A 576,716-nucleotide genomic window follows, 5' to 3' on the forward strand; every position below is an offset into this window, starting at 1 on the left:
TGCGGTCAGTCCTTGTAGAAGGGGAGAAGGTGCCTGAGTCCTCTCCGTTAGAGGACCGGATCCTGGATGGCCATATGCCAGAGAGTACGATCTCGCTCATTTATAAGAAACTAATTAATGTTCGGGCGGATCTTCTTCTAGGGTTGCGCTATCAATGGACCAGGGATGGCCTCGAACTCGATGATGAGGATTGGCAGTATGCAGTTTCTTCTCCCAAAGAGGTCGCGATCCCCGCGCGCCTGCGGCTGGTGCAGCTTAAAATACTCCATAGGGTCTACGTGACGGGGCCCAGGCTGGTCCATATGGGTTTCTCTGAGGAGGGCTTATGTAAGAGAGGCTGTGGTATGGTGGGCACCTTCCTACATATTATTTGGGAATGCGGTGCGATTATGGAGTTTTGGAAGCGAATCCACGATGTGATGGGGGAGGTGACGGGCATCGTCATGCAGCCTGAGGCGCGGTGTTGTCTCCTGAATGTTTGGGGTCCTACTGACCACGACGTGGCACAGACTCAGTGGGTGACCCTAGGGAACATGGTAGCCAAGCGCGACATCGCTCGTCTGTGGGGCTCTACTAAGCCTCCTACATTGACAGCGTGGATGGAAAACATGGATTGGAGCATGTTTAGGGAGAAGACAGTGTATTGTACTCGAGGGCGCCCTCGGAAATGGCACTCTGTATGGGGGCGATGGAACCAGTACAGAGGGGGCATATGCCTGCCCCCAGACCCGGACCCGCCTGAGGAGCAGCTCTCCCCTTAGCTTTCTTTCCGGCTTTGTACTTCTTGCTGGAATGTGTTTGTCTTCTTGAGTCTCTGACTTCCCCTCCTTTCCCTTGTTATAGACCTGTGTCTGTTGGACGAAATGGGGCTCGCTCCCCCTGATGGGAACCCTTTTTATGCTTTCAGTACTTATCGCCTTGCTTGTGTTTAGGTTTGGGTTTGTGTTTATTTAAAACTGAACCTTTGACTCTCCTGTCAGTGAAATGTGGACGCTCGCATGTGTTGTGTTTCTAAAGCTGCCGTACCTCCGGGTTGTCGGCTGAATAGCTGTGTCACTGAATTAAAAGAATAAAGGTTTTTGGAAAAAAAAAAAAAAAAAAAAATTCTCTGAACTTGCAGCATTATCTACATTCTGTTTGCTCCTACAAACATTTTTAATAAATTGCTTCGTGATCTTACCAGAAGAATTTTTCCTTTTAGCTACATTATCTTGTTCATTCAATACTTGTGGTTCATGTTTCTTCAAATAATCCTCCTGTCTCTGTTCTTTTCTTTTTCTTTCTGGCATAATTTCTCTATTTTAACGTTGAAAAACAGTATCTGCAAAAAAGAATCAGAAATAAATGTATATTAATAACTTTCAAATTTACAGTATTCCATTACTGTACAAACACATTTTATATAAAAACTGACAAGGAAACTATAGCCCTGAACCACAAGTGTGATGATGATTAAAACACTACATACATAGTGCATACTACTTTGAAGCAGTTCATGCCCTAAAGCCTACCTCACTAAATGACTACAAGCTAACTGACTGAATGATTACAGTACTAAAAGGAGACACACTGGGTGAGTAACAGGGTGTTTGCTAGAAGTGTATGAATACTAACTGGGGAATTGAAGTTGTGAAAGACAACTGTGCAGCTGATTAGAGGACTGAATGCATACTGGATATGCATTTAAAGCAGTCCATGTGCTAAGGCCTGGCTCACTGCATGAGTACTTGGGTACTGACTGAATAATTAGACTACAGCAAGGAGACTGCCTGGATGAATTTATAAGTGGTAGGCTTTTCGCACAGGGAATGGATTAGTACTTGGTACTGAATGGGTCACTAGAGGAGTGCAAAGGCAGTGACAAGATGTTTGCTGGACTGTATGGATACTGACTAGGGAATTGAAGGTGTGAAAGACAAGTGTCTAGGTGGTTAGAAGACTGCATGCATAGTGGATAGGGGTTTGAAGCAGTCCATGTGCTAAGGCCTGGCTCAGTGCATGAATACTTAGGCACTGAGTGAATGATTAGAGTACTGGAAAGACAGTGTCTTGGTGAATTGTTTGTTTTGGCACAGGGAATGGATTACTACATGCTGCTGAATGGGTCACTAGAAGACTGCAGAGGGAGTGACAGGGTGTTTCCTGGAAGTGTATAGATACTGACTAGGGAATTGAAGGTGTGAAAAACAACTGTGTAGGTGGTTAGAGAACTACATGCATACTTCATAGACATTTGAAGCAGATTATTTGGTAATGAATGGTTCACAACATAAGTACTTAGAAACTGACTAAATCATCAGACTACTTCTAGGACAGTGTCTGGGTAAACATTTTAAATTTACAGTTCTGGTGCAGTGAAGGCAATACTACATGGTACTGCACTTTAGTGTCAAAGCATGGCTCATTTTATCAATGCATAAGCAAACACTGGCTTCTAATGCTACTAAAACTTGACAACATGACAGGTTTTAAAACACTGTCACCAAATACACAATGTTACCAAATGCTCCTCTCACAGTGGTTCCCAAATGCACACAGACTCACAGTGTGATTCTAGACAAGCACCACTATCCCTAGGTGTTTACCAAAACTCATTCACTACAGTGGAAGTGGTAAGGGAACTGCACACAATCTACATATTTCACAACTGCACTTTACTGTCAATGCCTGACTCATTTAATGAAAGCATAAGCCGTAACTGTCTTCTAATGCTACTAAAACTTGACAACATGACATGTTTTAAAACAGTTATCTGTCAGCAAATACACAATGTTACCAAACGTTTCTCTCACAGTGGTTCCTAAATGTACACAGACTCACAGTGTGATTCTAGACAAACACCACTATCCCTAGGAGTTTACCAAAACTCATTCACTACAGTGGAAGTGGTAAGGGAACTGCACACAATCTACATATTTCACAACTGCACTTTACTGTCAATGCCTGGCTCATTTAATGAAAGCATAAGCCATAACTGTCTTCTAATGCTACTGAAACTTGACAACATGACATGTTTTAAAACAGTTATCTGTCAGCAAATACACAATGTTACCAAACGTTTCTCTCACAGTGGTTCCTAAATGTACACAGACTCACAGTGTGATTCTAGACAAACACCACTATCCCTAGGAGTTTACCAAAACTCATTCACTACAGTGCAAGTGGTAAGGGAACTGCACACAATCTACATATTTCACGACTACACTTTAGTGTCAATGCCTGACTCATTTAATGAAAGCATAAGCCATAACTGTCTTCTAATGCTACTAAAACTTGACAACATGACATGTTTTAAAACAGTTATCTGTCAGCAAATACACAATGTTACCAAACGTTTCTCTCACAGTGGTTCCCAAATGTACACAGGCTCACATTGTGATTCTAGACAAACACCACTATCCCTACGAGTTTACCAAACCTCATTTACTACTATGGAAGTGGTAAGGGAACTGCACACAATGTGCATATTTCAAAAGTGCACTTTTGTGTCAAAGCCTGACTCATTTAATCAACGCATAAGCAAAGACTGCCTTCTAATGCTACTAAAACTTGACAACATGACAGGTTTTAAAAGAGTTATCTGTCAGCAAATACAAGATGTTACTAAATGCTTCTCTCACAGTGGTTCCCAAATGCACACAGGCTCTCTGTGTGATTCTAGACAAACAACACTATCCCTTGCACTATACCAAAACACATTTCTTCATCTAGAAGGAGTACTACATTTTACTGCAGAAACATAACTCATTTCACAAATTCATAAACAATGAGTGGTTTCTAATTCTACCAAAATATAAAAACTGCATAGTTATCTGTCTACAAACACATGAAAAAAACAAATCCTTATCACAAAATGGTTCCTACATGCACACACACTGTCAATAAGATTGTAGAGAAAAAAAGTACTCCCTACACTTTAGCAGAAGAAATACATTAGTCTGATTAAAATAAAAATAGTCTACATACATTCCCTCACAATTAAATATCTCACCTTTCAAGATGTTTTGTAGATTAAGAAGTATATCAGTCACACACCAGATTTTCTTATACAGAATCTCTGCACTGTACACCTGTCAGCAGAACCAAAGAATGGCAAAGATTACCTCTCATTTTCCACACATATACATGTAAACATCAAATCACATTCCTTCCCACATAAATTCAAAAGCAAACACACATTTCTATTGGTTAAACATTTCAACCCTTTCCAAATGACATAAACTTCAACCCTTCCCCCAATCTGCCTTCTGCCCGTTACCATAGAAACAGGTCATGGAACACTGTACTGAGCACACAGGTCACAGGTCACAAGTTCAGCACACACAATGTTGCTAATCAAAACAGCAAGTGTGCTTGACTTTTCAACATATCAGCTTATCATATATAATATTCCTTACAATCAGTTTTTGTTAACCAATAAGAATCATGCGTTTAAAAAACAGAAATAGGCACCCTACCTTTCAGTGTAGAAGGTTGTCAAACAACCAATGATTTCTTGTCTTTTTTCAAAATTGCATCTTAGCCACCATTTTAGAAACATCTTACTTTCCAAACTGCCATTTCATTTACAGAGACCATCTGAGTGCATCCAGACCTCCTTACAAGATGCTTACAGTGTGGATTGTGGGACACAGCTACATTTTCTGGAGCCAAAGGTATGCAGAAAACAAAGGCATTCACAAAGACCTAGGTTTGCCAAATGTAGACATTAAATGGATTGGACAGAGAGGGTTAAAGTGGCACCAATTGATGCCATTGGTGTAATCCTTCATGCAAATCCAACACCATGACCTCATAATAGTGCACTGTGGTGGCAATGACCTAGGCACTTTGACTGGGGTAGGTCTGGAAATGCTTATGAAGGACACCTTTGCAGAACTGATTTCACTTTTCCCTAAAACTGCCTTTGTGTATTCTAACATATGCCAAAGGCAGAAATGGAACTGGTCCGATCATTTTTGTCCACAGATTGAGAAAGCTAGGAAACACGTGAATAAATCTGTTTCTGCTTTTCTCCGAGACTACAGAATGGGGTCCAATTACAATAACAATTTGCGCTTTCATATGCAAGAGATGTATAGGAGAGATGGAGTACACTTTCCTGATGAAGGAAACTGAGTCTTCCTCAACAACTTTAGACTCTGTATAGGTACTTACTTATAAGTACCAAAACTCTCAATGAACACAACGGCTTTTTTTAGAGCCACTCAAGAACAAAACACTTAAGCTTAATCTTTATCTCCCAACAATTTCATTTTTTTCCCTTGGATCCGCGAGCTCACCGCTAGAGCATCTGTGCATCCAACGCGATAGGATGCGCGCATTTTGCCGTTTTCTTTTTTTTTTAAAAAGGGGGGCCCCAGGGGGTCCATCTAGGACCCCCTAAGCACCTCTAGAGGGTCAGAGTATTTCCACTCTTCCCCCTTTATATGTTTTCCACACTTTTTCCCCTTGCTTCTTCAGCCTCGCTTCTACCGAGGCAGAAAATGGCCGCCAACAGTTCCTGGTTTCGAATGTAGAGAGACACTCGACAGCCAATTAGCATTCAGCGCGCGATCGGGAGGGTGCACGCTCGGTTTGGGGAGGGTGCGCGTACGGTGCGTGTGCGGTCCGCGGATCCTCCGTGGCCATAGCTATTTATGTACTTTTAACTCTAATTTTCTCAGGAACTACTGAACAGATTCACACCATATATGAAACAGGCACGAGTCCGAACTGAGGACTACCTCTTTGCCAAATTTGGTTTCATTCCGTTCAGTGGTTCGGGCTGTAGCTGCAACAACAGATCCTATGGGAAATTGCATGGGGAAAACGTGTTTTGGGACCCCCCTTTTTTCTCAGCCCCCGCTTGACGAATCCCCGCAAAACTTTCAGGGTAGGAGCGGAGCGGAGCTGGCCAAATGTTTGGAAAATTTTGCCAAGATTCGTCAATCGGCACCAAAGATATTCCCAATAGATTGTTGCGGATTTCCTATGGAAAATAAGTCCTAACTTTAACTATCTACTGGCGACCGCCAGTGGATAATATATATATATATACACACACACATACATACATATATATATCCACATATACATACATATACATATATATTTCAATAATCGATTAACAATAATCTTGTAGTGTGCTGTCAAATTACCCAAAGACAGTAATCTATTATCTTCCTAATAGGACTAGACTGAAAATACCTGGCTCTAACCAATGAGTTAAAAGTTTAAATTGGAGCCACATAAGAGATTGCGCAAAAGCCCTGAGTCTTAGTCATATCGGACACTAAAAAGAGTCAGAATTTTCTTTAACCTGTTTAAAGAAGCATGTGAATCAACTTCCCAAAAGAACCCTGATGCTCTTGCTCAGAGATAAACATAAATACATGTACAGGGGGTTCCAGTAAGTGTATTTTAAAGTGTTCTAAATTTGCTCCCCAAGGCAGTTCAATAGTGCCTGCGAAAGTCCAGGAGAATTCATGTACCCTTCTCAATTGAGAGACATAGGGCCTCATGTAGGTAGCTAAATACCGGTCGGTAACGGCCGAAATTCGGTAAATATCCCGTTACCGACCGGTATTTAGGCATATGAGATGTAGGAGGCATGATTTAAGGTTTCGGTAATTTACCGAATCGGTAATGGATCGGTAAAATACCGAATCGGTAAACCTTTCAAAAATCTATTTTTGGCTGTTTTGACAGTGCCATGTGGCAGACATACATGCCCTTAGGGCATGTATGTGCGCCACATGTGCACACAGGCACGAATCAGGGGTGCAACAGGGTGTCAATGTGACACCCTGCCACCCATGATTATGCTTCCCCTATTACCGATTCGGTATTTACCGAATCGGTAATAGTAAATGGCTTCCCATTCATTCCTATGGGCCTCCTGGGAAGGGATGCATTATTATCGATTTGGTAAATACCGATTCATAAATACCGATATTTACCGAATCGGTAATAATTACCGATTGTTTACCTACATACTATTTACCGGTTCATAAATACCGAATCGGTAAAATTCGGTATTTATGAATCGGTAAATAGTATGCTACTTGCATATGGCCCATAATGTTTTATAATTTTTCTGTGACTGTCCTCATTGCCAAATGAATGAGGACATAAAAACCTGGAGTTTTTTTTTTTAGGAAAGAGGGGTGTTGAGCATGTCTGTGCTTGGAACATATAAAAAAAACTTGAAAAAATATATTTATTAATAAAATAAACCCACACTTATATGGGGAGTGGTAACTTTTGAAATTTTCTTTAAAAATAGTTTAGCCTTCTCAGTAAAGCCTCAAAATTAATAGCCCTTAAGCACTCATAATCAGAAGGGATCATCGCCACTAAATACGCAGCAACTGGTTTGATAGTTAAGTTACTAGAAGTAACAATGGAAACAAGCTTCTTTTATTTATCACCATTCAGTTTGTGCCCTGAATAAGTACTTAGGGGCTTATTTAAAAGCCCCATGCGCCTGGGGTGTGTCACTTATTGTGACGCACCAGCGGCACATCTTGGTGTCCCATATTTACAAGGACACATAAAGCCACCCTGCGTGGCTTTTCATGTCCTTGTAAATACGGCCCCTTTACATGCAGCACTATGTGTGAAAGAGGCGTGCAATGGGTGTTCCTGTGGGTGTTCCCACCCAACACCAATGGCTTCTGCCGTAATTCAAGATTTATGAGAAATCGTGAACCTGGAAATGCATCAGAATGCTACGCCTCCCCAGGGGAGGCGTGGGGAGGCGCAACAATGAGAAATATTTTCATTTCTCCTCATTTATTCCTCTTTCTATTTGTGCTGCATAATGCAGCATGCATAGAAAGAGGAAATCACCTCTTATGATTGTTTTAGTGCAGGAAGGTGTCCCTTCCTGCACAGAAACAATCATCCCCGCAACGCAGGCACCCATGCAAGATGGTGCAAGGGTGCCTGTGTCGGCGCATGGCAGCCCATTGTGCTCCAGAGGGGGAAAGCAAAGGGATCTGTCATATCGTTGCAGATATGACTCATCCCTTTGTTTCCTAAGTAAACCAGTGTGATGCAGCCAAATGGCTTACGGCACCCTTAGGGCCTTATCTACAACAAAGTAGCGCAGCACGGTGCCACAAGCCATTTACCAATAGGGCCTTAGCTACAATCTTCTGCTGAAATAACTGAGTTACAGAGATCAATCCCAACTTTTTCTCATATAATATATAGCTTAAAATTAACAAGTAAATGATAGGGGTTCAAACCAAGTTGAGTACTACAGCCTTTCTCTTTATATAGATTGGAGTAGTATTGACTGAAGAAAAGTATTGTTTTTATTGGTTCTGTAGGAAGAACCCCATTTTCCCCTGTAGTTTATTAATTTGATATTAAGGTTTCCTGTCTTTCTCCATGAGAGCTTTAATGCATCCAAAGCATTGACTGTATTTGTAAGCCACATTACAAGTGAGCTGCTACTTACGCCATGTCTTCTCAAGGAATTGGGTGTTTTTTATTTCTGTAATTTTGTATTTTAATGCGACAAAGGAACATATGCAGGTGCGATAGTTATAATGCACCCCTATGATTAAACTTCCTTTTCTGCTACATCAGTTCCTCCTCTGATGATGATGTCGCCACAAAACTCCTAAAATCCCGGTAGAGTAGACCGATCTAAACAGATGTAGTAGCTAGTCTCCTCTGTCTGAATTCCTCCAAACGTTTCAGATTCTCATAATGACTGTCCTGTAGTCTTTCCATCCTTCTTTCTCTCTCCCTAAAGGAATCCTCAGTTGGCAGGGCCTTGTTCCATTTGTATGCTCTTATCATATCTAGCAAGACGATAACACAGACCACAACAATTATTATAGGCTTCAAGATATATCCAAGAATTCCCCTACCTAAATTAGCAACCAACTTCCAACTACTCCAAATCCTTTTCCAACCTTATCACAAACCTCTTCAGTTGCCAAGTCATGTATCTCATGATGTATCTCAGTGATATTACTTATATACCCCTCTCAGATATTTGCTTTTATCAGGAATGTAAGTACAACACTGTTGGACCTTCCACATCTGATAGACTCCACCCTCTTTTGCTAATAACACATCTAAAGCAAGACAGTTTTGCATCACCATCACCCTTATCGAAACCATTTCTCCATCAATGAGGAACAATGACTGAGCTGTGTTAACCAACAACATATCAACAATGGTAGACAACCTTATAATTTTGATGTCATTCAACACCACACCCAAACTAGGTATCATTGCTCCAAATAAGTCTCCCACAATTTAACCACCACTCAGTCCACGTTTTTCTCTATGGTTTGATTTTCCCTCCAAACTCTCCAAATCCTCCACATGATATATCTTTGGAAACACAACTGCCACATAGCAAGTACCATACCAATTATTCAAAAGCCGAACATATGCATTCTTCCCACACACAAAATATACTCTTGGCACCACTTGCACTGGTTCTTGGAGGAACTTCTTTGGAGAAGCCTCAATTAGGAAGTTGTTATCATACAAACTGGTAGAGTGATAGATCAAGCAGAAAGTTGCCTGAAGACACTGTGTGCTCTACTGAGAAAATACTTTAACAATTTTATAGCAATTCTTGATCATAAATCATGCAACATTAAACAATGTGAACACAAAGGAACTACCTAGTCAAAAGTGAGTATGCATAGACATTTTCATTGCTTCTCAAAACAAACAGTATCACATTAATATCAGTTGGTAATAAGCAATTACAGTTGAATTAAACCATGTGGTATGGTTAACTCCATACATGATACAAAATCATACAATGTAGTACAATCTTCTTGATTTGAGTTCCACTCAATTGTGTTATGCCCTATGCATTTCGGGACAGATCGTCCCTTCTTCAGGGGACACTGTGAAATGAACAAAATGTAACCAATGATTACTACTGCATTGAAATAACTACTGATAAAGGCTACCAAATTGTTTGCCACACCCTGTTGGGTGAACTAACCCCTTCGTGGTGCATGATTCATGGCATGCAGAACCCTTGCATGCATACCAAACTTCCAAACATCATAAATGATATGTAGCTGCTTAACAAATCAATGCTACTGGGCATTAAATAGCTCCTAATGTGCCCCACATGGTTAGAGCCAATGTAGCACAAGTGTCCTCCATTGCATGCACGAGGTGCTGAACAAACTTTTACAATGAGCTTGAATGATTTAAATGTGCTCACAATTCCTAATACATCGTGAGCATGCTAGATGTGAACCGAGTATAGAGTCATAACACCAACCGATCCTTACTGCCACACGTAGACAGCTTGTGAAAATTGTATGAAAGAAATAAAGCTTTGTGTTCCTACAAACTTAATCGCATGTAAATCAAAGAGATGAAGATACTGCGCAAAGCTTACTGCCACAAACAGTGGCAAAAGTAAAAATACCTTACGAAATATCCGCTGCGTTTGGCTGAACCTAAACAGCGTAAATAAAAGATACGTATGAATTACGTGAATCTGCACGTTAACAACAGGAATCTGTCCCCTCACGCACTGATCTTACCGAAACAGGAGTAATCTTCGTCTGGGAAAAACAAGTAGTGAAGTGTTGGAAGACGCTGTCTGTTGTCTTCCAAATATATACGAAAATACTCCCGCGCCCGAGTTGGAACGGTCGCCTGATCGTTACTCCGCTCCAAGTGAACATCATTCAAATGTCCTCAACTTTACAGCGGCCATATTTAAAGGGTACTTTCAACAACTGTGTTAAAAGAGCAATCTAACCGTTTATGGTAGCCAAACAGTGTATATAATAATGAGGGTGCAGTGGAAGTGACGAACAAGACCACAGTTGCCATAAATTAATCGTACACATAGGAGCACAATATCCAAAGTATCTATATCGTACCAAGTACACAAACCTCCCAGATCAAAGTCCTGGTACAGTACACATCGTGCAGCTGACGTGGACATGTGTGCGATGTGAAATGGAACCTACCACCTGATGCAAGTGTAAATGCAACCAGTAACCTGGTTAGACCAAATGTATTGATCCTGATGTGAAAGAAATGCATACAGTAACATAATAATGATATTATCCCCAAGGGGTATCGTTGCATAGTACTATTCAGCAAAGATAAGAATGCAACGTAACTACTGAACATCACAATCCTATTGCATCCGTTTAACACTGTTGTTGTGGATAATTAATCACAAAGTGGTCTGAAATTATTACAGTATGATATAAGTAATACATAAACTATGCTATGCCCTTCTCATTAAACAATGGGCAGCATTATTGAAACAGAATCTCTGTTATACCGAACATGAAGAGTCAAATAAAGTTAATGTTTTTGAATTCCTAGTCCTATGTGTAGTAGGTTCAAAAAAGTGAGTGGTTGAAAAGGTGAAGATGGACATTCTTCCTAATCTGATTTATAGAAAGCAACTTAAGTCCAGTTTATCATTGAGACCCAGTGGCATCATTGTATTGAATTTCTTTATCCAAAAGACTTCTTTTTGGGACAAAGTTTTGCTTGGGTCAAAACCCTCTTTAGGTTGCGCTTTTTCTAGAATCAGGAATCGTACTTGGCCTATATTGTGACATTACTCCAAACAGTGGACTACCAGATTGCAATTGGTATTCTTGGCCCGGATCATGCGTTTGTGTTCTCCAATCCTTATTTAGATTTTTCTTTCGTTTTTCCCTATATAGAGTTATCCGCAGGGACATTTTATGCAGTAAATAGCGTTAGTGGTGTTGCGGTCTGATGAGTGTCTCAGTATGACCTTTTCTCCTGTTCTGGGATGTGTAATAAAATACTGCTGGATCACGTTATTGCAAAGAATGCAATTGCTGCATTTTCTCATCCTAGGTGATTGGAAATGCGTTTTTTTTTTTGGGCAGATAGCAACTCCTTGAGGTTTTTGCTTCTAGTATAGGCAAATAATGGTGGCTCGAGAAATGAATTGCCGAAATCCGGTTCATAATGTTGTAATTCCCACCTCTTACTGATCGCCTTCTTAATGCTTCTAGATCTGGAGGAGAATTTTGACAAAAAAACAATGCTTTTAGTAACAGTTTTTTGTTTGGTGATCAGTAACTCACTCCGATGTTTTGAATGCGTCTCTCCGCTTTCCGCATGATATCCCAAGGGTACCCTCGTTGTAAGAATCTTTGTTTGATACGGGCAATGTCATGGTCGCATTTCTCTCTCGTAGAAGCAATCTTTTTTATACGCATCATTTGTGAATATGGTAAATTCTGAATCAAATGAGGAGAATGGAAGATTTGAAATAAAAGTGTATTGTTTCGGTCAGTTGGCTCAACAAATACACTAGTGTTTATTCCTTGATCGTTTTTTTCAACCAGGACATCCAAAAATGGTAGTTGAGTATTGCTGATGGTATGCGTGAATTAAATCCTGTTGTTTTTGGTGTTTAACAACATGATTTTTTTTCAAAGATTCTTCTGTATGGGACCTAATAAAAAATATGTTGTCAATGTACCGACAATACATAAACAAATGTTCACTCCATGTGGAATTTTCATAGATATGTTCTTGTTAGAAACTGCCACACAGAAAGTGTCATAACAGGTCTGTACTTGCAGCATGCAAGGCTTGCCTCGTTGTTTCCAATCCAGAGCTGTAGGACCATAGCTGCCTTAGCCTTGTGAGCTAACTTCTCCTTGGTCCATTCAAAGTTTCCTTCCCTATTGTTATATCCTCTACTTGATCTACAAATGTATTTTCTATGTTAATGTGCAGGTTAAGTTGTGTCTATGTGCATAAGCAGTATTTAATGTTACTGTGGGTACAAAATGCTAATCATGTTTGTTCAGATGTTATAGACTGGATCTTCTGAGAGTACCAAATCATAATTCGAGAAATAGTACTCGTAAAGACCCTTTCCATAAAACATGCTGAGGAGCAAACTACAACTAATACCATACGTCGGGGGTAGATGATGGTACCTGATCCCCTCAACTGAAGCAGGCAATTGCTGCATACACCCATAACAATCTCTCACATCCATAGTATTCCCATATTCGTACAACAGTTTAGCATAAGCATCCAGAGTGTAATCCCCTTAAGACAAATCTACATGCAGGAAACACCTAGTTTGCTCTATTGAGCCTTTATCAGATCCTAATGTACCCTCTTTTGAGGCAGCAGTGGCAGATGTGGATGTCCCATGTACCCCTTCTCCCTGTTCTTCAACTTTGCACTTAAAATGGACTCAATAATTGACTCCAGCTATTACTATGTTTATTCCTTACAATAAGTGTACCTATAATACATTTGTGCCTACGATTCGGATTTCCAGACTCCATTTTTAAAGTGGCTCGGATTATAGCTGTAAGAGGATCAACACACAGAGTCTCTTTTCTCCGCCTCTTCTTTTTGTGCAGCAAAAGTCCATAAGCAGCTTTCTTTTGGATCTTGGAAAATTCCGTTGCAGTCTTTGGCACAGAATTTACACAGCTTGGAAGACTTCCTTTGCCCTCTTTCTTCTTCTAAATGAAAAGTCCTTATTTGTATTCTTATTCAACTCCGGCCTAGCTTATCTTGTCTCAAAGAACTTATTTACAGTTGAAAAGTTCAATTGACATCCATTATGAGGTCAGAGCCAATTTCCCCAATGACGCGCTGTAACAGTTCAGCTCTCAATGCTGCAACTGCTTGAGGAGATGGTGGAATTCCGAAGCTCAGAAACTCAATGTCTTCAAGAATCAGAGTCCATAAACCACTCTACCTTGGTGGATAAGGCACAGTGAATGACAGGATTGCATTAGCCTCTACTCCGGGAACTCTCTGCAAGATCTCGACGATCGTTATCGAGAACTCGGACCTCGCTCTTCCTGGCATCGGCAACCTGATACGTCCACTCGGGAGAGGAATACTTCCGACACTGCACTCTTGTTCACCTTGATCTCCTTACACTTCCTGGGGCTTGCTCGGACTCGCTCAGATCAGACTCAGATGATAAACATTTTGGTGCAAGTTCTCTTTCAAATGCAAGTCTCTTCCTGCTTTACTGTCTCACAGGCCATGTTGCATCTGAGAGATCTTTCTTTCATGACTACACACGCCCGATTTCCACACCAGTCTCTTCCACTGAGTCAAACTCTACACCACTCACAGTTTTACCGTCTTCCTCAGAGTCTATACCTTTGTCTTGTGTAGCTTGACCCCCCTCTGCTTGATCTGTTGGGTATCCAGCCTCGTCAGGAACCTCCACAGCTTGGCTTGCTCTCTCCAGGGACCTTCCAATCATGGCTGGAACTACTTCTGGGAGTGGAGCTCTTCCATCGGCGGGACCTGTGACTCGTCTGGTATGGGAAGCGTGGATCCAGTTTGGCACTCCTTCACACTTCACAGCAGTATTCATCACCAATATCACCTGGTCCACGCCACCGAGAGTCAACACAGTTCTTCCTTACATGCTTTCTGACAAGCACTCAGTCCCCGGGGGTCAGGTTGTGGCAAAGGTCTTTCGATGTTGGTACAATTGTTGCTTCAACCTGATGAGACACAGAACGAACCACATCAGCCAATCCTTTGCAGTAGTCAAGGATCAAGTCATCTGTGATATTTATCAAAGCGGTCACTGGCACTGTAGGCAAGTGCATCGCCCATCCCATTACAATTTCATTCAGTGATAACCCAGTTCTCATGTTAGGAATGCTGCTCAAGCTCATTAGAACCAAGGACAACTCATCAGGCCATTTTAAAGATGTTGAAGCACACACTTTTGCCAACCTCGCCTTTGAAGTCCCATTGATTTGCTCCACAATGCTTGATGCCTCTGGCCTGTAACTACAATGCAGTCTTTGATCCACACTCAAGGCAGTACACAAAAGCATCATGATCTCGCGCTGTGGAAGTGAGTTCCTCTATCAGACTCCAATGTAGTTGAAAATCCGAAATGAGGTTTAAACTCCCTCAACAATAGCTTTGCTACTGTGAGACTGTCACACCTTCTAGTTGGATAAGGTTCCACCCACTGAGTAAAGATGCACACAACAACCAAGATGTACCTCAACTCATTACACTCAGGCATCTCAACAAAGTCCAATTGGATCCGATTGAAGGGACCCACTGATCTGCCAATGTAACTCAAAGCAACAACCGTCTTTTTCCTCGCATTCATCTGTTGGCATGTGACACACCTACAACACACTGCTTCTGCAATAACACAGAACTTCGGATTGAACCAAGTCTGCCTGAACAATCTCACCATTGCATTCCTTTTATGTGAGCTGCTCCATGAATCTGCCTTGCCATTTTGTCCAGCAAACAATCAGTTAACACTGCCCTATCATCAGTTGAAACCCATATGTCAGTTTCTCCTTTCTCACAGCCTACTCTGATCCAACCCGCTTGTTCCTGACCTGTTGCTTCCATTTGCAAACATCTAACTTCATCCCATGTGTCTGCGACAGCTAGCATCATGTTGAGTTTGGTCTTCTATGCACTTTCACCAACATATACCCCATCGAAAATGCATGTATGTGTAGCACAGAAGCAAGCAACTTCATCCGCATAGCGGTTTCCCGTCCTGACAGTCATCTCCCTTCCCATGGGCAGTGCATTTAACAACAGTCACTTCCTTTGGTAATTGCCATGCTTCCAACAATTGTCTCATATATTCCCCGTTCGTAATAGGAGAGCCTGATGACGTTAGAAACTCTCTCTGTGACCATAGCTGTCCAAAGTCATGAACTACACTGAAACCGTACTGGCTATCGGTTTAAATGGTGACTCTGTTCTGCCCAGAGACCAGACATGCATGGGTCAAAGCAATGATTTGTTCTACCTGCGCGGAGTGTACTCCCTCTAAACAAGCAGCTTCCACAACTCTAGAGATGGTAAAAACACAAACACTGCTCTCAAATTACCTTCATTGTCTCTTAGAACTGAACCATAAACAAAAAGGACTTGATCCGGACCAGACACTGGTTCATCGACAATGTCCGGTCTCGGCTTGGTGCAAAGCTCAATAACGTCTAGACAGTCATGGTCTTCACAATCTTCCACATCAACATTTCGAACAGGTAACAAGGTAGCAGGATTTAACACAGAACAGCGCTTCACAGTAACATTCTCTGCTGCAAGCAACATCTGTTCCTATCTTATCAGCCTGTTAGCCAAATGCTGTGTTTTGGTTTTTGTCATCAGGAGTTCAACTGAGTGCGGTACATATACAGTCAGTGGATGACCCATCACAATGCTTTCACGCCATTCTTTTGATTTTCCCAAGAGGGGTAGGTTTGGGACTACTGCAGATCTCACAGTTGAGCGGGTAGCACCAGTATAAATCAAGAATGTAATGGGATAACCATCTTTGTCAGCTTCTACATATGGTCCACCTCCAAGACTGCTCCTAGTGTGCATTCTTCCTCCCCCTCAGCCACCTTCATATGGGCGGGTCCTGATCAAATCTATCTAGTACTTCCATTAAGGGCATCTGATGGCAAGTTTGATTTCCCTGCGAGATTCGGAGGTTGGGGGCACTTACTCTAAATGGTTCTTATTTCCCATGCATTAAGGGATCTTTGCCTCGTCACTATCGGTAACTGATTAACCACATCTGTCACTTGCACGAGTTCTCCCTCCTGCACCTGATTCGCAGGATTTAAGTGGCACTCGTGCTTCCAATGCCTAATCTTGTGACAAAAATGTTCGATCCATCTTAACCCAATCGATGTCTTGAGGGGCTATTTTGGCCTGCAACCATGTGATCACCTGCTCATACTTCTTCATAACCAAGGGTGAAGGACCATGAGTTACAGGGTCCCTCTCTGGCTCAGCAGCAAGCCACTCAATGGCAATTTTACATGCAAACCCTCGATCACTGGTGACCACAATTTCAAACGGGGGGCATACTTACTAGGGAAGTGACAGAGCGTGGCATTAGCCTCCTTTGCTTATCGCCACGCTCTGCCACTTCTAAAATTCTGGGCTGCACCATATTTACAACAATATGGTGCATCCCTGCGTTTCCCGCTGTGTTGGCGCTACATTTAGCAGCCTAGCGCCAACGCAGGCACCCTTGCACCATAGTGCAGCGTTCAGGGGAAGATGGTTTATTTGCAGGAAGGTCTCCCTGCCGATGATGCCCCACGACAACTCCTCAATTTTTCGGTCAGACAATCACCTTCTATCTCGGTGTCTTCTGCACCATTTAATATATCCAGGGATCTTAGCAACTTCGGGACCTAAATCTCAAATCTCAATCCTTGGTAAAAATCCACCCGAAACCACATTCACTCGATTCTCAGACCAACTCCGCCAGACATCATACAATCAATTTATTTCTTCAATCTAACTCAGCATACACCCTACTAATACTCACTCCTCTGTTCGCAGCTGATTTTGCCACACATCAGACTACAGCAGTCTCCGCCGAATTTCGTCACTCTCTGTTCTCGATCATTGGGCTCTATTTTGGGGTTCTGGGGTTTCGCTATTCTAGCTTGATTTCTGGATTCTCCCCTCGCTTCATGTGCTAACCCTCCTACTCTGCTACCAACTGAAAGGGCTAGGCCCATAAGTTCTGGACATGTTCTAGAATCACAATTCGATGGTTGTTTTTAGCCGCATGTAAGCGTAGAGAGGAAAACGTCGCAGTTTAGAAAAACGTATATGTATGGCAATATTTACGAGTAACCAGAATGTTGAAATGATTGTTGAACCTATAGCCTGCGGAATTATCTGCAATAAAATTGGTGATAAAATATCTGAGAGAATCTGTTAAACTCCACTGGAATGCTATCATCACCTGTGGCTTTCCTAGCTGGAAATAGGAGTATTGCCTCTGAATTCTGCCGAAATAACGGCTACAGAGATCAATCCCAACTTTTTCTCATATAATATATAGCTTAAAATTAACAAGTAGATGATGGGGGTTCAAACCAAGTTGAGTACTACATCCTTTCTCTTTATATTGATTGGAGTAGTATTGAATGAAGACCAGTTTTATTTTCATTGGTTCTGTAGGAGGACCCTATTTTCCCCCTGTATGCTGTTAGTTTGATAATGAGATTGCCTGTCTTTCCCCATGAGAGCCATAATGGGTCCAGAGCACCGACTGTATTTGTAAGACACATTACAAGTGGGCTGCTACTTGAGCCAAGTCGTCTCAATGAATTTGGTCTGTACATTATTTCTGAAATTCTGTCTTTTTTCTAATATTTCCATAGCACAAGAGTAGTCTCGCTAGATAACAGCTTCCAATGAGCATCTTGGAGGGATCTGATTTCTCTATAAATATGTTACTCTTTCCTCAGATCAAGTTATACTTACTAATACAGAAGCAGATGCACAGCCCCGAATATATACATTATGAACTTCAAATTGGTGAAAGGGCTGGGCCCATAAGTTCTAGACCTATTCTAGGATCACAATCCAATGGTTCTTTTTAGCAGCATGTAAACGTAGAGGGGAGAAAGTCGTTATTATGATCAATCATTTCAACAGGAATTTCTCTGGACACATAGTAACCTGCATAAGGATAGTTAATTTATTACAAAGCCAAAAATACCTGGAAATAAAGATACCTCAAGATGAAAGTGTAGAAATACATCGGATACAGCATAAAGCCAAATCTGCGCATCCAGTTTGAACGGTGCAGCATAAACAAAACAATTCAAAAAGCAGAATACAGAGCATCTGAAAGCATGAGTCCAAGTTGCCCTGCATCAGGGTTGATGAATATAAAGCATTAATCTATCCCTATACTAACGCTAAAATGACATCCCAACTTAAGCATCTTCAGGGACAAGAAATAAAAAGTGTTAGCGTGGGGAGTCTTCCTAGGAGCCTCTCCACCATCGCTTGTTCAAATAGCATATACCTATTTGAAAAAGGGCATGTTCTAAGGTGCTCTCTCTCCGAAGGTAGAAAGAGAAGTGGGCTCTCTCCCTACTCCCAACAACACAATATTGAAGAGAACCATCCCAAGATCCTTTGCAGGTCACGCAATCCACTCTGGGTACTGTCCTAAAGGTCGTTTTGCATGGGATAGGGCTGTTTTTCTTCTCACCACATTTGCCCTTGGTTCCAAAGCCTTCTCCTATGGGAAGGACATCAGCCTTCATTTATTCATTCAGACAGTACAATGTAACTTTTTCTCCCTCTTTTCTGACAAATAAAACAAAGACATTATTCTAGCTAATGTGCGCTTTTTTCACTTGCAACCCAAAACGTGAGAAAGAACAAATCCCACAGCACACATGAAATTCTAAAGCGAGAGCCTACAAGATTTGGTAAACATAAGGAAATTACGTGAGCTTTACGAAATTGCATAGGAAAATAAGGCACAATCAGTTAATACATTTACCTACATGTAGACAACAACTTAAACACATTTAATAAATGAATGATGGTCAGTTACACAACACAAACTCATCACGTTTATGTCTGCAGCTAGTCACATTAACTTTCAACGTTAATTCTCCAAGTTACTATTCAATGGCCTAAACACATCACATTTCAAATTCTAACACTTCACGTTAATACGACAAAGGAATATATGTGTGTGCACTCTGCATGTGTAGTTATAATGCACCCCTATGATTAAACTTCATTTCCCGAACTGGTGTTCCATTGGAAGAAGGTGACTGATTGCCCATTTTTAGAGATATATGAACAGTGGTAAAACTAAATCAAGAACAAGAGGTATTTGTGCTATTTCATGGTTAACTCGTGTAACATAGGTCTAGCTCCAAAATGCAGTAATGCGCTTTTACAGAGAAAAATATTGTAGTCGAAGTCCTTTATTCATCAACTGAAGTGCACTGAACTGCAAGGGGTGTAGGAATCGGTTGGGACTAGACAGTGGAAGTCTAGATTTGATGGATGATTGGAAGAATGTATCTCAAACATTGCAACACAGCACAATCTACAATTTCTTTTAAATTGCACAGTTGTATATACATTTGCAGTATCTGAAACACGTTAGTTAGATTCCTCACCTTAGAATATCCCCAGGCGTCAGTCTGGATCCGGAAAGATTTTTCGTCAGCAATACCCTTGCGCGTCGCTAGGCGTCGTCTGCGGCTCCGCGTCCGTCGTCGGCATCGCAATCGCCGGGATGACGTCGGAGGAGGACTTGGACGCCGCCCTCGCACGCCGACGTCAGTTCTTCTTTTTTCCGCGCCAGTTAGCATACCCTTTTAGCCACTTTTTGACTAAACTTTTTTGAACTCTTTTGGTTCTATTCTTGTCGACATCGACTCTGGTGCTGGTAGGGATGCCTGGCTTTAAGGCTTGTGACTCCTGTCACTGACTGATGTCGGTCACGGAACACCACCGCCGGTGCCTCTATTACCTTGGAACCAACCACGACGCCGAGTCGTGCCTCGACTGCCGGGCCTTGACTTCGAAATCTACTCAAGTACCGGCAGCCCCCACCGCTCGTCGGGGTCCAAGTCTTCGAAATCCGGTAAGTCGAAGCACAGCAAGAAGTCGAAGAAGCGACATCGCTCTTCTGACTCCCCTCGCCGGTCGCGCGACTCGGCTGAGGGTTCGGGTGGCACCACCCGCACGGCTCCGTCGGAGCCGCAGGGGTCCCGTCTGTCCCCATACTCTCCTGTCCCTGGGACTGACGCGACTCCGGCGGAGGTCAGTGCCTTCCTCATCGCCATGAGGAACCTGGCTCCGCCGTCGACGCCTGCCGGCGCGCCTTCAGGCCCCGCTGGCTCGACTGGGAGGCCTAGTGAGCCAGCGGCTCCGGCCCCATCGTCGACTCCGGTCCCGACACCGCAGGTCCCCGGGGGATCCAGGCCTGGATCCCAGTCGGCGCCGGTAGACCTCACGACCCCTCCGCCTGTGCCGACTCCTCCGGTGCCACCCCCGGCGCTGTCCCCGGACGATGCCGTTCCCCAGTTTAGTCCCGGTCCGGGCCCGGTGTCGGAGAGGCGCCGTCTGGCGCTGCACCCGACGCCGATGGGTGGCAATTTCATCTTCCGTCGGGCTCCGATCATTCCACCTGTATACCAGGAATCAGATGACGGTGACGACTGGGAGCAGTCTGAGGACCCTCTGACCCGGCAGGGCCAGTTATCTCAGGACTGGGCAGACGAGCTGGGGGATGCCAGTGGTCTTGACACCTCCCCTGACACTGGCTTCATCTCTCCTCCGACCGTGGCTTCGGAGGAAGGTGCTGCATTTTCTGTGGTGCTAGAACTGCCTGCTGTGGCCGTGAGGACGAACCTCCCCACCGAAGTGCTTCAACCGTCAGCAAGCTCCTTGGAGGCTCTGCTGCAGTTCAATGAAGCACTCATTGATGTTCTGAAGGGCACCTGGTCCAAGCCCTCCACAGTTCCTCCTGTGGACCGGAACGTGGCCCGGTGCCACCACCCTGCATAGGGCAACCCCAGTTTTCTGTCCCAAAACCCCACGCCCGAGAGCCTGGTTATCCAGGCCTCTAACTCCCAGACCTACTTCCCGTCCGCTCCCCCGGATCGGGAATCCAAAAGGCTAGAACAGTTTGGGAAGAAGCTGTTCTCCTCTCTTAGTTTGGGGTTGCGGTCTATCAACACTGCGTGTCTTTTGGACCGTTACTCCCACTCCCTGTGGGATATGGTGGAGGACGTGCTGCCCCAGTGTCCAGAGGAGGCCCAGACACGACTTGCCCAGGCTCTTGCCGAGGGGAGGGATGCGGCACGGCAAGCAATCCGATGTGGACTGGACACAACGGACTCGCTTGGAAGGGCAATGTCGACCACGGTGGCGCTTCGTCGCCACACCTGGCTGCGGTCCAAGAGTTTTTCTGGGGATGTCCAGAGCACCCTCATGGACATGCCCTTCGATGGCAGTCATCTTTTTGGCGACAAAGCGGATAGTGCGCTGGAGCGCTTTAAGAACTCCAGGGCTACGGCCAAGTCCTTGGGCCTTTCGGCCCGCGCCCGCAAACTTCCGCTTTTCGTCCCTTTCGTGGACAAGGAAGGGGCTCCCCCTCACGTCCGACTAGCCACAGGCTGCAGAACCATCCTCCGAGCGGTCGCAGACGTGGATTCCGCCAAGGCGGTACAGGGGGACGACGTGCCGGTCCGTCCACATCTATCCCAGCAGCATCCGCCTCAAAGCCCTCCTAGTCCGAGCTTTCAGGCCCATTCCACGGCAGTGGGAGGCAGAGTTTGCCATCACCTGCTCCACTGGCGCACCATCACATCGGACAGGTGGGTGCTGCAAATCGTCCGAAGGGGCTACTCCTTCCCCTTCGAGGCGACCCCTCCAGCCATGCCACCGCAGTGCCACCGAATTTCGGGGGATTACTTGCAACTTCTGCAGGAAGAAGTTACGGTCCTCTTGGCCAAGGGGGCCATCGAGCGGGTTCCTGGTCCAGATGTAGGTCGTGGTTGTTATTCCCACTACTTTCTGGTTCCCAAGAAGAGCAAAGGGGGCCTACGCCCTATCTTGGACCTCAGGAGCGTCAACACCTTCCTCCAGAAGGAGAACTTCAAGATGCTCACTGTAGCTCAGGATCTGGCTGCCCTAGACCCTGGAGACTGGATGGTAGCGTTGCAGGACGCTTATTTCCACATCCCCGTCCTGCCGGTCCACCGGCGTTACCTGCGGTTCACGGTGGGCCAGGAGCATTTTCAGTTTACCGTGCTCCCCTTCGGCCTCACCAGTGCCCCTCAGGTGTTCACGAAAGTGATGGCGGTGGTCGCAGCTCATCTGCGCAGATTAGGGGTTCCAGTCTTCCCCTATCTCGACGACTGGTTGTTGAAGGCGGGCTCGCCCCAGGCAGTCATCTCCCACCTCCAGACTACAGCCGACCTTGCATTTGCTGGGGTTCTCCATCAATGTGCCGAAGTCGCATCTGAGTCCCTCCCAGCAGCTCATCTTCATCGAAGCGGTTCTGGACTCGGCGCAGTTCCGGGCCTATCCTCCGGAACAGCGGGTCCGGGATATTCAGGCTCTGATTCCCACCTTTCGGCCTCTATCCCGGGTTTCGGTCAGGTTGGTGCTGCGGCTTCTGAGTCTGATGGCCTCCTGCATCCTGTTGGTGCTTCACACCAGATGGCGAATGCGGGCTCTGCAGTGGAACCTGAAGTTTCAGTGGGCCCTGAAGTTTCAGTGGGCCCAGCATCGGGGCAACCTGTCTGACCACTTCCTGATCTCGGAGGGCACTGCGAGACAGTTGCAGTGGTGGCTCACGGACCGTGATTGGGTCAGTGGCAGATCCCTCTCCCTACCCCAACCGGAGCACGTAGTGGTGACGGATGCGTCCCTCCTGGGATGGGGGGCCGCATGGGAGAGGCAGAGATCAGAGGCCGTAATGGAGACGCCATTCATGATCTGCTAGGCATCGACGGCTGAGTTTGTTGGCCCTGGCATTCGGGAAACCTCCCACGTGTTGAACCGCCAGGGTTATACCCTGTTCCAGCCATATGCAGAGTCGCAGGGCCTCTCGACAAAGGGTTCACCACCCCACCCTGCTTGTTGCAGTACCAAATGGCGTTGGTGTTGGCTGTGAACACCTGCACTAGCTTCCCCTTGACAGAGGGCAGAAATGCTCTCAATGGCAACCAAATCGCTCTGAGCTCTAACAAATTTATTTGGAGCCTCGACTCTGCCGGAGACCAGTGTCCTCTGCTCTCCACTTCTCCCAGATGGCCGCCCCATCCCAGAAATGATGCGTCTGTCACAACTGTAAGATCTGGTTTGGGAAGGGAGAGGGGTCTGCCATTGACCCAATCACGGTTCGAGAACCACCACTGCAGTTCTCTCTCAGTTCCTTCTGAGATCTGGACAATGTCAGTGAGAATTTTCCAATGCTGTGCCCATTGGAACTTCAGGTCCTACTGCAGAGCCCGCATACGCCACCTGGCATGCTTCACCATCAGGATGGAGGAGGCCATGAGGCCCAACAGCCTCAGAGTCAGTCTCACTGAAATCCAGGATAGAGGGCGAAACATCAGTATCACAACCTGAATATTCCAAACTCGCTGCTTGAGAGGATAGGCCCGAAACTGCACTGTGTCCAGAACTGCCCCAGTGAAAGGGAGCATCTGAGAAGGAGCCAGGTGTGACTTTGGCACGTTTATAGAGAACCCCAGTGAATATGGGAGGTTTGCCGCAGTCTGAAAGTGGGAGACGACTGCCTGGTGCTAAGACGCTTTCAACAGCCAGTTGTCAAGATAGGGGAAGACTGATACCCCTAACCTGCGCAGATGAGCTGTGACCACCGCCATCACCTTGGTGAACCCCAGAGGGGCACTGGTAAGTCTGAAGGGGAGCACAGTAAACTGAAAGTGCTTGCGGCCTACCTTGAACCGCAAGTAATGCCTTTGGCCCAGCAGGATGGGGATGTGAAAATACGCACATCCCCATCCTACCATCCAACACTACCATCCAGTCTTCTTGGTATAGGGCAGACAAGACTTGAGCTAGAGTGAGTATCTTGAACTTCTCCTTCTTGAGTAAGAGATTGACAGTCCAAAGGTTTAAAAATGGGCCGTAACCCTTTGTTCTTCTTCGGAATCAGAAAGTAGCGGGAATAACAACCACTGCCTACTTCTGAAATCGGGACCCTTTCTATAACTCCCGTGGCCAAGAGAGCTGTAACTTCCTCTTGGAGCAACTTTAATTGATCCTCCATCAGCCGTTCCTGATTTGGCAGAATGAGAGGAGGAAACGAAAGGCAGAAAATATCCCTTCGGGACGATCTGCAAGACCCACTTGTCTGATGTTATGGATCTTGAGTGTGGGAGATGATGATGAATTCTCCCACCAACTGGAGTAGTGTGGCCCTGCAGAATCAGCCTAGGAGTGCTTGGTGGCTGTGGCTGCTGGGGGCAGTGTGGCCGACGACTTCTGGCCTCCATTCCTGGATCGGAATGCATCGCGTCCATGTCCTGGCACGGCTTGGGCACACTGTACAGGGCGGTGGCTGGGATAGGGCTGACGCAGTTGGAAACCCCTTCTGTTGCCACGAAAGGGGCGAAAGGAAGACTGGCCACGAGGAGTGAAGGAGAGGCCCAAGGATCTGGCCGTAGCGCGAGTGTCCTTGAACCTGACCAGGGCTCAGTCTGCCTTTTCCCCAAAAAGTTGGGTTCCATCAAAGTGCAGGTCCATCAAATTATCCTGGACCTCTCCCAAGAAGCCAGTTGTTTGAAGCCAGGTGTGGTGCCTCAATGCCACTGTCGTTGAAATTGACCTGCCCAGTGCATCGGTCGTATCTAAGTCATGCAGTAGGAGGAACTTTGATGCATCTCTCCCATCCTTGATTGCTTGAGAGAGCACAGCCCGGGCCTCCTCCAGGACCTGTCGCAGCTCTTGCGCAACCGTCTCCCAAAGGGAGTGGGAGAAACGGCCCAATAAGCATACCACAATGCCAGGCTGGAGGAAGAAAACTATTTCTTCCCAAATGCATCCAACCATTTAGTTTCCCTATCCGGAGGGGTGGAAGGGAACACCCCCTGGGACATAGAGGCCTGTACCACTAAACTTTCTGGGGTGGGGTGTTGGCTGAGGAACTTAGGGTTGCCCGGAGCTGTGCGATTGTGGCGTGCAGTCATCCTATTCACTGGAGCCCCTGTGATAGGCTGGTCAGGAGATTAGTCCTGACCTGCACTGAGGGCAGCTCCAGTCCAAGGACCTCAGATGCCCTCTTTACTACGAACGCATATGATACCCCCTCCTCCGTAGCCACTGTTGGCGGAGAGAGCATGCCAGTATCTGGGGAGGTGTCCAGTCAACTGGCCTCCCCAAGTTCCCCATACCAGTCTAAGTTCTTCTCAGAGACATCCTGGTGTTCCAGAGGGTCCATAGACCCTCCTCCCATTCCCTTCCTTAGCCTAGCACATCCTGAAAGTGCTCAGGCAACAACAGAGAACCTTTGGGTTCAATCGGCGCCGAAATCGACACCAAGCGGCATTGTTCCAGCTCCATGTCATCGGGGATGGGAATGGGGCTGGCGCCGCCTGTGGGCACCGGCGGCACCGACTTCGGGTCCGACGCCAGGGAAGGTCGCGATGTCACGACTGGCATTGACCCCGATCCGTAATCTGATTCTTGAGGCCCCACCAGCAATGTGGCTGGAGCTGATGGCGTAGAACTCGATGGGGCCCCTTCCGACTCCGTGGGGCCTGAGGGCTCACCAGCGGGGCCGTTCTGCTCAAATATGCGGTGCATGGCCTCATAAAATTATTTTATTTGAGTGGGAGTCGCTCCGGCTCCCTGAAAGGGTGGTAGGCGCAAAGTCGACTCTGACTCCGGCTCTGCAGAACCGTGCCTAGAGAGTCGGGGCTCTTTACCTCTCTCGATGACAGACGTCAGACGATGTGAAAATGAAATCAGTTTGGACTTCTTCTTATGCCTCTTCCTCGAGTGTCCCGATGACCTCGAGTGGGATGAAGAGGAAGTATTCCTGCAACCTCCTCTTCTTCGATCGGGACTCGGAGTCTCGCTGGTCGATGCCAACTGCCGGGCCGCAAGAAGCTTCATCACTCGCTCCCTCAAGACCTTCGGCGTCATGGCCCGGCAGTCCGAGCACGACTTCGAATCATGGTCGCGCTCGAAACGCCAGAGACAGACTAGATGGGAATCGGTAAAGAGATCATGAGGTGGCAAGCACCGCACGGTTTGAAACCTGTCTTCCTCAAAGACATCCCTTGCACACGAATTCGAAAAATAATTCTGAATTCGACAAAGGTTGGGAAAAAACCTGCCAAAAAGTAAGAGAGGGGTAGCTCTTCCAGGATCAGCGCTTAACTGGCACGGAAAGAAAAGAACTGACGTCCATGTGCCTCGGTGGGGCCTACATAGGCACCACAACGTCATAACCGGCGCTGCCGATTACATCATGCAGAGTCGAATGGAGCCACCCGACGCCGCACGCAAGGGGTATTGCTCAGCAAAAGTCTCTGGATCCTGCCTGATGTCTGGGTAATTCAAAGGTAAGGAATCTGCAGCTAGAAGTCTCTATCAGATAGGAGCCACTGCACCTCCCTTTGAAATGGCTAAGTTTGCTGAGCAGGATATGTTTTTAAAATGCCTGCTCGACAAACATGTTTTGTTCACGGAAAACAAACTCCCAAAGGAGGAGTTATTTTTGTTGAACAAATGTACATAGCCTTGCATGCTCAGTGCTATTTCCTTCTGCCTGGGGGTATTTAATATTTTTCCTTGGCCATTTCTGACACGGGCAGGGAAACTATAAGACAGTAATCCTACCATCAATACTGTGGGCTGACCAGTACTGAGTGCCAGAGTTCCTGTAGTATACAGACTGCCAAATCAGGGATAACCACATGGCAGAGACAGCAAAGGTATAACAAGCAGGGGGGCGCTAGAGGGCACACAGCGGAATGGCTGCCTCCTGAGACAGCTCCGCCGGATGGGGAGAACTAATGGCGCGATGGGCGTGATCCGAGAGGCGCCGCCGCTCGAAATCGATGCCTCAGTGATCCGATATCGGCGTCCACCCGTGGCAAGTGCGGGGATCGCTCGAGCGGCCCGGTAGCCCCGGCAATGCGGTGTTGAGCATCCCGCCGCGGGCGCAACTATCGGCTGGCAAGATGGCGGCGCCCAGGAGGACGGAGGCGCGCTGATGTCGGGAGCCGCTATGACCTCGGATGCGGACTGCCCCTGGGGATTGAGACTTCTGCATTGACTGCTGCCTCCACAGGTTGGGCCCGCGCTGGTGCTCTGGGGGCTCTGTGGCAGTGTGTGACCCGGAGTGTGGAGCGGCGCGTGGTGGCTGCTGCGGCCGGGTGAGGGCGCCCCGCGGTGAGGACGACGATGGAGTCCGAGGACGATGCGGGATCGGCTCTGGAGGCCGCTGCGCGCTGCCCGCCTGCCTGAGATGAGGGTGAGTGCTGACCCTGTGGCTGCTGTGACATTGCCCTCTCGGGTGACGCTGGCTTCGCGCTGAGGCGCTGACGAGACAACTGCGGCCTAGCACAACTGCTGGGGTCTGTCCTGGGACCGCCGGCCCTATCGGCCATCACTGCACGGGAGAACCTGGAGGGTTTCACGTTGGCCTGGGGAGCGTGAGATAACAGCCGCCCCTGCCTGCACCTAGCGGATTGCTCCTCGCCCCCTCCCCAAGCCGCATGCGGAGTCCGGAGGACGACTGGGCTGCCGGACATTGCGAACCACGCTGCACACTTGCGCCCTGCCTCCATTGAGCACCGACCAGGCGGGGGAGGCACCGCGTGGTCTGGCTGCCATCGAGGCTGGGCGGGATCGGAGGGGTGTGGGCAGTGTGAGTTGCAGAGGTGTGGACGCGATCATCTGGGGAGCTGAGAGGGCCTTTGAGACTGGTGCCCTGCTGGACTGGGGCTCACTACATCTGCGAGTGCGCCGCCTCCGTCTGATAGATTTGCAAGCCGGCTCCCCGGGTGACTGAAGGTGGAAGGCCGCGAGATGGGCAAACCGGAAAAGACGCAAACCAAACTCCAATTTGAAACCAAACGTCAGACCAAGGGCGCTGCGGCGTTGTCGGACACTGCCATGGACGGTGGAGAGACGACACCCCAAGGTATGGAGGGAGTTCTGAAGGCCATCCAGCAAAGCCTGCAGGACATCCATGGCAAACTGGACACCATCACGCTGCGCGTCGACAACATGGCGGCCAAGCTGGATGGATACGGCGAGCGGCTGACGAAGGCGGAGACCCGCATTGGAGCGGTGGAGGATGTCTCGCAGGCCACGGCCAAAAAGTGTGCGGAGACCGAGCGACTGCTGGAGGCGCTAAAAAACAAGACGGAGGATTTGGAGGCGCGATCGTGGTGCAATAACGTGAGAATCACGGGGGTTCCGGAGTCCACCAACACTGGCCGGATGGAAACGTACGTCGAGGAGCTGATTCGCAGCGTTCTTGGCACGGAGCACCTCTCCCTGATGTTCCTGATTGAAAGAGCGCATCGGTCGCTGGCCCCGAGGCCGAAAACTGGGGCGCCCCCGCGTCCTATAGTTGCCAGAGTCCTAAACTATAGGGACCGCAATGTCATCCTCAGACTAGCGCGAGAAAAAAGGCAGATCACACACTAGGGTAATACTCTGGAATTCTATCCGGACTTCACGGTCGCAGTCCAGCTAGCGCGGAAGGAGTTCAATCCAGTCAAGAAGAAACTGCGCGACCTCGGTATCGACTACGCCATGCTCTATCCCGCCAGGCTTCGTATAACGCATGGGGGCCGTGCAATGCTGTGTCACACGCCTCAGGCGGCACAGGACCTCGTCCAAAAAATTGGAGCCAAGCGCAAAGAGAGGCAGAGAAACGACCAGGCTGCTGACACCGACTAGTAGCTTGAAGAGGAGAGCTGCTCGGGAGGTGGCAGCTGCGCTGCCCATCATGAGGCGGTTCTGCAACCCCGACGGGGAGGCCAATATGGGTCGGCACGGACAGCGGTGGCCTCTTTGGACTGTCGGAGACTGCACGTGCAAGTGCCACGAACTGGGTTGCCCGCGCCCACACCCTGCTGATAACTGGTAACTCTAATGATGTTCAAGCCCTGGTGGGACTAAGGTAGCTTTTTGATTACAGAATGCCGAGGAGGTAATTCTATAACAAGCTGGGGCCCACCTACTGGTAAACATTGATGCTCTCTGTTGTGGTCACATGAAGCCCGTGGGAATGGGAGATAACGGGCTAGCTGGGCCGTTGGAGGACTGGGCTCTGATGGCTGAGGCTGGGTCCCTGGTACAAGTGACAACACTGGGAGGGATAGATGCTCGTTGGCTGGGGGTTGGATTACTGTTCATCTAACAGCGGGAGGGTGGTGCTGCGGGTTGGCCGGCATGGATAGGTAATGTGGTCACTGCGGGCCCTGGTATAGGACGTGACGATGCCTGCACAGCTATGGGGCCTTTTGGGCTCCAAATCATATTCTGTCCCCGTCCACATACATTGAGTTGGATGGAGAAGTGTGCTCTAGGCGGTCCCCCGAAGCGGGTGATCCCCGAACTCAGTTCATTTTATGTTTGTTTTCATCTGTGGGTGTGTCTTTGGCATGGTTGGGGTGCTGAAGTGGGTGGGGGGAGATGGGACGGGGTTGGGAAGTTGTTATGTTGGTCACTGTGCATGAGACGCATCGCTGAAATCCAAGTACTACTGGGGAGGAACACTGGGGTCCTTCCATGCCTAGATAATCACTGGGGCGCGCTCACTAACTGCGGGTTTGAATGGTGCAATAATATCATTCTGGGACATGGCTGAGAAAAGGTTAGGAGCTGGGTGCCTCCGACTGCTCACGTGGAATGTGCGGGGTCTCGGTAACCCCAAGAAAATTAGGCAGACACTGGCATACTTAGACAGGCTACACGTCGACATTGCACTCATACAGGAGACTCACTGTGCACCGACTCATCAAGCCAGTATAGGACGGAGGTGGGCTGAGTCGGTACATCACTCTTCGTACTCATCCTATGCACCGGGGGTATTGATACTGGTTAGAAAGGGACTAAAATATGCGATAGACGCGGTTGAGGCGGATGACATGGGGCGATTTGTCATTCTATCAGGTCTCCTGCGGGGACAGAGGCTGGCTGTTGTGAATGTATATGGGCCAAATGTGGATGACCCGCAGTTCTACCACTCACTGTGGGGTAAACTGCGAGATCTGCAAACCTCCCACGTGATTTGGGGAGGAGATTTCAACATTGCGCTTTGTGATGACGTAGATAGATCTGGAGCGACAACGGAACCTCACAGACGCGCACTGCATGTCCTACAGGACATAATGGTGGACAGGGGACTTACTGATATTTGGAGAAGTAGACATCCAGAGGGAAGAGAAGCCACACATGCATCTGCGGCGCACGGTAGCTGGTCCCGCATAGATTACTGGTTGGTGACTGGGGATATTGCCTTATGGACACGGGAGGTTCGACATCTGCCTAGAACGCTGTTGGATCACAGCCCGGTGCTCCTTTCCCTGGAACTCCCGAACTATACGCCACCTCCCTTCAGTTGGAGATTTAACGCTAAAGCACTACTAGATCCCTTATATGTCGACACCATTGGGCAGGCAGTGCAGGATTATTTTTACCACAATGCACCTACTACAAAAGATCCGGGTGTGCTCTGGGAGGCTTTTAAAGCCACAATTCGCGGCGTCTGTATTAGCACAAACGCTGGTATCCTCAAAGACATACGGCAACAGCTCCAGATGAGGGAGGAAAAACTGCGAAATTTAGAACGGGACTATGAGAAAACACAAAACGTTCATATACTAGGGGATATTAGAAATACACTTTCCGAGTTCCAAAGCTTCGCGGAAGATGAAATTAAATATACAGCGAAGAGACAGGTAGCGAGGGCCTATGGGGAGGGTGGTAGACTGGGCAGACACCTGGCAGCTAACATATGTGAAGGACGCGCCCCACAGAACATTCAGATGATTCGAAATCAGTAGGGAGAGAGGAAGTATGGCGAGCAGGCAATATTGAGCGAGTTCGTGGCCACATATGGAGCGATGTATGCCTCTAGGCCCACGGCCACTTCGGTCGAAATTGTGGAGTATTTGGATGATGTGGCGATAGCGTGGCTGTCGGACACGCACCAGGAATATCTATCTCTGCCTATCACGGTAGAAGAGGTCACGGACGTGATTAGATCGCTGCCGAATGGTAAGGCCCCAGGCCCAGATGGGTTCACATGCAAATTTTATAAGGCCTTTGTGGACCAGCTAGCCCCTCGTCTGGTGGAGATGTATGGCAATACCCACGAGCAGCAGAGCCTGCCACCAACCCTACGGGAAGCATTATTATTGGCGCTGCTCAAACCGCAAAAAGATCCGGAGCTCTGTGATTCGTACAGACCCTTGTCCCTTATAAACGTGGACAATAAGATCCTGGCCAAACTGCTTGCTGCCCGACTGAACCCTTTAATGCCCAACCTGATCTTGCCCGGGTTCATACCATCGCGCTCCACTGCGCACAATACCCAGACACTGTTCGCGCTCTCGCACTATCTAACACCCGCGACAAAGGCTGCGGCGTTCTTCTTGGACGCGGCCAAGGCCTTTGATTCGTTGGAGTGGACCTATCTGAATACGGTGCTGCGGAGGATGGGCTTTCCACCCATGTTCCTCCAGTGGATACAATTATTATATGACGCGCCAGTGGCGCGGGTTCGGGTGAATAACTATATATCAGAGTCCATCGACATTCGGAGGGGGACCAGGCAGGGGTGCCCTCTGTCCCCTCTCCTGTTCGCACTGGCGCTAGAGCCACTAGCGTGCAAAATCCGGCAGGGGCATCATTACTCGGCTCTGCAATTTCCGCAACGGCCGTTGCACATATCATTGTATGCCGACGATATGTTGCTATATGTGAGGGACCCAAGGGACAACTTGAACCCGTTATTGAGGGAATATATTAAATTTGCGCGCCACTCCGGTGTTACTATAAACTGGGCCAAGTCCATGATTATTCCTTTGATGGACAGCACGCAGCCGCACCCCGTGGACTACCCTCTGGAGTGGAAGACTGACCCGATAAAATATTTGGGTGTGTGGTACCACAGAGACCCAGAAATCGTGATCCGGACTAACTATGGGAGGGCAAATGATGCCTTGGAGGAGAAAGTGGGGAGATGGATTCAATTGCCACTGTCTCTGGCGGATCGCATTGCCATTGTCAAAATGGTAGTGTTGCCTAAGCTACTATACCTTTTCAATAACATCCCCATCCACCCTCCAGCAGAGGTTTTTCGACGTATTACCTCGATGGTACTCCGGCTCATATGGGCGGGAAAGACGGCTAGGGTTGAGATGCGGACGCTTACACTGCCTTACAGCCAGGGAGGGTTCGGAGTTCCCGATTTTTTACTCTACTACCTTTGTGCGCAAGCGCAATATGCGCATTTTTGGTACCACAAAGTCCCATTCCTCACCCATACTGCAATCGAAGAAGGGGACGCTCTGCCAATCCCGCTAGAAGCGGTTATACCTCATCGCAGGCCTCCCTTACACAAGAAAGACATTAACACAATAGATGCCAAGAACAAAGCATGGCATATTATGGGCAGGAAAGCTAATAAACTACCGCTATATGCCCCGGCGCTCCGGCTCCAATGGCATCCGGAAATTTCAGTCACTCAGGAGGCGGTGGGGTCACAGGCTACAAAAAGCTGTGAAACAGCTGTACCCAACGTATCCGGCGGAACCACCGGAATTGACCGCTCTACAGTGGCTAATCACCACACCCGCGGCCAAGCATTTGGTATCTACCCTGTATACGAAAATTCAAGCTGACATAGCGGCAAATACAAATGCCTCTATGGAGAAGTGGAATAGCTGCTTAGATACTCCACTAACAGAGGATGAATGGGCTACTGCCTGTACATTAACTGGCATGTTAACGCCCAATGGCAATCTCCGCATCCTTCATTTCAAGTACCTACACCAGACGTATTACACGCCTGCCAGGCTACACAGATATGGGCTGTGGGAGGATTCTAGATGTGGCCGCTGTGGTGCAGAGGGGGCGGACTTCGTTCATCTGGCGTGGTCCTGCGGGGCAATTGGGGAATACTGGGTGCAAGTGGCGCAGCTGCTGGGGGCTATGGTGGGCGGTGAGGTGTGCTGTGAGGTCAAAACCTGTTTGCTGGGCCTACTGCCCGGGTTTAGGGCCTTAAAGCGTAGATTCTGTGTGATAGCGTTGCTCATGGCCAAAAGGAGGGTCTCGCTCTGCTGGAATGGCAGGCAGATCCTGAAACCTAAAGAGTGGCTTGCAGATTTAACGTACTGTAGAGATACCCTAAAGACCTATGAAGAAGAACTTCCTGCCAGGTCGAAACCAAGAGACTACTGGAAGTACCTAACCCAATATTTGCAATTGCATCAAGTGCATTGACCGCTGTTATTACATGTGTTAAGGGGCGGTGGGCGTGGGGGGCCTCTGATTAGGAATGGAACAGCAAGAATGGATGACGGATGCTGTTGTACTGTGACCGAAATGTTATGGTTGTATTTGATTGTATACAATTAAAATGCTGATAAAAAAAAATAAAAAAATAAAAAGGTATAACAAGCAGTATCCCTGACGAAAAGTCGAGCAAGGGGAATCATAAGTTTGGCAGGGCTGGAGGTTTACTACATTTCTCCCTCTCATCCAATTCATAATTACAACCCAATGGTAGCCTTTCTTTGGTCACAAAAGGTCAGATTCACAGATTCGGGCTGTTTGCAACCGCAAAAAGGATTTTCTATTTTTACATACCACAAATTGCGATTCGGTAATAAGGGTCTACAATCAGTATTTGAAAGGGGCCCGTGTAAGACATCCCTTCCAAATTCCAATTCACATTGGTATCTATTAAAGTTATGTGACCGAATTCTGGGCACAGAAGATTAATCTTTTACCACCTCCTCAATGGAGGTAGTAAGCCATTTGCAAATGGGAAGAAGTCTGCAACAACCCCTTTCCCTTTGTGACTGTCAAATATTTTTTAAGAGTAGGCAGTGGTCCCATGGATTGAATTCTATGCCAGGACTGGAGGCGAGGATTAGGCTGTTAGCCATTTATATTTCCAAGAGAAAGAAGTGTAACTCCAAACTGGTTTCATATCTGTTCTTTCCTGATGTTCCGAAATTGTGTGTGGTATGGTCGATTAAAGCCTATGAATCCATGATGGCAGACATTCATCCACAAGGAAGAGCAGGTGACAGGCATAGCTGCCAAGGTTTCAGATTTCTATGTGTGACATTTTCATAATTTCAGTGTAATTATGAGTGATATTCAATGAATATAAGTGGCACTTTCTCGTGAGCATAATCAAGCAATAAACCAATGAAGACGAGGGAAACATAAACTCTAAACTCTAAGAAGGTCTTAAAACTCCTGAAAAGGGGGGGGTGTGGCTTGGTGCCCGAGGGGAATGGCGGCGTCCGGGTGAGGCTCTCTGGCAGGACCAGGCGGTTCTGCGCTAAACAGCTGATACCCGCGAACAAAGACGCGCACACGATAATTGAAGACATGCAGCGCACCTTGTGAGCTCCGACGCTCCTGCACAAAGCGAGGAAACATCATTTTTAATCAAAGTAAGTCTCTCTTAGCGGAAACGCGATATTGCGGCCACCATTTTGTTTTCCGCCCGAGTGGCAGCGCTCCTCACGTTTGCGAAGTTGCCCAAACCTACTTGAAAGTTTTTTCCAGCATGCCCTGATTAATGTCTTTTCATTGCCTTTGCACTGGATCCTTGGGTAGAGGTGTGTGGCTTTAAGCTCCAGCACTTAGTTATACTGACTGAAAGGGAAAATTGGCAGCCATTTTGTTCACCCCTCATCATCCTTTTGCCACAATTTACATTTCACCTTACTGGGAATGTTTGATAGCCTTATGCCCCCTACATTACCGCTCTATTTGCCAAAGTTTGGGCAACAATGACTTTCTTTCCCACATTTTGAAGAACTACTGATGCAATTGTGAATTTGATTAACCTCTCAATTTTCAGAAGGAGTTATGAGACTGATTTTGAATGTCATACTTACATATTCTGGGCATGGTTCTTTTTTTCCTTTTGAATTTTAATTCATATTGATTAACCTTATGCCTCTTTTTGCCTGGAAGTTGAGCTGTTGGATCTATGGGCAGATTGAAAGGTGCTCCTTCTACACAGCAGCAACTAAAGCATATATTTGTCAAGGGCTTAAAGACCTTCACTGCTATTTCTAAGTTTAGAGACTCTTTGCTGTCTTCATCCCTCATCATTCTTATGATGCAATTTACATTTCACCTTATTAGAAAGATGTGATGGCCTTACGTCTCCTGCTCTGCTGCTCTATTTGCTAACGTTTGGGCAATAATGGCTATCTTTCTTACGCTTTGAAGACTTACTACTGCAATTGCTAACTTGATTATCCTGCTCAATTTTCAGAAGGCGTTATGAGACTGACCCTGGCTGTCACATCTGCATATTCTGTGCATGGTTCTCTTTTTCCTTTTGAATTTTAATTCATATTGATCAACCTTACGCTTCTTTTTGCTTGGAAGCTGAATCGTTGGATCTATGGGCAGAACGAGAGGTGCTCTTTCTACGCAGCAGCATCCAAAGCATATTTTTGTCAAGAACTCAAAGATCTTTACTGCATATTCTACGTTGGAAGATTCTTTGTTGTCTTCATCTGAAACTGTGGTGACAACTATGGATCCCTCATCGGCACCGTCTGGAAAGTCTGTTACTAAACGTCTAAAGCAAAACCCTCCTTCTCCTCCTAAATCAGTCTCACCTGCTTCCATGGAGATGGTGTTGGAAGAAATCAGGGCCCTTCGACCCTTTATGGAGGAAACCAACTCTAAGCTACAAATCCTCACAGACAATTGGTCTCAACTTGATACAAGAGTCACTGCAGTTGAACACAGTATATCCTCCTTTACGAATACAAGTGCGAACGTGTCCCAGCTTCACTCTCAAGTATCTACGCTCCAAAGGCAGATTGAGGACCTCGAAAATCGGAATAGGAGGAATAATCTACGTATCTATAGTTTGGTGGAGGGAGTTGAGGGGTCAGATCCCCTCACCTTTTTTAAATCTTTCGTCCCCAAATTGTTACACCTAGCAGAGGATACAGTACTCAAAATTCAAAGAGCACACAGAATAGGTTGACCTTCTTCAAACATTTCACCCTCACAACGACCAAGAGGAGTCATCTTATACTTCCTAGAATACACAGATCTGTTAAAGGTCCTATCCGCAGTCAAATCTTTTCAACAAATCACTTGGTCAGCTCAACCTTATTCTTTGCTCAGGATTATGCCAAGGCCACTGCTAACAGACGCAAAGCATTTCTAAGTATGAGGCCAGATCTTCGATCAATGGGTGCTCGCTACGGTCTATTTCACCCATGCCTCTTTAAAGTCACTTATAATAACAGGACAACAACATATGAGGATCCGTTGCGACTACAGAGTTTCATAAATTCATGCAGTCCAAATGCTATGGACTCCTCAAGACCTTCATCTTCGAATACCACTTGACTTTTTGTATTTGATGTAACAACAATGTACTTAAATCTTATGTAAGGTGGTTGTTATGGTTCCCTTTGGGCCTTTGTACTCATCTAATGTTTGATTTTATGCATATTACACACAGGTTCTTTAGTTTCCGTCTTCTCCTTGAAGCATGTTCTCACACAGGGAGTGTTACTTATCAGAATAAGGATGAATTACTGTTTTATTCTTGACCTAAAATATGTATCTTCGTTTGGTATAATGTTCATATTGGGCTTTACCAATTCTCTTAATAATTATTGTCCTTCGCTTCCACAGATTTATTACCCTCATGGCGTGGCTTTCCCCCTGGTCCCCCGTGTGGTCATACCCGGATACCCCGTTTGCTACATGTGATTTCACCCCCCCCTCGTGTTTCCCTGCATCCTTCTTGTGTAGGTATGTTTAATCTACACCTTTTTTTCCTGTTTTTATCTTCATGTCCTTCTTCCTATCCAAACATCTTTCCTGTTCTTTTTTCAGGTGTCATTATTACTCATTATTCTTTTCTCTTCTTTCCTTTCATAATCTTTCTCAACTTTAAAAATGTGTACTCTTGTTTCATTTTCTTATTTCTTTTTCTCTTTGATATCTCATGCCTTTAAAATTGATATCTTGGAACATTAGGGGATTAAATTCTCCTATCAAACGGCAGAGAGTTTTAACTCATCTAGCTAAATTAAGTGCTAATATAGTATTTTTTGCAAGAAACGCATCTTATTGAGATCGAATCCGTAAAATTTATAAGAGGTTGGGTAGGAGAGGTCCTTTTTTCTCAAGGAGATGGTAAATGTAATGGAGTTGTGATTCTCTGTCGTAAAACGCTTCCAGTTAAAATCCTATCACAAGAATCAGATGACAATGGCAGGTGGTTGAATGTTAAATTGTCCTTAAATGGTGTTTCACTTTCTCTTCTCAATGTATATGCTCCTACTGGTGATGATGCATCATTCTGGCATTCAATCGCGTAGCAAATTACTCATTGCATTGAAGATCATTTTATATTGGCTGGCGATTGCAGTCAGGTTTGTGACCCATTTATTGACAGAAATTTCAAAGTTACTGTTGTTCCCAATAAGCCCCACAAGTCTTTTGTTCATACTATTACTCAGCATAAACTCCTTGACGCATGGCACTTATTTAATCCGTCCATCGGAGAATACACTTTTTACTCCCCAGTTCATCAAACTCAATCAAGAATATATTATATTTTTGTTTCTCATAATATTTCACAAAATCCCATGAATGCAGAAATTGGACCTATTCTATTATCAGACCATGCCCCTGTTATCCTTAACCTTGATTTGTTGCGTAAAGTTAATGCCCCTTGAAGATGGCGTTTTAATAATTCACTGCTTTTATACCCAACGTTCATCGCCTCCTTCACCACCTTCTTCAATGAGTACTTTGCAATGAACCAAAATGATTCCTTGTCACTCTCAATCATATGGGATGCTTTTAAAGCTTCAGCAAGAGACTTCATTATTGGTTTTACTGCCAAAAAACGAAAAAATGCACGCAAACTTGCCGATGATCTTCTTAATGACATTAAGAGATTGGAACATTCATATTACACGTCCCACTCGAAAGATTGTCTAACTGCTCTTATTGATGCTAAATTGTGATTTAATACAAAATCCACAGGTAATGCTTCCCTATACTTGTTAAAAGCAAGCGCAAAATTTTACGGGGGCAAAAATAAAGCAGGGAAAATTTTGGCTAATTATTTGAAAATCCGACATAATAAGTTAAATATCGAGTCCATCTATGATGAACACGCCGCTCTAAAATTTAAAGACGTAGAAATATTGAATTAATTTTCTCTCTTTTATAAATCATTATATGCATCTGAAACACAGTCCACAGAACACTCATTGTCACACTTTTTCTCCACAATTCAGAAACCTCAACAATATCCTCCCGATTTGACATCTCTTGAATTAGACTTATCACAACAAGAACTTTTGAAAGCGCTCCAATGCCTTAAAAAAGACAAACCACCAGGTCCAGACGGTTTCACTGTTGAATTCTATCTCTACTTTTCTAAGCTTTTAATACCTAAACTGCACTCCCTGATAAATTCTTTTTGCTCCTTCAATAGTTCTATCGGTTTTTTCTCAGAAGCTCACATATGTCTCATTCCTAAGGAAGGCAAAGACCCTAAATATTGTAAAAACTACAGACCTATATCTTTGGTAAACATTGATTACAAAATGTACTCCAAAGCATTAGCCCTTCGCTTAGATTCCCACCTACCGAACCTGTTAGGCAAAGAACAATCTGGCTTCGTTAAAGGAAGATTTATAACTGATAACACACAGCTTTTCTTTGATGTCCTCTCAAAATCTTCACACTTAAAACAACCTCTCGCAGCAATAGCATTAGACGCGGATAAAGCGAATTGATAGAGTTGAATGGAATTATTTGTTTTATACTCTTAAATGGTTCGGTTTTGGCCCCAAATTTATATCTCTGGTATCTCTCCTCTATTCCAATCCCCGTGCTGCAGTTTGTGCCAATGGCTTGATTTCCCCTTTTTTCGATTTAGGAAGAGTAGTACGACAAGGTTTTCCTCTTTCCCCTTTCCTTTTTAATTTGGCTTTAGAACCATTTCTCTCCAAATTACGTCAAAACCCAAGTATACATGGTTTCCAAACATCGAATTTTCACATTAAAGTCGCAGCTTATGCTGACGATATCTTACTTTTTATATCAAAACCAGATGATTCAATTCCAGCTTTCTTGGAGGAAGTGAGATCATTCTCCCTCGTTTCTAGCTACAAACTGAATAACGATAAGTGTGAAACTCTACCCTTAACTAAGTACACTTTTAAAGCGGACTTTAACACTTCTAATTTCACTGGGAGTCCCACCCATATTAAATATTCAGGATTACACTTCACTTCTTCAATTAAGGACACAGTAGCACTCTGCATGAATAAATGCATTCAGAAAATTTCAGAATTAACTACCAAATGGCATCCTCTCTATTTATCCTGGTGGGGTAGATTGGACACTATAAAGATGAAGTTGTCCCCCATAGTTTTATACACTATTTCTAATATTCCAGTTCCTATTACGGCCAAACTTTTTAAGAGGGTTAATTCCATCCTCTCTTCTTTTATACAGAATAACAAGAAGCCCTGTATGTCATTATCAAAACTGATTCGCCCCAAGGCAGAGGGTGGAGATAATTTTCCAGATTTTCCGACATATCAGAAGGTATTCCTTCTACATCAAGCCTCTTATTGGTTGCTTGACTCCACAGAAAAATGCCCTCTTTGGACTTTAATGGAACGTCAGTTTTTATCTCCCTTCTCCTTTCATGAATACCTTTCCTTCTCGCGAAGACCACAGTCCCTCTCTACTCCCATAATCAAATGGACATCCAAACTTTTGGATTCAATCTCTCCTGCATCCCATAATACTATAGATTTGTTCCTTAACTCAACAATATGGCACAATAAAAATGTGCTTATTCGAAATAAACCCTTTTACTGGAAGACTTGGAGGAAAAAGGGATTGCTATGGCTTCATCAATTATTTTCAGGATCTGACTTTTTATCTTTTTTCATTTAGTCACGCATTCAATTTACCTGCTTCATTCTATCATAAATATATCTCACTTAAGACAGCTGTGATGGCCGCATATACTCAATTCACTACTGTATCCAGTATATCTACTCTCTCAGACACTAATCCACATCTTCACGCCTTATTAAAAAACAAACCTAGAGCATCTACCATATATAGTTATTTACAAGGTAACCTCTCTGCTAGACAGAAATCTAAAATAGAGGAAGCATGGGATACTGACTTCAGAACATCTTGGTCATTATCAATTTGGCAAAATATCTGGATTAAACTACGTAAATCATCCAGGGCAGCGGATACAACACAAACCTTGTGTTTTGTATATAACAGTCTTCTAGTAACACCAACTGTTTTAAGTAAAAGGATTTTGACCATATCAGACACTTGTTGGACGTGCTCGTCCTCAAATGCAGATTTATTTCATATGTTATTCTCTTGTCCATGTGTACATAATTTCTGGAAACAAGTTTGGAATCAAATTGACTTTATTTTTGGTACTAAATTTTCTTTCGCCTTTATTCATATATTTTTAGGAAGTCTCTCATCTATTTGTGAAAATCTTATATTTGATTTTAAAATTCTTGATTTGTTGCTAGCAGTTGCTTTACAGCAGATTACCATCAACTGGAAAGACTTTACAAAAAATCTCTTATAAGGCCTGGTGGTATGCTGTTTGTCATAATCATAGGTTGGATACTTCCTTTGTTTACCTCTTACAATTGGCAACCAAACGAATAAACTTGTGGTTACCCGTTACAAATGATAATGATACAAGTGCTAAACGAAGCTTCAAATTACAATTATCTCAACAGGAAGTTTCTAAACCTCCTTGACCCCCTGAGTGTTCCAAAACTTTTATATTCCATTGATGCTATTATTGTATTTATATGCTATGCTTTTTTCTCATTTTATTATTTAGTCTAATTCATGTAAAATGAGTGTAATAGTCTTAAACTGTAAATATGTGGCGTGCTTTTATGTATTGCTTATTGACACCTTTACTACTCTCAATAAAATGTTCTTTTGAAGTTACAAAAATCCTGAAAAGCACCAGAAATGGAAGAGCGTTAACCAGAGACAGACTGCGTGACTGCAGTTCTTAGTAACAGAAAGCTCACTCTGCAGCTATCATACTGCATAGATTGATAGAAGGATGATAATAAAATAGAGTGCTAAAAGCTACATGCCAGAGGCACTAACCAATGATCGAATATTAGAGATTCTGTGTTACCCATGTGATAAAATATTACACCTGTTATTTATTGCGTGTCAAAGGTACAAGCCAAAGACTGTATACTCAATATATCCATTACAGTATGATTTTGCCAAAACTGGCTATATACTCATATTTTCGAGTCACTGTTTTGTTAATGTTTAAAGTAAAAATAACACCTGCCATTTTACAGTACTTTAAATCATTAAACCAGAAGCAGTAAGTGCAGCATTATTTGTAAATCTGCAGATTTTCACATCAGGGGCCGTATTATACAACCAGTGCATTTTCATTGTTTGCTCCGGGTGCACCTATTGAAAGGTGCACCTAGCGCGAACAATGAAAATGCACCATATTAACATGAATGGGCTGCCCCCAGGGCAGCCTCAAATTCACACTGCCCTGGGGGCAGGGCATTCTTGTGAAAAACATAGCGGCTGCTTTGAAGTCATTCCATGTTTCACAGTGCAGGCGGCAACCAGCCTTTCACTTTTAAAGGGGATTAGAGATCCCCTTGCAGGTGGGTGCCGTGAGTGATTGTACCCACCTGCAAGGGGATGTCTGGGGGGTCCATGGGACCCCCTTTCACCCTCCAGAGGGATGCAATCAGGGGGTGTACTGCTAGATTTATGTGCACCAGCACTACCGATATTACAGAAAGGGACACAAGCGTCTAGGGCTCCATCTGTAATACCTAAGTGCCCCTGGTGTGCGCAAAGCAGGCACAAACGCTCATTGCACCCCTCGGGGCACTTCCATAATACGGCCTCTGGTGTAACCATCACTTGAAGTTGCAAACAGCAGCGCCTCGTGTAATTGGGCTTCGAATCTGCACACCTGAAGATGTGGGCGCAGTTTGAATGTTTTTCTGTGTTAGGATGGCACATGAAAGGATATGTTCACGCAACCCTTCATTACAATGGCACACCTTACTGTCCTTAATTTCATCTGTGAGGGTCATTGCACTGTCAGAAGTCTGGGCGTTTCAAGTATATACAGGACCCTACGCCAAATAAACACAAACAGCCGAAACCAGACTCTCCTTACATGCCTCTTCATCCGGGAAAAGCGTCACAGGCGTTTTTCAAACAGATACTATGCACCCATGCACTGCAAACAAAGGCCCCTGCTGCAGAAAAAAACACTTTGCCATAAAAAGTGGTTTCATAAATACTGTGATGGCCCAAGCATTGTTTAGAGACTAAGAAATACTAAAAGCACACGGGCCAGAGCACTTATGAGAAACCAAAAGAAAGGACCGAAAGCTTCCAAGAACAAACAAAAAATTAGAAAGTCGGTCAAAATGCAGCCCTTTTGCATGGATAAAAAAGTCAAGAGAAGGATGTTTCGAGATGCAGAGGTCAGGGTTCTTGGTCTGCATTTTTTTATTATTATTGGACCGAGGCGAGGGAGATGAGTAGGTAATGTAGGCCTAGCCTGTACAAATTAATGCTTGCAATTGTCTTGTGTAACAATATTTTCAACAACTTCATAATTTATTAACAGACTTCACTGTCTGTCAACTGAGTGGTCAGAGCGCTGCCCAGCCCATCACGGCACAAGCGCAGCCTGAGAGCAGTAAGCTGAGGCTCAGACACTCAGTGACACCCTCATTATATATTGTACTGTTGTTGGCTTGAAAGTTGGACCCCGGTGAGGACGCTCTGACCAAACTAAATATATTTTCAACAAGGATAAATAATAGATTACAGACCTGAGAGCGTTAGTGACAGTCTCACAGAGTTAGCGGGGTATGGGCTGGCGAGTCACTGCGGACGCGGATCCATTCCAGACTCACGTGACACTCATCATGAGAGGCTGCAGGTACTGAAGTATTTTCGGCACAACAGGTAGCGGTGTGAGCAGCTGGAGGGCTGCTAAACTTACTTAGGAAACCTAACTGCCGCCCATCAAGTCCTGTATCTGCATGCAATTGGGCAAATCATTCTTACATTCTCCATGATGCCATCATGTCACGCGAATGCCGAGGTGAATAAAGAGCCAATGAGCACAGCTGGGCTAGTCCGCAGGCCTGCAGCAATCAGTCTGTCAATCAAACACTGTGCGGCTGCCAGAGCAGCATGCGGTCCGGTCCGTGCGGCTTTGCTTGGTGCTAATTATAGCAGCGCTATTAATGTGGGACTTTGCATTTTAGTGTGGTGATGCGGTCCACCACACTAAAATGTGTTAGTCTAATGCCTGATGCGTGGTACTTGGCAGGGCTGAAGAGGGCTCAGTTTCTCGCCAGAGAAGCTGGAGTTGCTGGCAACAGAGGTTCTGTCTCTGTACAGACAGCTCTATGGCTCACCAGAGGAACAGGTACATGTTGAAAATGTATTAGTAAATCTGTCTAACTAGTTTGTATATAAAACACAGGCTAGAATGTCCCTTTGACTTCCTAAGTGAAGTTTAGTGATTGAAGTGAAGTGTCATTTATTTTTTAAATTACATAGAACAATGATGGTTTGAGTTTTTTAGCACTCTATGATTAGAGAACACAACAACATTTGTATGTGTTGTGTATTTTAATTTTTTTTGGGTGTGTTCTTAGAGCTATATCTTGGTATATGCACCACCACATACACATACACCACAACCACACCCAGCACCCCAACAACACACCCATTCACACATACACGCATATATTAGAAACAACACCCACAAAAAACAAATGCCCACACTCACCCGAACAACACACACCTAGGAACAGACCCCCACAAAGATACACCACATACACGAGATCCACAGGCACCTGCAGCCTCAACAGACACATTCACATCACCCACTGCCACTCTCTCTACCTCCTAAACCCAACTCCCTACCGACCATCCTACCCGTTTTTCCAGTGAAGATGTACTTTTTAGGTCTCGCCTAGGCAGCGCGCATGCGCTGCTCTTGGAGGGCCTTTAACCATCGGTCTGCTCCTTTTCAAGCACACTCGTGCTTGTGCTGGCATCCACCTTGCAGGAGCAAGCAGCAGCGCGCATGATAATTAAAAACATACGGCTCTCGCGCCGCCGCTGCTCGCTCCCGCAAGGCGGATGCCAGCACAAGCGCATTAGCCTGCTCTTTCTGGCCATGGGGCCGCGCCTAGCTCCCTCACGCTTGTTCATTATTTTCATGTGCCGCCAAGAACTTCTTTCGAGAGTCCACTTTTCACTATTTTTTTCACCTCCCATGGGTTTCTAACATCCCTTACTGTCTCGTCCCAGCTGTTCTCCACACATACCTCCTCACTTTCACCCTCCTTCAAGCTCCCCCCTCCTTCACAGCAGCGTGCTCAGTCTGTTAGGAAAGGATTCCTCCGGCACTGCCTCCAACAAGCGGCTTATGTGTTAAACCGAAGCACACCTCTTAAGTGCCGGGTTGCATGTCTCCCGGGCAGTGTGTGCTTCTAGTCCTCACTCTGATTCTCGGAGCAGGAACAGCGCCACAAATGTCACCGGAGCTCGGCTCCCTAGAAACTCCTTTCCCGGCCTTGCCAAGCCCAGCGCGCAATCTTTGTTAAAGTTAATGTCCTTTAAACGGCGCCATTGTGAGGCTTATTCCAGCAGTGTGCTGCATTGATGTGTAATGCCGAAACATCACTGCCTTTAAAGTGTTTTACGAATAAACAACTTGCTTTATGCCTTTCTTTAACATCTTTGTAAAGCAAAAGCCTGAAGCACTTCCGACTTTTGCAAACTGCCCCAGGGTACCTACTTTGGGCAGGAGGGAAGCCAGGATTGCACCACGGGTGTTCCCGTTCCCATTCCAGGGTGAGCAAACTAACTCCAAGCTCACACCTCTTCAAGGATATTTCAAGATGCCATGTGAGATGCGGTGTCAAAACTAAGTGTCTCAGACACCCCCCAGTCCTAGAGGTCACAGAATAACCCTGTGCCAAGGGCCTGTACGCCTGATAGGCCAAGACAAGCTACCTCAACACCGCCAACTCTCACGACACAAGCATCTAGACCAATTAGCTCGCATTGGATTTAGTTGGAAATCAAAAGAATTGAAAGCTAATGATTTGAAAATTGCGTTTCTTAAACTTCCCTGCCCCTAAATCTAATCTTAACACATGTAATAAGTCTAACCTTGACTCCAAACAAAACAAATTTCCAACCTAAACCTAACTCTCCCCTATGTTTCCCTTTTGCCTTCCTTCTCATCAATTTTTCAAAACATTTGGTGCAAATTTCATAGAAGTGAAACAAAGTGATTGCTGCCCAGCACATTTTGCTGATGTTCTTCTAAGGCTTTCTAAAAAATAACAAGGATTGGCAAAGACAATTGTCTTGCCTTTTGTTTGTCAATGTAGAGCTAATGTCTTTGCCAATACTTTTTGCATATGTAGCGAAATATTGAAAACAAAAGCTAAAACCATATTTTACCCTCACAGCTATAATGACACATGTACATGCGCGCATCACAACTCATGCGCATACATACGAAATGAGAGATCCTCCATTTTGTTTATTTTTTATATTTACTAATCCATTATGGTAGGCACAGATCTTGGAACGACGAATAAAAATAAAACGAGCCTTTCCAAAAATGCATTGTGTAAAAGGAGCAACCCGGCAGCAAACTGCAGTTGGCAGGCCCTCTAAAAAATAATAATGAAAACAAGAATTGGCATTACCAATAGGTCTTGCTTTTGGGACATTATAAGTATTTAGTTATGCAGCACAATATCCTTGGTGCAACAAATCAACCGTTTCATGGCTAAACACGTATAAGGTCCCAAAGGCGAAAACTATTGGCTATGCCAATGCTTGTTTCCCTTGCCTTGACCCCTTCCAAACCCATACCCAAGAGCACCCCTCCCAAACCCAAGACCCCCTCCCAAACCCAAACCACTCACTCCGAAGTAAGATCATTGAGGTGCCTGCTCTGTGCTCACTAGATGCCGCTTCCTGAGGAGGTTCCCCTTGGCAGTGCTTTAGGAGGCACGCTTAGTGTCACAGCACAACAGCACAACAGTGCACTGGACCTTTTTATCTTGTCATGGACTGCCACTTGGTTCGGTTTTATTTTGAGAGATGTATCTCATTGTTTGAATAAATATCTAATGTTCATTTCACCAAGGTTGTCCTGCCAATTATTTTCCTTTGCAATTGTTTGATTGCTAGAAATGTTTCTGACTAAAATGTGAGATACATAAATTTATTTACCATTATGGCAGGAAATACAACATTTGTTTTTAATGTCTACTTTGTTAAGTGCATACAATGGCTAAAATAGCACGTGATGGCCATTTGAATTTAGGTGCAGGCATACATCATGATAAAGGGCACTTTCACCAATAAATAGATGTGTAAATTTAGTTTAGTGTTACTACAGGTGTGTTTGTTTCACCTTGATTACTGATAAGAATGAACACAGATGCATTACACCTTATAAAATAATGTGACACTGGAAATTGGATACAATACAGGACTTGCACTAGACAAGGGGAAATGTTACATGGATTAATATGTTGAATGATTCGAATTTGGGAATGACATTGATTTGACAGGTAATTAATAAGGCAAAGTTTACACCTTATCTAGTGCAATTTCCACCCCTTGTTACATTGCACTTATGCCAATGATGTAATGCATATGTTTTTAATCTGACAGTTTTCAAAATGTATTTAAACACACCAGTATGGTGACTTTCTGATAGATATAATTTTTTGTGCGAGTGTCCATTATTTTGAAGGCAGCTTTCTCCAAATTTAGAAATACAATGTAATCATACAGATGTGTTTCTTTTTTTTTTTTTAAAGGTCAACATTACACACACATAGGCATCACACATTGGTATGCTATTGCTTGTAAGAGAGCTTTAAAAATGCACAAGCCCAGTGCATATGTCAACAGTCGAGTCAAAAGGTAATGGGTAAAAGTGGAGCTTACTGTTGATTCCGGCCACAACGGTATTGATTTTGTTCGTCATCAAGCAGCAGCGGCTGGGTTGGAAGATCGGGTTTATGGTGGAACAGGAAGTGGGAAAAGGTGAGTTTGTGCCTTATATCCCTTACTATCCGCCAACTCAGGTGTGGAGGTTTTACTGCCACAGTGACGTCAGTGGGGTTGGCCCAGAGGAGAAACTGGTGGTTCGCCCTTCGACAGCTGCTTTTGCCCATGCGCCTTTGACGTGAGTGAACATACCCGGCAGAGTCGGCGGCACTCCGACGGTCTTTAGTACGCCAAACCACCGCATCTAAATATAGCGGGCGAACCAGCTAGTAGGTGGATGTGGAATCTGTCAAAAAAAATTGACAAGTGTACCATTACTGCTAAGATATAAATCAGGCCCTAAATGTACCCAGGGCCTGCAAATTAAATGGTCCTAGTGGGCTGCAGCACTCATTGTGCCATCCACTAAAGTAGCCTTTTAAAACATGTCAGGAGCATGCCACTTCAGCCTTTGTGCAGTTTTAAATTGCCATTCGACCAGGGAAAATAAACCTTTTAGCAGAATGTATATGCTTAAAAATCAACCCTGAGGAAGGCCCTAACCACACCATTAGAAGGGTGTATGGTATTTAAAAGCTAGGACCTGTGTGTTTAAGTTTTACGCGTGCGGGCAAGGAAAAACTCCTGACGTTGTTTTTCACTGCTGTAAGGCTATCTCTCCCATAGTTTCAAACTGGATGAACTTGTTACACTTAATAAGAGCTAACTTCAGTTTGTAACCAGAGAGAGAAATACTGTTTTGACTCAAATGAATTGTAATGTAAAATCCTTTTTAATGGTAAAGTAGGATTTTAAGTTACTATTCTGAAAAATACCACTTTTGGAAAGTTGGCATTTTTATGCCCCAACCCAAATGTGATTTATGACTGTGTCTAGCGTCACATGACTTTAAATGGCTTTCCTGTGGTATTTTGTGTATTGCTTCTTAATATTGAGACAAAGGAGGCCTAGGTGGGGATGGAAAATGTCTTCCTGATGGGAAGGCTTGGTAGGAGTTGTGCCCTGCTCTGATTACACCTCAAAGGACCCTACCTGCAGCACACACAAAGGTACCTGGCACTAGGCCTGTACTGGCCTTTATCAACCTAGTACAGTGGTCATTTAGTACAGTGTTTCTTAGGCTTTTGACTTCTGTGAACCCCCACTTAACCATTACTGGAATCTGGGGTCCCCCATGGAATCATTATTGGAATCCAGGAACCCCCACTGAGTAATTGCTTGAAGGCAGGGACCCTGGCCTAAATAATTTTAGTGATTTGACCTGCAAAACAATACACAAAAATACAGAAGCTAATATTCATCAACCAAATGCACAAATGATGGAATATTTAATTTAATTAACAAATAAATATAAACAAATCTATATTTTTATGTTAATAAGGTTATTGCTTTCCTAAATTAAATGAGGTCACCCGTCGTTCATACTATATTTTGTTTAATGCATGTGCACTGCTCCCACTAATCATTCTCAAGAAAACAACTTACATTTTTTAGATATACATTTTGCGTCCTAATATATATACGCACTTTATTCGTCTGTGAATAATATTTAATTTTCTAAGCAGTCGCTGAAACCCTGAGTAGGCATTGCAAACCTGCAAAGGTGCCTGATCCACAGGTTAAGAACCATTGCCCTAGAAAGTTTGGAGGCAGGACCAGGGGAAAGTGAAGAACTGACCAGAGCCAATTTTAGGGTAGACCAGGGAATTCCCACACACACAGGCTGACACCAATTATAAATGTAGCACCTTCAGAACTTCTTATCCGAACACTCCTAGACCTGTTGAAGATTCAGAAGGACTGTTCTGCTATATGATAGAAGGAAGACTTGGCCTGCTTGCCTTGTAACCCAAGACTCCAAGAAGTGACTCCAAGAGTCAGTTGGCTGACCTAATGTTTGAGATACAGGGACACAACAAGCTTCTATATGCCTGCCCTACAACTGCCCAGCTAACCAGCACCAGGTGGACCTGCCTGCACCTACCTGAGCCCTGCTGCCGGCCCCAGCACCAGATGGACCTGCCTGACCCACCTGAGCCCTGCTGCTGGTCTTCGCTGGAGTGAGTGCTTACCCCCAAGATGTGCCCGATGATCCTGAACCCTTGTCTGGCGTCAGTACTCCTCTTAAAATAAAAGCTGAAAATACAGAAGTTCTGGGCTCCTTGCGACAGCAAAGAGAACTGCTCCCGCTGAGAATCGGCGATCCATTGACTGCTAACGCAAAGCTCCAGCAGGACCTGGTCCTTGTCGCCAACAGCGACTGTCTCCTACAACGTTCAACATGAAGCTCCAACAATGACTGGGATAGCTTTGTGCTACAGCAGCGACTGTCCGCAATGTCTGACTTGCATCTCACGCCATCAACGACCTCCTTGTAAACCCCGCCAACACAAACAGCAGCTATTTGTGTGGACTTGTGAAGGTAATTCTTCAGCAGGATGAACCTTATCCCTGTATCTGATCTGCACTCCATTTCAGTAGGCCTGAACTTGTGACTTTCCCCCATTCCAGCACGACCAGATAAGCGCAAGTGATGTTTTGGCTCTATTTTTACCTCAAACTTTAAAAAGTCATATTTCTGATTTTTGTCGTTTTGTTATCATTTTATTTATTACATTTTTCTAAATTGGTTTGGGATTTTTCTTGTGTGCTGTTTCTTCTTTATACTGTTCGAGTGCTGCATAAATACTTTACTCATTTCCTCTAAATTAAGCCTGACTGCCTTTTTGCCAAACTACCAAAGGGTTAAGCACGGGGTTTATTTAGTGACTTTTGTGGTCACACTGACACGAATTGTCTTGTTTGAGTGGGGCGTCCAACCACCTGAACTAACAACCCAATTTCTTACACTTTTGTAATAACACTCTTTACATTCGATTTACACTGAGAGTTTTGCCCATTGCTACATTACCAAAGAGAAAATGATAGTCAGATAGTAGTCTGGCCCACTTGCATTTTCTAAATTAGCATTGTTCATTTTTCTCAATCTGTTCTTTGACTCTGACTTACTAAACATCGTACAGCACAGCACTGCATAGAAATTGCAGGGCTGTGTGGCTAAGGAAAAATTGTGCAGCGCCCTATTTAGGGAGTCATGCACTGATGGCTGCACTTACACAAACTATGCCATTTTAGCATGGCGCCATGGTACAAAGGTGAGCAAGCAGTGTCTTGTGTCAGATGTGTACTCAAGGTACGCACTCCAGTACGAATTTGTGTTGTATACAAGGAGAATCAGCCCAACGTAAGAGCCACAAACTGTGTAAATTCTCAAGAATCACTCATTATGCGATTATCCCACAATAATTCACTTGCCCATTGTTTTCCATTGGTTTCTTTTAGTGTTAAGATTCCACACAATGGCCAGATCCCGCTACCTTTTTGCGATTTGGTTTTTGATGGAATCAGAGGGGGTGGTTGTGCTATTCACACCATGTAATTCCCCCTTACCATACATTTTCAGGGGTTTGGAACTCCACAATGTAGAAGGATTTGGCACTGCCCTGGTGTCAACTTTCAGTGCAAAAATGTCAATTGTCGATGCGGTTTGTGCCGCTTTGCGTCTTGAAACACTGCTTAGAGCCCAGGAGCACGGTGCAAACCTTAGTATATCTGGGTTTTAGATTCTAGTGGCTAAAACCAGTGCTTTGTAACTATAAAGCCAGAAATGCTAGAAATGCTATGTATCTGTGGAGATTGACAATCAATCTAAGTATGGTGATTATGGTGTCATGAGAAAGAAGACTGGAGTAGGAAAGGGAGATTAATGGATCTAAAAAGGGTTATAACGCTGAAATGAAATTTCATAAATATTTTATATAGAAGCCTGGACAGTCTATAGCTGCAACTGTGTATCAGTGAAATCTTTCCATAGGCTATCTAATTCTTTATTTCTCAATACTAAGAGAATAGCATTGACAGAACACCGGTCCCAGGATACTTGTTTCCGGTCCAGGGAGGACCTGGCTTGACAGTTCGGGCTGGACTGTTCCCATGAGGCACAGGGTCAAGACTGATTTGCATATGGCTGGGTCCAAGCTGAGGTGGCATGGTGAGCAAAAGAACAATGGATTTAACCCAGATCTGTTTACTGGGGGTGAATGTTTGATGTGCTCTGCATTCCGTCCATCATCTGTGTGCCTTTTGCAGGACACTTTGAAGAACCTGCTGAAACATTCATATCTTTTATTTCAATGTCTTTTAATATTTGTACAGCAAATAACAAAGAAGACAACAATGTGAAGTTAGACAACAAAGGGTGTCTGTCTATCTATCCATCTAGATGTGCAGAGTGTAATATGCAATTTATTACCATCGTGGAGGGTGGGGTCATGACTTCCGAGAGGCAAAGTTTCAAGTGAGTCATGGTGCTCCTCCCCTCCCTCAACAATGGTAAGAGATAGCATATTGGCATGTTTTCATGTCTAAATTTTTAAACAAATGATATTTAACCTGAACCAGAATGCATGGGGTTAAATTTGTGCAATATGGTAAAATCACTTTGAAGGGAACTCCTGACAGTAAGGATAGTTGTTTCCCCATGTGAAGAAATTGTTACATGCAATCTGCAAGCCAATAAACATATTTATGTCAGTGCTGCTGTACTGTGGTAAAAAAGACGATGTGGCCTTTCATCTGTACTAATAAATGTGTGAATGTGTGTCTATTAGTACATTTGCTCTGAATAAAATGTGTCATTGGGAGAGGTTTAGTTTCACTGTCATAGCATATGTATGAACACAATCCAATAGTGAATGAGTACACATTGAAACATAGAATGTGATCTTACTTGGGGAAGAGGGGGGGAAGAAGACAGAAGCAATAGAGGTAACACAAAAAACAAGAATCACAGTCTGAGAGCAGAGGTACAGTACAACACAAATTTTATGGGAATGGGAATTTAAGGGGAATCGGCTGTTCAACTATGGCATGGGTTGAGAACTAGGGTAATTGAATTTCCCCTTGAGCCTGAGTCCTTTGCACCACTGACCCTACTCATCACACACAAAGAGGGAGGCCATCTCATTTCTAAATTATATAAAGCTTCCATGGCACTAGTCCACAGCAGGGATACCAAGATACGAGAGACCTGGGAACGAGATCTGGGCCATCCCATAGAGGATGAACATTGGGCTTTCTGCTGTACCCAAACTAAAGAAGTTTCCCTGAACAGCAAACACAAACTATTGCACTTTAAATGTTTCCCTTTTGGCCAATAGCAGCATTAGTAACACCACTTTTTTTTAACATTGTGTGTTTTTTTCTTAAGGGGGATAGTCCCAGTAAATATGGTTTTGTGATCAGTTGGAGTGTTAGATTTGTGTATGATGAGTATTGGCCCGAGATGAAGCTGCATAATAAAGTGATTAGGAGGCAGGGCCAAATCCAATGTAACAAACATTGGCAAATCCTATAGGTCTTCCCACAGCATTTTGGCTTTGCTAATCCTTGTTTGATTTTGTGACTATTTTTCTAAACTCTTTATTGTCGGGGATGGTGCCAGGCCCTAATCAATCAGAAAAAGAAATTGACTGAAAGCTAAAAAAAATGTTTTGTCTCAAAAAGCAAACTTTACCAAAACAGACTCTAGCACTTAAGGGAACTACTTTCCTCTGTGGATGTAGTCCTTGTGAAAGGGCAGAATTCACAGTGAAGTTAGCCAATAGCTGAAGTGGTTTGATTCATTTCCCAATGGTGTATGCTGTAGAGGGTGGAAGAAAAATGTGGATGACACAACATCAGATGAATGGATGAAGAAGTCTGGCTATAAGCCCCTATAAGTATGCTTACTGTACATATAGGTTTAGGAAAATCAAAAGGTCTTGGGTGACATCGGACCTACAAATGTTGCATAAAACATGCCACATTTTGAACATGCATGAGTGAAACATACGAGCAATACATAGAGGGGCCGTTTCAATTTTTATGAACCATCGTGATTCTTGTATAGGATATATGTGCTGCAATGATCAATAGACAGATCAAATGAAAGTGATTAGCAGTAAAAGGACAGTGAACAAAACATATAATTACAACAGGGAAACATCTATTATAATGCAGGTATTACATCATAGTGCCTTTACAATGCAGTTAGTATCACAATTGCGATGTTACCATGAGTTCTATTACAACCCAAGTCATTACAACGACTTGCTTTAGGGAATGCGGTGTGGGACTGGTGTTGGATTTTAAGTCCAACACCTTTCCTACTGATACACCAACTGGAGTTGGAATAGTAATTTAAACTATTCCAAAGTCCATCGCTTCCCTAAAGCAAGTTGTTGTAACAACTTGTTTTGTAATGGAACTTGTGGTAACAACACAGTCATGGTATTGACTGCGTTTTTAAGCCACACGTAGTTTTGGCATGCTTGGCAACAGATGCTATTTATTACACCACTTGCTAAGACAATGTATATATGCAAGCATATCAAACAATATATATAGCTTACTCCTACTATGCGTTCCCTAACCTAGATGCCTACAGTGTGTGTGTTCTGCTAAGAATCATCTATTGGATGATCCAACCCCCATTACCTGAAGGGAAGTGTGTAGGTCCCGTCTTAGTCACAGGCTGGACAGAGGGATCAGCAAGCAGCATGGGCTGAGGTTGCAGTACATAGTGACCTCACAATGACAGCAAGTGCTCCTCTGCCCCAACCCAGAAATGCTTGTTTATATATAACAAAAAGCATCCTTGCTCCCGAGTCGAGACCTTAGTCAGGCCACAATTGTTTATGATCTATTGATAGCTGCATCGCCTCAGGGACGAATAACAAACAACCACATTTGCACAATGTAGGTCCGGACCTTGTACTAGATGTTCAAGGTGTCGGAATAGTGTTCTTACTGAGCGGAATTTCTAGGCAATGTAGTTCAGGGAAACTAATCCTGCACTGCCACACACGCAAATGTGTGTCAAAAGTCAGCATGTGAAAGAGAAGGCAACTTAAGAAACGTGTGTGTGGTAAAATAGCAGTGTGTCTCCCCCGGTCTGACTGAACCACGTGACACTGCAGATTTGTACTGTGACTGATACTTGTGTCTATTCCATTTGAACGCTAAAGACAATTCGTTTTCTACTTCCTAAACGTACTAACACTTTGTTCTGGGTTTGCATCACAAACTGCCACAAGCACAGTGCAAAGTATTATCGGAGGATATACTTTGCAATATAAATCATGCTTTGCATTGGAAAGCTGCATAAAGTAACACAAAGAAGCACTATGTGCTACTTTGCGTCATGGGGGCATATCATGAGGGCAGCAGTTCAGTGCATGCAAACATCCATGGGATTCGACACAAATCCCTACTTAGTAACATTTGTTGATGGGGATTAGCACCAAAAAATAATGCTTCCTTAGAGCAAGCATAACAGGGGAGCAGCTTTTAAAAATCTCCAAATTTGTACAAATGTGCATGTGTGCTGCAATATGCAGCACACATAAAAAGTAGGAAAAGTATTGAAGTATAGATTTTGTACTGGAAGAGTCCCCTTTTAGTACCAAATCTATGTTTGACAGAAAGTACACAGTCTTACAAGGATATGTGCATTGGTGCATGGAAGCCTAAACTGCGGACTATCTAAGTCGATCTGGTGCTGTTTTTCTCCCGCCCTTTCACCCAATGCATTGCAACAACTGTTTTGTGTCAAAACTTTGCCAATCTGCCCTACCGTGTTCTTCCGTTCCAATTATAGCAATTCACTGTATTTAGGCCAAAAATGCTCTGTAGAGGGTTGAGATACTTCAGAACGTAGCGTCCTGATTTCTTTGGGGTTCCATCACAGTGAATCCATATCAGACCATCTTAGTCAACTGCGTGGCTACCAGTTGCCAAAAATCCATATTCAAAGTTCTGGTTCTTTCTCTTCAAGCTCGCAGAGGTTTTGCCCCACCTTCAGCTTAAGTGGCATGTCTCCCAGTGGCATGTCTTGTTGTGCTAGATCATCCTCTTACTTAGGGCCATATTTAGAGCATGGCAGAGGGGTACTCCATCACAAACATGGCAAATGTCCAGTCCACTGTATTACAAGTCCATTATAGCCAATGGAAAGGGCTATCTACAACGTTTTAACAAAGTATCATGTCTGCCAAACTCTAAATAAGTCTCTTAGTTTCTAATATCTGAAACTCCCTTTTTCATTTCCTTGGACTCAAATCTGACTTCCTGAATCTTAGATAGGGTTTGAAAACTTAGCTTTTCTGCATTTAAGCTCTGTGCACTGCACCATGGATATGGTGCTTTGCTTAGCATTATTAGCCCCAGTGTCAGGAAGGCTTTGGGGCAGCAGTGTGCTTTCCTGAAAAATAAAATGAAGTTAAAATCTGCAGAAATTAAAAATACCACAGATAGTGCACCATTTCAGGAACTTTAGCTAATGAGGGCTGACCCACGCAGTTAAATTTCGGTTTGTGCTGTCCCTATGTAACTCAGACTTTCCAAGTTGTCAGAGCCCTCCATGTACTTGATGTGGCTGTAAAGTCAAGGGCCCGCTACTCAGAAGGGTCAGGGAGTGGCATCTCTGCACCCACCTCTGGATTTCTTGGTTTATGATAGCAATTTGGTTGAGATAATCTCCTAATTTCTAACCATCTAAATCTTGCACCCTTCATTATTTACTACATCAACTAAAGGCATTATTGTTAATAACTCTGGATCACCTGACCCTTTCCTCCTTGATTTTAAGTTTAGTGGTTGTGAAGCCAAACATTTGTACTCCTCTACCCTCTCAATACAGTGATCCTCTTCCTCTGTCTGAACCACTTTCCTTTGCTTCTTGCTCTCGTCCCCACCCTAGAGGTCCTGGTTTTTGACATGTTTAACCTTTGTTGCCACAGTTTATCCATCAATAGTGGAGCCACTGCAGTGGCCCTAAGGCCCTCGGAAAAGAGGAGTCCCACTACACTGGCTGTTGCCACGTGCCACATAGGAAGCATAATCAGTGCTTCATTTGTGGAGATGGTTTCAGGTGGTGAACACTAACACTCATTATTGGAGCTCAGGCAGTGCCGGGTTTTAGGGTGGAGTGACCAGTGCTTCTTCACCAGGTGCCAACTCTTGGGTGGGAATCCATGGAGACAGAGATCATTGGGAAGGTTCCAACAAAGATCATTGCACCAGGTGCAACCAACACCAAAGTTGGTCCTGGGTTCAGGACATATTTTTCCTTATCCAAAATTGACCCCAAGCAAGAGAGAGGAAGGCAGGAAATAAAGAAAGAAGGAAGAATTAAAAGATACAAAAAAGGTGACTTAGGGAGATAAAGCACTGGAACAGTAGAGTGATGGAATAAAGAGTAATGAAGTGCAGTCAAGAGTACACCCCTTTATATTTGGCAATCATGGTATTCAGCAGCACCTGTGATGGACTCATCATGCCTCATGATGCCCAACTGCACTGACCTGTGCTGTGCACCGATATCTCAGTATTGAGACATTCGCCAGGCTCTCATGATGTCCGACTGTCCTGACCTGTGGCGTGCATCGATATTCCAGTATGGAGACATTCACAGGGCTCTCATGATGCCCGATTGTACTGACCTGTGCGGTGCATCGATATCCCTGTACTGAGACGTTCACATAACTCTCATGATGTCCCACCATACTGATCTGTGTTATGAATCGATATCCCAGTACTGAGACATTCACAGGACTCTTATGATGCCTCATGATGTCCCACTGTACTGACCTGTGTTGTGCATCGATATCCCAGGATTGAGATATTCACAGGGCTCTCAGGATGTCCAACTGTACTGACCTGTGCTGTGCATCGATATCCCAGTATGAAGACATTCACAGGGCTCTCATACTGTCCCACCACACCGACCTGTGCTGTGCATCGATAGCCCAGTATGGGGACATTCACAGGGCTCTTATGATGTCCAACTGTACTGACCTGTGCAATGCATCGATATCCTAGTACTGAGCCATCCACAGGACTCCCATGATGTCCCACTGTACTGACCTGTGGCGTGCAACGATATTCCAGTATGGAGACATTCACAGGGCTCTCCTGATCTCCGACTGTACTGAACTGTGCTGTGCATCGATATCCCAGTATGGAGACATTCACAGGGCTCTCATGATGTCCCACCATACTGACCTGTGATGTGCATCGATATCTCAGTACTGAGACATTCACAGGTCTCTTATATTGCCTTGTGATGTCCCACTGTACTGAACTGTGGTGTGCATCGTTATACCAGTACTGAGATACTCACAGGACTCATGATGGCTCACCATTCTGACCTGTGCTGTGCATAGATATCCCAGTATTGAGACATTTACAGGACTCTCATGATGCTCCAATACAAAATGACCTGTGCAATGCATCGACCTCCACAATTGAGACATTCACAGGGCACTCATGATAACCCACTATACGAACCTGTGCTATGCATCCATGTCCCAGTATTGAGACTTTCATAGGGCTCCCATGATGACTCATGATGCTCGACTGTACTGTCGTGTACTGTGCACCAATATCCTTTCTCACAGCCCTTGTGATGCTCTGCTAGGGATATCTGTATCAAGCACCACAGTCCCACTACGAAGACCTTCACAGAGCCCTCACAATGCCCCTCTATTATGACTTCCACCAGACAACGATATCAAAGTATTGAGACATTCACCTGATTTGCAACATGGACTGCTATCCCACTGCTGTGAGCTAAAGAGTTCACACTAAGCATTTTTCTGACCTGCTCAATCCCCTAAATTCCCAGTGCTGACTACCTAAAATACGCTTGAAACAGCTGGGTGAGTTGATCATGCTCCCTGAACTGTGGAACTGGGAATTGCATTTTCTAAAAATAGGATTATGCATTCAGTACCAGTGATCGTACTACTGAATATTAAGTCCATCAATATCTCAGTAGAAGATAATTAAGATACATTTTATTGCACAATTACTTAAAATCACTGCAATTCTTACAAAAAGATATTAAAAACAATTTTCATTCTCTGTTAGAAAGAGTTTGTGTCTGGCATGGCTAGAATTCATAGCGATCTTCTGCAGGGAGAGTAGATTTGATTGCAGACATACATTTTAAAAAAATGGGCGGCCATCTGAGCAGAGTCACCCTTCATGCACTCCTCTAGGACCTCTTGGCATATCCGCACGTTGAGGATGTGCCAAATTGGACGGAGCCAAAACATTCGCAAGGGGCGCAGGGTCTTGCAAATGCATACAACGTGGGTTAAAGTTTCTTCCCTATTGCCGCAAAAACGGCATAGAGAGGGCGTATCTTCCTTATACCTCTGACCATCGGGGGGATTAGACCAAAACGTAGTCTCATTAAATGATGTTTCACTGATGTCTTCATGGTGGATGATAAATTGTGTGGTAGGGTTTCACGATCGTAGAGTTTTGACGCCCAACTGCCATGGGAAAGATTTTACATGGCTAGTGCATCGTGTTCCGCTGACAAGATCTTTACTTGTTTAGTCAACACTTTTGTGGCCACACCTATGGGTAGCGAACTGGACTATATGTCGTGGGTTTCCGGTGCATCCAAACAGTGTGTTAAAAATTGACTCCAAGTGGTTCTAGGATTGTTTAACAGAGACTAGATGTAACTGTTTAAAGTAAGGTCACAGGCCTTTTTGTTTTTTAAGTAGTAGGCAATAAATCTTGCTTTCATGATCCAATGTTGAGAAGCCAGACTAAACTCCATGCTGATTTGGGCATGAGAGGTCGAATTGGGTAGATGGAACACTCTGTGAAAACAGGCTGACTGCGCTCTGTCTAGCCATATGAACATTTTGTCTTTAAAAGTCAGCGCACCAAAAGCTAATGTCGGTAAAAGTTTGGCACCTATCACTCAAATTAACAGCGAGAAATCCGGAGAATTGAAGGCTTTCTTGGTTCTTAAGAAGGCCCCCTCCAGGCTGTGGGCCACCCCTTGCATTGCTGCCAAATGCTGTGCCGATCCTCCTCTATGAGCTATCCAGACTTCCAGATACTTATATGTGGATCACTACCTCTATGGGTTTCCCATCGATGTACCAGAAGCGCTCTCTTCCTCGTTGTCTCGATACCGTCATCACCTTTGTTTTGGCGATGTTGATCTCTAAAGCGTTTGTTTGGCAATATGAGGCCAATGAGACAAAGAGCCTCTGGAGGCCCACTTTAGTTTGATCGAGGAGAATCGTATTACCTGCATATTGCATTGATTGAATTTTAGTAGATGCAATTTTGGGCAGAAATGCTCAAGAGAGAGCCAGCCACTCGAGCAGGTCTGCTAGGTACCGATTGAAGAGTAGTGGGGCCAAAATGCACCCTTGTTTTAAGCCTCTGTTTGTCATGATTTTATTGGTCATTGACCACCCAGAAGGGAATCTTATTTTTACCCAGGTGTGAGTCTGCAGAGCGATAAGAGCATTCAATAGGGAATGTGGGGTACCCCGGTTCTTAAATTTTTCCCACAATCTGGGACGGACAACGCTGTCAAAAGCGGTTCGGAAGTCGATGAACCCCAGATAAAACGACTTTCCTTGTGTAGCAAGCGGACCCTCGATCATGTGAGCTAGACAGATCAAGTTGTCTTCAATGCGGCATTCCTTTTGAAAGCCGGTTTCAGTATATGGTATCAATTTGCGTCTTCCACCCAGGAGGTCAATTTTTGAAGTAGAGTACTTGCGTAGGCCTTCCCTTCGACATCGAGGAGAGTGATCATCCGGTATTTATCGGAGCTAGACCAGGGACCTTTTTTTGTGAATGGGGACGAGGAGAGAACCTCACCAGGAGTCAGGAATTGGCCCGCCCAGTCTACTTGCCTCGGATAGGGTGGCCAAGTGCAGCCCACTTGTGCGTCGAGGCTTTGTACACCTTTGTCTGTATGCCTTTTGGGCCTGGTGCCCCTCCTGGGCACATTTTTTTAAATAATAAGTGCGACTTGGGTTGGTGTAATCTTAATAGAGGCCAATACGATTACTGCTAATGGGCACTACGTAGAGTGTTTCAATGTGAGCCTCCCATTCGGATGGAGCAATGTTTGTTACAGTTAGGGTTGGGCAGGTTTAGCTCCTTTGTTAACCCAGCTCCAGAATCTCCTTTGGTCCATTGATTTTATTATTTCGTGAGTGGTTGCCCAGAGGTGTTCTTCTTTCATCCTCTGGTAGGTGAATCTTGCTTTCCTGTACTCCTTGCGAGTAATCGATATCTGCTCGCGATGAAATTTGTGTTCAGTGTCTTCATAGGTGCGCCTACGCAATAGGTTGTTTAATTTGCATTTTATTTTCATTGTGGTTTGCATGTGCTCATTAGAGTGGTGAGTTTTTTTATCGTGGGTTTGTTTGGCCCTTTAGTTGTCTTTATGGCTAAGTTTTCTCTAAGGTCTTCCACTGCCATTTCCCACGATATTGCAGTCAATTGATCATTGGACTCTTGCTTCAAATTATATAGTAAAAGGTCCACCCTCTCTTTAATTATGTCCTGACGGTCCAAGGTACACCGTACTTTTATTACAGATTCCAGGTTGCTTTCTTTCTCAATCAGCTGAGGCACTGTGGGAGCGACACTTTGCACATGAGGATGGTATGGTTGTTTGCCGGTGAGGGAGTTACCACAGATTCCTGCACTAGGTGGCAGTGGTCGATTCTCAGTAGAAGAATATTATGGACACAAATATCGAAGACCAAAATATAGAAAGGTTGGTACATATAGAGGAAATATAGATTTACTATTTGTAACTCCATGTCTAATTACCTTATATCGTCAAGGTACATATATATAGATATAGGTATAGAAAACGTATACATACCTTTCAATGTTTAGGATTCAATATTTTGTCCTCAATATTTGCCTCCCTCGAGATTCTGGCTTTGATATTCAGGGTGCACCCCCATACGAGCAAAGCAGATAAGGAGTGCTCTAAATGGGCTGGCACTGTCCGGTACTGAGTACTGGCACTTCTTTATTTTGAGAGGGAGAGTACCTGCACTTCAAGAGTGACGTAATACTTTTAATTGTAGAGTACCTGCATTTCTCAGAAACAAGCAGGTACTCTGTTACAGGGTACCTACACTTCAGTTTTTCCATTTCAAGCACTGCTTGCAGGTGACAACTTCCAATCCCTGTGAGACACCTGAGGGGGCAGTGTGTTGCCTGCTCTATGAATATATCTGTAACCTGCAGGTTGCATGCTCCAGTCCCACACACACAGCTCTATGACTCATCTTGCTGAGTTCTGTGCATACACCATACATGACAGGTTTTAACACTTGCAGGGCAAACTGCTCTTTTCCACTTCTCATTTCACCCTCAAAGTGGACAAGCAAGAATATTTAGATGTGGCGCTGTCTGTAGAATTGGAGTTATGACTAAAGAATGGGTTGGAACATGTTCAGAGGAATGTAAATATACAAGGCCTATGCAATTTACCCTTCTTCATTCCCTATAAAACCAAAAATACAAGTAATGGTGCCATGTTATCTTTGAACTTCAGCCTCCCGCTCTTACCTGGAAAACACAAAACTGATGAATACACTGAATATTGTTAACAGACCCCTTGTCCACCTCCTCTCCGTAATGCACAGTTGTTTTAACCTGTGTTTGAAAACCTTTAACTAGACGAGGGCACAAAAATAACTAAAAGTTGTAGAAACCTCTGCTATTGGGCAGGAATCAAAAGGGTATTGGTAGGCTCACATCACCCCATTTATGGGTAGCAGTTTTTTTGGCCAGTCTCTGTTTTTGTTTGATGCATTTGCTCTTTTAGAATTTTCACATTTAATATGGTTTATGAGGTATATGAAAAGTACCAGTGAAAGTGCCTAATTTGAGCTGGTGGTTTCCGGTGCTTGGAACCAGCACTTAATTTTCAACACCTGGCACTTATGACAGTCTGCCACATGGTGGCTCTGTTTGCCTAATTTAGAGATGAGCGTACCAACAGTTGTATATTAGTTCAAAATACATTAAACTAATACCTGTTGCCCAATTACATTCTTATGGCTTTGGGGGCCTGGTATAGTCGGAATTATGATACTTGTAGGCTTGTGATGCTTAGTAGTTGTGTTGGTACAGGCATTGGCAGATCTGGCAGGGGGAATGTGTGTTGCAAACTGCAGTGGCCTCCTGACAGGGCCCTGTCACTTATTATTTTACAAATTAGATACTGCATAAACCCCTTCCTTGCACTGATCCCTGCCCACCCCTCCACCCCCTTCCATAATCCTTGCTATAATGTTTTGGAAGGGAGTCCGAATTCAAAACATTTCGCCTATGGGGATTCAGAACAAAACTATTTGAAGACCTCCAGTTTGTACCTCAAACGTATTCCACAGTAGCCTGTTGTGGAGCAATCAGCCACTCTTAATGTAATCACTATTTTTTTTCTCCCTACTTGCTGAAGCCAGATACCCTCCAACGAGCACTCAAATCTAGATGAAGAAAGACCGCGAGCGGACAGGACAATTATGGATTGAGGGTACACCCGCAAAACACCACTTAATGGAAAGTCGGAGACAATACCCCCACACCCTTTTAAAATGATGCAGTGGTCAAATTGCTTGTGTATGTGCCTCTGGGTGTGCCAGCCAATGCGTTGAGGATATATGTGTGTCTAGAGCTACAACACCTCTTTGGGCTTCTGTCTGTGTATGTACGCCTACTTGCCCAAGTCACTATAGGCATATTTGTACGTCTGAATTATTTCTGTGCATATGCCTCTGGTTGTGTGTCTGTTAGCTTTCCTGTTCGTGTATGGGCCTTTGTGTGTATACTTTCCTGGAGTCTGGTTTACCTGTGTCTGATTGCACTCTGTATCTGTGTGTCCACTGATGTGCTTGTCAGTGTTGGACAGTCTGGATAGACATCAGTTAATAATGTTTGTTTAAAGGTGAATTGTGGAAACGTACAACTATGAAATTAGGTCAAGATGTGCCTTACTAGGAACCTGTAAATGTATGTTATTGGGTCATGGTGTAGTGTAGTTCCTATTTCCCTTATAGGCTCTGCGCATTGGAATAATATACACTATAGTTGTGGCATAGGACTGAGGTCAGTATGCCTCTATCGAGTACATTAAATTTAATTACTTTGTGTGCCAGCTAACTCAGAGGCCACTAGAAACTCCTTGAATAAACAAGAAGGGAGTAGTTTCTGGCAACCGCATAAACATAACAACTTTGTTTCTCTTAGAATTGGAACATGTCTCAGAATCGTGGAAACAACAGTTTCACTTAGTCAATTGCGCATGCTTAGTTTCTTCAGAGTTACACAGAAATACATAGACGGGCGTTTCAATAAAAAGAATGTATTGAACAGTCTTTTTTCTCGTGCAAGAGAAATGAGCTGTTACAATCGCAAGACAGTATGCAAGATATAATACATACAGCGTAAGCAGTAAGAAGAAATAATACTGCAACAGCATTGTCTTCTAGCTATGACATATATTCATATACACATACATAAATAACATAGGCTAAAAAGTGGATTCTCGTTTGATGTTTCTAAATAGTTCTAGCCCAGTGTACCTAACCTAAGTGTAGTACAAGGTAAGAAATAGGTGCTGTATTCTATAGTATGGTATGCTGTAGTTTTGCATATGCTAAGTCAGATATGCCAAGAGTCCCTCTAGGTTCTTGTCAGCTCCATACCTTAGAATGAGAGAGGTGGGAATCTCTTTACGGTTCTCAAACTCTAACACCCCGCGAAGGGAGTCAGAACACTGGAAGCTGGATTCTCTGCAAGCAGGGATGACAGCGTCTGGTCAGTGCGTCAGACGGGGACTCGAATTCTACTGAACTTGCCGTGGCGAGCCGTATCGAGCTGTGCTTAGGAATGTTAGCATTGATGTAAAGTCGGCAGAGGAAGACGTCATGAATGAACCCCTAAGGAATAGTAGTTCATGCATAATATATGAGTTCTTGGACAAATCAATAATCCTAGCTAGGGAAAGTCCCAATGGCTTAAGGGTCTGGTTTCTAAGAACTCGTTGTGACGTGGGGATGGACGGATGTAGGTGACCATGCCTGTATTTGGATAGCATGGCAAATGTCTAAATAAGGACTGGGATTCTATGCATAAATAAGGGCAATGCAAATTGTGCCTATATAAGGACATGATTTAGGGAAACCTATGTACGGACTTCTAAATCGAAACACAACACCCACTCCACTATCGAATGAACGATAATACTAAATACTAAACATTTAAAACTGCGTACCGCATGTTGCTAAAAACTTTTGTAAAAGCATACTAAAATAAGTCTTTGTCAAAAACATTTGCTAGACATGAAATGCAAAAAGGTGCTGTACATATTAAAGCAATGTTTCATTCTAAGCATATGTTTACAGTGAATGCTAACTGAATGAACATAAATATATACACATCTGATGAAATGGCTCACGATTACAGAAGAAAAGGTCAAAGCCATTTTATGTCATGGTACATAAATGAAATTGTTGTGAATAAAGGTGACAATGTGTCCCTGGAAGTGTTCAAAGAAGTCTGTTCTCTATGAATAGTTCTACTGTAAGCAGATTACTTTGCCATAAAAAGAAAAATTCAAATTTAGAAAAAAAATTAATCATAGGAAAAAGTTCCAAGGTTTTGTCTTTGTTTTGAAAAATGAAGGCCAAATTCGTAGCTTTCCCGGTACACTGTGAGCCAAATCAAAAGTCAGTGTAAGGGGCTGGTGAAAACATGAAATCCTTTATTCCTGTAGACAAAAAATCATCTACCGATGTCGGTGATAGTTGAAATACCTCGTTTAGAAGATTAACTGCACATAGATGTGAAGCATCGCCAGTAGCAATGTTTATTTCCAATGTTACTTGTGTGCCTGTTGATCCATCTCGTACCTCAGCAGTAGGATGTTGCGTCTGTGAGATCTCAACAAATGCCGTCATTAGGATTGGTAGCCTCTGTGGACAATACAGAGCATGGGCCGCTATCGGGTCCAGCAGAGTATCGATATCCGTTGGCATGACTGATGGGAGTGTTAGACAGATGTCTAGCATGCATTCTTCACCGCAAAGCGGGTAGCGTAGAACAGGTAAGATGCAATCTTGCCAGATTGGTCTGAATGACGGAAACCATGTGCTATTTAATTCTCGTAGACGAGGTAAGCCCAAAAGTTGTACTATGCGCTCATGACATTTCCGTTCCAGGAGAGCTTTCTCCAAGGTGCTGGGAGTGACGCTGGTGGATTGGCCTGCCATAGCGTAGTAGTATGAATAAAAACAGGATTCCTGCAACGAGTGCTAGAATTAACAGCAGACCACCAAACACCGAGTGCACAAAGTTTTGAATGATTCCGAGGACTGCTTGAAAAGGTGTTACCAGTCCTGAACATTTGGTCTTAAATACATGCACAATACCGCTCGTATCAGACATGTTTAAGATACGTCCCAACATTCCTGTGAACTGTGTAGGGCAGTTTGTACGTAACAGAGCCTAAATCTCAGCCAAAGTCCTTGCAATTTGTAGATCATAGGTTTGTTTGTCCGAGGTCAAAGGCACGGTCTCTTGTAAAAGAATGGCTTTCATTCTGCTTAAAGTATCAATTCGTATAGAAGAGATGTTCAGTGAAGGCCATAAAGGTGACTCCCTGACTGTGTCTATTTGGGGGAACAAAACTTGCATACAGCAAGTGACCCTGGAGCCAACCGTTACTAGACATGAGATACCTGGCAACATGCCACAACAGCTCTGATCATTCAACATGAGGTAACTCCCATTTGAAAGTTGGCCAAACGTTGCATTAATCACAGTGGCTGGTGAACCTTGCAGGTGGCAGGATAAATTTGCAGCTACAGGCCCCATGTAAACTAATATCCCGACATATAAGTGAACCGCTCAGTGCATTTTCACTGTGTGTACTACTAAGAAACACTTCACACCCCCCCACTCCAACATCTGTGTGTGTCAGGTAAATCCCAGGATGTCTTGATGTATTCTTTACCCAACCTTTCATATTTGCTTGCTTGCATTTGTTTGAGGCAATACTGAAAATGAAAAGTTTTGAGGCAATACTGAAAATGGAAAGTTGTAACAGGCAGAGTTATTTTGCCACGGGGGCGCTAGAGGGCGCACAAGCAGTATGGCCGCACTCTCGTGAGGCTCCTGCAGCTTGGAATCATTATCCTTCATTTATCCTCCTTACCGGCCTGCCTTCCCGAAACAAATGGATTGTGGCAGTTGCTAACCCTCTCCTGCAGCTCCGGTGGCGGTATGAGAGCGAAGCGTGTGTCTGGACCGGAGCTAGAGGCGGAGCAGTATTCCCCGAGCCCCGGGCGGACGTGAGGCGGAGCAGGCGGCCGGGCCGTGGAGCTACGCGAGGCCGGGACGCCCCACGAGGCAGGTGGGCCTCGGATGGCGAATCGATAGTGCGGACCTCCCATGTATTGCAAGCGAGGACTGGAAGTGGTGAGCGGGGGATGCGGCGCCGTTGTTGGCGCACGGCCTGAGACTGATGACCTCTGCGAGGAGTATTTTGGCGGTCTGCTGGTGATCGGTGGGTGCTGGTGGCCGGGGGGGCGCCGCTTTCGGTAAGGCATCCTTGCCCGCCCCCGCCTCGCCGCGCTGATGCCGGAGCCTGGTGGCCGTGTCTGGTGCTGTACCGGGGGAGAGGTGCCCGACACCCCCCTCCCCGTGCTGACCGCGCGTGCGGTTCTGCCTGCTGTTGGCCTGTTGGCGCCTCGGTGCTCTGCTAGACACCGCTTGCTGAGACTGGCCCATAGACACTGGTGTGCGGAGAGCGGACCGAGCCTCGTGAAAGGGGGGCCAAGTGCGTGGAGAGCCCCATTGCTGGGGGCACTGTGACGACCTGCGGTGGACTGCTGGCAGGGGCGAGGCGCCGAAGAACTCAGGTTGGTGATGCGGAGCGAGGGCCCCGACCAGAGAATTAGAGCGCGTTTAGCGGCTGAGGGGCGGGCATTCTGAGGTGACCAGTCCCTCCCCTGTTGTGGACTCCCCGGCCCTGCGGCTATGGCCTGTTACCCTTGCTGATGCCGTGAGACGGTCAACGCTAGTGCACTGGCCCGGATTGGGACGGGCTGCCGATGTGCCTTGCCGGTGTTGCGTGCTTGGCCTCCTGTGCGATTGAGCCTCCCTCACTGGCGGCTTTCCTGAGGCGCTGGTGAGTGCCAGCTGCGTGCGAGCTTTGAAGAAGGAGTCCTGCTCTCCCACTGGGGGTGTGGCGGCTCTTGGTGGACTTTGGCGGCCAGCACTACTCTGGAGAGGCCGGTAGTGGCTAACCCCCTCCCTACAGGTCCCTGCTTCTCGGACTGCTCTGTGTGCGGTGGCCGGCTGTGCGTGGGCGTGCTCTGGCATACCTGTGGTCCGTCGCCTTTGTCTCGCCTCCTTGGCCTGGAGACGCCCCCCCCCTTTGCGTACTTGGCCGTGGGCCCCCACTGAAGGCCCAGGATGGGCAAACAGGACAGTAAGCAGCCTAAGCTGTCATTTGATGCCCCGGCGGCTAAGAAGGGGGTGCGGGGTACGCAGGAACCGGGAGGCTCGCGCGCCCCACCGGAGGCCGCCGCGGGCTCTGGCCCTCCACCGCCGGACCTGCAGCAACTGATGCAAGAGATGAGGCAAGGCTTTGCTACCGTCGTTGACAAAGTGGACCGCCTCTCCTCGCGTATGGATGCTATCGCGCAGAAAATGGATGTCCATGAAGAACGTATCACGGAAGCGGAGAGACGGATCTCTGATAATGATGATACTACCACCGCACACAGTACGCAACTCTCGCGAATGGACAATGTCCTGAGAGTTATCGCCGCCAAGAATGAGGAGTTGGAGGCTCGTAGCCGGCGGAATAACATACGCGTGGTGGGCGTAGCGGAGTCCACCAACACCGGGCGCATGGAAGAATATGTGGAGAAGATGCTCCTGGCCTCCATTGGATCGGACAAGTTCTCTAACCAATTCATCGTTGAGAGGGCGCACCGCTCCCTGGGGCCGAGGCCGAGACCTGGAGCCCCTCCCAGACCCATCATTGCACGGCTCCTTAACTACCGAGATCGGGATGCTGCTCTGCGGGCCGCACGCTTGAACCACATGCTAACGTATGATGGTGTCAGCTTCACCGTGTATCCTGATTTCACGCCAGTCGTCCAGGAACAGAGGCGTATATTCATTGATGTAAAGAAAAAACTCAGGGCTCTGCAAATTGACTACGCATTGCTGTATCCGGCGAGGCTGAGAGTCACTCATCAAGCTAAACAACACTTCTTTAGGAACCCACAGCAGGTGGAAGACTTTTTGAAATCACTACGGACTGCACGGGCTGAGCAACGAGTAGAGGTGGTGGCCGAAAATGAGGACGAACAGTAGCTACTGTTGGCTAACTTCTGTTGCTGAGCCTCTGGACATGGGGGCGATTTGGCGGACGCTATCCTTATGGTCCGCCGCTCGGGCCCAGCTGAGGGACGACACCAAGGCTGAGTATGATCTCCCTGGTCGGGTGCAGGCCGGGGGCTGGTAACGTATTCCAGGCACCACCCTCCCCCCCCTTCTCCTGTCTTTGATGGGTGGCGGGACGAGATGGGTGGAAATGTGTGTCCCTTTGATGACCCCCAAAGGGTGTACCCCAATGAACAAACAGACTATGTTGCTCCTGTTGAGCGTTTTTGTGACTCTTCTGGGAGGGGGGCGGGAGGAGATTTCTGGCATGTTGGGGCTGCTTCAGTGGGTGGGGGGTGGGATGGGCTGTTGCGTGACGCCCGTGGTGTCCTCTTCTCTCTTTCATAGTTCTGAGGTTTCACCACTCACGAGGAACAGACTAATTAGCTTAGGGGTTACGGAGCGGGCGTTCTTTGCTGGATTGTATATCGAGTCTGGGGAGGTATGCTGGGATGTGAATTGCTGGTGGTTGAGACGAGTTCCTGTTCCTGTTCCTTTTGGGTTTGTTACTGCTGTCCCATCAGATGGAATTGTATGTGCAACTGGCGCAAGATGCATGTTTGGGGTGTGTGCGGGGAGGGGTGGTGGGGTGTTTCTTAACATTGTTCTATTGTTGTGCACAGCTGTGTTCGGGGCGTTACCGCCCACGGAGTTGCCAAATGTTTTTGCTACATGTTCGCAACGCAGCCCCCCAATGGGGCATGGAGTGCACGCACCTATTGGAGGTGGTTACGGTCTGGGCTTTACTGATGCTATAGGCCGCGGAGCGATGGTATCTCCGCGTAAGATGAGTGGAGCGAATGGCGTGCGCGATTGGGGGGGGATGTATGAACGAATGCTCTTTCCCAGTGCACCTTACTCCTGGTTCCCATCGGCCTGTCTATGGGGGACACTGACTTGAACATCATCACATGGAATGTCAGAGGCCTGGGTGACCCTAGGAAACGTAGACACATCCTGTCCTATCTAGATCGCCATACAATACACATTGCGTTTCTTCAGGAGACCCACTTCAGGGCGCAATCTGCTCCTACCTTTGCTGGTAGATGGGCAAAGTATACCGCCTTTTCTTCCTACTCATCATATTCTCGTGGTGTTGCCATTCTGGTCAAGCGAGGAACACCCTTCATTCTATCAGGTACGAAAAGTGATACCAAAGGCAGGTACTGCCTGATGTGGGGTAGACTAGGGCATAGAATGGTCACCATGGCCTGCCTCTACGGTCCCAATGTGGACGACCCTTCCGTCTTCGTGGACCTCGGCGCAGACATAGTGGGTGTGGGCACGCAGCACCTCATATGGGGGGAGATTTCACTATCACGCTCGACCCGACGTTGGACAGATCCCACCCGGCCCCACATCATTTTACCCGGTCCCGGGGGGCGCTCTCAGAAATCATAGAAGAGCATAGACTGATTGACACGTGGAGACACCTCCACGCGGAGGTCCGTGAAGGCACGCACTTCACGGCACAGGCGCGCTCCTGGGCCCGGCTCGACTATGTCTTCCTGGCCCCACAGTTTCATGGGGCGCTGGTGGGGGCGCGACACCTCCCACGTACCTTCTCGGATCACGCGCCTGTACGAGCTACCTTGCGGGCTGCGGCCCTTGGCCCCCCGCGGACGGCTTGGCGCCTGCAGCCCATGATGCTCCTCGATGCCCCCTTCCAGGAGGAGCTGCGGGAGGATTGCCTGGATTTCTTTAAGCGTAACAAGGACTCCGTACAGGATTGTGAGACCATTTGGGATGCGTTTAAGGTTACCCTGCGAGGTCTGTGTATTGCCAAAGGGTCGGGTGTGCTGGTGTGTATTATGGCGCGTCTGCACGCCTTGGAGACTGACCTTAGGACGCTTGAGGCGTCGTTGGCTTCAGGCCCTGATGATGCCACGCTGGCAAGCATTCGTGACAAAGTAACGGAGTATACTGCTGAGGCCGCTAGGGAAACTAAATTTAGAGGCAAATATTGGATCACCCGGAGTTATGGTGAAGGCGAGAGGCCGGGGAAAGCCCTGGCTGCGACAATGAGGCTAGTGCGACCATCTAATACTATCATGGAGATTGTTGGGGCGGACGGCACATTGTACAGGGATACTGCGCAAATTCTCAACACGTTTGTGACACACTATCGCGTGCTGTATGCGTCAACTAGGACTGAGGAACTTCGACTTGACGAATACCTGGAGGATGTATCCCTGGGGTGGCTAAGTGACACGCAAAGAGAGTTTCTGAGTTCCCCCTTTGAATTGGACGAGGTGCGGGAGGCCATCATGCACATGCGGTCAGGCAAGACCGCCGGACTGGATGGGATACCTATCGAATTCTACAAAACCTACATTGACTTTATGGCACCAGTCCTGAGGGAGGTTTATGAGGATGCGTTGGAGGTGGGCCATCTGCCCCCTTCGATGCGCATGGCCCTCATTACGTCGCTCCTCAAACCGGGGAAGGGGGCGACTGACTGTGACTCCTATAGGCCTCTCTCCCTGCTCAATTGCGACGTGAAAATCCTGGCCAAGCTCATAGCCACTCGCATTAATTTGCTACTCCCTAACCTGATCCTGCCCGATCAGGCCGGGTTTGTGCCAGGCAGGGCCACGTCCCATAATCTACGCACTTTCTTCTCGATCCTCAACTCTGTGCATGATGACCTGCCTATGGCCGCCGTGTTCCTTGACGCCACGAAGGCTTTTGACTCCCTCGAGTGGGACTACTTGTTCCAAGTTTTGGGGCGCATGGGCTTCCCGAGTATATTTATTTCATGGATCAGGTTGTTATACGCCGCTCCTGAGGCAAAGGTACTTGTGAACGGCCAGCTCTCCTCTGCGTTTCCTATTACCAGAGGCACTAGACAGGGGTGTCCTCTTTCACCCCTGCTGTTTGCTTTGGCCATGGAGCCGCTGGCGGCCAAATTGCGGCAACATCATCGGGACAAGGCGTTGCGCTGTTTCCAGAGGCAGATATTGGTATCCATGTACGCTGATGATATCACCCTCTACGTGCGCGACCCGAAGGAAAATCTCAAACCGATCCTCCGGGAATTCATTCGATTTGGCATGATTTCTGGAATCCAGATCAACTGGAGCAAGTCCTGTCTGTTCCCCCTGACGGCTTCTACTGGGCGATTTGATACGGACTTCCCCCTTGCCTGGTGTGAGGGGGACTTCAAATATCTTGGCATCCGTATAGAAAAAAACAGGGAAGAGCTCCTGAGGGCTAATTATGGGACAGCGATGTCCCGTATTACGGATTGCGTTACTCGGTGGATCTCTCTGCCCCTCTCCATGGCTGGCCGGTCGTCATTGATTAAGATGGTAGTCCTGCCGCAGCTTTTGTACCTCTTTCTGAATATTCCTTTCTATCCCGGTACCTTTTTCTTTCGACAACTCCGCTCGGAACTCATAAGACTAGTATGGGGTGGGAAGTCGCCCCGGCTCAAATGGGAGATCCTTATTAAGCCCTACGACCAGGGCGGATTCGGCGTCCCCAACTTTGAGCTCTATTATCAGGCGGCCCAGGCGCATTACGCTTACTTCTGGATACGGCAGCCTCGATATATGCCGCAGCTTGCAGCCGAACACTGGCTGGCACACCCCATTCCTATAGAGGGAGCGTTGTACATCCCAGTGCAGGGTAGAGACAAGACGCCCTCGACATTGATTAGTACAGTGTCCGCGTGGAATCAGCTGGCGACGGCCCTAGGTCTTGACCTGGTATACGCGCCACTCTTGCCTCTTGTTTACCACCCGAGTATGCCCCTGCTGCAGGAGGCGGGCTTCCGGAAATTGCTTCAGACTATACATGTGGAGACATGGGGGGACTTATACCACAATGGCACGTTCCGATCCATGGAACACTTGTTTGACAACATACAGCCAACTCCCCTCGATGTTTTCCTATACCTCCGCCTCCGTCAGGGAGTGAGGGCACTCATGCCCAGCTTCCCACAAGAGCCCCCGCATATGGCTCCGCTGTACCGCATGCTTAGCGATGACACGCCAGCCAAGCTTGTTTCCAAAATATACCGATCGGTGCATTCCTCCACGCCTGCACCGCAGTTGGCAGCCAGGGAGAAATGGGACCGTGAGTTGCAGGCCCCATTGACGGATAAACAATGGCTATTCTGCTTAATGCAGACGGACCGCGTCTCCTCTAGTAGCCGCCTCAGAATTATCCATTATAAATACATTCATAGACTGTACTATACGCCGGTCCGACTTCACGGCTATCGACTCCGCGAGGATGATAGATGCGAAAGATGCCGGGCTCCTGGTGCGGATTTTCTCCACCTGGCATGAGCATGTGACTCAGTGCACCGCTATTGGAGCCAGGTGTTTGAAGCACTCTCTAAAATGATCGACACAGTGTTGGTGCCCGCCCCCCTCCTGGCCCTCCTGGGCTATGTAGAGCCTATTCAGGCGACGCATCGTAAATTCATTGCGCTTGCTTTTTTGCTTGCTAAGAGAAGGGTGGCGTGTCGTTGGGGCAGAGGCAGGGCCCCCAAATTTAAGGACTGGATGCGAGATCTTGTGTACTGTCAGGACCAGATCTGTACGTACTCTGAGCTTATGCCGCCAGCGTCAAGGCCCACAGACATTTGGGCTCCGCTGCGATGCTATCTCCTGGCCGGGGCGACGGCCGCGGACGAAATGCTGATAACTGGATGATCTCGAGCTTTTGACCTTCAGTGCTTGGGGGGGTGACTTCCCGGGGCTGTAGGCTGGGTGCTGTGGTGCTATGGGAGCTTAGGCTGTGGTTATCCGATCCGGCTCGCATGATGCGATTTTCTTGTACGGAGTGTCAGAGTATAGGCCCCCCCCCCTCCCGGGATGAGTACACCATGATATGACTGATGTGGGTATGTCCCTGGCTGTTGCTTTGCACTGGCCGCATAATGTTGATCTCGCCGGACCTGCCCGACCTTTACTACCCTCTCCACCTCCATGATATTATATGTACCTGATGTCGCTCTTTCGAATACAGCTGTATGTTTTTGTTCTAAAAATGCAAAAATAAAATGTAAAAAATAAAATAAAAAAAAAATAAAAAAAGAGTTATTTTGCCATGAATGATCCATTCGGTAGCTGTTTTTTCTGCTACTGTAAATGGCAATTTTTCCAGTTTTTCAATGCTCAGCACTGTATACTTTGCTCCCCTTTGTGCCAGTTCGATCTGTTTATCAGTGAGATTGTATTCTGAAAACAGAGACGATGTGTTGATGAAACGCCAATGCACAGTTTTGTAGCGTCCAGCCTAATAACAGAATAGAACGTAATTGAGACTGGCCTTGTCGCAGCAGGGCCAAATCTTGTTCCACAATGTCTATCGCAGAGGATACAATGTTACCCAGTGAATATATCCTGGATGACAGAGTCGTTAACCCATTTTCGACCACAGCAAGAGATTTCTCTAAATGAATACGATCAATTTCTCGTAATCTTTCTGCGGCGTATGCTTGGGTAACTTTCCATATTTCATTATAAGCAGCATAGATGCCGGCATATACGAAATGTTTTTGACGCGGGTTTGTAGATTTATGTATACAATCAAGGCATAATTTTCCTACACTGTATGTTGTTACTATCCCTGGATGCGTGGGTCTGGCCTATTGATTGTAAAACCCTGTATTCTGTTCAGGAATCTTTCTTGACAGATGTTTGTGTCTGTGGGCCAGAGCAACCATTTTTCCCATTCAGGATCTGATCTGTTGTTTTGTAAAATTGTATGTACGTCGACCTCCCCCTGTGTAGTGCTATTACTTGCAGGTGTAGGTATGGATGGTGTGTTCATGTCTTTGATCTTGGCTAACCCAAGGCAAGACGTTTGTTGGACAGTGTCATTCAAAAACATTATTTGCTGTAGGATGATGCAGGCTCTAAACAAAGCTTCTATCTCCTGCACTTGCCAATCTTTTGTACCCCAGACAGATTTCGTGTCAATTGTGTCTTTCCAAAAGTCGAAACCCTGTCTACAGTTGGGCAATAAAGGCTGCAGAATAAATCTGTTTTGTATTATTTAACATATTTTGCGTTCCTGTTTTGTTCACATTTTTAAAGTAAAACGTTTCCGGATTGGATGTATTGTACCCAAAAAAATATGGAAACTTCATTGCAAAAGTTTTTGAGCTACCCCTTGGTGGTGTAGGACAATGTACCATTGGTTATACATAAATACATTTCTAGGTGTTGCAGATTTATGCAAGAAATGATGACCATAGTGGTTGTAACAATAAAGCTGTTCACAGTCTGTTGAACCCTCTAAGTATTCATGGTTAGAGAATGCAGCAGACCTTTCTAGATCAGACATCATGTTATTAACAGTCTCAAAGTCCCAATCATCAGAATAGGTACTGGAGGTAATAAAGTCACTTAATGAAATCTTAAATAAGTGTGGAATCTTCAAAAGTTCAGACGGGCCGAATATATCATAATCCGTTTTGTCCCAAACTATACCATATTGTATAGGAACGGCTGTGATGTTCACTGCTGACAAGTCTCTTGCTTCACGATCGGATGATTTGTGTGGTTTCAAATGTAAGTTCACATTTTTACTTTCTGTGTCCAATTGAATATATCTTCCATTTATCAGCGTGCTCAGAGTCATTACTAAAGCTAGCCAAAGCAGAAAGAAAAGTATTCCAGAAATAATCCATAGTTCAATCCATGGTGAAACCAGATAAGTCTTTCCCAGGAGATGAAAAAAGTCTTGTGCTCGTTCTTTGAAAGTTGTTTTGGCTGGCATCGTTTCCGGTTCGCTTGGATCCTCAGAAAACGCATCAAAGTTAATGAAATAGCCAGAGGCAGTTCTGTCAATGGTTGAAATTGCATCAGGATTCATTGAAATTGCTGGCACCAGTTGATCACGTGTTACGTTGGTGTAGACAGGTGTATCAGGACGAACTGTTATTTGGGTTTCAAGAGGAATGAGTTCCGTAGCATTGGTGCTTAGTCCTTCATTTCTTACTGCTGACTCCTCGATGGTGATAAGTCTTTCAGTTTGAACCTCCGGAATGGTAGCTAGAGGAGTGCGTCTGCTACTTGGTCGGAGTCCACATGGCCTACGGTTTAGTATTGGCCACATAGTGTGGTTTGATGAGGTCGATTGACACAAATCTTTTCTCCTTTTTTCCAGCAAGGGGCGGGTAGAAGTACTGTTCTTGTTCCGTGGATGGCTAGGACAGATACTGGTTGTCTGTAAGAAGGCCCAAATTCCTTCTTGTCCACGATCTTCTCTCTGACTAGATCCCCAAGTTTTGGGATCCAATCAGGCCTTGCTGGGATGGCTGGAATTTCCCCAGTGGTGTTTGGCTTCAGGAGCACGTTGCTTTGCTTTGATCTTAGTTCATTTAAGTCCTGTAAAACAGGCAAACGATCTTTGATATCAAATGGTTTATTATCCACCACTGTGCCTTTTCATTCGAGATCTGGAACCCACTATCTTGTCCCAAATAGGACCTCATATGGAGTGATCCCCCCCTAGAGAACTTCTTGGCAAATTGTTTAATGAGCGTTGGACCCCATAAAGATGTTTGACCCGCCCATCACCCGAACCTAATACCCTAGCTGCTATAGACTGCTTTATGTCCCGGTTTTTCCTTTCCACAACAGAATTTCCCTCAGGATGGAATGGAGAGGAGTACCGCAATGCAACGCCCAAACTGGCCATGGCTTCTTTGTAAGCTCGAGAGCTAAACGCAGGGCCCTGGTCAGAATGTAGTGTGCCAATCGCGTATGTGCCGATAAAGACTCACAAATCTTTTATAACAGTTCGAGCGTCAGCCGAGCGCTTAGGCCACATCCATAGGAACCTTGAACTAGTGTTTTTGGGATTGCATTTGTCCAAACGGACGCCTGCGCGTAGATAGTCTAATGCTGTCTAACAATGGTGTCTCTACTGGGCAGGCTACTTTGCAGCCTGGTGTCTGGTGGCGTTCTGCACTGCGATCTCTATTACAGTCTATGCAGTTATTGATGAAGATGTTAATCAGTGTATTCATTCCAGGCCACCAGTACATCTCTTTTAATGTTAATATGGTTTTAGAGATCCCCTGATGTGACAGACCCTGTGCCAGATGTGCTTCATAAATCAAAGCTGCTCTACGTTCCATGTTTAGAATTACCCTATCCTCCACTCCAGGGATTCGAGCAAACGGAACGTTGTTCACATCAATAATATACGAGTATTTGAGTGGAAATTTTTAGGTAACGCTGCACCACTGCCTTTGCTTGAAGCATTGACAGCCAATAATATCTCACTGTTTATTCTAATTTTTGAACGAGTGATCGCAGCTACGGAAGCCGTTTGCACAGCCCCCTTCACGGCTTCGTCAGCCAATGAATTCCCTGCAACGTGAACGCCATCATGTTGATGACTCAGCGTGTGTATCACGTGAGTGTTTTGTAGTCCATCTCGCAACTGAACTACTTGTTCCCAAAGCGTTTTATGCTTGATTGTGCCACCTTTTGCATCTTTGAAACCATTTTGAAGCCAATTCTGTAAATATTCATTATATGATTGAACAAAGTAAAAAGAATTGCACACTATAAGTGTGGGGAATTCGCGATCCGTATTTTCACGTGCCAATTTGAATGCTTGTAGTTCAGCTCGCTGACCTGTACAATCTCCATGAGATTGTGTTTTAGTGACCATTGGTCGGAATTTATCATCGCGCATGCGACCTTTAACGATTGCGCACGCTGCACTGTAAGCTTACTTACTTCCCTTAGCGGGTTGTGCTGATCCGTCAGTATAAATTATAAATTTGTACTGATCAAGAGGGAGAACCTCACTAGGAAGAGTACATTCATGTTCATATTGCAGGAATGCATGTGTTTTTAAATAAGGATCAAAAACATATTCAACATCCATTGCAGCAAGAGAATTAACCCATTGTATCCATCTTGGATGTAAAGCTTTTGCATTTGGAATGCTCGCTTTTGTAACTGCCTCTAATGCTGGTACCGGAGTCACGACAATAATTCGTTTCCCCTGAGTTAGAGCTCTTTCTTTTGCTACAGTGGTTTGAACTGCTGTCAGAATTTTTTCTGTCGAAGTGAAGCGCATTTCCGCTTGTGTATACAAATGTGATTTGTATGCAATTGGTATTTTTTCACCTTCATTAAAAGTGAAGTAGGTGAATCCGCATTGACCTGAAATTATTCGGATCACTAAATTGCGTGTATTTACGCGTGTTTGTAAGTGATTTGTTGCTAACATGTCAGCTTGAAGTGAATGCAGGATATCTGTGTGTTCCTGTGTCCAATCTTTGATTTTGAAATCGGGTTTGAATAATTCGTAGAGAGGTTTAACCCTTTCTGCGTAATATAGACTGTAAGTTCTTCCAAACTTCAGGAAACCTAGAATCGACTAAGTTTTTCTGCGTTTTTGGAGGTTGGAGCAGCGCACACCTTTCTAAAAAGTTAGCTGCCAGGCTTTTGCCTTCACTTGAAAGCTCATATCCTAGGAAAAGGACATTGAGATGGGCAATTCTGGATTTTTTAAAGTTGAATTTATAGCCCTCAGAGGTGAGCCCAGTATAATGGTATTCACCCTGTTCAAGTGCCTATCCAGGTCATCGTCTGTCAGAAAGATATCATCGACATATGACAATGCCTCGTCATCATAAATTTGTAGTATCTCTGTTACTCTTGCTGAGAATAACACCGGGCTGTTCTTGAACCCTTGAGGGAGTCGACAAAAGTGACCCTGGGTCCCCATTATTGAGAAAGCTGTCAAGTACCTACTTTCAGGTGCTATGTTTTGACAAAAGAACCCATTTGAAATGTCTAATGTGGTTTTATATTTTTTAAGCACAATGTTATTCATTAATGCTGTACTGTGTGCATTTTGCACTGCAAATGTCTTAGAACAAGTGTTCAGGTGTCTATAATCCAAAACTAGACGATATGTATTGTCTGGTTTGGAGACAGGAAACAAAGGATTGTTCATTGATGAGGTACATGTTTCAATCACCCCTTGGTATTCAAGTTGATCTAAGATCTCCCTGACCTGTTTTTTAGCTTCTTGCCTAATTGGGTGCTGCCGTTGTGCAGTAGGTTGATTTTTTAACTGTATATTTTGGTGAGGTGAGTCCTCATCCCATCCTACATGATTTTTTTTATAGTGCTGGGGCCTGGGCAACAGCCCATTTCCTGGCATATGTATATTTTAGGTGTATTGGAACATGGTTGGAGAAGGCTGGCATAATGATGTCTTTGCCATGCGGGCACTCCCTGACAAATTCTGGTGGCCAGTCCTGTTCTGCTAGAAGTATATCATAACCCCTTGAAAGTTTGTCCCAAAAGAGTGTTCTCACTTTTCTTGGTATGTCTCCCTACATCCGGAGTGTTATTTCATATAACCTTTGGGGAGTACTAACCCTGGTGTCTACAGTCTCAACTGTGATGTACTCATTCAAGTCCACTATCTCCAGAAGTTCCTTCAGGTTCTGATGATCTATTGTTACTTCTGGTGCGCCGTCCAGCATTGTCTGAGCCCGTTCTCCGTTCTTGAGTTGTGTTCTCAGAATTCTCTGCATGTCTGATCTTCAGACCTGCTACCTTCTTCTTAGTGAATTGAGGTTTTGGTTGGTTTTTCTGAACGTGTTGATCGTCTTTGGACTTCACGCGTTCTTCTTTGTGATCTGACGTCCTCTTCTTTCGGATGTCTGTGACTATATCTGAAAGGTACGAGAGGAACGTGTATCAGTATCTTGATACCTGTCAGGTTTTCTCAAATTATCCCTATTCGTGAGGTTATACCTCCTTTCAGAGGGCTCCTTTTGAGGAGACCTACCTCGGGATTGAGAACGTTTCTCTTTTAAAAGTTGTTTGTTATTTTCCCACTTCTTTTTAGAAGATATAGGATTGTGTTTAATAGAGTCCTTCTCAGGACCTTCAGACAGTTGTGGTTTAACTGGTTTCCCACCCAAACTATCTCTGCCTTATTCTTCATAGGATTTTTCTATGATTCTGGGTAGTTCTTGTTGATGATCTGGTACATCAAATTCCCTCAAGCGTTGGCGGATCGCCACTGATGCTGCCTCCCCTTTAATATTAGATAATATTATTGTTGAGACCTGGTCGAAGTTTTTTAGTAATTTCATACCTAAATTAAGAGCAGGCTCTGCCCCGTATTCCTTTTAAATTTGTTTCAGGTCATCAGGTATTACCGCAATAGACGGAACGCCATGTGTTTTAGAATAGATGGCAGCAAAGACTGTTCCCCAAGTGGTGAAGTCTTCCAGATGTGGTGTGATCCCCATTGGTAAACAGATTATTAGGATTCTGTGTTTCTCATAAGGGCTAGTATTAGGAAATACTGCTTCGAATTGAGCAAATTTTTTGAGCTATCCAGAATAGAATTTGTTCACGTTTTGTGGGCATTTTACCCATGACTGCGTGTAAAGTCGGTGGAGTAATTTTGAGTGTATTTCCCTTGTGAGGGGTTTGATTTGGAATTGTTAATGGTGGTTGGACTGTGAAAGTCCGCATGACATATTGGACTAACTGTCTGTACATTTTTATAAACTCTTTAAGTTGAGTGAGTAATTCATCGTCTGACATCTCTTCGATGTCAGGATGAGGTGTGTAGCCGGCAAAAATCGGCCACGTTGCTCCTGGTCTACCTCGTGGACCGAGTCTGGTGATGTGATTGTAATGTTTTAAGGCGCCTTTAAACCAGAGATTATGTTCCTGGTATGTGAGTGGAATTTCAACATCCTCGAAGGGAATATATTCCTCAGGTGGTTCATCTTCTTTATAGAAGTGAAACACTTTTGTTACTGGATTTGATTCTGGGAATACTATCCATGAATAGAATACCTCTGTCTGAAAAGATTCATGTGCCTCTATCACAAAAACTGCTCTACCACCTCTTGGTGTTAGGCCGTGTTTTATAAGTTTTAGAGTGATGGCTCTCCTTAAAATTGTATGGATGTTTATAACACCCTCATCGGTTTCATTTAAACCTGTAAGATTAAAAGCTGTTACGACACGGTTAGTCGTAGCCTCTCCGGTCACGGTATTATTATCCCCGTTTTGGGACATTGTTTTTGAAAAATGTAGAACAAGTTTCAAGGAAACAAAGATAAGGTGCATAATATTTTGGAACACTGTATCCTTCAACGTTGAACAAACCGAACAGCTAATACATAGGATTTTCGTCCTACTCAGCTATGGCGGATAATAACCCTACCCACTCCAGACGTCTTATGGAGTATTATGAGTAGGGATCTCTGAGAAAAGCACGACTGAGTTACTTCAGTATCTAGTGTTAAATTAGGGCCTTACCAAACCCGTTGGGCGCCATGTAGTGTAGTTCCTATTTCCCTTATAGGCTCTGCGCATTGGAATAATATACACTATGGTTGTGGCATAGGACTGAGGTTAGTATGCCTCTATGGTGTACATTAAACTTAATTACTTTGTGTGCCAGCTAACTCAGAGGCCACTAGAAACTCCTTGAATAAACAAGAAGGGAATAGTTTCTGTCAACCGCATAAACATGACAACTTTGTTTCCCTTAGAATTGGAACATGTCTCAGAATCGTGGAAACAACAGATAACAGTTTCACTCAGTCAATCGTGCATGCTTAGTTTCTTCAGAGTTACACAGAAATAGATAGACGGGCGTTTCAATAAAAAGGATTTATTGAAGAGTCTTGTTTCTCTTGTAAGAGATATGAGCTGTTACAATCGCAAGACAGTAAGCGAGATATAATACGTACAGCGCAAGCAGTACGAAGAAATAATACTGCAACAGCATTGTCTTCTAGCTATGGCATATATTCATATAACCATACATAAATAACATAGGCTAAAAAGTGGATACTCATTTGATGTTTCCAAATAGTTCTACCCCAGTGTTCCTAACCTAAGTGTAGTACAGGGTAAGAAGTAGGTGCTGCATTCTGTAGTATGGTATGCTATAGTTTTGCATATGCTAAGTCAGAAATGCCAAGAGTCCCTCTAGGTTCTTGTTAGCTCAATACCTTAGAATGAGAGAGGTGGGAATCTCTTTCCGGGTCTCAAACTCTAACACCCCACGAAGGGAGGCAGAACACTGGAAGCTGGATTCTCTGCAAGCAGGGATGACAGCGTCTGGTCAGTGCGTCAGGCGGGGACTCGAATTCTTCCGAACTAGCCGTGGTGAGCCGTATCAAGCTGTGCAGCCTAGCCGTGGTTTGCGATGGTAAGGGAAGGTATATTTATACCTGGAAGGTGCTTAGGAATGTTAGCATTGACGTAAAGTCGGGCAGAGGAAGACCTCATGAATGAACCCCTAAGGAATAGTAGTTCATGCATAATAGATGAGTTCTTGGAGAAATCAATAATCCTAGCTAGGGAAAGTCCCAATGGCTTAAGGGTCTGGTTTCTAAGAACTCGTTGTGACATGGGGATGGACTGATGTAGGTGACCATGCCTGTATTTGGATAGCATGGCTAATGCCTAAATAAGGACTTGGATTCTATGCCTAAATAAGGGCAATGCGAATTGTGCCTATATAAGCACATGATTTAGGAAAACCTATGTACGGACATCTAAATCGAAAGACTACAATGGGAATGTAGTGTGAATTGCGCATTAGTTCAGCACTGTGGAAACGTGGATAATTGTGCTTTTCTGCGTCGTTGTAGATACCCAAATGGGCGTTAGCAGAGCGCTGTGGAAACTGGTCAAATATCCATTAGTGTGACATTGTAGAAATTGGTCAAATATGTGCATTCCATCATTGTGGGAAATATGCAAAATTGCCAATAACAGCAGAATTATGTTACGCCTACAAATAAACCCTATGCAGCATCGTTTTGGATATTAGGCGAAATATGTATTACAACAGCACAGTGAAAACTAAAAAAAACATTCCTGCAGCAATAGCATCATAGAAATTGGGAAGTGTCGTGGAAATTATGAATATATGTGATTTACAGCAGTATTGTGGAAGCTGGGGACATCTCTGCCTGAAACTTTGGAAACTGAGCCAATTTGACTATTGTTGGAAGTGTGAGGTTCTGGGAGATGTTTTGTTGATTACCATCCTTGGCTATAGGTAGGTGTCTCTGATGTGTGTGAGATAGAAATATTAAGTTACTTTCAAGATCAAGCCCTCTTTGGAATTGTCTTCAGCACCTTCATATTGGAAGCTATTTATTTTGTCAAATGCTCTTTTTAGCATGCTTTTTCATCTTTATTTTCCTTAAAATAAGGGCTAGGGTGTTTTGTTTTACCCCTTTTGCTGCTCCTTTGTGATTTTAAATTTGATCAGTTTCTCACATTTATTCATGATCTTGCTAGGAATAACCACTACCCTCCACCTCTTCACTCTAAAATGATTTTTAAAGCTTCTCCATTCTTGACCAACGTCATGTGTGCTTTCAATCGAAGCAACAACATTTTTATTAAAGTTAACCATTATCTGTTCAATGCACATCTGCCAAGTTGCTCAGTGCATTCATGGGCTTTTAATGTTGATTTTATCTTGGTAAGCATGGCCCCAAGCATGCATGGTGCTGTTAACTCAAAGGCCAGGACTGCCTTAGCATGTTACATAGGATATTGGCTTTTTAGTGGCTTGGCGAATGACCTTTGAAAAATTCTTAAATTCACAACTTTCCACTATTTTTTATTTGAAAAAAGCTTAAGTAGCAGCACCTTGAAATAAGCATTTGCAATGCAGTAGGTCTCGCAATTGCGAGATTTTAAGCTATTGTCATTGGAAATAATAATAACTTTTATTTATGTTTTTCAAACCAACACATATATAAAAGGCATTGTCTTTTCTAATGCTAATTTTCATTTCTAATGCTAATAGTTCAAATTTCGCAAATGCGAGACCACTTTAATGGTCTAAAACAATTTGGTGATCACCTCAGTAATGTGGAGGTAAGGAGGCAATGACACTGCTGTGCTTGTGTTAACAGTGAAAAGGGGGCCTCTTCCATGAGGACTCGAGAAACCTCACATTAGATTAAAACATTTACCATACATTTTGTGCCACAAGGCACCTCTGTGTTACTGAGAGCGAGGAAGTGTGCCAAGTAACCCTGAACAGAGGTATGCCTTTCGAGCAAATTGTTCCTTCCTAGTTAGAAGTAAGCGTTTTTGCATGGAAATTGTTGCAATCTAGTACCTGTAGTATTGCTTTTCCCATTACAACTACAAGGCTATTGGCGCAGAATTCCAAGAGATAAAATACCAGGCTTTGACTTTCCTTTCACTGTTCTTTTCCTCCATAAAATGTTATAACTTGTTGCTAAGAAAGTGACACGAATACAAGATACCTCTGGAGGAAAAAGAGGTGCCAGTATGCTGTACCTTGATTGTCAGCACGCTAAAGTGTTTTAAACCAGCTAGAACAGAAGGGCTTCTTTCTGTACTAATGAATATTTACCAGGTTACCAGTGGCAGGTAGCGGTCATCAAAGTACCAATGAAAACTGCAGCACAAGTTGAACAAGCTGTTCAATGAGTCTGAGATTTCAGGAAAGTGTGTGAACGCAGGAGTCTCAACTCTCTCCTTTGACACCACTGTGCCCCGCAGACAGAGGGTGTTATTCGTAAATCAATTTCTACATAGAAGTGCAGCTTCCATGTGCAAATGTCTTGATCTACGAGAGGAACTTCACTAAGCTAAAAATATGTGTAAGCAAATCATTAGGATTACAAGATGGCTGTGTCACCAAGGGGGGGCGCAGTGTTTTAAATACTGCTGACAGTTGCCAGCGGCCGGTGCCCGCTGCAACGGTCACACTCAGTCTCTGCTGCGCATCAGGAGAAATTGAATTCACGGGGACGGGGGGCGCATTGTTTTTAGGTCTCGCCTGAGCCAGCTCATGCGCTGATCTGCAAGACATTTAGTAAGTGGCTTTTGAAAGTGCCCCCACAGGCTTTTGGTGGCCCCAAGCTAGCCGTGCACGTGAGCGTGCACGCGCGCAGCAGCCATCTGTCTTTCCTCCATCACATAACTCCCGCTTCTCCCCCTCCCCCACCACAGATGGCTTCTCGCGGCCGCTCGCGCGCGGCCAATGCTTGCATCGCTCGCCACGCTTGATCGCGATCACATTCGCGGCCGTGTCACTTTCATGGCCGCACGGCCAATGCTTGTTTTTGGTTTTTTTGCCCTCCTATTTCGAAAAACTGTTGTCACAAGTTCATTGGTTCTGTGCAGTTTTTGATTAATTGTTGCTGCGCCAAACTAAAAACCCCCCTCGGGGATAAAAAAATAAAAATCCTCATTCGTCCTTGTTTATTCAACAAAACTTTCTGTATATTTTTTTTTCTTCTCGTGTTTCAGTTCTCGACCATCGCCAGTTTTAGGTCTGGTCCGACACATCAGCTGTCTGCAAGTCTTATTGTTACCAGCTGTTTAAAATAGGCACAGTGAGCTTTACTTTTTACCCAGGGAATAAAACTCCCATCATGCTACCGTATTTTTGTCTTCTGGAAGTATTTCTTAGAATGCAGGCCTGACTTGCATCTAAAAAAAACACTCAATCCTCATGTATACCGAAAGCTATTATTTTTACTTTGTTCCAGCACTAGCAAAACCAGTATGCCCGGATTTTAGCGCTACAAACGGCATTGGTACACGTGAAAGGCGCTCGTGAATGGCTGCATGCCAGGCAGCCATACCCCAGCAGAGAGTGTGCAAGAGGGAGAGCACGAGGGGGTATCTGGGGGGGGGCGTCGGTCACTGGTCTCTTTCATGGCCAATCATTTTAAAGTCCTCATTTGAAATTTGCTTTTGCAACGACAGGCTCAAACAAACACGTCTTTTTGAACCATGCTGTTGGTGTCTGGACTCGGACAGGCTTGAAGTCTTCAACGTTTGGAGGTGTGACCACCAGTTGAAATGTTTAACATCCCAGTAAATGACTCTAGGGCACACCCCCTTTATTCCTTTAAACGTGCCCTTCAGACATTTCACATAATCTTGGCAGGGCTTCAAAAAGTGTGCTTTGAAAAAGCCCTTGCGTAGTTTGTACACGTCAGTGCGCATATAAAAGTGGCACAGGGAATTCCAGCTGTATTTCTCCTAAAGGGTTTTAGTGGAAGGATATAGTCGATAATTCTCACAAGTTTTATGCTTTTTTCAGGGCATTTCTGGTATCAGAACGCGCCTGCTATTAGATGCTAATTAATTAAGGAATAAAGTGCTCAGCTCCCGTAGTCCTTTCTGGCAGCACCCTCTTGCCTCTGCGTGATCACAGAAATCCCTGCTGACTTGAAATATCCTCGGAGCTAACGGGACTTGGTACCTTGTGCGATCTTATGGCAGAATGTTATTTATCTGGTGAGTAGTCCGTGTTGGTACACAACTCATTTCTGAATGGACGGCGTTGCGCGCTGTGTTTTCCTGCGCAGCGCTCCTGGCCATGCTGAGGTCTGCCCCAGACCAGGGCCTGCTTTAGCGCTGGTGGTGCCCTGCGCGACAATGTCTGTTGGTGCCCCCCCAATGACCACCTCTGTCATGGATTCCCTCACTAGCACCCTTTAACAGTGCCTCTCAAGTCTCCATAACCACTGTCTCTTAGATCCATTTAGTTTTATAGCACCACTCCTAGTGTAAGGTGTCAGAGCACTTATTACCACACACATTGCACAGAGACAATCATATGTGTGTAAATCGGTGTATAGGAAATGATACATCATAGTAGTGTAGGAGTGGCATGTCATCAATACTGGTAGGCAATATAGTTAATGTTCTTATTCAGGAAAGGCACACATTCAGAATTTAAAACGCAACATCATTGTTAAGGGTTCTCTTTCATAATAAGAATTGTTTTCTACCCAAATGAACCCTTTTCACAAGATTAGGATAATGAAAGACTGGGCAAAAAAACATATATCTTTAACATATAACTTGCAGTTTGCAGCAGCTCTAGGGTGTTAGATAATAGCTCAATGTTCTATATTAGGATTTTGACATAAACGACAAGTAACACAAGGAGCACTCTTACAGAAGCAGTAACCCACTGACCTATTTACATTATATGTACTTCGTTATCTCCATGGTACACTTTCTTAGCAGCAGGCATTTTAACCCTCTGTGCTACCTTAGGATGAGTCCAAATTTCTACTAGACAAACCTCTGGTCTCTTTCCAGGAAGACGATTAATCACGGGACTTCTCGACATTTTAATTGATGTCTGAAAGTTGTTGGAGGCCAGGAACAAGGCAGCAGGCGGAGCAGAAATGCCTGAGCGGTGGCGACGGCAGGTGACGCCCCCACCCCAACTCAACACCCGGTGCGGTCGCTCCGCCCTAGAGCCGGCCCTGCCCCAGACAGGCTATGTATAGTACCTGTGTGAAGGGTTAAACACATTTTCTCACAATCTTCCTCATTTAAGAGTTGACTTGGGGGCTGTTTATGGGATTCTATATGGTTATTTTCGCCCCTATCCCCCCCCCCCCACCACCACCACCTAAAATTATTATTATTTTTTTTTCTGGTGGCTCCTGCCCGAGTTCTCCTGTGGTCACTGGAGATTGCTGTCCTTGTATCCCAATGTTGAGGATGCTGTTGGGAAAACCGAAATATATTCAGGCCTCCCACCCAAGTCATCCCAAGTGTTTTCAACTGTTGCGACTCTGAACAAGTCTCCCACCCCCTTCTTGAATGCGTGCTTTTTATTGGCTAGTATTTCTGCAGTGATCTCTTCTCACGCAGAACTGTGGCAGGACCAAAAGGGCAACTTTTTGGGGAGAAATAACCCTCCCATTGGTTTCTGTGGCTTTCAGGCAACCCCCCACCTCCTCCACCCACACCTCAAATCCTCCTCAATATAATACAATCAAACTGTTTGGTTGCAGCCACTGGATGGTCCTGCTACATCTTTCTCCCACTTGGTCTTTGTATTCGGTGCGTTGTTCATTAACGCCTTAATCTTTCGCACTGCACCATTGGTTTCCGTGCCCACCAGCGATGCATCTTCCAGTAGGGCGCTTCAGGGAGCACCTTCCACATTTGGACCTAGTTACTCACTGCATGTCTTACTTGGATGTATCTAAAAAATTATTTAGGTGAAGTTCGATTCCTTAGCTTAATTGCTTGAACGACCTCCTCCCGTATCTCCCCCAGAAGTCTCCTACTTTTAAAAGGCCTATGGGGTCACACTGCCTACATTCAGAAAGTCCAGCGACTTCTCGCATGTAGTTTCTGCCCCAAAGTGGGGTTTCCTGGGTTACTTCCCTTTCCCTCCCATGCAGGAGCTTGTGGTTTCCTCTACTTTGACAACTACTTAAGTAGGATTTAGCATCACGGCCAAAATCTATCTCGACACCTATAGTGTAAATATCCGACTCCTCCCATTCTGTATCTGTGCAGGTGCAGCGAGTTCATCCTGTGCCTTAGAGCTCGTCCTGTGCCGTAGGGCTCCCTTCTCCCACCGGGATTATTTGCCGATCAATAATAGTTCTGTAAATTAGAGAGAGAAAATCCACCATCGTAAACCCTTGGCTGGACTTTCACAACCTTTTTGAGTATCATATTTTAGGTCTGTTTAATCCAGAGTATTGCAAGGTAAGAGGGGCATGCGGATTTCAGGTATTCTAGTTCTGTTTATTTGCCTGGTTTTTCTGAAAATCATCGGACCTGTGAAATTCCTGTGGGGTTTATTAACTTAGAGTGCAGACCCCGTTCCTTTGAGTAGAGAGGAATTACCAATTCGAACATAGAAGCTTGTCTGCAGTAGGGTGTTTTAAGGGGTTGGGGCGGCATGATTTTCCTTGATCTCTTTCGGCATTAGCCATGGTTTTTGCCATGGATAATGTCCGGTACATTTTTAAATCCATCTAAGTAGTTAGGCCCTCTAGCTACACAAGGCTTTTTTTGTAGCGAAAACCCTCTTTATTCAATGCAACTTTCCCCGAATTCCAGTATTTCTGGCTGACTCGTTATAATACCCATTCTATTGTTGTTCTTCTCACCACATTCACCAAGCATGGCTCGTTTGTAGGAATCCCTGAGATTGTTGTTTTTTCTGTTTAATTATAATTTTTTTTGTAAAGAAACACAAGTAGTTTTCCCTACAAGAAGATTGTCATTTGAAAATAATTTTTCACAAAGAAACACACAGTAGGTCTGAACTGCAAATAAAGTGGTTTCCACCAGTTACCACTTTATTTTAGTATCCTTTCACCTGCCCTCTCCACCGCTCATGCATTTCTGCTCCTTCACCGGCCCTCTCCCCCCCTCGGGCATTTCTGCTCCATCACCTACCCTCTCCACCGCTCATGCATTTCTGCTCCTTCACCTGCCCTCTCCACCCCTCGGGCATTTCTGCTCCATCACCTGCCCTCTCCACCCCTCGGGCATTTCTGCTCCATCATCCTTCACCTGCCCTCTCCACCGCTCAGGTATTTCTTCTTCATCACCTACCCTCTCCACTGCTCAGGCATTTCTGCTCCATCACCTACCTTCTCCACCGCTCAGGCATTTCTGCTCCTTTACCTGCCCTCTCCACCGCTCAGGCATTTCTGCTCCATCACCTACTCTCGCCACCGCTCAGGCATTTCTGCTCCTTCACCTGCCCTCTCCACCCCTCGGGCATTTCTGCTCCATCACCTGCCCTCTCCACCCCTCGGGCATTTCTGCTCCATCATCCTTCACCTGCCCTCTCCACCGCTCAGGTATTTCTTCTTCATCACCTACCCTCTCCACTGCTCAGGCATTTCTGCTCCATCACCTACCTTCTCCACCGCTCAGGCATTTCTGCTCCTTTACCTGCCCTCTCCACCGCTCAGGCATTTCTGCTCCATCACCTACTCTCGCCACCACTCAGGCATTTCTGCTCCTTCACCTGCCCTCTCCACTGCTCAGGCATTTATGCTCCATCATCTACTCTCGCCACCGCTCAAGCATTTCTGCTCCTTCACCTGCCCTCTCCACCGCTCAGGCATTTCTGCTCCATCACCTGCCCTCTCCACCGCTCAGGCATTTCTGCTCCATCACCTGCCATCTCCACCGCGAAAGCATTTCTGCTCCTTCACCTGCCCTCTCCACCGCTCAGGCATTTCTGCTCCATCACCTACTCTCGCCACCGCTCAGGCATTTCTGCTCCTTCACCTGCCCTCTCCACCCCTCGGGCATTTCTGCTCCATCACCTGCCCTCTCCACCCCTCGGGCATTTCTGCTCCATCATCCTTCACCTGCCCTCTCCACCGCTCAGGTATTTCTTCTTCATCACCTACCCTCTCCACTGCTCAGGCATTTCTGCTCCATCACCTACCTTCTCCACCGCTCAGGCATTTCTGCTCCTTTACCTGCCCTCTCCACCGCTCAGGCATTTCTGCTCCATCACCTACTCTCGCCACCACTCAGGCATTTCTGCTCCTTCACCTGCCCTCTCCACTGCTCAGGCATTTATGCTCCATCATCTACTCTCGCCACCGCTCAAGCATTTCTGCTCCTTCACCTGCCCTCTCCACCGCTCAGGCATTTCTGCTCCTTCACCTGCCCTCTCCACCGCTCAGGGATTTATGCTCCATCACCTGCCCTCTCCACCGCTCAGGCATTTATGCTCCATCACCTGCCCTCTCCACCGCTAAGGCATTTCTGCTCCTTCACCTGCCCGCTCCACCGCTCAGGCATTTCTGCTCCGCCAAGGCTGTCCTGTGGGAACTCCTTTGCTGTTGCTCACTTCCTGGGTTCCCACAATAATAATATAACACTCTTTAGGAATTGCCAGCTAACCACATTCCAAATACCAAAACACAGGGCATAACTCCTGCCTTAAAGGAAATACCCACGTAACGGAAAACAGCTGGTCGCTCATCTGGAAGCACGCTACCAAGCTCAGGATCTCCCCGGCCATACTGCAGTGCAAATACTGGTTACTATACTTTTAGACTCCTCCTAAACTGTGCAAAGTAGGCCTGCTGAACTCAAACAGATGTTGGAAGTGCTCCTCGCATGTGGGCGACATCAATCATATGATTTTCTACTGGCCAATGCTCCACTCCTACTGGGGAAAGCATCAATAAAACTTTAAACAGCATCTTCCACTGTAACGTTGTGCTGGCCCCGGTGCTAATCGCTCTAGGACCCTGGGCTCGCCCCAATCCCCCACCACTCAATGCAACAGAACTGCTCTTATGTGACCTGCTTCTCACACAGGGTGTCAAAACTATTTTATGCGACTGGATATCTCCCCTCCCCTTTTTCCCTTTCATATCACCCTTTGTTTTACTTCTTTTATCCTCACTATCATTTTTACTCTAAGTATAATCCCAACCGACTACTGTGCTTCTGCTGGCAACCACTGAAACTCAACAAATGTCACCCAGCTTCTCTCATCCAGTACTAATCCTCCAACTAATTTATCACCAAAGCTACCCAAGGGATCTTGTTGATATTGACTTACCGCTGATTCACGGGTGATAAATAAAACTCATTGTACTACTCTTTACTTTTTTCATTTGATTAGTGGATGTATTTTCTCTTCTTTTGTACAAATCAAAATGCTCCAGAAAATGTAAAAAATAAAATAAAAAAATTGCTGGGTACACAGTGATCTCTGCAGCAGGTGTCTTCACCCTGTAAGACATTATAATATGCAGTCTTTGTGAAAAAATTAAATTCTAGAGCAGATTAACTGTTTAAAAAAAAAAGTTACTAGTGTTCTCTGCACATCAGAAGCAATGGTTTTCCATTTATGTGATGGTTCCTGCCACCTGCTGAAGACCAGTCATTGATGTGAGGGGATTGCAACAGCGCATAGACTTGAATCTTTTTTTTCCTCCAAATTTCTTCTGTTAGTCAGCTGCTTACCTTGTTAACCGTGCTACATCAACAAGCATTTGCATAGCCAATAGGTCTCGCCTTTGGGACCTTATACGTGTTTCGGTATCCAGCACAATATGCTCGGTGCAACAACATTAACTATTGCATGGCTAAACACTTATTCGATCCCAAAGGCGAGACCTATTGGCTATGCCAATGCTTGTTAATACTGCAGCTCATCTGACGGCGGCTGGTGCAAGCACTCAGGCAACACCGCCAGTGCCATGATTGCCCTGAGCAAACAATCCAGCCGCCCTCGCACAACAAACTCCGGCACTGCAGCAGGACGTGACCTTGTCCTTGTGGCGCCAGAGACTGTGCCACACAACTCTGTAGCCAACACAACAGGTGCCGGCACCTGTCAAGAATTGCTCGCTGCAACAGTAAATACAAGCAGAGACGAGCGGCGGCAGAGAGTACCAATTAAAAAAAAGAGTTCTCACATGCATTTGAAGAGGGACAGCCAAATGAAACTATGAATGGCTGGTGCGCCTAAGCCTCACAGGGAAGTGGTGTATCAGCAAAGCAACAAGTTAGGTGGCAGCAAAGAAAAGCAACAGTGGAATGAACCAATGGTAAGTGGGAGGCAGGAAAAAAGTGGTATTACTGATAACTGCAGGTCTTGCAGACAGCGCATGCGCGCACTGTAGCTTGACCCAAAAATGAAATCATCTCTGATCAAGAAAGTGTCAACAACAACCCACTCAAGCTGGACGGACTGGGGTGTTCCACCACAATAAGAGTTTTTAATATCACACTAGGAATATTGTCGCCCACCACTGTACCATCAAGACCAGTATATACTATATATATGTAAGTCTACATCAAGTCCATATTTACTTACTTTGATATATGTGTATATATAGCAATATAAAACTCAAAGAATATATATAAGTGCTATATATAAGCAGATACATAGCAAAATAAGTAGATGTGGAACTAAAAATAGTAAATCTACACTTCTCTATGTATACGTGTGGGTAGACCTCGTTCTAAAAGAATACATAAATAAATATAAAAATATTTTTACCTTCACAACAGAGTTGGACTCGCCTATAGGGCAATCAGGCAGTGCCTGATGGGCTCACCTGACAGGTCAGTGAGTGGCTTGTTTTTTGGCTGTTTATGGGTTAGTTTTATGGTTTGCTGGGCCGGGTTTTACTGTGCAGCTCCCTGATATTGAAACAAAAATTGCCTACAACAAGCTCAAATCCATGCAGACTTCCATACCTTGCATAACACATACAGCATGTCTTTACAAGTTCAAAACTGCCCCAATTTGCAAAGATGTGCCACTATATTAGCTTTCTGATTGTCTAATGGGGCGCACCTTCATTTTGTCACCGGGATGTTTTCTCTCCCATTCTGACCCTGCTTGAAAATATAGTGGCAGTCCATACTCTGAAGACGTCATTCCATTAGGTCCATAATTTTGACTGCAATATTTTGATACACACCTAAGCTGGGGGATCTGGAGACTCAACCATTAATGAAGGGTGAGAACTTCCTTTACTTGCATTAGGATGCCACTGCACACAGATACGCTGCTTTTATTGTGTGCCTGTGACGTGAGCACGGCACACACAGAAGGCTGCTACTACGGGCATAGCTATTAATTGTGCAGTATGTTTAGGGGCTCCTGGGCCCAGGCAAGTGAGTGGCCCTCTACACCCCAATCAGGGCTGTATTTTATTGTCCAACTGTGGAAGAGGATGCCCATGTTCCTTGCTATCATAAGGGACCAGGAAACACTGGCTACAAAAAAGTCCTGCAACCTTGTTTAGTAACTTGTGTTTTCGCTATTTCACACTTGAAATAGGTCACTGTCATAGTGCATCCTCCTTTTTGTGATTGGCTCATGTACTCTGGACATTTACAAGGCCCAAATTTAAAAATGAATGATTCTGATTATGCCGCTCGAGGATTGTTGCCTGGCCACGGGACTCTGGGGCTTGCCTCCGCTATTTGGATACCATCACCGCGTAGGACGCCCTGTTGCCTGCTCACAGCTGCCGTAGGGGAGAGTTTGCCATCTGCTATCACCGCATCCAGGACTGCGAGGACCAGGGAGCTGTGCGCGCTGCACATTGGCTGCACCTGGTCCTCTTCCTGACTCCTCCCCTATCTCCGCCCCTTACTTTGTCTTCATTACCACATCATTGCCCTCACGCGATAGCGGGACGCGTGCGGGACGATAGCCGGGGCGAAGACCGGGCAAAGAGCGGGCCGTTTGAGACAGTAAGAGACAGGACTGGACATCCCTCTGGGTGAGTGCTCTCCATTAAAGGCCATAAGCAATGGTCATTGTTGTTTAGATCGGGCAAGTTGCAAGCAGCCCGAGATTTGACTGGTCCCCTCTTCATGGCCTCACTTCAGACAAAGGAATTACCAGGGGATAGGTCCGAGTTGTGTTTATCATATCATTTTTGTCACGAACAGCTGGCCATGGCGGCAAGGGAAACCAGGAGCACCGCTGCAAGGTCTGGAGCTCAAACACTTTCCACCTTGGGGACTATGGACAGCTTCATTATAAGGGCCAATTCTGTACTGGACAAAGAAATTACCACACTAGAGAGGAGACTTTCACAGGGCCTGCATAGGCCTGCATAGGCCTAGCAATAGCCCTTGGGGCTATTGCTAGGGCTATATCACCCATTCAGCAGGGTCCTCCGGCGAATTCCAGGGACTTGAGCTTAACACCTCCATTATTAGGGTTAGTTGGTGATGCACAACCCCTAACTAACATTGTTATCTCCGATACTCAAGGTGATTCCCAAAGTCCCCTCCTTGTCCCCTTTACCCAACCTCCACAAGGCCCTGTACTTAGGAATAAGACCCCAGAGCTAGGTCAACGCGAAGGTGCAATTAAGAAAAGGAAACAATACACAGGGGGTCTGAGGGGGGAAAAACCCAAAAAATCCAAAATGCCAAAGCAAGATAAACTCCAATTTTTACAGAATATGAGTAAGGGACAAGGGAGGAACCCCCAGGTATATAACACCAACCCGAGGGCAGAACCTACTCCCCTACTGTCAAGCAGTCTTTCCACAACTTCCAACGTTGACGGGGAAGTGCAATTGGGGGATAGAGACCTGAGCTCCGTTACAGAATGCTTGATGGACCTCCTTGAAGCCAGATTAACACGGCTAGAGGTTAGACTAAGTGGTATTGAGGAAGGTATAAATGCTACTCAGCAAATCCTTACGGAATCTACCCGTGGGCTAGGGAAAGTAGAGGGGAGGCTGACTAGATTAGAGGATTTAATAAAAGAACTGGTAAAGGGTGTGGGGACACTGAAGGTACCGCATAACAGCAGTGGTACCTGCTTGAAGTGTGTAGCGAGGGGAGATTTAGCTCCCGCAACATCATCTACCCTCCCAACGAATCCATTCAGTTCAGCCACTACTCTACCTACTACATCTGGTTCCAACAATTTAGTCCCAAGCAACTACACACCACGGGGTATTCCAAACCCTTCCCCACCACTCCCCCCATCTATACCTCCTAGGGGGGACACTATCAACAAAATCCCTGTGACAGCAACTCCTGCTATTCAGTTGCAGGGACCTAATCCCCCGGTAAATTTGCCAAAGGGACCCAATCCATATCCTAGGGAGCAAACCATGCAACCTCTAATGAAGATCCCTGATTCTAACTCCGCCAGGAGACCACCCCATCTACCTCCAGGTGCCGCTCCCTATGTGGTAGTCCTTACTGGTGTCCCTGAGCTTGCTGAGGGCTCCAATGAGACTCCCACTTCCATTAAAAATAAGACCATAGATTGGCTCAACAAATTCAGGCCCCTACCCCCGGGTATGCACAATGAGGTTATTCTGGCAAGGCGGGTTCCGTGGGTAGGTGAGTCAGTTAAAAGGGGCATAGGGGACTGCGTCCTGGTTAATTTCAGAGACCCAAGAACAGTTGCTTACATCTGTAATTGGGTCGGGGGCTCCCCATATACCACCATACAGACACTTCCCTTATCGGCCTTCTACCCCGACAGATTAGAGCGGTTTGCGGAGGGAGGCGATGAGGGTTGGACATGGGTGGGCCCGAGAAAGTTGCACCAAGGGAGAAGAGTCCTTCCCCAAGGGGATCCCCGGGGCATAAATAGATGGAACCAACCAACCTTGGGTCTGAATGGGGTCCCATTTACTCACTTTACTCACTTTAACAGATTTGACTGCCTTGATGCTGTGGATTGACGGTATAATTCCAAAGGGGAGCATACTGTCTGTCCAACCTCTGGGGGTGAGAGGAATATAGGGGTGGGAGGGTGCTTACCAAGGAAGGTCTCTTCGCCACGGGCTATCCTAGGCTGTGAACACTCTACCACTGGGGATTCGGCCCGCCCCGGGTCAGACCAAACTATTCCCGCCGAGATTGCCACAAATACAGATAAGGATTTGAGGTCTCTAGAAATCCTATCCTGGAACATAGCGGGGCAACCCAACAAACTAGATTGTTGTGAATGGGAAGACTTCATCAAAAATTATGATATATGTATGTTCCAGGAGACATGGGCCAGAGAGAACCACTGCTATGCTGGGTTCGCAACTTTTAATGTTTTAGCCACATGGGGTGGGAAGGGACGTCCGTCCGGTGGCCTGTCAATATGGGTCGGTTCTCATCTCGGCTGCAAGGCAGAGATTGTAGAAACCAACTCTTTGGATATTCTGTGTGTGGCCTTGTGTTGGCCCACTGGGATGGGTCTAACACTAGTAAATGTATATTCAAGACCGGTTGGAGTAGCGGGCACTTCAGGGACAATGGAGGACCTGGCTACATTTTTTGACTCTGTCTCTAGCTCAGTAACACTTCTCGTCGGAGGCGATTTTAACATCCAGTATGAACCACTCCCGGCATATCTAGACGGGGTCAGTAGTGAGGAGGACGATCTCTGGGACATTCCAACTATTGCGGGCCCCCCGGTCAGGGCATGTTCACCACTTGTATCCCAACTAACAACTATAACCCTTGCAAACTCACTTAGAGCTTGCAACGGCAGGTTCAAAGGTGACATACCACCGCGACCAACTTTTAACAGACTAGGCCATGAGTCCCGGATAGACTATATACTAACTAGATTACAGGACTGGAAACTAGTTAAAGAATTTAAAATAGTCCCTAGGCCGGATAGTGATCACAATGGCCTGTCCCTCTCCTTAGCAGCCGAAGGATTCCTTTACCCTGTTGTGGTAGAAAACAAAGCAGTGGCGACAAGTTTAACTATATCCAGTAACAGGCGAAGAATAAGGTGGGAAAAACTTTTGGAAAAGCCATATCGCATCCAGGCGATTTATAAGCTAGTGGCCCCAGCCCTCGAAAAGGTGGGTAGGCTCCTCCCACAATTGTCTTCGCCCGATGGATGTCGTTCCTTGGGGGATATTCATCTGACCCTGTGTAATAACCTTGCTGAGGTATTGAACCCAGTGGTTCGGGAGAGGAAAGGGAGAAGGGAAAAAGCATCTTGGTTCAATGCTAGCTGCAGGAAAGCCAAGGCAGACCTCCTCCAGGCACTTAAAAATAGGGAGGCCCATCTGGCTATTACGGAAAGGCGGGCCGCTTACAAGCTCCTCCTCGAAAATGCCAAAATAGAGTGGGACTGGGAGAACTGGTCAGAAATGACATCTGCTCTCAAAGTCAGAGACCCCAGGAAGTTCTGGCAAATAGTGAAATATGGCTCTGTCGAGCCTGCTCTGGCTATAGAGGCTAATATTGCGCCCGTAGTGTGGGAGGAACACTTTTCTTCCCTCTATAGTGTAGCAGGGCTGGATCACCTGGGAACCGAGGCTGGAGAGATAGCGTCCCTAACCATTGGCAATTCGCCCATGATGGAAGATTTTAACTTAAAGGATTTGGAAATGGCGATTGCTCGCCTTTCCTCGGGAAAAGCGCCAGGACTTGATAAGCTCCCAGGAGACCTCTTAAAACACGAGGTTAGAATCTGGGCCCCCTACTTCCTCGTACTCTTCAATGCCATCGTCCACGGTATGCCGGTTCCCTCTACTTGGCTGGGGGCAGAGATTGTCCCTATATTCTAAAAGGGGTTCACCTCTGCTTCCGGCCAACTACAGACCGATCAGCCTGATAGACGTCCCCCAGAAGCTTTTCGCGAGGCTTCTGTTGGATCGGCTTTCGGACTGGATCGAAGATAGGGAAATCTTGAGCCCTCTTCAGGCTGGGTTTCGACAAAAGGTTTCTACCGTGGACCAGGTCTTCAGGCTTTCCCTCATATATTGGAAAACAATACAGTTGGAGGGTGGCAGCCTCTATACTGTGTTTGTGGACCTGAGGGCGGCCTTTGACCTGGTTCCACGAGGTAAGCTGTGGGAAGTGCTGACTAGAATGGGGGTACCCAGTGGCTTATTGTCGATGATTATTCGACTTCATACCAACACCTATGCTCAAATTAGGTGTGGTAAGCAGGGCGCCCTATCCAACAAGTTTCCCGTTGGCAGAGGGGTAAGACAGGGGTGCGTACTCGCACCGACCCTGTTCTGCCTCTTTGTCAACGGGGTCATCGATCACCTTAATGGGGTCCCTAATTCTGACGTCCCAAAGCTGGCAGGAAGGAGGGTTCCGGCAATTATGTTCGCGGATGACACCCTCCTCCTCTCCAAGTCACCGATGGGAATCCAGCGTGTTCTGGACGGCTTTGTGGACTTCTGTAGAGAGCACGGACTGGAGATTAACACCACGAAGACCAAATTTATGGCCTTCAACCCCCCGCTTAGGTTCCACTGCATTCCCCGTATTGGAAATAATACGCTAGAAAGGGTCAACACCTTTGAATATCTTGGTGTTACCCTTAATGAGAAAATGGGGTGGGGTCCGCATCAGGAGAAAGCAAAGCTAAAACTAGTTCAACACGTGGGTGGGATATTGAGGCTGTTGGGGAAGAATAGGTCGACTCTTAAACCTATAGGCCCTCCGCTTCACATTTATAGGGCCCAAGCCAGAGGAGCCGTTACTTATGGCAGTGAACTATGGGGCCATAAAGTCTCGTCTTGTCTGGCTAAGGAGGAGAACAGGTTTCTTAGGTGCTTAGTAGCCCTCCCCCCAAGCACACCGTTAGTGCCATTAAGACTTGACCTAGGTATTAGACCCCTGGAAGAAGATCTGGCGCTCCGACCTTTGATCTACTGGCGTAGATTGTGGACGGTGCCCGAATTGACCCACTACAGGCAGGGCTTGCAGGAAGTCCTCAGCCTTCCGAATTCGGGGAATATTAGCTGGCTCAAATTTGTAAGGAGTAGTTTGATGGGCTTAGGCCTTGATACCATATGGAATGACCCTCTTGAGGCTTGCCCTAGGCTTTCAAAAAAGGCCCTCACCAAAATCTACTATGATTCCAAGGCTCCCGCATCGCTCCCCTCTACAACTTCTGGGACCCTTACGGAGCAATTTATTTGTACTAAAAATGTTTATAGTCTGGAACCAGCCTTGGATAATATATATCCAGTACAAATAAGGAAGCTGTTCTTGCAATGGAGGCATGGGTCCCTGCCAATCCGTGCATTTACTAGCCATTGGATTGAGTCCGCCCCTAGCACCTGCCCGGCCTGCAGAATAAGTGATGAAACTGAACTGCATATCATATTTTTCTGTCCGGTCTATAGCGAGGTGCGGAGAAAATGGATTGTCCCCACTTGTAGGAATTTGGGTTTTACTAGGTGCCATGAAGCCTTCAGAATCCTGAAGAGTGAAATGGCTCCCCACATTGTGTTTGCTGTGGCCAAATTTCTGGGGGCTTTCTGGCAAACAAGGAGACGGTACTTGAAAACGCTCACTTGATTTTATTTGTACTGGCTCAAACTGTATATGTTTGTTGTAATGAGTGGCCATACAGGTGTCCTGGTTCTAAATGTTTTAAATATTTTATTATCTCTTAATCAATTTTATGCATGTTTTTTTTTCTTAAATATTTTAATAACAGTACAATTGTATAATGTTATGTATCTTTTATGGAGATCTTCTCCGAAATAAAGTTATATTTGACTTGATTATTATCTTTCTTGAATACAGGGCACTACATTTTAATTAAAAATATCGGTGATGGATGTAAATTGCACATTGAGTAAGGCTACCTGCAGTGTCAGAATCATTCAATCCTGCTCTGGTAAGATGCTTAGATCCCCCTGAGATTTATAGGAGTACATCATTTGATTTGATGTAGCCCTTGAAAAGAATACTGCCAAGCATAATCTAAGCAGCAAAAACAGGCAGTCATGGGGCTGCATCTTCCTTTCTATTTGATCTTCCTTGCTGCTTGATCATTAGCATATACAAAAGTGCCAAGCCAGGCCCAGGATAAATCAGAACACAAGCAATCAAGACCAGATTCGTCCTGATTGGGAGTTATATCAGCTAGGTGTTCAGTGGCACAGTGAGTATGGGACACAAGTCTGGGCATACACTTAGGGTGGCGTACTGTACTATCCAAAAATGTGATGGATGGACTGCTTGAATTAATCTCAGCCACTAGCAATTACTCAGGCCACATCCCAGTCCAGCGTTATTTTGCACACTGTGTCCCTTTAATTTGGACCTAGTCATATGCAAATCAGTCTTAACCCTGCTCCAATAAGATCCATCCAGCCAGTACTGCCAGTCCAGGTCCTCCCAATCTCAAGAAGGGCATGCAGAGCAGTTGCTGATAAGTATGATGTAGGGAGCTGGTGTGAGGTGGGATGTTGGATGGGACCTCGAGACTTAATTTGGGACTGTTGGCTGCTCTTTGACTTGAGAGCTGTGGAGAGGTTTGTGGCACTGCACTAACTGTTATGTGACGAATTGATCTCTTTTGCACTTTTTGTGAAGGATACCATGGTGAGGAATGAATGAAAATGCTATTGGTGTCATAGGGAAGGATATGTTGGTGTCAGAGAAGATGGCTCAGTTCACAGAATTTAAAAGAGAGGGTGTAGAAATCGCTCCCTGAAACCTCCAAGTGGCTAAAAACTAACAGGCTCTATGAGTATGATCTGAAGGAATTAATGCTTTAAAAGCTGACTGGATGAATGAATGAATGGTGTATTGTAGCACAGTTCCACAAACTGAATTTGTGTGTGCACAAAGGCTCATGGTGTCTCTGGAAGGCATGTATGTTGAGCTGAGAATTGGTAACAAATATTTCCCCTTCTCATCAATCAGTGCAAAGGATTTGATTATGATTTCTGGGATCAAATGGTTTCGCAGGATTAAAACACAGTTTTTGAGCCAAATATGCACTTTATTTATTTTAGAGGAGCCCTCTGCACTGGAGACACCACTTTATTTTCATGTGCAGAAAGCCACCATCAGATGCAAACTCACTTTGCCACTTGGATGCCCTGCTTTGAAAACGAGTTGCTTGGCAGTATGCCGCTGGGGACGGCAGCCATTGCAAGATGTGCCCATTTTTGGTCTGGTGAGGTATTTGTTTCATGATATTGGGTCATTGACACAGTTCATAAGTTCAGCTTGGTGGCGTTGGAGCTCTGGGACTTTGATGCTGGTAGACGGGTTGATGATGCTGCAGAGCTACGCCTTGAAGTCCGCAGCTGCTCCTTGCTTTTCGCCTTGCCCTGCTGAGGGTCTAGTTGTTCCTTGCCCCTCGGTTTGATGACGCTATAAGGGTTCTTAGTTGCTCTGCCAAGTGTCCCCTGGGGGCTTTGCTTCCCCTGATGCTGTTCTAGACCTGATTTGCTTTGCCCGACACTGCTGGACGCTTTCACCTTAGATGCTTGTGGGCTTGCGGGTGATGCTGGATTGGGCAAATTTCCACTCGGATTTTTGTGTAAACTGTAACTCTTTGAGCGGCGCAATTCAATTTTGATGCTCGCGAGCAGGGTCTGGATCAGAGGGGACTTCTGACGGAGGAGCTGCTGTTCATCGCTCATTGGTACTGCCAACGCTTCCTCTGGGTCGTTCTGCTGCAACAGTTCATGTAAAAAATAAAATATATATTTTAATAAATTCTGACCCTAAAGATTAAATACGTCTTCACAAACTTCATAAATAAAACTAGGTATGTGAACGAAGAATATTATCCTAAGATTAATGCATACATGAAAAAACACAAACACGAATGTAATTACTTAACACCTTAATTTAAGAAAAAGTCTTTATAGGGAAGGCGAATTCAATTTATACACATTTGAAGGATATAATATGGAGGAGGAATGGAATAAAACAAGGCATAGCAATGAACATGGATTTCAAGGGGGTTTGTGAACTTCTTCTGAGTGGTAATCCCTGCCCCTAGATGATGAAAAGTTCGCAAAAGATTACCCAAAAATGTGCCTTTTGATATGGTCTTTTGTGGAAATATGAATTTTTATGGTCAATTGTGTCCCCTATCTTAGACCCCAACGGCTCCATGTACATGCTATAAGTACATGTATGTTCCCTCCAGTTCCAGCTATGAAGACGCAAATACATGTGCGTTCAACGTCAACATGCCCTCTTTCAGATCCGCCATGAATGGGTCGAATATGCCATTCCTAAGTATGAAAGGCCACCGACTTTATGTGGTTCACTTTTCCAGTTTTATAGTTCGGGCGAGTAGGCCCTGAATTCTGCCATCAAGCCTTTTTCTGTTTCTGCCTCTGAAATGCTCCAGCTTGGACCTGCATCCGTGTCCATGAACTTTGTCTTACTCCCTGCGCGGCTAACGGTGCCTGACGCGGCCTGTTGTCTGCCAAAAACTGTACTCAGCCTTCAAATTATCTGCTCCGCTCCTCATCCAATGCATTCCTGTCTAGTAGTTTAGGTAAACATCCCTCCAGCTACCGAGCAAAAGGCTCGGCCTCGCTGTCTTTTTGTAAGTAATTCATAGCCCCTGTTACTATGGAAGATTCCTGCCCCCTCGCATCACATGTAGACACATAGACGCTTGTACACGCACTAACAGTCAGTATAGAATAGGATCTGTCCGAGAAGACCCTTCCTTCCAGATAATATAGTTCCTTAAACACAAGATATTAGATATGATTTAGGACTAGGTTGTCCTGACACCCCAGACTTCTGTCTCCACATGTAGGGCCAAATGTCAAGTTCCCTTCACCCTCTAGTTGTACGTCAATCACACGTCATGCGGCTGCGCGCGCATCTCTGCCAAATATTTCTGCTGACACTGCAGGATTCTCTTATGGATCCACCCACTTGTGACATCATTTTAAATGACGTTTCTAGTATACGCCTGTATTTACGCCTATTTTCATTACGTATGTGTATTCTTATCTGTATTATCAGTTGTTACGCCTCCTGCATCTGTCTTAATGCAATGCTTTTTATATATATACTGTTACTTGTCAATAATGTATTGCTGATCCCTTCCTGAACCTTCGTGGTGATGGAATATGGTTGCCTAGTTCGAACTATAATTCCTTTGTAAGGAATAAAGCCCTTTTCAGAACCTCTAATACCACGGATTCTGCCTCTTATTTTGACTGAGTTATTCTTACTAGACTTTACCGCATAAAAAATAGTACAGGTAATTTAAATATTTACCACATAAATTGGCGCCCGAACAGGGACACTTTCTCATCTCACGCGCCGGAGGTGCGTTGCAGGCCCGGTCTCCTGCCACAGCCGGACGGACAACAACGCGTACCCGCAGGATTTCCTGTATCTCCCTCCGACCAAGCGGGGGTGACTGAGGCTGCGATCAACACCCAGACGAGGCGGTGAGAAGTGCGAAGTATTCCGACCAGAGCCTAGCTGAGAGAGCAAGATCCGAGGTATACAGAGGCCCACCAGGTTCCGAAGTTCCGAGTCGAGTCGAGTCCAGTCCGGTCCAGTTCAGTTCAGTTCCGAGGCCTTCCGTTCCGTGCTACCCGGTGAGTACCGTTGCTGGGGAGGCAGTTAGACGTGCACATTAATTTGTGCCGGTCCTGACGGGTTTGGGTACACAGATCCGGTCTGCACTGTTTTAGCAGTGTATCTGTACTGTTTAGCAGTATATCCAGTATGTTCATGTATATAATTCAGTATTATCTAGTATTAGTATTATGTCAGTAACTAGTTTTCTTCTAAATTATCATTGTTTGTTAAAAATTAAATGTTAAATGTTTTACTGTGTCCAAAAATTGTGGTATGAATGAGTGATCAATATTGTGTTTATCGTATTAATTGTGTTCAAGTCCAGTTCGAGTAAGAACCAAGTAACAAGGTTTAAAGATGCCGTTCTTTTCAAAATTAAGACAGATCAAAACTAGAAAAGGAGTACTCGAAGAAGCTGTTCCCATTCCACCTAGGGACACTCCAGGGTATTTTATGTATCATAAACATGGCCTAGATGCCGTATTATATCTTGACTTATGGGTGGACTACACCAAGGATCTAGCAGAAAGTCAGAGGTGGCCCGCAGCTGGGACATGGGATGCAGATTGCATCATGAGAGTAGAAGAAGAATTATGGAAAAAGAAAGCCAGACAGTCACAGAAAGATGCTATTGAGTTATGGCGTAAAGAATCGCATAGGCGTACAGAGAAAGCGCTCAGACTGGAAGAGAAAAGTAGGGAGAACTCAAATAGAGCCCGAGAAAACGTATTAGTTGAGGAAGGTATCCGAGTAAAAACAGAACAAGTAGACAGACAACGAAACACTCTTATGAATGGTATGTATCCTCTTTTGGCCGAAGGTTTACCTAAGGCCACCCCGGAAATACCGAAAGATTTGCCACCCCCATTACTCCCGACTAAAGCACATCCTAAGACCGCAAAAGATATTTTCCTTTCCTCCTATTTAGACGACGTAGCTGCCGAATATGTTAATGATCCACCACACACGCCACCTGTCGTTGGAGCTCAACACCGAGATCATCTGCCCCCACCTCCGCAACAACAAACTCCTCCGCACAATCCAACAGGTCCATCTGTTTCCACCGCTTTTCCTGCATCCACAGTCTCTACCTTACACCCCACAAATCCTTTTGTGCCTAGCACCTCAGAAGGTGCGACAGCAATTTTTGCTACGCCACCATCACGAAGTAAATCATCTCTTAGAGATTTAGCAAACCAACGTACACCCCAAATAGCAACATCCGACATGTTTAAGGAACATCTTGTAGATTGTAGATATGATCCAGTGCCCGGTAAAAATGATAGAATGCTACTATCATCACTACGTATACGACGAGCTTCACTATATTTAACGACGCTACCAGGAATGATTAAACATTTAGACAATATATATCGCTTTGTCCAAACAGGGCAAGGCCCTGAAAGTATTGACGAAGCCATGGAATACCAGAAAGCGGATATACAGAGACAACTGTTACGTTTCTTCATAAACTGCTTGATCAGAGACAGAGATAGGTCCGAGGTAGACCAGGATGAAATGCAAGTACTTACCCGATGGGGTCAGAATATATCCGAGGGAAAGCATGATAAACAGACATGCATAGTAGTTATGTGCCGAAAGATCCGCAAAGAAGTAGAACGAATACATAAAGCCAGATTAGAGGCAGACAAAACTGAGTCAGAGGGAGAGGAGGAGGAAGAATCAGAAATGCCCACAGGACAATTAGAAACGATAGCTTATGTAGGTAGGGGAAGACCTTGTAACAATATCCGATACTTTAATGACCCGACACGTCCGATACGTCCAGAATGTAATAGACATTTCCAAGTCCCTATGTTAAATACGAAGTCCCCTGAACACTTATTCCAGGCTGCTGATAAATTACTTCGAGACCGAAGGGGGTATCATATGCTCGATTCTATGGATGAACAAGAATTAGCCAGGTCAGCAGTACAATGGGCTGACAGTTCTGAAAAATACAGTGATGATGCGTTGGCACACACGTTTTTGAATCTTACCCCAGACGAACAGCGTTTAGCTGGTATATACATGATACAACATCTCGTTATATTATATAGAAGCCAACACTCCGATCCCGGTCCCCTACCTGATATACTGATAGAATTACTCACGAATAAATGGAGAGGTTCAGGTACTGATTTAATTAAGGAAATTCTAGAATATCGACACCAGTACATTGTCTTCGTATGCCCAGAGCATGTTTCAGTTCCCCCCAAGTTGGAAAGAAAAACGTATCACATAGACAGACAGAATCCCTTACGCGAAGTGCACCCAGTCAGAGGTGAGGACAATATTTTTAAACGCGTGTTTGTGTACGCGCCCATAACTAAAATTGAATTATTAGAGATGAAGAAAGTAGTACCTAGCCATGACAAAGACCCAGCAGGTTTTCACCGTGAGATAAAAGACATGTTACTCATGGGAGAGTATACTTACCCGGACCTTATGAAAATATTAAAAGTCCTATTACCCGCCGGTATTTACGAGAAACTCAAAGAAAAGGAATGGGAGGTGGGAGACCAAAAGATAGATTGGACAGTATTAGAAAACGAAGAAAAGGCCCGAGCTGCAGGTTCAGGGCTTGGGGAAAGGACTACAGCATTACCAGGATTACTAGTGCAGGTACTACCACGTTTATTAACTACGAAAAAGGAAGACTGGGGTGCAATCTCAGCCTGTAAACAAAAACAAGATGAAGACACTAGTGATTTCTATTCCCGATTTGAAAAATGTTTTGGTATTAATAGTGGCATAAAAGCATACAGTGAATCGTATCCACATCTGTTTGTGACAAAATTAGTTGAGAATTCCCTGCCCCAAGTCAAGTGTAGAGTACTGAAATTCGAGAGTACCTGGCAAGGAAACACACCGTCACAGATGTTACAAATGTTACAATATCATCACAATAGAATTAGGGAAGAACAAGAACATGAACAAAGACGTATGAAAGACACGAAAATGAAAATGCTTGTTGCTCAGTCAGTTCCAGCTGACGGTCATAAAAAGGGTATGACACAGTCCAATGATTCAGTAGGTCCTGTTAGAGGGACATGCAACTATTGTAAACAGCCAGGTCATTATATACACGATTGCGCAGTTCTGAAACATAATATCTCTACGGGTATAACGAAAGAGAGACCACGTCCGCCTAGACAGGATCAGATCCAACAACAAATACCTCAGAATATACAGCCTATGCCAGCTGTACAACAGACCGCACCACAACCACAACAACAACTACAACAACAGCCACAGCCTATTGCTGCAACACAAAACACGACACAACAGATGTACCAGTATGCACAAAATGACTATCCAGAGTATCAGCGCTACACATGAAATAGCCTAGAGAGGGAAGTTGGCTTACCCCTTATTGAGGTTCCAGTAGATCAAGAGGGTCCTTATGTACAAAGTCAGTTATTAGGGAAAGATAGAAAGTTTCTACTCGATACAGGGGCAAGCAGAACCACTATCCGTCACAGCGAAGTCCCAGGGGTACCCCTCTCAGGCTCACAAAATATTTCCCTTGGTTTTTCGGGAAAGCCTACTGTTAACGAAGTATCGCAACCACTTGCATTTACAGTCGGTCCATTAACACGGACTACAGATCTATTACTTACGAAATCATGTCCAGAAAACTTGTTAGGTATAAAAACATTGAAGGCTCTAGGAGCTGTAATATGTTGTTCTCCGGAAGGAGTACGACTATTTTTGCGTGACTTTAAAGGTCACTACGTGTCTAGAGACATGGATCACCGGTTACAGAATCTACCTGCACATTTATGGGCACAAGGCCCCACTGATGTAGGTTGTATGCACATTACACCATATCGAGTCACACTCAAAACAGGAGTGGTACTACCACGAATGCGACAATACAAATTACCGCCAGATGCTGTTGTGGCTTTACTGCAAATCATTGACGAGCTCATCGCACAAGGAGTGGTTGTAGAAACCAACTCCAATATATGTAATTCCCCGATAATTCCGATTCTTAAACGAACCGATCCAAAAGCACCACCAGTATATCGATTAGTTATTGATCTGCGAGAATTAAATAAATGCATTGTACCACAATACCCCGTGGTCCCAGATATCTCTTCATTATTAACGGCCATAGATTCAGAAGCAACGTTCTTTACTGTAATTGATCTCAAGAACGCTTTCTTTAGCGTCCCAATCGATCCGGAAAGCCAATATTTGTTCGGATTCAGTTTAAATGGACGAAGTTTTAAATTCACACGCGCACCTCAAGGATTCACAGAAAGCCCCAGCATCTATAGCCAAGCACTGAAAAGAGAACTTGACAGTATTCACATGCCAGCTAACACTGCCCTGCTTCAATACGTCGATGATCTGCTGATCACCGCACGAAGCGAACCTGAATGTGAAAAAGCATCACTGACGGTTTTACATTTCTTAGCCGACAAGGGGCACAAAGTGTCCCCTTCGAAACTACAATTCTGTGTCCAGCAAGTTGTGTACCTAGGGCACTTGCTGTCCAAATGGGGGAGACAGCTCACACCTGATCGCATCCAGTTAATTGTAAACATGCCACCACCCAAGACACAAAAGGAGGTACGGGCCTTCATAGGCCTCACTTCGTACTGTAGGCAGTGGATCCCCCAATATGCATTTTTAGCTAAACCACTCATTCAGTTAACAACACAGGAGGCAGCGACACCGACTGTCCTCCCTTGGACTCAGGAACATACACAAGCTTTTGAAAGCTTAAAGAAAGCTTTATGCCAAGCACCTGTTTTAGCAACGCCATGTTACAGCAAACGTTTTACACTTTTTGTTACAGAACGTGAAGGTACTGCTTTGTCAGTACTCACGCAGGAACAAGCAGGATCACACAAGCCATGTGCTTATTTTTCTAGTACATTAGATCCCGTAGCTCAGGCTCTTCCTGCGTGCCTGAAATCAGTCGCAGCAACAGCTTTAGCAATCAGACAAAGCGACGCCATAGTGTTAGGACATCAATTGACAGTACAAGTACCACACGCAGTAGAGGTTCTCCTGAACCGGACCCAAACACAACACTTGACTATAGCAAGACTGACGGGTGACGAATTAACATTATTCCAGCCACACATAGAAATCAGACGCTGTAGTACATTAAATCCTGCCACACTTTTGCCATTAAATGGAACAGACCCATTGGCACATGATTGTATTAAAGTCATTACTATTACGACGAAACCCAGACAAGACTTGACAGATATTCCATTATCAGACCCAGACCTGACATTGTATGTAGATGGTTCATGCATGAGAACAAATACAGGAGAATTAGTGGCCGCTTATGCAGTCACAACAGACACTGAAATTATTGAAACAAATTGTATCGATACCTTGTCAGCCCAAGCAGCATAGCTCATCGCTCTGACACAAGCCTGTATTCAAGCCAAAAATAAGAAAGTCAACATATACACAGATTCACGTTATGCATTCGGAGTCGTCCATGACTTCGGCGTGCTGTGGCGAGAGAGAGGTTATTTAACTTCTCACGGTGCCCACATCCAGCACGGTCCCCTTATTCAAGCTCTGTTAGATGCAATACATCTGCCTACTTCAATATCTATCATGAAGTGCAAAGCCCATACGAAAGTGACGGACATTATTTCTCAGGGTAACGACCTAGCTGACAGAACAGCTAAACAGACTGCTCAGAATCAGACTCGTCCAATTGACACGACAAAAACAATAGTTCCGACACCAACACACTGCATGACAGTTAAGGATCCCGCCCTTGATGTAATTGACATACAGACACATGCTACACCAGAAGAAATAAAGAGATGGACTGAATTAGGAGGGATCCAAACGGATCAAGGATGGATGACGAAGGGAAAATCTATATGGTTTCTCCCCGACTCAATGGTTCAGGTCATCATTAACACAATACATAGTCCAGCGCACCTAGGAGAGAAAGCTATGCTAGACAGTATTCAACACATTTGGTTCAATAAACACTTGCGAGCAGCAGCTAAACAGAAAGTACGTACCTGCATGATTTGTTGTCAGTTCAATCCAGGAAAAGGCGTACCTGTAGACCAGGGTGGATTTCAACCCCCCGATCACCCTTTTGAAGTCCTCCAGATGGATTATATCCAGATGGAACGTTGTCGAGGATTCAAATATGTCCTCGTAGTTGTATGCGCTCTTTCCCGGTGGACAGAGGCGTATCCCGTCTCAGATTACACTGCCCCGACTACTGCCAAACAGTTAGTTCGAGAATTCTTCCCACGGTATGGTTTGCCCCGTATCGTGTACTCAGATAATGGCCAACCGTTCTCATCCGAGCTAATGAAACATGTTTCACTTCTGTTAGGCTACCAATGGAAATTCCACTGTGTCCGACATCCCGAGGCAGCAGGTCTAGTGGAACAACATAATCAAACTCTGAAAATTAGACTGTCCAAAGTATGTAGAGAAAAAGGTGTCGACTGGATAGTAGCTTTACCAGTTGCGCTCTTTTACATGAGAATGGTAGCACACTCTCGAACAGGGCTATCCCCGTATGAGGTGATCTTCGGTAGACCACCAAATATGTGGGGGACGCCTATACCTCGTAAAATAACTGATGTTGATTGTAATATGCTGACAGATTACCTGGCTTCCTTGATGTCTGCACTACAATCTTGTCGTTCACAGGTAGCTGCAGCTTTTCCCGACAACACTGAGGTGAAGCCCCACGACGTGGTTCCGGGGGACCTCGTGTTTGTGAGGAATTTTGACAGGAGGAGCCAGCTGGAGCCTCGGTGGCAGTCACCGAAGCTCGTCTTATTGACCACAAGGACAGCCGTGAAGATTGAGGGACGTAAAGGGTGGTTGCACTCGAGCCACATCAAAAAATTTTATGGACTACCGTCCGACGTGAACCCTCAGCCCTGCATTCCCTCACAGACTGATTCAAAACTACCCCTGGTTGAAAAAACCAAGAATGAAAACTATAAACTGAAACTAAGGTCTAGCAAGTCAGACAATTTGATTGTTTAAGTCCTCTCCAAGGTGAATCGGTTGAATTTGTCTCTGACATGTATCCTCTAGACCGAAATAGAGAGAAAAATGGACAGAAACAGCTCAGGACACATGCGTACTGTAAATCACTTCGTAGTCACTGCATAGTGACATTGTTAATTATGTTTTTTCCAAGTCTTCTGATTATTATCTCCGGTATATTATTACACATGTATTACCCTATCTCCAAGCATGTTTTCAATGCTACTGCCGAACATTCTTTTAGTGAATTACCCCCACATGAGTTGTCCTATAGATTTGCGCTGCGCAACAACACATTCATTAGTATGTTACATCATTCTCATCAGACCAGCAATGCTACAAATTGTTGGATATGTGGCCGACTCCCTCCCTATCAGAAATACAAGGGAGTTCTGCCCCTCTTTCCGCATCCGTTCACACACAATGGCTCCTGTGGAGCATGGTTTAGTTTGATTAATTCCCTAGATTCAAATTCAGTAGTTTATCAAGACAATTGGGTATGGGGAAACCTGAACCTAGTTTTACTTAAAGTCTGCTACCCTAACAAGGAGGGACTTCCCAAAAGAACAGGAACTGATCTAGAAAATGAAGTATATGGATTAGGTAACTTTACACTTAATCTTATGATCCTGAATATTGAATCCGAAGCTACACCGATCTTGCCCGCTATGTCAGTATTTCCAGTTAGAGGCGAATTATGTGTAAGAAAGAATGGTTCAATACACATGGGCCATAGTAAATGTACCACTGTAATAGAATTCAGTGATAAAGGCAAATCTACATTTAGAGCTTCCCGTCACTCCTACTTCATCTGTGGTCACACCGCATACATACGCCTACCCCTAGATTGGGATGGTACCTGTTACATTGCATTCCTTCTGCCACCTGTTTTCCTAGCCCCGCCTGATTATCATAGGAACACCCATTTAGTACACAATAGACAGCAGAGAGACCTCCCGATTGTCGACTACACTGAAACAGCATGGGAGAAATACACAGATTTCAATAAAGGTTTCTTTCCTTACATAGGTACAGTCACCAATAGTAAGCTGATACGTAGATTAACTAGAACCCTTGAAGCAGTAGTGAATGAAACTACTTCCGCTTTGGGCAACTTAACGGAGGAGCAGTCTGTGATGCGGATTGTTGTTCTCGTCTTGTCCTTGACGTCATTCTGGCCGATAGGGGCGGAGCTTGTAGGGTCATCGGATCAAGTTGCTGTGTTTTCATACCAGAAAACGCGCCGTCAGTATATAAAGCCATAACTCGACTTCATAAGATCGTAAGCCAGATACACCAGAATCCAGGCACCTGGACTTGGTCCGGTTGGTTCTGGAGCGTGTTGTCAGCCTGGGGATGGAGGATCCTATCCTTCTTAGGTATTGGCTTTCTCATACTATTCAGTTGCTGCTTGTGTCTACAATGTGGGCCAGCGATTTGTGGTCTGTGTGCCACATCGTGTATCCCGCCTTCAAATTTTCATTCAAGATCCCGGAAGAAGAAAGAAGAACAAATGATGCTATATGAACAGATTGATGGATTGATGAAGATGAATATTTCATGAGGGTCCGTAGGGGACAAGGAGGGAATGTGGAAATATGAATTTTTATGGTCAATTGTGTCCCCTATCTTAGACCCCAACGGCTCCATGTACATGCTATAAGTACATGTATGTTCCCTCCAGTTCCAGCTATGAAGACACAAATACATGTGCGTTCAACGTCAACATGCCCTCTTTCAGATCCGCCATGAATGGGTCGAGTATGCCATTCCTAAGTATGAAAGGCCACCGACTTTATGTGGTTCACTTTTCCAGTTTTATAGTTCGGGCGAGTAGGCCCTGAATTCTGCCATCAAGCCTTTTTCTGTTTCTGCCTCTGAAATGCTCCAGCTTGGACCTGCATCCGTGTCCATGAACTTTGTCTTACTCCCTGCGCGGCTAACGGTGCCTGACGCGGCCTGTTGTCTGCCAAAAACTGTACTCAGCCTTCAAATTATCTGCTCCGCTCCTCATCCAATGCATTCCTGTCTAGTAGTTTAGGTAAACATCCCTCCAGCTACCGAGCAAAAGGCTCGGCCTCGCTGTCTTTTTGTAAGTAATTCATAGCCCCTGTTACTATGGAAGATTCCTGCCCCCTCGCATCACATGTAGACACATAGACGCTTGTACACGCACTAACAGTCAGTATAGAATAGGATCTGTCCGAGAAGACCCTTCCTTCCAGATAATATAGTTCCTTAAACACAAGATATTAGATATGATTTAGGACTAGGTTGTCCTGACACCCCAGACTTCTGTCTCCACATGTAGGGCCAAATGTCAAGTTCCCTTCACCCTCTAGTTGTACGTCAATCACACGTCATGCGGCTGCGCGCGCATCTCTGCCAAATATTTCTGCTGACACTGCAGGATTCTCTTATGGATCCACCCACTTGTGACATCATTTTAAATGACGTTTCTAGTATACGCCTGTATTTACGCCTATTTTCATTACGTATGTGTATTCTTATCTGTATTATCAGTTGTTACGCCTCCTGCATCTGTCTTAATGCAATGCTTTTTATATATATACTGTTACTTGTCAATAATGTATTGCTGATCCCTTCCTGAACCTTCGTGGTGATGGAATATGGTTGCCTAGTTCGAACTATAATTCCTTTGTAAGGAATAAAGCCCTTTTCAGAACCTCTAATACCACGGATTCTGCCTCTTATTTTGACTGAGTTATTCTTACTAGACTTTACCGCATAAAAAATAGTACAGGTAATTTAAATATTTACCACACTTCAGTTGACAGAGCACATGCTCGATCAGTTCTATGGTTTGCACAAATACTGTTCCACCAAGGTGAAAAGAATAGTTTAGAGATTTCATGAACAGGATCAAACGATAAGCATTGGTAAGACTTGATCTTTGTAAGCTTCTTGCATGTGCAGGGTGGCATCATTCCTGCGCCCTATAAAACAACTAAAATGAATGAATCTGGTGCTTCATTCACTTTTGTTGTTTATGTGTTTTGTAGAGTGCTGTTTGTGACAGGAGCACATTTTTAACCCCTCAATTCCACCTATCCTTACAAATCAGTTTATTTGAAGACTGCATGTGTTGCTTTTCAACAATATCCAACAAACCTTAATACCAAGCACAAAGAACATCCAATGTCCATATCCTGCCTTTCCAGTGGATGCCGCCACAAATAAAGGGTGGTGGGGTGAAAGGAAACTCACGGGGGGAGGCGTCGCGCGGGAGGGGGTGGTTAGAAATAATACATTTTTTTTTAAGTACCTTTAGCTTCCGGCCGCCTCCAGCGTCGCGTTCACCGCCTCTCCTCTTCCTGGGTCCCAGCAGCCCCTGGGACAGACTCCCCTCCAATCCTCGTGCCACAGAGCAGCACGGGGATTGGCCTGAGCGGGCACAAAAGATGGCCGGCTCAGATTAGGGAGTTGTTAGAACTGGGGGTCTCTAGTTGGCAGAGGTAGGTACCTTTGACCAAATAGGGACCCTTGCTCCTAGTCAGGGTAAGGGAGTACATTCCTAAAATAACCCCTGCTCACCCCCTTGGTAGCTCAGCACGAGCAGACAGGTTTATCTGAGAGGCAGTGTGTAAAGCATTTGTGAACACATACAGTAATACAGTGAAAACACTACAAATGGACACCACACCAGTTTAGAAAAATAAGTAATCTTAACTAGACTTAACACAAGACCAAACAACAAAAATCCACAATACTGTAATCAAAAATAGACTTTAAAATGGTAGAAATAGTTTAGTTCAATGTAGATGGTAAGTGCAACACTTTACTTTCAAAGTACCTTGGATGTGTCATGCAATACAAACAAAATGGTCACAGGGAAGGTGAGGCGTCGGTTCCTTGATTTGGAGGAGGTGATGCATCGGTTCCTTACCGGAGAGGAGGTGATGCGTCGGTTTCTTACTGTGATCCGGTGCGATGCGACAAGATGGCACCTCGATGCGATGCGACGATCTGGTGCGATGCGAGAAAATTGTGTCTTAAAGCGATGCAACAACGTTGGATGCGATGCGTGCACGCCCAACGGCCGTGCGGAGAACTCGGTACCTCCTGAGCCGCGACAGGCCCTGCGACACGCTTCTCTGGTGATGCGCTGGCGACCTCGGCGGCACGCTTGTCCGGTGATGTGACGCTCTTTGTTGATGATGCGACGGCGAACAGCTGCAGCGGCGGCACGCTTCTTCTACGATGTGACAGCAACTGCTGCGGCGGCGATATGCTTCTCCTCATTGCATCGCGCTTCCAGCTCCCAGCAACTCGCAGTCTTCTCAGAGGGCCCAAACAACAGTAGGCACCTCTCTGCAGGTCGAATTCCACAGCGAGGGAATTCAGGGGAGCTGGTGGTGAAGTCTTCTATCCCTGAGACATCAGGCAGGAGGCAAGCTCAGTTCAAGCCCTAGGAGATTCTTCTTCAAGATTGCAAGAGTACACACAAAGTTCTCTTTCTCCTTTCCTTGGCAATAAAGTAACCACTGCAGGCCAACTCCAACAGCACAGCACAGGGGCAGTCTCCTCCTTAAGTTTCCTTGGTTCTTCTCCTTGGCAAAGGGTCGTCTTGATTCCCAGAAGTGATCTAAAGTTCTGGGTTCCCACTTTTATACACCTAAATCGTTTTTCTCTGAAGGCAGAGTGTGTCTGTACCTAGTCCAAACCAGTTCTGTGCAGTCCTGGAGTACTTTGTTTACAGGACTCCTTCTTTCCTTTGACGGTGTGGGCCAGGGTCATCAGACGCACCACAGGAGGTGAAGCCAGCATTGTGGAAGGCAGGCACAGCCCTGTTCAGGCCCAGGTGCTACTCCACCCACCACTCCTCATGCAGTGAAGGCAGGCACAGCCCTGTTCAGGCCCAGGTGCTACTCCACCCACCACTCCTCATGCAGATAGGTCTATTCAGTCTTGTGTCGACTCACCCTGTCTCCTGGAGCCACCCCAGCCCCTGTCACCCACAAACCAGTCATGGAATATACAACCTAGCAGAGGCAGGCTTGGATGGTTAGGCAAGAAAATACCTACTTTCTAAAAGTGGTATTTTCAAACACAGAATGTTAAAACCAACTTCACTAAAAGATGTATTTTATCATTCTGAGTTCAGGCATACTAAACTCGAATTTCTACGTAGTTCCCTGAGTCAGTTAGGATTATAAGATGTTATAATCAAACTGTCCAATCTGGCCTATGGGAACAGGTATCCTTGCAATAGTGAAACATGACATTGGCTGTAATTCACTATCAGGACATGTCACACACATCAGGGCATGTCCAACCTTTTACATACAATGCACCCTGCCCATGGGCCTATTTTAGGGGTGACTAATATGTATAAAAGGGAAGGTTTAGGGACTGGCAAGTGGGTGCACTTGCCAAGTCGACATGGCAGTCACAGACTGCACACAGGCTCTGCAATGGCAGGTCTGAGACACACTTTACAAGCTGCTTCTGTGGGTGGCACAGCCAGTGCTGCAATCCCACCAGCAGCATTTGATTTACATGCCCTGTACTAAGGTCTGATAAGTAAATCAATTAAAACAATCATGGAGTCACTAATCCAATACAACACTTTACACTAGGGAGCAATGACACTGTGGCACTGAATAGCAGTGGAACAGTGCCCAAAAGCATCTAGACCAGCAAAACATATAGCAAAGACACATGAGGCAACAGCAAAAAATGGAAGGGAGACCCACGCCAATGGTGCCAGGTCTAACACGTGTCCCCTCCAGCTGAAATGTGGGTGGAACTGCCCACCCCTTAGGAGTTCTCTTCACTAAGGCGGAAAAATCAGGACAGACCATCAGCATTGGCGCGTTCTGTACCAGGGCGGTGTTCCACCGTGAAGTCCATCCCCTGTAGGAAAATGGACCACCTCAACAGTTTTGGATTCTCACCCCTCATCTGAGGGGCCTGTGGTCTGTCTGAACCCGGAACCCGGTCCCAAACAAGTATGGTCTCAACTTCTTCACAGCCCAGACCACAGCAAATGCCTCACGCTCAATTGCACTCCACCTCTGTTCCTGTGGAAGTAACCTTCTACTAATAAAGGCTACAGGTTGGTCTAGGTCCCCTCATTCATCTGTGAAAGAACAGTCCCCACACCATGCTCTGAAGCGTCTGTCTGTACAATGAACTCTTTAGAGAAGTTGGGTGCCAGACGGGAGTCTTCAGGGAATCAAAAGCTTTCTGACAGGTGTCAGTCCAGTTCATTTTCTTGGGCTGCTTCCTGGAAGTCAGCTCTGTCAAGGGTGCAACGATGCTGCTATACCCCTTGACAAACCTCCTGTAATACCCAGTGAGTCCTAAAAAGGCTCTCACCTCTGTCTGGGTTTTGGGGGGTTCCCAAGCCAGGATGGTCGCAATCTTGGGCTATAGGGGCGCCACCTGGCTGCTCCCAACCTGGTGTCCCAAGTACACCACAGAACCCTGCCCGATCTGGCACTTACTCGCTTTGATCGTGAGGCCTGCTCTAAACAGTGCCATCAACACTTCCCAGAGGTGGCACAGATGTTCTTCCCATCCGGCACTCAACACTGCAATGTCATCCAGGTAGGCGGCACTGAACTCTTCCAGTCCAGCCAACACCCGATTGACCAACCTCTGAAAGGTGGCAGGGGCATTCTTCATCCCAAAGGGCATAACCCGGAATTGGTAGTGCCCATCTGGTATGGAGAATGCTGACCTCTCTCTTGCCCCATCAGTCAAGGCGATCTGCCAGTACCCAGACATTAGATCAAACGTGCTGAGGTACTGGGCAGCCCCTAACCGATCAATGAGCTCATCAGCTCTGGGGATGTGGTGCGCGTCAGTCCTGGTGACTGAAATGAGCCCTCAGAAGTCCACACAGAACGGCAGATCTGGCGTGGCACCCGGTTCGGCAGCCTTTGGGACCAAGACCACTGGGCTGGCCCAAGGACTTTTAGAGGACTCAATCACCCCCAATGCAAGCATCTTGGAGACCTCCTCCTTGATGCAAGCTCTCACCCTGTCAGTCACTCTGTAGGTTTTGTGCTTAACAGGAGGACTGTCTCCAGTGTCTACATCATGGACACACCAATCAGTGACACTGGGAATCACGGAGAACAAATCAGAAAACTGTCCCAACAACTGGCGACAGTCATTCTGCGGCTCAGGGGTCAGGGTGGAAGTGAGGTTAACACCATCCACTGACCCATCTTGCTCTATTGCAGACAGGAGGTCAGGAAGAGGCTCAGACTCCTCCTCCATTCCAGCATCTGTCTCTAGGAGCATGCCCACTTCGGACCTTTCTAAGTGGGGCTTCAGGCGGTTGACATGCAGGACCCGCAAAGTGTTCCTTGGAGACCGCAAGTCCACCAAGTAGGTGACATCACTCTTGCGCTCCACCACTTCAAATGTCCGGTCCACTTATCCTGGAGCGCACAGGGCATCACGGGGGCCATGACCCAAACTTTCTAACCAGGCTGAAGCTCAATCAGAGTGGCATTCTGATTGTACCACCACTTCATCTCTTCCTGGCTGGCTTCCAGATTCGCCAGGGGGAGTTGCCTGAAACGCCAGGTTTGGTTTCTGAAGGCCAGCATGTAACTATATATACATTCTGTGGAGGTTTCCTGGGAGCTTTCTCCCAGCCTTCCCTTACCAAACTCAGAGGTCCTCTTACAAGGTGACCATAGAGCAGTTCAAAGGGGCTGAACCCTAAGGACTTCTGTGGCACCTCTCTGTAAGCAAAGAGAAGGCATGGCAAGAGGACGTCCCACTTACGCCTCATGGGTTCCTCAAGACCCAGAATCATGCCTTTGAGGGTCCAGTTGAATCTCTCAACCAGCCCATTACCTTGGGGGTGGTAAGGAGTGGTGAACTTATAAGTTACCCCACTCCTGCCACAGGGACTTCATATACTTAGAAATGAAGTTTGTACCACGGTTTGACACCACCTCTCTGGGTAACCCCACACGGGAGAAAATCTCCATCAGTGCCCGTCCCACCACAGGCGCCGGCTTCCGGGTACCGGGTGGCATGGCCGACCAAAACCAGGATGAACCTGTTGCCCATGGCTGTCTTGGGATCCAGAGGCCCCACAATGTCAATGGTCACCCTTTCAAAGGGGGTGATGACCACAGGGAATGGCTGGAGATTAGCCTTTTGCTTCCTCCCACTCTTTCCACTTGCCTGACAAGTCTGACAGGTCCTGCAATGAGTATCTGAACTCTTGCACATTTGGGGCCAATAAAAGTGGGTGACAAGCCTTTCAAAGGTCTTGTCCTGCCCCAAATGTCCTGCTAAAGGCACATCCTGAGCCAGCCCCAGTAGGAACCTTAGGCTCACTATACAGGAGACCATTCTCCCAGTACATCCAATGTGATCCAGACTGATCACCTGCTGCCTGGTTTGCAGCCTGCTGCCGCAAACCCACAAGAGAAGGGCACTTCTTCTGCTCCTCGCAGAACTCCTCCCTGGAGGGTCCTCCTTCCTGCTGCCAATGGGTCAGCTAGCTGCTCCCCTGTAGGTTCCACGGCATCCCCCGCAAGTTCTGCCTCCTCCTGGACCGTGGGAACTGTGGGGGCGGGTTTCCCGCGCTCCCAGCCTCTTCTCTTTAAGGCGGGCACCTGGGCCACTCTTTCAGGCTCCAGGTCCTCTTGAACACACTTACTGGCTGCCATGGACTGTGTGGTCACAAACGCCCACTCAGGCAGACCCAACATCTCCAAATGAGCACTTCGCTCCACCTTAGCCCAAGGGGAGCTCTCCAAATCGTTACCCAACAGACAGTCCACAGGCATGGCTGGCCTCACAGCTACTTGAAGAGTACCAGAGACCCCCCACTCGAAGGGAACCTGAGCCACCTTGCAGTGGCTCTCTGTGTTGTCAGCGGCAACAATTGGGTAAAATGCATTGGGGACCACCTGCCCTTCAGACACCAGGTGACACCTGACAGCTGTCACACTGGCTCCGGTGTCTCTAAGAGTCTCCACTCTATGGCCATTGATGGTCACCCGCTGCCTGTACTTCTTAGTGTTATCAGGCAGCTGGGTCCTGGGGACCACCTCACAATCTCCTAAAGAGACAAGGGATATCTCTGAGGGACCCCACCCACCTTGGGTACCCATCTCCTACCCCAGGGCAAAAACTCGCCATCTGCCGGGGTGGTGCACCAGTGGGTGCTGTCTTGTCCCTCTGTGGGCACTGGGGATCATAAAACCTATGGCCCACTTCACCACACTTCAAGCACTTCAGGGGTCCCCTATGAACAGGTTTACCTGTCTGGGCCCCGGGCTTTTTCTCAGGGGGAGGCTGGGAACCTTTTCCTTGGTTTCCTTGGGGATTACTTTGGGGCGCTTTCTGGAACTCCCTCTGTTTGCCCTTGTCCCCCCACTCTTCTGCTGGGGACCCTGCCCACCTTTGGCGGAGTCTCCCACATGACCCTTCTGGACAAGGGTGCTCACCAAGCGGTCTGCCTCCTCAGCAAGCTTCCTAGGGTTAGTCAGCTTGCTATCAATGAGGTGCTGGCGTAGATCTGGAAAACAATTATTTGACAAGTGCTCCCATGAAATCAAATTATAGAGCACTTCAAAATCATTCACTTTGCTACCCTTCACCCAACCATCCAATGCTCTGCCAAAGAAAGAAACATATTCTACCCAAGTGCTAGACCCCAGTTTCTTACAATTCCTAAACCTTTGTCTATAAAGCTCAGGGGTCAACCCATATCTGGACAATTAAGGCCTCTTTCATGTGTACATAAGAATTCTGCTCTTCACAAGGCAAATCTAATAAAGTGTACCGCCCATCACTGAGGAACTGCGCCCACAACCCCGCTCCCCAATCCTTCTCAGGGACCCGGTGGGAGGATATAGCTACCTCATAGGCCTTGAACCATTGCCCAATATCTATATTCTTATGAAACTCCTTAATAACATCCTTGGGAATGAACACTCTTGTTTCCACAGGCACGGATGGAGCGCTGCCACCAGAGGGAGAAATCTCTAAACTCTTATCTTTCAATTCCAATTCCCTCAACATTCTCTCATGCTCCAAATGCATTCTTTGTTCCTCCAAGGCCAACTTCTTATTCGCCAACTCCGTCTGCCCACCTATTTTGAGCTTGGCCAGCTCCATCTTATGCACCCTATCTCTCTCCCTGTCCTCTACAGGCCTTTTGAATAAACACTGCTGCCTGTTCTGGAAGGCACTTTCCTCCCAACCAGGCCCAATGGCCCCTCTAGCTGCCCATCTAAATTCTCTACCTCCTCCCTAGGCTCTTCAGGATGCTCACTGGCATTCCTAGATTCTACCCAGGCCCTCAGCGCCTTTTGGCATTCCTCCTTCCTGGTGAGGCCCTTTATAGAGATTTTAAATTTCTTGCAAGCAGCTTTGAAGTCTGGCACAGTGTAGGTATAAATCCTATCCTCTTCAAAATCAATGTCAATGTCAACAGGTGCAACAGATGCTGCTTTACCCATGGTGAAAAACAGTTGGTATTTATCAAAAAGCAAAAAGAAGTTACAAGGAAAATTCTACCAAAAAGTATGTGGTCGCGTTATGGTCTGCACTCACTAGTAGTGTACACCAATCACTGTATATGAGTCACAAATGCAAGTCCAAATACTCACCGCTGACCACCAATGTTAGAACTGGGGGTCTCTAGTTGGCAGAGGTAGGTACCTTTCACCAAATAGGGACCCTTGCTTCTAGTCAGGGTAAGGGGGTATACTCCTAAAAAAAAACCTTCTCACCCCCTTGGTAGCTTAGCATGAGCAGACAGTCTTATCTCAGAGGCAGTGTGTGAGCATTTGTGAACACATTCAGTAATACAGTGAAAGCACTACAAATGGACACCACACCAGTTTAGAAAAATAAGTAATCTTTACTAGACTTAACACAAGACCAAACAACAAAAATCCACAATACTGTAATCAAAAATAGACTTTAAAATGGTAGAAATAGCTTAGTTCAATGTAGATGTAAGTGCGACACATTACTCTCAAAGTACCTTGGATGTGTCATGCAATACAAACAAAAGGGTCGCAGGGAAGGTGAGGTGTCGGTCCCTTGCTTCGGGGAGGTGATGCTTCGGTTCCTTACTGCAGCGCAGGGGAGGTGATGCGTCGGTTTCTTATTGTGATCCGGTGCGATGCGACAAGATGGCACCTCGATGCGATGCAACGATACTGTGCGATGGGAGAAAATGGTGCCTTGATGTGATGCGACAACGTTGGATGTGATGCGTGCACAATCGACGGCCGTGCAGCGAACTCGGTACCATCTGAGCCGCGACAGGCCCTGCGACACGCTTCTACGGTGATGCGATGGCCAACAGCTGCAGCGGCGGCACGCTTCTTTGGCGATGCGACAGCAACTGCTGCGGCGGGGACATACTTCTCCTCGTTGCGTCGAATTCCAGCTCCCAGCGACTCATAGTCTTCTCAGAGGGCCCAAACAACAGTAGGCACCTCTCTGTAGGCAATATTCCACAGCAAGGGAATTCAGAGGAGCTGGTGGTGAAGTCTTCTATCCCTGAGACTTCAGGCAGGAGGCAAGCTCAGTTCAAGCCCTTGGAGATTCTTCTTCAAGATTGCAAGAGTACACACAAAGTTCCCTTTCTCCTTTCCTTGGCAATAAAGTAACCACTGCAGGCCAACCCAAACAGAAGAGCACAGGGGCAGTCTCCTCCTTCAGTTTCCTTGGTTCTTCTCCTTGGCAAAGGGTCGTCTTGATTCCCAGAAGTGATCTAAAGTTCTGGGGTCTGAGTCCCCCCTTTTATACACCAAAATCATTTGCCTCTGAAGGCAGAGAGTGTCTGTACCTAGTCCAAACCAGTTCTGTGCAGTCCTGAAGCACTCTGTTTACAGGACTCCTTCTTTCCTTTGACGGTGTGGGCCAGGGTCATCAGACGCACCACAGGAGGTGGAGCCAGCATTGTGGAAGGCAGGCACAGCCCTATTCAGGCCCAGGTGCTACTCCACCCACCACTCCTCATGCAGATAGGTCTATTCAGCCTTGTGCTGACTCACCCTGTCTCCTGGAGCCATCCCAGCCCCTGTCACTCACAAACCAGACATGGAATACACAACCTAGCAGAGGCAGGCTTGGATGGTTAGGCAAGAAAATATCTACTTTCTAAAAGTGGTATTTTCAAACACAGAATGTTAAAACCAACTTCACTAAAAGATGTATTTTATCATTCTGAGTTCAGGCATACTAAACTCAAATTTCTACCTAGTTCCCTGAGTCAGTTAGGATTATAAGATGTTCTGGCCTATAGGAACAGATATCCTTGCAATAGTGAAAAACAAAATTGGCTGTAATTCACTATCAGGACATGTCACACACATCAGGGCATGTCCTACCTTTTACATACAATGCACCCTGCCCTTGGGTCTACCTTAGGGGGTGACTAATATGTAGAAAAGGGAAGGTTTAGGGACTGGCAAGTGAGTGCACTTGCCAAGTCGACATGGCAGTCACAGACTGCACACAGGCTCTGCAATGGCAGGCCTGAGACACACTTTACAAGCTGCTTCTGTGGGTGGCAGAGCCAGTGCTGCAATCCCACCAGCAGCATTTGATTTACATGCCCTGGGCACACATGGTGCACTGTACTAGGGTCAGACAAGTAAATCAAATAAACCAGTAATGGAGTCACTAATCCAATACGACACTTTACAATAGGGAGCACTTGCAATGTGGCACTGAATAGGAGTGGCACAGTGCCCAAAAGCATCTAGACCAGCAAAACATATAGCAAAGACACAGGAGGCAACAGCAAAAAATGGATGGGAGACCCACGCCAATGGTGCCAGGTCTAACATGAGTCTGCCAGGGTTTCTCCAGCCTGGCCGTTCAATGCAGCTGGGCTGAGGAAAACCTAAGTGCGCATGTGTGTTTTGGTCGGCCTGCCAAACACACATGAGCACTTAGGGAGTGGAGTGCACGTAGCACTCCTCCTCCCCCTTCCATGGCTAGGCCCCGCCCCTCCTTGCATCGCTGGCTAAGAGCCGGAAAATGCAAAATAAAATGATGCAAGAATATAGTTTTATTTTACATTTGCTGATTCTGAGCCAGGCAGTGGGGCAACCTTTCTCCGCCATTGCGGAGGAGCCACCGTTGTGCCTTTCTGATAAAAGAGCTGGTATCAAAGACAACATGTCTGGCAATGTTGCTAAGCAGTATTGGAAGATGGCAGGTCCAAGATATGCTGAGAAACCACAAATAGATCAACTAAAATTCGATAAATATATTTTACCTTGAATATGTTCAATGATGAAATGCACCTTTGGTGTTGAAGTTGTGGAAAGTGCATAAAAAGGTGAGAGGGCATTGTACCAGGGGTTTACTCACCCCTAGGGGAGCAGTACTATACGACAGCTGATATTAAAATGGGAAAACAATCTGGGTGTCCTGCTGTAATCTGTAGTGTGTTCATTTATTCTTACCTTATTATGAGACTTGGGCAGTATGATAATGTATTGTAATGTGCTTACTAATGGAAGTGATGCATGGCTTTTTCTATGAAGTTTGAAGGTGTTGTGGGACTGTGGAGTCAGTAATTTAATTTGATTTTTGTATATTTGTGTTTTCAGTAGTTTGTAATGTAAAAGACCAACATGAGAGGGAAAGCGACAGTTCGATGCAGAGCATTATAAGTAGGTATTTTTTGAGAAGGTGAGCCTTTCGAAGTATTCGAAGGTGATGTATGGTGTCAAAGTTCTGAGGGCTGGCAGATGTGAACAGAGCTGTTTTGGAGAAATATTGGGGCTTATTTATCAGCCCCTTGCGCTGCCGCTGGGTCACATTTTGTGACGCACCGGTTGCGTAAAATAGGCACCACACTGTGACATATTTACAAAGTGAAATATCTAAGTAGATGCATCACTTTGTAAACTCCTGCTCTACATTATACATGCGTCAGGTATAATGTATGCAGGGTGGACGTTCCCCACAAAAAAAGGCTCGTAGAAGTGTTGCAGTGAAATCAATGAGACTGATGCAGGCCCTTTCACATGGGGCTTGACCCATGTGAAAGGACACATTGCTGGAGTTGCCTCTGTTTTCAGACACACCCTAGCAATGCGCCACTTATGCGCCTACAGATACGTCAGGAGCACTGACATATTAGTAAGCCTTGCGACATGGAGCGCCGTACAGTAAAAACGGCATTTCCATGGTGTTGCAAGGAAGGCACACTCAAAAGGGTTGCATCGCTGTTTTCTCGCAGTGATGCAACACTTTTCTTAAATGAGGCCCATTGTCTTTGAGCCTAAGCTCAGACAAAGTGCTTAACAAAAAACATTGATCTTCTTGGCTGAGCGTCTACCATTCACATTTATTTCACACCTTTGGCAGGAGAGACAGCAAGAGCTGCTTCACAGGAAGACTCCGTAATAGGACACGATGGAAGGGAAGAATCATTACTGGCCTTAGAAGTCGCATCTGCCTGTGTAAAATTATCCCCCTTTTCAATCAGGGCCGGACTGGGAACCAAAACTGCTTGCTGCACCCCCGCCCGGGGGGTTGGGGGTGCAGCCGAGCTATTTAGCAGGGCCGATTTCGGACGATTTTGTTACAGAGGCCCTGTAACAAAAACGGCCACCCTAGCGGCCCACCAGGGAAATGCCCGGTGCCTACTGTGGCCAGTCCAGCCCTGTTTTCAATTGATAATCAGAAAATGGACCCTCAGAGCCAAACTTCATGTCCGGACTATACAAAATGGCTTTTTTTGGGGGTGAAGTAGCAGGGCTGGCTTAGGGTGGGCATGGAGACCTGTAGAGCTAAGCACAAGTGAAGAAATCTTCTACAATGTCAGTTTATTTGATGAAAGGGATTCTGGGATAATAACAGTTTTCAAGAGAGAGCATATCTCTACAATAGTAACTAGTCCTCATTGCTGCAAACATTTGGAGGGGTAGGGCTTGAAATGTTAGTCCTACTCACTTGAGGATCATCAGCAATGGCTGACTGGTGTCACACATTAACATTTTCCACTTAACTCACTTTTCAGGAGAGAGCTACATAGAACAGTCGAAGATTCACCTTCTTACTTTACCGCATAATTCCTGCCTGCCCAACAGGCTATTGTTTGAGAGGTACCCCCACTTCTGCTTTCAACCTCTGGCATACAACACAGCTCCACGGCTTGTGGCACCAGTCTCTTTCTGACATCCAAGGGTAGGAAGACAGGTGGTGATGCCTGCTTTGACACTCTCATCTGTCGGTGATGCGTGCAAGAGGTCACAAGGACATTGGATGTTCTGGCCTGTCTGAAAGAGAAGCTATGCATCGGTTATAACTGCACATTTCTCTTAATGAACCCTGTGGCTTCTCTCTCCTGTGCAGAATGTCAGCAGGGTAGCTGAGGCTTTTGTTGCTGGAAGGTAATCCTGAGAACCCTTGCTTACTGCCCATTCTTCTGCCAGCTGTCCTGGAGTTGTGTACTGCAACTGGACAACAAGGACAGTCATCGGAGGAATTAGTCCTGAAGTTGTGGTACTCGTTATTAGGGTACCTTTGGTAATAACATGTCCTGTGAATCAAAGTGCTGCAAGGGAGCAGGGCTTTTCCCTTTTCAAATATGTACTCTCCAGTCTGGCTGGAGGGACCATTTCTTTAAGTGCCATTAATGAATGCCATTTTGTGAAGATAATTATTTTCTTTGAATGAAGAGAGATGTTTTGTACAAGGTAATCCCAATTTATTCTTTCTATAAACTTTGAACCCTGCACCAGATCTCCTCTGTTTTTTGAGGGGGTATTGCATTAGCCAATTCTTATCTTTTTCACTAACTTTACTTGGACCTTTTACTTTGCTTTCCCAACTGTTATGTTTGATCCGTTTACTTTGCTTTCTTAACTACGATGTTACTTTGCTTAATTACGGCGCACGTACCCCATGCATTTCTCTGAGGAAGGAATTGCTCCTGGAGCCAAGCTACTAAAGGTGAGGGTGGATTCCTCTTGGAATCCTGTTTACCTTTTATTGGCCAGATTATGGCGCCCTCCTGTGGCAGCTGAGCCACAGCTCACATCAAGAAAGGCCTCTCTTCTCCAGTTTAAAAATCCAGCTTCCTAGAGGACAAACTCGCCAAAATGAATACATCTCCACATACATTGGAACTACTGTTTTCTACGTTCACGCCACCCAGGAATACGTGTAGGCTCTCACAGTATGTTGGCACTTATGTGCATAAATGTATAGTGTTAACACCCATTTTAGGCATTCCTTTTATGTCCTGATTTATATCGAAAACAATTTTCCATAATATAACTTTCTATGCTTACTCCCCTTGAAATCGTAGGGAATATTGCTTCCCTTCTCACACTGACTACATCACTTACACCTGGGTGACTTAGTAGCAAATTTGAAAGTAAAGTGCGAAATAGTGTGTGAAAGGCATTGGGCATGTTTGTCATATCACATAATGGAACAGCTATAAAGTTAGTCATCCCATTTGCACCTCATTTCTCCGACCTTCCCACTTGGAGATGTCCATACTCTTTGGCAGCATCGGATTGCCAGGGCGGGCATTCAGCTATTGCCTGGGAGGTCTGAGGCCAAGGCCAACTGGTGGTCCATATTTTTGAGCTGTAGATAAAATCACATTTGCCTGGGCCAGCTTGGCTGCTGGTGATTCACCCTACAGGCTTCTGCAGCCTTAGAGGAGAGATAGGAGCTCATTATAACTAAGTACAGAGAATGGCTGGCTCATTTTCTTGTGCAGTAGGACAAAGGCCAAACTGAGCCGCCACAGCATGTGGTGGGACTACTCCAGCCCCTAGTCTCTCTGAGTGACAGTGAGGCCACTAGGAGTGGCTGGGCTCTTTTTGAGCATCACACCTAGCAGTAATGTTGCCTGGGGTGGGGTGAAAGGGGCCGGTGCAGAGAAACAGATTACGAATGGTGGCCATATGAGAGGCTCTACTTTTGTCTTCAGCAGCAGACAGATCCCATCTTGTCACCTTTAAAACTGGGAGGGGACTATTGTTCACCACTGGAAAAAAAATAAAAAAACAACAAACAACCAAAATTAGCAAAAAGAAAAAAAAATTGACAACACAAAACAAATTGTTTTTTTAAAAACATTACTGTGAAAAACATTAATTCTGGGGCAAAATGGCAAAGGGAAGGAAGAATAGACATGGCAGGAGATTAACAAATTTGATTGAGTGAGGAGAGCAATGTGGAGTACGACAAATGGAGAAGTGAGACAGCAGAGTGGGGAAGAATGACCAAAATATTGGAAGAGTAAAAGGAAATCAAGGGAGGAAGTAAGGGTAGAGGTTAGAGGATAAGAAAGCTAGAGATGCACACAGATGGAGGGAGTGTGGGGAGAGAGATTAGGGAGAAGAAGTAATGAAAGGCAGTGGAGAGAAGGGCAGAAATTGTTAAAGATAGAAAGAAAGCTGGAAAGCGCCAATAGAGAAGAGGGAGACAGAAAAGTGGTAGAGGATGTGGTTTAATGGCCAGAGCTGTACTTCAAAACCGGGTTTGAGTCTCGGCGTCCTTTCAACATCCTGTAATTCTGGGGAAATCACTTAAAATCCCTGTGCCTAAAAACAAAAATGAATGTGTCAATGTAAAGTGCTTCAATACCGTTGAGTAGCTTTTGCGCTATATCAAATTACAAATTCAAAGTGAATGATGAAGGAAATGATGGAGAGGAAAGTAGAAGAGGGTGCCAACCATTTCCTGGTCTATGAGAAAAAAGGAAGGATGATTACCACCTCACATGCACTATCCTAATTCTCTCCCGCAGTCTACTGCTTATTTTTGAGGTTGTTGGCATTCCTGAAGGTAGTACTAAATGTAGATTACAATCCACCAGTGGACATTTCTTCATGGAAAAATAAATGATATTCCACTTGCGGATATTCCTTTGGTGTAAACGCTGCCTCCAGGCACAGGAGGACTTTCTGTTACAGTCAGCAGCAAAGTAATTAAGGGAGCACATGAACATATAATATTAGGTATAGTACAAAGGAATTTAAAGGGGAAAGGGAGATGAAAGAGGCTGACATGAGAGAGCAAGACAACAGAAAAAGGGAAGGTTTGCAGGTCAGAGAAATGGAATAAAACTTCAAGGAGAGATACAAAATGACAGGAGAAATAAGGGCAAGAGAGAAATAAAAATAACTGAAGAAGGAGCTCACAGGGGAGACAGGAGTGGGAGAGAGAGGGGGATTTATAGACAGAGAGAAAGATAGGAAAAAACAGAGGGGAAATGTGAGAGACTGAGTGAAGGACACAGGTAGAATGACAGACACTAACGAGAGGAAAATAAGTAGAGTATGAGAGAAAAGGGAAGAACTAGAGAGAGGGGCACAAAAGTGACAGAGGTAATGAGAGAGGTGTATGCAGCAATTAAGAAAGGGGTATAGAGACAGAGAGACATTTAGAGTGAATTCCTGTGGCTTTTCTTTTCTAGATTTAAATCAAGTCTCTACACACAAAACAAAAGACATTAAGTACGAAACTGTAGGCAATTTCCAAAGACGCTTGCAGGGAGGCTCCCGGGTGTGAACAGAAACCTCCACACATGAAGGATGCACATGGTTCTCTGACTCCTGGCCTGATATAATACAGGACATTCAGGGATCATTTGGGTGGGTGGGGGAGCACAGACTAAGGGACCAATAGATTACTAACAAATTCTGGCAGCTGAAGTAGAGAAATGTATTGACGTGAAGATTAGGTGAGGTGACCTGTGGGTGAGTTGCAGTGGAATTATGGTGTGTCTAGTAGTGTGTCTAGTCTTGGCCAATGCTACTGACCCCATGAGCTTTGAAAGCTACATTTATCAGAGATGTCTCCCAAAATTACTCCCAATACTAAGCAATGTTTCATGAAAGGTCATTATCCACAAATGTGAGCCACTTTTTCTGTTGGTGCCCAGGCCTAATTTTTTTTTCCAATACGACCCTGTTCTTCGGGGGTTCATTTATAAATACTGGGATAAATTCAGCATGCATAACTGATTACTATGCATGTAAAGTAGTTTGTTGTATATCACACAATTTTTTGGATCTTCCATACACATGTCTGACCTTTACATGGCAAAAGCACAGTGAACTGATGTGGATCACGGGAAGGTCACACTTCTGTATCGTTGATGTTTTTCCATGTTCATACAGAAGAACAAATAACGAATTTGAGTTGAGGCTGTGCCTTTGAATCCTTACCTCCAGAGAAGGATTTTCTTAGTCACTTATTCAGCTGATCAAAAGAGAGCAGCTATTTACTGCCACAGTCCCAGCTTGAAAAGGAAGAAACCAATACCAGATGCAACAGAAACATCACTGAAAGCATCTGAAGAAAAAAGTCCCATATCCTATTTCCTATTATACCATCATCATGAAGACACTTAAACTGCTCAGCCCTCCGAAATTGTGTGTACATGAAACCTTATGAAACCTTATTATCCACATTCACGTAATACCACTTATTTTCCAAAAATCCAGTCCCCATAAAACTCCCCTGCTTGACACCACAACTTTCTGCTCTCTGGTACACCTCGATCACAAATACGCAACCTGTAATTAAGAAAATAAATATGGCAAAACATTTGCAAGATGACCCCTTCAGCATAAAGTATATATGCTCCATACAAATCTAACATTCCCAGAACTTTCAAAATTGCTGACTATCAGCCTAGTATCACAAATGCATCCAGCACACTGAAAGACGTTTAATATCAAAAACCTGACACAAAGAAGGTCTGTTGAGTTGCATTCTTGATTGTTTGAGGGGTGGGTGACCCCAAATTGCCAGAGTGCCACATAGAACTGCATACGTGAAAGGTGTCAAACGTCTCCTTAAAAGAGTTCCAGAGAGGAGGAAAAACCCATTAGAGAGAAAGGACTTCCTTGGAGATCCTATAGCTCTTGATAGATCTTGATCATGAAGATTGACATTGAAGCAGTAAGCAAAGCACCAAATTCCTCCTGAGAACAGGAATGAGAAAAAAGACAAACAAGAATCAAGGTGATAAACCCTGAAGAAGATCATCTGCTGAAAGCAAAAATCTGGGGCAAAAATAGTAGCAAGGCTGTGCAGAACACCATAAGAAATAAGGGAACAAATGCCTTTGCTACATCTTCATCTTGTGACTGTTTTCAATATAGATGGATAAATATGAACTGACGTCACAAGAAAAGACACAAACTCCATCTTCGATTAGGAAACTCAAATCCTGTTTCTATTGTCAAGCCACCCTCTTGAGAAGGGCTGGTTATAAGGCTTCTCCACGCTGTTTTTCAGAGATGCATTGCTTTTGTCTGGATTTAGAAGAAGTTTGACATTCTCTGCATTCAAGGACTCATCTGCCACCTTTCATGTCTGACTGTTTAGGCTACTCGCAGAACACTCCTCCCAGGAGACCATAAGTGCTTAGATTTCAGAGCAATTTGGCAGCATGAGTGCTCAGCATTCACTATGCACAGTCTTCCACTAACGTGTAGGGGGCAGCCCAAGTAGTGCTCCTTTGTTTCTTGAACTCATACAACCTTGAGTTTGATCTTTTCTTTTTTTATAAGCAAACTTTGGTTAATTTTCTCTTTTCATACCTATTTACTCATATTGTTTTATCAACAATAACAATACACTGGTCAGTCATAGAAGCACATCAAATAATTAGTGGGTGCAATTATGGGGCAACTCACCAGGTGATAAGGCTGACAATATCAAACGTAGTAGTGTAGGTTCTAGACAGTAGCACAACATGACAATTTGGGTTTCATGGTTACATTAATGGGGAAGATTTAATTTTCCAGCAGTACCAGATACCGGGGATGAGAGATGGCCAACCACTCAGCGTGCCACCCTGAAATACTTTCGTTCAGTTGTGTCCTAACATATGCACAATCTCATTGTCAGGGTGCCAATGTGAGTCACAGGAATAGGTAATCTGAGTTCCATGTGAATTTGTCTCATATTACTTCCCTCACTCTGTGCGCCCCTCCCCCCAAATCTAGGATTTAAATTCAGCAAAAAATGTATTTCATCGGAAGACCATTTAACAACATCAGAGTGCCACATCTCCATCTGTAGAGTTTTACTCCCCATAACCACTTAAAACTTTGCCAACAGGAGTGCAGGATAAAGTGTGGAAAAAGCCCAAGTAAGCATTCCTCTGGAGACAGTGTCAAGTTTCCCGCAATAGCTTCCTTAACATTATCAATAATTATTCCCAAAATGGAGGCCAACGTCACACATTCCTACACCAAGTGTAGGTAGTTCGCCTCCAAGGCGTGCCAAATAGGGCAACAATCTGAATACATATCCTGTGTATTGTGGTAGGGGGTAGATATGTTTAGTATAGGTAGCTGAATTGTAGGATACTTTGGATGACAAAGTGTTGGCATTGGTTTCCAACAAGTTTGTGTACAATGTCATGATTACTTATCTTCCCTCTTGCCCATTGTCAATAATTAGTGCAGAACTCTTGTGTTAGACATCCCCTCTTTCCAACAAGGGTGCCATTACCCTGATCCATTGGCCATAAGAAAAGAACTGGTCAGGTGGTATCCAGTTGTATTCAGTTGTCATGTCTCACCTTGTTAAAGGTGTGTACGAGTTCTAACATACAACCTGCCTTTGATACAGCATATCAAAACTGGCATGTACATGGTGTTTCATTCCATGCTTTGTCTGTCAAACAAAGTGCCCCATATTGTGCCTGGTTTCACACTACCGGCCAAATATTGTACTCTCACAACTGGGACTATTGGTAACATCTAGCCACAAATAGTACTGTGTGGCAAAGTAGTATAGCTCGAAGTCTGAAGCCCCAGCCCCGCCCTGACTCAATATGTAGTCTTATCTGCTCAAATGCAACTATGTGTATCCTTTCATTACATAGCAAACTCTTCAGCAGAGTCAAAATGTACCTGTGATTATGGGTATGAAATGTGGTTTGCTTGGCCAATCCTAAAAAGGCAACATTGTACGATCCTTTGAACTGCTGAATTTTCAGATATCAGGAATGCATTTTCTGCTTCCAAAATACCTCTAGTCATGATGTAGACAGTAAATTCACAAAAGATGTGCAAATATGTTTGTGAATTAGGCCCAAGATCTCTAGGTATGAGGGGTGTAATAAGTATGAAATAGAACAGATGCATATGGTATAATGCAAGACTTTGGAGCAATTTCACTATTCTAACTTTCCAATAGACAATGTGGGGCTAGGTAGATCTTCAATGCTGGAAAGTTGTAATAACGTATTCAAGTGAGAATAAAGTAAACACAATGTTTTAAATGTAAAGTATTTTAAATATTTTGCTTACCTTTATTCAATTATGGATATGGTATGGAAGATATGTAAAATATTTATTGAATATTCTAAGTGGTTTTCTCCAGGGCTGGACTAGAAACCCAAAGCAGCCCTGACAACTTTTGTCAGACCAGCCCCTGTAGGGTGCATAGTGAGTGCAGCGACTGAGCCTGACCAATGCAAAAGGGGGGTTGGGTGGGGGGGGGGGGGGGTTCTCCTACTAGGAAAATTTGGGGGAAAATGGTTGGTTAATTCTACAACACATTTGTCATTGTATTTTCAATTGTATACACTTTTAAAGCATAGTAAATGATTACCTTACTGTGCACCAGGATATAACAATCTTTGTTGTGGCTCTTCAATGATTCCCTCACTATCACCCTCCACCAGTGTCTCTCCTCTCTCCATAGCTCTCTCTCTTTGTATTTTATTTGCTATGTAGCACCTCTTATATCAGCATAGGGTGCCAGAGCACTTTACATCACACAAACATACATAGATAATGAATAATACATGTGTATATTACTGAATAGAACATGTTACATAAGGCAAAGGGGACTACAAGCTGTTGGATTCACATGACAGCCATACTGGTTGGCACTTTTTTAAGATTGCTTGGTCTGGAGATTAACAAACTCAGGATTCAGAACATAACACAGTGGTTAGGGTTGACTTAAATATTAGGAATTTATTTCTACCTAAGCAAACCTTTTTCAGGAACATGAGGGTAATGAAAGACTGGGATAAAACATAACTTTCTAATCTGTACCATGCAGCTTGCATGCTGCTTGATGATGGCAGTTCGAAGCTCACTGTGCTAGATTACGATTGTAATTTACAAACTGCACAGTAGCAAAAGAATCTCTGTCACACAAGCACTAACACACTAAGTTATGCACATAAACTATTGTTCTTTGATATGCATGGTACACATTCTTTGCAGAAGGCTTGTCAACCCTCTGCACTACCTTAGACGAGTGAAAACTGCCACTAAACAAAACTCCCATCGCTCTCCAGCCGTTACATTAATTACCAGAGTTAGCTTGACCTTTTTATTGTTGCTTAAAAACTGCTGAATATACAAGGAACTCTACATTACTTTTAAGACAGCTGCACTGCTACAAAGCCGGCCCTCACTAACAAAACCGGCCTCCCACATTTCGCGCCTACCGGGGAAACGCCCAATGCCCGGTCCAGCCAGTACGGGCTTGGTTTTCACTTAAAAAAAGTTTGTGCAGTATCTAACATGGGTGTAATTAAGTTTCAAACAACAATTATTTATCTTGTAGCCAATGTAAAAACCCTGAAGAAAGAGTACAAACATCGATGAAATGAACTGGTTATTAGATTGTAACATGGTCCTTGAAAAAGAGTTTAACTGTCGTTGTAAACAATCAATTATGATTATGGAAGAAATCATTGTCAATTTTGAGTCAGGTCAGAGTGGCATTTGGATTAATTAAATGCATTTAATATAATTGAAGAATTACAACTAAACAAGCATTGGCAAAAGAAATAGGTTTAGCCTATGCAAAACATGTTAGCTTTGTCAATGTTTTTACATGTTGCACAGGAGTGTGAGCTGCTGAGTAACATGGCTTAAAGAGACAAGCCCACACTTTGCACAAAACACCAGGCAGTTTGTCAGGCAAATGTGACAGTACGTTTGGCAGGTAGGTGCAAAGTTGCATTTCAAATGTGCCACCTCGTGTTATGTACAGACTATCAGGCATAGATATCGAGGACATTGTGGAGCCACACTGAACCATACATAAAGTCAGCCAAGCATGGGAGAACTTCTCAGTATCTGACACTCAGCTGAAGAGATGCATTCCTTCAACACTTAATTAATCGCCGCTCCCTTCTTATAAAAAAGCTTTGAAAAAAAAGTCCTTTGTACTTTTTTTTGTTGCAGTTTTAAATAAAAACTCAGGCCGAAGCACCAATTACATTATACAAGGACACATTCATCTTTAGTAAGCACAGGGAAGATTACGTGATTTACCCAGAATCACAGGATGTTAAGCCAACGCAGAGACTCAAACCCGGCACCCCACTCCAAAGTCAGCAGCTCTGGCCATTACACCACATCCTCTCCCGATAGTGTAATGCTTACTTCTAGTAACAGTTTACATCTTATCCAGAGACAAACTTGGCTAAAACAACTCTTTCCTTATTGCAAGTTGTATTAATGTAAGTTGGTCACGACCTGTGATCATTGTAATAGGGGCCTTCTGGCATTAAAATGCTGGCCACACTGAAACTTTCAAGTGCCATACATCACATTCAGTAAATTAAATGGTAGAGGGTCACAGCATAACATATGAACTTTATTAATGAAAAATATGGTTGAAACTTCAAACAAAAGTTGCTTCTGTGATTGTTTGGGATAAAGGCCACTTTTCTTTACCAAAAACCTACATTTTGTCTCCTTATTATTATAGAGCAGAATTATCTTGCTGTGCCCAGTTTTTGAACTTCAGCAAAGTGTCTGCATTTTCAAGATGTAACATACTGCACTTACCAAAATTAACTCATCATGCACAATTGAAAAAAAAACCTTTGCCATTTCACGTGTCCACCAACCATTCTCTGTGATTGTTGACTGATAAAAGAACACTGGGTAGACGTTCTAATAACCGCTCAGTGAAATAATACATGGAAGCCTGTTAACAATAGAAAAGAAAGTTTCTTCTGGAACTCATGTTTTGAGAAAAGTTGCAAGATATTGAAGCGAGTTAAGCACTCCCCATTTGTGTCTGACATCACTAACAAATTAAAGCATGAATGGCTGAATCAGTAGAGGTCTGTGAAGTAAAAAAGAATAGAAAACCTTCCCATCCATTAATAAAGTGAACGGGTGAAGGGAGCTTTAAAGCCTGTAATCTTCAAAGAAGTTAATGTCATATCAGCAGCTCGGTCTTAATAAACGGGCGACAGGAATAAAAACAAAATTATGTCAGTAATGGAGGGAAGGTGGCAATTTCTGTGAGTAAACAATGGAGGACACAGGAGGGGGATGCTTCAATCTCGACTGAGACAAATGGGAGAAGGGCAAACCATAGCAACAGCAACTTTTTACATACGGAGACGGCAGCCCCGCAGTCATTCACCCCTAAACTCTTCGAGAGCTGGAGAGAAGAAAAGATGGCCTCACTCTGGGAGCCCCGGCCTCTTCCCCTTGTTAAAAGGCATTGAAGAAACAAAAATAAAACAAGCAAGCTTGAAATGCGTGCTGATACATGGACATTAAATAAGATACGTTGGACAAACAAAATAAGAAGATTACTTAAAAGGCGTCAGAGAAACAAAAAAAAACATGCAGCTGACAAGGACGCTTGAAATGTGTGCTGACACAAGGGCATTAAATGAAAGACGTCGGACAAACAAACCAAAAAAGATTAGGAAAAGATAAACAGTAAAAGCTGTGCAGGCAAACCTAAAAAAAGAAGCTCCCCTTGCTAAAGCAGATGTAAAGGAGTACTTGGGCCATGGGAAACTGATAAGAGAAACACACAAGGAAAGAACAGACAATAGTATGCGACAGCCAATAGAAACAGAGGAAAAGCAAGTGGCAAGCACAGCAACAAATGAAAAGTAAAAGCAGGTTGTGGACCCCTTTTAAGATATAATAAATACAATAGATTTCACAAGCACGGCACAAGCGCTGTGCAGGCAAACCCTAAAAGAGAAAGGAAAATGTAGAGGCATTCTCTAAGTTGATAAAGCCTTTTAAAAAAACTGCTAGTAACCCTGCCTGATGAACTGTGGTGATCACTGGTAACAAACTTGCATGGGATGGGCACTAATGTTATCTTGTCTGATGTGGTCACTATTACAGCACCAAGGGTATTAGTAGCTAAGGATGATTGTTATTGAACACAAGTAGCTATTATTACAGAAAAGGTTGGAGACTCCTGCCGTAGAAACACATGTTATGCATAGGTTACTAAGCAGTACCTCCCCTAAGCTGTGGATAGTGTGCAGATGATACAGATGTTTGGAAGAAAGGGCCTACTACTCTTTGGCCAAATGAAACCCCCTGACGGGCTTGAATATCCACCCAGTAGAATTTGGTGAATGTGTGTGGTTTTGACCATGTAACAGCCTAACATAAGTCTGCTATGGGAATGTTCCCTAAGAACACTATAGTAGCTGTCTTCTTTTGAGTGGAATTCACTATGTGTACTACATGTAATGTATGCTTAGCCTTAGTATAACATGTTTGTATAAATCTAAAATCCATGAAAGTACACTGCCCTTGGAAATAGAGTTTGCTAAGTGAGGTTTCTTAAGAGCAGCCAACAGATGTTTTGCAGATGAATTTAGTTCTATCAATGTAGTATGTAAGGGGCAGATTTACAAGAAACTGACGCATCTCTGCGTTAGAGCAGAGATGCGCCAGTATCCCTGCGCGCAAAACCCTTGCGCCACCATGGATGCATCGTATTTACAATACGGCGCACCATGGCTCAAGGATGTAGGGAGAGGATGTAGTTTTGTGGCTAGAGTGGTCGACCTCGAAGCAAGGGAACCAGGTTCGAGTCTCGGCAACGACACTCAACATCCTGTTATTCTGGACAAATCACTTAATCTACACGTGCCTAACAAAAATGAATGTGTCCAACTGGTGCTCATGTAAAGTGCTCTGATACCCAATGCCTCGGGTCTAGTTGCCCTATATAAAACTCCAAGAAAAATAAAGGATTGACATATGCATCAGAAATTCTGACGCATCTGTTGGTGTGCAAAAGTCATGCATTGCTGGAGTTCTGTCGCAAGCACAACGCAACTCCAGCAATGCATGGGGAGGCCTATACTTATTGTGCTGCATCCCTCCTTAGGTTTTGACGCAGTGGCGTCCTAGAAGTGGCGCAGTGAAACCTTGTTGATTTGCACTGCATTAGTTCTACAAGGCTTTCCTGCATGGGAATGCCCACCCTGCATACAATATACCTGACGCAGGCATAATGTGGCACAGGGCTTTACAACGTGACGCATCTCCCTAGATGCGTCACATTGTAAATGGGCAGCAACATGGCTCATTGTTTATGCCGCCGCTGCGTCACAAAACGTGACACAGCGGCGGTGCAAAAGTGACGCAAGGGGCTTGTAAATCTGCCCGGAACTGTTTTCTTGGCATGAAGGGTGCCATAGTTTCTAGGTGTGTAAAGAAGATGGGGGATCTCAATTATCTGGTTTACATGAAGGGGATACCACGTTTGGTAGAAACTTTGGGTATGATCTCAAAACTATTCTCTCTCTCTGTATATGAAAAAAACTTTCTCTACTTTTATTGCTTGCAGCTCACTGATTCTCCTTAGAGAGTTGATACCAACAAAGAAGGCTACTTTTCAAGACAGGAACTGCATACACAATTAGTGTAATGGCTCAAAAGGAGGTGCCAGGAGTCTCATCAAAACTATATTTCGATTCCAGACTGGCACTGAGGAGTTCTTGGAGGAATCACTCTTTTAAGATACTCTATGCAGGTATGTGAAAACTTAAATCCTGTTTCTATCATGTTCACATACTCCACAATGCAGTAGTTTTAATATTCACATATATAATGAAGAATGTACTAATATCTATGGCTCAAAGTAGTGGGGCGCATATTGTGGCTTTGAATATGCTTGCTAATTTTAATGGCTCAAGTAGGCCAGGAAGTCATAATACATAGGGCTGCACATTGCCTTGAAGCACAGCCACACTTTCGGACATGACGAGCAGAAACGAGATTTCAGGAGAATAATTAGCCCAGTATTGTATGTATGAGTGATATCTTCTCCTCAAGGATGTTCAGCTCTTCCTCTGGGAGAGGACCCACCCACCTTATCATTAGATAAGTGCTTGCTGAGACTAACAAGTTTCCATCACATGATTATACTCTTTTGACTTGTATTGAAAAAAAGCATGTATATACTGGTTTAAAATTATGTGTATTTTGGCAGTATGCTCAAATTATGTATGATGTCTCTGCAGTTAAGTGTAAACGGATAGAAGTGTATTGAAATACCGCCTTATATAACTACAGTAAGTAGCAAAAATGTCTTGACGTGATATCTTGAGGCAGTTTATATATTTTCCTAAACCGAAATGAGCAAATTATTTCCAATTTGCAGCATTCAATGCATTGGTGATGGATTTACCTGCCTCATGGAGGATTTGCATACATTTATCTGGGAGTTTAAGGTAGCCAAACTCTAAGACTTCGGGTGCCTGATTAGTAAATTCAACTGCCTGAGGGGTGAGCTGTCATTGATCTTGAGACATGGGATCTGGTTTCCGTAGTTGTTTCTGTGAGGATCTGCAGACATTACCAGCAGCTTCGAATAACACAGCCGCCTCACCCAAGTTGAAGCCACCAGAATGAAGGTCATCTATACTTTTCTCATTTTTCTCACAGCATATGGGATCAGAGGAAATGGAGGAAAAGCCTTGGCAACTATCCCAGACCAATTAATCCATAGCCTATAACCCATGAACTGTTTGTGGATACCTAGAGGCGAAGTTTTGGCATTTTGTGTGGGTGCTAACAGATTGAAAGTGGGATTGGCCCTATTTGCAAAAGTACTCATGAAGTACTTGGTAATTCAACTTCCATTCATGGACTTGTTGATGAGCCTCATGACATGCAATCTTTTACAGATAAGGGTTATCCTTGAATTTACCAACGCAAATTTATCCTTTGCGACACGTTTTTGTAAGTACGCTTTCCCATAAGTGCTACCTGTAGCAAACACCGGCCACACCGCGTGCACGTTGATAAACACGCAAGATCCCCGTATTCGTAAAGCATGCTTCCTTATCCACCAACCTTATCACTAATAATCACGCACACAGACGGCATCCCTAAAATCATCACGTTTGAGTGCTTACATGATTACAGTTCATGGTTTTCAATTTCAGCAACATAACTTCCATAACTATTTAATCACGAAACACGTGATAACATTTTTAAATTCTCACATGAGACACGTGCTTAACAACATTTCGTGATTATATTATAAGTTTGTTTCAGTGTGCTGATACCTTATCCCCTCATTTACAGCATGTTCTCCCCTGACGAAGGGCTTACTGGCCCGAAATGCATTGGGCAACACAAATTTTTGAATGAAGAGTAATTCAAAGGATCTCTACGTGCGTTCCAATGAACCATAATGATTAATGATGAACTTTGCGAATAATCAAAAAAACAATGATACTCAACAACATTTGAAGACTTTTTTTGATAGTTACATAAACTGTCTGACAATCATACATGAGTGCACATGGGAGACATTCTTTAAGGTTTAAAGAGTGCTACTACAGCCTTGTTTAACAAGCCTATAAAATAACTGTCCACTAGAACCAAAATGTGATTCTGAATAGCCCAATGCCAAGTTGTTTGGGCCAATGCTGACATCTGTGATATAATACATCATTATCATGTTCTCTGTCTTTCTTTGCCGCAAAATAGAGTGTAAAACACTCTGAGTATCACTTGAAATGCTGCATACTCTAAGCAATTGATTGATAAGTCTGTTGTTCTTGAGCCTAGGTACACTGAATAGTCATGCGATTGAGATTTGCTCTTCACCATATGGGTGAGACATCCGTGGTGATGGATCTTCCTATTGATCCTCCTCTTATGACCATTGCCTCGCAAGGCAGTTTTGCAGTAGATGCATATACAGTGTTGCATGCAGCACTATCGCTATGCACAAAGCCATCTTCCCGACAGTTTCATTTTCATACTCACCACAAGGCAATATGGTGCCCTTGGACTGTCACTATCCTCTCTTGGTCTGGATAGGCTTTCCCTGACACAGCTCCTAGAAAGGTTGGATCTGCTGTGGCAAGAGATGTGCCTGTTGCCATTGACTTTGAACCCTATTCTGTGTAACAGGAACATTGCTGCACGAGTGAGTGCTATGCATTGCTCTCATCTGCCATCATTTATCAGCCAATCGTTCAGGTAAGAAAAGAAGTGAGAGGCTTTTCTGAAGAGCTGTGCAGCTACCCCCTCTAGGTACCTTTAGTGACACCAAAGGGTAGATCTTTGCATTGGTAGTGTTTCCCACTTATTAGAAAGTGCATGTAGTGGTGATGTACCAGATGCATGGGTATGTGGAAGGATACGTACTTCAGGTTGAGGGTACCATGTGATCTTCTGTGCAGTGCAGAGGAATGATGTCATGCAGGGTTGTTATTTTGAAGTGTTATGACAAGATGCAGCAGTGCAAGGGGCAGGTGTCTAGGACAGGCCATGGAGTTCAATCCTTTTTGAGGATAAGAAGTACATGAAGTAGACTTCTTGGCCCTGTCGGTGAGGAGCCTTTGTGCTCCCTCCAAGGGTCGTAGGTGGTCTTGATTCATTTTGTGCAAGGAGGTGGTATATTTGAGAGTGTGGTATGGAATTCCATGCAATATGCCTCCTGTATCAGAGACAGAACTGATATGTCTGAGGTTATTGATCCCAATTGTGAAAGGAATCTTCCAGTGACAGGTATTGTGTGGTCGGAGGGAATTATGGGCAAGTCACTGCTTCGAGGTAGCAGCACACTTGCCAGAGCCACCTCTACCCATGCCTCTGTGATTTTCATGGTAGCCACATTTACTGAAGGACTTGGGTACCCAAGTATTGAGTAGAGACTGCTGTGGTTGATATCCTACCTTTGGTTAGGAGCAGAGGATTTGGGACCTCTTCTTGCCTGCTCCTTAAAGACGGCAAAACTGGTTGTTTGGATCCGCAGAGCTCCCATAGCCTTAACTGTCTCTGTGTTTTTTTCAGAATTGTTTTCAAACATACCATTGACCTGAAGGCAGACTAGATGCTCAACCTCACAGGGGACGGTAATGAGGTGTTAGTCTAAAGTAGAATACTGTGAGAAAGTTGTGGCATTGCAGCAGGATGCTAGTGTTAATCTCACTACAGGCAGTGTAAGCTGAGTAAAGGGTGCATTGAATAATGGCGTGTGAGATACTTTCCCCTCTGTGACAAGTTATTTTTTCCTTTGCAATAAGCATCAGGGAGGTGCTTGACCTACTCCTCCATCTTCTTCCAGTGATTGTGATCATACCTAGAGAGCAGTTCAACTGACCTGGCAATTTTCCAGTGAGTGATTCTCCTCTTTGGCACTCACCTCCCTGCTACATCAATCTTATTAGTTTCCTTGTCTGGAGGAGGAACATTCCTACATGCCTGTGATGAAGCTCTCTTTCTGGCAGTGTGTACACCCAAAGAGTCAGATGGGACATGGCCACTCATGATCCTCAAGATTATTTCTCGCTTTTTGACGGGGTCCTTAAAGTTGTCAGTATTGCACTTTGTCATGATTTTTATCAAATGCAAGTACTGGACAGAAGTCAAGGTTTTAGAAAGAGATTTGGCTAAGAAGGCATACTCCTCCCCTGTCACATGGAGATTACCTGTATGGTGTTGTCCCATCCTCTGGATAACTATATGGTACGCAGTGGTGTCAAATAGGGGGAGCGCTTCACAAGATAAGGCTTGAGGCTTGTTTTCCCCTGAGGACATGTCATAATCCTCTCCAGGATCATCTCCATCTCTTGCTGTCAAAGGGTCAGGTGGATCATAGGACTATCCTGGTCCGAGTCAGTGTGATCTAAAGAAATAGACATCTGTGATGAATAAGGAGGTTGTGGTAGTGTGTGCGGTGGGGGCTGAGGTTGGGGCCTGGGGATTGGGAGCTGTGGTGGTGAACTGGTGGCCTTGTCCTTCACCTTTTAGGAACCAGATAGAACTCTAGTTTCTTTAATATCTGCTCTTTGAATGTGAGCTTTCTGCCCTTCTCTGTCGGAGGTGTATGGGACCCTGCCTGCAGTACAGGGCTTAATGAGCTAAGCTATTCCTAGTGGAGGGATGCATGAAGATCTATTGTTGCCTGACATCAGGCACCTCGGCACTGAGCTAGCTTTGAGTTAGTTTTGGAGTCCGCTTTGGAGCCATGTTTGACTCTAGCAAAGGTTTCTCCTAGATTCGGAGTCAATCCAGAAAGGCAGCATCACTGAAGCTCTCCTGGAGCAAAGAGGATCTCTTGGTGGTCAAGATATCACCTGGCCTGGAGACGGACCTGATGGTCAATGCCTCTTTTGACTTGTCTCTGGGATCAAAGCTAGATTCAGTTAGGAATGGTCGGTCACTGGAGGCTTTCTTGGAGCTGAGAGGGGGCTCTCGGGTTCAGAAAGTGTTAGGGCCTGGAGCTTGATCCGAAGGTCAATATATTTTTTGGCTTGTCATAGGGTTTGAAAGCCAGGTATATTGGCAGAGGTCACTAGATGCTTTCCTGGAGTGGAAGGGGGGTTTCTCAAGGTCAAGAGGTTTCAGTGCTTGAAGCCAGACCCGAAACTTGGTGCCTATTTTGACTCAAATCTGGGCTTGAGGCCTGATTCTATCAAATGCTGTGCTTGGCCTCATCATGTGAAAACTTTGATGTTGAGCCTTGAGTAAGTGTGGCAAAATGGAGGCTCTAGGGATTGCTTTTGTCCTGAGGTCTATGCTCTGGCACAATGGATATTCCTCCTCCTTGACCTCTGAGGCCTCACAACAATACAAGATCATGGAGCTTCAGTTTCTCTGCACCCGCTGATTGCCGGTAGGACCACCCGCTTCTTGTTTGGTGTCTTTGAAGTCCTTTAGACCTAATAGGTCCAATTCCTCAGGGGGTCTTGACCCTGCAGTTTTAGTTTGGGACCAGTGGTGTTCACGTTGAGATCAGATAGTCTTTTTGCACATGAATGCTATACACTCTGAGCAGTTCAACTCCTTGACAGTTTGTAGACCTAATGCTGATTAAACCATGGAAGGTTGTTGTTGCATTTAGGACACAATTGCAAGAGTGTTTTCTCCATAACATCGATCCAACCTGATTTGCGTTGAAGAAGCTATGCTGAGTCAGTTTGAAGTTGAATCCCATGCGGTCACCAATGCTGGGCTGAATTCTCAACAACTGGTACTGAAGATCCCAGAGGATTTGTCGATGAACTGGAAAATCTGAACCCGATGATGGAAAATACAATCTGTGGTGGAGTCTTTGTCCTGGTGCATTGTGGGCCAGGGGAAGAGTCATGAGAGATCTTGTGCCCAATGCTGGATGTACAGAGTATATCTACAGCCACACATTCTATGCAGAATGGGGGTTTGCTACAAATGTTGAATCTGGGATTGATTTGCCGCCTAGGACACCATGGTTAAGTTATCATTCACATAAGGACCTCTGTTTCTTCTTATGAGTTAATGTGTCTCAAGTAAAAAGGTATACTGTTGTGGGTAGATATGTTTCCATCACAGAATAGAAATTCAGCTGGCAGGTGTTGATGATCTGGCACATATAGCAATTGAATAAAGAGAGGACAATAATGAGCCCAGAGAAACACACATTTAGCCAATATTTCCAGAAGGATTCTGATGGATTTTCTATGTGATAGGAATGAGGTTCTCAAATCTAGAGTGAATCCTGACAGTCCTATCCAATACTTCAGGTGACTGTGATAGTCCATAGTGTTGTATGCAGCTTAAAGATCAAGAAGGATCAACACTTCTGGATGTCTTTCCAGAGCTGAGAAGATGTTTTCATAGAAATATTTTAGTGCTAATTCTTTCTCTTTCTGGCCTGAATTCAGATTGGGGCTGCGCAGAAGGTTGTTGATTTCCAGATGATATTGAGTTGTTTAGTGAACCCCTTTTTTTATTACTTTGCTTATGAGCAGAATGAAAAGAAATTGCTTTTCACATCCTAGTAAGCAGCCACAGGTGATATGGTTTAAAATGCACTTCTGTGTTTTTTAAGTAAAAGTCATAATAAAAAGAGTTTCATGGATCATTGTGCACAGCTGTGAGATGGTCTTGCTTTCAACGCTTGGGAATCTATGACGACAGACATCTAAGAACATAGGGGGTCCAATATAAATTGTATGAGTGGCATTACTTTGTTTTAATGAGCAAAACTGTGCAGGGGATATGTTTTGCTTGTTGTATTAGAAGTAAGTACTGTTTTATAAGTAAGTAGCTGTAAAGCAGCACATTTTTAACAGTGCAGATTTTTAACAAGAACAATTCTTTAGCGTGTTATTCATTAACAGAACTTATAGTTCGATATTTGGAACCCAAACCTAAACTCTTTTTACCCATTATATTCTAACAGGTTGTAGTATGTAAGACTATAGACCCTTAAAAAAAAGTATTACTGCTCTAGAGCTAGTTATAAGCACAGTGTATGGACCATACCTAATCAAGCATGAATCTTTTTCCTAACTCCTCATAATATCAGACTACTGGAGAATAGATGCAAACCGATGCACATATAGCCTGACCTTTCCAGCACTAGATCGGTTTTAGGATTTAGAGTCCACACCATAATACATGACATAATTACTGGCTGCGATAAAATGCCCTTATAGTTGTGTCCTTACTTAGGCTCACAATTATTTAAGTTTGCACCTACCGTAGAATGCACATCATTAGATGTTATATTTCCAAGTTCTTACCTTTAGCTTGGCTCCCACATTGAATTTCAAGCCACTTCTCTTGGTAGAAAATGTTAAGTGAATTTGATCCTGCGTTACAATGCGGATCTCAATGCGAGGATTCAACTTTAAGGTGATTGGCTGAATTGGAGGAGCGTGAACGTGATTCACACGATCCTTCCACATCCAGTGGGTCGAACGTGTTCCATTCTTATTAAAGTAATAACCACCACTGGGATCCAAATTCAACCTGCACAAGAAATTCACACATTAGTAACGTAACACTGCTATTGAAAAAAAATGCCATTTAACACCAGACTATCAGTGTTTTTAGTGTGATAGGATAAAAAGAAGAAATCTGTTCCAGTTATTTGCAAACCTGCATAGCCACTGGTAATGTAAGACTTTTACCTTTAGTCCACCATAATCTGCTGCATTGCGGGGCAATCTTTGACCTTCCTTGCAGTCCAATAATCACCTATGAATGTGGCACCCATTAATCTCACTTTTCCCCCAGTACATTATTGGAGATGGTAGAGCAGAAAAGGGTAGCGCTGCTACACACTGCTATCTTCTTCAAAAACCTGTCATAGGACTCATAACCCTTCCACAGTGAGCCGAAGACCGTGGGCAAACTGGAGAGGCAGATAGGCTGTTATCACATTTCAACTGGCCGCATTGACAAGTGGAATGTCATGTGCCCCTTAAGCGTTAGCCATGCATCAATGTGTGTGTGCGTGTGCTCTTCCTTGATTGCTAGAAGAATCATTTGTTGAATCAACAACATTAGGTCACCAACATTTGTCTTTGCAACATGGTTCAGGTCGAGGGTAGGCAAGCTATGGCCTAGCCATCTCTGGAGGGATGCTCCATAGTAAGATGAAAAATAAAATAAAGTCCGCTAGCCCAGCACAGTTAACTTCAACCCTTGACAGATCAGGTTTTACATTAAATTATACTTTGAAATATGTTGAAGATAAAAAAAATGCATGATCAGTGTCAGAAATGTGGTTATTAGTTTTGGAAGATGTACGCTACCAACTTAATATACACAATTTGGGAAGGCGATAAAACAGTTCTAAGAGAACCTCAGCGTAATTCCTGATAGCAATCGTACAAGCAGCAGGCAATTACCCAGAAAAATGCGTGTTAAGTTTAAGTAGTACCAACACTTTTTAGTACCAACACTTTTTGAATCAAGAATATTACATAATCTTGATAAGTGGGATACTATAGGGATTTCCACTGTCGGGGATTTAATTAAAAAGGTTCAATCCTTAGGTTCGAGGAGCGAAGGGAGAAATATGACATGGCCCAAGGAGAAATATTCAGATATCTGCAAGTTAGGCATGCCCTCACCACTGTCCTACCTGATCTCACAGACATACCGGAGTCGGCACCGTTAGAAGATCGACTGCTCGATGGGCCGCTGCACTTGAAAGCCATATCACTAACTTATAAAAAACTATGCAATAACCTACCTGACACATTACACAAACTTAGAGGGCAGTGGTAGAGAGACTTGGGATCCATTGATGATGAGGACTGGCAAACGGCATTAATGTCCCCCAGAGAAGCAGCTATTACCCTCCGCTTCAGACTGATACAACATAGAATCTTACATAGATCATACATGACAGGGGTTACCTTGGCAAAGATAGGTGCTAGATTAGACGCACTCTGCCTTAGGGGCTGCCAACAATCTGCTACCTTCTATCACACGATTTGGGAATGCCCAGAGTTGAGGCAAATATGGGAGGGGCCACAACTCACATCCAGAGTGCCCTGGGGAAAGACATAATCCTTACATCGCAACTAGGTCTTCTTAACATCTGGGCACTGACTGACCTTACAGAGGTGGAGCAACAACTGACCACACTAGGCTATACCCTGGTTAAGAGGGAAATTGCGAGAGGTTGGGGAGCAATAGAAACACCATCTCCCCGAATGTGTGTGAAAGAGTTTGATAAGTGAATGATTGCAGAGATGGAGGTATTCAAGTCACAAGGGTGTCCCAAAAAATGGGATAGGAAATGAGGTAAATGGAATCTATATCGTGGTAATCTATGTGTTTCCCCATCGGTGGACCTGGAAATGCAATATGGTGGAGAACGAGATACTGGAATATTGTGATTGTGATTATTCTCTCCTGCGCAGCTATACTGACGTATTAAGCAATTAAAAAAAAGAATAGAACATAATCAAATTCCCAAACCAGTTTAGAAAAATGGAAAAATGGAATATGCAAAAAGACACCAATATGATCAAAATTAGATAAAGGGAATAGAGATATGATTTTAGGGCTAGTGGCACCTAGATATAGTAAAGAACCAGTGAAAAATATCAGTTTGACCTAGGTGCAATTTCAGGCTCACCATGATGGAATGAAGATTGAATACACCAAGCGGGTCATCTTGGTCCAAGTTCTTACCTTGGAACTCATTCACTTTTGTGGAACTCACAGGCGTACAGAGGGAAATGGTCCAAGGCTGAAGCTGTTGAAGGTCGCCAGGGCTTTCTTGGACTCAGGACTCCTTCATCTTTTTGTGATCCTGTAGTAAGTAACAGGAGGCCAACTACCTGACCTTTGGAGAGCTGTTGTATGTATCCCCACAGTGTCAGTAGGAGTCACCAGTACTTTGGCTTTCTTCTTTCCTGCTGTCCGGACGTGTCTTTTTTCTTTACCTATTATCTTCCCAGGTTCCACGTCCAGGAAGGATTTGAGGAGGTGATGGTGAGGAATCTGTCATATTATATGTACTAGCCAGTCAATAGAGAATTTCCTCCAACTAGCCTGAGCTACTTTCTTGCAGATTTTCCCTCCTCCCTTTTCAACAGTTTGTTTACAATTCACTGCAAATCTTCCAAGAATCACTCAACTGAAATGGCCCTAGTCTAATTCCAGCTCTAGCCTGAGATAAGGTGTTCTCACCTCTATCAGCGCTAGAACTGTATTGGGGATACAGATAGAAATCCTAGAAAATCGATGTTTGCAGTTCCTCACCTGGCCGGGCCCATTTGGGATCTCCACTTCAAAGGAGGAGCTGTCAAAGATGCCTTTTAGGCTGCCAACTGTACCTTCCTCCCTCCTAAATCACTATTCCCTGCTAGATGCAAACTGTCAACACTACTCTCGCCATCTTGCTGCCAGTAGACAAACCATGGTCTCCCAGAAGAAGGGTTGTTAAAAACCAGCCAGGAATGTGCATTCAGTCTATGGAGCTGGGCTGTGAGAAAAACCAGTTCTAAAACAGTTCACTTTCAAGCAGAAAAAAATCCACTTTTCTAGGGATACGTTTCCACAAAAGGTAACAAATATCTAATTAGCCACAGGGCACAGAGTCATAATACCAGGCAAATAATCCATAAATGGTCAAAACAAATCTTTGGTGGCCATAAAGAAAAGGCAGATATCCAGCCAGTACATTAATTATAAATTAATTATACTCCAGAGAACAGTAAAGGAAGCAGTATGTTGCCCAAAGTGTGCATAAATATGGTAAACGCATGTTCTATCACTCTAGTCAGGGAAGATCAATGTTGACTAGTGGTGAATAGTATTAGCGCTAATTTATGTGGCCTGGACAAAAAATTCTACTGCAAATGGCACAGCCAGAACAATGGCCCAAATACTTTTTCAAAAGTCTCTGTTTTACATTTGTACACTTAATAAATTCACTTCACCCTGCAAGCACCAGGATGAATACTGGGTTACCCCGTCTTTTCTCACGTATTATCCATGGCAGCTGCTCAACTGCAAGGGACGTACCCCGTATATAACTGTCTATGACGCTTACTCTGAGGACATTTTACTTTGGAACCACAAATATGTGTCAGTATGCATCAGTATGTGTAATTGTTGTGATGTGCTGCTACTATATTATATTGAAACCAGTTTTTATATACATGCATAATAATTATTGTCTTCACTCAGTGAAAATTGGTTGACAGAATGAGGCCTCTTTATAGTATAATTGTGTAGCTATTTGGCTAGTACTATACCAATCCAATTAAGAATAATTTGTAACACTGTTATAACACTATTGTAACTGGAACACATAATTTCCTGCCTTCCATGTCAGTGCTTCCCAAACATTTTAGAACCACGATTCAATTTTTGGAACAATAAACTTTTGTGGCTTACCTAACTTTGATGGACATGAGGCAGCGATTTAAAGCATCCTGTGGTAGCACACAGTTGTTTACAGACAGCACATTTTCCATTGAAATGGCCACCAAGTTTGCACAGAGATACTGTTTTACTGATAAAACTACATTTCACACAAATGATAATGTGAGGAAAATGGGTTTCAATGAATATCATTTGTGCATCACTAAGTAAATTGTCTTCAATTGTTTTGATCCTATTACAATCTTTGTTTCCATCATACTTCACAATTACAAAAAATGTGCTTCAAGTTTGCTTTCCTAATTGCATTTACAGGAACTTACATTTTGTTGTGTGGTGCAAAAAAGACATTGTGCTGCCTTTCCTTTCATGCTCTGTCACCCAGCAAGATTATCACATAGTTCACTTTACTCTTCTTTCTCTGACTGCAAAGTTAGAAGAGCTTGTAAACACTACACTACATATTAGAAAACATAAGCAGCACTTTATCAGATGTACCATGACATTTGACCTCTGACTTTGAAGCACAGCAAATGTGACAGGATAAATACAGAATTTAAAGGCATCTTGATTTATTGCTTGGACTTTCATGACCCACCAAAATAAACTTGTGACCTACCAGTGGACCTTGATCTACAGTTTAAGAAACACTGCCTAAGTCATTTCAAGTATTTTCGCTTAAAGCGAACATAATAACGCCACCTTTTCACAAACCTATTCCTGGGCCCTGTTTAGAATTTTTGTAAAGTCTTTTTTTTTTTTTAATGGTTAAGCCCCATAAATTCGTAAGTAAACGATTCAGCCAGATGTAATGTTTTTGCATTATATTAGTCCACAACATCTCTTTAAATAGATTTAATGTTTTCAATTTCTCAAGCGAATGAGCAAAATGTGGGTTCTATGCCGGTGTGGCGTTTGTACCCGACTGGTTATAAGTGGCTTAATCAGAATGCTTGCCTGGCCCTCCAGTCAATTGTGATATAGACACAGACACGAGTGACAGCCTTCCTTTCGGGAGCCACAGTTCATTGACAAGATTCATCCATACTTTTAGCGTTGTCTTCAAACATTCTCTGGGGCATATTTACAAGCCTCTATCGCCATGGGAACGTCACTTTTTACGACGTTCCTGTGGCATAGGGGCTTTGCCTTATTTACAAGGCAGCTGCCCTGTAAATAAGGCCCCCTTTCATGCTATGGTTAGCGTGAAAGGGGAGGGCAATGGGAGTTGCTGTGGGCGTTCCACTGCAACACCCATTGATTTTGATGCTGCCCCATATTTACAAGGGCAGTGTAAATATGGGGCAGTGCCAAAATTAAGACCAGGGAAAACCTGGTCTTACCGTGGCACAACGAGGAGAAATGCTTAATTTCTCCTCGTTTTGTCTGTTATCATGTGTGCTGTGTTGTGCAGCACACATGGAAACAGGAAAACGCCAATTATTGTTTATGTACAATAAGGTCCCCCTTCCCGCACATAAACAATCATTTAAAAAAAAAATGCAGTTTTGCAACTTCTATGTGTGCTGCATTAAGCAGCACACATAGATGTTACAAAACAGAATTTAAGATTGTTTATGTGCAGGTATCTTCCCCTCAACGCAGACACCCTTGCACTATGGTGCAAGGGTGCCTGCGTTGGCGCTAGGCTGCTAAGTTTAGTGCATGCACAGGGGGAAATGCAGGGCTGCACCATATTCTTGTAAATATGGTGCAGCCCTGCGTTTATGAAGTGGCGAAGTGCGGCGTTCAGCCAGGAAGGCTAACGCCTCACTCTGCCACTGCCCTTGAAAATATGCCCCTCTGTAGCCCCTTCTTACAGAAAAATCATCCAGAGTAGACATAATCAGGAGAGCCAGGATACAATGCTTCCTCCCACCATTTTATTTTAAGTATCAGATTGCGATATGCCTGATACGTCTTCTTGTGTTTCAGTACAGCAAACCTCCACTTCATTTTTGAAAAAAAATTGATTTTATAATATGACTGACCTGATGATTTGTCTCCTCGTCTTCCAATATTGTTTGATATGAATAACTGACCATTCCATTACCTTGAATTTAGGTTTTTTCTCAACTGGTTACTGATTTACCCCATATAAACTTAACAAAAGACAAATGGCCTGAATTCGTTCTGTGAATCGGGGTAACTGTTATCTTCATTTTGATACTTACAGTACTTCCAAGATCATTAAACATTATATGTAGGCCCCTCTTTATATATCTCTCACCAGAGGCATATTTGGTTAATTTGTATTTAACGAGGGAAGGTACAATCTTGACCTAGACCTCCCCGGCAACCGTATCCCACCCTGACTTCCATCGTGGTCAGCCTGAATCTTTGACTTTGTCCCGGACCCTGACATTCGATGCTCATAAACTACTGCTAAAAGTGAAAAGCAGAAATTTACAAAACTTTTTTATTCTTTTATAATCAGTGATTATGAAAATCTTGCAAAAATCATAACTCCAGTTCCCTTCATCTGATGTTTGCAATTTTGGTGTCTATGAAAAGATACAAATACATAATATTTTTAAAATTGAAGTGGAATTTTTAGCTTGCTCTGTCTCTTAGTTATTATCTGTCTTGGTATTGATAAGTGCTTTAAACGTGCTTTCTTTTCAGTTATGCATGACTTCTCTGTCATAGATACCCAGACCTGAGCTAAGTTTTGATGTAAAGAATCCTAACTGCACCTGACACAGAATAGTGACATTATTACTTGGTGATGTATCACAACTGCATTTTGACCCACGGTGGGAGGCGACCTACTGTTTGGGGATCACTGCACTAAGTTATTTCATGTATTTACACTTAGGCACAGTTAATAACATGGCCTTTTTGCAAACCTATTGAGAAGCTTTTTTAGGAAATTTAGGAAGTCTTCATTGGTTTTTATGGTTAGATCACAATAATTCTCTACGTTAACAATTCTAACACCTATAATGTTTTCTCATCACATTAATTAAAGCAACTCTTTAAATAGATTTTGTTTTCAAATTCTTAAAGGGAATGAGAAAACGAGGGTTCCATGCCCATGTGGCGATTTTACCCGACAGGTTATAAGTGACTAAATCTGAATGCTTGCCTAGCCCTCCAGTCAGTTGTAGTTCAGAAGAAGACACAAGCTGGAAGCCTTCCTTTCCACTGCCACTGTTCATAGACGAAATTCATCCGCACTTCTAGCCTTATCCTTGAACACACTCTTTCGCCCCTTCTTACAGCGATCTGACAAACAGAGCAGACATAAACCGGTGAACCAGGATACAATGTATCTCCCACCACTTTGCTTTATGTATGCGCATTTACAGGGGGCGTAGCCAAGATGGCGGCAGGAGCAGTCGCATGAATGCGAGCTCCATCCTGCACTGCACGTCTCCTGGCCCTACCCAATACCCTGTGTCCTGCTGCCCTGTAGCAGACACTGTCCAAACTGGTTGTTTACCTGGGAACACTGCGAACACGACTTAAGGCATTCGTGGTGCCAGCGATAATGGATGATACGGTTGGCCCGGACACTGCAGCCCCCGACAGGCAAGTGGCTCACTGCCCGCGTATATTCAGCTTTTCTTGCCGGGGGACTCCAGGTGGAGACGCGATCCGGGCAACGTGTCTGAGCAAAATAGCAGAGAAGGTGGCAAACTGAAAAACTGAATAGCTTTCTGCAGCAAGAAAATATTTTACACCCAAAACAATCTGGTTTTAGGCCTTGCCATTTAACATAATCAGTGCTGCTACACACAACTGAAACCCTAAAGTTTGCCCTAGATCAGGGCAAGGATCCAGTAACACTTTGTTGTCACAAATCCACAGAAAGACAGCTGTCATCGGGGGTCCCTCAGGGCTCATCCCTAAGCCAAACGTTATTCAATCTTTATATGACACCGCTGTTCACCTTGGTGGACACTTTCGATATCGAATCTATTTCATAGGCAGACGATACACAGCTAATTCTTACCTTAGACAAGAATTCCACAATGGCTGAAGAGAAATTCCATCACTGTCTAACTGCAGTCATGGATTGGATGAAACTCAACTATCTTATATGTAACAGCCAAAAAACGGAAATCATGCTGTTTGGAAAATCTAACCTCTTCACTCCCAATCAATGGTGACCATCAAATATGGCTCCACCCCCAAACACAGTAGACACCGTGAGGAATTTCGAGATCAAGTTTGATCCCACACTATTTTTCCACAAGCAAGCTCTTGTGGTGGCAGGTATGTGCTTCCACACGATAAAGATCTTGAGAAAATTCCTCGATCTACTTCCTACGAACGCTAGGAAGGCAGTAGCTGTAGCACTAATCCTGTCCCATCTGGACTACTGCAACAGCCTGTATTCAGAAGCGAATTAAACTGTTTTGAAAAGACTACAGGTGGTCCAGAATGCGGCAGCTAGGTTAGTGCTTAAGCTACCTAAGGGTTCTTCTTCAGCAGCAGCACTCAAAATCCTGCACTGGCTACCAATCCACAAAAGGATTATTTTCAAAATTCTAATAATCATCTACAAGACCACCAAGGCAACGGGGCAGAAATATCTAAGGTTCAGAATCAATTCCTATACCACTCAACGCCTCTTGCGGTCATCTTCTGGAAACTTCTTAGCATCCCCTACCTTTTGTCTGAAATCGAGAGGAGGGAAGGCTATGGCTGTACTGGGAACAAAAGCCTGGAATACCTTGCCCTCCCAGGTGAGACTTGCACAATCTGAACTTATGTTAAAAAAACTGCTAAAAACATGGATCTTTGCTGCCCCAGATAATACTGTGCTATCTCTCATCTGACACTCATCCCAAGCGTTAACCTCAGCCGTCCCCCACCACAGATCTTTCTAGGTCTTTTTCGCTAGCGCCAAGGTGCTTCTTGGAGTGAACGTTGCTCTTTACAAATATACTCATTCCTTCACTGGAGTGATTTGGTCTACGGAATGGTGCTGGGGCTCGTGGTGCTGAGCAGGCCCCTTCCCCCTTAATTCCTCAGCATGATGGTTGTCGTTTGGACAATAGGAGGAGCATCTCCCCATGTTGCTAGGCGACTGATGAGGATCTGTGAGCCTTATCAACGTGTTAGGCTCTCTTCTTCCCCCGTCCTGCACTCCTGAAGAGGTCGTACACTCAAACGCAAGGTCGAGGAGGAGACTAACTGACCCATAGACTGGGGGACAGTGGTCCACTACACACCAGGGGAGGTCTCCTTGCTCCTGGGGAGGAACATGCAAGGGGTATGATTGTTCCTAGCTGGCATTGAATTAGTATGGGAAACCAAATCCATCCTTCTACTTACTTGAGGTGGGGGAAACACTGTGCGCACCACCCGCCGCTATGACCACAGCATCTTCCATGCCATGATGGTGTGCCCTAAAGGCTCCAAGCCAGGGGACACCCAGGTGGCTCCCATCCTGTTCGAGATTGAGACACCCCAGATGGGCTTACCCCCCAGAACTGGCCATGTGCTGCTGGACACTAATGCAATGTTCACTGAACTTCTTGAAGCTGTAGAGGCCTTACAAGCGACACTTGAGCTGAAACTAGACTCTTTGATCATAGACATGATTTACATGCGCGAGGAACATGATAAACTGAAAGCACAACTCTATATCTGGAGCACTTGCTGGCACAAACAGTCTTGGGGGGGCAAGATGTCCACTTTATTTTCAGTCAAAAGGTCTCACCGGGAATAGGCCTGACCTCCACCTTGAGGGTCGCTTCCACGGCCAGTGGTGGCGCGTCTCTTCAATTACTGGGATAGAGATAGGATACTACAGTTTGCTCATACTAAAGGTCCATGGCAAGTGGAGAACCATTCAGTTACTATATTACCGGACTGCAGTGCAGAGGTTCAGAAACGTAGGGCTTCCTACTGTACTGTGAAGTTCAAATTTTGACAACTGGGGATCAAATATGCATTAATTTTCCCAGCTAAACTTCGAGTTCTGGATGGTGACAAGGTGCTTGTTTTTCAAACTGCCAATGAGGCCTGGAACTGGCTGGAATCCAAAGGGGTGCATCTTCCGGCGGACCAGGGGAAGTGGGACAGGGAACAACTTATAATGGTAATGGCACTACTGGATAGCATAAGCGATTTTTTTTCTGCAACGATTTATGGTGACCATGTATTACCCCCAGACCCCCCCCCCCCGCTGGACTCTTTAATAGTTTAGTTTAAATACTTTGTGGGGGTTTCTGGCTTGTTGCTGCACTGTTGGCTCAGCAACCTGGGGAAGGGAGTTTGTGATAATGTTGTGGACTGGTAACGTGTGTGCGTGGCTCTGGGACCAAAGATCCCTACTTGGCGCTTACACACTGAAGCTTTAGCAGACATGGGGTTCAGCTCACAGATAAGTGAGGCCATTGATAATTACTTCCAGGATAACCAGGGGATAGTGTAAAATGTATTGGTTGAATGGGATACATTTAAAGTTGTATTACATGGGTTATGTATGAAAACATCTTATGGGGTATGGAAGGGGGTGAATGATGAGGTGGCAGCCATGGAGGACCGCCCGAGACAATTGGAATGAGCATGTCTGATGGATGGTGACCAATACCGGACTCTCTCGGCCACAGAAAAAGAACACAGGCAACTAGTGACTAAGCTGTCCAAATTCTATCATAAAGTGTACACACAGTTACAGAACGAACATGGGGGTAAGGCGGGCCATTTGGTAGTGTGGTTGTTGCGCTCAGAAACCCTCAGAATCCCGATCGCTGCAATCTGACTATCGACAGGGCAGATAGTGAATACTCAGGAGGACATCAATGGAGAATTTGAAAATTATTAAAGGGGTTTATATAGGGAACCCTCAGCGACTGACCGTAACGCACTCACTACATATTTTACACCTGTACACACCTCTACAGTTAACCTCCTGCAGTGACAGGAGTTAGATAGCCCAGTTACACTGGAAGAAGTGTAGGAGGCGATAATACAGATAGCTTGAGGGAAGGTTCCGGGTACCGATGGGTTCCTGATCGAATTCTGTATTCACTACCGTGCCCAACTCTCCCTGTGTCTCCTTCAAGTATATGAAGGTGCACTGGCCGGCGGAACCTTGCCAATTTCTATGAGGGAAGTGGTGATAGTAGTCCTTCCCAAACCGGGACAGGATCCCTTGAATGTGACATCCTACCAGCCTCTATTACAGCAAACTGTCTGCCTTAAACGGCTAAGGATATGCCCAGATGTGGGTCCCTTGCTCGCTGTGCCACTAGATTCAAGCTAGCCTAGCTTATGAAGGGGGATAGAGCAAAACCAGTCCCAGGATGCTTATTTCCGGTCCAGAGAAGACCTGACCTGGCGGTTCAGGCAGGACTGTTCCCATGAGGAGTAGGGTCAAGACTGATTTGCATGTGGCTGGGTCCAAACTGGGGTGGCACAGTGAGCAAAAGAATGATGGATTTAACCCAGATCTCTTGACTGGGGGTGAGTGGTTGAAACATTTCAGCACTCGGTCCATTATCTTGCTGTGTTTGCAGAGCAAATAATTTCATGAAGACCAGGCGCGGCCAGCACAGGTAAGAGCGATGAGGCGGGGCAGTGGGGGGTGGATTTGACAGATGACCGGATAGGTCAAATTATTTAAATGAATCCACTTACCTTGCGCTGGCGGCGAGCGCAAGGTAAGTGGTATTACTTATTTAATTTTCCTATCCCATTGTCTATCGATTCTCCCCCACCGTCCCGCCCAACCACCAGCCGTTGCACGTGCAGGTAAGAGGGGCGGGTGGTGGGGCAGGGAGCGGGGATTTCGAAAGACGAGGGAAAATTAATTATTTCTTTAATTTTCCCGCGCCATCGTCCGTCAAAATCCCTCCCACCCGGTCCCCCCACTCTTACCTGCACAGGAAGAAGCTGCCCACCGCTCTTACCAGTGCCAACCGCACTGATGAAGAGATTTTCAAATTATACACAAGATTATCAAACTAAACGCAACACATTTTGTTCATATAAATAATAGGATTGCGTTAGTGAACAGTTCAAAGAATAACCTTACAAGGAATGTTTCTAAGTACATTCCAACATTCCCATAACTAAACACTACAAATATTTCGCTATTGCAGATACTAACCAATCCATTTCTAGAGCCAAACCGATAATAGCTTTGCGGGAACATGAAATAAAAGGGCACATTTGTATGCTATGTTACTCCATAATCCTTTGTTAGAGATCCTAGCAATGGGTACTAAGCAAAACAATCGTCTGCAAATCAAAATTTAGAATGACCATTCAACAATAGTTTCCAAGATATTGTGAGCAAAGATGTTACTAAAAATAACTTCTATGAAAACTTCAAAGCAATTATGTATGTATACAATACAAAGAACATTTAAGAGCAGAACTTGAAGAGGTGTGGAACTGAGAGGAGTCCTCTTGTGTGTAAAAACTCAGCGGGCCAATTAATAAAGGCATGTAAGAGTACATGAATGAGTGCTATTCTAGTACTCTTTTACATAGTCTACACAGGTAAGAGTGTTAGGGCGGGGTGGGGGCGGGGAAGTCTACATACAATGGGATAAGTTAAATTAATAAATTAAACATAAAATATAACCACTTACCTTGCACTCCCCGCATCGGCGATGCGGCGAGTGCAAGGTAAGTGGTTGTATTAATTTTTTATTCAATGTAACTTATCCCGCCGTTTGTTGATTTCCCTGACCCCCGCCCAGCCCCCACCCTACTGCTCTTATGTGCGCCGGCCGCCACTGGGTCTAACCTGCATTAGTAAATTCGCTCCAAAACATCTAACATGGGAATAATCATGGAACATTCATTTACAATTAATACAAATAGAAAGCAGTCTTTACACTTTTACTGATAGCAAGGAGGATGTTTCGGGCCGAAGTTATATAAAAGTTTGTAAAAGAGTACTCCTGTAGTACTACTGATCGCACTTACTCATGCTTTGGTGAATTGGCCCTCTTTTTAATTTTTGGATGCTCTTTTATGTAATCATTTCTATGAAGTATTTATATCATACTTTTATTCAGGAACTTTTTTGACTTCATCATTTTATTCATCTTTTGATTTAATATCAATTATATTCTAACAGTGGGTAACGGATCTTTATTCCATGCCGGTTATTGTAGAAAACAGTTTACACTCACCAGAGTGATCCGTTTGGACGGTAGCACGCGGACTGTCCGTTACTTTTGAAGATTGCTCGAATGCGTGGTTTGATGTATTCATCCTCCATGATGATAAAGGTAAATTGAATTGGTTCGGTGCGTGTGATCAAAATGGCAACATTACCCGAAGGATAACTAGTGAACAATTAAGGAAAAAAGAATCTACCGTGGATGGTATACGAGAATTTAAGAAAAAACAGGCTCTTAGACACTTTAACAATATTATTTTCATAATCACAAATTTGACAATAACGCCATCAAATAATTTACCACCTATCATCTCATTCAAGGCAAGAAACAAGAAGTCTTTGCAGAGCCACTGAGCAGAAACATCTGAAATTTGCATTATACTCTATTTTGAAGATCTTTCTCACAGTGAATCTACTGAGGAGAAAACTTGAAATGTCCAATCTGTAACCACACGACGAAATGTTTTCGAATATCTGCTAAGTCTGCGTCACACAGTCCTGACAGTTTCCCAAAGATGCTCTCACTACTCGTTCAAGTGTGCATATTATTATCTGGTCTTGCCTTAAAACACTGCACAGCACTCACTTTTATCCCAATTTACACTTCTGGTTTAAGACGTGTCATGTAGGAATCCCAACTACCATAAGACCTAATCATACACGATTATGCTGACTTATGTAGATATTTGTGCAACTAAAGAACAAGTTACTTACCTTCGGTAACGATGTATCTGTAAGAAACATTAGTTAGTTAGATTCCTCACCTTAGAATATCCCCAGGCGTCAGACTGGATCCGGAAGATTTTTCGTCAGCAATACCCCTTGCGCGTCGCTAGGCGTCGTCTGTGGCTCCGCGTCCGTCGTCGGCGTCGTGCGCCGGAATGACGTCGTCGGAGTACTTAGACGCCGCCCTCGCGCGCTGACGTCAGTTCTTGTACATAGCCTTCCACGCCAGGAACGCAGAGCCATGCAAGATACCGACACTGGTGCCAAAAAAGTCTAGGGCCCTGAAAGGGATAGCCTTAACCCTAGATGTCAGTTCTCAGAACGGGGAGGATGGGTGGGTCGGTGAGGAATCTAACTAACTAATGTTTCTTACAGATACATCGTTACCGAAGGTAAGTAACTTGTTCATCTGAAAGAAACACGTTAGTTAGATTCCTCACCTTAGAATAGATACCCAAGCAATACCATCCCCGGTGGTGGGTCTCCGAACCAAGATCACACCAGAAAGTCCTGGAGGACAGAACGGCTAAAGAAGCCATCCCTTCGGACTTGGCTGTCAAGGCAATAATGCCTGGCAAACGAGTGTAGCGAAGCCCACGTTGCCGCCTGACAGATGTCCTGCAAAGGGACACCCCGTCCCAAAGCAGTAGTAGCCGCTGTGGCCCGAGTAGAATGGGCGCGCAGCCCAACAGGAGGGTCCTTTTTTGCCAAGGAATAACAAATTTTGATGCACAAAACGACCCACCGAGAGATGGTCCGTTTGTGCACAGCTTTCCCCTTCTTAGCACCCACGTATCCAACGAAAAGTTGGTCGTCCACCCGGAACTGCTTTGTGCGGTCCAGATAAAAGGAGAGCGCACGTTTTGGGTCCAGACGGTGGAGCCTCTCTTCCTCTTTGGAAGGATGCGGAGATGGAAAGAAGGTGGGCAAGGTGACAGACTGCCCAAGATGAAAGGGGGTCACCACTTTCGGAAGAAAGGAGGGACGAGGCCGAAGGACAACCTTGTCCGGATGAACAGAGAGAAAAGGAGGCTTTGATGATAAAGCCTGGAGCTCACTCACCCGTCTAGCCGAGGTGATGGCTACCAGAAAAGCAGTCTTAAGCGTCAGCAGACGAAGAGGACAATTATGAAGAGGCTCAAAGGGAGCGCACATTAGAAATGTGAGAACAAGATTCAAGTCCCACTGAGGCATTACAAAAGGGACAGGAGGGAACGCGTGAGTAATGCCTTTTAGAAAGCGTGTAACTACAGGGGACTTGAAAAGAGAAGGCTGATCAGGAAGCCGCAAGAAGGCAGAGATGGCAGCAAGATAACCTTTCAAGGTGCCCAGGGTAGAGCCCTGCTGGGCCAAAGAAAGAAGAAAGAGGAGAACCTCAGAAAGAGGGGCGGAAAGGGGATCCACAGCCTTTGCTGTGCACCATGCCACAAATTTGTTCCACCGGCAGGCGTATACCGTCTTTGTGGAGGGACGCCTGGCTGCCAGAATGATATCACAGACTTCAGGAGGCAGGTCAAATGGCATCAACTGCCGCCGCTCAATCTCCACGCATGGAGGTGGAGGCTGGACAGGTTCGGGTGGAGGACCGTCCCCTGCTGCTGCGACAGAAGATCCTACCGAAGGGGCAGACGTATCGGAGGATCGGTCAACATACTGAGTAGCTCGGGATACCAGTACCTTCGTGCCCACTCCGGAGCCACCAAGATGACTTGGGCCCGGTCGTGCCTGATCTTCTTCAGCACTCTGGGCAGAAGTGGTATAGGCGGAAAGGCGTACAACAGACCGCAACTCCACTCGTGACGAAAAGCGTCGCCGAGCGAGTGCCGCCTTGGAAACTCCAACACGCAGAACTGCTGACATTGCGCGTTCTCGTCGGTGGCGAATAGATCTAACCAAGGCTCTCCCCACTGCTGAAAGAGACCTTGCACCACTTCGGAGTTCAGACGCCGTTCGTGATCCATCATGCACCGGCGGCTGAGTTTGTCTGCTCTGGCGTTCAGAGAGCCCGCCAGATGTTGAACCACTAGGGTGACGCCCTGGTGTTCCAGCCACGTCCCGAGGCGCAGAGCCTCCTGACAAAGGGTCCACGACCCCACCCCGCCCTGTTTGTTGCAATACCACATGGCGGTGGTGTTGTCCGTGAACACCTGCACGACACTTCCCCTGACAGAGGGAAGGAAGGCTTTCAGTGCAAGTCGGATCGCTCTCAACTCCAACAGGTTGATGTGGAGGCGAGACTCCGCCGGAGACCAAAGTCCTCTGATCTCCGCCTCTCCCATATGGCCACCCCATCCCAGGAGGGACGCATCCGTCACCACGACATGCTCCGGTTGGGGAAGGGAGAGGCTCCTGCCCGTGACCCAATCGCGGTCCATGAGCCACCACTGCAACTGCTGTGCAGTGCCCTCCGAGATCAAGACATGGTCGGACAGGTTGCCGTGATGCTGGGCCCACTGAAACTTCAGGTCCCACTGCAGAGCCCGCATGCGCCGCCTGGCGTGATGCACTAGTAGGATGCAGGAGGCCATCAGCCCCAGAAGCCGCAACACTAGCCTGACCGAAACCCAGGATAGAGGCCGAAAGATGGGAATCAGGGCCTGAATATCCCGGACCCGCTGTTCCGGCGGATAGACCCGGAACTGCGCCGAATCGAGAACCGCTCCGATGAAGAGGAGCTTCTGAGAGGGACTCAGGTGTGACTTCGGCACGTTGATGGAAAACCCCAGCAAATGCAGGAGATCCGCCGTAGTCTGGAGGTGGGAGACGACTCCCTGGGGCGAGCCCGCCTTCAACAACCAGTCGTCGAGATAGGGGAAGACTGGAACCCCTGATCTGCGCAGATGAGCTGCGACCACCGCCATCACTTTCGTGAACACCCGAGGGGCACTGGTAAGGCCGAAGGGGAGCACGGTAAACTGAAAGTGCTCCTGACCCACCGTGAACCGCAGGTAACGCCGGTGGGCCAGCAGGACGGGGATGTGGAAATATGCGTCCTGCAAGTCCAACGCTACCATCCAGTCTCCAGGGTCTAGGGCAGCTAGAACCTGAGCCAAAGTTAACATTTTGAACCTTTCCTTCCGGAGGAAGGCATTGACGTTCCGGAGGTCCAAGATAGGGCGCAGGCCCCCTTTGCCCTTCTTGGGCACCAGAAAGTAGTGGGAATAACAACCACGACCTACTTCTGGGCTCGGAACGCGCTCGACGGCCCCCTTGGCCAAGAGGGCCGAAACTTCCTCATGGAGAAGATTCAAATGATCCCCCGAGATACGGTGGTGCTGCGGTGGCATGGCTGGAGGGGTCGTCTCGAAGGGGAGGGAGTAGCCCCTTCGGACGATTTGCAGCACCCACCTGTCCGATGTGATGGACCGCCAGTGGAGCAGGTGATGGCGAACTCTGCCGCCCACTGGCGTGGAATGGGCCTGAAAGCTCGGACTAGGAAGGCTTTGAGGCGGATGCTGCCGGGGTGGATGTGGGCTGACCGCGTCGTCCTCCAGAACCGCCTCGGCGGAAACCACGTCCGCGACCGCGCGCAGGTTGGTTCTGCGGCTGGTGGCTAGGTGTACTGCTCGATTTTCCCGGCCCTATTGTGTTGATGGGTGATTAGGGTGACTTCAGTCTCTCTACCATTCAAGCCTAAGGGTTAGAGTAGTGAATGAAGTCTATTTACTAGGCACTTCGACATGATCCTGTGTTCTTCCCCATAGATTAGGGCTTGCACACATATCCTAGGGGATAGATTCGTTAGTATTAGGGATAACCTGCCCTGTAGTGAGGGTATTTCATGGAGCCGTGCTGAATTCAGGCCTGGTAGGCCTCAAACGGGGGAGACTCCATCTTTCTTTCTGCTCCGGCAGCTTGAGATGCTTCTAGGTTAAAGGGGATGTTTTAGTTATGAGGTGTTATTCGCTTGGAGAGAACCGGTTCAGACCGGCCCTTATCGAAGGATTGTATTTTTCTTCATGCCGAAGACGCTACATCAGGCCGGCCGGCTGGGAAAGTGTCCTTGGCACGGGGAGGTACAAGAATTTGGTGGGCGGCAGGTTACGGGCCGGAATTTTCCATGAGGAAATGCACCTCTATATTAGTAAAAGTCTGAGGCAGTTACGAGGCACTTACTTCAGTCCGTAGGCGGCATCTTGCCGTTAGCAGTAAAGCTACTACTTATTCCAGGGAAGACAGATGACAAACTTGAAGGCGGAGAAAAACCGAGAGACAGATACTCTTCTAGCAGAATTGCCAGAGAGGAGAGAGTAGCCGATGAGGAAGAGGTCCCAGTGACTCGGAGAAGGGAGCTACGGAGGTGTGATCTCCAGGCGAGCCGAGGCACAGACGAGAAGGGAACCTAGATGACCATTGAGTGCAGGCTACACACGACTAAGGTGATGTCGACCCCTTTCTTATTAGAGTGTACAACCTAATCTTTCACTTTTCTTTGCAGGTTATGTGTTACACAGTAATGTTATGTGATTGCGTATATAATAAATAATAAAGTATTCAGTTTGTAGTGAATCAACATGTGCTGCGTGTTTCTGTATAAGAGGGTAGCCTATTCTTCTAGTCAGCTGTGACTTGACATGAACAGATGTTAACCCTGATCAGGTAAGTGGTAACTGAATAAGGGAGAGAGGAACCCCTCGAACCAGAGAACAGGTTGTGCTCAAACTGGCAGTTCTTGTGTGATCTGGTAAATAGTAGAACTGATTCCCCTGCTGTATGTTATGGTAATCATAGGATGAACTTGTGCTGAGGCTGCCGTCTGGGTAGGAAGACCTGGGTCCGACTGGGACCGCGAGGCTGAGGCTGCCGTCTGGGTAGGAAGTCCTGGGTCCGTCTGGGACCGCGAGGCTGAGGCTGCCGTCTGGGTAGGAAGTCCTGGGTCCGTCTGGGACCGCGAGGCTGAGGCTGCCGTCTGGGTAGGAAGTCCTGGGTCCGTCTGGGACCGCGAGGCTGAGGCTGCCGTCTGGGTAGGAAGTCCTGGGTCCGTCTGGGACCGCGAGGCTGAGGCTGCCGTCTGGGTAGGAAGTCCTGGGTCCGTCTGGGACCGCGAGGCTGAGGCTACCGTCTGGGTAGGAAGTCCTGGGTCCGTCTGGGACCGCGAGGCTGAGGCTGCCGTCTGGGTAGGAAGTCCTGGGTCCGTCTGGGACCGCGAGGCTGAGGCTGCCGTCTGGGTAGGAAGTCCTGGGTCCGTCTGGGACCGCGAGGCTGAGGCTGCCGTCTGGGTAGGATCGCGAGGCCGCCACTTGTATTATAAAAGGTCTAGATATATATATATATATTAGGAATTCCCTGTCCTTAGGTGGTATATATCGGTGGTTACTTGTTGTGAATAGGCCCTAGGGAGAAGGTAACGTTCTGGCTGGGTTAGAGAGGCTCTGATGAGCGGGTTCTATCTTTTCTTTTTCTTTCTTTTCTTCTTTCTTTTTCACGATGTTTTCTAGAAAGTCAAAATCTACTTTTAAGTTGCCCGTTGATATTCCCGGATGGGATTCAACGCCTTATGAAGCCTTAGCCCGTGAGTGGGCTGATTCTACTGGTTTGAGTGAGAATTGGAATTCTTCTTTGGAGCTGGCGGACCCGGCTAATGTGATTACTTGTTTACAGAAGGCACCCATCTCGAAGGGTGAGGAGATTCCCATTTTGGGGCGCAGAGGTTGGATTGTTCTGTCTGCGTACAGGATTCTGCATGAAAGGTTGTTGAAGCTACAGATATTTCTTAAGGATGTGGAAGCGCACTTTGTTGAGATTCAGAATTCTCATACTTTGTTGCGGTGTCAAAATAAGTTGCTTGCTGACAAACTTGAGACTTACCAGACTATTGCCGAGAGGGCGGCTGTGCGAATTGCCCGTTATAAATACAAGAATCGGCGCGGTCGGGTTTCGACGCGAAAGGTGCGTCTGGTCGTGGCGAAAGCCGGACTGGATTGGAATCCTGATGAATGGGATGGTAATATCTGGAATTCGAGTGATTCTTGTTCCTCGGGTGAGGAATGTGTCAAGCGCGAGTCCTCCCGCTCCCGCCATAATTGTAAGCCTGCTTCTCGCACCCCTGATGGTGCACCCCGTGATTGCGCTCGTTCTTCGAGTGGGGTTGATGCTTCTTCCACTGATTGTTCCTCTACGTGTACTGGTCGAGCTCCTTGTGATGCTCATCCCGCGGTCTGGGTGCATCCAGTTTTTCGTCGGAAATTGCAGCAGTCTCCCGCTGCTCCGCAGGGTGTTTCTTTAAACTCTTTAGAGGACTTTACTCAACAGGAAATTAGTGATATTTTGCAGCGATTTCGGCAGCGAGCTGGTGAGACCTTACTCACATGGATGGTGCGCCTTTATGAACTGTGCGCTGCTGGCATTATGTTAGATAATGGCGATTGTTTGAAGTTTTGTTCCTTGAGTTCGGATTCTACTGTACAGGATCATTTTCGTAACTATAATGGTGGTGGTCAAATTTCTTTACTTCAACTGGCGACTGAGGGTTGTAATATAAAGTACCCTACTGAGTCTGATTGGCCTGTGAATGACAAACCGTGGTATACTTTGCGCGACGCTGCACAACGTCTCAAAGAGGAGGTGATGAAAACTGCAATTTTTCTGGGTACTGCTGACAGGTTGCTTGATGGTTCGTTGACATCTTCTGTGCGGAATCGTATTATTCGTTCTTCCCCTGTTGCTTATAAGCAGGTCATGATGACTTTATTGATTAATCAAACTGGTAACGTGTTATCTACGGTACTGGAATCGGTACGCCAACTCGGTGAGTTAGGCGAGTGGTTTAAACCTGAACGTCAGTCCCGGCCTGACACTCGTACTCCTGGTGACAATAAACTTACTAGACGTGATATCTTTTCTGGTCTTCTGGCCGATGGTGTGCGGAGGGAGGACATTGACGGTGAGACTACTGCTCGTTTGTGGGAGTTGTTTCGCAAACGTGGCTTGGATCGGAAGGAGGGTGCCCGGCGTGTTCGGATGTCTGAGTGTGATCGTGGTGGTTCTGACGGTAGCGGTGATGACGACCGCCGTGGGCGCTCTGTTCGTCGTGATGACCGACGTTATGTACGTGATATGTCCCCCCGTCGAGAGAGAGACAGAGAGAGAGAAGAGGAAAGAGAGAGGGGAAAAAATGATTATATTTACAGCAGACGTAGAGATGATAGGGATCAATCCCCTGAGTTGAGGAGGAGAGAGGATCGTCATAATTTGGCCGATCGAAACCAGCAGTGTACTGCAGAAGACACGAATCCATTTCGTACTGGGAATGGATATGAACAGGAGGTACCGATACCTAAGAAACGTGAGAGTCTTTATCCTGATTTATCCTGGTATACAGAATGCAGTAAACATGACTAGGAAATAGGTCAAGCTCCAGTACACAGATGGGCACACAGAGATAATAGACCCTATGTAGATATTGAAATTTATTGGAGACATCGTAATATCCAAAGGGCCCGAGCATTGGTAGATACAGGAGCGGAGGCCACTCTTATTCATGGAAAATCAAAGAAGTTTAAAGGTCAGCCTTTTACAATTACCGGATTAGGTGGAAAGGAAACTCCCGCAGTTCAAACCTTACTTGAAATGAGAATAGGTAGAATCCCTAGAAAAGAATACTCTGTACTAGTGGTGCCTCTCTTGGAATTCATAATTGGAATTGATATTTTGAAAGGAATGACTTTGCATTTAGATGATGGATGTTACCAATTTGGAACTACGCATTATATATCGTCCAGGCCTATACGGGTTGGTCGTTTACGAATGCCCCCCATAAAAGTTCCTCAGGCGACAAAAGTGGTTTATGAGAAGCAGTATCGTATTCCAGGTGGTCATGAGGAGATTAGTACCACTATTCAAGAGTTGGTGGATGCAGGTGTTATAGCCCCAGTTACTTCTGCTTGGAATAATCCTGTTTGGCCTGTACGTAAGAGTGATAATTCTTGGCGTATGACTGTTGATTATCGAGAATTGAACAAACACACACCCTCTTTGACCGTTGCAGTACCGGATGTCATTACTCTACTTGAAAGAATCCAAAAACATCCAGGTACATGGTATGCGTCAATTGATATTGCTAATGCTTTCTTTTCGATTCCGATTGCCCCTGAGTGTCAGGAACAGTTCAGTTTTACGTGGAATGGGCGTCAGATGACGTTTAGAAGTCTTCCTCAGGGCTATGTGCATAGCCCTACGATATGTCACCGGCTGGTGGCAGAGCATTTGGCTGAGGTACCGGTTCATCCGCAAGTTCAGATGTGTCATTATATTGATGATGTTTTGATCCAAGGCGAAACACAAGAGGAAGTTCAGACCCAATTGGACAGAGTCATTGGGTGCCTGCGTGAGAAAGGTTGGGAAATCAATCCGGATAAACTACAAGGCCCGTCCCAGGCTGTAACATTTTTGGGTATTAATTGGCATGAAGGGCACCGTGAAGTGATCCCTCAGGTTAAACAGAAAATTCTTGATTTTGCAGTTCCAAGGAATAGGAAAGAAGCCCAAAGCTTCATTGGTTTATTTGGTTTTTGGCGTCAGCATATTCCTCATTTGAGTCAAATATTGGCCCCCTTGTACCGTGTCACCCGTAAAAAGAATGCATTTGATTGGGATAAACCACAGCAAGATGCGTTCAACCTAGCAAAAGAGGCAATTCAACATGCTTTGGATTTATGGCCCGTACGTGATGGTGAGGTAGATTTGAATGTGTCTGTACAGGGCCTTTATGCGAATTGGAGTTTGTGGCAGAAGCAAGGCAGGAGTAGAGTTCCGTTGGGTTTCTGGACCAAAAAGTTACCTGATGCTGGTGAGCGTTATACACCTTTTGAGAAACAGTTACTTGCATGTTATTGGGCTCTGGTGGATACCGAGCAATTGACTTTGGGACATGATATAGTTTTGCGACCTGAGATTCCTATTATGCAGTGGGTTATGAGTTCGCCGAAAACTCACCGAATTGGACACGCTCAAGAGGCGAGTGTAATTAAATGGAAATGGTATATACAAGACAGGGCACGTGTGGGACAAAAAGGAGTTGCATCTTTACATGAGCAGGTGGCGCGAGCGCCATCGACTGAGACTGAGAGTGTATGTTCCGTACCTTTAGTACAGGAGTCTCCTGTCAAGTGGGGTAGACATTTTGATGATTTGTCCGCGGAGGACAGGAACCATGTCTGGTTTACGGATGGTTCAGCAAGGTTCATAGGGCCGACACGGCACTGGAAAGCGGTGTCCTATAATCCGATCACACAAAAACTGCTGAGCACAACTGGTGAAGGTAAGAGCAGTCAATTTGCTGAACTGTATGCTGTTTATCAAGTCCTGAAACAAGAATTACCCGGCACATGTCATATTTTCACCGACTCTTGGTCTACTGCCAATGGACTGGCAGTTTGGTTACCGACTTGGCATTCCCATAATTGGGAATTGCATTCAAAACAGTTGTGGGGAAAAGAATTATGGCAGGAGATTTGGGAGATGCTCCCACAGAGTACTGTTACAATCTTCCATGTGGATGCTCACACCCCTATAGATTCTCTTGACAAATTTTTTCATAACATTGCAGATGAGAAATCTAAAATTGCTGAGGCAGTGGTGGACAGGCAAGATTCTGATATTGCGGGATTGGCGAAATGGGCCCACCAGAAGGCAGGACATTTTGGAGAGAAAGCCACTAGCAGGTGGGCTGCTGATCGAGGAATTTATATTCCCTTAGATTTGATCAAGAATGTTATTTTACATTGTCCCATTTGTCAGCATATCAGACAGCGCAAAGTGCCCCAAATTGTTAAAGGTCATTTACATCGCGGGAAACTGCCCGCTCAAATTTGGCAAATTGATTACATCGGTCCACTTCCCATGAGTAGGAATTGTCAATATGTTTGCACTATTGTTAATACATACAGTGGCTTGTTGGTAGCCCTTCCCTGTAAGCAAGCTACCCAATTGAATACCATTAAAACATTGGAATTGATTATCATGTATTATGGTGTGCCATTCCAAATTCAATCTGATAATGCATCCCATTTTCGTGGAAGATTGGTACAGGAATTCTGTGTGGAAAACAATATTGACTGGGTGTTTCATGTCCCATACTATCCACAGGCCTCGGGTCTTGTGGAGAGATTGAATGGTCTGCTGAAGGGGCAGCTGCGTAAATTAACTGATGACAAATATAAGAATTGGCGAGACTTTTTGTCCCAAGCGCTATTAATTTTGAATAATCGTCCTTTTCTAAATGCTGAATCTCCACTTATGCGTTTGTTCCCTCCGAATGTTAATGCTCAGCCAAATGAAATCAGAGAGACTGTGATGTACTGGGAGATTACTCCCGGAGCTTTGGCTCCATGTAGAGCGACCCCAGGGTCGGCAGGTTTAGACTTGCATGCCATGGATGACACCGTTATAAAAGGTAAAGATCGGGTCATCATCGCGACCGGTGTTGGTGTTCATATACCACCCGGGAATTTTGGATTAATCGCCCCTAGATCGGGGCTGGCTGTAAAAGGCATTCAGGTACTTGGAGGGGTCATTGACAGTGATTATCAGGGAGAGATTAAGGTGCTCCTGCTAAATAGCAGTGAGGCTGATTTGCTGATCTATCGAACTGACCGAGTGGCTCAATTACTCATAATGCCTGTCTTCAGTGGTGGGATGGTAAAAGGCACTGCCCCAACTTTGCTAACTGTACGAGGCCAGAAAGGTTTTGGCTCCACAGATAACCCTGGGGCCAGGGTTTGGGTGCAGTCGCCTAAGACTCCCCCTGAACAGGCAGAGGTCATCGCCACCGGTCATGATAACACCATTTTAGTTATGAGACCAGGGAAAGATAGCTGGGAAGCGGTCCCGGCTGACAAATGTTACTTACGAGAATGATTAATGCCTGTATTTGATTCTCTTTCAGATCATTCTTTGGACTGTTGCTGCAGGATGTGTCGTCGCCGGACTATTTTCGGGTTGGTTCGACGAGAGAGGAGGACTCCCGTCAACCCCGGATGAGCTACGCGCCCGAGTGTCGCGTTCCCTCGCTGCATGGGATTCGTCATCGAACTTTTGGACCCTACTGGCGAAAAGGGTGACCGATGCCCCTCACTTTTGTTTGACGCCGATGAGATCTGTACACGACATCTTAGCGACCTGTCTGGTTGCTGTCCCTGCTTCGCTGGAAACTCTAACTAATATTTTCAACATTTCAAAGGCTCGCCCCAATGTTCTTCTGGGCGATTTTGCCACCCATGCGTATTGCCCCTTATGTACTGAACTACCGGACTAGATACCCCCCGTCCAGTCCCAAATAGTTACCTATAATATCACACAAGGAGATATGTGTTTTTTCCTTACATGTAATCCTAGTGCAATTTCTGAATGTCTACGTCTGAAATTGAAAGGTGCTACTTCCTTCACCCTTCATGAGCTAACTTTGTGCTTTCAAAGGACACCGAAAACATGTGCTTCGGTCCTGAACAATATGACTTTCAAGAGTTTGGTAGTTACCCCTAGTCATTATCGCACGATGTTGCTACCTGCCGGATGGCTTTTCTCATGTGGTAATACTTCTTGGCCATATGTCCCCGCAAATATTTCTGGTGGCCCCTGTGCCATTACGAGACTCAGCTTACTGATGTTCTCGTCACATCCGAATGCCAATTCTCGTGTGATTCGAGATACAGTGATGTTACAGGAGGATTGTGACTCATCTTTGCATTTATATTCCAAGTCTGAATACCTTAGCCTGGCTATTTCAATTATTGGTGTTCCTGCTTTCGCGGTTTATAATGCTAAATCTATTGAGAAAATGGCCTGCTGGATGGTAAAATCCATTAATAATACTTCTACAGTCCTATCTGACATGCTGTTAGACGCCCAGGGTGAACGGAGAGCCATCTTGCAAAATTGAGCGGCCATTGATTATCTTTTGCTTAAACATGGACACGACTGCTCCGATTTTGAGGGTCTTTGTTGTTTTAACTTGTCTGATCATACACAATCTATTCGCGCTCACATTAACAGGCTACATGACTTGACGGAGGAAGTTAGAAAACACATTGACCAGGGCTGGTTTGACTGGCTCTTTAATTGGTTACCTGACCTGTATCTGTTACGTCGAATATTAGGAGGTATTCTAATTACCATCGCTGTTTTGATTTCTATTTGTTGCTTTATTCAGTGTATTCCTTCACTACTTCAATTTTGCACATTTGGTGCTAGACATAGATCAGTTAGCTTTGTTTCATATTATTCCTCCACAGATGTTAGTTCTGTTTAATGAATGTATAATAGACTGAAGTCAAGGGTGAAATGTACTGCTCGATTTTCCCGGCCCTATTGTGTTGATGGGTGATTAGGGTGACTTCAGTCTCTCTACCATTCAAGCCTAAGGGTTAGAGTAGTGAATGAAGTCTATTTACTAGGCACTTCGACATGATCCTGTGTTCTTCCCCATAGATTAGGGCTTGCACACATATCCTAGGGGATAGATTCGTTAGTATTAGGGATAACCTGCCCTGTAGTGAGGGTATTTCATGGAGCCGTGCTGAATTCAGGCCTGGTAGGCCTCAAACGGGGGAGACTCCATCTTTCTTTCTGCTCCGGCAGCTTGAGATGCTTCTAGGTTAAAGGGGATGTTTTAGTTATGAGGTGTTATTCGCTTGGAGAGAACCGGTTCAGACCGGCCCTTATCGAAGGATTGTATTTTTCTTCATGCCGAAGACGCTACATCAGGCCGGCCGGCTGGGAAAGTGTCATTGGCATGGGGAGGTACAAGAATTTGGTGGGCGGCAGGTTACGGGCCGGAATTTTCCATGAGGAAATGCACCTCTATATTAGTAAAAGTCTGAGGCAGTTACGAGGCACTTACTTCAGTCCGTAGGCGGCATCTTGCCGTTAGCAGTAAAGCTACTACTTATTCCAGGGAAGACAGATGACAAACTTGAAGGCGGAGAAAAACCGAGAGACAGATACTCTTCTAGCAGAATTGCCAGAGAGGAGAGAGTAGCCGATGAGGAAGAGGTCCCAGTGACTCGGAGAAGGGAGCTACGGAGGTGTGATCTCCAGGCGAGCCGAGGCACAGACGAGAAGGGAACCTAGATGACCATTGAGTGCAGGCTACACACGACTAAGGTGATGTCGACCCCTTTCTTATTAGAGTGTACAACCTAATCTTTCACTTTTCTTTGCAGGTTATGTGTTACACAGTAATGTTATGTGATTGCGTATATAATAAATAATAAAGTATTCAGTTTGTAGTGAATCAACATGTGCTGCGTGTTTCTGTATAAGAGGGTAGCCTATTCTTCTAGTCAGCTGTGACTTGACATGAACAGATGTTAACCCTGATCAGGTAAGTGGTAACTGAATAAGGGAGAGAGGAACCCCTCGAACCAGAGAACAGGTTGTGCTCAAACTGGCAGTTCTTGTGTGATCTGGTAAATAGTAGAACTGATTCCCCTGCTGTATGTTATGGTAATCATAGGATGAACTTGTGCTGAGGCTGCCGTCTGGGTAGGAAGTCCTGGGTCCGTCTGGGACCGCGAGGCTGAGGCTGCCGTCTGGGTAGGAAGTCCTGGGTCCGTCTGGGACCGCGAGGCTGAGGCTGCCGTCTGGGTAGGAAGTCCTGGGTCCGTCTGGGACCGCGAGGCTGAGGCTGCCGTCTGGGTAGGAAGTCCTGGGTCCGTCTGGGACCGCGAGGCTGAGGCTGCCGTCTGGGTAGGAAGTCCTGGGTCCGTCTGGGACCGCGAGGCTGAGGCTACCGTCTGGGTAGGAAGTCCTGGGTCCGTCTGGGACCGTGAGGCTGAGGCTGCCGTCTGGGTAGGAAGTCCTGGGTCCGTCTGGGACCGCGAGGCTGAGGCTGCCGTCTGGGTAGGAAGTCCTGGGTCCGTCTGGGACCGCGAGGCTGAGGCTGCCGTCTGGGTAGGAAGTCCTGGGTCCGTCTGGGACCGCGAGGCTGAGGCTGCCGTCTGGGTAGGAAGTTCTGGGTCCGTCTGGGATCGCGAGGCCGCCACTTGTATTATAAAAGGTCTAGATATATATATATATATTAGGAATTCCCTGTCCTTAGGTGGTATATATCGGTGGTTACTTGTTGTGAATAGGCCCTAGGGAGAGGGTAACGTTCTGGCTGGGTTAGAGAGGCTCTGATGAGCGGGTTCTATCTGATCCGAAAACCCAAGCAGAACACTAGGCTGACGTGAGGAGGCACCCCTTCCTTGGCCACGAAAGGGGCGAAAGGCGGAAGTTTGCGACCGCGGGGCAGAGAGGCCCAAGGACTTGGCCGTAGCCCGGGAGTCCTTAAAGCGATTCAGCGCACTGTCCGCTTTCTCACCAAAAAGGCGAGTGCCATCAAAGGGCATGTCCATGAGAGTGCTCTGGACATCCCCCGAAAAGGACGTGGACCGCAGCCAGGCGTGACGTCTAAGCGCCACCGTGGTAGAAATCGCCCTACCCAGCGAGTCCGTAGTGTCAAGCCCACATCGGATTGCATGTCGTGCTGCATCCCTCCCATCGGCCAGAGCCTGGGTAAGTCGTGTCTGGACCTCCTCCGGGCACAGGGGCAGCACGTCCTCCACCGTATCCCACAGAGAGTGGGAATAACGGTCCAAAAGACAGGCGGTATTCAAGGACCGCAGACCCAAACTAAGGGAGGAGAACAGCTTTTTGAAAAACTGTTCCAGTCTCTTGGAATCCCGGTCCGGCGGAGCGGTCGGGAAGGAGGATTGGGAGGTAGAAGCCTGGATAACCAGGCTCTCGGGGGTGGGGTGTTGGGACAGAAAACTGGGGTCGCCCGGAGCAGGGCGGTGGCGCCTGGCGACGTTCCTGTCCACAGGAGGGACTGTGGAGGGCTTGGACCAGGTGCCCTGCAGAACGTCAATGAGGGCCTCATTGAATTGCAGCAGAGGCTCAGTGGAGCTTGCTGCAGACTGAAGCACCTCAGTGAGGACGTTAGTCCTCACAGCCACGGCAGGCAGCTCGAGCCCAAGGGCTGCGGCCGCCTTGCGCAGCACCACAGAGAAAGCGGCTCCCTCCTCCGAAGCCACAGTCGGAGGAGAGATTAATCCAGTGTCTGGTGAGGTATCCAGACCACTGGCCTCCCCCAGTTCATCTGCCCAGTCCTGGGACAGCTGAGCCTGAACGGCCATAGGGTCATCGGACCCCTCCCAGTCGCCCCCGTCATCCGATTCCTGGTAAACAGGAGGAAGGATCGGAGCCGGACGATAGACATAATGTGTCTCTAACGGCGCCGTACGCGGCGTCCATCGACGCCGTAACGGCGCCGGATCCGGAGCGGGGCTGAACTGGGGCTCGGAGGAGGAACCGGTGTCGACGCCGGCGGAGGAGGCGTGACGAGGTCTACCGGCGTCGACGGGGACTCGGGTACGAGTCCCTCGGGAACCTGCGGTGTCGGGGCCGAAGCCGGCCACAGCGCCGGGGCCGGAGCCGCCGGCATGCAAGGTTGCCCAGTCGGGTCCGCGGGGCCCGAAGGCGCGCCAGCGGGCGTCGACGGCAGAGCCAGGCTCCTCATGGCCGAGAGGAAGGCACTGACTTCCGCCGGCGTCGCGTCAGTCCCAGGGACCGGCGGGTATGGGGACTTGCGCGGCGCCTGCGGCTCCGCTGGAGCCGCGGGGGTGGAACCACCCTGACCCTCGGCCGAGTCACGCGACCGGCGAGGGGAGTCCGAAGAGCGGTGTCGCCTCTTGGACTTCTTGGAGTGCTTCGACTTACCCGAAGACTTGGAGCCAGACGAGCGATGATGACGTCGGCTGCAGCTCCGCGACCGATCCTTGGACCTCCTCCTGGACCGGGATCGAGAGGGGCACGGAGCCGAGTGGCGAATCTCGAGGAGCTTACGGGACCGCTCCCGTCTAGCCTTCGAGGTCAGGGCCTTGCAGTCCGAACACGACTCCGCGTCGTGGTCGAAGCCCAAACAGTAAAGGCACCGGCGGTGATGATCCGTAACCGACATCAAGCGGTTGCAGTCAGCACAGGCTTTGAAACCAGGCATCCTACCGGCACCGGAGTCGAGACAAGATCAAAAAAGGATCAAAAAACTTAGTCAAAAAAGACTAAAAGGGGTAGCTCTCCCGGATCTGCGCTTACTGGCGCGGAAAAAAGAAGAACTGACGTCAGCGCGCGAGGGCGGCGGCTAAGTACTCCGACGACGTCATTCCGGCGCACGACGCCGACGACGGACGCGGAGCCGCAGATGACGCCTAGCGACGCGCAAGGGGTATTGCTGACGAAAAATCTTCCGGATCCAGTCTGACACCTGGGGATATTCTAAGGTGAGGAATCTAACTAACGTGTTTCTTTCAGATTCACAGAAATTACACATTGTCTGTTTGATGTTGCATGATGCATGATGTAGGTGGAAAGGGAGAGGTACAGCAATGAAGGATATGATTTGTGTTAAAAAGCAATGATTTTGAAACTACAGACAAAGAGGCATATTTACAACAAAATGGCAGAGCACAAATTTCTCAGTGCTGCACTACGCCATTTCCAAAACACAGGCATGTGCAATATTTACAACAATACGGTGCACCCCTGTGTTTTCTCTTGCGCTGGTGCTAAAAATAGCTGCCTAGCACAGGAAACGGCCACTACAACGCGGCCGTTTCCACGTATAACCATAACCACGCATGCATTACAACGCATGCGTGGTTACCACGAAAAGCCTTTACCACGCATACCTTTACTACGAGATACGAGTGGGCTTTGTGGGGTCTCCCCACCCCCAAAAATAGCATGCACAACAAAAACGGGGGTAGGGGGGTCTCCCACTCCAAAAAAATACACCTGATTCCATCGCGATGTGGAGGCAATCGGCGTCATTAGAGGAAACGGAAAGACACTTCCTCTTTACGACGTGCGATGCAGATTGGTAGAGCTTACAGAGAAAAGAGGACATAGGGCCATATGTAGGTAGCCTCACATTTACCGATTCATAAATACCGAATTTTACTGATTCGGTATTTATGAATCGGTAAATGTGATGTAGGTAATGATTCGGTAAAGTTTACCTGGAGGCCCATAGGAATCAATGGGAAGGTATGCCTCATTACCGAATCGGTAAATACCGATTCGGTAATGGGGGAGCATATACAAGGGTGGCAGGGTGTCACATTGACACCCTGTTGCACCCCTGAATCTTGCATGTGTGCACATGTGGCACACATACATGCCCTAAGGGCATGTATGTCTGCCACATGGCACACTTAAATCAGCAAAATATTGCTTTTTGCAAGGTATTCGTTATTTATCACCAACCTGTATTTGGTGGTAAATAACGAATTTCTAATACTGATTTTTACTCTTTAGAGTGCTCCCTACATCTGATTTCAGGATTCAGTATTTACCGAATAGGTATTTTACCGATTTATTAATTTCCGATTCGGTAAATACCGAATCCAGAAATCAGCCCCCTACATCTGAAATAGCTAAATACCGGTCGGTAACGGGATATTTAACGAATTTCGGCCGTTACCGACCGGTATTTAGCTACCTACATGAGGCCCATAGAGAGGTAAGGGGGAATTTAGCTTAAGTAATTAATGAGGGGGATGTGTAGCGAAGGGGTAAATTTAAGGGTTTGTGGGTGGAGGAATCGCACAGGGAAACATTTTTATTGTTGAGGGCAGGGGAATTTATTAGAAGGAATAGGGGCGGAGGGTCGCACAGGGGTACAGGGAAGGGGTATTATAAAAAAAAAAAAAGAACATTTATCACGAAAATGCCTTTACCGATATGCGTGGTAAAGGAATTTTTGTGGTAAATGTTATTCGTGGTAATGGCATTCGCGTTGTAACGCATGCGTGGTAAAGGCATGCGTTGCAACGGAATGCGTTGTAATGACATACAACCGCCTAGCACAAACACACACACCCTTGAGTCATAGTGCAAGGGTTTCTGCGATACAGAAAATGATTATCTATGTGCAGGAAGGTGTGCCTTCCTGCACATAAACAATCCTAATATTTATATGAACAATCAATAATGGCGATTTATTACTTCTATGTGTGCTGCACTCTGCAGCACACATAGAAGTAGCAAATTGTCATTATTTAATAATTGTGTTTATGCCATAAACAATTATTAATGGCATTTTTCTCTTTCTATGTGTACGTTGAAAAGTCAAAAACAAGGAGAAATAAAGGTATTTCTCCTCGGTGCGCCAGTCTAATGCCTTCTATTGCATGGTAATAGATGCTTGTAAATCTGGGACAGTGTCAAGAAAGCAATGGTGGTTGCGGTGGGACACCCACATCAACATCCTTTGCATGACCCTTTCATGCAGATACCTGCTTGAAAGGGTACCATGTTTACAAAGCGGCGTTAAGTCATAAAAACGCCACTTTGTAAATATGGTGCCGGGCATAGCACCACCGAAACTTCAGTAAAAGTGATGTACCGGTTGCGCAATCTTCTTGTAAATAAGCCCCAAAGTGGTACCTTTAGCAGTACTATTTTCAAATTACTGGTCAGAGTTGTGAATCTGACCTGTAATTGGTTTGTGAGATAATGCATTTTTGAAAAACCCTGAGATTAAAACCCTTATAATGGAATATATATTATCCTCTTGCGTCCATTGCACCCTTGAAAAATTATCAGTGTATTGTCTCCTAGGAAGCTAAGCCCTCACCCAAACAAAGTTGACATGCTTCAACTTTTGGCCCGACCCTCACATGTGTTGGGGGCTCTGGCATGTGTGGGATCAACCTCATTGTTGAGGGAGTAATTTGAACAATGGTGATATGTGTGAAGTCACTATCATTGTGCCTATCTTTTCGAGCCTATTCACAAGCTGTGTTTTCTTGTATGTGAAGTAGTACTACAATAGTAATACTCATGTACTCATGTACTACAAAATGCTATTCACTAACCTACAGGTGGAGAAATTCTCCTCTGCCTTTCTTATCAATTCTCTGTGAAGATCTTTGCTATGATGGCGGAGATCTCTGCTCTTGTAAGCCTACATTTTAGTACTATATGTAGGAAGGACAATGAGGAGAGGTATTGCTTACAATAAAATGGGAGGGATTACTGGAAAAGTAAGTAAGGGGTTAGGAATGGACAGGCAAATATCCACCCACAAAAGACTAAGCCCCTTGCTATTAAAAAATTACTCTTTTAAACTTACTAGAGCCCTAAAACAGTGACAAAACAGTAGTAAATATACTCCATCCCAACCCTAGAGTAAGTCAGTCACCACACAAGGTCACTCAGAGGTACTGCAGCATGTTCCCATGGAAAGCAATAGCAGTACAGCAACGCTCATTCTGAAATAATGTTACACACATACATTTACATACATATATATACATTGGACACTATTCGAAAACTACGGCAGTGGCGAGGGACAGACAGACTGTTGATAAGGCACCTCTGTTTGTGGGCACTATGGCTGTCATCTTACAAAGGACTGTGTGAATTCAGACTGCATGTGAGTTACATCGTAAACATTTCCGTTTTGCATATTGTGCAAGAATAAAAGCTGCACTGTCTATGAGAGACTTCATATGCAAGAGAAAACAAAGTAATTACCATCTGGTTAAAGTAAAGGAAACACATGCTGACATGGCTGCCAGAAATACTGGTGTTTGCACTACGAACATTGACAGTCCTTTGTCACTAGCCATTTTCCAAAGTTCCACCAATGAAATCACCCTTTCAGCAATTTAAACACAAGTTACCTTTGATGCAGTTGTAATATGCACTGAGGAAGGCTGCGAGCCGAAATGCATTTGCTCTGAATAAATCAAAGAATGTCCGTAAGTGCTTGCGCCTGATTTTGAGCCTCATATTTTCTACGTGATTGACCCTCACGCTATCAGGAGATAGCACCAGTCCTGAGTTCGGCAGTTGGGTGAAACCTGGAGCTTGATTATATCTATATCTATATCTATATATATATATATATACACACACACACACATATATAAATGTGCCCCCCCTTGCAGCTGGGACGGCGCCTTGGTAGACCTTTGAGGACCTGTCGCTGTGAGCCAGCGCACCAGAGCACAGACTGTGAGCCCCGCTACCCCCCGCATTTGGCTGAGCACCTGCCGTGCGGCACCTGAGGGCCCGGACCCCATCGGGGACCCCACTGACTTTTGCCCCGTCGGCTCCCGCCCCGACCGGCTCTTGGGCCCTGCTCACCTTCCACAGCGAGAGTAACGGCTGGCCCGCGTGCTGGGCGCCATCTTGAAGGGCCTCCACGGCGCCAGCTCCACTGCGCCCACTGCTTCCTGCCTGTAGCTCAGACCGGGACCCGCCCAGACCACATCAAAGACCCTATTGACTTTTGCCACACTGGCCCTCGCCCCTGCCCGGCTCACGGGCCCTGCCAGCCTACGCACCACGGGGGGAGAGACAGCTGGCCCGCACGCTGGGCGATATTCCGGAGTGCCTTCACCGCGCCAGCCCTAACGCGACTACCGCCCTGTTCTGCAGCTGGGGCCGGGACCTGCCCGGGTGGGCCCTGGTGGCCAGCGGCCCGCTGCTCTTCTGGGACACAGCGGTGGCGGATTCCTGCGGCGGGCACTGGGGATCGCTTGGGTGGTGGTCATCTACATCTGGGGTGTTGGTATAAACTAGGGCTGTAAGGAAGTGGATCCAAACGCCATCACCACATACCGTTAATACAATACAACCATAAAGCGTAAAAACTAAATTCCATTTCAATTTGTTTGTTTTGGAAAATCTTTTTTGCATTGTCTTTTGATGGCGGTTGTTATTTTAAAACTGCCCCAAATAGAACACAAGAGAGCAGAAGTCTATAATTAGTGTTCGCTTCTGTCCTTGAAACACACCCAATTAATTGCATACCACTTAAAGTAAAGTGTAAACTTGCCCCCTGGGTAAACATATTTCGTTGCTTACTAGAGCTAGTGCCAGGCAGTTTATTTTATCCTAGGAACTTTGTGGTTCTATGCTGATAAAACAGATGCTTCGATTTCATGTATGCTGTCAACATACATTTCGACATCTCCCAAAACATTTTTATGAATGGATCAGCATCTGTCTTCCTTTTGCCAGCAGCTGCCGGTAACTCGCTTAACCCTGTTCACAACTGAGATTGGAGATTGTAATTATTTTCCATAAATGAGGAATCCCCAATGAGTGTGGGGTTAAGCTGGCTATGATTAAGTTCCAGCCCTTTGTACGCACTGCCCATCGCTACTACTAATTGGATGCTTTACCACGGTCCTCAGATCAGCACCACCATGATCATCAATGCCCTGGTGGTACACCAAGAAGATGATCATACTTGACTATATAGAGGACATAAACGTCATAACAGAGTTTCAATAGGTGAACCAATGGATAGATCATTAATGGCAGAGCGGCCCGAGCGACTAATATAGCCAGCCTGAACCTTTGACTGCCTTCCAGAATAAACCCAGCCAAATGGTGCACCCTCTCCCCTTGCCTGCTGGCTAGCGGAGTGTTCAGCGGCTTTTGAGCAATCGTGTGAGGAACCAACATATAGCAGGCTCTTCCACCCCAGGAAGACCTGACTGACATACTAGAGAACAAGGGTAACTCTGGACCCTCCGGGAGGGACTCAATACGTGAGACAGCCCTCCCAAAATGAAACCCATCCTGGGACCCCTAAAGGCTGTGCTGTCTGGGAACTACTGTGGTTGATCCTGGACTGCCCGGATTTTGAGCAACCTAGGAGAAGCCTGTTTCGGGTGGCAGGACAGCCTAGAGGAGAATGAGCTGGAGCCATGAGCTACTCTTGCTGGATGCCCTGCCCTTCGCAGTCGGTGTGAACTGCTTCAGCGGGTGGGATCTGAAGCCGCCCCCTGCTGCTCATGCTTCAAGGCATGCACCACCAACAGGAACCGGCTAAGCTGCTTTGATGGTGCATGAGAATCTGACTATTTCTTTTCCCCTTGGTGTCTCACGCCAGGGCACCTCCAGCCTGCTGGCATAGCTCAGGGCTGCCACCTAAGCTGGGGACTATGGAGATTTTGGAACATGTGCAAAAGAGCCTGTTAATGAAGACATCTTTAGACAAGGCAAAGGATTTTAAACTTGATCGGGTCAACCACTGGCTACCAATGCAGGTATCTACAGGCTGATGACAGGGTCGGACTGGCCAAGGGTCCAGGAGATCTGGTCTGACAGGTCATTGTGTTGTTTGTGGGCCTGTTTTATGGCCTGCTGAGCAGTTGTTACAATTGAATTCCCTGATATTAGCACACACATTGCCTGCAGCAAGCACAACTTCATGTCAACAGATCCTATGCAAACGCAATAGAATATTACAAGTAGTAAACACTGTTTTTGAGGTACATGAATGAAGAAGACGTATTCCTTAGTCGGTGTGGTTCATTTTTTATTGCATTGTTCCTTCGCAAAGCCAGCCAACACGTGTTTCGTCAGTGGGTGAACACACCCTTGACTTCTTCAGGGCTTCCGCGGTTTGTGATAGGCGCTTGAACCTTTAAACTGGTGATAATTCCAAACCGGTTGAACGCATGAGAGTCGTTGTTTCGATAAATTCCTTGTGGTTCCAAATCTCAGATCCAGAGTATATCTGGTCCGAGCTTCTAAAAACCGGTTATACAGAGATCCTGATAGCATACGGGACGCGAGGCGCACTCACCACGGTCTGTATTTTGGAACAAACCAGTTGGCGTATTTTGCCGTCCGTTACATATTGTTGGAACTAAGATTTGAGGTGCCGTACTTGGCTTGAATCGGAATTTTAGAAGCTCGGACCAGATATACTCTGGATCTGAGATTAAGGAATACGTCTTCTTCATTGATGTACCTCAAGAAGTGTTTACTACTTGTAATATTCTATTGCGTGTGCATAGGATCTGTTGACATTTATTGTTTTGGACCATCGGGTCCTTGTATGAGGGTTTAAGGGGCTATTTTCCCCCACCTGTAGCACCGCATTTATGTGTTCATAAATTAGTACATATCACGCTATTTGGTCTAGTGCCGCTGTATAAAACCTGTGACAATTAATGAGCCCCCCTCCTTTTCAGCCTAAGCACAAATTCATGCAGTCCATGATACCTTCAAAACACTTATACAGCATGTCTTTACAAATTTAAAACTGCCCCGATTTCCAGAGCATGGGCCACTTTTTTTTAGATATTTGATGGGGTATACTTTGATTGTGGTACCCAAGTCAATTTTTTGTCCCGGTGAAATCTTGGATGATGAATTATGGTCCCTTTTCCAAAGGCATACAAAATAGCCCATAAAGAAAAGTCCTGATCTCTCTCTGAAGTCTGTTCCAAAGATTTTTATGGAGAGTGCATATAGAACATTACAATAAGCGAGGCGAACTGCCCTGTCTACAGTGACGGATCCACCACCACATCTGTTGGCGATGCCTTGATGAAAGACTGCCACATATGATGGTTAATTGTCTATGAAACTGAAATGTAATGACCTCAACATGGCTGGAAACACCTCCCAGCATGTTTGGCATAATAAGCATGTAGACACTGAAAATGTACCCCCACCATGTGGGTATATTGTTCATGCTTACACATACAGTGGCATAAGTTAGTGAATTTTCTACCAGAAATTGCTTGACCTCTATTGTCTTCAGGCCACATTTGAGGAGAAACCTAATATGGCGGTATATCCTGTCCACAAATCCAGTGGTCCCCCCATCCTATTTAGGGTCGGAAGGAGTGCCAGCTTTCCATCAAAGGTGCCCTCATTAGTTCCGTTGATGGAAAACCTCCTCTGATGATCCAAAGGATTAGGGGCCATCAGAGAAAGGGCATTGCACTGCCTGCCCTATTTTGGGTGGATGATGCAACGTTTTTTTTTCTGTCCGTTTCCGCCAGTTAAAACCTGGCAGAAAGGGAAAGAAAAAAAAAATAATGACTGTGCTCCTAGGAAAAAAAACTCCCTGGGTTGGGAGTCATTAGCTTTTTATTTTTTTAAAACAAACTCCCACCTTAACATAACAGTTGTATTTGTAAAGCGAAGAGGAATGAAAAAACATTGCCAGCACATAGGCTGCATTGCAGAAACAGTGTAGAAAGCTGAAAAGCTAACCCACAGAAACACACAGACTAAACTGGCACCGTGCCTTTAAGGCAGTCATGACCCCTAGCTTCCCATCATGCCTCAGGGGTGAAAGTTAGGTCAGTTGATCTTTGCGGAGACCCGAAGGCCATGGCACAAAGAGATGACATGTATCTTGATCACTTGCCCGGGGAGGCGGGTGGGTTGCTTATGACTTTGATTAGGAAACCCCTGGAAGAGAACTAGGATTACAGCTATGTAACTTATCCTTCTCTTCCAGGGGATCCTCATCAATAGACATAAGCACATGAATAGAATAGCAAGCCCATACCCTCATCCTGCGGGCAAGTAAGCAGAGCACAATAAAGATACATTGTAAGAAAAAACCATTATAAAGACTCCAATTAAGCTAGCATTGGAACAGATTCCTCAAGGAAGCCGGGCCTACTTGGGTATCCACTCTGGAGTCAGAATCCAGACAGTAATACCTGGTAAACATATGGACCGATTTCCAAGTTGCAGCCTTGCAAATCTCGGCCATCGGTACATTGTGTAAGAACGCTACTGTAGCAGCCTTGTCCCTAGTAGAGTGAGCTTTAGGGGAAGCTAATAGAGGCTTGTTCACTATTTGGTGAGCTAATTTAATACAAGACACTATCCACCTTGAAATGGATCTTTTGGAGGCTGGAAAGCCTGTTCTAACAGAGCCGTAGTTTACAAACAATTGATCAGCCTTTCTAATGATGTTCCCTCCAAATAGAATTTGAGAACCCTCTTGAGGTCTAATGAATGAAGAGACCTTTCTGCTGGTGTAGCAGGATTTGGAAAGAAAGAAGGGGGAGAAATTGACTGATTTACATGGAAGTCAGACACTACGTTGGGTAGGAAGGAAGGGTGAGTTCTCATAACCACCCTATTATGATGAAAAACCGTATACGGTTCCTTAGAACAGAGTGCTTGGATTTCACTCACTCTGCGTGCTGATGTATTAGCCACCAGAAAAGCTACTTTCCATGTAAGGTGTTGTAATGTGGCCTTATGAATGGGTTCGATAGGAGGGCCCATTAATTTTGACAAAGCTAGATTCAACTCCCAAGGCGGCAAAGGAGGTCGGACAGGAGGATAAACCTTCAACCCCTGTAGGAAGTCCTTGAACACCTGAAGTTGAAAGAAAGAAGGCTGGTTTGGTGATTTTCTATATGCTGTGATGGCAGCCAAATGCACTTTTATGGACGTGTATTTCCAACCAGATTTGTCCAAGTAGAGCAGATACGGAAAGATGACCTCTTCTTGCCCGTTAATTGGACTCCAACCATTACGAATACACCACAAGTAAAACCTTTTCCAAATAAAAGAGTACGAGGCTCTTGTGGATGGTCTCTTTGACTCCCTCAAAATGTCCACGCAGTCCTGAGGGAGGTTCAAATGTCCGTACTGCAGGATCTCAGGAGCCATGCTGCCAAGCTCAGCGAGGGAAGGCTGGGGTGCAGAATCTTCCCTCCCATTTTGGTCAGAAGGTCCGGCCTCCACAGGAGTCTCCGATACGGACAGATCGAGAGTTTCAACAGGTCCGGATACCACCATTGGCGAGGCCCGTCCTGTGCTATGAGGATCATCGTCATCCTGGATCGGATGAGCTTGGTCACCACCTTCGGGATGAGATGAAGGGGCAGAAAAGAGTATGCAAATGTCGCGCAGCAGTCTATCAAAAGAGAATTCCATCTCGTTCCTGGTCAATAAAATCTGGACGCGAAGGCGTGGCATTTTCTGTTTTGATCGTCTGCAAAAAGGTCAATGGATGGATGACCCCATTGATGAAAAATGTCCGCCACCACTTTGTCGTTGAGCACCCAGTCTTCTTGTTCTTCGAAGTGTCGACTGAGGGCGCCTGCTCGCACTTTCTGTTCTCCTGGCAGATGCACTGCCGTGATGAGGTTCCTGGCCAGCAGCCAGTGCCAGATCGTCTGGGATTCTAGAGACAGAGGGCGAGAGCCTTGTTTGTTCAAGTAATACATGGTGGTTGTACTGTCCGTTTGTACCAGAATCGATTTTGACTGATTCGACGGATGGAATGCCTTGAGGGCTAAATGAACCGCCCGCAGTTCTAGCATGTTGATATGATAGGTCTGCTCCTTGCTGGTCCATCTGCCCTGAGTTTGTAGTTGACCCAGATGCGCTCCTCATCCCTGAAGAGATGCATCTGTGATCAGAGATTGTTTTGGCAGAGGTTGATGGAATGGGACTCCCACCAGAAGATTCTTTGGCTGACGCCCCAGAAATTGGACTTCCTCGCTGTTTGAGGGAGGAGAATTCGGTCGTTCCAATGACCTGAGGATTGGTCCCATTTGTCCTCCAGATCCTGCTGCAAAGGTCTCATTCTCAATCTGGAGTTGGGTATGAGAAAGATGCAAGAGGCCATCGACCCCAGTAGAGACGTCACTTGCCTTACTGATGGTTGATGTGCTTGAAGGATTATGTTGCATTTGTTTCTCATTGATAACAGTCCTCCGAAGGAAACACTTTTCCGAGGTCGGAGTCCAGGGTGGCGCCCAGATAGTGGAGCGATTGAGTGGGCTGATGAACTGATTTTTCCACGTTCACATGAAGGCCTAGGCGTTGAAGGAGATCCAGGCAGATGTGAAGGTGCTCTTGCACCATGTGAGGGGATGATCCCTTCAACAGCCAGTCATCCAGGTATGGAAACACGAACAGGCCTTGGCGATGTAAGGCTGCCGCCACTACTGCCATGCATTTCGTGAATACCCTCGGAGAAGATTTTAGGCCGAAGGGTAAGACCTTGAACTGGTAATGCTTCGTGCCTACCATGAACCACAGGAACTTGCGATGCCGTGGTGTAATTGGAATGTGAAAGTACGCATCTTGGAGATCCACTGACCACATCCAATCTCCTTTCCTCAGATGTGGAAATATTTGATGGAGCGCCAACATTCGAAACTTCTCCTTTCTGATGAACCTGTTCAGGGAACGTAGATCTAGAATCGGTCTGAACTTGTTTGGTTGGTCTTTTTTCGGAACAAGGAAGTATCTTGAGTAGACTCCCTTTCCTCTCTGTGCAGGAGGGACCTCTTCTATGGCTAGTTTCTTAAGAAGGGTCGACACTTCCTGACGCAGCAGTTCTAGGTTTAGATGACGTGACTTTACCGGAGGAATGTCTTTTAGGGGTGCGCAAAAACATAGCGCGTACCCATTGCTCAGTATATTCAGCACCCACTAGTCGTTGGTGATGTTGCGCCACTCTTGTATGCAATTTGAAATACTTTCACCCACTGGAGTGTGCAACGGTGCTAGAGGAAGCAGGAAAGCATTGCTTCCCTTGAGTTCTTGCTGCGGAAGAGGACTGTTGTTGATGTCCTCCTCTTCCTCTCGAGGAACGACAGCCTTGAAACTGGGACTTGTTTTGTTTGTTTTGCAACCATTGAGGGGTTTGAACCCTCTGTTGGTAATTTTTATGATTGTAGGGCCTGTAGCGTCGTTTGAACTCCTTTTTCTTCTCCAGGCGCACATCCTTTAATGTGTCCAACTCGGCCTTCATTCTGGCCATTTCCTCATCGGTGAGTGATCCAAACAGTGAGTTTCCAGAAAACGGAAGATTCAAAATGTATTGCTGTGCTTCCGGTTTCAACGCTGTCAGATCTCCATGCACATATACCATGTGCATACGAGTGAGCAGCCAAAGACGCCCCATCCGCTGCTGTGTTGATTACTTGGTTAGCCACCAGCGCCCCTTCTTGGAGAATCTCGGAGAAGTCCAGTTGATCCTCCTTTACTTTATAAAGTCCCTTCTGAATAAAATTCAAGATATCAGACGACTTGTTTATAAAATACAGTTGGAACCGAAACCCCTATATATGGTAATAAACGAATAGGCAAGTTGTATACAGTTACATGAGAGATTATTTTAAGCGAAATCTGTGATGCAGAAGAAACCTATAAATATAGGGACTGAAGGGCAATACTCAATTAAGTGTATGAGGCAAGTCTCTTAGTGAGGTGGGAGCGAGGCCAACAATAGAGATAACCAATAAGTTGGGAGTAATGAGATAAGATTATATATTTTTTTTTTTTTATATCTGTTTTTTATTGATTTTACACAACCAATCAAATAAACAACGAAACATGATACAATATCATAAGCATACGTGGCATAATGTCATACAGTCTCAGACAGCATAGTAGAATACACAGTTACGGTGTCGAAGCATCATGTGAGCAATTTTAACCTTAGTAAGTAAATCTCCTGTTGCTAACCAATGCGAGTGCTGCCAGCTTTCGGTCCCTCATCCCGTGCCCAACTACAGCCTACCCTGAGTACTCGAAGCTATCAACGCACATTACAATGCCGATAACCCAAACAAAATATAAAGAAAAAACTGTAACCCCCCCGCCCTCCCCTCCCCGCATGTCCGGCACCAGTAGCACTAGTAGCCTGTACACACTCCCGCTATTGGACACATGCGCAGTCCAGTCCCACGGCTGACTTAGTCACATTGCGCCGTCTTGTGAATCATACAGGGTGACTACCCATGGATAATGTGAGGATGAGATAAGATTATAAATAAATAAACAAAACACTATAATGACAAATAACAGGTGCAGAACAATTTTTACAATAAATTATAATGTTACTAGGAACCATTGAAAGAAAAATTGTTTGATATATGATTTTGTATAGGGTTTTAATTATAAAGGGTTATATATATCTGTTATCATGTGCGGAATATGTAATTTTTGGGACCTAATACAGGATGTTTGAAGATGTTGACATGTAGCTATAATGATAGCAAATCGATGATATTGTCAATGTATTTATTCTTATGCAGGATCGTGCAGAATCAGAAAAAAAATTGAGAAAACTTTATCATTTGTCTTGAAAAAGATGGAAAAAGTTGGAATTATCCATCGAAACGCGTCGACGCAATTCTAATTTACACAATTTCTATTGGAACATGGTCGTGTCATTGTACAGATAGAAGTTTATAACAGACCATTCATTCACTGATATAGACGATGTGTTTAGACAAAGACCAAAGACAGTAGTCTGTGAATTTGTTTTCTCTTTAGTGTTTATGTTTTGATGCCTATGTATTTGGGGGGAAAAAAAAAAACAATTTGTCCTACATGTCAAAGTGATTAGTATGTTGTGAATAGAGTGCATGTATAAAGCAAAAACTGTGTGTGAATCTACTGAATTTTATGCAATTTTAATTAAAAAAAATATATTTCTAATACATTTTTTTGTTTTTGTGTTAAAATTTGTGTTTTACCCTTTAGCTTGGGTTTTGGAAAGTGTTGTCTACCTTCATTTTGTGTTTAGATGGTGGCATATGCCATTAAGAATTATTCCAGAGGGAACTTATATCTTACTTGTTTAGAGTACCCTATCCCTTTGGTTTCGAAAGGGGTCTCTCTCTTTTACTTACCATACGAGTGAGCAGCCAAAGACACCCCATCCGCTGCTGTGCTGATTACTTGGTTAGCCACCAGTTTGTCTTTAAAACGCTCCAGTGAATCCCATAAGGACCTATCATAACGGCCCAGGAGAGCAGCAGCACTAGACACCTTAAGAGACGACACTGCCGAACCACAGGCCTTTCTACCCCAAGAATCCTGGGCTCTACTTTTTTTACCTGGAGGAGCTGAGGAGGAAGAAGCCACCGCATGTGTCTTCTTTGCTGCTGCGATGATGACAGAATCCAGTGGTGGATCCGATTTCAGAAAATGAGGATCTGATGCAGCAGGCTTATATTTTTTCAGGATCCGAGCCGGAGCCGCTTTAGCCGAAGGTGTAGTGAGGAAGATGTCCATTACCGGCTCAATGATACCAGGGACCAGAGGAAGCAAAGGCCTAGCCACAGATCTCTGATGCAGAGTTTCGAAAATGATGGAAGTGGTGGTCTGAACCTTACTTCTAGATGGAGTGGTGGCTCTCTCTTTCGTCTTCTTTATCGGAGACCTGCCTCTTGAAGGTGCTTTCCCCTTCTCAACCAGCCCTTAGAGGTGAATCCTTTCCCTGTCCTTCAGAGTTCTTTTGGACAGTGACTGGCAATGCTGACAGGTCTTGGGAGCATGATCAGAAGGAAGGCAGAGAATACAGACAGGATGTGAGTCTGTTTTAGCCTTCTTCTTGCCACAGGAAGGGCAAGTGTCAAAAAGAGAGGGCATTTTTGACTGGAAAATATTGCTTAACTCTCTCAAAAATAGTAGAGAAGTACTTCAACAACAATAAGACGTCAAAGTAAAATGCTTTTGTGAAAAAAAGAGACGTAATTTCTGACAGGAATCGGAAAAAACTAAGAGCTGAAGTTTCTAGGGTCCTGACAGAAGGAGCCAGAAAGAACAACTGACCTAACTGCCACTCCTGAGGCATGATGGGAAGCTAGGGGTCATGGCTGCCTTAAATGCACGGTGCCAGTTTATTCTGTGTGTTTCTGTGGATTAGCTTTTCAGCTTTCTACACTGATGTTTCTGCAATGCTGCCTATGTGCTGGCAATGTTTTTTCATTCCTCTTTGCAGGATTATGATTTCTGCTGTGTATTAAAGCAGTTTTCAAATGTGTTTCTTTCTTCCTGCTTTATTGAGATTGTATTTATATGCAAGGGAAATTCTTACAACATTGCTCAGCGTTGTGTGGTATATGGAAGGCTGCATTGTGTGTTTATTGTTATATATATATGAATATATATATATAGAGCTACATGTATGGTTTCCACATATATGTTTTATATGTTTCCGGGGTCTCGCGCATGGTCGGGAGTATTCATGTGCTTATGACTATTGATGAGGATCCCCTGGAAGAGAACCGGTAACTTCACTCCCATACCGCTGGAGTTACCAAAACTGGGCTGAGTTAATCGGTATTGCATGTTGGACCCTGAGGTTCCCCTAAGAAATAAAGGGGAATATTTACAAAAACAATTCAGATCGTGATGCTACGCCAAATTTGGCAACGCCCTGCTCCGACATTTTTACAATGCAGAGATGCGTTGTATTCACTAGAATATGGCGCACCCCTGTGTTTCCTCTAGCGCTGGTGCAAAAAAAAGCTGCCTATGGCCAGCACAGGCACCCTTACCCCATGTTGTAAGGGTGCCTGCACTGCAGGGGCGATTGTTTATGTAGAGGAAGGGAAACCTTCCTGCACATAAACAATCAATAATGGTGATTTGTTTTTCGATGTGTGGTGCAGTCTGCAGCACACATTCAATGAGCAAAAAACGGGTAGAGAATAATTTATCCTTGTATCGCCATCCTAAGACCAGGTATTCCCTGACCTTACGTTTTTGGCACTGCCCCAGCCTTGTAAATCTGGGACAGCCTCAAAAAGCAATGTGTGTTTTGCTGTGGAACGCCCACTTCAACACCAACTGCACGCCTCTTTGCCGCAGAGGATTGTGGCAGAAAGGGGAATATTTACACGGTAGCCTTAATGCCACCAGAGCGTCATGGAGCTCTATTTTTGTCTTAGGGTAATAATTTTCTGTTTATTTTGGACTCGAGTGAAGGTGGAAACATTTTTTAAAGCATTAGGTTGTTCTGCTAAAAAAATACATACAGTAGTTTTGGAAAAAGGGTTTGGGGACCCAAACGACTTTGCCAAACCAAAGCCGGCTGCTCTCCATTTGATGCCACAAACGGAGCCAGCCCTTAACGGATACCAAACCTGGCCTGTTCCATCTGGAAACACGAGGTGCAAAATCTTCCCACTGCGGTAAAACCTGTTGACACGTTCTTCACATTTCTGTAAAAAAAAAAGTTATTTGAGTGAGTTTGCACCAAATAAAAGGGTGAATTTTAAAATACTCATTTTTTTGAAAACATCACCAAGGGAGCAACATAATTTTGAGCGACAATAAGCTTCTAAGCCTGTGACGTAGGTCGAGTGTGGTCCCAAACACCTGACGGTCAAAGGTTTGAATTCCAGCTTAGACTTTCATTCGTCTGAGGTCAGCAAAATAAGTGTTAAGTAACAACCTCTGTTCCTTCAGCGTCTATAGACACTCTAATGAAAACAGAACTAAAAAGGTATCAAATAAAAGGCTGCATCAAGGAACATTGCCTAGAGAAACAAACATGAGGGCCGGAGTCATTTAGAGTTTGGAGGGCGTGGACAAACCTCCAGAAATTGGCAGATGTCTTCTCGCCCTATTTAGATTGTTTAAATATGGAGAACTTGACGTCCGTCAATTTTTGATGGTTAATCCGCAGCCACCAAACACAACATGCCCTAATTTTCCTGCCAGTATTGGGTACTTGTATAGTGCTGGGTACTTGCATAGTGCTGGGTACTTGCATGTATTCGATACTGGGTGAAAAATCCAGATTTTAGGTGTTCACTGATGAGGCTTTGGTATCCCTCGGAGTAGACATTTAGCACCATTGCAGACTGGCCCTTTGCGGCGGCCCCTTCTGAATTGGGGCCTCTTTGGTCCACCTCAACCAGAACTATAGAGTGTAAATGCATCCCATACCCGACCCCACCAGTATTCACAGTGGCCTGAGCCAAAAGGAAAACAGTGCTTTTAGTACCGTAAAGCTAATAATACATTTCACAAAAACTTACATTGTACGTGACTGATTAGTGATTCAGAACGTTACCTTCTATAGATAATTCATTACATTAGTATTGCATAAGCACAGAGACAGCTCTTTTGACACTGAAGACTGGTATATTTATTCGTACCAGGTGTATGTTTTGCAACTTTTACTTTTGACTCGTTTTTCAAAGGATAGTTCTTGATCCTGTTCCTTTTTGTCATTAGTTGCATAAAAGGCTTACACTAGGTTTCAGTGTCAGTTTACTGTCACATGATCACTGTTAACTTTACTCCATGAAACAATAAAAATTCCCTTAAAAAACAAAAGAATAAAAACTCAGTCACCAACATGAAATGTAAAAGCACAATTTACCCACATAAAAACCTATGTAAATCAACCAAATTAATACATCCGATAGCAATACAAGAAACATGCCAAAACACCAACACTCGTTCATAAACGGACAGTTTATGAATTACAAAACATAAAACTTTATGAAGGAGCCCAGTAACGTATACTGCACATAAGTATACAAAAGAAAATAACGTACAAGCATTTACACATGAAACCAGTGACACTATGAGTCATCAATTCGAACAATGAAACCAATAATTTTCAATGTGCTTTTAAAAATGATTCTCCATTGTCACCTCTCGATGAAGTCTACTGTTCTTTTTGTTGGTCTTAAACAGTATTCTATTTCTTGGTACCAACACTATCTCCGAACCCTGCATTGGAATCGGTAGGGTGGCTATTTCCTTTTTGTCAAGTTATGTTGAAATAGTCACACGGGCCGCTCCTCATTGGTGCATACCTGTAGAGCCATTCATCCCTAGGAGCACCTCTTGCTTTAGTGTATTGCTGTATATTCCTCAAATGCACTTTACAAGGGTTGGAAGGGGGGCGGCGGGAGGTCTTCAATCTTCCTTTGTTGGGGGAGATCCATTTTTGTCATTATCAACACATGTATTTGCAACTGCTTGTAATATGTTGTCAACTTCATCTCTTTATTTATATCAGTATGGTCTGCATTGAGTATAAATAAATAAAAAACACCTGACCACTCTGAACCGTGCTTCGCTCACCACCCTCGAGAAATTTGCAACTCTAGTAAATGACCAAATCGTGTGGCAGGAGTCCCAAATCATTGTGCCACATCTCTTCCAGTTAGGACTTACACCATGACCCACCTTCCATACTCTAGTTCTTGTCATGAATGCCCTTAGTAAAGATTTAAGCTGTATTACTTGCACCTTACCCTAATTATAATTTTGCTGTGACCCATCAGTGCATCGGACCACCTTAAATATCTGTGATTTATCGGTTAATCAATCAACCAATCAGTACATTTGTAGAGCGCACTACTCACCTGTGAGGGTCTCAAGGTGCTGGGAGGGGTGCTGCTACTGTTCGAATAGCCAGGTGTTGAGAAGCCTCCTGAAGGTTAGTAGGTCCTGGGTCTGCTGTAGGAGGATGGGGAGGGTGTTCCAGGTCTTGGCGGTGAGGTGGGAGAACGATCTGCCACCGGTGGTCGCTCTTCGGATGCGGGGGACGGTGGCGAGGGCGAGGTCGGCGGAGCGGAGCTGTCGGTTCGGGGAGTAGAAGGTGAGATGCCTGTTGAGGTATGCCGGTCCGGTGTTGTGGAGTGCCTTGTGTGCATGGGTGAGGAGCTTGAAGGTGATCCTCTTGTTGACGGGAAGCCAGTGCAGGTCTCTCAGGTGTGGTGTGATGTGGCTGTGGCGCGAGATGTCGAGGATCAGGCGAGCAGAGGCGTTATGTATGCGTTGTAGTCGTTTCAGGAGTTTGTCCGAGGCTCCTGTGTAGAGGGCGTTTCCGTAGTCTAGCCTGCTGCTGACGAGGGCCTGGGTGACCGTTCTTCTTGTTTCGGTGGGGATCCACCTGTAGATCTTGCGGAGCATGCGGAGGGTGTTGAAGTAGGAGGACGAGACGGTGTTGACTTGCTTGGTCATGGAGAGTGTTGAGTCGAGGATAAACCTCCGGTTGCATGCGTGGTCTGTGGGTGTCGGTGCTGCTCCCAGTGCGGACAGCCACCAGGAGTCGTCCCAGGCTGAGGGGGTGGAGCCGAGGATGAGGACCTCTGTCTTGTCTGAGTTCAGCTTCAGATGGCTGTTCTTTATCCACTTGGTGACGGCTTTCATTCCTTCCTGGAGGTTGGTTTTGGCGGTGAGGGGGTCCTTGGTGAGGGAGAGAATCAGCTGGGTGTCATCGGCGTAGGAGATGATGTTGAGGTCGTGCAGTCGGGCGACGTGAGCGAGCGGTGCCATGTATACGTTGAACAGTGTCGAGCTGAGGGATAATCCTTGGGGTACGCCGCAGATGATCTCGGAGGCTTCGGAGCGGAAAGGGGGGAGGCGGAAAGTCTGGGTTCTGCCGGAGAGGAAGGAGGTAGTCCATTCCAGAGCCTTGTCTCGGATCCCTGCGTTGTGGAGGCGTGTGGGTAGGGAGCGGTGACAAACAGTGTCGAAGGCAGCTGATAGGTCCAGGAGGATGAGAGCCGCGGTTTCGCTGTTGTCCAGCAGGGCCTTGATGTCATCGGTGGCGGCGATGAGGGCGGTCTAGGTACTGTGGTTGCTGCGGAACCTTGCCTGGGACGGGTCCAGGATGTTGTTCTCCTCGAGGTAGCGGGTCAGCTGTCTGTTGACGGTCTTCTCAATGACATTCGCCACAAACGGGAGCAGAGAGATGGGCTGGAAGTTCTTGAGGTCCCTTGGATCCGCCTTGGGTTTCTTCAGTAAGTCGTTGATCTCGGCGTGCTTCCAGCTCTCCAGGAAGGTCGCGGTCTCGAAGGAGATGTTGATTGCCTTGCGGAGGTGGGGTGCGATGGTGGCGTTAGCTTTGTTGAAGATGTGGTGTGGGCATGGGTCTGATGAGGAGCCGGACTGGATGGTGTTTATGATTTTGATGGTGTCGTCGTTGTTTATGTTGGTCGAGGTGAGTAGGGGATCGATGCGGGTGGTGGCCGCGGGGTCTGAGGTGTCGGTGGCTGTTGGGGTGGTCAGGTTGTTGAAGCTGTCGTGGATGTCTGCGATCTTGCGATGGAATAAGGTGGCGAGGGAGTTGCACAGGTCTTGTGATGGTGGGATGTCGTTGGTATTGGAGCTGGGATTGGAGAGTTCCTTCACAATGTTGAAGAGCTCTTTGCGTTGTTGTCGAGTCGGTCCTTGAAGGAGGATCTGATGAGGTGATGGTGTATGCGGATGGCGTTCTTGTGGGCTGCGTAGCTGTCAGGTGTCTGTTCGCGGTGCCATTTCTTCTCTAGTGTACGGCAGGTTTGCTTGGAGGCCTGGAGGTCTGCAGTGAACCAGCTGGCTTTCTTGCTGGTGTGTCTGTTGGAGGGTTTCTTGATCGGGCAAGAGTGTTGGCGTAGTTGTTGATCCAACGTGTGAGGTTGCGGGGGGCGTTGTAGGCGTCGGTGTGATCGGCGGGTGGGCTTCGGGCGAGGGTGGTGTTTAGCTGGTCTTCAGTGATTTTGCTCCAGTTGTGGCGTGGGATCTGTTGAGTGCGGTGGTGCGTGGTCGGTTTCCGGAAGGTGAAGTGGATGCAGCGATGGTCAGTCCAGTGGAGTTCGGTGGTGTGGCTGAAGGTAACGTGGGGGCTTGCGGAGAAGATGGGATCAAGCGTGTGGCCGGCGGAGTGGGTGGGCGTTGTGACGAGCTGTCTGAGTCCGAGATTGGCGAGGTTGTCAATCAGGGTGGTGGAGTTGGTGTCGTTGTTGTTCTCGAGGTGGAAGTTCAGGTCTCCGAGGAGAATGTAGTCTGTGGAGGCAAGTGCGTGCGTGCTGACGAAGTCGGCAATGGAGTCGCTGAACTGAGGCCGGGGTCCGGGGGGGGGGGGGGGGTCTGTAGACGAGAGTTCCTCTGATGGTGGTGTTAGGATCGGTGTGGATCTGGAAGTGCAGGTGTTCGGTGGTGCTGAGGGTGTCGGCGGTGCTGGTCGAGACCCCGAGGGTGTTCTTGTGGATGATGGTGATTCCATCTCCTACTCCGTTGGGCAGTCCCTGCGGGTGATCTTGTAGCCGTCCGGGAGGGCTATGGCGATGTCGAGCGCCGAGGAGGTGTTCATCCAGGTCTCTGTCAGGAAGGCGACGTCCGGGGAGGATGTGTCGAGCAGGTCCCAGAGTTCGACGTCGTGTTTGCGTGCGGAGCGGGTGTTCAGTAGTATGCATCTGAGGTGGTTGTGTCCTGTCACTGTGGGCGGTTTGGCGGCTCGAAGGCTGGTGAAGCTGCAGCTCAGGCAGGTGAAGGGTCCTTTGGTGTGCTTCGGGCAGCTCATAACCAGCAGACTGGACTATGGCAACCCCCTTTACGCCAGAATAAACCAAACTCTTCTACACAAACTCCAAACCATCCAGAACGCCGCAGCCAGACTCGTCCTCGCAACACCACGTCACGAGTGCATGACCCAACACCTACAAGACCTCCACTGGCTCCCCGTCGAGAAGAGGGTCACTTTCAAGCTCCTCATCCAGACCTACAAATACCTCAACCACATCGGACCCAAATACCTCAACAAGAGAGTCTCCTTCCACGTACCCAAGAGGAACCTCCACTCCACCAACCTCGCCCTGGCAGAGGTCCCTCGCATCTGCAGAAACAGAGCAAGCAGGAGGGCTTTCTCCTACATCGCAGCCAAGACCTGGAACGAGCTCCCTGTGAACATCAGACGCTCCCCGACCCTGCACACGTTCAGGAAGGAGCTCAAGACCTGGCTCTTCGACTGAGCCGGAGCTGCCCCCCCAGCGCCTTGGGACCCTCACGGGTGAGTAGAGCGCTTTAAAAAAAACCCTGATTGATTGATTGATAGTATTGATCAGCAGAATTTAGCTAACTATCTTGGGGAGAGTAGAATACTTGAGCTCTAGGTTAGAAGTTAGGGTTGGGCTATGGGAGGTGGAGGCGGCTGTATTTGCTTTATCATCTGGGAAAGCCGCGGGGGAGGAGACCATTCCTCTAGAATTTTCTAAAATATTTATGGATATTCTCACGACTGAACTTGTACAACTGATAAATTATATTTATAGTGGGGGAGAAGCCCCAGCGTCATGGGGGATGACTAACATTGTAGTCTTTCTTAAGAAGGGCAAACCATCTGAAGATAGGGGGTCTTATCGCCCGATATTTTTGATAAATGCATATGCACAGATTTATTCTAAAGTTTTAGCTACACGCCTTGCCCCTTTTATACACGAGTTAGTCTCCAAACAACAGCATGTGTTTGTGCCTGGAAGGGATTCCATGGCACATATTGGCACTGCATTTGCAGCATTTGAAGTTGCTTGCCAAACTAGGGATTGAATGATCATGCTGGACGCACAGAAGGCATTTTATCGGGTCACTTGGGAGTCACTCTGGATGACTATGGGTGCTTTTGGACTTGGGATAGGTATATAGCTATAGTGCAGACATTATATAAGATTCCAATGGCCAAAATTCCAATGGGTGGCAAGTCCTCTATTTCATTTTCTATATTTAGGGGCACACGTCAGGAACGTCCACTCTCCCCGCTGCTGTTTGCTCTCTACATAGAACCCTATATAAGACACCTGATGCTGAATCAGGGCATACCGTCAGTAAACTTAAATGGTGTTGAATTGAAAATAACTGTATCTGCAGATGACATAGCAGTGTATGATACTAACCCATGTATAGCTATTGACTTTATATCCAAGGAGGCAGAAGAATTTGGCGTATTTTCAGGATACAAGCTCAATGCATCCAAAACGCAAATAATTTTTAATTTCAAACATCCACTCCTCTAATGGGAGTTATGGACACTGCTACCTATTTGCGGGTCCCGCTTAGAAGTCAGGTGGAAAATATTGTTACTCTCAATTATGAGTAGGTTTTAAAGACAGTTATTACTAAGTTACGGCAATGGCATCTGCTTCCCTTTAGTATTTTGGGGTGATGCAATATTATTAAAATGATCATCTTACCAAACTTCCTCTATCTTTTTTGCTCCATACCACTGCAAGTTCCCAATTTATATTTTAGACATCTTAAGGGGCCAATTGGTAGTTTTATATGGGGGTATAGGAAAGCTAGACAGGCCATCAGGTATATGAAACTGCCCTATGAGCAGGGAGGATTTAAGCTGCCGGATTTTAAATTAGATTTCTAGTCCTCATTCATAGGTCTGATTCAAAGCTTACTGATTGGGGGCAAGCCTAGGGCGACTGCAGTTCGGTATCAATTAGGATTAGGCTTAGATATTAGGTATGCATGCATAAATTAACCGACTAATTATTTCAAGAGGGTGAGATTTAAGGTGATAAGGGATGTAGTCCGAGTGTGGCAGGAAATTTGTATTAAGTTTTCTTTACCAGCCAGTCATTCTCTCACCCCATTGTGGGGTAATCCATTATTCCCAAATATATTTCACGATAGTGTGGGGCAAACTTGGGGGAATATGGGTCTACAAAATCTGGGCCAGCTATATGACACTAAGGGGTTACGATCTTTTTCTTTACTTCAGGAAATATATGGACTTCCGCAAAAATCCTTTTTAGGTCTCGGCTGCGAAGGCTGCGCTTGCGCAGTCTAGCTCCGAGATTTAATGACTTGGAGAAGAGGGGCTTGAACCCGCCCCTCTTCTCCCCTGTTCTCCATTGGCTGGCCTCTTGAATGCTGGCCAGCCAATGGAGAAGAGGTCAGTCATTCCGATTAAGCCCCGTCCTTTTCGGATTGGGGGGCGTGTTTTTTGCAAGAAGTCTCAAGGAGGAGATAACAGCAAAACACGCCCCCGAATCCGAAAAGGACGCTGCGTTTCTCCGAGGCATTTCTGCTCTGCCTCGGAGAAAGGCGGTGGTGTCTTCCGGTGCCCTCGTTTTTTTAATCTTAAAGAACGCTGAGTAAAGATGCTGATCTTTACTGCCTGGTGCAATTTTTCAGCTGGGTAAACTGTGATAAAATAAATGACGGTAAGTCAGAGGGTGCCAGGTTAGACCGTTCGATCATGACAGCTATTGTTAACGACCGCCTTTTCGCTGTTCATTTACAAAAGCAGCGGTTCGTGTAAATCATGTCTCCAGCCGTATTTCCTGCTGCCTCAATTAACAGACATCTCGCTCGAGAAGTATTCAGACTCCCGGTAGACAAACTCTGCCCAGGAGGTTCGGAGCTGCCCGATTAATGTTTAATAGCACGGCACTGCCAATCGTCATGGTACACAGGTACGAACTTTCCAAACAGTAAAGAAGAATTAATGAGTGTGGAAAGAGAAAATGCGCCGGAAGATTACAAAAAAGTAACGTGTTCACATGGTAGGAGCTGTTTCCCTGGAGTTCCACCGACAGTAAATCGTCAGTTTAATTGGCAGGCTCAAAAGCGGTCAGCCTAGCTGCACATTTCAAATGGAGTCAACAGATAGGCCGAGGATTCCTTTTCAAACGGCTCGGCGACATTCCACCGACCTGAGGTGAAAAGCGCGGGGCCTATTACGCATTCATGAGCGGGAAATTACTTGATGCACTCGGCTGGGTACGGGCAGATAAGTGAAGGCGCGGTCAGGTTACTTTCCCAAGGCTGTAGCAGGAAAGTGAAAACGACATATCTTTAAACATACTCGCCAAACTACTAGCGCTGTGTTTATAAAAACACGGATGCATGAATAGCCCTGCAAAAGTCGATGTGCAGTCGAAGGTACAAAATCTTCCAGAACGGGAGTTTCGCTTTCAAGAATCGCTTGACGAAGCTCGAAGTTTCTGCGTGGGATTAGGTGGCACTCTCGCCAGACAGTAATGAGAGGAGCCAGATTGTCTTTCACTAAGAGCTCTGATGCAGAAAGAAGAAGCATTTGCAGTTGTTTTTGTAACAAAAGAACTGGTGAGAGATCAAGACCCAGAACCAAACCGTTTTCGTCGAGCCAAAAAATATCAAAGGATTTGGAAAGATAGAAAAGAATAACAATTTTAATCCCCCCCTCACCCCAGGCTAAGGAAATCTCTAATTGAAGACTGCATGGGAAATGTGGCCTCATGTCCTACTTTGGGAAGGTTCCCTCTATCAAGACATATGTTAGCCGACTTTATATGGTAAATATTTCATGCATTTAACTTGCATGAATAGCATTCAAAACATCCTTGGAAGTATAAATTAGAATTATAATAAAATAGGATTCAGGAGCACAAATCCAGACATAAGGGTGTGAGAGTGAGAGAGCGACTCTGTGGGGGAGGAGGGAGGGGCAGCAAAAGGTCCCTTGGTTCCCCCCCACCCGCTGCCCCAAAGAAGTTGTGGGATGACTGGGAAAGGTGACATTTGATCTGGGCCAGGCGAAAAAAGATCAAAAGCACAGTGCACAGCCCCCGCAGCAAATCCTGCACAGCACCCACTAAACACAAGCATTTACAATGCAATGGTCTCGGCATTGGTAAAGTTAGAGCTATTGGCATTGCTCATGACAATGCCGTTTCTTTAAATGTTTTAAAAACAAAAACATAAACAAAAATAATGTCATGAGCAATTCCAATAGCTCTAACTTTACCAATGCAGAGACCATTGCATTGTAAATGCTTGTTTAAATATCTTCAGGTCAGAGACTATCTTCTTCATAATTGTGAATACAATAAAAAGCAAGAGATTTCTGTAATTTTTGTGTGATTATATCAATCTCCAAAATCTAACATAAGTACAATGTATTAGGAGTTTATGTCCCATGTTGAAGATAACAATGAACAAATAGCGTTAAGCTGGAGTCAACGGCTCGCAACTATAATAACTAGTGCTGAAGTACAAGAGGCTATGGAAACACTTGACTGGGCAGTAATAAAGAAATACTAATTGTTGTAAAGAACAGAGGGAACCCTAGTCTTAGGTCTTTAATCTCAATTATTATACTAAGTGCATGGTTATGTATTGTTAGGGCATGGGTTGATTCAATACTGCCTAGAGTACCTGAATTCTGGGCTATTCTCCGGCAGACCTATGAATGTGAAATGGCAGTTGACAAGGCCTGTGGACCCAGAACAGTAAAAAGAGGTGGAGATGATCTGGTCGCAACTACAGTGGATGTAGCATTTTCTATTGAGCTTTTCAGCGGTTGATACACTAATCTAACTGACCTAAGGTATCCTTTACATATAATTATTGCACCCGTTTTGTTTTTCTTTTCTCTCCTCTCTTTCTCATTTTTTTTTTAAACACACATTATTGTTTTTTATTTTGGTGAGCCTTGTATAGTCCTGAACACATTTGGTACCTCCTATCCTTCTCATGAATGTTCTCTTTTCTGTCCCTTACTATATTTTGTTCAAATAATGAATTATTGGCGATGTGATATTGTTTATATAATTATTTGATAAAAATATTTAAGAATGTTCTGATCATTCTGACTTGTGGGATAAAATGCAATAAAAATATACTTTAAAAAAAAGATTTATGATGAGTGTTGCCCTATGATGGTGGGTGGGTGGCACATGATGGTCTACAAGTGTGATGGTGAACATGTGGAGAATTATGGAGGCTATATTGATATACACTATGAGTTTGAACATACTAAGGTATTGTGTGGTTGTATTTTGGTGGGTGTGACCCCTTGTTGGATGTTGATGAAACTTCACATCCCCTTCACTTGGTTTAGCTTTTTAATTACATGTCAGATTTCATGCAGATTCATCAAACAGTATAAAGGTTATTAACAATTTACTTTTTGTTCCCCTTGCACTGTACCAACAACAGATCTGCAAAAGTTGCACAGATTCATAAATGGCACCAAAATAAATGAGAAACTACCATCTTTTGCCTCCTCCTCTTAACTGTGTGCCCCCTTGTGGGATGTGCACGGAAGTTAACATACTATGGGCACACTAAATAAGCTACGTTTGTGTCAAATGTTTGAAATGTAGAAAATTAAGGAGTTTTTGACTCTCTCCTTTAACTTTGACCCTTGACTGATCTGCATGAATCCTGATATTATTACACTTGGTTTAATTTGCTATCTGTCAAATTTTATTCAGATTTCTCAAGCACAGCATCAAAGTTATTAATAAATGAAACTTTGAAATACCCTTCATATATCTTTTGTCCCCTGCCATGTGACGAATCTGCTCAAAAACTGACGTATCAAAAGAAAGCTAAATCGCGTTAATATCTGGCAAATTTATCTGCAAATAAATGCTTCTTTGACCCCCTCTTAAATGTACCACCCTTAATTGAGTTTCATGAAGTCGAGAATGCTAAGATTTTGAAATTATTTTTATAATTGTTTAAACTTACACCGTTTGCATATCAAACGATTACAGAGCAGGCTCTCAACATTCGGTACAATTACAGCAAGTACAGTTCATATAGTAATCAGGTATGTCTAATAACCGGGTATGTAAGTTAAGTAAGTGGGTAATTTCACAGAAGTCCTTACAGTAGAGTCCCATTCATAATTACAAGATAGCCTCTCATCTTTAAGGGCTCATTATGTTCAATTGACCATATCCAAATCTCCTCTATTTTCACTCCTCTCTCCCTAACCTGTTTTAATTCTGAGCAGCAGGATTTAATTCTGTTTACCTTGATCCCTAGTTGTTTCCATCATGCTTCCAGGTTTGAAGGCTCTATAACCATTTCAGTGGACTTTCTACCTGCTCACTGGAGCCTAGTGTCCAGATCAGACAACAATTGTATTTCTGCTGTCCAGTCAGCTGGGTTCTCTGATAGTTTTTTTTCTCACATCTCGTACATTTCATCTTACCCTCCACAGCTTATATCCAGTCCAGCATGTTGCTTGTCCATCTGTTGAGTCTTGGCCCACATGTGCTTAGTCAGTGGATTGGAATACCTCTATTAGCTAAGATTGCCCCATTCGCTACAAATGTGTGCTCCATCATGTGCTTTTGTATCTAAGCAAAACAGCAAGCACTGGTTTCAGATTGCCCTCTAGTGATTTGTCCTAACCTGGCTACCTCCATATTCCAGAATACCTCACACAAGGGTACCTCCAAACCAAATGTAACAAGCATTGGCACAGCCAATAGGTCTCGCTTTTGGAAACTTGTAAGTATTTAATTATGCAGCACAATATCCTTGGTGCAACAACATCAACCGTTGCATGGCTAAACACTTATAAGGTCCCAAAGGTGAGACCTATTGGCTATGCCAATGCTTGTTTGCCAAGGTATGTTTCCGAACATTAAGCAGCGTCTGTGCTTAGAGTCTTTTAGTTAAGTGTTTAGTGGAGCCAAGCTATAGGGAATTTCCATAGTCAAGACGAGAGAGTACTACGGATTGGACACCATTTCTTCTGGAGGGAAGGGCTAGCAGATCTAGGATTTTTCAAAGTGTTCCAAGAATGCCAAAACAAGTGGCAGCAAGTATTTTTCCTTGTGCTTCCTCAAAGAGGGAATTTTCAAGCCACATTCCCAGGATTTCTATGGGGGAGGTAGGGGTTGGTGCATTGCTGAGCCACTTCAGCCATTCGAGACTCGACTGGGGGTTGGATCTATTACCCAGAACCATAATTTCTGTATTTTCCTCATTTAGTTGGAGACAGCAGTTTGCCGTGCATCTGGCTACTTTTTATAGACAGGGGGCCAGCTGCTGGTAGTGTGCTCTTTACTAGGTTTAAGGGAAATGACCAATTATCTGTCATCAGCATATGCGACAATTGACCCTTCAAATTCCTGAACGCTGTCAGGGAGCGGGTGCATATATAAGTTAAAAAGTATGGGACTGAGAGCTGAGCTTGCGGCATTCCGCACGTTAGGGGAGAAGGATCCAAAAAGCATGAATTTTTCGCAGACGTCGTGTGTTCTATATTTTGGAAAAGAAGTGAGCCAATTTAATGCATCAACTTTTATTCTGGCTTCACGCCTCATTTTGTGTGAGAGTATCTCATGGTCTACGTATCAAATGAGGTGCTCAGGTCAAGTCGGATAATGACAGCGGACCCTCCATAGTCCAGCAGCATTTATAGCTGCTCTGTAACTGCTAAGAGTGTGGTTTCAGTGATGGGGTGAAGGAGAGAGTTTCCTTTTAGAAATAGGGAGAGACTTTGGTTTACATGCTTTTCTAAAAACCTTCCCTGTTGCTGGGAGCAGGGATATGGACTTATTGTTACCGGAGCATGAGACCTCGAGGCAGATCTTTTTACTAGTACTTTTCCTATAGCATGTTTCCATGCAGGAGAGACTAGTCCAGTAATAAGTGAGAGCTTGAGAGGCTCGAGTAGCGCTGGAAGGATACATTCCATGAAAGAGTTTGTGGGGCGGTGCTGGATCTAGAGGGGACCCCAATTTCACTTTGCTGAAAAGCGTTTGGATGTTTCACTAGTAATGGGGGGGGAAGTCTGTGAGGCATATGGTGGGCGGATTAGGAGTACTTTTCTCTGAGATGTCTTTAGTTGTATTGTTTGTCTTCTGTAAGGAACAATATATGTCGGAATTATTTTTTTGAAAGAACGCTGAAAATTCATTGCAACATGCTACTGTGGGTTTTGGGAGGTTGGTGCCAGAGGTGTACGGTGGTGAGGCGTTTGAAAATTTGAATAATTCCCTTGGGGATTTTGCTGCCTTGTCCGTTTTGGTTTCATAATAGGAAGCTTCGGCCTTTTCTGATTTCTGATGGCTGAACGATAGGCGTTTTTCTTGCGTTCATCATGTGTTTTTTTTCATTTCCTTTCTAGCTTATTGCATTCTTTTTTTCAAGGTTAGTAAGTGAGGGGTGAACTACGAGGAAGATTTTTCCTTGTGGCCTAGTTCAGTCAAAGTTATTGGAATAAACTCATTAAGGGATTGTATGACTCAGTCTCCCAGTTTATTTTTTGCTAGAGTGGAGTGATCACCTAGGGTGGGGTTAGAGGTAGCTAGAATAGATTTCTATTTATCCTTGTTGGGTTTTCACCACTTACGGTCAATTCTAGCTACTGGTGTAGGCCTATATCTGGCGATTTGCAGTATAAAGTTATTGGTATCAGGAAGTGGCCTGACCACAGCATGGGACAGGGCTTTTTGATCTTAAGATTGGGATAATTACTATAAAGAGTGTTGAGAAAATGTTCTTTTTCATGGGAGGGGCCGTCAACTCATTGTGTTAATTGTAAGAAGCCATGGTCATGTAGTATACCTGATGATATCAGATTATCGGTGGCATCAAAATGATCATTAAAATCCCCCAATAGGGTTAGACTCATTTTCCAATATTAGACTGGCAATCAGATCTGGGAAAGCCTCCGAGAACTTGGAGCCTGGTGCTGGGTGTCTGATGATCAGGACCCCTGAGAATGTGGAGGTCATATTGATGGAGAAAGGTTCTCACAACCGCGGCTGGGGAGAGGATTATAGGAGCATCTTAAAGAGTCTTTTAGTCTTATGTTCATTCCTCCACCAGCTTTATCAACAGTCTTTCCTGAATATGAAGTGACCCACTGGTAATGCTTGGTTTATGTCAGGTATAGAGTTATCATGTAGCCAAGTTTCTGTGAGGAAGACGACATCTGGGCATTCGTCCTCAATAAGTGTAAAAAGCTCTAATTTGTGGCATTTGAGGGATCTGCAATTAATCAAAAGCATACTCCAGCTTTAAACTGAGGAATGGTCAGACATGTCTTCCCTGGTTGTGTGCAGAGAGAACTTGCAGGTCGGGCATTGCCGCCTTGCACTTTCTAGGTTTATGGGGTGACTTTTGTTATTGTTAGGCATAGTCCTTAGTGCATATAACTGATGTGGGGTGTAGCATACATTACTTGTAGAGACTTGGACAGAGTTCTTGGCCTTTTGTCCAGTTTGAGTGAGAACAGGAGTGCACGCTGTGCACGCCCATTATTTATGCTGGCAATGCTATAAAAGCCTAGAGTGCCAACCTCACGGGCGACTATAGAGCTAAAGTTCAAAATCCTTCAATTTCTCTTCCCGGTTAGTGTCAATTCATCCTTTTTAAAAGTTGTGTCTTAAAATCACATAAAAATATATAAAAACTATTTTTAGCATCGTTTCCTAAAGTACATGTTCTCCTTTTGGAGAGCAGTGCTGCGCGATGCTAAGTCGCACGACCACGCCCTAGCCATTATTTATGCCGGCAATGCTAAAAAAGACTAGAGCGCCGACCTCACTGGCGACTATAGAGCTAAAGTTCTTCAATTTCACTTCCTCGTTGAAAAAGTCAGAAAAGACAAAGGTGCTTTAGTTGTATTTTATTTCTATAAGGCAAGCCCATATTTATATATTTCCTCCAATCTCTGAACTAGCCGGAAATGTGTCATACCAGTTCACGTACTTTACGGGAACAGGTTTAATCTCTCTGACTGTACTGCTCATACTGAGTGCTATGGGCACATAGGGTTGGTGTAGAGCAAAGTGTTCCGCAGTACCTTCACCCTCCTCTAATCATTGTTCGTCGCTGACGCTTCCCATGTCCAGGACCTAAGATCCCGCGCATGCAAGATGGCTGCCATCTTGACAAAGCTGTAAGGCAGGTAGAGCTAGAAGAGGTACAATTTCACAGCTTGTTGCTAAATATAAGGCTCTATGTAAAATGATGCTGCCTCATGCCATGGTGATCTATGGGGATGTGTCTGACTTCGCAAGGTCAATCAATTGTTATAATTAAGTCCCTCATTGTGCACTTTCTCCTTCCACACCAGGTATTCACATAGGTAACACAGTTATCTTTTACTGATGCGCATCACAAATTGAGTCTTTAATCATTCCCACTGCCACAACCTCTAAGCGCAAAACTGGGCACCGGAATTTTCAGGGGGAAAAACGGTTTATGCTCCTTCTGGTGGAGAAATAAATGCTTAATTGGGAATATTACAGCAAACCAGAGAGGAAGCATATCCTCGTCTGACACCTAATTAAGATTACACAGTAGTTGAAACAATGTAACTGATGTTTTAATTTGCCATTCTGAAAGGAATCATTTACAAGAGCCAGATTTGCAGCTGCGTTAATGTTTCAAGCCCCCAGCGGGAGAGGGCTCTGCTCACTATATTAAAACACTGAAGCACTTCTGTTTTTAGTTTAGGGTTTCTCTACAAATCTGTAATCCTCTTTCAAGGACTCAAATCCCCGGGGTCTAGAAAACCAGAAGGATATCAAGCAATCCTGATTCTCATTGGACGCTTGATGTAAATGATCCAGATGTCCCCTTGTGCTTCGAGGATTCGACGCACTAACTCGAGCGCTTCCTAGATATCTTCTGAAGTGAATTGAGCCATCTAATGATATCTGTCGATGTGGGATGGTGGCAGGTACACCTTTACCTGGCCTCTGAGAATCTCGAGGTGCACAAGAAGACCCCGAGGATGAGGCTCGTTCTGCCGTAAGATGAGAACACTGTCGTTATGCTATAGAATCACAGTTCAATAGTTCCAGATCACTTTTATTTATTTATAACGTTTTATATAGCGTAAACATGACCCTATCGGGTATCAGAGTGCTTTACAATGATCAGACGACATGTATAGGGCAATGAGTGCGCCACTAACATAAAATAACATCATAATATGACAGAACGCAAGTAGCATAATAATCATAACATATTGAATATTGAGTCTTTGGACAATGCACGTCCCTTTAAATGTCCCATATGGTCTGTATACCCATGCCTCATCTCTCTATGAACATCAGACACCCAGCAACGAGGCTTGGAGCCAACATAAGAATGTAGTCACAGTAAGGAGGATGCAGAACACTGGTAAGGCATTTCAGAGAGAAGGCATATTTGTAAAGAAGGCTTGCCCATCTCCAATGAGATTTTTTTAGACCATGGAACATTCACAAAGATCTGTGACACTCAACGTAGTGGACGGTTCTGGAGAGTCGGACCCTGACCCTCAAGAAGCCTGGTGTGCAAGAGAGAGCGACATGTATTAATCTGGCTGGAAATTTGCTAGCCAATGGAGGCTACGGTGGCCATGATGGACCCGGAAGACCATGTCAAATTTCCTGATGCTGAAAACCGCCCATACTGCCACTCTCTGGACACTTTGCAGGCTGAATACAAACGACTTGATATTCACAAATTTAAGTGTGCTGTTAAATTCAGAAGTGTGCGGTAATTCATGTGATCACATATCTCAACATTATGAGTACTGAAGTCATTACCGCACATCTCCATTTTTACACATGTACATTTCAGGGACTGTACTGGGGGAGATATGTCGGCAAATTTGGATACATCAATTCTGTGTGTAATTCGTAATTTTTCTTGGTAAACTAGAAATACAAGGTATTAATTGCACCCAGTACGTACCGCACTCCAGGATGACGGTATTTGCTGGAAGTTAGTGAGTGTGGTAAACACCTCAGCACATTGGGGGGCAGTTGTCATTGGGGCCTATCAAGTTTAGCCCAAAATTCTTTCCTAAAGCTAAGGTATACATCCACAGTAAGGGTAAAAAAAAAAATAGTAGTTCATTTGTTGAGTACTGCACTGGCATGACAACTGAGGGATGCCACGGTGGCACATGTATGATGCAAATGAGGGGTCCGTCAGACCACTGTGCAGCTCTGTACTGTGTAATTTTGATAAGCTGTTGCATCAGGGCGCAGCACACACTTGAGTAATTCCAGCGCGTTTTAATCTTGGAATGCAAAGAGATCATACAAATAATTGGGAAAGGATGTGGTCTCGGGACTAGACTGCCGACTTTTGGAGCTGGAAAACCAAGAGCCTCGGGGTCGACTGTGATTCTTAAATCACTTAATCTCCCCGTGCATACCAAAACAAGCACTCACGCGGCGGGAGGGGAGAGAGGAGGGGGCCTGCGTGATTCCCTTGCGGGAGCGAGCAGCAAGGCGCGTTATTGATAACATATGGCGCTCGCTCCCGCAAGTAATCGCCAGACATGCATGCGTTGCCATTGGAAGCAATGCAAGGCGTGCACGTTTTTGCAGGGAAAGCTGTGCCGATTGCTAAAGGTCTCTTTCCTATGCAACGCATGGGCGCTGCGTAGGCGAGACCTAAAAAGCACCCAGGTCTCACAACATGTGGAACATGTAGAAGGCCTTTCTGGGTGTATCAGTCTTAGCTCAGTGGGGTCGGTTAATTCTATGGAGCTAAGTAACCTGAACCACTTTAAATATTGCATTGCTCAATATTGTTTTCACCTGTATGCATGTGAGAATACTGAAATTAAGCTAAACATACCCAGGCCCAGATTATCAAATGTGTCACTCAACGCAGTACAGCAACTTAAGTTCAAAGAGAGAGCAGCTAAGTGCCATATCTTCAGAGATATGGCTGTATACTGCTGTCTTATTAGCTCTTGTGCACAATCAGCCGCTGAGCACTAATGCCCACCTTGGCACCATACTGCCAGGGTATTTGAGTGAGTCTTGCATAGCTTTGCACTGTAAGGGTACATTTCCAGTTCAAAATACATGACATAGACTAACTTTAAGAATGTTCCCACTTCAAATGTGAGCTGTACCGTGTAGCACACCGGCGAAGTGGGAAAGGTTAGGAGAAATTAAAGCATTTCTACTTTCCAACACCTGCTTCAAAGTGTATTTTTGGTGCAAACTCCTGTCTACTATTGTCAGTAGATCGGGTGTTGAGTCTGCAGACAGAGGTGGTTGCATGGAAATGCCTGTGTAGCACCTATGGAATGACCCCTTGAAGAGAGTAACAGGTTTTGTGCTGGAAAGTAAATAAAAAAAATATTTTGCGCAGATTTGCGTCACTTTTGTGATGCAAAATGTTTTTTTAATCTTGACCTACTTATCTTCAGAATTTCATGCAGATCGATGAAACAGTGGCAACGTGTGAGAAGTTGGCCTGGCATATGCAGGTCACTAGTTATAGTGGCCACCTTGCACCAGTCCAATTCGACTCTTATGGTAGATAGGTTTAAGACAACCTTTTAAAGAAAGCTATCCTAGTGGTAGCTGTGGAGAGCAGCCTTCAGGCTAAGTCTCAGAGGAATGTAAAGCAGCTTGTTTTACCTTATAATCTCTTGAATTACCAAATGAAAGGACACCACACAGGTATATATATCAAATATATATGTATTTATTTCTAGACACACTCTACTAATCTCTTTATGAGATTAGCAGTCAGGAACATATGCAAATATCAACGTTTCACAATAAGTTAAGCACAAATATGGCTGGGGCTCTAGGGGCGTACCAGACCATATACTAAAAAAGAGGTTTAGAAAAGTCGACTTGCAAGGGGACAAGGCCTAGGGCCTGTAGAATCGCTGGGGCTTCACTAATCCACCCAAGGCAGGTAAATAAAAGACCCACGTGAGACGCGTGCAGTGTGAGAACACAGCCGCGGGTTCCCTATTGATTTCAATGGAGCAAGTCGCGGTTGGATTTTTAAAGTTTAAGGGTACTTCTAGGAAGTCTACAAGCAAGTCACTTACAAGGTAAGTAGTTCGAGGGTCAACACCCACAGGAGCACCGGAGTGCACAAGTTACCTCACCCAGGGAAGCCGGGTGCATAGGTGTCTTTTGGTGTCGGGTCGCGTCGTCTTTTTCTATGGAAGCCGAAGAAGTTTTGCTGCTTGTGAAGACTGAAGAAGTGTCCGCTGGAATCCAAGGCTGGATTCAAGATGAAGATGACCTGAAAGCAGAAGGGACAGTGTTCACAGTCACTTGCCTGTGACCCGGGGCCAGGAAGATGGATTCCCACGGAAGTCGGGTGATTTCAGGTGATCAAGGGTGTTTTGACTCTTCGCCCACGAGGTCCAGGAGGCATCGACGATGACCAGCAGCTGGATTCGGAGTGTGCCACGACGTCTGCAGCTTACTGAGGTGTCGGCAACTGCACTGGAGCCAACAAGCCTTGGCAACAGCAAGTCTTGTGGAAAGTGAATATAGTCAGTGGTGCAGACCACAATGGTCTGAGGGACTCACCCAGCGAGGGTGAGTGAGGGCAGGCCTGGAGCAACCAGGGGAGTCCTTTGGTTCGATAAGAAAGTCTTCAGGGGACCCACAAGCCAACGGGCAAGGGATCACGAAGACACCTCATGAGGAAATGCTTTACAGGAGCCCACGGTCACTCGGGACGGAGTAGCCCTCTGATTTTCGGTGCACAACCTGTTGGAGGCTTGGGCCACAAATGGTCCAATGCACAAGTTCGTTGAACGTCATGAAGGGGTTGCACTCGACAATAGTGCACGGTACCCGGGTATTGCTGTTCCTCGTCACTCGTGGGGTCCACTCACTTCAGCTCTGCTGGGGACTCACAATGGCCATCGAGAAGTCAGGAAATCCACTTCCGGGGCTGCAGGGACTTCGGACTCCGGCGGGAGCGGGAAAGTTTGCGACCGTTGATTCAAGTTTTTGGTGCCTGCCAAGCAGGGGAGTCACTCCTTGACTCCAAGGGAGATTCTTCCGTCTTCCAAAGGTAGTGGAACGTCGAAGGACCAGGATTCTTCTTGTAAAGCGTCGTCCAAGGATATCTAACTTGCAATGGCAAGGGCTCCCTATCTTACACTAAAAGACAGGGAGGGACTAGCTCTATGACCACTCCTCTGGGAGGGTCAGGGGAGTGGGTGGTTACTTCCCTTTGTCCAGTTTCGCGCCAGAGCAGGGGCAGGTAGCCCCTGAACCGGTTTGAGCTGGCATATGCACAGAGGAGCCTACTGCTCCCCCAGTGCAGGACTTCAAAGCACTCTAGGAGTGCACCCACCCAGCCCCAATACACTAAATCCTGTCTGGAAGGTGGTGACACCTCCCTGTGACAGGATGCCTATTGTTGGGCCTCCTCCACTGCGAGTTTCAGTCAGCAGCAGGAGGGCAGCCCAGTGTCTGTGCTGGTGGCATCCATTTTGTGATACCAGGGCTCTTTCAGATTTCTACCGTGTTTCCACAGTGGGTACATGCTGTCCCCTCTAGAAGGGTGGGATCATACGTGGGGGTATGATTCCAAGTTGTTTGACACCAAACACAACATGTTTTGATGCAGTCATTCCAAAGTTAGCATTTACCGGGAGGTTATAATGCACTTAAGAGTATATGGTTTAACCGCATCCACAAACAGCCACAGAGAATAGACTCTGCCAGCTGCAGAGGGGTCCTGCTCATGCAGAGGCACCCCCTCACATTGTAAACCAAGCACCCTGCCCTCAGGATTGATAGGGCCTACCTTAGGGGTGACTGATAGGTTTATATGTGTATGTATGGTGAGATATAGGAACCTATACCTCAGTGAGGAGTGCTAACATTACCTCGCCCAGGCTGCAGTAGCAGGCCTGTGGTGTCAGATTTAGTCTGCTTCCCAGGGGTGGCATAATACATGCTTCAGCCCCTGGTAGGCCTGTGAAGTACCTATGCCCTTGGTACCTAAGGTACCATATACTAGGGGCTCATAAGGTACCACAGTATCCAATCACTAGTGCATCTAATATGCACACCAGTCATTTAAGGAAGTAAGCAGATAGGCTGGGGTCCTGGATAGCAGGATCCCAGCCAGACTAGTCAAAAACCATTCAGACACCAGGAAAAAAGTGGGGGCAACCATGCAGTCAGATTCCACCTTCCTACATAACACCCCCCCCCCCCCCAAACGAAAGGAGATAAGGCTAACCTTGTCTAGATAAGCCTTTATTTCCTGAGTGGCCATATAAGGAAGAACCTGCACTAGCATGGTTGCTCCCTGTCTCATGGTCCACTTGGGAAATCCTACCCCAAGGGGTTCTAGAGTTTCTCCAAAGTCTAGGGAAATTACCTGTATTGTGTTTTGGTACAGGAGCAGGCTGGTGGGGTGTCTGAGTCTGGAAGTGAGGCCCTATTTGGGGTGGTGTCAACTTCCTCAGGACACTGGTCACCATGGAAGCCTTTCTGTCCATGACTGTGTCATATCTGGCCCTAAGGGTCAGGTCAGGGAAGTTTTGCTGCTTGTGAAGACTGAAGAAGTGTCCGGTGGAATCCAAGGCTGGATTCAAGAGGAAGATGACCTGAAAGCAGAAGGGACAGTGTTCACAGTCACTTGCCAGTGATCCGGGGCCAGGAAGATGGATGCCCACGGAAGTCGGGTGATTTCAGGTGATCATGGGTGTTTTGACTCTTCGCCCACGAGGTCCAGGAGGCATCGACGATGACCAGCAGCTGGATTCGGAGTGTCCCACGATGTCTGCAGCTTACTGAGGTATCGGCAAACGGATTGGCGCCAACAAGCCTTGGCAACAGTAAGTCTCGTGGAAAGTGAATAAAGTCAGTGGTGCAGACCAGTAAGGTCTGAGGGATTCACCCAGCGAGGGTGAGTGAGGGCAGGCCTGGAGCAACCAGGGGAGCCCTTTGGTTTGATAAGAAAGTCTTTAGGGGACCCACAAGCCAACGGGCAAGGGATCGCAAAGACGCCTCGTGAGGAAATGCTTTACAGGAGCCCAAGGTCACTCGGGACGGAGTAGGCCTCTGATTTTCGGTGCACAACCTGCTGGATGCTTGGGCCACAAATGGTCCAATGCACAAGTTTGTTGAACGTCCTGAAGGGGTTGCACTCGACAATATTGCACGGTACCCGGGTATTGCTGTTCCTCGTCACTCGTGAGGTCCACTTGCTTCAGCTCTGCTGGGGACTCACAATGGCTGTCGAGAAGTCAGGAAATCCACTTCTGGGGCTGCAAGGACTTCAGACTCCGGCGGGAGCGGGAAAGTTTGCGACCGTTGATTCAAGTTTTTGGTGCCTGCCAAGCAGGGGAGTCACTCCTTGACTCCAATGGAGATTCTTCCGTCTTCCAAAGGTAGTGGAACGTCGAAGGACCAGGATTCTTCTTGTAAAGCGTCGTCCAGGGATATCTAACTTGCAATGGCAAGGGTTCCCTATCTTATACTAAAAGACAGGGAGGGACTAGCTCTATGACCACTCCTCTGGGAGGGTCAGGGGAGTGGGTGGTTACACCCACTTCCCTTTGTCCAGTTTCGCGCCAGAGCAGGGGCAGGTAGCCCCTGAACCGGTTTGAGCTGGCATATGCACAGAGGAGCCTACTGCTTCCCCAGTGCAGGACTTCAAAGCACTCTAGGAGTGCACCCACCCAGCCCCAATACACTAAATCCTGTCTGGAAGGTGGTGACACCTCCCTGTGACAGGATGCCTATTGTTGGGCCTCCTCCACTGCGAGTTTCAGTCAGCAGCAGGAGGGCAGCCCAGTGTCTGTGCTGGTGGCATCCATTTTGTGATACCAGGGCTCTTTTAGATTTCTACCGTGTTTCCACAGTGGGTACATGTTGTCTCTCTAGAAGGGTGGGATCATACGTGGGGGTATGATTCCAAGTTGTTTGACACCAAACACAACATGTTTTGATGCAGTCATTCCAAAGTTAGCATTTACCGGGAGGTTGTAATGCACTTAAAAGTATATGGTTTAACCGCATCCACAAACAGCCACAGAGAATAGGCTCTGCCAGCTGCAGAGGGGTCCTGCTCATGCAGAGGCACCCCCTCACATTGTAAACCAAGCACCCTGCCCTCAGGATTGATAGGGCCTGCCTTAGGGGTGACTGATAGGTTTATATGTGTGTGTATGGTGAGATATAGGAACCTATACCTCAGTGAGGAGTGCTAAAACTACCTCACCCAGGCTGCAGTAGCAGGCCTGTGGTGTCAGATTTAGTCTGCTTCCCAGGGGTGGCATAATACATGCTTCAGCCTCTGGTAGGACTGTGAAGTACCTATGCCCTTGGTACCTAAGGTACCATATACTAGGGGCTCATAAGGTACCATAGTATCCAATCACTAGTGCATCTAATATGCACACCAGTCATTTAAGGGAGTAAGCAGATAGGCTGGGGTCCTGGATAGCAGGATCCCAGCCAGACTAGTCAAAAACCATTCAAACACCAGGAAAAAAAAGTGGGGGCAACCATGCAGTCAGATTCCACCTTCCTACACAACGTTGTTGGAAAATCTAAAACATTGTGACCCCCCTCTTAATCTTGTCCATCCCAACACATTTCTGCACTAAGAACTCAATGCATCATGTTTTTAATGCTTCACTCATTTTTTTGGTACTTTGAGTAAAATACCATTTGGATATCATTTTACGGATTGATTGTACATTAGGGACCACTGTCCCGAATAAAACCCACGAGTTGTGATTAAGCCAAGGAAGGCCACCTTGCGTGGCCCTGAGTGGCTTGATAAATCAAAATTAACGCAACGCAGCGCAAATCGCTTTGTTGTGTTACCCTCCCCCTGGGAGGATTTCCATGGGTGGTGCATGGGTGTTCCCATTCAAAACGAATGTATTATGACGCATTCCCAGATTTACCGTTCCTGCACAAAAAGAATTCTGCTAACAACGCATGCACCCTTGCACCAATGTAGTGTCCTAGCATGGACACGTTCTAGTGTTCACATGTGTGTATTACTCTTTACACCCACCCACCACATACGTCACTGGGTCAGGTGACTAGGATAATAAAAGGGCCGAGCGCACGTGCTCGTGGCCAGTTAACCCACTACCCCAGCTATGTGTCTGTCTCCGTCATTGCCGCCGAGCATGAGGGCCTAGGGCCCAACATAACAATGGCGACGAGGGGTCTAAGCCCCAGCGTGCAGCAGCAGCCAGCTGATCGATAAGGGGGAGAGAAACCCCCCTGCAGGCAAGAATAGCGCCTGATCAACTTGGGCGTGACCGGTGACCGGGAGTCCACCCCGCATCGCCGCGACGACCTGCGGGCGTACCGCCCCAAAGTGAAGGCGAGGAAGTCGGGTGCCCACCCCGACCCCGTCGCGTGTGCTACCGTGACCCGGTGGGGAAGTGCCCCGAAAGAAAGCGGACCGATCGGAGCCCACCCGCATCGGCTGCGTCGAAGTGACCCCCAATGTGAGGAAGGTGACCGGGAGCCAACCCCGCACCTGGAGTGCCCGCGAGCGAGCGGCGACACATGAGGGAGAACCACGCGGCGAGTCCTGGAGCCGCCGTTATCACCCTGCTGCCCGTCCAAGACTGAAAGTAAAGGCAGAACTGGTGTGGAGGCAAGTGCGGAGCCCACCCGCATCGACGGAGCTCACCCGCAGTGGACAACCTGCAGCAGCACCCCGCCGCACAGCGAATGAAGGTGAGGCTGCTGCGGCGGGGGGCGAGAGGAATGAATAAAGTACCCGGTCCGCGGCCGAAGAAAGAAGCGGCACCGGCGTAAAAGAGGAGCCCACCCTCAAACGCCGCATCGTGATTAGATCCCGTCTCCCCGCCCGCTCCCCGCGCGGCATGCAAGCCGAGTGAGGCTGCGGGGGCGGGAGTGAAAGAAAGAATCTGCGCGCGGCCTGAGGCCGGTTGAAAACTAAATATAGGCGGAGGGGGATGCCTACACTGCATACGCTGCCCCAGTGCCGGTACTAATCACCAACCCTCCCCCGCCCCGAGCAGCGTATGGAAGGAGCTGCTGCGGGCGGGGAGGGCAACAATGACACAAGAGCAGGGGCATGAGTTAAAGTGCGCGAGGACAATCATAACGGTGAAGAATGGCCGCCGCCAGCCATACGAGTATGCCCTCACTTCGCAGGACCCCCAGCAGTGCTCACAAGAGGGGGAAGCGGCCGGCGCCGCCAAAAGAAAGCTACCCTGGGTGCACAAGGGCACTGACTCCTACTGTACCCACAGAGGGATGCCTCATCTTCCCTGCAGTGCCTGTGCCACCCTGCCGCTCAATAAATAAATATAAAGAGACTTACCTGCACTCCACTGATCTGCTGCAGCTCCGGCCCCATCTGGACTCCACTGGTCTGCCTGGCTCCAGCTCTCCTACACAGCCGGTGAAGCCTGCAAAGGAAAGAGAACATGGAGAAAAGCTCTGGCAGCCAAGAAGGGTGCTGCTGCATGGAGGAAAGCAACACTGCCATCTAGTGGCCACTGGTGGTACTGCAGCAACAGAGAAACAAACAAGCATGCAGCAAGCCAAGGGAATCCAGCAGCTACAGGAGACCGACGGATCACAGCGCAAGGAAGAAGAGGCAGCAAGGCACGTACCGCAAGGTCTAACTGATGCGCGATGGTGAGCGCACGGGAACGCGGCGGAGGCGCACAGGAATGCGCAGGAACGCGACAGAAGCGCAAGGGAGAAGAGACAGTGTGCCACAGGGATGCAGCGCCATCCCACAGCGACAAGGAGGAAGAAAGAAGAACGGTGTCAAGCCACATCCACCCCAGCGAGGACTGCGCTGTCGCCGCATCAAGTGGAGCGAACCCTCGAGAGAACTAAAGGACTCAGCGCAGATGTACCCCGGACGCGGAAGGTACACTGCAGCGCCTACAGGAGAGGAACCCACTGAAGAGGATGGGCGCAGCAAGCATCCGACACTGGCGGGCAAGGATGCAGAGGAACACCCAGTGGCGACGAGAAGCCACCACATCAAGAAATCACACGGAACAAGGAGCAACGTTACATTGAAGAGGTACCACGACGGTACGAAGATAAGCGTGCACCAGCGCCTGACAAGGCAGCGAACACAGGTAGTCACACGACGTGACACACCTCGTCAAGCTGACCAGCCAAATGGTCGCACCACAAAGGTCAAGCCGACCAGCCAAATGGTCGCACCACAAAGGCCAAGCCGACCTGCCAAATGGTCGCACCACAGAAGCCAACCCGCCAGGGGTTGCAAGAGGAGGTGACCGACGCACGGGTCAGTGAAGCTACAGAACAAGAGGTCTGACGACAAGACCGAAGGTATCCTGACAGTGATCGGCAGCCCGGACCGTCAAGTGGTCCAAGAAGCTCAAGAAGAACCAAAGTAACTGGTGAAAAGGAGAAGAACGAAGCGGACCAAGAGTATGGCCCCACGAACTTCAACCAAAGTAACTGGTGAAAAGGAGAAGATGAAGAGAAGGTCACGACCCTAACTCGGAATGCTGAGGAAGATGAAGAGAGTGTTCTCGGACGAGGACAAGACCAGGGGGAACACATGCAGAGTGCGCGCGCTGCATGGAGAAGCCTGGCCAGACCAAGAGGAGAACAGAAACGGTCCAGAGTAGGTCATGAAGCAAAGGGAAGAAGATATCGGAGTGGCACGTTTGCCACTACAAGAAAAGAAGGAAGAAGATATCGGAGTGGCACGTTTGCCACCACAAGAAAAGAAGGAAGTTGACATCAGAGTGGCACGTCTGCCACTAAAAGGAAAAGGAGAAAGAAAGAGATCCGAGTGGCACGGTTGCCACTGCAACAAAAGGAGAAGTCAGAATGACATGACACCCTCACGGAGAAAGAAATAGAGGAAAGAGAGAAGAGTGTGGCAAGACTACTCACACCTCAGAGACAAGGAAGGTGACAAGCGTCAGAACACGGAGCGCAAGTCCTGAAGAACACCCGTGGCACGGAGAGAAGATCATCTGCTTGACGATGCTTTCAGCACACCTGGGATCTGCAAAGGTGAGCAGGCAGGACCGTTCGGAACATCCACCTTTGGGGTCACGCGGACACTGGTCAATGCCAGCTGTGGTGACTCAGGGGCAAAGGCCTCAGGGATGCCAGTGAGAGAGAGTGTCCCCGTGACGAGAGATGGTCATCAGCCGCCCTTCAGCAAAGGTCCCAGGAGGATGAAGACGTCGCGCGCAAAGACAGGAGCCAACAGCTACCCTCCAGGTCTGACCGTGGAATCTGAGGTGAAACTTGTCGTCTCCTCCGCACCCGCTTATCGGCATGGGAGTAACACGATACAGGACACTCAACCCAGGATAGATCTGATGAAGAGGGCCTCAGGGATATCCCGTGGCAGGGGAACACCTGTGAGAGGGGCACCCTGGTGAGAGGGGTGTCTTGCGAACGACCCGTCTTTTGCCAAAACAGAATACACGCCACCGATGAAGAATAGGACTGGACTAAAAGATGAACGGCAACATCTAGCGGTGAACCACAAGAATTCCAACTGCGTTTGTCGCCGTGAAAGTAAAGCGAAGAAAAGACTGTGAGAACAACTTCAAGGCAGAGCCGTTAACAGACTGGATCCATCGAGCACCCAGGCTGGTGCCACAGTGAACTGGTGATCGTCCGCGACAGGAAGAACATCGTTCGCGACAGGAAGAACATCGTCTGTGAATCCAAGCAGCTGAAGCGTGAGCGAATCTGCAGAAGTTTGGTCAATGTATTACATCTATGTATATATTTCTTTCTCCCTTAGGTTGAACATTGACTCTGGGTTTTTGTTATTAAAAATTGGGAGGAATGTAGTGTCCTAGCATGGACACGTTCTAGTGTTCACATGTGTGTATTACTCTTTACACCCACCCACCACCTACGTCACTGGGTCAGGTGACTAGGATAATAAAAGGGCCGAGCGCAGGTGCTCGTGGCCAGTTAACCCACTACCCCAGCTATGTGTCTGTCTCCGTCATTGCCGCCGAGCATGAGGGCCTAGGGCCCAACATAACACACCATGGTGCGTTGGTGCTAGGCAGCACATGCTGCATTCCTGCCCTTTCCTCATCACGCAGCGCAGCAAAGTGGCTTACTGCGTTGCGCTGCGGAATATAATGATAAATACGGCTCTCGAGTTCTGCTTTATGCAGCTGCTGCCTTTCACCACAAAACTAATGTTGTGATTTCAGACATTTATTTACGATATCTGGTTTTGCTGTGAACTTTTTCTCGCTAATGTAAGTACTTTTTAGGCCGGAGCTGAATCCATAGTCCTAGCGTGGAGGCGGCGTCCTGGAATGGCCTCCTTCACCCTTGTGTAATGCGAGCAGTTTCTCTCCTCTGGATTTCGATTAACCAACCTTCCCCTGATAATGTAATCCGCCGCGAGGCTTTTGTTTTTCATCAAACACACAGTGCTCCGACAGATAACGGCTTATAAAACATAAACATATTTACTTAGGGGGCTCTCCTAGGGCGCGGCAGCGGGCACGCTCTGTTCTTCGTTTTCCCCCTGAGGCCACGCAGTTCCTGGCCCCAGAAGAAATGCTGAAAACCCGTGCTTGCGTTGGCTTTACTTTCAATATTTTCAACTTATTGGGAAATTACTATTAGATACACCGAGACACCGTCGGCTTGAACACTTCCCGAAGTTGCTGTCATGAAACGCTGATTCATGTCAGCCGAAAGCTTGTTCATGAACCCCTTGTGTTGGAGATGATAGGCTGTGGTCTCGGCTGGGACGAGGCTGACAATTTCTGGACCCCTGAGGTTATCCAGTCAGGCGCCTTGAAGAACATCCCTGCTGCAATCAGGACATGGTTTGCTCCTAGCAGGTTCTCGAAGCCTTTTCATTGGTTGGTGGTAGCGCAGTATCAAGAGTGCCATTGGCCCTTAAGAAGACACGGAAAATACACCCACATGGCGTGGTCTGGGGGTAAAATAATTGCTATTGTTGCCCACAACCCATTGAACCGGGTGCCACTGTGCATGCTGCACTATTGATAACTGCGCCCCTGTGGGCACCCCTCACTGGGCAGGAAGAATAAAGGTTAAACGACGTAGTTCGTCTGCAGTGAGTGTGCTAAAGAACTTGCACATAAACGTGTGGAGAGTGGACCATTAACAGATGTTTATGCAACTTTCAATTTTTATGACATTGACTTTCCATGAAAGCCTAAAACTTTGTTACTCTCGAATGCTGACACTTTAAGAGGAAAATTCTGACAAGTGGTGTTTAATACAAACGATGAAGTATTGAAGAGGTTACATAACGGGGACGCACACAGCACTCACCCGAGCATCAAGCGTCCTCACAACATGATGTCTTGTAACACCCTTCTTATATAAACCTTCGTATGCATATAATATTTTCGATTAAGTACTTCTTTTTGCTTAGCCTAATAGTACGAGAGATATAGTTGTGATTTTTACATAATTTTCATAATTTAGATGCAAAGAAAAGTTTATTTTTCTTTAATTTCTCTAATGAGTTGCATGTTTGCGATCACATTAACATGGTAAACATGATAACAATATTGTTTTCCTTGTTCACCAAATTAATTCGGAAATGACAGCTTTCTTTGCTTAACTGTTGAAGCTCAGGCCTTTGGGGATAGAGGGCATCCCATTTACAGAAGCTTATTGCATTTCACCTTGAAGCACTCTGTAGTCCATGCCTCCCTAAGCTGAGTCGAGCGGCTCTCCTCGTCGCCAATTTTAGTGTCACATTAAGAAAGAATGAAAATACGAGTTTCCAGTGGAACACGTTTCTTCTAAAAGTTCTGTAAATTCACTTTTAGGCTTCACCTATACAACGGTACAGTTTGGGTGACCAGATTTTTAACACCCAAAAATGTGAAATCCCCCAAACCTAGAAGTAGAACATCATTGGTCTGGAGACCACTGTGTAAAGAGTAACTTAAAAGACAGCGGTCACTAACATAGAAAGCATGACAGGAAGGCAATACGTTCTGCAGCATGAGGTATAAGGTATTCCTGCATAATTTGTCATTCCGAATAAGGAGGAATAAACATTTCGCCTCCAAATCAGGAATTACATGTCCCCCGTAAATGTATTTGTATTATAAATCGCAGCATTCATCCCAAGGGACATCACGGCGCTGGGATAGGCGAAAACCTGTTTAGAGTGAAATGTGATATAAGCTAAATGCATCAGAGGTGAACCAAACCGTGGGCAACGTTACTTGAGACCTGAGAAAAACCATGTCCTCAGCTTCTTTCTAAAACACCATGATCCTCAGTGAGACGAAGCTCTAACAGGAGGCTGTTCCGGTGGGTAGGTGTCAGATAGGTAAAGGAGCGACCCCCTGCTCGGACTCTTCTGATGTGTAGGGTTTTGGCTAGCGCGTGGTTGCCTGACCTAAGGTCACATGAGGGGACATCAAATTCCAGTTTGTCCTTAGGTATTCTGGTGCCAAGTATATACTGTGCGCGTAGCATAGAAGCTTAAACTTGTCTCTCTGTCTAATGGGCAGCCAAAGGAGTTCCATCAAGCAGGCCAAGGTCGAACTATACTTGGTCTTGTTGAGAACCAGTTTGGCTGCAGTATCAACCTATAGACAGGAAAAAAGATAGTCGGCCATGCCAACATAAGTGCATTAAATATGTAAAGGGGAGCCAAGGCACAAAAAAAGCATAGAACATCTCTCACATCCTGTAGCATGATATTAATGCCCCCCACATAGGCACTCAACCACAATACATTCATCCAACCTTTGTACCTGTATTAACTGAGCAGCTTTCTGATAAAAGTTGTTTACTAATCCTGCACTGGTAGATATGATGATTTGCCACACTCTGAATCTAGTCGACTCTTTCGGAAAGCCGAAACTGGGATAAATGTATTATCCATGGCTCTTTCTGAGTGCCACTATTCTAAATCTGGTTGTTCACTGCTATGAGGTAGCAAAAGTGGAAAACAAAAGTTGTTTTTCATTGTTCCTACACCTTAAAGGAATTTTCATTGGAAGGAATTGTTGTCTGCTCTGATGGAGAGCAGAAAGCACAGTTTGGAGTGGGGAGGGGAGAATCAGAGAGTGCTGCGGTTAGGAAGCTGTAAAACCAGTAAAAAAAAAAAATTGGGACAGGGATTAAATGCCACAATGCATGTGACTCCCCCATCACTCCTCTTCCCCCGTATAACAGTTGAAAATAGAGGCAGGTGATCTGGGGACCATACATAATATCACATTTAAATAGTTTAGAAGTGAATTCTGAATCTTTTTAACCTCTTGGTCTGAGTGATATCAAAGAAAACTAAACTTGATCTTCTCTCTTGACATCTGCTTGATGTCACCCAGAACCCCTCGGTGAAAAACATCCCTCTTATTCACTGTTGCCCATCTATAATTCCGTGGGAAATATGCCGAGACAGATGTTGAAAATGTGTGACTTCCCCTGCAAATCTGAGATGCTGGTAAACCCAGATACAAATGAACTGACTTGCACATTGGTTCTAATCCCTTTCCATAAAACCTGTACACAGAAGGCACTGGTAGTTAATAAAAGATAGCATATTGCTTCCCTGCAAACATACACATATTGCATATATTCTATATAAAAGACAAACAGCTTTTTCACTTGTTAGTGCAGAGGTTCCATCCAAGCTCACAAAATGCTGAAATAAGGAATCAGATAGTAAAATTGTTTCTGCAAAATTGAACAGGAAGCCCTCCAGAGCAATATAGTGGAATCGTTAGGCCCGAAGAAATGGAACAATCTGATACCAGATCAATGGCTACAAAGTGTACAGGGTCCTAGAGGATGAAAGTAACATAGCGATTTTAGAAAAAGAGCATCATTAAATAATTTTCAACCAAAACTTCTGTGAAATATAGCTACATGGATCTGAATGGCGTCTCCTGAAAACTTAATTACTATCTTGCTCAGTGTTAGACCATGCATCTTTTGGCGTGATTTCCCCATTCTTTTTGCTTCTGACCTCCTGTTTTTGACTGTGCGTTAAATTCCGCTTTTGCTGGTTTTAGGATTCCGGGCACTTTACCACTACTGACCCATGCTAAAGTGCGAGTGCTCCCTGTGTAAATTGAATTGCTTATTGGTGTATCCATGATTGGTATATTCGACCTTGTTGTTACCACGCAAAGCCATTACTACGCAAGTCATTACATCGACTTGCAGTAGATGGCGCTCTAACATTAGGAATAGTATAGTTTATTATTCCAACACCTTCCCTACTGTTAGGTAGGCTGGAGTTGGAATACTAAATTATACACTTCTAATGTCAGCGTGCCATCTACTGCAAGTCGATGTAATGACTTGTGTAGTAATGTCTTTGCGTGGTAACAACGCGGTCGTTGTAATGACTGCATTGTGATGGCACGCGATGTAATGACTCGCGTTGTAACGAGTCATATTCCTTTCAAACATATCTCAGACCTGCCACTGCAGTGTCTCTGTATGCAGTTTTAAACTGTCATTTTGACCTGGCAAGTGCACCCACTTGCCAGGCCCAAACCTTCCCTTTTATTACAGGTAAGGCACCCTTAACGTAGGCCCAAGGCAGCCACATGTGCAGGGTGCAGTGTATTTAAAAGGTAGGACATATACTGTTGTGTTTTACACAGTGGCGGCTGCTAATTAATGAGGTTGGCGGGGGGTAAATTAAAGAAAAATAAAACATTTATCTGCAGGCCGGCCGCCGCCTCTTGGTCCTCTTCCGCTCTTCAGTCGATTCCAGGAGCAGGAAGCAGGAAGCACACAGTCTCACAGACACCTCTAGCCAATCACAACACTGCGTGACAGCAGCATTGTAATTGGTCTGAGCGCCGTGATTTGGCGCTCACAGAGCATCTGGGAGGCTGCGCATGTTCTCCACCCAGACTGTGCAATACAGCCGGGTAGAGAACATGCTAAGTGTGCATGGCTGTTAGGCCTGCCCTAGATGGCCGGCCAAACTGTCATGCGCACTTAAGCGAGTACCCACCACTCCTCCCCCTACTCCTGTGACATCCCAGCCCCGCCCCTAACAAGTTGAACCACGACAGAAAAATAAAATGATAGTAACATTGTGTTATTATCGTTTTATTTTTCCTTTTTGTACTGCTCACAGAGCAGTTGGGCAATGCTCCTCCGCCTTAGCGGAGGAGCCATCGCTGGTTTCACATGTCCTAATAGTGAAATATTGCTAATTTAATTTTGTTTTTCACTATTGCAAGGACTATCTCTCCCACAGGGTAAAATTGGGATTACCTCGAAATATCTTTTAAGTGTAATTTCCCAGTGGTAGCCGATAGAGATTTGGAGATTGAGGACTCTGGACTCACAATTTAATAATACATCTTTTGGTAAAGTTGGTTTTTAAATTGTGTGTTTGAAAATCCCACTTTTAGAAAGTGTAATAGCAACAAGGAGGTTTGGCCCTAGGGGGCTGGATGGGGCCGTAGTGAACTAAAAAAAAAAGGAGAGGGTGTCCTAGCTGTCACATTCAAATGCTGCTAAACCAATTTAACAGACTAAAGGCCATCAATTCAATTGCTATGGGCTTGAAGGATTTATTTGCATTTGAATGTGACGGCTAGGACACCCCCTCCTTTTATCTTACTTTTAGAAAGCGGGCATTTTCTTGCTTATCAATTCTGTCCCTCTGCAGAATCCAGGTCTGGGTTAGGACGACAGTTGGGCTCTTTTGCGTTCACTCTAGACAGTCACACAAAGGAAGCTGAGGAGTGCCTTGCATATGTGGTGGTAGGAGTTGTAACCTGCTACGAAGAAGTCTCAGAGCCATGTAGGACTTCACCTACCAGTGTCTGGGCTCTTCTGCTGAGAATCCTGTCTTGCCAAGTGGTGCCAAATCTAGTACCCAGGCCCTTGCAAGTGGAAACTGGTGAACAGAAGGAAAAATTCCATGCATCGACACCCAGCGTCTGTTTTCATTGACGCATAGCTACAAACTCCGATGCGTCAGAAGAACCGCTGCAGCATGGGTTTCAAGCACTGCCTACCCAAAGGCTGTGACACACCACTCCAATTCCAATGCAGGGCCTGTTTCATCGTTGTGGAATCGACGAAGCGCATCTGTATTTTCAATGCATCATCTCTGGGTGCTAATTTCTTCATCGACATTGCCCAACAGTAAGGAACAGAGGCTGCATGTCTAGAGACCAATGCATCACCTCCCCTTCCTGTAAGGAAACAAAACGCATCACCTTCCCTAACATAAAGGAACCAACACATCACCTCCCCTGGGAGTATGGAACGGACGCATCACCTTGCTTTTCCGGTGTCTCACCTCCCCGGCGCCTGTTTCGTCTCTGAATTTTGATGCATCCAAGGTACTTTGTGCTAAAAGTGGCGCAGGTAAGTGCAATGAGAGGGCCCCACAATCCACAGGGACAGGACTCCCTAAAAGACTCTCAATTCGTCCGTTTTTCCCTTTGTAAACACAATATACCTTACTAGATCACCAGGCGTACATTCAGACAACCAAATCCAATGCTCATGCGTCTAGCACTCTGTTAGAAATGGGATCTCTGGTTGGCTAAGGCTTGCTCCAAAGCCAGGCAGAGACCGCCACTCTAGTCAGGGCAAGGGAGTTACACGCCGACGATAACCCCTGCTCACCCCCTTGGTAGCTTGACACAAGCAGTCAGGCTTATCCCGGAGGCAATGTGTAAAGCGTTTCTGCAACACACACACACAGCAGCAACACACTAGGCACACCACAAAAGGAACTGCACACAAGGTTATATAAAAAATAGCCTTTGTATTATCATAAAACACATTAGATGGTAATCACACAATATACACTGTGCCAACTGGCACTGGGCAATATTTACAGGGGATTATATACACATGACAGGGCCACATGGACCACCGTCAGAATCATCACTTAGTAGAAATAGTAAAAGTAAGACTTATCATAAATGTAGAGCACAACCTGTAACTACTGGCACAATAATGACCTCAGCATTATCCTATTAGGCATAAAACATATTAGGATCACACCTTATGCGCCAACCTCAAACGTATATTATGTAAGAATCACGAGGCATAAAACAGATTAGGAGAACGCATTGCGCACTAGGCATCACAAGCATAAATACATTATGCAATACCCAGCATAAACCATAGGAAATAAATTGGCATAAAAAGAGTGTGCCCCAATCGGGGGCACAATGCACTGAAACTGGCCACAGGCCAACTGGCCTCTCACAGGGGCTCAAAATGCCCAATGTCCAGAATGTCAGGGCGGGCTGTAAAAAAACAGCAAAGCAAAGTGCGCAATTGCGCCGGCCTAAATGTTGCAGCTGCCCACTAATTGCTGGGCAGCTGTGAACATCATGGCAGGCATGCGCACTCGCTGAGCCCTCTCGGGGGCTACCAATATCCCAATTGCCCAAGTCCTCCCCTGGGACCGTAAAACCTAGGGCCTCTCAACTGGCCTTCCAACTGCCTTGGCAGTACTCTTACTGCCCGTTAATGCGCTGGGGTTTGGGGGAGTATAACTCACCCCCCCTTCTCAAAACGAAATGCCCCCAATGAAAATGGCACTGGCGCTGCGGTGCCGGGTGAACCCCCCTCTCGGGGGGCCTGTAAATATCTTAGCACTATGTTGCAGCTGCCCGCTATGGCAGTGCAGCTGAAGAGGCAAAATAAGCACTGGCACTCACGGTGCCGCCGGAGCCCCCACTGGGACTCTGAAACAACAATTACCCACTCGGTGCAGCCCGGGGACCCCTCTGGAAAGGCACCAGCAGTCTCACCTGAAGTTGGGGAGGCTCCTGCTGTTAACTCCTTACTTCACCCGGTCCCTCGTCTTGGGACCGGGACTTCACCGGAGAGCCTGCAAGGCTCCCGACGGCTTCCGGTGCTTCCGGCGGCATTGCGGAGTAGGCTCCCGCCGAACTTGAGGATCTGTTTGCTGGCACACGCGGGGCTCCCACCGTCACACGGCAGCAGCAGGCCCCCCCCTAGTCAGGAACAGTACAACAGAACATTTTCCTGGGGTCACAGCCCCTATATTTATACTAGCATTTCCCTTTGTGTGTAGGCACAGGGCTGGGGGGAAAATCAGATGCAACTGGTTCAGGGGGGATTTGTAGCACTCTGTTTACCCAGCTCCTCTTCCCCTTTGTCCGGTGGGGGCTCAGTGATCAGACGCACCACAGGGGGCGGAGCCAGCATTGTGGAGGGAAGGCACAGCCCTATTCAGGTCCCAGGTGCAACTCCTCCCTCCCATCTAAATTAGGCCTGGGCTAAAATTCCGTTCCGCTCGCGGAAATTGCGATAATTTGAAATTTTCGGGTTCCGCGGAGAGCGCGAAAATGTCAAAATTTCCGCAATCCGCATTTTACCGGAAATTTTTTGCTTGCTCGCGCTGTAAAATAATACATTCTTGCGCGCTCGCGATCGCCTTACCTGAATCCCCGTGTTCGCCGACAAGTTTTCCTGATCCGGTCGCGTTCTCCACGAGATGTTGGATTGTTGGTAGCCATTTGTGCTGTCTCGCGACAGTTTGCGCCCGCAGTAACGTCATTCGTCACGCGATCACGTCTTTCTTCTCGCGATCATGCACCGCGAGACAAGTGAAAACAAGATGGCCGCGCCCGCGAGCAACCGCATGGGTAAGTTGGCGAGCCGCGACCACGCAGAAAATACCGCGAACGGGCGGGAAAAAAATTCTGCATCTTCGCGATATTTCCGCATGTTTGCGGAGATTTTTGACATTTTCCCGATAATTTGCGAAAGTGAATTTCGCAAATTCCGCCCACCTAATCTAGATGCAGATCTCTCTATTCACCACTGGGCTGGCTCACGCTGTCTCCTGGAGCCACCCACACCCCTCAGTTCCTGTCACTCACAAGCCAGACATGCACTCCACATCAGGCAGGCAGACACATAGCACACAGAAATGCCAACTTCTAAAAGTGGAAAGGTCAAAATGCCAACAAGGGATTTTGTTTCAAATAAACTATCTAGTTATGTAATTCGACAGAGAATAATTTTAGGTGTATTTATCAAAGTTAACACCAATCAAAGAAATTAATCAACTGATTCAATCATTGAAAATAGAGAGCAAACACACGGGAAATCTGTTTTTGTGAAATAAACACAAATGTTTTTATGTATAAATCAAGTTAAAAGGAGTACAAAATCACCATTGGTTGAGCAATGAATCATGAAAAAAGGGTCAAATTATATCCACATTTCATGCAAAAAACATCTATTCCAATACATTTGTAGAGATGTATCTCACTCTTGAGACAATAATCTACTGTGTATAACAGATACTGTGAAAATAGATGATGGAGTCGACGTTTCGGTCTTGGGTGGCATCAATCCATCAGACCATCTTCAGGACAGTTATTATTGCACATAAAAGACCCCTATGTAAACATAATGCAAACAATTACAATGTTTTTTAATGATTTTTTTAATCAAAAATCAAAAGATTAAAAAAATCATAAAAAAACATTGGACACTCTTGGCTTCACTTCCAGAATAAGTCAAAGAACCATTGTTTTCTTTCAAAAGAGGTACGAACTTAAAAGATCGTCTGGTTCATGCCTATAAATTGCCAGATCACAATATAATTGACAATATGAGACAACTTACACCTGTGATTGGCCATTACAAATGTAACAACTGTACAGCGTGCTCAAGCACTGCCAACATGAAATCTTTCGAACTCAATGGAGAGAATTTTTCTATGAAATCTTTCTCAAATTGTAACACCAGAAATGTTGTCTATTGTATCCAATGCCCTTGTGGCTTGAAATACATAGGCAACCACACAAATGGTTAAAAAACGCGTTTTACAACACCAGTCAAGAATCAGATGCAAGGTCGAAAATGCACCACTTGTCGACCACTATATTAGAATGAAACACACTGAGAAAGACATGCTATGGTGGGTGATCGAAGTAGTGAGACCTAATATCAGACAGTTGAATGTTGACCGCACACTCACAATGAAAGAGAATCGCTGGATTTGTCGCACTGATAACATTAGACAGGGCTTGAACTCTGCCACGGAATGGCACACTCTAGCATGTTTGGCATAAGAATATCTATGTACATGTTACAGACAACTAAAATGTATTATGTAGGGATGGTTATGTCTCAACTGTATCCGCAATTCACTAATCACATCATGTTTACCTTTTGTCTCTCTGAGAGAACGCTATATGTTACCAGATGTAGATAGAATCTTCAACATTTGATTATCATATATTAAGTTGTATGGTACTTGTTGAAACCAACATGATTTGACCAATACCAAATGTAACGCCTCATTAAAGACCTGGGTCTTAAAAGATAATTTCTATTATATGTATAAGCAATTTGTTAAATCTTGCTTTTTATATATAAAAGACTTAACTGTGTTTATGTATATCATGTGAGGTTTATATACTGTGGTTCTTGTATATATGAGACAAGATTAAGGCCATATGTAAAACTTTATTGTCAACCTTGATGTGAATTTTATGTCCGCATATTGTGATTCACACATATAAGAAATATGTTGTTTTCTTTATCGTGACATTGACACTGCGATATGTTTATTTATAAATCATCTGATTAAGTAAACACTGGCAAATGAAATGACACTGAATCCAACAACCTTTTTGCCATTTCGTATTCTATATTTAAATTACCCTACCTAAGACCACATTGTCTGCTTTCAGATATTTGCGATTTGAAATTAAGTGAACTGAATGCTTTAGTAAAACTTTCTCACAACTAACACTTAGATTAAACGTATCAGTAGCCAAACGAAACGAGGCATTCTAAGATGGCCGCTATGTTACATTGAGTATCAACCTTGTTACTCTTCCGGTTTAAATCAAGACGATTCCTGCCCCCTTGCGCTTTGGCATTATAAATCTGCGATGGTCCGCGGTTTGGTTAGGCTTTCTTCCGCCGGACAGACCTGTGCGCATCCACTTTGGAATAAGAAACGTGAGTGAGATGAGGTTTATGTCCACTTCTTTACTGTATCTCATGCAAAGTAATCTTTGTGTTCGTTAATATACTAACTTAAACAAATATTGGACACGTGAGTTAGATGAGGTTTTTGTCCACTTCTTTACTTCACCTCATGCAAAGTAATCTTTGTGTTCGATAATATACTAACTTAAACAAATATTGGGTAAAACTGAATTTTCATTGAAAGTAAAATCTTTTCGGGTAAACTATGTTTTTCTCCATATAAAGGCAGCTTAGCATGCCCGTATGATATATTTTGAACGTAGTTAGATAGTCTAAGATGGCCGCCATCTTTTCAGCTGCACGAGGACGCCATTTTTTCAGTCCCATTAATATTGGTTTATTGAAATCTAATTTAGTAGATTAGCCTTTGCGTAAAATGTCCACTATGGGCTTATCTAGACACCAAATTATTCAAAGGTGTTCACCTCAAGTAAGGGTTTGTGGGCAAACCATTAATCACAGCTACGCGAATCTTTGACAAATGGTTTTCCATATATCAACTATTTGCCACTTCGATTTGGTTATTGAATTTCAAGAAGTGTTTTAAAGCATTCTATCGATTCATAAGACTTACCGTTATGAAACTGTTGTCATCTTTAACACAGGTCCTCAAAAGACTTGGCCTTCATCTGGCCTTTCTCCAATGATTGTTTGTTCTGTTGAATAATCAACATAACTCAGCTTACCAGTAATCGATTACAAACGCTGAGTTATTATCAGAAGCCACTTCCATTGCTGAAATATCACAGCACAACATTAAGAATGTTTCAATAATAATAGACGAAGTACGTGGTTTATTTTCTCTGACCTCAAACGCTGGACATATATAAAAGACAGCTCATGTATTCTGAGACATTCCTCTCATAAGTTATATATCAACGTTGTTGCATCTCTATTTTGTCATGCAGTTTTGGAAAACGAATGAGGAAGGACTCCCCTCTATACATATGTGCTGACAGAAAATTGAAAGAAAATCTGGTAGGCTTTATCTCCCCATGTCAAGTATTTTACAAAGATTAATAACTAGCAACGACTCACATGGATATTTTCTAGCTATATGCTGTGTATTTGTTTTTGATTACAGCAACAGCAAGATAGGCTCGTACTACGACCAAATTAATACCGCATAAAAAGTATCGTGCGAGATTCACAACCTTATAAGTAAGCAATATCTTTTCATTGCTATACCTATTTTGTGGTTAATTCTCTCAATTTCTGCTACAGGCTGAATTTTTACTCTGGTGACAGCAATAGCAAGATATGCCTGCAACACGATAAAATAACTATCATATGAAAATATCGTGCAAAAAGAAATATGTCTGCCTCATTGTTACAAAAGTATTCATTCTTCAAATATTTGTTCCCTTTTTAAAAAAAAACATAAATGATAAGTACCCTGTAGATACCTTCTGTAATACAGGTGACAAGACTAATGAAGTAAAATCAATAGGACTATTCCCAACACACGGGTTGTCTAAAGTATATTTATACTAGATGTAGATAACACAATTATGTTAACATTATTGTAATTGTTTGCATTATGTTTACAAAGGGGTCTTTTATGTGCAATAATAACTGTCCTGAAGATGGTCTGACGGATTGATGCCCCCCAAGACCGAAACGTCGACTCCATCATCTATTTTCACAGTATCTGTTATACACAGTAGATTATTGTCTCAAGAGTGAGATACAGCTCTACAAATGTATTGGAATAGATGTTTTTTGCATGAAATGTGGATATAATTTGACCCTTTTTTCATGATTTATTGCTCAACCAATGGTGATTTTGTACTCCTTTTAACTTGATTTATACATAAAAACATTTGTGTTTATTTCACAAAAACAGATTTCCCGTGTGTTTGCTCTCTATTTTCAATGATTGAATCAGTTGATTAATTTCTTTGATTGGTGTTAACTTTGATAAATACACCTAAAATTATTTTCTGTCGAATTACATAACTAGATAGTTTATTTGAAACAAAATCCCTTGTTGGCATTTTGACCTTTCCAATTTGTCTGCCCAAGCCCTCAAGGGTATATTGGGTCTTTCCCTATATTTGTATCCAACTTCTAAAAGTGGCACTTCTCCACCAGTCACCATAAATCTGCGCACACCGTTGCGCAGCATTTATTCCCACAAACTCATACATACTAAACTCGGCCCTGCACTCCTCTCATACCAGGAATTACCATGGACACACATATCCCCCATGCATTCCTTTGTGAGGGCAGGCCAATCTCACCACACGCACTCAGAGAGCGCACGCACTTTACACTGGGCCACAGTAGTAAAGTGCGTAGAGGCTAAAAACTATCAATATCAGGTCACAGAAAAGGCAAAAGGTTTAGGGGTGAACCTGTTAAAAGGGCCAAGTCCAACACACTCGTAACCCCAATCCTAAATTATTCAGATGCTATAAAACATGCTAAACCTTTTTATTTCAAGGCTTTAATCAAATACCATTCCAAACCTATTTATATAAAAGCATTTTCAAGCTAAGGTTGCTTCACATAGAGAGAGTTTAAAAAAGCTGTTGTTAAAAAGTGTATAGCAAACAAAAAAACACAAAAATCAACAATTTAAAAACAAGATAAAAGAGAGAAAGCACAGAAGACAATTATATCTGTCATTAAATTGTTCTAATTTGTGGGGATCAACAGCGGCACATGATAAAGAACAACCCCTCTTCCAATGTGCTTGTCCATTCCTCAAATTTAGCACAGCATAAGCGTTGAAGCGTTTCAGTGGATTATTACAATCTATAACCACCCTTCTTCAAGACAACAAAATTGCCTCTCAGAAGAATGCCAATTTTTTATAAAAATCAATCTGAAAGCAATCGTCATTCATGTGTTGTTGGTTCAGCTGTGGTCCAAATCCAACATAGAGAAATATGCAATGTAGGTCTCAGAGATAAAATATAAAATGTAACGAGGACCTCCAATAAAGGTGAAGTAGCTATTCTGTTTGCCTATATCAAGCAAACAAATATGACGAAGCTTAAGAAAGTTTTCTGGTCACCCTTTTAACCACTGGGGGGCCAACATCTTCTAGGGCCTCCCACTGCCTTCAATGCAGGCGAAGTTGTTATCTTATTTGACTATGTAGAGCAACAGCATGATGAAGCTTAAAAAAGCTTTCTGGTCACCCTTTTCACTGCTGAGGGCTGAAGTCTTCTAATGCCTCCCATTGCCTGAAAGTTTTTTATTCTTCTTACCTGTGTACAAGCGCCTGCGCTGCTTCCCTTCTGGCAGCTGATATGTGATGACTTGTTTTTAAAAAAGTGACACATCCATTGATTTCTATGGACTGAACTGATTTGACCGTTGAAAAGTGATATCTTTACTTGTGTATGTTGGATTTTTCTTGTTTTGTTTTATTGAGATGAATATTGGTTATTTTGCTAAAATGGTGTGGACTCCTTTTGTAGTGTTTCAACTGTGTTACTGTGTGAATATAAACAAATGCTTCTGAGATAAGCTTGACTGCTCATGCCAAGCTACCAAGGGGATGAGCAGGAGTTGACTTGGAGTGGTGGGTTCTGCCTGGCTTAGGTGCATACCCTGGCCAACCAGAAATCGCATTTCTAATATTCAACTAAGAGATACTTTTTATTGCCATTTTTATTGGATTTTCAAGGAAAAGAACATTATAAATGATAACAATAATAATAATAGCAATGATAATGACAATTATAACGAAATGGAAAGAAAGAATGAACTACTCCGTGGTTACAAATTAAGTGGCAGTTGGAGTTGCGGCTAGGTCAGAGAGATACAGGTGGTCTTTATATATGACATTCTACTGTCGGTCTATCATAAAGTTACATTGCAGGTGTACAGTTGAGGACATAAAAGTTTGTATACGATGTACAATAAGTACATCATGTTGGTACATCAATTACTGTAATATAGTAATCACAGTCACATATCCTAAATACAAACCTAATGTAACAACAGCGATTAACAAGAAACTCTCACAAAACTACCCACATCGAATCCGACAGTATAATATAAAGTCATAATGAGGTAGCATGAGTCTAGTCCTATGTGTAAAGATCCTTATGTGGAGGGACATGCGAAGGGACTCATGTTACAGACCCATAGGGAGGGTGGTTGTGCGATGGTAGTCATCGAGAGGTATAGTAGAATGTATGTATTAGTTTATTGGAAGTTATGTGTTTCAAGGAGGGTCATATTTAAAGGCAAAGGCATCAAGGGACCTCCATAATGTCTTATGTGGGGGACGCCAGGGCGAGGAATGTAAAGAGGTATTATTAGCCCCTCTGAGAAAAGACAACCATACCTGCCATTTTCTGAAGGAGACTTCTTTGAAATTCTTCCATTTGCTAAGTACTATTTTGCAGGCAAGTGTAAGCATTAGGTCTAACAGATAGCGGTCATTCTCATCCGGTAACGTTCGATCTAGAAATCCCAGAAGGATGTAGGAGAATTCCTTAGGGGTGTTGATATTGAATGTTTTGTTTATACACTTGTATATTTTATCCCAGTATGTTTGTAGGATGGGGCAGTGGAAGAGCATGTGAGCTAGATCACCGACATGTGCATTGCGATTCCTGGAATGTTCTGGAGTGTCCTTATAGCCTGCACAAAATCGCCATTTTGGAGCCAGGCATGGAGATCAGGCAGTCACTGGGAAACTGTGCTGTAAGTATGCGGTAACGGTTTCTCTATTGCTTGCTGCTGGCAGAGATCTGGCATTCCAAAGAGCAGTAATACAGGCATCATTAGTGTTAGAGTAATGGCATTGTAGATTAACGTTTTGGCCAAGGCACGTTGTGAGCAGTTGCCATGATAGGGGCCATAGCAGAGTCAGGCACTGCAGATTTGCATTCGTTGCAAGCAGGCACTCAACACGGCACCACATATGCTCTATATAGTACTGGGCTATTTGTGCATGCAAGCAGGAGACTGTTCCAGTGAAAGCGAGTTTTGCAGGCTCAACAGTGAGTCTTGTGCGCGACCCCTCAGTACGGACGCCATTTTGAGGTCAGGCGGACCGGGCTTGAGGGATTAAACACGATTAAGCATGCTGGTTTGCTTGATCTTACTTCTTTTTCATATGGCTGAAGAGGTCCTCCGTATACACCGCTTTCCTTCTTGACCCGTCTCTTCAAGGTGTCGCAGCGGTGTCCAACAAGTGCTGTGGGAGATGCAAGGAACGCGCTGCGGCCTCGGAGGTGCGATGCATGGAGATAGCTGGAAAGAGAACGGGACGTCGTGGAGCCGGAAGTCGCGTATACGGTGAGTGGATCAGAGATGAAAATACCCCAGGCTTTCTGCAGAGATTTGGCAGGATGATGGAACGCTTAACGTAGCGATACGCAATATTAAATTGTTTGAAAAGGCCCGTCCATGGGTGGAGACGCAGGCTCAAGCCGCCATCTTCTCCGCGCTCCAAACCACCATTGCTATTTTGATGTCTTTGTTGGCTCCCTCCTCTGAGCGTGTATAAGGAGAGATACGTTGGTGCTTAACTTTTATGTGTAGAATATATTTTAAGGCAGAGGTTTATATTTGTGGCCCTTTAAATGGCTATCAATGTTAATTTTCATGTGTTCAATCCATGACAGAAATTATATTTGCCTCATGTGTACTTTAGTTTTCTATCTGAAATACATTTTTGGTGGTAGATTTTTAAACCTTTTGCGCTGGTTTAGCGTCACAAAAGTGAGGCTAACCAGCACAATTTTTTGGGCTATTTTATTTTCAGTGCAAAACAAAGTAGCGCAAGGCAGCGTGAAGCACTGCTTTGCTTTACTTTGTGCTGTGGGGGGCGTTACATGGGTGGTACATGGGCGTTCCCATGCAACCACCCATGCTTTTTGATGCAAAACAATATTTACAAAGATTAGTAAACATGGTTTTGCGCAAAAAGTTAACGCCCCTTCAAAGGAGGCGCTAACAGGAGAAATGCTTTCATTTCTCCGAGCTTTTCCGACTTTCCATGCGTGCTGCACTGTGCAGCACGTATGCAAAGTGGGAAAAGCTTTGCTTCATGCCTAGCATAGTATTTTGTACAGGAAGGGTATCCTTCCTGTACAAAACCTATGCTACACTCATGCACACACCCTAGCGCTAAGGTTTGTGCATGGCGCACAACAGCTGAAATCAGCGCCGGCGCAAGGGAAAGGGGAGGATAGAGCCATATCTCTGAAGATATGGCGCTCTCCTGCTTCCTCCCTGTCGCACAATGCAGCGCAGCCTTTTGGGGGCTGCGCTGCGTTGTCTGACATTTCTAAAAATCTCCCTCCTGGTGTCTTCTGGATAGTTTGCACTAACAGGAAATGCTGTTTTATGTATTTAGCCAGTAGGTGACAGAATCTACAGTGCTTTTTGATGCAAAACAATATTTACAAAGATTAGTAAACATGGTTTTGCGCAAAAAGTTAACGCCCCTTCAAAGGAGGCGCTAACAGGGGAAATGCTTTCATTTCTCCGAGCTTTTCCGACTTTCCATGCGTGCTGCACTGTGCAGCACGTATGCAAAGTGGGAAAAGCTTTGCTTCATGCCTAGCATAGTATTTTGTACAGGAAGGGTATCCTTCCTGTACAAAACCTATGCTACACTCATGCACACACCCTAGCGCTAAGGTTTGTGCATGGCGCACAACAGCTGAAATCAGCGCCGGCGCAAGGGAAAGGGGAGGATAGAGCCATATCTCTGAAGATATGGCGCTCTCCTGCTTCCTCCCTGTCGCACAATGCAGCGCAGCCTTTTGGGGGCTGCGCTGCGTTGTCTGACATTTCTAAAAATCTCCCTCCTGGTGTCTTCTGGATAGTTTGCACTAACAGGAAATGCTGTTTTATGTATTTAGCCAGTAGGTGACAGAATCTACAGTGCTTTTCCATATTGTCACTAATACTTATTTGTGGTTTATCCATATAATTAATTTGTTGAACTAGTGTTGCTTTTATGTATCACAGACCTTGGGTTTTTGTCCACTTATGTTTTTATGTATTTCGTTTTATGTTACTTATTTTCACGTTAACGTTTAGGTATTATGATGACCTTCACCCTAAAGATGAATCATAAAAATCTCTCAGTACCACCAAGCTTTTAAGTACTAATGCAGCTAAACATCAAGAGTTCATAGATGTATGCTATTACATTTGTGGAGGGTGAGGCCCCTGAGCTGCGCCGAACTGGTGTGGCATGAGCGCTGCAACTTAATGCCTAAGGGGGCCCTGTTGCATCACCTGCATCAGGAGGTTCCCCAGAGGACTTGGCGGTGACTGCTGTACCCAGGATCGTGAAATCCCACCTGGCTGAGTTACAGATTCGGATAGAGCACAGCAGGTTGAGCCCCGGTGTTGATGTCCAGGTGAGGAAAAGTTGGGACCGGTGAGGAGGCCCGGGGTTTGAGTTGGGCCCAGGCCTAGCGCCTGTGGGTGGCGCATACGTGCCCCGAGCAGTCCTTACGCTGTGGCTGACCTAAATCACAGAGCGCAATGTACAAGACTGGTGGGGGACTCCACTAACTGGCTCTAGTCGCTGATATTGGCAGTTGGTGGTGGCGGGTGCCAGGAGCACGGGGGTCGCTTCAGACCCAGGCCCTTGGGTGTGCATCTTGATCTGCAGTCACTCACTAGGGCACTGGGGAACATGGAATCTGGTCGCCACTGTTAGATGGGAGGAGGCAACCATGTGATGTTGCCTTTCCTCACCCCCTGCTAGTGAGCTCTTGGGTGTATGGGGGATTTCCATCGGTGCCACCAGAATGAAGATTTCTGGCTAGCATACACCTGACTGGAGGAGAGGGGCTGGCTGGCCACACTGCACTGCACTGCATGTCATACATAGTGCCTAGGCATCTGGCACAACGATGGCCTGCCTGCAGACAGGGTGGCATTGACATTTGGCCGCTCCTCTGTGTCGGTGAACCGAGCGGCTGGGGATCACTGGCCGCCGGGGCAGGTGACAGTGGACAGCCTGGACTCCAACCTAGACTCTGTACTCGCAGTGGGTACCTTCCTCAAACAAATGGGCACTTCCTTTGAGGGCTGCATAGACAAAATCACAGTTGACTTCCTCCTGGAGCTCGCAGATCATCACAGGTTGACCTACAAGGTACACGACATTGAGCAGGATCTGGCCAAAGTCACCCCGAGTACCCTGAGCACAGCGTTGGAGGTGTAGCAGCTAATGGCACATGTGAAGCCACTGGAAAGAATTAGCGGAGGATGCGGAGGGCTGCTCCCAGCGCAGCAACGTGAGGGTGTTGGGTCTGCCTGAGGGAGCCGAAGGGGCTGGTGCAGTGGCATATACTGAGACAAGGGTGCCAGCAGGTGCAGTAACCCCATTCTTTGTTGTGGAGAAGGCCCATTGAGTGCCGGTGGGCCGCCTGCTGCGGGGACGGTTCCTAGACCCTTTCTCTTCCACCTCCTACAGGGATCATGACGCTGTCCTGAGGGAGGTACGCAAGCTGGGGGAGGTGAAAGTGGATAACACCACAGTTATTTCTTTCCCTGACTACACCATGGAGGTGCAGAGGCAGAGGGGCTCATCTCTAGTGGTTAAGCGATGCCTCCGAAAGTTGGGCATCAAATACTCCCTACTCTACCCAGAAAGACTGCGAGTGAACTCAGATGTTGACACACAAATCATTGACGCCACTGAACAGGTCTGGACCTGCCTGCAATCTGGTCGCCAGGTGCTGCGGACAGGGAGTGAAGGGTCTGCGGAACAAGCTGTCATTCATAGAGCCAGTCGTACTGGGAGGCGTAGGAGGAGCAGGCAACCAGGCCACACCTACAAGCCACCCCCAATCTGCAGCAGGTTATACAAGAGAGGTGATAGGCGCTGCATGCGGCAGCAACTATGTGCAACTGGACTCAGAGACAAGATCCCGCCACTTCCCCTGAACACTCCCCCAGCGATGTGGGCTCCACTGCTGTGTGGTCATCCCATGCGAAGACCGTGCAGGTGTGACATGTGACTCCTCAGATGGCAGATAACCTAATTTAATGTTGACTGGTTGTGCATCTCTCCTTCTTCCATGGTTGCAGGCAGCTCCGGAGAGTCTCTGGCTTTCTGCGGTTCCTAGTCTCCAGCTTCCTGTTGCCAAAGTTCTGGTCTATCGAAAGTCAGCACTTAGAGGGGAACAGGCCCAGTTATCAACCAAAGGAAACGGAGCAGATGTTCAGGTGAGCAATGCATGTCAGGGTTGGTGGTAGTGGTCTCCTTGATGCTCCGAGCTGTAATGGCAGGAGGCCCATGGCGTTGTTGACCTTGCCAAGGAAGAATTGTGGGAGTTCTTCTATTATACAAGGGCCTAGCGGTACTCTTGCAAATCTGTGACGTCACTTGTTAGACGTTCCGGTAGTGCAGTGTGCCACAGCATGTTTACCAGGCCACGTAAAGCCACTTTACGTGGCTTCTCATGGCCTTGTAAATATGTGCCCTTTCACACACTAAACAGTGTGACAGGGGTGTTCAATGGGTGTTGCTGTGGGTGTTCCCATGCCAAACCAATCGAATCCGAAGCATTCCCAGGTTTTCAAAAAAACGTAAACCTTCGGAATGCGTCAGAATCTAACACCAATCCAAGGGTGGTTTTTGGGAGGTGCTACGAGGATAAATGTTTTCATTTCTCTTCTTTTTTTCCCTTTTCCTATGTGTGTAGCATTCTGCAGCACACAGAGAAAGAGGAAATTCCCTGGATTGATAGGTTTTGCGCAGGTAGGTGTTGCTTCCTGCACAACATCAATCAACCCCGCAACACAGTCACCCTTGCACCATGGTAGAAGGGTGCCTGCGTTGGTGAATGGCACCCATTGTGCGCCAACGTAGGGGGAAAAAGACAGGGAGCCTCATTCATGAGCCCTTTCAGACAGTTTAACGTTGCTGGTGCCTCATTTTCTTGACATACTTGTAGCGTGAAATTTGCACTATGTTGTTAACTTTGTGACACATCTAGGCATATGCGTGACCTTGTAAACTCCTGTGCTACATTATTCCTGTGTCAGGTATGATGTATGCAAGGTGGGCATTCCCATGCCACAAAGCCTTGTAGGAGTGGCGCAGTGAAATCTATCAGATTTGATTGTGACAATTTTAGGACGCCGCTGCGTCAAAACCTTACACCTGCCATGAGTAAGGGTGACACAATGCCATAGGAATAGGCTGGCTCCATGCATTGCTGGAGTTGCGCCATGCTTGCGACACAACTGCAGCAATGCGTGACTTTAGCGCAGACAGATATGTAAGGATTCCAGACGTATTTGTCTTTGATTGCGACATGGGGCACCATACAGTAAATACGGTGCAGCCATGGTGTCGCAAGAAGAACGCAGTGAAAAGTGTTCAATCACTGTTTTATCGCATCAATGCAACACTTTTCATGAATGGGGCACAGGAATACACCCTATCTCATTGATAGGGCGCCTTCCTGACCTTTTGTTCCGGTGCAGGGCATCACAGCAATATTCCTTGCAGCACTGTCCAGCACCCAAACATCTTATATGCGGGCCCAAGTGTTTGCACCAATTTTAAGACCAGATATTTTCTGGCCTTAAAAAACTGCCTTTAATTGGAATTAGTGGCAGTTTTTTGGGTTTATCGACTTACTGGGATTTTCTTGTAAATGTTTGTGTGTTTAGCAGCAGTTTTTGCACGGGAATGCCTACCTTGCACCTCATTTTCGTTAAGTCCCACTAACAGAAGAGGTGACCTTGAAAATTGCCTCTACTGCTGGAAAATTGCGGCTAACTGGAGTTAGCGGCAACTTGTAAATACGGTGATAAAAAAAACGCCGCTGTAACGTCAAAAAATGTACGCTACGGCAGCGTTAAGTTCTTGTAAATATGTCCCTAGGTATCTGTTATTGGTCGTGCTTTACATGGGCAGCAGGCAGGTACTGTCAGTTACTTACCTGAACATTTTTAATTTGAAAGGTAGGGTACCTGCACATCTCTGCATGGTTGCAATATTTTTAATGGGTGAGTAACTTCACTTCTCAGGAGAAAGACGGTATTTTGATGGTGAATACCTTCACCTCTTTAGTTCCATTTCAAGCACTGGTTATTGGTAAGAACCTGTCTTCTGACTAATGTGGGCCTCTTCTTTTTTGTCCCTCCTCTCAATAACACCATTTCCCCACACATAGATAAATCCTTACATGAAAAATGGTTGCATTGGTAATTGCATATTGCATTGCTGCCTGTGGTGCGGCTCGCTAGCACTGTGTAGCTTGATATGGTGCAAACCATACCTTGTGTGCTGGTTGCCTTGTCTGGTGTAGTGTGAGCCGAAGCTTGCATGCATGGTTAAGTGCCTGTGAAGAAGGCATTGCTATCATGCTACAGGATCTGAAGGATGCTCTGAGCATTCTGGTGTGACTTGGGTCCCTTTACATGGGGCTTGTAATTCCTGCTTTGGGGAGAAATAGTTTTTTTTAGCGTATTGGGAATCACAAATTATGCAGGAATATTCTATGCCTCTTGTTGTCCACCATGACAGGAATTCTGCCATTATCAAGCAAAATGTAAGGGGGGGAAGGGTACAGAAGTAAAACTAAATATGCAGGAATCAGTGAGGAAACATTGATTCACTCTGTTCCATTTCCAAAGGATAATCTCAAAATAGGTCAATATTTTGAGTTTCTTCAAGTACGGATTCCTTCAGTACTTCTGTGTGTGTGAATACCGACGCAGGGGTCACAGTCAAGTTGGAATCAGGGTCTTGGTGCTGCACTTATTTGTGCTTACATCATCAAGGACTGAAACAGATGAAATAATGTACTCTGCTGGTTGAATAAATACCCCAACTGTACCTGAATCTGCTTAACCCCTCAGGACTAGTCCACCAGTCCTCATGGCCACACCAGGGACAGTACACCAGAGTCCCACCCTTGCAGACACACACCGGAGGCTGGCACAACTCTGGGAATTGCCCAAACCAACTCTATATGTGCCGGAACTCTGCCCCCACCCAATCATGGTTCCTACATGCTAGGGTATGTGTTGCTTATTATGTGCCCACACACAAGATGCAATCGCTCCTTCCCTGCGAGGGAAACGGATGCTTGCTGGGGGGACAGCTCCCTTGACCTCAGCTGCTCAGCAGCAGTCCATGAAGCTGGCTGAAGTCATGTATCCTTTGATGCAGCAGCTACAGGAAAGAATAATGAAACACTTTAGAAATCTGACAGTGTGACTGAGGACAACTGTGATAACGGTGACAACTTATGTCAAAGCCAATAAGTGTAAAAGAGGGAGGTAGCATATGGAATTTACAGCGAGCACTTGATAAATGAACAGAGATTTGTTAGAAATGAGAAAGGGGCGAAATGAGTTGCAAATGGATAGATAGTAGTTTATGTATTATCGTCAAAGACATACCTCACAGAGTTCTAGTCTGGGGGGGTGTGAGAAGTTGGCCTGGTATATGATGCTCACTAGTTAAAGTGATCACCTTGTACCATGCCAAGCAACCCTTATGGTGTGGTTGTAAGTCAACCTTTTCGGACTAGCTGCCCTAGTGGTAGCGTAGGCTAAGCAGTCTTTGAGGCTAAACTCGTGAAACGTGTTAAGCCAGCTGTTTTACCAAATGCAACCCCCTTTTATACCAATGAAAGGACACCACACAGATATATATTCAAAATATATATGTATTTATTTCTCAAAGTAACCCCTAGTCTCTTTATGAGCACAGGAGCACAAATCGTCAATCAAGATTACAGTAGAATACACAGAAGTTGCACTTTATATGGATAGGCCCTGGTGGCCGCTCAAACCATATACTAAAATAGTGGTATAAGTACCACGAACAGAAAAGGGGAAAGGCCTAGGGCCTCTAGAATTGCTGGGCCTACAAGGAGCTAACTTCAGTTAGTGACCAGGAGGTCCACGGGTGGCGTGTGCAGAGCAAATAGTCACACGCGTGCTCCCATAGGTTTCAATGGGTGCGTAAAAAGTACAAAGTTACTGCAAAAAGGATCTTCCGGATGGACTAGGAACTCAAGATTGGAAACACAGACACTAGAGATGATACTCTACACTTGGGCACCGGAGTGCCAACTTTACCTCGCCCACAGGAAGCGGGTGCTAGGTGTCGAAGTGCGTCGGGTTTCTTCTATCTGTTCCGTGGAGCCTGTGGACAAAGATGCTGCAGGCGGTCGGTCCGGGAGAGATGCGGTGGATCCAAGGGTGGATCGGAGTTGTAGAAGACCTGTAAGCAGAGGGGACAGTGTTCACAGTCACTAGCCAGTGACCAGCGTGGCACCAGGTGGGTACCAGGCAATGTCGGGTGCAAACAGGAAGAAAGGTGTAGCTTGTCTCTGCAGCCACGTGGTCCCTGGAGGTCGACGATGTCCAGGAGTCGGTTCACGAGCTGTCCCACGCAGGCTCTCGCTGTCGGCGGTATTGGCGACTTGATCAAAGCAAACAAGCCTTGGCAAAAGCAATTGTTGTGGAGAACAAGATAAGCTGATGGTTCTGACCAGCAAGGTCAGAGGGACTGCTCCTTTGGAGGGGAGCAAGGGCCAGTCTGGAGCAACCAGACCAGTGGTGTATTTCTTGAAGTTCTTCGCCAAGATGGCCACTAGCCAGCGGGCCAGCAACTGGTTAGGCGCGTCGAGTGGCAAAATGCAGAAGGGCCCCACGCAGATCGTGGAGATGCTGGAGGGCTCACCTTTGGTGCAAATGCTGCTTGGGTGTTGGGCTTCTCAGATCCCAAAGCACAACTTGGAGGGAGCCTCGGTTGTTGCGCTAGCAGCTTGTCGTCGTCGTTCCAAGATGGCTGGCTCCACGTGTCTCGGTGCCTCCACGGGTCTCCTCTTTTCAGGGACTGTGGATCGGGCGGTGAGAGGTCTGGAGGTCCAGGTCTTGTCAGTCTCTGGGCTCGGGCTCCGGCGGGAGGCGGCGGCAAAGCAGACGTTGATTCGCTGGATGGTGCTTGCGTTAGCAAGGTGGTCACTCCCTGACCACAGGGGAGATTTCCTTCAGTCTTCTGTGCAGCAGAATGTCGAAGTTCCCGTCTTCTTCTTAGTTTCAAGTTGATTCCAGGATGTCTGAAGTCTTAGGACACAGCTCCTACCTTTAAGCAGATTCTAGGGGCCGGACTACCTGCTAGGTCCCTCCCTATGGGTGGGACCAGGAAGGGGGGTGGTTACACCCCCAATCCTTAAGTCCAGCTCGCCCCAGGCCCGGGACTGGTGTGCCCCAGGACCGGTTTGAACTGGCATATGCACCGAGGCTCCTTGTGAGCCACAGGCATGTCTGGTTTCTTTCAAGCCCTACCTGACCAATACACAAAATCCTGTCTGGGGTGGTGCACGCACCTTCCCTGGCAGGAAACCCTTTGTCCACACCTCCCAAGCTGGAAGGACTCCCAGCAGCAGGAGGGCAGACTTGTGTCTGTGGTGGCAGCATCCATTTTGTGGAGCTGAGGCTATGTCTGATTTTACCCGGGTTTCAGGTACTGTACATGTCGTGTCCCTCTAGAAGGGTGGAATGCTAAACCCGTCGCCAGAATTGGCGAGGGGTTAGTACTCCAATTCGTATGACACCTTACTCGACATGTTTTGATAAAGCCAAACCAAAGATAGCATTTAACCGCGAGGTTCATAATGCACTTAAGAGTATATGGTATGACGATATCTGGAAACAGTAGAAGGAAGGGGTTCCGACCACTGCAGACAGGCTCAGCTCATGCCAGAGCACCATCTCACATGGAACCAAGCACTCTGCCTTCAGGATTGTTAAGGCCTGCCATAGGAGTGACTTATAGGTTAACATGTGTCCCATTTAAGGTTAGGTATAGGTATACTACACCTAAGTAAGAGGTGATTACACAAACTTACCCCAGCTGAGTGAACAGCCAGTTGTGTCAAATTGTTAGGCCAAGCCTGGGGTGGCATAATACATGCTTCAGCCCCTGGCAGGCCTTGGGTACACCAATGCCCTGGGTACCTAGTGTACACTGGTACAGGGGCTGACAGGGTGATCCACTTCCAATTGGTTATGCACCTAGGGTGCATAGTGTAAATTTAGTAGGGAGAACAGCAGGCTGGGGGTCTGATTGGCAGGCCCACAGCCTCAATATGTCAAAAACCAGTGAAGCAAAAAGCAAAAATTTGGGGTGACCATAGGATAGCAGACCCTACTCTCCTACACAACCCCCCCCAAACGCAGGGACATTAAACTAGCCTTGACCAGTCTCGTCTTCATGTCCTAAGTGGAAGTACCTGGAGAGACCATCTGCATTCCCATGGTCAGTACCTGGCCGGTGCTCCACTGTAAAGTCCATCCCCTGTAGGGAAATGGACCACCTAAGCAGTTTGGGGTTTTCACCCTTCATCTGATTTAGCCACAAGAGGGGCTTATGGTCGGTCTGAATCTTGAAGTGAGTGCCAAACAAGTATGGCCTCAGCTTCTTCAGGGCCCACACCACAGCAAAGGCCTCCCTCTCAATAGCTGACCAATTCTTCTCTCTGGGGGTCAACCTTCTGCTAATAAAAGCAATGGGTTGGTCTTGACCATCTACATTAAGTTGTGACAGCACAGCTCCCACACCCAACTCAGAAGCATCTGTTTGGACAATAAACTCTTTGGAGTAGTCAGGACTTTTCAGGATAGGTGCAGAGCACATGGCCTCCTTCAGGTCATCAAATGCCTTTTGACAGCTTACTGTCCACTGAACCTTTTTGGGCATCTTCTTGGATGTCAGATCATTAAGAGGAGTCACAATGGACCCATAGTTCTTAACAAACTTCCTGTAGTACCCAGTCAAGCCCAAGAAAGCTCGAACTTGAGTCTGGGTGGTTGGAGGGGACCAGTCCTTGATGGATTGTATCTTACTCTCCAGTGGTTGAACTTGGCCTCCACCTACAAGGTGGCCCAAATACACAACCTTACTCTGCCCTATCTGGCACTTAGTAGCCTTGATAGTGAGGCCTGCCCTTTGCAGAGCCTCAAGAGCCTTCTTCAGGTGGATCAGGTGATCCTCCCAGGTGGAGCTAAAGACAGCAATGTCATCAAGATATGCTGCGCAAAAGTCATCCAACCCAGTAAGGACTTGATTCACCAACCTTTGGAAGGTGGCAGGTGCATTCTTCAGACCAAAGGGCATCACCACAAACTGGTAGTGCCCACCTGGAGTTGAGAATGTTGTTTTGGCCTTAGACTCCTCAGCTAATCTGATTTGCCAATAGCCAGCTGTCAAGTCAAATGTGCTCAAAAACTTAGCAGAAGCTGAGTCTATGAGCTCATCTGCCCTTGGAATAGGGTGTGCATCTGTCCTGGTGACAGCATTGAGTCCTCTGTAATCCACACAGAACCTCATCTCTCTCTTGCCATCTTTGGTGTGAGGTTTGGGGACCAGAACCACTGGGCTAGCCCAGGGGCTCTCTGAGGGTTCAATGACACCTAATTCCAGCATTTTGTGTACCTCAGCCTTTATACAGTCCCTGACGTGGTCAGGTTGTCTGTAGAGCTTGTTCTTTACAGGCAGACTGTCACCAGTGTCCACCACATGGGTACACCAGTCAGTTTGGCTAGGTATTAGGGAAAATAGATGTTGAAATGATTGTAGAACTTGTCTACATTCAGTCTGCTGATGGGCAGTGAGGTTGCCTCCAAGGGTCACTCCTTCAACTGAGCCATCTTCAGGGTTCTGAGACAACAGGTCTGGGAGAGGGTCACTCTCTTCCTCCTGTCCCTCATCTGTAGCCATGAGCAAGCCCATGTCTGCCCTGTCAACATATGCTTTTAACCTGTTAACATGGAGTACCCTGTGGGGACTCCTGGGAGTTCCTAGGTCCACCAAGTAGGTGACCTCTCCCTTCTTTTCCAGGATTGTATGGGGTCCAGACCATTTGTCTTGGAGTGCTGCTGGGGCCACTGGCTCCAACACCCATACCTTCTGTCCTGGCTGAAACTCAACCAAGACAGCCTTTTGGTCATGCCAAGCTTTCTGTAAGGCCTGGCTTGCCTCAAGGTTTTTGGATGCCTTCTCCATATACTCAGCCATCCTGGAGCGGAGACCAAGTACATAGTCCACTATGTCTTGTTTAGGCTTTTTGAGAGGTAACTCCCATCCTTCCTTCACTAAACATAGTGGGCCTCTTACAGGGTGCCCAAACAACAATTCAAAGGGGCTGTAGCCAACCCCCTTTTGTGGGACCTCTCTTTAAGCAAACAGAAGGCAGGGTAGAAGGATGTCCCATCTTCGCCTGAGCTTTTCAGGTAATCCTTTGATCATACCCTTTAGGGTCTTGTTGAATCTCTCAACAAGCCCATTGCATTGTGGGTGATAAGGGGTGGTGAACTTGTAGTTGACACCACATTCCTTCCACATAGCTGTCAAGTATCCTGACATGAAGTTGGTACCTCTGTCAGAAACTACCTCCTTAGGAAACCCCACTCTGGAGAATACTCCCAGCAGGGCCCTGGCCACAACAGGTGCTGTAGTGGTCCTAAGGGGAATTGCCTCTGGATACCTGGTGGCATGATCCACTACCACCAGTATAAATCTGTGCCCAGATGCAGTGGGAGGATCCATGGGACCCACTATATCTATTCCCACTCTTTCAAAGGGGACCCCCACCACAGGTAGTGGTATCAGGGGGGCCTTTGTTGTGCCACCTGATTTGCCACTGGCTTGGCAGGTCACACAGGAGCGACAAAACTCCTTTGTATCTTCATTCATGTGAGGCCAGTGAAAGTGAGGGACAAGTCTGTCCCAAGTCTTGTTCTGGCCTAAGTGTCCTGCTAAAGGAATATCATGGGCCAAGGTAAGAAGGAAGCCCCTAAATTGCAGAGGTATAACCAACCTCCTGGTAGCACCAGGCTTGGAGTCTCTAGCCTCTGAATAAAGGAGCCCTTCATCCCAATACACTTTATGGGTACCTTGAGCATTCCCAGCAGCCTCAGCAGCAGCCAGCTGTCTGAGGGGTTCAAGAGAGGGACAGGATAACTGAGCCTGCCTCAAGTCAGCCCTTGAAGGTCCCCCTGTCCCCAGAAACTCAACCTGATCAGGTTCAAGCTCTTCAGGGACAGTTCCTTCAGGGTCCTCTAGATCAGCTTTCTGGGAAGGCTGATCATCACTCTGAGGCATGGGGGAAGGCACAGCCTTGACCCTCCTGTTCTTCTTCTTGGTAGGTGCTTGGTCCATTGTTCCAGGATCCAAGACCTGAGGTTCAGTGAGGCACTTTTTGGCCTGTGACCTGGTCACAGCAAGGACATGTGATGATATACCTAACATCTCTGCATGAGTCCTGTACTCCACTTCTGACCATAGAGAACTCTCTAAGTCATTGCCCAACAAACATTCTACTGGGAGGTCTGAACTAACCACAACACTTTTGAGGCCAGTTACCCCTCCCCATGAGAAGTTAACAACTGCCACACTATGTGAAGTAGTGGCATTGCTGGCATTGGTCACCAGGTAATTCTCACCTGGTATGTACTGTCCAGGGTCCACAAAGCCTGGTGTCACCATAGTGACACTGGCACATGTGTCCCTGTAGGCTTGAGCCACTTTTTCGTTAATTAAAGGAGTCTGTCTGTACTTGCCCAGGTTACTGGGGCTCACAGTCAGGGACAAATCAATGTCCCCATCACAGATCAAGACTGCCTGTGTCAGGGTTCTGTCTAAGTCAGAATCTCCTTCAGTTCCCATAGTGATTCCCACTACACCCTTTGTCTGGGGACCAACACTGCTAACAGTAGTACTGGGAGCAGGTGCCTTAGGGGCAACAGTGTTGGGGGCTCCACCCTTCTTACAATCACTAGTCCAGTGTGTTGTATTCTTGCAATGATTGCACCAGGGTTTCTTTTGACCTTCTTTCTTCTTTCCCTTGGATTGTTGTTGGGACCCACCCTCCTTAGCAGTAGTTTGGGGCCCTGTTGAAGACTTCTGGTCTTTAGATTTCTGATCTCCACCCTTTTGGTCTGTTTTCTTCTGATCACCCCCTTGGCCCTGGTTCTGGTTCTTTTGCTTAACCCTGGTTCTGACCCATTTGTCTGCCTTCTTTCCCAATTCTTGGGGAGAGGTCAGATCAGAGTCAACCAAGTGTTGATGCAGTTGCTGGTTTTGACAGTTATTTAAAATCTGTTCTCTCATCATCAAATTGTACAATCCTGTATAATCAGATACCTTACTTTCCAGCAACCAACCCTCCAAAGCCTTAGTGGCACATTCAATGTATTCAGACCAGTCCTGAGTCTGTGTCTTCTGGGTGTCTCTGAACATTAACCTGTACTGTTCAGTGGTTAAGCCTAACCCATCAACTAGGACACTCTTCAGGACTCTGTAATTTCTGACATCCTCTTCTCTAGTAGTGAGGAGTCTGTCTCTGCCTCTTCCTTCAAAGGAGAGCCAGAGGATTGCTGCCCACTGGTCTTCAGGAACCTGCTGCACTTTGCAGGCTCTCTCAAGAGCAGTCATCCATTTGTGGATGTCGTCCCCACTTTTGTAGGGGGGCACAACCTTAGACAGGTTCCTATTATCAAAGACCCTATCTTTGTCCTTAGGGACAATGCTGCCACCAGTGGGTATAGACCCACTCTCTCTAGGTTGCCTAGCCTTACTCAGTTTCTCTTCCATCAGGGCTACTTCTAGCTCCTGCTTCCTGATCCTCAGCTGGGCTTCCTGCATTCTGGCCTCATGTTCCCTCCTCTGAGGGGTGGTCATCCTTTTCCTGGAGTGACCTTGAGAGCCTCTAGAGGCATGAGAAGCATTAGAGTCACCTGAGCGATTCCTTTGCCTCCCAAGCCCCTGGTTAAGTCCACTGGGGAGATCCAATGGGATGATCCCATTGTCAGTCCCCAATAGCCTTAGTTTAGCTGGGCCAAGTATAACACTTGGCACTGGGCTATTTCTCCCTTCATCCTCACTACTTTCTGTATCCTCACCACTTTCCTCCTCTGTAGTATGATTCTCATCTAAGGGATGGCTATTGGAAAGGGGTACTTATGTAGCATCTTCTGAAGGGGGGCCTCCTGTTCCTGTCCCTAAGGGGGCCAACTGGGAAGCTTTCTTGAGCTCTCTCTGATTTTCATCATTTTGCAAGAGTTCTCTGAGCTCAGCAGAGGTAGGGTTCTTGGGCTGTTTAAGGCCTCTAACAGTTGCCAAATGCCTGAGCTCATTCTGGTTAAGGGTAGCAAAGATGGATGGTGCCCTCTGGGGGTCACTCTCAACAGAGATAGGTACATTGGACCCCTCTGCCCCAGCCATTGCTCTTAAGTGTGGGTGGATGTGTTGCAATCTACCTACACTTGGGTTTACCTACTAAACCTATCTAGTAGTTGTAGTCAGGGTGTGCTACTCCCTTTGCTCTACAACAACTAAGTTCAGTAGAACTTATGTATATCTAATCTTGTTTTATATGTACCTACAGGTACCTATGTGATCTTTCAATTGGTAACCAAGAGATTACAATGGTAAAACACAGCAAGCTCAAATCCAACCGCTGCTCACCAATGTGAGAAGTTGGCCTGGTATATGATGCTCACTAGTTAAAGTGATCACCTTGTACCATGCCAAGCAACCCTTATGGTGTGGTTGTAAGTCAACCTTTTCGGACTAGCTGCCCTAGTGGTAGCGTAGGCTAAGCAGTCTTTGAGGCTAAACTCGTGAAACGTGTTAAGCCAGCTGTTTTACCAAATGCAACCCCCTTTTATACCAATGAAAGGACACCACACAGATATATATTCAAAATATATATGTATTTATTTCTCAAAGTAACCCCTAGTCTCTTTATGAGCACAGGAGCACAAATCGTCAATCAAGATTACAGTAGAATACACAGAAGTTGCACTTTATATGGATAGGCCCTGGTGGCCGCTCAAACCATATACTAAAATAGTGGTATAAGTACCACGAACAGAAAAGGGGAAAGGCCTAGGGCCTCTAGAATCGCTGGGCCTACAAGGAGCTAACTTCAGTTAGTGACCAGGAGGTCCACGGGTGGCGTGTGCAGAGCAAATAGTCACACGTGTGCTCCCATAGGTTTCAATGGGTGCGTAAAAAGTACAAAGTTACTGCAAAAAGGATCTTCCGGATGGACTAGGAACTCAAGATTGGAAACACAGACACTAGAGATGATACTCTACACTTGGGCACCGAAGTGCCAACTTTACCTCGCCCACAGGAAGCGGGTGCTAGGTGTCGAAGTGCGTCGGGTTTCTTCTATCTGTTCCGTGGAGCCTGTGGACAAAGATGCTGCAGGCGGTCGGTCCGGGAGAGATGCGGTGGATCCAAGGGTGGATCAGAGTTGTAGAAGACCTGTAAGCAGAGGGGACAGTGTTCACAGTCACTAGCCAGTGACCAGCGTGGCACCAGGTGGGTACCAGGCAATGTCGGGTGCAAACAGGAAGAAAGGTGTAGCTTGTCTCTGCAGCCACGTGGTCCCTGGAGGTCGACGACGTCCAGGAGTCGGTTCACGAGCTGTCCCACGCAGGCTCTCGCTGTCGGCGGTGTCGGCGACTTGATCAAAGCAAACAAGCCTTGGCAAAAGCAATTGTTGTGGAGAACAAGATAAGCTGATGGTTCTGACCAGCAAGGTCAGAGGGACTGCTCCTTTGGAGGGGAGCAAGGGCCAGTCTGGAGCAACCAGACCAGCGGTGTATTTCTTGAAGTTCGTCGCCAAGATGGCCACTAGCCAGCGGGCCAGCAACCGGTTAGGCGCGTCGAGTGGCAAAATGCAGAAGGGCCCCACGCAGATCGTGGAGATGCTGGAGGGCTCACCTTTGGTGCAGATGCTGCTCGGGTGTTGGGCTTCTCAGATCCCAAAGCACAACTTGGAGGGAGCCTCGGTTGTTGCGCTTGCAGCTTGTCGTCGTCGTTCCAAGATGGCTGGCTCCACGTGTCTCGGTGCCTCCACGGGTCTCCTCTTTTCAGGGACTGTGGATCGGGCGGTGAGAGGTCTGGAGGTCCAGGTCTTGTCAGTCTCTGGGCTCGGGCTCCGGCGGGAGGCGGCGGCAAAGCAGACGTTGATTCGCTGGATGGTGCTTGCGTTAGCAAGGTGGTCACTCCCTGACCACAGGGGAGATTTCCTTCAGTCTTCTGTGCAGCAGAATGTCGAAGTTCCCGTCTTCTTCTTAGTTTCAAGTTGATTCCAGGATGTCTGAAGTCTTAGGACACAGCTCCTACCTTTAAGCGGATTCTAGGGGCCGGACTACCTGCTAGGTCCCTCCCTATGGGTGGGACCAGGAAGGGGGGTGGTTACACCCCCAATCCTTTGTCCAGCTCGCCCCAGGCCCGGGACTGGTGTGCCCCAGGACCGGTTTGAACTGGCATATGCACCGAGGCTCCTTGTGAGCCACAGGCATGTCTGGTTTCTTTCAAGCCCTACCTGACCAATACACAAAATCCTGTCTGGGGTGGTGCACACACCTCCCCTGGCAGGAAACCCTTTGTCCACACCTCCCAAGCTGGAAGGACTCCCAGCAGCAGGAGGGCAGACTTGTGTCTGTGGTGGCAGCATCCATTTTGTGGAGCTGAGGCTATGTCTGATTTTACCCGGGTTTCAGGTACTGTACATGTCGTGTCCCTCTAGAAGGGTGGAATGCTAACCCCGTCGCCAGAATTGGCGAGGGGTTAGTATTCCAATTCGTATGACACCTTACTCGACATGTTTTGATAAAGCCAAACCAAAGATAGCATTTAACCGCGAGGTTCATAATGCACTTAAGAGTATATGGTATGACGATATCTGGAAACAGTAGAAGGAAGGGGTTCCGACCACTGCAGACAGGCTCAGCTCATGCCAGAGCACCATCTCACATGGAACCAAGCACTCTGCCTTCAGGATTGTTAAGGCCTGCCATAGGAGTGACTTATAGGTTAACATGTGTCCCATTTAAGGTTAGGTATAGGTATACTACACCTAAGTAAGAGGTGATTACACCAACTTACCCCAGCTGAGTGAACAGCCAGTTGTGTCAAATTGTTAGGCCAAGCCTGGAGTGGCATAATACATGCTTCAGCCCCTGGCAGGCCTTGGGTACACCAATGCCCTGGGTACCTAGTGTACACTGGTACAAGGGCTGACAGGGAGATCCACTTCCAATTGGTTATGCACCTAGGGTGCATAGTGTAAATTTAGTAGGGAGAACAGCAGGCTGGGGGTCTGATTGGCAGGCCCACAGCCTCAATATGTCAAAAACCAGTGAAGCAAAAAGCAAAAATTTGGGGTGACGATAAGATAGCAGACCCTACTCTCCTACAGGGGGCAAACTGCTTCTGTGTTGTGATGCATGGGGCGCAGTGTGCACATCAAGGGCCCTTGTATCACAGCAGCAGTTGAGGCTCACATACATAGTAATGAAAGAGCAAAACACAAATTGTATAATGGTATCACAACCTGTCATTTAAACAGTGACTAAACATCCAACGTGGCATGTCCTGGCTGCCAGATAATTGTCTGTCGTCAGTTATAGGCAGGCATTTATGTGGCGTGAAAGAGTGCTAGGTTCTTTGACAAAGAACAGATCAATCTGTGATTGGCTGTGATAGGTATATGGGGTGGTTTGAGTGGGTGACAGGAGATATATACATTTAAATACAAACGAAGTAGCACAATTCAAGGTTGCATTTTGTAACATAAGGACACATACATCAAACCTATAACTTTACCCAGTACACCTGTTGGTGAGACTTGAACATTGATCCTTATTATCAAATCACATTTTCACTCTCCTCATAGTTATGAAGAGGGAGATGTGTGGGCAATTCTCAATTGACACAGATATAAGCTCCCCAGCCCCTGCCATGCGTCTGGTTTCTGAGGCCAGTCCACCTGTCAGAGTAGTCAGTGCTACAGCAATGGAGGTGGTAATGGAGGAGTTGACACACAGGTCCTGCATCGTAGAAGATGATGTGATATGGATGTTCATATTTGAGGCCTATTTACTTAAATATACGTATGCTGTAAGTGCACTGTCTCAGCACATACATGCAAGATACATTTATGGTGTTGTCAAGGAGCAACAGTTAAAGATTTACACTTCTCAGGGATGCAACTGTGATGTTGTTGAGATGGCAAGCATGGCTGTTGCCCAACCACAAGATAAGCTACTTCCGCTCTAGCTGTTGCAAGTAATGCACCAGAAATAGGGGATGTACAAAAAAGCGTGAAGGCATCAAGATTAGATTATTACGTTTTCACTCTAAGTGTGTGGGTGTGAGTTACAGGAGTGGGATGTGTAACTATCTGTGAAGGGAGAGATGCATGCTGTTTGAGGACAGTGTGACATGAGTATGGAGTTATAATCTAATAGACAAGATAGAGATTTTTTGGTCTTACCTGGTCTGACGCTGGGATTCTCTGGAACAAGCAAGCTATATAGCAGGTAAGGTCTCTTAGGCGAGATGATAGTTCTTTGCTGCTGGTGAGACCGGTCCAGGATCTGGGTCAGTCACTAGGAAGAACCTATGTTGCATGTATTCTTGAACATCTGCCTTCATCCACCTACTCTCATCTTGTCCGTCGGTACCCCGGGCTACTACGGAGCTATGCCTCTCCCCAGAGCTGTTGCCAGGTTGAGGTGAGGTCTTGTATCCGTGAAGCACGGGTACATACATAAAATTGAACACATCATCTGTGAGATTACTGGTTCGGTATTAGTAACCTTTGTTTAAACTTTTTTTTATTGTCACTTTGTATTTTTCTATACGCAGCAGCATTTTGTATCTAATGGTCCTGACGAAAGCCATGACACCATGTAGGGTCTTCTAGGCTGAAACATGTTGACCTGGTTGTGTCTACCATATGCAGTTATTATTTAAGACTGCATCATGCTCTGTTTTTAATCCTGGCATCAGGAACGAATTAATAAAGTTTTTTCTCGTCCCTGTTAGCCAGTTTTAGCATTCCTTCCCTCACAGTTACACTGATTTTCTTTTGCGCTGCGCCAATCACCCTATGAGTCTGCGTGTCTTCTCATCATAAGGATTTAGTGTATCCTGAACAGTGTAGGGTCAAAACATCCCTGAGCTCCTCACTCACAGTGAGGGGGTTGTAGCTCTTGACGGGGCTAGGAGTCCCTGTCAAGAGGAGAATCTCAGATGATGAACCATGCCACCTTGGTGGGTGATGGGATTACGTCCTTAACCCCTTCGAAGCTCATGACGGAGCGGTTCCGTCATGAGCATCGGTTGTGCTGTGCTCACGATGGAACTGCTCCGTCATGGCGCTCCCCCCATGGGCAGCCCAATATGTTGCCACAAAGGGGGAAGCAAGCGAAAGAGTTTCTGCTGCCACCCCCGACCCCCCGCCTTGGCGATCCTGTGACGTCAGCGCGCACAGCGCGCGCCAATGTCATCAGGAAGCGAGGGAGGGTGAGTGCTGTGTGCTCCGGTGGGGAGGCTTTTGGAGTGTATTGAGGCATCGGGGAGAGGAAAGAGTATTGGAAGCGACCCCTTGGGCAAGGGTCGCCTCCTTAGGGGGCACATTTATTTTAAGACTTTTCTGCCCCCATCCCGGGGACAGATCACCCGAATCTGTTGGCAGAAAAGCCCACTCGAGCTAGGGATTATTTAAAAATGAAAATGGAATCGACCCCCCGCTTCCAGGGGGCAGTTTTTTTAATGTGTATTCTGCCTCCCCTGGGGGCAGATTGGCCTGTTTTTTTTTACTTCCTGCGCGGGGGGGGGGGGGGAGCAGAAAACCCCATTAGACACCAGGGACTTCTTTTAAATTAAAAAGGAAGCGACCCCTTGGGCAAGGGTCGCTTCCAGGGGACAGATATTTTTTATATGTGTATTCTGCCCCCCCCCTCCCCCTGGGGGCAGATCGGCACTTTTTTTGCCCTCTTTGCCCCCCGGGAGGGGGGGGGGGCAAAAACAACCACTAGGCACCAGGGATTTTGTTTTGTGTGTAATGGAAGCGACATGGTTGCTTCCAAGGGGATGATAACATTTGGTTAATGTTTTTTCTGCCCCTCCTGGGGACAGATTTGCCACTTTTTTAGCCTTTCTGCCCTAGGCGGGAGAGGTGGAAGCAGAAAACCCTACTAGGCACCAGGGATGTATTACTTTTGCAAGGGGGGCACATTTCTGTCTGCTGTTTTCTGCCCCACCTGGGGGACAGATTGGCCTGGCAGACAACCTCACCTGATCCCTTGGGCAAGATCACGCCCCATTTTTCTCAGCCCTATTTGAAGGCGCATCTGGCCAATTGACCACTTGGGTAGTGACATAGCATGTTATAATGTTAATTGTTTTATTTCTTGTGAATTGCAATTGTAATGCTTTATTTCTCCCTTTTTGTTCTTGTTCAAGGCTTTTGCTCTTTAGACTGTTCCAGGTTGCGGTTTCGTTACTGGTGGTTCTGCCGTTTATGTAGTTGCACGTGTTTGGTAAGAGACTTTTTTTTGTACAATGTAAATGAGTTTCATTTCTCTGCATGAATGTGTTTTTTGCAAATGGTGTAATAATAGCAGTATGTTTGGCTTCTGTTTTTTGAGTGTCAAAAACTTTTTGCATTTGTGCTCGATGTGTATTTTGTTGTCTTGTGTGTAATTGGTTTTGTTTTTTTCTTTCTAGTGTGATATCGTTGGTTTTTGCTGTTTCTTTGCAGAGTAGGTGCTGGTGAGTGTAGCTGTCTCTTGCAAGTCAATCTCATAGTTTTTGAGTATATAGATCTTTGTGATAAAGGCACACATTTCTTTTACTTACTTATTTTGCACAGTGTTGGTTGTTGTTGACTTGTTTGTGCAGTCTCCTTTCTTAGTAAGGATAATGGCTAGCCGCAGGATTGCTGTTCAGCAGGTTGTTGGTATGCTTTTTGAGTCTTCCTCTGACCATGGTTCTGAGACTGACTCTGCATCTGAGGCAGAGGAGGGAGGGGAAGATTCCGGCAGTGAGTTTTCTCTCCACAGTGCGGATGAAGCTATTCTTAGTGCAGATGAAGTGCCTGTGTTAGAGGAGGACATTGATGTGCCGATAGTGCGGCAAGAGGCTTCTGGGCTGCAGCCTGGGGCTGCAAGGCTTCCCGTTGGTATAGTGCGGCAAGAGGCATCTGGGCTGCAGCCTGGGGCTGCAAAGCTTCCTGTTGGAAGTGCTGACCTCTGGGTTGCCCCAGGCATGGTGCAGCCGGCATTGCCAGACTTTACTGGTGTTCCAGGGTGTAGAGTGAATACTGAAAACTTTTTGCCAATAATTTTGTTTTCAGTTGTTTATGGATGCTTCTATTTTTGGCAGAGATTGTTGAGCAGACTAATTTGTATGACGAACAGTTTTTGAGGGACAACAGTGGCAGCCTTGAGCTCCACTCTAGAGCTACCCGGTGGACTCCCACAAATCTGGAAGAGATGAAGAAGTTCTTTGGTTTAACTTTTTTGATGGGCTTGCTAAGGAAGTCATCAATGTCTTCATATTGGTCTACTAGTCCCTTGATGGCAACAGCTATATTTCCGGCAGTCATGAGTCGTGATAGGTATTTGCTCCTGCTTCGGATGCTGCATTTTGTCGATAATGGTTTAGCGTTGGCACGAGATCACCCTGATTGTGACCGTCTTTTTAAGATTCGGCCTGTCATTGATCACTTTGTTGATCGATTTTCTGAGATCTATGCTCCAGGGAAAGAAATAGCAGTGGATGAGTCTTTGGTGTTTTTCAAGGGCCGATTGGTTTTTAGGCAATACATTCCTAGTAAGAGGGCACGCTATGGAATTAAGCTGTATATGCTGTGTGACAGTAGGACTGGATATGTCTCTAATTTCAGGGTGTACACGGGTAAGGAATCCAGGATTAACCCCCCTGGTTGTCCGTCCACTTTTGGAGTGACTGAGAAAATTGTGTGGGAACTTGGTAGAGGACTTTTTAACAAAGGCCACCATTTATATGTAGATAACTTCTACACTGGTGTGCAGTTGTTCAGGGAATTGACCAAAGTGGACACTGCTGCTTGTGGCACAATCTGCTCTAACCGTAAAGATTTCCCAAAAGAACTTGTTTGTCAAAAGCTTGTGCGGGGACAGTGCAGTGCGTTGCGTTGCAAGGAGCTTCTAGCTGTGAAGTTTTCAGACAGGAGAGATGTCTACATGCTGACTACCATCCATGATGAAAGCACTTCACCTGTGACTGTTTGGGGTCAGGTAGCTGAAGCGCGCAAACCTGTGTGTATTTTAGACTATAATAGGCACATGGGTGGAGTAGATCAGAGGTTGGAACCTTACGCTGCTCTTCGTAAGGCTTACATTTGGTATAAGAAGTTGGCTAGCCATCTTTTCCACTTGGCAACCTTTAATGCTTTTGTTATATTCAAGGGTTCTTGTCCTGAGTCAAAAATGACTTTTGCTAAGTTTCAGGAGTCTGTAATAGGCAGCCTTGTTCTAGTGGAAGAGGCAAGTGTTCCTAGAGTTGGAGTGGTGGAGGATGTGGCTAGATTGAAAGATCGCCACTTTCCTGATCACATTCCTCCCACCCCCTCAAAAAACTTTCCCAGTAGGAGATGTAGAGTCTATTGGCGAAGAGGTACACGGAAGGAGACTCGTATGTACTGCTCCGAGTGTCCTTCTAACCCTGGGCTGTGTGTCTGCTTGTTTTAGAATGTACCACATGCAAAATAATTTTTGGAAGCATCCATGAGTGGTAAGGTGAACTGCCTAGTCTCTATTGTTTTATATCTTTTGTTCAGTTTCAAGGTTAGCATTTGTGCAATGTATTTAGTTTCAGATTTTGTGTTGGTAGATTTGTATCTATTTGCAATTTGTTTGTGTTTTTGTATAAAAAAATCCTAAATGTGATGGCGGTGTGTGTAGGCTGGCACTTGGCTGGTGGTGTGCGTGGACTGGCGCTTGACTGGTGGTGTGTGTGGGCTGGTGCTTGGCTGGCGGTGTGTGGACTGGCGCTTGGCTGGCGGTGTGCCTGGACTGGCACTTGGCTGGTGGTGTGCCTGGACAGGCGCTTGGCTGGTGGTGTGTGTGGGCTGACACTGCTGGCGGTGTGCCTGAACTGGCGCTTGGCTGGCGGTGAGCATGGACTGGTACTTGGCTGGCAGTGTGTGTGGACTGGGGCTTGGCTGGCGGTGTGCGTAGACTGGCGCTTGGCTGGCAGTGTGCGTGAACTGGCGCTTGGCTGGCGGTGTGGGTGGACTTGCGCTTGGCTGGTGGTGTGGGTGGACTGGTGCTTGGCTGACGGTGTGTGAGTAGTGACTTGCTGCTGGTCACTACACACACTGCTAGCCAAACGCCACTCCACGCAATCCGTGAGCTGGTGTGGTTGCTGTGTCAGGAATGTGGGTGTGTGAAAGTGATGGGCCCTTGAATGGCACTGTCTGCTGGTGTTGTAATGTGCTGGGCCCGTGGCTGGCAGTGTGAATGGTTTTGTATGTGTCACACGTATGAAAGGTGCATGAATGGCCTGTAAAGAGGTTGGTGCCTTGTTGTGGCTTTACACCTCACTAGCTGTGAGTCAATGGTTCAGTTTCTCGTCCTTTCAATTATTAACTGTGCATTTCATTTTTGTGAAATCTCTGGTTAATACAACTGTATATACTGAACCATCACTCACCCTCGTGCCAAATCCAAACAGTATGTATGTGTGCTTGAGGAATAGGTGGTTGTGCAGAAATATTTTTCTTTTCTGTTTTTGTCAAGCAGAGTGTACCTTGTCCCTTTTTGTGAATGTTGTAATGTGTTGGTTTTGAGCCTGGTGGTGTGAATGGTCTTGTGTGTATCATGTTTGGAAGGTGTGTGAATGGTCTGTAAAGCGGTTGGTGCCTTGTCGTGGCTTTACAGCTCACGAGCTGCAAGTCAATGGTTCAATTTTTTGTCCTTTCATTTATTGACTGTGCATTTCATTTTTGTGAAATCTCTTGTTAATAAAATGTTATATACTGAACCATCACTCGCCCTCGTGCCAAATCCAACCAGTATGTGTGTGTGTTTAAGGAATAGATGGCTGTGCAGTAATCTTTGTCTTTTTTGTCTCTCTGCCAAGGTGTACATTTCAACTAAGAAAAACCTACCAACTGTAGATTTTGTCGTAAACTAAACACCCATGGGAGTACATGGTGTTGTCTCTCTTGTGGATCCCAACAAGTTATCTTACCCACATTGTCCAGCAAACCTCAAAACGTGACTGTCACATTTTCCTTGAATTATTGTGATCAAATGTTCACGCTGCAGAAAGTAACAACAAATTTCCATTCCCCCAGCATTTCTTCAAGTATCTCAATAGAAATGGTACCTGACTTGTGTGGGTGGGCCAAGTACCCGCTGCAGGGAAGGGCCCAAAACATATGGGGTAAGACATTTATGCCGGCATTGTGATTCCACACAAAAATATGTGGAAAATGTGTTTTTTTCAGCTAAATTTGAGGTTTGCATGGCATTCTAGGTAGGAAAATGTTGGGGGATCCACGCAAGCCATACCTCATTAGACTTCCCCAGATGTCTACTTTTCAGAAATGTTTGGGTTTGGTACTTTCCCAAGATGGCCGCCGAGCCCGGGGCCAAAATCTCAAGTGCCCCCCCCCAAAAACCAGGTAGTTTTGTTATAGGTCATTTTGAAGTCTCCACAGTATGATTTAGGCCATTTCCTGTTGCAGCCTCTATTCCTACCCACACAAGAGAGGTACCGTTTTTATCGGGAGACCTGGGAAAATGCTGGGTGGGAGGAAATTTGTGGATCCGCGCAGATTCCAGAACTTCCCCACACAGAAATTTGAGAAAAAAGTGAATTTTTCAGCAAAATTTGAGGTTTGCAGGGGATTCTGGGTAGGAGAATGTTGGGGGACCAACACAAGCTGTACCTCGCTAGACTCCCCCGGGTGTCGAGTTTCCAGAAATGTGTGGGTTTGGTAGGTTTCCCTAGATGGCTGCCGAGCCCCGGGCCAAAAACCCATGGGACCCCCCTTGTAAAACCAGGTTGGTTTGTGATAGGTAATTTTGATGTTGCCTCAATAGGTTTTGGGCCCTTGCCTGTCGCGGGTCCTTGACCCACCCACGCAAGTGAGGTACCATTTTTATCGGGAGGCCTGGGGGAACACTGGGTGGGAGGCAATTTGTGGATCCACGCAGAATCCAGAACTTTCGCACACAGATATTTGAGAAAAAAAGTGATTTGTTCAGCAAAATGTGCAGTATGCAGGGGTTTCTGGGTAAGAGAATGTTGGGGACCCATGCAAGCCATACCTCACTAGACTCCCACGGCTGTCTAGTTTCCAGAAATGTGTGGGTTTGGTAGGTGTCCCTAGATGGCCGTCGAGCCCCAGGCCAAAAACTGATGGGACCCCCTTGCAAAACCAGGTTGGTTTGTGATAGGTAATTTTGATGTCGCCTCAATAGGTTTTGGGCACTTGCCTGTCGCGGGTCCTTGACCCACCCACGCAAGTGAGGTACCATTTTTCTCAGACGACTTTGGGGAACGCGGGGTGGGTGAAAATTTGTGGATCAACGCAGATTCCAGAACTTTCCACCACAGAAATGTGAGGAAAATGTGTTTTTTTGACAATGTTTTAAGTTTGCAATGGATTCTGGGTAACAGAACCTGGTGAAATGTAGTCAAGTCACCCTATCCTGGATTGCCCTGGGTGTCTAGGTTTCAAAAATGTATAGGTTTGCTAGGTTTCCCTAGGTGCTGACAGAGCAAGGGTTCAGAAACTACAGCTAGGCACTTTGCCAAAAAAGGGTCATTTTTCACTGTGAAATTGTGGTGTGTCTACGTTGTGTTTTGCACCGTTTCCTGTCGCGGGCACTAGGCCTACCCACACAAGTGAGGTACCATTTTTCTCGGAAGACTTTGGGGAATGCGGAGTGGGTGGAAATTTGTGGATCCACGCAGATTCCTGAACTTTCCACCACAGAAATGTGAGGAAAATGTATTTTTTTTGGACAATTTTTTAGGTTTGCAAGGGATTCTGGGTAACAAAACCTGGTGAGAACCAGTCAAGTCACCCCATCCTTGATTCCCCTGGGTGTCTAATTTTAAAAAATGTATAGATTTGCTAGGTTTCCCTAGGTACCGGCAGAGCTAGGGTTAAAAAACTACAGCTAGACACTTTGCCAAAAAAGGGTCATTTTTCACTGTGAAATTGTGGTGGGTCCACGTTGCGTTTTGCGCCGTTTCCTATCACGGGCACTAGGCCTACCCACACAAGTGAGGTACCATTTTTATCGGGAGACTCAGGGTAATTCAGGTTTGTAAAGCAACTGTTATTACCTATTGACTTTCAATGCATTTCTGCCTTCCAAATGAAAGACAATGTGTAAAAAAGAAGTCATTTTGATAAATGACCAATAATTCCCATGCTAGTATGAGTATTCCCAATTTCGGAAATGTGCAAATATCTACTGTTTCTAAACTCTATATTTTGTTCCCATTTCAGAAATACATAGGTGTCTTTCATACCGATTTTTCCATGTATAAATTTTCCCAGAATAATTGCTATATATCCGGTACATAATAAAAAACCATTGCAAGTTGCTGCTTAGTTTAGTTTTTGGCACTGGGTTCGTTGGCTTCTTGGTGAACCTACAAGTCCTATATATCCCCACAACCAGTAAGGTCCAGCAGATGTAACGTATATTGCTTTCAAAGAGCTGTCATAATTAGAAGAAGTTACAGGTGAAAACGTTGACACAAAAGGCAGTTTTTTCAACTAATTTTCAATTTTTCCTATATTTAACTGTTAGTTTCTATAAAGAAACCTTGAAGGATCTACACAAATTACCCCTTGCTGAATTCAGAATTTTGTCTACTTTTCTAAAATGTATAGCTTTCCAGGATCCATTATTGCTTTCATGTCTACCATTAACTGGAAGGACGTTGAAAGCACAAAAAGTTGCAAAAATAGGCTATGTCCCCGAAAAATGCCAAAACTGTGTAAAAAAGTTTGGTTTTCTGATAAAAGTCTGTCATTTCCTTAAAGCTGGAAAAATTGTTATTTCAGCCCCACAAACCCTTTTTTGATACCATTTGTAGGGAAAAACCCAGACGCTTTCATTTGCAGCACTTTTTTCGCATTTTTCCCCCAAAAAACAAAATTTAGCTGTATTTTGGCTAATTTCTGGGTCCCCTCCAGGGGAATCCACAAACCCTGGTTACCTTAAGAATCCCCAGGATGTTGGAAGAAAAGGGCGCACATTTGGCGTGGATACCGTATGTGGTCAAAACGTTACAGGGGACTAAGCGCGAACTACCCCAAATAGCCAAAAAAAGGCTTAGCACAGTGGGGGGGGGGGGGGGAAAGGCCTAGCAGCGAAGGGGTTAAATAGGACTCCTTCAGAGGCCTCTGTAGATCTATCTCTTTGTCTCCATCTTTCCATAGTTCTTCTTTCAGACCCTAGGATATTTCGTGTGTAAAATGGAAGGCTATTGCCTTCACCAGTGGTTAAGCAGCACGAGCATGGTGGTGACGGCATACCCTGCAGTGAGCACTAGGGGTGAACATGTCCTTTTTAACCTGAGTCACTGGAGTGAGGCCTAAAAGATACTAATTTTTAAAGTTCAGCTGCTGTGTGCTCAACTCACCCTCGGCCTACATTGGTTTCTTGTGAAGTGCTAACCAGTGCAGGAGAAGTGTATCTGTGCTTGGGTGTATGTGGGCCTGGAAAGTGTACAATACAGGGATAATGCAGTACTGAGCAGTGCATGCATGATGAGTACATGTACTGAATGTATGTGTGCCTATGAGTGGTACAGTACATGAAAGTTACCAGTGCTGTGCAGTTTTTCCTTTTTTTGTGTTCTAAAAATAATGTTTTATCCCATTAACTGCTTAATGGACAAGCTTGGAGGTTACATTTTGTTGGCAATTCTTTTTTTCTACAAGTAGCTCTTTATTGTTTTTCTTTGTAATAGATGCACTTGAATACATAGTAACATAGCAAGGACACCATTAACGCCAGTCCTCAGCATAATCACATGTATCCCTTAAAGCATAGATTGGCAGACAAACAGTAATCACTTATAATGGTGCATTATTGCACAGCCTCTGACTAGTGTCTCTAAACATGCAGTGACATAAGGCATTCAGCAGAACATCCCTAACTGATAAAAACGTTTGACAGTCCACAGCGGTGACAATGGCATCCATATGCAGGGTGGAGGTGGAAATGACTGTTTCTTATAAGAGCCAATCCGCAGCCCCAAGAAGGAGCTATATCTGAGCAACAATAACTGTATAAAAAATAAAGAAAATCAATGTGAAATCTATGGCACCCTCCGAGGCCCCAGGTGCATGTATAACAGTGAGCGTATAGCAAACAGTGAGGGAAGAAGCATTCAACCATTCATTCTTGCAGTATTACAGTTTCCGGGAGGGGGAGAGGTGAATGCGAGGGTGGGTAACCGCCCATGTCAACGTTGACAAACACATTGATGAAAGTCAACAAAGGCAGAAGGCCTCAATTGGCCCAATGGACTGTGGTTAAGAAATCCTCTAAGAAGCAGCCATGCCACCTGCTACCTCATGACAGTCACTGTGGGGCATACCCCCATTGCCTCATGGAGGCCGCTCGTCCATTTTGGCCAACACTGCAACCATATATGTGTCCCAAGCTTCCAGGAATGGCACCACTCCCTGTGTCAGTGGCAATGATCTCCATGTTGCCATATGAGTGGATGCCCATTTAAGGAGATCCTTCAGCCATAGCGCCAGCAGCGGCATAACAGCCGATTTCCAATTCATGGCAATACAGCACTTTAGAAGAACAAATGCCATGTCTAGTAATCTAGCAATGTATTTGTTCTTACATGTTTGCGTGGTCAATCCCAACAAGCAGTGAAGTGAGTCACACTGCAGAGGGTGGCCCATTACCTCAGACAACACCTGAATGGTCTCCCCACAAAAGTGAGCAATCACTGGGCAATCCCAAACCATATGATAGAAATCCGCCTCTGCACAGAGGTAATGGGAGCCTTTCGGGAGACGCTTGGGACGATATGGTGAAGGTGCATCGGGTCAGGTAGATCTGGTGGACATACTTAAATTGGGTGTATTACAGGTGGGAATTCCTGGAGACACCCTGCACTTGCTCTAGAGCTTGAGTCCAGTGTTTGCCTGTCAACGTCCGACCCATGGCCTGAGCCCATTTGTCTCATAATGCCTGAAGGGTATGCACCAGCGATTCTAATAGTCTACCCCACACCAATGTAATTACATAGGCGCTAGAGCCATACCCTAACAGTTCCAGCAAGGCTGGGGATGTAAGTAGCTCAGCACAATGTGGTCTCCATGTAGCCCCTATGGCCACCACCGAAGCATTGTAGGTCAGAAATTGACCTTCATGAGGCTCGTATCTCTCCTGGAGGTCTTGGAAGGTCATCAGGAGATTGTGTTTATATAGACCCCTCAATGTGACAACACCCGCTTCTGCCCACGCACCCACATCGTGCCATACAGCAATCTTGTGGAGCACTGGGAGTGCCCATTCTGGCTAGGAGGGGGCATATGGGACCGGGCCATGGCACGGGTTCACATAGTGGTCCCAGAAGAACTTAGCCACCCTGATCGGCACCATATTTGCCTCATATGTCTTATAGGCCCCATAAGCCAGCCCAGGATGTCTCACCCGCCTAAATCTTGGACAATGCAAACCCGTTCTGGCGTGGGGCCCAGACCGAGCCACTTTCATGGGCCACTGCAACTGAGCGGCCTCATAGTATAATTCGTAATGTGGTGCGCCTAAGCCCCCTTCCTCTACAAGAGCAAACAGCTACTGCAATGCCACTGTATTCCTCCTGGGACCCCAGATTAAGGTGGTAAAGAACATATTCAATTTCTTGAAGAAGCACAGGGTCAGGGAGAAAGGTATGGACGAAAAGTGGTAGAGCAACCTGGGCAACACCAGCATCTTTGCAATGGACCCTCAGCCCATAGAGAATAGGGGCAATGAATTCCAAAAAGGCAGCGAGCATCGTGCACTGGCCAAGGCCCTACCCAGATTGTGGTCCACCAGATCATGCTCTGCGTGACAGATGTTAACGCCAAGATAGCCGAAAGTGTTGAATCACCACACCAGTCTGGATTGGTGAGGGGCTCCTCGACTGGGATACCACGGAGAGGAAAAAAACAGGACCAACTTAGGCGCAAGCCGGAGGCCTTACTGAAACAGTCCAGCACTTCCATCACCCCAAGCAAGTCATGACCATAGTTCCAAAGGAATATAAGTGTGTCATCTGCGTAGAGTGAAATCACCTCCACGACGCGCCATTCCATATGCCCCCACGGCGGTCCCCATCGCATCAACAGACTCGCCAGTGGCTCAAAGCCAGGGTGAAGAGAGAAGAGTGAGGACACCCTTGGTGGGTGCCCCTGCGAACCTGAAATGGTGCCGATATATCTTTGCCAGAACGCACTCTAGCAATTGGGTCAGTGTATAAGTGGTTTATCCATTGTCATATCTCTGGACCTAGCCCCATTCATTGCAGTACTCACCAGGAGGTAAGGCCAAGCTAGTGAATCAAACTCTTTCTACGTCTAACGAGAGGGCCACACCCGATGGCAACTCGGGTGGTTCCCCATCTAAGAGGCAGAACAACCAGCAGAGGTTGAGGAATGTGTTTCCTCCCAGAATAAAACCATTCTTGTCTGGGTGCACCAAATCGCCGATGTGCAGCAGCAAGTGATTAGTTATAATCTTACCCAGGACATTACAGTCCGTGTTGAGGAGCAAGAGTGGGCCGTTAGATCGCACTTTCAATGGGTCTTTATCTAGCTTGGGGAATACCATGATCAGTGCCTCCCGCAATTACTGTGGGAGGGTACCCGCTGCCTTAACTGTTTGAAACAGTCATAGAAACTGTAGAGCAAGCAAGGTATGTTGAGTAGAACTCCACAGGATTCCATCAGTCCCTGAAGTCTTATTTTGAGCCATCTGGTCTAAGGCCGGGCAGAACTCACCAAGAGTCAGCAGAACATCTAGGGCCTGGCGGTGGATAGGTTAACTTCAATGAATCCGAAGGTTGTCCAGCTATTCTGACAGCCCAGACTCACCCATCCCCACATCTTCCTGATAGAGGGCCGTGTAGACTTCGAAGAAAGCCTAATCAATGGCCATCTGCAAAGTGAGTATAACGTCCGTCATGGACCTAATGGCAGTCAACCGGGGTTGCTCACTCTCGGAGCGCAGTAACCAGACCAGGACCCACCCCACACTATTGCCTTCTGCATGCTGTTGAGCAGTATATTCTGGGAAATCTAATCTCCTCAGTCTATCCTGTAGGGCCCTCTGTTCTGCCCTAATGGAGGTAAGTGCCTCTCTCTGATCCTCTCCTACCCCCAACCAAACCTCTTTTACATGAGTCTCTGTTAGCTTGCATTGCAAGCACACTTTGGTGCTATATTTGGCCTTAATACAAAGCCTGGCATGATCACCTTAAATGCCTCCCATTCCACTCCTCTATCGGAAGGGGTATTTTCATTAGACTCAAAGTAATGGAGTGCATGTGTGCCTACAGTCTCACAAAACATCGATTTCTGAAGCACTTACACAAGTAGCCTCAGGTTGGTATCAGGGTCCGACGCCTGCCACTGCATAATGTGACCATCAGAGTGCTATGGCCCAAAATTGTATGCTCCAGGCAATCGGCCTAATTGAGAAAGGGAAGTATCTCTGGGTTGCCCAAGGGAGATCGATTCTTGTATGATGGTGATGAACCTGTGAGAAGTGTGAATATTCCAGTGCAAGGATATTCAGTGAGCGCCAAAGATCTTGAAGTCGACCATGCCTCAGCCAGTCCACTAAATAGTGCGCAGCTCTGATTGCTCGTGTGCTGCAGAGTGGAGGGGGAGACCTGTACATATTATTGTCATGCATGCAATTAAAATCTACCCCAAAGGCTTGGGACGTTTAGGTCCTGGAGTATTGTTGGTGCGAGGGTCTCTAGAAAGTGAGATTGGACTGCGTTGGGTGCATAAAGGGCAAAGGGTGCAATATACAGCTGTCCTTCCACCAACACGTCACTCCTCTGGATCCACCCTTTGGCGCTCGATCTGAAACGGTACTGTAGGATCACCAACCAGATCAGCACTCCATGGGCAAATGCAGAATAAACAGTACCCACTTCCTGACCCCTCCAACGATGTTGCAAATGCTGCAACTCAACTGATGTAATTTGATTTTCTTGGAGATATGTCCTGTGAATGTGCCTGTGTGGTAAGTATGAGTACACCAGGTGTCATTGCCTAGGTGTCCACATTCCCCGCACATTACAGGATAGGAAATTGTAGATGGGGGGAGTCAGTAGTTCTTGACGCCATCTAAGAATTGCCTATGTGCTCCCCTTCCCCTGTTTTTTTTTTTTTTTTTTATTGCAACCGGAGTTAAAACATGGTATTATATTACAACACAGATAATTAATTAATAGATCACAAAATATTTCAAATCCTCAGCCTGTTTAGCAATCTAAGACACATTTTTTTTCTTAAAGGCAACTTTAGTAGAATTCATAATAAAGTTCAAGCCTCCCCTGACTCAATCACGTCTTAATAGCAATTTCATATATCTCCCAAGGCTAATAATCAAAATCAAACTTGGTACCCCATGTTTTCTCGAATTTCTTAAGGCCTCCAATGCGTGCGGCATAGATATATTCGCTCTTTTTGACCCTCCTCATCTTCTGAACCCATTTCATAACTGAGGGTATGGAATCCGAACGCCAATTTTGCAGCAAAAGTGACCTTGCGATCGCTATTGCTATGTAAAGTAACCTAGTCATGGATTCCGAGAAGAGAAGATCTGGGTCATAACCAAGTAATATTAGCCTACTGTTAACTTCAAGCTTTATATTGCACTCTTGTTCTAAGAAAAAAAATACCTCAGTCCAATAAATATTAATATTTGGGCAAATCAACATAATATGTGACCAATTGGCGTGTGTATAATTCATGCATCGAAAGCATTGAGAGGACTGGTTAGTGAACATCCTGGCTAAAACAGAGGGAGTTCGATACAATAACCACTTACTAAAAAACAACATCCTACGCCAATTGGCCCCTCTAAGAGTGCAAAAATTTAACTTATTAATTGTAGACCAAATCTGAGGAGAGACTACACAATTCTCATGATCAGCCCATTTCTTAATAGCTTTTGACTCAAGATCCGGTTGTTTTAGAGAAGCCAGGAATGTTTTCCAAACCCCTGGTTTCTTATTGACTGCTTTGGCTAACAAATCCTCTACAAGCTGATTTTGGGTCATAACAGAGATGGGGTTTACTTCTACTAGATATTTATATAGGCAGCCATAAGAGTTAACCAAAATAAAATCCGTAACAATCCCTAGAGAAATTTCTGCTACCGTCATCTATTTGCCATCCCTTAAGAAGTCTGATACTTTAAAGTAGCCGACTTCCGCCCATTTTGATGTCAAGTGGGTAGGTTGTTTAATTCCTATTAAGGGGAGGATTTCTTCTATTAAGGTGGCTGAATTAATTACTGGGATAGAATATTTTTTAAAGAAGGCCTGACGTCTTTTAAAAATACATTGGAGACATTTATATCGTACCAGCTTTGGGTACCTGAACAATAGCATGAGAGAATTAACCTGAGTTTCAGTACAAATTAAATTCAAAAAGAAATTACAATAAAAATGCGCTTGTGGTAAAGGCTTGAACCTAGATAGATACTGTGCAAAGTAAGCGTCGTAGTAATGTTTCAGATTCGGGAGTGCGAGCCCTCCCTGATCTACATCTTCATATAAAGTGCCAAGTGCTAAACGTGGGTTTTTTTTTGCCCATAAAAAAGTTGTAAACATGGACTCAACCTGAGAGAAAAACGAGCTTGATAAAGTGCATGGTATTGAAGAAAACAGAAAATTAAACAATGGTAATATAGACATCTTGATAAGAGCAACACGACCTAAAATGGATAAAGGAAGAATATTCCAACGAGTCAATAACCCCTGAACTTTCTTTAAAAGTGGCGTGTAATTTAATTTAAATAAATCTTCGAACGACGCGGAATAGAAAATCCCCAGATATCTTTTTGGGTTGAAATTTGCTGAGCCTTGGATATCTGGATGTAGGTCAAAGACAGCTCTCCCACATTGTATAACTTCCGTTTTGGCTCTGTTTATTCGATACCCTCCTAGTGCTTCGAAGTCCTCAAATAGTTTGAAGACTTTGATTTGTACTTCTATTGTGGGCTTAATTAACAGCATAATATCGTCTGCATAAAGTTTTAACACCGGCATAGTTGGGATTGGAGGAAGGATATCTGGGGAGTTCCGTATTGCAATTGCCAGGGGTTCAATAAAAAAAGCGAATAATACAGGAGATAGAGGGCATCCTTGCCTTGTGCCACGCTTAATATTAATGGACCCTGCCACGGTTGAATTAATAATTACATTTGCCACTGCATTCTTATATAAATTCTGAATTAAGAGTATAAAAGACGTTGGAATATTAAAAGATTTCAAAATACAAAACAGCGTCTTCCAAACCACCAAATCAAAAGCTTTTTCCGCGTCGAGCAATAGAACTAGCGCGGGGATTTTCTTAATTTCAAAATAATCCAAAGCTTCGGCAAGAAAATGGGTGTTGGTAGCTAACTGTCTGCCCGGCAAAAATCCATTTTGGTCAGCGTGTATCAATTTTGCCGCATATTCATTGAACCGGAGAGATAGAAGTTTTGTGACAATTTTGTAATCCGAGTTCAGCAATGTAATTGGGCGATAAGAGTTAGGATCCCTTTTGTTTTTGCCCTTCTTCGGAAAGCTAACAATATTTCCCTGTTTAAAAGATTCTGGAATACCCCCCCCCATCTAGCATAGAATTTATCAAGAAGAGGAAGAATTCACCGAAGGCCTTGAAGAAAAATTTATAAAATTCGGCGGGTAAGCCATCTGGGCCACATGCTTTGGCATTAGGTAAGCTCTCTATCACCTCTTCCAACTCTATTAAAGAAAACGAGCGGCCCATGAGATTTTTATCTATATCCATCAACATGGGTGGTGGATTTTCAAGCAGAAACTTTTTCAACAGCAGATCATCGACTGACTGAAGTTGGTCATAGATGGTCAGATAATGTGCAAGCATAATATTATTAATCTCACCTGGATCCTCCGTAAAGCCTGCTAAGAATGGGCAATTCAAAGCTTTGATTTGATTCGTATCTGCTTGTTCCTTGGCCTGCCACGCCAACAGCCTACCAGTAAAGTTGCTCTCCTCATAGATTTTCTGCTGAGACTGTTGGAAAAAGATCTCGCTTTGAGTGTTATATACAGTACAAAGCTCACTCTTGGCTTGTTCAAGTTGAGCTTTAGTGGTAGAAGAGGGATTCTTTAAAAAAGCTTCATTACAAATATGGATCTTATCTTCAATTTTTAATTTCTTCATCTTGACGTTTTTGGCAATAACTGCCTCTTTGCTTACTATTAATCCCCGAATAAAGGCTTTAAGTGTGTCCCAAACTATATGGGGTTCTGCGGAATGAATATTCTGGATTTAAAATTGTCTGATCTCAGTATCCATAAATTTTACCCATTCGGCGTCATTCAAATGCAACTTATTAAATAACCAGCGTTTAGGTGTTTTTAAACCAGAGCCCATGTGAATTTCCAGAGATAGCATTGCATGATCCGAAAATCCATTGAAAAAGAAATTTTGTTGATAAAAATCTAAATTCTGGGAGATCAAAAAAAAATCAATGCGTGAAGAAAAGGCAAACCGTCCTGATCCACATGTAAATTTCTTTAAAGTCGGAAATGCCGTTCGCCAAGGATCTTGTAAATTTAGCATATCCGAATGATCTTTCAATATTTTAAGAGATCTAGGCTTTGTCTGCTTTTTCCCTTGAACAGTGGAATCCAGATGTGGACTCATCAAGATATTGAAATCCCCGCCCACAATCAAATCTCCTACAACATGATTCAAAGAGAGAAAGAGATCGTCATATGCTTTGGCATCATCTTCAACGGGTGCATAGTAGCTTACAAAATTCAGAGGACATGGTTTGGATCTAAAAGAGCATGTCACCCAACACCATCTCCCAAATGGATCCTTACCCGACTTAATACACTCTACTTGTAAGCCTTTTTTTATAAATATGGCAGTCCCTCTATGGGATGCGGAGGCAGATGAGAAACCCCTGTAGCTGGCCCAGGTTTTAAACATTAAAAATTCCAAAATATTTTTAGTCGAGATATGAGTTTCTTGTAAAAGAATAATTTCAGGATTTTCTGTTTTTAGCCATGCTTCAATAGCCCGCATTTTTTTCCGATTATTCAGGCCGTTAACATTAAACGAAATTATTTTTAACCTATTAGCCATTTAAACAGGAAACATAAAAAAGAAAATCTAAAAAACCAATCAATGTAACTTTCCAAGGAAAAAAAAAAGCAGCAAATGTAACATACGAAATAACCAAACAATCATTGAAACTACCGGTTGAATTTTCCCTATGTTTTAGTCCCCCATCCCACACCCAGAAAAGTAGACTATCCCCCCTCCACCGCTCCTTCCACTTTCCCCAACCCCCACTCAATTTGGGTGTCATGTTGTTACACCCTGGTGAATCTATCGCTTACCCGTCCCCCAACACTATGATGCGTGTTCCTTGGCCCTCCAGGATTCAATTTTCTGAGGAGCCTTTGCTATTGTGATAAAACCCTCTAAGCTAATCCCCTTCCCCTGTTGACCCCCTTCCTGCCTCGCACACAGATCTTTGCCCCAGTTCTCCACAAATTGAGCACAGTTGTTCACAGACAAGAATATGAATTAAAGCAATTACAAAAACAAAGACAGTATTCCCAACTCCCCTCCCCAGATCGAAGCAAAAAGCCCCTAAACAGTAGCAAACCAGTAATGAACACAAGTCAAAATGAGCCCACCATGGTGGTAGAGAAAGAGGTGCCAGAAGTGTAGAAGGCATGGATGACTTAGTTTGCTTGACCCAGTAAAGCTGCAAGAGATCTCTCCTACTACAGAGGATATCCTATTGATTCACCACCAGTCACAGCAAAAGGATATATGGCCTCAGCTCAGATCACCAAGTCAACAGTCACTAGGGTAAAAGCTGGTCCCAATCAGAGTTCGGGGGGGGGGGGGGGGGGAGGGGGAGGGGAGGATATTCAACACGGAGCGCAGAAATTCCCTCTCAAGTGAAGACAGCGATCGGGTAAGCGAGCCTGTGGTGTGGCTATGGCAGGTTCCTGTTATTCCGATGGTTTGCTCCTAGAGGGGCTATGGTGCTGTCACCAGCAGGGGGGACACCACTGTTGTGGGCCCCTATAATCTGTCACATCTCACGACGGTGGTGGCACCCCCATCGACTTCAACCACTTTCAGGCATTGGCTGCCGATGTGAAGAAATGGGTCGCATTAGAGTCCAGCACCCGCAGCTTGGCTGGAAACATCAAGGCCCATTTAGTGAAACTGGAGCTTGATCGGCATGAATAAGCCCTGCTGGGAGGCATGTCCACCATGTAATTGGGGGTAAATGTTTACTGGGCTATTTTCACTTGCCACGGGCCTTTTTATGTACGTAACCTGTAAAATGTGGTCTTGGTCACGATAATTGAAGAGTAACACCTCCACCGGCTGTGGGCGGACCCAGACCGCGGCAGCCTGCTGGGCACCCTGTGGGCACATTCCACATAGAAGAAAGTAGATCTCCATCCATCAAGAATTGTGCTAAGATGCCAGCCTACCAGAAGGAGGTCCATGTTAGGGCCCTCGGCTGCTCACGGTAGCCCCACAATTTGAACGTTGTTATGCCTAGCTCTGCCCTCAGCATCATTCGCTTGAGTCCACAATAAAATCACCTATGCCTTAAAGGTCTTCAGCTGTGATTGCATTTCAGCCATGGAGGGGCGCAAGCCAGCCAGTGCAGGTTCATTAGACTCCACTCTATCTCTCAACTTGGCCTGATCAGCCCTAAGCAAACTCATCTTAACCGTTAATGCATCTAGCTGAGGGTCTAGCTCAGCTTTAACATCTCTAATGGTCCACACAAACTAATCAAACATATCGATGGGCTTGGGGCTGCTGACCTGGCCTTGGGTACCCCCAGCCCCTGTGGCTCAGTGCCCCTCCCCAGACTCTGGGCCACGCCTCAGGCCTTGTTGCTTGACCATGGCGGCAGGGTGAGTACATAATACAGGAAAGTAATGAGAGCTAGGAATCAAGATCATGTCCTCAGGGCCAGGCCAACAGCGACTCCAACAGTAGGGTGCCATTTGGGGCACAGACAGCCCAGTCACGAAAGCGTCCCACAAGTAGGTAGCAAAGCAATTCGGACAGGAGGATCAATGCAGATCTGTTCCTCACCAACGTACCAGTGCTGTCGACTTCAGTTCAGTCCAGGAGCAGGATGTGCTGGACAGTCATCAACATCAGTTCCAGAACCCAATGGTTTGTATTCTTCCATATGGGCCACTACCAGCCCACCCACGAGCCAGCATGGGTTAGCAAGAACCAGGTGGGCCCCCACAGGCACCAATCCACCATCTCCATGTGCCCCTTGTGCTTGGTTGTAGTGTAGAGGGAACTGCAGGCTGGAAGGAGAGACCCCTCATGCACTCGGTGCATTGGGGTCAGAGATTACCACCCCTAGCTATCCCCAACAGAGCTGCAAAGCAAGGGAAACCTCAAGACCCCAAGGTAGAGAGGGGGCACCCTGAAGAAGTAGTACTAGGTAGAGGGCTTCAATTCAGCAGTCCCACCCAACCTTATGGCAGACAAGGTCTATGGCCTACCATCATAACAGGGGGGAGTGGCGACTCCTCCGGAGGCTGTATTCATCCCTGCCTCCTTTCCTGCGCAGGACCTCACTGCTGGTCAGGCCTTTTCGCCCCCGCTTGCCGTTAGGGCCTTTGCTTCCAGCTGGCCGTTGCCATCCTCTATAGTGCGTGCGGCACAGCTCGACCGAGTCTGCCTTGCGCATCGCTCCCAGCTGGACTACTGTTCAAGACAATCCCTGTGGCACAGAGGGGAGCCTCCAATGGAGCAATCATGCTGCCCGAGGCCATGGCTTTGTCTCGCCCCACGGCACCACTCTTCGTCGCTCCTGGGACCGTAAGGGGAAGCCAAGCTCCACATCCACTCGTCCAAACCACGAGGGTGATGCAAATCACAAGGCCATCACCCAGCAGGATGTTGCTGTGTCCATGGAAAGGCACCTCACCCGGCTGTCACCATTCCAGCAGCAGCATGCTAGAGGGAGGCTAAAGGACCAATTTGAGGAATCTGAGGGGGTCTCTGATGTTGCAGAATGCTGGCGGTCGGGCATGGTACGCTGATTTTTTTGACCAAGCGTTCATCCCATCAGAAATCTTGGCCTTGCCCCCTGCAGTATGTGAATGTTAAATGAATGTGCTGCATGTATGTGTGCCTATGAGTCGTACAGTTCATGAAGAATACAGTGCTGTGCAGTGTGGGTAGGTTGTATACATGCACTGGGTGTATGTGTGCCTTTGGATGGTATAATACATTGAGGGTCCTGGGTTCCAATTTGGGAGACAGAGGCCTGCATGGTGAATCATGGAACTGAGGTAGAGAAATGCCCTCAGATAGATTAGTGTATTGCTGCATTCCTGTAAGCTGGGTGGGACACTGTTAGAAAGTGGGTGACTGTTTGGGGGAGTGAAATCCTGCCCAAGTAGGAACCACAATCTTTGTCAGGGTTAAGTTGTAAGCAAACTCTAAATTAACCTTTGCTCAACCCTCGGGTAGCTAGGCACAGAGCAGCCAGACAGAACTAAGAGGCAACGTATAAAGTATCTATGCAGCACTTCAAACAGTAACACAGTGAAAATACACTACTAAAGGATCCCACACCAGATTAGAACAATTTTTAAATGGGAAGATGCCCATAGTGTGGATAGCCCGCACTATGGCGTCCTTTTGAGCAGCACCAGGAATCTTAAGGAGGCAGATGTCCCACAAGCACTGGTTAATGCCGTACCAACCTGCTTTCTTAACCGTGTGCCTCTGTGGTTGTAAACTTGAGCGACACTACAAGTGAGCTGTGAAGTTAACTAGGAATGTAAAGCACATCATGCTACGGGGACATTACCGTGCTACATGGATTAGAATATTTTTTGAACTGTTGTGTTTACATGTAAATTAATCTTCCAGACTGTACGCGTCAAAGCTAAACAAGTGGGCCACATTTCATTAACAACCTCTTGTGTTTTTGCAGTTGATGTAATGTATGTTATTATTCTGTAAAAACAGCTCTTGGTACAATATTATAGTTTACAACACAACTCATAGGGATTACACCTAGGAAAGAGATAGAAACATGATTGTATTAGCCGTGTGTAATAATGTAGTTAACTTACCTTCACATAGCCAGCTTCTAACTCAAGTGTGGAAGTAAAGCGGTCTAAAGCATTCTCTTCGTTAGCATCGAGAGTGGAAGAAGACTGACCGGTCTGGCCTGTGGGGATTTCAATGGCGCCATCTTTGTCTTCAGTTACTAAGAATGAATCGGTAGTCCTCACGTGCAGAGCTAAAATAATTGACAAAGAAAAGCTTTAATAATATCTGCTTATTTCTACAGGTAACTACATGTAGTCAAATTTGGCTTTACACCTCTCTGCACATTTGAGAAGGAGAAGGGGTGTTGAGGCAGATGAAAGAATATTTTTATTCTTATTGACAGACTTAAAAAAAAAAAGTAAATGCACTCACTGGAGTCTAGATGTTTCAGAGAGTTCTGAGCTTCTAACCCCAAACCACTCCTCGAGTGAGCTGAGGACTATTCGACTACATTAACCTGAGGTTCAAATGCAAAAGGGTTGTGTACTTGGCGCACAGTTGTGGGCTTAATAGTTGGATAAGGACCCAGAAGTGGACTCTAGTGGTAAAGGGCTTTTTAGGTCTCGCCTAGCGTTGCAGCACAAATGCGCTGCCATCGCTTTGCGAGGCATGCAGTATATACTGTAGTGTGGAAACTTCGTGGAAGCTCCGCCCACTCTCTGCCTATTGGCTTTTGTCTTAAATGATGCCTTCCGATTGGTTTGAGGTTTGTTAGTCCCTCCTCATTCTTCATTTGTATCCTTCCATGGCTATTTTGTCTCCAAACACTATTTTCTTCCCTGTCTCCCCACCACACCGCCCCCTCCCTCAGTCTGTGACTTCTCACCCTCCCCCACCCCCCCCCACTCCCGTTCGTGTTTTCTTGCCTACTGGCACTTCCGTTTTCATCTTTATTATTGCCACCTTCAAATATGCAAGTTCAAAATGCGTGTTGTGCAAAAACTTCTCGTGTTTAATGAACTAGATTTTAATGTTACTCTAAATATAATAAGACTCTAGGCAAAATTCGGGGTATGCATGGCAACTGACACCTCTTAGTTCACAAATGGCATTGTTGTCGGGCGGGAGGAGTGGCAGTGTTTTAACTCATGCTTAAAACGAGCACTTTTAATATTTTCCTCTCAATTCAGTGCTATAATCTTTTGTACTGAGGTGACCCGCTAAAGAAATGCACTTTTTTGAATTCTGAAGAGACATTATCGCACATTTACATCATGTTTAATGTATGATTAACATGCCGATCATTTTCACGGCTCGTATACGCTCGTCTCGTCTCCGGCTGGCTCTACCTGTTAATTAATATATTGGCTTGTGCACCTCTAACAAAGAGAGATGAATGGATACATGACAGTGAGCCCGGTAGATGGTAGAGAAATAGACTGGTGCAGACAAACAGACAAAGTCAGTCTCCATTGCCTCACGTCAGAATCATCACTTTCAATAACCTGGAAATCTGCGGGCAACTCCCGCATGCCCCAACCTCATCCCCCTCACCTATTCTTAGCAGAAGCAGCAGATTCTGAGCTGTGCCCTGCTGGTGCAGAGGAGCACGGCAGAGTCTGTAGAAGCGCTGGTATCCCTAGCCTCTCCGGGCAGGCACCTAAGACTTCTGGGTGCCTTCACACTCAGGATAAATGAATACATTTTGTTCTGTGCTTTATTTGTCCCTCTGTGAGCACTGTCTGGTAGATGAAGCTCTGTGTTAATAAACACATTCAGAGAGGTGGTTGTGTACAAACAAACAACAGCCACAATACCGTACGTTTTGAACGTGTAGTTAAATACCTGCTCATCGAGTACCTCATTGGCTGATCATTCCATGGCACTACCAAAATTACATTTGGACACATTATCTCAACTGTAAAACACTCCCTTCTATGGGTCATTTAGCAACTCGGGGCTTTGGGGTTAGGTAACCTACTTTGGATGCTGTGTAAAAGAGTAAATACAAAAATTAATGCAATAAAACTAAGCAACCAGTACTGTCTAAAACACTGTGTAAACTGACCCGCATTCTGGCATTTTGTTTAGGTAATGTCGATTTTCTCATAGATGCGAGTAAAGAACTCCTAATATCTTAATGGAATCTGCACACTTTTAACTAATAGCACCGGGCGACCTTTGACAACTAGGCAATGAATATATTTTCATGTACCCCCGAAGCCCCCCCTGCCCCCCGCCCCATTGGCAAACTTTATTGCCTCCCAGTGTTTGGGGAATAACCAAAACACAGGAGAGTGAGTCAAATAGTCTAGAAAATGAAAGAGAAGCCGGGATTTGGATTCACATGCTCCGATCTCGATCGCGTTGGTTAGTCTGTGTCTTTTGTTACATCCTGGACCCAGTAAGCCCTGTCAGCCCTAGGACTCCTGCAAAAGTTCCCACTGTTGGGGCAAGTAGTGACAGATCACTAGATTCTTATTCCAGTAAACGCTAATAGCAATTAATAAGCCCAGATGCTTCACACACCCTGCATTTAAAAATGCTAGATGGGAAAAAGCAAGCCTGAAAATACAAGCAGAAATTTTGGGATGACAGATGGAAGGCTCCAAGGTTGGAATATGAGGATATATAAGTTATAGATTTTATGCTGGGTCAGTGGGAGAAACAAGCCCTTACAGAAAAGGAGAGGGTTGCAGGAAGCTCGGGCGATGGATCAGTGGAAGGAACCCCAGAAGGGAGGGCAGTAAACATAGGCTCTACCTGAGCGCAGACGTTACTTAGACCTCCCCCCACAGTATACCCTAGACTGTTTTCTAGAGTATCCCTTAGACAGTCTACTCAACCCATCTACAGAATACCCATGTGTCATGTCCCAGGTATCCCATCCTTTTAAGTAGTTTAAACTTCACTGAGACGCAAGCCAGAATTCCAGAAAGCTATGGAATATTGGGAAGAAAAAGCTGAGGACTTCAGGCCTCAAGGAAGAAATAGGGATACACAAGATTTGAGGCCCTGGGAAGAAAGAAAAAAAGAAGAGGAACAAGAAAGACATAAGAAAGAGATAGGTCGGGAACTGGAGAAGGAGCGGAGATATACAAAAAGAAAAGCTCACATTAGTAGAAGATAAAGGGGGTAGATTTAGAAATAGTGATACTCTCCACCATTAAGGAAACAAAAGAGTTGATACATATGTATGTTTCAGACACTGACATTTTGGAGTGGCTTCACAGTTTTTGCATTTAAAGCACAAACTTTGAATGATAAGTCAAAACCAGCGACTATACTGAGTTGCCTCCATTTCGAAGGAACTAAAGTCATTAAAAGGATGCCTGGCAATTTGACTTATGACTGCATGCTTAGATGGATTAGGAAGACGTCAGCCGAGTAATTACAGAGATTCTAAGAGAACAATAAGACAGCTTGGACTCCGTTTGAGAACTGGAACCATGAAATATGCTTAGTTGAAAAGAGTTGGTGGAAGGAAAGGAAGCAAATTATTGTCTCTAAACCAGTAATGGCAGCAGAACAACTAAGGGAGGAGTTCTCTGCCCCACTCAGACAGTACTTGTGATCTGACAGGTCTGACTAATAAAACTACAGTCATACACCCCTCAAACCACCTCCTCTCCAATTCCAGGTACAGACTAGGCCCATATATCTGCCCACACAAAACAGATTGTATCCCAGGAGGCAAAGATTGACAGTAGCCTCTGGTTTACAATGGTGGGTTCAAGATCAAGGTTATGCCCCTAACTTTTCACTCTATGAACTTTCCATTAGAAACAGGTCTAAATGGAAGTTGACTTCGGATGGGAGGCAAGATGGCGCCTGAGTGAAATTCTCTGTTACTCACCTCCGTGTCTCTCCCTGAATCGATGAGGTTTTCTACCGATTTGCATCGGCTATGCGCAGAGAAAGTAATGGTTGGCATCTGTTGACTGGATGGTGCAGGGGATGCCGAGGTTCGTGTGCTCGTCGATCCGTGGAGAAGATCGAGCGAAGTAAAGACCGATATGGATGCTGGGAATCTCTTGCTCAGATCTTGCTGACGGCGGCGGCCGGCTGGGGAACTATCGATGTAGGATTGGTGCTGCCTAGCAACGTAGACGCCGGTGACCCTAGAGTGCAAACAGGAGAACTCATGGCGGCTCGGGGCGTGCGGAGCAAGACGCGTTTGGCTGCACCGGCGGCACCCTCGTCGGTGCAGCGTGAAATGAATACCAAAGCAGACACGGACTGTAAAAAGCACAAACTGCGTTCCGGTAAGGGGGGCAAACCAGAAGGTAACAAAAACCCCATGTCAAAAGATGCTGTAATTGGTGAACAAAATAAGAAACAGATAGCTATAACAAGCTTGTTCCCAGTTAAAGGTGCAAATGAATGTGAAAAGGAGCAAGAACAGTTAAAGGATATAAATGATACCCTAATTAAAACCCCTACCGGTGCAGAAACGTGTGTAACAGATCCGCAAGCTGTCAGTATTACCCCGGATATGATGGCAGAAATCGGCATGGAGCAGCTGTCATGGGGGTCAAATGGAGAAAAAAACATATTAGGAACGCCAGAGTTAGGCTTAAGTGATCACCTAGGCAGGGAGAAAGTTCACTTAGCCTTGGCTTTAGCCAATACCCCAATTATGGTTCCGCCTGCCCCTGCCACGGAAGCAGAGATATCCGATCCAGAAGCTGCAACAAGACATTCAAACGGAATTGAAATGACTAATGTTAACGGCCAAACCGTTCACACCGACAAAGAAATACAGGTGGGAAAAAACCATGAGATGGGATATCTGTCTCCAGATCCTTTGGAAAACTTTTATTCTTTGAATGAGGAATCTGGGGAGTCTGAAAATGTGATTTCAAGTACGAACAGTAATGAGGAAGGGGGCGATGATACATCTACAATAATTGCAGCCAGCAAGGAGAAACAAGGGTATCTAGGAAAATCAAGAGGCTATCGGATGGAGAAAAGAGCGGCCATAGGCGGAAAGAAGGAGAGGAAGAGAACGAACTAGGCTGGGATTACTCGGATACACAGACGCTGCCGGGTAATGGAACACATGGGGCTGTGAAACCACCTAAAAAACAGTTAAAAGATATAACCGGACAGAAAGACTCTGTACAACCTGGCAAACCATCCGTATCCCTGATCCTACAATCCCTTAGATCATTTCAAGATGAAGTCAAACTAGAGAATCAGCAAGCCCGACAGACATCAAAAAAATTACAAGGTTCAATTAGAAAAGTTGGGAAAACGTGCACAGAAATCGTGGAGAGGCTAAGTATGGTGGAAAATTGAACAGAGGTGCTAGAAAGCACAGTGGACGGCCTGAAAAAACAATCAACATCCCAAGAAAGTACCCTGAAGGATGTAATGTGGAAGTTAGAAGAGGCAGAAATAGGCAACGTCGCAACAACCTAAGGCTGCGTGGAATACCAGAGAATAGCGAGGGTAATGACATCAGGAAATTTACAATAAATTTGTTAAGGAATTCTCTACCCGAACTTACACAATGGGACTGGGATAAAGAAATCCAGCGGGTACATAGATTTCCACTAACTATATCTAGACGTAATCCGAACGATCAATCAGATCCAAGAGCAATTTTTATCTTTTTCGGGAACTTTCTGCTCCGACAAACAATGTTTGAAATGGCGAGACCGAATAAGAAAATAAACTGGGAGAATTTTTTCATATTTTGTCAAACTTGATTTCGCACATGCAACAGTGGACAGGAGATGGCAGCTCAGGCAGCTGATTGCACCTTTCCAGAAAACAGGCACAACAGTGTATCTACAAAACCCTGCTAAACTAAAGGTCATTTTTCAAGGACAGAATTATTATTTTACGTCGGAAATACAAGCGCAGAAAGTACTGGAGGAAATTATGGCGGGGAAAATAGGGGCCAGCGAGAATAATCGCTAGGCTTTAGTGGACATACATGAACTGTTGTAGTTATTCTCCACCTATTAGATTTCATGCATTTATGTGGTCTGCGTCGTGTTGTGGCTAATAATATGTTCTGAATTTTCTTTTTTCTTTATATAAAAGGCAGGAAAGGGAAAGCTTTTTTTTTAAACATGATTATTGTAGCCGGGGGGGGGGTGGGTGGGGAATAAATAAATAAATAAATAAAAGAAAAATATGTATACATAAGAACAGCTAGAGTAGCAGTGGGAGGTGAGGATGAGACAGACGCTATCAAAACAGGTTCAGGACTGAGCCTGATTGCCTATTTGTTGGTGGGGGAGGGGGGCAGAAGGGAGGGGGGGAGGCGGAAGAGAATGTCAGACCTGGGGTAACGTTGATGCAAAAAAGCTCAAATTTGGATAGAGAAGCAGAAACAATGAATAAGGGGGGAAAATGTTTAACTGGAATCAAGGTAGAGAGGATAATAAAATATATGCTTGTAATGGAAAACCATCAGTATGGCTAAGCTGAAAATTCTGACCGTTAATATCTGTGGCCTTAACGATGAAAAAAAAGGCTAAGAGTGTCTGTTGGGTTACAATTGACAGGAGCCAATATTCTCTGTATACAAGAAACACATATTGAGGGGTCACAAATGTATCTACTTAGTAAATTGGGCTACAGGGTGGTTATCGCCACAACACATGGAGTAAGGACTAAGGGTGTAGCTATATTGGCAAAAGGGGGGCGATACAATTTACTCGCTCCTCATCCGATAAATATGGACATTGGGCTATTACAGAGTATCAACAGAATAATGATGTGAAAATGACTATCTGACCAATATATAGCAATATTAGCGATGACCCGGAAGTACTGGATCATATATCTAATGAGCTTGTTCATTGGCCTCTCCCAGTGATAATTTGTGGTGATTTTAATTTGAATTGACCAAGTGACTGGTCAACAGACTCAGGTTTTCAGTGCCAGAGCAGGAAGCCAAGATTCTTTCAAGCTTTTAAAAATCTATGTCAAACCCATGGTTTGATAGACTGCTGGCAAGCAGAACATACGAAGGATACTGGATTTACCCACTATTCCTATCCATATGCTAGACATGCAAGATTGGACTATATTCTGGTTTCTAACACTAAATACTGACTCTCTCCTTCTCTTCGGCCAGTGTCCTGACCGCTTGGAAACAAGCTTGGGTCTCTCCCATCATTAAGAAGCCGACCCTGGACCCCTCCAAGTTGGAGAACTTTAGACCTATCTCACTGCTCCCATGGCTGTCTAAACTTGCAGAGGCCCACGTAAACATCATCCTGTCCCAACACATGGATCATAATACCATCTTAGACCCATCCCAAAACGCCTTCAGGCCGGGCCACAGCACTGAGTTGCCCTCTTAGCCACGTCTGAACACCTACGGACGATACTTGACGCCGGTCAAAGCGCTGCGCTGATCCTGTTAGACCTCAGCGCAGCCTTTGACAGGGTCTCCCATAACATACTGTTAAATCGTCTGGCTAATGTGGGAATCTCAGGTCTTGCCCTGGAATGGTTCCGCTCCTTCCTGAAAGACAGATCCTTCCGGGTGTCAGCTCCCCCATTTCTTTCCCAGCCCCACCCCATCGGACAGGGTGTCCCTCAGGGCTCTGCACTTAGCCCATCCCTTTTCAACCTGTATGTGCAGCCTCTCGCCGCAGTGGCTAAAGAATGGGACCTCACGCTGGTGTCATACGCAGATGACACGCAGCTGGCCATCACTCTCACTGAAGGCCCTTCTACCACGGCCTCAAGATTTAGGGATGGTCTGGCCGCTGTAGCCCAGTGGATGACGGACAACTGCCTGCAGCTTAATGCAGGAAAGACGGAGGTGCTGCTCCTCGGCAAGAACACCAGCCACTGGAACGAGCACTGGTGGCCTTCGTCGCTGGGCACCATCCCACCTCCAAAATCCCTGGTCAAAAACCTAGGCATCTGGATGGACTCCTCACTTAGCTTCCAGACCCACACAAAAAAAGTGGCAGCTACCTGTGTGGGCCTGTTGAGGAGCCTCAATCCAATACTCAGATTCTTCGACTCCAAGGTTCGTCAACTAATTGTCCAAGCCACAATTCTCTCCCGCTTGGACTACGCCAATGTTTTACTACTGGGCGCCAACAAAGCGGAGATAGCACGACTGCAACGCGTGCAGAACACCGCGGCAAGAGCCTTGGTCGGTCTCCCCCGCAGATGTTCGGCCAGAGCTACAATTCGAAAGCTGCACTGGCTACCCATTGAATCGCGAATCCAGTTCAAAACACTCACCATGACATTTAAAATCCTTAAAACTGGACGCCCAGAACTACTCCGCCCTCTCCTAACACCATATGTGCCACAACGCAACCTACGCTTACTAGGTCAACACCTACTGATTGTACCCCGGACAAAGCTTGCCCGCACTGGTGGACGCTCCTTTAGCGTGTTGGGAGCCAAACTATGGAACACCCTCCCACTGAACATTCGCTCATTGGAAAATCTGTCTGCCTTCCGGAAAGCCGTCAAAACCCACCTGTTCCCCTCTCCCTAGGTCTCCTAGCTGCCTTCCTCTCTTCCTCTGTTAGAGTTTTCTGTGGTTCTTAGCGCCGGGACGCCTCTTTGCTGGGGCAGCTGTTGCGCTTTACCAAATGCTAACATAACATAACATAACATAACATAACATAACATAACATAGCTAGCAGTACAATAGAAAAGTTACCAAGAGTGCTCTCTGACCATAACCCCCTTTTTTTAACTATTGAACTTGGATTAACGAAGCTTAATATGAAAATATGGACGTTTGAAAGAGCATTATTGGTTAATGAGAAGTACTGTGATTATATGCGGTATTGGATCCCCAGATTTTTGGAAGATAATAGAGGTAGTGCACCAATCAACATAGTCTGGGATGCCCTAAAAGCTGGGATCAGAGGGGAAACATTACGATTTTCATTAAATGCCAATAAAAAAAACCAAACAAGAAATGCAGGTACTTCAGAATAATATAGCTTTTATAGGACTTATAAAAGCTGTCCAGGAGGGAAGGGAGGCTGAAAATGAATTAAGGTGGGTTGCAGTTGCCAAAAATTGTATTATTGATATCTTAACGACAAGAGCTATAGATAGAGCCACAATGCATGAGGAAAATTTCTACGAACTAAGTGAACAGGTGGGACATCAGCTCGCGGTACGGACCCAAGAACAAAGCACAACTCATTTTGTTAAAGCTATTCGGGACCCAGAGCTCGGGTTAAGGACAGATCCTGACGCAATAAGAATTGCGTTTCAAAAATATTATCAGGATTTGTATAGGGATATAGACATACAACAGGAACCAATTGAGGAATATATAGATCAAGATTGTTTTTAAGATTAGAGACTGAAGATCTAGAAAGTATGGATAATATTCCGCAGTGGGAGGAAATTCTTCTCTCAATTAATAGTCTAGCTCCAGGTAAAGCGGCGGGTATGGATGGGATTCCCACGGAGTTTTATGTTAAATTCTCCCCTCAGCTAAAAAATATATTAACAGATTTGATCGCACATATATTTCAGGGGGGACGACCTCCAGGATCGTGGTCCATGGCCAAAATTGTGGTTTAAAAAAAAAGACCCTACTGAACTTGGGTCTTATCGCCCTATAACATTAATAACTGGGGATTCTAAAATGTATGCTAAGCTATTAGCTGCCCGCTTGGCTCCGAGGATACATAAAATTGTTTCTGAACGACAGCATGGGTTTATCCCAGGAAGAGCAACAACCGATCATATTTAAAGGGTGATCTCATTGTTTGATTGGTCCAAGGTTACAGGAGACCCTATGGCACTTATACTATTAGACGCCGAAAAGGCTTTCGATAGGCTCTCCTGGAAATATCTCTGGACAGTCATGGCAAGAAGTGGTATTGGGGAACCATTTATCAAATCAATACAAATGTTGTATCGCGACATATTTGCTGTCGTAATGGTTAATGGGTCAGTATCTGAACCGCTGGGCATCACCAGAGGGACAAGACAGGGCTGCCCGTATTCGCCTCTCTTATTTGCGATATATATTGACCCCTTTATTCGGTGATTAGATAATAATGTATTAATTCCACCTATATGGATAAGAGACCAAGCTACAAAAACGTTGGCATACGCCGCGGACGTTATTGCGTTGGTTACCAGTGACCCTATGAATGCAATTGGCACGGAAGGCTTGCCGGGCCGCCGCCGGCCTGCGGGCCGTACTATGAGTACCCGTGCCTTAGACAGTCTACTCAACCCATCTACAGAATACCCATGTGTCATGTCCCAGGTATCCCATCCGTTTAGGTAGTTTAAACTTCACTGAGACACAAGCCAGAATTCCAGAAAGCTATGGAATATTGGGAAGAAAAAGCTGAGGACTTCAGGCCTCAATGAAGAAATAGGGATACACAAGATTTGAGGCCCTGGGAAGAAAGAAAAAAAGAAGAGGAACAAGAAAGACATAAGAAAGAGATAGGTCGGGAAGTGGAGAAGGAGCGGAGATATACAAAAAGAGAAGCTCACATTTGTAGAAGATAAAGGGGGTAGATTTAGAAATAGTGATACTCTCCACCATTAAGGAAACAAAAGAGTTGATACATATGTATGTTTCAGACACTGACATTTTGGGGTGGCTTCACAGTTTTTGCATTGAAAGCACAAACTTTGAATGATAAGTCAAAACCAGCGACTATACTGAGTTGCCTCCATTTCGAAGGAACTAAAGTCATTAAAAGGATGCCTGGCAATTTGAGTTATGACTGCATGCTTAGATGGATTAGGAAGACGTCAGTCGAGTAATTACAGAGGTTCTAAGAGAAGAATAAGACAGCTTGGACTCCGTTTGGGAAGTGGAACCATGAAATATGCTTATTTGAAAAGAGTTGGTAGAAGGAATGGAAGCAAATTATTGTCTCTAAACCAGTAATGGCAGCAGAACAACTAAGGGAGGAGTTCTCTGCCCCACTCAGACAGTACTTGTGATCTGACAGGTTTGACTAATCAAACTACAGTCATACACCCCTCAAACCACCTCCTCTCCAATTCCAAGTACAGACTAGGCCCATATATCTGCCCACACAAAACAGATTGTATCCCAGGAGGCAAAGATTGACAGTAGCCTCTGGTTTACAATGGTGGGTTCAAGGTCAAGGTTATGCACCTAACTTTTCACTCTATGAACTTTCCATTAGAAACAGGTCTAAATGGAAGTTGACTTCGGATGGGAGGCAAGATGGCGCCTGAGTGAAATTCTCTGTTACTCACCTCCGTGTCTCTCCCTGAATCGATGAGGTTTTCTATCGATTTGCATCGGCTATGCGCAGAGAAAGTAATGGTTGGCATCTGTTGACTGGATGGTGCAGGGGATGCCGAGGTTCGTGTGCTCGTCGATCCGTGGAGAAGATCGAGCAAAGTAAAGGCCGATATGGATGCTGGGAATCTCTTGCTCAGATCATGCTGATGGCGGCGGCCGGCTGGGGAACTATCGATGTAGGATTGGTGCTGCCTAGCAACGTAGACGCCGGTGAGCCTAGAGTGTAAACAGGAGAACAGATGGCGGCTCGGGGCGTGTGGAGAAAGATGCGTTTGGCTGCACCGGCGGCACCCTCGTCGGTGCAGCTTGAAATGAATACCAAAGCGGACACGGACTGTAAAAAGAACAAACTGCGTTCCGGTAAGGGGGGCAAACCAGAAGGTAACAAAAACCCCATGTCAAAAGATGCTGTAACTGGTGAACAAAATAAGAAACAGATAGCTATAACGAGCTTGTTCTCAGTTAAAGGTGCAAATGAATGTGAAAAGGAGCAAGAACAGTTAAAGGATATAAATGATACCCTAATTAAAACCCCTACCGGTACAGAAACGTGTGTAACAGATTTGCAATCTGTCAGTATTACCCCGGATATGATGGCAGAAATCGGCATGGAGCAGCTGTCATGGGGGTCAAACGGAGAAAAAAACATATTAGGAACGCCAGAGTTAGGCTTAAGTGATCACCTAGGCAGGGAGAAAGTTCACTTAGCCTTGGCTTTAGCCAATACTCCAATTATGGTTCCCCCTGCCACGGAAGCAGAGATATCCGATCCAGAAGCTGCAACAAGAGATTCAAACGGAATTGAAATGACTAATGTTAACGGCCAAACCGTTCACACCGAAAAAGAAATACAGGTGGGAAAAAACCATGAGATGGGATATCTGTCTCCAGATCCTTTGGAAAACTTTTATTCTTTGAATGAGGAATCTGGGGAGTGTGAAAATGTGATTTCAAGTACGAACAGTAATGAAGAAGGGGCGATGATACATCTACAAGTAATTGCAGCCAGCAAGGAGAAAAAAGGGAATTTAGGAAAATCAAGAGGCTATCGGATGGAGAAAAGAGCGGCCATAGGCGGAAAGAAGGACAGGAAGAGAACGAACTAGGCTGGGATTACTCGGATACACAGACGCTGCTGGGTAATGGAACAAATGGGGCTGTGAAACCACATAAAAAACAGTTAAAAGATATAATCGGACAGAAAGACTCTGTACAACCTGGCAAACCATCCTTATCCTTGATCCTACAATCCCTTAGAACATTTCAAGATGAAGTCAAACTAGAGAATCAGCAAGCCTGACACGCATCAAAAAAATGACAAGGTTCAAGTAGAAAAGTTGGGAAAACGTGCACAGAAATCGTGGAGAGGCTAAGTATGGTGGAAAATTGAACAGAGGTGCTAGAAAGCACGGTAGACAGCCTGAAAAAACAATCAACATCCCAAGAAAGTACCCTGAAGGATGTAATGTGGAAGTTAGAAGAGGCAGAAATAGGCAACGTCGCAACAACCTAAGGCTGCTAGGCATACCAGAGAATAGCGAGGGTAATGACATCAGGAAATTTACAATAAATTTGTTAAGGAATTCTCTACTTGAACTTACACAATGGGACTGGGATAAGGAAATCCAGCGGGTACATAGATTTCCACTAATTATATCTAGACGTAATCCGAACGATCAATCATATCCAAGAGCAATTTTAATCTTTTTCGGGAACTTTCTGCTCCGACAAACAATGTTTGAAATGGCGAGACCGAATAAGAAAAGAAACTGGGAGAATTTTTCGTATTTTGTCAAACCTGATTTCGCACATGCAACAGTGGAGAGGAGATGGCAGCTCAGGCAGCTGATTGCACCTTTCCAGAAACCAGGCACAACAGTGTATCTACAAAACCCTGCTAAACTAAAAGTCATTTTTCAAGGACAGAATTATTATTTTATGTCGGAAATACAAGCGCATAAAGTACTGGAGGAAATTATGGCGGGGAAAATAGGGGCTAGCGAGAATAATCGCTAGGCTTTAGTAGACAGACATGAACTGTTGTAGTTATTCTCCACCTATTAGATTTCATGCATTTATGCGGTCTGCGTCGTATTGTGCCTAATAATATGTTCTGAATTTTCTTTTTTCTTTATATATAGGGAGGAAAGGGAAAGCTTTTTTTTAAACATGATTATTGTAGCCGGGGGGGGGGGGGAATAAATAAATACATAAATAAAAGAAAAATATGTATACATAAGAAAAGGGAGAGTAGCAGTGGGAGGTGAGGATGAGACAGATGCTATCAAAACAGGTTCAGGACTGAGCCTGATTGCCTATTTGTTAGTGAGGGGAGGGGGCATGAGGGAGGGGTGGAGGAGGGAGAGAATGTCAGACCGGGGGTAACGTTGATGCAAAAAAGCTCAAATTTGGATATAGAAGCAGAAACAATGAATAAGGGGAGAAGATGTTTAGCTGGAATCAAGGTAGAGAGCATAATAAAATATATGCTTGTAATGGAAAAGCATCAGTATGGCTAAGCTGAAAATTCTGACCGTTAATATCTGTGGCCTTAACGATGAAAAAAAAGGCTAAGAGTGTCTGTTGGGTTACAATTGACAGGAGCCAAAATTCTCTGTATACAAGAAACACATATTGAGGGGTCACAAATTTATCTACTTAGTAAATTGGGCTACAGGGTGGTTATCGCCACACCACAAGGAGTAAGGACTAAGGGTGTAGCTATATTGGCAAAAGGGGGGCGATACAATTTACTCGCTCCTCATCCGATAAATATGGACGTTGGGCTATTACAGAGTATCAACAGAATAATGATGTGAAAATGACTATCTGACCAATATATAGCAATATTAGCGATGACCCGGAAGTACTGGATCATATATCTAATGAGCTTGTTCATTGGCCTCTCCCAGTGATAATTTGTGGTGATTTTAATTTGAATTGACCAAGTGACTGGTCAGCAGACTCAGGTTTTCAGTACCAGAGCAGGAAGCCAAGATTCTTTCAAGCTTTTAAAAATCTATGTCAAACCCATGGTTTGATAGACTGCTGGCAAGCAGAACATACAAAGGATACTGGCTTTACCCACTATTCCTATCCATATGCTAGACATGCAAGATTGGACTATATTCTGGTTTCTAACACTAATAGCTAGCAGTACAATAGAAAAGCTACCAAGAGTGCTCTCTGACCATAACCCCCTTTTTTTAACTATTGAACTTGGATTAACGAAGCTTAATATGAAAATATGGACGTTTGAAAGAGCATTATTGGTTAATGAGAAGTACTGTGATTATATGCGGTATTGGATCCCCAGATTTTTGGAAGATAATAGAGGTAGTCGACCAATCAACATAGTCTGGGATGCCCTAAAAGCTGGGATCAGAGGGGAAACATTACGATTTTCATTAAATGCCAATAAAAAAACCAAACAAGAAATGCAGGTACTTCAGAATAATATAGCTTTTATAGGACTTATAAAAGCTGTCCAGGAGGGAAGGGAGGCTGAAAATGAATTTAAGGTGGGTTGCAGTAGCCAAAAATTGTAATATTGATATCTTAATGACAAGAGCTATAGATAGTGCCACAATGCATGAGGAAAATTTCTACGAACTAAGTGAACAGGTGGGACATCAGCTCGCGGTACGGACCCAAGAACAAAGCACAACTCATTTTGTTAAAGCTATTCGGGACCCAGAGCTCGGGTTAAGGACAGATCCCGACGCAATAAGAACTGCGTTTCAAAAATATTATCAGGATTTGTATAGGGATATAGACATACAACAGGAACCAATCGAGGAATATATAGATCAAGATTGTTTTTAAGATTAGAGACTGAAGATCTAGAAAGTATGGATAATATTCCGCAGTGGGAGGAAATTCTTCTCTCAATTAATAGTCTAGCTCCAGGTAAAGCGGCGGGTATGGATGGGATTCCCACAGAGTTTTATGTTAAATTCTCCCCTCAGCTAAAAAATATATTAACAGATTTGATCGCACATATATTTCAGGGGGGGGCGACCTCCAGGATCGTGGTCCATGGCCAAAATTGTTGTTTAAAAAAAAAAAGACCCTACTGAACTTGGGTCTTATCGCCCTATAACATTAATAACTGGGGATTCTAAAACGTATGCTAAGCTATTAGTTGCCCGCTTGGCTCCGAGGATACATAAAATTGTTTCTGAACGACAGCATGGGTTTATCCCAGGAAGAGTAACAACCGATCATATTCAAAGGGTGATCTCATTGTTTGATTGGTCCAAGGTTACAGGAGACCCTATGGCACTTATACTATTAGACGCCGAAAAGGCTTTCTATAGGCTCTCCTGGAAATATCTCTGGACAGTCATGGCAAGAAGTGGTATTGGGGAACCATTTATCAAATCAATACAAATGTTGTATCGCGACACATTTGCTGTCGTAATGGTTAATGGGTCAGTATCTGAACCGCTGGGCATCACGAGAGGGACAAAACAGGGCTGCCCGTGTTCGCCTCTCTTATTCGCGATATATATTGACCCCTTTATTCGGAGATTAGATAATAATGTATTAATTCCACCTATATGGATAAGAGACCAAGCTACAAAAACGTTGGCATACGCCGCGGACGTTATCGCGTTGGTTACCAGTGACCCTATGAATGCAATTGGCATAGTTGAAGAAGAGGCTAAAAGCTTTGGCGAGGTATCTGGATATAAATTAAACCAAGACAAAACTCAGATTATCCCCAACAGTAATATTGAGATGAGGGATGTACGGGTAACAGAGAACGCAACATATCTAGGTGTTAATATAACGACCAAGTTGACGATTCCGATCCGTTAAAAATATTCCCCGTACGAATCGTATTCGGATTTTTTTCCGTACGAATCGTACAAGTCCCGTACAAACTGGCAAGTACGATTCGTATGTTAAAAAATCCATACGAATCGCATTGGGAAAATTCCCCGACACGTCCTCGGGTCAGAAAAAGTGTCCGACACATCCCCGGACAGTTTTACGTCCGACTCGGGAAACTGAAGTCCGAGCGCGCACGTACGATCCGTCCCGTCCGTCCGAATGCACAACCGTATGGAAAAAACACCGTACGGAGCGAACTCCCATAGCAACCATGGAGACGTCCAAACATCTGCCCGCATACGCGCTGAACACCCCCCAGTCCACCCCCCCATGTACGCGCCGTACCCCCACCCCACCCCTGTAGGTACGGAGCGTACCCCCCGTATGTACAGTGCGTACCCCCACCCCCGTATGTACGGTACGTACCCCCAGCGCGTAGCGCTGGGGGTACGCATCGTACGTACGGGGGTGGGGGTACGCACCGTACATACAGGGGGTACGCTCCGTACATACGGGGGGTGGGGGCACGCACTGTACATACGGGGGGTACGCTCCGCACATACGGCATGGGTGGGGGTACGCACCGTACATACGGGGGTGGGGGTATGCTCCATACATACGGGGGGTGGGGGTACGCTCCGTACATACGGGGGTGGGGGTACGGTGCGTACAGGTATGGGTGCTGGGGTACGGCGCGGACATTGGGGGGGCTGGGGGTACAGTGCGGACGTGTAGGGATGGGGGTACGGTGCGTACCGGGCCCCCTTTTCGCCGTGCATCGTAGAGTACTTAGCTTTTCCGGCACTTTTTGGGTCCCGTAAAAATATTGCCGTGCGAAGTGCTGTGGGTACGAATCGTACTTGCTGGTCCGTAAAACGCTGCCTGACTCTGTGCGAATGTCGCGTACGCGGTGTCCCGGATTGGAATTGTGAGTATATTTTAGCCGGTCGGTGTTTTTTACGATTCATACGGAAATGGTGTTTCTGTACGAATCGTACTTGCATGTTTGTAAGGTATTTTTCTCGGGTACGAGTCGGACGGAGAAAACGCTCCGTCCGACGATTCGTACCCGGTTTTTCCAGGGTCGGAATCAGCCCCCAAATTGGAAAACTTAGTTAATAATAATACTATACCGCTAATACAACATACAAAAAAGGATATGATGCGGTCAAATAATTTACATCTATCCATCGGGGGAAGATGTAACTTGATTAAAATGCTTTTTTTAACCCAGATTTTTATATTTTTTAGGACAATTTGTTTGGAATTCCCGTCACAACTGTTCAAAGACATAGATAGTATGTTTTCTAAATTCATATGGGGATACAAGAGGCCACGAAGAGCATTACGATTCATCACATTACCTAAGGATAGAGGGGGAATGGCATTGTCTAACATCAAATTATATTATTGGGCCACAACACTGAAATACTGTGCTGATCTATTATTCAAGACAAACGTTTGCAGTGAATATAATATTCTAACTTCACAAGAACTTTTATTAGGCGAGGAATCCAGAGGGTGTCTATATGGCGGCATCTGAACAATAGCTACTCCAAGAAGGTCAGATTTAAATCTATCTTTGGCATTTATAAGGCATGGAATAATATACGTAAACTATTGGGTATCAGACGTTTATCTCATTACACGCCAATCAATAAAAACAATAATCTCCTAGAGATTTTTAACTATACTTGTATTGAGAGATGGGTACAGAGTGGGATTACACAACTAGGTTGTTTTTATACTATTTCAGGATTGAAATCCTTCGAGGAACTGCAGATCGAGTATAAATTAGATCAGCTGGATTTTTTAAAATATTTACAAATTCTGGATTTTCTTTGAAAGAAAGGTGGTGGAGGACAAAAATTTCAAGTAGTCCAGACAATGGAGAACCTGTCTAAAAAATGTATGAATTACTAAACGTATGGTACCCGGACGATCTTGATAAATATATTACAAAATGGCAGGTTTAACTTGGGGTTTCGGCCAAAACTATCCACCACTCCTTTGAATTATATCAGTCCTCCCTCATGTCTACAAAATTGCAAGCTCAATATTATAAAACCTTTTTCTATTATATTACACTCCTTGTAAAATCGCTAAATGGGGGACTGGAAAAGGAACATCATGCCCCCGATGTGATTTATTCGAAGCTGACAGTGTACATGTATTTGCCTCATGTGCTGTATTAACGAAGGTAGTGAATGATATCTCAGCTTTTTTATCAGAGGTATTAGACACAAGAATAGAAATTTCTGCCGATGAAATAACGCACGGTTTAGCTTATTTAAATAGCCCAAAATACATGCGAGGGCTGATATTCGTGGGGTGAATGTATGACATTGTTCTGCATTCTGTCCTTCAACTGTTGTTTTTGCATTTGTCACCCCGAGTGGGACGGGTATGCTCAGACGTGAGTCCCGTGCTCTCCATGACACTGGAATCAAGCTAACCTGGCTGAAGAGGGGTGAAATCCCGAACCGGTCCTAGGATGCTTGGTTCCAGTCCAGGGAGGACCTGGCTTGGCAGTTTGGGCTGGACTGTTTCCATGAGGCACAGGGTCAAGACTGATTTGCATATGGCTGGGTTCAAACTGGAATGGCATGGTGAGCAAAAAAACGATGGATTTAGACCCAGATCTCTGTACTGGGGTGAATGTATGACATTGTTCTGCATTCTGTCCATCAACTATTGTTTTTGCATTTGTCACCCCGAGCGGGACGGGTATGCTCAGACGTGAGTACCGTGCTCTCCATGCCACTGGAATCAAGCTATCCTGGCTGAAGAGGGGTGAAACCCCGAAACCGGTCCTAGGATGCTTGGTTCCAGTCCAGGGAGGACCTGGCTTGGCGGTTCGGGCTGGACTGTTCCCATGAGGCACAGGCTCAAGACTGATTTGCATATGGCTGGGTTCAAAAAAATGATGGATGTAGGTTCAGATCTCTGTACTGGGGTGAATGTATGACATTGTTCTGCATTCTGTCCATCAACTGTTGATTTGGCTGATATTCGTGGCAATGGCGGTTCTCAGATTATGTATAGCGTCAGCGTGGTTGGATCCAAATCCACCGGTGTTCCAAAAATGGAGGGCTCAATTGCTGGCTACTTGTAGTTTGGAGGTAGCCATATATAAAAGAAAGGGGCGTAATAAGCGTAAGAAGGGACTTGCAATATGGGACCCGTTAATGCAATAGTTACAAAGACAGGCAGAGACTGGTTAATGTGTATCAAGTATCAATTCATGATCTGGATTGTGATGTATTACATTTTGTGTTAAATGAATTATTTTCTCTTTTTGAGACATTTGTTACAATCCTAAAACTGTAAAAACTTTATTATCTGTATGTGCTGGGCAGGTCTGAGTTAGGGGTGGAGGGTGGGGATATCGATTGGGGGTGTATCTGTATAAAAACATAAAACCTAAATAAAGATATTTTTTTTAAAAAAAAGAAACATGTCTAAACAAAATTAAAGAAATTAAGCACCTAAATATATATATATAATGCAGACCACAAACGTAAATGGCTAACTCGGTCCCGTAGAGCTTTCCGAACGACTCATGCTCCTGGGCTCCGCACGCCTGAGTACGATGCACGTATGTGCTGATGGACTTGGGTCGCTCGGAGTCCCATTAAAGTCAATGGTAGCCTGTTGTACGTCGCGTACATGGGCTTCGATCGAGACAAAAGTATGTCATGGAAAAGGGCGCCCCCTGTCGTGGGTACGCATCGGTGCCCCGCACCATACATGTATGTCCTTGGGTCCCCCCTGTGACCGAGTCGTAGGGCTACGGGTGAAGGGGGACCCACTATGGCCCACAGAAGTCCCCTTCCCGAAGCTTTTTCTAGTCGGAGGCTCTGAGTCAATCCGGGTCCTCGACGCGCGCAACGTACTTGGTCGCTTGGAAAGCAGACCCATTGCGCTGCACGAGTCAGCCATGCTGTAGTCGTCCGGAGGTCTTCGCTGACGGGTACGAGTCGCTCGTAGCGTGAGGCGATATTCACATCGTACTCGCTCGCACGGTGGGACGAGTTGGTCGGAAATCGCGCTCACGACTCAGACTCGCTCCTGACGGATGACGTCAGGAGCCCTTCCGAGCGAGATCGGAATCGGGCCCTTAGTGTAATTTGCCAATCTGGTTATCTTCTCATTTTCAGTGAAGAAATATTAAATTGATCGTTTTTCGAATATCCAGCTTTGTGCACTGTTAGACAACCACTGTGAGCAGACTTAGGGGCCTATTTTGATGGCGGGCGGATCACCACGGAAGGTCCGTCCATTGCTTTTCCGCCGGTCGGCAATCGTCACGATTGCCGACCGGGCGGGAAAAGCCCACAATATGGTGGCGGTGCCTTGCAGGCACAGCCATCCATATTATGATGGTTGCGGTGGGTATGCCTTTCCATGGCGGAGACACTACCATGGAAAGGCATTCGGGAAATGACTATGGGGGCCCGTTGTGGGCCCCCGGGAGGTGGGGGGCTGCACTTGGGGTGTACCTATGGTACCCCCCTTCATTGCCATGCACAAGGTGGCAGGCACCGCACGGTGTCTGTCACATTGTGCATGGCAATGCACAACATGCCTCTTTGGCATTGCGGCGGGTGCTGCTTACAGCACCGCCCGCTGCAATGTCAAAGATGTAGGATGCGACCACCAGGGTGGCGGTCGCATCCTAATTGGCGGGACCGCCGCACCCCTAGCGGCTGGTCCCAGCACCGCTAGGGTGGTGGGCGGACTAAAGTCCGCCCGCCATCCTAATGAGGTCCTTAGATGAGCAATGTACACAGACTTAGATGGAAACAATGTGCACAGACCTAGATGCATATAGACTACTATAAACTATTTATGTCTTGATTACTTACTGGTAATCTCATCACTCCAATTCTACCTTCCACATCTCAATCATTACTCAATGAGGTGTATGCACCTTCAAGACACCCTGGTGCCACATAAAACAAAAAAGTCTCTGGGTCTGTTCTGGAGAAGGCTCTGCATGCCCCGTTGCAGGACGGAGACTGGCCAACAGGTAGTCGTCAGCTCCAAGTGCTATATTACGAACCGACCATCATGAAGGCAATCAAAAACCTGCCTTTTCCAATTGAGACTTGTGCTGCGGCCTGGAAAAGGGCCACAGTACAAGCTGCAATTGAAAAAGGGGTGGCTTTTAACATCTGTGCGGTGCTGGGCACACGGTCCATGGATGTTTGAGGCCACACTCCAATGGCCCACCAGGGACTGGGGCCCTGTTTGGGGCCCTCAGAGTCCCTTTCCATCTGTTTTACATGGCTGTGAGACCGCTATGTAAAGGTTGAGGGAAATGGATATCTTAATCCCAGCAGGAAAACAGCGTCATCCTTGCGACACCATGGATGCGCTGTATTTACTGTATGGTTCTCCATGTTGCAAGGATTTACACATACATCAGTGTTCCTGATGTATCTGTAGGTGCAAAATTGGCGCACTGTGTCAGGGTCAAGAAAACGTTGGCCTGAAGTGCTTGCACAGGAACAGAGATGCTAGTTCCCAACTCCCGCTACAAGGCAACCAGAGTTCCAGTAATATTCACCTGGACTCCGCACTACCCTGCAGGGGGAAGGGGGAAGTGGATAAAATAATAAACCAAGAAGAGACTGGTCCTGAAACTCCGGCTCTTCACTATTCTTCTCCGCTTCTTCTTATGTTGTTGTCAGCTCTTGTTAGTGAGAACCTTAACCCCTTCAGTGCCCATGACGAGCTGGACTCGTCATGGGCTGCGGTGGCGCTGTGCCCATGACGAGTCCAGCTCGTCATGAACTCCGCCCGCTAATAAAAAGCGCGGCACTGGGCGGGAAAAGGGGCGGGCATGCAAGGGGTTAAAACAAGAAGACGACACAATGACTTCCTTGCTCCCTTCTGCTTCTAAACTCTCTCTCTCTCTCTCTCCCTTCGTGTTTACACCTACCCAGGGTTTCAAGCTCTGTGCCCCTCTTCTGTATGTTTGTCTTGTTGTGAAGTGTAATTTCCTTCCATTCTTTTTCTGCGATTCAGGATGCTTCCTTTCCACTCTTTTCTCTACAAAACAACCTTCTATTAATTCTTTCTCATTATCTTTTTCTCTTTTTGAATATTATTTTAACTAGAAATTTATTATTTGGGCTTACTTCTAGAGTGGTTATTTCTAGCTGTCCTCTTCTTCCATGTATTCTTCTTGTAGTGTCATTCTTACTCTATACAGTTCTTGTGCTAAAACTTGCATATCTCTTGCTTTTCCTTCCCTCTAGTTTCTTTGTTCAGGAGAACTGAGGTGAGTATTTTATTATATTGTTTATTTCTACTCTCTATATTTATACGTCTGTTTATTTCCTCAGGGCGTCTTACTGGTGACTTGGATAATCAGGTACGTCTATACATTCTCTTCTGTCATATACTTTACATTCTGACTCCCATGCCCCTCAAAAGTACTTAGCTTCGGTCTTCTTGTTCTGTCACTGGATGGCGCCAAAGACCTCCGACTATCTGCTCGAGGACCCCGAAGATGCTTCGGATAATCCCACGAAGGTAAGAGTGAATTCTTCGTCTTTTCTGTCTCTGTGAAACATCGGAATTCTCTTCCGTAATATTCTCGGAATCGTGTAGGGTTCTGACTTGGATTACTATTTAGTTGCTCTGACGCTATTAACTAACTCTTCTGGTGCTCTCTCTACTTTTACTCAGGAACTCTAACTTCGAACTGCTCTCTCTCTGAATTACCTCAGTGAAGTGCGCATTCCTCTTGGAGCGCGCGCCTCACTTAACCTCGGAACACCTGTGGGGAGAAAGACTAGACTGCAGCTATGCTTCCAGCGCGGCCGCCATCTTGGAATTCCTCTTTCTATTTAATTCTGTCCATGAATTGTTCTTTGCCCATCGATTCAGTCTTGGGCGGCAGAAAGACCCCAATGTTGCCCCCATTATCGCCTCTTTGTTCTCCGGAGGCCTGACAGTACCCCCCAACAAAGGAGGTCCTCTCATTCCTGGTTTGGTTGGGAATCTTTGATGAAATGATTTCACCAATCTAGGAGCATGAACATCTGATTCCAGTTCCCAAGACCGCTCCTCTGGCCCATAGCCCCTCCAGTCTATCAAGTAGTATAGCTTTCCCTTTACCACTTTGGAATCCAGAATTTCTTTCACTTCATACTCTACCCCTGATTCTAACTGAATGGGTTTTGGTGTCAATTCACTGCGTAAGCCTGCTGATGCCTTTTTTTACAAAGAAACATGAAAAACAGGATGAATCTTCAACTTAGGAGGTAATTTTAACTGGTAGTTAACCGGTGAAGTTTTCTCTTCAATCAGATATGGTCCTATGAATCTGGGCTGAAATTTCCTATTTCCTTTCAGTCTAAGGTTCTTTGTGCTTAACCAGACTCTATCTCCTTTTTCTAGGGAAGGACCCTCTCGTCTCTTTTTATCTGCATGTTGTTTGTATTTCTGTTTTGCCTGTTCTAAATTTTGTTTAGCAGTTTGATGGACTTGATCCAGATGGGACACCAAATCTTTTACTGCTGGAACTGAAATATCCGTTTGCCTAATAGTTGCATTTGGGTGTCTTCCATAATTTAAATAAAATGGGGAATAGCCTGTCGAGACATTTTTGGCGTTGTTATGTGCGAACTCTGCCGCCCATAACAACTCTGACCACTCTCCTTCTTGCTTCAGAAGGAACAACCTCAAATACTGCTCTAACTCCTGATTCGCTCTCTCTGTTTGCCCGTCTGTCTCTGGATGATAGCTAGTTGAATACTTGGCTTCCATTCCCAAACCACCCACAAAGGCCTTCCAAAAATGAGATACAAATTGTGTTCCCCTATCTGAAATAATGACTTTAGGGACCCCATGTATTTTTACAATTTGTGTACTAAAGTGGTGGGCTAACTGTTTGGCTGTAGGAATTCCCTTCAGGGCCATAAAGTGTGCCATCTTAGAAAATACATCTACGAACACTAGAATAGTGTTATAACCCAAACTTGAAGGTAAATCCACTATTAAATCTAATGTAACCGTATGCCATGGATATGGTGGAGTGGGTAGAGGTTGCAACAACCCCTTGGGGGCCTGCCGTTCCGATTTTCCCTGTGTGCAGATCTCACAAGTTCTAACGTACTCCTCTATGTCTCTGGTCATATGTGGCCACCAATAATGTCTCTTGATTAACTCTTCTGTCTTCGTTTCTCCTTTGTGTCCTGCCAAAAGATTGTCGTGAAATTCAGTCATCACCTGATTCCGTAACTCCTGAGTTGGCAAGTACAGAGCTTCCTTAAAATAAGGCAACTGTTGCTGAACTTTTCTTCCTTCGTCTTCCTCAACCCATTCCTGTATTTCCTCTGGGCTCATTTGTTTGAGGATCTGCTCCTTTAAATCAGAAGATATCGTAGCTCCAATAATTTTTTCACCTGGGATTATTGTTTGATCTTTGATTTGATTCTTCTGGTCATTTGTTCCCAATCTGGATAGAGCGTCAGCTTTCCCATTCTGGGCTCCTGGCCTATAGGTAATCACGAAATCGTAGTCCGCGAAGTACAATGACCAACGGAGTTGTCTTGGCGTTAGTGTTCGGGCAGACTTCAAAAACTTCAAATTTCTGTGGTCGGTGAAGACTGTCACTTGATGCTGAGCCCCCATGAGATAGTGTCGCCACTCTTTAAACGCATCCTTGATTGCCAGTAACTCTTTCTCTGTTATGGTGTAATTTATCTCTGCAGATGTTAGTTTTCGTGATCTGTAGGCGACTGGATGTAATTGACCCGTTACCTTATGCCGTTGGGATAATACCCCTCCAACTGCCAGATCTGAAGCGTCCGATTCCACGTAAAAAGGTTCAGTAGGGTCTGCGTGTAGGAGTATCGGTGCGGTAGTGAAGTCTTTTTTTAGGAGTTGAAAGGCCCTTTCTGTTTCTTCCGTCCATTCAAAACGCACTCCTTTTCTCAGTAGACGCGTCAGGGGTAATATTTTTCGTTAAAATTCGCTTATAAATCTTCGATAGAAGTTCGCGAACCCGATGAAACTCTGGACTTCTTTGACACACTCCGGGGATTTCCAATCTACCACGGCCTTCACCTTCTGCTCGTTCATTTTCATTCCAGCCGGAGATAGAACAAAACCCAAAAATTCCACTTGGGAAACCCCGAATGCACACTTCTCCAATTTTACAAATAGTTTGTTTTCTCTAAGCTTCTGTAGCACTCCTCTTACTTGTTCTTGGTGTTGACTAGTGTCTGACGAGTAGATTAAAATATCGTCGATGTACACTATTGCACATTGATCAATGAACTCACTAAGAACATCGTTGATGAAATGCTGGAAGGCAGCCGGGGCGTTGCACAGACCGTAAGGCATAACTTGATATTCAAACAGCCCAAATCGAGTCCTGAAGGCCGTCTTCCATTCATCCCCCTCACGTATCCTCACAAGATGGTAGGCTCCTCTGAGATCTAGTTTTGTATAGATCCGCGCATCCTTCAACTGATCCAATAAAACAGAAATTAGTGGTAGTGGGTATCGGTTCTTTTTGGTGATCTTATTGATTGCACGATAGTCTATACAGGTTCTGAGATCTCCCTCCTGTTTCTTTGGCACGAAGAAAAGAGGCGAAGATACGGGTGACTGAGATGGACGGATGAATCCATTCGCCAGATATTTATCCAAGTATTCCTTCAAGTGATGATGTTCTTTTTCTGTCAAGGCGTATACCCGGCTGCAGGGGAGATTAGAACCTGGCTCCAAATCTATCTTACAATCATAAACCCGGTGGGGTGGCAATTGTTCTGCTTCTGTTTCGTTAAAAACGTCGGCAAAATCTTCATATTCTGATGGAATCTCCTGGGAGTCTATCGCACAGACAGTCATTTCCGTCATCTCCACTGCGCACAAGGCCTGAGCTGGATTACACTCTCTGGTTCCCCTTTTTTTTTCAAAACAATTTTTTCGACAATATTCTGAATCCATCTCTATGGTTCTTGTGCTCCAGTTTATTGTTGGATTGTGTTCCGTGAGCCATGGAAGGCCCAGGATAAGTTGGAACTGTGGTGCGTCAATTAGATTGAATTGAATGGCTTCTTCGTGTCCATCACAGTGGATCAATTGTACCTGTTCGGTATGACTCACAATTGGTCCAGATGAGAGATTCGTCCTGTCTACTGCCCGAACCGGTTCACTTTTGGTTTTCAAGATAGCTCGTAACCCCACCTTGGCAGCGAATTTTATATCACAAAAGTTTCCGGTGGCTCCAGAATCTATCATTACGGAAACTTCTGTCAACGTTTCCTGACGGAACTTAAGTACCATGGATAAAATTAGATGTGGGGCTGACGACTGTAGAGTGTTAGCCACTTGATGTTCTTTTGGAGTTGTCTTCTGATTAACATCCACCGGTCCAACTCCCGCTACAGGTGGTGCTGCGAGTTTTCCTTCGGCTTAAAGGGGGTCTTCGGTTTTCTTGGACAACCCCTAACAAAATGCCCACTGGAGCCACAATACATACATAGATTTCCTGCCCTTCTTTTGTCTTTCTCTTCTTTGGTTAAGGGACCTCTTATTGTTCCAATTTGCATGGGTTCCGAATTCATTTGTCCCTCCACAGCCTTGTTCCCTTCTGGCCGGACCCGGTCAAATCTTGGAGCTATTGGCCTGTAGTCCTTCCTTTTTTCTCCTCTTCTTTCTCCTTGACGAAAGTCTATTTCCAAGACCAGGTCCACTAATTCTGAGATTCCTGTGGGCCTATTTGGTATTTGTGCCAACACATCTTTAAGTTCGTCTCTTAAGCCTCTATAGAAAACTGCGGCTCTTTTACTTTCTGGCCAGTCTGTTTCCACGACTAATTTATTGAATTGGGCCAGATAAGCTACTAGATCTCGATTTCCCTGTCTCAGGTCCAATAATTCATTGTCCACTGCTTGAGATATTCTTCGTCTGTCGAAAATTCGAAGGAATTCTTGCTTGAAGTTTTCATAGTTTTGTAACAGAGGATCATCCCGGGAGACCAGAGGCATTGACCAGGACGCTGCATCTCCACTCAAGTACGATAAAACAAAGGCCACCCTAGACTGCGCATCAGGGAAAATGGATGGGCGGCACATAAAATGCAAAGAGCACTGCGTGATGAATAGCTGTGCCTTTTGTGGGTCCCCACTAAAACGCTCAGGAGGAGCCAACGGTATGACTGGGGACAATGAATGGATTACTTGTGTAGTTATTCTATTTGGGTCTTCAGTGCATGGACCTGACGCGTCCCCCCCTGAGCCGAATAGTTGCTTGACTCGTTGAACTAACTCTGCAGTCTCTTTTCTCGAGTTCATCACCTCCTGCCTCAAGTTTTGGTTTTCCTCCCTTACTGCCACTAACTCCTTTTGAATGGTCTCTAACACTACCCCCAAGGTCTGTAAGTTTATTCCTTCTGCCATCTCTGTCCGGGTGCAAGTATACCACTTGGGCACTTCACTCTGTTAGGGTCAAGAAAACGTTGGCCTGAAGTGCTTGCACAGGAACAGAGATGCTAGTTCCCAACTCCCGCTACAAGGCAACCAGAGTTCCAGTAATATTCACCTGGACTCCGCACTACCCTGCAGGGGGAAGGGGGAAGTGGATAAAATAATAAACCAAGAAGAGACTGGTCCTGAAACTCCGGCTCTTCACTATTCTTCTCCGCTTCTTCTTATGTTGTTGTCAGCTCTTGTTAGTGAGAACCTTAAAACAAGAAGACGACACAATGACTTCCTTGCTCCCTTCTGCTTCTAAACTCTCTCTCTCTCTCTCCCTTCGTGTTTACACCTACCCAGGGTTTCAAGCTCTGTGCCCCTCTTCTGTATGTTTGTCTTGTTGTGTAGTGTAATTTCCTTCCATTCTTTTTCTGCGATTCAGGATGCTTCCTTTCCACTCTTTTCTCTACAAAACAACCTTCTATTAATTCTTTCTCATTATCTTTTTCTCTTTTTGAATATTATTTTAACTAGAAATTTATTATTTGGGCTTACTTCTAGAGTGGTTATTTCTAGCTGTCCTCTTCTTCCATGTATTCTTCTTGTAGTATCATTCTTACTCTATACAGTTCTTGTGCTAAAACTTGCATATCTCTTGCTTTTCCTTCCCTCTAGTTTCTTTGTTCAGGAGAACTGAGGTGAGTATTTTATTATATTGTTTATTTCTACTCTCTATATTTATACGTCTGTTTATTTCCTCAGGGCGTCTTATTGGTGACTTGGATAATCAGGTACGTCGTCTATACATTCTCTTCTGTCATATACTTTACATTCTGACTCCCATGCCCCTCAAAAGTACTTAGCTTCGGTCTTCTTGTTCTGTCACTGGATGGCGCCAAAAACCTCCGACTATCTGCTCGAGGACCCCGAAGATGCTTCGGATAATCCCACGAAGGTAAGAGTGAATTCTTCGTCTTTTCTGTCTCTGTGAAACATCGGAATTCTCTTCCGTAATACTCTCGGAATCGTGTAGGGTTCTGACTTGGATTACTATTTAGTTGCTCTGACGCTATTAACTAACTCTTCTGGTGCTCTCTCTACTTTTACTCAGGAACTCTAACTTCGAACTGCTCTCTCTCTGAATTACCTCAGTGAAGTGCGCATTCCTCTTGGAGCGCGCGCCTCACTTAACCTCGGAACACCTGTGGGGAGAAAGACTAGACTGCCGCTATGCTTCCAGCGCGGCCGCCATCTTGGAATTCCTCTTTCTATTTAATTCTGTCCATGAATTGTTCTTTGCCCATCGATTCAGTCTTGGGCGGCAGAAAGACCCCAATGTTGCCCCCATTATCGCCTCTTTGTCCTCCGGAGGCCTGACACACTGCTGGAGTGTGTCTGAAAACAGATGCAACACCAGCAATGTGTCTTTTCACACGGGGCAAGCACCATGTGAAAAGCCCTGTATCACTCCTATGTAATATGTGACGTCATCAGCAGTGGATTGCGGTCGCGCGAGTTATAGTTAGCTGAACTAACTATAACAGGGGAATTTCAATGGTTTTTTACGAGGGAAATGTCCACCTAACTATAACATGTGTGAAACCTATGGTTTTTTCAGTGAATTTGCAAGGTCTTTTAAATGCTAATTCCTAACTATAACGTGTGTGAAACCTATGGTTTTTTAAGTGAATTTGCAAGGTTTTTTAAATGCTAATTTCTAACTATAACGTGTGTGAAACCTATGTTTTTTTTAGTGAATTTGTAAGGTTTTTTAAATGCTAATTTATGTATGTATTATTATATTTTTTATATATTTATTTTACAATAAACTACCTATGTATATAGTTATAGATTGACTGTATCCTGTAATATGGAATGGCTCAGCTCTTTTTTTTGGAATTTGGATAAAGTTGAACAGCATAGTTAATATCTTCTATAAACTTATAAACAGTTTAAAATGTTATTTTTTTTTTTGGAGGGTTTTTCACCGTGCGCGCACCCCGGGATTTTTTGAAAAAAAATAAAATGTTTTTTTCACCCTTTGGGTTCTTCAGAGACCCCCTGACAAAGGCTAGGGGGTCAGGAACTCTCTACCCTGCCCCCTTTTCACGTTCTCCACCTTTCTTTTTCACTGTCACACACAAAATGGCGTCCGACACTTCCTGGTTTCGACCGATTCGAATGTTGACTGACATCTAACCACCAATCAGAATTACGCTCGCGGACATTTGGTGCGCGCACGGTGCGCGCATATAGATATTTATGTACTTTTAACTGCAATTTTTACAGTTTACAGGAACTACTGGACAGATTGACACCATATATGCAAAAGGCACATGCCTGACCTGAGGACTACCTCTTTGCCAAATTTCAAGTAATTCTGTTCAGCCGTTCGGGCTGTACCTTCGACTAAAGGTCCTATGGGAAAATGCATGGGGAAAACGTGTTTTGGGACCCCCCTTTTTTCACAGCCCCCGCTTGACGAATCACCCCGAGACTTTCAGGGTAGGAGCTGAGCGGAGCGCCCCATTAGTTTTGAAAATTTCACGAAGATAAGTCAACCGGCGCCAAAGTTATTCAAAATAGAATTTTCAGATTTCCTATGGGAACTCGGTCCTAACTATAACTATCTACTGGCGACCGCCAGTAGATAATATATAAAAATATTAAATATATTAAAAAATAAAAGTAATTAAAAATAAATTAGATGTAATGTACATTTTAACAAATATAACAAATAAACTTGATTTAAAAAAGTTAAAAACACATATATACCAATTAATATATGTACATTTATTTATTTTAAAACGATTACAAAACTAATAATTTACATGTATTTAATAATTTTAAAATTATATTAAAAAAAAATATATATATATATACTAATTACATAAAATCTATAAAAACAAATTCTAATAAAATCAAACTATTTGAAAATCTTTAAACTTAGTAGAAATAATTTACCATTTAACAAATATTAATCGTTAAAAATATAATAAATTAAAATAAACAAAACATAATATAAATTTGCAAAATACAAACTAATTATAACATTTAACACACATACTATTCCCACTACACTTGAAACAAAACTACGCAAACTAATAAAGTAAATACATAAACAATTTACCACTCCCATTTAGCAAAACACATAAATATAAATACTAGGTAAAAATAAAATTTACAAATCCCTCACCAATAAATGCAACAGTAGTAAAAGAAATAAAACAGAAAATATTTACTACACCCATTCCAAACAACACAACACCAAAGAAACTGTAAAGAAAAAGAAATATAAATATGGTAACAATTAAATTATAAATATATTTCATATTAAAAATGAAAAAAAATAAAAACATATTATAATGTTCACAAATACCTACAAATACTATATTAAATAAAATAGAAAACGAATTTTCAATCAAATAAATATTTGTATTTAGAAATGATTCATTAACGAAAATATTAATTATTGCATACATTTAGGTGCCGATCACAATCCGGTAAAAACCGGGTACGAACCGTCGGACGGAGCATATTCTCCGTCCGACGCGTACCCGGTCGTCAAAATATACAAACATGGAATTACGATTCGCACGGGTACACCATTACCGTACGAATCGTAAAAAAGACCGACCGAACAAAAAACACCTACCAATGCGATCCGGGAAAGCGCCGACCTGACGTCGGGACGCACGCAGCCAGCCATTCACGACCCAGGAATCACGATTCGCACCGACGTCACCCCGCACGGTGAATATTTTGCGGCAGCCAAAAACTGCCGGGAAATCAGGACGACGCGAACAAGGACCACCAGTACGCGACGGACAGACGGCGACGCGAACAAGGAGGACCAGTACGTGACGGACACACAGGACGACGCCACCAAGGAGGACCCGTACGCGACAGGACGACGCGATCAAGGAGGACCCGTACGCGACAGGACGACGCAAGCAAGGAGTACCAGTACGCGACGGACAGACATGGACCCGAACCTACGAGTCATCCCTGCCCTCATAGCAGTCCACCTCCTCTACAGGTTACGACGCAGACGCCGCAGAAGGTCAGAATAACTAAGGGAGGGGGGAAAGTGGGGTGGGGTGGGGGTGGCACAACCAGGGCAGGCCACAAAACAACCACATGAGTGACACACTACACATGGCCTGGACATACCTGACTCCCATGCCCTGGTCACCACGAGGGGGTGGGGGCGTGTCCTGATAATCCAGCGACCGCCACAACGGAAGTCCGTCACCACGCGAACCGGCAACACAACCAGACAGGTACGTCCCGTACCCACGCCTGAAGAGCGTGGGTACGAGTCGGACCACGCCCACACACGTCACCCCAAAAATGGCGGGACGGATCGCACCCACGTGGCAAAGGCCTGGGTACGGGCCGCACAAACATCACATAGCGTGGGGACGGATATGTACGGACCCTACCCCCACCCCGTATGCAAGGAGCGTACCCCCCAGCCCAACAGTGCAAGTACGACCCGTACCCCCACCCGCGGACGTACGGAGCGTACCCCCAGCCCAACAGTGTAAGTACGACACGTACCCCCACCCGCGGACGTACGGAGCGTACCCCCAGCCCAACAGTGTAAGTACGACCCGTACCCCCACCCGCGGACGTACGGAGCGTACCCCCAGCCCAACAGTGTAAGTACGACCCGTACCCCCACCCGCGGACGTACGGAGCGTACCCCCAGCCCAACAGTGTAAGTACGACCCGTACCCCCACCCGCGGACGCACGGAGCGTACCCCCAGCCCAACAGTGTAAGTACGACCCGTACCCCCACCCGCGGACGTACGGAGCGTACCCCCAGCCCAACAGTGTAAGTACGACCCGTACCCCCACCCGCGAATGCAAGGAGCGTACCCCCCTGCCCAACAGTGTAAGTACGACCCGTACCCCCACCCGCGTATGCATGGAGCGTACCCCCCATGCCAACAGTGTAAGTACGACCCGTACCCCCACCCGCGTATGCATGGAGCGTACCCCCCATGCCAACAGTGTAAGTACGACTCGAACCCCCACCCACGAATGCAAGGAGCGTACCCCCCTGCCCAACAGTGTAAGTACGACCCGTACCCACACCCGCGGACGTACGGAGCGTACCCCCACCACACCAGTGTCAGTAGACTCGTACCCTCACCTCTAATGCAGTGTGCGTAACCCCACCGTGTATGTGCCAAGCGCACATATCCAGAAATCGGAGGTGTGTGTGCAGAGTCCACCCAGCAGTGCCCTGAGACAGGAGTGGTGGGTGTGGAGTCCTCCCAGCAGTGCCCTGAGACAGGAGGGGTGGGTGCCCATCACTCCCAGCAGTGCCCTGACACAGGAGGGGTGGGTGCAGAGTCCTCCCAGCAGTGCCCAGACACAGGAGGGGTGGGTGTGGAGTCCTCCCAGCAGTGCCCTGAGACAGGAGGGGTGGGTGCAGAGACCTCCCAGCAGTGCCCTGAGACAGGAGTGGTGGGTGTGGAGTCCTCCCAGCAGTGCCCTGAGACAGGAGGGGTGGGTGCCCATCACTCCCAGCAGTGCCCTGACACAGGAGGGGTGGGTGCAGAGTCCTCCCAGCAGTGCCCAGACACAGGAGGGGTGGGTGTGGAGTCCTCCCAGCAGTGCCCAGAGACAGGAGGGGTGTGTGCAGAGTCCTCCCAGCAGTGTCCAGACCCAGGAGGGGTGGGTGCAGAGACCTCCCAGCAGTGCCCTGAGACAGGAGGGGTGGGTGGTGAGTCCTCCCAGCAGTGCCCAGAGACAGGAGGGGTGGGTGCAGAGTCCTCCCAGCAGTGTCCAGACCCAGGAGGGGTGGGTGGTGAGTCCTCCCAGCAGTGCCCAGAGACAGGAGGGGTGTGTGCAGAGTCCTCCCAGCAGTGTCCAGACCCAGGAGGGGTGGGTGCAGAGACCTCCCAGCAGTGCCCTGAGACAGGAGGGGTGGGTGGTGAGTCCTCCCAGCAGTGCCCAGAGACAGGAGGGGTGGGTGCAGAGACCTCCCAGCAGTGCCCTGAGACAGGAGGGGTGTGTGCAGAGTCCTCCCAGCAGTGTCCAGACCCAGGAGGGGTGTGTGCAGAGTCCTCCCAGCAGTGTCCAGACCCAGGAGGGGTGGGTGCAGAGTCCTCCCAGCAGTGCCCAGAGACAGGAGGGGTGTGTGCAGAGTCCTCCCAGCAGTGTCCAGACCCAGGAGGGGTGGGTGCAGAGACCTCCCAGCAGTGCCCTGAGACAGGAGGGGTGGGTGGTGAGTCCTCCCAGCAGTGCCCAGAGACAGGAGGGGTGGGTGCAGAGTCCTCCCAGCAGTGTCCAGACCCAGGAGGGGTGGGTGGTGAGTCCTCCCAGCAGTGCCCAGAGACAGGAGGGGTGTGTGCAGAGTCCTCCCAGCAGTGTCCAGACCCAGGAGGGGTGGGTGCAGAGACCTCCCAGCAGTGCCCTGAGACAGGAGGGGTGGGTGCAGAGTCCTCCCAGCAGTGTCCAGACCCAGGAGGGGTGGGTGCAGAGTCCTCCCAGCAGTGCCCACACCCAGGAGGGGTGTAACACATGTGTGTGATGCCACAATTACCCACATCCATACTGCCTACAAGGGAACATGTCCCCATGAACTCATGTCAACTGACTCCACACACAAGTACAGTGATCACCAAGGATGCCACGATTGTTGCAGGTGGAGACATGGCCATGCATGCATGGCCAAAGTAGAAGGGCTCCGTCACACACACAGCTCATGTACACACAGCTCTGCGCTAAACATTGGGAACACCCTGCAGGGAAGAAACTGGGTACACAGAGGAAGGAATACACCCTGGGACAATTGAACCATGCAGTAACTGCTGACATGACCTAAGGAAGTTAGCCAACACCTTGTGATGGCACACAGATCCTAGGGTGGCCCCAAAGAGCAGAACACTACTACAAATCCCACACACCCAAAGCCGTAAACACCACCCAAAACAATGTAGCAGCCCCACCAACACCAATACCACCATAGCAGGAGTGTGATAATGAAAAAAGAAAATAAGCTTTATTCAGCATGAGCACAATGTCCGTGGATCAAAGGCAGTTCAAAGTCAACAAAGGCCATAGGGCAGTCAATTATTCCCAGCTGCATGGGGGACACAGTGGGATGTGTGTCCCCTACCTTGCCTGCACAGTCAAATGCCATCGTCTTCCATACTGGTGAGGGCATCAGGGGGGGGGAAGCAACAGGCACCGCAGGGACATCAGGGCAAAGGGGCGGCGTTGTGGGTGCAGGGATGGAGGACTCAACCACAGGGGGTGTGTCATGGCCAAAGGCGGAGGCCAGGATGGCACTACACACCTTAGCAAGGTCCTCCAGGGAGTCCCCTGCACCCGAAGTGACCTCAGGCCCCAAGGAGGGGGGGGGTTCAGAGGGATGGGTTGCAGCGCCACCGGGGGAGGGTGGAGACAGGGGGGGAGACTCAACCACCCTGACCGAGGACTTCCTTGACCGCTTGCGTGGTGGCGTAACTGTGGGGCTCAGGGACAGAGCGGCCATGAAGGAGTCCTTGGGGGAGATGTGGCCAGGAGAGCTGAGGGGAGGGGATTTGGAGGGAGTGGATTGTGTGGAATGCGGACTCCCACTCTGGCTGCGTGTCACACGTTTGCCCCCCGACCCAGTGGGTGTGCCTATCTCACCCTGTGTGTGCGTGTCAGGAGGAGTGCGGTGGACCTTCCCTGCTGGTGTGGTGCCTGTGTCTGTTGTGGTGGGTGCATGCCGACGTCTGGGTGTACGTGGGACAGGCATGGAAGTGGGAAGTGTGGATGGGGCAGGGGTAGGTGGGGGGAGGTCGCGCTGCAGGAGACCCACTGCTGCAGTCAGTGTGGAGTCTAGGGACCTCAGCAAGTTGCGTTGGTCAGCCTGCAAAGAATGAATGCCCTCCAAGAATGCCTCGATGTTGGTGAGGGTTTTCCCGTGGGAATGGAGGACATTCAGGATCGCAGCCTGACCAACCTGCATTTGCCGCTGGATGTCCATAGACTCAGCATTGGCGGCAGCAGTGGAGACAGGGGCAGGGGGTGCGGTGCCTGGCAGGAAGGAGACATGCGGTGACCGGGCACGCTGGGAAGGGACACGAGCAAGTGGGAGGCGGTTGGTGGGAACTGAGGGGGCGGTGGCAGGTGTTGTTCCACTGTCAGCTGCTGGTGCAGCCTCCGCCAACTCTGAGACATCCTCCTCGGACCTGTCAGCTTCGTAGTCTGATGTGCCAGTCGACAGGTCCTCGGCCACACTATCCTCCGCCTCTGTCCCACTCGATGTGCCAGCCCCGATGTCACGGCTGCCACTGGTGCTCGGTCCCTCCGCCTGGTCCGTGTCCATGTCTCCCTCTGTGTCCCCCGACGATGCTGTGGGCAGGGTGGAGAGACAGAAATTAATCAGACACCTGTACACATCTGTCACATGAGTCCAATCTACATAGTCAACATTGCATAGCCTGAAGAGGCAGATCCCTAACATCTGCAAAACAAGGTACCGATGTAGGGCATGAAACACAGTTGGTTGAGCCACCATGCCACTGAAATACCATGGAGAGCATGAGACAATAGCTGATGACAGGAAACGGAGTCTGACATAGCACCCAGGCCCTGGGGACAATCCTGCACTGCCTCTGCACCACACAGCGTTTGTGAAAATACCTATGACCAGGGACAATATCCATGAACTTGAGACACATGCTGCATAGGTAATGCTGCAAACATGCCCAACATAACTCGGTCACTGCACCTTGCGTGTGTGTCCAGTAACATCACACACTGTCCAGACCCAGCAATTAGGAATCAGGATTTGACACATAGGCATTGCCCGCCCCAAGCAACCCCCACACGATGCTAATTGCTGAGACACAGGTGGCACCAACATCTCATAGTCTGGGTGATAAACACAGTGGCAGGCAAAAGGCAAGATTGGACGCAAAACAGCAAAGGTGCGCCTGTACAAATAATGAGGTACCAGTGCCCATCCTCAGATGAGTATAACAAGACACACAGGCACTGGCAACTGTGAGTATGAAGAGGGACAATCAGGTCAGGCTGCACAGTGGACACCTGTACATAATAGCACGTCTATATACATGGTGACAGGGGACAATGGCACAGAGCACAACCTACGCTGTAGACAGTGAGAGTGTCCACGTTGATGATGACACAAACAACACTGAGGATAAGGTGCCCCAGGGGACAGTATTGGGCACGCAACTACATGCTACTGAATGGGAATGACTGCTACACACGTCACCATCCCTGCACTATGCGTAGCGCACACTCATGCACATCATGTCACAGGCCACTACATAGGACATGCGCGCTGTAAGGCATGACACATGAGAGACCAACTCCCATGTCTGGAGCCAGCATCAGTGCCAACTGACATGGAACCCACATGCAGTGAACTTGACAGTTCACAGGCAAGGTCCCACAACCTGTTACCCACCACCACCACCCATGATGCTACAGTCATTGTTCTCGTGGACAAAGCGCCAGCCTACATTACCTTGTGAAGGAGTGACTACACACAGACCAGGGAACACATTGCAAGGAGGGGAAGGGTGGCAGGGGCGCAGCGCTACACTTGGGCAAACTGGATGGGCACAGCACCTTTAAACCCTGCCAGTGAATTAATGCCACTGTGCCCTTACAAATGCCGGTGACACACAACAAACGCACATGTACCTACCCCCTTCCGCCTGCTGCATCGCCTGTAAGCGCCTCTCCAGGTCTGGAAAGACCACCGGCAGCACACGCCTGTGGAGGTGGGTCAGACGGCGGCGGCCGCGGTTCTTGTGGCTCTCAGGTGAGTCCCCCAGCAGGAGCCGTGCAATCCTCCGCGTCCAGCACCGGATATCCTGCCAGCGTTTCCTCACCTGGGACAGGCTCCGCCTCCGACCATCCACACGCCTCACGGCACTGACGGCGGTCAGCCAGATCTGCTCCTTGGCAGTGGCGCCTACCTGTGAGGAAGTACAAGTGACACCACATCAATACACCAGCCACATGTCACAGAGAGACATATGTGAACATAATAGCTGGTTACTACATGGCATGTAATGCAGCCAACGCATTGCACCTCTGTCATAGGGACATCATCCTCTGGTGAGGGAAAAGGCAGTACGTGCCATAGTGGGTACTCAGGTGGAATGATGGCAATGTCACAATCAATGATCAAGGCTCACACTGTGCATCACACCCACACCTCCTGTCTCAGGGCACTGCTGGGAGGACTCTGCACACACACCTCCTGTCTCAGGGCACTGCTGGGAGGACTCTGCACACACCCCTCCTGTCTCAGGGCACTGCTGGGAGACATCAGGCACCCCCCCCCTGGTACCCCCCCGACAGTACATGGCATGTGTGTCACACCGGGTCACAATGCCTGAAGACACAGTCACAACATAGGGACAGTCTGTGGCAGTGGCCTATGCACTCACCTGATACCCTGGTCGCCCATACAGCATGGGGTACTGTGGGAGGATCACATCCAGCAGAGCCATGTTCTCCTCCAGGGTGAATGGCTGTGTCCTCTCCACAGCCCTTGACATGGTTCCAGGGAATCAGTAGCAGCAGCTTGGTCGACAAATGCAAAGATGTGCAGGCAAGTAATCCCTCATGGGACCTGGCTGCCTTATATGTGGCCTTCTGCCCAGTCTCATGCACAGGAGTACAGAGTGATTGGTCACTCACATTTGCATCCTATGTTTCCACCAATCCCTTCAAACCTAGCAGTCTGTGGGTTCTCTATCGGTTTCATTCTCCTGCATGATGTCAGCCCCACAAACACATTGCAACAAAGTAGAAGAATTCCAACTGACTTCTGCTGTGCACCTTCCAGAACAAAATCGAAATTTGAACCTGGTCGCCATGACAACCAGCATGCATGTAGGCCTTAATACTTGTCCCCTATGTAATTAGGAGAATCACACACAGGTACGGTGCGTTTCCGGGCCCTAGGGCACCCCAAATGCATGGCAACGGCCCGTACATGCATGCCTACGTTCAAAATCACTATGGGTCTGCACGCGTATGCGTACACGTAGTGGTACGGACCGTACACACGCATGTACGCTCACTATCACTATGGGTCTGCACGCGTATGCGTACACGTAGTGGTACGGACCGTACAAATGCCTGTACGCTCACTATCACTATGGTTCTGCACGCGTATGCGTACTCGTTGTGGTACGGACCGTACAAATGCCTGTACGCTCACTATCACTATGGGTCTGTGTACCCGTAGTGATAGTGAGCGTACATGCGAGTGTACGGTCCGTACCACAACGAGTACGCATACGCGTGCAGACCCATAGTGAGAGGGCCGTACACTCGCATGTACGCTCACTATCACTATGGGTCTGCACGCGTATGCGTACTCGTTGTGGTACGGACCGTACAAATGCCTGTACGCTCACTATCACTATGGGTCTGTGTACCCGTAGTGAAAGTGAGCGTACATGCGAGTGTACGGTCCGTACCACTACGTGTACGCATACGCGTGCAGAACCATAGTGATAGTGAGCGTACAGGCATTTGTACGGTCCGTACCACAACGAGTACGCATACGCGTGCAGAACCATAGTGAGAGGGCCGTACACTCGCATGTACGCTCACTATCACTATGGGTCTGCACGCGTATGCGTACTCGTTGTGGTACGGACCGTACAAATGCCTGTACGCTCGCCATCACGATGGGTACACATACGGCAGCACTCCCACAGTGATTGGGGAACATACACAGGCCCTCTTAGCAGCAGTACGCCGGTTTGTACACATCACTGTGGTGATAGTCGACACACAGGTAGGAATAGTGCGGACATACTTGTCCATGGATGGACATACTTGTCCAGGAATGGACATCAAGGCATCGTCTGTGCATTACTACATGTGTGGGGCACAGGTGTGACAGGCTGTGATGTGGAACATGCCTCCTGAGTGGAGGAGGCACCAGATGTATGATGAGATGTGTACAGGTGTACTGTGTGAGGGTGCAATGTGTGCCAGGCATGCCCTTGACTCCTTTGACATGTGTGCATGTCGTACTGCGCACTTGGGGTGAGCGTCACTGGCATGGCACGGACACCAACACACGGAAGTGTCCCATGATGCCCGGTACAGGGGTCATGACACCTGACTTGTCACTACCCACAGTGCACAATGTGACTATGTCATTTATGTGTCCGGGATTTACATCAGGTTGATGTTGTAGCACCCTCAAAAGCTGCAGCCGTTGCAGCAACCAACATGTGTCTGTGTGTAGATTGTCATTGCACACTGTTCCGCACACCATGCCACATGTGGTATCTGATGTGAGGTGCACATGTATGCATGGGACACGGAGTAGCGTGACAAGGCCATGTCAGCATCCTCACAAGGAATGTGTGGTGAGTCATGACATGTGCACCTTCATGGCAAGGTGTGTGGGCAGGCCTAGTGTAATGTCATGTGACCTGTGGCTCCGGTGTTCCGCTACCAGTCTCTACAATCGGCATCCTACTTCTGCTGATGTGTGGGTGTATGTCACTTCTGTCTTGCGTCGGGCTGTTCACTTGCACTGGGACACAGCTATTCCCATGGCGTGGCATGGGGAGGTTCTCAATCACCGTGTGTAGCTGGGTCTTGGAAGGAGTGTCACCTTGCATCCATACGTGTCCTGGGCATGTAGCACATGCCTGACTCCCTATGTGGCATGTGTGTATTGGCAGATTTACATGTGCTCAGTAGACATGAGTTGTTCTCGTAGTGCACTCACTCTTCCTTGTCACTTCCAAATTACTGCAGAGCGCCTCCTGTTGCCCGAAGAATTCCAGACTTGGCCACCATGCAGGAGAATGACAGGATCCGGCTCTACCGCTTCACCCAACCGTTGATTCTGGAGCTGACGGCGAGACTGGCACCACACCTGCAACCGCAGCACAGGTATCCTACGGCACTGACACCCCAGCTGAAGGTAATGGCTGCCCTACATTTCCTTGCCACGGGTACCTTCCAATATACCATAGCTCATGTTGGTGGCATGTCCCAGAGCATGTTCAGCGGTGTGCTGCATGATTTCTTGGAGGCCATGTTGATTCACCTGGATGACTTCATCAAGTTCCCAACCCCTGAACAGATGACTGAGGTCAAACGTGGTTTCTATGCCCTGGGAGGGATGCCCCATGTCATTGGGTCCATAGATGGGACACATGTAGGTTTGGTACCACCACACGCACGGGAGGTGGCGTACCGCAATCGGAAGCACTACCACTCCATCAATGCCCTTGTGGTGTGTCTGTCCAACATGGTGATTTCACATGTCTGTGCTCGTTTTCCAGGATCAGCACACGATGCCTACATCATGAGGCGTAGCGGGATGCCTGATATGATGATGCAGCTGCGCAACGAACGTGCATGTGTTGTTGGTGGGTACAGTCTGTCTGTCCTGTATTCTGTTTGGCCGAGCAGCACTACCGCTTCGCCTGTTCTAACGATATCCATGTGCTTTCCATTTAGGGGACGCTGGATATCCCAACATGCCTTGGCTGCTGACACCTCTCCGCAACCCCATCACGCCGGCCCAGCTCCGCTACAACACCGCCCATGGCCGGACAAGGCGAGTGATAGAGAGGACGTTTGGCATGCTGAAGAGCCGATTCCGGTGCCTCCACAAGACCGGCGGCGCACTCCCATATGCCCCGGCGAAGGTCTGCAAGATCTTCATGGTCTGCTGCATGCTGCACAACATGGCAGTTGAAAGAGCTGTGCCCCTCATCCTGGATCAAGATGACGAGGACCATCCACCCGTGGAGGACGAAGGGCTTGGCAATGGGGCTAGTGATGTGGAGGATGTGGAGCCGCAAGAGGACATCCGGACTCGGCTCATACGCGACTTCTTTGCTTAGTGGTGAGTACCAGGGTCTGAGTGTGCACGCATTGGTCCCCGTGTGGCATGCGTTGTGATGTGTGTCTCCACCTGCATGTATGGCACGTGGGTCAGAGGTGTGTGTGGGTGTGTCACTGGAGTGATGGTGGCAGTGATGGTAGTATTTCCCCAGACATAATTGTGACCTAGCATGTTGTCATACATACATGTGTTGAGTACATGCACATGCAAGTGGCTGTGCTTCTTGTGGCTGACTTCTTGTGTGTCTCTCTTCCCCAGGTACCTGCGCATGCCGTTTGCTGGTTGCATTGTTGTGGCACTGCTATTCCTCATGGACATGGCATCGTGGGCTGACTCAGCGTTACAGGCACGGACACGTTTGGAAGTCTCCATGGGGTAAGGGATGCATCTGGGGTGTATTGGGTGTGGCAGTTGTTCACGATGTGTGCACACTGCCCCGGTCGGGGTTTGGGTCCTCTGCAGACATGTGGCATCCCCATGGGACACGACATGCAGCTGGGTACACCTGAATAGATGGGCTGCCTGGTTGTCAGTCATCAGTGATGGGATGGTGGATTGTGATGAAGGCATCAATGTGTGTGACACTGCCCTCGGACACATACGGTTAACATTGTCTTGACATGGCGTGGGACTTCCACATCAGCGGATGTATGGTGTATGGCAGGCTCTCCGTGAGCAGCTGTGGGTATTTAGCTATTATCCGACACTTGTGTGCCAGTTCCATGGCTATCACGCATTTGTGCTGCAGAAGGGGGGTGCCAGTGTTGGAGCCACATGTTACTCCACATGATGTGTTCATGTGTACTTCAAGTTGCCTCTGCAATCCCAAACACATGACTATTAAAGGTGTCCCTATGCCTCCAAGGTGCCTCTTCTCAGTCAATGCTGGTGTGTTGGCACGGTGCATCCTGCATGTCTGGCATGGTATTCCCTGATTGTGGCTATGTGTCAATGTGTCGAGTGGCAAGATGCAAGCTGTGTGTGTGTGCTGAGACTGTGTAATGGGCATGATGTCCATGACTGTGTGGGTATTGTGACATGTGCCATCCCCATGCATCCAACGTTGTCCATGACCCCATTCTCTGCATCCACCGGACTCAAGCTTGCAGGACATGGTTCTGCCACCTGTCTACACGTACCTGGGTGCCCCCCAGGACACGGGCCAGGATCCCTGACCTCTGCGCATGACTGTTGCTGTACTCAATGTGTCTGTCAGCACGGTTGTTCGGCCACCCCCTCAGCTGGTTCTGACCATCACGGGTGTGTATGGTGCTCCATGTCTGTCTTGCCTAGAAAACTGTGACCCATGTGTCCTGTGCCAGACTCAGGCCCCAGGGTGTGGATGGTTGAAGTGAACAGATGACTCAGGCATGTTTAGACTGTACAAGACACATGTTAGGTAATAATGCTACCAGCAGGCATCTACTCTTAATAGTGTGATTTATTATTGGGGGGGGGGGGCCAAGTGAGGGCCTTTCCGGGATTAGGGAATCCAAAGTTCAGTAGGGGAGTTGGTGTCCTTGCCATTGGAAATCCTCAGAGTCCATGCCACAGTCTTTGTCAACATTGGTCAGCCAGTGACCAGCAGGGCCATGTGGCAGAGAATGTCTCTTGATGCTGTGATGCTGTTGCTCCAGTGGGCCAGGTGCCAGGCCAGGTGTCCTGGGAGATGGTGATGTAGCAGCCACCCTCACGGTCCTTTCCGTGGACGACCCGGCTTCCTGCGGGGAACCTCAGCAGCAGGCCGTGACGACGTCTGGGATGCTCCGTCGGATGTTTCCTCCTCCTCCTCATGATCCCTCCCTGTGGGTGGTGATGTTCTCCGCCTTCTGGCACAGGGAGGGTCGGCCATGGTGTCGGCCATCCGACGGAGTTCAGCGTGAATCCCCTGGGACGCCGTCACTTGCTCAGCCTGTCTGTCCTCCATCCTCCGTTGGTGTAGCTGTAGACAGGCTATTAGCTCCGCATGTTGCTGGGCCTGCTGGACCTTGATCCCCTCGAGGACGGACACAACCTGGGCCATGCCCGTGGTGTCCTGCCGGTATGAGTCCAGGATGTTACGGACATGGGAAAATACCGGATCCCCAGCCAACTGGTCAGGCTCGCGCCTCCGCCGCTCTCCACTCCCACCACCCCTGCCCACTTGCGTCTGGCCTGCACTTGTGGGCACATGGGGTCTCCGGGACCCCTGAGGGGTGGCATTGGCGTTGTCGCCTGCCTCCTCCTGGGTGCCCGGGACACCGTGTCCCTCCTGGCGAGCCTGGCTGCATTGTGGTGTTGGGGCAGGGATCCTGGGTGTCTCCTGGGATGTGGCAGGAGTGGGGGTGGTGGTTGGCACGGTTGTACCTGACGCAGGTGCTGCAGGTGGTTGGACACCAGAGGGGCCAGGTCGGTCGGGGTCGTCCGCAGAGTGGTGAGAGTGGTCGCTGCCGGTGGGATCGGTCTCCTGCAGATCCGGGTCCTGTGAGTGTTCCCCCCCAGTGTTGGGGGGTGCAGCACGACGTTGACCTGTGTGTGAGAGAGACAATGTTACTTTTGATCCATGCAACATCCATGTTTCATCCGTTACAAAGTTGGCACATTTCCTCTTGGAATTAGGATCTGTCTTGCATTCCACTCACAGTGCACTTGTGCATGTGTGTGTCCCTTGGGCACCAATTTGGCCCCTTTAACTATGTGTGGCACAGTCTTACTTGCTGCGTCAAGTGTGACTGCAGTCAGCAGTGGAGTGTGCATGTGTGCCGAGCTATGCGTTTGCGCCTTCCTTGTAGCACTGTACATGTGCACATGGAGTGGATCCACACACTCATATGATGCAGGTGGCTGTCCTTGTGCTCGTGTACAGGTTGTAACATGGCCCTGCGTTTTGCCATGATGAAGAGGGGGGGTTCTGGCACTGGGCACCCTTGTCTACATGCACGCAGTCCACCTGCTGACGAGCAGACATTCCCACACACCAAAGGACTGATTTGCTCTCCCTGTGTCTCCCTCCTTCTCTGTCCCCCTCTCCCTCCCTCTCTGTCCCCCTCTCCCTCCCTCTGTGTCCCCCTCTCCCTCCCTCTGTGTCCCCCTCTCCCTCCCTCTGTGTCCCCCTCTCCCTCCCTCTGTGTGTCAGCCTCCTCCCTCTGTCCATCTTCCTGTGTCCCCCTCCCTCTCTGTCCCCCTCTCCCTCCCTCTCTGTCCCCCTCTCCCTCCCTCTGTGTGTCAGCCTCCTCCCTCTGTCCATCTTCCTGTGTCTCCCTCCCTCTCAGTCCCCCTCTCCCTCCCTCTGTGTCCCCCTCTCCCTCCCTCCGTGTGTCACCCTCTGTCACCTTGGCCCAGCTTCCTGGGCACACACTGTTAGCAGATCTTTGAGTGGCCCTTGGCCTGTTGATGTGAGTTTGTTTCTGATCTCCAGGCACCCATTTTGTCTGCTGTGTGTCTGTGCGCTGCTGCTGTGGTGGTGTGTGCTGCCACTCTTTCACACTGTTGGCTGTTCATTAGCTGCTGGCATGTGCAAAACAGTGCCTTCACCCCCATGTGTTGATGCAAGGCGTCCGCCATTTGCTGGCAAGTCATTCCTGTGTTGGGACACAGTGTTTGTCTGGCTGTGACCTAGGCCATATGGGCAGAGGGCATTGTTGTCTGCTTTGGAGTCGCACTATGTGATTCTTGGTGCCCACACTCCCGCCATCCGGGTTACCGTGTCATGTGTTGTTGTCTTCTGTGGCCTGTGACTTGACATTGTCCAGCTGGGTGCATGGGGCATGGTGGCAGCAGTGGCATGTGCCTGCTCATGGAGTGTGGTTGAGTAATGCGATGGCTTGTGGTGTTTGCGTGCCTGTTATTAATTTTGGTTGTGGTTGCAGTTCCCCCCATGTGAGGTGCGTTGTTTGTGTACTCACCCGGGTCTCGGAGTCCTTCTACTCCTTCAACTGCCTCCACCGGCAGTATGGCCATCACCCTCTCCTCCCAGGGATGGTACTGTACGGGTCTGCGGGAGGGCCCTCCTCCGGTGGCGTTGGCCTGGTCGTGTTCCTCCTGTCTCTTGGCTCTGACCCTCCTCCGCAGATCGTACCACCTGTTCTGGCAATCCTGCTTGGTCCTCCTGGTGTCCGCAACAGCATTCACAGCATCGACGATGGTCTGCCACATGGCTGTTTTGGCTGCCTGGCTGGTGCTTCTGACCAATGTTCCAAAGATCTGTGGCTCGACTCTGAGGATTTGATCAACAAGGACCTCCAACTCTCGGTGACTGAACTTTGGATTCTTGGTAGTGGGCATGGTGAGGGGTGTGGGTGGGGATGGTGTGGGTGTGGGGGGTGTGTGGATGTTGGGGGGGGGGTGTGGATGGTTGTGTGTGTGTGTGAATGTGATGAGAGGGTGTTTGTGAGGGTGGTCGTGTGAAGGTGTGCAAGTGTAAGATGTGGTGTCGCTTGTAGTCTGGTTCTGTGGTGTCTGGCAGCAGTGGGTCTGTTGCAAAGGCTCATGGTTTGTGTGTGTGGGCCCTTTTTATTGGTCCATGGGTGGGTGTGGCAGTGTTTGAATTTTGGGTGGGTGTGTTATAAGGAGTGGTGGTGTATTGGGCCTCTGTTTGTTTTTGACAGTTGCAGGTCAGTGATTGTGTTATTTTAGTGGTTGTTGGCCATGTTTAGTGGCTGTGTGCGTTTCGAATGGTGTATTGTTGAGTTGTTTTGTTTTGTCCTTGTTGTGTACGTGCGTTTTGAGCGTGTGTACGGTGTGTACATGGGCCATTTGGTTGTACGATTTGGTCCTTGTGTGTGGCTTTGTACGACTCGTACATGCGGTTGTGATGTTGGGGCATGGGGTGCGCTCCGTACTTAGGAGGTTGTGTTGGGGGTGCGCCAGGAACGTACTGGGGTGGGGGTACGACTGGAACGTACTGGGGTGTACATAGACGGTGGTACGACACGTACAGGGGTGGGGGGTGTACATTGACGGTGGTACGACACGTACAGGGGTGGGGGGGTGTACATTGACGGTGGTACGACACGTACTGGGGTGGGGGTACGACTGGAACGTACTGGGGTGTACATAGACGGTGGTACGACACGTACAGGGGTGGGGGGGTGTACATTGACGGTGGTACGACACGTACAGGGGTGGGGGGGTGTACATTAACGGTGGTACGACACGTACTGGGGTGGGGGTACGACTGGAACGTACTGGGGTGTACATAGACGGTGGTACGACACGTACAGGGGTGGGGGGGGTGTACATTGACGGTGGTACGACACGTACAGGGGTGGGGGGGTGTACATTGACGGTGGTACGACACGTACTGGGGTGGGGGTACGACTGGAACGTACTGGGGTGTACATAGACGGTGGTACGACACGTACAGGGGTGGGGGGGTGTACATTGACGGTGGTACGACACGTACAGGGGTGGGGGTACGACTGGAACGTACTGGGGTGTACATGGACGGTGGTACGACACGTACAGGGGTGGGGGGGTGTACATTGACGGTGGTACGATACGTACAGGGGTGGGGGGGTGTACATTGACGGTGGTACGACACGTACTGGGGTGGGGGTACGACTGGAACGTACTGGGGTGTACATAGACGGTGGTACGACACGAACAGGGGTGGGGGGGTGTACATTGACGGTGGTACGACACGTACAGGGGTGGGGGGGTGTACATTGACGGTGGTACGACACGTACTGGGGTGGGGGTACGACTGGAACGTACTGGGGTGTACATAGACGGTGGTACGACACGTACAGGGGTGGGGGGGTGTACATTGACGGTGGTACGACACGTACAGGGGTGGGGGGGTGTACATTGACGGTGGTACGACACGTACTGGGGTGGGGGTACGACTGGAACGTACTGGGGTGTAGGTAGACGGGGCTGTGACACGTACTGGGGTGGGGGTGTGGCTCGAACGTGCTGGGGTGTAGGTACACGGGGGGTACGACACGTACTGGGGTGGGGGTACGACTGGAACGTACTGGGGTGTACATAGACGGTGGTACGACACGTACAGGGGTGGGGGGGTGTACATTGACGGTGGTACGACACGTACAGGGGTGGGGGGGTGTACATTGACGGTGGTACGACACGTACTGGGGTGGGGGTACGACTGGAACGTACTGGGGTGTAGGTAGACGGGGCTGTGACACGTACTGGGGTGGGGGTGTGGCTCGAACGTACTGGGGTGTAGGTACACGGGGGGTACGACACGTACTGGGGTGGGGGTGTGGCTCGAACGTACTGGGGTGTAGGTACACGGGGGGTACGACACGTACTGGGGTGGGGGTGCGACTGGAACGTACTGGGGTGTACATAGACGGTGGTACGACACGTACAGGGGTGGGGGGGTTTACATTGACGGTGGTACGACACGTACTGGGGTGGGGGTACGACTGGAACGTACTGGGGTGTACATAGACGGGTGGGGGTATACATATACGGGGGGTACGTGTCGGACGTACGGGGGCTGGGGGGAGTGTTGGGCGCGTATGCGGGCACATGTCTCCATGGTTGCTATTGGTGTTCGGTGCGGACGGTGTTTTTTCCATACGGTTGTAGGCTCGGACGCACGGGATGGATCGTGATTCCTCGGTCGGACTTGGATTTTTACGTTTGTAAGGTAAATCGTCCGAGGACGTGTCGGACACATTTTCCGACCCGAGGACGTGTGGGGAATGATTCCCGGTGCGGTTCGTATGGACTTTTTACCATGCGAATCGTGATTGCCAGTTCGTACGGCACTTGTACGATTCGTACGGTAAAAAGACCCGATACGAGTCGCACGGGGGAATTTTTTACCGGATCGTGATCGGCACCTTAGTATCTTTACTTCCTACCCTATAGCACCACACAACTCACAACCATCATCTAAAATAAAAAAAAATCATTTGCATAATTAAAATAATTAATTATTGATTAAACAAACATTATCAATTAAAACACATAAAAATTAATTTATTCTCTCCCTTTACCCCTATAATCCTCAGAATCCACACCTAAAATTAAACTGTAAAAAAAACTAATTACGCAATTAAAACTTATTTTTAATTGAATAACTAATAGTATTTTACAACTAATTATAAAATAGGTACAATTAATTTACTCCCCACCCTTCATCCCTATAGACCCAAAACACAACAAATAACTAAACAATTACTCTAATTAATTATCAATTAATTAATTAATTAATATTAATCATCAACTAATTATTAATTAATTAAAAATAAATGACTTCCCACCCTTTACCCCTCTAAACCCCACAGCCCGCACCTAAAATTAATTACACAATTTCCATATTTATTTGTCAATTAGTTTATTATTAATTACTAACTCATTATTAATTATTTAAAAATAAATAACTTCCGACCATTTACTCCTATAAACCCAAAACCCACACCCCAAAAACAATAATTAAACAACTAACAACATTAATTATCAATTATTCATTTTTAATTATCAACTAATTATTACTTAATTAAAAAACTTACTGCCCACCCTTTACCCCTATACACCCCACAACCCACACCTAAAATTACTTACACGATTACCATAATTATCAATTAATTCATTAATATTAATTAACTCATTAATAAAAAAAATTACTTCTCACATGATACCCCTACATTATACCCCTATAAATCCCACAGCCCACACATAAAATGTACCCCAAAAAATTAAGAACACAATTAACATTATAAAATCTCAATTAAATAAATATTAATAAATAAAAATATTCAGGAATGTGTTATAATTAAATTACTTCCCACCCTATTTCCCTATAAACCAACAACCCACTGCAAAATGTTATTAAAATAAAATGAATATCTAATAACAATGTAACACATATATTAAAAAACATAAACAATACCAATACAAAAAAAAATACATCACACACATTTGAAAAATATACTAAAATACTTAACACTGTTTAAAAAATCGATATTTACAACAAATATGGGGCTTATTACGATGGCGGACGGACTCCAGTCCGTCCATCATCATCTCGGGGAGTGGGACCGCCACAGGGGGTACTAGGATGTGACCGCCATCGTGGCGGTAGCACTTGCCATACTCTGCATTGCGGCTGGTGCTGCTGGCTGCAACACCTGTCGCAATGTAAAAAAGGCACTGTTTACATTTCCCTGCACTACGTGGCAGGCACCATACGGTGCCTGCCACATGGTGCAGGGTAATGTAGGGGTGCCCTCACAACCCCTAAGCGAAAGTGCCCGGGGTGAAGGGGGGCCCTCTACGGGCCCCTAATGTCCATCCCCGCCAGCCTTTCCATGGCGGATGATGCACCATGGACAGGCTGGCGGGGATGGACCATCATAGTCCCAATGGCGGTGCCTGGTAGGCACCGCTGCCATTTATGGAATTGGGAGGCCTCCGCAGCACCGGCAGGCTCAAGGAGCCCGTCAGATGCATGGCCTGTCGTGACGGGTTCACCCCATCGTAATCAGCCCCCATATTTTTTCAAACTATTTTAATGACTTCTATATTTTTTAAATCGATATTTCTTACCTTAAATTCGATATTTTTGACCACGATATTCTTGCTGTCGATATTTCTGTGTCACAATATTTTTTAAACTCGATATTTGTGTAAGTCGACATTTCCAACTCTATATTTTGAGTGAATACCCCAGACGGGATCTTTGATCCGGTCGGAGGCGGTGTTCCTACCACCCACTTCTGCTGTCTGACCGGCTGCATTGTAATGCAGCAGTTGGAATGATGCCATGGATGGTGGGCAGACCGCCACCGATGGCCTGTTCGTGGTGGTCCACCCGCCCTCCATTGTAATGAGGACCTTAATGCTGACAGAGTCCCCTTGCTCTCTAGTAAGAAGCCATAGGCCTGCCTGATGGGGTGTTGGTGGTGTGAACGCTGGTATGAGGAAGATGGATTAAGACTAATGAGATTATCAATAATAATTGAGGCATTACATCTTCATTCACTCCCCAGTACTAGTCCTTAAGAAATGCAGATGTACTCAGTGTAAGGATTGTGGTGTGTTATATGGTATGGTTGTGCTACCTTACCAATACACTCACAAAACCATCATGTGTTCAGTCAGACTCATTTGTAAAATCTCTAGCTCAATGCTGGCTAACTGTGGCTTTAAGCAGCAAGGCTTAAACAAAGAAACTAGTGTAAAGCATCTAGAAGCACCAAACAACAAAATAAGAAAGTCATATAACATGAAAGAAAACCAACACCAATTTGTAAAAATAGATTACATTTTTATGAAGACGGCTCCAGAGACCTAGATTTTAAAGTAAAACGTAGATCTCAGCTTTTTAGTCCAAGCACAAACAAGCATTGGTAACTGTAAAGTTTACAAACTTTTGAAAATTTTGAAACAGTTGTGTTCAGCTACTCAGGCAGTGTAGGAGGACCAATTCTGACAGGGAGATGGTCAGAGAGGTCAATAAGGAGTATTGAACAAGTCACCTGATCACTAAAACTGTCCCAAATCCAGTTCCACACTTTACATCAAGACCACCATAGACTACAATGGAGTACTCCTGATGCTGGGGATGCAGGATGCCGAAAGATGCTCTGAGTGCTGTGTGGCCGATGGGGGTCTTCATTGGGTAATTCCTCGGTCCATGGGTTAGGTGGGGGAGACTTTGGCCACAGGGGTTGGAGTCTCCTGAAGTCCTCCTTGGGCCAGTAGAAGTCTAGCTGCCACCGGGCTACCGATCTCTAGGCACAGCGGACCCAGCTACATACTTTGGTGAGGACTATTTTCTATTTTTGGATACCAGTTCACACTCTGACAACTCTCCAGAGTCCAGCAGACTTGTGTGCAACTTTTGAGTCCAGTATGGAGGTCTTCGTGGATGCACGTCTGGGGTCAAAAGCAATTCTTTGTGAGTGGCTACTGACTGGCCAGAATGGGCAGCTTCAGCTTTAATGGCCCTGGTGCTGAAACAGGTGGTCAGCAGACTGACCCTTGGAGTCGCGACTTAGGTCTGGGGCTCAGGAACAACTTTTCCTGGAGATAGGCACTACAGGCACAGTACTCTGTTAGCCCAAGAGCAGCAGGTGCAGTCCAGTGGTTGGTGCAGCCTCTCTTGCCAGGTGTAGGGGTCAGCAAGGCAGTCCTTCTTCGGTCCTCTTTCCAGCACAGATGTGATCTGAGGTGCCAAGTTCCATGGCTGCCATATTTATACCCAGAAAGTGACCTGGGGGAAGGATGCAGTCACTAGCCAATGCGCTACCAGGATCCCTCCCTCCCTCCCTATGAAGACTTCTGGCTATATGTGGATGTAGCAATCCCAGAGAACACTATTCAGCCCACTCTCAAGATGCCTGCACCCTTCCTTAAATGTTAGGAGCTTGGTAGCCCACCCTAGAGGTGTGGTACCTGTGGGACACATGACCACGGAAAACTGGCTTGGCCACTGGTCTTTACTCTCTGTTCCCACTGCCAGCCTGTATACCTGAACAAAGGGACAGCACTACATGAGTGTGATCACCATTTACTCACCAAAAGTGGCTTCACCTTTGAAACTCACCTTTTGTGCTAACACCGTGTTTGGATTCCTGCAAGGGGAAGGTAACACCTACCTCTGTAGCAGGCCTCAATTGTCCCTGAGCCTGGGAGTCATTCACACCACTCCCCAGGAGGGCAGAAGGCTGTCTGGTGGCCAGCAACTGTGAAGCCCACCGGATAACCTGGGCAACGGAATGATACATTGCTAAAAGCTGCTTTTCTCTAAAAGTGACATTAAATTTGTCTTGGGCATCTATTCGGGTTAAATGTCACAATAATTTGATACCTTGAAGCACCCATTTAGTAGTTCAATTCGGACGTTAGCTGGAACAGTGCACACAGCCATAATTAATATAGACCCAAAGCTGTGCAGAGGCGTGATGCTATGAGAGCTTTGCAGAGAGACAGTTGTGCATGCTAGTACTCCAGAAAACCAGCAAAGCAAGGCTGTTCTGTTCTTATTCTCTAGTTGAAGAAAGTTCAAATAACCCGACCTAAAAGTAATCATAAATTATAAAGAATACCACTTACACATACTGTACTTACATTCGTCTATGCTTAGTTTCTTTGCTAATTTAACCAGCTGTTTGTTTTCTTCTTGCGACCTGAAATCAATATATAATTTTGTATATATTAAACTAAGTTATGTGAGAAACATTGTAGTATTTAACATTAGTAAATTGTGTCACAGTTTCCACATGTATTGTAAACAATATATATTAAAATACGTCATACTGACATTAGTTTTCCACACTCTGCGTTATTGTAAGTGATGTGCTATTTAGACTGGATATACTGCAGCCGGGGGCATATGTACCAGAAACTGACAGAGCTCGGTATTATGCCAAAATGAGTAATGCTGTGCTCCATCAATTTCAAAACGCAGTGATGTGCTGTGTTTACAAAAATGCAGCGCACCCCTGAGTTTCCCTTAGTGCTGGCGCTAAAGAAGCAGCCTAGCATCAGAGCGGGAACCCTGCGCCATGTTGCAAGGGTACCTGCGCTGCAGGGGGGATTGTTTTTGAGCAGGAAGGGATACCTTCCTGCACAAAAACAATCTATACAGGCAATTTGCAGTTTCTATGTGTTCGCAGAATGCAGCACACATGGAAAGAGCAAAATACGAAGAGAAATGCAACATTTCTCTTCGTATTGCCTGTTTAAGAACAGGTATTTCCTGGTCTTATTTTTGGTGCTGCCGTATACCTTCTAAATATGGGGCAATGTCAGTGGGTGTTGCGGTGGAACGCCCACTGCAACACCCATTGCCTGCCCCTTTCACGCTAAGTGGTGTGTGAACAGTGGCATTATTTACAAGGCAAAGGGCATTATTTATGAGGAGAAGGACTGAACACCACCAGAACGTCACAAAGAGTGACTTTCTGGTGGCGTTAAGTCATTGTAAATATGCACCCAGTCTTTAGAGATATCACAGGGTGAGGTATTTATGGGTTCAGCTTTACATACCACTGCAGAGTTCTGCTCAGAATGGGGGATAATGTGATATGGACACCTGTTTTCCTTCGTAGTAAGATGCAAAACTCAGCATGAGCGGTATCTTTACACACAAATTGCGTCGGCTTTTACCTCGCCAAAATTTGTGTAGGGAAAAGTACTGAATTACTGAACCAATTGTAATAATGATACAGGTGCAAACTCTCCTTTGTGCCTGAATCGGGATTAGCACGATGAGGTCTCGAATACATTGCGCCTCTACCAGTAAAACGACTCCTTGTTGCTTTATTTTTGCTTTTAAGTATTAATAAGATTGAGTATCTGTTTTCACAGATTCACTGCCTCGTGTTTTCTGATTCATTTTATCCTCTTGAGTATGTAAGCATTCTCCAGTACAGCAAGTTCTTGACTTCCAGGCTGGGCCATCATCAATTGACAACTTTCACGCCTTTGTGGACAACCATCTGATTTTCCATCGCTTAAGCTTGTTGATAAAATCTTCTGTTAACATGTGTCCTGGTCTGTCTAGACAGGACACAACTTCCAGAATTACATACATTTTATTTCACAGCGTCTACTCTTTTATAAAATTAAAATCCCTATCCCGGGGACCAAAGGCATAAAAGAATTTTCATAAAAATATTTTCTGTGGTAGAGAAAGCCGCTTTAGAACAATCTATAAGCTACTATCATCATGATCATTCATTTTGCCTCATGTGCAAATTCAGTGGGTGTTGGACCTGGTGGGGAGATGGATTTGTGAAGCATCACTGCAATACAAAGCAGCATGGAGAGAATTACAGACATGTAATTCTCGATAATCTATGCCTTCCTGTCTTCCTGTCTGGTGCTTATTAGGGAGACTAGGGGGTATATTTGTGAAGGTTTTGCGTTCCCCTTGCGCCACGCAAGGGGGCACAAGGACGACGCATAGGGCAGATCATAGGGCATAGGGCAGATCTCTCTGAAGGCTAAGGAGGGGATGTTGGAAAAAAAAACCCCAGCTGTGTTTGGAAAGGTGGGAGTTGAGACTACAGTCCATTTTATGTCGTTTTGTCATTCAGTCGGGAATGTGGGCAGACTGACACAAGCCTTTAGTATGTGCAAATAGAGGAAGCACAGTAAACAAGGCTATGAGGTTAACTTTATCTACAGCAAACCAGTAATAACCTAATTATTTTAATGCATTCATGTGCTTCTATCAGAATTTCCAGCCATATTCCTTTTTTTGTCAGTTGGCTTAAATTAACAATATTTTGTAGATAGATACTATTATTAATCTTTTCACGCACAATAAAGTTGATTTCATCATGCAATTTTGTATTTTAGAACACTGGAACAAGCAGATGGATGTAGTGTTGTAACACCAATGGGGATGTCAACAAAGATTCACTCCAAGGGCTTTTGGGTATGTTTGATAGCCTACTCATTTCCCTTTAATTTGGCAATGAAATCACTCATTACTTGTATGGCTTGCCTTATTGCTCTTCTTAAACCAGATACAAGGTTTTGAGTTACTCTAATATATTAGTGCAGACTTAGTTCCTCTGTTATGAGTGATGGATCCAAAGTGCATACAATATGCTGGCATTGAACCCTAGAGGCATTAAGTGGTGCTAGTTTAGGTTACTGCTGGCCTTTCTCCATAGCAACATATCCCGATTAAGTGAGCAAAACCAGAATTTCATAATGGATTCTAGGATGATCATTCAGATAATTAGCATTAGGTCAGCCATCCCAGCCACCACCAAAGATACAACCCTTGAAACAGCCTCAGATTTGTGAAGGGCAAAGTATAGCCTAGCTGAAGCTATGGAAAGGGTTTAATTTGAATGGGCAATAAAGTGATCCGTAAATAGATCCAAAGATTGAACTAATTGATCCAAGTACACGAAGTAAACAGGAATGTTGCATGAAAGCATGTTGATAATAAATTCTGTTAAAATTATATTTTTAATTGAAAAACAAAAGAACTATGTACAAAATAAAATACAAATATTATCTTGAATCTAAGATGGCAGAAGGGGGTACAAGAGAGGCAGTGTAGGACAAGTATGGATTTTTTTTTGTAGTTTTATATAGCGTGAACTCAACCCAAAGGTATTGGAGTGCTTTACACAAGCACAAGTTACATTACACAAGGAAACATTAATTTTTGGTAGATAAGGGGAGTTTAAGTGATTTGCCCATAATCATGGTATGTTGAGCCGACACCGAGACTCACACCTGGTGTCCCACCTCCAAGGTCGACAGCTCTGGGGGTTAGGCCACATCCTCTCCACTAATTGTTGTTAATACGACGCATCCCTGCGTTTTTAAACTATTAGAGCGTGGCACTGCCAAATATGACACAGCTCCGCGCTTTGACAATTTTTTGTAAATATACCCCTTCGTGTTCTGAAGGTATTCTTTACCGGATTAGAAAAAAACATCAGTTTTTTTCATACCACTATGGTCCTGATTATGAGTGGCCCACTTGGGGATATGTTATTTATCGGCCCTGATAAATTCCACTATGCCGGGGATTGTTATTTAACAGGGTTGATAAATAACACTAATTACAAGTTTGCCTAGTCTAAATGAGTTCAGTAGCACCAAAAGCTACTTTTTTGAGTTTATCAGGCATTTTTACTGACTATATATCGGCAGTTTTGATCTTCCAACAAGAGCAGGAATTTTCGCTAGTTTGTGCTGGTATCATGTACTCATATTTTAGGTAGGGAAATGGTACTGATCAGTAAATCTCATCCAGTCTATAGCTAATGTCACAATGGTTTCCTGTCTTCTTGGGGAGAGGGCAAGCTTGCAAATTGCCATGGGGACCCATTTACCTCCAGTTCACAGCTGTGCTGACACGTTCTGTGGAGAGAGGCTTCTCCAGCAACTTTGTTACAGTTCCCAACACAGTCTTGTCCACTTGCAGACCAACCCTATGTAGAGAAAAAGATAAATCAGCAACAATGATGATGAAAACAAGATCAACAAATGCCAATATTCTGCTCTACACTGTCAGTAGTTGAAACAGAAAGAGTTATAACAGTCAACTCAAGCTCTGTTTTGCAGTCCTGCAAATATAACATAAAGGGGCCGATTACGATGTCATTCGGAAAGGCTCCGAATGGGATTTGGTATTGCAGAATCCGATTCAGAACCCTTGTTTCCAAACGAATCGCGCACATTTCCCAACGACCGATTACGATGCCCGGAAACCGTTCAGGCAGTCCGAATTCGTTCCGAAAGCCATTCGGACAGCCCGAGTCTTTTGGAGCCGAATCACACAGCTCTATGTACACGGTTTCTGAACGAGCGATTATGATGACTGATTTGGACAGCCGATCCGATTTGGTCTCCTCGACACAAAACAGCTGTCGGAATCTGTCCTTGGGAGCCCATTGTGGACCCCCTTCATCCGGAGGCATCCGATTGGGGCCCATGAGGGTACCCAAGGGACCACTCTTCCCAACCATGCACAATGTGGCAGGCACCATGGGGTGCCAGCGGCAGGGTGTACGGTTTTCCCCAATCACCCCTTTTCTCAATGGGAGCCTGTGTTCCCGTTCTGAATACAGGGTCCCATTGAAGTCAATCCGAGTCCACCCGAATGATGTTGGGAAGCATCGTATCGGTCTGTTGGACTCGATAGGACACGATTCGTACGGAAACACTTCCGAGACCAATTCGTTCAGAACAGTTTCCTAACGACATTGTAATCGGCTCCATAGTGATAAATCTAATTTGTTCATACCTGTTCATCTATTAAAAAAAAGAATGTGATAAACCAGAGGAATATTGTATCACTGGCAAAATATTGTTTTGCAAATACGGAGCCTTCTAGTTTAACATTAGTCTAAATTAGTGTTCATACGTCACACATCAGTCTACAGGATGTAATAGACCTTGGCAATAGTCTTCATCAGGGCCAACAACTCTCAATTTTTAGTTCTAGTGATATGCTCTGCTTCTTTCTTTGTCGACTGAAATCTTATGCTGCTTTTTATGTCATAGTGAATGTAAAATGTGATGTGATATAAGAAAAAGTAAGATTTTTGCACCACTGAAGACACATTTTCTTGATTGAATTGCAGAAATGTTCACAGGATATTCCCTAATTCAGATTATGATTAGTGACAGGTTTGCACTATATAATACACCAATACATACATGAATAATTTTCTTTAATTTATTTTACACGTTGCAGTTCTCCATAACTCGCCCACAACATTAAGTAGCTCCTCATAGATATGCCATAATGCCATTTAAAAAAACTACAAAATCAGTAAAATGTGGTTGTTCTGTTCCAAAGTAAAATATGGATTCAACTATTACTTTTCTAAAAGACTCAGAATGGTGATTTGCTCATCCAGCTTGGCAAAAAGGCAAATTCGCTTAGCATGAATTCTCCATATTTTATTTTACAATTACTGGCCATATTCTCAAGGAGCTATCGCCGAGTTAACGGCACAGCCAAACTTGCGATAAATTTATCTCCCCATTCACAAGCTGGTGCTAACAGCCCCTTGCACCTCTTTTCCAGCGATAGCATCCACAAAAAACATCGCCACAGATAACCCCGGCAACTATCGCTAATGAGATGCAGAGTAGGCGTTCCCGAGCAAAAAGCAGCGACAACACCACTCCTCAACATGCTCAACCACCAGACAGATCTGCGAAAAGACCACGAAACATGCGATAAGGCACGTTAGCTGCAGGAAACTAATACCTGCTCTGACCTGGTGTACATTCCGATGACAACCGGCAGCAGCCAAGTGAGCACAGCCCCGAGCCAAACATGAAGATCAACAGATGCACTCGGGCAACTGATCATGCAGCCCATAGCCCCAATAGGGCAACAACACCCACCGCCACCACCCCCAGGACCCCCTCCGACACCTCCCCGCCCCCCGCCCGGACCAACACTGAGGCAGCGCAGACAAAGACAGCGACCTGCTGAAAACACACCAACCTCACAGACCCAACACCTGGGAACGTCATTGCCCACCACAGGCTCAAAAGGACAACCTTCCCATGCATCCTGACCATCAACACCCAACAGGCCGACAGCACCAACACAGCGGACAACCAGCATCCCACCCCACACCAAGCTGCTGGCTGTGCTGCACCTGTTGGCTTCTGGTACCCCCCAACCAACACCCCCCAGAGTCAGAGGAGTCTCACAGCCAGCCTCATCCAAATCCCTCACACCTGTCCTGGATGCCATAATCAGCCTGGTACCCCAGTATCTATACGTCCACCATAATGCGCAGAATCCGCTGGAGACCAAGCAAGGACCATATGCCATAGCTGGATGCAGGCACGTGTTGGGGCAATCCACAGCTCACATGTCCTACTTCCGCCCCCTGGTGACACAGCACACAATCACCGCAACAGACAGCACACATCTCACATCAATGTGCAGGCAACACCCGAACACCGTGGAATCTCCACCAATGTCGTCGCCAAATACCCAGCCAGTGTCATGCTCCGACAGTCCATCATCAACCAGCGCTTCCAGGATGGCACCAATGGGAATGCACTGCCCGTTGTCAAGTACCAAATGAACAGCCCACACACCTCAACTCCACAACCATGCAACTCACAACTCTGGCAATGCACACGTCACAAAATCACATACAACATGCAAAACCACATGCCCACCCACCAGACACGACTGAACAACTTCCAATGGAAACCTGGGCAAGCCCTGGACATGAGCCATCAACGGCATGGCACTTAAACCACACAATAGCAGATTGTGGGGAGAGTTGGGAACCAGGCATGTGTGAAGGAGGCAAGTGAACCATCATTGGGAAAGTACACAATGCCAAGAGTGGCGGCGATGTGCTGGACAGACCCCAGTATGCATAACACACCCATATCCATGGCGACATACACTGCTGGCGTATGGAGTGTAGTGGACAGTGGACGCAACCATGTCACCCCAGACAGTGGGGGAGTTCATGGAAATGTTGCCTGTTATGTCCCCCCGTAAACGTGAGCGGTGTGGGATGTCCCGGCGTATGCCAGGCCAACGTAGGGGTGTGAATAAAAAGCACGTAGCCCTGGGCGTGGTCCTCTTCCGGAATGCCCATTATCTCTGCCAGGGCGGCGCCTCTCACCCCGCCACAAGGCCGATGCCATCCTCATGAGTGGAGTTGCCTGTGATCCTGTGCGTCTGCCGTACCCTGGCCGGCTGGACCCCGAACCTGTCAGGCCCGCCTCTGCGCAGCCAGGCCACACTGATCACCTGCTGACACCGGCGTGTGTCATGTAGGGCCCACCACGTGCCGGCGCAAGCTCCAAGCCCGAGGCCCACCCCCTCGGCAGCCTCCTCAGACCATCACGGCCTCAACGACACAGGCCCGCTTTACTCCTTTCTCATTGACGTTCTCTACTGCTGCATGCGGCCTACACAACGGTCACGTAGGTCACACATTTGGAACTAAAATTACACCATGGCAGTGAACATTATTTGAGGCAGAATTTATGTCACTGCACTCCCTTAGATGTGGTGCCACCAAGTCTGTGCATAGCATTACAACCACACGTGTCTGTGGGCCCACGCGGACCACTGCCCTCGGCCTACGCAGCGCACGAGTAGGCCACAGATTTGGAACTGCACATTGATTATTCAAAGGCAGAATACATATCATTGCACTCAAGGAGAGACGTAAGAGGATGACGCGTTGCAGTCCAGAGGGAATAGGATCATCGTTACGGAGGTGATCGAACACTACCGACAACTGCCCTGGTGTCACTAACTCTGTGCATCGCGAGCCAACGACACGTGGCTGTGGGCCACTGGTAACCACTGCTTTCGCCCTACACTGCGGTCCAGTAGGTCACAGAGTCTTGATTTAGCAATGGCGGAGTTCATATCAGCACACCGGCAACTTCGCAGACTGCATCCACTCTCAGCCCCGGTGCCACTAAGTCTGTTTCCCGACAGACATGGACACTCTCTGGTCGTACATTGGTGGCGTCTGAGCCTGCGGACTAGGGGGTAGTTTTCATCCTCATGTAGCTCATACCGAATTTGTGGTAAAAATTATGCTGTCGCTTTCCACTCCACCAGTTACTGCTTCCGAATAACATCAGACCTTCCGCATCATGCCCCGGAGGACACCTTCCTCTGTCCCCCGCAAGCCTCCGCCACATTCACCTTCGACATCGATGAGGACCTGCTCACTGTGCCAGGTCCCACCACAGTGCACCGCAAATCACCATCCCGTGACGGGGTGCCTGTGCTGGCCGCTGTGCATCCGGGGCCACTAACTCTGTGCTGGTCAGGTCCATGACCCCTTCTTCTGGGATATTGGATTGCCTCTGAGGCGATGGCCTTGGGGTCATCAACGCCATGTGTCTGTTGCCCTGCGCTGTCAGCTGCCTCCGGACGTAACTGTGGCCCACCAGGGCTCACGCATCAAATCTAGTGCTGACCGGCCGGATGTCGCATCACTGCAGGAGGCACCACGCCACCACTGCTAGGACCACCTCCAACCGCCATCTGCCAGAGTCGAAATGGTGGTCCTGACAGACTTACGGAGTTGCTCACACCTGTCGTGGATGCCATCATCGGCCTGATACCCTGCTCAGCACTCCAGGTGCCACTAACTCAGTGCACAGCAAGCCATCGTCCGTTACTGATTGTGTTTTGTGCTGTGGAAAGGTTGCACAGCAATGTCACCTCAAGCAGTGAGGGAGACCTGGGACGTTGATGAGGAAGATGATGCAGGTCTAACACACCCCACTGCATCTGCATCAGGAATATCTTGAAGGGACACAATCCAAGACTTTTTCTTCACATGAGCGCGCTCATCTCTAGTGCCCCAACCCCAGTGCACTGCAACTCACAGACACTTCTGTTTGCATGTTGGGTGACCTCTGTACTTGCTCCGGCTCCCTCCATGTAGCTCAGCATTTGACTCTGTTATGCCGGTGTTTTCGGTTTCCGATGCACTGTTGTCCAATGTTCAAGTGGTTGCCAGCATCAAGCATTCCGTGTGGGCTGGCTTACACTCACTCCACACACATCCAGCACAGGCGTCACTGTACATGTGGCGCCTGCCAATAAAGGAGCCGGGCGCACGTGCCCGTAGCCAGTTGAACATGATATCTGCATGTGTCCCTGTAGTTTTGTTGTATGCATGAGGGCCCTGGGCCCTACGACATTGCATTGTGCTGTGTACAGCGGATGCAAACATGTCACCGCAGGCAGCGGATTAGAGCTTGGACATGTAGCTTTGTCGTCACACACTCAATTCGTAAGGGGAGTGGCCTGAGCCATCATATGCAGAGCCAACGTGGGTGTGTGACTGCTATTTGCGTGCCCCTGGGCGTGGTTCTGTACTGGGAATGTGCATCTGCATGTGTCTATGGCAGTGTGTGTCTCCTGTGGGGTGTGGGTGGTCCCTGAAGGGTAATAGACACCATTATATGTGATCTAGTTCGCCTTCCATGGGTTTGGAGCCCACCCACACCTGTTCGGCAACCTCCTTTTGGCGTGCTGACACATGGCATTGGTGTTCCATTGAAGTGTCGTGAGCCAGCTGTGCTTGCGGGTGCTTCCTGCTGTGTGGTCTGTTGCAGGCTCTGTGTTCTCCTCTAAGTAGCTTGTGATGGGTTGCCTGGGATGTCAATGGGCTGTTGTAGGGCGTCGGTGTCGAAGGTGTGGTGGTCCTCTCTGGCATCACTGATGTGTTGTCTTCTGTGCTCTGCTGGAGGTGTTGTGTGGCCCTCTGTAATGTGAAGGGGAGATGCATGTTAACATTGTGTTGACATGTATGTTGGAGCATTGTTCTGGTTTACATGCAGACTGTATGACAATGTACATTGTGACTGTTTGGGAGGTGCTGAGTACTGCTGTGGGACAGTGTACATTTGGACTACATGACGGATGTGAGGTCGTATGCGTACTTTTCCATTTCACAGTTTCCTGCTCTGTCAGATGTAGTAGGCATGTTTCTATGCGTGTGCGGAGCCAGTTGTGTCATGCTCTGCAGTGTCGTCTTTGCGCATTGTACCATGTTGTCGTCAATGTGGATGTGCTGTGATTGCTATGTGTGTGTGCTGCAGTGTGCCACAGGGATGAGGGACATGATCCAGGGTCATTGTGGGTGTGCAATGTGCTATACTTGATTGTGCATGTGTTCCATTGTGCACATCTCCCCCGTCCTCCAGTCCCTGTTTGTTCCTCACCCTGTTGTTGTTGTGTCAGGTCCTCTCGAGCTGTGTCCGTACTCCCACCTCCTTGCATCGTCTCTACACTGATGACTGGCCTCCATTTCCTCCTGCTTTTCCTGTGGCGCAGGACTCCCACCTTCTGTCGCCGTTGCTGCCTTCCTGTTGGCAGCGGGTTTGTGCCTGGTTTAGTTTTCCAGGGCATGCAAGCGCCTCTTGGACTCATCCATTGTCCTCCTCGACCCTTCGGCTGCATTCCAGGTAGTCTGATTGTGGGACAGTTGCTGGTAGTGTTCTGTCACCTCCGTGACGCTGGTCTTGTGTTGCTGCGGACTGCACCCCGTCTTCCTCTTCCTCTTCTTCCTGTCCTTCACCGACCCCGTTGTACCTTGCTGGTGGTCTGTGGGGCTTGTGGGATTTGCGTTGGCCTCTGCGCTCGTTCAGGGTGCATCCATGGTGCTGCGCACTTTGGATTGTTTCTGGTGTTTTTCTTGTCCTGCTTTTATAGTGCATTTTCCCGCCAGACACGTGGGATTTGCAGGACTGTGGCTGGTTTTCACAGCTTTTTGTACCGCGCTTGGCCTCATCGCAGCTTTTTTTGCGTTCGTGTTTCGCATTTTTGTGGTGTGGCGTTGATTTTAAAGCGGTCAGTTGATGCGTTATCTGGTGTCTATCGCATGGTACCGCCGTGTTGTGAATACTTGGTTAACACGGCGTAAAATTCCCGCGATCGACCGTGATGTTGTAGGTTGCATTAAGTAACTTTTGCAATGATTATCACACGTTCTTGATAATATGGCCCTCAGTATATTTCCGTTGTGGTGAAAGAATCTGTTTCTTTCTGGAAACTCAGGTGGCAGATTTAGGAACTTTTGGTCCAACACAGCCCAGCAATTAAAGCTGCACTGTGTTGTGTCCAAGCAAGAGAGAAAAACAGCACTGTATTTTCGAAGATATGGTGCTATTTTACTCTCCCCTTGTGAAAACACATACACCCTTGCACAATAGTAGAGAGTTTTAAAACTTGCTCCACCATTACATTTGCCTCTACCAATGTTAATAGACCGGTATTTGCATCAAAACCAATAGGTGGGTGCATGGGGATGTCTAAGTTCCACCCATTGAGTGCCCCCTTGACACAAAGTAATGCAAAGTAGTGCATGCCACTACTTTGTGTTACTTTGACCAAATATCCAATTCAAATCTCGATTGGCACTGGAAAGTAAATACAGCCACAATACTATGTGCGGGTTTGAGTTACAAAAGTAATGCAAACCCTGTGCATAGTGTTACTAAATCTGTGCCTCAGTTTGAAAAGAGTGGTGCACTAAAACGCATACTAGCCCTTCACAAACTTTTTATAGTTAAAATTCAGCTTATCCTCTCCCGCAGTCACCTAGCAAGTGAGAAAGTGATTTTGAGAAAAGGGCCAGACAAAAGCAAAGACACAAATGACGTTAAACAAAACAACACAAACAATAAAATGACACAAACGAAGACAATGGCAGAAAGAAACAACAAATATAATAACCAAGACAATGAGCAAGCAAGAGAGAGTGAGAGAGAGAGAGAGAGAGAGAGAGAGAGAGAGAGAGAGAGAGAGAGAGAGAGAGAGAGAGAAAGTAATAAAGAGTAAGAACGTGTGAGCAGTCTCTAGGGAGGCGTTAGTTACAAATTCTTTGTTTATGAAATGCAAAGTGATTTTCTATGTGCCATGTATTATAAATTGGAAGGGTAGTACATTTGTATTTACATTGGAAGGAAGGGGTTGGTAAGAAATATTCACATTCTCCGTATATAGGAAATGTGGGTAGTGGATACATCTTTTAGATTCTGCAACCAAATGGAAGTGCTTTGTCGGCAGACCTTTTTATATGGGTCAAATAGAAAGTAATGTTAATAGACATGAATCATTTCAATAAATAATGTAAAATTGTATGGATACCTCTGATTTTGTTGCCTAAGAATGTCTATAATACTAGAAGAAATGCCGTAAAGACTAGGATAAAACAACAGCTGGATAGATAGTAGAACAAAACTTGAAAAACATCTCGTGTACTGGATGATGTAATACCGAATATCAAATTGTTAATATAATGCAACTAAAATATCATATCTACAATATCTAATATATTAATATTGTGAAGGTAAGAATGTATTGGTAAGTAAAGATCTGCTATACTTAACTCCACATATATGTACATTGACGATATATATTTCTTCAATTATGTAGTTGTAGAGATAGTCAAGGAATACTTACCTATATGTAATTGCCTTCACAATTGTTTGGTAGCTGTTATTGTGGCTAGAGGAATATATGACGTTATCCCGCAAACAATTAGCCCACATACCATCACTCCGCATTTATTACAACGTGGGTGCAATTACTCCACAATACCATCACCCTGCAAACTTTTAACCAGCATATGACTTTACCACGCATGCCATTACAACGCAAATGCATGCGTGGTGAAGGCATAAACTTAGTAAAAGTACTTATCCTAATATATATATATATATATATATATATATATATATATATATATATATATATATATATATATACATATATATATATATATAGATATAGATATATAGATATATAGATATATAAATATATACATATTCACTGAAAAAAACCATAGGTTTTAGGTAAAGTTATAGTTAGTTGGACATTTCACTCGTACAAAACCATAGAAATTCCCCTGTTATAGTTAGTTCAGCTAACTATAACTCGCGCGCCCGCAATGCACTGCTGATGACGTCACATTTTACATCACTCATGACATGGTCAGTGACATCACGCATGACATCACTGATGACATCTCAAATGACATCACTGATGACATCATCCAGTGAATGTTTGTCTTTCTGAAAATTACACATTTTTTATATATGTAGATCTCAAGGTCGATGGAAGAATAATTGGGTATATAAGTGTCTAAATGGATGATTTTTTTTTGTTTAAAATTGATTGTTTAACGGACAGATTAAGTGTATCTTAGTGAATACATGGGTTACTGAGTAATGTTTAAATATGTAATTATCTGTATCAGTCTCTCACTTTGTGTATAAGTGACTACATGGGTTGGTGAGTAGCTACATGAGTGTCTATATGGGTTTTTGCTTGTTTTTTTGAGTATCAGTATGAGTGTCTGAGTGTCTGTATGGTTCAGTGGAGGGTATTACTTAGTGCATAGATGCATGAATGAGTACTTCACTGTTTGTATGTGTTGAAGACAGTATGTGTGCAGGACTGTATGGGTGGATGAGTGTGTGTATGGGTGTGTTAGTGAGTGAATGACTGTCTCAATAGTGTCTTTATAAGTAACTACATATGTTTTAAACTACTATATGTGAGTATTGCTGTATATAAGTGAGTATATGTGAGAGTGAGAGATTGGAAGAGTTCCTGTATGAATAAGTATGTCTTTCTTTAAGTGATTTTTTAAAAGAGTAAGTATGTGTAACTTTCTGTAGAAGTAAGTGTGCTGGTGTGTGTATAACAGTATATGCAAGTAAATGGATGTTTGATTCTTTATTAGCATGAGTGACTATGTGTGTGAGTAACTCTATGGATGAGTGGCGGTGTGTAACAGGATGTATAGGTGTATGAGTACATATGATGAGTGAGTACATGTATGAGTGACTATATAGGAGTGTTGGTGTATGAGTGGATATGTATGTAGATCTTAGATTTACTGAATAGGTTGTTGTAACTGGTATTGGTATGACCATTGTTTAGAAAAGGTTAGTTTCTATTTTTGAGTGTGTGTATCAAAGGTTATATTAGGGTGAGAGGAGGTCTGCCATTCTATCACAAGGATGATGTCATCAGTGATGTCATTTGAGATGTCATCAGTGATGTCATGAGAGATGTCACTGACCATGTCATGAGTGATGTAATATGTGACGTCATCAGCAGTGCATTGCGGGCGCGCGAGTTATAGTTAGCTGAACTAACTATAACGGGGAAATTTCTATGGTTTTGTACGAGTGAAATGTCCAACTAACTATAACTTTCCCTAAAACCTATGTTTTTTTCAGTGAATTTCTAAGGTTTTTTAAATGCTAATTCCTAACTATAACATGTCTGAAACCTATGGTTTTTTCAGTGAATTTCAAAGGTTTTGTAAATGACAATTTTTAAATGTATTACTTGTTATATTTATTTATTTTGATACTGATTTACTACATTTTTTTAACCTATTTATTTTTAGATATTTTAATTTTTTAATTACATATTAATTACATTATACATTGCATTACAAAATATGCTTTCTCAGAATGAATTACTTTAGTTTAAATACTTTGCAAATAGGCAATAGACTTTTAAGTACAGTAGTTACAGTTGTTGCAATGGGCAAACCAATTTCAAACCCAATGCAACATTGAGCTCAATGGGAATTTCTATTTAAATGCAATTAGTTACTTTATGGATTACTTTTCTAACCACCATGGGACATCTTCTGTAAACAGTTGAGTAAAAGCGTTTTGGTTACACTATTGATTTTTAAGGAATATTATTGTATTTTAAAAGTTGACACTTAGAAACTTTTCTGGTGAAAACCAGACAATGGATTCCTATGGAAGGAAATACAAGTTACTGGTAAGTACAGTTAGAATAACTTTGCAGGCTAAAAGATGCGGCACTGGGTTGTCTCCTGATAACAGGTGAGTAAATCGGAATTAGTTGTTCGGATGATTTTAGGTGAATATTTTAAAGTTCCAAAACTCCACACTTAGAAGAATTTCCAAGTGAAACCAGTCAATGTTACCCTATGGAAGGAAATTCAAGTTACTGGTAAGTACGGTTAGAAATATTTCTCAGGATCAGTACTGGGCTCAAAGATGCAGCACTGATGTCTCTCCTGATAACAGGTGAGTAAATCGTAATTCATATTTCGGCTGATTTTAGAGGAATATTTTAAAGTTCTAAAACTCCACACTTAGGAGAATTTCCAAGTGAAACAAATTAATGTCAGCCTATGGAAGGAAATTCAAGTTACTGGTAAGTACAGTTAGAATTACTTTTCAGGATCAGTACTGGTCTCAAAGATGCAGCACTGAGGTCTCTCCTGATAACAGGTGAGTAAATCGGAATTCGTAGTTCGGCTGATTTTTCTTCAATCCAGTATATATAGAGCCACTTTCCTACACCATCCCCACCCTTCACCACTGTGCAAACACGCACTGTGGCGCGTTTTAAGTTGGGGAAATCATTCCCCTTCAATCCTGAGGGTCCCTAGAGTCCAACTAGCTCACTAGGTACATCCCATAAATGCCACAGAGCTGCGTTGCAGAGAGGTGTAAAAAGGGGCGTGGCCTCTGAACACCTGTGTGCAATGCAGCTCCCTGGCGCATACTGGAGATACCTGTTGGGCTATTTCGCCCTCAGGGACCCTCAGCATTGAAAGATAATTAATTCCCCAACTTAAAACACGCCACAGGGCGAGTTTGCCCAGTGGTGAAGGAAGGGGGCGTGTCCTGAGGTGACATGTCTGCAAACACGCCCTGTGGCGCGTTTCAAGTTAGAGAATTAATTCCTACTCAATCCTGTGGGTCCCTGGGGGGCAACTAGCCCACCAGGTACCTCCAATGCGCCAGGGGGCTGCGTTGCAGAGATGACTGTGGGCCCTTGCTGACTGCTGCCTCTGGCCTACACTGTGATCAGCACGGCTCACAATTAAAATTCAGTCTTGATTCATTAATTACAGAGTCCAGTAGGCAACTAACTACAACGTCCCTGAAACCTACACAGTATCCTTTTAGTATCCTTACTTCAAGAACTTTTTTAATATCAATTATAGCTTTAGTACAATGACCAAATTCATCTTGCAAGTCCAAAGGAACACTGAATGGCAGTCTACACTGCGGCCAGCAGAGCTCACAGTTTGAATTCAGTCTTGATTAATTAATTTCAGAGTCCAGTAGGCAAATAACTATAACGTCCTCGAAACCTACACATTTCAACAATGTATTCCATACATATTTCATCTTTTGTTACCTACACTGCGGTCAGCAGAGCTCACAATTTACATTGAGACATGATTTATTAATTGCAGACAGAATTGTACTCTATGTCCTCGGATTTTGTCAAGAGGAAGTGACAAAAAGCATTCCTCGATGTCTGTGCTGACTACTGCCTTCCATCTACATTGCGGACTGCAGGGCTCACAATTCAGATCGAGTTGGAATTGCAGATGACGCAGCCCAGTAGGCAACAGACATTGCTACCAGTGCGGCCCTTCCGGACCACGCATCATCGCTAGCTGTTCACATTTGGAATTCTTCTGATGCCCCTACCTCAGTGCATCACAACTCCTGGACCCTTTATGATAGAATCTTTTGTGTATGATTTCAGATCTGCTGCCCCTACCTCAGTGTACCACAAGTCATGAACCCTTTACGATAGAAGCTTTTGTGTATTATTTCACATCTGGTGCCCCTAACTTAGTGCAGCACAAGTCATGGACCCTTTATGATTGAATCTCTGTGTGTGATCCGATGATTACTGTTGTACTTGTTGCCAGCACCAACCATTCCCTGAGGGCTGGCTTACACTCACCCCACACGCATCCAGCACAGACGTCACTGGACATGTGACCCTGGTAATAAAAAGGGGCCGAGCGCATGTGGCTGTAGACAGTTCCACTATCTATCTAACTGTGTCCGTGTGTTCATTATGTATGCATGATGCTGCCCCTGGGCCCTACCACATTACATTTTGCTGTGGGCAGTGCTCGTGACCATGTTTCCTATGGCAGTGGGGAAAACTTTGGTTATGTAACTTTGTCTCGGTCATTGTATAAGTACATAGGTAGAGACTGGATCATTAGAGTACTGCAAGGAGAGTGTATAGTGAATTTATAAGTGCTTTGGAATTGGCGGAGTGATTGGATAAGTACATATGTTGGTGGAGCCTAACCCCCGAGCACAAGCTTGGCTCTAATTTGGGCTTTGCATGGCCCTGTATTGCTACAGCTGCAACACTCCACTGAATGTGCAATAAACATTCATATCCACACAGATATGTCATGTGCACGATCTTTCATGTGTGGAAATATGGATGAATGTATGGTCTGTGATTCCCCCTACCTTCCATGTTGGCCATGTTTTAGGACTTGGGTCACAGGGTGACACATTGGTGCTTGCGGCACAGGGTGGCGGCAGCACTACAACAGGGACACCTGCATCAGTTGATTCCTCATACAGCCCAGGACGGTACCACGGCCAGAGCTCCGGAGTCATTGTTCACAGCCTGACGCAGGACTGGCATATGTCAGTCTAGCCCAATCCGCTTACGCATACAGGGAGGGTCAACATAGCTACATGGCCCAGATTTTCATTGTAGTGATCTGCTGCTCTCAGGTCTAGTTGTCAGTACGCCACAGCCACTCCCTGATGGCTGGTTTACACCCACACCACACCCATCAAGCACAGGCATCACAGGACACGTGACCCTGCCAATAAAAAGGACTGGGCGCACGTGCTCCATGCCATTTCCATTTCAGACTTGGTGCACCGGATGCACTGCGGCCGGCACAGGCACACCTCCACGGGACAGTGACTTTTGGTGCACTGAGGTAGGGGCACTGTGAGTGCTGAGCGGGTGTGCAGCCTGCGATGATGTCTCGTCCCAGTGGTCTGGACAGTTCAGGTTTTGTGTGCCCTGCTGGACCGCGAGGGCCTACCGCCACATGGCATGGCCTCACTGGTCACAGAGTTAGTGGCACCGCAAGGGCTGAGCAGGTGTGCAACCTGCAATGATGGCGGGTGCACTGGTATGTCCTCTTCCATGGTAAAATCAAGACTCAGCACCAAATGTGAGACCTGGTGGGGCTGCATGATGTGGAGGGTGCCCTGTCTGCGGAAAGATGAGCAGTGAGGCCTGGGTGCGCAGGGGCGGGCAGACACCTCCGGGCGGAGGGAGTGGATTGGGTGCAGCAGCCTGTGTGCGCAGCGGCGGGCAGACACCTCTGGGCAGTGGAAGTGGATGGGGTGCAGCAGCCTGGATGCACAAAGGCGGGACAACGATTTAGGAATGCGCAGTCGTATGTACTCTGCCATTACTGATTCTGTACTATGTTTCAGATGAGTGAGCTTGAGGGCTCCACTATGTCCCGGCACGTGGTTGGAGACACACCAGTGGCAGAAAGGTGAGCTGTGAGGGTTTTGTCCACAGTGTGGGCACTCACTGTCCCTCTCCATCTCTTCCTTTCTCTACCTCACTATCTCTCTCTCTCTCTCTTCTTCTCTCTCACTCTTTCTGTCTCTTTTTCTCTCTCTTACTTTTCCTCTGTTTCTCTCTTCCTCTTTCTCACACTGTTTCTCTCTTTCTCTCTCTCTTCCTCTATCTCACTGTTTCTCTCTCTCTTCCTCTCTCTCTCACTCTTTCTCTCTGTCTTCCTCTCACTCTTTCTTTCTTTCTCTCTCTCTTCCTCTCTCTCACTCTTTCTCTCTCTCTTTCTGCCGATGGACGCATGACGCACAATCTCATCTTGCTTTTTGTCTAGCAGGCCTGCGATGATGTGTGGCTATCCTGGCAATCAACACCCACCCTGAATTGAGAGCTCGGATTGACCACGTGTACGCAACGGCTGAGGAGGTTGCTTAGGCACGTGGTGGACCCTCTTACACAAATGCCAGTGGCGGTAGGTGAGCAGAGAGGCTTGTTTCCGCAGCAGCGGGCAGTTACCTCTGGGCGGTGGGAGCGGATAGTGTGCAGCAGCCTGGATGCACAAGAGCGGGCAGACACCTCCGAGCAGTGGGAATGGATGGGGTGCAGCAGCCTGGGTGCACAGGAGCGGGAAGACACCTCTAGGCAGTGTGAGTGGATGGGGTGCAGCAGTCTGGGTGCGCAGGAACGGGCAGTCACCTCCGGGCACTGGGAGTGGATGGGGTGCAGCAGCCCCAATGCCCCCACGGTCCCGCTGGCTCCCCGTGTCCTGCAGGAGTCGGCATTGCTTTTCCACACGGGGAGCTGCTGACATGCAGCTCCTCGTGTGGAAAAGCAATCAGCTTTGGATTTTGGAAGCGAGAGCAGGATTCCCTGCTCTCGCTTCCAAAATCCAAAGCAGGTTTGCTATGAGAGGGCGGGAGCCGCGCGGCTCCTGCTCTGTCATAGCAAACAGCAGTGTCCCAGGGGTGGGCACCCCGAGACACTGTAGGAGCCGGCCCTGGGGGGTGGCGGTCCCCAGGGCCATCACAGGCTCTAGGAGGAGGTCCGCGCGCCCCCTCTCCCAACATGAGTGAAACCCCGGGGAGGTGGTGGTCCCTGGGGCTGTGGGGGCCCGCTATTATTTTTTAAGAATTGCCCCCGGGACCTAGCCCACCCGGGGGCCTCATTAAAATAAAACGCGAGAATCACGACCCCAGCGCAAATTGCGCCGATTTTTGTTTTAAAAAAAAAATGCTTTTCGTGGCCCTGTGGGTCTTTCTGGGACCCCCAGAGCAGGCCTAGGGGGTCAGGGTGTCTCTACTCTGCCCCTTCTCTTGTTTTATATCTTTGTTTCTCTGTTTTCTGGTGACTCGCTTCTACCGAGTCACAAGATGGCTGCCAACACTTCCTGGTTTGGAGTGTTGAAAGCCAATTAGAATGAAGCTCGTGGTCGTGGCAGCCAATTAGAATAAAGCTTGTGGTCGGGAGGGTTCACGACTCCACCGCTGCCCTAGATATCGAAACTTGTATTTTTTTAATTTCTCAGCAACAACTGAACGGATTTACACCATTTTTTTTTAAAAAAGGTCGCTTTCTGAACCATGCACTACCTTTTTGCCAAATTTAAGGTCATTCTGTTCAGCAGTTTCGGCTGTAGCCTTGCCCAAAGTTTCCTATGGGAAATTGATTTTTTAACTCTTATTTTTTTAATTTCTCAAAAACTACTTTGCCAAATTTGGGGTAATTCCGTTCAGCAGTTCGGGCTGTAGGCCGTCTTAAAATTTCTCAGCCCCCGCTTGATGAGTCACCCCCAAACTTTCAGGATCGGAGCTGATCTGGATAGACTTTTTTGGGAGAATTTCGCAAAGATTTGTCAAACAACGCCAAAGTTATTAGCACATCAAAAAATGCTTTTCCTATGGAAACTAGGTTCTAACTATAACTACCTACTAGCGACCGCCAGTAGGTAATATATATATATATATATATATATATATTTTCACTTAAAAAACCATAGGTTTCACACATGTTATAGTTAGCTGGACATTTCACTCATAAAAAACCAATGAAATTCCCCCGTTATAGTTAGTTCAGATAACTATAACTCGCGCGCTCGCAATCCAGTGCTCATGACGTCACATATTTCATCACTCATGACATGGTCAGTGGCATCACTCATGACATCACTGATGACATCATCCTTGTGATAGAGTGGCAGTCGCGCGAGTTATAGTTATCTGAACTAACTATAACGGGGAATTTCATTGGTTTTTTACGAGTGAAATGTCCAGCTAACTATAACATGTGTGAAACCTATGGTTTTTTAAGTGAATTTTCAAGGTTTTTTAAATGCTAATTCCTAACTATAACGTGCGTGAAACCTATGGTTTTTTAAGTGAATTTGTACGTTTTTTTAAATGCTAATTTGTTTTAAATTTATTTTTATTTTTTTATGGTTTTTCACCGTGCGCGCACGGTGCGCGCACGGTGCACTGTGCGCACCGTGCACGGACCTTGCGCGCACTCCGAGATTTAAAAAAAAAAATAATAATGTTTTTTTACCCTTCGGGGTCCTTTAGGGACCCCCTGACAAAGGCTAGGGGGTCAGGAACTCTCTACCCTGCCCCCTTTTCACGTTTGCCACCTCTCTTTTTCACTCTCGCACCCACAACAAACAAAATGGCCGCCGACACTTCCTGATTTCGACCAATTCGAACGTTGACTGACATATAACCACCAATCAGAATTACGCTTTTAAATGCAATTTTCTCCAGAACTACTGGACAGATTGACTCCATATATGCAAAAGGCACTTCGCTGACCTGAGGACTACCTCTCTGCCAAATTTCAAGTAATTCTGTTCAGCCGTTCGGGCTGTACCTTCGACTAAAGGTCCTATGGGAAAATGCATGGGGAAAACGCGTTTTGGGACCCCCTTTTTTATCGGCCCCCGCTTGACGAATCACCCCGAGACTTTCAGAGTAGGAGCTGAGCAGAGCGCCCCATTAGTTTTGAAAATTTCGAGAGGATTCGTCAACCGGCGCCAAAGTTATTCAAAATAGAATTTTCAGATTTCCTATGGAATCACGGTCCTAACTATAACTTTCTACTGGCGACCGCCAGTAGATAATATATATATATATATATTCACTGAAAAAACCATAAGGTTATATTAGAATGTGAGGAGGTGCATCAGATATTCACGTGGATGATGTCATCAGTGATGTCATCAGTTATGTCATTTGAGATGTCACCAGTGATGTTGTCAGTGATGTCACTGACCATGTCATGAAGGATGTAATATGTGACATCATCAGCAGTGGATTGCGGGCGCGCGAGTTACAGTTAATAGAACTAACTATAACGGAGGAATTTCAATGGTTTTGGACGAGTGAAAAGTCCAGCTAACTATAACACCCCTGAAACCTATGGTTTTTTCAGTGAATTTCTAAGGTTTTTTAAATGCTAATTCCTAACTACAACATGTCTGAAACCTATGGTTTTTTCAGTGAATTTCAAAGGTTTTTTAAATGCTAATTCCTAACTATAACATGTCTGAAACCTATGGTTTTTTCAGTGAATTTCAAAGGTTTTTTTAAATGCTAATTGCTAACTATAACCAGTCTGAAACCTATGGTTTTTTCAGTGAATTTCAAAGATTTCTTAAATGACAATTTTTAAATGTAATAATAGTTATATTTATTTTTTTATACTGATTTTCTACATTTTTTAAATTATTTATTTTTACATATTTAATTTTTTAACTTACATTATATATTTTTGCTATAAATGGATTTTTGTTTTCAAATATTGAAACTGTTTTTTTTTGTTTCATATATTTTTTTCAAATTTTTGGGGTGAGTCGCGCACCCAAAGCGTACCTTTCTCGATCGCTGCGCGGAACCTAGCCGCCATTTTAGGATTGTTGTGTAGGATCCGCGTAGGATGTGCGATGAGTGCGTTTTTTTGTGCGTGATTGCTATGTGACCGGCGCATACACAACACATACGTATTACTTTACGCGACACTCGTGCCCTTGTGCGTGACGTCATATATGTGTTCGCCGCGTTAGGAGTCGCGCACCCAGCGCGTGCACACCAGGGGACCGCGCTGAGTGCCGTGCTGGGTGCACGACTCATAATTTGCCCATAATTGTTTTTGTAGCACCTATCACTAATTTCTATTCTCCCCGGGGACCCCATCCCCCGGGGCCTATATACAACATTGGGGACTGTGGGGGAGCCCCAATGCCCCCATGGTCTCAGCCGGCTCCCCTTGTCCTTCGGGAGCTGGCATTGCTTTTCCACACGGGGAGCTGCTAACATGCAGCTCCCCGTGTGGAAAAGCAATATGGTTTGCATTTTGAAAGAGAGAGCAGATTTCCCTGCTCTCTCTTACAAAATCCAAACCAAGTTTGCTATGACAGGGCGGGAGCCTCGGCTCCTGCCCTGCAATAGCAAACAGCAGTGTCCCGGGGGTGGGCACCCCGAGACACTGCAGGAGCCAGCCCTGGGGGGTGGCAGACCCCAGGGCCATCGACGGCTCCAGGAGGGGGGCCACGCGGCCCCCCTCCCACAATATAAAAAGCCCCAGGGGTGGTGGTCCCTGGGGCTTGGGGGGGCCTTTGAGCCCCCCACCCATTTCTTTTAAAGCCCCGGAGGGTAGCGGTCCCCGGGGCTGGGGGGTGCCTTTGAGCCCCCCACCCATTTATTTTGTAGCCCCGGGAGGTTGCGGTCCCCGGGGCTGGGGAGCCCCTCTGGGCCCCACATCAAATTTAATATTTTTGCCCCCAGGATTTGGCCACCCCGGGGGCTAATTATTAAAGAAGCGCGGGAGCCCGTGCTTCGGGTTTTTTTTACGGCAGGATCCGCGCGCCCTGCGCACATTTTGCAGTTTTTAAAAGAAAAAAAATGTGGGGGGGGGCCTGGGGATCCTTGTGGGACCCTCTAAGCAGGTCTAGAGGGTCAGAGTATTTCTACCCTGCCCCCTTCATACGTTTTGCACACTTGATACACTGATTTCTCGAGCCTCGCTTCTACCGAGGCACAAAATGGCTGCCAACACTTCCTGGTTTGGAGTGTTGACAGCCAGTTGACAGACAATTAGCATGCAGCTCGGGATCGGAAGGGTGTGCGCTGGGTGCGCATAGGGTGCGCGGATCCTCCGAGGCCATAGATATATATGTGATTTTACTTTTGAATTTCTCAGCAACTACTGAACGGATTTACACCCTTTAACCAAAAGGCATGAGTGTGAACCAAGGGCTACCTCTTTGCCAAATTTGGTGCAATTCCGTTCTGCAGTTCGGGCTGTAGCTGCGATTAAAGTTTCCTATGGAAAATTGCATGGGGAAAACATGTTTTGGGACCCCCCTTTTTTCTCGGCCCCCGCTTTACGAATCAACCTGAGACTTTTAGGATGGGAGCGGACTGGAGCGCCCCACCAGTTTTGAAAATTTTGCGAAGATTCATCAACCGGCGCCAAAGTTATTCCAAATAGAATGTTGCGGATTTCCTATGGATAATAGGTCCTAACTATAACTACCTACTGGCGACGGCCAGTAGGTTATATATATATATATATTCACTGAAAAAACCATAGGTTTCACACATGTTATAGTTAGCGGAAATTTTACTGATAAAAAACCAATGAAATTCCCCCGTTATAGTTAGTGCAGGCAACTATAACTCACGCGACCGCAATCCAACCGACCTTCGGGCACCAATTGCACATGGGGTGGAGAGAGTGTGGATAATTTTTTATTTTTTTGAATTTTTTACCGTACGCGTACGGTAAGCGTAATCGGCGAAATTACCGAAAAAATAAAAATTCAGTTTTTGGCCTTGGGGGATCTTTGGGGACTCCCTCAACATGGCTATGTGTGTGGGAGCTGTCTAAACAGCCCCTTTACATGTTTTTGGGCTTTATATTTTAAAAATCACTCTCAGTGCGAGAGAGAAAATGGCGGCCGCCGCTTCCTGGTTTCGGCCGATTCGAATGTTTACTAAGATCTAAGAGCCAATCAGAATCGCGCTCGCGCACGCCACCGTACGCGTACGGTAAGCGTACCGTAAGCGCACCGTAAGCTGGCTCAGATATATATATTGATTTAAAGGCTATTTTCTCAGAATCTACTGAACAGATTTACACCAAACCTACAAAAGGCACTTCCTTGACCTGAGGACTACCTCTCTGCCAAATTTCTAGTAATTCTTTTCAGCCGTTCGGGCTGTAGCCCTGTCTAAAGGTCCTATGGAAAAATGCATGGGAAAAACGCGTTTTGGGACCCCCCTTTTATCTCAGCCCCCGCTTGACGAATCCCCCCGAGACTTTCAGGGTAGGAGCGGAGCGTAGCGCCCCACCTATTCTGAAAAATTCGCGAGGATTCGTCGACCGGCGCCAAAGTTATTCAAAATAGAATGTTGCGGATTTCCTATGGAAACGTGGTCCTAACTATAACTACCTACTGGCGACCGGCAGTATATATATATATTATCTACTGGCGGTCGGCAGTAGATAGTTATAGTTAGGACCACGTTTCCATAGGAAATCCGCAACATTCTATTTGGAATAACTTTGGCGCCGGTCGACGAATCCTCGCGAAATTTTCAAAATAGGTGGGGCGCTATGCTCCGCTCCTACCCTGAAAGTCTCGGGGGGATTCGTCAAGCGGGGGCTGAGATAAAAGGGGGGTCCCAAAACGCGTTTTTCCCATGCATTTTTCCATAGGACCTTTAGACACAGCTACAGCCCGAACGGCTGAACAGAGTTCCTTGAAATTTGGCAGAGAGGTAGTCTACAGGTCAAGGAAGTGCCTTTTGTAGGTTTGGTGTAAATCTGTTCAGTAGATTCTGAGAAAATAGCCTTTAAATCAATATATATATCTGAGCCAGCTTACGGTGCGCTTACGGTGCGCTTACCGTACGCGTACGGTGACGTGCGCGAGCGCGATTCTGATTGGCTGTTAGAGCTTAGTAAACATTCGAATCGGTCGAAACCAGGAAGCGGCGGCCGCCATTTTCTATCTCGCACTCTGAGGGGGTGGAAAAAAAACAAAGGCAAAAAACATATAAAGGAGCTGTTTAGACTGCTCCCAACCACCTAGCCTTGATGGAGGTGTCCTCAAAGAACCCCCAAGGGCAAAAATGCAATTTTATTTTTTTTCGAAAAATCGCCGATTACGCTTACCGTACGCGTACGGTAAAAAAACTACAAAAAAAAAAAATATCCATATTCTCCACACCCCGTGTGCAAATGGTGCCCGAAGGGCACCATTTGGTGCATTGTATATGTGTGATCCATAACACCCCAAAAAAACAAACAATACCTTTCACAACGAAGCGCATAATATGTCCTCCATGCGCGCACAGTGCGCGAAGCGCACCGTGCGTACATGGCCCATCCAGCGTAACGTGGGCATGCGGTGCGCGTAGCGCACCGCGTGCCCACCCTGCGTGCACGGCACTAACTGCGTAAAGTGGGCGTGCGGTGCGCGAAGCGCACCGTGCGCGCACGGAACGAACTGCGTTAAGTGGGCGCGCACGCCACGAATGGCGTAAAGTAACTTAGCATTTAAAAAACCGTACAAATTCACTGAAAAAACCATAGGTTTCACACACGTTATAGTTAGGAATTAGCATTTAAAAAACCTTGCAAATTCACTGAAAAAACCATAGGTTTCACACATGTTATAGTTAGCTGGACATTTTACTGATAAAAAACCAATGAAATTCCCCCGTTATAGTTAGTGCAGGCAACTATAACTCACGCGACCGCAATCCTCTGCTGATGACATATGTATCTTTATGAAAAAAAAATATTTGTAATATATGTATAGCTAAAATTTAATGGAAGAAGACATGGGCAAATAATTGTCTAAATACAGTATTAGCATCAGCAGAGGATTGCGGTCGCGTGAGTTATAGTTGCCTGCACTAACTATAACGGGGGAATTTCATTGGTTTTTTATCAGTAAAATGTCCAGCTAACTATAACATGTGTGAAACCTATGGTTTTTTCAGTGAATATATATATATATATATACATATATATTCACTGAAGGAACCAAAGGTTTCAGGGGCGTTATAGTTAGGAATTGGCATTTAAAAAACCTTAGAAATTCACTGAAAAAAACCATAGGTTTTAGGGGTGTTATAGTTAGCTGGACATTTCCCTCGTACAAAACCCTAGAAATTCTCCTGTTATAGTTAGTTCAGCTAACTATAACTCGCGCCCCCGCAATGCACTGCTGATGACGTCACATATTACATCACTCATGACATGGTCAGTGACATCACTGATGACATCACTGATGACATCTCAAATGACATCACTGATGACATCACTGATGACATCATCCAGTGACTGTGTGTTTCTGTAAATTTTAAATATGTTTTATATATTTATAGTGAAAGGCCTGTGGAAGAATGAGTGGCTGTACAAGTGTGTGAATGGATGATTTTCTAGGTGCGTAACTGACTCTGTAAGTGAGTCATTAAATGTATCTTACTGCAGACTAGTGACTAAACTGTGTGAATGTCTGTATGTTTCTGTCTGTTGGTGTATAAGTGGCTGCATGGTTTTGTGAATAGCTATATGAGTGTCTATATGGGTTATCGATTGGTTGTCTGAGTATCTGTATGGGTGCCTGAGTGTTTGTGTGGGTAGGCTGTGTGTGACTCTGTGCATAGATGTGTGAGTGGGTGATTCTATGGGTGCATGGTTTTAAGAGTGCATCTGTGATGAACTGTATGGTTGAGTGAGTGTATGTATGGGTGTTTTAGGGATTGAATGTATATCTCAGTGGTACATTTGTGACTAACTATATATGTGAAAGGCATTATATATGTGTGTAAGAGTATATAAGTGGGTATATGTGAGAGTGTGTGATTGTGAGAGTGGCTGTATGGATGAGTGTGTGCTTGTATCAATGATTGTATAAGAGCGTAAGAATGTGGTACTATTTTTATGAGTAAGTGAACTTGAGTGTGTATAACTGCATAGGTGAGTAAATGGGAGTGTGATTAATTATTTGCATGACTGACTAGGTGTGACAGTACCTCTATGGATGATTGGTGGTGTGTGAGTGTCTATGTAGGTGTATAAATGCATATGATAGTCTTGTACGGAGTGACTGTGAGTATGAGTGGCTGTACATGTGAATGAGTGGAGGTGTATGTAGACCTAAGAGTTAATAAGTGGGTATGTAGTTATTGGTATTGGAGTATCTATGGTTTTGAGAATGGACATTTGAAATTTTGAGTTCGTGTATCAACGGTTAAATTAGGGTGTGAGAAGATGCAGTAATTTTCACATGGATGATGTCATCAGTGATGTCATCAGTGATGTCATTTGAGATGTCATCAGTGATGTCATCAGTGATGTCACTGACCATGTCATGAGTGATGTAATATGTGACGTCATCAGCAGTGCATTGCAGGGGCGCGAGTTATAGTTAGCTGAACTAACTATAACGGGAATTTCTAGGGTTTTGTACGAGGGAAATGTCCAGCTAACTATAACACCCCTGAAACCTATGGTTTTTTCAGTGAATTTCTAAGGTTTTTTGAATGCCAATTCCTAACTATAACGCCCCTGAAACCTTTGGTTTTTTCAGAGAATTTCAAAGGTTTTTTAAATGCCAAATCCTAACTATAACACCCCTGAAACCTATGGTTTTTTCAGTGAATTTCTAAGGTTTTTTGAATGCCAATTCCTAACTATAACGCCCCTGAAACCTTTGGTTTTTTCAGTGAATTTCAAAGATTTTTTAAATGCTAATTCCTATCTATAACTTATCTCTAAAGATATCATGAAAAGCATTCTTTTTTAAAAGTAGGGTGCACATTAGTTTTGTGGAAAAGCATCTTTGTGATTGGTTAAGAAAAAGCAGTTTCAACGTGGAGTACATATCATAGGATAAAATTTGCTCAGCTGAACCACACCTGCTACTTGCATTTGGAAGGCACTGTTCGAACTTAAAACAATCGTCAAATTTTAACCTGCACGTGTCATTAAATGTTCAAGAAAATGTTACAAAAAAAATCGTAAAGTTTTAAAAAATGGATGAACTTTTAACCTGCACGATTGTAGAATGTTCTAGAAAGTGTGTTGATAGAATACGTTGCACTTCTGACTTCTATGTGTTGTTGAATATTAAAAAACGGTTCATATGGAAAATTAAAAAGAAACCAATAGAGAAGTTTTGAAACCTAAAAGAATCAAGGAACTATTCTAATTTATTCTTTACATGTATTTATGTGTGCAGCAACAAAATTATAGACACAACAGCACTAGGAAGAGGAAGAAGCAGAGAGTGGGGGGAGGGGGAGATGGGCAGAATGGCACACATGCACAATTAAGTACAACACACATATAGACTAACAATGGCCAAAATGAAACACACCAACAAGGAGCACAAGTCACACAACCCGCCAACATCACACCACTGAACGAGCATAGAAATGAAAACCACGCTGCATTCATACAGGATGTGTATAAAGGCCAGTCGTTGGTGTTGTGGGATGTCTGCGACCGTGGTCATCATGGATGAGATGCCCAGCACGTGGCACATGGGCGAGTTCACTGTCTGTTACGTTGCCAAACAGCTGCTCCTCCCTCACACGAGCCCCCACACTTATGTACGGTGCGCTGTTGTATCTCGTGCACTCGTACGGCACACCATTGTAATGCCTATTCGCGCATGTCCTGCTGCATTCCAACTACACCCATCACAGTGCCGTTTGGAGGTGGTGCATGGCACTTTACAACATCGACTGCTGCGGCCCTTGTGGCATGCCACACCAGAACACAGAGACACACTTACCGCACTTTCTGTACACGGACATGTCCGAGACACCCCGTTCCCCTTGCCGAATAGGCACACCCCTGCGCTGACCTGTGTACCCCGGACCAACACACGCCGGTTGTACATGCAGGAGGATGCGTGCGTAGCTACATGTCCAGGCTCACTGCCAAAGCTGAGGTGACAGCACACTGTGATATTGCAGGGCTCGTGCCTATCATGCTAACACAATGACCACAGGGACACACTTGCTCAGATGCGGGTTTGGGGGGCATTGGCGGTCCTGAAGTTGTTGCGATGAGTCTTGTGGGCCTCATGGGTATCCCTGTATCATGCTCATTGACTCTATGGCACCTGTGGGTGTTCTGGTGTGCCTCTTGGCTGTGTTCCCTTTCATGGTGCAGGTAGTTGTCCTGCTTAACACCAGCAGAAAGCAGGTGTAAAATCCCTGGTGCTAACGTGTCTTATCGCCGGAATTTGTTTCGCATTGCAATTGGTGTGAAAGTTGTGATGTGATTTTTTTCGTGTGCAGAACAATATACGAACTGAGCAGTGTATCTCGTCAAGATCCAGCACCTGACGCACTATTCCCAATCAATATAAATACAATGAGATTTCTTAATAGATTTTGTGTGTATACGGTAAGTGCAGCCAATACCTCAGTGCAATTCAATATTTTAGGATTTTAGTATTTAGAATAAATCGGAAAGGTGCACCTCGTGTCTTTTTGCACGGGAACGGCTACTCTCCATTTCATTATCAGCACTTTAACGGAAGTAAAGTTGAGATAAATCTAACACACTATTCAGAAGTTGGTGCAAACTACAGATATCACCAGTATTCCAGCGATAAGTGCCCCAAAATTTAACACCATGATGGACTCCATCAAATAACAGTAATAAGAACAAGAAAGAGTGACACAGCAGTTAAGAGAACAACCAAAAACGTTATTAATTTTTTTTTCAAACTTTATTTTTTATAATAATAAGTATATAAACGATAAACTATTTTCAAACTTTATTTTTTTATTAACATATATATTAACAATAAACTAATAAACAAAATGTAACAACAATAATACAAAACAACAAGGCGGAACACTCCTGTGGGAATCATGGATGTCGACGACAGACCTGGAAAATCAGAAAGATTGTAAAAAAAAAAACAACATGGGATTCTCAACAAAATACCACAAGAAACAAATCACAGATATATAAAATGCATACAGCTAACAAAATTTTATAAGTTTAACTTACAAAAACTGTAAATATTGCCGCTTTAAAATATTTACCGAATCTGAGGAATTGTTTTTGCAGAAGGCACCACGCCCACAATGTTTTTCTTCAGTGGTGAGGAAATGTTTTACTTTTCCCAAGGGGCAAATAAAGACCAATGCCACCTTCATCACTCGCAAGATTTACCAAAGAGTTCTGTTACGAGGGGATCCTAACAAAAAATACTCGTGCGGCACAGCAAGTATGATGAAACACCTAAGGACCCTTCATCCAAACAATCTTGCACGAGAAGAGTGCAAACAGATGAGAAACACTCCTGTTCTGTATCTGTAAAAAAGAATCACAAATAAATGTATATTAATAACTTTCAAATTTATACTATTCCATTACTGTACAAACACATTTTATATAAAAACTGACTAAGAAACTATAGCCCTGAACCACAAGTGTGACGATCGTTAAAACACTACATGCATAGTGCATACTACTTTGAAGCAGTTCATGCCCTAAAGCCTACCTCACTAAAAGACTACATGCTAACTGACTAAATGATTACAGTCCTATAAGGAGACACACTGGGTGAGTGACAGGGTGTTTGCTAGAAGAGTATGAATACTAACTAGGGAATTGAAGATGTGAAACACAACTGTGTAGGTGATTAGAGGACTGCATCCATACTGCATAGGCATTTAAAGCAATCCATGTGCTAAGGCCTGGCTCACTGCATCACTACTTGGGTACTGACTGAATCATTAGAGTACAGCAAGGAGAGTGCCTAGCTAAATTTATAAGTGCTAGGCTTTTCGCACAGGGAATGGATTAGTACTTGGTACTGAATGGGTCACTAGAGGAGTGCAAAGGCAGTGACAAGTGCTGGACTGTATGGATACTGACTAGGAAATTGAAAGTGTGAAAGACAAGTGTCTAGGTGGTTAGAAGACTGCATGCATAGTGCATAGGGGTTTGAAGCAGTCCATGTGCTAAGGCCTGGCTCAGTGTATGAATACTTAGGCACTAACTGAATGATTAGAGTACTGCAAAGATAGTATCTTGCTGAATTTATAAGTGTTTGGGTTTTAGCACAGTGAATGGATTAGTACATGGTGCTGAATGGGTCACTAGAGGACTGCAAAGGGAGTGACAGGGTATTTCCTGGAAGTGTATGGATACTGACTAGGGAATTGTAGGTGTGAAAGACAATTGTGTACGTGGTTAGAGGACTGCATGCATAGTGGATAAGGGTTTGAAGCAGTCCATATACTAAGGTCTGGGTCACTGGATGAGTACTTGGGTACTGACTGAATGATTAGAGTACAGCAAGGAGAGTGCCTGGGTGAATTTATTAGGGTTTGGTGAAGTGAATGGATTAGTACATGATGCTGAATGGGTTACTAGAGGAGTGCAACGGCAGTGACAGAGTGTTTGCTGGAAGTGAACGGATACTGACTGGGGAATTGAAGGTGTGAAAGACAAGTGTGTAGATGGTTAGAGGACTGCATGCATAGTGGATAGGAGTTTGAAGAAGTCCATGTGCTAAGACCTGGCTCAGTGCATGAATACTTAGGCAGTGACTGAATCATTAGAGTACTGGAAAGAGAGTGTCTTGGTGAATTTATAAGTGTTTGGGTTTTAGCAAAGTGAATGGATTAGTACATGCTGTTGAATGGGTCTCTAGAGGACTGCAAAGGAAGTGACAGGATGTTTCCTGGAAGTGTATGGATACTGACTAGGGAATTGAAAGTGTAAAAGACAAGTGTATAGTATGTTAGAACACTACATGCATACTGCATAGACATTTGAAGCAATCTATTTGGTACTTAGAAACTGACTAAATAATCAGACTACTTCTAGGACAGTGCTTTGGTAAAACTTTTAAATTTTCAGTTCTGCCACAGTGAACAGAATAGTACATGGTACTGCACCTTAGTGTCAACCCCTGACTCATTTTATCAATGCATAAGCAAAGACTAGCTTCTAATGCTACTAAAACTTGACAACATGAGAGGTTTTAAATTAGTTATCTGTCAGCAAATACAAGATGTTACCAAATGCTTCTCTCACAGTGGTTCCCAAATGCACACAGACTCACAGTGTGATTCTAGACAACAACCACTATACATAGGAGTTTACCAAAAATCATTCACTACTGTGGAAGTGATAAGGGGACAGCACACAATCTTCATATTTCTGGACTGCACTTTTATGTCAAAGCCTAACTCATAGAATCAAAGCATAAGCAAAGACTGGCTTCTAATGCTACTAAAACTTCACAACATGACTGGTTTTAAAACAGGTATCTGTCAGCAAATACACGATGTTACCAAATGTTTCTCTCACAATCCTTACCCAAATGCACACAGACTCACAGTGTGATTTTAGATAAGCAACACTATCCTAGTAGTTTACCAAAACTCATTCACTAGTCTGGAAGAGTTAATGGTACTGCACACAATCTACATATTTAAGTACACCACATCAGTGTCAAAGCATGACTCATTTAATCAACGCATAAGCACAGACTGAAATCTAATGCTACTAAAACTTCACAACATGACAGGTTTTAAAACAGTTATCTGTCAGCAAATACATGATGTTACCAAATGCTTCTCTCACAGTGATCCCAAATACACACTAACTCACACTGTGATTCTAGACAAGCACCACTATCCCTATGAGTTTACCAAAACTCATTCACTACAGTGCAAGTGGTAAGGGAACTGCATACAATCTACATATTTCACAACTGCAATTTACTGTCAATGCCTGACTCATATAATGAAAGCATAAGCCATAACTGTCTTCAAATGCTACTAAAACTTGACAACATGACATGTTTTAAAACAGTTATCTGTCAGCAAATACACAATGTTACCAAACACTTCTCTCACAGTGGTTCCCAAATGCACACAGACTCACAGTGTGATTCTAGACAACCAACACTATCCCTAGCAGATTACCAAAACTCATTCACTACAGTGGAAGTGGTAAGGGAACTGCACACAATCAACATATTTCACGACTGCACTTTAGTGTCAATGCCTGACTCATTTAATCAAAGCATAAGCAAAGACTGGCTTCTAATGCTACTAAAACTTGACAACATGACCGGTTTTAAAACAGTTATCTGTCAGTAAATACACGATGTTACCAAATGCTTCTCTCACAGTGGTTCCCAAATGCACACAGACTCACAGTGTGATTCTAGACAATCAACACTATCCTAGGAGTTTCCCAAAACTCATTCACTAGTCTAGAAGAGTTAATGGTACCGAACACAATCTACATATTTAAGTACAACATCAGTGTCAAAGCATGACTCATTTAATCAACGCATAAGCAAAGACTGTATTCTAATGCTACTAAAACTTCACAACATGACAGGTTTTAAAACAGTTATCTGTCAGCAAATACATGATGTTACCAAATGCTTGTCTTACACTGATCCCAAATACACAATAACTCACAGTGTGATTCTAGACAAGCACCACTATCCCTAGGAGTTTACCAAAACTCATTCACTACAGTGCAAGTGGTAAGGGAACTCCACACAATCTACATATTTCACGACTGCAATTTACTGTCAATGCCTGACTCATTTAATGAAAGCATAAGCCATAACTGTCTTCTAATGCTTCTAAAACTTGACAACATGACCGGTTTTAAAACAGTTATCTGTCAGCAAATACACAATGTTACCAAATGCTTCTCTCAGAATCCTTACCCAAATGCACACAGACTCACAGTGTGATTTTAGACAAGCAACACTATCCTAGGAGTTTACCAAAACTCATTCACTAGTCTGGAAGAGTTCATGGTACTGCACACAATCTACATATTTAAGTACAGCACATCAGTGTCAAAGCATGACTCATTTAATCAACGCATAAGCAAAGACTGGATTCTAATGCTACTAAAACTTCACAACATGACAGGTTTTAAAACAGTTATCTGTCAGCAAATACATGATGTCACCAAATGCTTCTCTCACACTGATCCCAAATACACACTAACTCACAGTGTGATTCTACACAAGCACCACTATCCCTAGGAGTTTACCAAAACTCATTCACTACAGTGCAAGTGGTAAGGGAACTGCACACAATCTACATATTTCAGGACTGCACTTTTCTGTCAAAGCCTGACTCATTTAATCAAATCATAAGCCATAACTGTCTTCTAATGCTACTACAACTTCACAACATAACAAGTTAAAACAGTTATCTGTCAGCAAATACACGATGTTACCAAAAGCTTGTCTCACAGTGGTTCCCAAATGCACACAGACTCACTGTGTGATTCTAGACAAACAACACTATCCCTTGCACTATACCAAAACACATTTCTTCATCTAGAAGTAGTACTACATTTTACTATAGAAACATAACATAACTCATTTCACAAATTCATAAACAATGACTGGTTTCTAATTCTACCAAAATATAAAAACAGCACAGTTATCTGTCTACAAACACATGAAAAACACAAATGCTTATCACAGAATGGTTTCTACATGCACACACATTGTAGAGAAAAAAAGTACTCCCTACACTTTAGCAGGAGAAATACATTAGTCTGATTAAAATCAAAATAGTCTACATACATCCCCTCACAATTAAATAACTCATCTTTCAAGTTCTTTTGTAGATTAAGAAGTATATCAATCACTCACCATATTTTCTTTTACACAATCTCTGCACTGTGCACCTCTCAGCAAAAACAAAGAATGGAAAAGTTTCCCTTTAATTTTCCACACATATACATGTAAACATCAAATCACAATCCTTCACACATAAAATCAAAAGCAAATACACATTTCTATTGGTTAAACATTTCAACCCTTTCCAACTGAAATACATTTCAACCCTTCCCCCAATCTGCCTTCTGCCTGTTACCATAGAAACAGGTCATGGAACACTGCACTGAGCTCACAGGTCACAAGTTCAGCACACAATGTTCCTACACAAGACAGGAAGTGTGCTTGACTTTTCAACATATCAGCTTATCATATATAATGTTCCTTATAATCTGTTTTTGTTAACCAATAAGAATCATACCTTTAAAAAACAGAAATATACACCCTACCTTTCAGTGTAGAAAGTAGGCATGCAACCAATGATTTATTGTCTTTTTTCAAAAATCATTGCCGTGGATCCGCGCACCCAACGCGTTAGGATGCGCGCACCGTGCGCGTATTTTGCCGTTTTTTTTTAAAAAAGGGGGGCCCCAGGGGGTCCTTCTGGGACCCCCTAAGCACCTCTAGAGGGTCAGAGTATTTCCACTCTGCCCCCTTTATATGTTTTACACACTTATTCCCCTTGCTTCTTCAGCCTCACTTCTACCGAGGCAGAAAATGGCCGCCAACAGTTCCTGGTTTCGAATGTAGAGAGACACTCGACAGCCAATTAGCATTCAGCGTACAATCGGGAGGGTGCGCGCTTGGTTCGGGGAGGGTGCGCTTACGGTACGGGTAGGGTCCGCGGATCCTCCACGTCCATAGATTTCACTAACTTTTTTACCCTCATTTTCTCAGGAACTACTGAACGGATTCACACCATATACGCAAAAGGCATGAGTCCGAACTGAGGACTACCTCTTTGCCAAATTTGGTGTCATTCCGTTCAGCGGTTCGGGCTGTAGCTACGACAACAGATCTTATGGGAAATTGCATGGGGAAACGCGTTTTGGGACCACCCTTTTTTTCTCGGCCCCTGCTTGATGGATCACCGCAAAACTTTCAGGGTAGGAGCGGAGCGGAGCTGGCCAAGAGTTTGGAAAATTTCGCGAGGATTCATCAACCGGCGCCAACGTTATTCCAAATAGAATGTTGCGGATTTCCTATGGAAAATAGGTCCTAACTATAACTATCTACTGGTGACCGCCAGTAGATAATATATATATATAATATATAATTTTTTTTTTTTTTCACTGAAAAAGCCAAAGGTTTCAGGAACGTTATAGTTAGTTGGATATTTCACTTGTATAAAACCATAGAAATTCCGGCGTTATAGTTAGTTCAGCTAACTATAACTCGCGCCCCTGCAATGCACTGCTGATGATGTAACATATTACATCCTTCATGACATGGTCAGTGACATCACTGATGAAATCACTGATGACATGTCAAATTACATCACTGATGACATCACTGATGACATTATCCACGTGAAAATCTGATACACCTCCTCACACCTTAATATAACCTTTGATACACCCACTCTAAAATACAGACTACCATTTTCGAAAAAATAGACACATCAATACCAGTTATTAAATACGCACTGACTGATTCCTAGGTCTACACACACATCCACTCATTCACCCATACAGTTACTCATACATCCAGTCACTCATCAATATAACACTATCATATGCACTCATACACCTATACAGACACTTACACACTGCCACATATCCAGAGTTACTCACACACCTAGTCAGTCATGCAAAAAATCAATCATACTTCCATTTACTCACCTATACAGTGATACGGACACCACCTCACTTATTCATACAGATTCTAACACATAATTACTCTCTTATAGACTCACTGATACAAATACACACTCATCAATGCAGCCACTCTCACAATTACTGACTCTCACCAACACACCTTTACACACACTCACCCACTCATACAGCTGTTTCCACATGCACTCTTGAACCCATACACCCAGTGAATCAACCACTCACACATCTATGCACAGAGTCACACACCTCCCACCCACCCACACACACACTCAGGCAGCCATACAAATACTCAGGCAAGCAATCAATAACCCATATAGACACTCATGCAACTACTCACCAACCCATGCAGCAGCTTACACAACAACAGAAAGACTGATACAGACTTTCACTCAGTTTATTCACTAACCTCATCCATTTAGTAAGACACATTTAATCACTCACTTATACAGTCAGTCACGTACCTACTAAATCCTCCATACAGACACTTATACACCACTCATTCTTCAATACAGCTTGGTATATATATATATAAAGTCACTGGATGATGTCATCAGTGATGTCATTTGACATGTCATCAGTGATGTCATCAGTGATGTCATTGACCATGTCATGAATGATGTAATATGTGACGTCATCAGCAGTGCATTGCGGGGGCGCAAGTTATAGTTAGCTAAGCTAACTATAACGCCGGAATTTCTATGGTTTTATACAAGTGAAATGTCCAACTAACTATAACGTTCCTTGGGGGCGTGGCCTGCTGCGAAGCGAGATGGCCGCTCTTTGAGCGAGCTCCGCTGGCCGGAATCTAATCCTGTTACGATCCTGCACATTGGGGTGAGGCTGAGCTGCCGGACTGACAGACGGGACTGCGGAGGAGGTGGTGCTTTGGCGGGGGTGTGCTGGGTTTGCCCTCTCCCGGACGGAGCTGTACCGGAGCCCACGAGGCCTGGGATCGGGACGGGAGGCGGAGCCTATGGAGCCGCGAGAGCGGGGAGAGTGAAATTGAGCCCGTGGCTGCATCGTGGAAGCCCGTGTGAAGGCGGCGGAAACTACCTGCTGCTGACTGAGAGGCCCCGGACGCCTGTTGCCCTCCCGACCCCGACGAAGATTGTGCAGCGGAGGTGGGTGCTGTTCCTGGTGCTGTGCTAGCTACTGGTGAAGGCGTGGATCCTTGGACCTGGCGGGTGCTGCCCACTGCCCGGGGCGGAGTGACTCGGCTGTGTGTCCCGGCTCCGTGGCCCGCTACAGGACGAGGGCAGTGCGGTGAGTGCTGCGTGGCTGCCCGGAGGCGGCGGGCGAGGGATTTGCTGTGCCCCCGTGTTTGGTGGGCGGAGAAGGAGGCGATCGCCAGTGGTTGCGTGCCCAGAGAGGTGGTTGTGCCGCATGTGGAGAGCCCGGGGCGCAGCATCGAAACTGCAGGGAGGGTGCGAGGCGGCGAGGACATACACTGGCCTGAGGCACCGTGGAGCACGGGGGGGACTCAGCTGCTCTATAGCGCGGCCCGTTGCGGGTGTGGACTATTCTCTGGCTACAGTCCTGAAGAGGCCGGAATACTGTGTGGCTTCATCTTGTGGCTTCATCGTATGCCCAGTGGAGGTGGAGGTCTGTATCCTCGGTGGCTGCGCGCAGGTCTCGAGGGCTGGTGTCGACATTGCTCGGGGCTTCCAGTCTGAAGAAGAGGTGGGAGACATAGCCCCCCCCCCGAGGTCGCTGTGGTTTGGGGACGCTCTGCTGGGGGCCCGTTTGCGGCCCGGATCTGGAGGTTGGTGGGGACCTGAGTTGCTCTGCTGGTGGAGATGGCACTGGACGTGGGGATGACCGTTGGAGACCGGCTGCGGTGTGCATTGTGAGGTGGCTGCAAGGTGGGCATCCGAACCCCAACGTTGAGTCCAGTGTACTTGCGGAGCTCCTGTTTGGTGGCGGAGGCCTGTCATGGTGCACCGGACCGGGAAAGAGCTGTGGACCCTTGCTTGTGAGTGGCAGCGGAGTGCGGTGGTGCTCTACTAATAATGGGGAAGCATGACTCTAAGCAGCCGCGGCTGAACTTTGACCAGAAGCGGTCCACTAGGCAGGTGGATTCGGAGGTGGAATCCCGTTCTGAGGAGCGCCGTGACCAGGGGGCGGAAAATCATGGGGCGGATCTGCGCACACTGATGCTCGAAATGCGCTCTAGCTTGCGTACCATTGACACTAAACTGGACAACCTCACCAGTCAGTTAGATTCTGTGAAGTCTCAGGTGGCGACGCATGAAACGCGGCTGGATGCATTGGAAACTCGCCACTCTGAGTTCCATGAATTTCAGGTTGAAACTAAGGATCAGCTGCTCCACATGGATAAGCTGTTGAGCATAATCCGCGCTAAGAACGAGGATTTAGAAGCGCGGTCCCGGCGCAATAATCTCCGCGTCACGGGTATTCCGGAAACAACCGCAATCTCTAAAATGGAAACCTACATCATAGATCTCCTGCACGAACTGTTTGACCCTCACCTGTCTGCGGTGTTTGTTGTGGAGAGGGCGCACCGCTCCTTGGGTCAAAAACCCCCGGTGGGGGCGCCGCCCAGGCCTATTATTGCTAGACTCTTGAACTACCAGGATCAGGACCTGATCCTCCGGCTGGCCAGAGAGCAGGGGAGCATCTCTCATAAAGGCAATAATATTTCCTTCTATCCTGACTTCACCCCGGCGGTGCAGGCTGCCCGACGGGAGTTTCTTCCTGCGAAACGTGTTCTTCTGCAGGCGCAGGTTCCGTACTCACTCCTCTATCCTGCTAAACTTAAGTGTCATTTGAGGGGACAGCCCACATCTTCACGGACGCCAAAGCAGAGATGAAATTCGCAAAACATGTGGGCGGTAAATCTGGGAAGCGACCCCGGAGTGGAGCGGAGACTGTTGAGAGCAGATTAAGTGACAATGATTGACCGTGGGACTTGTCAGATGCATTTGAGTGGTTTGCTCCTCCTGTATGTTGATGGGCTCCTGTGTAGCCGGGCGGGGGGTGGACTCGGGCGCTTTTGCGCCTCATGCGCTGCTGCCGCATCTATTGTTTATTTCCATTTACTCTGGTCTGGGCAGCTCGTATCCCCTGCAGTTCTTCTGGCCACCCTGTTAAATGCAGGGCTATAGCCGGCATAGCTGCTCCCCCTCGGGAATGTTCCCTTACTCTTTATATGTCGTTTGGGGGTTACTATTGGGGAGGGATATCCTACGACCCGGTTGGGGGGTTGGAGTGGGTGGGGGTGGGTTGGTTGGGGGTGTGTGGTTGTTCTATGCCAGAATTTCAATTGTATGCTCTGGGACAGATGCTCTCTGCGCAGGGAGTGGGCGTTGTCGACATGTGATGCTTGTCTTTTGCATTGTTGGTGGGGGATGCCTATGGTAGATGGAACGTTGAACTGTCTGACCTGGAATGTTCGGGGGTTAAACGACCATCGTAAGGCGAGATTGGTACACGCTTACCTGGTGCGCCACTGTGTGGATGTATGCCTATTACAGGAAACGCACTTACATACGGCTCCAGCTCAGAGATTGCGACATACTAGGTGGGGGGATGTCTATTCGGCTGTTTATTCTAATTATGCCCGTGGAGTTGCTGTGCTGATTCGTCGGGGGCTGGATTGGAGGGAGGTCTCTGTGCAGTGTGACCCGGAAGGCAGATATGTGGTGGTGCGGGGCCTGCTGTGTGGCGTATCGGTGGTGTTTGTGGCTGTGTATGGTCCCAACGTCGACTCCCCCTTGTTCTTTCATAAGTTATGGGGGCAGGTGAAAGCTGCCGGTTGTGATACAGTGATATGGGGCGGGGATTTTAATGCGATACTTGATGATGCGGCAGATAGTAGAGGGGCGGCCCGTACACTTAATCCCCTGGCTAGCTCGGCATTGCGGGAGATAATGGCAGACGGGGCGCTGGTTGATGTGTGGCGAAGCAGGCATGAGACTCAAAGGGAGGGCACCTGTATATCGGCACACTGTGGTGCATGGTCGCGCCTGGACTATTGGCTGGTATCGCGGGACGTGGCCCTGTGGACTGTGTAGGTGGAGCATATGCCCCGGTCCCTGTCAGATCATGCCCCCTGTATGTTAAAATTGCTGATCCCTGGAGGTTCGCGTCCGGCGAGCTCTTGGAGGCTACCGCCTCATGCTTTGCTGGATGATGCTTTCCGGGAGGAGATTAGGACAGATATCACTGACTACTTTGACCTGAATGTGGGATCGGTGGCCACTAAGGCTTCCCTCTGGGAAGCTTTTAAGGTGGTTATTCGGGGCAAATGTATAGCTCGACAGGCAGGGGTGCTGAAGGCAATACGGGGCACCCTGGTGGCGTTGGAAACAGATATCAAAGGGCTCGAACGGGCGTTCTTCACCACGGGTGAGCCTGAGCAGGCGGGACTGTTGAAATCTAAGCTATTGGTTTACGAAGAGGAGGCACTGCGGGAGGTGAAATTCCTGGGGAAGTATGCAGAGGCTAGACGATATGGTGAGGGTGGGAGACCGGGGAAGGTCTTGGCCGGCATGGTCAGACCGCCGCGTCCTGCGACTTACATACACGAACTGCGCTCCGAGGCTGGTGAGCTGCTGCATGGCGGAGGTGATATAGTGTATGCATTCTCTGGCTTCTATTCCAAATTATATACTAGCACCCAGGAACAGTGTCCGGAGGGGCTAGAATCCTTTATGGATTCAATAGCGCTGGTGTGGTTTAACAACCGCCATAGGGAGTACATGGACCTTCCGATCGATGCTAGCGACGTGGCGCAGGTCATTAAGAGTCTGCCGCCCGACAAGGCACCGGGGCCTGATGGTCTGACCACGGCATTTTATAAGGCGTACGTGGATGAGCTGTCGCCCCGGTTGTTGGCGGTGTATGAGGAAGCCCTGGAGACGGGGGTATTGCCTGTAACCATGCGGGAAGCGCTGATCATTACACTGCTGAAGCCAGACAAGCCTGCCGACGACCTGAATTCATATCGGCCCCTATCCCTAATTAATGTTGATGTAAAGATACTGGCGAAATTGCTGGCTAACCGTGTGCAGCCTCTGCTGCCAATGATAGCACTCCCTGACCAATCGGGATTTATACCGGGTAGATCGACCTCCCACAACTTGCGGACAATTTTCTCCGCATTGCACTACCTGCACCCCGATGTCAGGGCTGCGGTGGTGTTTTTAGACGCCACCAAAGCCTTTGATACTCTCGAGTGGCCCTACCTATTTGCTATTTTGGAGAGGATGGGATTCAGCGCACTGCTTCTCAAGAAAATCCGTTTGCTCTACACTTTACCCAAGGCCAGGGTGCGAGTAAATGGCCTAGTCTCTGAACCATTCTCCATATCGCGGGGCACGAGGCAGGGTTGTCCTCTCTCCCCGCTGCTTTTTGCTATAGCTATGGAGCCACTTGCGGCCCGTATCCGCAAGCACCATACGGCACGGGGTATTGGCTTCAGCTCTAGGAATCTCCTTATATCGCTGTACGCGGATGATGTAACTCTGTACCTCATCGATCCAGCGGACAATTTGGATCCCGTTTTGCAGGAGTTTGTTCGCTTTGAGGGGCTTGCGGGCATTTCTGTAAATTGGTCCAAGTCGGTGGTGTTTCCCCTGACGGATGGCACTGAGGTGGTGTCTTCCGAGTACCCCCTGCGTTGGGAGGCTGACGAGGTCAAATACTTGGGGGTCTGGATTAGTCGCAACCTTCAGGCAATCTGGAATCTTAATTTTGGCAGGGCGATGGAGTGGCTAGGTGAGAAAGTGAAGCTCTGGACCTCCCTGCCGCTGTCCCTCACGGGAAGGATCGTGCTGGCTAAAATGGTTGTTCTTCCCAAGTTTCTGTATCTGTTTGTCAACATACCCATCCCCCTTACATCGCATTTCTTTGCCACTCTGCGGTCCCACTTGGTGTCCCTGGTGTGGGCGGGCGGCCAGGCTAGAGTGGCTTGGGAGGTTCTGACGCTGCCATTGACTCAGGGCGGCTTGGGAGCCCCGGATATGAGACTATACGCTTTATGCGCGCAGGCTCAGTTCCTACACTTTTGGATGAATCCCACTCCCTTTCAGCCGCACGTGGCGGTGGAGCGGGACGCTGTGGCGCCCCTCCCCTTGAATGTGGCAATATGTGCTACAGCGAAACGTCCTAGAATGGATGTTGACACAGCCGGGGCTTTGTTATGGGCATGGGATGGGTTGAGTAGGAGAGCTGGGGTCCCGTTGATGTATGCCCCCTCGATCCCACTGTCGCATAACCCGTTGCTGCCGTGTTTGGCGGACGGAGTGGCGGGGTGCCTTGGCGAGAAACAACACCTTCGCACGTTCGCAGATCTCTTCCCTGATGGCCGGTTCCTATCCCCCCCGGTGCCTGTGGAGGGCGAGACGGTACCCTTCTCCGAACTCTTTCTGTATCATAAATTGAGAGCGGCCTGCCGGAAATTGAGTGGGGACTTCCCTGCTGCACCGCCGACCTTTACAGCTTTGGAGGTGGTGGTAAGTTCCCCGTCCCCCCGTAAATTGGTCACTCGTATATATCACCAAGTGCAAACCATGGCGCCGGTGGCAACGCCTAAGTCCCTGCAATATTGGAACGAAGAGCTTCAACCCGCGGTCTCTGAGGAGCAGTGGGACTTTTGTTGCGGGCAATGGGGCTTCGTGAGACAGATGAGTGCTGGAGGTGTGGGCAGGCCTTGGCTTCTTTTCTTCACATTGCGTGGTCATGTCCGGAGTTGGAGAGTTATTGGACTCAGGTGTTTCACTTGACAAACCAGATATTGGGTCGCTCGGACGCCCTGTCCCCTATGCTTGGGATACTGGGATACGTCAGAGATACCCCGCCGAAATCACGTAAGCTGCATGCGCTGCTCCTTCTGTTCGCTAAGCGTCAAGTGGCGATGCATTGGGGTAGACGTAGGGTGCCCACTGTGAAGGGCTGGTTGGCCGATGTAACATATGGTTATACGCAGCTTAGCACGTTTGGGGAGTTGCTGACTTCTGCATCGCGTCCCCGTGATGTTTGGGATCCATTTGTGGCTCGGGAACGACAAACCTTGGAGTCTGAAGAGGGAGGTTGACTGTCTGATCTCGCTGGGGCGGGGCTGAATTGTGGGAGTGGTGTACTGAACAAGTTGATCCATTATTTCCCCCCTTGACCTTGTGTGGCGCTTCTGACACTAGCGTGGTTCTGTGCAGTGGCTGTGCAGTCCTGTACCAATGCTGTATGAAGGCGCTGGTACCTCATGTATTGACCCCTGGACTTCCTACATTCCGTGCCATTGTTTGTCCTGCCTAATTTGCTATTGACATGTTGACTGCTGCCTTCTTCTCTCTCCTATGTATGGTACCCAGTAGCATACTGAATGTGATTGCACTATGATGTAACTGGCAGGTTCTGTTGGTTGTTCTTTTGTTGTAAACATTGCAAAATGTTCAATAAAAAAAAAAAAAAAAACTATAACGTTCCTGAAACCTATGTTTTTTGTGTGAATATATATATATATATATATATATATATATATATATATATATATATATATATATATATATATATACACAGAATTTGATGAGAGACACCTCTTCTGCTTAGAGAGCTTTTTTGAAAACTTTTTTGCACACAACATGCAACCACCATCTTCATCAATATTCATACTCTGTAAAGTAGCCTTCCTCCTGTGATAGCCATGCACCTAAAAATTACATACCCAAAGTTTTCCCCACTGCCAGAGGTAACATGGTTTTATACGCTGTCCACAGCACAAGGTAATGTGGTACGGGTCAGGGGCAGTATCATGCATAGATAATGAACACACGGACACAGATCGGTAGTGGAAGTGGGTACGGGCTCGTGCGCTCGACTCCTCTTTATTACCAGGGTCACATTTCCAGTGACGTCCGTGCTGGATGCGTGTGGGGTGAGTGTAAACCAGACCTCAGGGAATGGTTGCGGCTAGCATCAACTACAACAGTAATCATTGGATCACACACAGAGATTCAATAATAAAAGGGTCAATAGTTTGTGCTGCAGTAAGGTAGGGACACTAGATGTGAAATAATACACAAAAGATTATATCGTAAAAGAACCATAAATTGTGGTATACTGATATACAGGCAGTAGATCTGAAATAATACACAAAAAGATTGTATCATAAAGGGTCCATCAGTTGTAGTGCACTCAGATAGCCACATCAAAAGCATTCAGCATGTGCACAGCCAGCGATGATCCGTGCTGCGGGCGGGCCGTACTAGAAGCAATGTCTGTTGCCTACAGGACTGCCTCATCTGCAATAGCGACTCAATCTGAATTGTAAACACTGCTGTCTGCAGTGTAGGCCACAGATCGGTCAGCAAGGGCCCACAGCCACGTGGTGTTGACTTGAGCTGCCCAGTTTGTCATACGTGAAGCAACAAAAACCGTGTGCTGACTCTGCGATGATGCATATGTGTGGTGCAGACAGAGCACACTGGAGCAATGTCTTTTGCCAACAGGACTGCCTCATCTACAATAGCGACTCGATCTCAATTCTGAACACTGCTGTCTGCAGTGTAAATTGAAGGCAGTAGTCAGCACAGTCATCCATGAGTACTTTTTCTCACTTCCTCTTCACAAAATACAACAACATAAATTACAAAAAACTCTGCAATAAATAAATCAAAACAATTCGAATTGCGATCTCTGCTGTCCACAGTGTAGACTGTTATTTAGTGTTCTTTTCCACTACCAAGAAGAATTTGGTTATTGTACTAAACCTATAACTCATCTAAAAAAACTTCTTCAAGCAAGTATACTAAAAGGATATTGTGTATATTTCAATAGACGTTGTAGTTAGTTGCCAACTGGATTCTATAATTAAACAATCACCACTCGATCTGAATTGTGAGCCCTGCTGACCGCAGTGTAGGCCAGAGGCAGTGGTCATTAACGCATCACAGCCACGTGCCGTTGGATTCGAAAGCACGGAGTTGGTTGCACCTGATCGGAGGGGATACACACAAATCATCACAGACTTTAACTTCTGACATCCTCAATCACAGAATCAAGACCCCGTTTCACTGTTTGGACCTGCTGTACCGCGGTGTATTCCACCGACTGCAGTCAACAAAGCCCAATAATCATGTGCAGCAGTTAGCTACGGAAGCACAGAGTGTGGTGCACCTCAACGGAAGGGAGTTGTGTGAAAACCAAGCAGCAGGTAATATCGGACAACGTCCGTTCTGGGTTCAAGACACCTTTCCACTGTTGGTACCTAGAGTTGCTTGCACCTGGTCGAAGGGAGTACCTTCATCTCCACTCTCAGATGCAGTTCTTACATCGTCCATTGTGGGATTAAGACACCGTACCACTGTTGCTACCTGTTGGACTACTGTGTTAGTAGTATACATAGCACTCCACGGTGCTGGGCCTCAGGCTGGGCGCTCTCTGCCTGTGTCGTGGTAGCCACCATTGATCTCAGGAGCCTTCCCAGCTCACAGACCTCGGCCCAAAAGCTTCCGCCGGCACGTGGTGGGCCCTCTTTCACATATGGCGGTGTCGAAAGGTGAACTGTGGGGCATATGTGCGTTGCAGCGGCCATGGCGGTTTCTGGATACCAGCAGGCTGAGAGCATTATTCCCGCAGCCACCTTCGCTCACGGCGTCAGCCTCGTGGCAGTGTAAGCTGCGCAGACCTGGCAGACATGTTCGCCATTCCGGAAAAGAACCACACCCAGAGAAACGTTTCTTTTATTCATACCCCTATGCTAGCCTTGCGTACACCGAGCCAGCCCACTACGCTAAAGATTTGGGGGGGAGGGGGCACATACGCGTTAGGTTTTCGTAATCTTCCCTACTGACTGTACTATCATGGTTGCGTCCACTGTCCACTTCACTCAATAGACCATCGGTGTATGTCTGTGCTCTGCATACTCAAGTCTGTCCGGCACATCCCCTCAACACTTTGCATTGTATACTTTTATAATTGAGAATCACTTGCCTCCTTCGCACATACTTTGCTCCCATCTCTACCCGCATTCTGCATTGTGTGGCAGAGGTGCTATGCCATGTTTGGTTTGTGTACATGGCTAGCCTCGGTTCCCACAGTACGTAGTGTCGTTGTGTCTGCTAGGTGTACATGTTGTTTGTCATGTTGTATGTGATTATATAAGGTGGCCCATTTACAAGCAGTGGTTTCTCCCATTTACAGATCACTGTCTTAAAGAGGATACAGAAGTTTTCTCACAGGTGAAAAGTGCGACCACAATGGCAGTCATTCATTACTATGCAAGAATGTCCAACTGCACGACGCTTCTAAGCTTACAGCCCCCAATCTTGCGGGCTTTCTTAAAAGCACGCCAACTTCCACAATCAGACCAACATTCACACAGCTTTCTAATGGCAGTTATCTTCTTCTTAATAACACGGACTGCTACGGAATGTGAGCTGGCATACCGTATGTCCTTACTGTTTCAAACCGGGTAACTTCCTGTGGCAATCTTTATTCCCACCCACACAAAGTAACTCCCAAAGTTCAACTCGGCCTTCAACACCTACTTTGAAAACAGATTTTATTAAACTCAGCAAACTGAAATCACTTTTGTTCCAAACAGAAGTGTCCCTCACTTCTCCAAAAGTAATTTCTTGAGTGCAGATAGCACGAACTTCAAGTAAAATACACTCCCTTTTAAATACGAACCTCCCATTACACTTTGTGAAATGTTACACAATTTTCAACACATCTAACATTTAAGCTCTGGAACACTTTTTTAACACTGTCCCCTTGTCACAGGCTTTCAAACTGTTTTTGGTATAATACCAGACTTCATTCATTCGATCATCTCTGGAATAACAGGAACAGTGCCCATAATTCTCGCTCTGTTTGCGGCCATCCTACTACTGTTTTTGCTTGTAAAAAATGGCTGCGCTCCCTGTAGTAACAATCATGTCCGACAGAATACGCCTCTACATGAAGATACATCAATACCATTAAAAAATTGAACAACTTTTCGGCTGCCTGCCTCTATCTACTATTGGAGCCAGCTACAACATGACATTTATTTACACATATGCAATCTGCGTGCAACCATCTTTTTATTGCAAAACTTGCCCTTTCGACTGGCGCATGGATCTATGCCTTGCCAACATCCCAACAAATGCTCCCGATATCCAGCAGGTAATGGAGTATCTTGAAAACCATGAACTTCATTGTTCAGGCAATGGAGCAATGGCGGATGCAATGCAAAAAGGTATCCTGGCGGAATGGGATTTCTGCACAGCCGCGAAAGATCTCCTGCAAGTGCGACCTTTGCAAGCCAATGTAAGCCATTTCCATTGGCTTACAGATCCAACAGTTTGAATCTCCATTTCTATTGTCTTACAGATCCATGCAAGCCAATGTAAGCCATTTCCATTGGCTTACAGATCCAATAGTTTGAATTTTTGCTAGAAATTTGATATAAGTTTCGAATTATGGGTATAGCTCTAGAGGTTAAGGCCACTGCCTGTCATTTTCATCTTTAGGTACCGCTGGTTCGAGCCCCTTGGTGGTCAGTGATATAACTATTTGTCCCTGCATTTATTTTTGGGTTTTGCGTTTAAAATATCGTTCTCCTTTAAGCAATGTAGGATATAGTATTTAATCACTAAACTAGTTATTGGGTAATTTATCTATCCACAATATCACCGATTATCTATACATTTTAAATAAGTCTTGTCTATTTCTTTTTTTGCCTGAATTCCAATTGACTCTTAGTATCTCTATTTCTATTGGCTTATAGATCCATGCTATCCAAAGTAAACCATTTCCATTGGCTTATAGATCCTACAGTTTGAATCTCCATTTCCATTGGCTTGCAGATCCATGCAAGCTAATGTAAACCATTTCCATTGGCTTACAGATCCAACAGTTTGAATCTCCATTTCCATTGGCTTACAGATCCATGCAAGCCAATGTAAGCCATTTCTATTGGCTTACAGAGCCAACAGTTTGAATTGTTGCGCCTTCTCAAATCCTATTTAAATGAAAGCTCAGTGCAGTGAGGTTTGCATTCATTATACGTCGGTACATCGGATAAGCCGCATCGTAATGATTTCCCGCCTTCATCCTTTTGCTCTGCCTCATTAAGGTAAAACTATGAACATAGGAGACTTTATTAGAGTAGTATGGTTTTCTTGCCTATATTAACATTATACTATCTGAATTATGGCTTTGTTCAGATATCTCTCCAGAAGAACTCTCTGGTTCCTGATAAAACTTAAAAGAATAAGGGCTGTAATCTGAATACATCTTTAAAATTTAGTAAGTATACCGGTCTCATCTCTGCATAGTAGTTAACCTTTAGAGAATATAACATTTAAGTGTTTTTTTAAAAAATTAGCGCTCTCAGATATTCAATCGTCAATATTAGTATATATGTTTTGTGAAAAATACTTATTGTTTGCAAACTGGATAACTATAGGCCATTTAAGATTTGCGCAAATAGTTGAAAGAACATCCTATGTATATAGTATTAATACATACAAACCAAATCTCTCTGCTTTATTAGTTAATTTAGACTTTTTCTAACAAAAAATAGTTTATACATATTTTCTTATATTATTTTTCCAGAAGTACTCTCTTGTGAATATCCTCATAGCCCTTGGTTTGATTAGACCTACATCTTACCTATGTTGTGTGAGTATCTTCATAAAATCTAGCAATGACTAAAAGAGACCACTGTCTAACAATCATAACTAAAACTTAGTGATAACTATTATTTTTTCCATAGAGGCTCATTTTCCTCTATGTAAGGGCAGATTTACTAAACTAGCGGATTCTGTAAACTTCAAGAACTCCACTAACACTCAAAAAAATGTTCTTAGATGGTCCCTAATACCAACAGCTATATTTTAGCGACCAAGAAGTGAATATCGTCTTCTGAACTTCTAGTAAGTAAATGGATGAATTAGCTTTGTACAAATGACATCAGATCACTATTGACCTAGTTAGCTTATTACTGCTTATTACTATTATTTGTATCTCAACAGGTATTCCCAATATTTACTTTCTAAAACGAATAGTCTTAAGCTTATATATTATTAGATTTTTGTCTATTAAGTCTTCACTTACATAATTTGGTTAGGTTACTTTACTTATTTTCTTTTATCTTTTCTTCTATTACTCTATATCTTTCCTCCCTTGGTTCAACAAAATATATATAGCTTTCTGCCAGATTTGAGAAGAAACATAAGTAACAACCTTTGTCACTACTCAGTTTGTATGAACTATTTTTTGACAATGTTCCAATTATTGAGTTTTGTGTGTTTTATATTGTAAATATAGATGTGGTTTGTCTATTTTGAAATTATGTATTACTAGCCGATGTTAATAAGTTGTCACAATACTTAATCACTGGGTTGTGTTTTAAAAATTATCGACCAATATAGTGCCAGGTGTATATATGTATATATGTAATTACAAAATTTGTATATTTGTATACAATCTTCTCTGCATCAATTTGTGCTGTTTTATTTTCATTTTAGTTTCTATTCAATAGACGGTCCCCTGATGAAGGCAATTCAGCCGAAACGCGCGTCGTCTCCATCTGCCGCTATGTTTCCATCAACCATTATATTGACCGTGTGACATTTGTTTTCTGGAAATTAATTTATACCAGATCTACATTTTGGCGCCGATCACGATCCTGTAAAAACCGGGTACGAACCGTCGGACGGAGCATATTCTCCGTCCGACGCGTACCCGGTCGTCAAAATATACAAACATGGAATTACGATTTGCACGGGAACACCATTTCCGTACGAATCGTAAAAAACCCCGACCGAACAAAATAAACCTACAAATGCGATCCGGGAAAGCGCCGACCTGACATCGGGACGCTCGCAGCCTGCCATTCACGAACCAGGAATTACGATTCGCACCGACGTCATCCCGCACGGTGAATATTTTCCGGCTGCCAAAAACTGCCGGGAAATCAGGACGACGCGAACAAGGACTACCAGTACGCGACGGACAGACAGGACGACGCGAACAAGGAGGACCAGTATGCGACGGACAGACAGGACGACGCGAACAAGGAGTACCAGTACGCGACGGACAGACAGGACGACCCGAACAAGGAGGACCAGTACGCGACGGACAGACAGGACGACGCGAACAAGGAGTACCCGTACGCGACGGACAGACATGGACCCGAACCTAAGTGTCATCCTGGCCCTCATAGCAGTCGACCTCCTCTACAGGTTCGGACGCAGACGCCGCAGAAGGTCAGAACAACTAAGGGAGGGGGGAAAGTGGGGGGGGGTGGCAGGACCAGGGCAGGCCACAACCCCCCACCAAAGTCACACAGCACACATGCCCTGGACATACCTGACTCCCAGGCCCTGGTCACTACGAGGGGGTGGGGGCGTGTCCACCTAAGCCAGCGACCGCCACAACGGAAGTCCTTCACGACGCGAACCGGCAACACAACCAGACAGGTACGTCCCGTACCCACGCCTGAAGAGCATGGGTACGAGTCGTACCACGCCCACACCCACGTCACCCCAACAATGGTGGGACGGCTCGTACCCACGTGGCAAAGGCCTGGGTACGGGCCGCACAAGCATCACATAGCGTGGGGACGGATATGTACGGACCGTACCCCCACCCCGTATGCATGGAGCGTACCCCCACCCCAACAGTGTAAGTACGACCCGTACCCTCACCTCGAATGCATGGAGCGTATCCCCACCCCAACAGTGTAAGTACGACCCGTACCCCCACCCACGTACGTATGGAGCGTACCCCCACCCCAACAGTGTAAGTACGACCCGTACCCCCACCCGCGTACGTATGGAGCGTACCCCCACCCCAACAGTGTAAGTACGACACGTACCCCCACCTCGAATGCATGGAGCGTACCCACATCCGTGTATGTCATGAGCGTACATATTGTGAAATAGGAGGGGTGTGTGCAGAGTCCTCCCAGCAGTGCCCAGACACAGGAGGGGTGGGTGCCTATCACTCCCAGCAGTGCCCAGAGACAGGAGGGGTGTGTGCAGAGTCCTCCCAGCAGTGCCCAGACACAGGAGGGGTGGGTGCCTATCACTCCCAGCAGTGCCCAGAGACAGGAGGGGTGTGTGCAGAGTCCTCCCAGCAGTGCCCAGAGACAGGAGGGGTGTGTGCAGAGTCCTCCCAGCAGTGCCCAGACAGAGGAGGGGTGTGTGCAGAGTCCTCCCAGCAGTGCCCAGAGACAGGAGGGGTGGGTGCCCATCACTCCCAGCAGTGCCCATGGAACGCAAAGGGTGGAGTAGCCACAGATACCATGCCCACAAATGTCAGTCAGGTGCACAAAGACCCTGCAGTACATGTACCACATGTGTGCGAGGCTGGGAGTATACGCATGCATAGGGCCAAAAAGAAAACATGTCCACATGAAGTCATGTCAATAGGCCACATACACAAGTACAATGACTACCAAGGATGCCACGAATGATGCAGGTGGAAAATGGCTCAGCATGCATGTGCAAAGGTGAAGGACAACGTCACACACCCAGCTAATGGACACACAGCTCTGCGCTAAAGTCAGGGGACACCCTGCAGGGAAGAAGTCAGGGTACACAGAGGAAGGAATACACCTTGGGACAATTGCAACATGCAGCAACTGCTTACATGAATGGAGAAAGGTAGCTAACACCGTGTGATGGCACACAGATCCCAGGGTCCCCCCTATGAGCAGCACACTACTACATTTCCCACACACCCAACACATGACCAACACCCACAACCATGTAGCAGCCCCACCAACAGCAATGCCAGCAAAGCAGGAGTGTTCCAAGGGCAAAAAATAAATAGCTTTATTCAGCATGAGCAAAAAACTAGTATGAAGTAAGTCCAATATTAACAAAGCCCATAGGGCAGTCCAGGAGTCCCAGCTGGATGGGGGACACAGTGGGATGCGTGTCCCCTAGCTTGCCTGCACAGTTACAAGCCGTTGTCTTCCACAGGGGTCAGGGCATCATGTTGGGGGGAAGGAACAGGCACCGCAGGGACAGGAGGGCGAAGGGTAGGCGACGTGGGTGCAGGGATGGAGGACTCCACCACAGGGGGTGGGGCAGGGCCAAAGGTGGATTCTAGGAGCACGCTGCACACCTCGGCAAGGTCCTCCAGGGACTCCCCTGCACCCGAAGGAACCACAGGCCCGAAGGAGGGGGGGGGTCAGAGGGATGGGTCGCAGCGCCACTGGGGGAGGGTGTGGACAGAGGGGGACTCAAGCCCCCTGACCGTGGACCTCCTTGACCGCTTGCGGGGTGGTGTCACAGTGGGGCTCAGGGACAGAGCGGCCATGAAGGAGTCTTTGGGGGAGATGTGGCCAGGAGAGCTGAGGGGAGGGGATTTGGAGGGAGTGGATTGGGTGGAATGCGGACTCCCACTCTGGCTGCGTGTCACACGTTTGCCCCCCGACCCAGTGGGTGTGCCTACTTCAACCTGTGTGTGCGTGTCAGGAGGTGTGCGGCGGACCTTCCCTGCTGGTGTGGTGCCTGTGTCTGTTTTGGTGGGTGCATGCTTACGTCTGGGTGTATGTGGGACAGGCATGGGAGTGGGAAGTGTGGAAGGAGCAGGGGTAGGGGGTGGGATGTAGCGCTGCAGGAGACCCACTGCTGCAGTCAGTGTGGAGTCTATGGACCTCAGCAAGTTGCGTTGGTCAGCCTGCGATGAATGAATGCCCTCCAAGTATGCCTCCATGTTGTTGAGGACCTGGCTGTGGGCATGGAGGACATTAAGGATCGCAGTCTGACCAATCTGCAACTGCCGCTGGATGTCCACAGACTCAGCATTGGCGGCAGCAGTGGAGACAGGGGCAGGGGGCGCGGTGCCTGGCAGGAAGGAGACATGTGGTGACCGGGCACGTTGGGAAGGGACACGAGCACGTGGGAGGCGGCTGATGCCAATGGAGGGGGCGGTGCCAGATGTAGGGCTGCTGTCAGATGGTGGTGCAGCCACCGCCCACTCGGAGAGATCATCCTCGGACCCGTCAGCTTCATACTCTGTTGTGCCAGTCGACAGGTCCCCGGGTTCACTCTCCTCCGCCTCAGTCCCACTCGAAGTGCCAGCCCCGATGTCACCGCTGGCACTGGTGCTCGGTCCCTCCGCGCCGTCTGTGTCCATGTCTCCCTCCGTGTCCCCCGACGATGCTGTGGGCAGGGTGAAGAGACAGAAATTAATCATACACCTGTATACATATGTCACATGAGTCAAATCTACTTAGGTTACAGTGCATAGCCTGAAACAAAGGATGAGTTACAACTACAAAACAAGGTACATATGTAGGCCCTGCAAGACACAGTTGTGTGACCCACCATGCCATGGAAAAACTATGGAGAGCATGACACAATAGCAAATGAGATGACATGGAATTTTGACTGAGGAGCAAGGCCCTGGGGACAATACAGCACTGCATCTGCACCACACAGCGTGGCAGGAAATTGGGATGAGCAGGGACCATATCCAGGAACTAGAGGCACATGCAGCATAGGTAATACTGATAACATGCCCACCCTGACTGGCACGCTGCACCTTGAGTGTATGTCCAGACAAACATCACACACTGGCCAGTCCGAGCAAGGAGATTACAGGTCTTGACATGTAGGCCATGGCCGCACCACCCACCCCCTACATGAGACAAATCTGTGGAGAAACAGGAAGCACTTACATCTCTTAGTCTGGGTGAAATACACATGGGATGCAATAATTCAAGATTGCACACCAAATACCCAAGGTGCGCCTGTCCAAATAATCATGTACAAATGGGCATCATCAGATGATTGCTACAAGACACACAGGCAATGGCCACCGTGAGTATGTACTTGGAAAATCAGGTCAGGCTGGACAGTGGACACTTGTAATACATCTCACGTCAATAAACATGGTGCCAGGGGACAATGGCACAGAGCACAACCTATGCTGTAGACACAGAGATTGTCGACATTCTCGGATTACACACATGATACCTAGGAAAAGATGCCCCTGGGGACAGTAGTGGCCACACAACTCCATGCTCCTGAATGGAAATGACTGCAACACACACTAACATCCCTGCACTATGCGTAACGCACACTCATGCACATCATGTCACAGGCCACCACATGGGACATGCCTGATGGAAGGCCTCGCACTCAAGAGATTAACTCCCATGTCTGCAATCAGCATTAGTGCCAACTTACATGGAACCCACAAGTCCAGAACTGGACAGGGCACAGGCAAGGTCACTAAACCTGTTACACACCACCCCCACACATGATGCTGCAGGCATTGTACACTTGGAGAATGTGTCAGGCTACATAACTTTGTGATGGAGTGACTACACAGAGACCAGTGAACACATTGCAAGGTGGGGAAGGGAGGCAGGAGAGGCCTGCAACACTGTGGGTAACAGGATCTGCACAGCACCATAAACCCTGGAAGTGTATCCATGGAACAGTGCACTTACAAATGCTGGTGAAATACAACAAACACACACATGTACCTACCCCCTTCCGGCTGCTGCATCTCGTTTCTGGATGTGGGAGAGACGGCGGCGCCCGCGGTTCTTATGGCTCTCAGGTGAGTCCCCCAGCAGGACCCGTGCGATCCTCCGCGTCCAGCACCGGATATCCTGCCAGCGTTTCCTCACCTGGGGCAGGCGCCGCTTCCGACCATACGCACTCCTCACGGCGCTGACGGCGTCCAGCCATATCTTCTCCTTGGCAGAGGCGTCTACCTGTGAGGATGGACAAGTGACACTACCTCAATACACCTGGCACATGTCACAGGGACACAGATTATAACACATTTGCTGTTTCCAACAAGGCATAGTATGCATCCAACGCATTGCACCTTTGTCATAGGGACATGATCCTCTGGGGGAAGGCCAAAAGCAGTACGTGCCATTTAAAGGACACAGGTGGAATGAGGGCAACTACACAAGCAATGATCCAGGCTCACACTGTGCATCACACCCACCCCTCCTGTCTCTGGGCACTGCTGGGAGTGTTAGGCACCCACCCCTCCTGTCTCAGGGCACTGCTGGGAGGACTCTGCACCCACCCCTCCTGTCTCAGGGCACTGCTGGGAGTGATAGGCCCCCACCCCTCCTGTCTCTGGGCACTGCTGGCAGTGTTAGGCACCCACCCCTCCTGTCTCTGGGCCCTGCTGGGAGTGTTAGGCACCCACCCCTCCTGTCTCAGGGCACTGCTGGGAGGACTCTGCACCCACCCCTCCTGTCTCAGGGCACTGCTGGGAGTGATAGGCCCCCACCCCTCCTGTCTCAGGGCACTGCTGGGAGGACTCTGCACCCACCCCTCCTGTCTCAGGGCACTGCTGAGAGTGATAGGAACCCACCCCTCCTATCTCTGGGCACTGCTGGGAGGGCCCTGCACCCACCCCTCCTGTCTCTGGGCACTGCTGGGATTGTTAGGCCCCCACCCCTCCTGTCTCAGGGCACTGCTGGGAGTGATAGGCACCCACCCCTCCTGTCTCTGGGCACTGCTGGGAGACATCAGGCATTCCCCCCCTGGGACCCCCCCCTACAGTACATAGCATGTGTGTCACACCTGGACACAATGGCAGAAGTCACAGTCACAAAAAAGGGACACAGTCTGTGCCAGTGGACACTGAACTCACCTGATAACCTGGTCGCCCATACAGCATGGGGTACCGTGGGAGGATCACATCCACCAAAGCCATGTTCTCCTCCAGGGTGAATGGCTGTGACCTCTCCACAGCCCTTGACATGGTTCCAGGGAATCAGTAGCAGCAGCTGGGTCGTGGAATACAGAGATGTGCAGGCAAGTGCTCCCTCATGGGACCTGGCTGCCTTATATCTGCCTTGCTGGCCCATCTCATGCACAGGAGTACAGAGTGATTGGTCACTCACATATGCATCCTATGTTTCCTCCAATCCCTTCAAACCTAGCAGTCTGTGGGTTCTCAATCTGTTTTTTTCTCCTGCATGATGTCAGCCCCACAAACACATTGCAACAAAGTAGATTCATTCCAACTGACTTCTGCTGTGCACCTTCCTGAACAAAATCAAAATTTGAACTTGGTCTCCATGACAACCAGCATGCATGTAGGCCTTAATACTTGTCCCTCATGTGTCCCCTATGTAATTTGGAGCTTCACACATAGGTACGGTGCGTTCCGGGGCCCTAGGGCACCCCAAATGCATAGCAACGGCCCGTACACGCGTGCCTACGTTCACTATCACTATGGGTGTCCTCGCGTATGCGTACACGTAGTTGTACGGGCCGTACACACGCCTGTACTCTCCCTATCACTATGGGTGTCCTCGCGTATGCGTACTCATAGTGGTACGGGCCGTACACACGCCTGTACGCTCACTATCACTACGTGTACGCATACACGAGGACACCCATAGTGATAGGGAGAGTACAGGCGTGTGTACGGCCCGTACAACTACGTGTACGCATACGCGAGGACACCCATAGTGATAGGGAGAGTACAGGCGTGTGTACAGCCCGTACAACTACGTGTACGCATACGCGAGGACACCCATAGTGATAGGGAGAGTACAGGCGTGTGTACGGCCCGTACCACTATGGGTGTTCTTGCGTATGCGTACTCGTAGTGGTACGGACCGTACACATGCCTGTATGCTCGCCATCACGATGGGTACACATACAGCAGCACTCCCATAGTGATATGGGAACGTACACAGGCCCTCTTAGCAGCAGTACGGCGGTTTTCACACATCACAGTGGTGACAGGCAGCACACAGGAAGGAATAGGGCGGACATACTTGTCCATGGATGGACATACTTGTCCATGAATGGAGATCAAGGCATTGTCTGTGCATTACTACATGTGTGGGGCACAGGTGTGACAGGCTGTGATGTGGCACATTACTCCTGAGTCGAGAAGGCACCAGATGTATGATGAGATGTGTACAGATGTAATGTGTGACGGTGCAATGTGTGCCAGGTATGCCCTTGACTCCTTGGACATGTGTGCATGTTGTACTGCACACTTGGGATGACCGACACTGGCATGGCACGGACACCAACACACGGAAGTGTCCCCTGATGCCCGTTACAGGGGTTACCACACCTGACTTGTCACTACCCACGGTGCACGATGTGACTATGTCATGTATGTGTGGGGGCTTCCCATTTGGTTGATGTTGGAGCACCCTCAAAAGCTGCAGCTGTTGCAGCAACCAACATGTGTCTGTGTGTAGATTGACATTGCACACTGTTCCGCACACCATGCCACATGTGGTTTCGGATGTGAGGTGCGCATGTATGCATGGGACACGGAGTAGCGTGACAAGGACATGTCTGCATCCTCTCAATTAATGTGTGGTAAGTCATGACATGTGCACCTTCATGGCAAGGTGTGTGGGCTGTCCTAGTGTAATGTCATGTGACCTGTGGCTCTAGTGTTCCGCTACCAGTCTCTGCAATCGGCCTCCTACTTCTGCTGATGTGTGGGTGTATGTCACTCCTGTCTTGCGTCTGGCTGTTCACTTGCACTGGGACACAGCTAATCCCATGGCATGGCATGGGGAGGTTCTCAATCTCCGTGTGTAGCTGGGTCTTGGTAGGAGTGTCACCTGGCAGGCATACATGTCCAGGGCAAGTGGCACATACCTCACTCTGTATGTAGCATATGTGTATAGACAGAATAACATGTGCTCAGTACAAATGATTTGTTGTTGAGGTGCACTCACTCTTCCTTGTCACTTCCAAATTACTGCAGAGCGCCGCCTCTTCCCCGAGCAATGCCGGACTTGGCTGCCATGCGGGAGAATGATCGGATCCGGTGCTACCGCTTCCCACGACGGTTGATTCTGGAGTTGACGGCAAGACTGGCACCACACCTGCAACCGCTGCACAGGTATCCTACGGCACTGACACCCAAGCTGAAGGTAATGGCAGCCCTACATTTTCTAGCCACGGGTACCTTTCAAAATACCATAGCTCATGTTGGTGGCATGTCCCAGAGCATGTTCTGCCGTGTGCTGCATGATTTCTTAGAGGCCATGTTGATTCACCTGGATGACTTCATCAAGTTCCCAACCCCTGAACAGATGACTGGGGTCATGCGTGGATTCTATGCCCTGGGAGGGATGCCCCATGTCATTGGGTCCATAGATGGGACACATGTAGCTTTGGTACCACCACACGCACGGGAGGTAGCGTACCGCAATCGGAAGCACTACCACTCCATCTGTGCTCGTTTTCCAGGATCAGCACACGATGCCTACATCATGAGGCGTAGCAGGATGCCTGAAATGATGATGCAGCTGCGCAACGAACGAGCATGTGTTGTTGGTGGGTACAGTCTGTCTGTCCTGTATTTTGCATAGCCTACCAGCACGACCGCTTCACCACTTCTAACGATGTCCATGTGCTTCCCATGTAGGGGACGCTGGCTATCCCAACATGCCATGGCTGCTCACACCTCTCCGCAACCCCATCACGCCGGCCCAGCTCCGCTACAACACCGCCCATGGCCGGACAAGGCGAGTGATAGAGAGGACGTTTGGCCTGCTGAAGAGCCGATTTCGGTGCCTCCACAAGACCGGCGGCGCGCTCCCATATGCCCCTGCGAAGGTCTGCAAAATCTTCATGGTCTGCTGCATGCTGCACAACATGGCAGTTGAGAAAGCTGTGCCACTCATCCTGGATCAAGATGACGAGGACCATCCACCCGTGGAGGACGAAGGGCTTGGCAATGGGGCTAGTGATGTGGAGGATGTGGAGCCGCAAGAGGACATCCGGACTCGGCTCATACGCGACTTCTTTGCTTAGTGGTGAGTACCAGTGTCTGAGTGTGCACGCATTGGTCCCCGTGTGGCATGTGTTGTGATGTGTGTCTCCACCTGCATGTATGGCACGTGAGTCAGAGGTGTGTGTGGGTGTGTCACTGGAGTGATGGTGCCAGTGATGGTTGTATTTTCCCAGTCATAATTGTGACCTAGCATGTTGTCATCCATACATGTGTCGAGTAAATGCACATGCAAGTGGCTGTGCTTTTTGTGGCTGACTTCTTGTGTGTCTCTCTTCCCCAGGTACTTGCGCATGCCGTCTGCTGCTTGCATTGTTGTGGCACTGCTATTCCTCATGGACACGTCATCGTGTGCTGACTCAGCGTTACAGGCACGGACACGTTTGGAAGTCTCCATAGGGTAAGGGATGCATCAGGGGTGTATTGGGTGTGGCAGTTGTTCACGATGTATGCACACTGCCCCTGTCGATGTTTGGTTGCTCTGCAGACATGTAGCATCACCATGGTACACATAACATGCAGCTGGGTACACCTGAATAGATGGTCAGACTTGTTGACAGTCATCAGTGATGGGATAGTGGATTGTGATGATGGCATCAATGTGTGTAACACTGCCCTCGGTCACATACGGTTTGCATTGGCTTGACATGGTGTGGGACTTCTACATCAGCGGATCTATGGTGTATGGCAGGATCTCCGTGAGCAGCTGTGGGTGTTTAGCTGTTGGCCGACAATTGTGTGCCAGTTCCATGGCTATCACGCATTTGTGCTGCAGAAGGGGGGTGCCAGTGTTAGACCCACATGTTACTCCACATGAAGTGTTCATGTGTACTTCAAGTTGCCTCTGCAATCCCGAAAACATGACTAATAAAGGTGTCCCTATGCCTCCAAGGTGCCTCTTCTCAGTCAATGCTGGTGTGTTGCCACGGTGCATCCAGCATGTTTGGCATGGTTTCCCCTGATAGAGGCTATGTGTCTATGAGTTGAGTAGCAAGATGCAAGCTGTGTGTGTGGGCTGAGACTGTGTATTATGCATGATGTCCATGACTGTGTGGGTATTGTGACATGTGCCATCCCCATGCATCCAACGTTGGCCAGGCCCCCATTTTCTGCATCCACCGGACTCAAGCTTGCAGGACATGGTTCTGCCACCTGTCTACACATACCTGGGTGCCCCCCAGGACACTGGACTGGATCCCTGACCTCTGCGCATGACTGTTGCTGTACTCAATGTGTCTGTCAGCACGGTTATTCGGCCACCCCCTCAGCTGGTTGGGCCCATCACGGGTGTGTGTGGTGCTCCATGTCTGTCTTGCCTAATACACTGTGGCCCGTGTGTCCTGTGCCAGACTCAGGCCCCAGGGTGTGGATGGTTGAAGTCAAAAGAGAACTCTGGCATGTTTAGACTTTACAAGACACATGTAAGGTAATAATGCAACCAGCAGGCATCTTCTCTTCATGGTGTGAATTTTTATTTTGGGGGGGGGGGGTATGACGTGAGGGGCTTTCCGGGAGTTTGGAATCCAAAGTTCAGGAGGGGAGTTGGTGTCCTTGCCATTGGAAGTCCTCAGAGTCCATGCCACAGTCTTTGTCTACATTGGTCAGACAGTGACCAGCAAGGCCATGTGGCAGAGAATGTCTCTTGATGCTGTGATGCTGTTGCTCCAGTGGGCCAGGTGCCAGGCCAGGTGTCCTGGGAGATGGTGATGTTGCGCCGACCCTTACGGTCTTTTCCGTGGACGACCCGCCCTCCTGCGGGGACCCTCAGAAGCAGGCCGTGACGATGTCTGGGATGCTCCATCGGATGTTTCCTCCTCCTCCTCCTGATCCCTCCCTGTGGGTGGTGATGTTCTCCGCCTTCTGGCACAGGGAGGGTCGGCCATGTTGTCGGCCATCCGACGGAGTGTATCGTGAATTCCCGTGTACGCCGTCACGAGCTCAGCCTGTCCGTCCTCCATCCTCCGTTGGTGTTGCAGTAGGCAGGCATGTAGCTCCGCATGTTGCTGGGCCTGCTGGGTCTTGATCCCCTCGAGGACGGACACAACCTGGGCCAGGCCCGTGGTGTCCTGCCGGTATGTGTCCAGGATGTTTCGGACATGGGAATACACCGGTTCCGCAGCCAACTGGTCAGGCTGGCGCCTCCGCCGTCCTCCACTCCCACCACCCCTGCCCACTTGCACCTGGCCTGCCCTTGTGGGCACATCGGGTCTCCGGAACCCCTGAGGGGTGGCATTTGCGTTGTCGCCTGCCTCCTCCTGGGTGCCCGGGACACCGTGTCCCTCCTGGCCAGCCTGGCTGCTTTGTGGTGGTGGGGCAGGGATCCTGGGTGTCTCCTGGGATGTGGCAGGAGTGGGGGTGGTGGTTGGCCCCGTTGAACCTGACGCAGGTGCTGCAGGTGGTTGGACACCAGAGGGGCCAGGTTGGTCGGGGTTGTCCACAGAGTGGTGAGAGTCGTCGCTGCCGGTGGGATCGGCCTCCCGCAGATCCGGGTCCTGTGAGTCTTCCCCCCCAGTGTTGGGGGGTGTACCACGACGTTGACCTGTGTGTGAGAGAGACAATGTTAATTTTGGTCCATGCAACATCCATGTTTCATCAGTTTCAACGTTGGCACATTTCCTCTTGGAATTAGGATCTGTCTTGCATTCCACTCACAGTGCACTTGTGCATGGGTGTGTCCCTTGTGCACCACTTTGGCCCCTTTAACTATGTGTGGCACAGTCTTACTTGCTGCGTCAAGTGTGACTGCAGTCAGCAGTGGAGTGGGCAGGTGTGGCGAGCCATGCATTGGCGCCTTCCGTGTAGCACTGTACATGTGCACATGGAGTGGATCCACACACTTATATAATGCAGGTAGCTGTCATTGTGCTCGTGAACAGGTTGTGAGATGGCCCTGTGTTTGGCCATGGAGAAGAGGGGGGGTTCTGGCACTGGCCACCCTTGGCTACATGCACGCAGTCTACCTGCTGACGAGCAGACATTCCCACACACCACACGGCTGATTTGCTCTCCCTGTGTCTCCCTCCCTCTCTGTCCCCCTCTCCCTCCCTCCGTGTGTCAGCCTCCTCCCTCTGTCCGTCTCCCTGTGTCTCCCTCCCTCTCTGTCCCCCTCTCCCTCCCTCCATGTGTCAACCTCCTCCCTCTGTCCGTCTCCCTGTGTCTCCCTCCCTCTCTGTCCCCCTCTCCCTCCCTCTCTGTCCCCCTCTCCCTCCCTCCGTGTGTCAGCCTCCTCCCTCTGTCCGTGTCCCTGTGTCTCCCTCCCTCTCTGTCCCCCACTCCCTCCCTCCGTGTGTCAGCCTCCTTCCTCTGTCCGTCTCCCTGTGTCTCCCTCCCTCTCTGTCCCCCTCTCCCTCCCTCTCTGTCCCCCTCTCCCTCCCTCCGTGTGTCAGCCTCCTCCCTCTGTCCGTGTCCCTGTGTCTCCCTCCCTCTCTGTCCCCCTCTCCCTCCCTCTCTATCCCCCTCTCCCTCCCTCTGTGTGTCACCCTCTGTCACCTCAGCCCAGCTTCCTGGGCACACACTGTTAGCAGATCTTTGAATGGCCCTTGGCTTGTTGATGTGAGTTTGTTTCTGATCTCCAGGCACCCATTGGGTGTAGTGTGTGTCTCTGCGCTGCTGCTGTGGTGGTGTGTGCTGCCACTCTTTCACAATGTTGGCTGTTCATTAGCTGCTGTCATGTGCAAAACAGTGCCTTCACCCCCATGTGTTGATGCAAGGCGTCCGCCATTTGCTGGCGAGTCTTTCCTGTGTGGGGACACAGTGTTTGTATGGCTGTGACCTAGGCCATATGGGCAGAGGGCATTGTTGTCTGCTTCTGAGTTGCACTATGTGAATTTTGGGGCCCACCCTCCCGCCATCCGGGTTACCGTGTCATGTGTTGGTGTCTTCTGTGGCCTGTGACTTGACATTGTCCAGCTGGGTGCATGGGGCATGGTGGCGGCAGTGGCATGTGCGTGTTCATGGAGTGTGGTTGAGTCATGCGATAGCTTGGGGTGGTTGCGTGCCTGTTAGTGATTTTGGTTGTGGATGACGTTCCCCCCATGTGAGGTGCATTGTTTGTGTACTCACCCGGGTCTCGGAGTCCTCCTAATCCTTCGACTGCCTCCACCGGCTGTATGGCCATCACCCTCTCCTCCCAGGGCTGGTAGTGTACGGGTCTGCGGGAGGGCCCTCCTCCAGTGGCGTTGGCCTGGTTGTGTTCCTCCAGCATCTTGGCTCGGACCCTCCTCCGCAGATCGTACCACCTGGCTTGACATTCATGCCTGGTCCTTCTGGTGTCCGCAACAGCATTCACAGCATCGACGATGGTCTGCCACATGGCTGTTTTTGCTGCAATGCTGGTCTGTCTGACCAATGTTCCAAAGAGCTGTGGCTCGACTCTGAGGATTTCATCAACAAGGACCTCCAACTCTCGGTTACTGAACTTTGGATTCTTGTTAGTGGGCATGGTGAGGGGTGTGGGTGTGGATGGTGGGGGGGGTGTGTGGATGGTTGTGGGTGTGTGGGTGTGGTTGTGCAGGTGTGTGTGAATGTGATGAGGGGGTGTTTGTGAAGGTGGTTGTGTGAAGGTGTGCAAGTGTAAGGTGTGGTGAAGCTTGTAGTATGGTTCTGTGGTGTCTGGCAGCAGTGAGTCTGTTGCAAAGGCTCATGGTTTGTGTGTGTGGGCCCTTTTTATTGGTCCATTGGTGGGTGTGGCTGTGTTTGAAGTTTGGGTGGGTGTGTTATAAGGAGTGGTGGTGTTTTGGGCCTCTGTTTGTTTTTGGCAGTTGCAGGTCAGTGAATGTGTTTTTTTAGTGTTTGTTGGCCATGTTCAGTGGCTTTGTGCCATTCGAATAGTGTGTTCTTGTGTTGTTTTGTTTTGTCCTGGTTGTGTACGTGCGTTTTGAGCGTGTGTACGGTGTGTACATGGGCCATTTGGTTGTACGGTGCTGTCCTTGTGTGTGGCTTGGTACGACTCGTACATGCGCTTGTGATGTTGGGGCCTGGGGTGCGCTCCGTACTTAGGAGGTTGTGGTGGGGGTGCGACTCTGACATACACGGGTGTACATACAGAGGGGTAGGACACGTACAGGGGTGGGGGTACGACGCGAACGTACTGGGGTGTACATACACGGTGGTACGACACGTACAGGGGTGGGGGTACGACGCGAACGTACTGGGGTGTACATACACGGTGGTACGACACATACAGGGGTGGGGGTACGATGCGAACGTACAGGGGTGTACATGCACGGGGGTAGGACACGTACAGGGGTGGGGGTACGACTCGGACGTACAGGGGTGTACATGCACGGGGGTAGGACACGTACAGGGGTGGGAATACGACGGGAACGTACTGGGGTGTACATACACGGGGGTATGACACGTACACGGGTGGGGGTACGACACGAACGTACTGGGGTGTACATGCACGGTGGTACGACACGTACAGTGGTGGGGGTATGACTCGAACGTACTGGGGTGTACATACACGTTGGTACGACACGTACAGGGGTGGGGGTACGACTCGGACGTACAGGGGTGTACATGCACGGGGGTAGGACACATACAGGGGTGGGGGTACGACGCGAACGTACTGGGGTGTACATACACGGGGGTAGGACACGTACAAGGGTGGGGGTACGACGCGAACGTACTGGGGTGTACATACACGGTGGTACGACACGTGGGGGTACGACGCGAACGTACAGGGGTGTACATACACGGGGGTAGGACACGTACAGGGGTGGGGGTACGACGCGAACGTACAGGGGTGTACATGCACGGGGGTAGGACACGTACAGGGGTGGGGGTACGACTCGGACGTACAGGGGTGTACATACATGGGTGGGGGTTCGACACGTACACGGGTGTACATACAGGGGGGGTGTGTACATTGACGGGGAGTGCGACTCGAACGTATGGGTGCTGGGGGGAGTGTTGGGCGCGTATGCGGGGACATGTCTCCATGGTTGCAATGGGAGTTCGGTGCGGACGGTGTTTTTACCATACGGTTGTGAGATCGGACGCACGGGTTGGATCGTGATTCCTCGGTCGGACTTGACTTTTCACATTTGTACGGTAAATCGTCCGAGGACGTGTCGGACACATTTTCCGACCCGAGGACGTGTGGGGAAATATTCCGACTGCGGTTCGTATGGACTTTTTACCATGCGAATCGTGATTGCCAGTTTGTACGGCACTTGTACGATTCGTACGGTAAAAATACCGGATACGAGTCGTACGGGGAATTTTTTTGCCGGATCGTAATTGGCGCCTAAGTGCTTTCTGAATAGGATATTTACATCCCCGTTTTTCTCTATTCATGGTTTATTCCTATTGATGGTCCATTCCTATTTTTGTATAAAAAAACAATAAATAATTATATATTGCTTATCAAGTAACATTGAGTTATGTTGAATTTTCTGTCCTGTTTTGCAGAGTTGCGCCTGGCTCATTTTGGATGGTTTTAATTAGTAGTTTGCTATTGTTCTTTATCTAAACAAGTGCGACCTTTGACAACATCACAGATTGCCTGCCAATTCAAATTGCCGCTCCAATATTCGAGGAACATTACTGCCCCTTCGAGGATATGATTTGGATCGCTTTGCTTTTCTCACACAATGGCAACAATCGCCTCTTGGAACATTACGCATCTCAAGCCGGTGAAGAGCTTCCATACTGCAATCTCCAAGACTTGTAAGAAATTCACTTTATTCTTGGATTGATTTTTTCCAACTTTTTTGACTTTTTCCTATAATTTTTTTTAATACACTTCAATTGAACTATTTTCGTATAATAACTTTCTAAGTATGCTTAGGCATTTGATCTCTGTTTTCATTATTGCGCCTTACGTCTCCAGACTAACCAGGCATGGGTGATGTATGGCCTATGCAAATTCGCTATTTACTTGCTAAATTAGCCTAAACCCGACATCCATTTTGAAACCATGTCTATTCTTTGTGCACACGTCTCTCTGCCTGCCTGTTATCCACAAAGCCCTTTCACACAAATTAGCTCATCCTCAGCCTCTGGCGATCTGGCGATCAAGATCAAAAAACACGGCAATGTTTAGGAACTGGTTGGCACAGTGTGGTAATCGTATCCTACCTTTATTTTCATTATACAATTTACAGTCATTCATGTCTAATAGGTATTGTTTATGTCACATGGAACTGTAACATGTAATGTGGAATTGACTGATGCAGGAGCTTAGGTTTGAATAGAGCAGCGGTTGGAGTTTGCCTCAGCTGGATGCCTTAGCTCTTGCACCAGTGGGTCCATTTATGGCACTTAAATAAAGACACTTTTTATATAACTTGCAGACTCCATCGCTTTATTACACACAGCCACTTTCTTAAACACACCTGATTTCACCATTTATCTTCTGCGGCATTGTAACATTCTGCATTATATTCTTCACGATTATTTCTTTATTCTTGCTTGCTAAAACACTCCATTCGAGTCTTCAGACGGGTCGGGGTGAGCAGTTTGCTTCCCACTCCCGCTATAGTCTAAACCCATACTAACACCACTTGCACAGCTATGCTACAGCGGCCAGTATGCTACAGCGCCCAGAGCACATCAGTTTACAGCAATCAGCTCACGGTTTCATCCCCAAGTGTACCGGCACCTCACCTCAGCACCATGTCACTCTGGGCAAAACAGCACTTTCACACCGGTAGGGGTGAATACTTCGCTTCACACTCCCTGTATAGCACACCCTAACCACCCCACAGAGCTCACAGCGCTCTTACCCTCCTCTTTCCTACCTTTTTCGCCTTTTTTTTCCCTTACTCGCTTCAACAGAATCCCAAAATGGCTGCCAACACTTCCTAGTTGCAACTGTTCGCAGCCAATAACCAGCAAGCTCGTGCTCGTAACGCCTCAGCCAATCAGATGGCAGAATTCCCAAATATCTATTATTGTAAATTTCGATATTTCTCCAAAACTACTGAACAGATTCACACCAAATAAACAAAAGCGTGCTTTCTAGACCAAGACCTTGCTCCCTGCCAAATTTGGGGTAATTCCGATCACCCGTAGCCTTGTCTAAAGTTTCCTATGGAAATTGCATGGAGAAAACACGTTTTGGGACCCCCCTTTTTTCTCACCGCCCCCCTTGACGAATTGCCCCCAATCTTTCAACATAGGAGATGATATGAACAAAGAATTAGTTTGGAAAATTTGATGAAGATTCATCAAACGACGCCAAAGTTATAAGCAAAACAAAAAATGCTCTTCCTATGGAAACTTGGTCCTAACTGTAACCACTTACTGGTGACTGCCCTAAAAACCAAACCCACCCTGATCCCTTAAAATTCCCCTGCACCCCAAAATCCCAACCCACCCTTACCCCTAAAAATACACCTGAACCCCACAACCCAAACAAACCCTGAACCCTAAAAATGCCCCTGTACCCCAAAAACCTAAACCCACCCTTACCCCTAAAAATACACCTGTACCCCAAAACCCAAACAAACCCTGAACCCTAAAAATGCCCCTTTACCCCTAAACCCAAACCCACCCTAAACCCTAAAAATACACCTGTACCCCAAAACCCAAACCCACCCTAAACCCTAAAAATGCCCCTTTACCCCAAAACATTAATACCCCCTAAACCCTAAAAATACCCCAGCATCCCAAAACCCAAACCCACCCTAAACCCTTAAAAATGCCCCTGTACCCCAAATCCTAAACCCAACCTGAACCCTAAAAATACCTCCTGCACCCCAAAACCCAAACTAAACCCTAAAATACACCTGTACCCCAAAACTCAAACAAACCCTGAACCCTAAAAATACCCCTGTATCCCAAAAAACTAAACCCACCCTGACCCCTACAAATACCCCAGCACCCCAAACCCCAACCCACCCTAAACCCTAAAAATGCCCCAGTACCCCAAAAACCTAAACCCACCCTTACCCCTAAAAATACACCTGTGCCCCCAAACCCAAACAAACCCTGAACCCTAAAAATGCCCCTGTACCCCTAAACCCAAACCCACCCTAAACCCTAAAAATACACCTGTACCCCAAATCCTAAACCCACCCTGAACACTATAAATACCTCCTGCACCCCAAAACCCAAACCCACCCTGACCCCTAAAAATGCCCCAGCTCCCCAAAACCCAAACCCACCCTAAAAATGCCCCTGTACTCCAAAAACCTAAACCCACCCCCTTACCCCTAAAAATACACCTGTACACCAAAACCCAAACAAACACTGAACCCTAAAAATGCCCCTGTACCCCTAAACCCAAACCAAACCCTAAAAATACACCTGTACTCCAAAACCCAACCCACCCTAAACCCTAAAAATGCCCCTGTACCCCAAAACATTAATACCCCCTAAACCCTAACAATACCCAAGCACTCCAAAAACCCAAACCCAGCCTATACCCTAAAATTACCGTGAACCCCAAAATATATACCCCTAGACCCCAAAACCAAAACCATATACTTACCTTAAACATAAAAAACATATGCTTTTACCATTCATGCATGTACAACGAATTTCGTTGTAAAAGCATGCGTGGTAAAAGCATATAAAATGTAATGCCATGCGTTATAATGCTATTGCGGGGTAATGGTACTTGCGTTAATATTGTATGCGGGGTGATGGTATGCTGGGTAAAAGTTTAGTTGTAAAGGTTGATTACCTGGCTAAAGTATAGCTGTAGTATGATATATTTGTACTAGGTATTCTGATTCTTGATATTTAGGTCTTCATATATTGCCTCCTCTATTGTTTTGTCCTCAAAGTTTTGACATACAACCTTCTAAAAGGTAAGCCACCAATGTGCATGCCTTTGATTGCATAACTTGCTGGTTCTGAATATAATGCAGTTGCAAGAAACCACACATGATATAATAAAATCAATCAATATGGAAGCATCAGTTGAGTAATCATTGACCCTAATGATTCTATGGTTCCTTAGTTGATAAGCTCACAAGCAATTATCTCAAATAAGACGCTGCACTGTATATCATGTAAATCTTGTTTTTATATTTAGAGTATAATTTATTCCAGATATGCATTTTTGTTTAGTTTGTTGACGACTATGTACTATTATTAGATGTGTGTATTTTTTATTGTAGCACATAAAAGCTTGGTTTGGTTCTGTCATTGGAGTCACAATAGAAATTAAGTAATCAGAAATACAACTATACGTTTATAGTAGCGTTTCTATTTCTGACTACTAATTTATGAAACGATCAACTTCATCTCATTTATCCAACGCCCTCTGAACAGTTGTTTCAACCAGAAATTTAGACAAGAGAAGAGAGTTTTAGCTAAGAAGAGCTAAGAAGAGGCTTATTAGCATGCGGCCTGTTTACAAAGGAATATTTAGGGCAATTTTTTATGGCAAAGTAATGCAATGCAGCGCAGCAAGTCACCTAGCTGTGCTGCGTTACAGGGAAAGGGCAGAAATGCACCGTATTTAAATAAATATTGAGCACTCCTGCCTTTGTCCCTGCGCTGGCGTCGTTTTTGCTGCCGATCACCAACAAATGCATCCTTGCACCATGGTGCAAGGGTATCTGTGTTGCCTACGGATTGCTTTGTACAGGAAGGGGCACCCTCCTGCACAATAATAATCCTAGGAGGCATATTCCTCTTTCTATGTGTGCTGCACCTAAGTGTAACTTTACACTTTTTTGCTATGATTTATATGTAAGTGTAGACTTATACCTCTTCCCGCTAAGCTGTTACAGCAGATTAATTCATCAATATATGTTTTTTTTTTAATGTTAAGATAATGCAATTAATTTGACACAGCAATGTGCGGTGCTTCACTCAGCCCAAGGCTTGGCTGGAGTACATTTGAACTAGTTTTGTCTCCTTTAGGGCTGCAGTAACTTTAGAAGTGTAGCTTTTGAATAGCAGTGGTCTTATTTTTTTGTGGGTGTGTGTTCGTAGTAGCATGTTCTTCCCTAAACCCCTCCTTTTTAGGTTTCGCCTGCACAGCACTTGCGCTGTGCTTGTGAAATATTAAATATATCTTAAAAGGGACTTATATTCCACTTTCACTTCTTATTGGTCCTTGAGTTTGTCACTTTACCTTTCCTCATTTCTATTGGTTGTAGGCGTTCTATTTCCTGTTCTTCAGAGTATGTTTCGCTTATCAGTTTCGCATTTTGCAAAGTACTATGTTCATCGTCTTTGGTGGAACTTCTTTTAAGCGTCTCAAGCAAAGATCCGGAAAACAAAAAATGAAAACAAGAGCTACACCCTTGCTTTAAAGTTACAATGCGGGGCAAGTACCAGGGGCTTACAGGCACATGCATCAAACCTTTTTGCGATCGCAAACGGTGCGAATCGCAAAAATAGGCCGTTTGCGATCGCAAAAGTCAGTGTTGAAATGCATCAACTGTATATTTGCGAAAAACCATTTTTTCGCAAATATAAGGAATCGCAAAACATTCTGCGAATCAAATAGCGAATCGGTATTAGCGTCTCCCAATTAGCGAATCGCAAACAACGATTCGCTAAATGGATGCATGAAAAATCGCAAATAGCGATTTCCATGAAATTCGCAATTTAGCGATCGCTAAATAAGAAGGATCACAACCAGGTGGTAATCATGAGTGCAAATCACAGACAGGTGAAAACCAACTGAAACCCATTTAAACACACCCAGAATGAGCCAGCACTGTTCACAATGGCAGGGATTTACCTGATGGCGAGGAGGATGAGGCTGCAGGCTGCCGCACAGAGACGGAGGCGAATGAATGAGCGCATCTTCAGAGTCCGCATAACTTTGCTAGGCCAGCAAGAGGATGAGATATACGACAAGTATAGGCTCAATGCAGCAATGATCCATGACCTAATCAATGAATTGGACCCCATAATGCAACGACAGACACGTAGGACCAATGCCATCCCAACGCATGTGCAGGTCCTATGTTGCCTACACCTCCTGGCGTCAGGCAGTTTTCAGGGGGTCATTGCTGTTGCGGGAGGTGTGTCACAAAGCGCACTTTCACGAATATTGAAAGCATTCCTTGATGCCATGATGGCCGTGATCGGGTCTCATATCAAGTTCCCTACCACCGCGCTTGACCTTGCAAAAACCAAACAGGAGTTCTACCAGATAGCTCGTTTCCCACATGTTTTGGGTTGTATTGATTGCACCCACGTTGCAATATGTCCCCCTGCAACACAGGAATATTTATATAGAAATAGGAAATGTTACCATTCCCTCAATATTCAGGTTGTTTGCAATGCCAAAAACATTATCACTGACATTGTTGCGCAATTTCCAGGGAGTGCACATGACTCTTATATCTTCAGGCAAAGTGGCATACACACCCGTCTTGTCAGGGGAGAATTTGGAGAGGGACATCTGCTTGGTAAATATGTGTTATAGTTTATCACTGTCATTGTACGTATGTCAATGTGAAGCTGCCACTGACTCTTTGCTCCATTACATGTAGGTGACAGCGCATACGCCTTGCGTAATTACCTAATGACGCCTTACCTCAATCCCACAACTGCCAATCAACAGAGGTACAATGCAGCACATATTTCGACAAGGAACATCATAGAGCGCACATTTGGGCTGTTGAAGAGCAGATTCAGATGTCTACATAAGACCGGTGGAGCACTGAAGTACAACCCTGAACAATGCTGCAAGATAGTAGCGGCATGTGCCATGCTGCACAATATAGCGACAAGGGGAGGAATGGACATCGAGGTGTCTGACAGCGATTCGGAGGATGGGAACCAGCAAGTGCCACACCACCATGCAGCACAAGGGGCAAGCGCAGCAGAAGGGCGTAGGAGAAGATTTGACATCACACAAAATTATTTCTGAGGTGAGTAATGATGACACAGAAACTGAATATTGCTATCAAAGTATTCTTTAATTAAATAAAATTGCCATGAGTGTTCAAGCACACTTGTAATCTGAGCAGTGCAATGGACATAAGTGGTTTGCAAATGTCAATTCACTTGTCACTCTGTGAAAAGTCAAATCCAAATAAATGGTTACGTCACCATAGTGGAATGCACTTGTACATGCCAGTCTAGCGCTTTTTCCCACGAACACCCAGATGCCTGTCAGACCCAGCATTGTCATCCGTTATGTTGGAAGCGGCGGGGGTACTACTGCGTGTGTTGCGTCTTCCTGCAGCGCGGACTGGAACTGCCACACTACTTAGGCTTGAGCCACCCTCACTACCCTCTTCGGGCGTGGAATTGTTGACCGCAATTGTGGAAGCATTTAGCAAATCAACTGCATTGGTGACCTGGTCCAGTGCTTTAGCCACATCGCCGCTCCAATGGCACATTTCAGTTTGCATGGTCACAGACCTACGTGCCAGCAGTGCAGTTGTCGTGGCCAATCTATTGTTTGATTTAGCAAACATTTTCAATTGCAGCATTAGTTGACGATGCTGTCTCTTCTGGGATACATTTCCCTCATGCATCACCATGCTCAGTTGCTGCACACTTTCTGACAGTACTGCTATGTTGCTAGCCATCTTGCCAACTTGCAATTGTACTAATCGTGTGTTTTTTGTCTGCAGGCGCTGCATACGGAGCATCTGTCCCTCAAGACCACCCCAGACATCACTTGGTTGCTCCTCCTGCTGTGTCCTGAGTGCTCTTCCTCTCCTACGCCGGGCTCTGTGATTAGTTCTGGGGACCTGTGGTTGTGGTTGTGTGATGGAAGTTGTCTGGCCATGGCTGCCACCTGGTGTTGCATCAGCCTCATCATCACACTCCATGGTGACTAGGGATGGAACAGTAGCCCTGCGTGACTTTGTTGGACGTGAGGGATTTATTTGCACCACGGGTGTGTCCATCTGTTCACCTGCGCTGGTGTCCTGCATGTCTGGGGAATCGCTATCCACATCTTCTACACGTTGCGCATCTGTGAGGTGAAACAGTGCAACACTGTATTATTTCATGTCTGTGATATTAATTGCACAGTAATAAATTTCTGCCTTTGTAAATGATTTTATACTCTATTAAGCTTTTTTGGGTTGTTATTCTGAGATTTGACATTGTAACTGCTTGACCTGACTACATCTCCCATAATGCCCCTCACCTACTGAATGCATTGTGTACTGGATGTTCAGGGTCTGCACTTGGGCTGTACTGTGGTCGAGTTCTACCTTTACATTTTGTAAAACTAAGGAAACATACATTCATCTTACCTTCAGATGTGTTTGCTGCTCCGGACGTGTCCAGCTGGGTCACACCAACAACAGCTTCTGGCTGGATGGTGGATTCAATCAAGTCCTCCATGGGAGTGTTCCCAGTGTCTGTTGGTGTTCCCCCTCCTGTCTTCTTTGCCTCCTTCAGGCGGTCAGCTATGCGCACCTTAGCCCGACTGCGCAAGTCGTACCATCGTTTTTTGAGTTCTTCAATGGTGCGGTGTGTCACCCCAATGGCATTGACCCTGTTTTGGATCCGGAGCCAGATTTTCCTTTTCTCCTGCTCTGCCACTTTCAATGATGCCTTTCCAAACAGCTTGTCATGGCTGTGGACTACTCCCTCAATGAGGGTGTCAATTTCTTTTTCTGCAAATTTAATTTTGCGTTTCCTGCCTGTTTGGCTCTCCTCTGCTGTTTGTGAGGCTTCCATTTGATATCAAAAGTTGTTCTTCTGTCTCTGTCACACTCCTGTTCAGCTCCCAGAGCCAGCTCCCTCCTCTCCCTGACACTGTGCACTGGAAATGAGGCTGGTGCTGCTCACTTCCTGGTTGTGATGTCATCAGGATGCATCAAAAAGCGACTTCGGTATTTGCGATTTCGCTAATTGCGAAATCGCTAATAGCGAGTTCGCAAATGCCGAAATCGCAATTTTTTTAGCGATTTTTAGTGATTCGCAATATTCTCGCATTGTTTTTGTTGCATCGTGTTTTGCGAGTCTTTATTTGCGATTCCTAAAAAAAAATCGCAAATAAGGACTCGCAAATTCTCTTTTTGATGCATGTGCCTGCAAGTGCGCTGTTATTATCTCCGTGGAGATCCTCTTACGTGCCTTGTATTCCTTCTCGTGCTGTGGACAAAGCACACACTACCTAATACCCTCAGTGCACAAACATGCACCCACTTGAGTGCTTTCATCATCTGGTGCACTCCACTGTCCTCCCCGGGGCACAAGCAGACATCTACTTCAGTACTTATTATTGGTTGTAGCGTTGAATTTGCAGTGTGCTTCTCTTATTAGTTCCTGTGGCTCAATTACTCATTCTAATCCACTGCATGCTGGGATCGGACCCCATTTAGTTTATGTTTATGGTCTTTTGTGTATACATTTGCATGCACAGGAACTTTTCTTCTGCTGTACTAACAGCTTCATCTCTGCACCAAAGGGACTGAGCTGGTGCGACGACATACGATCGCTTCTCGCACAAAGAGGATGTGGTCTGAGGGCTAGACTGCCGACTTTGGAGCTGGGAAACCAAGGTTCGAGCCTCGGGGTCAACTCCACATCCTGCAATTCTGGGCAAATCACAATCTCCCCGTGCCTACCCAAAAATGTATTGTGTCCTTGTGTAACGTAACTCGTGCTCATGTAAAGCGCTCCAATACCTTCGGTTGAGTTTGCACTATATAAAACTGCAACAAAAAAAATAATAATTTGAGGCGTTCAACGGAACTCACTTGAGCTGAGCCACAGCGCTGCTGCAGGGGGCATGTAACGCACCTGTGCGAGTGACTGAGATTGGTACTGCGGGTGTTCACAAGCCAGCGCTAGATACACCCTCAACAGGGGATCTTCTCTTGCTTAGAGCTTAAAAAAGAGCAAGCTGTCTGTGCAGCAGCAGCACAGGCTTTTGCACATAAGACGCATAGAGTGGGGAGACAGTGCTGCCCATGCGTGTAATTTGCATGGCAATAGATCTGCAGCAACAAGGTTTCAAATGATGCTGCTAATTTCATACAAAAAGAAGACGCACGGTACAAGGCCCATGAAATCTGCTTTGACTTTACTTCACCTTCATCAATCTCCTCTATTTAGCATGTGCAGGGAGACATAGCCGCCATTGACGGGTACTGTTCTCTTTCTTAAAGAGACAAATCCTCTTTTCAAATTACTAATTTCCATTGTAACACTCTAACACACTACAACCAATCATTGTGTTCACGTGCCAGCGGCAGGAACCTTAGGTAGAGTCAAGGTGGGGCTTTGGTAAGAAAGCACCACTACTTTTGTGTCACAGATCAGTTTGATCATCTGCACTCCTACAAAAAAACAGTCATTGTGTTAATTATCTAGTGCAAAGGAAGCCAACACTTCTTCCACCAAGAAGGGTCTAGAAGTGGTTAAATGTGTGGCCCTGCACTATAGGGACAAAAAAGGAGAACATCTGTTAACTTGCTTGTCTGCATTGGTATCTTCACCTATGTTCAGAGGACAAATAATAGATCGCGAAAGCTGTGCTATACAAACATACAGTGATGTAATAACACTTGGCAAGTGTCTGCATTGATTTACTCATCACTCACTCACAAATTGGCTCAAACATTAACACACCTAGGGGCATATTTACAAGCCCCTATCGCCACAGGAACGTCACTTTTTCTGACGTTCCTGTGGCAATAGGGGCTTCGCCTTATTCACAAGCCTTGTGAATAATGCACTCTTTCAGGCTATAGTTAGCGTGAAATGGGTTCCACCGCAATACCCATTGATTTTGACGCTGCCTCATATTTACAAAGGTGGCGTAAGTATGGGGCAGCCCCATAATTAAGACCAGGGAAAACCTAGAGCATCAGACAGAAATAGCACAAGCAGTAAGGACAGCGACTATGAAAGGAAGCCCCGCAGAAGGGGAAGAGGTAGAGGTTTCTTTGGAGGACCCCGTCCTCAGTTCACCACGGCCTAACCCCACTACCCAAATAACAACTTTGGTTGGCCCCCACTATACCAACAACAATTCCCAGGAATGCAGGGAGGCCCAATGACACAATTCCCCCAGATGCCCAATCCTTTTTTTAGGGAGAGGCCGAGAGAGAGGCAGGGGCAAACAGAAGGGAGTGACAGGGGTACAGTGGGAGGAGTTGGAACAGAGAGTCACCAGCAGCATGGTGAAGGATCCAACACCAGGCATGAGCAGAGAATAACCTCTTTAGTGATGAACCTCACAGAGACCCCTTAACTGACGCACAGATAGCAGTCCTTGACAAGGGTCTGGGTTTTGTACCTACTAACGTACTAGATACCTTCAAAATTAGACAGGAACTAGCAGGATTTTTCCGCAACGTCAGACTTAAAGTCTTTTTTGGTGATCAGGACCGTCAAGCAGAACAAAGAGGAGATACCACCTTCCGCCCCAGGTCCAAATTCACTCTGGCTTTGGGAACCCTCCCAATAGAGGTAGAGACCTTCGAACAGGCAGTCATACATGAAGTGGAAGCATTGGCAGGACATAAGTACTCCGCCTTCAAGAACCTTTCCAATGCTGAGAGAAGAGCCCTAGATGAACTCAGAAACAATGAGGATCTTGTGATAAAGCAGGCAGACAAAGGGGGAGCCATTGTTATACAGAGCAGAGCTGCCTACAAAACAGAATGTTTGAGACTTCTTGATGACAGGAGAAACTACACGGTGCTTAGAAAGGACCCAACGGAGGACATCAGGAAAGAAATAACCTTGGTGGTGGAGGAAGCAATACACAACGAGTGGATCACTGAGAAAGAGGGCAGATTCCTATGCCAATCTCAACCAGTAACTCCATATTTTTATACCCTCCTGAAAGTGCACAAACCCACTAGACCCCCACCATGGAGACCCATTTTATCAGGAATTGGGTCACTATTGGAGCCGCTGTCACAATTTTGTGATTTTTTCTTTAAACCCATAGTTCAATCCAGACCAGCGTACCGCAAGGACACCACTGAGGTACTGCTTTTACTAAAGGATTTGCAATTTGACCCAACAGAGGATTTCTTGGTGGGCCTGGACGTGGAGTCCTTGTATACTAATATACCACAGAGGGAGACCCTGCGAGTGGTTGAAGACATTATATATACAATGGAGTGGGACTTCTGTACTCCAAGACCCTTTATCCTACACTTGGCGGAAATCGCCTTGACAAAGAACTTTTTCATGTTCCAGGGGACCCATTATCGCCAAACACACAGGACCTCCATGGGGAGCGTTTTCGCCCCCAGTTTAGCTGGTCTGTACATGTCAGCCTTTTTACCACACTCATTGAGTACCACAAAGTCAAGAGGATCCCTAGAGGTCTAAGGATTGCTCTAAAACCCATGCTCTTTAAATTCAATAAATCATTCATGTCGCGGTGGTACGCAATTCTTAACAAGTGCTCTCTGGATCTTATCCTGTTAATCATTGAAGAAATTTCCTCGATATTGAACAAATTGGCTAATGACATCATAACTTTGAAAGATGAGATCACACAAAAGATGGAGCAGGAAGATTGGGTTAAAGTTTTGGAGGACATAAATAAGAGATTAGACGCACATGCAAAAGAAGTCCATGAACGTAAAATCAGGAAATTCAGAAGAGACACTATCGATTATAAATTGGACGAATTGTATTCATGGGCCGAAGCGTATGCTCAGAAGCGTTCCTTCAAAAAACCAGGAACTACCACCTCGGAGGAAAGCATATTAAATGAACAGGATCTATCATAACAACGCCCCGCAGTAGGACCTTCTACTCAGATGCATGTACACACTGGAGAGTCCACTTCCACTTCCACCACTAAGTCATCTTTTTTAGCGCAGGGTCAATCATCGAAGTCACCACCGGACAAAACCGATGTACCTCCAGAAAGCGCATCCGGAGGGGACAAATCAAGAAAGCCTGCAGACACGGGCAGACCTCAGAGGATTCTCAAAAAACAGGTTCCTTAGTCATGACTATCTCACAAAGACATCTAAGTACAGAAGAACTCAGAATATTGAATAAAGGTATCTCATTTGTTCCGACCTACATTTCCAATAGTCTGGAAACTGAAATATCATTCTTTAAGTTCATGCGCAAATTACGTCTGAGATGGTTCTTCCTGAACACCAGTGCTGATGGTCAGATCACAACACCTCAACCTCTTCGCCCTAAAAGCAAGTTTATGTCTCCATTGTCTCACAAATCACTGGACACTTTTGAGACCTTGGTTAAAAAGGATTTGGAAAACATTCAATACAAAAAAATCAAAATATTCCAATTTATCCAGGAAGGAGTTGCACATTCTGAACGCACTTCAACAGGACAGAACAATTACATTCCAACCTGCTGATAAAGGGGGAGCCTTGGTGGTTCTTGACTCTGATTTCTATACGCGCAGCGTGAATGAACATGTAATGAATACTGATACCTACATTCCTATGAACTATGATCCCACAAGTGAATTTTTGGAAGTACGAAGGTGCATCCTACAAAAAGGAGAGGACAATGGTATCATCGATGAAAACAATAGGAAATTTATTTTCAATTCTGCACTGAAGATTCCACACATTTACATGCTTCCGAAGATGCACAAAGATAAAGTACATCCACCTTTCAGACCTATAGTAGCTGGCTGTGGATCCATTCACGAATCGATAGGACATTACTTGGACCATCACCTACAACCTTTAGTACAGTCCTGGGGCACATACATAAAGGACACAACAGACTGTTTAACAAAACTAGAAGCTTCAAGACATCTTTTTCAAGAAGACGTATTGTTGTGTACCATTGATGTGGTTGCTCTCTTTACATCTATGGCCCACGAGGAAGGTCTGGAGGCGGTAGAGTGGAGACTACTAAATTCTTCCTTGACGAAGGACAAAAGCATTTTTCTTTTGGAACTGTTACACTTTTCACTTTACCACAGTTATTTTGCATGGAATGAAACTCATTATTCGTTTTTCACACTGATGCATAGGAGGACTGAGTTTTTGTGATTTGAAGTATACTTAGATGGACTGATCAGACGTTTTCTTTTGACCTGCTTCCTCACTGCTCGGGAAATTATATATTAAAAACATTTTCTTTGGGTTTACTTTTATATTTATTTGGGTGCACTGAAAATTACGCTACGTTGTATTACGTTATGAACATGTCGTCGAGATGGCGGAAACGTTTTTTCGTTTTTTTCGTTTAATTTCACCCGGTTTACTAACAATTTCCTCGCAGTCCCATTTCACTGTGGGTCTGCTTTCTATTTCTATTATCTTGGAGTATTGAAAACCACGTCACGTCATATTACGTCACCCACGCGTTACCGAAGGAGAGCGTCATTGAACTCGGAAGTGAATTGGCACGTCGTACACTAGGTGAGCCCCCGGCAGTTAAGCTTGTCATTCACTACTATCGGCGCTCTGTAAACTCCGCCATCTTACAGACAGTGACCTTTGGACTTTGTTTCAGGATATGACGGCCTTGCTAACATTTAGAGTGACTGCCTGTGATTCGTACGGATACTCTAACTGGTAAGCGATGGTGATAATTGTGAGGTATGTTACATGCTGTTTTCTACTGCATAGCGACACACATCTTCTTTTTCTCGTGTTTCAGAACGACTTATTAATCAGCTTTCACACAGCAGTACGGTAGGATACCGTTGTAATGATGATTATTTTTCATCCCTGTTTCACGAACACACGGGACACTTTGGTTACTCGAGCAGCTTAGTAACATCTAGCACACACCTTTGAGCACCATCTCTCTCAGTTGAATGGTGACAGGGTTCCTCCACATGTTTCTTTCTCTTCACTCGTTGCTTTTTAGTTATCTAACTCATTGAGTGCAAATCCTAATAGGAAACATAATTTTGTTGTACGGACATCTTATTAGACAATTGTCTGTTTTTGTTGTAGCTCCATACGGAGGATCTCAGGAGAGAACCATTTAACACTTCTGGTTATTGTTTTTCTCATCTATCATCCCCTGACGAAGGGTTTGCATTAACCCGAAATGCATTGGGACTTATGTCACTTTGTTGAAATCTTCAAATTTTAAACTCATTCAACTATTATTTCTCGTTTGGATAATATGATATTGATGTATAAAGCTTGTGTTTGACACTCACACTCTTTATGTTTGAATAAGTCACATTGATTGTATAAATACAGCAATTTTGATTGTGTTAAGTTTGCTTTCAACATAAATTTCCTTTTGATTCATATCAAGAAAATGTGCGTACATTTGTAAAGACATTTTTGTCTCCAGCAGTGCTTCACGCAGGTTTTGGTTTTCCACAACCTTGTTTTCGTTAGCCTTTGAGGACCAGCACATTTACACCCAAGCAGGAACCTGGAACAATAACATAAAAGTCTGGAGACGATTTATTGATGACGTCCTACTGATATGGAAGTGGGACAGACAATCGCTGGATGAGTTCCTGATATGGCTTAATAGCTGCAATCCCTTACTCCTTTTCACCTCTACCATCACTAAAGATAGTCTTTCCTTCCTGGATCTCACGATCTTCCCAGTTGAAGGTGGCCTACAGATGAAAATGTTCCATAAACCTACGGACAGGAACAGTCTGCTTTCATTCAAAAGCTTTCACCCTAAGTCCCAGTTCGTGTTTAGCAGACTACAGGTTAGAAGCAGATTCTCTGCAAAACAAACTCCTGCAAAGGAACTATCCACCTCGAACCATCAAGAGGGCTCGCAAAAGAGCGAGCAATTGCCACGGGATGTACTCCTGGAGTCAGGTGAAAAACCATCCACTGAGAGAACAGTATGTGTCACCACATTTAATACAGCCTCAAGCAGCATCCAAAAGATAATTTTACGGAATTGGAAGATCCTAAACTCCAGTGGTCTACAACTTGAAAAAAAAAACATCTTCTCATTTAAGAGGAGCCAAAATATCAAAGTCATGTTGGTCCATTCTAGACCTAGAAACCCCTGGCCCAGACAGAAAGTAACAGAGGAAGGAAGATTGACCTGGTCGCTCCCCCCGGTGACTGGCCACACAAGATGTGGGAAGTGTGATGTGTGCCACCTTACAGCCAATACCAAATCAGTGAACGTATGATTGACCCACCCCTGGGAGCAACAGAGGCACACTAATTGTAACTTATGTGATCTACATGTTGAAATGCCCCTGCAATCTTATGTACTTGGGAATGAAGACCAGACGGGTTAAAACTAGGATCATGGAGCATAGATCCACGTTCAGATGCCAAAGGACTATGAGCAGACTTACAACCATTACAAAGAGAAGAATCACTCGGCCGAGAATTTCTTCTGGACTGTCATTGACAAACCTAACCTCAACATGAACATGGGTAACCCAGAAAGGGCCTTGTTCATAAGAGAACAAAAATGGATTTACAGGGTTCGCAGCCACTTCAGGGGGTTGAATGATGACATCCCCTGGAACAGTCTCCAAAATGTATAATCTACACGTATCACCATAGAGGACTGGTGTTGGACTACCTAGGGATCCCTATAGACACATTCTCTCCTAACAAAGGGTATACATGATGTAGGATGGGAGGCATTTACCATTCTCTTCCCTCCATTGAGTACCAATTGAATAGCTATCCCTTTATCCTCACCCTCCTTCAAGCCGAATACGTAAACTCGGCATGCACCACTAAGACTGGCTTTAAAATTTTACATTAAGGGGCACAGTGTGCACATAAATGAGGGAGTGGGCCCTTTATAGAATTTATTATAAAATCTATATATCTATATATATATATAACATATAGATATTTTTTCATATTATTCCACTCCTTAAATGGTTTGCAAATGTGGGTGGAGCCAGATTCAGTCATCAGGCGCCCCGGTAGCACCGCAATGCATTTCTACACGGCGCCGGGAGAGACAGAGTGTCAGGCCACAGCTCACCTTGACAAAGTAAGTGGGTGGATATCAGGGACGCACTACGATAGGACTCGTTCATTTTTTGTGAAACCGCATTCTTGGTAACCCAGACTTGAACTACACTCACGGTTACAATGTGGTCCTCTCAATCAGTACGACATCCATTCCTCACCGGAGGTGGGGGGACAGACTGCACCGTCTTTGCTTTTTTGACCCGGGGCACAGGAAGCCATGCACGAGATTTTGCTGAGCCCAACTGAACACAGCCTATTTATTAGTATTGCTTTGTGCTTGACCTTTTCTCGTTCCCCATATCTAACAGAGTGTGACTATAGGGAGCTGTCCTCACTCCCCCGCCAGTTCAAGTCTAGATTTTAAATGAACTCGGTAAGCATTGAATGTAGGCCATTGATGGTCACAGTGTATTTCCCAGCATTTGATGTCCACAACCTTACTTTTTAATTTTTCTGAACAGCATGATATTACCTAAAACGTCGTGTGTATGATTTGTGTATATATGACAAGTGCGATTGACTTGAGAGCAACACACCGCAGGGCAACTCCACTAAGGGCCTGGGTGGATATTGTCACGCACGGAATGATGTATCAGTTGTGTTTGGGGGTGAAACACCGCATTTTTTGTACTAAATGTTGCACAAAGGGCACAACACTTAGCACTTTACCTGTTTTTATTAATCAATTCTTTTACAGGTTCCTCTCGGAGAGCAGGGGGCTCTATCACTTTCCAATGGAGCAGTGACTCAGTAGGGTGACTTTTCCTTTACTCCTGGATTTTAAGGAGGTAGGGTTAGTACCTAGGGATGATATTGTTGAGAGTCCTGATGAAAGCCAGGGTAGTATTGTTTGCCGGCTGAAACATGTCGACGGTTTTGCAGAGTGGAGGGGTTGGTGTCTCATTATAAGCTCCCCAACCCAGCATCCACAAGTCCATTTTTAATCTGGACAGGGAAGCCAGAATTAAAATTGCAATAGGGACTCCCTGATACCAGTTTTAAACCACCATATCTGCACATTTTTTCACTTGTGATCCCACTTTTTTCATTTTATGTTGTATTGTCTTCCTCCTCCCTATAGCTCCACCTCCAGCGTTGGTCTGCACGGAGGCGTGTTAGCAGCCCTATGATGAAGCATGACAGCTTGCTGTGTGTGAGGGCAGTTTTAATCACTCTTGTGTGCTTCCCCCACACACTCTCTATCATCAAAAATCGTTGTCACTCTTCTATATTGTGATTAAGGTATTACGCGGGAGGTCGAGGAGGGACGTTCTCCTCTCACCCCTCATTCTTGTGTGAATCGAATCAAAACCTGGTGTTAAACAGGCAAAACGAGGAGAAATGCTTTATTTCTCCTAGTTTTTGCCGTTTCTATGTGAGCTGCATTGGGCAGCACACCTAGAAATAGCAAAACGCCATGTATGATTGTTTATGTCCAGGAAGGTGTTCCTGCCTGCACATAAACAATCATTTTAAAAATTACGAGTTGCAACTTCTTTGTGTGCTGCAGAAAGTAGCACACATACAGTGCAGCCCTACGTTTCTAAAGTGACGGAGTGAAGCGTTAGCCTTGTTGTCTTAATGCTGCGCTCCACCACTTTAGTTGTAAATATGCCCCCCAGTGGCTCACTCCTCGAGTCATTCCCACTGTCATCTTTTTGTTTAGTTTCTACTTTTTTGATTCGGTTGGGCTTGGTTGGACAGCAATTTCTGTGCCTAAAGCCTTATACATTACTCCAAGTTATGGGTTAATTTGATTCAATTTTAATGAAACAGTGGCGTAGCAAGGCGAGGCGGTCCACCCCAGGAGTCACGAGTTTTCGGGAGGGGGGGGGGGGGGCTCCCTCCCCCACTCTTACCTGCGCCCGTCGTTCAAAGGGCGTGATGAGTTCGCCAGCACCCACCCCCGCCCATACAGGTGGCCTGGCAGCAAAAGGAGTTACTGCCAAGGCGGCTAAAGGCGTAGCTACACCACTGTTATGAAAGTGACTTTTCCTTGATGTTTGTCCTCACGTTTATCCCTCATGTCACAGTCCCTTTCGGGCTATTTTGGACTTCACTTGGTACAATAAACTCTTTGGACCATTTAGGTCAAGTGAGAGTTTTGCTCAGCAGGGTAAGCGCCTGCTGAGGTGATGATCCACGTGTCATCTGCGCCTTCAAATACTACGGGTAGCCTATTGTTAGGCGCTCTCACTGATTAATATATATGTATGTGGCTCGCGCAGGCTCAGGGTTATTTGGGAAACAATGTGCAGAATTTATAAGTATTAAAGAGAGATATTTCTCGTGTTATATCGACGTAGGAGGACCGCACCCTACATAACAGAGTTATCCTTTATGTTGTGCAGGCCTGACAGACTCAGGTAGCATTAAATAGCAGAGCCATCCCTCGAGTTACACAGATGGAAGGCTTGGAATTTAGACAGTGAATGTATTCTTCAGGGTACAAGGATCTTAGATGTATCAGGATAGCTGCGCCTGAGGTTACACAGATCTTACAGGTGCCAGTATCAGGTCATGCAAAGATACTGGTGTCAGCCAGGTGCATGGATTGTAAAGGACTGTACAGCTGTCCTACAGGTTGCACAGACTTCACAGTTGTCAGTCAGCAGAGCTGCTCCTTGGCTTATATGCATCTTACAGTATTCGACATTGGGACGTGCCTTTTGGTTACACAAGTCATGTTGGTGTTAGGCAACACAACAGTGCCTCACTTTAAATAGATCTCACAGGTGCCAGCGATTATAGCAGCATCTCAGGCTACAGAGATCTTACAGGTGTGAACCTGCATAGGTGCTTCCTACTTTCTGAATATTGCACAGACTCAGGCATTGGACTGTAGCGCTAGTCTTCAGGCTATACAGATCTTCTAGGTGTCAGTGAGCACAGCTAAGACTCTGGCATACAGATCTAACACATTCTGACCGTTGGCTCTGTTTTTATCCCTTAAGGGTGCGCAGGTGTCAGTGAGCACAGCTAAAACTCTGGGGTATAGATCTAACAAGCTCTGGCCTTTGCCTGTGTTTTTATCATTCAAGGTACCCAGATCGTACCGGTGTCAGTGAGCACAGCCAAGACTCTGGGGTACAAATCTAACAAGCTCTGGCCCTTGTCTGTATGTTTCTCCCTCAAGGTCGTACAGGTGTCAGTGAGCACAGCTAATGCTCTGGGATATAGATCTAACAAGCTCTGGCCTTTGCCTGTGTTTTTATCATTCAAGGTACCCAGATCGTACCGGTGTCAGTGAGCACAGCCAAGACTCTGGAGTACACATCTAACAAGCTCTGGCCCTTGTCTATATGTTTCTCCCTCAAGGTCGTACAGGTGTCAGTGAGCACAGCTAATGCTCTGGTGTGCAGTTCCTGCGTCTTTCGGGTGATGCAGTTTGAAAGGTGTTAGTCAGCAGAGATGCGTCGTGGATATAAGGTACAAGCTCAGTCATTGAACAGTAAAGCTGCCCTTCATGACTCACAGGTCTTAGAGGTGTCAGTTAGCATATTTTACAGTTCATTCAGTTACCCGCCTTTGTTTTAATACATTTAACGAGCATGGGTTATGTATGAGAATTCCACAGGCTGCCTCTGTACATCCTTACATGGCTCATATTATATATCCCTTCTCTGGTACCAGCCTCGCCCACACAGGGGCAATGCTTTTATAATGGAGTTCGCCTTCCGTGGAGTCTTATACCGGGCCCATCTACTGTTTATCGAGTTGGGTGGCATTAAACGTCAGCTCCAAGATGCCCCTCGAGGTACGCAGCCGCTCCCTGTGGTGGCAGACTCCTTTCTTTCGCGGATGGAGTCCGTTTTGTTCTCACACTCTGTTGGCAGCCTCAGCTTCCTAGGAGTTGTCATGACCCGTGGTGCAGTTCAGAATGTTTGCTTTGATGCTATCTGTGAGAAGGCCACAGACTGGTGCGTGTTCACTGCTCAAGAGTCCCGCAGTTGGAATTCAAGGGACGAGACTATACCGGAAAAGTAATGGCCGCAAAAAAAGGCTAAAGGCTGCTGATGCCTGATGCTTTAGAAAGAACATGTCTGGTGTGGAAGCCACAAGTCACATTGGATCTTTCTTTACATCCATCCCTGTTCCTATCCTCTGCTGACCGAGTCTGTTCCTGAGGACCACACCTACAGTGATAAGTTGGAGGGTGCATGTTGTACTCAACTAACACAAGAAAACATGCAGAGCTCTCATCACTGTTGGTCTCTATACATCATTCTGTCCCCTCCCTCTCTCAAAGCCCCCACAGACCTCTTGGATATCTATTACCTCTTCCTCTGGTCTGACAGTCACCTCCTGAGAAGCTTGCCTTGGAATGATTCAGCTCTTCGTGTAACACAGAACAACAAAAGCTGTCTGTTGTGTGTGCAGCTGCCCCTAGTGCAGCAGTTGCAAACGCACCAGGACACAGGCCTGAGGGGTGCACTTCACCCCAATTATGGTTGTGCACTTCTAAACTCTTGGAGGCACTAAGGCCTAATTTCCATCCATTAATTTTTTCGATGCTTTGATCTAGCTCAAACTCGATCCAAAGGTGATGAAGTGCTTTACATGCGCACCACTTACATTACACAGGGACACTTTCATTTTGTTTTATTTGTTTTTTTGGGAGATTACGTTATTTGTCCAGAATCACAGGATGTAGAGCAGACGGCGGGACTCGAACCCTGGTGCTGTATAACATGCTAAGTGGCACATTACACACCTTATGTAAAGTGGCATGGGCCTGGGCCCCTTCCACCTTACAGCTCCAATGGCGCCGTGATTTCTCTCAGTTTGACCTGGGCCAATAGAGCACGGCTCCGTACACCTATGCAAACATCAAACAGGCATGCCCCAATGTGTACTGGGACTTTGCACAGCTGCTGCACCTGCATGTATATTGAAATCTTCTGCACTGTCATGCATGAGGACGTCTCTTTCACTGGAATGCATAAGTGCATTTCTTGTGCAGGTGTGTATTTTCGCATCTCCTGTGCTTGTTTGTATACAGCAGCTTATTGTTAATGATGAAGGTGGAACCTATTGCATTTACCAATGCTTGTTATTAGCAAGTGTTCTCCTTTTTGCATTCACTCCCCATTGTTACTCCCTCATGTACTACAAAACATATACCTACACGTGCAGAGATCACTACAACCATGGTGGAGAAGTCTACCCAGAAGGATATGAGAGGCCTAGGTTGAGGTCTTCAGCCATAGGTTTGTGAATACCATTTGGTAGTACGTACGTACTGTTATTGTAGTGCTACTTATCTACTACAAAATGCAGTTTGTGAATAGCCCCACTCTGTTTAAGTTCATCCAAGCCCAATGAACAGATTATTGTACGACCTTAAAGACCAGGACCCCAAAAAACTGTCTCTAAAAATATCATCAGCAAAGCTCTGCAACGCCACTGATGCTTCCAAGAGCTACTGATGAAAGCTTTATAAAGAAAGAGGTTTCTCCATAATACCTCTTTAACATCGCCTAATAAACTCCATATAGATCTAGATTTCAAAGTTCTGATGTGCCTTATACTTGCCCCAGTGATTAATGAATTAAAACATTGGGTACTGACAACTTCATTCAGTCTTAGATAAACTATACACTTGTATCAATCATTTGTTTTTATGAAAAAGAGTGACGTTCCTGCCTTTCCCTCCACTTTCATTTTTGTAAACTCTTTTAAAGCTACTATTATTTGCAGTTTAGTCGAAAAAGCAATGATGGGGATGCAAATATTCTGCCTCTTTTTCTTAGCACATCTTTCTCTTTTACACCCCAGGGGAAGGATCCCTTCACTCCTAATTCGTCCTAATTGATGGCAGATTGGTCCGCTCTTCAAGATACACAAAACACAAATTACTTCTTTCTTCCAGATAATCATGTGTATACTGTTTAAAATTAAATTTAACTGCTCAGTCTTCCGATAAATGTTTGGTTCACGCATCATAAGGCGCGGAACTCAAAGGAACACTTCAAAGTTAGATTTGTTAATAACATCGAATTTAACGCCTGCCTTATGGCTTGAAATAGTCATATCTAATAAACTACTTTGATGTACCACTGTTTCCTGATATTAAATTAGTTCCTTTTGCATCTCTCGAAATTCAAGTCTATGTTTTCCTCAACTTATCATTCTGTTTTTCAATTCAGCCATAAGGAAGAAGCACATCTGGCAAACTTGTTCCAAGATGTGAGTATGGTAGCATCTTGGGTCAAACAAGGGCTCCTCTTCAGCAGGAAAGCCTCTTGTTTTGGCGATGAATTTAAAGCATTTTGTAACACGAGGCCAGATTTGCTAATATTGGATTCAGCAAGAGCAGTCCACACTGCATACTGGGGCAGATTTACAAGAAGGTGCCGCAGCGTGGTGCTGCATGCCCTTTGGCTGCGCCACACTGCCGCACTTTCAGAGCACAGGAATGCGACATATTTACAATGATATGTCGCATTCCTGTGCTCTCCCCTGTGCTGGTGCACAAGCAGCTTCCATGCGCCAGCGCAGGCACCCTTGTACCATGGTGCAAGGATGCCTGCGTCATGGGGAGATTGTTTTTGTGCAGGAAGGTTCCCCTTCCTGCACAAAAACAATCACTACAGGCATTTTCCTCTTTCAATGCGTGCTGTAGAATGCAGCACACATTGAAAGAGGAAAAAAACGAGGAGAAATTAAAACATTTCTCCTCGTTGCGCCTCGCTACGCCACCCCTAGGGTGGCGCAGCATCCTGACGCATTTCCAGGTTTACAAATCCTCGTAAATCTGGAAATGTGTCTGGTTCCATGGGTATTGCGTGGGAACACCCACAGCAACACCCATGGAACGCCCATTTCACGCAAAGTGCTGCGTGTAAAGGGGTCATATTTACAAGTGGCTTTTCCTGTCCTTGTAAACATGGGGCAAAGAAATGCGCTGCCAGCGCGTCACAAAAAGTGATGTACTGACAGCGCACAGGGCTTGTAAATCTGCCCCTTGCTATTTCAGAATGCAAACTGATTATAAGAACCGACTTACATATTAAAGGGCAGATTTACAAGCCCCGTGCGCTGCCAGTACATTACTTTTTGTGACGCACTGGCTGTGCATTTCTCTGCCTCTCTGCCACCCTGTGTGGCTTTTCCTCTCCGTGTAAATACGGCCCCTTTACACGCAGGACTTTGCGTGAAATGGGCGCTCCTTGGGTGTTGCTGTGGGTGTTCCCACGCAACACCCATGGAACCAGACACATTTCCAGATTTACGAGGATTCGTAAACCTGGAAATGCGTCAGTATGCTACACTACCCTAGGGGTGGCGTAGCGAGGCACGAGGAGAAATGTTTTCATTTCTCCTCGTTTCTTTCCTCTTTCATTGCGTGCTGTATTCTACAGCATGCATTGAAAGAGGAAAATGCCTGTAGTGATTGTTTTTGTGCAGGAAGGTGCCCCTTCCTGCACAAAAACAATCTCCCCATGACGCAGTCATCCTTGCACCATGGTGAAAGGGTGCCTGTGCTGGCACATGGCAGCTGTTTGTGCACCAGCTCGGCGGAGAGCACACAAATGCGACATATCATTGTAAATATGTCGCATTCCTGTGTTCTGAAAGTGCCACAGCGTGGCACAGCCAAAGGGCTTGCGGTGCCACGCTGCGGCACCTTCTTGTAAATGTGCCCCCTAATAGTTTAGGTAACAAAATAGGGATGTTTTGGGGGTTGTAGATTGACCTGCCTAATTAATATACATTAGTTAAGTCTCAGTTTGTCACTCCCGGCGAATGGCAGACCACCATTGCTGCGATGGCATTGTTAAAGAAGTTGGATTTCTTTGAAGGAATTGGGCCAACGTTTGAAAAAAATTATACTTTGAAAAGCGTCAGTGAAAGTTGGCAGTGGCCCCACTACCTACACCTCCTGAAGTTGCCACCCTAATTCACAAAGAGGAAAGGGATCAAGGGGGACCAATTCTCCTTTGTAAATCAGATGCCATCTTAACTTCAGTGTCGTTAATTGATCAATGGTATGCTACAGCAATTGTGGTTGCAAACCATTGATACATACCTTACTGATTCCATATTTAGAAAGAATGCACAAAACATGCCCCTTCCAAATTGTGATTCAGTAGACAACAGGAACCCCAATCTGTGATTCGGACAAACTTTTCCAAATAACAAAATTGTGTTATTACATTGGAAAAAATGGATTTTGTAATCACAAACTCTGTGTTTTTGTGAATCTCAGGGTACGAGACCCTGAAATTCCTTGGAAAATCAGGCTTGTGGCATGGGGACCCTTCTTGCTGCAGTGCTTATGCATATTCATCATGCTGCCTCTTCATCAAATAGTCAGTAAATGATGAAAAGTCCCACATGGCGCGGCTCTCCGCGGTCACTTTCTCCCAACTCACTTCCTCCCTGTTGCAACACAATGAGCCACTCCTCCATGTTCCTCCTGGGCAGTCTTTAAATATTGATCCCATTGTAATACCAACTCCATCATCTCAATGATCTGTCTATGAATGGCATTACAAGGTCTATAGTATCAGCTCTTCTCTCCGCCCACAATAATACAGAGTTAACAGGTTTCTGTGCACCACTGTACGTCTACAAGTCTCATGGTTACGTGACGTTACAACGCATGCCATTACCCCGCATGCTGTTGCAACGCCAAACTTTACCCCGACTTGCTGTCGGGGGAGCGCTGGAAGTTGGAATAGATTCATTTTCTATTCCCACTCCAGTGTGTGCAACAGTAGGGAAGGTGTTAAAGTTAAATCCAACACCTTCGACCCACTGCTACACACCTTTTTTGTTGCAACTGCATGCGGGGTAAATGCATGCGTTGTAATGGTTGCAGCGTAAAGGCTGTTTCCCAGTATCATGTAATGTACTGCATAAGAAATATACACTCCCAGAGCAATTCCAAAGGATGTATGTGCTGGGTGTAAACTTGTGGCCATGTAACCATAGTCCCACCACATCATACATCAGATTCTCACGGACCCCATGCATCTCTGATCTAAGGTTGTCCATTTCATGCATAAGAAGCTGATCCCTCTTTGTTTCTTTTTATTCCTTTAAGCACTTAATTTATAAAACAAAAAACAAAAGAACAAGTAGAAGATTATAACTAAGACTGGATTAGCTATTCATGCTGGAGTGAAACAACTTGAGAGCCCTTCTGGACCTGAGGAAGCGATGTGTGACTTATTATTAGGGAATGGCACTGGTTTGTATGGCAAAGACTTCATGTCATCGACATACCAGGTTTTCCATCCTGGTTTTTGTGGAACAAAATTAGTGTGCTCTGGGATTTTTAACTTTGGTTTGGCTTAATTGAAGCAAGACGAACCCACCTGAGAATAAGGATTGGTGAGGTGTCAAGCCATGCCCCTGAAAAGTGGTGTTTATGACCAGAAGCCATTTGATTACACCATGTACACAGGTATTCCAGAGAACTATTTTGGAGCAGGGTGACACTGTGTTCATTGTCAGAAAAGGACTTTGATTTATAGAACTTCTTTCTGCACCTGGTGAAAAGTAAATACACATGCCGGCCGTTTTGATTCTTCAGAGAATAAAGAATCTATTGTCATGGCAATAACTTGCTCTCTTAGGAATCAGAGATAATGAAGATAACCAGAGCTAATACAATACACATGTAACCTCTTAATGTAGTTTAAGATTCCTTTTCTTACTTTTTCCCTTTAGTGGCATTTTTCATTTTTTAATGCCTTCAAATTTGTTAAAACATTTTGGGGCTTATTTACAAGAAACTGACATTAGAGCAGCGATGCGTCAGTTTCCTTGCGCCAGGCAAAGAAACCCTTACGCCACCATGGATGCATCGTATTTACAATACGGCACACCATGGCGCAAGGATTGACAGATGCCACAGAATTTCTGACGCATCTGTCGGGCAGACACCAACTCTTCAGGACACCTTTGGACCTGTGGAAACTCTGCAAGGAAGGAGGACTACTGTGCTGATGAAGGGACTCTTTTGGACTGGTGGCCTGCAAGATTAGTGCCTTGCTGGGCTGTTGTCGTGCTGGATTACTGCCCTGCTGCTCTCCTGCCAGAGTCAAAGGGATTTACCATGCACCTGAACCGAGGACTCCCAGAGTTACTTCAAGGGATAGTTTGATGGCCTCCTGTTCAGCGACCTAACAGGCTCCCAACCACCTGAACCAGCACCCAGACCCAGCTGAAGCCAGCCCCTGACCCCCAAGTGGTGCCCCTTATGTCCTGGACCCTTGGTGTGGGCTCTGTAGAGCTGAATTGAAGTTTTTGGGCACTTCACAACTGCCAAAGAGCCCTTTGGTGCCAAAACCGGGAAACAGAATTTACAACGAACATGTTACAACTCGTGTCATTACAATGAATGTTTTACAACGCGAAATCCATTACAACGTATGTCATTACATTGCATAATCCATTACAACGCATTCCCCAAAGTAACACCCCCAGCGGAGTTAGAATAGTAATTGCTTTGTAATGGATTCTGCATTGTAATGACATGCGTTGTGATGGATTTTGCGATGTAAAAAATTTGTTGTAATGACACGTGTTGTAACGCATGCGTTGTAAAGTGTCATATTCGCCGAAACCATGCTGCTCGCCCTGCCCGCCAACACGAAATTCCATTAACCCGACCCTTCACACTACAGCATTGGCTACTCGTGGTAGCACCACTGCGAAGCTCCAGCCTGAACGTTTGTAACAACAACAGGATCAGCGCACTACAGGAACGACTGTCTGTGATTCCAGGCCACCTCTGCTTGCTACATCGAAGACCATCCATGACATGTCCCTGCTCCTCGCGGCCCCCTCAACCGTGAATGGGACTATTTGCGCTGGACTGAGAAGGTAACTTTTCATCAGGACTAACCTGGTCCCTGTATCTGACCTGCGCTTCATCGCGGTCGGCCTGCATTTGTTACTTTCTCCCGGTCTCACACAACCAAATAGTTGGCAGTGTTGCTTTGGTCTTTTTAGTGCTATTTTCACTTAAATCTAATGATTGGATTAGTGTCATTTTGGTCCTGATTTATTTATGAAATCTGCACTCCTTTTCTAAATTGGTGTTAGATTTTTCTTGTGTTTAGTTTTCATTGTATTACCTTTGAAGTGCTTCATAAATACTTTACACATTGTCTTCAAATTAAGCATGACTGTTCTATGCCAAGGCACCAGCGGGTTGAGCACAGGTTGACTTGGACTCAACATGTGTCTCACCCTGACAAGGACTGTGGTTGCTGATTGAGTAGGGTTTCACCCCCCTCAACCAATAACCCAATGTTGCACATTTTGTCAATGAAGATCTTGAAGACCTTTGAGAGAGTAGTTAGCTCTGGGTGCTTTCTTTGGAACATATATAATATAATATAACTCTAAAATAATGACTCAAGCCTCACCGAGCACTACATCATGTTTGAGACTTTGGGTCATGATGACTAAAACTAAATGTGAGCCACTTTTCAAATGAGTGTCAGTATCACTTTGAAACTGAATTACTTCTCTCCTTTTCTAACTGTGTAAACCATAAACCTGCAAAATAGTTTGTTCTACTTTTTGACCAGGTCAAAAGTTAATATGCACTATGGCCCATATGTACGAAGCCATTAGGCATTTCTTAACAGGCCTAATCGCTAATTTGGCCCATTAAAAAATGCTAAATGGCCTTTTCAGAGGTACAAAGGGACAAAACCGGTCGCAATTTGTGATTTCTACATGGTAGAAATCACTAATTGTGACAGCAATTTAGGAATCGCAAATAGGGATTACCTATTTACGATTCATAAAGCCCATGTTCAAAGCATTTCTTACTTCAACTTCAATTGATGGTAACCGTGTGCAAAATACATTTTTTATAAAAAAAATTATTGTGACATTAAGCGCACAAATGCCCTGAGGGCATATGTACACTTACATGTGCAACAGGAATTTTAGGGTGCCTCTAGGGGGGCCTTAAACTCAGAGGCACCCTAGATTTTACATTTCTTACATGCAAACCATTTCCTATTTCATCCATATACGGGAATGCACTGGTATTTGCCATTTGCGATTCTCTAATAGCGATTCTTAATCTGTAGGAAGCACTATTAGGGAATCGCAAATGTTTTAATATCCTTTTGCATTTCTTAAATAGCGATTCCTACGGAGTCGCTATATAAGAAATGCAAATGGGAACCTTAGTACATCTGGCTCTATGAGCTGCAGACTCCTACCTAAGAAACCTGCAGATGACCCTTACTCTCAAACCTCATGCACCACAGTTGTATTGTAGGACTTACCACTTTTCCACAGACTGTTTCATTCGCAACTGCATGCTTCTATGAGCATGAGGCTGGATGTCAATCAGTTCCACTCTCTTGGATGGGGGTGGTGCCGTGATCTCTTGTATCAGATCCTGCAAAACTGCCTTGTACATATGGCAGCAGAAGAGCTAAAGAAAAAAATGATGAAACACTCATTAATTGAAAAATAAATATATTGATTGGGGGCACATTTTTCTAACAAGAAACATCACAAAATGATTAAGGCGTTCGCACACTTATTTGAACTCGGGTGGTGGAATCCCAGATGCCTATTCAGATGTAGTTAAAGTCAGGAGTACAAGCTGTTCACGTTCTGGGCAGCTGGGCAGTTCCAGAGCTTGCTTCGAGCCTGCTCCACATTCTGTACCACTCTCAGAAGCAGGCAAGCTATAGATTTGTTACTGCTCCCGTTAACCCTAAGAGGTTGAAACATTGGTTTTTGCCACGTAGTTGTCGAAATGCTTAAGAGTTAAGACATGGGCTAAGATAAAACACCAGCAATAGGCCCTGCTACCCACTGCGCACCTCCACCACGCACTAACAATTGATTATTCCTGGAATGATAAACAAGCATTCAAACCCACAATTTCTTAGTCCAATTCTGAAGAGGCATCCCTGATTCTGGGGACAGTTCCATTTCAAGCAGGAGATAAATAGGATCACCGTGCGGATTGTAGGGGGTGGGTGTGGGGGTGGAAGTGTTGGGAGTGGCAAGTTGCATAAACAGGCTTTGGGTCGATTGGGGAGTCATTTCACGTTCCCCCCATTCTGTAAGTGGGAGTCAAGTGGGAGGTCATGTTGTAGTTGTGTCTTCAAGCCCGGTCTGAACTGATACAGGATTGTAAAATCGGCCCTGATGTTGCTATGTGTGAGAGCACAAGGCCTGTTGTGATGAGCAGGAGCAGTATCTCTCCTGGCATACCATTCCAGGCACTTGTGACTGCCACTTTTGCGATAAAATGGTGGTAAGACAGCCATCAGTGTCATTGATTCAAGTGGTTTGCAAAAGTAGTCACAAAAGACTTGGGGCCTAATTACAAGCCTGGCGATCTGAGGACCACCTGGCTCATGGGGGCACGGTGGTGGTGGTCTGACTGCCAAAAAACAGCTTTGGCGGTCAGATAGCCAGTGCACCGTTGCGACTACCTGTTCGCTGGTGGTGGTGGATAGTAGCATAATACTGTTCATTCCAGACTATAACTCAAGAGGGAGCGGAGACATCCTCAATCGAGGCAACATCTTACTCCTACTATCGACTATTAGCAGTCTGACTGACATCAGCACTAAAGACCTAGCGGCGGTGGAATTTATCCACAGTTACCACTTGTCAAACTTGGAGGTCACAAAAACAACATGGTTAAGGAATGAAACCGCGAAGAGAATTATGGAATTCGAGTCAATTTTTCTATCTTGGGGGATACGCTTAAAAAGAATGGAAAAAAACGGTTACCCGGAACCACTATGCCAGGCATATAAAGAGAGACAAATTCACGAGCCAACAAGCAAGCTACTATCAGAAAAAACTGAAAGCGTCCTAAAGGGGGCCAGAAGCCACTCAGTTTCCAGGATGATCCATCAATCAAATAGGCAAGAGCAACGCCTAATTGATCAAACCGACTGGAACTGGATAGCGAGGACAATAAACACAAGGGCCGAAAAGTCTTGACAAAATACTCAACAAAATCCAGCCATACAGCAACAACTAAGAACATGCTCTTGGAATATTAACGGCTTAGGAAACAAAAGAGACGACCTTCAGCTATTTTCCTACTTTCAAACATTGACATAATAGCCCTACAGGAGACCTGGCTAGAACAACCACATCACATCCAAGGCTTCAACACATATCACCTCCCAGCGACCAGAACTACTAAATACGGCCATCCAAAGGGCGGTCTTACAATATACACTGCTATAAAGACCTTCAACGAATCTAAGTATATTAACGCGAAACAGACAGGTAACAACTGCTCCCTCACGATAGAACTAGAAGTGAGGGGAAAAGATTCAGATCAAAATCTAAGGCTGATGAATGTATACTTACATCCCCGGGAAAAAAAAACAGGAATGAACCTCCTGGTAGAAGAGATCTCAAAAACACTGACAGAGACAGCGAACGCAAGCCTCATAGTAACAGGGGACTTCAATATGTTTTTGGGAGGGCCTCAAACAAGGGACACATCGTTAGAAGATCTGTTCCTTGCATGGGACATCCCACAACAAGCAACAAGCAAATGGGGTAACCAAAACCGGTTGTCAATCTCAAGCACTAAGGATCTAGAACACCTTAATCTGGCAGCATTAAATGGCCGCTTCGCAAACGACAGCCCCCCGTCAGCCACTTTTCACAACTCAACAAAACCGGTTGTCAATCTCAAGCACTAAGGATCTAGAACACCTTAATCTGGCAGCATTAAATGGCCGCTTCGCAAACGACAGCCCCCCGTCAGCCACTTTTCACAACTCAACAGTTAGCTCCTCCATAGATTTCACATTTGTATCCCTGCATCTCTTCGCGAAAATCACGGACTTCCGAATTGGCACAATGTCAGCTAGCGACCACCAGCCCCAAGAATTTGGCCTTAACCTCCAGGGGGTGGTGCAAGCCAGACCGGCGATAAACTTGGGTTGTTCACTGCTGGTGGCACAAAAAAGAATCAAATGTAACACGTTAAACCTGGAAGGCTTTACAACTGATGCAAAAAGCCGGTGGGAAAAGAGCATCACAAATAACTCTGAGTACCTAAACGCCTGGGAACACTTCACGAGGAGCCTGGGACAGGCCCACACAAGGAAACCTAAGACTCGTCGTCAAAGCTACAAAAGTCAAGGAAAGATAAACGATTCAACTGGCAACTGCGACAAGGCCTCAAACCAAAACATCAAGATAAACCACCTGAAAAGTAATATCAACAAACTGCTGCGTAAACTACACCGTGATAAATTGAACATCCCGGGCTTTAACCTATTGGCTGCAACCACACAAACCTCTAAAACTAGGGGGGTCAGTATTTTTGCAAGATCAGGACTTGGCACTCCAATACGTACAAAAGTTGACAGTCATGGTAGGTGGGCCATTGTCCAACTTAATATAGAAATTGTCATATGTTCTATTTATGGCCCTAACATTGATGATCCTACTTTATTTATTGAGCTAGACTCAGAATTAGCATTATGGACTGGCCCTTTAATATTATGTGGTGATTTCAATTTATCAAGTGACCCACTACAATATAATCAAAACCAACAGACGTATCTGGGTCGAAAACCAAGAGTGTTTAGGGCATTACAAAATTTGATTGATAGCCACAATCTGTGTGATATATGGTCATTAAAGAATGGTGGAGATCCTGGATATACGTATTTTTCCTATCCTCATCGGAAATATGTACGGATTGATTATATATACACAACTACCGATATTGCTTCTAATGCCTCTATCGTTAAATCCCCAAAGACAATATCAGACCACAACGCACTTTGTCTAATATGTGATGTCCCCAATCTTAAGAGGGCCTATCCACAATGGACATTTGACCGCAAACTTCTAGTCAATCAAGCATACATCGATCATATTAGGCAATGGGCCCAAGAATTTTTTGATATTAATCAATATAGTGCGTCTCGGTTCAATGTTTGGGACTGCTTCAAGGCAGCATTAAGGGGAGAGACCGCTACCTTTGTTGCCAGCCGAAAAAAAGAACATGAAAAATTACAAATTCAATTGACCAATAGACTCATGGAATTAGAGTATTTACATGCCAGCCAGTTGAGTTTGGGGATTCCAGGTGAAGAAATACTAAATAAAATCTTAGTGCTCAAAGCCGAGTTTAACGATGAATTAACTCGTAAGGCAGCCGAAACTTTTCAATCGAATCGGAGTAAGGTCTATGAGACTGGTGAGAATGTAGGGAGATATCTTGCCCTTAGAACTCGGCAATCACAATCCCGTAATTCCATCCAGAATATCAAATATGAGGGAAGAGAATATACCACTCAAGAGGACATCACTAAATGCTTTTATGATTACTATCAAAAATTGTATCAAAACGAAGATCATGGCTTAGCCGTTGATACTAAGGATTTTTTAGAGAACTGGTTGGAAGAGACTAATTTGACTAATTGCCTCGATGATGGTACAAAAGATGAACTCGAAATAGACATAACCTTAGCTGAAGTAGAACTTGCCTTGGCCGAATTAGCAGCGGGAAAGGCGGCAGGGCCAGACAAAATACCTACTGACCTTTACAAAATATTGGGCAATGTAATTATCCCATTTATGCATGATCTTTTTTTGGGGATACAATGGCTTGGTAAATCTCCTGAATCCTGGAAACTAACGAATATTGTCATTTTTATCAAAAAAGATAAGCCACCCGAATTAACAACTTCTTATCGACCAATATCCCTGATTAATTCAGACTCAAAAATATATGCTAAAATCTTATCTAATCGCTTGAGCAGGATCATCGAACGTCTGGTCTCTCCCTGGCAACACGGTTTTATACCCGGTAAGAGCACTACAGATCACACGCGTAGAGTGATCTCCCTTTTTGACATCGTGGGAGCAAGGGGGGACCAGATGTCGCTGATCTTGCTTGATGCTGAGAAAGCTTTCGACCGGGTCTCTTGGCAGTTTCTTTGGGAAATATTAGCCGTTAACAACTTTGGCCCGGTCTTTATAAAATCTATTAAGGCCCTTTATGCAGACCCCAAGGCAAAAGTAATGACGGGTGGAGGTGAGTCTGCAATTATTAACATACAAAGGGGTACACGACAAGGTTGCCCGTGTTCCCCATTACTGTTTGCCTTATATATTAATCCCCTTATCCTCAAACTATTAACCTCACCATCGATTAGACCTATCAAAGCTGGCCTATATGATACCAAAGTTCTTGCCTATGCCGATGACGTTGCGGTTTTAACAACTAACCCTACTGAGGCTATAACTAATATTGAAGAAATCACTCGTACTTTCGGTTTATACTCTGGATACTCATTGAACCAAGACAAAACAATGGTGCTATCTACTGCTAATACTCCTTTTATAAGTCGAGTTAATTCGGCAAAATATCTCGGAGTGACCATCTCACCAAAAATAAGTGAAATTAATGCAATAAATTATGACCCCCTAATTAAAAAAATAAAAATAGACCTACTTAGAATAAATAATCTTCATCTTTCTATAATTGGTAGAGGTAACTACGTTAAAATGGTGGTATTCCCAAAGATCTTATACCTATTTAGGGCAATCCCCCTTCTTGCCAGTATCGACACAATTAAAACCTTAGATCGTGCGATATCATCCTTTATTTGGAGTTATGGGAAGACAAGGCGAGCGCTGGTAAAAATGACACTATCATCCTCAAGAGGTGGTTTAGCTATTCCAAATTTAACTTATTATTTATGGGCCGCTTTCCTACAACCGATGATGGTTTTACTCATACCAGGTACTAACAGTAACAACAGTTTTAATAACAATCATGATCAATATATACCATCAATTTACGAGTTGATGCTGGGCAGTAAAGCAAGAGGTTTGCTTCTGAGACAAGTAGAACCTTCCTACTTCAAAAAAATTAAATTTAAGACCTTTACAGACGCCCGGAAAATTTGGAATAGAATTACTAAAATGCTCGCTATTTCAAAATTCACATCATATACACCGCTATGGGATAGTGCAGTTATACCGCAATTCTTCAATGATAATATAACTAGGCGGTGGGCGAATCTGGGCATCATAACTATTGGGGATTTTTTGGGTAGTGAGGGTAAAGCAACATTTGATGAATTATATGCTAAATATCATATCCAACCCACAGATTATCTAAAATTTATTCAAATTTATACAAGTCTTAGACAAATTAAATCCGACATAGAACTAAAACCCATACCACTTCTTGACCTTTTAGGAAAACATCGCACCAGAATAAGCCATCTATATGATATTTTCATCAGAAATCACCCCAACGACCTTGAAGATATAGAAACCAGCTGGGCTAATAAATTGAACAATGCTAATGTAGATATAGATATGACTCTATATTTATCTTCCAAAGTTTTACTTGCCTCTAACTTAAAGGCCCAAGTCTATAAAACTACATTTAATTTATATTACACCCCCTCCAAATTGTTTTCCTGGGGTAAGGCAGAACATGATAAGTGTCCCAGATGTACTCTAGGTCCGGCTGACCTTATACATATGTTTTCGGATTGCCCCAAATTGGAACAGTTTAAAATGGCCATCACTAAGCATTGGATTGAAATTTTTGGGCATGAAATAAAAACGTCAACCACTTTGTTTTTGTTAGGTTATGATGACTCTCTCGGCCATACCAACCTAGAAATTCCCGTTATTTACATCGGCACTGCGGTCTATAGAATAATTTTATCAATAAGATGGAAAGATCCCGAAGCACCAACTTTCCAGGGATGGCTAAATAGACTACTGGCAATATACAAGTTGGAAATAGCTATCTATGGAGCTAGAGGTAAAAAGTCTCGATCTCATGGGGAACAAGTGTGGTTACCAATAACTAATTGGTATGAGTCGCTGAGGGACTAATTTGATTTTCCTGTTAAAACATAAGTATATATGTATACTTGAAGGCTATGTTCATTATGAATATTTTATTGTGTCTCAGATGAATTTCGTGTCCTTTTCTTTTCTTATCTTCTTTTCCGGCCTTTCTTGCTCCTAGAAATGTAATTGGATTCCCTTTGATGTCTACTGCATTATTTAACCGTATAACATTCATTATTTGTTTGTCCTGCCACTCTAAAGTTTCTACTAGTATTTCTTTTTTGTATTTCTTGAATCTGCTCAATAAAAATAAAAAAAAAAATAAAAAAATAAAAAGGAAACCTAAGACTCGTCGTCAAAGCTACAAAAGTCAAGGAAAGATAAACGATTCAACTGGCAACTGCGACAAGGCCTCAAACCAAAACATCAAGATAAACCACCTGAAAAGTAATATCAACAAACTGCTGCGTAAACTACACCGTGACGGACCGGATCCTACAATTCAATTGGAGATGCAAAACTTAAAACGGGAAAAAAAGAGAACAATCTGGCAGGACAAAAGGGAAGTAGAGGAAGAACTGTGGGCAAGACTTCTACACAACGCCAAAGGAACCAACACAAGCGGAAGATTCTGGAAAACAGTTAACTCACTCCAGAACTCTAAGAATCCGACCATTGACTCTTATGTATCCGAGGAAGCCTGGGCCAACCATCTTCAGGCACATTTCAACATAGTGCCACAGCCCACTACTACTAGCCGACCGGACAAGGCCAAAAAAAGTCCAACACGGACGTTACAATTGGGCAGTAACGCATTTGACCCAACGGAAAAACAAATAATAAGCAGGATCGCCATGGGGAAAGCGGAGGGGGCGCCAGGCCCTAATGGGATTCCCCCAATACTGTATAAACAAAACCCAGATTACTGGGCAGCAGCCCTAGCGCCACTCTTCAAACAGATAATAGACACTGCAACAATCCCAGCGTCATGGAAAGGGTCTATTATAGCACCAATACACAAGAGGGGCAACGTAAAGGACCCAAAAAACTACAGACTAATAGCCCTAATCGACAACGAAGCCAAATATTACATTGGCCTCCTATTAGAGGAGCTTCTGGACGGGACAGAAGAAAATGCAGTAATTCCTATTACCCAGACAGGATTCCGCAAACAAATGGGCACAACATCAAACATGCTAGCTCTCTCACTTCTCATTGACGCCACAAAGGCAGCTAATCTCCCCTGTATGTATGCTTCATTGACTTCACCTCAGCGTTTGACACTATTAACAGAAACTTACTATGGTCAAAACTGGAAAAAAGGAATATCCCATCAGGCCTTCTCACACAGCTGATTCTACTTCATACGGACACATGGGTCCAAGTAAAGCTAGGGCCAGGAGATTTCCTTTCAAGAAAAATAACAACCACGAAAGGCTTAAAACAAGGCTGCATCCTAGCTCCAACACTTTTCAACATCTTTATGTCCGACCTGGCACAGCTGCTGGACGAAACTAACTCTCACGCCCCTAGCCTAGGCAGCCTTACTATTTCCAACCTAATGTATGCTGATGACATTGTCCGAATAAGCAGAACACCGATAGGGCTACAACATGTGATCAGCACCACGTTTAAGTACTCAACAGACAACAATCTTACCATCAACCTCTCAAAAACCAAAACAATGAGGATCAATGCAAAAAGATCATCAGCAGGTTTTCACTGGCACATGGGAGGGACTACACTGGAAACAGTGGAGGAGTACAGGTATCTGGGGGTAATTCTTGATAGAAAGGGCTCAGTCAACCAGCAAAAGGAAGCAATAAACTGGAGGGGCATCAGCGTAGGGATTGCACTAAGGAACCTCAAAACTAAAGCAGTCGGCCGAAGCTTCACACCCCTGCTTCAAGTGCTACAGGCAAAACTAACATCGGCCCTGACCTACGGAAGCGAATGCCTCTGAGGAAGGGATGCCCAGCAACTGAACAGCACAATAGCGAAGGCCATGAGAATAATCTTCAGTCTGCCCAATTACACCTCCCAGGCACAAATTAGGCTGGAATTTGGCCTGAGAAACCAAACCCTAGAGCGAATGGGTGCCTATGCCAAAAGATGGCACAAGATACAGAGAGGGGAACCCACAAGCCTAAATCACCACCTATGGAAAGAGATGGAAAGGAAGAGTAAGAGTGCGGCTGCGCTATACCTCAACCACTCTTTAAATTCCCTGAGCCTACAAGAAGCTTGGATGAGCAGTGGATCTCACAACATCTTTAAACAATCAGTTAACAAATCAGTTAGATCCATGTCGTTAATCGAGGATAAAGCAAGCCTAGCAACCCGGGCCCATGGCTGGACAGTTATCCAAAGCTATACAACCAGCCTCTGCCAAAGCTACTTAGGAGTTGGGTTTACTAGGCGCACAAAGGAGAAGTTCCTACGTCTACGGCTGGGCCAACTTCCAGTTCAAACCCATCTCCCCCCATGGACAAGGCCCAAAGAAACAATCAACTGCCGAGTCTGTGGGAACTCAAAAGAAGACATCCTGCATCTACTATGCACCTGCAAAGGCTTGGACGCAGAGCGCAGACCCCTTCTAAAAAAGCACTTCAATAGGCTGGGCATAAGAACATGCCGGCAGGCAGTAAAAGCTTGCTTGGATGGAACGAACATTCAATTAGCAAGCCACGTCGTCAAATTCTTGGAGAAAGCAGAAAAGAAACAAGAATGACAGAGGGCCAAAACAGGCCGACGCCAACTAACGAAGTGAAATCCAAAACTGATAAGGAACCATCTTACTTGATATGGGTAATGGCCTGACACCCGAATGGTAAAATAGGACACAATAATACTGCAGGGGACAGTTATGATTCAACAGACCCAGCAATAAATTCCATAGCTCGGCCTAACACCCAGGCGAAAAACAACAGACAGTCCTTCTTTTAAATTCTGTGCTCAGTCTGAAATAAGCACAAATTTCCGTATTCATTATAATGATTCTCTTTTTATCACTCGAAGCTAATGTCGTTACATATATATATTTGTCATTGTCTTTTTTAAACACCAATTGTATTTAACTTATGGTTCTTATATGCTAACAATTGCAATGGTTTTAATTAACTGAGCAATAAAGACTTTACTTACTTACTTACTTACTGGTGGTGGTGTGGCAGTCACAGGCCCAGCAATATGCTGGTGGTTCCGATGTGGCACCGCAAAGCATATTACGAGTTTCAGGACTGCCAGCGGTGTCATGGAAGGCTTTACTCCATGAAAGGGCTGGCAATCCTGAAACAAAGGGGGCCCTGCATGGCCCCCTGTTGTCCATGTGCATTGGGATGCATGTAGGGGGTCACAACATGTGGCCCCCTGTGTGCATGCACCCCAGTTCCTGCACAGCATGGACTTCACAGTCCATGCCGTGCAGGAACTGTTTTTACCGTTCCCATTGCGGTGTCCATTTTTAGAGGCACTGCTCTGAGACCGCCACACAAAGCCCACCAGACATGAAAAAACTCGTAATGTGGCGAGCGGTGCATACACGTGTTTGGCGGAGTGGGCGGCCAGCGTGGCGGTCCAAAACCGCACTGCCAAACTCGTAATCAGGCCCTTAATGTCTTCTAAAGGGTGATGTAATCGAATCCAATGCCTTTTTGCTTTCTATTGTCTTTAATATCCCTTGGTGGAAAAACATAAACAAATGCAAAGCAATCTCTTTTTTAATAGGTCCATATAGTTCATGTATTCTTTCTTTCTCTCATGTATTTTTGGTCTAGCTGTCAACTAAATTTGTAAGGAACACTTGGCCAAACTTACTTTAGCCCTCTGTTACATTTCCCATTCCCCTTCAAGTACACTTTCTATGACATTCTCAGCTATTCTCAGAATCCTCATCTAAAAGACTTGTGCCAAAAACACTGACAAAAGCTCTTATCACGACTACCACCATTAACACAATGAAGGGTTTTTGCCCTAAAAATCAACACTAACTTCCCAGCCCTCTTCCGTTCTACAAAGCTTTCGGCAACCTTTTATAAAAACATTATAATGAATAAATAATTAGTAAATGTTTGTTAGTATTTGTGCCTACATCTTAAATATACACTACATTATCAGCTCATATATACTGCTTTAATCAGGCCTATAAATGAAGACTGTGGGCTGCATTAAGGTAAATGGGAGAGTCTGACCATCCCTGCAGAGGGGTGGTCAGTGGGGTGTCCTAAATAAATGCAGTCCTGTCTCCTTTCTCTGCGAGCTTAAAATTAAGAGTAGGCGTGTGTGAACTTTCCATAAGTTCGCAAAATATTAAGGACAGTTCACAAAAATTCGTGAAGTTATATTTTATTGTGAAATGTGGTTTTCCAATATCCTGCATGACTTTTCTCGAGATGACATCGGGAGACTGGTTTTATCAAAAAATGTCTCTCAGCAAGACTTTCTCTGTGCAAATCAGTCCCCCAGGAGCACAAGTTATCCAAAATCACTAAAAGCATAATTCAAAGAAATCTAGTGTAAAGTAAAATGAAGGAATTTGCAAATTTCATCATATTATTAACATTTCACCCAGGCCTAATTGTGAATTAATATTGAAAAGCCAGTGGAAGATAAGCAAACACCTAGTTTAAAACAGCCTTTCCCTAGCCTCAAACTTGGTGGCGTTTGCAGCGACCACCGACAGACTGCCAGATATATGCTTGCCATTCTTGGACGATAAGGCTAAAGACAGAGGCTCTATTCTGAGTGAGCACCACATGAACCCCATCCTACCTACAAAGATATTTCCCCCGGCAGTAAGTGGACCATTGGCTCTGTGAGTGAGGACATGCATTAGTTGCTGGTGAATGCTTGTCTTGGTGTGGAGGACAGAAAGGTTGTGTAACAGATACTGATTTGTTTTCAAAGTGCTGCTCAGTTTGGCTATCAATAGTCCTAGTAATTATTGTGGGACCAATTCCCAAATGCTTGTGAAACAAGTCTGGAATTTGCTCCTTTTAGGGTTACTTTTACCTTCAGAGAAGAACTCAGTTTTCCTGGATTATTCCCAAGCATAATTGTTTCTGCAGTGGAAATGGAATCGGGTGTATTGTAATGGTGTGATGTAACACAATTATACATTATCAGAATGAATCTCATTTTTTATTCCTTTTTAGGTTTCGCCTGCACAGCGCTTGTGCTGTGCTTGAGAAATCTATTGTTTTTAATATGTATGTGGCCGTGCTGAACGATATCGGATAGCCGAACATGGCTCCTGAAAACCACAGCGTGATACCCATGTGCTACGATTATGGCCGGGGAGAGCCATAATTAGATACTTGTGACTTGCTTTTCTATTTGTTTTTTGAGATTTAGATGATACTGTGCCTGCGTCTATACCCTCATCCTGGGTTAGTGCTTAGTGTATACATCATTGGATTGGAGTACGCCCTGAAGAAGCCCGAATGGGTGAAACGTGTTGGCTGTTGGCTGTTTTTGTGTAAAGTGCATGTATTTAGAATAAGCGAAGAAGTGAAAAGAATTCTGACCACTCAAAAGAAATACTTCAGTCACTGTCATCGTGATTGTGTTGCTTTATGGATTTATCCAATTATCATGTCTAAGCGTCTCTATCCATGTGCCTCTCTATTTGTGTGTTAGTATGTTTTATTGAGGACCATTAACGATGGCTGGTTCTGAGAGGTGGGCACTGTCTTGCAGATAAGAAACAACAGAATAATTTTGTGTTATACTCAGTGTACACAGGTAGTAGTGCGGCAAGCTAGACACCCTGCCATCGTGCAGCATTTTGGTCTGGGTTTATAATATTATTCCTAAAAGGGAGTTACAGCCCCCCACCTCTCTTTTCTGGCTCTTCATTGGTTCCTGTGTTTGCTATTTACTTTTTCTCCATTTCTATTGGCTGTAGTATATTTTACTCCACTTACCAATGCTTTTTCCTCGTCTTCTTCTCTTATCAGTTTCCCACCGCCGAAATACTGTTAACATCCGCCATGGTGGAATTATTTTTTCATAAATAAAGTTTTGCCTCTTTCTGCTTTTTCGTCTTGCAACAGTTTTATATAGCTGCAATTTATCACCAGGAGAGATTAAGTAATTTGTCCAGAATCACAGGATGTTGCACCGGCGAAACTCGAACCAGGAATCCCAGGTCTTGAGTCAGCAGCCCTGGCCGCTGCACCACATCCTTTCCACTCCTATGCTGCTTGTCAGGGAGCTCTTTCCTTCGTCCCTCACGGTGATTGATGAAAACAGCTTAGTATTCATCATATAGGTGAACCCGATGTATTACCTGTGCTAGTTTTAAATTACTTTTCTGAGTGCTTCTGTTAATCAATCAATCAAATCATTTTTGTTCAGTTTCTTGCACAAAAACCATAAAAGCACACACTGAATACATATAAAAACTTCCTTGAGTAAAAACATGACTACTAAAATAGTGACTGAGACTATGTAGAATAGACAGTATCGACAAAATGTGCAAGACTTTACAAAGTGCAGCGTGCCAGAAATAGAGTGTTAAAATGCGCAGGTTAATCACAGCTAGATCTGAGCCTTACTGCAGATTTAAAAAAAGCTGAGCACTTAGAAAGTTGTACTACCGGAAAGTGCTTCTGTCAGCAGTCCCTCTTCTTCCCCCTGCCCTCTGTTGTGTTTTGACCAACCTCCTGCCCACTCTCCGTTTTGTTTCCACCTTCCCACACTCCTCACGCTCTCCACTGTGTTTTTAACCCCTCCTGCTCTCCTTTGTGTTTTCAGCTCCACCACCCCCTCCTCCTCTATTTTGCCTTTTCAAACCAACCACCCCTTTCCAGCTCTCTGTTGCATCTTCAAACTACACCCCACCCGCACTTTTCAATGTCAGAATCCCTGCTAACACAGCGCTTAGAAGCATCCGATGGATGTTGCTTTGCCACGTCAACAAGGAGCGCTCTCACACACCTGCCCCTGTCACTCTTTGCCCTCGCCTTCCTCCAGTACCCCACCTTCTCCATTGTTCCCCCAGCCACCTGGGGCTGGTGAAAGCCGAGATTCTAGGGCTGGCTTCCAAACTGCTGTGGTGGCTAAAGACTATAGTCGCTTGGTGCATCTGTTTCAATTAAATCTCAGCACAGGAAGGCCTTTTTATTCCTGGGGAAATAACTCGAGCTTCCTGTGTGACAAGAGTGCCCGCTCGTGCAGCGCTTAGAAGCATCCAATAGATGTTGCATCTGCACTTCATCAAGGACCGCTCATTGCATAAAGCACTAGCCCAGCATCCGCCGTTGTTGGCTGAGTGCACGTATACCCTTTTTATACCAGTATCAGGAGCCCTCACACATAGTACGCGCACAACGTCACACTCACTCCGCTCCCACTTCTGACCCCTTTCTGCCCCCGCTGGGCCGAAGAACTTTTGGAATCAGGTTATGTTGTCCAAGGCGTAGACTTTTTATCAGGTGACTCACCACAAACCATTACGAGAGTAAAAGTATTCCATTTGGATATATTATTATTTCACAGCATCAGACTTTAGCGACATCAACATGTCAAAGGCAGTAAGGAAATTAGGCATGACATTACATTTGAACTTCAGCTTGACCTTACACTTGAATTAGAATTTGTCCGACTCGGCCCACCCACTCAGCTGCGCACATTGTGCCAGCAGGCCCCAACGCGCTACAGCAAACAGTTGTATATTACAAGAGGCCGACTCGGCCGACCCACTCAGCTGCGCACATTGTGCCAGCAGGCCCCAACGCGCTACAGCAAACAGTTCATTACTTGAAATCCAGGGCACCGCATAGCTTGAATTTGTCCGACTCACTCAGCTGCGCACATTGTGCCAGGTGGCCCCAACGCGCTACAGCAAACAGTACATTACTTGAAATCACAGGGCACCGCATAGCGCACCGGCCCACCGGGGTACCTGAACACCGGCAACCTCCCCAAGATTTTACTCAGTCCATATGTTGCGGGTTAAGGCAGTGGAGTCCAGGACCACCAGCAGGTCAGTCCCCTCCCCGCCTACCCTCTGCACACTTCCAACCTACCCCCACCTGAGGTTCATCCAGTCGCTGATCCTCCATTGCTGTGCAAGTCCCTTTGCTGTTATCTGTCAGCGCTCCGCCTTGCTCTTCTGCTGGGTGTGTGGGTGGTTTTAGACGCTCTTGCGGCTGCCCAGGGATCCAAGGAGACAAAGAGGACGAGATCCCTGGGACGCCGCCTTAAATAACTTACTGTTAAGTTTCAGTTTCACTTATGTATTGGAGACGTCCCCAATGATTCACCTCCTTCTACCAGCCCCCTGGAGGAGGAGTCTCTGCTCTTGGGCGACTAAGGGCACCCCTCTCCTAGGCGCGGGGGGTGCCTACTCATTCTTGTGCTGTAGGCAGAGGCTGCAGACTCCTCTATCAGCAGGCACCTATGCAGCCTGTGCACGGACCTCTCTAAACAAGAGATGCAGTGGCTTCAGAGCAACACCCCCAGTTATACAGTTAACACTCACACCTGCCCTCCTCAGCTAGGGAACTCTGCAAGGAAGATGTGGGGTAACAGCCAGAGCTGCTGAGTGGGGAACCAGCTTCGAGTCTCGCCGTCGGCTTAACATCCTGTGATTCTGGGCAAATCACTTAATCTCTCCAATCCCTATAAACAACGAATGGTGACCCTGTGTAATGTGACTAGTGATACTAAAATGTGCTCCAATACCTTCAGGTCGAGTCTGCGCTACACAATACTGCAAACTATATTTTAGAAAATCGATTTCTCCTTTCATTATAGCATTAAACACTTTGAAAAGAATTAGCCATAGGCGCGGTTCTTGCTCATTACTGTTTACAAAATTCTTCTTCAGGTCTTGAAGGAAGGGGGTACTTTCATTTTTTTACACTGCTCCAGGGCCCTGGATACTGCTGTATGCAAAGCTTACGGCTGGGTCCAAACTGGGGTGGTGTTGAGCAAAAGAAGGATGGATTAAACCCAGATCCTTGTGACTGGGGGTGAATGTTTGCATTGTCCAGCATTCCGTCCATCAATTGTTTCTTTTGTATAAGTCACCCTAAGTGGGAAGGGTATGCCCAGACGTGGGTCACATGCTGACTACACCACTGGATTCAGTGTAGCCTGGCTGATGAAGGTTGATGCACTGAAACTGGTCCCAGGATGCTTGTTTCCAGTCCAGGGAGGACCTGGCATGGCAGTTTGGGCTGGACTGCTCCCACAAGGAACAGGGTCAAGACTGATTTTCATATGGCAAACTGGGGTGCTGTGGTGAGCAAAAGAATGATGGCTTTAACCCAGATCCTTGTGACTGGAGGTGAATGTTTCCATTGTCCAGCATTTCGTCCATCAATTGTTTCTTTTGCAAAGCTTAGCCAAAAACCTACCAGTGGGGTATCCAACGTAGGCCCATGAGGGGGAGATCCATTCAGGATTTCAGGGTATCCACACAAAGCAAATGAACTTATCAATAGTATGATGGGAATGTATTTACTTACTAGGCTTTTATCCTGAAAATCTGGCATGGGCCCAGCTCCCTTGCACCTACATTGGACATCCTTGCTTGACTAGGTCCTTCACTCTTCATTGATAAATGCGGTTGTGTGGTTACTGCTTCCTCATAGGAGGTGGTTTGGTCTCAAATATTATATACCACAGAAATTGTCTTATGCAAATGTGATGTTCCGGTGGCACATAGGGCTTAGTCATATCTACAAGGCCACGTAAAGTTGCCCTGCATGGCTTTACACGTCCTTGCATATAGGGAGTGAACCAAGTTGTTGTGCTGCCTCACACTACGATGGTGAGGCGTGCCTTGGGTGTTACGGTGGGTGCTCCCACGTAACACCCATGGCATTTGACACATTCCCAGATTTACAACAAGCTGTAAACCTTGGAATGCATCAAAAGCCTACACCTCCCCAAGGAGAAGTAACTTTATTTATTCTCTTTTTTTCCTCTTTCCATGTGTGCTGAATTCAGCAGCACACATAGAAAGAGGAAATCGCCTCCATTGATTGTTTTTGTGCAGGAAGGTGTTCTTTCCTGTACAAAAACAATCATCCTTACAATGCAGACACCCTTGCACCATGGTGCAAGGGTGCCTGCTTTGGCACCAGGCAGCCAATTTTGCGCCAGCGCAGGGAAAGAGGATGAGAATGCCCCGTCTATGGTGGATACGGACCGTTCCTGCCCTTTTCTTTTACCAGATCACAGCAGGAAGGCTTGAGGCGCTGCCCTGCGACAAAATATTGTAAATGAGGCCCTTAGTGGTAAATCTCCTCATTGATGGAATTCACAATATCCATGTGTAGACTTAAACAGCTGAGCCAGGAGTAGTTCCATCCACGTCTGGGCAATACACAGGGCCAGTTTCAAACTATGTCCATGCAACGCACACACAGGTATGTTATTATGCTAAATGCGACACATTACCCTTTCCACCAAACCGTCTAGCCACCCACCCCATTAGAGACAGGTGGACCATAATTATTCCATCAACTCCGTGACTGAACACTTCCTTTGTCTCCTCGATGCAGTTAGGGCCATCGCAGGAAGGACATTGCACCCTATTAGGGTGAACTGCGTAATATCTTTTTTTCCTGTCCGTCACTGCCAGAAAACACCTGTCGGTGAGGAACAGGAAAAAAACAACAATAACACCCACACCCTGAAAGAAAACAACCAGGGTGTCGGATCATTAGTTTTTTGCTTTTTAAAAAGAAACTCCTATTTAAGAAGTTTGCTATTGAAACATGTTAAAGGTTTGGTTGATGGGGGCTGTACACCAAGCTTTTAGTATACTGAAAGGAACCACCATGTCATCTCTAAATTTGGCGGGGGTGTACCCTCAGGATGGAAAGGGAATGCCCTCCACTATCCGGATGGACATCACTCCATCCACCAAAGTCTAGATTAGGCCCTTAGTTCCTTAAGTACTGGAACTAATATTTTTTTTGTCCTCTCATCCACCACTTTCCATCACAACAACATCTTCTCCATGCCCTGTACCAACATGTGATCTGGGCACAGACAGCAGAATTATGGAAGAAATTAGTAAGACTACCTCATGTTTTTTGTGTTTGGTGCAGTCACATATCACTTTATATATGTTTTATGATATGTTTTTCCTATATTACTGTAAGATACATTTGACAAGCTTTTCATGTTTTAATAAAGGGTCTAACACACAAACTGATAGGCCACATCTCTGTATACTTAAGTCAACATATGTATCAGTATGTTTTTTAACTTCATATGCAAGGATATGTTAATGTCTCCTATCACACATTCTTATATCTACCAATATAATCGCTGTACTCAAACATTGAATGTACTATCCTTTGTTACTGTATCTAACCCTCTACAACGTCAGCACAATATTGTCATATTAATTCCAGTTATCATCGAGAAATGTTTATATTTTTGTTGAAGTTATGTGTATCTAACACACATCTGTACCTTTATAATGTTGGTGCTTTGATATCTCATTACTCTTCATATGACTCAGTTGTTAGCAACAGCGAGTGGCCAGCCCCCGGTGTTCACACTGTGACCAACACCACAGAGGATATCAGAGGACATCCTGACAGCAGCAATTCAGAATCTACTTTAATCAGTCAGGTACGTTTATGACCCATTTACACTACTCTGTGTTCTCCTTTCCACTTTCTAAATATTTGGTCGCATTTCTTACCAATGCATTGATGTTATACGGTTTAATACTTGTAAATAGAATATGGTACATATCTAATATAAATCTGTCTGCATATTCAGCGGCTTGATCAGGGGACACATGACCACCACGTCTTCATGAACACTGGTTTAACAACTGACATCAAGGGTTGCAACCACAAACAAATCCATGGCAGTAGCAGGTGAGGTGGCATTGCAACTAAGTATTGCTTCTATGTAAGGATCATTCATTAACTTTGTATGTTTCATTATGCTGTTGGATTTCTACATTAAAGTGTGGCTTCTTTTAGATGTTTATTATGAATGAAACAAGTCTAATGAAGGATTCTGAATACATTTTAATGGTCAACATGTTTAATCTTCCTCTTGGAAGTCCTGGGTATAGTGGTGCTGAGAATGGGGCAGCAGCGTCCAGAAAGTGGTGCATGGAAGGCAATCCCAGGAGAAATTCCAACATTCCTACAAGCAGCTATCTTGAGAATTTTCACTACAGAAGAAGAGAAGGATATTGTCATCCCCACTCAGTATTTATCATCAAAGACCACATTACAGCCAGTCAGATGTCTTCCGCCAAGTCTCTCCCGGGGACTGCTAGTCCCCCAGTCATCAGCTAAGTAGCCATGGATGCTTGTCCCCGCTAAACAGCTCTCATCTTCACATAACCCTTAACCCATAGATACTTCAGTTGGCTCACCTACACTCTCCTTCCATGCTAGTGCAATTCTGGTCTTATCTTAGTCATCTCGGGGAGAGGACCATCCTTTTTGAGAAGTAGCTCTCTCCATTCATTAATCTCCCCCCCAACAATTTCCCAGATGGTAATCCATTCGATGATTGTCAACCTGCCGGCAATGTATGATAGCCAAGCTTGCAGGAAAAAAGGGGGTTGAATCGCCAAATCCTGTTCTCTGGGAGGGCCATTTTTTAGAAAGCAGTTATCTGTGTGTGGTGGTGCGTATTCGTGTCATAGGTACGGCCCTACATGAGATTGCTGACCATCTTAAAGGATTCCCTCAAATGTTTGTCAGGTGTAACCATGCTGTAGAGACCACTGAAACATTTTACTAAGATACAGGAAAGTTGCACCATTTAAAATATTAATTTTTGGAAGGAAGAGCGTACAAGACAATATGTCTTTGCCACGCAGATGTTAAAGGCAATAAGAAACAAGTAGTAGTGTCAATCTGCAAGGCCAAGGCATGAAAATAGGCAATCCCTGCCCAACAAAACCCTCATAGGAACCCACCTGTACAACCTACACCTACCACCTCAACCCCTAACTCCACCTCAACATCCACAGCCCCAACCACCATCTCCAATTCAACTAATTTTACATAGCTAAAGACACAGATACCATCCACTCCCTGGGGACGATAATATCATTCCCCAAATTGCCATACTTCACAACACCTAAGTCACTGAGACGCACATTTTGTAATGATTTTGTAAGCACCATTCACAACCTTTTATTCTAATACTCTTACCTATAAGCAAATTTATAAAGAAAAACTTTGCAGCACCAAATCTAAACTTGTGTGTGCCTTAATGTGTGTGTTGCTATGTAAAGTACAAGTGTAAGTTATATGTTTGAAGGTAATGTCTAAAACCATATATCTTGGTATTTCAAAATAATGTCATACCATTATATACAACTAAATACAAACCCACTTACAAAGCATTCAGAACAAAGGTATTTTATTCTTGGGTTAAAACCCCGCCTGCAGATGCACACACAAGGTTATTTCATGAATACATTGAAGATGACCCTCCTGATGAGTATATTCCATACGTGGACCTATAAGTCCCGTTAACTTACCTAACAGCTCATTAATTGGTTTAAAGACACCCTACCTCATACGCAGTGCTTAATTTTTGCCAGTGGTTTCCGGTGCTCAGCAATGGCACCTAATCATCAACACAGGCACTAATGACAGACAGTCTGCCACATGGTGGCCCTGGCTGTTTGTCTAAGATGAGCACAACAACAGTTGTTTATTAATTCGGTATGCAGTAAAACTACTAATATCTACCACTCAAGCCATTTGTATAGTCTTGGGGCCAGGAATAGTCTGAATTGTCCCACTTGTAGAAATGTTTTGGTTAGTAGTTGTGCTGGTACTGTCATTGGCAGCGCGGGTGGTGGCAATGGGTAGTGCAATCTGCAGTGGCCTCCTGAAGAGGGCCCTGCCACTTGTTTTTTTTTTTATTTAATACAAATTAGGCACTGCCCACACCACAGAAAATGTGTGACTCGGTGCGCTCAGCAGAGAAGGAGCGACTTGACTGGTATTAGCCTCATACACACTGCATCCAGACATTGCTGCTCTAACACCAGCAGGAATGCGCAAACTTTACACAATATGTAATGAGAACACTGACAGTCCAACCTGCAGGGGCTGCTCAGGCTACTTAACCACACATGACTACTACAGGCATTAGCCCACAAACACTGAATGCCATCATGGGAAAAGTTCACACCAGCAGGGAGCAAATCACATTCTGGATAGAACCAAAAAACAGCACAGCTTGAAGCAGTTTTTCCCCATACAGGCCTGCAGGAAAAACACAGAATACTGACAATTCGCTTGCCAATGGGGATGGCTTCCTGGTAAGAAGATTGTGCCACTTGGGGTACAGTCTATGTTGTAGTAGTACTTGAACGCATGGTACCCCTTCAATAATAGTCATGCCAGATGTACTGAAGCGAATACAGAATGAGTACGGGGCACAGCCTGCATTAGATATGGGGATGAAACTGATAGGCAACTTTGCCCAGGTGTCTACCATTATGTTGAGTAACATACTAGGGGAGGCAGCAGCGGTGGCTATACACCAATGCCTGAGGGAATTCACTCCCACACAGCAGGAGCGCAAATTACCTAAAATTATTGAAGTTACATATGCCTCTCTCTCTAGGCAGAGATAATATGGGAGCCCAACCTGGGAAACCAATAGTTAAGAGTGGTTCTGAAAGAGACAACTCTAAGCAAGCACTCAATTCTTCAAAGAAGAAGAGGGCTAATTAAAAAATAAACAAAACAAAACATAGTCATGTGGTGGGTCTCCTCAACAGGAACACACTGAAAGAAAATATAATCTGAGAAACCGTGACAATATTACAAAACCTGACAGGTATCAGGATACTGATATACGTTCATCTTGTTCCTTTCAGGAGACATCCGAAAAGCGCATGCAAGAGAAGGGCGGTCAGAGTACAGATCTGAAGAGTGAGTCAAGCCGAAAAGGGAGACACATCGCACTTCAGACTACACCATTAAACAGGAAGAAAAACAAAAGGCTTCAAAACCTCAATTTAAGAAGATCGGAGCATGGAAATGCCATTACTACTGAGGACTCTGCTTCTAAATGGGGAATGGGCAGTGACGATGCTAGACAGGGCGGTAGAAGTCACCATAGCTCACTGGAACCTGATTATATGGGGGTAATAGCGCTGTGTGAACATTTCACGGGGGAAACACCTGATTCAATAGTAAGTGTCCCACATCGTTTATACGAAATAATGCTCCAGATGAAGGGGGACATACCCAGGAAAGTAAAGGGTCTCTTTTGGGAGAACCTGACCTACGGTTACAACATTCTTTTGGCCGAAAAGGATTGGCCACATGAGTTCGTAATGGATTGTCCAATGGGAAAAGAGGTCATTTTACCTGCTTTTTCCGACCGCGTACCAGAATCAGTTAAAAATTCATATGCACAGGAGTGGGCGTTAGCATTAGCTCCTGCACTTTACCGCAATCATGTTGGGTGGGATGATGAGTCACCGCATCACAAAATCCCATTAAAACCAATTTCTCAATCTCAGAGACAATACCTGATTAAACACGAGGCAGAGAAACAAGTCAGGGAGATCTTAGATCAACTTGAGTATCAGGGTGTGATTGAGAATTACACCTCACCCATGAATAATGCCTTGTTTCCAGTAATAAAACCTGATAACTCGTATCGTCTAGTTGTAGATTATAGACATTTAAACACATCCACATGGACATTTGCAGCACAAAATGCACATAGTGCCGCACTAATGAATAACAGTGCAAAAAAAATACAAAACAACACTAGACATCTCAAATGGATTTTTCTGCCAAAATATTGCACCTGGTAGCAGATACTTGACAGCATATGCTCTAAACACCAATTTTGTCAATTACTCCAGGGGTATAAGAAGAGCCCCGGGTTGTTTTCAGCCAGGGTAACAGAGTTACTTCAACATTTTGATGAGGAGGCATTGTCCTATGTAGATGACATCTATCTGACAGACGATGAATTCATGGAACGCTTGTCTAGGGTGGACCACATTATTCTTGGGTTTGCCCACTTGGGATACAAATGTAATCCTATTTTTTAGGGTATGAATTGTCAAGTGAAGGCAAAAGCCTGGCAGCACAATTTTTAGAAAAATGTGCACTGCTCCAAACGCCAACAACTCTGAAAAGACTACAATCCATTTTAGGATTCTTGAATTTTGGCAGGACATACATTTTGGATTACGCAGAAAGGGTAAAACCTTTCTACAACTTAACTAGACTTGATTTTTTCTGTGCACCATATGACATAGGAACATACTGATATCCTACGTTCTGTACAAGCTGGCATGATAGCTTCCAAACATTTACACACACGTGTCTACACAACTAACCTGGTGGTCCGCCTGGTCGCTGAACCCACCGGGTACACTTACATCACTTTCAATAAAGGTGATACAGTACCTACTGCTTACAAATTACATTTGTACACAAATGATGAAATGTGTTTTGGACCAAGAGAAAAATACTCACAGCAGTACAGACTGCTGTGGTGAGAGAGAGAGAGAGAGAGCACTAGCGCAGGGGAAACGCATAATTGTCGTGACCCCAGTACCGACCCTAGAGGCCTTTACAAAGGCAAGCATTCTGAATGCTAAAGCACTGCTTTCGGATTCAAGGGGCTAACTCTCTCACTGCAACAGATGTAGATTACAGATTTGTTTCTACATTACAAACACAGGAATTTCTGTAATACGAACAAGAATATCCTCTGCCGAATTAAATAATGCCTCTAGATCTATGAATGTATCATTTATACTGATGGCTCTGCCCAGCCAGACATAGGTATGAAACCACAATATTCCTATAAAATTGAAAAAGGGCACATGCAGGATGAAAAGTTTCTTCCCGGAAAAACACACACTCAGGGGCATATATATGAAAGGAAAAATTAGTCGCAAACGCTGCGAATCGCAAAAAACAGCGTTTGCGACTGATTTTTCGCTATTTCATATGTATGACACACTTCCACACCGAAAAATAAGAAATCGCTAAATTAGCGATTTCTTATGCTGCGAAACATGAAGACAGTGAATTTCCTTGCGAATACTTAGTTTGCGATTTCTTAGCTTAGCGAATATCGCTAACAAGAAATCGCAAGCTAAGAAATCGCAAACACATGTATGAAAACTTCGCAAATTGCGATTTTACTAATTTCGCAATTTAGGAAATCACAATTAACACCAATTGCTTGCAGGTGGTAAACTGGTGCAAGGTACATAAACCAGCCCACAATGCAACAAACACACCCACAATGGCTGCAATGTACGTGATAGCCAGGAGGCTGCGTATTCGGGCCCTTGCTCACAGGAGAATGAGAAAGAAACGTATATTCAGGCTGCGCATCACCCTGTTCCAGAACACTGAAGAGGACATCTATGACAAGTACAGACTGCACCCACAGACCATAATGGACCTGATTGAGGAGCTGAAACCCCACTTGGAGCACCCTACACGCAGGACACAAACAATTCCCACACATGTTCAGGTCCTGTGCTCCCTGCACCTCCTGGCGTCAGGGAGTTTTCAACGGGTCATAGCGGAGGTTGGCGGGGTGTCACAGAGTGCACTTTCGCGCTTCTTCCATGCCTTCCTAGATGCAATGCTACTGAGGCTCTCACATCACATTTACTTCCCCACCACCCAACAGGCATTACAGCAAACGATACTGGACTTCTACCAGATTGCACGTTTCCCCCAAGTCATTGGCTGCATTGACGGGACCCATGTGGCCATCACACCCCAAGCAGAAACAGAATATGTCTACAGGAATCGGAAATGCTACCATTCCCTCAACATACAGATTGTGTGCAATGCTAAGTATCACATCACAGACATCGTAGCCAAATACCCCGGCAGTACACATGACTCCTTCATCTTCAGACACAGTGGAATACACAGACGTCTGAGTGCTGGAGACTTTGGAGAGGGGTACCTGCTTGGTAAATACATTGCACACATCAATACATTCACTACATCACTTGAGGGGGGGGGGACATTGACTCACCTATTGTGTTTTTTTCCATGCAGGTGACAGTGCCTATGCAGTGCGCGACTTCATCCTGACCCCATACCTGGATCCTGCAAATGCAAGTGAGAGGAGCTACAACAGGGCACACAGATCTACACGCTGCGTCATTGAGCGTACCTTCGGAATCCTGAAGAGCCGCTTCCGGTGCCTGCACAAAAGTGGAGGCGCACTGCAATACAGCCCTGAGACCTGCTGTAAAATCGTGGCAAGCTGTGCAATGCTACATAACATGGCAATGAGGAAAGGCACCACAATTGATGTGACCGATACAGACACATCGGATGACGAGCGCCCTGCTCTCCCTGCCAGACCAGCACCAGGAGTTGGGGCAGCTGCTGGACGCCAGAGACGGACTGAGATCACACAAAACTACTTTTAGGTGAGTATGGATGAAATGAGACAACAAAGCCTGATGATGTGTCAAGTGTTTAATCACACTTGACATGCAAGAAATAGTAATTGTCCCCAGCACATGTTGTACACACAGTGCAGAGAAGGCACAAGTAATAGGGCAAACAGCCTTTTTGGGTTCATGCACCCGTGTTGCAGGCAGTGTCCCCGCAGATGATCACCTCCGTCGGTGCCGTCCAGGGTGAGTGCCCCCCATGGTGCTCCCTTGGCCTGCTACCTGTCTGCCACTGCGGCGTCTTTCACCTGGCAAGGTTGGAGTGATGATGCTGCGACTTGATGTGTCCTCACTCTCAGCAGAGGCCATTAGTGCGCTGCCACCAGCATTGGCTGTCTGCAGCTGTTCCACAGCAGTGGTCACCTGCGCAAGCCCTCGTGCAATGTCCTGGCAGCAATGTGCCATGTCCACCTGCATTGTTACGCTTCTGCGTGTGAGGGCACTGGTGGTGGTGCAGAGGCGGTTGACTGCCTTGGTATAATTGTGTAGGCGTGCATTGGCACGTCGTCCAGCCCTGTCATTGGTAGCTTGGGTGTCCCTCAAAGTGGCACAGAGCTCATGTATTGCCGCTGCCATGTTCCTATTGTCCTGATGTATGCGGCATAGCTGGCGATTTATTGACCGCATTGCCTTGCTTTGCAGGCGCTGTTCCTGCAGCATGCACTGTTCCAAGCCGGAGAACACGGACCCTTCTCCTTCTGTTGCAGTGCTGCTCCTGGGCCTTGATCTGGATGTGGCCTGTGCCCTTTGCCTTGATGTCTGTGCGTCATGACAGTGCAGTTCTGTCACACCCTGACTCCCCTCTCTCCTGTCGGTGTCATCGCCTGTTGCTGTGAATTCCTCGTCAAATGGAGGCAGTGGGGGCACATGTGCGCGCTTCCTGCGCTGAATTGGCTGCTGCTCTGTGTCATCGCTGGAGTCCGCAGGGTCTGCAGGCTCCTCTCCCTCTGCGCTGTCTTCATGCCATGTGCTGTGGATATAAAGGGGACTACATGAGTTTGTGTTACTGTCTGCATGTGGCACTCAATAAAGTTACAATTCTTTGACGGCTAACCTCTGACACCTTTTCATTCAATGATCCCCAAAACACATATGTTGCATTTAAATTTTGATGGTGTCATGGACACACAGTCAGACACAGTACTACGAGTCCCATGATGCATTGCTGTGTGTGCTGTAAGACCTGGCCTGGATTGACAATTTGGGAGTTTACTATGCGCATTTAGGGGAGTGTGCAAGGGATGGGGAGGAGTGCAGATTGATTTTGCATGCATCTTACCTTGTCTGCTGGATGAGGGGTCGGAGCTGTCAATTGCAGCCTCACCACCAACGCTCTCAGGCAGAAGGGTAGACTCCACGAGCTCCTCATGGGGGGTTGGCTGCTCTGCAGTGGATGGTCCTCCTCCAGTCTGATTGGCATCCTTGAGTCTGGCTGCCACCCTCTCCTTGGACCTCTGGCGCATATCGTACCACCGCTTGCGCAGCTCCTCAATGGTACGTGTGGTGACTCCAACAGCATTCACCTTGCTCTGTATTTCGAGCCAGATTTTCCTCTTCCTGGCCTCTGGGACTTTGAGTGCCTTCTTCCCAAAGAGGAGCTCATGGCTGCAGACCATCTCCTCAATGAGGACCTCCTGCTCCTTTTCAGAAAACTTGTGTTTTCGCTTTCTTTTCTCAGCATCCTTGCCCTGCTGTTGTTGTTTGGGATCCATTGCTGGTTGCTGTCTCCAGGAAAGCCTCCTCACACTCCACAAGCAGCCTCTGGGTGTGGCTCAGGTGAGCAGGTGCAGGCAATCACTCCAGTTTCCTGTTTGTGATGTCATCAGTCTGCACCAGGCTTGCAGATTCCCGTTTTTGCGATTCCTTAATTTGCGAATTTCGCTATTAAGAAATCGCAATACGGGATTCTGCGAATTATTTGCGACTTTTAAGTAATCGCAAATGATTAGCGATTTGTTTCTTACATCCCGTTTAGCGAATCTGAATTTGCGAATCGCAAAATATCGCAAATTAGGATTCGCTAGAGGGGAGTTTGATACATATGCCCCTCAGTCACTAGGGGACTGTACGGCACAGCTGGCTGAATTAAAAGCCCTGATACTTGCACTACAAAATGCAGATCATGAATTCCCCGGATTTATAGTGTGTGATTAATTTTACTGTGTCCAGTCCTACTACAAATATTTACATTACTGGGGCCAGAATAGATTTAGATATTCCAAATGTTGCACAGTAAAGCACAAGATGCTGTGGGAAACAAGTGGCAAAGCTGAAAGACGGCCTGCGACGGGCTCATGTTATTCATACATTGAGTCATCAACGTGTTGGCGTTCACGTTGAAGGGAATTCACTGGCGGATACAGGTGCCAAGTCAACAGTACACACTGCTGCCGTTGCTGCAATCACTCGCTCTAGCACAAGAATAGATGAGCAACTATGATAGCTATCAATGCCACACGCAACAACTCAGCCCTGCAAACGGCTTTCCACTCAAGCACTCCTACAAATTTGATGTGCAAAAAATTCCGTATGCTCAGATTTCAAGAGTGGGGGATTGAGTAATACCAAACACTGATTGCAGATTGGGATTAATACTAGCTGCACACGAGGGTCTGGGTTCAGCACATGCAGGGATCAATGCTACAGTTTCACTACTAAAACAGCGCTATTGGTGGCCAGGTCTTACTAAGCAGACCAAATGCAACATCAGCGATCAGATGAAGGGCTCTACCGTAGCACGTCCAGCACAAACACCTTTATTGATCTCAACCAAACCTCTTGCATGTGTCTATTTGGATCACTGCGGCCACTTACACCCTGAAGGGGTTTACAAGTACATCTTGGTGGCAGTGGATTCATGCTCTAGATTCCAGTGGGTTTGGCCCCAGAGCTCGGCTGATGCTCGAACTGATGTACAAGTCTTTATCGGGACATACGCAATTGGCACACTTACAAAGAAGCCATGGGAAGTCTGGGTGTGGCCTTGCATCACTCCTTCCCCTATCAGCCTGAGGGAAATTTGGTAGTCGAAAGGAAAAACCGTGACTTAAAGCAGTCCTTAACAGCAAGGTTATTAGGCCGGGTGGCAGTTGGATCCATCACCTTTTTGGGGTCCAGAGGGCACTTAACAACATGCAAGTAAATCCCTGGGGGTCATACACCTTATGAGCTCCTTCTTGGGGGTAAGGATGTGGTTTCCCGACCTCGATTGTGTCAGCACAGTGGCGGCTGAAACCCCATTTGTCCGCAATGATTGTTTGGATATTTTGCAGGACCTGAAAGAATACCAAGCTTTACAAAGCAATGTCCAAGTAAAACACACCACCACTGGGGAACTGAAAATGCTAACGGCAAGACATGCCTGGGTCCCGTAGATTGGGGACCTGGTAAGAGAGAAAATTGTGGAAAAAAAGAATTAGGGCCATCCTACCTGTCCTAGTTGTCGAAAGAAACAGAACTGTCCTTGTTCCGCCTCTTGCCGGCCACTGAGACAAAAGGTTTGTCTCAATTGATCTGATCAAACCACACTATGTGGCTGATTCTCAACAGTAGGCTGATTCTCAACAGTAGGTCACGTGGGCTCCTGGGTAGCCCAGCACTCCTTTCACTACCGTACAGGAAGTTCAGATGGAAGACTCCAATTTTCAAAGAGAAGCTGTAAACAAAAATGAAATGATACTTCTCCCTATTGAAACAACTACAACTGCACGGGCAACAAGTACAGAAATTTCAATTCGAGAAATTGATGAAGTCTATGTCAACATGCCACAGATTGTGTCATCTTCCAGTTCTACACAACCTGCTGAACTTCCAAGAATAGACCGGATGACGTCTGGCTACTTTGTGCATTATGACGATTTCTAGTCAGATCCAAGTAAAACCTGAGCTGCCGATACCGCCTCTCCCTTTCAAACTTTGAGTTTGTGCGTTCTATCTTTTCCTGGTACTTTGGAATGGTATGGTAACTGTCTTTTTCCTACTTCTGAATGGACATTTTCTCCCAGAACGCTCTGCAGTGCAACTTGTGAACTTGGCTCTTAAGCCACATGCATCATCACACTGTGAACTAAGATACTTGTCCCTGGTGAACACTACAGCAGTTCCAGTTCCTGAAGGGATTGTATGGGACAGGGTTTCATATGATGTATATGGTCCTACTGAACGTTTGAAAATTCCTTATTCAAAATTTCTTTAAATGACATCCTCATCTCTAGTTCTTTCTCTGATGATGGGGACATTGAAACTGTCCATAAATTGCTTACAGATTTAGAGCAATCAGCTACATTTTTTAATGATGAATTGTATGATGGTACAAGTAGTATTAGGTACATGTTCTGTTACTAGCATTATGATCACCATTTTATACATAAATCTAGTTTCTAATTACACGCAATGGGAAACTGTCCAACACTGCCAAAAGGTAGTTCAAAGACTTTTGCACTTAGAAGCTTGCTTATTTTTCAGGTTTTGAAAACATCAGACTCAGCCTCATATTACTACAGGCTTGCACCTACACCTGCAAAGAAAAATATGCAAACAAATACCAAGCTGATATACTCTGCTTCCCTTATTTCCCAACTGTCTACACAGGGTTTCGACTTTTGGAAAGACATGATAGACCCAAAATCAATCTGGGGGACAAAAGATTGGCAGGTTCAAGGGACGGAGGCCGTAGTTAGAGCATGTCACATACCATTTCAAAAGATTTTCTTGAACAAGACAGTGCAACAAACTTCGTGTCTAGGTATAGCAAAAACAAAGGATTTAAACACACCTTATATTCCCGCGTCCTCATGTTTAGAGAATTAGCAGCACTTTACACACTTTAGTGAGGATACACTAGAAACCATGATACGAAATGGTTCTTTCAATTTATCTGACCCCAATTGGAAAGGATGGTTGTTGAGCTTGTAGACACACATGGGTGTCAATCTAGATTCCTGGGTACTACTGAAGGGTTTAGGATCAATAGACCTGATCAAAGATATGTACAGACAGAACACTTACAGGTGGTCACATCATATACATTTTGGAAGTTCTGACTAGATTGGCTAAAGACCTCAAAACTCTCCCGGGTAAAACAACACTTGTCCCTTCTTTCTGATGGCATGTATCTCAGAGATTATTTACTAGGTCCCCGGAACTCATGTCAAAAGCGCTTTTTACACAGAATATACAATGGGCTGGGAAGATTTCTCAACAGGAAGCTGCTGAGAGCTTGCATGAGATTGAAAGGGTTAATTTAGAAAAGGCTTTGGATGTGGTTGACAATGGTATGAACAATTTATCATTCAGAATTTATTCACTGGGCAACACAGTGTCTTACGGAATTGACATAATACAATGAGACATGTCTATATTACAACATGGACAGACACAATTACGGTCAATAGTAATTTTGAGCTGGACGTTACAAACGTTATGTTCTGGCCACATGCCATGGCGCCACAATAACAGTACAAATCTGTTTTCGATATATATGATCTAACAGAAACACAGATAACAATGGCACATAGGTATGCAAGATATACCATGTTGCACATTGAAAAATTAAACCAATTACCTTTCACCAGGGCTGAAACACCATCCATTGACTTGATAATCCATGTTTACGTAACCCTACTGGTCACAACCTTTCAATTCCAATATTGTGTCCAATACCAACAGGTAGGCAGATGTGAAGCGCTAGGGGAAGGATATGTGCATGAGTATTGGAAATTACCGTTCAGTTTCAGATGCAGGAATGGGAAAACAGACGTTTTTCTTAGTGGCTCTGACTTTGAAGATGCTTTAAGCGTCTCCTTGGTTTGCAAGGACATTTCTTGCCACAGGGCATGCAATGGTTCAGTGGCAATCTTTTCTTGTTATCTTAAGGGTTCCCCCAGGCTGCTCTTGAATAGGAGCTTTTTGATGTTGAATGATCAAGGTTGTTGTGGAATGGAACCAGGCATCCCTTATCAAGTGACAGATTATTCCTTCCATAGTCGCTTATTGTGCACAAGTACTGTTTCCACCTGCCCGTACAGTTAGAGAGGCAACGCTATGACCTTCGATAAATATTTCCAACATAAAATTTGACTCTCTAAGCAAATGGAAAGCCATGCTTTTACAGAAGGATGTGGCCTCAACTTCAGCCAAAGAGACGTTTGATCTCCAGGTTGCAAGGTCCTTGTCTGAGATACATACACTACTCCATACTAACTTCCCGTTGCATTTAGGGGAGCTGGTCCATCGTATCTTTAACATGTCTGATACAAAAGGAATAGTGCACCTTTTTAATGTATCGGCTCTGGTTTGATTAGCACCTTTCAGATGATATTCGGAGGTATACCATCTTTCGTACACTCCGTGTTGGGAAAAGCTATTGGAGCGCTCCTGCTTGTCCTGCTACTTGTGGGGGGGATACTGATTTTATTCTATCTGCTCCACACTGGACGTCCCAGGTTAACTTGGAAGGGAAACAGCACTGCAACTGCTGCATGATACATTACTTCTGCACATCTTGGCTTCAAGAACTAAATAAGAACTGGTTCTTGTTGTTCAGGCTGTTCTGGCTTGAGTGCATACAACCTGTCTTCCGTTGCCAGCTTTGCAGCCACAAATGCATTCTGGAAATATGTCTTGGATCAGAAGTGGTTGCGCCACCGGACATTGAAGTACTGATGGACCCCTTAAAGGCCCATGCATATTGTTGTCCCCAGCATATTCCATTGATGATGAACACATTCTTAGAGCCATCCTGGGATGCTTCAGCTTCTAGTGATGTGAACAACAGCTCTGCGGACAACTTGTGGGATACGATGACTCCATTAGCAGCTGCTGTGGGAACTGGAAGGAATCACCTTTGCTCCATAAACATGCTATGAGGTGCGCCTCTGAGAACATCTGAGGATGTGGGCAACAGCAATGTTGCATCTACCACTCGGAACACATAAACAATTGTCCTTTTACGTGTGGGAACAATTTGGTCTCTTTTTGAAACAAAATGTACCAAACAGCTTTTTCTTTTACTAGGCACCATGGCTCTCTGTGCTTGGGATCTCAAATAATATAATGACTTTTAATATATATTATAGTGGGTCGCTTGCTTTTAGATACTGGTATGAGTAGTTTTTTTAAAACATTTAAAAAATGGTCTGCTAGCTTTTTAGATAGCCTTTTACATATCGACCCTTAGTATGAGAAGTGGGTGTTATATTTCCGAATTAAGCCCATGCAGTGAAGCAACTTATTTCTTACATTGTCCTCACAAATAACATTTCCAGCTGTGACCTTTCGCACATATTTGAATGCACAACAATGTTGGATTGTTTTTCTGAAGCAAAACTTGTTTTCACATCTCGCTTTGCGCAACATTATCGCAATGCCCTGATCGTCATGTACAAGGTCTTGTTTTGTACTACATACAAATATCATCACTAACTTCATCCACGGGGCGACAGGGCTATCTACGTATCCATAACATCACTAATCTTTGCGCACATCGCAAGCCTGCTTTTATTATAAAAAATGAGCATCCAGATAGATTAGTAGAGGAGGTACTTCCGCTGACACCGAGGGTCCTTGCATGCTGAGAAATCACCACGCAGCGGTGTGACATCTCGTGAGAGGTGTCCAGTTCATGACCAAGACAGGGTCCTTTACTCTATTCCATCAGGTAATGAGTTTGGATCGTCCCTGGGGGGGATTCTTGGCTCTACACCTACACACACTCTAGGTACACTTAGAGTAGGGTATGCTAGATTACTGGCTTGTTTATCTGCCTGCATATATACAATTGTTTAGAACCATGGTAGAACTATATCTACTATTTACGCTGTTGGTGATCGTAATCACTTGTATCTGCTTCTGTCTCCTAATCATTGCAGCACATGCATTTTATGGAAGAATAACTTTGGTTCAATAAACATAAATGAAAACGCACCACTGTGTATTCTCTGTATATTACTCTGAGAATAAGTGGGCACAAGTGACTGAGCAAAAGGTTCTGTACTGTCTCCACGATCCCTGAGGGGACAGGGTTATCATGTTCAGTGGTTGCCAAAAACCATTTGATTCCTGGTAGGTTAGGGGGGCTTACGGTGGCACTGTGAGCTAGCAGGTCTATAGGCCAACATATCCTGTCCAGAATCAGTCTTGACACCAAGCTCCTAGTTTATGTCGTCCAAACAATGTGCAGATCCTACAAATTGATAAGAACTACACGACAAATGCTTATCCTGTTCCCGTGTTTGTCTGACGACTACGTGCCTCCCCACCTGTGACCTGACAATCAGTAACCCCAGGCCTGCCTGACCACGTCTTTCTGGGTCGGAGTTGATGGAGAGGTCATGTACGGCGAATTTGATCATAGTGATGCAATTTCATTCTCAAATTCAAATGTATCATTGTGTACACCAACATCAGCTTTTCCATTATTAACAGTCCCCCCTCTATTTGAATTTTCAACTTGCCTATCTAAACCATACATCATGGCAGTCACATTGGGAGCTTCTTGTTCTTCAGTTTTAACTATTACTACTTTTTTAGTTACTAGCATTCCACTCAATGAGGACTGCGTTTTTACAGCAGGAAACCCCCAATTGCAGTAAACTACACAAAAACAATAGGAATATGATAAATAGCAACAATGACATGCACAGACGGGTCAACCACTGAGGGAAACAGGAGATCCAGTTCATATACCACTCCTGCTCAGGGGCACCGCCCTCCTCACGCATGTCTCTTTGTAAAAAGGGTGAAATGCTTGGATGGCAAGAGGGCAAGAGTCAAAGTCCCGTAGTCCAGGCCATTGCCTGGGATAAACGTCCAGCTGGACGCTCCCACCTTGGCACACACCCTTTCCTCCATTGCAGTCATTAAATCCAACACATATCGATGTTGCATCACCATGATGCGGATGGTTCTGAGTCCTTCTTTGATCACATTAAGGCAGAGCTCAGTGCTGTTCATCATCTTGAGCATCTCCCACCTGCTTTTTGTAATCGGAGGACATTCGCTTTCATTTGCACAGTGAAGAAAGATATGGACCCTCCCACGTTTACTTGTGAGTCAGAAAACAGTCTGAATTCTTCCGGATTGTCCTTGTACTGTGCCCAGCCAAAATACTCAGAAGAAAACAAAAACAGGAGTAAACCCGTTATCCCAGTTGAGTGCGGGCAAGTATAGTAGCAAAAAGACAATGTCTCAACTGGTCAATCATGTAAAGGGACCGTTAGGAATTTGGAACTAATCATAGCGAACAGGAAAAAACAAGGGAGACCAAGGAAAGGGTAAAGGTTGTTATTTGTAGACAGAAGTACATAACACAACTAAATTACAGTAACCATAACAACCATGTGAGCACTGGGGGTGTAGTGTTGAGTGAAACGGCGCAGTGACACAAGAGTGAGGGAGCAACGTGAGGCGGCGCAGGATAAATGAACAGTAGGGGTTAAACAAAGTATTTACAAAAAGTTAATCATTACAAACATTATTTTCATGATTAGAGCATGACTCGTTTCAATGCCACAATTGGCGTTGTAGAGTCGACGAGCTATGTTCATTGGTTAGTTCAGAAAACAGTGCATTATTGCATGTGCCGTCATTTTCCTTCGGGGTTCCTGAGCTTGCCTTTTAAGGGCGTGTTCCCGTCACTTCATTCACCCCAGTTGGAGTATTTATTTTTAAAGTGGGTTATTGTTAATGGGACACATATATTTTTGGGGTTGTTGGTCCTCCCCCCTCTCTGTACCTAGCTGGGAGTTAGACTGGTGAGAGATCTTTATGGGGTAATCTCATGAACATAGGATGGTATCAATTTCCGCTAGGGTTCCGTGGGCGTTGCCAGCCCCTCTCTCCAATGTGTACATGGGGGTGCTATCAGTTTGGGTGGTGCCGTTTGACCTACACATGCATGGGGCAATGTATAAAGAGAAGGCATGTCACAATTGAATGTTGTTGGCGATCTCAACAAGCCCCGAGGTCACATGTATACCCCTCTAGTCCCTGGCATGCGACTTGCAACATGACCAGTGAATTCTTGACGACACCCATTTTTTAGAAACCTCTTTTTGTGCTAGCTTTGGACTTGTTTTTATGGCTCTTTTGGGTACTTAAGATACAATGGATGGTATCAGTTCCTTTGGGTGAAGGGGAACACAGCCACTAATTATGTGGTGTTATAAAGAAGAGGGGTGGTCTCCTGGGATAGGTGAGTGTGTGAAGAAAGAGGAAGGTACTCCTAGGTTTTGTACGTAGTGCCCTCACACACCCTTTCGAGTGTATAGCATCATCATCGGGCAATGTTGCTCCTCGTGGGGGTGGCGCTGCAGTCCCTCACGGGCCCCAAGGGGCTCTCTAGCGGAGATCTTTTAGGAGTTTGCCACAGTGGTGAGTGCGGGTATGTGGGAAAAAGGTGTCAGTGAATGTGAATTAAAATGGAGCAGGAGGCCCTGTCAGTTTTATTCGTAGGACCCCTGCTTCAGAGTAAAAGTCAACGGGGATGGAGATGCACGTATGTGCCGTAGTGAGAGGGGAAATTAAAACAAATAAATTCCCACTTCTCTCAACCCGAGTGTCAATGTGATAAGGTGTAGTTTAAAAAAAGGGGGGTCGACATGTTTCGCGCTACAGATTGGTCCCTAGGGGATCCTTAGCGCTTCATCAGGACCAGTTAAAGAAAGAACCCAGGGATCAGGAAAAGACACACTGTATCCCTAGAAAGACCTGATTATGGTAATGATTGGAAGGACCCGTTCTTATACTAAAGTCCTACTTCTCAACCTAAAAAGGAGACAAAAGAGAGGGGGGGGGGGGGGAAACAGAGAGAAAAAACACAGAAAGTTCAGAGCCCAGTTACATATTAGTTATATATGTTCCTTTAAAAAGAGAGCTCAAAGTCACAAGTGCACTGGTTGCGCCCAAGTGTCAGATGCATGGGACTGGTGAAGCGTCAGTGCGTCTTCGATGTGACATGCATAGCAAAGTGAAAAAAAGGGTGTGAGGTAGGTACTACCTGGGTAACGATGATTGGCAGTACCAACCACGTACTGTTGTGACGGAGGTGCATAGAATAGACTATGCTGCATAATAGACTGGTATGGTAACATCGTGCGTTGAGTAGTACAACTATGCCACCCAGTGCCATATATGTTGATAATAGGTGGCCACAGGTTTGGTGATCCACACGGTGGGAAGAGGTAGTGGCGCTGGTTGCAATCACGACCCTGTGTGAGTCCGCTAGAAACGAGACTTACCTAGAGAACAAGGAACTAGATCCAGTGCAACTACGGTGCTCATGTGGGGTCTGGAGCTTAACTAAACCAGACCTGGAGTGAGATTCTCGACCCTGTGAGAATTAGAAGGAGGAGACATGCCTGGAGAGCAGGGAGCTTGGATCGAGTGCAATTGAAGGTGCTCGTGTGGGGTCTGGAGCGTGACTAGACCGGACCCGGAGTTAGGCGAGGCCGATGTGAATGCAGAAATGCTATACATAGAGATAAAATTCGAGACAAAAAATCCCGCCTACCCTCCCCTCGTCTGAGAAGGGCTCCGTCGGAAGTGCCGCGCTGTGAAGCTAAGAGAAACAAACAGAGCACAGGACTGGATTACATCGGGAGGGCCCAGCGGATAAAGAGGGAACCAGCCCAGCATCATTCTTAATGGACAAAAAGTTACTTACTTCTTTTCTTCCTTCACGGAACCGGAAACCTACCCGTCCTGCGGTACTGCCGGTAGCATACCTGGTCAGGAAACGAACTTCCCTAAATACGGGAAGCAGCGCGGGAAGTTGAGGCCGTGACGACATTACGCGGCGTGAAGGGGGGTCCTCAGTGGTTATCCAAATGATGGCGGCCATGTTGGAATGGGGACGCGAGTCGTGGGATAATATTGATAACGGTACTTTCTACGGTCCAAATATTGATAAGCCTCCCAATAGATTGCTGAGACCATCATAAATCTGTGTCTCTATACCCTATAAGGTTTGGAGTCAGTGTTGTAAGTTGATATAGGGTGTAGGGGTACTACTTGTGTTCTGTATGTGTGTGTAACGCTTAGCGGAAAGAGATGTGGCGGCCATCTTGGAGTGGTGACGGGGGGATATGTCATCTGTATGAACTGCAAGTGGTAATGTCTCGATATCATTGATACCATAACTCCCCAGAGTGTACCCTTCACGTTGGAGAATATTGATAACGGTACTTTCTAAATAGTGATAAGGCTCCCAATAGATTGCTGAGACCCTCATAAATCTGTGTCTCTATACCCTATAAGGTTCGGAGTCAGTGTTGTAAGTTAATATAGGGTGTAGGGGTACTCCTTGTATTCTGTATGTGTGTGTAATGCTTAGCGGAGAGAGATGGGGCGGCCATCTTGGAGTGGTGACGGGGGGATATGTCATCTGTATGAACTACAAGTGGTAATGTATCGATATCATTGATACCATAACTCCCAAGAGTGTTCGCTTTACGTTGGAAAATGGGACAGGGATGGCAGTAGGGTCGGGATTGCTGAAGTTCTTAATGATTGGTGTGGTGTTGTATTGATGGAAAGTAAGGTGTTGTAGCAGGCATCTTGAAGCAACTCGCCCTGGTGTAGGAATATTAGTGTGAAAGATCCACCCAGGGTATATCCTCGTTCAATCCTTTTTTGTTGCTACTGAGTTTAAACACCCAACGTTGTTCTTGTCTGAATAAAGTGGTTGCTGACCACTGGGAGTTGGATTCAATTATTGTCCAATGTAAACTTTCTGGAGGGTGATCTTTGTCCAGAAAGTGGCTTTGTAGTCTGGTAGCTGTGCGTTTGCGTCGGATTGTACTTTTATGCTCCCCTATTCGGACCTTCACTGGTCTGGTGGTCATGCCAATGTACTGTAGGTTACAGGGACAGGTAATTAAGTACACGCAATTCTTGGTGTTACAATTCGTGTGCCTTGTCTGTTTCCAGAGCCTAGAAAGTCCCAAGTCTATTTCCTTAGTGGGACTAGTCTGGGGGCATGCGGCGCATGAGCCACATGGATGATGTCCAACCACTGGAGGTAGGTTCCATAATGTGGGTTGTGTCTGAATGGTTTTTTTTGGCCGTGTGTGCACGAGCATGTCCCTGAGGTTCTGGGTTCTTTTGAAAGAGAAGAGTGGTTGGGGACCTGGTCGGAACTGTCCAGTTTCCAGGATCTTCCAGTTCTTCTTAATGATTTTTTGAATCTTGTTAGAATTGGGTGTGTAGGATGTAACACAGGTCAGGATATCTGTGGTCGGTTTTTCTTTTATTTCAAGTAGTGCTCCTCTGTGGTTATTTCTGGCTCGTTTTCGGGCTTGGTTAACGATTTTCTTTGGGTACTCTCTTTGGATCAGGTTTTTTGTTAGGGTGTCCGCCTCTCTTTCATATTCTGTAATGGTATTACAGTTACGTCGTAACCGTAGAAACTGACCCACTGGTAAATTGTTCCTCAAAGATTTAGGATGGTGGCTGTTGAACAGGAGGAGACTGTTCCTGTCAGTCGGTTTTGGGTCGGTTTTGGGTACTTCCCTAGATCTCATATGATCTGTTATTCAATTGTCGTGTACTGGAGGTGGTCGGAGAGCTGTTCCACAACCCTCATGAGCTTCGTATATTGCGGTGTCTGAGATTGGGGTTACTGCTTCCTTCAGATGGTGTATGTAAGGTCTTGTGTATTGGCTGATTGCTAGGCCTGATTTGGGGGTGAGCACATTCTGTATTTTACTGTTGCTCGAAACCTTTATAGATCTTACTGTCCCCCATCTTTCAGGCCCCTCCCTTTCCCTCGAACCGCATCTTTTCCTGGAGCCTGCTGTTTCTGGTTGTGACTGAGGCGTCTGACCGACAGCACTCTTCTGTTGTTATTTTGGAGGGGTATGACCTGGTGATCAGGCCTTGGATACTTGGGAAATTTGAGGGGAAGGGCGGAAAGACATTGCTGCATGGAAAACGCTGAGTTTAAGGTCAAGAACACATTGAAATTCGTCTAACTATAGTGATGGACTGGGACAATTGGTTATTTGGGCGGATCTCCCCTCCTGACTGACTTGGCACCAAGCGTTCGGAAAAACCTGTCTCACGACACTGGAGGACAGCTTAGTTTTGGAACTTAAAGGGGTGCTCCATTGGCTGGAGGCTGCTAGCTTTTTGGGGGCACTGTTGGAACCTCATGCCATGAACGTATTTTGGTCCCAGGCTTGGGGCCCGAGAATGGGGTCCTTTCAACCTGGTTATGGGAACCCGTCGCAATTGACTTGTAGATCCAGGGACCTGGCCTGCTTTTTTAGAACTGGACGGGGAGTCGTCATGTTCCGTTTGTCAGACTGCCCTTGCCCTGGAGTGTGGTCAGCTAGCCTCACCCTGGGGGATCAGCAGCAGAGTCGGACCTATGCTCCCGCAGGCACCCTGAATGGTGGACTCTAGTGAGGATACCCAATTGTCAAAACACCTCCAGGAGCCAATTCCCAAACCCAAGTAAAGGCTTGAATTCCTAATGCTGCCTTATTGTTCCTTCTTTTGAGTTTTGGTACAGAGAATGTTGAGGTCACCCATGAAATGGATGCTTCACATAGGGGATTTTAACTTACTGCATATTTGAGTACTGCGTTTGTGCAAAAGCATTGCCTCCCCAGACAGTTACCTCTCTCTCTTGCGGTTGTGGCCCTGGTCCCTGTTGGGCTGGGTTCCCTGTTTGTTTTTGCTGTTGCCACACGTTTGTCCAACCACCTGAACCCTGTTGCCGCGGTGCAGTGACTCACTGACTTCCCTGCGGCTGAGTGTAAGGTGCATTCAGGTTCCCATGGGCTTGGTATTGTAGATGTATATTCTGCGGGGACTGGCCAGGTTTATCGACCTCTGTTCGTGATATGCTTTTAGGCGGCATCTGTTGGCCATGTGGCCCATTCTGTGGCAATAGTAACATCGTCTATGGTCTGGCTGCTGCCAACCTCCCTGACTTCTGCCATTATAGCTAGGTTGAAACAGTGGAACGGTTTGCAGTGGAGTCCTCTCTAGGGCGGTCTATTTCAATTTGTGTTGGACTCACTTAGCGGTGCCTCTTTGGGTTTGCTCCTGTTTCTCCTTCTCCTTTTTATGTTTCTTTTTGTAATAGTGCATTATGTGGGCCTGGATTTGCCGCCAGAGTTTGGCTTTTAACCGTATTACACTGTCCAAACCACTCTCTAACTTGGTGGGCAGCCCCTTTTTGAGGATATTATGAAGAATGCAACTTGCAGGCACGTATCATTTCATTGCTGTCCTGTCTCTTGTCCCCATTGTTCCCTCATTCTATCCAGAAACTTAATTATGGCTTCCCCAGGTTTCATAGTTTCCACCATTAACCCTCCTACGTCTGGGCAGTCAGGGAACATTTTCCTCAGGGATGTCCATATTTGGTGCCTGCACGAATTGAATGCGGCCCCATCATGCTCTGTGTTTGTCAGCGTACCTGCTGGGATGCAAGCTTGGATGAACACCGTGTTAGTCTTCTCTCCGGTGAGGCTCCTCAGCAGACTTTTAACATCGCCTTTCGGTAGATTTACTCCTGCGGTGTTAGTAAAACATGAGATCCATTTCCCCGCTCCATCCAGCAGGGGCAGCACTTTGGTCCTTAGCCCTTCTTTTTCCATCTGATCCCAGGGCACATAGATGGTCCCTAATGTCCCCTTCTGTAGTAGTAGGTTCATTTTGCTTGGGGTAGCTCCACTGGTCTCTCCCTAACAGCATTCCCAGCTTCTTAGGGAATCCTGCATGTAGGGGAAGTTCCAATTGGGATCTCCCCAGCTGTGCCGGATGCAGTGTTCCGCAATGCCCGTGTCATCTGGTTCGAAGAATCCATCCTCGGGGCCAGGGTCTATCATACTGGACTTTACTCTTGGTCCAGCGAGCTAGAAAGTTGCAAAATGGTCATGCAATGACCTTGCCTTCCTCTCGGACACCATCTCCCTTCGGGTCAGTTTGCAGGTTCAGGAGGGGCAGCGGACTTCTTTATTGCTGCTCCTCATGTGCGCACCAAAGGTGCTATCTTACTTCTCCTACATCTTAAATGAGTTTGCACCAGGCTACCTTGGTCTCTTATTTCCTGGCCAGTCCCTCTCCTATGTTGACGATCTGGTGAGGCTCGGATCCCAGATGAAAGCCTCTTCTCTAGTTCTGCCTTGGACACTTCCCCAAACGGTGCTCGTACCTATCTCTGCCCTCCTCAGGCAGGGGGTACGCTGCTTTGTGTTCTTGCTGTGCTTCCAGGGTGTGAACTCTCTCTCCCTCCTTAGTTTGTGCCTTTCCCCAAAATCCCACCTAGATAGCCTCCTTCGCACTGAGCTATATGCTGATCTTTTTGGTCGGAATTTGCCTTCAAACTCGTTTCCTGTCATTTTGTCTGCCACCTGAGCAAACCCTGTAGTCTCCTTCTCGGCATCGGATCCAGGAGGACAATGATTCCTTTCCTCATCCCTGCTAGTTGTATCACTGTCTAGTACTGCTAAGAATCTCTCTATCACTCGGGTATGTTCACCTGAATCAGTGGGAGTGCATGTACTCCACCTCGCTGGGTTTTGATGGGCTGAACGCGATTAATAGGGTTCAAACTTTGGGGAGTTTTAGCACGGGCCTGGGGTAGTGCTGGGATTGCCCAGGCCTGCTGCCTGTAAGACTCTCAAGTCTGGTCCTAACAGTTCATTGTTCAGTAGGGGAACCATTTGTCTCCCTCAACTGGCAAGTTGGTATAGCCTAATGCGGGTATAGCTGGCACAGGGAAGAGCACCTCCATACCTGCATATGGCGGTGGAGGTGCAGACGCTTTGCTTAATGTCTGTGGGATAGGATTATCAGTCTGAGCCTCCTCGAATATGGCCCACAGCTTTAATAGTGTCTCTCTCCCAACTGTCTTCTGTCCTGCGTCCTCATGTGTTTTTATTTTCTTTTTTTTAATTTTTTTTTTGTCCTCATCTCACCAAAAGACTTCCACAGATTTGACAAACCAACAATATCACGTTCCTGAGGGCCTCTTTGGCTCACTGTTTCCGTCTAGTCCCCACGGCCTTCCTCGCGTATTTGAGGACTGGTGTAATTATGGGACCTTATAGGTGAAGATCTTTTGTTTTTTGATTCGTTGGTAGATCGAATCGAATCAAATCAGGTGTCTCTGCCGTGCCCAACTTGTCAGGGGTTGCCTAATGTTATGATGACTGTCGTCCCTGGTGTCTTGGTCTAATCGCGCCATTTTTATGGTGGCTCTCAACCATTCTTCCTTGCTTGGAGCGATGTTGTCCTTCCACTTAATACAGATTTCTCTTCTTGCCAGGAGGATCAGGTAGAGAACGAGGATCATGTGATCCTGTGAGAGCACGCCATTGATTGAATCGTTCTTACCAAAAAACACCAGGGATAGGTCTACAACTATGTCTACTTCTAATATAGATGACAGTATATCTTTCAAGCCTTTCTAATATGTTGTTAACTCAGGGCACTGGAAGAAAATGTGTAGATCATTGGCTTGTACAAGGCTGCATCTTGGGCAGCTTGGAGGTGGGATTGGTGCAAATTTTGCAATTTTGGCTGGGGTATAGTATAGTCTGTTTATTACAAAAAGGTGATTTTTCTTCAGGGATGCCGGCTTTATATATTTATACAATAATTTTAATGATGGATTAAATAACTCCTCAATGCGGGTGTCTAAAGGTGATCCATTCCAGACTGAGGAAGGAGAAGGGGTCTTGATTTCCTCTGCTTCCTGAATTCGAGCATACCATAAGGCTATCTCCTTCTTCCTCGGGGACGTATCTTGTAATAGTTGCTCTAGTTCCCAGTTTCCAGCGATGTTATGCTTTTCTGACTCGTACCAACTTTTTAATTGTAGATATTTAAACCTTGAAAGGTGAGGGCCTACTTTAACTGACAGTATTTCCCAAGGAAGGATACCCTCTGAGTCAACCAGTTCTGACCACCTCTCCATACCTGAGTTTTTGATTGGTATTGCCAAACTGTCACACATACAAGGAGGGGTCCCCGGAGAATCCCAAATTGGAGCAAAATTCGAAAAGTAGCCAATACCCCATATCCTCCTCATTTGATACCAATTTAGTAAGGCAGATTTCAATATCTTTAGCCGGACCCTTTTAAAAAACCTTGGTGCACCATATTTGTATAAAAACCCGCCTTGCCGGGAAACACCATTTCCCCCAGTACTCTCCCCCATGCGGTTGTGTCTGGGTAGGTTAGTAGCATTCTAACAGCTTTAAACTAGAAGGCCATTAGATACCAGTTAATATCAGGTAAGGCTAATCCTCCTTTGAGTAACTTCCTCCTAATCTTCTTCCACGACATCCTAGCTGTTTTTTGACCCCAAATAAAGCTACCTATTTTACCCTGTATCTTGGCTATGGTTTTACCAGGAAAGGTTAATGGAATAGCATTAAAAATATAGGTTAGTTTAGGGAGCACAGACATTTTGACCAAGTTTACCCTTCCAAAGATGGTCAAAGGGAGGTTCTTCCATTTGGCAAATAAATAATCTATGTCCTTTTCGATTTTCCCAAGATTTATTAATGTAATTTTATTTAAATCTTTGACAATTTTTATTCCAAGATATCTAAATTCCTTACTCAGGGGGCCACCGCTGTATGTGGTGTTCCAGCACATTATCTCGGGCTGAATTGGCCCGATACCCTGAGACCTTACCAAATTCTTTTAACGTAAAATTCCAATTATGGGATTGCATTCTCAGGATCGTTAGTATAAACAATCACATCGTCTGCGTAAAGTGCCAATTTACATTCGTAGCTTAATGATTTAAAAGGGGTAATGTCATTATTCAGTCTGATTGTTTGGGCTAGGGGCTCTATATAGAGGTTGAACAAAAGGGGAGACAGGGGACATCCCTGCCTTGTCCCTCTCTGAATAGGAAAGCTAGAAGTTAGTGAGCCATTTAGGAGGATTTTAGCCGAGGCGCCTGAGTAACAGTGCTTAATAGTTTGTATGAATACGGGGCCTATTCCCATGACCTCCAAAACATGCCACAGATATCTCTAACAGACACGATCGAATGCTTTGGCGGCATCTACTGCCACTACTGCCAGTGGGTCTTTTCTTGCTTCTGCCAGATCTATGTTTCCGATCAAAAGTTGGGTTTGATCTTGAATAACCCTCCCTTGTATGAAGCCTTTCTGGTCAGAGTTAATTAAACTAGGAGCTAACTACGCCAGTCTCTCTGCTAAAATGCCCATGAAGATTTTATAGTCTGCATTGAGCAGAGAAATTAGACGGTAGGAATCCGCCGACAAAGGGTCCTTCCCTGGTTTTATAATTAACACTAACGTGACCTCACTCCATGATCTAGGCATCACCCCATTGGGACAGTAGATTGAGTTGAAAAGCCCGTGGAGTATTGGTAAAAGGTCGTCTTGGAGTAATTTGTATATTTCGTTAGGGAGGGCATCGAGCCCTGCTGCTTTTTTGTTTTTTAACCGCTTTATTTGGATCGATATCTTCTCTGTAGTAATGGGAGCATCCAGAGCCATCTTGGAGGCCTCCGTTAAGACTGGAAGAGACTTATCTTTTAACCAATTAGATATCTGGGCTTGGGAGGGTTCAAGGTCTTCCTTGTATAGGTCTGAAAGTAGTGTTAGCAAAATCTTCTGTATTTCCTCCGGGTTGCTAGATTTATTTCCGCTACTGCCAATATATAACTCATTGATATCATTCTTTGCCCTATCTAATCTTGCCTTCCAGGCCAGAATTGCCCCCGCTTTCTCTCCGTATTCGAAGACCTCCATGTTTCTAGTCTGCCATTGCGCCTTACACTTCTCATCTAAAAAGAGCCTAACGTTTTGTCTTGCCTCCTCCAATTTACTATTTGTCAGATCTAATTCCCCCGCACCTCCAATTAGAGCCTCTCTCCTTTCAGTCTCCAACGTAGCAATCTTCCCCTCAAGGATATTTAGTTCCTGGGTCTTTATTCAATTTAGGTTATATTTTTGAGCTTCTTCCTAGTTTGCCTTATGCCAAATGTAGGGGACTAAGGATCAGATGTTGCCTCTCACCCTCTGACAACAGCTTCCCAACAGACCTCTGCCTGCTGATTTAGCAGAACTTCCAATCAAGTGCGGTGTCTGCTCACCTTCCTTGATGCAGAACTGTGAATCCGTCCGGGCAGGTTCCCTTTCCTTTGACTTCAGTAGAGTCCAAGGTACTAATACTTTCTATATGGCTCACCAAAATGTTGCTGAAATAAGAATTTGCCTTGAAAAAACAAAAGACAAGAGGCGTTTGGCAAAACAGGAACAATTGGTTTAATTAAACCTTAGCCCGGGACCACAGTTACAGAAGCGGGTCTGAGGACTGTCTAAGTACATTCAATCTGAACGAGTTTTTATGCAATTCTTTGGGTATCATAAAGTACTTCCGACAAGCCTTTGTTCGTAAAAGAATGCGGACCTTGTCTGTGGAGTCATAGATAAAGGCCCGGATAAATGCAGGTGGGCCACAACCTTGGGTGGACACAATGGGGGCCAGTGGGTAACATGTCCAGATGTCCGGTATGATGCACGCGTGATCACTGTGTGTACTGTGTGTGCTATGTTCTGACTGGCTATCTGTTCCGTAAATAAATATGGCATCTGACTTTATGGTGTTTTGGGAATGCGCGCACCCCTCCAGCCATGTGTGCTTTATTGGGGCCAATCTCCCTGGACCATTGTGATGTTGCTGCTGGGGGGTTGACCTGAGTTTCCTGTTTGCGCTTTTGTCTGCTGAGTACATGCCACCCCACCTGTGACCTGTCAATCAGTAACCTTAGGCCTGGGTTTCAGAGCCTGCCTGTCCACGTATTTATGAATCAGGTTGATGGAGAGTTCTTGATGAGTAAATTTGATAATAGTGATGCGATTTCGTTCTCAAATGTGAATGTATCATTGTGCGACATTGACTTTTCTAATATTAATTCAACATTAATATTGATACCTCAGTTGTTGCCCTTTCCTCTCAGAGTCTGCACCAAGTTCTGTAAAAGAAGATGCCTCTTGAGTCATGCCTACGTTTTCCGATGAAGGTTACAAATTGCAAATGTCCAGTTATCTCACCTATTACCCAATAGTGATTATTGCTTGTCAACTTTGTTAATTAATGTAGCAATTCTATTGTTTCTGCATGGTCACCCCGGATGTTTTGCCTTTTTCTTTACCCTTTTATGCTGACTTAAGTACTTTGTGCACTTCACCACTGATAAACAGTAGTAACGAGATTGCACTTCCACTCCAAGCCATGTGCTGTACATTTGGCCTATTTAACTTCCTATACGTCCACTATAAATGGTGCCTAAAGTGCACATGTGGCATGGAATATTAAATGTCATATGTGGTCTGCCATCTTTATTTACACATCCCACATATAAGTAAAAAAATACTTTTGCCGGGAGCCCAACTGTACTCTGTCTCGGATGTAATTTAAATGCACTGCAGTGCCACATGGCAGGGAAAAATGTCTGTGCCCCCAGTCTTCGGTACGTGAAGGGGGGCCCACGTGTGTCTTGCTCTAAAGCAGCGGCAGTGTGCAGACTGCTCTGAACTCCTCGGGTTATCCCAAGACTGAAGAGAAACAAAGTAACAAGTTACATTGTTTCGCTTCAGTCAGAGCCAGGCCCGGAAAAAGGGTGGGATGGGGGCACTCAGAGAGAGCATTCTCCACAGGGCACTGCCCCTCTGAGAAGGGACAAGGAAGCACAATGCTGACTGGGGCAGGAGAATGTTTGCAGCTCCAGGAACAGGATCTGCTGGGACGCATCAGAAGGTAAACAAGCATTTGCAATGCAATTAGTCTCGCATTTGTGAGAGTGAGAGCCATTGACGTTGTAAAGGACAATTTATTTTACCTATGTGTTTTCTGTTTGGAGTGGAGTGAATGTGTGTGGTGTCATGTGGACATATGTGGTTAGTTGTGGAATTGTGTTGTGTGGATTGGATCTGTGTAGTGAAATAATGTGGCATGGTGTGCAGTGTAATTATGTGGATAGTAAGTATGTGGTATTGAGCGTAATGGAATTATGTGGAGTGGTATTGTGTGTCATGCAGTGGGATTGTGTGTCTTGGAGTGAGATTATCTGGAATGGTATTTTGTTTTGTGGAGTGGTATGTGGTAGAGTTTACTTATGTGGTGTGCTGTTAAATATTGTAGCATGATGTGGAATTTTGTGGTGTAGATTGGATGTATGTGGTGTGTTGTGTAATTGTGTTGTTGGTTTGAATTATGTAGTTTGTTGTTGAATTATGTGGTGTGGAATGGAAATCTGTAGAGTGGAATTGTGTGGCATGGAAGTGTGCGCTGTTGAGTGAAAATTATGTTGAGTGGTATTATGAGGCATGGTGTGAAGTGTAGTTATGTGGAATATTGCTATGTGACATAGACTGGATGTATGTGGAGTGTATTTACAGTGATGGCTGGTGACATTTGAAAGTGGTGGGCGTAAATACTGCAATGCGGCGAGCGAGCATAGCAAGTGAGCCCGAGAAAATTTTGAAAAAAGAGTGGGCAAATGGTGCATTTTCAAGCAAATTTGAGTAAGGTGCACTGTCTAAATGTCATTATTTGCAGGATCAAAGGACTACCGGTGCCGGAGCGCCTAGAGGTGCCACGTGTGCAGTGCACTGTATAACTGCCCATATTTGCAGGATCAAAGGACTGCCGGTACTAGAGCGCATACAGGCGCCAATTTTACAGTGCACTTTATTAACGCCCTTTTTTGCAGGATCAAATGGCTACTGGTGCCAGAGTGCCTACAGGTGCCACACATGCAGATACAAACAAACAAAACAGAAACAGCGGTAAACACAGATAAACAGTAACTTGCAGACGGACAAAAAAATACTTTGAAAAAAACACCCACTTCAAAATAGCACGTTGTTACAGATACACCTTACACAGTCGGACCACATCAACCCTTCAACACACGTGCAACGACCCTCATACGCAGCACTTTATGTGTTTGATTATCCTGTATCACAAAACTTTACCTTAGCCCGATATCCTGCACTCATCCGAGTATAACGGCATCCTGCCCTACTCCAGTGCCTCAGGGCCAGGCACGGCTGCTTCTTGGCACGTCTAGGTCGGTGTGAGGCCCGGCACTCTAGTATTCACTATATTGACGTTGTTTCAACAGTCCGGTGTTCAATTGCTGCCGGTAAGCACTGGCAGGCAATCGTCTTAAATCTGCAAATCCTGGCGACTTCTGCAGCAGGGTGGTTTGATCCTCATTGCGCCTGCGCTGGTCCCTGCTGGTACCGCCGCCGGGGAATCTCGGGGTTCAGGCAAGGATAAGCCGTGTGTCTGGGTAAACAAGCCTCACGAGAGCAGCAGCGGAAAGGGGTGCCCTTTGGATACATTTTGGCTGTGAAACCAGGTGGTACGTGGTCACATTTCGGAATGTCCACTTGACCAAACTGTGTGGACAAGGCAAAGCGCTACCTAGCGCGCGCCACCACTATGGCGGTCGCGCCAGACCCCGGCAGTGACCCAGAAGCACTTTAAGTGCTTCCGGTTCACACGAACGAAGGACGTGGTGGAGTTCTGGTTTAGACCAGCCTGCCTCCATCGGAACACACCCGGGCCATCGCCGGCCCATAACTTGTTTTCTGCTTTGTTTTTTAGGTCCGGATTCCGAAGCTGAGGATCCGCGTTCGAGCTTTCGTCAGGAGAGAGGCATCGTCATCGGTGGGGAGCCGGTGTGGAGCTGCGGAGCCCGGGAGAGCAGCAGAGGAATTTCTCTCGTCATCGGTGGGCGTGTGCCAGCCGGTTTTGGAGCTGCGGAGCCTGGGAGAGCAGAAGAGACATTTTTCAGTTAAGTTAAGCCGAGCGATCACGGTCTATGGCACGGTGCAGCCTGCTTGGCTTACATGCAGAAAAGTTGCGATGGTGATGAGCTGTTCGCAGTGGGCAGAGCATCAGTTTTGTGATGTCGGTGTCCTGAGTTCGAGTCTCTGGTAGGACTTTGGGAAATAGCGTGGGAGCTGGAGCGTGTGAGGAGGCACAGTCTGGTCTCACAGAGATGTTGTACAACTGTTATTTTGGAAACATATCGCTCAGTTGGGTGTATCTAGTGGTTTCTCCAATGAGGTGATATTCATGGGGATAATATTTGGGGCACGGTGGTGTTAAGAGATGCGATAGTGGGCTACGATGTTTTGATGCCAAGCCAGTGTATCTATGTGCACGTGTGTGGTCCTATATTGCTAACAGCCTTGTGTGCTGAAATGTATTTTGCCTAATGCTCCCTCGGTGCCCTCTGAGGAACAGTACCCAGTGCACCCATCAGGCACATGACCCAGTGAGCCTCTGACAGGCCTCATTTGGTGCTTCCTGTGGGATATGGCATCGACTTTGCTCCCTTGGTGCAACTTGCTCTGTGTTATCATGGCCCCCTGGTGCACATCGCTCAGTGACTCATGGTACCCTGATACACGTCATTCTTTGCCCCCTACTATAAAGTAGCTGGGTATGAGTATTATACATATTTCTTGGATTGTGGGCATGGCTGCCTGTACGTCTGTTCGATTTTCGGGAGACATTATCCATATGTGCCCGTGTTCGGAGCATACAAAAGCTAAGTCTGTTGGCTTTGTCAGTGCTTGCTGTTGACTATGATTTCCCGTATGAATATCTCTTCGCAAATATCATTAAAAAACGACACCTGCTGAATGACATCCACACGCGCATATAGGTTTCATGAAGGCCTATTCTAAAAAAGTTGGGGTTCATGTCATGTCAAGAATACCTATCGTAAAGGCAAGATTATGATGGATTGCATGTGAATCATAGCACGCATTTCTGCGGGGCAGCTTGTTACTATCTGAAGCTGCACAGTTGGTGTCTGTATTTACTTACGCTCCTGATGCCTATGTTGCTATGGTATTGTTTTGAAATCCTATCATACATTCACAGATAGATATGCAATTCTAATTCTCAAATTGTCCAACGAGCGTGTATGGCATCTACACATGGTGTTTTTTGTTATTATGCTAACGCATTTAAAAATAAAAGCCGGTCACTTCTGTTTAATTGCTTAAGGGACCAACTTGGTTCTCGGTTCCTCTTCAGGGACGGAATGCAATAATTTTATTAAAGACATATTTTGCATTTACTTTACTGCAGCGAAGCAAGGAGAACAAACCCCTTTCCTATGCTATCGGGGTCTCGGTGACACCTTTGCGAATAGGTTCACAGGTAGGGAAAACCCTTTCTGCTTTAGGTTTGGTGAAATTTACACCCTAAAACAATTTCATCTGTGACAGCAAGTGTTACCGTGTGGGTTTTTTACCACGTTGGTATTACCTCGTGGGTTTTACCACGTTGGTGCTCTGTGCTTTTGAAGTTTACCGCATTGGTGTGCTTACCGTGGGGGTGTTACAGCGGGGTGGGTGTTACCTCGTGACTGTGACCGTGTGTTGCCACGTAGGTTTTACCAAGTGGTTGTTACCATATAAGGGTTGCCACTTAGGTGTTACCAAGTGGCTGTTACTGGGTGAGTGTTACCGTGTTTTATCAATGCCGCATGGAGGTGACTGCAGTGATGTTACCACATGGGCGTTTTTTGGGTATTACCACGTAAGTGTTACCGCATGGATGTTATAAGTGTGACAGCGTGTGTGTTATCGTGGGGTGGTTACTACGTATTATCATGTCCATCTTAGCACGACTGCGCAGGAGTAAGGCAGGAGTTCACTTAATCTTCCCGTGCCTAACAAATATGAATGTGCTCTCATATAATGCGAGTGGGCTGTGTTGAGTGCTCTCAACATAATGGCAAGTCCCTCAGCTAAGCGTAACGCCGAGAGCAACTAATAGCAACAACATGCAAATTAGAATTTCCGATATATGGGATGCCATTTCGTGAACAATTGGTCTGATTGTGTGTTTAAGGAGGATATGTTTGCTGGTCAAAACAATAAGATAAAAGTTAGCAGTCAGAATGCACACTGCGAGTCGGTGCAGATCCTGTGATCTGGCCACGGTCTGCATTGGGCGCGAGTGGACTTCAGCCTGTCATGGCCATATTTCAATGTTCAGCACCTAACGCAACTGGTGCTACGCTAAGCGCTCTCATTGGCAAGTACGATTTCAATGTTCCTCATGTAATGAAACAGGTACTATGCTTAGCACTCTCAAAGTCTCTCTAAAAATCTGAAGTCAAATGTTCTTCATGTTACGCAACTAGCGCTAGGCGTTTTAATTGGAATTTTTGAGTTCAATGTTCCTCACTTAATGGAACGGGTGCTATACTAGGCGCTCTCATTGATAGTCTGACTTCAATGTTCCTCATGTAAATGCAATTGGTGCTATTCTAGGCGCTTTTAATTGGAATTATGATTTCAGTGTTCCTCACTTAATGCAACTGGCGCTATGCTAGGCGCTCTCATTTCAAGTCAGGTTTCGATGTTCATTATGTAATGCAACTGGCGCCATACTAGGCGCTCTCATTGAAAGTCAGTTTTCAATGTTCCTTTTGTAATGCAACTGAGGCTAGGCTAAGCGGTCGGAATTGTAAGTCTGTGATCAATATAAAGTTTAAAAGCCCTGCTTCAGGTCAGTCAGCAAGGTATATATACGGTATATTACCCATTATTCTCAGCGTAGTTGCACGAATGAATCCTTGCGGAAGCGCATATATCCCTACTTACTAAAGAGTGGTGACAACCTGGTTAGCTTGCTCTACTTTCATGCCACATTTTGTCGTAGAACTTACTCGTGGAGTAAGAATGTGTCTGGTCAACCTGAATGCGAAGAACGCAATGCTACACATCCATGGGGTGACCATTATTTGCTACTGAATGGTCAAACCATTGACGTTTGTCAGATTGAAACATGATTGCTTACTATTGGCGTCAAATCAAGACGTTCCAAGCCATGGTGAGGTCACATCAATATATACAGTCTTTGATGTCAGTCCCGCGAGGCGCCTCTGTGGTGTTACTTACAGACATTATCAGTACTTGTGATGTCACATCAATTCATCCCAGGCCTCGTTGTCACAATTTAGAGAGTGCCATGTGCACGTGTGTGCTGTTACACACATGAATTTGGAGTCTTTGGTCAAATAGCATCTATGCACCCATCGCAGGTACACGTATGTCTTGGAAGTTGGTCGTGTCACACTCTACATCTACACCGGGGTGCTTGTACAGGTATGCAATATACGCCTGTGGATTGTCGCACAGCACCTATGCACCCTTGTGCTCGTACACTTATAATAAGTTATGTATTGTATCACACAGTACCTCAGCACCCTTGTGCCTGAGCGCTTATACATTGGATGTCCATGTTGTGTCACACGGTACCTATGCACCCTTGTGCTTGTGCAATCAAGCGTTATATGCCTGCGGTTCGTCACACCCTTGGGACTCGTACACTTATATGATTAATGTATTGTCACACAGTACCTCAGCACCCTTGTGCCTGAACACTTATGCATTGGATGTCCGTGTTTGTGTCGCGGCACCTATGCACCCATGGGCCTGTTCAAATTAAGCTGTATATTCCTGTGTTGTGTCACTCTGTACCTATTCCCTGTGTGCTTGGGCAACTTTCGGCATTAGATGCCTATGCCGCATCATACAGTACATATGCACCCTGTCCTTGTACACTTCTGCTCCAGATGCGTATGTGGCGGCACACAGTACCTATGCATTGATTTCTTGCGCATTTGGTGGTCCGTGTGTGTCGCACCGGACCTATGCACCCTGGGCAGAGGGGGTAGGTAGGAGAGGAGGGGTACAGTCGCTTGATGTCGTCAATGGGCCACTCCTGGTGAACAACCTTTACACTGAAACTATTACAACGCACTACACTTACAACGAAATTTTTATAACGCAACATCCACTACAACGCATTCCATTACATAGCATGACACTACAACGCATGTTTAAAAACTACCTTTACAACGCATTCCATTACATCGCATACTACCTTTACAACGCATACCATTACAACGCAATCCAACACTTACCCTACTGTTGCACCCCCTGGAGTTAGAATAGTAATTTTTACCCCTATACTATCCAAAACTTACCTTAAATGTAATTTAATATTATGCGTTGTAATGGTATGCGTTGTAAAGGTAGTATGCGATGTAATGGAATGCGTTGTAAAGGTAGTTTTTAAAAATGCGTTGTAGTGTCATGCTATGTAATGGAATGCGTTGTAGTGGATGTTGCGTTGTAAAAAATGCGTTGTAAGTGCATGCGTTGTAAAAGTGTGCGTTGTAACGACATACATCCCCACTCCTGCTACATGGCAATGGGTCACTCCTCACTATCTTTCAGTCCAAAAGAGTTATGGTTTTGGGTACCCAAGACGCCGGTCTGGATTCAGCTAACTTGGGGACCCACTCCTTTAGAACTCGGGCGGCCACCGAGGCAGTGGCAAGGGGTCTAAGGGAGGAGCAGGTCAAAAGGGTCGATAGGTGGTCCTCTAACTGCTACAAGTGCTGCGTGCGGCTGCACATGCTTTAAACCATCGGTTCCTTTGCACATTTACTTCAACTTCTTCATTTTGCAACTCAGAGATACGCTTACGCAGGTACACGGTTACCTGGTACTATGTGCTGTTGTGTATGTGTTAACCCGCCAGTGGGGCAGTGCACTGACGATTGTTCTTTTCACGTTTGACTGCAGTGTCTTCACCCTGTGACTCAGGGGAGAAGTATGCATCAGCCCGTCATCGCGACAGGAGGAAATCACCTTGTCACACGGATGGACGGCGTTCACAGTCCAAGAACGAACAGCTCAGGTGATGGCCCAAGTGCATTCCTGGGCCCGGAACAGCAACAAATCTGGATAGTGGGTCACTCACATGTCCGTTGTTTAAAGAGAATGTCTGTTGAGAAACCCGCGAGGCCAGGGCGCGTAAGTTAGTTACTAAAATAGTGTTTCATGGATTGGGTGGACTGTACGTAGGGCAATTCACGTAGCTGGTGAACCGGGCTTTACGAGAAAGTAAGGGCCCACCAGCAATCTGGATCCGGCACCTAGGGGAGAACGACTTATCTCGCCCGGGACGTAGGGTACTGATGGAGGAGCTCCTCACTGAGGTGGGGTTGGTTGGCAAAGAGGTGCCCACTGCCGTAATCATCGGGTCTCACATGATACCAAGGTTCCAGAAAGAGGGGGGAGTCAGTGCGGGCGTTGAATCACGCGGTAAAGCGGATCAACAACAGGTTCGATAAGCTGTTCAGGACCCGAAACTAAAGTCAATAGGGCATAGGTACGTCCGGTGGGACCATTTTTCTTCTTCTTGCAAAACGGGGTTGCACTTATCATCCAAAGGGAATCAGGCATTTATGGAAGACATCTTAGCATGGATGGAGAGCACGAGACACAGGGCATGACCTCCTAGTGTTTATTTGTTTATAAGTTTATTTGTTGATTAATTAAAATCATTACAAATAAAAAATAAAAAATGGTGAATATCCACAGCGACATCTACCTAAACATATACATATACAAATACAACAACAGAGCTCTAACCCAAGTTACAAATAACTGTTAGCAACAGAATATAGGGTGCCGTGTACTTACAGCACCAAAACTAAAGTGCCTTGTAATAGCAGCAAATATGAACAATTTTAACAATATGCCAATAACAGTTAAAAAAAAACGTACATTATAATTTCAGCTCCAAAACTAAAGTGCCTTATGCTAGCAGCGAAAAGTTGCAACATTTCAAGGGGTAAACTACAACATTAAAATAACTTGTACAAACAACAAAAACTTACACATAATCAGAATAAATTTAAAACACATTAAAATAGCCCACATGCTCCCTAAAAGACACTTAAGAACGTTATATCATTACCATTTTTCTATTAACTTTCATAACAAGTATTTCGTTTACTTAAAATGTCTGCTTTACATAGTTTCTTTTCAGCCATAAAAACAAACTTAACAAATTGGTACATAATATGAATGTTAACACCTCTTAGACATAAAATAATTGCAGTCCTACATGATCTAACCCCCAATTCCTTAAAAATAGGCTGCAGAACGATCTTCCACTCTTCTAACAAATTTGGACCTAGAGTTACTATGTGTAGTAAGGTTTCTTCACACAGCCCACATAGCCTACAAATACTCGATGGCCATTTATTCTCCCATTTTGGGGTTCCATCTTTAGTTGGGTATATCCCAAACCTTAATAACATGAATTTATTTTTAATCAAAGGTTTTAAATGAAAGAGCAAATACGATTGGTGCGACAAATTGCTAAAAGAATTAACTATTGACCATAACTGATTTTTTTTCCCTAATTCATCTTTATCTGTTATAGTAGACAATAAGGCTGCTGTTTGATTAATTGATTTTTTATAGACCATTTTGCTCCTTACTTCATTTACTAAGTTTGGGTATTCAAAATTGCATAAACACTAAATAAACTTGCCAGCTACTTGAATATTCACCTTTCGAAATCTCAAGCCAGCACAGATTAGCTAGCGAGCCCTCTTCAGCTCGAGATAGTGACAGTAAAGACTTTAAATATGTAGATTGTCGGGCCAATAACTGTTTTTTTAGACCAAATTCGAGTCTTAAATTAGCACGACTAATATATCTGGGAATGCTAAAAACAGATTTATACGTCCTTACTTCTATGTCATCGAGCAGTTTTGCATCCTTGCCCCGACAGATAGTAGAACCGTAGTCCAAAAATGGAATTAACTTTGCTCTCATGACCTTCAGCAAGTGATCGTAACTAGGGCATACTAACTTATCCCTCAATTTTCTAAAGGAATATGCGAGCAAAGTACACTTTGCTTCAAGGTTATTGAAGTGCTGCCTAAATGATAAACCATCATCAAATGTGATTCCCAAATATTTCTTTGACTTTACACTTTCAATAACCAAACCATTAATATTCCATTCTTTTACTCCCAATTTACCTTTTCCCACTGTCATTATTTTAGTTTTTTTTGTATTTATTGTTAATCCATTTTGTGTAACATATAGATTAAAAGAATCAATTAATCTTTTCAGCCCTATAACAGTTTGGCTTAATAAAATGGTGTCATCTGCATATTGTAAATATTTTATCTCTTTATCCGACACAAAAGGGGAATGAGAGTTAACATTATTAAAATGGGCTGGGAGATCGGACATAAAAGGTTAAAAAGGCAAGGAGCCAAGACACATCCTTGTTTTAAGCCTACATTCGCTTTTAGGCGACGGGTCGTATGTCTTCCGTCGCCAACTTTGATCTGTACCCAAGTATCGGAGTATAATAATTTAATCATTTTTAAAAGTGTTTCAGATATACCCCAATTAATTAACTTCGACCAAAGAACATTTTGGGGCACAGAATCAAAAGCGGCTTTTAAATCTTTGAAACAAATATACAATTTTTGTTTCCTACACTTGGCTCTTTCGCCTAATAATGTCAATAAAATCAAATTAGTATAAGTTGATTCTCCCTTTCTAAAACCAGTTTGTAGATTTGGAATCAAATCCTTTGTTGTAGCCCATGATTCCAATTCATCCAGCAGACAACTAGCAAATATTTTCGCATCTACATCTGTTAATGTTATTAAGCGATAGTTTGCGGGCCACTTTTATAAATTGGTTGGATAATACTTCCCTGCCATGATTCTGGAATAAGGCCTGTTTTAAGCACTTCATTAAACAGGAGCGTTAATAGCTCTGGCCAGTTCTTTATCTTAGCCTTAAAAATGGCATTTGGAATACCATTTGGTCCAGGCGCTCCATTAGATCTGATCTTATTTATTATTTTCTTTACTTTATCAACAGACCATGGCTCAATATCAACAAATCTTAGTGAATCATAAGCACTGGAATGTGACCCCCCATCTACTATCTCAGATTGACAATGATGTAGGTTACATTTACCTTCATCGCACTGTTGGCATTGAGAAACAGTTTTCAAATTGTTAAAAAAGTTTACCCAGCTAGATTCATCAATATTGACACTATTACTTCTATAATTACCATTTTCGAGGTTATTAATAATACCCCAAAATAGCCGCGCATCATTAGATTTACATGCACAATGTAATTTAGACCAAGTTTCTTCATAATATGCCTGTTTAGCCTTCCAAATTTCGTTCTTATAACTCTTTTTCAGATCTCTCATTTGTAAGGATATCAAAAAATGTGATGACCCTTTTGCTTTAGTAATCTTATTGTTTTATTAAGGCTTCTTTTAAGGTGTAATAAGCGATAAGAAAACCACCATGAATTCTTAGGATTTAAAATTAAACCCCCAGAAGGTTTCTGGTTAGTGAGCGCAGGGGGAGGCCAGATAGTCGGGCAACTATGCTGGCCTGTGGCGGTAAGGTCATGTTTGGTAAGCATAGTCTTCAGCCCTTAGTGGCCAGCGCCATGTATCTCCAGGGGCAGTGACAGCCGGTCGATAGGCTGTGGGTGTGTGTGGGCCAAGGAAGTCACTCTTTCCAGTAGGCCAGTGGCCACAGGAAGCGCATCAGGGCGCAAGTATGCAGAATTGCAGCCCCCGTTTATGGAGTTAAAGCTTAGGGCGTAGGGGGGGCCCGTGGGAAAGTATCCGTCCGATAAGCTGTACCCTCTACGCAAGCTTACTCTGGTGAAGTAGTATTTGTAGCTCTACCAGGATCTGGGGCTGCCAGTGCCCCCGTTATGGAGTTAAGGCTTAGGGCGTAGGGGGGGCCCGGGGAAAGTATCCGTCCGATAAGCTGTACCCCCTACGCAGGCTTACTCCAGTGGAGTAGCATTTTTTGTTTACCGGAATCTGGGGCTGCCAGTCATTGACCTTGCCGTAGAGGGGACACGCAGAAAGTAAAGTATCTACCTTTGTAGATTACGTTAGGAGTGAAATTTGTATTAGAGCATGTTAAGGTTAGACAAGTGACATGTATCTATCAATGCATCTGGACTTTCTGCGTAAAGTGTACATAATAAAAATGAATAAGCAATGTTTTTAATATGTAATAAAATACGGCCGGGGGGTCACTCCCCCTAATCCAAGAACAGTGTGGTTTGAAATGCTTGCCCTGGTGTGGGAGGAGGTACCCATCCATCCAAGGGCGGATCTTGGGGTTTCTTCATTAAAAAAGGGGTCTTAGGCAAGTACCAGGCCATATGGACAAGGCGAAGCGCTATCTAGCGCTCGCCGCCACTATGGCGGTCGCGCCAGACCCCGACAGTGAACCGGAAACACTTTAAGTGCTTCCGGTTCACACGAACGCAGGACGTGGTGGAGTTCTGGTTTAGACCAGCCTGCCTTGTGGTCTCACTGCCCCCTCTTAAAAGCGGGCGGTGGGCACAGGAACAGTCTCTTGTTCCTTGCGCCTCCATCCGAACACATTCGGGCCATCGGCGGCCCGTAACTTGTTTTCCCCACCCACCATCCCCTAGGGCAGGCAGTTTGAATGTGCATTACAGGAATAAGTGTTGTGCTTAACTTTTTGTTGCAGGTATCTGTGATATGTTTCAAAGTGGATTGTGATATGTTTGGCAATTTGGTAATAAAATTGTGTGTTATATGATGATTTTTGTTACAGGCAACTTTAGTGGAATGCGTTTGTTAATATGTAATGTGATATCAGTTCAATATCGTAGTAATATGTGAAGTGTATAGGTCTATGTTGCAAGTAATTTTGTCGTATTTTAGGAATGTGTCCCTGGTCAGCGGTAAGGTCATGTTTTGTAAGCATAGTCTTCGGCCCTTAGCTGCCAGCACCATGTAACTCCAGGGGCAGTGACAGCCGGTCAGTAGGCTGTCGACGTGCGGGGGCCAGGGGAGTCACTCTTTCCAGTAGGCCAGTGGCCACCCTCGCACGCGCATGCGCATCAGGGCGCAAGTATGCAGAATTGCAGCCCCCGTTTATGGGGTTTAAAGCTTAGGGCTTAGGGGGGCCCCGGGGGAAAGTATCCATCCGATAAGCTGTACCCCCTACGCAGGCTTACTCCGGTGGAGTAGTATTTTTAATTTACCGGAATCTGGGGCTGCCAGTCATTGACCTTGCCATAGGCTCTAGAGGGGACACGCAGAAAGTAAAGTATCTACATTTGTAGATTACGTTAGGAGTGGAATTTGTATTAGAGCAGCAGTCAAACGAAAAACAACTGAAGCATGGCTGTCAAATTCAAAGTGCCAAACACGGCAGCATGGGTTGGGGTTCCGTGAGATATGCCCTCTGCAGAGACCTCGGGGATCCCCAAATCGGCTGTGGCCAGTAAATCATTTAACCCCCAAAAAAAGAAAAATACAAGGGGTTCTGGCAAGTTTATCTTATGGTGTCTCAAAACGTAAATATAAAAAAAAATGAAACTGCAAAATGTGGTTGTCCAGCAGTGCCCCAGACAAGCCCACCACATCCTGTTGTCGTGATCTGGTCTCGCCGCACACCAGCTGTTCTATGTACAAACCCTGACATTTGGAAGCCTTTGCTACAACAAAAATGTTCTGTGCAGTGCTCCGTGTTGCTCCTTGGAGGTATTTGGTTAATGTTGAAAGGACACCTCAGAATCTAAAACGCATTGGGTTCTGGTAACGTTAACTGAACTAAAAGCCCCTCACACTTTCCACCAAGTCTAAACAATGAACAAACGCTGCAACCACACAAAACCAAACACACCCTGTCAACCAAAACTTCCTGCAGTTTGATGGCGTTCCCTGATCTGAAAGTAAGTGCGCCCAAATAGAACAAATGCTCAAAGTGCCATGACAATGGTGGTTGGCGTTTTACAAATGTGAATAAGGTATCAAAAAGGGGCAGCGCACTGAAGAACAGACCCCCGTCCCAAAAGTTTAAATAATACTGTGCTACAGTAAGCTGGTCACGCTCGAGTGGCTTCTCTGCACTGTAGCTACTGTCACTAATCCTCGAAGCATATGTTACCCTGAAAAGAATGCAAGCGTTTCCAAACAAAGAATTCACGCGCCCTGCTCATGCCATGACGCTTGCAATTTATTGATCAAATAAAAGAATTGTACAACCTCATAGTCGGGGAATACATTGTTAAAAGGTAAATAATTTGTCTGTTGAACTTAATCCATAATTAGCAGCTGCGGCGCCGGCCGGCATAGGTGATTGTTTGGCGCAAAGCTCAAAATTCGATCACACTTATAGGTAAACCAGTCGCGGCCGACATGACTCGGGGGGTGGGGGTACGCGCGGGGAGGGGGGAGGCGTTTGATTAAATGAATAAATAAAATAAAAACAAACTTACCACGCATCTCCTCCACTGGTCCCACGTCACATCACGTCTCCTCTCACAGACATGGAACTAACTTCTCCCCGCTCTTTTGCTTGCCTGGCAAGTGGCAAATCAGAAGACTGGATGCGACTGCGGGCGGCTACTCGGCTGTATCCTGGCATTTGACAGGGCATGGAGCGACTGTACGTCACCGCCCGAGCAGGATCCTATCTTCAGACTCCTGCACTACACTAGGCATGCGCAACATACCTAATGTAATGTCAATGGAGTGGGGGGCTGAAATAAATAGTGCTCTTCTCGCAGATGCGCAGTCGGAGTCTGGACTTCTGCTGCTCGACTCACCTGCATGCGCAGTTTGTTTGTTGTTGACTCATGCGCACTTGAGGCTGTGAAGCAGCTGCCAGCACAGGTCAGGCCGGAAATGTAAACAGACAAATTGTCAAAGCTGTCAATTCGTCTGCTTACATTTCTTGCTGCCCGATTGCCTAGTGTGGGCTGTCCCGTTGCCCCAATGGACCAGCCGCCACTGTGTATTTATGCAATATGGAATAGAGCATAATTATGTGGAGGTTAATTATGTGGTGCTGAGTGGCATTTTATGGAGTGTAATTATGTTGTGTCATGAATTGTGTGGGGATGAATTGTGGAATTGTGTGACATGTGGAATTATGTGGCATGGTGTGGTGTATAATTGTGCGAAGTGGAATTATACAGTATGTTGCGGAGTTGTATTCTGTTGAGGGTAATTATGTGTTTTGGAGTTGAGTGTATATATGTTGTGTGAAGTATAATTATATAGGTTGAAGTGGAATTATGTGTAGTTGAATTGTGTTGTGTGTGGTGTAATGATGTGGTTTGGAGTGGTATTAAGTTGTATTAAGTTGTGTGGAATGTTATTATGTGATATGGAATTATGTGGTATGGAGTGAAATGTAAATATGTGTTTTTTAATTTTTATGATTGTAATTATGTGGTATGCAATGTTGTAGGGTTAAACTATTTATAGTTGAATTGTGTGGCATGGAAATAAATTATGAGATGTTCAAGTGTGCTGTGTGTGGTAGAATTAGGTGGCGTGGATTTGAACAAGCTGTGCAAGCTAAGGCTTTTAATTCATGGGGTATAATGTTGACCATTGTCTATTTTTCTTTGTAAAAATAATCTGGGCTGGTTCTTTACCTTCCTGTACATTTCTGAACAATTTGTTAAGCTAAATTGTATTTTTGCATTTAGTGCACATGCAGGGAAGAACGAGTGTTTGGCAGACATGCAAAAAATCATCCTATGTCTCAGTATTAACTTCCACACTTCTAAGCAGTAATTCCAATCCTAAAATAAGTTACCTGTTTGCTTTACAATTACAGTTAGTAAAACAAGTAAGTGCTTTACCAGCCTGTATAAGTAGCAAAGGTTTTAAATTTAAAGGGATTTGTTTTTGTGCAAGGTATTGCTTTTCCCAGTTCATGGAAGGGATAAAAAACATCTCCACATAATAATAGGGTTGACAGGATGGTGCAGTAGCAGAATATTGATACTTGTGGATCTGATAAGGACTTCCGGCAGGAGGTGCTTGATACGTTATTTTTTTTGTTATCCTCCATTAGTTATTAGCGGGAAGGGGGAAGAGAAGCGTTCACCCACAGCATTCGGTTAGTCTTAGGGAGACAAAGAATACTGTGGTCTATGGTAGATGCCGCCAGAAGGCATAGGTATATGTATCAGAAGCTGCCAATGAAAGGATGTGGAAATGCACTTTAGACATTGCCGGTATTGATGGCTACTGTGCGGTTGCAGACTTTGCTGGGCTGACAGTGGGTGGGGAAATGCTACCTTGTCACTGTAGGTTTAATTACATGAATCACGCATTCTCTCTGGTGTTTGTCCTTGGGGTACTTGCTGACTGGTGCTACATATGGGATCAGGTTTGCATTTGACAGGAGGTATGGTTTAGTGGTGTACATAGTGTAAATTAATGTTGGCGTGAGGAAACAAAAATTGGACGCTTTGTACATTTAATATTATTGTGTGAATGTATTGGGGAGGGCCGCAGCTGAAAGGCTCTGTCTTTACTGGTAGGCAGTGGTTAGATGGGGACCGGACATCAGTCTTTCTGTCATGGTGGACAGGGGAGCAGTGGGCGCGGTCACGGCTTCGCAGTGACATCCGAGAGGTGGATTTAAAGGCAGCGGAAAAGCATAACTGCGGGTTTCATAGGGGTGAGAGTAGAGTGTAATGGATGCGTTAGTAGCAGGCACAACGACAGTGGTCTGTGTTTGGAAGTGGTTAACTGAGCAGGCTTCGCTTAGAGGTGGGTCATCAAGTAGGAGGATGTGGTTGGTGGGCCGGCTGGTGGCAGTAATATGTAACTTTGCTGGAGGGTGCAGCAGCAGTATTTATTGATGTATGTAAATCGCCCAATAAGAGGGCAGATGTGACCAATGGAGGAACCAGAATCATTTTTCATGGTTGGGGTGAGCGACTGCAGTATGGCAGGTCGCTGGCCTGAGAGCGCTTGACTGGTGCAGAGAATGGGGGCCCCCTCCATGTACTTTGCAAGGGGGCCCTCTCAAGTTTCGTTATGCCACCCTCTGCGCAATGTAGGCAAAGCCTATTTTAAATATTCCTAAATGTGCATTGTAATCCGATATGGCAGAGTGCTGGAAACAAGTCACACTACATATTGAGGTTAGTGTGCCCTCACAGTGAAATAAAATCCAAACGCTATTTCACTCTTTAGCCTGGCTAGACTTTTCCCTAGGTGGGATTAAAATCTTTATTTTCTACCTCTACTTAGGAAAGGGCTATAAAAATGCTCCTAAGTTGATTCCTGCTTATATTTTAAAATCTGACTAAATGGTGAAAACAGATTTTTGATAATTTAAACAGAAAATCTACATTGAAAACATGTGTTTTAGGCTGCCTGAGCCAGAACAGGCTTAAAGTCAGTTCTACTACTCATCACAGCTCCAGAGCAGAAATACACATCCTTGGCTAGGAGAGTTACCAAACCTGGCTCAGAGGACAATGGTTTGTCTCTGTTCCTTGGAAAGGTCAATGGATATTAACTGCTGAACAGGGGGCGAGTTATCGTTACCTTACAGAGTTATGCCAAATGAGATAACTCTAACTATAACTGGTGCATTTCTATGGTTTTGTGTGGGCCCTGCAGTCACCCCCATGCATGCAGTCAACTCCACGCTGTGGGGGGGAAGTTGTCTGATATTCTTAAACTGTGCATGATGGGGAGTTGGCCACAGGGCCTGGATTCAGCCAGCCCCATGCTGCACACAGCCTTCGACCGCAGCTAGGCCCTGCAACCAACTCCCTGCATTCAGGCAAACCCACACCACCCACGGCCTTTGGCTGTGCCCAGTAGGGGTTGGCCACAAGGCTTGGCCTGTGGTCAGACCCGGTGCCCGACCCCCTAAAGGCAGCCAACCCATGGGCTCCCTTCAGGGTAATTTCTGGCCCCAAGGACCCAATGCCCCGGGGCCCACTGCTATACTTATGGGTAAGGAGGGCATGCAGCATCCTCACCGGGCCGATTTCAGCCCAGGGGTCTCCATCTCCCAGTGCCCGGCCATATTCTAAATGGGAAGGGGGGACATAGCCACCCTCTCTGGGTGGAATTCAGTCCCAGGGACCCCATTCCCTGGGGCCCGAACAATATCCAAAGGAGGAGAGGGGTAAGCAGCCCCCATCCCCAGGCCGACTTTGGCACCAGGGACCTCATCCATCAGGAACCGGCCAACAAAGAGTGGGTGCCCTGGTGCCGACCCAGGGCACCCACCATATCCTCAAAGGAGGCTGCGGGGGGAGCGGGCTCCTCGCATCAAGCAGGAGCCCGCATTACTCCCATGAGCAGGTGGCAGCTAAAAATGCTGCTCCTTACGGGTGGGAGCAATATTCAGATCTGTTTCCCTCACTAGCGGCAGGGAAACAGATCTGAAGTCTGCTCCCAGCTGGCTGGAGCATTTTTATAGGTAGGTAGGTAAAGCTTTATTTGATAAAAAATATCATAAAAGCACAACATACAATACAAGATAAAAAGGATCAAGTAAAACATGGCGAATAAAAAGAATTGATCATAAATGTATCTAAAAATGGACTTTGTTTCAGAATAAGACACTATATACACAGAGACACAAATTTTATTGTAAAAGGATTGGTAGAAAGGATAAAAACCGGACCTCAACAACATTTCAATGTGCAAAAGTGGCAAGTTTTTTTTTTCTCAATAGCCAAGCGCAACCCAGATACTTGGCCAATCCACATACTACGATAAGAGACGAGGTATCAGTTTCTAAGATACGCAACACAGTTACATAGTCTCTGGAGCCCAGAATTCTGCAAATTGGTCTCAGCCACTTGGATCTCGCTCTTCTGTAAGTGTAGCAGGCAAAAAGGAAATGGGGAATAGTCTCCTTCGGAGATGCACAGCTTGGGCAACCAGATGGTATGCTTGTCTGACCCATCCAGCTAGCCGTGACGGATTTGAGAGGTAAGGTTCCTAATCTGAATCTCACATACAATGATCTATCCAGTGGGATTTGAATAAAATCAAGATAAGGTTCCAATTTGCAAAGTGTCTTGTGCTCAAAATAAGCCTCAGTCAGCTTCCCCATATTAGCATTATTTAGCTCTCTATCATTAACCCATCTCCAATATGCCTTCTTGAGATCCAGTTTTGAAGGGGGTATCTGAGATTCCCAACAGTCTTCGTATCCAATTTCTCTCAGCAATTGTCTTACATAGGAGATCCATTTTATCCTCTTCCCAGTGTCAGCTAGTGTGAGTTCGCTTAGGGCTGCAGCATACTTAGCAAGCTCCGGTGTCCTTCGTAGTCTCGCCCAAAATAATAAAGGTGGAAGTCTTGCAATGTCCTGAATAGAATGCCTGCCTAGATCATAAAACAGTGGTTTTAATGGAGTTGATGTTGGAAGAGAAATAAGATCCCTCATGAATTTATTCTCAGACTTAACTAGATCATGGATACTTTCGTGACCCCAAATTTCAGCTCCATACATTGTGCAAGATAATGCTTTGGCCTCATATACCACAAGGGCCGGGGCCACTGGTCTGCTCGTAGAGAGATGTTGTTCTCTAATAATGGCACCAGAAGCCCTCTTGTGGCATAGGAGCATTTTAGTTAAGTGAGGACTCCACTTCATCCCTTTCACGATCTGGATACCCAAATAATCGAAGGAGTCCACAATATCTAACGGGTTACCATGTTTATGTTTATGTTTATGTTTATGTTTGTTTATTTATATAGCGCATATATACCAGCAGGTCTCTTAGCGCTTGACAGAAGGAGATTGCATCAAAGTAGGTACGGACAATCCTTGTGGCGAGCGCAGCTAAAGAGTATCTTCAAATAGCAGGGTTTTTAACAGCTTTTGGAAAGGAAACAAACCCGGTTCCTTACGCAAAGAATCAGGTAATTGGTTCCAAAGTCGTGGCAAAACAACTGAGAAAGCTCGGCCACCCTTGGTGGCCAGATTACTCCGAGGGCAGGCTAGCTGGAAGGCCTCTGTAGAGCGAAGTACGCGCCCTGGCACGTATTTAGCTAGGCGATCCCGTATGTAGCCAGGGGCATGGCCGTAGAGAGTTTTATGGGCGATGCACAGGCCCTTGAATTTTACACGCTGTCTGACGGGCAGCCAATGTAACTTGTGTAGCAAAGGGGAGGCATGGGTCCTCCTAGGAAGGTTAAAAATCAGCCTGGCGGCGTCATTCTGCACAACCTGCAGTCGATTCATCAATTTCAAAGGGAGTCCTAAATAGAGTGCATTTCCATAATCAAGGCGCGATAACACAGTGGCTGAGACTACTGAATTTAGAGAGGAAACTGATAAGAGAGGGGCCAGTTTCCTCAGTTGTCTCAGGACGCCGGTGCAGGTGCCCACTACTGAGTAGACCTGATGACTCAAGGAAAGTTCCGAATCGATTTTGATTCCCAGACATTTCACGACTGGTGACGGACATGGGGGGGCCCCAAGTTCTTTGGGCCAAAACAGGCCACTCCAGAAGTTGTTTTTTGCTGGAATGACGAGGACCTCCGTCTTGTCAGGGTTAATTTTCAAGGAATTAACCGTCATCCAGTTCGTGGTGAATCGTAGGATGTTTTGAACAGTTTCTGAGCTTGGGCCGAGTTGTCAATGCTCAGGATGAGTTGAGTGTCATCTGCATAGTTGAACACTCGGCAGTCCAGTTTGGATAGTGCAGTTACTAAGGGCTGCAGGTATATATTGAAGAGCAGAGGGGACAAAGCCGAACCCTGTAAAAACATCCAAAGTAAAAACATTTCTAAAACGTCTTGGAGGATTAAATACCATTAATTTGGTTTTCTCGGTGTTTATAGTCAGGCCATAGGATTTACAAAAGGTACCAAACCTATTTAAAATCTTTTGTAGGCCACCGGCAGGGATCTGACTTCGTGTTTGCTCTCACTTAGCAGGAGCTTTCAAATTGCTCTCGCCAAGTGAGGTTTCCAAGCCTGTGCCAGTGTGGGCAGGAAAACCGCTATGTCCCGGGGGTGGGCACCCCTGGACAAAGCAGGAGCCGACCCTGGGTGATGGGGTCCTCAGGGCCATTAATGGCTCCGGGAGGGGCTTATAAATTCTCAAATTACATTATTTGTCACAACACTGTGGATGGTAGCGTGGCGGGTTATAGTTAGTATTGTCTGGTTAACTGGCTGAAAAGAGTATGTAACAAGGTCCGTTACTTATAATAATTTGAAGGTGGTGAATAAATTGTATAACTATAACTTTAGAATATTTAAAGTTTGTTTAATTCAAGCTTGGTTTGTGTAGGGAAAATAAGTTTCCTAACTTTAGCTAAGCATTGACCTTTGTTTTTTTCATTGAATTTCAATGTTTTTTTTTTTTTTTTTATGAAAATGTTTCTCAAATCGTAGAGTCCAGTGTCGCAAGTGGACAGTTGTATTGTGGAGTGCCCTACAGTACAGTGGAGGAGAGTGTTGTAAAGTGTATTGTCATAGAGGGGAGTATTGTAGATTGGAATAGAGTGGAATAGAGTAGAGTGTAGTAGCATATCGCAGAGTTTAGTAAAGTGATATACAGTATTGTAGACCAGAGCAGCGAGTTGTATAGTGGAATGGCATGTCAAACAGTGGAGTAGGGTGTCGCCGACTGTCATAGAGTGGAGTAGAGTGTTTTAGAGTCAGGTAGGGTAAAGTACAGTGTGATAGAGTGGAGCAAGGTCAACTGGAGTGTTGTAGAGTACAATGGGGGAGTGTGTCATAGAGTACAGGGAGTGTCATATAGTGGAGTACCGTATGGTAAAGAGAAGTTGAGTGTGATGGGCATAGATTTGAGTAGTGTGTCATAGAGCGGCATAGATTATAGTACAGTATTGTAGAGTGCAGTTACGTACATGGAGTGTTGGACAGTGGAGCTGCACAGAGCAGAGTATAGTACAGTGGCATAGAGTGGGATAACGTGTAATAGAGTGGAGTATAGAGGACTGGAATCCACTGGAGTAGGGTAGTGTAGAGTGGAATAAAGCGTCATAGAGTGGAGTGGAGTGGAGTGGCGTGTCGTAGACTTTAGTGGTGTGAAGGGCAATAGAGTGGAGTAGTATAGCATACAGTTGAGTAAAGTGCCATAAATTGGAGTACCATGTTGTACAGTAGAGTGTAGTGGGGTGCCGTACAATATTGGAAAGTGAAATAGACTACAGTAGATTAGAGTAGCATACACTCTAGTTGATGTTTGTAGGGTGGAATTGTGGACAGTACAGTACAGTGTTGTATAGCAGATTGGCATACAGTGTTATAGAGTACAATGGCATAGAGTAGTATAGAGTGGAGTGGCGTATGTTGGAGTAGTGGTGTAGAGTGGAGCACTGTGCCAGAGTAGAGTAGATTAAAGTGGGGTGCAGTGGCATACAAAGAGTTGCGTAAAGTGTTGTATAGTGGATTAGAGTATCATAGAGTAGAGTGGAGTACAGTGTTGTACCGTGGCATGCAGTATAGTACAGTGTTGTGCAATGGGATGAAGGGATATAGACAGGAACAAAGTGTTGGAGAGTGGCATACAGTGGTGTAGAGTGGAGTTGCATAGAGTACAGAAGTGTGCGGAACAGTGTAGCTGCGTAGAGTGGATTGTTGTATTGTTGCATAGAGTGAGGTAAAGTTTCGTACAATGGAGTAGATTTGTGTGAAGTGATGTAACATAGTGTGGAGTAAAGTACAGTAGAGTGTGTTGGTGTGTCATAGAGTGGAGTAACATGGAGTGGAGCGTACTGGAGTGTACTGGTGTAGCATAGGTAGTAAACTGTTATAAATTGGAGTGGAGTCTCGTACAGTAGAGTGGAGTGTTGTGTCATATAGAAAAGTGTTGTATAGTGGAACAGAGTGTTGTACATTCGATAGGGCAGACATAGAGTGGAGTATAGAATTGGACAGTGTACGTGGATAGAGTGGAGTAGAATGTCACCACAAAGTGTGGTACACAGGAGCTGCTGTCCACCCAAACTTTGGAACTACACCCAAAGTTCTCTGGTCCTGTGTGTGTGGCCTCTGATGACTTCTCAGCAATCCAGCTGTGTGGGTCTTACTGGAGTTAACAGGAGGGGTAATTGGCCCCCGAGGACCCTCAAGAGCCAAGGAGGCCGTATCTCCACAAAGTGGCGGATAGATTCAAGGCCACAGAACAACAGGTGGCACAGATACAAGATGAACTTGCCTCCCTTAGCACCACTGTGAAGACCTTGATGGCGCCAACGCAGAGACTAAAAGTGCGTGCGAAAGACACAGAGGGTCGATCTAGGAGGGGCAATCTGTGTTTTGTAGAGTTCCCAGAGGGGGTGGAAGGTTCTGTGCCTGACGTTTCCTGGGAAATGGATCAGAAACTGCCCTGTCCCCAGTGTTTGTTGTAGAGAGGGCTCATTGCACTCCTTCCTTCGGGGAAGTCCGGCTGCATGGAGACCCAAAACATGACAATCATGTGATCCGAACATTCTTGGACTACACCCAGTTGGTACAGAAACAGAGACATTCATTTGCAGAGGTCAAAATAAAAACTGAAAGCTTTGGGCCTAACATACATGCTATTGTATCAAGCAAAGTTAAAGGCCCTTCATGAGGGTCAGTCTCACTTCTTCGTTTCCCCAGTTGAGTTGTGAGACTGGCCAGAGGTCCACTGTGGAAACTGCCTTCCGGACGTGGTCCTGAAAGCGGAGAGTGCTGGGCCACTGGGCAGCTGCTGGCTAGGGGTGTTACCCGGAACGCGTTCCAGGCGGCGCAGGAGATCGGACTCGTGGCCCGGGTGGTGGTGCAGCATTATGGAACACTGGACATAGACAGGAGAGGGAGGTATATTCGTGGAACAAATTATCTGTCCCATCCACCACCGGAAAGGTGACCCAAGAATAGAACACCTCAAAGCGGAAAGCTGCATTCGCCTCAACAAAATAAATAAGCGCAACACCAGCATCAGGGACTCCATATTGAGTCAAATAAGTCCTGAGCGGTGTGCGGTTAGGCGGCGCAATGAAAACCGCCATAATCAACAATAGAGAATAACAACCTATGTGTTGCAGTGCAACAACGGGTTAAAAAGAAAGAGAAAGAGCTTTTAAAATTCAAGCTTGAAAAACCTAGAAAACATAAAAAAAATAGGAGGCTACACAACTGTCTCCGGAAAGAGAAGTGAGTGGATCCTGGACAAGCACTACTCAGGCGTCTCACAGATACGTACCAGACCAAACGTTGGCGGTGCCATGTTGCGGGGATTCAGCACATACACAGAACTATGCGCTGGAAAACAGGACCTCGGTGAATTGGGGTTGTACCTTCCTACCACCTTAGTACCCAAAATCCCATAACCGACTAGCTATAGTGTCTCATTTGTTCCCCTACATAATCATGAACATACAAATAATTAGACAACCCAGAACACAACACACCCGACTCTCTCAGGAATTGCAGTAGCAAGACGTACCCTTTCGCTGACTCACTCGTACTTGTCTACAATAAGAATAGACAGAGTCCCTGATATAGTTCAAAGACGTTTATTTTAACTATTCTACTCTATAATGCAGTATACGAGCCACTACCAACAGCAAAACGCATAAACCTAAAACAGTTAGCATTATAGCCTGTCCATAGACTATGAAAAGGGAAATCATTGTATACAGACAGTGGATAAAGGACTATAAGGTCTAACCACCTCCCCTTGGATAGAAGAAGTTTTATTATATAATGGAAGATCTCTGGGCTTTGTCAGCAGACCCCATACCTTAGTGCCTAGATGGAGTTTTACATCTTAGGAACAGCATAGCTCTTCTTCATGGAAAGGTCCCTCTCCAAGTGTGCCAATGAACAACATGCATCCCAGTAATATCAAAGCACAAGTCTCCAGCAGTGCAGCTGTGTTAGCATGTTTTGTCTAGGTGCTAGGGACTGACCAGAACAGAATAACAAGGGGCATTGTTTATCGACCTTGTACTACGTGTTCAGACTAAACTCCAGGATAAGGCAGAGAATGCAGAAAGCAGACAGTTCTCATGTGAAAGGCACAAACAGAGGCGTGCATAATAAAGTCATGTAGTAACGTGCGCAAAAGCAGCAGCATGGAAGCAGAGCTAATGCTAACTTAGCATTGTCGACAATGACCCGAACGGCCATACTACAGCACTAATAGGAAATCAGGGGTTTGAGGGTGAGCGACAGACCTCTCTTGCCTTATCTACAAATGGTTGTCTAGTTGACAATGTGCTCGGCCGGCCCCCCGGGGGGTTGGGGGTACCGCTGAGCTCTTTGCCAGGGCTGGTTTTCGACCGATATCCTGCAAAAACGGCCCAGTAACAAAAAAGGCCCCCAGGGGCCCCAAACCAGCCCCCACTTGTGCAGCCCACCGGGGGATTGCCCGGTGCCCGCTACGGCCAGTACGGCCCTGGGTGGGGGGTTATGTTGGTGATTTATATGGGAAAAGTTTCTCTGTTTTAAGTTAGTTACAGGGAGGACCATACATCAACTCATCCTACCCACTTGAATAATAGCAGGGACGATTCTGACCCCTAGCTTAACACCATACAATGCATTATAGGACACATGACACCCAGCACCTTCATGTCATGTCTTGGAATGCCAATGGTCCGGGTAGCTAGGTGAAGCAGGCCTGGTCACACGCTACATACAATGCCAGCATCCTGATGTTGTCCTACTTCAGGAAATGCATCTGAAGGGGTCCCAGTTGCCGCTTCCTGGGCAGGGGTGCATACATAGTGCTGGCACCCGCAGGATACACATCAGGTTCAATGCGGGTAGCCATACTTGTCAAGAAACACCCCCCGTTTACGCCTTCCAGGATCTGGGTAGATGAGCAGGGTCAATATGTGGGGATCCAGGGGATCTGGGGCAGGTCTTCCATCATATTGGTCAGTGTTTACCCCACCCAGTCTTCAACAACTGGTCTACACCCAGGTTATGGCAATCCTGTTGGAATCCACATCGGCGACCCACGTGGTGGGGGGAGACTTTAACAATGTCATGTCCCTGTCTATTGACTGCTCCAGATTGGCGGTGGTCCAGTCGGAACACACCACTTTGGAGAGGTCTGCCTGCTCTTTGGACCTCTGTGATGTGTAGTGGCACAACCACCCCTCGCACAGGGTCTACTCCAATTTTTCTAGAATGCACAAAGTGTTCTCCCAGCTTGACTATCGCTTTGTCCCTGGGGGAGAGGTGCCCAGGTGTTCTTAGCTGATTACCTGGCCAGGGGCCTATCTGATCACTCTCGACTATGGGTTACAGTGGAGAATATGGGCCATTGGCGGGGAACAGGTTGGAAACTGAACGCATGGGACCTGAAGGATGTAGAAGTTGCCTGTGATATTAGAATAGACTCATAGCAGCTCTATTTTCAGGAAAATCAGGGGTCAGTTGCCTCTGTGGTGGCCCTGTGGGAAGCCTATAAAGCAGTGCTGTGGGATAGGACACAGAACACCTGGCCCGGAAGAAGAAGAGAGCGGTAAGAGAGGTTGTGAGCCTGGAACTGCAGACAGTGGCCCTCGAGAGCTCCCCCGGTGCCCGCACTGACCCCACTTTATTCCACTCCCTTTAGGTGCTTCATTGCACATATTGGGGCCTGGCCACGGGATAGGCCCACAGCCAGTTGTTGGGAAAACAACATTATCTTTACAACGCCAGTGACAAAGCAAGCGGGTTGCTGGCCTGGTTGGCTAAGCAAGAGGTGACATCTGGCTGGATCCACAGTATAGTGGATGAGTCGGGAACCCTTCATTCATCCGACGAAGTGATAGCAGACGCCTTCGCCACAGATTAAACCTCCTTCTACCGGGCCCGACCATTGGCGGATGCTCATCAGATGGCAGACTTCTCAGCCAAGGTGGATCTGGCAGTGCTGACTGTCGAAACCTGGGTAGAGTTGGGCACTGACATTACTTTAGAGGAAGTGGCAGCAACTATCACTAAATTGAAGCCGAGGAAAATGCCAGGACCCAGCGGCCTCCTGGCAGAGTTTTTCAAATGCTACTCAGACCTTTTGGTCCCCCATATGCTCAATCTCTTCAGGGAATCGCGAGACCATGGTGCACCACTGCTGGACCTTCGGTGTGCAACGATAGTTGAGATCAACAAACACGGTAGACCTGGCACAGACTGTGGTTCCTACTGCCCAATCTCTTTATTGATCATCAAGGTGAAGGTGTTGGCTACCATTTTAGCCACAAGACTTTTCTCAGTTATAGTTCCACTCATACATCGAGACCAGTACAGTTTTATGCCGGTTCAGTCCACACACCTTAACCTTCGGTGACTGCACAATTGGATGTCCAAGGTTGCCGCAAGAGAGAGGCACCCCACATTTTGTAGCACTAGACGCTGAGAAGGCATCTGATGCCATACATTGGCCCTTTCTTCATCAGACGCTACACAGGTTTGGCTTTGGCTTCCGCTTCCAGCAGTGGATTTCCTTGTTGTATCAGGCCCCCACAGCAACAGTCCGGGTGAACGGGGTTCTTTCTTCGGCCTTCTCTATACAGCGCAGCACCTGACAGGGATAACCCCTTGCTGTCTCTGTTGTTTGCCCTCACGATCGAGCCGCTGGTGGCAATGGTCCGAGCCCATCAAGGCGTTAGAAGGTTCAAGGTGTCAGAATTGGGTGACAGGGAGGAAAAAATCTTGCTTTAGGCCAATTACATAAATCTCCTTTATGTCACTGAGCCAGCGACCAGAATGCCATTGGTCCTCTCCACCTTCGAATCCTCTGGGTGCCAATTGGGATACTGTATAAATTTGAGTAAGTCCATACTGTGCCACACTTTTACTCTGTAGAATCTTACCTTTCTTCCTCAGGAGTTGCAGGTGGCATCTGACAGCTTCCATTATCTTGTGATTTATGTGACACCCAACCGGGGAATTTGCTTCAACAGAAAACTTGGTAGGATGTTTACCGCCTTTCGCGAAGTTGTGGAACGGTGGTGTGTGCTCCCCCTCAAAATTGATAGGTAGAGCCGCCATTTTCAAACTGATCATGGTCCCCAAACTTCTGTACGTCATGCAAAATATCTACTACCCGATTCCTGAGACAGTTTTCGCCCATATGGACAGTGCCTTCCGCTCCCTGGTTTGGTATGGTAGACACCCTAGGACTGCCCTCTCTACACTTCAACGTAATCCCTACAATGGGGCCATTGCTCTCCCAGACATTCGGTCATATCACTGGGCGGCCTACTTAGTGGTATTGAGCGACTGGCTGCTCACACCCCAGGACCATTTCACCTATAGACTGGAGCGTAGCCAATTTTCCACCCGCTCGTGTCTTCACTACCTCTATGGGGGCAGATGTTGCCAGCAACTCAGGTGGCGATTGATGCCTGGCGGAAGACCAATCGATGTATAGGTTGGGCGGGTAAACCGACGAGAGAGACACAACTCTGGGAGGGGCAGTGGTTGAGGGAAATTGGGAAACTCAAAAGATTTTGTGCTTTGGACCTGTTGGGGATCTCCAAGATGGGGGAACTTATCAATGGGAGAAATTGATATCATTTGTTTCCCTCTGACAAATGTATTCTTTGACCCCCCAACCAATTCCTGAAATATGCCCAGTTGCAACATGCTTGGATTGCGGAGAACATGATACTCCAACATCTGCCTGAGTTTTCTCCACTCGAGGGGCACTTTTGCAAGAAGAGATGTCCTCGAATGCTATACCTGCAACATGTAAGACCCTTAATAACAATATGCTGGATGGGCTGCTTAAGCTAAGGGGGAGATGGACCGCGAAGGTAGGGGACCTAAAAAATGTTGACTGGGAAGCAGCACTGATGCACCCATGGGAGGTGGCTATAAAATCTCATCTACGCGTCATACAATTGGAAATCCTACACCGTGTGTACTATGATAGGGTTCAGCTGCATTGCATGGGACAGGCCTCCTCCCCTATCTTTATCAGCTGTGGTGCAGAGGGGGGGGGGCTCCTATTTCCACACACTTCAGGGCTGCCTGGCCATTCAAGTTAACTGGAGGCGGATGGTGTGGGAACTGACACGGGTGGTGGGTGAGACTATCCCCCAAATATGTTCTGCAGGGTATTCCGGGGGACGTAGATGTTCCTAGGGCTCAACTTCTGTTTTGCAACTTGGGGCTAGTGGTGGCAATGATGGATGTGGCAAGGTGCTGGGGGAAACCAGAGGCTCCGACATTGTCGGAATGGAAAAGGGGGATGGATTTGTAAATGGCAGAGGAGAAGGTCTGGGTGTGCACGAGGATCTCCTTTATGTTTCTCTGTTACTGTTCGGTGCCCTGTTTGGCACTTTTAGAATGAGCCTATTGCAAATGCCTTAACATTGCTGTACAACTCAAAATCAATAAAAATATATTTTTTAAAACAATGGTCTAAATATTTTTGGGGTGGCTGTTTGTATAAGCATGTCATTTAATAAACTCCTTCTTACCCCTCTATAAACTCTACCTCATCCCTCCCTAACCCCCTGCCATTTAGTATTCCTCATTTTTCACCACTCCCCTTAGATCCTCCCACATTTACTGCTAAGTAGTAATCTTACAAGTGCAGAGATCTCCCCATAGCAAAAGATAGGAGAGGTGGAGGTACTCTAGTACTACTTTCTGTACTACAAAATGTAGTTTGTGAATCAGTCCCATTAGTGTTTGAACCTTTTCTATTTTTTATTCATCATTTGGTGACTGATCTTGTTTGTCTCCAGGTGGGTGTACTCCCTCTGCTGATGTGGGCTTCCTCCTCCCTGATGGTGGGGTTAAGCTGTTGTGTCCGCCTCTTAGCTGGGGATCTTCTTCCTTGCCCCGGGCTCGTCCAAGTACACTGAAAAGGGATCTGAAAGAAAGACACAAGTCCCGAGTTTATATGGTCAAATCTGAATAACAAAGGTACTTTATGTAAAAGGAATATTATAATCCTAAACACAAGAACTGAAATTGTGAAGGTTTTGCCAAACTTGTAGCAAGCCGATGTTTATCTGTGGTTTCTTAAGATCTTCCAAATAGGAATAATAATTTCCTATATCATTTATAATCAGGCATTCAAAGTAGAAGAAAGGTTTGGTCAAGAGAGTTTTTGTTTTGCATAACTGCGATTAACTGTTTAAAATATGTTTTGCAACATGTTCTACACATTGCTTATTTTACTGTACTTGTGGAAGGCAACAAAGCATTTCAAAGGATTACGTTTTTGGTTTTTAATTTAATAATAATCTTGCTCATTTTAAAAACATTGTGTGAATTTAGATATTTTGCAATGAAACTTAAACATGGTGTTCTTAAAGTAAGGTAAAGGCAAACAATGTTAGCATCATATAAACTCCGGGGCCGATTCACAGAACAAACTTAAGACAAAATCCTAAACTTAGTACCATTTTGGTATTCACAGAATGCACTTACTACTTCTGGTATTCACAGAATGAACTTACTACTTTTGCGATTCACAGAATAAACTTACTACTTTTGCTATTCACAGAATGGATTTACGACTACTAAACTTACGTCCGCACTCGGGCCGCAAATTCTGGCCCGGAGGCGGAGCTTCCGGCCTGGAGGCGGAGCTTCCGGCCCGGAGGCGGAGATTTTGGCCATGGCTAAATCTCCGCCACTGGCCGGAATCCCCACCTTTGGGCCGGAAGCCCTGCCTCCGGCCCGGAAGCCCCGCCTCCGGGCCGGAAGCTCCGCCTCCGGGCCGGAAGCTCCGCCTCCGGGCCGGAATTTCCGGCCCGAGTGCGGACGTAAGTTTAGTAGTCGTAAATCCATTCTGTGAATAGCAAAAGTAGTAAGTTTATTCTGTGAATCGAAAAAGTAGTAAGTTCATTCTGTGAATACCAGAAGTAGTAAGTGCATTCTGTGAATACCAAAATGGTACTAAGTTTAGGATTTTGTCTTAAGTTTGTTCTGTGAATCGGGCCCTTAGTTTTGCAAAATGGAAATAAATAGCTCCCAAATGATGAAGTAGAGTTTAAAACTATTATTTTGATTCCAAATATAGAATTTGAAAAGCATTTAAATTATCTCCCGATAAGATGATTAGTAAATCCCACCAAACTACAAAAATGCATGCATGTTAGTATTTTTAAAAGTACATTTACTTATTTACACACATATAACACAGGTTTTCACAAAATGGCATGATAGACCAAAATTCAGACTGGACACCACTCTCAAAACGATTGTGCTGTTAGGTTAACATACAAATTATACATTTAGCACTTGTCTGCTGCTCAAACTCTTCCTGCTGAGCATGGAAGGTCACCCACACTGCTCTCAAGACTGCTCTCAGGACTCTCCTGCACAGTGGTGTCACGCTGGAGTGCGGAGAATGTTGTTGCAAAGCCAATCCTTAATCCTGGCCTGGTGAAGAACGTCCTCCCAGAGCTTGCGCCATAGTTTCACCCCGCAGGTGTGGACACCCACTGCCCCACTGCACTGCTGCCCAGTGGGATGTCTCTGCAAATTTGGGTCTGCACTGCATTGCTCAGATGGGTCTGAGGAACCCCATAAAGCTCAGGGTACCATTGGAGGACCCCTTCACAAAAATCTCTATTTTATTTATCAGTGATTTGGGGGTGGCCCTCTCATTTTGCCCGTCACCCATGTTTGTATTTTTCTAAGAAAAGTGCAGTAAGATCGAAGAAGATGGTGTGGTGGTGTTGAGAGAATGTCTCAGAATGACCTTAAAATGGCTTTCTGTAATTTCCTTTTTGTTACAGTAGACAGAGTTCTCCACTCCTACTGCAGAGATCTCAACACTGCTCATGGGGTGGAGACTCTACAAGCCAGAGGGAACCCTCGCATGCAGAGGAGATACCTCTGCATGCAGGAGAAGGACCACTGCATGTGGCGGCGATACCTTTGCATGCAGGATGGAGACCACTGCATGCAGGGAAAATCCATGGCAATTTATAGGATCACTAAAAATAGGGATTGTTTGTATACGTAATGCACGAAGTTGAATGTAAGGTTCTTACTATGATGATTCTAAAACATGTGAGCACTAAGTGAGAGTTTGTTTTGAAGTGCTGTTAAAGAAAAGTGTTTCAATGTGATAGCAATTAAAAAGAGGCAAATTTGATAAAGCACAGCATGTTTGCTGATGCCATTATGTAAATTAAACAGAATTGCCTCAGCATGGTACACATGGACAGTGTAGTAGTCCACCATTCATCATTGACAAGAGGCTATCCAACCACATAAATGCAGCAACCAAACTAGCACCTTAAGAAACATACGAGTTAACTAGCTGATCCCACATCTGAAGACCCTGATCTATATTCTGTACCCCACCCTGGGTACCTAAATATGATCATAGATCAGGGTTAATATATGTGCTACACCCAACTGGTGTCAACAATCTTGCACACATCTTCTTGGTAGCACATGGTCAAGACATCTGAATTGCGACCTAAGGATCCCAAAAGTGTGTTACATTATGGCTCATGTAAATATGTACGCCCTGTTGTAGATATGCTGAGGAAGTGTGGTTGGATGTCTGTAGGTTGCGAGGAGATGATGAGAAAGAGCATACCTGGCATCACCTTCAACAAAGACGTGACATTTTTAAAAAGGGACCTCAAATCCAAATGTAATACATTATACCTACATAGGTGTCAGGATTGTGTTTTAGTGAATAATGAGTATGTTTGAGATGCCACCCACAGATGCAGATGTAGCCACAGAGTGAAATGTTGTTACTTAACAATGAGCCTTGTCACTGAAATCCCCAGCAAACAAGTGACGTGTAAGAGGTCACTGATGGATGCAGTCATGAGTGCTTCCAGGAAATGCAGTGCACAAATCAGAAAGCCATCCCCTGGCATTGCATACAGCTTACATGTTGATACAGTGCAGTGGTGTCTGCTGAGGATAAGGTGTGCTGTTCCATATTGGCATAGTCAAGGCACCTACCACATGAGGGAAGTGAGCAAAGGCATAAAGTCCCCGTGCCAACCTATGCCTTTCCACCAGTGACTGTGGAATGGCGATAAACTGGTGCAGACTTCGAGCAGCTTGGGCATAACACAAGGTAGGTGTGTGGGCCAAGTCTAGGTGCAATACAGCAGAATTATCATAGGTGCAAATAAGGATGAATGTCCACCCCAGAGTAAACTTTTAATAGTGTCTCATCATATATAACATATATTTACAGTATAAACAGTGATAATAATTTGAAAATATACGAAATACAATAAACAATACAATGTTAGATGAAATACAGTAATCAAACAATGAAACCAGTAAGCGACACTGAGAACTGTAACCCCATGAAGACACGTGTAGGCTGAAAAAACACGATACTCATGAATGAAATATAGTAATCACAACATAGAAATGAAACCAGGGCCCCTAGATAACACTCTGGCCCTCACAATGAGGGCCGCTGGATTCCTAACAGAGGCGCAAACACCAGGGGTCTGAACTGGGTTTCTGACACGGAGGGCAACTAACTTCACACGCTGCAAGTATTTGCCCACACAATTTTCGTCAGATATCACGTGTCATAAATTGTGCGGGCAAACGGTATGAAATTTAAGTATGAGCACATTGGAAAGGATGAAAACAGACGAAGTCTGTACATCATCCCGATTCTGAGATCCGAAGCCTGCAATAATGAACAATTGCACACCCAGTAACTGTCAGTATAGGGTGCACTGCTGTGGACAGCCCTTATTTTCCAGCTTGGAACCGTCATACTTGCAAAGATGCGCACTAGTACAAATGTGCAAGATGCGTTATGTCAGTGATGACTGCCCATAATGTTTGCGCCTATTACATGTAAAATAAAAAAATACAATAGGGACCTCTGTCTGCACTATGCTTCAGGCCTTCAGAACTTAATTTCATATGGGAAGACCAAAGGGCAACCCCTCTGGGTGCACTAAAGTAGCACAAAAGTATTATCAGCTATCACCAACGAGGAATCGCAAAGGGGGAGGGGTTGGCATGGGAGGGTGGAGGACCAATGAATATACACCAAGCGTGTCCCTGAGAGACCCCAGCTGTACAGATTGAGGGGCCCCTTGAGATTAGGAGCCTCACCACACTTCTTAAAGCAAACACCCGTGTGAACAGCTCTAATGCCTGATTTCTCACCGGTAATCTTCATTACTCCGAGTCCTGGTCTTCCCGTTCCATTCCTTAACAGTCAGCAGCTTGTCTGCTCCACAGAAACCCCATACCTAGCAGAGCTGTAACACTTCCCCCAATATGGCGCCACCTAGTTGGTGTGCATAAAGGCAGAAGTGCGTCGTGACAACATCCTGAGAATACCAAAGAAACCCAGAGAAGAAACCAAACACAAAACAATCACCTGAAAACAAAAACAGGGAGGGAGGGAAGGGCTCAGGAATGGAACGGAAAGACCAGGACTCGGAGTAATGAAGATTACCGGTGAGTAACTGGGCATTATCTCCTCGTCTGTCTTCCCGTCCCATTCCTTACCACTGAGCCCATAACCAATTGCACGGTGATTGTAAGAAAAAAGACCAGGAAATGCATCATTAAAGGTCCATTTAATAACAAGGAAAGCGGTACAAATCACAAACCATGAACAGCAGACAAAACATGAGCGTCAAAGGCAGCCGAGGCCGCCATCCCCAACTGAAGATGGTAATGGGAAACAAAGGTATGCGGAGAGGCCAACGTGGCAGCATTACAAATGTCACGCAAGGTGGCACCTTTAAACATGGCCCAGGAGGAGGAGACACCCCAGGTGGGCCTACCTTGGACAGAAGAAGGGAAAGGACAGTGAGCGGACTCCTAAGCCAAAATAAAAGCACACTTCATCCAACGAGTCAAAGTGGACAAGGAAGGATGAAGGCCCTTCCCAGAGAGTCCACATATAACAAACAAGGAATCTACCTTCCTAAAAGCACTGGTCCGATCTAGATAGATGCAGAGAGCCCTCAACACATCCAAAGAATGCAGAGCCTCCTCCTCAGGTGAGGAGAGGTCAGGGAAAAAAATAGGAAGGACAATATCCTCCTGACAGTGGAAAGAAGACAAAATCTTGGGCAAGAGAGACTTTTCAGTTCATCACAGATGAACTGAAAGCAATTCTAGATATCAATGGGTCAGCGGCAGTTATATTTTTAGATTTAAGTTCCACATTTGATAAGGTCTTCCACCTGATTGTCATCAGGAGATTAGAAGAGGTACCTATGGCTGAAAATGACCTTAAATGTCTATCCTCATTTTTGAAAAATACAACTTTTCAGGTTTGGGAGGAAACTTTCTGTTCGGAAATACTCGCTCCAGATCATGGGGTGCCGCAAGGCTCATCCTTGAGCCCCACCCTGTTTAAAGTCTATGTCCAAGCGAAGGCAAACATCATAATGGGGCATAGGTTTCAATGGTATTGTATGCCGATGATACCCAGATAGCCATCCTTAACACCTGACACAACAGCTCTTTTCATCCAGCTTAACGCTTGTCTCAGAGATGTCACTGACTGGATGTCTACAACAGCCTTAAACTCAACGGAAATAAGACTGAGGTGCTGGTGGTTGGCAACAACTCCTCCCTGTTGAAATGAATTACAATGGCCCAGCTACTTAGGAGACCGACTCCCTCCTAAAACTGAAATAGAAAGTCTGAGTTTCTAAATCGATCATAATTTTCCGTTTAAACAGACTTTTTACATATAAATATGGGCGGAAAACAAGTTTTCCTTTGTCTGTATTTATATATAAAAACGGGAAAATACTAGCTGCCATGCTCCAGCAGAGAGTTGCCTCGCCATGCCCTCTTCCTGATTCTAGGGCTGTGCCTGCCTACAGTAACATGAAACGTTTTTGTTGATGCCCCAGCCATTCCCGGGGTTCCGCTGCGCCCCTCGAGTGAGGTCTGCACCAGTCATTTCAAATCAAAAGAAGGTGCCCTCGGGGAAGGGGGGGGGGGCTGGAGTCAGTGGCGTATGCAGTTTTGGGGGCAGCAAAAGCAGGAATTGAATGCCAGCAGCCCTTGGGGCAGCAAAGCCTAACTAAGTCAGTGGAGTGTTGCCGAGTTTGTGGCCCGACTGCAGAGAAGTACACTGTGTATGTGTGGCTGTAAGAACAATCCGGCCACAAACTCAAAGCCTTGCTACGCCACTGACTGGAGTGTTTGCAGAGTTTGTGGCTGGACTGCATAGCCCGTAACCGCTGCAGTCTCTTCCTTTTTTCCCGGACAAGGTCAAGGACAGTGTCCACTTCTGCTGCCCCCCCTCTTTCTTCCTCTTCTTCCCTCCCTTTCTGTTGCGCTGCTCCTCACTTGTAGAAAACCGTGATTGCTCTTTCCTCTCCTTTCCATCATTCGTTCCTTTGTGAAATGGATCCAAAAAAAGAAGAATCACTTTTGTTGCAAATGTCTTTGTCTGACATTTTTCTAATCCAAAATGCAGCCTCGGGAAGAGAAAAAAAAGGTTTTAAAATACAAACAATAAATACATAACTAAATAAAACAAGACAGAGTAGTCACAAAGTGGCCAGATTGGTTTTATTTACACCCAAACACATTAGCGGCACCTTACAGAGTTTGCCACTGAAGAGCTACTTTTCTTTTCATGTCGTTAGCTTTTCAAGCAAAAGCACTCATTGATTTCTGAATAATGAATGTAAAAGCTTTAAGTTGTACTCCCTGTGAGTGTTTGCTTTTTGCCAGTATGTTGTAACTTTTTTATCAGGCAGCATATTACTCTAGTCTAGTGCATAATTTGAATTGAATTGCTTCCAAGTGTTTATAGTGGGGCACAATTGGTTTAGCTGAAGGCAGTGTGAGTTTCTCTCAGTGGGCAGTGTGGTGTTCAGCGGGGAAGAGGATGTGGCACTCTGCTGATGACAGAAACTGCAAGGCTCTGAGACAAATGGCTTGTGATAGCACTTTTAGGCATATTTGGGACATACAGACAGAATTGGCAAAAGAATAAATACCATAAAACCGGAAGCCCTAATCATAATCTTACCATGGAGATCCAAGCCATGAAACTAACTGCCTGCTTCTTTGGTCTACTCAGGACCATAAGAAAGGTGCTGAATTGGCTTCCGCAGGCAACTTGAAGAATAATTGTCCGAGGCTTAGTGCTTTCCCGCCTCGATGATGGCAAGTCAGTATATCGGGGTAGCCCGCTGTATGTGATCAAGCGCCTTCAAATTGTTCAAAATGCCACATCCCGTCTGTTCATCTTTGGCAGGTTTACACTGGCTGCCAGTCCTCAAGAGAATCACATTTAAATCTCTCTGTCTGGCCCACCAAGTGATTTATAATAAGAGTTTCCCTCTAAATCAGAGGCTGTTAACCCCTTACAGCCCTAAAAGATCACTACGATTCACAGATAAGAGACTCCTTACTGTGCCAAAAATAAAGAAATCTAGGAGTGGAGGGCGTTCTTTTGCCTATTTGGCACTAAAAGCTATGGAATGTGCTGCCTTTACCCTTGAGGATGATTGAGGAAGAAACAACATTTCAGAGACTGCTTAAAACCTATCTTTTTGAATGAGGAGCGTGCTTGGTCCTTTTTTGCAAAGGACATTGTTTCTAAGTGCTGGGAAGCTCACAGGGTAGCCATGTTCTTTACAAATCCTTAGCATAGCATAGCACTTCTATACAAGTCTGGTATGCAACACAACCAGGTCGAAACAACTTTAGATGTGTCATCTGAGATATATTTTATGTGCTTTATGAATTGAATTTTACAGCCATCTGCACTTTAAGCATTATTGCACCTTTCTGTTTGCATTAATTACGGCAATAATGGTCACTCAATGCTGTTTTTAGAGTGTTAGTGTCTTTTAGCCTTATTTTAATCTTGTTGGGGGTAATTAAGCTTTGCTAAGATCCGCTGCTAGTACGGGGGCACGTTCTGTCTGCATTTGTGCTGTAGGCCGGGGCGGGGCCACGAGTTTGCCTAGACGCTTTCCTCATTTTTCACCGTCATCTTGAGGTTAGCGGTCTAGCAGCGGGCAGGGGTTGTCCCTACCCTTTATTAAGGCAGCCGGTACATGAACACGTAAAGGCATGCCTAAGGCAAGCCCATCTGCGCCCGTCCATGCGTGGACTGCATTCAGCGCCAGCCATGCTGACCACTTTTCTCCTGGGTAGGGGAAGCGGTTTGTGTACTCCTCTGGGGAGATCCACTCGCTAAACCAAGGCTTCCCTTGTCCAAGTGGGTGTGACTTTAATCTCCCCTGTTCCTCCAGGGCGCTCTTCTTGTTCTACTTAACTACCTGGTAGAGACTTCACTAAAAGTGTAATACATATGCCACTAAATGTACTTTGAAGTCTGCTAACACTCTTATAGTTTAGGTGACATTGGTCAATGCACGTTCCCTGTACAAGAACACTTTACACATCTAGGATCTTTAAGGTATGATTGTCTTGACGTCCTCATTCTCACTGAAACACATCATTTTGCACCGAGACAGAGTTGGTAAAAGAGGTGGGGGTGTTGCCATGATTCTTAGGCAAAACCTCAAGTGCCTCTCCTATGAAACCTCTGAACTCCTGGGGGTGGCAGGGAGGCTTAGTCTTCTGCCTTTCCCCTTCAGCGAGCAAATCCTTGGCAGAAGTTTTAATTTACTGACCTCCTGGAGCTGCCGGGGTATTTTTATCTTCCTTAGATGACTGTTTATCAAAATTTCTTTTGAAATATTCCAGCTTCTCGATTCTGGGTGATTTGGGAATCTCCACCTTGACAAGGTGGATGATCACTGTGTGGGCCTCCTCCTTGATAATTTGTCTGCCTGAAATCTGAAACAGTTTGTTAACTTACCCATTCCTCAAACTAGTCACATCTTGGACCCCATCTTTTCTAATTGTCAGGTCAATGTATCGGATGTCTAATGTAATACTTGGACAAACCGCGTAACAATACACTTCTGCTAGGCTCTTGAGCAAGGCCCTAAAGGCAAAAGATCCACCCCTTTCACACCTCATCGTAGTTGGGCTAATACCACTACGGAGGATATCACGTCCATTCTTAGCACTAGTGTTCCACTTGTGCATGGTTCCATTGAGTGGGACGCGATGGAAGTTAACGATTGGCTAAGACAGATGGCAGACAACACTGCACCTATCAAGGCATGGTCTGGCTATTTAAGGCACCCCTCTGTTCCTTAGTTTAATGCTGAGCTTAGGAAAAGGCGTCTGCAATGTAAAAGACCCAGAGGTCTTGGAGGAAGTTCTATCTACCTGCCAATAAGGTATGTTATAAAAAAGAGTTACACATCTATTATCAAGATATTAAGAGAGTCCAAGCTATTTTTTGACAGGGCAATTTCTGTCAAGCAATAAACCCAGAGAGGTTTTCAAGATAGCAAGGAAAGCTTCAAACCCCAGCGCCTTAGCACTGCCCCTTGAGGACGTCCCTAAGCGATGCTTGCAACTTTCTGATTTTTTCAACACCAAAATCGCGGGCATTGTAGAGGCCTTAAAAACCTCAGGCTTTGGTAATAACCCAGATATCGATTGGCTGGAGAACCAGCCTCTGACAGTCTCCACTACCCTACCCTGCTCCTTGACTGAATTTGTCACCATCTCCCTGGAGGATTCTGAGAAAGCCCTTAAGTCTTTCAAATCTGGCTCACCAGATGACCCTTGCCCTCCTCACACAGGGACTTAGCTTTGGTCAGCGAGATTCGAGGGGTGTGAATTGCAAGTTTCTGACAAAAAATCAGTATACCCAAGGGTGAAGGGATGAGATACCAAGGCTTTGGATACACTGTTCCCACGAGGAACAAGCTTAATACTGAATTGCATTAGATGGACCTCTGTCCATGTTCTGGATAAAAAAATAATTAACAAGTTAAAACTTTTTAGTCAAATAAGGACAAAGAGAAAAACCAACAAAGGCATAAGAAACCCGACTCAGGGCGCCCAAACCCAACACTCAGGCTAAGATTGCCTTTTTTTGGGGGGTGTCACACCGCAAACACCTCCCCTAAAGCTACGCCTCTGCCTTCACTTTATGGCCACCAATCATGTGGCTATTAATCCCACTCTTAATACTCTCTTTTTAAGTGACTCCCTATTCCAATCTACGGTTCCCAGCAAACAGCCAAGGTTATTCCACTTTTTTTAAAAAAAACTCTTCCTCCGACAAGGCCATCTTGGCCAACTATAGGTCGAGAATAATTACTTCCGACCATCTCTAAAATTCTAGAGAAATCAAACACATCCCATTTGTCCAAATATTTGGGGGCATATAAACAAGGCGGCACTATAAAATTATCGCCGCTTTTGCTGCTGTTTTCGTCCGAAAAGCGGCAATAATTTTATCGCTTTATCAGCAAGGTCGCGCTATCGCGTGAATCCTCGCCTTAGCGCCCTTTCCCTTAACACCCAGTTTTGCATCTCTAATGAGATGTAAAGTGGGCGTTCCGTCCCAAAATAACTGGAGAAATGTCGCTAACCGATATTTCTCCAATTATCAATGGGCACGCTAACAAGCATAGCGATAAGAAAAGTAGAGCTAACCACGGTTATCGCTACTTCCCTTACGCCAGCTTTCAGGTTGACTTAGCCATTATATCCAATGGAAGGTGGATATAATGGCTAAGTCCACCCTACCCTATAAACAAGCTATCGCCAAATGTTGTGCGATTATCACTGGATTTCCAGCGATAATTGCACATTTGGCAGCTTGCGCCTGGAATTTGATCGCTTTTGAGATGAGCGTTGCTGATAGCATGCTATCTCAGCGATAAAATTCGCCGTTAGCTGGCGATAATTATCCTAGCGCTAAGTGCGCTTAGCGATATTTATCGCCGGTTGTTGATGATATGCCCTGTTGACTCTAATCAGTTGCTGCATCCCTCTCTATCAGGCTTTCCCCCCAATTACAACATCAAATTTACTCTAGTAAATGTTTCGGACATCATCATACTGGCTGTGGACCAAGGAAAGCAAGTGGCCCTTTTGCGTTTAGTTCCATCGGCTGCATTTGATACAGTTTCCCACCCAATTCTCTTTCAATACCAGAGTAATAGCAGGATTGGTGGTGCCGCCTTGGCTTGGCTGGAGCCCTTTTTATTGGATAGGAGTCTGTATGTATGCCACTTTCGGCATCTGACCACATACCTTTAAAATTTGCTGTTCCTCAGGGCTCTGCCCCGAGCCCAATGCTATTTAATGTGTATATGACTCCTCTGGAGGTCTTGGTGGAATCTTATGGCATAGAAATAGCGTCATACACTGACGACAAGTAGATTCTCCTTACCTGGCACAGCAACATTCCTTTTGCCCCGAACAGATTTGGAGCATTTCAGCAGCTTTCCAGTGGAAGCAATCTTCAATACAACACCAGCAAAACTGAAATTCTGTTGTTTGGCACTATGCCTCCTTCTTGGGGTAGCAAATTTTGGGCCAGTTCAGCTCCCTCTCCTTCTACACCTGCTAGAATTCTACGCAACCTAGGAGTAAAGTTTGTCAATAAATTATCCATTATATCCCAGATGGACAGTGTTGTAGGAACATGCTATGGCCTTCTTGTATCTTTAAAAAAAGTTTTTATTTGTGCTCCCTTCACACTGCCAGAAGACTGTAATTTACATATTTATAACATCACAGCTGCATTAAACCAAAGCTCTACACTGGGGTGTCCCAGCCTTCCAGCTTAAGAGACTCCAGGTGGCAGAACGCGGCAGTACGCGGCAGCCCGACCTCTTTTGGCGCTCCGGAAATACGATCACATTCGTATACACCTAAAGGAATTGCACTGGCTGCCTATCCGGAAAAGAGCAAAGTTCCAGGGGCTTGTGCTGGCCCACAGAGGTTTTTATAAAGAAATGGGGTGGCTCATCCTTCTCGGACCTTGCTGCCTCTAGCTGGAATGCGTGTCTTCTTTACCTGAGGGCCACCAAGGAGGAAGGTTCCATCAAACGGTGCCTTAAAACTTGGTTGTTTAACCTTGCTTTTAAATAGTTTTTCTAATCATAGCCCAGGGACACTTTGCTGAGTAGCCATGCGCCCTAGAAAAACCCAAAAAGAAAGAAAGAAAAAGAAAAGAACCAGCGGCTTTCGATCTGTAGACTGACTAAAACACATTAAGCAGATGAAGAAAGTTCCTATCTAAAAGCGTCCTCAAGGATTGGGCCCTTCCTAGGTCCAATATGAAGTACGCCTTCCAACGTACCTGGATTTTGGACCTCCGACAACCAAGAGTCTGCAACTAAAATAAAGTGCCTGGGTATTTATAGTGGGGCAATGGCAAAACAGCCAATTCTGATATCAGCTCCTTGGCCTGACGCCTACTAGGAAAAAACAGAGAGATAGAATGACTAGAGGTGGACAAGTCAACAAATTAACAGGGAGAACAGGGCCAGGAAGGGTCTGGCTTGGATCTAAGAGCCATTGCACAAGCAGAACCCTGGAAATATGTACCATGTAAATCATGCAACAAACATCGCGTAACAAATGATACGTCTCCTCTAAATTAAAAAACCAAATTTCTTTACGATGCAATAGGTTTGACATTATATGTCATATTATGACTTATAATGATCTGTGCCCCGTTTTCTTCTGTGCCCCCGTGATCTGTGCCCCGTTTTTCCTTCTGTGCCCCCGTGAATCTGTGCCCTTGCCCCTGTGCTGTCCACCGCTCCCGTTCCCGCCGCTGCATCCCCTGCTGCCCGCCCCCCTGACTGTCCATTCGCTGCCCCTACCTCCCGCCTCCCAGCTGCTCCTCCCTACCTCCTCCCCAAATATGGTGGCCGCCGCCAAAGGCGCACCTAAGGCAAGCCCGTCCGTGCCTGGACCGCACCCAGCGCCAGAACCCCTGGACCCAGAGAACGCCACGACTCCCGCCTCTGCTTCGACTTCAGCACCCTCCACGCACTCAATGCGGAAACCCACCACGCACCACTACACCCAACAGATGCCGCGCCGCTGCTGGAGCAAAGTCACCGAAGACCAGCTTTCCACCTCCCTCGCCCGGAACCCACCCACAGATCCAACCGACCCTGACAGCGCCGCTCGCAACCTCAAACAGTGGATCACCGACTGTGCCAACACCCTTGCCCCCCTCAAGAAGCCCTCCAACACCCACACTAGCAAGAAAGCCAGCTGATTCACCGAAGCCCTCCAGGCCTCCAAGCAAAATTGCCGAAAACTCGAAAAAACCTGGATCCGTGAACGAACACCGGAAAGCTACACCGCCCACAAGAACGCCACCCGCAGACACCACCACCTCATCAGATCCGCCAAGAGGACCTCCTTCAAAGACCGCCTAGACAACAACGCACACAACAGCAAAGAGCTCTTCAACATCGTGATGGAATTCTCCAACCCCAGCTCCAACGCCAATGACTACCCACCTTCACAAGACCTGTGCGACTCGCTGGCCACCTTCTTCCATCGCAAGATCGCAGACATCTAAGACAGCTTCAACGCCGTCACCACCCCGGCAACCACTGAGACCCCCGCTCCCATGACCACCACCCGCAACACACGCCTGATCTGCTGGACCAACATCAACGACGACGACACCATCAAGATCATGGACACCGGTCACTCTGGATCCCCAGAAGACCCCTACCCACACCACATCTTCAACAAAGCCAGCAGCACCATCGCACCCCTTCGCCGGAAAACCATCAACATTTCCTTCGAGACAGCGACCTTCCCGGAGAGCTGGAAGCACGCAGAGATCAACGCCTTACTCAAGAAACCCAAGGCAGACCCCAAGGACCTCAAGAACTTCCAACCCATCTCCCTGCTCCCGTTCCCGGCGAAGATCATCGAAAAGGCCGTCAACAAACAACTTACCAGCTTCCTCAAGGAGAACAGCATCCTGGACCCGTCCCAGTCCGGGTTCCGCAGCAACCACAGCACCGAAACTGCCCTTATCGCCGCCACCGATGACATCAGGTTCCTGCTAGACAACGGAGAAACCACGGCCCTCATCCTCCTGGACCTGTCAGCCGCCTTCGACACGGTCTGCCACCGCACACTACGAACACGCCTCTACGACGCCAGAATCCAAGAGAAAGCCCTGGATTGGACCTCCTCCTTCCTCTCCGGCAGAACACAGAGCGTCCGCCTCCCCCCCTTCCGCTCCGAAGCCACCGAGATCATCTGCGGCGTACCCCAAGGCTCATCCCTCAGCCCAACGTTGTTCAACGTCTACATGGCACCACTCGCCCACATCGCACGACAGCACGACCTCAACATCATCTACTACGCCGACGACACCCAGCTGATCCTCTCCCTCACCAAGGACCCCCACACCGCCAAAACCAACCTCCACGAAGGAATGAAGGCCATCGCCGACTGGATCAGGAACAGCCGACTGAAGCTGAACTCGGACAAGACGGAGGTCCTCATCCTCGGATCCACCCCCTCAGCCTGGGACGACTCCTGGTGGCCGACTGCACTAGGAACACCCCCAACACCCACCGACCATGCACGCAACCTAGGGGTCATCCTCGACTCTACCCTCTCCATGACGAAGCAGGTCAACGCCGTCTCCTCCTCCTGCTTCAACACCCACCGCATGCTTCGCAGGATCTTCAAGTGGCTCCCCACTGAAACGAGAAGGACGGTCACCCAGGCCATCGTCAGCAGTAGACTGGACTACGTAAACACACTCTACGCAGGAGCCCCAGCTAAATTCCTGAAATAGCTTCAACGTATCCAGAACGCCTCCGCACGCCTGATCCTTGACATCCCTCTCCGCAGCCACATCACACCCAACCTGAGAGACCTACACTGGCCCCCTGTCAACAAGAGGATAACCTTCAATCTCCTCACCCACGCACACAAGGCACTCCACAACACGGGACCAACGTACCTCAACATCCGACTCAGCCTCTACACCCCCACCTGCCAGCTCCGCTCCGCAGACCACGCCCTGGCCACCGTCCCCCGCACCCGAAGAGTGACCGCCGGCGGTAGATCATTCTCCCACCTCGCCGCCAAGACATGGAACACCCTCCCCATTCGCCTGCGGCAGACCGAAGACTTCTCACGACCTGGCTCTTCAAACAGTAGCAGCTTCCACCCTCCCCCCCAGCGCTTTGAGACCCTCACGGGTATGTAATGCGCTTTACAAATGCCATGATTGATTGATTGATTGATTGATTATTATAAGTGCATTGAGAGGTAATGAAGAAAAAGGGATTGGCGAAACAAAACATTTGCCATCGATCACACAGTTTGGTTAAGCGAGGAAACTGGAATTAACTCAGGTTTTCTGGTTTCACTTTGTATAAATCAGCCTCTAAATGGGTTTCTATTTATCTTTCCGTTTGTACCACAAATGTTAATGCTTTGTTTTAAACTTCGTGCACGAGGGTAGAGCGAGGGTGACAGCAGAAGCCACATGAAGCTCGGCTCGTTTTAGGGTTGATGCTCCACAAGGGCTCGAGCTGGGTCAGAGCCCAGTATCTAGCTCGAGCGTGGCTCGAGCTTCAAGTGACCTGCCCACCCCTAGGAATGACCAGGCCCTGCAGACAGTATGCATTGCTGTTCTCACAGAGGTCTCATTCACCGAGTGTTGAGCGTCTGGCAATTGAAAAGTCTAAATACAACTTTTTAGAACTTTTGGGTGTACAGGTCCTGATGAATTCGCTGCACCTATAAACCCCAACTAAGCAATTAGACACACTGACCCGCATTAAAGAGTAGAGCACTACTGGCCCCACACTTTTATCTATATACCGGGATCTTGATTTTGATTTAAATGACTCATCCTTGTGGTAACATGCATGCTTTTTAGCGGCCACCTCGCTCCCTCGCATATTCCTGTATCTGCGTATATCAGAATAGCAAATATTGCATCTGTAACTTGTTTGGCCCGGAGTATACAACTATAAAGGGCGGCGATAACACCAGCAAGCACTTAGTTTAATGACAGTAAGATATTTAAAGAATGAATTTTGACATAAACATTCTATTTCGCATACTTACTGCACGTTTTGTTTCATAGTATAACAAGTGATTCAAGGCGAAAAAAACGGAGGGAGTCTCATTTAGCTGCAACAAAAGTTTTCCACTGTAGTATGAAACGTTGTATAGCGATAATGTATACAAAACATATCATCCTGCAAACATATTGTAGAAAGCACATTCACTACCACAATATCGTGAATGTACATATAGGCAGGTAAGCATACATCTACTGTTATTAACTTCACATCTTCATACCCTGAAGATTTATATATCAAGGTACATATATATGGTTTGTAAAATAGTATTTCTATACTAATCTTTATACACCTACCATCAAAATAGTAAGGCAGTCAGTTTTCTGGCCACGATATTTTTGTATAATGATATTTAAACCACAATATTCTGGTAGACTACCAGTTGGTAGTTCTTGCTATTTTTTTCATTTCGACACCTCAGTCCCTAATTTGAGCAAATGCACAGATTTTAGGGGTTCCACTATCACCCCGCAAGGATGCTAAGAACTGTTTCCAGTGCTGTTCTCTTATCCCCCCACCCCCACACACCCCAAGAGCCGTTTCTTTTGTGTATTATGGAATACTCAAAACATAGGTCTTCCACTAAATATATTTTGAGAAGTATCTGGCCTTGTCCCTGCAGCTCACCTAGCAGTCAGGACGAGGACAAATGTTACTAGTCACATATGAGCAAACTTCAGTAGACTGGGGGATAGGAGTCTCTATTCTGTCAAGTATCAACATTTAAATGCTGTAGTTCAGATTATCCAGTGCACCTTCAATAGGTGTCTACGTTTGGCCACTTGCCTATACAGTAACATGGTGGCTTTGTTAGATCAGTACAAGTTGCAGCAGGAGACATTAATGTCACATCAGAGGATTGTGATCTTGGCAGATACTCAATGGCAATTATGCTCGGTGTAGCTTTAATCTTCGCCTGGCTGAAATTACTTTTCAGCGCAGATGACAGGTTAGAAATGAAAGACATTAAAGATATGACAGGCAATAATTTGACTCATAACTTTCGTTTGTTAAAAATATGAGCTTTTTTTGTCAGTCAGCAGGTTTCCATGTTCTGGTTAGGTGCAAAAACTGTTCATCGACTTATCCAAGGACTGTCCAGGATTTCCCATGTTTGGGTGCTGCCCCTATCTGCCCCTTTCCACTGCATATCCAGACAGCTAGTGTCTCCCACTGCGAAGCTTTTGCTTTGTCCTGGAACAAGTGGCATTGACCTAAAGTGTATGTGTGTGAAAGCTAGCTATATTGAGGAAACACAATCCAATCTGCTTTTCATACCCTAGACATTGTGAGCTATCAATAACTATCCCATCTGAACACTCTAAAAACTATACCTTTGATATATATATATATGTATGTATATATATATATATATATATATACATATATATATATATACATATATATATACATTACCTACTGGCGGTCGCCAGTAGGTAGTTATAGTTAGGACCACGTTTCCATAGGAAAACCTCAACATTCTATTTTGAATAACTTTGGCGCCGGTCGACGAATCCTCGCAAATTTCTCAAAATAGGTGGGGTGCTACGCTCCGCTCCTACCCTGAAAGTCTCGGGGGGATTCGTCAAGCGGGGGCTGAGATAAAAGGGGGGTCCCAAAACGCGTTTTTCCCATGCATTTTTCCATTGGACCTTTAGAACGAGCTACAGCCCGAACGGCTGAACAGAATTACTTGAAATTTGGCAGAGAGGTAGTCCTCAGGTCAAGGAAGTGCCTTTTGTAGGTTTGGTGTTAATCTGTTCAGTATATTCTGAGAAAATAGCCTTTAAATCAATATATATATCTGAGCCCGCTTACGGTACGCTTACCGTACGCTTACGGTAAGCGTACGGCGGCGTGCGCGAGCGCGATTCTGATTGGCTGTTAGATCTTAGTAAACATTCGAATCGGTCGAAACCAGGAAGCGGCGGCCGCCATTTTGTGTATTTCACTCTGAAAAAAAAGAGTGAAAACAAGGAAAGGGGGCAATGAGGAGAGTTACAGACCCCCTAACATTTGTAAGGGGGTCAAAGAAGGACAGAAAAGTACAAAAAAAACATTTATTGTTTTTAAAAAAAATCACGGGGTACGGGTACGGTAAGCTTACGGTAAGCGTACGGTAAAAAAAAAAAAAAAAAGATAAATGAAAAGCAGATTTAAGAGTTTAGAAATTAGGGAGCTCTAAAAAGAGCTGTTGTGTTTATGAAGTCATTTTTTTAGTGGTACCTACAAGTAAGTACCGATGCAGAGTCTAAGGTTCAAGAGGAAGACTCTGTTCCCTTCATCATTGAAGTGCACACCATCTCCTCTATAAATGTCTTGCATGTCATAACGCAAGTTGTTGTGGTAAATGGCACCCATACCATAGTCACGGAGGAAAGCAGAAACAGATTTGTTGACGTGCTTTCTTGCTTTGTCAATCTGCGGACAGAAATGATTGGACCAGTTCCATTTTTGCCTTTGGCATATGTTGGTAAACACAAAGGCAGTTTTAGGGAAAAGTGTAAACAGTTGTGCAAAGGTGTCCTTCATAAGCATTTCCAGACCTACCCCAGTCAAAGTGCCTAGGTCATTGCCACCACAGTGCACTATTATGAGGTCAGGGTGTTGGATTTGAATGAAGGATTTCACCAATGGCATCAATTGGTGCCACTTTAACCCTCTCTGACCAATCCATTTAATGTCTACATTTGGCAAAGCAAGGTCTCTCACCATATCTGTTTTCTCTGCAAACTTTTCACTCCAGAAGACATAGCTGTGCCCTACAATCCACACTGTGAACATCTTCAAAGGAGAACTGGATGCACTCAGGAGGTGTCTTTCAGTAGAATGGCAATAAGAAAAGAAAGACAGTTTGGAAATGGAGGCATACATATTTTTTTAAAACAAAAAGAACTGATTGGCTGTTTCATACCATTCTAGAATAAAAACTAGGCTGTATGTGAAAATTAATAGAAGCATGTTTTGTATTGGTACAAAAAAATGTGTAACCAAAGAACAGTACTATGGATTTGCTGTAAGGTTTGAAAAGTCAAGCACTCTTGCTCTGTGGAATTGAAACATTGTGTGTCGAACTTCTGACCTAACTGCACACAGCAGTGTTCCATGAGCTGTTGCTATGGTAGCAGGCAGAAGTCAAGTTGGGGGAAGGGTACTAGGCAGAAGTCAAGTTGGGGGCAGGGTACTTTTGGAAAAGGGTTGGTTTTCAACCAATAGAAATGTGTGAATACATGTGAAAAAAAGGGGGAAGCACTGAGATTTGAAACTTACATGTATATGTGTGGAAAAATAGAGGGAAAGTTTGCCATTATCTGGTTCTGCTGAGAGGAGAGAGGTGAACAGAACAGAGATCCTGGCTCTGATAATCTGCTGTTTGAGTGTCACATTTCTTTCACAACTAACTAATTTTAAAGGTGAGTTTACAGTTTGAGAGGGGATGTATGTGGTAACTTAAGAAATGAATAATAGAAATGGGAATTGTTTTTGTTGTAGTTACACATGGTGGTTTCATAATGTGTCAGTGTGTAAAAGTGATTTACACTTGCCCCGAAAAAAAAAAAGAGCAGTAAGTGTGCTTTCAAATTGGCAAAGAAATTTCGTTTTGGCACTAATGTGAAAACATGACTCTGTGTGCATAGAAGAATTATAGGCAGAGATTTATTGCGTCTTGCTCTGGTGATTTCACAGTTGCATTAGATGGAAAGGGGGAGCGAATTTTTGGGGGAAGAAGCAGAGGCTTAGCACACACCCATGTCCTTGCCGTGTATAGTCATGCACAGTATTTACAAGCCAGTGGGGTTTTCAGGTTTCAGTCTGTAATGCAAATACATTCAGCATCACTAAGGCTGGTTGCCCTTGGTGGAGTGTAGGCAGTCACAGAGAATGCACATGGTGGTGGTCTGAAAAAAAAACAGCTTGGACACGTGCAATTAAATAAATCAAAAATAGTGGTTTCATAATGTGTCTGTCTGTAAAAGTGATTTCAAATTGTAAAAAGAGATTTTCACTTGGCCCGAAAAAAAAAGAGCAGTAAGTGTGCTTTCAAATTGGCAAAGAAATTTCGTTTTGGCACTAATGTGAAAACATGACTCTGTGTGCATAGAAGAATTATAGGCAGAGATTTATTGCGTCTTGCTCTGGTGATTTCACAGTTGCATTAGATGGAAAGGGGGAGCGAATTTTTGGGGGAAGAAGCAGAGTCTTAGCACACACCCATGTGCTTGCCGTGTATAGTCATGCACAGTATTTAGAAGCCAGTGGGGTTTTCAGGTTTAAGTCTGTAATGCAAATACATTCAGCATCACTAAGGCTGGTTGCCCTTGCTGGAGTGTAGGCAGTCACAGAGAATGCACATGGTGTTGGTCTGAAAAAAAAACAGCTTGGACACGTCCAATTAAATAAATCAAAAATAGTGGTTTCATAATGTGTCAGTCTGTAAAAGTGATTTCCAATTGTAAAAAGTGATTTTCACTTGCCCCGAAAAAAAAAAGAGCAGTAAGTGTGCTTTAAAAATGGCAAAGAAATTTCGTTTTGGCACTAATGTGAAAACATGACTCTGTGTGCATAGAAGAATTATAGGCAGAGATTTATTGCGTCTTGCTCTGGTGATTTCACAGTTGCATTAGATGGAAAGGGGGAGCGAATTTTTGGGGGAAGAAGCAGAGGCTTAGCACACACCCATGTCCTTGCCGTGTATAGTCATGCACAGTATTTACAAGCCAGTGGGGTTTTCAGGTTTCAGTCTGTAATGCAAATACATTCAGCATCACTAAGGCTGGTTGCCCTTGGTGGAGTGTAGGCAGTCACAGAGAATGCACATGGTGGTGGTCTGAAAAAAAAACAGCTTGGACACGTGCAATTAAATAAATCAAAAATAGTGGTTTCATAATGTGTCAGTCTGTAAAAGTGATTTCAAATTGTAAAAAGAGATTTTCACTTGGCCCGAAAAAAAAAAGAGCAGTAAGTGTGCTTTCAAATTGGCAAAGAAATTTCGTTGTGGGACTAATGTGAAAACATGACTCTGTGTGCATAGAAGAATTATAGGCAGAGATTTATTGCGTCTTGCTCTGGTGATTTCACAGTTGCATTAGATGGAAAGGGGGAGCGAATTTTTGGGGGAAGAAGCAGAGTCTTAGCACACACCCATGTGCTTGCCGTGTAGAGTCATGCACAGTATTTACAAGCCAGTGGGGTTTTCAGGTTTAAGTCTGTAATGCAAATACATTCAGCATCACTAAGGCTGGTTGCCCTTGCTGGAGTGTAGGCAGTCACAGAGAATGCACATGGTGTTGGTCTGAAAAAAAAACAGCTTGGACACGTCCAATTAAATAAATCAAAAATAGTGGTTTCATAATGTGTCAGTCTGTAAAAGTGATTTCCAATTGTAAAAAGTGATTTTCACTTGCCCCGAAAAAAAAAAGAGCAGTAAGTGTGCTTTAAAAATGGCAAAGAAATTTCGTTTGGCACTAATGTGAAAACATGACTCTGTGTGCATAGAAGAATTATAGGCAGAGATTTATTGCGTCTTGCTCTGGTGATTTCACAGTTGCATTAGATGGAAAGGGGGAGCGAATTATTGGGGGAAGAAGCAGAGGCTTAGCACACACCCATGTCCTTGCCGTGTATAGTCATGCACAGTATTTACAAGCCAGTGGGGTTTTCAGGTTTAAGTCTGTAATGCAAATACATTCAGCATCACTAAGGCTGGTTGCCCTTGCTGGAGTGTAGGCAGTCACAGAGAATGCACATGGTGGTGGTCTGAAAAAAAAACAGCTTGGACACGTGCAATTAAATAAATCAAAAATAGTGGTTTCATAATGTGTCAGTCTGTAAAAGTGATTTCAAATTGTAAAAAGAGATTTTCACTTGGCCCGAAAAAAAAAGAGCAGTAAGTGTGCTTTGAAATTGGCAAAGAAATTAAACTTTAGAATTTTAATGGATTTCCCTTGGAAATTTATTCCAGGAAAAAAAAAAAAAATACTATTTGGCCTAAAGGAAATAAAATCAGATGTATTTTGGAGTTATTTGAGATATAATATTGTGATTATACTTCTCAAACAAACATATCAGACGGTATTTTAAAGAAAAAAGTATTGTTTTTAGATGATATTTTTTTAGAATAATATGCATTTCTGTAATGATAAGTTTAAGTGAGAAGAGATTCTGGGCTTTTTTAATACAATCTTTGTGATTGTTAATTTTTTTTGCCCGCTGTAAAATGATGAATGCAATTGCTTTCACAATTAATAGTGAAATGCAATTTATTCTGAAAACAGCAAAAATAAGGCAAAAATATTTTTTGGTAAAAAATGTAAATATGTGTACTGTATTATTAAATGGTTTAAAAATATTAATACTTTTTTCTTTATTTTCAGATCGATATAGAAAATTTTCGGAAACTACAACCATTTTAAAAACTATTTTTTAAAAAAACAAATGAATAAATATTTTTTTGAGTGAGTATGGTAAGTCAATAATAAAAATTGTAGTCTCTCAAGGACTTTATAATGTGATAAATGATTTTTAGTGTTTTTTTTTAAAAAATAAAAAAAAGGTACGCTTACCGTACGCGTACGGTAAAAAAAAAAAAAAAAAAGTTTTTAAAAACAAGTAAAAAAAAGATGGAAGATAAGGTTGGCTCTTAAAAGAACCGTTGTGTTCATGCAGGGACAGAGGAAAGGAAGCATGGGAAAATCATTCAAAGCTACAAATTGTTGTTCACTAGGGAAACACTGGTCTCCCTATGACAAATTAGACCTTTACAAAATGTGCAATGAATATCAACCTTCCGAAATCGAAGGTTCATTTCCAGAGGGCCAGCAAAAGGAGATTCTCCCCCCACAGATGAAGGGCTCACCTGACCTGCAGAAGAAGGAGTAAGCCCTGCAGGTGATGGTCCAGGCTGAGCTGCTGTGGATGTACTGGCTCGTCTTTCTGAAGAGTTACCTCCAAAAAGATGACCATGTGTCCTTCTGTGTACATCCTGGAGGTGTCTCTTCATGGTGTGATTCCCAAAGGAATACTTCCTGTTAGGATTACCTCTAGAAAGTACACGCTTACACAGCTTGCAAGTAACTAAGGGTGCATTCACCTTTTGCTGGCCTTCTGGAAAAGTAAAATAATCCCAAACATAAGAAGGCTTTACTTTCCTCGCTCTCTGCCTCAAGACAGTGCTGCTGGTGCTAGCCTCACTCTCAGAAGAGCTCTGCTGTTCTGCCATCGTATCCCAAAGACAAACCAGCTCCTTCTCCCAAGGGATCACAAGCAGAAATGAGGGGAATGGGTGTGGTGTAGGAGAGTTCTAGAACTGAAAGTACTTTCAACCAATCAAAAGTTGTGTTTCATGATCACATGACCTACCGTACGCTTACGGTACGCTTACGGTGCGCTTACGGCAAAAAGTACGCATGCGCGTAAAAAAGACACGCGCTTGCGCGCATGCGCATAACAGTCACTCCCCGGCACTTCCGCGTAACGTGCGCGTGTGGCGTAAGCGCGCACGCGACCCACGCGCAGTACGCGCGGCTACGCAAAGTACGTAACTATACGCAAGCAGCGTAGATAGATTACGGGCGTTGCGTAAACCGTACGCTTACCGTGAGCTTACGGTACGCGTACTATAAAAAAAAAAAAAAAAAAAAAAAAATCTGGAAATAAATTTTACATGTTTATTTTAAAAAATTTATATAAAATAAATATTTAATGATTTTAAAAATTTAAGCATAGTCTTTATAAAAGGTAAGAAAATTAAATTAAAAATATGTTTGAAAAAAATGAAGAATAAAAAAAAAAAATAGCATTTAAAAAACCTTGCAAATTCACTGAAAAAACCATGGGTTTCACACACGTTATAGTTAGGAATTAGCATTTAAAAAACCTTAGAAATTCACTGAAAAAACCATAGGTTTCACACACGTTATAGTTAGGAATTAGCATTTAAAAAACCTTAGAAATTCAGTGAAAAAACCATAGGTTTCACACATGTTATAGTTAGCTGGACATTTTACTCGTAAAAAACCAATGAAATTGCCCCGTTATAGTTAGTTCAGCTAACTATAACTCGCGCGCCCGCAATGCACTGCTGATGACGTCACATATTACATCACTCATGACATGGTCAGTGACATCACTCATGACATCACTGATGACATCTCAAATGACATCACTGATGACATCACTGATGACATCATCCTTGTGATAGAGTGGCAGACCTCCTCTCACCTTAATATAAGCTTTGATACACACATTCAAAAATAGAGACTAAAATTTTCAAAACAATGGACATACCAATACCAGTTACAACAACCTCTTCAGTAATTCTAAGATCAACATACACATCCACTCATTCACCAACAGTCCTATACAGTCACTCATACATGTACTCACTCATCATATGTACTCATACACCTATACATCCTGTTACATAATGCCACTCATCCATAGAGTTACTCACACACATAGTCACTCATGCTAATAAAGAATCAAACATACATTCACCTGCATATACAGTTATACACACACCACCACACTTACTTCTACGGAAACTTACACATACTTAGTCTTTTAAACAATCACTTATAGAAACACATACTTATTCATACAGGAACTCTTTCAATCTCTCCCTCTCACATATACTCACATATATACACCAATAGTCACATATACTAGTTTAAAACATATGTAGTTACTCATAAAGACACTATTGAGACAGTCATTCACTCACTAACACACCAATACACACACGCATCCACCCATGCAGTCCTGCACACATGCTCTGTTCAACACATACAAACAGTGAGTCACTCATTCATGCACCTATGCACTACGTCATACCCCCCACCGAACCATGCAGACACTCAGACTAATACTCAAAAAAACCAACTAATAACCTATATAGACACCCATGTAGCTACTCACCAACCCATGCAGCCACTTATACACAAAGTGAAATAATGATACAGATATTTACATATTTAAATATTACTCACTAAGCCATGTATTCACTATGATACACTTAATCAGTCAGTTACACAATCAATTTTTCAAAAAGAAATCATCCATTTAGACAGTAATATACCCATTTATTCTTCTATCAACCTTGAGATATACATATATAAAACATATTTAATTTTCAGAAAAACACACATTCACTGGATGATGTCATCAGTGATGTCATCAGTGATGTCATTTGAGATGTCATCAGTGATGTCATGAGTGATGTCACTGACCATGTCATGAGTGATGTAATATGTGACGTCATCAGCAGTGCATTGCGGGCGCGCGAGTTATAGTTAGCTGAACTAACTATAACGGGGCAATTTCATTGGTTTTTTACGAGTAAAATGTCCAGCTAACTATAACATGTGTGAAACCTATGGTTTTTTCACTGAATTTCTAAGGTTTTTTAAATGCTAATTCCTAACTATAACGTGTGTGAAACCTATGGTTTTTTCAGTGAATATATATATATATATATACATATATATATATATATATATATATATATATATATATATATATATATATATATATATATATATATATATATATATATATATATATATATATATATATATTCACTTAAAAAACCATAGGTTTCACACATGTTATAGTTAGGTGGATATTTCACTCGTAAAAAACCAATGAAATTCCCCCGTTATAGTTAGTTTAGATAACTATAACTCGCGCGACCGCCACTCTATCACAAGGATGATGTCATCAGTGATGTCATGAGTGATGCCACTGACCATGTCATGAGTGATGTAATATGTGACGTCATGAGCAGTGGAATGAGGGCGCGCGAGTTATAGTTATCTGAACTAACTATAACGGGGGAATTTCATTGTTTTTTTACGAGTGAAATATCCACCTAACTATAACATGTGTGAAACCTATGGTTTTTTAAGTGAGTTTGCAAGGTTTTTTAAATGCTAATTCCTAACTATAACGTGTGTGAAACCTATGGTTTTTTCAGAGAATTTGCACGGTTTTTTAAATGCTAATTTATTTATGTATTTTTATTTTTTTATATATTTATTTTACAATAAACTACGTATTAAAAATTATTTTTTTGGGGGGGGGGTTTCACCGTGCGCGCACCCACGCGATTTTTGTAAAAAAATTTATTTTTTTTTTCTGCCTTTGGGGTCCTTCAGGAACCCCCTGACAAAGGCTACGGGGTCAGGAACTCTCTACCCTGCCCCCTTTTCACGTTCGCCACCTTCCTTTTTCACTCTCGCACTGAAAACAAACAAAATGGCGGCCGACACTTCCTGATTTTGACTGATTCGAACGTTGACTAACATGTAACCACCAATCAGAATTACGCTCGCGCACGTTAGGGTGCTCGCACGGTGCGCGCACGATGCGCGCACGGTGCGCGCTTATAGATATTTATATCCTTTTAAATGCTATTTTCTCAGGAACTACTGAACAGATTGACACCAGACCTGCAAAAGGCACTTCCCTGACCTGAGGACTACCTCTCTGCCAAATTTCAAGTAATTCTGTTCAGCCGTTCGGTTGCGAAAGAGGCCCACCGCTGCGGCGGGTCCGTGTCAATACCACCTGGTGTTTGACGAAGGAAGAAGGAGCTGACGTCTACAGGTGATGGCAGTCTCGTGCTTCAATGATTTCAACAAAGTGGAGCAGTCTCCCACAGGATTGCCGTTCAACCCACTGGGGTTTTTACAGTTGTCTTTATTTGTGTCAAGAAAGCGCATCCACTTGGATTATACCATTCACCTACTACGGATCCCAGAAGGCCACGGTTGTGGCCACGCCCACCTGGGCAGGGACTTATTATTTAAAACAGCGTGAACATTGGGCTTTCCTTGCACTTAAGACTTCACTGCTGAAGAAGGGATCACTCCCGAAACATGTCCGGCGTTTTAGTTTGTTTGAAAGTGCCCTCCTGTTTGTGAGCCTGCAGGCATGAAATCATTAAATCTAACGAAGCTTACTCTCTTCTCGTGGCCTCATTCGAATGGGTTCCTGTTTCTTTGGACATGCAAGTTTCGGTTCCATACGCAGGATGGAGCCGCCTTGGATGCTTACATTTGCGGCTGGAAAGCGGGGCAGGCTGCTGGCAGGACAGGACATCGACCCACAGGGGTTAATACAGCAGTCATTCATTTTCACGAATGTCAAGCATGCCCACTGGGGATTTCAAGTTTGCACACTACAATGACCAGAAGGCCGTGAGAGGGCAACGCCCACTGGGGGCAGGTCGTTAAAACCAACCAGGTGTGCATTGAACTTTGCTTGCATTCCATGAAGACACGCCACTGAGGAAGGGAGCAAAGGACTCCTGAAACGCGTCAATTGTTTAATTTTTTGGCGATTGATTTTACCGATGACACTTCTGTCTGAGCTGCCTGCTGGCAAGTCGCACAATAAATTTGGTGAGCGATTATGTGTCTGCGGCTTCACTTCTTTGGGGCTACCTGCTATTCTGGATATATATATATATATATATATATATATATATATATATATATATATATATATATATATATATATATTACCTACTGGCGGTCGCCAGTAGGTAGTTATAGTTAGGACCCTGTTTCCATAGGAAAAGCGCAACATTCTATTTTGAATAACTTTGGCGCCGGTCCACGAATCCTCGCGAAATTTTCAAAACTAATGGGGCGCTCCGCTCCGCTCCTACCCTGAAAGTCTCGGGGGGATTCGTCAAGCGGGGGCTGAGAAAAAAGGGGGGTCCCAAAACGCGTTTTCCCCATGCATTTTTCCATAGGACCTTTAGACACAGCTACAGCCCGAACGGCTGAACAGAGTTACTTGAAATTTGGCAGAGAGGAAGTCCGCAGGTCAAGGAAGTGCCTTTTGTAGGTCTGGTGTAAATCTGTTCAGTAGTTCCTGAGAAAATAGCATTTAAATCAATATATATATCTGTGGCAGCTTACGGTGCGCTTACCGTAAGCTTACCGTAAGCTTACCGTACGCGTACGGTGACGTGCGCGAGCGCGATTCTGATTGGTTGTCACATGACTGTAAACATTCGAATCGGACGAAATCAGGAAGTGTCGGCCGCCATTTCGTGTGTTTCACACAGAAAAAAAAAGGGAGATATCTTGAAAAGGGGGCAAGGAAGAGAGTTACAGACCCCCTAACATTTGAAAGGGGGTCAAAGAAGGACAGAAAAGTACAAAAAAAACATTTATTAATTTTAAAAAAAAAATCGCGGGGTACGCGTACGGTAAGCTTACGGTGAGCTTACCGTACGCGTACAGTGACGTGCGCGAGCGAGATTCTGATTGGTTGTCACATGACTGTAAACATTCGAATCGGACGAAATCAGGAAGTGTCGGCCGCCATTTCGTGTGTTTCACACAGAAAAAAAAAGGGAGATATCTTGAAAAGGGGGCAAGGAAGAGAGTTACAGACCCCCTAACATTTGAAAGGGGGTCAAAGAAGGACAGAAAAGTACAAACATTTTTTTATTAATTTTAAAAAAAAATCACGGGGTACGCGTACGGTAAGCTTACGGTGAGCTTACCGTACGGTAAAAAAAAAAAAAAAAGAAATAAAAATCAGATTTAAGTGTTAAGATATTAGGGGGCTCTAAAAAGAGCCGTTGTGTTTATGAAGTGATTTGATTTTTAAGTGGTACCTACAAGTAAGTACCGATGCAGAGTCTAAGGTTCAAGAGGAAGACTCTGTTCCCTTCATCAGTGAAGTGTACACCATCTCCTCTATAAGGTGCCGATCACGATCCGGCAAAAACCGGGTACGAACCGTCGGACGGAGCATATTCTCCGTCCGACGCGTACCCGGTCGTCAAAATATACAAACATGGAATTACGATTCGCACGGGTACACCATTACCGTACGAATCGTAAAAAAGACCGACCGAACAAAAAACACCTACCAATGCGATCCGGGAAAGCGCCGACCTGACGTCGGGACGCACGCAGCCAGCCATTCACGACCCAGGAATCACGATTCGCACCGACGTCACCCCGCACGGTGAATATTTTGCGGCAGCCAAAAACTGCCGGGAAATCAGGACGACGCGAACAAGGACCACCAGTACGCGACGGACAGACGGCGACGCGAACAAGGAGGACCAGTACGTGACGGACACACAGGACGACGCCACCAAGGAGGACCCGTACGCGACAGGACGACGCGATCAAGGAGGACCCGTACGCGACAGGACGACGCGAGCAAGGAGTACCAGTACGCGACGGACAGACATGGACCCGAACCTACGAGTCATCCCTGCCCTCATAGCAGTACACCTCCTCTACAGGTTACGACGCAGACGCCGCAGAAGGTCAGAATAACTAAGGGAGGGGGGAAAGTGGGGTGGGGTGGGGGTGGCACGACCAGGGCAGGCCACAAAACAACCACATGAGTGACACACTACACATGGCCTGGACATACCTGACTCCCATGCCCTGGTCACCACGAGGGGGTGGGGGCGTGTCCTGATAAGCCAGCGACCGCCACAACGGAAGTCCGTCACCACGCGAACCGGCAACACAACCAGACAGGTACGTCCCGTACCCACGCCTGAAGAGCGTGGGTACGAGTCGGACCACGCCCACACACGTCACCCCAACAATGGCGGGACGGATCGCACCCACGTGGCAAAGGCCTGGGTACGGGCCGCACAAACATCACATAGCGTGGGGACGGATATGTACGGACCCTACCCCCACCCCGTATGCAAGGAGCGTACCCCCCATGCCAACAGTGTAAGTATGACTCGAACCCCCACCCACGAATGCAAGGAGCGTACCCCCCTGCCCAACAGTGTAAGTACGACCCGTACCCACACCCGCGGACGTACGGAGCGTACCCCCAGCCCAACAGTGTAAGTACGACCCGTACCCCCACCCGCGGACGCACGGAGCGTACCCCCAGCCCAACAGTGTAAGTACGACCCGTACCCCCACCCGCGGACGTACGGAGCGTACCCCCAGCCCAACAGTGTAAGTACGACCCGTACCCCCACCCGCGGACGCACGGAGCGTACCCCCAGCCCAACAGTGTAAGTACGACCCGTACCCCCACCCGCGGACGCACGGAGCGTACCCCCAGCCCAACAGTGTAAGTACGACCCGTACCCCCACCCGCGGACGCACGGAGCGTACCCCCAGCCCAACAGTGTAAGTACGACCCGTACCCCCACCCGCGGACGCACGGAGCGTACCCCCAGCCCAACAGTGTAAGTACGACCCGTACCCCCACCCGCGGACGCACGGAGCGTACCCCCAGCCCAACAGTGTAAGTACGACCCGTACCCCCACCCGCGGACGCACGGAGCGTACCCCCAGCCCAACAGTGTAAGTACGACCCGTACCCCCACCCGCGGACGCACGGAGCGTACCCCCAGCCCAACAGTGTAAGTACGACCCGTACCCCCACCCGCGGACGTACGGAGCGTACCCCCAGCCCAACAGTGTAAGTACGACCCGTACCCCCACCCGCGGACGCACGGAGCGTACCCCCAGCCCAACAGTGTAAGTACGACCCGTACCCCCACCCGCGGACGCACGGAGCGTACCCCCAGCCCAACAGTGTAAGTACGACCCGTACCCCCACCCGCGGACGTACGGAGCGTACCCCCACCACACCAGTGTCAGTAGACTCGTACCCTCACCTCTAATGCAGTGTGCGTAACCCCACCGTGTATGTGCCAAGCGCACATATCCAGAAATCGGAGGTGTGTGTGCAGAGTCCACCCAGCAGTGCCCTGAGACAGGAGGGGTGGGTGCCCATCACTCCCAGCAGTGCCCAGAGACAGGAGGGGTGTGTGCAGAGTCCTCCCAGCAGTGCCCTGAGACAGGAGGGGTGGGTGTGGAGTCCTCCCAGCAGTGCCCTGAGACAGGAGGGGTGGGTGCAGAGACCTCCCAGCAGTGCCCTGAGACAGGAGGGGTGGGTGTGGAGTCCTCCCAGCAGTGCCCTGAGACAGGAGGGGTGGGTGCAGAGACCTCCCAGCAGTGCCCTGAGACAGGAGGGGTGGGTGGTGAGTCCTCCCAGCAGTGCCCTGAGACAGGAGGGGTGGGTGTGGAGTCCTCCCAGCAGTGCCCTGAGACAGGAGGGGTGGGTGCAGAGACCTCCCAGCAGTGCCCTGAGACAGGAGGGGTGGGTGGTGAGTCCTCCCAGCAGTGCCCAGAGACAGGAGGGGTGTGTGCAGAGTCCTCCCAGCAGTGCCCTGAGACAGGAGGGGTGGGTGGTGAGTCCTCCCAGCAGTGCCCAGAGACAGGAGGGGTGGGTGCAGAGTCCTCCCAGCAGTGTCCAGACCCAGGAGGGGTGGGTGCAGAGTCCTCCCAGCAGTGCCCAGAGACAGGAGGGGTGTGTGCAGAGTCCTCCCAGCAGTGTCCAGACCCAGGAGGGGTGGGTGCAGAGTCCTCCCAGCAGTGCCCAGAGACAGGAGGGGTGTGTGCAGAGTCCTCCCAGCAGTGTCCAGACCCAGGAGGGGTGTGTGCAGAGTCCTCCCAGCAGTGTCCAGACCCAGGAGGGGTGGGTGCAGAGTCCTCCCAGCAGTGTCCAGACCCAGGAGGGGTGTGTGCAGAGTCCTCCCAGCAGTGTCCACACCCAGGAGGGGTGTAACACATGTGTGTGATGCCACAATTACCCACATCCATACTGCCTACAAGGGAACATGTCCCCATGAACTCATGTCAACTGACTCCACACACAAGTACAGTGATCACCAAGGATGCCACGATTGTTGCAGGTGGAGACATGGCCATGCATGCATGGCCAAAGTAGAAGGGCTCCGTCACACACACAGCTCATGTAGACACAGCTCTGCGCTAAACATTGGGAACACCCTGCAGGGAAGAAACTGGGTACACAGAGGAAGGAATACACCCTGGGACAATTGAACCATGCAGTAACTGCTGACATGACCTAAGGAAGTTAGCCAACACCTTGTGATGGCACACAGATCCTAGGGTGGCCCCAAAGAGCAGAACACTACTACAAATCCCACACACCCAAAGCCTTAAACACCACCCAAAACAATGTAGCAGCCCCACCAACACCAATACCACCATAGCAGGAGTGTGATAATGAAAAAAAAAATAAAGCTTTAATCAGCATGAGCACAATGTCCGTGGATCAACGGCAGTTCAAAGTCAACAAAGGCCATAGGGCAGTCAATTATTCCCAGCTGCATGGGGGACACAGTGGGATGTGTGTCCCCTACCTTGCCTGCACAGTCAAATGCCATCGTCTTCCATACTGGTGAGGGCATCAGGGGGGGGGGAAGCAACAGGCACCGCAGGGACATCAGGGCAAAGGGGCGGCGTTGTGGGTGCAGGGATGGAGGACTCAACCACAGGGGGTGTGTCATGGCCAAAGGCGGAGGCCAGGATGGCACTACACACCTTAGCAAGGTCCTCCAGGGAGTCCCCTGCACCCGAAGTGACCTCAGGCCCCAAGGAGGGGGGGGGTTCAGAGGGATGGGTTGCAGCGCCACCGGGGGAGGGTGGAGACAGGGGGGGAGACTCAACCACCCTGACCGAGGACTTCCTTGACCGCTTGCGTGGTGGCGTAACTGTGGGGCTCAGGGACAGAGCGGCCATGAAGGAGTCCTTGGGGGAGATGTGGCCAGGAGAGCTGAGGGGAGGGGATTTGGAGGGAGTGGATTGTGTGGAATGCGGACTCCCACTCTGGCTGCGTGTCACACGTTTGCCCCCCGACCCAGTGGGTGTGCCTATCTCACCCTGTGTGTGCGTGTCAGGAGGAGTGCGGTGGACCTTCCCTGCTGGTATGGTGCCTGTGTCTGTTGTGGTGGGTGCATGCCGACGTCTGGGTGTACGTGGGACAGGCATGGAAGTGGGAAGTGTGGATGGGGCAGGGGTAGGTGGGGGGAGGTCGCGCTGCAGGAGACCCACTGCTGCAGTCAGTGTGGAGTCTAGGGACCTCAGCAAGTTGCGTTGGTCAGCCTGCAAAGAATGAATGCCCTCCAAGAATGCCTCGATGTTGGTGAGGGTTTTCCCGTGGGAATGGAGGACATTCAGGATCGCAGCCTGACCAACCTGCATTTGCCGCTGGATGTCCATAGACTCAGCATTGGCGGCAGCAGTGGAGACAGGGGCAGGGGGTGCGGTGCCTGGCAGGAAGGAGACATGCGGTGACCGGGCACGCTGGGAAGGGACACGAGCAAGTGGGAGGCGGTTGGTGGGAACTGAGGGGGCGGTGGCAGGTGTTGTTCCACTGTCAGCTGCTGGTGCAGCCTCCGCCAACCCTGAGACATCCTCCTCGGACCTGTCAGCTTCGTAGTCTGATGTGCCAGTCGACAGGTCCTCGGCCACACTATCCTCCGCCTCTGTCCCACTCGATGTGCCAGCCCCGATGTCACGGCTGCCACTGGTGCTCGGTCCCTCCGCCTGGTCCGTGTCCATGTCTCCCTCTGTGTCCCCCGACGATGCTGTGGGCAGGGTGGAGAGACAGAAATTAATCAGACACCTGTACACATCTGTCACATGAGTCCAATCTACATAGTCAACATTGCATAGCCTGAAGAGGCAGATCCCTAACATCTGCAAAACAAGGTACCGATGTAGGGCATGAAACACAGTTGGTTGAGCCACCATGCCACTGAAATACCATGGAGAGCATGAGACAATAGCTGATGACAGGAAACGGAGTCTGACATAGCACCCAGGCCCTGGGGACAATCCTGCACTGCCTCTGCACCACACAGCGTTTGTGAAAATACCTATGACCAGGGACAATATCCATGAACTTGAGACACATGCTGCATAGGTAATGCTGCAAACATGCCCAACATAACTCGGTCACTGCACCTTGCGTGTGTGTCCAGTAACATCACACACTGTCCAGACCCAGCAATTAGGAATCAGGATTTGACACATAGGCATTGCCCGCCCCAAGCAACCCCCACACGATGCTAATTGCTGAGACACAGGTGGCACCAACATCTCATAGTCTGGGTGATAAACACAGTGGCAGGCAAAAGGCAAGATTGGACGCAAAACAGCAAAGGTGCGCCTGTACAAATAATGAGGTACCAGTGCCCATCCTCAGATGAGTATAACAAGACACACAGGCACTGGCAACTGTGAGTATGAAGAGGGACAATCAGGTCAGGCTGCACAGTGGACACCTGTACATAATAGCACGTCTATATACATGGTGACAGGGGACAATGGCACAGAGCACAACCTACGCTGTAGACAGTGAGAGTGTCCACGTTGATGATGACACAAACAACACTGAGGATAAGGTGCCCCAGGGGACAGTATTGGGCACGCAACTACATGCTACTGAATGGCTGAATGGGAATGACTGCTACACACGTCACCATCCCTGCACTATGCGTAGCGCACACTCATGCACATCATGTCACAGGCCACTACATAGGACATGCGCGCTGTAAGGCATGACACATGAGAGACCAACTCCCATGTCTGGAGCCAGCATCAGTGCCAACTGACATGGAACCCACATGCAGTGAACTTGACAGTTCACAGGCAAGGTCCCACAACCTGTTACCCACCACCACCACCCATGATGCTACAGTCATTGTTCTCGTGGACAAAGCGCCAGCCTACATTACCTTGTGAAGGAGTGACTACACACAGACCAGGGAACACATTGCAAGGAGGGGAAGGGTGGCAGGGGCGCAGCGCTACACTTGGGCAAACTGGATGGGCACAGCACCTTTAAACCCTGCCAGTGAATTAATGCCACTGTGCCCTTACAAATGCCGGTGACACACAACAAACGCACATGTACCTACCCCCTTCCGCCTGCTGCATCGCCTGTAAGCGCCTCTCCAGGTCTGGAAAGACCACCGGCAGCACACGCCTGTGGAGGTGGGTCAGACGGCGGCGGCCGCGGTTCTTGTGGCTCTCAGGTGAGTCCCCCAGCAGGAGCCGTGCAATCCTCCGCGTCCAGCACCGGATATCCTGCCAGCGTTTCCTCACCTGGGACAGGCTCCGCCTCCGACCATCCACACGCCTCACGGCACTGACGGCGGTCAGCCAGACCTGCTCCTTGGCAGAGGCGCCTACCTGTGAGGAAGTACAAGTGACACCACATCAATACACCAGCCACATGTCACAGAGAGACATATGTGAACATAATAGCTGGTTACTACATGGCATGTAATGCAGCCGACGCATTGCACCTCTGTCATAGGGACATCATCCTCTGGTGAGGGAAAAGGCAGTACGTGCCATAGTGGGTACTCAGGTGGAATGATGGCAATGTCACAATCAATGATCAAGGCTCACACTGTGCATCACACCCACCCCTCCTGTCTCAGGGCACTGCTGGGAGGACTCCACACCCACCCCTCCTGTCTCAGGGCACTGCTGTTAGTGATAGGTCCCCACCCCTCCTGTCTCAGGGCACTGCTGGGAGGACTCCACACCCACCCCTCCTGTCTCAGGGCACTGCTGGAAGGACTCCACACCCACCCCTCCTGTCTCAGGGCACTGCTGTGAGTTATAGGTCCCCACCCCTCCTGTCTCAGGGCACTGCTGGGAGGACTCCACACCCACCCCTCCTGTCTCAGGGCACTGCTGGAAGGACTCCACACCCACCCCTCCTGTCTCAGGGCACTGCTGTGAGTTATAGGCCCCCACCCCTCCTGTCTCAGGGCACTGCTGGGTGGACTCTGCACACACACCTCCTGTCTCAGGGCACTGCTGGGAGGACTCTGCACACACCCCTCCTGTCTCAGGGCACTGCTGGGAGACATCAGGCACCCCCCCCCTGGTACCCCCCCGACAGTACATGGCATGTGTGTCACACCGGGTCACAATGCCTGAAGACACAGTCACAACATAGGGACAGTCTGTGGCAGTGGCCTATGCACTCACCTGATACCCTGGTCGCCCATACAGCATGGGGTACTGTGGGAGGATCACATCCAGCAGAGCCATGTTCTCCTCCAGGGTGAATGGCTGTGTCCTCTCCACAGCCCTTGACATGGTTCCAGGGAATCAGTAGCAGCAGCTTGGTCGACAAATGCAAAGATGTGCAGGCAAGTAATCCCTCATGGGACCTGGCTGCCTTATATGTGGCCTTCTGCCCAGTCTCATGCACAGGAGTACAGAGTGATTGGTCACTCACATTTGCATCCTATGTTTCCACCAATCCCTTCAAACCTAGCAGTCTGTGGGTTCTCTATCGGTTTCATTCTCCTGCATGATGTCAGCCCCACAAACACATTGCAACAAAGTAGAAGAATTCCAACTGACTTCTGCTGTGCACCTTCCAGAACAAAATCGAAATTTGAACCTGGTCGCCATGACAACCAGCATGCATGTAGGCCTTAATACTTGTCCCCTATGTAATTAGGAGAATCACACACAGGTACGGTGCGTTTCCGGGCCCTAGGGCACCCCAAATGCATGGCAACGGCCCGTACATGCATGCCTACGTTCAAAATCACTATGGGTCTGCACGCGTATGCGTACACGTAGTGGTACGGACCGTACAAATGCCTGTACGCTCACTATCACTATGGGTCTGTGTACCCGTAGTGATAGTGAGCGTACATGCGAGTGTACGGTCCGTACCACTACGTGTACGCATACGCGTGCAGACCCATAGTGATAGTGAGCGTAGATGCGAGTGTACGGTCCGTACCACTACGTGTACGCATACGCGTGCAGAACCATAGTGATAGTGAGCGTAGATGCGAGTGTACGGTCCGTACCACAACGAGTACGCATACGCGTGCAGACCCATAGTGAGAGGGCCGTACACTCGCATGTACGCTCACTATCACTATGGGTCTGCACGCGTATGCGTACTCGTTGTGGTACGGACCGTACAAATGCCTGTACGCTCGCCATCACGATGGGTACACATACGGCAGCACTCCCACAGTGATTGGGGAACATACACAGGCCCTCTTAGCAGCAGTACGCCGGTTTGTACACATCACTGTGGTGATAGTCGACACACAGGTAGGAATAGGGCGGACATACTTGTCCATGGATGGACATACTTGTCCAGGAATGGACATCAAGGCATCGTCTGTGCATTACTACATGTGTGGGGCACAGGTGTGACAGGCTGTGATGTGGAACATGCCTCCTGAGTGGAGGAGGCACCAGATGTATGATGAGATGTGTACAGGTGTACTGTGTGAGGGTGCAATGTGTGCCAGGCATGCCCTTGACTCCTTTGACATGTGTGCATGTCGTACTGCGCACTTGGGGTGAGCGTCACTGGCATGGCACGGACACCAACACACGGAAGTGTCCCATGATGGCCGGTACAGGGGTCATGAAACCTGACTTGTCACTACCCACAGTGCACAATGTGACTATGTCATTTATGTGTCCGGGATTTACATCAGGTTGATGTTGTAGCACCCTCAAAAGCTGCAGCCGTTGCAGCAACCAACAGGTGTCTGTGTGTAGATTATCATTGCACACTGTTCCGCACACCATGCCACATGTGGTATCTGATGTGAGGTGCACATGTATGCATGGGACACGGAGTAGCGTGACAAGGCCATGTCAGCATCCTCACAAGGAATGTGTGGTGAGTCATGACATGTGCACCTTCATGGCAAGGTGTGTGGGCAGGCCTAGTGTAATGTCATGTGACCTGTGGCTCCGGTGTTCCGCTACCAGTCTCTACAATCGGCATCCTACTTCTGCTGATGTGTGGGTGTATGTCACTTCTGTCTTGCGTCGGGCTGTTCACTTGCACTGGGACACAGCTATTCCCATGGCGTGGCATGGGGAGGTTCTCAATCACCGTGTGTGGCTGGGTCTTGGAAGGAGTGTCACCTTGCATCCATACGTGTCCTGGGCATGTAGCACATGCCTGACTCCCTATGTGGCATGTGTGTATTGGCAGATTTACATGTGCTCAGTAGACATGCGTTGTTCTCGTAGTGCACTCACTCTTCCTTGTCACTTCCAAATTACTGCAGAGCGCCTCCTGTTGCCCGAAGAATTCCAGACTTGGCCACCATGCAGGAGAATGACAGGATCCGGCTCTACCGCTTCACCCAACCGTTGATTCTGGAGCTGACGGCGAGACTGGCACCACACCTGCAACCGCAGCACAGGTATCCTACGGCACTGACACCCCAGCTGAAGGTAATGGCTGCCCTACATTTCCTTGCCACGGGTACCTTCCAATATACCATAGCTCATGTTGGTGGCATGTCCCAGAGCATGTTCAGCGGTGTGCTGCATGATTTCTTGGAGGCCATGTTGATTCACCTGGATGACTTCATCAAGTTCCCAACCCCTGAACAGATGACTGAGGTCAAACGTGGTTTCTATGCCCTGGGAGGGATGCCCCATGTCATTGGGTCCATAGATGGGACACATGTAGGTTTGGTACCACCACACGCACGGGAGGTGGCGTACCGCAATCGGAAGCACTACCACTCCATCAATGCCCTTGTGGTGTGTCTGTCCAACATGGTGATTTCACATGTCTGTGCTCGTTTTCCAGGATCAGCACACGATGCCTACATCATGAGGCGTAGCGGGATGCCTGATATGATGATGCAGCTGCGCAACGAACGTGCATGTGTTGTTGGTGGGTACAGTCTGTCTGTCCTGTATTCTGTTTGGCCGAGCAGCACTACCGCTTCGCCTGTTCTAACGATATCCATGTGCTTTCCATTTAGGGGACGCTGGCTATCCCAACATGCCTTGGCTGCTGACACCTCTCCGCAACCCCATCACGCCGGCCCAGCTCCGCTACAACACCGCCCATGGCCGGACAAGGCGAGTGATAGAGAGGACGTTTGGCATGCTGAAGAGCCGATTCCGGTGCCTCCACAAGACCGGCGGCGCACTCCCATATGCCCCGGCGAAGGTCTGCAAGATCTTCATGGTCTGCTGCATGCTGCACAACATGGCAGTTGAAAGAGCTGTGCCCCTCATCCTGGATCAAGATGACGAGGACCATCCACCCGTGGAGGACGAAGGGCTTGGCAATGGGGCTAGTGATGTGGAGGATGTGGAGCCGCAAGAGGACATCCGGACTCGGCTCATACGCGACTTCTTTGCTTAGTGGTGAGTACCAGGGTCTGAGTGTGCACGCATTGGTCCCCGTGTGGCATGCGTTGTGATGTGTGTCTCCACCTGCATGTATGGCACGTGGGTCAGAGGTGTGTGTGGGTGTGTCACTGGAGTGATGGTGGCAGTGATGGTAGTATTTCCCCAGACATAATTGTGACCTAGCATGTTGTCATACATACATGTATCGAGTACATGCACATGCAAGTGGCTGTGCTTCTTGTGGCTGACTTCTTGTGTGTCTCTCTTCCCCAGGTACCTGCGCATGCCGTTTGCTGGTTGCATTGTTGTGGCACTGCTATTCCTCATGGACATGGCATCGTGGGCTGACTCAGCGTTACAGGCACGGACACGTTTGGAAGTCTCCATGGGGTAAGGGATGCATCTGGGGTGTATTGGGTGTGGCAGTTGTTCACGATGTGTGCACACTGCCCCGGTCGGGGTTTGGGTCCTCTGCAGACATGTGGCATCCCCATGGGACACGACATGCAGCTGGGTACACCTGAATAGATGGGCTGCCTGGTTGTCAGTCATCAGTGATGGGATGGTGGATTGTGATGAAGGCATCAATGTGTGTGACACTGCCCTCGGACACATACGGTTAACATTGTCTTGACATGGCGTGGGACTTCCACATCAGCGGATGTATGGTGTATGGCAGGCTCTCCGTGAGCAGCTGTGGGTATTTAGCTATTATCCGACACTTGTGTGCCAGTTCCATGGCTATCACGCATTTGTGCTGCAGAAGGGGGGTGCCAGTGTTGGAGCCACATGTTACTCCACATGATGTGTTCATGTGTACTTCAAGTTGCCTCTGCAATCCCAAACACATGACTATTAAAGGTGTCCCTATGCCTCCAAGGTGCCTCTTCTCAGTCAATGCTGGTGTGTTGGCACGGTGCATCCTGCATGTCTGGCATGGTATTCCCTGATTGTGGCTATGTGTCAATGTGTCGAGTGGCAAGATGCAAGCTGTGTGTGTGTGCTGAGACTGTGTAATGGGCATGATGTCCATGACTGTGTGGGTATTGTGACATGTGCCATCCCCATGCATCCAACGTTGTCCATGACCCCATTCTCTGCATCCACCGGACTCAAGCTTGCAGGACATGGTTCTGCCACCTGTCTACACGTACCTGGGTGCCCCCCAGGACACGGGCCAGGATCCCTGACCTCTGCGCATGACTGTTGCTGTACTCAATGTGTCTGTCAGCACGGTTGTTCGGCCACCCCCTCAGCTGGTTCTGACCATCACGGGTGTGTATGGTGCTCCATGTCTGTCTTGCCTAGAAAACTGTGACCCATGTGTCCTGTGCCAGACTCAGGCCCCAGGGTGTGGATGGTTGAAGTGAACAGATGACTCAGGCATGTTTAGACTGTACAAGACACATGTTAGGTAATAATGCTACCAGCAGGCATCTACTCTTAATAGTGTGATTTATTATTGGGGGGGGGGGGGCCAAGTGAGGGCCTTTCCGGGATTAGGGAATCCAAAGTTCAGTAGGGGAGTTGGTGTCCTTGCCATTGGAAATCCTCAGAGTCCATGCCACAGTCTTTGTCAACATTGGTCAGCCAGTGACCAGCAGGGCCATGTGGCAGAGAATGTCTCTTGATGCTGTGATGCTGTTGCTCCAGTGGGCCAGGTGCCAGGCCAGGTGTCCTGGGAGATGGTGATGTAGCAGCCACCCTCACGGTCCTTTCCGTGGACGACCCGGCTTCCTGCGGGGAACCTCAGCAGCAGGCCGTGACGACGTCTGGGATGCTCCGTCGGATGTTTCCTCCTCCTCCTCATGATCCCTCCCTGTGGGTGGTGATGTTCTCCGCCTTCTGGCACAGGGAGGGTCGGCCATGGTGTCGGCCATCCGACGGAGTTCAGCGTGAATCCCCTGGGACGCCGTCACTTGCTCAGCCTGTCTGTCCTCCATCCTCCGTTGGTGTAGCTGTAGACAGGCTATTAGCTCCGCATGTTGCTGGGCCTGCTGGACCTTGATCCCCTCGAGGACGGACACAACCTGGGCCATGCCCGTGGTGTCCTGCCGGTATGAGTCCAGGATGTTACGGACATGGGAAAATACCGGATCCCCAGCCAACTGGTCAGGCTCGCGCCTCCGCCGCTCTCCACTCCCACCACCCCTGCCCACTTGCGTCTGGCCTGCCCTTGTGGGCACATCGGGTCTCCGGGACCCCTGAGGGGTGGCATTGGCGTTGTCGCCTGCCTCCTCCTGGGTGCCCGGGACACCGTGTCCCTCCTGGCGAGCCTGGCTGCATTGTGGTGTTGGGGCAGGGATCCTGGGTGTCTCCTGGGATGTGGCAGGAGTGGGGGTGGTGGTTGGCACGGTTGTACCTGACGCAGGTGCTGCAGGTGGTTGGACACCAGAGGGGCCAGGTCGGTCGGGGTCGTCCGCAGAGTGGTGAGAGTGGTCGCTGCCGGTGGGATCGGTCTCCTGCAGATCCGGGTCCTGTGAGTGTTCCCCCCCAGTGTTGGGGGGTGCAGCACGGCGTTGACCTGTGTGTGAGAGAGACAATGTTACTTTTGATCCATGCAACATCCATGTTGCATCCGTTACAAAGTTGGCACATTTCCTCTTTGAATTAGGATCTGTCTTGCATTCCACTCACAGTGCACTTGTGCATGTGTGTGTCCCTTGGGCACCAATTTGGCCCCTTTAACTATGTGTGGCACAGTCTTACTTGCTGCGTCAAGTGTGACTGCAGTCAGCAGTGGAGTGTGCATGTGTGCCGAGCTATGCGTTTGCGCCTTCCTTGTAGCACTGTACATGTGCACATGGAGTGGATCCACACACTCATATGATGCAGGTGGCTGTCCTTGTGCTCGTGTACAGGTTGTAACATGGCCCTGCGTTTTGCCATGATGAAGAGGGGGGGTTCTGGCACTGGGCACCCTTGTCTACATGCACGCAGTCCACCTGCTGACGAGCAGACATTCCCACACACCAAAGGACTGATTTGCTCTCCCTGTGTCTCCCTCCTTCTCTGTCCCCCTCTCCCTCCCTCTCTGTCCCCCTCTCCCTCCCTCTGTGTCCCCCTCTCCCTCCCTCTGTGTCCCCCTCTCCCTCCCTCTGTGTCCCCCTCTCCCTCCCTCTGTGTGTCAGCCTCCTCCCTCTGTCCATCTTCCTGTGTCTCCCTCCCTCTGTGTCCCCCTCTCCCTCCCTCTGTGTGTCAGCCTCCTCCCTCTGTCCATCTTCCTGTGTCTCCCTCCCTCTCAGTCCCCCTCTCCCTCCCTCTCTGTCCCCCTCTCCCTCCCTCTGTGTGTCAGCCTCCTCCCTCTGTCCATCTTCCTGTGTCTTCCTCCCTCTGTGTCCCCCTCTCCCTCCCTCTGTGTGTCAGCCTCCTCCCTCTGTCCATCTTCCTGTGTCTCCCTCCCTCTCAGTCCCCCTCTCCCTCCCTCTGTGTCCCCCTCTCCCTCCCTCTGTGTGTCAGCCTCCTCCCTCTGTCCATCTTCCTGTGTCTCCCTCCCTCTCAGTCCCCCTCTCCCTCCCTCTGTGTCCCCCTCTCCCTCCCTCCGTGTGTCACCCTCTGTCACCTTGGCCCAGCTTCCTGGGCACACACTGTTAGCAGATCTTTGAGTGGCCCTTGGCCTGTTGATGTGAGTTTGTTTCTGATCTCCAGGCACCCATTTTGTCTGCTGTGTGTCTGTGCGCTGCTGCTGTGGTGGTGTGTGCTGCCACTCTTTCACACTGTTGGCTGTTCATTAGCTGCTGGCATGTGCAAAACGGTGCCTTCACCCCCATGTGTTGATGCAAGGCATCCGCCATTTGCTGGCAAGTCATTCCTGTGTTGGGACACAGTGTTTGTCTGGCTGTGACCTAGGCCATATGGGCAGAGGGCATTGTTGTCTGCTTTGGAGTCGCACTATGTGATTCTTGGTGCCCACACTCCCGCCATCCGGGTTACCGTGTCATGTGTTGTTGTCTTCTGTGGCCTGTGACTTGACATTGTCCAGCTGGGTGCATGGGGCATGGTGGCAGCAGTGGCATGTGCCTGCTCATGGAGTGTGGTTGAGTAATGCGATGGCTTGTGGTGGTTGCGTGCCTGTTAGTAATTTTGTTTGTGGTTGCAGTTCCCCCCATGTGAGGTGCGTTGTTTGTGTACTCACCCGGGTCTCGGAGTCCTTCTACTCCTTCAACTGCCTCCACCGGCAGTATGGCCATCACCCTCTCCTCCCAGGGATGGTACTGTACGGGTCTGCGGGAGGGCCCTCCTCCGGTGGCGTTGGCCTGGTCGTGTTCCTCCTGTCTCTTGGCTCTGACCCTCCTCCGCAGATCGTACCACCTGTTCTGGCAATCCTGCTTGGTCCTCCTGGTGTCCGCAACAGCATTCACAGCATCGACGATGGTCTGCCACATGGCTGTTTTGGCTGCCTGGCTGGTGCTTCTGACCAATGTTCCAAAGATCTGTGGCTCGACTCTGAGGATTTGATCAACAAGGACCTCCAACTCTCGGTGACTGAACTTTGGATTCTTGGTAGTGGGCATGGTGAGGGGTGTGGGTGGGGATGGTGTGGGTGTGGGTGGTGTGTGGATGTTGGGGGGGGTGTGGATGGTTGTGTGTGTGTGTGAATGTGATGAGAGGGTGTTTGTGAGGGTGGTCGTGTGAAGGTGTGCAAGTGTAAGATGTGGTGTCGCTTGTAGTCTGGTTCTGTGGTGTCTGGCAGCAGTGGGTCTGTTGCAAAGGCTCATGGTTTGTGTGTGTGGGCCCTTTTTATTGGTCCATGGGTGGGTGTGGCAGTGTTTGAATTTTGGGTGGGTGTGTTATAAGGAGTGGTGGTGTATTGGGCCTCTGTTTGTTTTTGACAGTTGCAGGTCAGTGATTGTGTTATTTTAGTGGTTGTTGGCCATGTTTAGTGGCTGTGTGCCTTTCGAATGGTGTATTGTTGAGTTGTTTTGTTTTGTCCTTGTTGTGTACGTGCGTTTTGAGCGTGTGTACGGTGTGTACATGGGCCATTTGGTTGTACGATTTGGTCCTTGTGTGTGGCTTTGTACGACTCGTACATGCGGTTGTGATGTTGGGGCATGGGGTGCGCTCCGTACTTAGGAGGTTGTGTTGGGGGTGCGCCAGGAACGTACTGGGGTGGGGGTACGACTGGAACGTACTGGGGTGTACATGGACGGTGGTACGACACGTACAGGGGTGGGGGGGTGTACATTGACGGTGGTACGACACGTACTGGGGTGGGGGTACGACTGGAACGTACTGGGGTGTACATGGACGGTGGTACGACACGTACAGGGGTGGGGGGGTGTACATTGACGGTGGTACGACACGTACTGGGGTGGGGGTACGACTGGAACGTACTGGGGTGTACATGGACGGTGGTACGACACGTACAGGGGTGGGGGGGTGTACATTGACGGTGGTACGACACGTACTGGGGTGGGGGTACGACTGGAACGTACTGGGGTGTACATGGACGGTGGTACGACACGTACAGGGGTGGGGGGGTGTACATTGACGGTGGTACGACACGTACTGGGGTGGGGGTACGACTGGAACGTACTGGGGTGTACATGGACGGTGGTACGACACGTACAGGGGTGGGGGGGTGTACATTGACGGTGGTACGACACGTACTGGGGTGGGGGTACGACTGGAACGTACTGGGGTGTACATGGACGGTGGTACGACACGTACAGGGGTGGGGGGGTGTACATTGACGGTGGTACGACACGTACTGGGGTGGGGGTACGACTGGAACGTACTGGGGTGTACATGGACGGTGGTACGACACGTACAGGGGTGGGGGGGTGTACATTGACGGTGGTACGACACGTACTGGGGTGGGGGTACGACTGGAACGTACTGGGGTGTACATTGACGGTGGTACGACACGTACAGGGGTGGGGGGGTGTACATTGACGGTGGTACGACACGTACTGGGGTGGGGGTACGACTGGAACGTACTGGGGTGTACATGGACGGTGGTACGACACGTACAGGGGTGGGGGGGTGTACATTGACGGTGGTACGACACGTACTGGGGTGGGGGTACGACTGGAACGTACTGGGGTGTACATGGACGGTGGTACGACACGTACAGGGGTGGGGGGGTGTACATTGACGGTGGTACGACACGTACTGGGGTGGGGGTACGACTGGAACGTACTGGGGTGTACATGGACGGTGGTACGACACGTACAGGGGTGGGGGGGTGTACATTGACGGTGGTACGACACGTACTGGGGTGGGGGTACGACTGGAACGTACTGGGGTGTACATAGACAGTGGTTAGACACGTACAGGGGTGGGGGGGTGTACATTGACGGTGGTACGACACGTACTGGGGTGGGGGTACGACTGGAACGTACTGGGGTGTACATGGACGGTGGTACGACACGTACAGGGGTGGGGGGGTGTACATTGACGGTGGTACGACACGTACTGGGGTGGGGGTACGACTGGAACGTACTGGGGTGTACATGGACGGTGGTACGACACGTACAGGGGTGGGGGGGTGTACATTGACGGTGGTACGACACGTACAGGGGTGGGGGGGTGTACATTGACGGTGGTACGACACGTACTGGGGTGGGGGTACGACTGGAACGTACTGGGGTGTACATGGACGGTGGTACGACACGTACAGGGGTGGGGGGGTGTACATTGACGGTGGTACGACACGTACAGGGGTGGGGGGGTGTACATTGACGGTGGTACGACACGTACAGGGGTGGGGGGGTGTACATTGACGGTGGTACGACACGTACTGGGGTGGGGGTACGACTGGAACGTACTGGGGTGTACATGGACGGTGGTACGACACGTACAGGGGTGGGGGGGTGTACATTGACGGTGGTACGACACGTACTGGGGTGGGGGTACGACTGGAACGTACTGGGGTGTACATGGACGGTGGTACGACACGTACAGGGGTGGGGGGGTGTACATTGACGGTGGTACGACACGTACTGGGGTGGGGGTACGACTGGAACGTACTGGGGTGTACATGGACGGTGGTACGACACGTACAGGGGTGGGGGGGTGTACATTGACGGTGGTACGACACGTACTGGGGTGGGGGTACGACTGGAACGTACTGGGGTGTACATGGACGGTGGTACGACACGTACAGGGGTGGGGGGGTGTACATTGACGGTGGTACGACACGTACTGGGGTGGGGGTACGACTGGAACGTACTGGGGTGTACATGGACGGTGGTACGACACGTACAGGGGTGGGGGGGTGTACATTGACGGTGGTACGACACGTACTGGGGTGGGGGTACGACTGGAACGTACTGGGGTGTACATGGACGGTGGTACGACACGTACAGGGGTGGGGGGGTGTACATTGACGGTGGTACGACACGTACTGGGGTGGGGGTACGACTGGAACGTACTGGGGTGTACATGGACGGTGGTACGACACGTACAGGGGTGGGGGGGTGTACATTGACGGTGGTACGACACGTACTGGGGTGGGGGTACGACTGGAACGTACTGGGGTGTACATTGACGGTGGTACGACACGTACAGGGGTGGGGGGGTGTACATTGACAGTGGTACGACACGTACTGGGGTGGGGGTACGACTGGAACGTACTGGGGTGTACATGGACGGTGGTACGACACGTACAGGGGTGGGGGGGTGTACATTGACGGTGGTACGACACGTACTGGGGTGGGGGTACGACTGGAACGTACTGGGGTGTAGGTAGACGGGGCTGTGACACGTACTGGGGTGGGGGTGTGGCTCGAACGTACTGGGGTGTAGGTACACGGGGGGTACGACACGTACTGGGGTGGGGGTGCGACTGGAACGTACTGGGGTGTACATAGACGGTGGTACGACACGTACAGGGGTGGGGGGGTTTACATTGACGGTGGTACGACACGTACTGGGGTGGGGGTACGACTGGAACGTACTGGGGTGTACATAGACGGGTGGGGGTATACATATACGGGGGGTACGTGTCGGACGTACGGGGGCTGGGGGGAGTGTTGGGCGCGTATGCGGGCACATGTCTCCATGGTTGCTATTGGTGTTCGGTGCGGACGGTGTTTTTTCCATACGGTTGTAGGCTCGGACGCACGGGATGGATCGTGATTCCTCGGTCGGACTTGGATTTTTACGTTTGTAAGGTAAATCGTCCGAGGACGTGTCGGACACATTTTCCGACCCGAGGACGTGTGGGGAATGATTCCCGGTGCGGGTCGTATGGACTTTTTACCATGCGAATCGTGATTGCCAGTTCGTACGGCATTTGTACGATTCGTACGGTAAAAAGACCCGATACGAGTCGCACGGGGGAATTTTTTACCGGATCGTGATCGGCACCTTAATGTCTTGCATGTCGTAACGCAAGTTGTTGTGGTAAATGGAACCCATACCATAGTCTCGGAGGAAAGCAGAAACAGATTTGTTGACGTGCTTTCTTGCTTTGTCAATCTGCGGACAAAAATGATTGGACCAGTTCCATTTTTGCCTTTGGCATATGTTAGAATCCGCAAAGGCAGTTTTAGGGAAAAGTGAAAAAAGTTGTGCAAAGGTCTCCTTCATAAGCATTTCCAGACCTACCCCAGTCAAAGTGCCTAGGTCATTGCCACCACAGTGCACTATTATGAGGTCAGGGTGTTGGATTTGCATGAAGGATTTCACCAAAGGCATCAATTGGTGCCACTTTAACCCTCTCTGACCAATCCATTTAATGTCTACATTTGGCAAAGCAAGGTCTCTCACCATACCTGTTTTCTCTGCATACTTTTCACTCCAGAAGACATACATGTGCCCTACAATCCACACTGTGAACATCTTCCAAGGAGATCTGGATGCACTCAGGAGGTGTATTTCAGTAGAATGGGAAAAAGAAATGAAAGACAGTTTGGAAATGGAGGCATACATATTTTTATAAAATAAAAAGAAATCATTGGCTGTTTCATACCATTCTACACTAAAAACTAGGCTGCATGTGTCAATTTATAGAAGCATGTTTTGTATTGGTACAGAAAAATGTGTTACCAAAGAACAGTACTATGGATTTGCTGTTAGGTTTGAAAAGTCAAGCACTCTTGCTCTTTGGAAATAAAACATTGTGTGGTGAACTTCTGACCTAACTCTACACAGCAGTGTTCCATGAGCTGTTGCTATGGTAGCAGGCAGAAGTCAAGTTGGGGGAAGGGTACTAGGCTGAAGTCAAGTTGGGGGAAGGGTACTTTTGGAAAAGGGTTGGTTTTCAACCAATAGAAATGTGTGATTAGATTTGAAAAAAAGGGGGAAACACTGAGATTTGAAATTTACATGTATATGTGTGGAAAAAGAGAGGGAAACATTGCCATTATCTGGTTCTGCTGAGAGGAGAGAGGTGTACAGAACAGAGATCCTGGCTCTGATAATCTGCTGTTTGAATGCCACATTTATTTCACAACTAACTAATTTTAAAGGTGAGTTATGAGTTTGAGAGGGGATGTATATGGTAAATTAAGAAATGAATAATAGATTTGGAATTCCTTTTGTTGAAGTTGTGTTTATCATTTTGTGTTTTGGGAGAAATTAAAATGTAAGGAACATGTAAAATAATATGGACTATGTTTTCACCATAAATTAAGGTGTACTGGTATAAATGAGGAATACTTTTAGGGATTGAGGTTGCAGTCAGTAATGCAAATACATTCAGCATCACTAAGGCTGGTTGCCCTTGCTGGAGTGTAGTCAGTCACCTAGGTTACACATGTTGCTGGTCTCAAAAAGCAGTTTGGACATGTGCTGTTGTCAGAATCTGAAAAGTGCATTCAAAATGTGTCAGACTGTAAAAGTACTTATCACTTGCCAAAAAAAAGAGTAGTAAGTGTGCTTTTAAAAAGGTAAAGGAATTTCGTTTTCTGCCTAATTTCAAACCATGACTCTGTGTGCAAAGAGGAATTATAGGCAGAGATTTATTGCGTATTACTCTGGTAATTTAACATTTGCATTAGATGGAAAGGGGGAGCTATTTTTTCTGCAGAAGCAGACTCTTAGCACACACCCAGCTGCTTATCCTGTAGAATCATGCATAGTATTCACAACCGAGTGGGGTTTGAGGTTGCAGTCAGTAATGCAAATACATTCAGCATCACTAAGGCTGGTTGCCCTTGCTGGAGTGTAGTCAGTCACCCAGGTTACACATGTTGCTGGTCTCAAAAAGCTGTTTGGACATGTGCTGTTGTCAGAATCTGAAAAGTGCATTCAAAATGTGTCAGACTGTCAAAGTACTTATCACTTGCCAAAAAAAAGAGTAGTAAGTGTGCTTTCTAATTGGCAAAGAAATTTCGTTTTCTGACTAATATCAAACCATGACTCTGTGTGCAAAGAGGAATTATAGGCAGAGATTTATTGCGTATTACTCTGGTAATTTAACATTTGCATTAGATGGAAAGGGGGAGCTATTTTTTTCTGCAGAAGCAGACTCTTAGCACACACCCAGCTGCTTTTCCTCTGGAATCATGTATAGTATTCACAACCGAGTGGGGTTTGAGGTTGCAGTCAGTAATGCAAATACATTCAGCATTACTAAGGCTGGTTGCCCTTGCTGGAGTGTAGTCAGTCACCCAGGTTACACATGTTGCTGGTCTCAAAAAGCAGTTTGGACATGTGCTGTTGTCAGAATCTGAAAAGTGCATTCAAAATGTGTCAGACTGTAAAAGTACTTATCACTTGCCAAAAAAAAGAGTAGTAAGTGTGCTTTCAAATAGGCAAAGAAATTTCGTTTTCTGCCTAATATCAAACCATGACTCTGTGTGCAAAGAGGAATTATAGACAGAGATTTATTGCGTATTACTCTGGTAATTTTACATTTGCATTAGATGGAAAGGGGGAGCTGTTTTTTTCTGCAGAAGCAGACTCTTAGCACACACCCAGCTGCTTTTTCTCTGGAATCATGTATAGTATTCACAACCGAGTGGGGTTTGAGGTTGCAGTCAGTAATGCAAATACATTCAGCATCACTAAGGCTGGTTGCCCTTGCTGGAGTGTAGTCAGTCACCCAGGTTACACATGTTGCTGGTCTCAAAAAGCAGTTTGGACATGTGCTGTTGTCAGAATCTGAAAAGTGCATTCAAAATGTGTCAGACTGTAAAAGTACTTATCACTTGCCAAAAAAAAGAGGCTGGGTGTGTGCTAAGAGTCTGTTGCTGGTCTCAAAAAGCAGTTTGGACATGTGCTGTTGTCAGAATCTGAAAAGTGCATTCAAAATGTGTCAGACTGTAAAAGTACTTATCACTTGCCAAAAAAAAGAGTAGTAAGTGTGCCTTCTAATTTTCAAAGAAATTTCGTTTTCTGACTAATATCAAACCATGACTCTGTGTGCAAAGAGGAATTATAGGCAGAGATTTATTGCGTATTACTCTGGTAATTTTACAGTTGCATTAGTTGGAAAGGGGGAGCTATTTTTTCTGCAGAAGCAGACTCTTAGCACACACCCAGCTGCTTATCCTGTAGAATCATGCATAGTATTCACAACCGAGTGGGGTTTGAGGTTGCAGTCAGTAATGCAAATACATTCAGCATCACTAAGGCTGGTTGCCCTTGCTGGAGTGTAGTCAGTCACCCAGGTTACACATGTTGCTGGTCTCAAAAAGCAGTTTGGACATGTGCTGTTGTCAGAATCTGAAAAGTGCATTCAAAATGTGTCAGACTGTAAAAGTACTTATCACTTGCCAAAAAAAAGAGTAGTAAGTGTGCTTTCAAATAGGCAAAGAAATTTCGTTTTCTGCCTAATATCAAACCATGACTCTGTGTGCAAAGAGGAATTATAGACAGAGATTTATTGCGTATTAATCTGGTAATTTTACATTTGCATTAGATGGAAAGGGGGAGCTATTTTTTTCTGCAGAAGCAGACTCTTAGCACACACCCAGCTGCTTTTTCTCTGGAATCATGTATAGTATTCACAACCGAGTGGGGTTTGAGGTTGCAGTCAGTAATGCAAATACATTCAGCATCACTAAGGCTGGTTGCCCTTGCTGGAGTGTAGTCAGTCACCCAGGTTACACATGTTGCTGGTCTCAAAAAGCAGTTTGGACATGTGCTGTTGTCAGAATCTGAAAAGTGCATTCAAAATGTGTCAGACTGTAAAAGTACTTATCACTTGCCAAAAAAAAGAGTAGTAAGTGTGCTTTCAAATTGGTAAAGAAATTTCGTTTTCTGCCTAATTTCAAACCATGACTCTGTGTGCAAAGAGGAATTATAGGCAGAGATTTATTGCATATTACTCTGGTAATTTTACAGTTGCATTAGTTGGAAAGGGGGAGCTATTTTTTCTGCAGAAGCAGACTCTTAGCACACACCCAGCTGCTTATCCTGTAGAATCATGCATAGTATTCACAACCGAGTGGGGTTTGAGGTTGCAGTCAGTAATGCAAATACATTCAGCATCACTAAGGCTGGTTGCCCTTGCTGGAGTGTAGTCAGTCACCCAGGTTACACATGTTGCTGGTCTCAAAAAGCTGTTTGGACATGTGCTGTTGTCAGAATCTGAAAAGTGCATTCAAAATGTGTCAGACTGTAAAAGTACTTATCACTTGCCAAAAAAAAGAGTAGTAAGTGTGCTTTCAAATTGGCAAAGAAATTTCGTTTTCTGCCTAATATCAAACCATGAGTCTGTGTGCAAAGAGGAATTATAGGCAGAGATTTATTGCGTATTACTCTGGTAATTTTACAGTTGCATTAGTTGGAAAGGGGGAGCTATTTTTTCTGCAGAAGCAGACTCTTAGCACACACCCAGCTGCTTATCCTGTAGAATCATGCATAGTATTCACAACCGAGTGGGGTTTGAGGTTGCAGTCAGTAATGCAAATACATTCAGCATCACTAAGGCTGGTTGCCCTTGCTGGAGTGTAGTCAGTCACCCAGGTTACACATGTTGCTGGTCTCAAAAAGCAGTTTGGACATGTGCTGTTGTCAGAATCTGAAAAGTGCATTCAAAATGTGTCAGACTGTAAAAGTACTTATCACTTGCCAAAAAAAAGAGTAGTAAGTGTGCTTTCAAATTGGCAAAGAAATTTCGTTTTCTGCCTAATATCAAACCATGAGTCTGTGTGCAAAGAGGAATTATAGGCAGAGATTTATTGCGTATTACTCTGGTAATTTTACAGTTGCATTAGTTGGAAAGGGGGAGCTATTTTTTCTGCAGAAGCAGACTCTTAGCACACACCCAGCTGCTTATCCTGTAGAATCATGCATAGTATTCACAACCGAGTGGGGTTTGAGGTTGCAGTCAGTAATGCAAATACATTCAGCATCACTAAGGCTGGTTGCCCTTGCTGGAGTGTAGTCAGTCACCCAGTTTACACATGTTGCTGGTCTCAAAAAGCAGTTTGGACATGTGCTGTTGTCAGAATCTGAAAAGTGCATTCAAAATGTGTCAGACTGTAAAAGTACTTATCACTTGCCAAAAAAAAGAGTAGTAAGTGTGCTTTCAAATTGGCAAAGAAATTTCGTTTTCTGCCTAATATCAAACCATGACTCTGTGTGCAAAGAGGAATTATAGACAGAGATTTATTGCGTATTACTCTGGTAATTTTACATTTGCATTAGATGGAAAGGGGGAGCTGTTTTTTTCTGCAGAAGCAGACTCTTAGCACACACCCAGCTGCTTTTTCTCTGGAATCATGTATAGTATTCACAACCGAGTGGGGTTTGAGGTTGCAGTCAGTAATGCAAATACATTCAGCATCACTAAGGCTGGTTGCCCTTGCTGGAGTGTAGTCAGTCACCCAGGTTACACATGTTGCTGGTCTCAAAAAGCAGTTTGGACATGTGCTGTTGTCAGAATCTGAAAAGTGCATTCAAAATGTGTCAGACTGTAAAAGTACTTATCACTTGCCAAAAAAAAGAGGCTGGGTGTGTGCTAAGAGTCTGTTGCTGGTCTCAAAAAGCAGTTTGGACATGTGCTGTTGTCAGAATCTGAAAAGTGCATTCAAAATGTGTCAGACTGTAAAAGTACTTATCACTTGCCAAAAAAAAGAGTAGTAAGTGTGCCTTCTAATTTTCAAAGAAATTTCGTTTTCTGACTAATATCAAACCATGACTCTGTGTGCAAAGAGGAATTATAGGCAGAGATTTATTGCGTATTACTCTGGTAATTTTACAGTTGCATTAGTTGGAAAGGGGGAGCTATTTTTTCTGCAGAAGCAGACTCTTAGCACACACCCAGCTGCTTATCCTGTAGAATCATGCATAGTATTCACAACCGAGTGGGGTTTGAGGTTGCAGTCAGTAATGCAAATACATTCAGCATCACTAAGGCTGGTTGCCCTTGCTGGAGTGTAGTCAGTCACCCAGGTTACACATGTTGCTGGTCTCAAAAAGCAGTTTGGACATGTGCTGTTGTCAGAATCTGAAAAGTGCATTCAAAATGTGTCAGACTGTAAAAGTACTTATCACTTGCCAAAAAAAAGAGTAGTAAGTGTGCTTTCAAATAGGCAAAGAAATTTCGTTTTCTGCCTAATATCAAACCATGACTCTGTGTGCAAAGAGGAATTATAGACAGAGATTTATTGCGTATTAATCTGGTAATTTTACATTTGCATTAGATGGAAAGGGGGAGCTATTTTTTTCTGCAGAAGCAGACTCTTAGCACACACCCAGCTGCTTTTTCTCTGGAATCATGTATAGTATTCACAACCGAGTGGGGTTTGAGGTTGCAGTCAGTAATGCAAATACATTCAGCATCACTAAGGCTGGTTGCCCTTGCTGGAGTGTAGTCAGTCACCCAGGTTACACATGTTGCTGGTCTCAAAAAGCAGTTTGGACATGTGCTGTTGTCAGAATCTGAAAAGTGCATTCAAAATGTGTCAGACTGTAAAAGTACTTATCACTTGCCAAAAAAAAGAGTAGTAAGTGTGCTTTCAAATTGGTAAAGAAATTTCGTTTTCTGCCTAATTTCAAACCATGACTCTGTGTGCAAAGAGGAATTATAGGCAGAGATTTATTGCATATTACTCTGGTAATTTTACAGTTGCATTAGTTGGAAAGGGGGAGCTATTTTTTCTGCAGAAGCAGACTCTTAGCACACACCCAGCTGCTTATCCTGTAGAATCATGCATAGTATTCACAACCGAGTGGGGTTTGAGGTTGCAGTCAGTAATGCAAATACATTCAGCATCACTAAGGCTGGTTGCCCTTGCTGGAGTGTAGTCAGTCACCCAGGTTACACATGTTGCTGGTCTCAAAAAGCTGTTTGGACATGTGCTGTTGTCAGAATCTGAAAAGTGCATTCAAAATGTGTCAGACTGTAAAAGTACTTATCACTTGCCAAAAAAAAGAGTAGTAAGTGTGCTTTCAAATTGGCAAAGAAATTTCGTTTTCTGCCTAATATCAAACCATGACTCTGTGTGCAAAGAGGAATTATAGGCAGAGATTTATTGCGTATTACTCTGGTAATTTTACAGTTGCATTAGTTGGAAAGGGGGAGCTATTTTTTCTGCAGAAGCAGACTCTTAGCACACACCCAGCTGCTTATCCTGTAGAATCATGCATAGTATTCACAACCGAGTGGGGTTTGAGGTTGCAGTCAGTAATGCAAATACATTCAGCATCACTAAGGCTGGTTGCCCTTGCTGGAGTGTAGTCAGTCACCCAGGTTACACATGTTGCTGGTCTCAAAAAGCAGTTTGGACATGTGCTGTTGTCAGAATCTGAAAAGTGCATTCAAAATGTGTCAGACTGTAAAAGTACTTATCACTTGCCAAAAAAAAGAGTAGTAAGTGTGCTTTCAAATTGGCAAAGAAATTTCGTTTTCTGCCTAATATCAAACCATGACTCTGTGTGCAAAGAGGAATTATAGGCAGAGATTTATTGCGTATTATTCTGGTAATTTAACATTTGCATTAGATGGAAAGGGGGAGCTATTTTTTTCTGCAGAAGCAGACTCTTAGCACACACCCAGCTGCTTATCCTGTAGAATCATGCATAGTATTCACAACCGAGTGGGGTTTGAGGTTGCAGTCAGTAATGCAAATACATTCAGCATCACTAAGGCTGGTTGCCCTTGCTGGAGTGTAGTCAGTCACCCAGGTTACACATGTTGCTGGTCTCAAAAAGCTGTTTGGACATGTGCTGTTGTCAGAATCTGAAAAGTGCATTCAAAATGTGTCAGACTGTAAAAGTACTTATCACTTGCCAAAAAAAAGAGTAGTAAGTGTGCTTTCAAATTGGCAAAGAAATTTCGTTTTCTGCCTAATATCAAACCATGAGTCTGTGTGCAAAGAGGAATTATAGGCAGAGATTTATTGCGTATTACTCTGGTAATTTTACAGTTGCATTAGTTGGAAAGGGGGAGCTATTTTTTCTGCAGAAGCAGACTCTTAGCACACACCCAGCTGCTTATCCTGTAGAATCATGCATAGTATTCACAACCGAGTGGGGTTTGAGGTTGCAGTCAGTAATGCAAATACATTCAGCATCACTAAGGCTGGTTGCCCTTGCTGGAGTGTAGTCAGTCACCCAGTTTACACATGTTGCTGGTCTCAAAAAGCAGTTTGGACATGTGCTGTTGTCAGAATCTGAAAAGTGCATTCAAAATGTGTCAGACTGTAAAAGTACTTATCACTTGCCAAAAAAAAGAGTAGTAAGTGTGCTTTCAAATTGGCAAAGAAATTTCGTTTTCTGCCCAATATCAAACCATGACTCTGTGTGCAAAGAGGAATTATAGACAGAGATTTATTGCGTATTACTCTGGTAATTTTACATTTGCATTAGATGGAAAGGGGGAGCTGTTTTTTTCTGCAGAAGCAGACTCTTAGCACACACCCAGCTGCTTTTTCTCTGGAATCATGTATAGTATTCACAACCGAGTGGGGTTTGAGGTTGCAGTCAGTAATGCAAATACATTCAGCATCACTAAGGCTGGTTGCCCTTGCTGGAGTGTAGTCAGTCACCCAGGTTACACATGTTGCTGGTGTCAAAAAGCAGTTTGGACATGTGCTGTTGTCAGAATCTGAAAAGTGCATTCAAAATGTGTCAGACTGTAAAAGTACTTATCACTTGCCAAAAAAAAGAGGCTGGGTGTGTGCTAAGAGTCTGTTGCTGGTCTCAAAAAGCAGTTTGGACATGTGCTGTTGTCAGAATCTGAAAAGTGCATTCAAAATGTGTCAGACTGTAAAAGTACTTATCACTTGCCAAAAAAAAGAGTAGTAAGTGTGCCTTCTAATTTTCAAAGAAATTTCGTTTTCTGACTAATATCAAACCATGACTCTGTGTGCAAAGAGGAATTATAGGCAGAGATTTATTGCGTATTACTCTGGTAATTTTACAGTTGCATTAGTTGGAAAGGGGGAGCTATTTTTTCTGCAGAAGCAGACTCTCAGCACACACCCAGCTGCTTATCCTGTAGAATCATGCATAGTATTCACAACCGAGTGGGGTTTGAGGTTGCAGTCAGTAATGCAAATACATTCAGCATCACTAAGGCTGGTTGCCCTTGCTGGAGTGTAGTCAGTCACCCAGGTTACACATGTTGCTGGTCTCAAAAAGAAGTTTGGACATGTGCTGTTGTCAGAATCTGAAAAGTGGGTTCAAAATGTGTCAGACTGTAAAAGTACTTCTCACTTGCCCAAAAAAACAGTAGTAAGTGTGCTTTCAAATTGGCAAAGAAATTTCGTTTTCTGCCTAATTTCAAACCATGACTGTGTGCACACAGGAATTGTTTTTAGATATTTAATTTGTGATGGTGTTATTGTGATTTTCACTTGTAGGAAAAGGGGTACATAGTATTTTAAGATTTGAAAAGATCATAAAAAATGTAGTAATATATTTAAATAAAATAAAGGAATTTTTTTTTAGTTTTTTTCAGGTATTGCTGAAGAGCAGTGAACAAAATTTAAGATGCCTACAAAATCCAGACTAAGGAAAAACCACAAAAAAAAACCTATATTTGAAGACAACTGGAGGACCTAAGTTAGTTGGAGATGCTTATGTTGGGAAAAAGAGAAAGTCTTCTGGTAAGCAGACAAAAGATTTTTTAAGCAATATCTTCAAAAAAAGGAAAAATGTACAAAATGTCTGTACTGGAAAGAATGTTTTAAATAGAAAACAACAGGAAAAAATTGAGCATTTAGTTAATGCAAATGTACCTTCAGAAACAATAAAGATTAACTTAAAAAGAAAAACAGCGTTTAAAGAGATTCGTAGAAAAATGTTTCAGAGAAGAGTTATGTCCAATTTGATAAAGGATGTGAAGAAATATAAGAAAAAAGCTAAATTTTATAAGAGAAAAAAAGAAATTGAAGCCATTGCAGCAAAGGCTTTAGAATTAAAAAGGAAACTATTCATTTTAATTTTGAATAGGATGCGTACATTAGATAAAATGGTCAATGTACTGAAATCGCAAAGCAAAAGGAAAAGACTAGTGAAAAGAACAAACTTTTGTAAAGTGTTTTTAGGAGAATGGATGCATAGGTCAAGTAGTGAACCTTTTTTTAATGAAGAGAGTTATTTTCAAAGTAATAGTTTGCTGCATGCAGTTGACACCAGAGGTCGTGCTTATGAAGTGAAACATGGTTGTATAATGGAGAAGGAGAAAATGGTTCCAAGAGATGAGGTACAAGTGATGGCGGATGAGGCTATGGGGAGACGTCCTAAAGCCCCAGTGTACACTTGGAATTGTAGTAGTATTTGCACTGTGCGTCAGGAATCTATTGATAAATTTCGTGAGTTTCTTAGAGAATATAGTAAAAAAAGTGTTAAACAGAAGATTAAGGTGCTTCAAAGTCTAGATCCATGTAGAGTGAGAGAGAATACTGGTTTGCAGGGACATTCTCTGGCTTGTCTATCTAGAAAAGTGTGTAAAAGTGTTTTTCATCATTTTAGGATGCTGGCTGTTCATCATACTGAAATGAGAAAGTTTGTGAGATGGTTGTATTTTGCAAAAAGTCCAGCAATAAAGTTAGATGAATTAAATAGGGCTCTGTTCCGTGGATCGGTATCAGATGTAGAGAAGGTTACTGATGAAATTCAGTTTTGTTACTTTGGTCCAGAACAAGAAAGTGCAGAAAAGGACACAGTAAATGAGGAAGAAGTGGAAGAGAATGTAGAACCCTCTGTAAGTAAGGCATTTAATGATCACATAACAAAATTTGCAATAATCTCTAATGAAAGACCAAATATTACTTGTATTTGTTGCCGCAGAACTCATTATAGAAAACAAACCAGGAATGTTGATCTCTACAGAAAAAGTGAAAATGAAGATAATTATAAGTGGAAGGATTTTGCCACTTATATATTTCTTGAAAATTGTTTTGAATTGGGTGAAGATCAGCGTATTTGTAAATACTGTTACAACAAGTTAGAGGAAAATAGAATGCCGACCAGAGCTGTACATAATAATTTAGAATTGGATGCTATTCCTGCCGAACTTTCTGAATTAAATACATATGAGTCTATACTTATTCAATGTGTTCATCCGTTCCAGACCATAGTACGTATGGAGCCAAAAACTGGTAAATTACCTCCTTCAGATTGACTGAGAGGTTTAAAAGGTAGAGTGGTGTATTTGCCCTTGGATTTGAAAAAAAATATGGAAACTATTGATGCAGATACTTTGGAAACTGAACCATTAGTTATTCTGGTTAATGGTGTACCTACAAAGAATAAGAAGATTTGGCAGGAGCTGGTAGATGTACGGAAAGTACAAAGAGCAAATTTGTATTTGAAAAGGAATAACAAATGGTATGAATCAATTTATATAGAAGAAGAAGAAGAAGATTTACAAGAAGACACTGAAACACCAACTGGACAAATTGAAAAAGTGGACAAGTCAAAGGAAGAAGAAATTTATGAACATTTTAGCATACATCCTCTTCATTCAAAAGAAGTTATGGGAGACAATATTGATCTGTTTCAGATGAAGAAAGCAAAAGGAACTCCTGTGAGTGTATGGGAGGAGAGCTTGGAAGCTCGATGTTTTCCCCAGCTGTTTCCTACAGGAAAAGGTGGACGATACGATGAACACCCAGAACAGATTCCAGCTTCTGAGTATCGAACTACAAGACTATATGCAGAAGATCCCAGATTTCGACAAAGTATTCCTTATTTGTTCCATCTTTTATTTGAAAGCGACTTGTCTGCATTATCATATGCAGTAAATCACATTTTAAAAAGTGGAGTACATTTACAAAATGTGTCTGCTAAGGATTTTATGGAGAAAGTGCAGCAAAGAGATGATCATTTGGAAACACAACTGATCAATCTGATGGCTTGTCAGCGTGGGACAAATTAATATTGGTACCGACGCCATGGTGAATTAAAATGCATGTTACGGAATTTAGGAACACCAACATGGTTCCTTACCCTAAGCTGTGCTGAGTACGCTTGGGATGATTTACTGGATTTTCTACGAGAGGCAAATTCAAACATTAAAAACATCGAATACAAGACAGCAGGAGAACTGTGCTCATTGGATCCGGTTAATGTTTGCAGATATTTCAATCATAGATTTGAGGCTATGATGTCCTTCATCTGCAATAAAAAGAATCCACCTCTTGGAGAAGTTGTGGATTTCTTTTGGAGAAAAGAGTACCAGGCAAGAGGTGCTCCTCATATTCATATGCTGTTGTGGATCAAGGATGCCCCAAAATTTGGAACAGATACTGATGAAGCAGTGTTATCTTTCATTGAAGAATATGCAACATGTGCTATACCAAAAAGCACAGAAGAGAAAAAGTTAAAAGAGCAAGTTTTACGTTTCCAAAGTCATCGGTGTGGAAAATACTGTCGACGGAAGTACAAGACCAAAGATTATACTACACTAAATGTCGATTTGGATTTCCTAGACCTGTTCTTTCAAATGGAAGAGTAAACAGTTTTATGTCATCTGTGAGACATACTATTACAAGAAAATCACCTAAGAATACCTACAACCTTAAAAGAAAAGAAGAATCAAAAAATATAAATGACTACAACCCAGTCATTTTATCCATGTGGAATGCTAACATGGATATACAGTATGTAGCTGACAATTCCATTGCTGTTGCTCGATATGTAACGTCTTACATTACTAAATCAGAAAAAACTGAATTGAAAGAAATGTGGGAAGAGATTTCTCACGAGAAGACTGTCAGTAAGAAGCTGTACAGTTTCAGTTTAAAGATGTTATCGCATCGAGAAATTGGATCCTACGAATGTTCAGATAGGTTATCTTCTGCAAGTCTCTACTCGAAATCAAGAAGAATAATTTGGGCAAGTTTAGGCCTTGCAGCAATGAGAAATCGGGTACTGAAATCTGTTGGAGAAATTGAATATTTGGCCGAGAATGACCCAGAAAGTACAGATATTTTGAAATCAAACATGTTGGACATATATTACCCCAAGAGAAGTCTTCATCTAGAGAACATGTGTCTCTATGAAGTGCTGCAGAACTACATTTATTCACGGAAAGCCACAGAAGACATCAACAATGGAAAATATAAAGTCATTGGTGAGGAAGGATGTTTGGTGAAGCAAACAAAAGGAAGTTTGATAAATCACCGGAAGCTGAGTTGCGACACTACTGACAAAAAGGAATTTTACTACTTGGCTCTTTTACAGCTGTTTAAACCATGGCGTACAGAGGATGAACTACTGGGAGAATTTCAAAGCTATGAAGATTCCTTTAATGCTTGCAAAGACAGCATAGAATGCAGTACTTTCACAAATTATGTGCAAATGTTAAATGAAGAAATTGAACAGGAAACTACAATTGCAGCTGAAATAGCTAGAGACAGTTCTCAAGACAGCCAAAGTTCAGGAACACTCAGTCAAGATCCCCTAGGACAACCAATTGTTGAAAATGAAGCTGCAATAGCCATGAATGAAGTGGAAACGGCTATGAATCAAGCTCAAGAAGAATTTATAGACTTACCAAATTTGGAAAGACAACTGAATGAAGAGCAGCAACAAATTTATGAAGAGATCAGAAACAAAATAGATCACGGATTACTACATGAAAAAAAAGAGTGCTCATGCACATCATTTCATCCAATCAGGATGTATGTAAGCGGACAAGCTGGAACTGGAAAAAGTTTCTTAATAAAAGTCATCAGAAGCTACCTACAGCAAAAAATGGATTCAACTTTGTCTTGTGTGGTTACTGCTCCAACTGGGTTAGCAGCATATAACATAAAAGGAATCACCTTACATCATTTGCTAATGTTACCAGTGGAACATGAGAACAAAATACAATACCACAAGCTAACTGGAGAAGCATGCTTGGAAGTTTCAAGAGTATTGAAGAAGATGCAAGTTCTCATTATTGATGAGGTGAGCATGGTATCAAACTTAATGCTTGCCTTTGTGCATTTAAGAATGCAGCAAATTCTAAGGACAGACTATGACGTGTTATTTGGTGGAAAACATGTCATAGGTTTTGGGGATCTTCTACAACTTACTCCAGTTAAAGGACAACCAGTGTTTAATACTGTGACACATGAAGACACAAAGAAGTCTTTGGGAAGCATTGGTAATGCAAATATTTGGTCCTTCTTTGAGTACAAGGAACTTACTACTAATATGAGGCAAGCAAACGATGAAGAATATGGAAGTATTCTGAAAGATATCAGAATTGGACTACTCACTGAAGCTGGCACGAAAGCATTACAGAGTCGGTTGCTACATAATTTATTTCCAAAGGAAGAAATATTTGCTGAGAAGATATACAAGAACATTGCAGAAAAGAAAAGTGTCATCTGCTTAATGCCAACGTGAATGCGCAATATTCAATGAGGAGCTTTTGAAATTGGAAAAGGAAGAGATTAGGAAATTGGAAGCAGTGGACAAAATTCAGGATGGAAGAATTACTATCACATTAACAGGCAAACTGAAAAATAAATTGGATTCACTAGAGAAGAACATTTCAAAAACTGCTGGATTAGAAAAAAATCTATATGTTTGCATGAACTGTAGAGTATTTTTAAGGAGAAATTTGGATGTTGAAAAGGGCTTAGTAAATGGAGCTATGGGTAAAGTTGTGGGTTTTATTAATTATCAGAAAAAAGATGGAATTGAATGTTTAAAAATAAAATTTGATCAGATAGAAGAAGTTATAGACATTTGTCGTTGTACAGTTCGTTTCATGCTTGTGAAAGACTTATATGTACAAAGGAAACAGTTTCCGTTTTCACTAGCATATGCTGTAACTATTCACAAGTCTCAAGGATTGACTGTAGATTGTGCATTTGTAAACATTGGTTCAACTGTGTTCAAAGAAGGTATGGCTTATGTAGCTTTGTCACGAGTGAAAACATTATCTGGTTTATTCATGATAGACTTTGATGATTCAAAAGTTAGTGCTGATACAAACTGTGTAAAGGAGTATAATAGATTAAGAAGAACCTATGCTCCTCATTTAGGTCAGTATCCTGTGTTGGAGAAACGTGTAGTTTCTCGAAAAAGGAGAATTGAGAATATCTGTAATGAGGATGTAGAGAGGAGGAAAAAAAAGAGGAGTGTTGTAATTGCAAGCAAAAAGAAAAATGAAAATGTTGACGAGGTTGTAGGTTGTCATTTTGAAAATAGCTCTGGTGTCAACTGCTACGCTAATGTAGTGCTGAATGTTGCATTTTATCTGGAAAATTTGCAAGAGCAGATAATAGTAAATCAGAGAAAAAGATTCTGTTGTGAGTTGAGTCTCCTTTTTCAAAAACTGAGTAATGATAAAACTCAAATAGAAAGTGCTACTGAAATTAGAAAACTTTTAGATGTATGTTCAGGACGAACACAGTTTTCTCAAAATGTACAGCAAGACGCACAGGAATTCTTGATGTATTTTCTTCAGGTACTGGAAGAAGAAGGGGTACCAATTGAAAATATGTTTTTGGTGTCTCTTATAAATGGGAACATAGTTGTGAAAACTGTTTCAATACATGTGGGTCTAATGTTGATTCAGAAAGGTTTATTTATTTAACATTGCCAGACAGTAAAACAGTCACTTTTGCTAAATTAGTTAAAGATGCTAATCATAGCATGGAATGCGGTGAGTGTAAATCTGACATGTTTTCAACATTAATTTTAAAGGAATACGGACAGTATGTAATTTTAATGATGCAACGATGTAAAGCTGATGGTTCAAAATTCCATGAAGGACCTACTGTAACTTCTGGACATTACACAGTTTATCTTAAATGTGAAAAAGGCTGGAAACTGTGTAATGATTCCCAATTGATTTTCAAGCAATGTTTGCCTTTTGATTTAGCAAATTCCTATCTAATCTTCCTGAAACCTAAATTTTAGAGAGACTTGGCAAGATCTGTGCAAAACAATTTTACCATTTTATTGAATTACCATAGGAATTAACAAATAGAAAGATTTTTCAAATTACCATTTGGCCTAAAGGAAAGGTAACCAATTGTATTGTGGACTTATTTAATTCCTAATTAATCTTTCGGAAACCAAAAATTTTAGAGAGAATCGGTAACATCTGTACAATTTAAATTTTTGAATTTTATTGGATTACCATTGGAAATTTCTTCAAAAAAGATTTTTAAAAATACCATTTGGCCTAAAGGAAAGGTAATCAATTGTATTGTGGACTTATTTAATTCCTAATTAATCTTTCGGAAACCAAAATTTTAGAGAGAATCGGTAACATCTGTCCAATTTAAATTTTGGAATTTTATTGGATTACCATTGGAAATTTAATCAAAAAAGAATTGTAAAATTACCATTTGGCCTAAAGGAAAGGTAACCAGATGTATTGTGGAGTTATTTGAGATATATTATTTTTGTGATTATGCTTCTGTAACAAAATTGTCAGACGGTATTTTAAAGAAAAAGTTATTGTTATTAGATGATTTTTTTTTTTAATATTTTGCATTTCTATAATGTTATGTTTAAGTGAGAAGAGATTCTGGGCTTTTTTAAAACAATCTTTGAGATTGTTATTTTTTTTTTGCCCGCTGTTAAGTGATGAATGCAATTGCTTTCACGATTTTTAGTGAAATGCAATATATTCTGAAAACAGCAAAAAAAAGCCAAAAAAGTGTTTTTGGAAAATATGTAAATACATGTACTGTGTTATATAATGATTTATTAAATATTAATACTTTTTTCTTTTTTTTCAGATTGTGAAAGAAAATTTTCGAAAAAAACCAACCATTTTTACAAGTAATTTCAATTTAAATTTTAAATAAAAATTAAATTGTTGGGTGGGTCAGGTAAGTCAGAAATTAGATGGTCCCTTTCTTCTACTTCTCCTCAAACAGATTTACATTATTTAGTTATTAATCTCTCAAGTATCTTGAAATGTGGTAATTGTTTTTTTGTGTTTTTAAAAAAAAAAATAATAATAATACGCTTACCGTACGGTAAAAAAAAAAAAAAAAGTTTAAAAAAAATAAATAAAAAGAAGTTGAGAGGTAAGGTTGGTTCTTAAAAGAGCCCTTGTGTTCATGCAGGGACAGAGGAAAGGAAGAATGGGAACATTAGCTGGTAGGACAAATATGCTGGTCTATTTTGTTGTTAATGAGGGGAAGACTGGTCTCCCTATGAACAATTAGACCATGGCAAAATGAACACCGCATTGTAACCCTCGCAAACCGATGGTTCGTTTCCACAGGATCAGAAAAAGGTGATTCTGCCCCCACAGATGAAGGGCTCTGCTGAGCTTCCGAAGAAGGACTCGGCTGAGCTGCTGTGGATGTGCTTGCTCGACTTACTGAAGGGTTACCTCTAGTATGTCGTGCATGTGTCCTAGGGTGTACATCCTCAAGGTGTCTTAGATTCCCGAAGGAATACTTCTTGTTAGGATTACCTCTTGAAAGTACACGCTGGCACAGCTTACAAGTCACCAAAGCAGCATTGACTTTTTTCTCACCCTCTGGAAAACTAAAATACTCCCATATAAAAGAGCTCTTCTGTTTCCTCTTTCTCTGCTTGATGGTGGTGCTGCTAGCCTCACTCTCAGCAGAAGAGTGCTGGTCTGCCATCGTATCCCAAAGACAACTCAGCTCCTTCTCCTAAGGGATCACAAGCAGAAATGAGGGGAATGGGTGTGGTGTAGGAGAGTTCTGGAACTGAAACTACTTTGAACCAATCAAAAGTTTTGTTTCATGATCACATGACCCACCGTGCGCGTACGTTACGCTTACGTTACACTTACGGAGCGCTTACGGTGCGCTTACGGTAAAAGTACGCATGCGCGTAAAAAAGACAGGCGCTCGCGCGCATGCGCATAACAGGCACTCCCCAACACTTCCGCGTAACGTGCGCGTGTAGCGTACACGCTTACGCGCCCCATACGCAGTACGCACGGCTACGTAAATTGCGTAACCATACGCAAAAAGAGTAGAAATTTTACTAACATTACGCAAACCGTACGCTTACCGTAAGCTTACCGTACGCGCACTTAAAAAAAAAAAAAAAAAGGAAAATAAAGAATCTCTATGTTATACTAATATATCTTACCTGTTTGGAAAAAAAAAATGAGAAAAATTAATATATTGCAGAATTTTTTAAAATTAAGCATAGTGTTTTAAGAGAATATAAAGTAAAAAAACAAAAAAAAACCACTTGCAAATAAAAAAAAAAAACACGTTTAATTTAAGTATTTGTAAAAAACAAACCAAAAAAAAAATGAAAAAACCATGGGAATCACACATGTTATAGGTAAGAATTAGCATTTAAAAAACCATACAAATTCACTGAAAAAACCATGGGTTTCACACACGTTATAGTTAGGAATTAGCATTTAAAAAACCTTGCAAATTCACTGAAAAAACCATAGGTTTCACACACGTTATAGTTAGGATTTAGCATTTAAAAAACCTTGCAAATTCAGTGAAAAAACCATAGGTTTCACACACGTTATAGTTAGGGGACATTTCACTCATAAAAAACCATTGAAATTCCCCCGTTATAGTTAGTTAAGCTAACTATAACTCGCGCACCCGCAATCCACTGCTGATGACGTCACATATTACATCACTCATGACATGGTCAGTGACATCACTCATGACATCACTGATGACATCTCAAATGACATCACTGATGACATCATCCTGTGAATGTGTGTTTTTCAGAAAATTAAATATGTTGTATATATGTATATCTCAAGGTCGATGGAAAAATAAATGGGTATATAAATGTCTAAAAGGATGATTTGTTTTTGAAAATTTGATTGTGTTATTGACTGATTAAGTGCATCTTAGTGAATACATGGCTTAGTGAGTAATGTTTAAATATGTAATTATCTATATCAGTCTCTGACTTTGTGTATAAGTGTCTGCTTGGGTTGGTGAGTAGCTACATGGGTGTTTATATTGGATTTAAGGTTGTTTTTTGAGTATCAGTCTGAGTGTCTGCATGGTTCGGTGGGGGGTATTACGTAGTGCATAGGTGCATGTATGATTGGCTCTCTGGTTGTATGTGTTGAAGACAGCATGTGTGCATGACTGTATGGTTGGATGAGTGTGTGTATGGGTGTGTTAGTGAGTGAATGACTGTCTCAAAAGTGTCTTTATGAGTTACTAAATATGTTTTAAAGAAGTATATTTGACTATTGGTGTATATAAGTGAGTATGTGTGAGAGTGAGAGATTGAAACAGTTCCTGTATGAATAATTATGTTTTTTTAATAGTGAATATTTAAAAGAGTAAGTATGTGTAAGTTTCTGTAGAAGAAATTGATGAGGTGTGTGTATAACTGAATATGCAAGTAAATGGATGTTTGACTCTTTATTAGCATGAGTGACTATGTGTGTGAGTAACTCTATGGATGAGTGACAATGTGTAACAGGATGTATAGGTGTATGAGTACATATGATGAGTGAGTACATGTATGAGTGACTGTACAGGACTGTTGGTGAATGAGTGGATGTGTATGTGGTTCTTAGAATTACTGAAGAGGTTGTTGTAACTGGTATTGGTATGTCCATTTTTTTGAAAATTTCAGTCTCTATTTTTGAATGTTTGTATCATAGGTTATATTAGGGTGAGAGGAGGTCTACCACTCTGTCACAAGGATGATGTCATCAGTGATGTCATTTGAGATGTCATCAGTGATGTCATGAGTGATGTCACTGACCATGTCATGAGTGATGTAATATGTGATGTCATCAGCGGTGGATTGCGGGTGCGCGAGTTATAGTTAGCTTAACTAACTATAACGGGGGAATTTCAATGGTTTTTTATGAGTGAAATGTCCCCTAACTATAACGTGTGTGAAAACTATGGTTTTTTCACTGAATATATATATATATAGATAGATAGATAGATAGATAGATAGATAGATAGATAGATAGATAGATAGATAGATAGATAGATAGATAGATAGATAGACAGATAGATAGATAGATAGATAGATAGATAGTTCGGTATATAGATATATATATAAATCAATCAATCAATCAATCAATCATTCAGTACTTGTATAGCGCGGCCTGTCACGGATGAGGGGACAAATCTGGCCTCCATAACCCAGTATTGGCCAGAGAATTATCATTCCCACTTTGGACTTATTACAAGTGTTAGCCTATGTACCATGTTTTAGTTTTTGAGGGTCTGGCCCAAGAAACTGATGACACCAGTGTTAGTCGATACAACCTTACTGTTTGTTTTCAACATTATTTTACGAGAGTATTCCCTTATGGTCTGGGATCTCAAAAACACTGACCTTGGAGCATCGATATTAATATTAAAGATCAAGGAGAACTTAGCACAATTCAGTGTACCTAAATGAAGACTCTTTGCTTGAGATATGGACCCCCCCCTGAGGATAGATGTGGATGGAATTGACAACAGGCAAACTATTTAAGGTGTTCTACTCAATACAGGCTGTACTGCTATCAAGGTGCTATCTACTAAGGAGTGATTAAAACATTCAATGCCGTTTGCTAATAAGTTCAATAATATCCAAGGGTCAGCCTGTCCAGTTGTTAGTTCTCTAGACAGATTTAATAGTAGTCCTCTGTGTAGTAGCTCGTGCTGTGTTTATGAAGAATGTTCATCGGTGCAGAACCTCACTGCGTGAGTGTTCTGCACCGAGCGTTGAGAAAAGGTCAGTTGGTGGATGTCCATGCCGCGACTGCTTTGCCTGTGATGGCTCTGCCGATATATTTAAATAAATAGCACTTACCTGATCCGGCTCCTATGTGTCTCCCGTCGTTACGGCACTCTGGTTAGGCAGACCAGTGCCAGTCTATCCTCTTATCTACTCCCACTTACAAATGGGATGCATTGGACCACCTATGAGTTGGTACCTTTTCCCATCCTGACTACTGAATGAGACATTTGGGACCCTGGCTACAAAGCTTGCTCATCTGGTCAGTTTATCCCATCAAAGACCATGATGCTAGGGAGGCTCAGAATGGAAAGCAACTGAGCTGTTGAGATACTGGTGACATATCTGAACAAGCGGATTATCTTAAGGCCACAGTTTGCAGTTCTGCTTTAATGCTTCAAAAAATAATGAACCACTTTGAACCATGTTCAGACCACTCAAAGTTCATGCATGACTTGGAGATTACCACTCTCAGCAAGCTGGGCGGCTTTGAACCTTTGAAACACACAAAAAGTGATGGAAGGAACACCTGCAATTTGTCTTACCACTAGCAACCAATCAGGGAAGCAGCCCTACCCATTGTTCTTTTGCTCGCAAAGGCACCGAAATTTGGACCCAGCCATATCAAAATCATTCTTGACCGTGCACCTCAAAGGATCAGTCCAGCCCGAACTGTCAGACCAGGTCCTCCCTGAACCAGAACACAAGCAAGTTATGGGACCATCAATATTGAACAACTTGGTTCCAGTGACACAGTGAGCACGGGACCCACGTCTGGGCATTCCCATGCCACATAGAGCACAACATGAAACATACAAAAAGTGATGGGAGGAATGCTTTTAATTTGTCTAACCACTTATAATTGCTAAGGGTAGAATCCCAACTCATTGTTCCTTTGCTCACGATGCTACCTCAGTTTGGACCCAGCCATATCCAAATCAGTCTTAACCGTGTTCCTCATGGGAACAGTCCAGTCTGAACTGCCAGGCCAGGTCCTCTTTGTATTGGAAAAGTAAGTTATGAATAACTCACGTTTTTCCTTTTAAACATTTTATACGTATCGTAGACGTATTACTATTATCTTCTAATTTTGCTCTAATGTAACCACATTTTTGTAATATGGACTAGCTGAAACGTTGTTTGCGTCATTGCATATTATATATTACACAAGAAGCGAAATATTGAACATTATTTTTGTTTTTGTCCTATTATTTGCTTCAGTACAAAGTTTCTGAAATGCTGTTCTTGAGTTGATAACAGTGAAACCAGCACAGTGGGCCCGATTCACAGAATTAACTTAAGACAAAATCCTAAACTTACTACCATTTTGGTATTCACAAAAGGCACTTACTCATTTTAGTATTCACAGAAGGTACTTACTCATTTCGGTATTCACAGAAGTTAGGAGTCCTAACTTTAGGACTCCTAAAAGCCTTCTGTGAATACCGAAAGTCTTAAAGTTAGGATTTTTCTCAGTTTAGGAGTTGTAAAGTTAGGACTCCTAACTTTAGGACTCCTAAACTGTGAATCGGGTCCATTTTCACTTGCTACCTAGGAGTAAGTTATTTCAGGAGTTCTTTTACATTGAGGCAATTATTTCCAATTAATCTTACTTCCTATATAATAAGCCATTATGGTTAGAGTTTTCTTAGTAAATTTTTCTAAGTATCAGATTACTAACGATTGTAGCACGACATAAGCAGTATCTTTGAAAAACGTCACAAACAACACTACGGAGTTTTTAGATTAATTCTGTACACTTAGAGAGAATACTTCAACATTAGGAAAATATTTGGTACCACATAGCCTTCAGAAAGTAAGGAATTCTGTAAAGAATTTTAGAAAAAAGTTGTGGAAGGTAACTGCAAAGCCCTATGTTACTTTCGTACATATAACATGATCATGTTGAAGTATGTGAATTCATTTCTGAAAATCTGAAATTTGCAAACACGTTGGTAAGGAGCTAGGGACTTTCTGCAAGGACATTTCAAGTACATTTTATTACTCACTGATTCCATAGGTTGTGTGCTGAGTTCTTCGATTGTTGGAAATGGCTTCGTACATTGATAACAAAACTCACAGATATGTCCATCCTTTATGGCCTCTTCGTATTCTTCAGGATGCTAGATCAAAACATAACTTTATTAGACTTTGTAATCATTTCACGCAAACAATTAGTGGAAATGGGTTTATATCCTAAGTGACTTTTCAATTTATTGAGCTTTGACTAAAACATGTCAAGTTTATTTTTTTCAGAATGCATAGAGGCAAAACTAACTGATATTTTCTGTAGGAGGTGGGAGGTGCGGGGGAGGAGTGACCGAGGAGGGATCTAGTGACTGGGTGGGCACACATGTAAACTGTTTTGATGTACAAACATTATGAGCTTCTTCCTGTCCTACTAACTGTCCAAACACGAGTGCATGGCCCTTATTATAAACTGAGTGAAATCACAGGACATTGCACCTCAGAAAGTAACAGCAATAACATGTAGTAATAATAATGTTACACATAAATATAGGCTTTAGAAATGTAGGTTTCTGGTTGGCAGAGGACACATCCTGGGCAAGCAGGTGCCACAATCCTAGTCAAAGTAAGTCATATACACAACCTAAATTAAGTTGTGCTCACCCTCTAGTAGCTTGCCACAGACCAGTCAGGCTGAACGTAAGAGGCACTTTAATTAGAGTAACACAGTGAATACACCACAAAAAGACTCCACACCAGTTTAGAGCAATAGAGAATATTTATTTGAGTAAAACAAGACTAAAATGACAAATATCCAATAAGTAGAAGTCAAGATATACATTTTTAAAGATTAAATGCAAAAACAGTGCTTTGATGTTACTAGCAGTCAAAAGGTTACTTGAGGTTGCGAGGGACCAGTACAAATCCAAAGTTCAGGCAGACCGCAATGGAAGGCAGACCAGCTACAGAGCCCATGCAGAGTCTGCTGAAAAAGTACTTTTTATGGAGCAGAGCGTTGGTGCTGAGGGCACGATACATCAATCTTTTCCTCGCATTCGGGTCACTGTGTCGCCGTTGAGCTCTGTTGAAATGCAGGCAATGTGTCGTCATCGAGCCACGCAGAGCATCATCATCAGGTCGCTCAGGCTGTGGAACTGCTGTCATCAAACAGCCTCTGCGTCGTTGTCTAAGGGCGATGCGTCAGTTTCGACTGGTACAATGGCAACGATGCATTGATTTTTCCAGAAAAAAACAGCAGAATCCACTTCTGAGGCCCAAGACTGGAGGGGATATGGCAGGCAAGGGTAGAACTCACAGATGGCAGAGTCCAGCAGCACCAGGAGTGTTGCAAGAAGTTTTTTGTGTCCCCGAGACTTCAGAAAACAAGGCGGTAAGGCAGCAAGCTCTTGGAGAATCCTTGGTTCAAGGATGTAGAGAACAAGTCCAGTCCTTCTCACTTCCAGACAAGAAGCAGCAGGAAGCAGACCAACACAGCAGAGCAGATAGCAAAGTGGCAGTCCCACCTACAGCACAGCAATCAGCAGGCAGCAGGCCAACACAGCAATGAAGTTAGCAAAGTGGTAGTCCCTCCTGCAGCACAGCAGCTTTTCTTCCAGGCAGAATGTCCTTGGTTCCAGTAAAATTCTGATTTGGTGGTGTCAGGGGTCCAGTATTTTTTGCCCAAATGTGCCTTTGAAGTGGGGGAGACATCAAAGAGGCCTTTGAAGATCACAAGGTCCCTGCCTTTCCTGCCCTGGCTCCAGACACACAACAGGGGTTATACAACTGTTTGTGTGGGGACATGCACAGCCCTATTCAGGTGCGAGTGTCAGCTCCTGCCTCCCAATCTACCTCAGGGAAGGCCCATCAGCCTGGTGATGGGCCATCAGGATGCAAATGGCACAACCCTTCTCCCTTTGTGTGACTGTCTAGAGGGAATGCACAACGTCCAGCTGTCATTCAACCCAGACATGTAGTCAGAGACAGGCAGAGGCACAGAATGGTTAAAGTAAGAAAATGACAACTTTCTAAAAGTAGCTTTTTAAGACTTTTTGGAAATTACACTTAAAAAAGATGTTTTAAGACGATCCCAAAGTTAACCTATGTCAGAGATAGACCTTGCAGTAGTGAAAAACTAATCTAGCAGTTTTTCACTACCAGGACATGTAAAACTCAAAAGTACAGGTCCTATCTTTTAAAAAGACTGCACCCTACCCATATGGCTGCCTTGGGCCTACAATCGGGGTGACATATGTAATAAAAGGGAAGCTTAGGGCCTGGCAAGTAGGTGAACTTGCCAGGTCGAAACTGCACACACAGGCTCTGCAATGGCAGGCCTGAGCCATGTTTAAATGGCTACTGAAGTGGGCGGCACAATCAGTGCTGCAGGCCCACTAGTAGCATTTAATTTACAGGCCCTGGGCACATATAGTGCACTTTACAGGGGACTTGTAAGTAAATTAAATATGCAAATTATGGATAAGCCAAAGCTACCATGTTTTAAATACAGAGCATATGCAGTTTAGCACTGGTTAGCAGTGGTAAAAAATGCCAAGAACCCTTAAGCCAACAAAAACTAATTCAGCAAAAAAAGGGGAGGAGGAAGGCAAACATTTGGGGTGATCCTGCAGAAAGGGCCATTTCCAACAATAAACTACAATGGGTCCTGCCGGTTGTCGCAATTGTTTTTTGTGAAAAATCGGTGTCACACTTATATGAGAAGATCAATGTGTGTTCTCCAAGAAGCTGAGAGAGTGTGGGCCTATGCTGACCATTATTCAACACCCCCAAAGTACATCACCTAAATAAACAGCACACCACAACAGTTATAATTATTTAGTATATTGAAAATCATGTATCTAAATATTATGCACAAATCTTCTTTTCCATATGAGGTTGCCAAAGAACACAAAAATAAATCAAATGATGTGACTTAGTGATAAAGTGACATACAGTGAAAAAATAAGTTTAACATTACGCAATGTAGACACAGACTGATTTTAACATGACATAAATGGACAAATTATTCCAAAAAATGTCTGCTGTTCTCTCTCATATCTACAGTTCAATAGCATCCTATATCATGATTCACATTTCTTTAAGAAGGTTGACAGAGAAAAGTAAACAATGGGATTGCCGCTAACGTTTCAACCCTATGTGTATGTGTTAGTAGTTAGACATCACAGCGGGTCTTCCTCAGGTCTAGAGGGATGTAGACCTAGGATTTTCACCATCCCAAGGCTGAAAATCTTAGGTCATTGAACAGGGGTATAACCTTGATGTAAGTGTGACTACAGGTTCACCTCTCAACCAAAGGAGCCATGATGCAAGAATTCTGCATTATCTATAATTTCAAGCAGTAACGACAAGTAGGTGCTGTATGAATGTGTACCTTTAGCATGCAGTGTGTGTGCAGCTAAAATAATACTACCTGATTGGCATTAGGGAGTTAGTTTCCTTGGTCCTGAATAAAAGCCTTGGGGTACGGCGTGAAACATGTTGACCTTGACATTATAACTTACACTTTCTTGTTCCGTTCTGTTTTTAATCATATTGACTAGAGGTCTGACTAAATAGTAATTTACCTACTAGACAGGTATTTTTTATCTCACTTTCCACACAAGACTCCCCCACTCCTATTTTTTTCAACATTTTACATAATTCAAATAAACAGCAAAAAAAGTGCACCCATGTGTCACGTAGGTCCAGCATGCCCTGTTCCGCAGCGGAACAAGATGGACCCGATTATGAAGCATGCCACCAAAGGTCAACCCTGGTGGGTGAGGGCTATATAAGAAAACCTAGAATTTCCTCTATCTCTCGTGGAGAGTTAGTCCATTCAAACAGTAGGGCTCTCTTTGGTTCTAACACCATAAGTAGTCTTGAGACACACACCCCGGAGGACAACCTTCATTGCATCCCAGTGCATGCCCTGCTGCCACGCTGCACCAATTCTCGGCAAAGTAGTGTGACAACGCTTCACTCACTGGCGCTGTAAATGGAGGGTACGTCAGCGCCTCTGCCCGTAGCCTCCATAGCTTTATTGCAGGGTGCTTGCTTGCTTGTAAATGTCCGAACAGTCATTATTAGACGCATAAACATTTATCAAACATACCTCCCAGCCATCCAAGGTACCAAACAGTATCACATACCTCCCTTAGGGGTCAACCCCTGGGGCCACCCATATCAACGTTTCCCGAGCATACCCAAAATAGAAGGTGATGTATAGCTGTCCCTTTCACCTCTAAGGCTATGGACAACTTGTAGCGCTTCAGATTGGCATACACTCTGCAGTGTTTCTCAAACTGGGTCAGGCCCCTGACATTTCATGTCATAATTTTAACTAAATCACTCACCATAATCAGTCACTACTAAGTCCATCCAACACCCTGCCCAATAGGACCCTCTCGCTTCCAAACCTCCTTCCAAGTGCATTGGGGGCAGGAGCCAGTACCACATTATACATGAATAGTATACAATTGCCCAACATAACAAACCTTTTGAAACACAACACCCTTCCAACTCCCCCCACCCCATTAGCAGAATAGCTGATTCGCCCGTTCCAGCAACAGGCAGGTTGGGACCTAGCACACTCCACCCCAATCCCAATACCATGTATAAGAATGGAAACATTCCACTTCTAACAATACCCTTTTGCTTCATTAGAGGCAAGGCCTCAAAGAGAGGTGTAAGGACAAAGCACATAAGCACCTCTCCCATGTCCACTCTATTCACCTCTCCTCAATACCCCCGCCGGCATAATATACTATTCAGGGAGCATAATCACGATTCATCTCACTAGGCCACCCCACTCAATACCCTGGAGCTAAGCAAGCAAGAGTACCCAGCACCTGAAAGTCCTCTGCCCAAGTGGCGCTGGAGCATACCTGCAGCCCATCCAGGGTATCTCAGTGTTCACTCACCTAGTCCCACGTGCCATGGGCTGTACCAGTACTCACAGCAAGGTAGACATAGTTCAGGAAATTTCCACGTCCGTATTGGTGCTGCCTGTTCCTGGTTCACACTGACGTCTCTGAAGTGACTCCCTTGAGTCTACACGTGTCATCCAGACTGTTTGCCCACCCATTCCATCTATGGAGAAAGACAGATTGTCTCTACTTGCTTGATAATGTCTCGGCTAGTATCCCCAGCCAGGGTGTCCAATCAGTCACCGGCTTCCTCTGGGGTGAAAAAGAACAGTACCTTCCCTCCATGCAGGACTCGCAGCTTTGCTGGGAACATTAGGCTGAATTTTAGATTGAGGACCCTCATACATTTCCTGACAGATAGGAAAGTTTTCCGTTGGCTCTGTACTTTTGTGTGTAATCCTGGAAGACTGGGATAGGTTTCCCTTCAAACTGTGAAATTCCCTGCATCCGGACGTACTGTAGGATAGCATCCCAGTCTTGAAAATTGAATCGGTGTACAATAATGGCCCTCGGCGGTGCCCAAGGCTTCAGTGGGGGAACCAGCCTTTGATGGGCCCGTTCAATCATGGAAAGTCGTGACAGTCTCTAGGGGAGCAGGGTGTTAGCAATCTAGTCTTCTAAGTTCCGCTGATTGCTGCTCTGCCAGCAGTCCAGTCTTCTAAGTTCCGGTGATTGCCACTCTGCCTTCTCCGGGAACCCTAAGAACCTGAGATTATTTCTACAGGACCGCCCTTCAGAGTCCTCTATCCGGTCATTCAGCCGGGCAGTCAGCTTTTGTAGGTTAGAGACCGTGTTGTGTAGAGTATGGACCTTCTGCTTCAGGACCTCCACATCCTCCCCCGCGGTGGTGACATGATCCATCACCTTCCACAAAATCACACATAGCAGATTGACCTCAATTGCAACAAGTCTATCTTGGTGGCCAGTGTTTCCCGGAAGCCCTGTATTGCCGCAATCAGGTCTGCAAGCGACGGGACATAGTCTGCCGTCTCCCCACCTTGATGCCCCAGGCCTTTTGCTGTTTCTTCCTTGGCTTTCTTGAGGGTGCATAGTGTGTGTATAATTAACATTTTTATTTGTTTGGGCAAACTTGGCTGTCTTATCCTTCCACATGTTGTAGACAGGTTCAACCGCCGTTCAGAAAGTGGGGCACTGTCACTCCACACCACAGATAGGACCGTTCCTCTTCTGGAACCGTAAAAAGGCAGGAGCCCCCCAAGTCCACCAATCCAGGCTCACTGCCCAAAGGGTCACCAAATCGGGCATCGCCTCGCGTTCCCCAGGAGATGATTCACACCACGTCAGTGCAGAGTGGGGTCCTTCCAATCTCAGGTCTCCGGCAGCCCCCGTACTAAGCACTCGTTTAGGGTTCAGATAGCCGGGGGCCACAATTCTCCCACCTCGCCAATCACTATTTCTGGGCCTCACAGCAGGGGCTCACATAATTTTCCTTAGGCTCCTTTCTGGTCGTCCACCTCAAGCGTCTGGCAGTCCAGGCAGGCGGGACCTCTGTTGGCCCCTTACATATTCAAGGAGCTCTGTGGCTCAACACTCGTGGCACGGTCTCTGACAGCACCGATTATGCCTGTCGAGGGGAGTGCAGTGACCACACCACACCTCCAGCTCCTCTGTATAGTAGCAGGTTTGACAAAGTTTTTGACAATGTCCTTCTTACATTAGGACCTCAGTATGGGAAAACAGGAGGAGGCCTCCAACCAACCTCAGGTGCTGTGCCTGGCCCAGCTGTCAAACTCAAGCAGTCCGGCTGCACTTCCCATCACTCTACAAGTCCACGGCAATACCAGTGGTGATATGTTCTGCCAGGGGAGGGGAGCGCTGCAATCACATCTACAATCTCAGCTCTGCGGTGTAGCCGCAGGTGCGACATGGCCCTGAACCACTATCTTCATAGCTCAGGATATCAGGAACGGGAAGCGGAGGGGGCCAGCATTCCTTGATTTTTGGCCTGGCCTGTCAGTCCCGCATGGACCAGCCTAGCTCCACACCAATCAGTCAGCCCATGGCCTCCTCTGGTGTCACCACCTTGTCCTGCCCTGGCAGCCAGCCTCAGTGTTTCGCTCCGGTGGCCGTTGTTTCCTGGCCAATCTCAGGCCCCAAGCGATTGCCAAACCAGTCAGCTGAGCGCTGCCTACTCTGTTCTCCCAGGGGCAGTGGCTCCCAATACAGGCCCTCAGCCCTCGCGGCCCGGTGCAGCCAGGGTGGCCTGTTTTTGACCAAACAAGTGAGTCATTCCAGGCGCCTCAGATGACCTGAAACTCAGCCTCAGCACTCTGCACAGTATTTCAGGTATGTGGGGCCAAGACAGCCTCAGATGACACCGGATCTATATATGATTCTGATTTTGCCAGCTGGAGTTTTTTAAGGAGCGTCTAGTCGTCAATCTTACTTTGCCCCTATCTAATGATCCTTGTATAGTGTTTTCCAATTGTTAAATCAAGCCATAATGCATTTCGGTGATTCGTTCATCAGGGATATGTAGATTCATATTTCAAAACCACTATATAACACTGTTTAAATAATGTTTAAATAAATGCCATATTGTGTATATGTATGAAAAAATGCAAACAAATTTCTCAATATGCCACTAAGCACACATGTAAATTTGTGAACAAACACAATAAATGACATAATCTAGATCTAAAAGTGTACAAATGTAAAAAGGTGAATCCCTATGAAAACAAAACAGGTAAGCCAGCATGAGGTTTCACCCGGGTGCTATCAAGCACTAACATGTGGAGTGTCCGAGACCAAAAACATAGCAAAGAGAGAGCCAATGTGGCCACCCAAAAAAAGTTGAGCTACATATAGTGAAAGCAGAACTGAAAAAATACCTGTTTATGTGAAACAAATAAAGTTGAAGAGAACCATTTAATCCATGCGTGCGTAACATAGTTACATGAATGCACACCGATTGGTATATATATGAAGAAGGCGGAATGTAAACAGACTACAAAGCCAAAAGAGATGCCTTTTTCCAGGGGGGAATAAAGTAAGACAGTTATGTGTAGAAGAAAAGGAGAAGCCCCATTCCTATTTGTAGATATGGAAAGTCGCTCACCTGGCAATGCAGTGTATCAAGCGGACCACGGTCTATGCCTCACTTACTATCAGTTATA

At 45.8% G+C, this 576,716-nt stretch overlaps 1 protein-coding gene across 3 annotated transcripts; it reads right to left on the minus strand.

Moving 5' to 3' along the window:
• Window positions 1–101,025: 101,025 nt before the first annotated feature.
• Window positions 101,026–471,801, minus strand: ERICH6B (glutamate rich 6B). Of its 3 annotated transcripts, XM_085621833.1 has the most exons (10): window positions 471,117–471,732; window positions 468,230–468,351; window positions 423,155–423,306; window positions 332,411–332,509; window positions 328,671–328,729; window positions 276,294–276,463; window positions 190,983–191,065; window positions 158,605–158,760; window positions 145,390–145,618; window positions 101,026–101,728 (listed from the first exon to the last, which is right to left on the minus strand). In XM_085621833.1, the coding sequence occupies exons 3-10, from the start codon at window positions 423,289–423,291 to the stop codon at window positions 101,264–101,266; spliced, it is 1,398 nt and encodes a 465-aa protein (XP_085477959.1). In that variant the 5' UTR covers window positions 423,292–423,306; window positions 468,230–468,351; window positions 471,117–471,732; the 3' UTR covers window positions 101,026–101,263. The 3 variants fall into 3 exon arrangements, with proteins under 3 accessions (XP_085477959.1, XP_085477958.1, XP_085477957.1); XM_085621832.1 differs by lacking the exon at window positions 468,230–468,351 and having other exon boundaries at window positions 101,026–101,725; window positions 471,117–471,801; XM_085621831.1 differs by lacking the exon at window positions 468,230–468,351 and having other exon boundaries at window positions 471,117–471,801.
• Window positions 471,802–576,716: the final 104,915 nt, after the last annotated feature.

The sequence above is a fragment of the Triturus cristatus genome, chromosome 8 (assembly GCF_964204655.1).
Source record: "Triturus cristatus chromosome 8, aTriCri1.1, whole genome shotgun sequence".
Taxonomy (NCBI): Eukaryota; Metazoa; Chordata; class Amphibia; order Caudata; family Salamandridae; genus Triturus; species Triturus cristatus.

Coding starts and splice junctions, on each gene's coding strand:
- ERICH6B (XM_085621831.1), bottom strand. CDS start 471,140: ATGAGTGCAGGATATCGGGCTAAG. Junction 423,307..471,116: donor GTGCAGGATATCGGGCTAAG/GTAAAGTTTTGT, acceptor TTTTTTCTTTAG/CTCTTCTGCTGCCATATGTA. Junction 191,066..276,293: donor TAGAAGCTGGCTATGTGAAG/GTAAGTTAACTA, acceptor TTTTTTTTACAG/AAATGTGAAGAACGTGTCAA.